Here is a 576716-nt window from a genome sequence, read left to right as displayed (position 1 = left end):
TAGTGAAAAGAAGGGTCATATGCACCCCAGTGTTCATAGCAGCATTGTCCACAATAGCTAAGTCATGGAAGTAGCCGAGATGCCCTTCAACAGATGACTGGATTAAGAAGATTTGGTCCGTATATACAATGGAATATTACTCAGCCATCAGAAAGAATGATTACCCACACATTTGCAGCAACATGGGCGGGACTGAAGGAGATTATGCTAAGTGAAATAAGTCAAGCAGAGAAAGACAATTTTCACATGGTTTCACTCATTTATGGTATGTAAGAAATAGCAGGAAGATGGTAGGAGAAGGAAGGGAAGAATGAAGGGAGGGTAAACTGAAGGGGGAATGAACCATGAGAGACTATGGACTCTGGGAAACAAGCTGAGGGCTTCAGAGGGGAGGGGTGTGGGGGACTGGGATAGGCTCGTGATGGGTATTAAGGAGGGCACATATACACTGGGTGTTATATGCAAGTAATGAATCATGGAACTTTACATCAAAAACTAGGGATGTACTGTATGGTGACTAACATAATATAATAAAATATTATTATTTAAAAAGGAGGGCACATATTGCATGTGCACTGGCTGTTATCTGCAAATAATGAATCATGGAACACTACAAGAAAATCTAAGGATATATTCCTTAGTGGTGACAAAAATAACATAATAAAAAATTATCTTAAAAATAAAATAATAAAATAAAATTAATAAAATAAAATAAAATCAATGTACAGAGTTGCTGGATATAAAATCAAGGTACAGAAATCTGTTGCATTTCTTTACACCAATAATGAAGCAGCAGAAAAGGAAATCAAAGAATCAGTCCACTCAGAGTTGCACCCAAAACCAAAAAATACCTAGGAATAAACCTAATGAAAGAGGTAAAAGATCTGTACTCTGAAAACTATAGAACACTTATGAAAGAAATTGAAGATGACACAAAGAAATGGAAAAACTTCCATGCCCATGGGGTCAAAAAACAAACATTGTTAAAATGTCTACCTTAGCCAAAGAAATCTACACATTTAATGCAATCCCTATCAAAAGATGAACAGGGGCTTTAATAAACCACCAGTTTTGCACCAAAGACGTCTCAAGAATTCTTTCTTGGTCGTAGGCTCTGGATTCCAGCCCACTGAACCTCACCTATATTCCACAACCTCATCAGAATCAAAGTGTCAAAGGGAGCTTGTCCTCTCTCTCATTGTTCAAGGAGCAGTCTGAAGTCTGTGGACCAGCAGCATCAGGATCTTCTGGTAGCTTGGGCAGCCTCTCAGGTCCCACTGTGGATTACTAAATCAGATTCTACTTTCTAAGAGGATCCCAAGTAAGAAAGCCTCCACCTGAGAAAATGTGACACCACCTAGGAAGTGTTTCTTCCTTCCTCTTTCTGCTCTGGATGTGAATAAGCTTATTCTCTGGAGAAGGAGTCAAGATGGCAGAGAGGTAGGGGACCCCTTTTTCAGCAGGTCCCGAGTCAAGTTGAATAGGTACCAGACCAGCCTGAACATCCACAGAATCAGCATGAGATGCAGGAAGATACATCTGGATCTCTACAAATGAACATATCCAGTGCTGAGTATTGAGGTACAAAGCAGGGAGCCGTGAAACCGCACACAGATATCGGAAGATAAACAGAATTCAGAGGGAGCCGCCGCATTCAGGTGCCGTGAAGCGGTAGCCACCTGCACAGGGGAGCAGGTGGACTAGCGGACCGGCACTCACGAGAGAGCAGACTGAGACTGTGAGCCGAGGAACACACACCACCAGACTGAAACGGAGCTCCGGTGTGCTCACTGGACCCAGACTGAGACCGGGAGCTCCAGGAGTGTGCGGGGGCTGCTGGCAGCTAGCGGCTGGTGGTATTAGAAACACAAAGGACAGAGAGGCGCCGGCCCTAGAAGTGAAAGCTGGGACGCCGGTGTGGGGCACACATCCCTGGATGATGCAGGGTTGAGAAGCACCAACAGAAACAGACTGAAAGTGGCCAGAACATCAGTGGAGAACAGTCCGCAATCCCTCTGTTCTGAGACAGAGGCTGAGATTTGGCCACTGCTGCTCTGACTCTCAGAAGAGGCACAGCAAACCACCAGGGAAAGCCGCCAGAGAACAAAAGCCTGGAAAGACTGGCTCACAGTGTGCCCACCCCCATCCCCCCTCGCAGGGGACATGGAGACTCTACACAAACAGGGTTGCCTGAGTATTGGTGCAGCAGGCCCCTCCACCAGAAGGCAGGCTGAAAAATCAAGAAGCCCACAACCCTAAGATCCCTATAAAACAAGGGCACTGGCCTGGGTCCCGGTCAATAATTTGGACTCTGGACAACCCCACAACCTCTCCTCATCAGAATGAAGAGAAAGAGAAGTACCCCCCAGCAAAGAAAACACAATGAGTCTGTGTCCTCTGACACAGAGCTAATGGATATGGATATAACCAAATTATCAGAAATGGAATTCAGAGTAACAATGGTCAAGATGATGTGTAGACTTGAAAAAATATTAATGAAAATGTTAATGAGAATATAGAATCTCTAAGGGCGGAAATGAGAGCCAAATTGGCAGAAATTAAAAATTCTATGAGCCAAATGAAGTCAAAACTAGAGGCTCTGATGGCCATGACGAATGAGGCAGAAGAACGTATCAGCGAATTGGAGGATGGGTTAGTAGAGAGAAAACTAAAATAGAATCTGGACTCAAAAAAATCCATGCTCAGGAATGTAGGCTACAGGAGATTACTGACTCAATGAAACGTTCCAATGTCAGAATCATTGGCATCCCCGAGGGGGTGGAGAAAAACAGAGGTCTACAAGAGATATTTGAACAAATTATAGCTGAAAACTTCCCTAATCTAGCAAGGGAAACAAACATTCGTGTCCAAGAGGCAGAGAGGACCCCTCCCAAGCTCAACCACGACAAACCTACGCCACGTCACGTCATAGTTCATTTCGCAAATATTAGATCCAAGGATACAGTATTGAAAGCGGCCAGGGCAAAGAAATTTCTCATATACCAAGGCAAAGGTATCAGAATTACGTCAGACCTGTGTACACAGAACTGGAATGAGAGAAAGGGTTGGGGGGGCATTTTTAAAGCTCTTTCAGAGAAAAACATGCACCCAAGGATCCTTTATCCAGCAAGGCTGTCATTCAGAATGGATGGAGAAATAAAGACCTTCCAGAATCGGCAGTCATCGACCAATTTCGTATCCACGAAACCAGCCCTACAGGAGATATTAAGGGGGGTTCTATAAAGGTAAAAAGGCCCCAAGAGTGATACAGAACAGGAAGTCACAATCGATAGAAACAAAGACTTTACTGGCAACATGGCATCATTAAAATTATATCTCTCAATATTCAGTCTCAGTGTAAATGGCCTAAATGCTCCCATAAGAAGCCACAGGGTTGCAGATTGGATAAAAAGAAATGACCCATCCATTACTGTCTACAAGAGACTCATCTGTTTTTGTTTTTGTTTTTAATTTTTTTTATTATGTTAGTCACCATACTGTATATCCCTGGTTTCTGATGGAAAGTTCGATGATTCGTTAGTGGCATATAACACCCAGTGCACCATGCAATACATGCCCTCCTTACTACCCATCACCAATCTATCCCATTTTGAACCTAAAGATACATTAAGACTGAAAGTAAAGGGATGGAATACCATCTTTCACGCCAATGGACCTCAAAAGAAAGCTGGGGTACCAATTCTCATATCAGACAGATTGGATTTTAAACTAAAGACTATAGTTAGAGACACAGAAGGGCACTATATTATTCTTAAAGGATGTATCGAACAAGTGGATATGACAATTATAAATATATATGCCCCCAACAGGGGAGCAGCAAGATACACAAGCCAGCTCTTAACCAGAATAAAGAGACATATAGATAAAAATATATTAATAGTAGGAGACCTCAACACCCCACTATCAGAAATAGACAGAACACCCATGCAAAAAATTGACAAAGAAATGAGGGCTTTGAATGCCATACTCGATGAGTTGGACCTCATAGATATATATAGAACACTACACCCCAGAACCAAAGAATACTCATTCTATTCTAATGCCCATGGAACATTCTCAAGAATAGACCATGTTCTGGGACTCAAAACAGGTCTCAACTGACACCAAAAGACTGAAATTATTCCCTGCATGTTCTCAGACCACAACGCTTTGAAATTGTAACTCAACCACAAGGAAAAATTTGGAAGAAACTCAAACACTTGGAGATTAAGAAACATCCTGCTCAGGAATGATTCGATAAACTAGGAAATCAAAAATCAATTTAAACAATTCATGGAGACCAACAAGAATGAAAACACAATGGTCCAAAACCTATGGGATACTGCAAAGGCAGTCCTAAGGAGGAAATACATAGCCACCCAAGCCTCACTCAAAAGAATATAAATATCTAAAATGCAGTTTTATATTCTCACCTCAAGAAGCTGGAATAGCAACAGACAGGCCTAATCCATGCACAAGGAAGCAGTTGACCAAGAATAGACCAGAAAACAATGAATTAGAAACCAGGAGTACAGTAGAGCATATCAACAGAACTAGAAGCTGGTTCTTTGAGAGAATCAATAATATTGACAGACCACTGGCAAGACTTAACCAAAACAATAGAGAAAGGACCCAAATTAATAAAATTATGAATGAAACAGGAGAGGTCACAATGAACACCAATGAAATTGGAAGGATTATTAGAAACTTTTATCAACACCTTTATGCCAATAAATTAAGCAATCTGGAAGAGATGGAGACCTTCCTGGAAACCTATAAACTACCAAGACTGAAACAGGAAGAAATTGATTTTTTAAACAGGCCAATTAATTATGAAGAGATTGAGTCAGTGATAAACAACCTTCCAAATAACAAAACTCCAGGCCCAGACAGTTTTCCAGGGGAATTCTACCAAACATTCAAAGAAGAAATAATACCTATTCTCCTAAAGCTATTTCAAAAAATAGAAACAAAGGAAAGTTACCAAACTGATTCTATGAGGCCAATATTACCTTGATCCCCAAACCAGGCAAAGACCCCATCAAAAAGGAGAATTACAGACCGATTTCCCTAATGAACATGGACGCCAAAATCCTCAAGAAGATCCTGGCTAATAGAATCCAACAGTACGTTAAAAGGATTATCCATCATGACCAAGAGGGACTCATCCCTGGGATGCAAGGGTGGTTCAACATTCGCAAATCGATCAGTGTCAAAGATTTTATCCAGAAGGAAAAAGCCAAAAATCATACGATTCTCTCAATAGATGCAGAAAAAGCATTTGACAAAATACAGCATCCTTTCCTGATTAAAACCCTTCAGAGTGTAGGGATAGAGGGTACATTCCTCAATCTCATAAAAACCATCTATGAAAAGCCTACAGCAAATATCATTCTCAATGGGGAAAAGCTGGAAGCCTTTCCCTTAAGATCAGGAACACGACAAGGATGCCCACTCTCACCATTATTATTCAACATAGTACTAGAAGTCCTTGCAACAGCAATCAGACAACAAAAAGGGTTAAAAGTTATCCAAATCGGTAAAGAAGAAGTCAAAATGCCTCTCTTCGCAGATGACATGATACTCTATATGGAAAACCCAACAGAATCCACTCCCAAACTATTAGAAGTTATAGAGCAATTCAGTAATGTGGTGGGATACAAAAACAATGCTCAGAATTCAGTTGCATTTCTATACAAGAATAATGAGACTGAAGAAAGAGAAATTAGGGAATCCATCCCATTTACAATAGCACCAAAAACCATACGTTACCTTGGAATTAACTTAACCAGAGACATAAAGGATCTATATTCTAGAAACTATAAATCACTCTTGAAAGACATTGAGGAAGACACAAAAAGATGGAAAAATATTCCATGCTCATGGATCAGAAGAATTAACATAGTTAAAATGTCCATGCTACCAGAGCAATCTAAACTTTCAATGCCATCCCGATCAAAATACCGATGACATTTTTCAAGGAACTGGAACAAATAGTCCTCAAATTTGTATGGAACCCGAAAAGGCCCCGAATGGCCAAGGAATTGTTGAAAACGAAAAACAAAGCTGGGGGCATCATGTTGCTGGATTTCAAGCTGTACTACAAAGCTGTGATCACAAAGACAGCACAGAACTGGCACAAAAACAGACACATAGACCAATGGAACAGAATAGAGAACCCAGAAATGGACCCTCAGCTCTTTGGGCAACTGATCTTTGATAAAGCAAGAAAACACATCCGGTGGAAAAAAAGTCTCTTCAATAAATGGTGCTGGGAAAATTGGACAGCTACATGCAAAAGAATGAAACTTGACCACTCTCTCACACCATACACAAACATAAACTCCAAATGAATGAAAGACCTCGATGTGAGACAGGAATCCATCAAAATCCTATAGGAGAACATAGGCAGCAACCTCTACAACATCGGCCAAAGCAACATTTTTCATGACACATCTCCAAAGGCAAGAGAAACAAAAGTTAAAATGAACTGTGGGACTACATCAATATAAAAATCTTCTGCACAGCCAAGGAAACAGTCAAAAAAACTAAGAGGCAGCCCACGGAATGGTAGAAGATATTTGCAAATGATACTACAGATAAAAGACTGGTATCAAAGATCTACAAAGAACTTCTCAAACTCAATATCCAAGAAACAAATAAACAAATCATAAAATCGGTGGAGGATATGAACAGACACTTTTCCAATGAAGACATACAAATGGCTAACAGACACATGAAATAATGTTCAAAATCATTAGCCATCAGGGAAATTCAAATCAAAACCACACTAAGATACCACCTTATGCCAGTTAGAATGGCAAAAATTGACAAGGCAAGAAACAACAATTGCTGGAGAAGATGTGGAGAAAGGGGATCCCTCCTACATTGTTGGTGGGAATGCAAGTTGGTACAGCCACTCTGGAAAACAGTGTGGAGGTCCCTTAAAAAGTTAAAAATTGAGCTACGTATGACCTAGCCATTGCACTACTGGGTATTTACCCCAAAGATGCAGATGTAGTGAAGAGAAGGGCCATATGCACCCCAATGTTCATAGCAGCAATGTCCACAATAGCTAAATCGTGGAAGGAGCCGAGATGCCCTTCAACAGATGACTGGATTAAGAAGTTGTGGTCCATATATACAATGGAATATTACTCAGCTATCAGAAAGAATGAGTTCTCAACATTTGCTGCAACATGGACGGCACTGGAGGAGATAATGCTAATTGAAATAAGTCAAGCAGAGAAAGACAATTATCATATGATTTCTCTCATCTATGGAACATAAGGAGTAGGAAGATTGGTAGGGGAAGAAAGGGATAAAGAAAGGGGGGATAATCAGAAGGGGGAATGAAGCATGAGAGACTATGGACTCTGAGAAACAAACTGAGGGCTTCAGAGGAGGGGGGAATGGGATAGACTGGTGATGGGTAGTAAGGAGGGCTCATATTGCATGGTGCCTTGGGTGTTATACACAACTAATGAATCATCGAACTTTACATCCGAAACCAAGGATGTAATATGGTGAGTAACTTAATGTAAAAAAAAAAAATTTTTTTTAAGATGAATGGAATTATTCACAGAGCTAGAACACACAATCTTAGAGTTTGTGTGGAACCAGAAAGACCCCAAATAGCCAAAACAACCTTGAAAAAGAAAAGCAAAGGTGGAGGCATCACAATTCTGGACTTCAAGCTATATGACACAGCTGTAGTCATCAAGGCAGTATGGTACTGGCACAAAAACAGGCACACAGATCAATAGAACAGAATAGAAAGCCCATAAATGGACCTACAACTATGGTCCACTAATCTTTGACAGAGCAGGAAAGAATATCTGACGGAAAAATGACAGTCTCTTCCACAAATGATGTTGGGAAAATTGGACAGCCAAATACAGAAGAATGAAACTGGACAATTTTCTTTTACCATAAACAAAAATAAACTCAAAATGGATGAAAGACCTAAATGTGAGAGAGGAAATCATCAAAATCCTAGAGAAGAACACAAGCCGTAGCCTCTTTGACATTGGCCATAGCAACCAACTTCTTATTAGATGTGTCTCCTGAGGCAAGGGAAACAAAAGCAAAATTAAACTCTCAGGACTACTCCAAAATAAAATCTTCTACACAGTAAAGGAAACAATCAATAAAACTAAAAGGCAACCTTTGGAATGGGAGAAGATATTTGCAAATGACACAAATGACATATCTATAAAGAGTTAATATCCAAAATATATAAAGAACTTTAAAAACTCAATTGGATGATGGGCATTAAGGAGGGCACATGACATGACGAGCACGAGGCATTATACACGGCTGATGAAATATCGAACTCTGCATCGGAAACTAATATGTTGGCTAACTGAATTTAAATTTTAAAAAACCCAACACTCAAAAGATGAATAACCCTCTTGAAAAATGGACAGAAAATATGGGTAGACATTTTTCCTAAGAAGACATGCAGATGGCCAATAAACACATGAAAAGATGTTGTACATCACTGATCATCAGGAACTTACAAATCAAAACTACAATGAGCTATCACCTCACATCTGTCAGAATGGCTAAAATTAACAACACAGAAAATAGCAAGTGTTGACAAGGATGTGGAGAAAGAGGAACCATCTCATACTGTTGGTGGGAATGCAAACTGGTGCAGCCACTATGAAAAGCAGTATGGAAGTTCCTCAAAAAGTTAAAAGTAGAACAAGGCTTATGATCCAGCAATTGCAGTAGTAGGTATTTACCCGAAGGATACAAAAATACTAATTGGAAAAGATACATGCACCCTGAAGTTATAGTAGCATTATCAACAATAGCCAAATTATGGAAACAGCCCAAGTGTCCATTGACTTATGAATGGATTAAGAAGATGTGGTGTATATATTTAATGGAATATTATTCAGCCATAAAACTGAATGAAATCTTGCCATTTGCAACAACACAGATGGAGCTATAGAGTATAATGCTATGTGAAATAAGTCAGTCAGAGAAGGACAGATACCATATGTTTTCACTAATAGGTGGAATTTAAGAAACAAAACAAATGAGCAAAGGGGAAAAAATGAGAGAGACAAATGAAGAAATAGACTCTTAACTGTAGAGAAGAAACTGATGGTTATCAGATGGGAGGTATGGGGGTTGGGTTAAATAGATGATGAGATTAAAGTGTACACTTATGATGAACACTCAGAAATGTATAAACTTGCTGAACCACTATATATTGTACACGTGAAATTAATATATCATTGGGTGTTAACTATACTGGAATTAAAGTTTAAAATTTAATTTAAAAAATTTTCAGGGGGGCGCCTGGGTGGCACAGCGGTTGATCGTCTGCCTTCGGCTCAGGGCGTGATCCCGGCGTTACGGGATCGAGTCCCACATCAGGCTCTTCCGCTATGAGCCTGCTTCTTCCTCTCCCACTCCCCCTGCTTGTGTTCCCTCTCTCGCTGGCTGTCTCTCTCTGTCAAATAAATAAAATCTTAAAAAAAAATTTTTCAAAGACACCATAAGAAATCTATAGATCAATAATCCTTATGAGAAGAGAATGCAAAAATCATCAATAGCAAGTACTAGTAACCAAATAAAACAATATATCAAAAGGAATATATACCATGACCAACTGAGATTTATCTCAGGAATGCAAGCGTGGTTCAATATATCAAAATCAACATAATTCACCACATTAGTAGACTGAAGGAAAAAAATGCATGACCATCTCAATAGATGGTCTGATGAAAACATTCAATAAACTAGAAATAGAATGGAATTGAATGGAACTTCTTCAACATGATAAAGGGCATTTATGAGAAATGCACAGCTAACATTATACTCAGTGGTAAAAAACTGAAATCTTTCCCTTATGATCAAGAAAAACACAAGGATGCCTGCTTTCATTACTACTATGCAACATTGTACTGGATGTTCTAGCCAGTTCAAAGACAAGAAAAAGAAATAAAGAACATCTAAATTGGAAAGAAGTAAAGCTATCTCTATTTGCAGATGACATGCTCCTATATATAGAAAATCCCAAAAAGTCCGTGAGAAGTCTACTACAGTTAATAAATGAATTCAGCAAAGTTGCAAAGTACAAGATCAGGACACAAAAATCAGTTGTACCTTTATACGCTTGTAATGAACAATCCAAAAGGAAATTAAGAAAACAATTCCAAAGAACAATATACCTGGGAATAAATTTAAGGAAAGAGGTGATGTCATTTGCAAATATCTTCTCCTACTCTGTGGGTTGCTGCTTAGTTTTGTTGACTGTTTCCTTTGCTGTACAGAAGTTTTTTATCTTGATGAAGTCCCAAGAGTTCATTTTTGCTTTTGTTTCCCTTGCGTTTAGAGACATATCTTGCAAGAAGTTGCTGTGGCCAGTGTCAAAAAGAGATTACTGCCTATGTTCTCCTCTAGGATTTTGATGGATTCCTGTCTCACATTGAGGTCTTTCATCCATTTTGAGTTTATCTTTGTGTATAGTGTAAGAGAATGGTCCAGTTTCATTCTTTGATATGTAGCTCTCCAATTTTCCCAGCACCACTTATTGGAGAGACTGTCTTTTTTCCATTGGACATTTTTTCCTGATTTGTCAAAGATTAGTTGACCATACAGTTGAGGGTCCATTTCTGCAGTCTCTATTCTGTTCCATTGATCCATGTGTCTGTTTTTGTGCCAGTACCATGCTGTCTTGGTGATCACAGCTTTGTAATATAGCTTGAAGTCAGGCAGCATGATGCCCCAAGCTTTGTTTTTCTTTTTCAACATTCCCTTGGCTATCAGGTTCTTTTCTGGTTCCATACAAATTTTAAGATCATTTCTTCCAGCTCCTTGAAAAATGTCAATGATATTTTAATAAGGATGGCATTGAAAGCGTAGATTGCTCTGGGCAGCATAGACGTTTTCCCAATATTTATTCTTCTGATCCATGAGCGTGGAATGTTTTCCCATCTTCTTGTGTCTTCCTCAATTTATTTCACAAGTATTCTGCAGTTTCTAGAGTATAGATCTTTTACCTCTTTGGTTAGGTTTACTCCTAGATATCTTATGGGTTTGGGTGCTATTGTAAATGGAATCGATTCTTTAATTTCTCTTTCTACAGTTAGATTGTTAGTGTATAGGAAAGCAATTGATTTCTGTGCATTGGTTTTCTATGCTGCCACATCACTGAATTGCTGTGTGAGTTCTAGTAATTTGGGGGTGGAGTCTTTTGGGTTTTCCACATAAAGTATCAAAAGCTAAAATGAACTTTTGGGACTTCATCAAGATAAAAAGCTTCTGCACAGTGAAGGAAACAGTCAACAATACTAAGAGCAACCCACAGAATGGGAGAAGATATTTGCAAATGACACTTCAGATAAAGGGCTGGTATCCAAGATCTATAAAGAACTTCTCAAACTCAACACCCAAAAAACAAATAATCAAGTAAAAAAAATGGGCAGAAGATATGAACAGACACTTTTCCAATGAAGACATACAAATCACTAACAGACACGTGAAAAAATGTTCAACATCATTAGCCATCAGAGAAATTCAAATCAAAACCACATTGAGATACCACGTTACACCACTTAGAATGGCAAAAATTGGCAAGGCAAGAAAAAACTAATGTTGGAGAAAATGTGGAGAAAGGGGAACCCTCTTGCACTGTTGGTGGGAGTGCAAGTTGGTACAGCCACTTCAGAAAACAGTGTGGAGGTCCCTCAAAAATTTGAAAATAGAGCTACCCTATGACCCATCAATTGCACTGCTGGATATTTACCCCAAAGATACAGATGTAGTGAAAGAAGGGTCATATGCACCCCAATGTTCATAACAGCAATGTCCACGATAGCCAAACTGTGGAAGAAGCCGAGATGCCCTTCAACAAACGAATGGATAAAGATGTGGTCCATATATACAATGGAATATTACTCAGCCATCAGAAAGGATGACTACCCAACATTTGCATTGACATGAATAGAACTAGAGGAGATTATGCTAAGTGAAATAAGTCAAGCAGAGAAAGACAATTATATGGTTTCACTCATTTATGGAACATAAGGAATATCAGGGAGGACATTGGGAGAAGGAAGGGAAGAATGAAGGGGGAGAACGGAGGGGGAGATGAACCATGAGAGACTATGGACTCTGGGAAACTGAGGCCTTTAGAGGGGAAGGGGTGGGGGGATGGGCTAGCCTGGTGACAGGTATTAAGGAGGGCACATATTGCATGGAGCACTGGGTGTTATATGCAAACAATGAATCATGGAACACTACATGAAAAACTAATGATGTACTGTATGGTGACTAACATAACATAATAAAAAAACTACATACCCATCAATAATTACTTTAAATGTAAATTCCTTGGAATAAATTTAACCATGGAGGCAAATACCTAGACACTAAAATTATAAGATATTGATGCAAAAAATTGAAGAGGGGCACAAATAAATGGAAAGCTCTTTTGTGATTATGGATTAGTAGAATTAATATTGTTAAAATGTCCATGCTACCCAAAGCAATCTAGAGATTCAGTGCAATCCCTATCATAAGTCCAATGACACTTTTCACAGAAATAGAACAAATAATCTTGGAATTTTTATGAAGCCACAAAATACTCCAAATAGCAAAATCAATCTTGGAAAAAAAGAACAAAGCTAAAGGCATCATATTTCCTGATTTCAAGCTATATTACAAAGCTATAGTAACCTAAAAAGCCATAAAAATAATGAGATTTTGCCGTTTGTAACAACATGGATGGATCTAGAGGGTATTTTGCTAGGTGAAATAAGTCATAGAAATACGAATACCGTATGATTTTCCAGTTTTCTTCTTGTAATTGATTTCTAATTTCATACTGTGGTGGTCATAAAAGATGCTTGATATGACTCCAATCTTCCTTTTTTTTTTACTTCAATCTTCTTGAATTTATTTAGACTCATTTTGTGACCTGAAGTGTGATCTATTCTGGAGAATGTTCTATGTGCACTTGAAAAGAATATGTAGTCTGCAATGTTTGGATAAAATGTTCTATATTTATCTATTAAGCCCACCTGACCTAATGTGTCATGTAAGGTTGATGTTTCCTTATTGATTTTCTGCCTGGATGAATTACCTATCAATATAAGTGCAGTATTAAAGTACCCTATTATTGTGTTGCTGTCAGTTTCTCCCCTATGACTGTTAATATTTGCTTTATATATTTAGGTGTTCCTATGTTTGGTGCACAAATATTTATGAATGTTATATCTTCTTCTTGGATTGACCCCTTTATCATTATATAATGACCTTCTTTGTCTTTTGTTACAGTCTTTGTTTTATATTATTTTTTTAAAGATTTTATTTATTTACTTGACAGAGACACAGCCAGCAAGAGAGGGAACACAAGCAGGGAGAGTGGGAGAGGAAGAAGAAGGCTCCCAGCAGAGGAGGGAGCCCAATGAGGGGCTCGATCTCAGGACCCCGGGATCACGCCCTGAGCCAAAGGCAGACACTTAACGACTGAGCCACCCAGGCACCCCACAGTCTTTGTTTTAAAGTCTAGTTTTCCTCTATATGAGTATTGCTACTCCAGCTTTCTTTTTGTTTTCATTTAAATGGTATATATTTTTTCATCACTTCACTTTCAGTCTGTGTGTCTTTAGATCTAAAGTGGGTATCTTGTAGGCAACACATAGAAGGATCTTATTATTTTTTATCCATTTAGCCACCCTATTTCTTTTAATTGGAGAATTTAGTCCATTTACATTTAAAGTAATTATTGATAGGTACGTACTTGTTGCCATTTTCTTAATTGTTTTCTGGTTGTTTCGTAGTTCTTCTCTGTTCTTTTCTATTCTCTTGGTCTCTTCCCTTGTGGTTTGATGGTGTTATTTAGTGTAATGATTGAGCTCTTTTCTTTTTATTTTTGTGTATCTATTGTAGGATTTTATTTTGTGGTTACCATGAGATTTAGTGTAGTACTGACATAAAAACAGACACATAGATCTACAGTGACCCTAAATATAAAGATATGGATAGATAGATGATAGATAGATAGATAGATAGATAGATAGATAGATAGATAGATAGATATATAGATAGATAGATGATAGATTAAAAGTAAAGAGATTACACTTCAATAAAAAAAAGTTTAAGATAGATAACTACAAAGGCACCTGGGTGGTTCAGTTGGTTAAGCATCTGCCTTCAGCTCAGTTCACGATCTCAGGGTCCTGGGATCAAGCCCTATGTCAGGCTCCCTGCTCAGCAAAGAGTCTCTTTCTCCCTCTCCCTCTGCCCCTTCCCCTGCTTGCTCTCTCTCAAATAAATAAAAATTTTTTAAAAAAGGAAGATAAAGGGATGCCTGGGTAACTCAGTCAGTTAAGCATCTGCCTTCAGCTCAGGTCATGATCCTAGCGTCCTGGAATGAAGTCCCACATCGGGTTCCTTGCTCAGTGGGGATCCTGCTTCTCCATCTGCCTGCCACTCCCTCTGTGTGTGCTTGCACACTCTCTCTGTCTCTCTCTCTCTCTCTCTGACAAATAAATAAAATCTTTTTTAAAAGATAGATAACTACCAATGTGGCTCTATCCATCACAAAATAATAATAAAATAAAATGGTTATAAAGATGGTTTTAAAAACGGTATTGCTAGCTTAGAGATCATCAATTCTGGGTCACTCTCCTTGAGAGCCAGCCATTTCAGCATTCCACAAGGCGTTACAGTGACAGACTAATCCTCCTGGTGAACAGACCTCAGTAAGTAACATACACCCCATGTGAAGCTCCTATCCTGATGAGGTCCCTTGACCAATCAATACTCAATTACTCCATGTGCTTCTCACATCAGCTCTGCTACAGCCTCAGGGTGATAAAAGCTCATGTTCTACCTAACACAGGATGTGGAGCAGAGGTCTCAGCCTCCTTCCACAACAGCATTTCAGAACCAAAAGTAGACATTATAGATTGAACTCCAGGAGTCTCAAGACACTCTATAACCACAGGCCTAGAGTATAACCAGGATATTTAGCAAATTTCTGTATCTCTGTGGAGATGTGGGAGATTCTGAGGGCAGAAATGAGTTATGTTTTAGACATATTACAGCCCCCCCCCAGAAAAAGAAAGAAAGTAAAGGAATGGAAGAAGATACACCACACTAATACTAATCAAAAGAAAGCTAAAGTGGCTATAAATTTCAGACAAAGTAGACTTCAGAGCAAAGAAAATTATCAGGGATAAAGAGAGGCATTGCATGATGATAAAGGGGTAAGTTCTCCAAAAAGACAACAGTACTTAATATGCATGCACCTAACAACAAGCACCAAAATATGTGAGGTAAACACTGATAGAACTGCAAGGAAAATTAGATAAATCCCTTATTATAGTTGAAGACTTCAACATTCCTCTCTCAGAAATGGATGGATCCAGCAGGCAGAAAATCGGTAAGGACATAATTGAACTCAACAGCACTCAATGAACTGGATATAATTGATATCTATAGAATATTTCAACCAACAATAAGTTGAGGAGAGAGAGCTAGTAGAAAGGTTGAAGATACAGAAGTATGTGTATGAAGGTGGGGGTAATTGATCACATAAATATCTGAGGAAGCAGGATAGAATGAGATCCAGAGCTTAGGTAGGATATACACACAACAGGAAAAGCTATACCTCCTCTAGTGAGACAGAAAAAAAAGGAGTAGATAATGGGTCCAGATAAAATTGAGATTTTAGGTGGTAAGGGAGGAAGTTGAGGGAGGTCTTACCTGACCATCTCCATGTTCACAGGCAAGTGGGAAACAAAGTCAACTTCCATGTATGAAAAGAGAAAGGATAGAATAGAGAGATTACGAAGAGAAGTGGAAACACAGAATAGCCACTAAGAATTTCAAGAATGAACTACCTAGGGACATACAGGAGGGTTGCTCTACAGCTAGTTGAGGGCCTAGCTGAGAATGGAAAACCATAAATTTCTATTAGCTCCAAATTGAAGTGTGTGTGTGTGTGTGTGTGTGTGTGTGTGTGTACATGTATACACGCATGTGTGTTTTCCAACAGCCTGAGTGTTGAATGGAGAAATGGTGAGAACTTGGACTTACCCTGGGTTGCAGCCCCACAGGGCAGGTGTAGCAAAGGGAGTAGGAAATATAGTGAGAATGAATAAGGTCAAGTTCCCAAGCTTAAGATGGAACCCTGAGGAACATCAAAATGGAAAGGGTAAACAGAAGAGGATCATGCAAGTGTAAATGAGAAGGAAGAGACAGACAGAATCCACTGGTGTCACAAAAGAAAAAGTCCTGAAAACTCTAGCATTTGGAAAGCCTTCTGGGATCATGTAGTCCAAACCTTTAATTGTGGTAGATGAAGAAAGTGAGGCCCCAAGAGGGGAAGGGACTTGCCCAAGGTTTACAATGAATTAGTGGCAGAGCTAAAACTAAAATTCAGGTCTTTTACCTCTGTCCCATGCTCTTATTTACTCTATGGCACTTTATTATCTTTTCTCCTTTTACTTTAAAAGTAATATATATTTTCTGTAGACAATTTGGAAAACTCAAAAAACAATAAAGAATAAAATTTAAATCTTTTATAATATTACCACTGACTGTAAACATGTTGGCATATATGGTGGTTTTAAAACAAGTTCAAAAATTCTTTGACATTTGTCCCATCAAGAAGTAAAATCTAGTTCCCCTCCTCTAGAATATAGGCTAGATTTAGTGACTTGCCTCTAAAAAATAGAATGCAGTGGATATGATGTTGCATGACTCCTGAGGCTAGGTCATAAAATCAATATAGCTTCCACCTGGCTCACGCTGGCTCACTCTCACGCTCTCGCTCTCTCTCTCTCTCTCTCTTTCTCTCTCTCTCAAGATACTTGTTCTTGGAACACAGCCATCAGGCTATGAGAAAACCCAGGACACACGGAGAAGCCATACGTAAGCGTTCCAGCTGAAAGCCCCAGCTGAGTTTCTAGCCAGCAACAGCATCAACTGCCAGACATGTAAAGGAGGAAGCCTTTGAGATTTCTCCATCTCCAGCCGTTGCCTGACTGCAACTGTATGAAAGACTGTGAGCAAGAACTATGTAGCTGAGCCCAGTCAATCCTCAGTCTTGAGAGATAATAATAAATGATTGCCATTTTACACTGCTAAGTTTATTATACAGTGTTGAATAATCAATATAGCAAATTTTCTTCTAATCATTTAAATGCATATACATTTAAAACACAATATTGGAGGGGTACCAGGCCGGCCAACATTGGGTGGACCATGCAGCTCTTGATCTCAGGGTTGGAGTTCAAGCTACATGTTGGGTGTAGATATTACTTAAAAAATAAAAAATAATATTTAAAAAAAAATAAATTACAGCATTGGAATTGCAAAGTATATACTATTTAATATTCTACTTTTCTCACCTTGCATTATTTGTGATCATTTTAATGCAACATTAAAAATTTTTAATAGGTACACAATATTCTGCCATACAGACATTTCAAATATATATAAAAAGGTTTTTGTTAAACAATTATTTTCTGATTTTTCACTATCATATGTAATATTGCAGTGAAAATTCTTGCATCTCTACCTTTTTTTAATGTTTTTTTATTATATTATGTTAGTCACCGTACAGTACATCCCTGGTTTCTGATGTAAAGTTTGAGGATTCATTAGTTGCATATAACACCCAGTGCACCATGCAATACGTGCCCTCCTTACTACCTTTTTTTAAAGCATGTTTATCTTGTTATTTGAATAACAAAACCAACACAGGTTAACTGAAGCAATTCAAATGCAATACAAAAGTTCCTAAAGTTACATTGATATATTCTTTCATTCCCTCTCCAAAGCTATCCCCTTAATGTAACCACTGTGAAAATCTAATGTGAATCCTTACACACTTTTTCCTTCGCATACACAAATGTATAAACATATAGTATGAGTTTATTTTCTTTCACAAAAATGAGGTAACTATAGCTTTCTCTTTTACCTTGCAATGTGTCATAGACGGCCTTCCAAGTCAATATACCTATTCCTTTCAAATACTACATAATAAAACATGTTATAGATACACCATAACGTAATATAACTAGTTCCTTCTCATTGGACATTCAGGTTGTTACTATTACAAAAAATATCTCAGTAAACATCCTTGTACACTTTCCTATACATACTGGCACTTTAATTTCTGACAGTTAAACTACCATAAGTGAGATTTCCAGGTAAAAGAGCATATGAATTTTTCATTTTAATAAATACAATTGGAGGACTTCCCATTAAATATGACAGATTAAATACATGTTTATTATCTCTTCTAAAACTGCACTAAAATAAAAGGAAATGAGTTTTTAAGGGGTATAAATCCACAAAAACAAAGAGAACAGGAATGAAAGCAGCAACCAACAAGATATGTAAATACATTGTTTATTATGTTCAGTTAGCAACCATACAGTACATCATTAGTTTTTGATGTAGTGTTCAATGATTCATTCGTTACATATAACACCCAGTGCTCATCACAGCATGCGCCCTCCTTAACACCCATAACCCGGCTACCCTATCCCCCACCCCTTCTCTTCTGAAACCCTCGTTTGTTTCCCAGAGTCCAGAGTCTCTCATGGTTTGTCTCCCTCTCTGATTTCTTGCCCTTCACATTCAGTTTTCCCTTCCTTCCCCTATGGTCCTGCGTGCTACTCCTTATGTTCTTTTTTTTTTAATGATTTCTTATTATATTATGTTAGTCACCATACAGTACATCCCCGGTTTCCGATGTAAGGCTCGATGATTCATTAGTTGTATAACACCCAGTGCACCATGCAATACGTGCCCTCCTTACTACCCATCACCAGCCTATCCCATTCCCCCACCCCCCTCCCCTCTGAGGCCCTCAGTTTGTTTCTCATAGTCCATAGTCTCTCATGTTTCATTCCCCCTTCTGATTACCCCCCTTTCTTTATCCCTTTCTTCCCCTACCAATCATCCTAGTTCTTATGTTCCATAGATGAGAGAAATCATATGACAGTTGTCTTTCTCTGCTTGACTTATTTCACTTAGCATTATCTCCTCCAGTGCCGTCCATGTTGCAGCAAATGTTGAGAACTCGTTCTTTCTGATAGCTGAGTAATATTCCATTGTATATATGGACCACAACTTCTTAATCCAGTCATCTGTTGAAGGGCATCTCGGCTCCTTCCATGATTTAGCTATTGTGGACATTTCTACTATGAACATTGGGGTGCATATGGCCCTTCTCTTTACTACGTGTGTATCTTTGGGGCAAACACCCAGTAGAGCAATGGCTGGATCATAGGGTAGCTCAATTTTTAACTTTTTAAGGGACCTCCACACTGTTTTCCAGAGTGGCTGTACCAACTTGCATTCCCACCAACAATGTAGGAGGGATCCCCTTTCTCCACATCCTCTCCAACAATTGTTGTTTCTTGCCTTGTCTATTTTTGCCATTCTAACTGGCGTAAGGTGGTATCTCAGTGTGGTTTTGATTTGAATTTCCTTGATGGCTAATGATTTTGAACATTTTTTCATGTGTCTGTTAGCCATTTGTATGTCTTCATTGGAAAAGTGTTCATATCTTCTGCCCATTTTTTGATTTGTTTATTTGTTTCTTGCATATTGAGTTTGAGAAGTTCTTTGTAGATCTTGGATACCAGTCCTTTATGTGTAGTGTCATTTGCAAATATATTCTCCCATTCCGTGGGCTGCCTCTTAGTTTTTCTGACTGTTTCCTTGGCTGTGCAGAAACTTTTAATCTTGATGAAGTCCCATAAATTCATTTTATCTTTTGTTTCTCTTGCCCTTGGGGATGTATCATTAAAAAGGTTGCTTTGGCCAATGTCGTAGAGGTTGCTGCCTATGTTCTCCTCTAGGATTTTGATGGATTCCTGTCTCACATCGAGGTCTTTCATCCATTTGGAGTTTATTTTTGTGTATGGTGTGAGAGAGTGGTCAAGTTTCATTCTTTTGCATGTAGCTGTCCAATTTTCCCAGCACCATTTATTGAAGAGACTGTCTTTTTTCCACTGTAAGTTTTTTCCTGCTTTGTCAAAGATTAGTTGTCCAAAGAGCCGAGGGTCCATTTCTGGGCTCTCTATTCTGTTCCATTGGTCTATGTGTCTGTTTTTGTGCCAGTACCATGCTGTCGTTGTGATCACAGCTTTGTAGTACAGCTCGAAATCTGGCATTGTGATGCCCCCAGCTTTGTTTTTCCTTTTCAACAGTTCCTTGGCGATTCGGGGCCTTTTCTGTTTCCATACAAATTTAAGGACTATTTGTTCCAGTTCTTTGAAAAATGTCCTCCGTATTTTGATCAGGATAGCATTGAAAGTGTACATTGCTCTGGGTAGCATGGACATTTTAATTATGTTAATTCTTCCGATCCATGAGCATGGAATATCTTTCCATCTTTTTATGTCTTCCTCAATGTCTTTCAAGAGTGATTTATAGTTTCTAGAATATAGGTCCTTTACGTCTCTGGTTAAGTTAATTCCAAGGTAACGTATGGTTTTTGGTGCTATTGTAAATGGGATGGATTCCCTAATTTCTCTTTCCTCGGTCTCGTTATTCGTGTATAGAAATGCAACTGATTTCTGAGCATTGATTTTGTATCCCGCCACGTTACTGAATTGCTCTATAACTTCTAATAGTTTGGGAGTGGCTTCTTTTGGGTTTTCCATATAGAGTATCATGTCATCTGCGAAGAGAGACATTTTGATTTCTTCTTTGCCGATTCGAATACCTTTGATCCCTTTTTGTCGTCTGATTGCTGTTGCAAGGACTTCTAGTACTATGTTGAATAATAGTGGCGAGAGTGGGAATCCTTGTCGAGTTCCTGATCTTAAGGGAAAGGCTTCCAGCTTTTCCCCATTGAGAACATTTGCAGTAGGCTTTTCATATATGGCTTTTATGAGATTCAGGAATGTACCTTCTATTCCTACACTCTGAAGGGTTTTAATCAGGAAAGGATGCTGTATTTTGTTAAATGCTTTTTCAGCATCGATTGAGAGGATCATATGGTTCCTGAGTCTTTTCTTGTTGATATTATGTATCACGCTGATTGATTTGCGAATATCGAACCACGCTTGCATCCCAGGTATGAATCCCACTTGATCATGATGGATAATCCTTTTAATGTACTGTTGGATTCTATTAACCAGGATCTTGTTGAGGAATTTGGCGTCCATATTCATTAGGGAAATTCATCTGTAATTCTCCTTTTTGAGGGGGTCTTTGCCTGGTTTGGGGATCAAGGTAATATTGGCCTCATAGAATCAGTTTGGTAGCTTTCTTTTGTTTCTATTTTTTGAAATAGCTTTAGGAGAATAGGTATTATTTCTTCTTTGAATGTTTGGTAGAATTCCCCAGGAAAACTGTCCGGGCCTGGAGTTTTGTTATTTGGAAGGTTGTTTATCACTGACTCCATTTCTTCTTAATTAATTGGCCTGTTTAAGAAATCAATTTCTTCCTGTTTCAATCTTGGTAGTTTATAGGTTTCCAGGAAGGATTCCATCTCTTCCAGATTGCTTAGTTTATTGGCATATAGCTGTTGATAAAAATTTCTAATAATCCTTCCAATTTCAATGGTGTTCATCGTGACCTCTCCTTTTTCATTCATAATTTTAATAATCTGAGTCCTTTCTCTTTTCTTTTGGATAAGTGTTGCCAGTGGTTTGTCAATTTTATTGATTCTCTCAAAGAACAAGCTTCTAGTCCTGTTGATCTGCTCTACTGTACTTCTGGTTTCTGCTTGATTGATTTCAGCTCTAATTTTGGTCAACTGCTTCCTCGTGCGAGGATTAGGCCTGTCCCTCTGTTGCTGTTCCAGCTTCTTGAGGTGAGAATATAAAAACTGCATTTTAGATTTTTCTATTCTTTTGAGTGAGGCTTGGATGGCTATGTATTTCCCCCTTAGGACTGCCTTTGCAGTATCCCATAGGTTTTGGACTGTTGTATTTTCATTCTCATTGGTCTCCATAAATTGTTTAATTTGATTTTTGATTTTCTGGTTTATCGAGTCATTCCTGAGCAGGATGGTTCTTAGTCTCCAAGTGTTTGAGTTTCTTCCAAATTTTTCCTTGTGGTTGAATTCCAATTTCAGAGCGTTGTGGTCTGAGAATATGCAGGGGATAATTTCAATCTTTTGGTGTCAGTTGAGACCTGTTTTGTGTCCCAGAACATGGTCTATTCTTGAGAATGTTCCATGGGCATTAGAATAGAATGAGTATTCTTTGGTTCTGGGCTGTAGTGTTCTATATATATCTATGAGGTCCAACTCTTCAAGTATGGCATTCAAAGCCTTTGATTCCTTGCTTAGTTTTTGCCAGGGTGTTCTGTCTATTTCTGAGAGTGGAGTGTTGAGGTCCCCTACTATTAATGTATTTTTATCTATATGTCTCTTTATTCTGGTTAAGAGTTGGCTTGTGTATCTTGCTGCTCCCCTGTTGGGGGCATATATATTTATAATTGTCATAGCCACTTGTTGAATACTTCCTTTAAGAATAATATAGTGCCCTTCTCATCTCTAACTATAGTCTCTAGTTTAAAATCCAATCTATCTGATATGAGAATTGCTACCCCAGCTTTCTTTTGAGGTCCATTTGCGTGAAAGATCGTACTCCATCCCCTTACTCTCATTCTGAATGCATCCTTGGGTTTGAAATGAGTCTCTTGTAGACAGCAAATGGATGGGTCATTTCTTTTTATCCAATCTGCAACCCTGTGGCTTCTTATGGGAAGGTTGAAACCATTCACATTAAGACTGAGTACTGAGAGATATGATTTTAATGATGCCATGTTGCCAGTAAAGTCTTGGTTTGTATTGGCTGTGACTTTCTGTTCTGTATCACTCTTGGGGCCTTTTTACTTTTATAGAACCCCCCGTAATATCTTCTGTAGGGCTGGTTTCATGGTTATGAAATTGGTTAGTGACTGGTGATTCTGAAATGTCTTTATTTCTCCATCAATTCTGAAGGACAGCCTTGCTAGATAAAGGATCCTTGGCTGAATGTTTTTCTCTAAGAGAGCTTTAAAAATGCTCCCCCAACCCTTTCTCTCATTCCAGGTCTGTGTAGACAGGTCTGACGTAATTCTGATGCCTTTGCCTTGGTACGTGAGAAATTTCTTTGCCCTGGCCGCTTTCAGTACTGTATCCTTGGATCTAATATTTGCGAAATGCACTATGACGTGACGTGGTGTAGGTTTGTCATGGTTGAGCTTGGGAGGGGTCCTCTCTGCCTCTTGGACACGAATGTTTGTTTCCCTCGCTAGATTAGGGAAGTTTTCAGCTACAATTTGTTCAAATATCTCTTCTAGACCTCTGTTTTTCTCCACCCCCTCGGGGATGCCGATGATTCTAACATTGGATCGTTTCATTGAGTCAGTAATCTGCTGTAACCTACATTCGTGGGCTTGGATTTTTTTAAGAGCAGCTTCTATTTTGGTTTTTTCCTCTATTAATCCATCCTCCAATTCACTAACCCGTTCCTCTGCTTCTATGACCCTGGCCGTCAGAGCCTCTAGTTTTGCCTGCATTTGGCTCATAGAATTTTTAATTTCTGTCAGATTTGCTCTCATTTCTGTCCTTAAGGATTCTATATTCTCAGTAACCTTTTCGTTAATACTTTTTTCAATTCTACTCATCATTTTGACCATCATGACTCTGAATTCCATTTCTGATACTTTGGTTACATCCATATCCATTATTTCTGTGGCAGAGGCCACAGACTCACTGTCTTTTCTTTGCTGCAGGGGGGGGGGGCTTCTCCTTCTTGTCATTCTGATGAGGAGAGGATGCGGGGTTGTCCAGAGCCCAAATTATTGACTGGGTCCCAGGCCGTGCCCCTTGTTTTATAGGGATCTTAGGGATGTGGGCTTCTTCTTTAAAGATTTTATTTATTTATTTATTTATTTATTTATTTATTTATTTATTTATCTGAGAGAGAGAGACAGACAGTCAGCAAGAACGGGAACAGAAGCAGGGGAGTGGGAGAGGAAGAAGCAGGCTCCCAGCGGAGGAGCCCGATGAGGGACTCCTTTCCGGAACGCCGGGATCACGCCCTAAGCCGGAGACAGGCTCTCAATGACTACGCCACCCAGGTGCCCCGGGTTGTGCGCTTCTTGATTTTTCAGCCTGCCTTCTGTGTTCTGGGGGAGGGGCCTGCCACGCCGATACTCAGGCAACCCTGTTTGGGTAGAGTCTCCGTGTCCCCTGCAAGGGGGGATGGGGATGGGCACGCTGTGAGCCGGTATTTCCAGGCTTTTTTTCTCTGGCGGCTTTCCCTGGCAGTCTGCTATGCCTCTTCTGAGAGTCAGAGCAGCAGAGGCTGAATTGTCACAGAACAGAGGGATTGCGGCCCGTTCTCCACTGATGTTCTGGCCACTTTAACTCTGTTACTGTTGGTGCTGCTCAACCCTGCAGCGTCCAGGGATGTGCGCCCCACACCCGGTGTCCCTGCCCTCACTTCCAGGGCCGGCGCGTCTCTGTCCTTTGTGTTTCTAATGCCGCCAGCCACCAGCCGCCCCGCGCGCTCCCGGATCTCCCGGTCTCAGTCTATGCCCAGTGAGCACACCGGGTTTCCGGAGTTCCGTGAGAAGCCTGGGGGCATGCGCACCCGGTTCAGGGTCTCAGTCTGCTGTTTCGCGGGTGCCAACCGCCAGTCCGCCTGCTCCCCCGTGCAGGTGGCTGCCGCTTCCCGGCGCCCGAACGTGGCGGCTCCCTCCCCCTTCCATTTATCTTCCGATATCTGTGCGGGTTTCACGGCTCCCCTTTTCGTACCTCAATACTCAGCGCTGGAGATGTTCATTTGTAGAGATCCAGATGCATCTTCCTGTGTCTCAGGCTGATTCCGTGGTTATTTAGGCTGGTCTGGTACCTATCCAGCTCAACTCCAGGAACCGGCTGAAGAAGGGGTCCCCTACTCCTCCGCCATCTTAACTCCCTTCTCCTACTCCTTATGTTCCACATATGAGTGAAACCATATGATATTTGTTTTTCTCTGCTTGACTTATTTCACTTAGTGTAATCCCCCCCATTTCCATCCCTGTCGATGCAAATAGTGGGTATTCATTCTTTCTGATGGCTGAGTAATATTCCATTGTATATATGTACCACATCTTCTTTATCCATTCATCTGTTGAAGTGCGTCTCAGGTCCTTTTACAGTTTGGCTATTGTGGACAATGCTGCTATGAACATTGGGGTGCAGGTGCCCCTTCTTTTCACTATATCTGTATCTTTGGAGTGAATACCCAGTAGTGCAATTGCTGGGTCATAGGGTAGCTCTCTTTTTAACTTTTTGGGGAATCTGCATACTGTTTTCCAACGTGGCTGTACCAGTTTGCATTCCCACCAAGGGTGTAAGAGGGTTCCCCTTTCTCCACATCCTCAGCAACACTTCTTGTTTCCTGCTTTGTTAATTTTTGCCATTCTAACTGGTATAAGGTGGTATCTCATTGTGATTTTGATTCATATTTCCATTATATCTAGTGATTTTGAACATTTTTTCAAGTGTCTGTTAGCCATTTATATGTCTTCTTTGGATAAGTGTTTGTTCATGTCTTCTGCCCATTTTTTGACTGGATTATTTGTTTTTTGAGTGTTGAGTTTGAGAAGTTCTTTGTAGATCTTGGATATCAGCCCTTTATCAGTAATGTCATTTGCAAATATCTTCTCTCATTCTGTGGGTTGCCTTTTAGTATTGTTGATGGTTTCCTTTGCTGTGCAGAAGTTTTTTATCTCAATGAAGTCTCAAAAGTTCATTTTTGCTTTTGTTTCCCTTACCTGTGAAAACATGTCTTTTTTTGCAATGTTTAGAACATTTTATTGAAGTAAAAAATTGTTGGAATTAAGTGAAATAGAAAAACATAATAAATATTTACAAAAACATTGAAAACACCACTCAAGTCACACACATATAAAAATGCAGAAATGTCTTAAAAAGTTTGTAAGTTGAAAATATGGAGATTTCTCAGTATGGATGGCATTGATATAAGATCTTTGAGTGAATGTTGTCCCCCACTTTCTTGCAGAAGTTGCTGTGGCTGATGTTGAAGAGGTTACTGCCTATGTTCTGTTCTAGACTTTGATGGATTCATACAGCAATTCAGCAATATGGCAGGATACAAAATCAATGCACAGAAATTGGTGCTTTTCTATACACTAGCAATGTAACTGTAGAAAGAGAAATTAAGGAATCAATTCCATTTACAATAGCACCAAAAACCATAAGATACCTAGGAATAAACCTAATCAAAGAGTTAAAGGATCTATACTCTAGAAACTACAGAATACTTATGAAAAAAATTAGAAAGACATAAAAACATTGCATGCTCATGGATTGGAGGAATTAACATTGTGAAAATGTCTATGCTGCCCAAAGCAATCTACTCTTTCAATGCCATCCCTATTAAAATACCACTGGCATTTTTTAAGGAGCTGGAACAAACAATCCTAAAATTTCTATGGAGCCAGAAAAGACTGAATCGCCATGGGAATGTTGAAAAAGAAAAACAAAGCTGGGGGCATCACACTGCCTGACTTCAAGCTATATTACAAAGCTGTTATCACCAAGACAGCATGGTATTGGCACAGAAACAGACACATAGATCAATGGAACAGAATAGAGTCTCCAGAAACGGACCCTCAACTCAATGGTCGACTAATAATTGACAAATCAGAAAAAAATATCCAATGGGAAAAAGATAGGTTCTTCAATAAATAGTGCTGGTAAAATTAGACAGCTATATACAGAAGAATGAAACTTTAGCATTCTCTTACACCATACACTAAGATAAACTCAAAATGGAAGATATGCAAATACATTTTTAAAAGATGGAAAGCAGATGCAGTTTAGCAGAGCTGAAAGAGCTGAAAAGCAAGTGCTTTTGGCAGAAGGTGGGGATGTGAAATGAGAAGCAAGACAATGCATGCCACAGAACTCCTAGAAAGCTCAGAAATTAGAGATAGCAGTGACCAAAGAAAGCAGGGGTGTATCAGGAGCCTGAAAACAGAGATTTTGGTTGTATGTGTCTAAGAAGTGCTATTAGAACACTCTCGGGTTCCTTCCCTCATCCTGCTTTGCCAGAAAAATACATTTTCCCTACTCTGGTAGGAGACTGGAAGTTTGTTTTTAAATCGATCCACAGAAGCCCCCAGGCCCAGATGTCCCAGGTAGAGTGGGAGGTAGGGAAAGGGCATCATATTGAAAATAAGGGCACTATATGAGATTTTAAAAAACTAACACAAGCACCCAGATACGTATTTTCCAGACAGAAAATTGGAGAATTCATCTCTGGAAAAAAATAGAACTACTTCCAGAGAAAAGACCTATAGATTATGCCATTTGAGGGGTCCCCAATAAACTAGCCAGGTTCTCAGTCATCTTATAGTGAAGATCACCAGTTGATAAGCCCTCCCCAAAGGAAAGCCTCCTATATTAAAGATAAAGAACAAAGCAAGCAAATCAAATAAAACAGTGAAATAAAGAGCAGAAGGAAACTTTTATTATTCTCGGAGTTCTAAGGTATTGTAAACATGAAATAAAAACAAGATGCTATAACAAATAAACATTTAGAAAACCAAAGAGAAGTTATACAAATATCCTATATTTTCTTTTAATACCTTTCTAGTTTACTTTTTACATTTGTATCTCAAATCCTACAAAATTTTTCTATATGGTACAAGTTGGATATCTGAATATATTTCCTTAAAAACTGACAGATGGCTACCCCAATACCAATTTATTCACTAACACATACATACAGACCTTTGTTCACATTGATTGTTTACTTAGTATAAAATCTTTGAAGTAGAACTACTAGTTTAAAGAGCAAGAACAACTTTAAAGCTTTTAAAATATATTCTCAAATTGTCCCCTAGAAAAGTTGTACCAACTTTAATTCCATAAACAATGTATGAAGGCATATTTCCTACAACTGTACCAACACTAAGTATCATTACTTTTATTGATTTTATAAGCCAACAATGGTATTCTTTTATTTAATTTTTTTCTCTTAATTACTTTTGGTATGGCAAGATATGGGGCTAAATTCCAGTGATGTGATAAATTAAGTAGTTCCCTGTGACTACTTTCCTGACCTTGCACTTTTTTTTTGTCCTACCTTTGTCCCCATTCACACATGCTCCTGCATGCTGTTTTATACACAGGATTCTGGGACTGGCCTTACAAGTAGATAGCTGTGTGATATAAGACCTTGTCAAGTAAAACATCTCCACACCATTTCTGAAGTAAAGTTTGGCAATGTATTAAAATTTGAAAAGCACATACTCTTTGACCCAGTAACTCTCATTAGGAGAATGTGATCTAAGGAAAAGAAAATTAAAGAGCTGTGCAAAGATGTAGGTATAAAACTATGCATCCAGCTACTTTGACAAGTGTTATTTCAGGAAATTGATGTGATAGCTCTTCTGTCATGCTAGAGATGTGTTTAAAAACACATGTAATAAAGATGTTTTAAAAACAGAATTGAGTGGGGGATGGGGTGGCTGGGTGATGGACATTGTATGGGGAGGGTATGTGTTGTGGTGAATGCTGTGTATTGTGTAAGACTGATGAATCACAGAACTGTGCCCCTGAAACAAATAATACATTATATGATAATGATTTTTGTAAAAAGCTGAATCAGGGGCACCTGGGTGGCGCAGTCATTAAGCATCTCCCTTCGGCTCAGGGTGTGATCCCAGCATTCTGGGATCGAGCCCCACATCAGGCTCCTCTGCTAGAAACCTGCTTCTTCCTTTCCCACTCCCCCTGCTTGTGTTCCCTCTCTCGCTGGCTGTCTCTGTCAAATAAATAAATAAAATCTTTTTTAAAAAATGCTGAATCAGACCTACAACTACAGAGAATAAACTAATGGTTGCCAAAGGGGAGGAAGTGGGGGTTGGGCAAAATGGGTGAAGGGAAGTGAGAGATACAGGCTTCCAGTTATGTAATAAATAAGTCATGGGAATAAAAGGCACAACATAGAGAATATAGTCAATGATACTGTAATAGCATTGTATGATGACAGATGGTAACTGCACTTGTGAGCAAAGCATAACAGAGTTATTAAATCACTGTTGTACTTCTGAAACTAATGTAACACTCTCTGTCAACTATACTCAAATAAACAAAATGTGTTTATAAGAATAAATAAGTGAATAAAACTTTTCAGGATTTTTAGTAAAAGCAAAAAGCTAAAAAATTAAATGCCATCAATAGAAACCGATTATTTCCACATTTTGGCTATTGTGGATAGTGTCGCTATAAACATTGGGGTGCGTGTGCCCTTTGAAATCACTACTTTTACATCCTTTGGGTAAATACCTTGTAGTGCAATTGCTGGGTCATAGGGTAGTTCTATTTTTAACTTTCGGAGGAACCTCAATACTGTTTTCCGGAGTGGCTGTACCAGTTTGCATCCCCACCAATGGAGTAAGAGGGTTCCCCTTTCTCCACATCCTCACCAACATCTGTTGTTTCCTGAGTTGTTAATTTTAGCTGTACTGACCAGTGTGAGGTGGTATCTTATGGTGGTTTTGATTTGTATTTCCCTGATGATGAGTGAGAACCCAAATGTCCATTGACTGATGAATGGATAAAGAAGATGTAGTGTATATATATATATATATATATATATATGGTGGAATATTACTCAGGCATCAAAAAGAATGAAATCTTGCCATTTGCAATGATGTGGTTGGAACTAGAGTGTATTTTGCTAAGTGAAATAAGTCAGTCAGAGAAAGAAAAATACCATATGATTTCACTCATTTGTGGAAATTAAGAAATAAAACAGATGAATATAGGGGAAAGGGAAGGAAAATTCAGATGAAAACAGAGAGAGAAACAAACCTTAAGAGACTCAAATATAGGGAACAAACTGCGGGTTGCTGGAGGGGAGGTGGGGGGGATGGGGTAAATGGGTGATGGGCAATAAGAGAGGCACTTGTAATGAACATGGGTGTTATCTGCAGCTGTTGAATCACTAAATTCTCTCCTGAAACTAATACTACATTATATGTTAACTAACTTGAATTTAAATAAAATCTTGAAAGAAAAATATAGGAAACTGTTTAATAAAATATTCTACATTCAATTAAATAGAATACAGATAGTTTTTTTATATTTTATTTTATTTTCATCATAAGTGTACTCTTTAATCCCCATCACCTATTTAACCCATCCCCCCACCCATCTTGTTTTCTAGAGTTAAAAGAGTCTGTTTCTTGGTTTGTCTCTCTCGTTCTCTCTTTTTTTTTTCCTTTGCTCATTTATTTTGTTCCTTAAATTCCACATATGAGTTAAATCATATATTTGTCTTTCTCCGACTGACTTATTTCACTTAGCATTATACTCTAGCTCTTCCCAGGTTGCTGCAAATGGCAACATTTCATTCTTTTTTATGGCTGAATAATATTATATATATATATATATATATATATATATATATATATATATATATATATATATATGTCACCTCCTTTATCCATTCATCTATTGATGGACACTTGGGCTGCTTCCATAGTTTGGCTATTGTAAATACTCCTTCAAAAAAATAGGGGTGCAAGTGTTCCTTTGAATTAGTGTTTTTGTATTTTGGGGTAAATACCCAGTAATTCAATTACTGAATCATAGGGTAGTTCTATTTTTAATTTTTTGAGGAATCCCCATACTGTTTTCCACAATGGCTGTAGCAGTTTGCATTCCCACCAATAGTGCAAGAGGGTTCCTTTTTTTCCACATCCTAGCCAACATCTGCTTGTTTCTTGTGTTGTTGATTTTAGCCATTCTTTTTTTTATAATAATATTTTTATTATATTATGTTATTCACCATACAGTACATCCCTGGTTTTTTATGTAAAGTTTGATGATTCATTAGTTGCATATAACACCCAGTGCACCATGCAATACGTGCCCTCCTTACTACCCATCACCAGCCTATCCCATTCCCCCACCCCCCCTCCCCTCTGAAGCCCTCAGTTTGTTCTGACAAGTGTGAGATGATATCTCATTGTAGTTTTGATTTGTATTTCCCTGATGATCAGTGATGTTGAATATCTTTTCATGTGTCTGTTGGCCATCTGTGTATCTTCATTGGAAAAATGTCTATTCATGTTTACTGCCCATCTTTTATTTGGATTATTTAGTTTTGTGGCAGTAAGTTTTATAAGTTGCTATGACTGATGTCACAGAAATTACTACCTGTGCTCTCTTCAAAGACTTGTATGGTTTCAGGGCTCACATTTAGGTCTTCAATTAATTTTGAATTTATTCTTGTGTATGGTGAAAAAAGTGGTCCAGTTTCATTCTTTTGCATGTAGCTGTCCAGTTTTCCCAATACCATTTGTTGAAGAGACTGTCTACATTCCCTCTCTGTCAAAGATTAACTGAGCATTTACTGTGGCTTCATTTCTGGGTTTTCTATTCTGTTCCACTAATCTATGTGTCTACGTTTGTGCCAGTACCATACCGTTTGGTTTTGGGTTTGTTTTTTTTTTTTTTTTTTACTACAGCTTTGTATTATAACTTGAAGTCCAGAATTGTGATGCTTCCAAATTTGTTTTTCTTTTACTTTTTTTAAGGCTTATTTATTTATTTTAGAGAAAGAAAACACACACACCCAAGTGGGGGAAGGGTCAGAGATAGGGGGAGAAAGTGAATCTCAAGCAGACTCCACACTGAGCACAGAGCCTGAAGTGGGGCTCAATCTCATGACCCTGAGATCCCAACCTGAGCCAAAATCAAGAGTTGGACATTTAACCAACAGAGCCACCCAGGGGCCCCTGCTTTTTTTTTTTCCAAGATTGCTTTGGTCCCTCGGGGTCTTTCATGGTTCCATACAAATTTTAGGATTGCTTGTTTTAGTTCTGTGAAAAATGCTGTTGGTGTTTTGATAAGGATTGCATTAAATGTGTAGATTGCTTTGGGTAGTATAGACATTTTAACAATATTTGTCCTTCCAATCCATGAGCATGGAATGTTTTTCCATTTCTTTGTGTCATCTTCAATTTCTTTCATCAGTGATTTTATAGTTTTCTGGTTTTTTTATAGTTTCACAAGTCTTTTGCCTTTTGTTTTGTTGATTATTTCCTTCACTGTGCAGAAACTTTTCATTTTGATGAAGTCCCAATTGTTTACTTTTGCTTTTGTTTCCCTTGCCTCAGGAGACATATCTAGAATGAAGTTGCTCTGGCTGATGTCAAAGAAGTTACTGTTTGTGTTCTCTTCTAAGATTTTAATGGTTTCCTATCTCCTATTTAGGTCTTCCATCCATTTTCAATTTATTTTTGTGTATGGTGGAAGAAAGTGGTCCCATTTCATTCTTTTGCATGTAGCTGTCCAGTTTTTCCAAGACCATTTGTTGTAGACTGTCTTTTTCCCATTGGAAATTCTTTCCTGCTTTGTTGAAGGGTAATTGACCATATAGTTGTGAGTTCATTTCTGGGTTTTCTATTCTGTTCCAATGATCTATGTGTTTCTTTTTGTGCCAGTATGACACTGTCTTTATCACTACAGCTTTATAATATAACTTGAAGTCTGGAATTGTGATGTCTCCAGTTTTGTTTTTCTTTTTCAAGATCACTTTGGCTATTTGGGGTCTATCATGGTTCCATACAAATTTTAGAATTGTTTGTTCTAGTTCTGTGGGAAATGCTGTTGGTATTTTGATAAGGATTGCACTGAATGTGTAGATTGCTTTGGGTAGTATAGACATTTTAGCAATATTTTTTTTCTTCCAATCCTCGAGCATGGAATAGTTATGCATTTCTTTGTGTCATCTTCAATTTCTTTCATCATGTTTTATAGTTTTCAGAGTACAGATCTTTTACCTCTTTGGTTAGGTTTATTCCCAGGTATCTTATCGTTTTTGGTGCAATGATAAATGGAATTGATTCCTTAATGGAAGACCATGTTAATTAGCAAGATTGTGGTAATCATTTCACAATGTATACATGTATCAAAATATCACATTGTACACCTTAAATGTATACAATTTTTGTTTAGCAATCATACCTCAATAAAGCTAGGGGTGTGGGGAAATAGAGACAGGGGAAGAGTTTCTCAAATGACACTGAAGAATAAACAAAGAATCAGTATGAGAATCAGGAGAGTACAGTGCCCTAAAAATCAAAGGGTAGAAAATCTCTCAAGCTGTACAGTATCCTGGAGCTAGCTTTCCTTTGATCTGCATACCAAAAAGGCAACCTGTGGTTTTAGTAGCTTTTTTTAGCAGCCATGTCATAATTTTAACTCATAACTGAGTTTTCTGTCAACTGCAACTCCCAAGTCTTAGCTACAGGAATTGTAATCCAGTCAGATCTCCGTGTCCTAGACATTTGTAGTTGCAAAATCAGGACCTATTTTGTTCATATTTAATGTCATTGTGTTTGCTTTGACATGTTATACTAGCCTATCTAAAAAAATTTTTTTACATCTTGATTCTGACATTCAACATGTTAGCACTTTCTCCCAGCTTTCTGTCAACTGAAGTTTAATCATATCACTGTCTATATCACTGTCCATATCTTCATCCATATCATTGATTAAAATGTTGTCTAGAAAAGGAACAAGTCCAGTGTAGAACTAGGTATCTCCTTCAGGTTGTCATAAAACATGAATCAACCATTTTGGGGTTGAAATTATGAATCCTATGCTACTCCATCATTCAGCCCATGTTTCTTCATTCTGTCCACAAAGATGTCACAAAGAAAATTTACAGAAGACAATATATACCATTACTAATGTATTCTCTTTGTCTAGAAGTCCAGTAACCAATGCTAAGAAGAAATCAATTTCCTTTGGTAGGCTAGCTCCTACATGTTCACCTCTTCATTCCATGTAGCAAATAAAGAACATTTATTCCACACTCACTATATAATAGAAGCTGTATAGGCCCTTTATATGTATTATTTCATCTAAAGTCCTCCTAACAACCCTGGAAGGTAGATACTATTACTCTCCCTATATAAAAAATGGTAAAACTAAGACTCAGAAATATGGGATGACCAGGGCACCTGGGTGGCTGTCAGTTAAGCATCTGCCTTCAGCTCGGGTCATGATCCCAGAGTCCTGGAAATAAGCCCTGTGTAGACTCCCTACTGGGCAGGGAGTCTGCTTGTCTCTCTCCCTCTGCCTTTCCCCCTGGCTCATTCTCTCTCTCTCTCTCTCTCTCTCTCTCTCTCTCTCACAAATAAATAAATAAAATATTTAGGGGTGCCTGGGTGGCTCAGTCGTTAAGCGTCTGCCTTCAGCTCAGGGCATGATCCCGGTGTTCTGGGATCGAGCCCCACATCAGGCTCCTCTGCTGGAAGCCTGCTTCTTCCTCTCCCACTCCCCCTGCTTGTGTTCCCTCTCTCACTGGTTGTCTCTATCTCTGTGAAATAAATAAATAAATAAATAAATAAATAAATAAATAAATAAAATATTTAAAAAGAAGGGGCGCCTGGGTGGCACAGCGGTTAAGTGTCTGCCTTCGGCTCAGGGCGTGATCCTGGAGTTCCGGGATCGAGCCCCACATCAGGCTCCTCCACTATGAGCCTGCTTCCTCCTCTCCCACTCCCCCTGCTTGTGTTCCCTCTCTCGCTGGCTGTCTCTATCTCTGTCAAATAAATAAATAAAATCTTCTAAAAAAATATTTAAAAAGAAAAAGAAGGAAAGAAAGACAGAAAGAAAGAAGAAAGGAAGGAAGGAAAGAAGAAAGAGAAAGAAAGAAAGAAAGAAAGAAAGAAAGAAAGAAAGAAAGACCTGTCTGAGATCACACTTCTAGCAAGTGGTCTAAGTAGAATTTGGACATTCAAATGCTAAAAGCTATGTTCTACTATACCAAAGTATCTGATGTAAAATTGGCCCTTAATAATGTTTGTTGAGTCAATCACAATGGTCACACCAAACTCCCTTTATGCCACTGTCACCTACTTCAAAGGACCATATGGCTTCCAGTTTAGGGTTACTCTTCATAGGGCCTTTTGTGGTCATATGCACACTGCTCTCCTGCCCACCTTTTTCCTTCACCAGGAATTTGTCTCGAGAGCAGTAGGGGCTTTTGCAGCCTAATACAGGCCAGTTCCAGTCTCCAGATAATCCTATTGCTATAGTAAAAGATACTGTTTCAAAGACAACAGGCAAAAGCCACTGTTTAAAGCAAAGAAAAGAGTTAACTTTTTATAGAGGTATGACTAAGGTTGACTATGATGGCTTGTGGGAGGAGTGCCCCAATCTTATTAGCCCAATGCAAAGTAAGATGGGAAGGAAGGAGTACAGGACTTATGATCTAGCCTAGGTTTTGTCATTGATGCATTGCATGACTTTGGACAAGTCATTGCCCATTTTTCATTCTCACTGTTTACCATCTGTAGAACAAGGGGCTTGGGATAAATAAGGTTACTTTGAGAGCTGACATCTGTAAATCCATGACCTAAACATGCAAGCATGCACACACACACACACACACACACACACACACACACACACACACACGGTGTTGAACAAGCCCTATCACTTGTGTGATCACAGTTTTTGCACATTCTTCCTATTAAGCTTTTGAGCCTATTAGTAAAGTCTCTAGCACTCACCTGGGTCTAAGATTTCCTGGGTTGATATGACAAACACAGGTAGGGCTCCCCAGACCCTACAGAAGCCCCAGCTCCTCTACCAACCCCCTCATCTTGCTGTTCACACTTCAAAATACAACTGAAGAACACAAATACTTTAGTGCCATTCATAGAATTCCATTTCCCACTGGGGAGCTGGATTCATGATCCTTACACTTACGGAGGAGCAAGCATCATGTGCACTGGTGAGATCAAGTGGGACTTAGGAAGCCTGGCTTCTGGTCCAAATTCTGCCATCATGTATGTGGTCTTGAGAAATCCTTTTCCATTATTTGGGCTTTTAAAATTCCCTAGATGGCTCAATTGGTTAAGCACCTGCCTCTTGATCTCAGCTCAGGTTTTGATCTCATGGTTATGAGTTCAAGCCCCATGTTGGGTTCCATGCTGGGTGTGGAAACTACTTTTAAAAATTCATCTGTAAAGTCACATGGTTGAACTATGTAATCCCTATGGGCCCTTTTGGTACTAATAATCCTGATTTGTCCACACAAATACATCCATGTTAGAGCCCCAGAACTTGGGGCTGTAAATCTAATTAACATAATCTTTAGTATCTCAGAGTCATACAACTCCAGAAGTACCACTCACATTGTGGTGGATACCACTCACCTGAGGCCTTGAGATCATCTGGCATTGTATTTAAGAGAACCTGACAAAGGTTTTTTGAGTATGTTTCCTGCCATGGCATATATGTCTTGGGCCATGCATGCTGGTTTAAAACCTATTTTCTCACTAACCCTTGGCACAGGAGCCCCCCACTCCAAAACCTCAGATACCCACTTCACTGAGAAGGCATATATCTCTAGACATCTGTCTTGGTCTCCTCCCCAAAAATGCCATGGGGACTGGCATCTCTGTTTAAAGGAAGGAGAGCTTGCATTATACAAAATGAATAAAGAGTTTCAATTTGGTTGAACATAGAACATCTGAAGAAAGCATCTTGGCCTGAATAAGATCAGCAGATCTTTTTCTCCCTAGGATAAAAGCCCAAGTACATAGGAGAGAAGAAAGTCACAGAAAGGTAATGTTAGGATGCTTTAAGCTAAGTGGAAGATTTTAAAAATTTATTTGGGCCAAAACAAGAGTGCACCACCTATACCCAGTGAGGGTATGTATCAGAGGGTCATGAGATATTAACCCAGGGGTATCTTTGGCAGAGGTGGAGAGGTTTTGCTTCTCTCAAGGATAAGAACTGAAGGAGTATGATTAAAACATTAAATATGGTTATAAGTAGGACAGGACCTGTGTACACATCTACACCCATTCCCAAGTGGCTCCAGAGAACTAGAGTTCTACTACATGCTTTGTACATGCACGAGGACTCTAACCCTGCCAAACAGACTAACTGGCTTTTTCACCCATCTTTTATACCCTTGGGCATTTTTCCTCACTGAAATTCACTTTCCCAGTATGTAAATGATGGAGCTGGAATGCAATCATAGTTGTCAAACTGTTCTGTGGAGCCCTGGGGTTCAAACTCAAAGGCATGGCTTGAGCACATGGATCAATGGTTATCTCATAGATGAGAAAGTTAAAGAGAGGCCAAGAGAGCACAAATCCAAACCCCCTAACACACATTTCAACAGAGCAGTTCACCTTCTATCTGTTTTATAAATCAGCTTCCATGAAAGATTCCAGTTGGAAAAAAACACACACAACAACAACAACAACGACAACAACATTGCAATGCTAAACATGGTTCGAAAGCCACTGGCTTGCATGCTTGGTAAGTGCCCTATAAGCTCTAATGTTCTTTATGTCTATGAGGAAAGTCATAAATTAAGAATATTTTTTTTCCTTGGGAGACTGGTACTCTGCTGGGAAGAAATAATACTAAAAATCTCAAGAAGTAGCAATCACCTTTCACTGAGTTATGTAGATAGACCCCTGGTTAAGTTTTGCCTCCGAGTTGGGGCATGAGATAAAAATCTTCTGTGCTTTAGATTCCAACTGAAGAGATTCCAACTGAAGGAAAACTGATTTAGCTTGAAAGGAGCCTTGATGCATGAGTGTAAGGGTCTCCTAGGTTTCAGGTGGAGCTCTGTTCAAGGAAATTAAATGATGACAAGCATAACTCTCATCTGAACTTTCCAGAGCAACTAGTTAATATGCCTACATTTATTTAGTTTATGATTTTAAGGGAAATTTAGATATTTATTTTAAGAGGGAGAAACTGTACATTTTAGCACCATCTACTGGTATTAAATTAGCTCTGGAAACCAAATGCCAACTACCTACCTTACTTATAAGCTGAACATCCAGCATTAATTTGTCAAGGTGACTTACCTGTTTCAGTCATATAGCCACTTTGAATGATTCATGTGTAAAAAAAAGAGCTGTTATCAAAGTGTTTCATAGGAGCCCAGAACTCCTGACTTCCCCCAAAGGATTGGTAGAAAAGGTGACCACCTGTCTAGTAGAATTTGAGAAGCCCCAGAAAGGTATTTCCTGCTCCCAATTTTTCCAGTGCTAGTCAACCCTAGTATTGTCACAACTGTGTTATTTTAGATCCAAAGGCTGTTAGGTCACCTAAAACCCCAAGAGAAAATACAAGTCCTTCTAGAAAGAGCACTTATACTTCATGAGGAATTAATTGGATATTCATTGGTAGTCACTTTCAAGAGGGCTATGACTAGGATTTGCTCCTGGACAGTTTCAGTTTATACCTATTGTCCTAATATGATTATTTAATAGAACTCTCACTCTCAAATGTGTCACAGTTTGGGAAATAAACTATATGGTCATCTTAGCCATAACATTTGTTATCACATTGTACATTCGGGTTTACCATGTCCAACACTATCAAGGCTGATTAGTTCTTTCTAGGCATTATGCCTACAGTTCAGAAGACTCCCAGTAAGTAGACAGTATTGTCTATGTGTGGCTTTATGAGCAAACTTTTCTGCAGGCTGGGGTTGGTAGATATAATTTAGAACACAGATAATAATACTTGTGGTTTACTATTTGTTAAATTGAAAAGTTTAAATACTAGCTAATCACTCATTACTAACAGTTTTATAAGTTTAAAGGCTACAATGAAGACTGGAGTAAAGAAAAAACTAGTAGCAACTTGATTATATCTGAACACCTATAACACATTACTGCATACTTAAAGCAGCAGGGTAATATTTTAACATATCACTTAATAGGTTTTCCTTTCTTGGTCAGTAATGGTGTAGGCCTAGATCAGGGTTTCTCAGCCCAAAGCATTCTTGACATCGTAGGGGGTCGTCCAGTGCATTGTAGGATGTTCAGCAGCATCCCTGGCTTCGATTCACTAGATACCAGTAGCAGCAACCTCCAGTTGTGACAATCAAAAATACCTCCAGATTTTGTCAAAGGTTCTCCAGAAAACAAAACCCCAGTTGAGTACTATTGACCTAGACCTTCTGTGGTTAAACCTAGATCCCAGAGATTATGACTTCTTATTAAAAAGAAGGATAGGTGGCCTATAACAAAAATCATTGCTCAGCTTTAAGTTTCTAACTAGGCTTTTGAAAGTCCATATAAAGACAACAATCTTGAAACTTAGCCTTTTAAGGAAAAGAAAAGCTATTCTAAAAATTGTAAAGGCTGAGCTATTAAATTTCAATAACTAAAATTGGAAGACTCTCCATAAATTAAATCATAGAATTAGAATGCAAGTTATAATACATGAGAACTTCTCACCCCACAGGAAAAAGAGAAGGCTTCTGGAGCTGGAGAAGAAAGGATGGGGTAAGAGGGAGGAAAAAGAATTGAGACTTGATTCTCTCGTTTTGACCCATGAGATTGAAACTTCTATGTGGAATTGTAGGCGAAGAACCCCAGGTAGGATTGGGGAATAAAAAAAAATCTAAGCCTTGTGCCCTGCTTCCCCAGCCATAACCTCGGGAGAATATATGGTTCACAGGGAAACCCCTAAGCCCCTGGTTCTTTGCACAATATGGTGTGAAAGCTATGGAGTAGTTAGGACTAAAAGAAGAAGCAAGGAAAGTGGGACTGAGGACATTCTTGCATGAGCTTACACACTTCTGCAGGATGTAGAGAAAGAAGCAGAGGGTTCCTAAGCCCCCATTAGGAGAAGGGAACATAGAAATACTAAAAGAAGCATTAATGTGGCAGAAGAGGAGGTAGCAAAGTATAAGGATCTTGAAAAGGTCCTGGAAATATCTATGGTCCTCAGCAGCAAGTGTATGCACAAGGCCTAAAAGACCAGGTGGTCTGGTATAATAATAATTATAATAATTGATGAAAAATCACGGTATGAATAGTGTTGGGAAAACTGGACAGCAACATACAAAAGAGTGAAACAGGATCACTTTCTTACATCATACACAAAAATAAACTCAAAATGGATAAAAGACCTAAATGTGAGACAGGAAATCATCAAAATCCTAGAGAGGAACACAGGCAGTAACCTCTTTGACATCAGCCATAGCAACTTCTTAATAGATATGTCTCCTGAGGCAAGGGAAACAAAAGCAAAAATAAACTATTGGGACTTCATCAAAATAAAAAGCTTCTGCACAGTAAAAGAAATACTAAAAAAAAAAAAACCTAAAAAGCAACCTATGGAATGAGAGAAGTTATTTGCAAGTGACATATTTTATAAAGGGTTAGTATCCAAAATATATGAAGAACTGATACTACTCAATACCTAAAAAAAAACCCAAATAATCCAGTTTAAAAATGGGCAGAAGAGACGGATAGACATTTTTCCAAAGAGGACTTACAGATGGCTAACAGACACATGAAAAGGTATTCAACATCACTGATATCAGGGAAATACAAATCAAAACTACAATGAGATATCGCCTCACACCTGTCAGAATGGTGAAAATCAACAACACAAGAAACAACAGGTTTTGGTAAGGATGTGGAAGGATGTGAAGAAAAGCACTTTTGGTGGGAATGCAAACTGGTGCAGCCACTGTGGAAAACAATATGGAAGTTCCTCGAAAAAGTTAAAAATGGAACTATCCTACAATCTAGCAATTGCGGGTACTAGGTATTTACCCAAAGAATACAAAAATACCAATTCAAAGGGATACATGCACCCTGATATTTATAGCAGCATTATCTACATTTGCCAAATTATGGAAACAGCCCAAGTGCCCATTGACTAATGAATGGATAAAGAAGATGTGGTATATATAGACAATGGAATATTAATCAGCATCAAAAAGAATGAAATCTTGCCATTTGCAATGACATGGATGGAGCTAGACAGTATTATGCTAAGTTAAATAAGTCAGTCAGAGAAAGACAAATACCATACTTCACTCATAGGTGGAATTTAAGAAAAAAACAAATGAACATAGGGAGGAAAAAGAAAACAAGAAACAGACTCTTAACTATAGAGAACAAACTGAGGGTTACTGGAGGAGAGATGGGCAGGGGGATGGGTTAAATAAGTGATGGGTATTAAGGAGGACAATTGTGACGAGCACAGGATGTCATTTATGTAAGTGATGAATTACTAAATTCTCCACCTGAAACTAATATTATACTGTATGTTAGCTAACTGGAATTTAAATAAAAACTTGGAGGAAAAAAAAATCACTGTATGAGTTTGATCTGGGTCCAGAGCAAAGTTGAACTCTGTAATATAAAGGAAAAAATGTTAAATTTTTGCACCATATGCTTTGTGACTACTCAATTTCTATTGCTCCATATTCTTAGAAATTGTAAGAGAGAAAGTGATTAGTGACCCTCTTAGTATGCTCCCATTTAGATTTCAGAGCCTTCAAAATACTTGTCCTGCATCTTTTTTTGCACAGAGGGGGGAAAAAAACTTTCAGTTCCATGTGAGTCTTCTCTGCTGTGACCCTGTTTCAGTTGGATAAAGAAAAATTTCCCCCACATTATGACGCCATATGCTTGCATAGGTTATATGCTCCAGAATGTCTATGGATGAAGCTCCATGATTTTGCATCCTTGTCAGGAGATCTCTCCACCTGTTTCCTCTCCTGTCTAATTTCCCTGCTCTTTGGGCACATGGATGTGTAAAAGTGAATTTGCCTTAGGCTGCTCAAAATTTTCTCTTGGAGGGGGAGTTAAGATGGCAGAGGAGTAGGGGATCCCTTTTTCAGCCGGTCCCCTGAGTCGAGCTGGATAGGTACCAGACCAGCCTGAACATCCATGGAATCAGCCTGAGACACAGGAAGATACATCTGGATCTCTACAAATGAACATCTCCAGCGCTGAGTATTGAGGTACGAAGCGGGGAGCCATGAAACTTCACACAGATATCGGAAGATAAACGGAAGGGGGAGGGAGACGCTGCGTGAGGATGCCAGGAAGCGGTAGCCACCTGCACGGGGTGGGGGGTGGGAGCAGGCAGACTCGTGACCGGCACCCGCGACAGAGCAGACTGAGACTGTGAGCCGGGAACGCGTGCGACCAGACTGAGGGCCAGAGCTTCGGAGCATGCGGGGTGGCTGGCGGCTGGCAGTATTAGAAACACAAAGCACAGAGACGCGTCGGCCCTGGAAGTGAGGGCTGGGACGCCGAGTATGGGGCGCACATCCCGGGACGCTGCAGGGTTGAGCAGCACCAACAGAAACAGACTTAAAGTGGCCAGAACATCAGTGGACAATGGTCCACGATCCCTCTGTTCGGAGACAGAGGCTGAGATTCGGCCACTGCTGCTCTGACTCTGAGAAGAGGCACAGCAAACTGCCAGGAAAAGCCACCAGAGAACAAAAGCCTGGAAATACCAGCTCACAGTTGGCCCATCACCATCCCCCCTCGCAGGGGACAGGGAGACTCTACCCAAACAGGGTTGCCTGAGTATCGGTGCGTCAGGCCCCTCCCGAAGAAGGCAGGCTGAAAAATCAAGAAGCCTGCATCCCTAAGATCCCTATAAAATGAGGGCGACTGCCTGGGTCCCAGTCAATAATTTGGGCTCTGGACAACCCCACAACCTCTCCTCATCAGAATGATGAGAAGGAGAAGTCCCCCCCAGCAAAGAAAAGAAAATGAGTCTGTGGCCTCTGCCACAGAACTAATGGATATGGATATAACCAAATTATCAGAAATGGAATTCAGAGTAACAATGGTCAAGATGATGTATAGACTTGAAAAAAGTATTAACAAAACTGTTAATGAAAATATAGAATCTCTAAGGGTGGAAATGAGAGTGAATCTGGCAGAAATTAAAAATTCTATGAGCCAAATGCAGTCAAAACTAGAGGCTCTGACAGCCAGGGAGAATGAGGCAGAAGAACGTATCAGCGAATTGGAGGATGGGTTAGTAAGAGAAAAAGCTAAAATAGAATCTGAACTCAAAAAAAATCCACACTCAGGAATGTAGGTTACAAGAGATTACTGACTAAATGAAACGTTCCAATGTCAGAATCATCGGCATCCCCGAGGGGGTGGAGAAAAACAGAGGTCTAGAAGAGATATTTGAACAAATTGTAACTGAAAACTTCCCTAATCTACCAAGGGAAACAAGCATTCGTGTCCAAGAGGCAGAGAGGACCCCTCCCAAGCTAAACCATGACAAACCTACTCCACGTCACGTCATAGTGCATTTCGCAAATATTAGATCCAAGGATACAGTATTGAAAGTGGCCAGGGCAGAGAAATTTCTCACGTACCAAGGCAAAGGTATCAGAATTATGTCAGACCTGTCTACACAGACCTGGAATGAGAGAAAGGGTTTGGGGGGGGCATTTTTAAAGCTCTTTCAGAGAAAAACATGCAGCCAAGGTTCCTTTATCCAGCAAGGCTGTCATTCAGAATGAATGGAGAAATAAAGACCTTCCAGAATCGCCAGTCGTTGACCAATTTCATAACCACGAAACCAGCCCTACAGGAGATATTAAGGGGGGTTCTATAAAAGTAAAACTGCCTCAAGAGTGATACAGAACAGAAAGTCACTACCTACAGAAACAAAGACATTACTGGCAACATGGCATCATTAAAATCATATCTCTCAATAATCAGTCTCAATGTAAATGGCCTAAATGCTCCCATAAGATGCCACACGGTTGCAGATTGGATAAAAAAACATGATCCATCCATTTGCTGTCTACAAGAGACTTATTTTGAACCTAAAGATACATTCAGACTGAAAGTAAAGGGATGGAATACCATCTTTCATGCCAATGGACCTCAAAAGAAAGCTGTGGTACCAATTCTCATATCAGACAGATTGGATTTTAAACTAAAGACTATAGTTAGAGACACAGAAGGGCACTATATTATTCTTAATGGATGTATCCAACAAGTGGATATGACAATTATAAATATATATGCCCCCAACAGGGGAGCAGCAAGATACACAAGCCAACTCTTAAGTGGAATAAAGAGACATAGATAACAATACGTTAATAGTAGGGGACCTCAACACTCCACTATCAGCAATAGACAGAGCACCGGACCAGAAATCCAACATAGAATCAAGAGCTTTGAATGCCATACTCGACGAGTTGGACCTCATAGATATATATAGAACACTACACTCCAGAACCAAAGAATACTCACTCTATTCTAATGCCCATGGAACATTCTCAAGAGTAGACCATGTTCTGAGACACAAAACAGGTCTCACTGATACCAAAAGATTGAAATTATCCCCTGCATATTCTCAGACCACAGCACTCTGAAATTGGAAATCAACCACAAGGAAAAATTTGGAAGAAACTCAAACACTTGGAGACTAAGAACCATCCTGCTCAGGAATGACTTGATAAACCAGGAAGTGAAAAATCAAATTAAACAATTTATGGAGACCAATGAGAATGAAAACACAACAGTCTAAAACCTATGGGATACTGCAAAGGCAGACGTAAGGGGAAATACATAGCCATCCAGGCCTCACTCAAAAGAATAGAAAAATCTAAAATGCAGTTTTTATATTCTCACCTCAAGAAGCTGGAACAGCAACAGAAGGACAGGTCTAATCCACACACGAGGAAGCAGTTGACCAATATTAGAGCAGAAATCAATGAATTAGAAATCAGAAGTACAGTAGAGCAGAACAACAGAACTAGAAGCTGGTTCTTTGAGAGAATCAATAAAATTGACAAACCGATGGCAAGACTGATCCAAAAGAATAGAGAAAGGACCCAAATTAATAAAATTATGAATGAAAAAAGAGAGGTCACAACCAACACCAATAAAATTGGAAGGATTATTAGAAACTTTTATCAACAGCTATATGCCAATAAATTAAGCAATCTGGAAGAGATGGAGGCCTTCCTGGAAACCTATAAACTACCAAGACTGAAACAGGAAGAAACTGATTTTTTAAACAGGCCAATTAATTATGAAGAGATTGAGTCAGTGATAAACAACCTTCCAAATAACAAAACTCCAGGCCTGGATGGTTTTCCTGGGGAATTCTACCAAACATTCTAAGAAGAAATAATACCTACTCTCCTAAAGCTATTTCAAAAAATAGAAACAGAAGGAAAGCTACCAAACTCATTCTATGAGGCCAATATTACCTTGATCCCCAAACCAGGCAAAGACCCCATCAAAAAGGAGAATTACAGACTGATTTCCCTAATCAATATGGACACCAAAATCCTCAACAAGATCCTGGTTAATAGAATCCAACAGTACATTAAAAGGATTATCCATCGTGACCAAGTGGAATCATACCTGGCATACAAGCATGGTTCAACATTCACAAATCGATCAGCGTGATACATCATATCAACAAGAAAAGACTCGGGAACCATATGATCCTCTCAATTGATGCTGAAAAAGCATTTGACAAAATACAGCAACCTTTCCTGATTAAAACCCTTCAGAGTGTAGGAAGAGAGGGTACATTCCTCAATCTCATAAAAGCCATCTATGAAAAGCCTACAACAAATATTATTCTCAATGGGGAAAAGCTGGAAGCCTTTCCCTTAAGATCAGGAATACGACAAGGATGCCCACTCTCACCACTATTATTCAACATAGTACTAGAAGTCCTTGCAACAGCAATCAGACAACAAAAAGGGATAAAAGGTATCCAAATGGCAAAGAAGCAGTCAAAATGTCTCTCTTCGCAGATGACATGATACTCTATATGGAAAACCCAAAAGAATCCACTCCCAAACTATTAGAAGTTATAGAGCAATTCAGTAATGTGGTGGGATACAAAATCAATGCTCAGAAATCAGTTGCATTTCTATACACGAATAATGAGACTGAAGAAAGAGAAATTAGGGAATCCATCCCATTTACAATAGCACCAAAAACCATATGTTACCTTGGAATTAACTTAACCAGAGACGTAAAGGATCTGTATTCTAGAAATGAAAAATCACTCTTGAAAGACATTGAGGAAGACACAAAGAGATGGAAAAATATTCCATGCTCATGGATCAGAAGAATAAACATAGTTAAATTGTCCATGCTACCCAGAGCAATCTACACTTTCAATGCTATCCCGATCAAAATACTGAGGACATTTTCAAAGAACTGGAACAAATAGTCCTTAAATTTGTATGGAACCAGAAAAGACCCCGAATCTCCAAGGAACTGTTGAAAAGGAAAAACAAAGCTGGGGGCATCACAATGCCAGATTTCGAGCTGTACTACAAAGCTGTGATCACAAAGACAGCATGGTACTGGCACAAAAACAGACACATAGACCAATGGAACAGAATAGAGAACACAGAAATGGACCCTCGGCTCTTTGGGCAATTAATCTTTGACAAAGCAGGAAAAAACTTACAGTGGAAAAAAGACAGTCTCTTCAATAAATGGTGCTGGGAAAATTGGACAGCTACATGCAAAAGAATGAAACTTGACCACTCTCTCACACCATACACAAACATAAACTCCAAATGGATGAAAGACCTAGATGTGAGACAGGAATCCATCAAAATCCTAGAGGAGAACATAGGCAGCAACCTCTATGACATCGGCCAAAGCAACCTTTTCATGACACATCTCCAAAGGCAAGAGAAACAAAAGATAAAATGAACGTGTGGGAGTTCATCAAGATAAAAAGCTTCTGCACAGCCAAGGAAACAGTAAAAAAAACTGAGAGGCAGCCCACGGAATGGGAGAATATATTTGCAAATGACACTACAGATAAAAGACTGGTATCCAAGATCTACAAAGAAATTCTCAAACTCAAAACACAAGAAACAAATAAACAAATCATAAAATGGGCAGAAGATATGAACAGACACTTTTCCAATGAAGACATACAAATGGCTAACAGACACATGAAAAAATGTTCCAAATCATTAGCCATCAGGGAAATTCAAATCAAAACCACACTAAGATATCACCTTACACCAGTTAGAATGGCAAAAACTGACAAGGCAAGAAACAACAATTGTTGGAGAGGATGTGGGGAAAGGGGATCTCTCCTACATTGTTGGTGGGAATGCAAGTTGGTACAGCCACTCTGGAAAACAGTGTGGAGTTCCCTTAAAAAGTTAAAAATTGAGCTTCCCTATGACCCAGCCATTGCACTACTGGGTATTTACCCCAAAGATACAGACGTAGTAAAGAGAAGGGCCATATGCACCCCAATGTTCATAGCAGCTCTGTCCACAATAGCCAAATCGTGGAAAGAGCCGAGATGCCCTTCAACAGATGACTGGATTAAGAAGTTGTGGTCCATATATACAATGGAATATTATTCAGCTATCAGAAAGAACGAGTTCTCAACATTTGCTGCAACATGGACGGCACTGGAGGAGATAATGCTAAGTGAAGTAAGTCAAGCAGAGAAAGACAACTATCATATGATTTCTCTCATCTATGGAACATAAGAACTAGGATGATCGGTAGGGGAAGAAAGGGATAAAGAAAGGGGGGGTAATCAGAAGGGGGAATGAAACACGAGAGACTATGGACTATGAGAAACAATCTGAGGGCCTCAGAGGGGAGGGGGGTGGGGGAATGGGATAGACCGGTGATGGGTAGTAAGGAGGGCACGTATTGCATGGTGCACTGGGTGTTATACACAACTAATGAATCATCAAGCCTTACATCGGAAACCGGGGATGTCCTGTATGGTGACTAACATAATATAATAAAAAATCGTTAAAAAAAAAAAAAGAAGTTGTGGTCCATATATACAATGGAATATTACTCAGCTATCAGAAAGAACGTGTTCTCAACATTTGCTGTAACATGGATGGCACTGGAGGAGATAATGCTAAGTGAAACAAGTCAAGCAGAGAAAGACAATTATCTAATGGTTTCTCTCATCTATGGAACTTAAGAACTAGGAAGATGGATAGGGGAAGAAAGGGATAAACAAAGGGGGGTAATCAGAAGGGGTAATGAAGCATGAGAGACTATGGACTCAGAAACAAACTGAGGGCTTCAGAGGGGAGGCGGCTGGGGGAATGGGATGGATTGGTGATGGGTAGTGAGGAGGGCATGTGTTGCATGGTGCCCTGGGTGTTTTACGCAACTAATGAAGCATCGAGCTGTACATCGTAAACCAGGGATGTACTGTATGGTGACTAACATAATATAATAAAAAAAATTTTAATTAAAAAAAAATAGAACAAACAGAAAATTTAAAAAAATAAAAGGGCGAACTTCAGGCTTCACATAATAATAATTACATTAAATGTAAAATGTCTAAATGTACCAATTAAAATACAGAGATTACAAGAGTGAATTAAAAAAGAAATATAAAAAAAAGATAAAAATTGAGCTACCCTATGATCCAGCCATTGCACTACTGGGTATTTACCTCAAAGATACAGACGTAGTGAAGAGAAGGGCCATATGCACCCCAATGTTCATTGTCCACAATGAACCCTAGCATTGTCCACTGGTGATGGGTAGTAAGGAGGGCACGTATTGCATGGTGCTCTGGGTGTTTTACGCAACTAATGAATCATCGAACTTTACATCGGAAACCGGGGATGTACTGTATGGTGACTAACATAATATAATAAAAAAACATTAAAATAAAAAAAAATTTTTCTCTTAAAGATTTCAGCAGTTTATTAGATTTAGAACTTGACTTCTGCCACAAACTTCTTACAGAAGCCATGCTTTTCTTCTTCCCATTTCATACAATGAACAACAAACACATGCTTGAATGTGCACAGAACATTACTGGCCAGATAGGAACTTTGTAACAGCCTTAGGGAGCCTGGACTTGAGCTGAAGGATCTTTCTACCTGCCAAGCCAAATAAATTCCCACAATGGTATTTTATTAGGCAGAGGCTCTGAAGGGAACCAGTTGTGCTAGAAGTAAGGGAAGAAGAGAAGAGTAGGGGGTGGGGGTTAAATGTGGAGGAAACTCAAGCACTGCAAGTTGAGGGCCCCTAGGTACATCCCTTAATGGTCTCTTCACAGTCACCAGAATTCACATAGCCAGATCAGCCTCTGGCTTTACTTAGATTGTATGCCCTACCTAAAGTGGCTTCCTTCCTCCTTTCTATTTAATAAATCCTTCAAGGCCCAGCTCAAGCATTAGGTTTTCTAGGAAGCCTGCCTTGCCTCCTTTAGCCTCACAGATCTCACTCTTCCTTGAATTTCTGCAATACTTATTGTCACCTGGCACTTAGCATAGATTATCTTCTAACATATCCTATACTACCATCTTTTTCAGTTATTTAATCTTTCCTGGAAGCTCCTTGAGAGAAAGGATAGTGTACAATGATTCTTCATATTCTTCACAGAAGGCCCACAGTAAACAATATGTAATAAAGACATGTTCACCAACTAATCAAACAAGGGCATTGGCATTGGAGCAGAATGTCAAGTGGCCATACTTCCTTATAAAAGCTTCATTTTTATACCCCTAACAGAGGATTTTGCACATGGTAAGGTCTTAATAAAGATTTACTAATTTTTTTATTTTTAAATTTTTTTATTTGAATATTGTTGACACACAATGTTACAGTAGTTTCAGATGTACAACTTCATGATTCCATAACTCTATAGGTGATGCTGGCTCACCCTCCGTCACCATACACTGCTATTACAATATCATTGACTATATTTCTTATGCTGTGCCTCTTATCCGTGTGACTTATTCATTCCATAACTGAAAACTTGTATCTCCCACTCCCCTTCACCCATTTTACCCATCCTTCCACCCCCTTCCTCTCTGGCAACCATTTGTTTGTTTTCTGTATTTACAGGTATGATTCTGCTCTTTGTTTGCTTATTCATTTGTTTTGTTTTTTTTAGATTCCACATATGAGTGAAATCATGTGGTATTTGTCTTTCTCCATCTGACTTATTTCACCTAAGCATAATACCCTCTAGGTCCATCCATATCATCTCAAATGGCACAATCTCATCCTTTTTATGACTGAGTCATATTCCATCGTGTGTGTGTGTGTGTGTGTGTGTGTGTGTGTGTGTGTGTGTACCACATCCTCTTCATCCATTCTTCTTCCTATGGATGCTTGAGCTGCTTCCATATCTTGGCTATTGTAAATAATGCTGCAATAAACATCTTTTCAAAATTAGTGTTTTCATTTTCATAGGGTAAATAACCAGCAATGGAATTATTGGATCATATGGTATTTCTACTTCTAAATTTGAGGAACCTCCATACTGCTTTCCACAGTGGCTATACCAATTTATATTCCTACCAACAGTATACAAGAGTTCCTTTTCCTTCATATCCTCACCAACACTTATTTCTTCTCTCTTTTACTTTAGCCACAGATGTGAGGTAATATCTCATTGTGGTTTTGATTTGCATTCCCCTGATAATGAGTAATGTTGAACATCTTTTCATGTGTCCATTTGCCTTCTGTATGTCTCCTTCAGAAAATTGCCCATTCAGTTCCTCTGCCCATTTTTTAACCAGATTGTTTGTCATTTTAGTGTTGAGTTGTAGAAGTTCTTTACATATTGTGTATATTAACCCCTTATCAGATACACCACTTACAAATATCTTCTCCCATTCAGTAAGTTGGCCTTTTGTTTTGTTGGTGGTTTCCTTCACTGTGCAAAATCTTTTATTTTGATGTAGTCCCAATAGTTTATTTCTGCTTTTGTTTCCCTTGTTCTAAGGGACATAGCTAGAAAACATTGCTATAGTTGATGTCAGAGAAATTACTGTCTGTATTCTCTTCTAGATTTTTATGATTTCAGGCCCCATATTTAGGTCTTTAACCCATTTTAAGTTTATTTTCAAGACTTATTTTTTAAAGTCTAAGAGAGGTCTGGCCTGATAAGAAGCTGCCTTCAGGGTCTGAGATGTTGTCCACATTATACAATAACAAAAGCTAATATTGTTTGCGAATATGTGGTAAGCACTATTATAAGTGCTTTGTGTGAATCACATCATTTTAATTATCTCAGACTTAGGAGACAGATTATAATGCTGATTTTAGAGATGATGAAACTGAAGCACAATAAAGTTAAGTAACTAATCCAAGGTCACACAGCTAGTAAGGAGAGCTGTGATTAAAAAAAAAAAACAGCAAACCTTTAAGTCTACAGAAAACAAGCTGGTGTTTGCCAGAAAGGGGGGGAATGGGCAAAATGGGTGAAGGGTAATGGGAGATACAGGCTTCCAATTATAGAATGAATAAGTCACAGAAATAAAAGGCAAAGCATAAGAAATATAGTCAATGACATTATAATAGCATTGTATGGTGATAACTGGGAACTATACTTGTGATGAGTATAGCATAACCTATAGAGTTGTAGAATCATGAAGTTGTACACCTGAAACCAATGTAACATTGTGTGTCAACTATATGCAAATAAAATTTTAAAAAAGATTTACTCATTTATTTTAGAGAGAGAGCACGGGGTGGGTAGGGGCAGAGGGATAGGGAGAGAGGTTCTTAAGCAGACTCCATGCTAAGCACAGTCTGATGCCGGGCTCAATCCCACAAACCTGAGATCACGACCTGAGCTGAAACCAAGAGTTGGATGCTTAACTGACAGCACCACCTAGGTGCCCCTCAAATAAAATTTTTTTAGAAAAAAAATTAAGTCTTACATCAGGGTGTGTTCTTTGAATCACTATGTTATAGTGTTGCCCTTACTTAAAAGCAGAAAGACAGTATCTACAAATAATTATAATCAGAACTTTAAATGATGGTATCTAAAGGATACAGGTTTTAAAAAAAAAATGTTGATGAAAAACAATCTTGTCACAGACACACAGTCAGTACCAAACAAGCAAGTGTACATGTGATACTACCACATCTGGGCAAACATGTTGATACTGAGGAAAGTTGGAATTATCACCAGTTGCATAGGAGAAAGGTTTCCAACAAGGAAGTTTCTTTAAAGGGAGGAAGATTTAAAGAGATTTAAGTCAAATGGCTAATGAACTACAAAACAAATTAACAGAAAGATATTTTCAGCAAAAATGGAGATATCCCTTAGAAAGAGTTTAGTAGAGGGACATGTGTGAATGAGATGAGGGGTGCTGAAAGGGGATGGTGATGCAAGCAGTCATTACCACCTCTGGGTCTGAAGGTTGAAGGGAAGGCAGAAGTTTAACTAGAGTTGTGAGAGAATATCTACATTGGAGGGGGTTACCAACAGGAGTTGTAGCCTGCTGTAGAAGCCATAGCTGACCCATATCACCTGGCTAGGAAAAAGTTGTGGAGATCAATGTCCTGACCTTCCTCTCCTCCCATCTTCAGAACTCCTGCCAATGCTTCCTATTAGCCAAACCCAGCCAGGCACCCGAGAGTAAGAGGGGGGATTGATACACTCCATATGGGGCAGCCAGCTGGGGCACAGATCAGGATGGATAAGGGTAGAGGGTGCATCTAAAGCAGCAGAGTATATCTAGCCCATAATCCACTGGAATTCTAATACATACTTTCATTTAATTCATTTATTAATTTTGTGAGGACTGGGATTTTTATATTAGTTCTTTCTGTCCAGAAAGCTAGTATGTATCTCCATGTTTGTTTTGTGTTCTTCATTAAATTTTGTAACTTTCTGTACATAGATCCTTCACCTTTCTTGGAAAATTTATTTTTACCTATTTATGATTTTCATTGTCTGTTGGATAAGATTAACTTTCCATACTATTTTTTTAGTAGGCTTTATTTTTTAGAGCAGTTACAGGTTCACAGAAAAATTGAGAGGAATGTACAGAAATTTCCCATAATCCCTCTGGTCCCCGACATGTATAGCCTCCACCATTATCAATACTCCCATCAGAGTAGTACGTTTGTTAAAATCGATGAACCTATGCTGACACATCATTACACCCAAAGTCCATGGTTTCCATTAGGGTACATTCTTGCTGTTGCACATTCCATGGGTTTGGAGAGCTTTATAATGATATTATCCATCATTATAGTGTCATATAGGGTCTTTTCATTGCCTTAAAGCCCTCCTGTGCTCTGCCTATTCATCCCTCTCTCTATGGGCTTTTATTTTATTATTTTTTAAATTTTTTATTATGTTATGTTAGTCACCATACAGTACATCCTTAGTTTTTGATGTAGTGCTCCATGATTCATTGTTTGCATATAACACCCAGTGCTCCATGCAATATGTGCTCTCCTTACTACCCATCACCAGTCTATCCCATTCCCCCACCCCCCTCCCCTCTGAAGCCCTCAGTCTCTTACAAAAGGGGGAATGAACTTTCCATCCTATTAATAAGTGGTTCTCAGTGATATGGGAAAAAAAGGGACACCTTTTAAAACAACATTCCTTAGTTTTAAAAGAACATAAATTTTTGGTTCCTTCAAAGTGTTTAATTACTCTTATCTGTACATGTTAAGGTCTAGCAATATATTTACAGCAAGGCCAGTTTTAGCCAATGATACATAACTGGTAACTCAAATTTATTGGAGCAATTATTTATTGCTTGTAACAAACTGCCTCAAAAACTTAGTAGCAAAAAATAACCATTTTATTCTGCTCACAAACGTTGGGAATCAGGAGTTTGGGCTAGACTGAGCTGGGTGCTTCTACTAATGGACTCTCTTAGGTCACTCATATGGCTATACCTACCTGATAGTTCAGCTAGGGCTGGATGGTCTAGACGGTCTCACCCTTATGTGTGGCAGTTGGTGCTGTCTGTCAGCTGGGCCTCTCAGTGTTTTTCCTATCCTCAAGATGATCAGCCTTGTGTTTCTCATATGGTGGCAGGAGAAATTCCAGGAGCAAGAGAAGACAGCTACAAATCACAAGGATTTTTTGAGCTTCTGTTCATGTCACATTTGCTACTATTCCAATAGCCAAAGCAAGATACTTGGCCAAGCATCAATGTGGGAGGGAACCATAAAAGTGCATAGATCCTGGGAGGCACGATTCAGTAGGGAAAATTACTTTTAAAATCTACTACAGCTGTTATTCAGAAGTTAGCCAGACACACCAGTAGCTAGCACAATTGTCTGCTTATTTTCCCATCCTGTCTGGGTTCCTCATGAAAAACTATTCAAATGTCTTCCAAAAACAATGCATGATAGAAATCCCAAGAAGGAGAAGGCCTTGAGGCTATAGCCTGGCCTACCTCTGACCTGCTTGTGCCACCAAATGTCAACAAAAGGAAAAATGAGCCTTAATTACATATTGCAAGTTAAAGAAGCCAGTCTGGAAAGGTTACATACTGTATGATTCCAATTATATGACATTCTGGAAAAGGCAAAACTATGGAGACAGTAAAAAGTTCAGTAATTGCCAGGGATTGGAGATGGAGGGAGAGATGAATAGGTGGATCACAAGAGTCTTAGGGCAGTGAAACTATTTGGTATGATTTATCATGTTAAATACATGATGTTGTGCATTTGTCAAAAACCATAAAACTCTAGGGGTGCCTGGGTAGCTCAGTTGGTTAAGCGTCTGCCTTCGGCTCAGGTCATGATCCCAGGGTCCTGAGATGGAGCCTGGCATCAGGTTCCCTGCTCAGTGGAAAGCCTGCTTCTCCCTCTCCTTCTGCCCTTCCCCCCACTTGTGCTCGCCCTCTCACTCGCTCTGTCTCAAATAAATAAATAAAGTCTTTTTTAAATAAAAAACATAAAACTCCATAATACAAAGTGTGAACCTTGGGGTGCCTGGGTGGCACAGTGGTTAAGCGTCTGCCTTCGGCTTAGGGCGTGATCCCAGCGTTATGGGATCGAGCCCCACGTCAGGCTCCTCCACTGGGAGCCTGCTTCTTCCTCTCCCACTCCCCCTGCTTGTGTTCCCTCTCTCGTTGGCTGTCTCTATCTCTGTTGAATAAATAAATAAAATCTTTTTTTTAAAAAGTGTGAACCTTAATTAAACTGTGGATTTCAATAATAATGTATCAACATTGGTTCATCAATTATAACAAAGGTCCCACACTAATGCAATATTATTCAGCCTATAAAAAGAAGAAAATCCTTCCATTTGTGACAACCTCAAAGACATTATGCTAAGTGAAATAAGCTAGATACAGAAAGACAAATATCACATGATTTCATTTACATGTAGAATCTAAAAAAAAAAAGTCAAAATTATAGTGACAGAGTAGAATGGTGGTTACCAAAGGCTGAAGGTGGGAGAAAGGGGAGATATTGACCAAAGGGTACAAACTTTCAGATATAAGATTAATAAATTCTGGAGACCTGATATACAACATGGTGATTACAGTTAGTAATAATGTATTGTACACTTGAAATTTGCTAAGAGGGCAAATTTTTTATACAAAAAAAATCATAACTAGGGGAAGTGATGGATATGTTAAGTAGTCTGATTGTGATCATAATTTCACAGGATATACATATATCAAAACATCACATCGTATATCTTAAATTTATACAATTTTTATTTGTTAAAAATAAATGAACAAGGGCACCTGGGTGACTCAGTCTGTTAAGCATCTGCCTTTGGCTCAGGTCATGATCTCAGGGTGCTGGGATTGAGCCCCATGTCAGGCTCCCTGCTAGGTGGGGAGCCTGCTTCTCCCTCTCCTTCTGCTGCTCCCACTGCTTGAGGTTTCTCTCTCTCTCTCTCTCTGTCAAATAAATGAATAAAACCTTTAAATAGGTAGATAGATGATAGATAGATAGATGATAGATGATAGATAGATATAGATAAATATTAAAATAAGAAGAAAAGAAACTATGAGGGGGAAAAGTTTTGAGAACTCTGTACTATTTGTTCAATTTTTCTATAAACCTAAAACTGCTCTAAAAAATAACCTATTGATTAAGAAAAAAAGTGTAAAAAAAAAGAGAAAGGAAACTGTGGTAGACATACTGGTAGCTCCCAATGAATAACTCCTCCCAGTGTTTACGCCCTTGTGTAGTTCTCTCCCACACTGACTCTGGGCTTGACCTTGTGACCTGTTTTGGCCAGTGAAATATTAGCAAGCATGTTACAAATAGAGGCTTATTTTCTAGGAATGCTTCTTCTTGAAGCCCAGCTGCCATGCTGTTAAATCCTGCTGGAGAGGGGGAAAGTCTACTTGGGCCCTGAAAGACAAGATATCATGCAGAGAGAGAAAATACATGGAATAGAACCAAGACACCCCAGCTCAGCCACCAGCTGAACTCAGACACAGACTGAACCCAACAAATATCCCAGAAACAAAAGAACACCTTAGTCAAACCTACAATGTCATGAGAAATAATAAATTGTGTTGCTTCAAGCCACTAAGCTTTGGGGTAGTTTGTTGTACAGCAATAGATAATTGAAACAGGAAGCTTTCCTTAAAAAAAAAAACTCTTGAAAAACTGAGCTATTGATAGCACTTACAAAATAATAGTGTGGTGGGATGTGAACACAGCTTTTTATCTTAGTTTCTTCCCTGTGTAAAACGAGGTTTTCAGAATAAGAAACAAAGCAAGATATTGGCCTTGTTAGCAAGCAATAGATATTAGAAGTCCCTTATTTTTCATAGTAATTCCTTACATTTATATAAATGATTTGTAGATAGCAAGATGCTTTCCTATGAACCCCATATTCTACTGTGAAACGTGGGAGGCCAGAAAGAGAATTTGGGAATTGATGCAATATAAGTTCATAACTTATTCCTGAGCAAGAATAATATGATAAAAATCATATTTGAGAATAATTCTTCTAGTATCCATACATAGGATCATTTAGAGCAAAGAATTTTGGAGTCCATGAAACAAGCCAAGTTGTAAGGCAGGTGGAAAATACCAAGGGAAATGATAATAAGAATCTTAGATGGGCGCCTGGGTGCCTCAGTTGGTTAAGCATCTGCCTTCAGCTCAGGTCATGATCCCCAGGTCCTGAAACCAAGCCCCATGTCAGGCTCCCTGCTCAGCGGGAAACCTGCTTCTCCTTCTCCCTCTGCTTCTCCCCCTGCTTGTGCGTGCTCTCTCTCTCTCTCTCAAATAAATACATAAATTATTTTTTTAAAGATTTTATTTATTTATTCGACAGAGATAGAGACAGCCAGCGAGAGAGGGAACACAAGCAGGGGGAGTGGGAGAGGAAGAAGCAGGCCCGTAGCAGAGGAGCCTGATGTGGGGCTTGATCCCATAACGCCGGGATCACGCCCTGAGCCGAAGGCAGACGCTTAACCGCTGTGCCACCCAGGCACCCCCATAAATTATTTTTTAAAAGGATCTTAGAGATGTAGCTGAAAAAGGATCCACAAGATTTACAATCCAATTAGATATGATGAAAAAGAAAAGTCAAAATGGCTTTGTATTGGTTTTCTATTGCTGCTATGCCAAATTACAACATCACCCATTTATTATTTTTCAGTTCTGTAGGTAGAAATCTGATATGGATCTCACTGGGCTAAAATCAAGGTGTCAGCAGAGCTGTACTCCTTTTTGGAGGTTCTAGGTGAGAATTATTTTCCTTACCCTTTCCAGCTTCTAGAGGCCACTCACATTCCTTGCTTCATGACCATCTTCCCCCATCTTCACACCCAGCAACACTGCATCCCTCTGAAGCTTTCATTCCTAGTCACATCTACCTCTCCTTCTGCCTCGTTCTTCCGCTTTAAAGGACCGTTATGATTACACTGGGCTGACCCGGATAATCCAAGAGACTCTCCCCATTTCAATGTCAGTTGATTAGCAAACCTAATACCTTAATTCTCCTTTGTCATGTAAGCTAATATATCCACAGGTTCTGAGATTAGGACATGGACATCTTTTGGGGTTTGGGAGTACTATTCTGCCTGCCACAAGCTTCAGGAGTTAGAACTTGGGAGCTCAAAAGGTTGGTAGTGCCTTGGATGAGGATGGAGAAAAGGAAAGGAATTCATTTGGATAGGAAGAAAACAAAGGTTTGCCAAGTGAGGTGTCCGAATGGCAATGATCCCCAGAACCATTGATCTTGAGGATCTAGATCCCAGGAAACTCATCATGACTAGGGACAAGAACTTAGAGAGCTTTACATTTGGAGGTAAAGTCTTAAAGCCCTTGAGCCACTGATCTCTTAGTCATTTTGGAAAGGGAATTAAACAAGGATGAGAAGCTGAAAAAGGAAGTGCCCACATCACCTCTTATAGCTAGGCCCAACACGGGCAAGCATTCATTCTTTGGAGAACTGAAAGGAACCAAAGGAAGGCATAGAGGGCCCTGAAGATGGTGCAACAAAATTCCAAAGGGGACCATTTAGCTGGTCCTTTCAACCACATCTGTGGCCCAGATGTTCCATGTAACCAGAGCACGTGCCCACACCAAAAAGCCAACATTATATGCTCCATGAGGTCTGTGGCCAATGTAAAAGTGTGGAGGAACCTGTCCACATGGCAAACCAAGTTTGTTATTTGTGTCACATCAAAGCCAGAGCCTCAATGAATTACTGCCCTCTGAGGTCATTTAATTATGATTAAGTGAACTAAGAACCAGTGTAAATGGCATTTTATACTCCAGTGAATTAAGGTATGAGATGTAGCCGAAGTGAATAAGATTTATGGCCCAAACTCATGCAACCTTACAGTAATTTCATGACACTTTTACTATGAGGCAAGCGATGCCAGCTCTTGAAATAATTAAAAGTACATACCAACTCTAAGGCTGGGCTTCAGGCATTTATGGGAAACCAGGAGACAGAATGAGGAGCAGGTTTATTTGTGCCTAATTTACTCTGGATAGCAGCAGCTGTTTCTTTTACTTGCAGCAAAAGTCTTAATTAGGGTGGGAAGACCGACCCTGAGCAGGCCATGCTGGCTCTGGGAGGTCAGACCATACCACACATCTCCAGGAGCCAGTTCCTCCCCAAATGAATTATTCCCTCCCCAAATGAGAAACACTTCATATACAGGTAGCTTTTCAAATCCCTGCGTTCATATGCCACTGTCCTCTGCAGATCCCTTTGTGCCCTCAAGATTACTATCCATAGATGCAATGAATCACTGTCCACAGATCCCAAGGGAACTGGCAGAATGGGACATGGGTCCCATTTACCTTGGGCACTTTGTTCTCCACCACCAGTTATCACTTGCCTTCTGATACTTCTAATTCTTCAGGCTTATGCACCATTGGCATCTTCATGGCTTCTGATCTTGCACTCCATCTCGGGGATTCTGACCTCATCTCTCCTACTCAATGTGCGAGGTTCCATGAATCAAACCCAGAGCCAACCATAAGGGATGACCTCCATTACCTTCAGCTTCCCATATTTCCAAGTTAAGAAACCTCAAGTATGAAGATTAATCTTTGTCATTATAATCAGTTAAGTTCAAATATGGGACAGAATCTTCTCCTGGCAGCTCCTGACACTCATAACAGTGCCTGATTATATCAGGCATAAAGAAAACAAGGAGATGAAGAGAATTTTGTTAACCTCTAATCACTGAATTAAGCAATATATTTTTATTTATCAGGTCAGATGAGTTGAAAGAGCTTGACTATTGCAATATTATCCTAACTAATCTCCCTATCTTTAATCTTACCCCACTCTAATCCCATCTCCCTCTCTAAATTGAATAATTTTTCTAAGCAACAAATCAGTTTAAGTCACTTTCTTTATAAAACCTTTCAGTTGACCCTCATTGCCTATTGTGCAAAGTCTATACTCCTTACCGTGGCCAACAGCAGGACTTCCCAACCAGTGTACCCTAAATGGATTACAGGTATACCCAGATATTGATCCCCTCAGCCCTGTGGAGAGGCCTGGGGTAGTTGATCCCCAGAGACTTTGACCTTAGGAAGAGAAGTCTTTTGACTTACAAACAAGGTTGGAAAGAGCCCTTTCAAAACTTTGGTGCTTCCCTCCCTCTCTAACCACCTATTTAGTTACTAAATGCACACACACGTGTACACACACACACACACACACACACACATTTTTTTCTTGACACGTGAATGCTTATATGCTTGACATCTAGATTATATAGAACATTATAAAGCATCAGAATCACCAAGGTAACAAATTAAAATGCAGATTCACAGACCCCACTACATATATACAGTAAGTCTGGAAATCTGAGTTTTAAAAAACAGTCTAATTCTGATGCAGACAGTTTGTAGACCACACCAGCAGAATTACAGCCTACTCCAGCTATACTGGATCATACCATAATTCTTCAAATGCACATCTTCTCTCCCTTGTCTTTGCTCATGCTATTCTCTGTGCCTGGGATGCCTCTCCCCCATCTGATCACCTAACTAATCCTTATTTATCCTTTAGACCTATGCTTAGACCTCATTTCCACTGGGTAGCTTTCCCTGACTTCCCATTTTCTCTCTGAGGCTCCACACTTCTCTTGTAGGACTTAAATGATCACCTGCCATAGAGGCAGGGATCATGTCAGTCTTGTTTACTATTTTACCCCTAACACAATCCAGTATATGATCTAGTTCACTATAGGCATGCAGTAAACATTTGAACTAATGCCTTAGCTTGAATAAAGGTCCCAAAGGAAATCTAACTTCAATCGGCGGGTTGAGATCTAGGTGTGATAACCTTTGCCATCTTCAAAATAGAGGGAGCCACCAATCTAGCTCTAGATGCAGAGAACCAGGAACCTAATTCTTCCCTGTTTCCCAGTTTGTATAAACATTCTTCAAGCTTTGTAGCAAAACTGGAAAAGTGTTACTGCCCCCCAAATTTTATCCTTTGTGGATGGCATCCTTTATCACTTCTAAGGCCCAGAGGTACATCAAAAGACCTTCTTTGTCATCTCTGACATAGTTTCTTATTTATCAGCATCTTGACAATGGCTTTCATTGTCCAGTATCACTAAGAATTTTTTTCCCTTCTGTCTTCTTTTCTGAATGGTTTTCTCCTATCCCAACCAGAGATGACATTTCGCTTTCTTCTAAACCACAGGGTTGTAAAGCATTCCTCAGATCCTTTCATTCTCTCTGGTAACAGGGTTACCGGTTTGAGGGCAACCTGGTTTGTCCAGGACATTCCCATTTTTAACATTGAAAGTCTCCTATGCACGTATTGCATGGTGCACTGGGTGTTATACGCAACTAATGAATCATCGAACTTCACATAAAAAAATTAATTAATTAATTAAAAATTAAAAAAAGATATAGAGAAAAAGAAAAAAGAAAGAAAGTCTCCTATTTCCCTATTTTCCCCATCCCCCAGGCCCTGGCAACCACTGTTCTACTCTCTGGTTCTATGAGTTCAACTTTTTGTAATTCCACATATAAGTGATATCATACAGTATTTGCCTTTCTGTGTCTGGCTTACTTCACTTAGTATAATAATGTCTTTCAGGTTCATTTATGTTGTCACAAATGGAAGGATTTCTTTCTCATGGCTGAATAATATTCCATTGTAGAAATATAACACATTTTCTTTATTCATCCAATGATGGATACTTAGATTATTGGTCAAAAGCAAAAACTTTCCTGGTGCCTGGGTGCCTCAGTCAGTTAAGCATCTGCCTTCACCTCAGTTCACTATAGGCATGCAGTAAACATGATCCCAGGATCCTGGGATTGAGCCCCGCATTGGGCTCCCTGCTCAACAGGGAGTCTGCTTCTCCCTTCATCTGCCACTCCCCCTGCTTGTGCTCTCTGGCTCTAAAAGCTTTGAATGACATACTAGACCAGATGGACCTCATAGATATGTATAGAACACTACACCCCAGAACAACAGAATACTCGTTCTTTCAATGCCATCCCAATCAAAATACCAATGACATTTTTCAAAGAACTGGAACAAACAGCCCTTAAATTTGTGTGGAACCAGAAAAGGCCCCGAATGGCCAAGAAATTGTTGAAAAGGAAAAACAAAGCTGGGGGCATCATGTTGCCGGATTTCAAGCTATACTACAAGGCTGTGATCACAAAGACAGCATGGTACTGGCACAAAAACAGACACATAGACCACTGGAACAGAATAGAGAACCCAGAAATAGACCCTTGGCTCTTTGGGCAACTAATCTTTGATAAAGCAGGAAAAAACATCCAGTGGAGAAAAGACAGTCTCTTCAATAAATGGTGCTGGGAAAATTGGACAGCTACATGAAATACAATGAAACTTGACCACTCTCTCACACCATACACAACGATAAACTCCAAATGGATGAAAAACCTCAATGTGAGACAGGAATCCATCAAAATCCTAGAGGAGAACATAGGCAGCAACCTCTTTGACATCGGCCACAGCAACTTTTTTCATGACACATCTCCAAAGGCAAGAGAAACAATAGAAAAAATGAACTTGTGGGACTTTATCTTTCTGTGAAAGAAAGAAATAAAATCTTTTTTTAAAAAAAGCAAAGACAAAAAATTTCAGTTAAATAAGCAAGTTTGGGGGATCTTATGTACAACATGATGGTTATGGTTAATAATGCTATATTGTATACTTTAAATTTACTAAGAGTAAATCTTACATGTTTTCATCACACACATAAAAGAAATGGTAACTGTGCAGGTGATGGATGTGTTAATTAACTTGATTATGGTAATCATTTCACAATATATACATATATTAAATCATCATGTTGTATACTTTAAAAAATCACATTTTATAACCTAAATATATACAATTTTTATTTGGCAATCATACTTCACTAAAGCTGGAAAAAGTAGTCTTCTAGAAAATAAAAAACAAAAGAAAGACCCCCATTTCAGGAAACCCCTTAGTTCTGGGCAAACCAGGATGGTTGGTCAACCTAAATTTGCATTTACAACAGTAACTGGCTCCCCCAGCACTCAGATAAGTAAATGTGGGCTACTCATCCCTGGAACCAAATAGAGATCCTCCAGTTGAGATTCCCAAAAACTGTACTGGAACCATCATTTCCACACCCATTATCAATGCTATTCCATCTCGACTGTTTCTGGGATGTACTGCTTTTTTTTTTTTAAGATTTTATTTATTCATTTGACAGAGATAGAGACAGCCAGTGAGAGAGGGAACACAAGCAGGGGGAGTGGGAGAGGAAGAAGCAGACTCGTAGCGGAGGAGCCTGACGTGGGGCTCGATCCCATAACGCCAGGATCACACCCTGAGCCGAAGGCAGACGCTTAACCACTGTGCCACCCAGGCGCCCCTGGGATGTACTGCTTTTATATCTAAGTAGTCAGTCTCTCTTATACACACATCACCTGAAAGACTCCCCATCTCTCACAAGTATACAATTCATACAGTAAAAAGCAATGTTTGATTTACCTGCTCTGGGCCTGTTCTCACAGCTTTAAATCTAGGCTTCACTGTCCTCATGACTTCTGGACAGGGATTTTTTTTTTGTAATTTTTAAATTTGGGTTGCCTGGGTGGCTCAGTCATTAGGTGTCTGCCTTCGGCTCAGGTCATGATCCCAGGGTCCTGGGATTGAGCCCCACATCCAGCTCCCTGCTCAGCAGGAAGCCTACTTCTCCTTCTCCCACTCCCTCTGTTTGTATTCCCTCTCTTGCTGTGTCTCTGTCAAATAAATAAAATCTTTAAAAAATAAAATAAAATTTGCCATTTTAAAGTGTTTTGGTGGGTTTTTTTAGTATATTTACAATGTTATGCAAACATCATCCTTTCTAATCCCAGAACATTTCCAACACCCCCCAAATATGCCCCATGTCTGGGCAGAGATCTTTAAGGTCCCTTCCACTATTGAATACACCTGTTCTTCAAATGTGTTGATGATAAAAACAATAGATTCTGCATTTTCAATTTTTTATCTAATAAACAGAAATGGGATATACCAATCCAAAATGTCTGGTCCCCTTTTGCAACCAAAGACATCACATTTGAGGATAAAATAATAAAAATAATAATTCCCTATATCACATAATATAATAATAAATGCTTCATTTTTTTACTTCATAACAAGAATTTATCAACCATATGTAAAGTGATGTTACAATGTAATATAATATTTACATATGCACACACATAAATAGAAAAATATCTAGAAGTACATTCATAAATAATACAGTATTAGTTTCAATGGATTGATGGTTTACTTTTATTTATTTATTTATCTATTTATTAATATTTTTTATTATATTATGTTAGTCACCATACAATACATCCCTGGTTTTTGATGTAAAGTTCGATGATTCATTAGTTGCTATGCTACCCTACAGCTTAAAAGGGGTTCAAACATTCTCTCTTTCATTTGATAATATATACATAACTCTCAGACTCATGCAAGGACTCACAGCTGGTCAAGAGCAAAGCCAGAGCAGAACCTGTGACTTGACTCCTAGTGAAGTGCTCTTCCCTGACTCTATATTACCTCTCTGGCTGGGCTGATTGTTAGCCTACCAGCCATTCTTTATTTTGATATGAAGTTGACTGGCCTTTGATAGGGCTCTAACTCCCAAAGTTAGTTTTATTTGCCTGCTCAAATTCCAACCAAGCAGAGAGGTAACTGAGGACGGCATACAAAAGGCAGTTATGGCCCACATTGAAGGCCCAACTTGACACCTCCACCTTGAGGACAAAGTGAACACACACTTCAGAAAACAGATATCATTGGAAGAGCTTCAGCCTCCTCAAACATGCCTTTCTCCTCTTTAGAGGTCACCCAGACTAAACTACTCATTTGTATTTCTCCCTTGATCCTAGGATTTCCTTAGTCTCTCCCAGAGGTGCTAATTAGGAAAAGCCAGAGGACCATGTGGTAGTAATGACATTAGCCCTTCATATCTACACCAGGCTCTATGGTTTATAAGACCTTTTCACATTTATTAGATCTATTTAATCCTCTCAACAATTTTGTGAGATAAACATTATCCCCATTTAACATAAAAGGCAATTGAGACCCATAGGGGTAACCAGACATGTTTTTTGTCCTACAGTAAGTAGGTGAAAGAGTCAAGAGTCAAAGACCAGTGCCTTGATGAGGACACATGTTATATATTAAACTCCCATCTGGGAGACTTGACCAGAGGTTTAGCTTCCTGGTACATTCTTGTCATGGCTAGCTATGGACTGTCCCTGGGCCCCAGGGAGTTATATCTCTTTAAGCTCTCAGCCCATAATTCCAAGGCACCCAGTACCTACCTAATACCTGATATTGCTTACCAAATCCTTACCTCCACCCCCCCAAATCAGATCTTTCCCAGCAAGTTTTTCATAGACATAATGGGACAAATAAAGTAGTAAAATTACTAAATACATTCTAAGTAGCACTTTTGGCTTCCCACCATACCTTTGAATATACCTGCCATTCTATCTGGGGCCTTAATCATACTTCTTTCCGCTTGTTTATAAGGGTAAGGGAGTCTCTCCAAGTTCCAAAGTCCTTATAAAAGGAGGCAGTCAGACTTGAAACCAATAACTGGTTCTGTTGCTTAGTTTATGACCAGAGGCCTGGCTCTAGCTCTGGCTCTTGGCTGGCCTCTGTGAACAGAAAAAAGGAAGCTTGTTTTTCATCCTCTGTTTCCAAAGTCTGATCTAACTATCTGCATGCAAATTCCATGATGGAGTTAGGCGCTTTTTGTGGCAGCAGGTGGAAAGTGTTTCATTCCTGATGGGAATTCCTGGGCCCAAATTCAAAGCCCCTCCTTTCCTTCTCACAGCAGCTCACAGCCCCTTGCTCTCTGTTTGCCCCACCATCTCCCAAGCAAAGCAAACAGAATCCCAGCTCAGCCTGGCCCCAGCAACATCTCTCTTAAGAGCTAGATGCTTACCTGAATTAGAAACCAGGACCTCCAAGAATTGAATTCACTTGTGTGGGGAATTGGCAAATGCTCTAGGCTAAAAATGAGCAGCCCTGGACTCCTAGGCCTACCTAGCTCAAATCATTTCACAGAGTTTTCTCATCTAGAAAGCAAAGATAATGGTGGCTTCCTAGCCTGCCTCCATAGAGGTTTGCACAGAAAATGAAAAGCCTTATCCAAAAATAAATGACAAAGTATAGAATAAGCTTGTTCGGCCCACTCTCCCTCAGTCCCAGCCCCAGGGCATAGTTAATCCTTGGTTAGTGGATAAGAGTGTTCCAAGGACAAGAGAGCAGTTAAAACATGCACAGCCTTCCTAGGCCCCATCCTCTACTCTCCTCTCCGAGTCTGAAGGTTATCTAAATTGAGGCTGATGGGGGTGGCATGTGAAGATTATGTGTGGCGGTGGGGAGGGGTGCTTCCACAGCAGGCACAAGAAGGGTCTGGGATGAGTCTACATATGTATGAACAAGCATTGAAGTAGGGTACTAGGGATGCCAAGAGGCATAATGGCTAATGTGCCCAAAGTATGTGAATCACACCCATGTACAAAGAACATCAGTGCCTACCCTCACCCAGCTCTGTTTTCTGCCTGCTATTAATTCAATCCTCCAACAAGACCAACCTTTGCTGGAGCTTATGCAAGGAGGTGATCCCTTCTTCTCATTATGATCCCAACTTAGCTCCTATCTGAAGTTGGAAGAGAACCAAGGATGAACTCCTGGACCAAATTACATTGAGAAATGAGGCAAAAAATAGCAGAGAACTAGGGCTTGAGAGGTAAGGTTGCCAGAGCTAGTACTCAGGTTTGAAAGGCTTGCAGGTCAGTAACAGGATTTAGGAAGCAGTCAGATTCTTACATGAACAGCAATGTCAAGCAGAGAACTTTCAAGGAGGGGGGTAGCTGAGTTTTCTGTCCTCCCTATTATTCTCCTATCAAAGTCACCTTTGACTCCTTGGTCTCATTCCTGTCTTTTTCTGAGACTAATCCACTTTGTACTTTGTCCTATCTTGTTTCTAATATGCTATGATAAACTTGACTGAAGAAGTATAGAACAACTGCAGATACTTGCCCTCTCGCCCCAACTGGGATCTGCCTACTACTTAACATATTTTCTAGTCATCTGCTGTTCACTCCCTAAAGCAACAGTTTCAATTCTTGCCCACTTTCCTTAATGCACTGGCCTCCATCCACTCTTTCTTGGCAGCTGATCTTACTTCCTCCTATACCTACAAGATAGTCTTAATAGGCCCAAACTCTAGAGTGGAAAGCACTCTACCTCAAATATCTCAAACTCTATATCCTAGCTTTCATTCTTCTCCTTCCTCCCATCTTTGAGGAAATTAACCAGTGCCTCAATCCATGCCTTCAATTCAGTTCCCACCAGTCCCTATCCAGAGCTCTACTCCTTCATTTTATCCCCTCTTGGGTTGATTTAGATGTGTGCACCTTTGTCTCCCCAGCAAGACCCTGTGACAGAGACTGTTATACTATTCCATAGCTTCCAGGGCAAACTTTACAAAGAGCAACTGACTTGAGAAAACAATCTGATTTCAAGCATTCAATACACTATTAATACGTAGACAACAAGCTTCTGAGAAGCAGTTTAGCATAGTTGTTAAGAGCACATACTTTAGAGCCAGACTACTTGAATTAAAATTTTGGCTCCACCATTACCAGCTGCGTGATGTTGGACAATTCACTTTTTTCAGATTTCCAAACATATACAAAAGTTGAAGGAATTTTACAGTGAACACCCATATACCCACCACTGGATTCTACCATTAAAGTTTTACTGTATTTTATTTTATTATATATATATATATATATATATATATATATATATATATATATATATATATATATATAATCCATCCTTCTATCCATGCATCAGACCATCCTTTTGTTGTCATATTTCATAGCATGTTGCATACATCACTACACTTCCCCCTAAACACTTTAGCATGCATGGTATTAACTAGAATTTAGAATTATCTGCATTTAACTTCTCCGTGTCTCAGTTTCCTCATCTATAAAAGAGAGAAATAATAGTACCTACCTCAGAAGATTTGGGGGAGGGTTAATACATGTAAACATTTAGGGCTGCCTGGGTGACTCAGTCAGTTAAGTGGTTGCCTTTGTCTCAGATCATGATCTCAGGGTCCTAGGATCAAGTCCCACATCAGGATCCCTGCTCAGTGGGGAGTCTGCTTTTCCCTCTCCTTCTCCCCCTCCCCATGCTTGTGTGCTCTCTCTCTCTCTCAAATAAAGAAATAAAATATTTTAAAAAAAACATGTAAACACTTAGAATAGTGCCTACATATAGAAAATAGTACAAAAAGCACATTGTTATTATTATTACTATAGCAAATCCCAGCCACTCCATTGCTCCTAAGAGAAGTAGGCTAGTGGCCAATACTGCATCCCTTCCTTCCTCTCTTATTCCCACATACACACAAATTCATGAATTGTCTCCTTGGTTTTCTGAGGTCCCCACACCAATAGGAGTTTGCTCTTTCTCCCAAAAGAGACAATTTTCTCCAACCTTCACATCCCTAGGCACTCAGTCACCCTAACCTGAAATTATAAAGTTTTCTTCATGGTCATGTGACTCCTTTCTCATCTGTCTTTGTTGCACCCTAATTTGGAGTACTTGGAGAGAGAACACTTGCAAAAGGCTGAAAAGGTCTCTGTCAAAGGAAGTACCTTTCTTCTAAACCACACTGCCCTTGATTCTGTTTCAAATCACAGTCCAATCTACTTGAAAATCACAAGTGGGGGAAAGACTGACTGGAATATTTGCCCTGTACGCCAAAAAAATAACTTAAGGTAGCAAAGAGAGGGTGGCACAGATCATGACCAAAGACATTCTTCCCCTCTCCAAGAGGAGCCAAGTTGCTGATTTTCATTTTTGCCTAACACTCCCTGTTATTATACATTACAAAGAAGGGGAAGTCCTAACCCAAACACAATCTGCCCATAGCCTGGGACAATTTTCTCTCTGGGCCTCATCACCATACTTCTTGACCAAGTTGTATATAATAAACAGAATTCTAAGATGTGCCTCCAAGATTTCCAGCCCCTGATGTATACATCTTCTCTCATTTATTCAATCAAACACTAATTTAGGTGCTGTTGTGAAGGGATTTTGCAGATGTGATTAAAGTTCCTAATCAGTTGACTTTGTTTTAAGAAGATTGTTCTAGGTGGACCTGACCTAATCAACTGTACACTTAAAATGTTAGAGATACTTAAATCAGTAGAGGTTCTCCTATTGGCCTTGGAGAGGCAAACTAATCAGGTTGTGAATGGCCAGTGGAGGGAGTCATATGGCAAGGATCTGAGGTTAACCCATAGGAGCTGAGAGTGGTCCCCAGCCAACAGTCAGAAAGAAAATCAAGACCTCAGTCCTACAACCAATAGGAAATATATTCTGCCAAAAACAGTGAGCTTAGAAGAGGACTCAAGCCTCAAATGAAAGTGTAGCCTTGTGGACACTTTGATTTCAGCCTGGTGAGACCCTGAGCAGAGGACCAGCTAATCTACATTGTGACCCTGACCCGTAGAAACTGTGAGATAATAAGTTTGTATTGTTTCAAGTCACTGAATTTGTGGCAATTTGTTACACAGCAATAGAAAACTAATAGTGTGGAAAATCTCTCTTTTCCCTGAGTTCAATGAAGATAAGGTTGGTATATGTCAAAAAGAGGGTTTTTTTAATTTTTTAAAGTTTTTTTTATTTATCTACTTGAGAGAGAGAGAGAGAGAACCAGTTGGGGAAGGGGCAGAGGGAGAAGCAGACTCCCCGCAGAGCAGGGAGCCCTACACAGGACCCAATCTCAAGACCCTGGGATCATGATCCAAGCCAAAGGCAAACACTCAACCAACTGACCCACCCAGGTGCCCAAAAAGAGTTTTTGCCAGGAAACCAAGGGAAACCAGGAAACAAACACAAACACAGAGCCAGCTAATTTTACTTAACATTGAACTCTAATCCTAAAGTAACTCAAGTAGTTCCACAGATTGACCTGACATAGCTAATGGGATATCTCATCCCCATACCCTCTTCTTGGACAATTCACTTTTTTCAAATTTCCAAGCATATTTGGATATTCCAAACACTTTAGCACTATCAGGGGTGAGAGAGTCAATGCTAAAGCAAGCCACTAAGACATAGAAACCTAGGTCTTGGACTATGCCTTGTTTTATCTCCAAAACCTTCCTAACCTTCTAGACAGAAAGACCCTTTCCTTTTTTGTCCCAGAGATTACTCTTTGGGGTTGCATACTTTTTGAACCAAACTTTCAGTCACTTCTCTAGCCAATCAAAGAGATTTTCAGGACTCTGGCCACTGGAAACCCTACCTTCTCTCCCGGCGTAGTCTTCCCTGTGGTCTTTGGACCACTAACTGAAGTTTATTTACCAGCCAGTTTGTAGGTTTGTTCTCTTTAATTAGTAAAGTGGGGGTGGGGGGAAACTACTGATTGATGCTTCATGGAGCTGCCTCCTTCTTCCCTGCTTATAAGATCAAGTGTGCCTCCAGAAGCTGTTTATTCTCTTAGAACAAGGTGACATTCTTCAACTCCAGTCTCCAAAAAATCATGAAAATTCCCTAAGATCATGCTCAGAAGGTACAGTTTCAGTTCGTATAATACTTTACAGGATAAATAGAAATATACAATCACTGACTATCAGAACTAGAAGGAGCCTTAAAGATCATCTAACTCTGTGGTACACAAACATGGCTTATCATCAGAATCTACTGGGGAGCTTGTTTGTTACAGATCCTTTGTCTCATGCCCAGATATTGCCATTCAAGACACCTAGGGTATAGCTCAGGACTGTCATTTCAAATATATCTCCAGATGATTCTGATGCTCAACTACATTTGGAAACCAATGTTCTATTTTTCTTTTTTCCAGATATGTGGCTTTCTTCTATACCACTGTGGGTTAGAGCACTGTTGAAGACTGCCAGCTCTGCCCTTGGCTCTATTCACCATAATTTTAGTTTTTGAATCCATGAATGGGTAAAAACAATGGTTAGCAATAGTAAAAAGAAAGATATTAAATCCTCAGAAAAACTCCAGTGCAGAATTATTTTATAATCTCCATTTTATAGATTAGGAAACTGAAAATTAATTAACTTTTTCAGGATCATGTAGTAAGTGGTAGACCCAGCAATGAAAATCAAGTCTCATAAGTCTAGAGTTCCCTTTGCTACTTCCATGATGACTTTATTAGCCAACTGATGGAGACTTCCCAGTGAGGCTGGGGAAAGGGCTAGAATAAAGGGGGAGTATCAGTCAAGGACTAGGGACCAAGGCAGAGAGAACCTAGAGAAGTGGTTCTCAACTTGGGATGATTTTGCACCCCCCAGGGAACATTTGATATCTGGAGACATTTTAATTTGTCACAACTGGGTGAGAGTCTGCAACTGGGTAAGAAGAGGTACTGGCATCTACTAGATAGATGCCAGGGATGTTGCTAGACATCCTACAATGCACAGGACAGCATACACACACACCAAAGAACTATGTGGCCCAAAATGTCAGGAGTGTCAAGATTGAGAAAGTTTGACATAGAGTATAGGAAATTGGCTGAAGATGAGGGAATAGGCTTCTTTTAGCTATACATAGGGAATGAAGTAGGAAATAAGGTAATGGAGGAATGCCAGGGCCCAGACACCACAATGTCCACCCCTGCCATGGAGGTCTTTTGATTAAGAGCCCTAAAAGCAATGCTCCAACTCTCCTCTGCCTGGAACTTTCAAAAGGGGACTTTACAACCACAGTTCCCATCAGAGTTGTAGAAGCACTATCCATATTACTATGAGTGAGAGTAACTTACCCTCACAAAGGAGAGAAGACTCAGTAGAAATGAACACAGAGACAAAAGCAGAGAAACAGAAACAGGGATATGGGCAGCATGCAAAAAAAGAACAATATGCACAGGAAATAGCCAAGTATCCATTTGGATACTCACAAAATAAATCATGTAACTGGGGAAAAATTAATCTAAAAGGCAAATATTTCTGAGATAGGGAGAAGCTGAAGAATATCAAGGCTGAAAGATAACTGACCCTACTAACCAATGAGCCAGGGGTTGGGGAGTTGCAGAAGTCATTTTGGGGGTGCCTGGGCTGTCCCAGGGTCCAACTGAGGCACAGGGAAATCTGGCGCCCTATCCAAGGTCCTAATCATTAGGAAAAATACCCCGAGCTGAGCAGACTGACAGCAAAGGCCTAGAAAATATCTTAAAATATGATACTGGAGAATCAGCAGGTATAAGTGATTAAGACAGATGAAAGAAACTAAGTTTGGACTAGAGCAAACCTGAGGAGGGAAATAGCAATATACATGTATTTGAACTATGTAAACACAGCTAAAGGAAATAGTTGGGATAGGGGTAGGGGAGTCGTGGGCAAGGGGGTACTGAATCTCAGGGGAAACAAGAAACCAAAAAGGAAATGCAGGACACAAAAACCCATCTCTATCTGCAGATCAGGTGTGTTTCGGCTGGCCCTGGATGCCAAAAAAAACTTTTGCTTGGTTGGTGGAGAAGATAATCATATTTGTATCAGCCCCTACCTTTCAAAAATCCTTTACCCAGAGTTGTCTCTTCAACATAGTCAACTTTCAAGGCAATATATCATCCTAGGGAAAGACAGATCCCTTCCAAATAAGGTGGGCAGAAAAAGCTTCACAAAGGTTTGTTGGCTGACTCCATTTGTTGAACAATTCTTACTAAGAACCAAAATTGTGCAGAAGATTGTGATAGGAATCTTGAGATTACACAGGAAATGCTGGACATGGTCCCTGTCCTCCAATAGCATATTATGTCCTTCAGAAAAAAAACATCAACAGAGCCATCAATGTTAGTTGCATCACTGTTTATCACTGATAAAGGCAGGCAGTATATGCAAAGCAGTCCTAGGGTGCCCAGACAGTGGATTTCAGAGAGACCACTGAGATCTAATGTCCAAAAAGACTTCTCAGAGGAGCAGGGCCTTGAATGATAGGTAATATTTGGCATGGCTTTAACAAAAAAAAAAAAAAAAAAAGGAAGGTCTGTCCAGGGAAATAGAACAACCAAGAGCACAGTTTGAGTGTAAAAAAAAAAAAATCTCATTAAGGAATAGGGTGGGAGGACTCTGCCTGAGGACCCTGAAAACATTCTACGTAGGTGACCACAGCATAGGTTACTTACTGTTCTGTCTACACATAAGGTCAGCTTTCAAACACTCCTTTACTAAATTGGATATGGCCTTCCCTGACTTGTCCCTGGATCTATTTTTAATTTTTTTCCACAGTGGGCCAACTGGATGGCTCTTCAAGATGGCTTTCTGATAGATGGATTATGCTCCATCACCTACCATCTGGGATTACTAAATGAATATCTGTCTAACCATGTTATGTCAGGATGCCTAGAAAGGCCTGAGTGATTTAATTTATTTTATTATAATAATATTTTTTATTATATTATGTTAGTCACCATACAGTACATCCCTGGGTTTTGATGTAAAGTTCCATGATTCATTAAATGCATATAACACCCAGTGCACCATGCAATACGTGCCCTCCTTACTACCCATCACCAGCCTATTCCATTCCCCCACCCCCTCCCGTCTGAAGGCCTCAGTTTGTTTCTCAGAGTCCATAGTCTCTCATGCTTCATTCCCCCTTTTGATTACCCCCCTTTCTTTATCCCTTTCTTCTCCTACAGATCTTCCTAGTTCTTATGTTCCATAGATGAGAGAAACCATATGATAACTGTCTTTCTCTGCTTGACTTATTTCGCTTAGCATTATCTCCTCCAGTCCCGTCCGTGTTGCAGCAAATGTTGAAAAATCATTCTTTCTGATGGCTGAGTAATATTCCATTGTATATATGGACCACAACTTCTTAATCCAGTCATCTGTTGAAGGGCATCTCGGTTCCTTCCACGATTTGGCTATTGTGGACAATGCTGCTATGAACATTGGGGTGCATATGGCCCTTCTCTTCACTACGTCTGTATCTTTGGGGTAAATACCCAGTAGTGCAATTGCTGGATCATAGGGTAGCTCAATTTTTAACTTTTTGAGGGACCTCCGCACTGTTTTCCAAAGTGGCTGTACCAACTTGTATTCCCACCGACAATGTAGGAGGGATCCCCTTTCTCCACATCCTCTCCAACATTTGTTGTTTCCTGCCTTGTCAATTTTTGCCATTCTAACTGGTGAAAGGTGGTATCTCAGTGTGGTTTTGATTTGAATTTCCCTGATGGCTAATGATTTTGAACATTTTTTCATGTGTTGTTGGCCACTTGTATGTCATCATTGGAAAAGTGTTCATATCTTCTGCCCATTTTTTAATTTGTTTATTTGCTTCTTGTGTACTGAGTTTGAGAAGTTCGTTGTAGATCTTGGATAACAGTCTTTTATCTGTAGTGTCATTTGCAAATATCTTCTCCCATTCCATGGGCTGCCTTTTAGTTTTTTTGACTGTTTCCTTGGCTGTGCAGAAGCTTTTTATCTTGATGAAGTCCCACAAGTTCATTTTTTTCTTTTGTTTCTCTTGCCTTTGGAGATGTGTCATGAAAAAAGTTGCTGTGGCCGATGTCAAAGAGGTTGCTGCCTAAGTTCTCCTCTATGATGTTGATGGATTCCTGTCTCACATCGAGGTCTTTCATCCATTTGGAGTTTATCTGCATATATCTTTGTTTTGAATTAGTGTTTAAGGTTTTTAATTTTAATTCCAGTTAGTTAGCATACCGTGTTATACTAGTTTCAGGTGTGCAATATAATGACTCACCAATTCCAAACATCACCTGGTGCTCATCATGACAAGTGCATTCCTTCATCTCCATCACCTCTTTAACCCATCCCCCTGCTTGCTTCCGCTCTGAATTAGTGTTTGCGATTTCTTCAAATACCCAGAAGTGGGATTGCTGGATCATACAGTAGTTATATTTTTAATTCTTTGAGGAACCTCCATATTGTTTTCCATGGTGATTGCTCCTAATTACATTCCCACCAACAGTGCACAAGGGCTCCCTTTTCTCCACATCCTTGCCAATACTTGTTATTTTTTGTCGTTTTGACAATAGCCATTCTAACAGGTGTGAGGTGATATTTCACTGTGGTTTTGATTTGCATTTCCCTGATGATTAATGATGTCAACATCTTTTCATTTGCCTATTGGCTATCTGTATGTCTTCCTTGGGAAAAAAATGTCTATTCAGATCTTCTGACCATTTTTTAAATCAGATTTTTCTTGCTTTTGAGGTGTATGAGTTCTTTATATACTTTAGATATTAGCCTTTTTCAGTTATATGGTTTGCAATTACATTCTCCCATTCAGTAGGCTATCTTTTCATTTTGTTGATAGTTTCCTTTACTGTGCAGAAGATTTTTAGTTTGAGGTAGTCCCACTTATTTTTGCTTTTGTTGCTTTTGCTTTTGGTATCAGATTCAAAGAATCATCACCAAGACCTATGTCAAGGAGCCTACCGCCCGGCACCTTGGTTAAGCGACTGCCTTCAGCTCACGTCATGACCCTGGAGTCCCAGGATCAAGTCCTGCATTGGGCTCCCTGCTCAGCAGGGAGTCTGCTTCTCCCTCTGAGCCTCCCCCTCTCGTGCTCATTCTCTCTCTCACTCATATAAATAAATAAATAAATTTTTTAAAAAAGGAGCTTACTGCCTGTTTTCTTCTAGGAGTTATAGATTTAGGCCTTACATTTATGTCTTTAATCCGTTTTGAGTTAATTTTTGTATATGATATAAGATAGTGGACCAGTTTTATTCTTTTGCATGTAGCTGTCCAATTTTCCCAGCACCATTTATTGAAGAGACCCTCTTTTCCCCATTATATATTCTTGCCTTCTTTATTATAAATTAATTAAACATATATGTGTGGGTTTATTTCCACACTCTCTATTCTGTTCTATTGATCTACATGTATATTTTTATGCCAATACCATACTGTTTTAATTACTCCAGCTTATTAATATAGTTTGAAATCAGGGGATGTGGTGCTCCAGCTTTGTTCTTCTTTCTCAAGACTGCTTTGTCTATTTGAGTTCTTTTCATGGTTCCATATAAATTTTACGATTTTTTAATATTTCTGTGAAAAATACCACTATAATTTTTGATAGGAATTGCACTGAATCTGTAGATTGCTTTGGGGGGTATGGACAATTTAACAATATTAATTCTTCCAATGTATAAGCATAAAATATCTTTCCATTTATTTGTGTCTTCTTCAATTTCTTTCATCCATGTCTTGTAGTTTCCAATATACAGGTCTTTCATCTCCTTGGTTAAATTTACTCCTAGATATTTTATTATTTTGATGCAATTATAAATGAGATTTTCTTAATTTCTCCTTCTGATAGTTTGTTATTAGCTCATTATAAAGACACACAACAGATTTTTGTGTATTGATTTTATATCCTACAACTTTACTCAATGAGTTTATTAGTTCTAACAGTTGTTTGGAGTCTTCAGGGCTTTCTATATATAGCATGTCATCAGCAAATAGTGACAGTTCTACTTCTTCCTTTCCAATTTGGATGCCTTTTATTTCTTTTTCTTACCTAATTGCTGTGGCTAGAACTTCCAATATTACGTTGAATGAAAGTAGTAAGAGTAGACATTCTTGTCTTGTTCCTGATCTTAGAGGAAAAGCTATCAACTTTTCACTGTTAAGTAGTATGAAGTTAGTTGTGGTTTGTACATGGCCTTTATTATTTTGAGATGCATTCACTCCATACCCACTCTTTTGAGAATTTTTATCATAAATGGATTATTTTTTCAAATACTTTTTCTATGTCTATTAAGATAATCATATTGTTTTTATCCTTCATTGTGTTAATGTGCTGTATCACACTGAGTGATTTATGGATGTTGAACCATCCTTGTATCCCTGGAATAAGTCCCACTTGATCATGATGAATGAACCTTTTAATGTATTTTTGAGTTTGGTTTGCTAATATTTTATTGGATTTTTGCATCTATGTTTATCAGGAATATTGGCCTGTAAGTTTTTTAGTGGCATCCTTTTCTGGGTTTGATATCCAGGTAATGCTGGCCTTGTGAAATGTGTTTGGAAGTGATCCACCCTCTTCTATTTTTTGGAAGACTTTGGCAAAGATTGATATTAATTATTTGAATGTTTATTAGAAGCCATCTGGTCCCGAACTTTTATTTGTTGGGAGAATTTTGATTATTTAATCTCTTTATGAGTAAGTGGTCTATTCGTGTTTTCTATTTCATCATGATTCAGTCTCAGTAGGTCATATGTTTCTGGGAATTTATACATTTCTTCTATGTTCTCCAATTTTTTGGCATATAATTGTTCATAGTAAACTCATGATCCTTTGTATTTCTGTGGTAACAGTTGTAACATCTCTTTCATTTCTGATTTTATCTTAGTCCTCTCGTTTTTTTCTTGGTGAGTCAAGCTAAAGTTTTGTCAATTTTGTTTATCTTTTCAAAGAACCACTCTTAATTTCATTGAATTTTCTTTTTTTTTAAGTTGACACTGAATTTTTTAATTTAAATTCAATTAGCCAAGGTATAGTACATCATTAGTTTTTGATATAATGTTCAATGACTCATTAGCTAGATGATATACTCATTGAATTTTCTATTTTTTTCTTTTTAGTTTCTATGTCATTTATTTCCACCCTGATATTTATTTCCTTCCTTCTAACTTTGACCTTCTCTTGTTCTTCTTTTTCTGGTTCCTTGAGGTATAAAATTAGGGGTTTTTTCCAGACTTTTCTTGTTTCTTGAGGTAGGTTTCCATTGCTATGAACTTCCCTCAGGACTGCTTTTGCTGCATTCTATAAATTTTGGTATGTTACATTTCCATTTTTCATTTGTCTCAATGTATTTTTTTATTTTTTAAATTTTTTCTTTGACCTATGGTTGTTCGGTAACATGTTGTTTAAGCTCTACATATTTGGGGATTTTCCAGGTTTTTTCCATGCAATTAATTTCTAGTTTCATACCATTGTGGTTGGAAAAGATGCTTCATATGATTTCAATCCTCAAATTTATTAATGCTTGTTTTATGGTCTAACATATGACCTGTCTTGGAAAATGTCCCATGTGCACTTCAGGGGAATATATATTCTGTTGTTCTTGGATGGACTGTTTTATAAACATCTGTTAAGTCCATCTGGTCTAACATTTTGTTTAAGGCTGATGTTTCCTTATTGATATTCTCTCTGGGTGATCTGTCCATTGATGTAAGTGGGGTATTAAATAGCCTTACTATAATTGTATTGCTCTCTATTTTTCCCTTTATACATATTAATAATTGCTTTATATATTTAGGTGTTCTTGTGTATCATAAATATCTTCAAATGTTATATCCTCTTGTTGGATTGACCCCTTTATCATTGTGTAACACCTTTCTTTGTCTTATTAGAGTTTTTGTTTTAAAGTCCCTTTTTTTCTGATATAAGTATAGCTATTCTAGCTTTCTTTTGTTTTCCATTTGCATGGGATATTTTCTTCCATCACTTCACATTCAGTCTCTGTTTCACTTTATATCTAAAGTGAGTCTCTTGTAGGCAGCATATAGATGAGGTTTATTTTTATCCATTCAGCCACTGAATTTAGTCCATTTACATTTATTTTTTTAATAATAATTTTTTATTATGTTATGTTAGTCACCATACAGTATATCCTTAGTTTTTGACGTAGTGTTCCATGATTCATTATTTGTGTATAACACCCAGTGCACCATGCAATATGTGCCCTCCTTAATATCCACCACCAGCCTATCCCAGTCCCCCACCCCCCTCCCCTCTGAAGCCCTCAGTTTGTTTCCCAGAGTCCATAGTCTCTTATGGTTCATTCCCCCTTCTGTTTACCTACCCTTCATTCTTCCCTTTCTTCTCCTACCAATCTTCCTGCTATTTCTTATGTTCCATAAATGAGTGAAACCATAGGATAATTGTCTTTCTCTGCTTGACTTATTTCACTTAGCATAATCTCCTCCAGTCCCATCCATGTTGCTGCAAATGTTGGGTAATCATTCTTTCTGATGGCTGAGTAATATTCCATTGTATATATGGACCACATCTTTATCCATTCGTCTGTTGATGGGCATCTCGGCTCTTTCCACAATTTAGCTATTGTGGACAATGCTGCTATGAACATTGGGGTGCATATGGCCCTTCTCTTCACTACGTCTGTATCTTTGGGGTAAATACCCAGTAGTGCAATGGCTGGGTCATAGGGTAGCTCTATTTTTAACTTTTTAAGGGACCTCCACACTGTTTTCCAAAGTGGCTGTACCAACTTGCATTCCCACCAACATAATTATTGATAGGTACATGCTTATTGCCATTTTATTAATTAGTTTCTAGTTGTTTTGTAGTTTTTCTCTTTTCCTTTCTTTTTTACTTTCTCTCTTCCTTTGTGGTTTTAATGACTTTATTTAGTGGTATGCTTATAATCCCTTTTCTTTAACTTTTGTGAATATTCTATAGATTTTTGCTTTGTGGTTACCATGTGGCTTATATATAATAACATATCCATAACAGTCTATTTTAAGTTAATAACAACTTACATTTAATCCCATTCTAAAGCTCATCATTTTTTACTCTCCCTCCCCCACAATGTTTTATGTTTTTGATGTCACCTTTTACACCTTTTTATCTTGTGTATCCCTTAACTAATGGTTGTTATCATAGTTACTTTTACTACTTTTGTCTTTTAATCTTCACATAAGCTTTATAAGCAATTAATCCACTACTTTTATTGTGTAATTACTTCTTCAGTGAGATTTATTCTTTCATACATATGCCCTTTCTTTTCAGTTTAAAGAAGTCCCTTTAACATTTCTTGTAAGGCCAGTTTAGTGGTGGTGAACTCCTTTAACTTTTGCTTCTCTGGAAAATGTTTTATCTCTCCTTCAATTCTGAATAATAACTTTGCCAGGTAAGGTATCCTTACTTAAAAAGTGTTTTTTTTTCTTTCAGCACATTTTTTTAAGTAAGGTCTATGCCCAATATGGGGTTTGAACTCACTATCCCAAGATCAAGTGTTGCATGCTCTACTGACTGAGCCAAGCAGGCACTCCTCTTTCAGCACTTTGAATATATTGTGTCACTTCCTTCTGGCCTGCAAAGTTTGTGCTGAAAAATCTGCTGAGAGTTTTGTGGGTGGTCTCTTATACATAACAAGTTGTTTTTCTTTTGTTGCTCTTGAGATTATTTCCTTCTCTTTCAGTTTTGACATTTTAATTATGTGTCTTGATGTGGGTCCCTTTGAGTTCATCTTATTTGAAACTCTCTGGGCTTCCAGGATGAATGTCTATTTCCTTCCCCAAGTTAGAGAAGTTTTCAGCCATGATTTCTGCAAATAAGATTTCTGCCCCTTTCTCTCTCTTCTCCTTCTAGGACCTCAGTAATGAAAATGTTAGTCTGTTTGATGTGGTCCCATAAGTCCCTTAAGCTATCTTCACTTTCTTCAATCTTTTTTTTTCTACTCTGATTGGGTGAGTTGTACTGCCTTGTCTTTAAGTAGAAAGATTTTTTTCTTTGTTTCTCCTAATCTGCTGCTGAACCCCTCTAGTGTATTTTCAGTTAATTTTATTCTTCAGCTTTGAGACTTCTGTTTGGTACCTTCTTATATTTTCCATCACTTTGTTGAAGTTCTAACTTTGCTCATCCATTCTTCTCCCCAGTTCAGTGATCATCTTTATGACCATGACTTTGAACTCTTTGTCATGTAAATTACTTATTTCCTTTTCATTAATATTTTTTCCTGAGGTTTTATCTTGTTTTCTCATTTGGAATATATTCCTTTTTTCTTCGTTTTGCTTGACTCTCTGTTGGTTTCTCTATAGTAAATGAAACAACCACCTCTCTCAGTTTTGAAGGAGTAACTTTGTATAGGAGATGAACCTTTTCTTTCAGCCCGATCCCAGCTTTTAATCTGTGCTTGTCCAAGCAGCCTATTAGGTTTTAATAGCCCCCAGTAGTTGAGGATAAGCCAAGACCTGTCAGTGTCCTAAGGGAGAAGACCTCAGCACCTAGATTCAGACTGAAAGGAAGACTGACCCTCAGGCAGCAGCTTTTAAACATTTGTAAGTGTATGCTGTCCTGAGGTGCTGCAAGTGTAAGACCTTCTGTCCATCCAAGCTAGGCAATTTTGAGGTCTCCCTGCATGGCAATCACAAAACTTTGGGATCCAGGTGAGGGTATAAGCTTGTTTCTGGGAGATACCAGCAAGCTGGAGCAAGGCAGAGGAAGAGTGCCAAGATGGCTTCCACAGCCTGCATTCCTTGAGAGCTGCTCCATAACCCATTAAATGTATGCCAAACCTGAAGACTCCCCCTCAGTCTGAAGCTCCAGGACGAGCAAAGTGGTCTTCTTCACAGAAAGACTGGGAGTGTGCCTCAGTCCATTCTCTGTGCATGCCTTGGGGGTAGTTACTGTCCTGTGGGACCCACAGACATTAACCCCATTGGCCACCAAAGCCAAGCAATGTATAGGTGTCCCCTGGCAGCAGTCATAAAAACCAGGGCACTAGAGAGGGATATGAGCTCCTTTCTTAATGGTGTTGATTATTACAGTCCCATGTGACCAGGAACACAAGCTCCCCTAGCCCCCAGAGCCAGGTAATCAAGAGGTATCTCCTGGGAAGCAGCCACAAAAATCAAAGCACCAGGCATGTGTAAAGGGAGCATGGCAAAGTGAGAGTGCAAAGATGGTACACACCAGTCTCCATTCCTGAAGAGTATTATAGCAGACTCCTAGATGTGTGTGTTAAATTAGATGCCTACCCCTCAGGTCAGTTTTAATATAAGCAGGTGAGCCTCCTTCACCTTAAGTCTGAGAACAATTTGTTGCCTCTGAGTTGGGCCCTGGGGCAAGTGAATCCGACTGTACAAACTTTTTAAGGAACATTTCTCAGATTGCTACCACCTTGTAGGTCTTGGGACACAAGCCCCATTGGTAAGGAGGGCACATGATGTGATGAGCACTGGGTGTTATATGCAACTGATGAATTACTAAATTCTACCCTTGAAGTTTATAATACACTATATGTTAGCTTACTTGAATTTAAATAAAAATAAATAAATTAATTAAATTAAAATTTTAAAAATTAAAATTAAAAAAACAAAATTAAATGTTTGGGGGGCTCATTTTTCAAGTGCACATCTTAAAAGTTGTGGTTCCCGATATGGAGTTTGAGCCATTTAGTCCTCAAGGAGAAGCTCTGGATTCTGAGTTCCCTTCCAGTTGTGGGTTGTTGTGCTAAGGGTGCTATTTATGGCAAGTTTGTGTCCCAGCATCTCCTACCCACGATGATACGGTTTTCTTCTCATTTGCCCGATGTGTAGTTATCACTCAGCCAGACATTAGGATTTTTGAGAGGAAGTTGTTCCATATGTAGCTGCCAACTCAGTGTGTCTATGGGAGGTGAACTCAGGATATCCCACATAGCCATCTTGAACCAGAATCCTGCCATGAGTATTGATTTTGAGGTTACAAACAAATTGTATTGAGTAGGCAAATTTCCAAAAAGAACCTACAAATAATGAAGATCAACTCTACTATGAGAGAGAATAATGGGGAAGAGGGGACATCCAAACCTGCCTTGGCACATTTGAGCTGAGCTGGATTAGGGGGAGGAATGAAAAAGAAGATTCCAGCATAAGAAACAGCATGTGCACGGGCTCTAGTCAGAGATAAGTTATGTGCACTCTAGGAACAAAAAGACCAGCGTGGTTGGAGTGTAATGAACAAAGGAAAGAATGTTAAGTAATAAAGCTGGAGAGAAAGGTAGGAGCTCATAAAAGACAAAATGCACTGGATAATTAAGGAGATGTTTTTTAAGATTATTTATTTGTTTATTTATTTGAGAGAGAAAAAAAGAGAGAGCATGAGTGGGGGCAGAGGGAGAAGGAGAAGCAGACACCCCAATGAGCAGGGAGCCCAACGTGGGGCTCAATCCCAGGATCCTGGGATCATGACCTGAGCCGAAGGCAAACGCTTAACCAACTGAGCCACCCAGATGCTCCAAGATGATTTTATTCAAGCTATTATAATAGGGAACATGTTCATTACTGAGAAACATTTCCAAAAAATAAAGGAAACACAATGTTTTTATAAAACACAGAAGTCCCTGAGGAAGGGTGGAGGTGGGTCTTAAAAGGATGGAAGATTTCTTGTTCATCATTACTTACCAGGAGCACAGGGCTCAGATAAAATTCAACATCATCAGTTCCCCATTTTGTTCAAGATAAATAAATATTATTCATCACTAAACAACTCAGAGGCAACCACAAACCTCCTAAGTGGGGTACAGCAGAGTCTGAGAAATAGTCTCTCAAGGACTCTCTTTGGCACTGTTCTGCAAAACCATTAAATCATCTGTTGAGAAGTGGTGGCAAAGATTAGTTGTTTTAGGGGTCCTAAAGATTAGGCATCCTGAAAGAAGGATGTATAAAGTAAAAGAGAAAAATATTAATATAAAAAGTTATATAAAAGTTAAGAGCCAGGAGCTGAACCCTGAGGGTAACCAACCTGGTAGATTCCAAGAGGTCAGTGGAGGACATTCTTGGTTATGTAGCACCACTGAGGTTTTTGAAACTAGGATGTTACTACTCTTGGTGATGTTGCCCACAGTCTTGGTTACTTCTCATACAAAGGCATACATGATCCCAACATTTCACACAACTTCCTAGTGTTCCAGGCAGCAGCTTGTCTAGGGAGAAAACTGATTCATGCATGGTCTGCTGCAGTGATGTGTTCTTCCAAGTTTGTATCAAGTCATTAGGCTTTAGCTTTCATTGCTATTTTGGAACCTAGAGAAAAGGGCAAGCTACAGTACCAATAGGAGTCTAGATGGTCAAGTTTCAGTTCTCCACTGAAGTCAAGAGGAGGGAGAAAAATTGGAAAGTTAATTTGCAGGGTTGTAGTAAGATACTGAAGGAAACTGGAAGACTTGAAAATATGGTAAGGATTAGCAATTTAGGCAAAGTAACAAGATCTAGTCCAATTCGCAAATAGATATAAAAACTGCTTTTCCATAGCTGTGGAAGAAGTCAATTAAGTCTCCACCAGACAAGACAGCGTTTATATACCCATCAGGTGTTTGCACTTTACAAAGAGATGCAAAGTAACTCAAAGACACTGAACAGGACTATAAAGATGTGCTATAGTTTTCTATTGAAACATAAAATTTATCTCCACCAGCTCCCCCTTTGAATGAAAGAGAATCTCAAAGAAAGATTATTCTTGATCACACAAATACACGCTGGTCTCATTAGATTTGGCCTAATTATTTACATAGCTGTGGCAAGAATAATTTACTGTACAGGCCTTCTTAAGTTTACTTTGCTGGAAGTTTTCATATAGAATCTCAGATTAGATTTTTAACAACTCCTGAGGCTGGGAAGCCAAATCAAGAACTCACCATCAGTTTTCACCTTACTACCTATAAATTTGGACAATTTCTGCTCTTTTTAAGTTTCCCAAGATATCCTAGGGTTCCTGACCTGCCTAGAAGCAGCTTTCCTTACTCACCTGGAAGGCTGGGAACACTGTAAACCAGGTACCAGGCAAGTTTTCCCAAGAGGGCTGTGTAAGCTTTGGCTCCATAAAGTCAGTCTAATTCCTGAAAAGCATCTGGTCGGATCTGACTCAATAAGCATCATTTTCAAATATGACATCTGGCAAGGCCTTGGCTGCATAACCAGTGTTTCCAATTATATCCTGTTAACAAGGACAACAAATTCTTTTTTTCCCCAAATTTTTATTTAAATTCCAGTTAGTTAACATACAGTGTAATATTAGTTTCAGGTGTAGAATTTAGTGATTCATCACTTACAACACCCAGTGCTCTCATCACAAGTGCCTTCCTTAATACCCATCATTTATTTAACCCATCCCCCTGCTCACCTCCCCTTCTGTAACCCTCGGTTTGTTCTCTATATTTAAGAGTCTGTTTCCTGGTTTGCCTCTCTTTTCCCCACTATGTTCATCTGTTATGTTTCTTAAATTCTACATATGTGAGAAATCATATGGAATTTTTCTTTCTCTGACTTATTTTGCTTAGCATAATACTCTCTATCCATTCACTGGTCAATGGACATCTGGGCTCTTCCCATAATTTGACTATTGTTGATAATGCTACTGTAAACATCAGGGCTCATGGCGGTACCTGGGTGATGCAGTCAGTTAAGCATCTGGCTCTTGGTTTTGGCTTGGGTCATGACCTCTGGGTCATAGGGCTCCATGCTCAGCATGTAGTCTGCTTGAGATTCTCTCTCCTCCCTCAGCCACTTCCACTTGTGCTCTCTCTCTAAAATAGATAAATAAATCTTATAAGAAACACTGAGGTTCATGTATCCCTTCGAATTAGTATTTTGTATTCTTTGGGTAAATACTTAGTATTGCAATTGCTGGATCATAGGGTAGTTCCATTTTTCACTTTTTGAGGAACCTCCATACTGTTTTCCAGATTGGCTACTGGTGCATTCTCACCAACAGTGTCAGAGGATTTCCCCATTCTCCACATCCTCGCCAACACCTGTTCTTTCCTGTGTTGTTAATTTTAGCCATTCTGACTGGTGTGAGGTAATATCTTTGATTTGTATTTCCCTGATGATGAGTGATGTTGAGCATCTTCTCATGTGTCTGTTAGCCATCTGTATGTCTTCTTTGGAAAAATGTGACAAAGACCACAAATTCTTATTGAACCTATATAAATAATCATATTGCCATGAAAATTAAAATAATAAAAATTTCAGAATTCTGGAGTGATTAAACAGGAAGAATATCATTTACAAATATTTCCTTTTTATTTATGAGAGCATAGTATACTAAATTGTCATGAGTTATAGATAACTTAAGAGAAAAGAGAACAGGGTTCCTTATATACCAAGAAAATAAAATGTTAAAACATTAGTAATATTACAAACAAAACCCACAATCATCCTTCATCAGTTCACTCAGGTCTATGTAATTAGTTCTTATTCTATATAGTTTTAGCTTAGTGATCTCATGGACACACCTGTTTCTTGACTAGAGTTCTGAAAATCCAAACTTGGCTCACTGGTATAGTGTCAAAGTTGACTAAATGATGCAATCAGAACCCTATACCAAATAGTACCTGACATAGTCCTTTTCAAAGGAACTTTGAGTCCTTTTTTGGAGGATGAAGCACTCTGGCCTATAGCTAATTGCAATGTTTTCAAGGAAGCATCAAATTAAAACATAAAAAACTATCTGTAGATGATAAAAGACAATAACTATGATTAACTTACTACTGACCATTTTCAAAAGTGAAAGATCTGATGAGAGTTCATTACATACATAAAATAACTGTCAAAATAAGATGATAAAGTTAATTCAAAATAAAGTTTTAAACAAAATATCTACAAACATAATAATTAACCTATTTTAAAGAAGAGTAAATATTATATCTAATTTTTAAGAATGGATTAACATAAACTTTCCAAAGGAAAAAATCTCAGATATAACACAATGTCATGTCATGAACATGTTAAGCAGTCATTAGCATATACCAAGAATATATCAAGAATATCAACTAAAGGGGAGCCTGGGTGGCTCAGTCAGTTAAGTGCCCACCTCTTGGTTTCAGCTCAGGTCATGATCTCAGGGTTGTGAGATGGAGCCCCTCATTGGGCTCCCTGCTCAGCGGGGAGTCTGCTGGAGAGTCTCTCTCCCTTTCTCTCTGTCCATCCCCCTCACCCTCTTTCTCTCTTAAATAAATAAATAAATCTTTAAAAAAGAATACCAACTAAAGAGGTTCTACAAGTCTAGAGTAGGTCTTGAACATTTTATATTAATAAAACTCCATGGGAAAGTGATGTGAATATGCCAATTAAAAACCACTGGCTTACATTTGTAACAATATGGATGGACCTAGAGGGCATTATGCTAAGTGAAATAAGTCAGACAGAGAAAGACAAACACCAAATTATTTCACTTATATGTGGAAATCAAAAAACAAAACAAAGAACAAAGAAACAGAAGCAGAAGTAGATCCATAAATACAGAGAACAAACTGGTGGTTGCCAGAGGGGAGGAGGTGGGGGGATGGTCAAAAGGGGTGAAGGGGAATAGGAAGTACAGGCTTCCAGTTATGGAATGAATAAGTCACAGAGATGAAAGGCACAGCATAGAAAATACAGTCTGTGGTATTGTAGTAGCATCGTATGGTGACAGATGGTAGCTACACTTGTGATGGCCATAGCATAACATACAGAGTTGTCAAATCATTATGTTATACACCTGAAACTAATGTAACATTGTGTTTCAACTATACTTCAATTAAAAAAAAAAAAACATTAAAAGGGTGCCTGGATGGCTCAGTTGGTTCAGCGTCCAGCTCTTGGTTTCTGCTCAGGTCATGATCTCATGGGTAGTGGGATTGAGCCCTCAGTTGGGCTCCATGCTCAGCACACAGTCTGCTTGTCCCTCCCCCTCTGCTCCTCCTCTCGCTCTCTCTCATAAATAAACTTTTTAATTAAAAAAGCCACTGGCTTAGAAGAAGCTAGATTCAAATTAAGTAAGCAAAGTTGTGCCCAAGTTAACATTTCAAAAAATAACTGAAATTATGACGTTACTGTATCTTTGAGTTCTATTATCTGGCAAAGCAACACTAGGACTCTGACAAATAGAAACATTTCATGAACAGTAAGGGCATTGACAATTCTCTGGGAACTTCCTATACAGCATACAATTTATGAAGTATTTATATCAGTAACATTTTACCTATACCACTTTAACCTAGGAAAAGCTGAATCTCTCCCACTTCAACCACTCTACTCATGCAACTCATCAAGAGTAATATATCAACGTAGTGAAGAGAAGGGCCATATGCACCCCAGTGTTCATAGCAGCATTGTCCACAATAGCTAAGTTGTGGAAGGAGCCGAGATGCCCTTCAACAGATGGCTGGATTAAGAAGATGTGTTCCAGATATACAATGGAATATTACTCAGCCAGCAGAAAGAACGGTTACCCAACATCTGCAGCAACTTGGACAGGACTGGGGGAGATTATGCTAAGTGAAATAAGTCAAGCAGAGAAAGACAATTTTCCTATGGTTTCACTCATTTATGGAACATAAGAAATAGCAGGAAGATCGGTAGGAGAAAAAAGGGAAGAATGAAGGGTGGGTAAACAGAAGGGGGAATGAACCATAAGCGACTGTGGACTCTGGGAAACAAACTGAGGGCTTCAGAGGGGAGGGGGGTGGGGAATTGGGATAGGCCGGTGATGGGTATTTAGGAGGGCACATATTGCATGGAGCACTGGGTGTTACACGCAAACAGTGAATCATGGAACACTACATAAAACTAATGATGTACTGTATGGTGACTAACATAACATAATAAAAAATTTTAAAAAAGAGTAATATATCAATCAAACCCAATTATCTCTAGCAGTTCTATTTTTACAAGGTAAAAAAAAAAAACCCTTTTTGTTTTGTTTTGTTTTTAATTTTCCACAAGCCCTCTGGGAAATCTGAAAGACAGTTGTAGGTGCAAAAGATATTTAGGATTAGATTTTGGGAAGCCAAAATATCAAAAGTTGTCAGGATATTTGAACACTTGATTAAGATAGGATCATGAGTTACTGAAAAACAATACTTAGCTACCTATTTGACCAATTTAATAATAGAAGATTTGAAAAGTACAGATAAGAGGTAACATGATTATAAAGAATCATAGCTCTTTATTAAGTAAGAACACTTTCTTTTCTTAAATAACCAAGGACAAAAAGTCAACATAAACCATAGAAGGTTATTCTATCAAGACACAGAAACTTTGTTTTCTAGGCAAATGGCACAGAAAGTAAAGAATAATCTTTTACAACCTCTTATTAAAAGCAGACCAATAATCCAAGAAAAATTTGTCATTTTAACAGAGAAAAAAAATCCAATTCTAGTTTTGCATCAGTATAATAGTTGACACTAAAGCTTTTTTTAAAAAGCCTTTAGCCAGCTTTGAACACAACAAATTAAACTCTCTTTCCACAAGCCTTCTACAACTTTCTATATCTGTATACAACCCTTATAGTACAACTTTTTAAAATGATAAAAATGAACACATTTATTAACAGACCTAACTATATATAGCCTCTGTAGCATATAAAAATGAGATGCAAAGTATATAAAATTAAAGTTATGCTTAATAATTAATGTTTCAGTATTCTATCTTGGAAATTACCTAAGACATATAATGAATATCCATTAATCAACTCAATTTAGTATCAGTCCAAAGTTTTAAGTTACCTAAATATTTTGGAAATTATCTTCAAGCTGACATGCTACAAAACATAATTACTCTTGAAATAGAGCTTATCAGATTAATGGTTTTATTTGGTTAAACACAAATTTACATTTTTCATAATCTTAAACATTTAGTAGAAGTATAGCTAGCTCATTTTATTAGTAAACTTATATAAATTTAGGAGGAACATACCCAAGTAGAACAAAAATGTATGCTTATGGTATATTCAACACTGATAAATTTTTAAAAAGCATGGTTGTTTTTATTAAATGAAAATATTAAACTACTGTCATTTGCTAGATTTTTCTAAATTATGTGAACTTGAATTCTTAAAATATTTGAATTGGTTTCCATAAGAACACTTCTGTTTAGCACATTTAAGTGTCCAATACAATGCAATTTTCTTAATTTCTGGGAATTTTAAGAACATTCAATTTATACAAGCACTTATTTATTTCTAAGCCAATCAGAATAGAGCTCCTTTCAAGAGATTTTATAATCTAGTTTGGTAATACCATCCAAAGGTAGAAAATATTACACACTCAACATAATGAAAGATAGAGGTCTTTCTGATTTATATATAAACATACAGACAGACACAGAAAGACAGCTTGTAGCTTTAATTCTAAAATTTCAGTATGAGTCAAATGTAAACACAGAATTTAAAAACTCACCGATCCATGGGGCGCCTGGGTGGCACAGCGGTTAAGCGCCTGCCTTCTGCTCAGGGCGTGATCCCGGCGTTGTGGGATCGAACCCCACATCAGGTTCTTCCACTATGAGCCTGCTTCTTCCTCTCCCACTCCCCCTGCTTGTGTTCCCTCTCTCACTGGCTGTCTCTATCTCTGTTGAATAAATAAATAAAATCTTTAAAAAAAAATAAAAAATAAAAAAAAATAAAAACTCACCGATCCATATCAAAGAGCTGTTCTCTTCCTAATGGGCATGGAATTCTTAATTGATCTGAGCTCAAAATAGACAGAAAAGACTGATCAGATACTGTCTTCTTTCACCCAACAGAGACAAGATGTCTACAAAACATGAATCTATTCACAGAGATCACTGAATAGTCAGGTCATGAAACCAAAAGAAGCCAGCAGCAGAAATCAAGCAAGTACTCAAAAACAATCGAATCCTTACAGTTCTAGCAGTGGACAAGAGTCTGGAACACAGAATCTAGACCTGGACTCACTTTTGGGTCCACAGATCACAGGTTGGAAGAGGAACACAAAGGGTTTTGAGAAGTCTTGTTACCTGGGTGGAATAAATATGGATCTGAAGATGAAGGCCAATCCCATTTGAGTACAGAGCAAGATGGAGTCACTCATGTCAAGCAGTGACTTATGTCAAGCAGTAACGTAAGCAGCCAAGGGCATTGGAACTAAGACCAGATATTGCCAAAACCAGCACAGGTTGACAACACCCTGAAATGACAAGCAGCAGAACCAGAGGGGGTCTGCAAAGTCCTGAGACTGACTAACTCCTTTAAAAAAGAAGAGTTTTTACAGCAAGCTATCAGACTCTCCAGATGCTGACCCTTTCACATCTGACCACATCAAAAAGGCAATTGCCACCAAAGGCTCTGCCCGATTGATCTTGGAACATGACAGAGACTCTCCACTGCTTAAACAAAGTAAGCAGCATCGGCCGAGAGCTGACCTAGGCTGGACAGAGGCCTCATCTCAACTGCACACACAAGGACTGGCTTTGCGTTAGGTTTGTTAATGCCTTACCCTTCGTTGTGTCTTGTTTGTTGTGTGACTTTGTTTTGTGCTTTGCTTTGTGTGCTGTGTATGAAGCCAAGTTAAATGCATAATGAAATGTCATTGAGTTTGGAATCCTGAACATGCCTTATAATTATGTTAACCTAACTTTATGATTGAATAAAGCCGACATTGTGGAAAGACACGACTTGTGTGTGTGCCTTCATAGCATGCTCGCAACAATGCCAAAAACATGAAGGACAAAATGCAACACACAATTAAGGCCATGATTTTATTTAGGCAATTGCAATAGGGAGAGTATTCACGAATAAGAAATGCATCAAAGAAGAGGGAGAAAACTTGGGGTGGGTCTTATCTGAGTCATTCAGAAAGGGCAGAGGTGGATCTGGTCTTATAATGGTCCAGGATGGTCTTAGGGTAAGGATTTTTTTAGAAGCACAGTGCTCAAGATAAAGTCTAGCATTGTCAGGCCAAACCAGGCAGCATCTTGCTGACCATTGTAAAGCTGTTTGCCTTTATCCTAAGCACAATAGGAAGTCCTTGAGGGTTTAAGTAGAACTATGGCAGGGTCGCTTGACCTCAGACAGTCTGGCTCTATCCTCCTCTGTCCTCCTCCGGAATATCCCTTCCCTCAATGCTTCCTGCCCCGGTCTTCACAAGATGCTGGATTCTGGGCTCCCTATTGAGGTGATCCTTCTGCCTGACAGGGTGCCCAATGGTGACCCCAGGCTGCCTCTCTCAGGCTTTCTGACTATGTTTCAGGCCGTGCTACTCATCTGGCCTTCCATCCCCACAGCAGAATCTCCCCATAAGACCTATCCAACCATGATGCATGTTAAAAGTCCAGGGATCGCAAATTGGTCTACAAGAGCCAGACAGGTATCTAAATGAGAGAAGCACATAAGGCATAATGCATATGGTAAGAAAATGGGGTACTGTGGAAAACTGGAAAGTGCAGATCCTGCCCAAACGTAGCAGCCATTACTCAATATAATTGTTATCAAGCAGGCACCTCACCCAGTGTTAAATGATCCTATTATTTTTAGTTTCTGAATTTTTAAATGTGGACAACCAATTCAAAATGTTTTAAAACACTGTTCAAGTCACATAAAATGTGAATGCTGGATTTGGCCTTCAGATTCCCACTTGGCAAATTCTACTCTCATCCCCAAAGAGATTCTGCCCCTCGCAGCCTGTTCCCTACCCCATCAGCCAAGAGTTCCAAGCCCCTGCTCTGATGCCCTTGGCCCAAAAAGGAATTAATTTACAATCCCACTGCACCGAAAGTAAATCGCCTGCCAATCACCTCTTGGCCCATGAACACATTTAGTATCCATATTTACATATTAAGCCAGGCCCATTAAGAGAAATAGATTCATCTGAGTCTACCACAGAGAAAGGGTGCAATTCCAATACACATATGAGTGGAGGTTTCATCAGTGCTCCTGGCAGGTGCTGAGGTGTAGGGCAACCTAGTAGCCACTAACTCCACAACGCTGGGAAACAAGATATTTTCCAACTGAAGGGAAGTGAGGTTCAGCTCTTTCCCTCTTCACTCTTCTTCTGGAGAAGTGGGCAAGAGGCAGAGGAGTAGAAATGGCAGGCAAGCTCTGTGATACCAGCGACAAGACAACCAGCCTCTGGCAAGTTCAGGTCCTCTGGTCCAACCTCTCCTGGATCACTTTCCCAAAATTTATGCAAGGTTTTCACATTCTGAAGGGAAAACTCTGAGATCCAGAGCGGCAACCATATTGTGCCCTCAGTATTTCAGATCTCAACACAATCAAGAACTATGCTCCAAGAAGCTTAGGTGTGGTTTTATTTACATATAAAGCAGGAAGGAAGAACAATTTATTTTCATAGCCAAATCTTGCACAATAGAATACTGAAGAGAACAAAAGGACAAATTTATAGAATATGCATACAGGGCATGTACACTCAGAATACACACTCATGCCCACAGGGCATACAGGTACATCCTTACCCCAATCCTGCCCGTATCTGCAAACTCAAACTACCCTCAGCCAGTAAACCCCTCATCTTCCCCTCCTGGTCCTCAACACACATGAAATTGTTGGCATTGATATTTTAGGCATAAAATCTATTTCTGTTCAACATCAATAGCACCAGAGGAACTTTTAACCAAGAATTACATCTCTTTCCAAAAGAGTTTAACCCTGGACCCCAGCAAAGACCCCAGGCTATTCTGTGAGCATGTGAAAAGCCTCAGGAGCTGCTTAGGGGTGATTATCAAAAGTAATCTTTCCAGACTAATGGCTTTTCTAGAGACCAAGTCTGATCTCCAAGCCTGCCTGGTACAGAGCTCATCGGGCCTCCTGAGTCAGTGTGACTCAAAACCAAGGGGAGGCGCAGGTAAATTGCTAGAGGTTGGTTCTGTGTGCTCTTGGAGGCTTCACAAGAGAGAACCCCTGGGGCACCTAGGTGGGTCAGTCGGTTAAGGATCTGCCTTTGGCTCAGGTCATGATCCTGGGGTCCTGGGATCGAGCCCAGCCCCCGAGTAAGGCTCCCTGCTCAGTGGGAAGTCTGCTTATCCCTCTCCCTCTGCTCCCCCTCCCCCGCCCCGCTCCTGCACTCGCTCTCCCTCTCAAATAAATAAAATCTTAAAAAGAAAGAATCCCCCAAAGTAGCCCTAGATGCCTCAGGCATTTTCTGCATGGGAACACAGTGTAAACTGCGGCGGCAAGCCCTTTGTAGACAAAAAGTGGGTGGCTCCCTACCAGGGCAGTTTGAGAAATGGCTTAAAAGGCCCCCTAACAACAACAAAGTCCAGCCCTCCCTTGCCCAAGCACCTGAAATCTACCATTACTCATTCCTCCTGAAGCAGGAAAAGCTCCCTGTTGAAATGTAAATATATCATCCAATTAACACCCATTAACACATTAGCATCGATTTCTTTTCCAGATTTGGTGATTAAACAGCCTAGAGAACGGAAAATAGAGTCCTAAAGGGATGGTAAATAGGTTTAGGTAAAGGTCAACAAGGCTGGGGGGGTGGGAAGGGACAAGAACGAAGCCTGAAAGTGCTCGGGCCCCATAATAGCCCTGGTAAGTGGTGGTTTTTTTAAGGCTTGGGCCCCACAATAACCCTGGTAAGTTGTGTTTTTTTTAAGTTTTTATTTAAATTCCAGTTAGTTAACATACAGTGTAATATTAGTTTCAGGTGTACAATATAGTGATTCAACACTCATACAACACCCAGTGCTCATCATAATAACTGGTGCAAACCAGCTCCACCTAGGATGAAAGGACTCCTCAGGCGTCTCTTGCAAGATAAGTTGTTCTTTTTTAAAGTTTTAATTTTAATTCTAGTTAGGTAACATACAATGTTATGCTAGTTTCAGGTGTGAAATATACTGATTCAACAATTCCATATATTACCTGATGTTCATGACAAGTGCACTCCTCAATCTCCATCGCTTATTTAACCCATCCTCTCCACCTCATCTCTAATAACCATCAGTTTGTTCTCTATAGGTTAGAGTCTGTTTCTTGGTTTGCCTGTCTGTGCCTCTCTCTTTCTCTCTCTCTCTCTCTTACCCTGGTAAGTTGTTTATCCATCCTTCTCTTATAGGCTTAAAGAGGTTAATTGACTTGCCCAAAGCTAATCAATGGCTAAATTAACATTACATCAGCTAATCATTTGAGTTGAGCTCCAAAACATATTCTGCACATCTGCTCTACTCAGACAGTATGCTCTTTGTCCGGGATACAGAGATGTCAAGACATTGTCCTCATTCTCAAGGAGCTCAGTCTACCGTAGATGACAGTCAGGAGGTAGTGACACAGCCGAATAGTATGATAAGGGAAATAGTAGGCACGGTGGAAACACAGACAAGGGGCACCCGACCCATATAGGGATGTGGGGGTACAACAAAGTTGAGGAAGGCTTCCTGCAAGAACTAAGACTTGAACCCAAATACTCTCATTCCAAACCCCATGCTTTCTCCATACCCAGATGATAAATATCATTATTTTTTGACACTTTGGTTTCCCTGGCCCACAGATAAGGTATAGCACTTCCAAGACCCCAGCCCATCACTCCCAAGTTCTAAATCAGGTCCTTACTCTGTGGCTGTCAGATAAGCCAGGCTTCCAGGTCCTGCCTCATAGACAGGGCCTCTATGGGCTTCCCACAACATTCATCATTCTTCCTCTTTAACTTTTAGGCCAGTGGGAAAGGGGAAGACCTGAGGAGTCAGGGATATGGTTGAAGTTCAAGTTCTGCCTCATTGAAAAGCAATCATTTGCTCCTCTTTGGGGTGAACTAATTGAAAACAAAGGTATTAAGTGTTTACTATATGCTAGACACTATGCTAAGCTTTTTATAGACATTATCTCATTTCATCCTCCAACAAGCTTATGCGGTAGGTACTATTAACACCTCCAAATTACAGATGAGGAAATGGAGAGTTGGAGAAATCAATTGACTTGGCAGAGACTGGGATTCTAACTCAGGCCTGTGTAATGTGGTCCGCTACACCGTTGTTCCTGGATTGTTTTAAGTCTCCCCTTCCCTGCTTCCCAGCTACTTTCTCCATTCATTCATTCATTGGTGTTTATTAACCACCTACTACCTTTGAGATTCTATACTTGAATATGCTGTAATTGAGATTCTAAGATAAGTAAACCAAGGAATTTACCTTCCAGGATTTCAAAGAACATAAACTTGCTGATTTTTAGAACTGAAACATCACATTCATCCTATAATGAAGAAAGAGAAGCCCAGAGAGGGCAAGTGAATCACCCAAAGTCACATAGCTTGTTAGTGGCTAAGCCAGGACCACGATGGGTCTCCCTAAATTATTGGCTTTCAAACTTTGCATATCAGAAGGATCTTCTTTCAAACAAAGTTTTCAGAGCCCCATCCCAAACTATACATTCTGAATTGGTGGAGGTAGTACCTGGGAATCTGCATTTAACAATGAGTTGCACATGCTCCTTAGTTTACACGAAGATACTGTTTACTGTGTCCAGATGCATTATCTGTATCACTGAATGAGCACAATCAAATTCATTTTACCCTGAAGTGAGAGAGAAGATCTAGACCTGATCAAAAGCAGGAAAGTATTGTGGATATAATCCACTTGGAGAGGTAAGATCAATGCAAAGGAAATATTTGGGAAGGAACACATAACTGTACAGAAAGAATTAGCAAAATACATAGCAAAGACAGTAAGACTATAACAGCCAGAGAAGAAAAAGGTCTCTGTGGGCTGAAGTGATCAGGGAGGCCTTTCTGGAGGAAGTGGGACATGAGTCCAGCATTTCAGGATAAGAAAGATTGGGTGGACAGGGAAAAATACATTCCAGAGAGGGGAAATACTTTGAGCAAAGATACAAAGTGAAGATATGCAGGGTGTGTTCAGGAGACAGAGAAGAGACCTGCCCAATTCTGCCAGATTCTGGGCATATGGTAGGGGACCATATACAGCCAGCCCCTGCTCTCACAGAACATACATGGGACAGGGGGGTGGAGAGGGGGGACAGTAAACAACCAGATAACCAAATGGCAATTTGAGGTAGTGATAGGTGCTGCGATGACAATAAACAGTGATATGGCTGGGGTTGGAAGGAGCTACCTAACCTGGGAAATGAGGGACAGCTTCTGAAGAGGTGCCATTTTTGCCACTAAATGAGGGTAGATGTAGGAGAGCAGTGGATAATGACAGGAAAGACAGTTGTTGAGACCATAACTGGGGACTCTACACCCTAGTTTATCTGTTTTCCTCTAAGCTCAGGTGAAAGACACATAGGGCAGCATTGAGCTTATTTGGTTTTTTTTATTTGATCAAGATAAGGTGGGGTCTATCTCCCTAGGCCTCCAGTGATACAACCACCTGTGACTTGGCTCTGGAAGCTATGAAGAAACAGCCTTTTGGCCAACCTGGCAAAGCCAACACCAGGCCCCAGTCCTGAGTGGCTGCCACCAGCCACCAGGCTTCAGGAGGCTTTTGGCTCATCAGAGCCCCTCTCTTCCCCTCCCCGTAGACTAGGCAGGCTGTTGCAAGCAGAAGCAATTGGCTTCTTTTATATCAAAACAGCAAAATGCCAAAAAAGCAGTTGAGAGAACCCCACTCTTTACTATCCAAGCCAAATGTGAGCCTTCCTGACACCCTATAACTATGCCTTGCACTAAGTGGAAAAATAAACTCCAAGCAGCCAGTTAAAAAAAAAAAAGATAGGGTGGGGTCAACAAAAAGGCAAAATGTGTCTCTGGGTCACTGGGTAAAGTCAATTTGGGGGCCTAGCCTGACAGAATGGGTTACATCTAAGGGCACACTTTGCCCCAACATTGATGCCTTTCACTAAGTCCAAGTCCTCACACACTCTCCCTTTCCCCTCAGATACCCAGCAGTTCCCAAACTGGTTCAGCTTTCTTAACTCTGTGGGAACCATGAGCCCTGGAGCCAAGACCTGACCCACAAAAATTGCCCAGTGCCCATGGGCACAGCCTAAAATGGCCCAAACACACAAGCAGTTATCTCTCTCTTTTTTTGAGGCCTGAATCTGTTGCTCTAGAACCAGGGCCTGAGGTCCATGCTAGGAAAATGGTTCATTAAATTAAGTGATCTTCCTTTTACCCCTCCCTTATGCTAAATGGTGTGTTACAATGGTATGAACAATAAAGACCAGAAAAGGGAGAGAACAGTGTAACTCAAAAGGGTCTTGAAGCTTAAATAATATTTAGATAAATGTAGATTAGATAGATGTAGCACTCTTGGGGACTGGCCATTGGGGATAATACATCACACTGGTAATTGCCAAAATAGTAAAAACCCAAAAAGGTGGAAACTGATAGTAAAAATGGTGTTGGTCATATACAGTACAACTAAGGCATCTTAAAGAAAGAACTATTTCAAGGGGAGGAGAATATAAACCAGAAAACTCAGGAGAATTACATTAAGTACTGACTTTCAGAAATGGAGTGACCTAAAAAAAAAGACAAGTTAGTCCCAGAACCACCAAAAACTGTGTCAAAGGAGCCACTGCTTCCTAAAGATCCTGAATGTGTACTTTCTTTTCTTCTCTTCCTCTATTCACAACTTAACAAGCTCACCTTGTAACTCTGATCATCAAGGCCAAAGACAAGACAAATCCACAGTAGACACTAGCATGGAAGTCAACACTAAATACCTTCCCTAATAATTTTTTATGCTTACACAGATAACGGTAGCTGCCATGCTAAAAATATAATCACCGTGTACCAGGCATTGCATTAAGTGCTTGACCAGTACTATCTCAGATCATCAGCACAACCCCATTTAATCTTAATTCATTTGATTAATTTGATTTCTTCATTTAAAAATAAATTGCAGGCATTGGCACATTTCACCCATAAACATTTCAGCATGCATACCATTAATTAGAGTTCAACATTATTTTCAGTAGTTTTCCTTTGGAGATAAGCAATACAATTTCCCTACAAGTACACCAGATTCTTTACCAAAACTAAATTTTGTTACTTGTGGTCCATTTAGGCAGCGGTACCATCCTTTTATATCACTTATTTTGAGAAATTGGGACTTTAACTCCAGGTGACTGTACGTTCAGTGTAGGAAGGTATAGAAAAGTCACTCAGACTCCATTAGACCACTATTAAGTAGCACTGTGACCTTGAGTAAATTATAAAACTTGAAGTCTCCATTTTTTGACACATAAAATTAGATAATGATAATTTCTTCAGAGGTTTGAAGGCTAGATGATATCATATATGTAGAATGCCTAATGCAGGCCCTGGTATATCATGAGTGCTTGAAAAGTGCTAATTTTGCCACCCATTCAACCAGAGTTTCCTTGATGGGTACATTATGCATACAGAGCCTTGTAAAGTTTCCAGAAGAAAGAGAAAACAGATGCTTTGACCTCAGGCAAACTAGTGTGCTAGCAGCCCCCAGCCCCTAGGTTTTCATAGGCTCCATAAAGGTGAGAGCCAGAGATGGGGGCGGGAGGGGGGGTAAGTAGGGTTGTGTCTATTCTTAGTCTCTGAATAGACCTACCTTTGGTGTATTCTTTACTCTAAAAAAGCATGTTATTCATTTTTAGTGATAATTATTTATGTTGAAAGCATAGTATATCCTTTAAGGATAGGTATTTTCATTCTAAATATATTGAATGAAATTTTCTGGATTTTTAGAAAGAAAAGAAAACTGGATTGTATATTTGAATAAATAAGGGTTTCTGTGAAAATTTTTAAAAATTCACACACTCTAAGAGCAGGCGGAATAATCTATGGTAGAAAAAAATAATCACAATGGTTGCCTATAGGCTGAGCTGGGGATTGACTGAGAAGGAATATTTTGGGTGATGGTAATGTTTTGTATTTTGATAGGGGTTTGGGTTGCACAGATGTAAAAGTTTGTCAAAACTCATTGACTTGTACACTTAAAATCTGTGCATTTAATTGTATTTTAGTTTATCTTAAAAGAGTATTTGAATTTTGACACAGTGAAATTGTAGCTATTAGTTAATAGATGTGGAGTTTTTTTTAATTAGGTATTTTATGTGCAATCCCAAAAAATGATGTTAGAAAGGCAGTTGTCTATTCTGGCAATATGGAGTTAAACTCTGGTTCCCTAAGGCAGAAGCTAGAAGAAAGACAATGCAGGGGCAAGAAAGAGCCAAAACACAGATTTGTCATAACTGCAGGATGAGTTTATTTGTTTTTAACCATAATAATGATTAATATTATGGCAACACCCTGCATTGCGGGTATAAAAACACAATCCTCTCCCAAAATATGACTCAGCCTCTGTGCTCCCAGATACACTGAAATTCCTTGGAAGGCAGCTGTAGGCCTTCATGGAGGCTCCTGTTCTTGCATCTTTCATAGTTAGACAAACCAAAGCAGACCCACACCCCTGCTGCTAGGTGCCCAGTCACAAGGAAAGAAGGACTGGGCTCACAAATCGCCACACAGTACAGCCAAGTTATGTCCTGTTCAGACCAACAGTTCCCTCTCCCCCAGCCACCACCTGGGAAATGGTCTGCTTCTAGGCCAAACTCCCTGCTTAACAGCAATCCAAACACTTCATCCTGGACCTTTGAGCAAAATGTCAGAGAGATAACTTTGTTTTTATTCCTATAAAATTCCTTCACTTGCAGAGCTTAACCCCTGCCCTCCTCTTGCTTAGGGACTCTTTGTGATTATATATATTACACTAAGAAGTGAAAAATAACTCAGTGTTTCTACTCCGTCCGTACCCTTAGGTGTGGCTTTTCACTTAACTAGCTGCTTCCTGGGAGGAAGAGAGGTAGGAAGGAAGGGGGTGGAGGCAAGGGCTAAGAAGATCTTGGAAGCCCAAGTATTCTAATTAGCATCATTTTTGAGTACAGGCTCCAAAGGTTTTCCTTTCCATTTGTCATAGTTATTGAAAGGGAAGCTAAGGCCCCAAAGAGTGCAGGAACTTGCCCAAGGTCACACCAAAAGTATAGAGTAGAACTTGAGAATAGGAGCCAGATCCTTTGCCTTCAGCCAAGTGCTCCATCCAAAAAGATGTGTGATTCTCCCTAGTGAGTCAAGGAAAAATGCAGAGAAACAGGGTTATCAGAGGAGAGGGTTGCAGTTCATGTGCTTTCATTCAGCCTCCTGAAATGAACAGGAAGGAGAGACACAAACAGAATCTAAATGGATGAATTGGAAATCCCTGAATTGTAGAGAAGGGCAGCAAGATGACAGTCTCCTGTTTTAAAAGATGCTTCTCGGGCACCTGGGTGACTCGGTCCGTTAAGAGGCTGCCTTCGGCTCAGGTCATGATACCAGGGTCCTGGGATCCAGTCCTGCATCAGGCTCCCTGTTCAGCAGGAAATCTGCTTCTCCCTCTGCCCCTCCCCCTTGCTCGTTCTTTCTCTCCCTCTCCCTCTCTCTCTCTGTCTCTGCCCCTCTCGCAAAAATAAATAAATAAAATCTTTTTTTTAGATGCTTCTCCAACAGGCCACTCCAAATGTCCAGATGTCTTTCACTATCCTGGAGAGAAAGGAGGAGAGGAGAAATGAAAGGAGGAATCGAGAAGGAAAGGAAGAAGTGGGGAAGAAAAGAAAGGAAAGAACCTGGGAAAACATTTGGAAGAAAAAAGGATGACTGAATTAATGTTTGAAAAAGAACAGCAAGCAATCCCAGGAAGCTTTGGGGCCCTAAGTTATAGTACAGATTGGTTCTCTTTCTCCTCTCCCCACCCCCCATTCTGCACTCTCTTGGGCACACACACACACACACACACACACACACACTCATTAGTCTCCCCTGGGCCAGCCCTTTTTTCTTCCCCAGACATGTTGGCTCAGGCTCAGGAGCCTTGGGCTTCAACTGTTGTGAAGGAATTGCTGGGCCTGCCCAGGCTACTTGCTGCTTGACCTATATATTTCACAGATGTTAGTTACGTCTGCCATTCCTCAAGGGGCCTGAGCAAAGATAGTTTAGCAGGAAAATATCTATTCCAAATGGTCTTATTATATTCAAAAGGAAAAAGGTCACATTTCTTAACCCCCATCTACCACCAAAACAAAAAGGCCTCTCCTTGATGTCCCTAGAGACTACCCCTTTAAGGCAGGTCTACCTAGACAGTTAAACTGAGATAATGTATATACCTCTATTACCTGACTGCCACCTTTGACCTATAGCAGTGGGCCTCACTGGCCTAGAGGAGAAGGGGGCCCAGGCCAACAGTAAAACTATTGAATCAAGGTAAGAACTATTCTCCAGAATCCAAATGAATAACACCTCACTCATCCAGAGGTCACTTCTCTAGCAATCTCACATATCTGGAACAAAGAAGAAAATAAAGGGAAAAGGGGGGGGAAACTCTCAAGGGAGTCAGAATAGATGTCACTATCTATACAGTAAAGTTTGCAGGTTTTACTCAAAAGAATCTTTCTGGAGCCAATTTACTTTAGACTAAATCCTTACAAGTGTATTTATTGTTTTCATAGCCACAACAAATGAGAAACAGCAAATTATGAAGAGGCAAAAATACAGAAATTCTGGAAAGCAGAACAGACAGTTGAATGTAGATATAGATGGTAAATCAAAGTCTTAAGGTTTTGTCCTCTTAATAATACACTAGTACTGACTCCTGTTGTCAAACCTGGAGCAACTTGCTGAACAATGAAAAACTTGGCAAGTCTTAATGGTCACTCTTGCCTAAATATCTCCATTAGGACGTTGTTAGTTATCTCCGGACCATCCTTTCAGCCTGACCATTTGCTTAAGGGTGACAAGCTCTGATGGCAACAGCTTAGCTTAGTTTCCCTTCTAAAAAAAATAAAAAATAAAAATAAATAAATAAATAAACTCCGTAAGCCCAACTAAGGTAAACTGTTGTCAAAAATGATGGAGCCCAGAACTTCTGGGGACAATGGTGGAGTAAGAGGACCCTAAGCTCATCTGTCCAACAGATACAACTAGATAACACTCACATCAGTGTAAATAACCCAGAAAACAACCTGAAGACTGGCAGAACAAACTCTCCACAGCTAAATGTAGACAAGACGCCACATAGAAGAGAGTATAAAGGGTAAAGACAAGGTTGGGAGCTAAACAAGCCCATGGGTCTGTCCATAGGAGACCACTTCTCCAGGAAAAAAGAACAGACCCTCATCCTGGGGAACCCCTGCCAAGAAGATGAATCCCCATAATATTTGGCTTTGGAAACTAGAGGGACCAAATATCATGAGTTCTTAAAACCAGTGGGACTTAAAGCCCAGAATTTTAAAAATCAGTGGAATCGGCTCTGGGAGAACCAGGAGGACAAGAAGAAGCTGAGTCCACACCCTTAAAGAGACAGCACAACAAACAGCCCCACAGAGATACAGCGCAGAAGTCGCAGTTTGGGGGGAAGAAAAAACACCTGGGGCATATGGGAGGGAGAGTAGTTTATTCAACTCAAGAGCAGGTCCCAGAAGGACAGAGATCACTGGGAGACTCTTCCAGGAACAAAGCAGCTGGCAGGTGACATTTCCCTTCACTACCACCCCCGCCCCCCCACCCCCCTGCATAAACACATGGACACCTGTGGGAACCAGTGTGGCACACTCATTATCTAATTTGCTAACACTACCACTCTGCCCCCCCAACACATTGCAGATCCACCCCATCCATATGTTCATAGCTGGAGCCCATCCACAGTGGTGCCACAGGCCTGGCAGTGCGCAAGCAGCCCTGAGAGGGGCCAGCACTACGCTAAAGTCACTCTTGCCCTGGGGAGAAGGAAAGATAACCACACACACCAGTCAACTGTGGCCCTAGCAGTAGGCTGGGGGCAAACAGCAGGTCTCAACTGCAGGACCTGCTCACTAATGAAAGCCTCTCAGGGGACAACACAGGGAAAGCACTCAGCAGTGTGGTGCTATTGCATCTCTGACAAATGCCTGGCTGGACTCGACTCAAGTCCAAGGCATCCCCAGACTGGCCCACTAACATCGCAGGGACCAAACACTGCTCATAACAAGCAAAGAGAGCCACTGCAGGTGATGGGACTGAAGGAAAAAGTGGCTCACAACAGGAGGGTGCACACAACACACATAGGAGGCACCCATGAAGCACCAGGTCTGGAGAATAGGGGACACTGCACTGAAGAGCACTATGGGGCCCCTTCTTCATAAGGCGATTACTTTCAATACAGGAGACATAGATTACTTCCCTAACACACAGAAACAGACACAGAGAGACAAAATGAGGAAGGAGAGGAATATGTCCCAAATGAAAGAACATGACAAAATCACAGCAAGAAATGGAGATAAATAACACGTCTGAGAGAGAATTTAAATAATGATTATAAAGATACTCACTGAACTTGCAAAAACAGTGGAGGACATCAGTAAGACCCTTAACAAAGAGATAAAAAAAAGAACCAATCACAGTTGAAGAACACAATAAATGAAATTAAAAATACACTTCATTACTCTATATGGAAAACCCAAAAGAAGCCACTCCCAAACTATTAGAAGTTATAGAGCAATTCAGTAACGTGGCAGGATACAAAATAAATGCTCAGAAATCAGTTGCATTTCTATACACGAATAACGAGACCGAAGAAAGAGAAATTAGGGAATCCATCCCATTTACAATAGCACCAAAAACCATACGTTACCTTGGAATTAACTTAACCAGAGACGTAAAGGACCTATATTCTAGAAACTATAAATCACTCTTAAAAGACATTGAGGAAGACATAAAAAGATGGAAAGATATTCCATGCTCATGGATCGGAAGAATTAACATAGTTAAAATGTCCATGCTACCCAGAGCAATCTACACTTTCAATGCTATCCCGATCAAAATACCAAGAACATTTTTCAAAAAACTGGAACAAACAGTCCTTAAATTTGTATGGAAACAGAAAAGGCCCCGAATCTCCAAGGAACTGTTGAAAAGGAAAAACAAAGCTGGGGGCATCACAATGCCGGATTTCGAGCTGTACTACAAAGCTGTGATCACAAAGACAGCATGGTACTGGCACAAAAACAGACACATAGACCAATGGAACAGAATAGAGAGCCCAGAAATGGACCCTCGGCTCTTTGGGCAACTAATATTTGATAAAGCAGGAAAAAACATCCGGTGGGAAAAAGACAGTCTCTTCAATAAATGGTGCTGGGAAAATTGGACAGCTACATGCAAGAGAATGAAACTTGACCACTATCTCACACCATACACAAAAATAAACTCCAAATGGATGAAAGACCTCGATGTGAGACAGGAATCCATCAAAATTCTAGAGGAGAACATAGGCAACAACCTCTACGACATCGGCCAAAGCAACCTTTTTCATGACACATCCCCAAAGGCAAGAGAAACAAAAGATAAAATGAATTTATGGGACTTCATCAAGATTAAAAGTTTCTGCACATCCAAGGAAACAGTCAGAAAAACTAAGAGGCAGCCCACGGAATGGGAGAATATATTTGCAAATGACACTACAGATAAAGGACTGGTATCCAAGATCTACAAAGAACTTCTCAAACTCAATACACGAGAAACAAATAAACAAATCAAAAAATGGGCAGAAGATATGAACAGACACTTTTCCAATAAAGACATACAAATGGCTAACAGACACATGAAAAAATGTTCAAAATCATTAGCCATCAAGGAAATTCAAATCAAAACCACACTGAGATACCACCTTATGCCAGTTAGAATGGCAAAAATAGACAAGGCAAGAAACAACAATTGTTGGAGAGGATGTGGAGAAAGGGGATCCCTCCTACATTGTTGGTGGGAATGCAAGTTGGTACAGCCACTCTGGAAAACAGTGTGGAGGTCCCTTAAAAAGTTAAAAATTGAGCTACCCTATGATCCAGCCATTGCACTACTGGGTATTTACCCCAAAGATACAGACGTAGTGAAGAGAAGGGCCATATGCACCCCAATGTTCATAGCAGCAATGTCCACAATAGCTAAATTGTGGAAGGAGCCGAGATGCCCTTCAACAGATGACTGGATTAAGAAGTTGTGGTCCATATATACAATGGAATATTACTCAGCTATCAGAAAGAACGAGTTCTCAACATTTGCTACAACATGGACAGCACTGGAGGAGATAATGCTTAGTGAAATAAGTCAAGCAGAGAAAGACAACTATCATATGATTTCTCTCATCTATGGAACATAAGAACTAGGATGATCGGTAGGGGAAGAAAGGGATAAAGAAAGGGGGGGTAATCAGAAGGGGGAATGAAACATGAGAGACTATGGACTATGAGAAACAAACTGAGGACTTCAGAGGGGAGGGGGATGGGGGAATGGGATAGACCGGTGATGGGTAGTAAGGAGGGCACGTATTGCATGGTGCACTGGGTGTTATACACAACTAATGAATCATCGAGCCTTACATCGGAAACCGGGGATGTACTGTATGGTGACTAACATAATATAATAAAAAATCATTTAAAAAAAAGATACACTTCATGGGAATAAATAGTATGCTAGATGAAGCAGAAGAATGAATTAGAGACCTGGAGGACAGAGTAATGAGAAGTAATCAAGCTAAGCAGTCAAGAGAAAAAAATATGCAAAATGAGAATAGATTTAGGGAACCCAGTGACACCATCAGGTAGAAGAGCATTTGCATTATAGGGATCCCAGAAAGAGGAGACAAAGAAAAGGGAGCAAAAAAAATTCTATTTAAAAAAATAATAACTGAAAACTTCCCAAATTTGGGGCAGGAAACAGATACCCAGCTCCAGGAGACACAGAGATTCCCCAACAAAATCAACCAAAGGAGGTGCACATTAAGACACATAGTAATTAAAATGGCACTAAGTAGTGATCAAGAAAAAAAATTTAAAAACAGCAAAACAAAAGAAGACCATTACATACAAGGGAAACCCCATAAGGCTATCAGTGACTTTTTCAGCAGAAACTTTGCAGGGCAAAAGAGAGTGGCATGGTATATTCAAAGTGCTGAAAGGGAAAAATCTGCAGCCAATAATACTCTATCCAGCAAGGCTATCATTCAGAAAAGGAGAGATAAAAAAAGTTTCTCAAATAAAAACTAAGGGAGTTCATGACCACTACAAGAAAGGGGCTCTGGAAAATAGTACAGAGCTTCCTCAAAAGGTTAAAAATAGAACTACCCTATGACCCAGCAATTGCACTACTAGGTATTTATCCAAAGGATACAAACATAGTGATTTGAAGGGGTCCTTGCATCCCAATCTTTATAGCAGCAATGTCCACAATAGTCAAAATATGGAAAGAGCCCAGATGTCCATTGACTGATGAATGGATAAAGAAGATGTGGTGTATATATATACAATGGAAATATTACTTAGTCAACAAAAAGAATGAAATCTTGCCATTTGCAACAGCATGGATAGAATTAGATGGTACTATGCTAAATGAAATAAGTCAGTTAAAGAAAGACAAATACCATATGATCTCACTCATATGTGGAATTTAAGAAACAAAATAGATGAACATAGGGGAAGGGAAGGAAAAATAAAATGAGAACAGAGACTAAGGCAAACCATAAGAGACTCTTAACTCTAGCAGACAAACTGAGGGTTTCTGGAGGGGAAGTGGGTAGGGGGATGGGGTAACTGAAGGATGGGCATTAACGAAGCCACTTGATGTAATGAGCACTGGGCATTATATGCAACTGATGAATCACTAAACTCTACCTCTGTAACTAATAATACACTGTATGTTACCTAAATTGAATTTAAATAAAAAATAAAAATAAAATAAATAAAAGAAAATTGCCTGAGAAAATCCAGGCATAAATATGTAAAACAGAATAAAACAAAACAAAACAAAAAAACCCTCACCAAGCAAAAGTCCAGGACCAGAAGACTTTACAAGTGAATTCTACCAAACATTTAAAGAAGAGTTAATACTTACTTTTCCCAACCTATTTCAAAAAATAGAAGAGGAAGGAAATCTTCCAGATTCATTCTATGAGGCAGCATTATCCTGACACCAAAACCAGGAAAAGACATTACAAAAAAAGAGAACTACAGGCCAATATCTCTTACGAACATGCATGCAAAATTCCTCAACAAAATACTAGCAAACTAAATCTAACAATACATTAAAATAATCATTCACCACACTCAAGTGGGATTTATTCACAGGATGCAAGGGTGGTACAACATTTGCAAATCAACTAACATGATATATCACATCAATAAGAGAAAGGATAAGAACTATGTCAACAGATGCAGAAAAAGCATTGACAAAGTACAACATCCATTCATGATAAAAACCCTCAACAAAGGAGGTTTAGGGGGAACATACAACAACATAAAAAAGGCCATATATGAAAAACCAACAGTTAACATTATACACAATGGTGAAAAACAAGAGCATTTCCCCTTAGGTCAGAAACAAGACAAGGATGTCCATTATCACCATTTTTATTCAACACAGTACTGGAAGTCCTAGGCACAGCGATTAGATAAGAAAAAGGAATAAAAGGCATTCAAATTGGTAAGGAAAAAGTAAAATTTTCACTATTTGCAGATGACATGATGCTATATAGAGAAAACCATAAATTCTACAAAAAAAGACAATAAAACTGATAAATGAATTTAGTAAGGTCACAGGATACAGAATTGATGTACAGAAATTTGTCACATTTCTATTCACTAATAATGAAGCAGCAGAAAGAGAAATTAAGAAAACAATACCATTTATGTTTATACCAAAAACAATAAAATACCTAGGAATAAACTTTACCAAGAAGGTGAAAGACCTGTACTCTGAAAACTGTAAAACATTGACAAAAGAAATTGATGATGACCAAACAAATGGAAAGATATTCATGCCCATGGATTGGAATAACAAATATTACTAAAATGGCCATACTATACAAAGCAATCTTCAGACTTAATGCAATCCCTATCAAAATGCCAACAGCATTTTTCACAGAGCTAGAGGAATCCTAAAATTAATATGGAATCACAAAAGACCTCAAATAGGCAAAGCAATCTTGAAAAAGAAACACAAAGCCGATGGTATCACAACCCCATGTTTCAGGTTATACTACAAAGCTGTAGTAATCAAAACAGTACGGTACTGGCACAAAAATAGACACAAAGATCAATAGAACAGTATAGAAAGCCCAGAAATAAACCCACAATTATATAGTCAATTAATCTTTGACAAAGGAGGCAAGAGTATGCAATGGGGAAAAGACAGTGTCTTCAATAAATGACATTAGAAAAACTGGACAGCTACATGTAAAAGAATAAAACTGGATCCCTTTCTTACACCATACACAAAAATAAACTGAAAATGGATTGAAGACCTAAGTGTGAGTCCTGAACCATAAAAATCCTAGAAGAGATCAGCAGCAGTAATTTCTCTGACATTGGCCCTAAGAACATTTTTCTAGATATGTCTGCTGAAGCAAGGAAAACAAAAGCAAAAATAAACTATTGGGACTACATTAAAGCAAAAAGCTTCTGCACAGAGAAGGAAACAGTCAACAAAACTAAAAGACAATCTACTAGATGAGAGACGGTATTTGCAAATGACATACCCGGTCAAAGGCTAGTATCCAAAATATATTAAGAACTGATACAACTCAACACCCGTAAAACAAATAATCTAATTTTAAAATGGGCAGAAGGGGCTCCTGGGTGGCTTAGTCAGTTAAGCGTCTGCCTTCAGCTCAGGTCATGGTCCCAGGGCCCAGGGATCGAGGCCCACATCAGGCTCTCCGCTCAGTGGTGAGTCTGTTTCTCCTTCTCTCTCTGTAATCTCTCTTGCTTCTGCTCTTTCTCAAATAAAATCATAAAAAATAATGAAATAAATTTAAAAAATAAAAACCGGCAGAAGAGATGAACAGACATTTCTCCAAAGAAAACATACAGATGGCCAAAAGACACATGAAAAGATGCTCAACATCACTCATCATCAGGGAAATGCAAGTAAAAACTACAGCGAGGTATCACCTCACACCTGTCCGAATGGCTAAAATAAAAAACACAAGAAACAAGTAGTGACAAGTATGTGGAGAAATAGGAACCCTCTTGCACTGTTGGTGGGAGTGCAATCTGGTGCAGCCACTGTGGCAAACAGATTGGAGACTCCTCAAAAAATTAAAAAGAGAACTACCCTATGACCCAGTAATCACACTACTGGGTACCTACCAAAAAATACAAAAACACTAATTCAAGGGGATACATGCACCCGTATGTTTATAGCAGCATTATTTACAATAGCCAAATCATGGAAGCAGCCTAAGCATCCACTGATAGATAAATGGATAAAGAAGATGTGGTGTATATATATAATGGAATATTATTCAGCCATAAAAATGAATGAAATCTTGTCATCTGCAAGATTTGGATGGAGCTAGAGGACATAATGCTAAGTGAAATAAGTCAGTCAGAGGAGTACAAATGCCATATGATTTCACTCGTATGTGGAATTTTAGAAACAAAACAAATGAGCAAAGGAAAAGAAAGAGAAACAAACCAAAAAGCAGAGTAAAGAACAAACTGATGGTTACCAGAGGGGAGGTGGGTGAAATAGGTGATGGGGATTAAGGAGTGCACTTGTCATGATGAGCACTGGTTGATGTATGGAATTTTTGAATCACTATATTGTACACCTGAAACTAATATAGCAGTGTATGTTAACTATACTGGAATTAAAGTAAAAAAAAAGAGAAATCTACATTTGAAATCCTTGGAATCATGCAGTATTAATAAGCCTTTCACAGCCTTAGCTAAGCTATACATCTCTAAAAATCTAAATTCTCGGGGCGCCTGGGTGGCGCAGTCGTTGAGCGTCTGCCTTCGGCCCAGGGCGTGATCCCGGAGTTCTGGGATCGAGCCCCACATCAGGCTCCTCCGCTGGGAGCCTACTTCTTCCCCTCCCACTCCCCCTGCTTGTGTTCCCTCTCTCGCAGGCTGTCTCTCTGTCAAATAAATAAACAAAATCTTAAAAAAAAATAAAATAAATAAAAATCTAAATTCTCTGAACAATGATTTGTAGAATAAAAATTCTCTGCTTATTTAAATGCCAGACATGTTACACACATTATCTCTTTTAATTCTTAAAAAAAAAAAAAAAAAAAACACCGTCAAGGAAAATAAAGCTCAGAGAAGTTAACATGACTCATCTGGGGTTCTATGGCCTATAAGTGACACACCTGGTGTTCAAACCCCATTTGTCTGACTCTGCTCCACACCATGCTGCCTCTCATCCTTTGAAAAGATGGTGGGCAGATAAAAGGGGAAAAGTCAATCACAAGACCCATTAATGTAGAACCACAGGGTCCCTGGCATACATACCACTGTGCAACTAACTAGTTACCGTTAGTAATAGTTACTAACTCAGTGAGACCCTCGTGGACAATTTTATATATGTATACACACATATATATAAATCACATTTTATTTTTTTATAATTTTTATTTTGTTATATTAGTTGCCATATAGTACATCCCCAGTTTTTGATGCAGTGTTCCATGATTCATTATTTGTGTATAACACCCAGTGCACCATGCAATATGTGCCCTCCTTAATACCCATCACCGGCCTATCCCACTTCCTCACCCCCCTCACCTTTGAAGCCCTCAGTTTGTTTCCCAGAGTCCACAGTCTGTCATGGTTCATTCTCCCTTCTGTTTACCCCCCCTTCATTCTTCCTTTCCTTCTCCTACCTATCTTCTAGTCTCACAATCATCTAAGAGATAGGTTCAATTATTTTTACAATTTTGTGGTGGAAGAAAGAGAATTGGAGAAAGTCAAATGCCTTGTCTAAGTTCACAGGGCTAGAGCCAGGAGTCAAACTCAGTTCTGATTCTACATCCGGTACACTCCACTGCATGTCAGTGCTTTACCTGATATTTCATGCCTTCTACAAACTCACTCTTGGACTCAGAGACTAAGCCTGAGACCCACCAGTTATGGTGTGTATCTAATTCCAAGGCTGTCAGTCCCCGGGATGGCCCAGCTCCAAACCACTGGTGGAAGGCAAATAATCCACTGATAGATAAATGGCAGCTAAGCAATTCATACTGGGATTTTCTCTCCCAATCCTACTATTTTTTTCCAGGTTGGGTCAGTAGGTTAAGCACCCTCTGCTTTGGAAATCTTCAAGGCACTTGAAAAAAGACAAAGTGTTTTATATCTGCAGAAGAGGAGACCCCTGTCACATTTAGAGAACCCATGAGTGTTGGTCTCACCCTTGAGCCATCTGGGCCTTCCTTGCTTGCCTCCCCCAGCTCTCAGCTCTTCCTTCCCTGATACCACCATAACCATTCCCTAACCCACATTGGGTTCAAGACAAAGTCAGAATTTTACAAATAGTTTCATGTTATGGTCATTGCTTTGAACTACACAACCCCTTGGGTAAACTATGAAATTACAAAATTTAGCTTTTGAAACAGTTGTTTTACGGCCAGCCAAGTCATGATACTGTCATCTCATATCATACAGGGGTGACCTCATCCTCCACTATGGGCCTGAGATGTTAATCAAGAAAGACCTGGATCTGGGGAGGTCCAGACAGTGAAAGCAATACCACAATAGGACGACTTTGTGCTCCTTTCTTGGGGTGGCGGGGAGGACTGAGGGTGCAGGAAATGAGGAAACATATACCTCTGGACACTGCTGCAGGCATTTTGAGTGGTATACGGTTATGTGAGCTTGCCTGGGTGGCACTGTGATGACCTGTTCAGCTCCAATGCCCCTTCCAATGTCACGTAACCCCCACTGATTGGTTTTCCCCCTCCATTTCAAAACTTGGACTCTGGGATTTATTCTACTCTGAATCAGGAGAAAATATAAGACATCTTCATCCATACCTCACCAGCTGAAGCTCAAGTAAGTAGTGCCTGGCCCTGCTTAGATCTCATAATTCCAGTTCCAGTAACTGGGCTCTAGTCCCTTCCCTAACATCTGGGTTCCTGCCTTATACCCAGTGCCTGTGATTGAGCTTCTATCTTATTCCCTCAATATCTGAGGTCCTGTAGTTCTGAGGCATCCAAATTCTTCTAGCACTGAGGGGAGAGGGGGTTCCTTGCCGATCTCTCCAATCCCTACCCAACCTGGATCCTTTCTGACAAATGGAGTACTTAAAAAAATTTTTAGGTAAACTCTACACCCAATGTGGGGCTCCAACTGATGACCCTGAGATCAAGAGTCACATGAGTGAGCCAGCCAGGTGCCCCCCCTGCAGTACTTTAAAATCTATAAATTTCAGTTTTAGATGTTATCAGTTGATTCCCTGGTAGGAAAGATTAACAAATCAGTAGCCAGTTACAGTAAATGAATAAGCCCTAGAAATCTACTGTACAGTATAGTACTTATGGTTAATAATATCATATTGTATATTTAAAATCTGACTAAGAGGGGCGCCTGGGTGGCACAGCAGTTAAGCGTCTGCCTTCGGCTCAGGGCGTGATCCCGGTGTTCTGGGATGGAGCCCCACATCAGGCTCTTCCGCTATGAGCCTGCTTCTTCCTCTCCCACTCTCCCTGCTTGTGTTCCCTCTCTCGCTGGCTGTCTCTATCTCTGTCAAATTAAATAAATAAATAAATAAATAAATAAATAAATAAATAAATAAAAATAAAATCTGACTAAGAGGGTAGATCTTATGGTAAGTGTTCTTATCACCTAAAATAATAATAATAATAATAATAATAATAATAATAATAATAATAAAGAGGATGAAAGGAAACTTTTGCAGGTGATGGATATGTTTATGGCATAGATTGTGATGATGCTTTCATGGGTACGTAGTTATCCCCAAACACATCAAGTTGTATATATTAAATACGTACAGCTTTGTATATGTCATTATGCTTCAATAAAGTGGTTCAAAATATCATCACTTATTCATCTCTGCCTGTTTTCTCTCCCATCACCTCCTTATTTTTGTGAGTCATATTAACATTTCTACTTTGTTTGGATTTCTAACCTATTGGTAATGTGTCCCTGACACACTACAACTGCACTTCCTTGACACCAGCTCACTACCTAGACCCTTATCTAAAGTCTGCTGCCAGGTTCCCTGGTCCTGACTGCCAACCTACAACCTAGTCCTCCCTGGGCTTCTTGTTGAAACCTCTCCTTAACACTGACTCTGCTCCCCTGGGTTGTGTCTCTCTTTAAGTTATGCTCTGAGGCGGTTCTGGTATCACCATCTCTAGTCACCAGCAGGTCCTGGGCAGTTCCCTTTACTCTGACCCACACACTCTGCTCTGAAGTGACATGGACAGAGGCTTTGAATTCCCCTGTGCTCTAGGCTGTCCTGAACCATATGCACTGTGCAGGTACTATCCAGGCTCCCTTGGAAGGAACTTTTACCAATAAATTAAAGAAAACCAGAGAATGCCCATCAATAGATGAATGATAAAAAAGATGTAGCGTATGTGTGTGTATGTGTGTGTGTGTGTGTGCGTGCATGTGTGTTGTGTGTGTGTGTGTGTGTGTAATATTACTCGGCCATTAAAAAGAATGAAGTCTTGCCCTTTGTGACAACATGGGTGGACCTAGAGTGTATTATGCTAAGTGAAAGAAGTCAGACAGAAAAAGACAGTACCATATGATTTCACTTTTATGTGGAATCAAAAACAACAACAACAACAACAAATGAACAACCAAACAAAAAACAGAAACAGGCTCATAAATACAGAGAACAAACTGATGGTTGCTGGAGGGGAGTGGGGAGGGGGGTAAAATAGGTGAATGGGATTAAGAGGTATGAACTTCCAGTTATAAAATAAATAAGTCAAGGGATAAAAAGCACAGCATAGAGAACATAGTAATATTGTAGTAATTTTGTACATTGACAGATGGCAACTACACTTATCATGGTGAGCATTTTGTAATGTATATAACTATCAAATCACTATGTTATACACCTGAAACTAATATAATATTGTATGTCAACTATTCTTCAATTAAAAAAAGAAAACCAGAGGAAATAACATGCACCCAAAAGACCAGAAATCTAATGGCTTGCAGAATAAACCTACATCTAATCACACACTGGATTGAACGACACTGTATGAGGTCATTTGGATATTTTTTATGCTCCACTCTCTCTCCCAAATCCCTTTTTGAAGGTCATTTTGTTTTGTTCCAGGGATTTCCAACTCCCTGCAGAAGAGGGATTCAGCCCTACTCATAGGCTCCTGTACTTAAAAAAAAAAAAAGACAGTGGTTTGATAAGTAGCTAATAACTCATGCCCTGGGGGGAAAGACTCTATTTCAGCTGTCCATGCCTCCTGCCACTGAGCAAGACTCTGGCCTAGGCCTAAGCAGGCCACAATCCTGACAGCCTCCAGACCTTTACTCATGCCCTCCTCCTACCTGGAACGCCACTCTTCCTCCACTCCATTTATCTGAGCCATGCTCATTCTTCAAAACCCCTCTCTCACTCTATTACCTCTTCCAGGAAGCACATCTGTGCTTAACCTCTGTAGCGCCTAAAATCTGCACCACGCAATCTAGCATTTAACTCACCAAACTCTTAACGTCTGTTGCTTCATGTTAGTTAGCTCATGCTCCACAGTAGTACCATAAGTATCCTTCTGGACCACCCTCAGGACACTTAGCATAAGCCTGAGCCTGTAGTTGGGGCTCAGCAAAGACACACTGGAGATGCTTGTTCTAGAAACAAAATCAGGGGTTTCCATTACTTTTGCATAACTGGCTAGAAAACAGAGTGCTCAAACACAGCCATAAGAAAAAACAAAAGCAAAAACAAAAAACAAAACAAAACAAAACCTCCAGCATCCTGGGAGCAGCTACTGAAGACGCCAAAGGCATTCCCAGGTCATTGAACCACAGAGCGTCAGAGCTAAAAGGAATCTTGACTCCTAAACTTTTAAACTAGGGTATGCACACCTCTGGGGGTCCATGGCAGTGTGCCAGGGTCCAAAAAGCCACAGTATAAACATGGAATGCTTCCTTAGAGTGTCAATTTTACTAGAGTATGGGAAATTTAAAGCACTTCTATATTAAAACAAATATGGCTATATCATATAGGAAAATGCAAACCGCACACATTTTTTTAGGATAAAACACAAGATGTCAAAGATACTTCAAGCTTGCAGTAGACTGCTTTGGGTTACCCCATTCACCCCTCTCCCCTACCTATGCTGGGGATTTCATTTTTCCTCTCCTCTGTCATTAGGGTTGCTTCAGTTAAAAAACAAACTGAGGGTTGCTGGAGGGGAGGGGGCTGGGGGAACAGGGTGGCTGGGTGATGGACATGGGGAGGGTCTGTGTTGTAGTTAGCGCTGTGTGTTGTGTAAGACCGATGAATCACAGACCTGTACCCCTGAAACAAATAATACTTTATATGTTAATAATAAACAAACAAACAAACAAAAGTTTGGGGAGGCAGCCTAGTCCAGCCCCCTCTTCTCACAGTTAGGAAAACTGAGGTCTGCAGATGAGAAATAATTCAGCCAAAGTCCCAGGCAGTAGTTCAGCAAGAGCTAGGACCACAATCACCCCCATCAGATTGTACATTTCTTTCTAGTGACTTGCTCCGGTAACTACTGACCGTGAACTACACTTGCTACTGCTTGCTAGCTCTGTTCTGCCCCTTGGACCCTACAGCAATTTTTTTCTTTGCCATGGGTTATACAACCTCTCCTTAGGGAAGCCTGTGGCACCAGCAGTTCTGAGAGCAGACCAGAACCGTTAGTCTCTTTCTATAGCTTCAAACACAGCAAATAAATGCTGAATTTCCCAGAAATTAGAGTGTAACTGATGAGACTTAAACCCCTCACAGAAACGGAATAAAGTCCCCAGTTTTAGGGAGAGAGAAGCAAAACAGAGAGGCAGTCCTCCTAATTAGAGGCCATAGCCAGGAAGTGAAGAGCTGATCTTAAGACCCTGCTTTTTCCCTTCATTTATGTGAGGAAGAGATGCTAAAAGGCTACCTCAGCAAGGCTCCAAGGAAACTGGGACCTCAGATGGGCCCCCCACCTGGCTTCTCTATCTCCTGAGGTAAATGTGTCATCAGGTTGTGGGACTCAAATACACATCTCAGGTTAAAAAAAGTGGGGGAAGTGACTTTGGATTCAAATGAATTCAGCTTCACAACCCTCATATATATTCTTTGGGCAAATAAGCAGGAGCTTTGTAGATTCACATACTTTTCATCTACTTATTCACACCTTAAATACACAACTCTTGCTATTACACAGACATATGCAAATTGTCCCGCACAGCATCACAAATACAAATACAAGCATGCATTTGTGTTAGGGAAACCAATACAATCGGAGTTTCTGTCCACAGGTCTCCCCCAACACTCGGCTCCGAACCTACACGTCCACCACTGATACTCATATTCACAGTCACACAGGCCAGGCTGAGAACTGACCCAGGTTGCCAGGGTTAGCACCACATTCCACAGTGTCCCATTCCTCTCAAAGAACGAACAGATCATTTCACAAAGTTGTCAGCACCTGCCAACTACTGGCAAGTTACAGCCAGAACAAATGGTTCATTACCTATCCCCATTGCAGGTAGGCCCATGGGCGAATAATAGCAGAGACAGAGGAGGCTTGAGACTTGACTCTCACTGCGGGAGACTGACCAGACAGGTCAGGTGGGGGCTTGCTCCAACCAAAGAGACTTCCTTTCCTCTCTGGGCCCTAGAGTTGGAGTGGGGAAATCGGAATGTAGTCTGACTTTTTGCAGACTTCTCAAACTCAGCTATAAACCACCAAGGGGGGGGATACTGTTCTTCTAGCCTGGATTTTTCTTGTCCAGAGGAAGATTGGGTAACATCATAACACTGTCTCTTTTGAACAAGGTCCTAACACTTTTCGGAGTAGAGTAGTGGCCAACAGGATGGACTCTGAAGCCACTCTCCAAGGTCTGGATTTCAGCCCCAGCACCTATAATCTGTATCCCCTCGAGCAAGTTCCTTGATCTTTCTAGCCCTCAGTTTTGCCATCCTTTAAAAATCGGAATAATAATAGCATCTACCTGGTGGTGTGATGTGATTTAAATGTAAGGCACTTAGATAATGCCAGGCACTTAGAATGCTCCATATATGGAATTTACAGAAGAGCAATTTCCTGTTTTTCTCAGACTGCCACTCTCTCACTACCCGCCTGCCCACAGAGAGGTGACAGTTTGGTCACCTCATTTCTAAAACAGGCCTTTAAAGCCCAGAGAGAACAAGACTGGCCCAACATCACAGAGAAGGAGTAATAGCACTGAAACTGATTGCTTTGGGGTGACTCGGCCAGTGTTCTCATCTCTCCCTTAGGAAAAAATGAGCATGGCTTGAGGAAACCTGGGGAGGAAATATGACTGGGGCCAGGCAGGATGTAAATAATACTAAGAACAATGACCACTTAATATGTGCCAGGCAGTTTTAAGTACATTCTGTGTATTATTTCATTGAATCCTCACAGCAACCCTAGGAGGTCATGACTATTATCACCATCATCATCATCATCATCGTCGTCGTCGTCCAGAAAGAGGAAACTGAAGCTTCAACACCTAGAATGGCTTCAAGCTGGGGTTTGAACCCAGGCAGTCTGACACCAGAGACGAAGTGGGCACCTGCTGCACTATACTACTGTCCACAAGGAAAGCCGAAAGAAAGGAAAGGTAGGGACAAAGGACAAAGGAGCAATGTAAGTTCTTTTTGAAGTAAATAGACTGAGGCAGTGTAATGTTAGGGTCAGGTCCTAACTTAAAATCAACAGTTTAAGTCCAACCTCTGCTACTAATTATTGAATAACTTTGGGCCTCAGCTTCCACAGCTGTAAAATGGGAATAAAACTGTTTCTTAGAGTTGTGATAAGGCTTCAGAAGATAGTGCATGTAAAGTACCTAGGGCAATGCTTAACCCAAGGTAAGGGCTCAGTAAATAGGAGCAATTGCTGTTATTAACTACGCCCCCTGCAGGATTTGCCTAGCAATACAGCTCCCCATGCCCCTTCGCCGGGAAAATAAATTAGAAAGGAGAAAACATTCTCCTTTAGGGAAAGCTGTAGGGAAAATTAAGAACTAGGCTGAGCAACAATTCCAGACATCTTTCCCACCTCCTGGATGTGTAGGGGGCAGTAGGCGGTGGGGGTGGGGAGTGAGTACCAGAATTATTAGCATCATGATATCTCCTTCCTCAAGGAACAGATCCCAGCAGGCTGCCCCCAGTTTCTGGTCCCTTAGAGCCTAAGTCAGAAGAGAGAAACAAACTGAGGGCTTCAGAGGGGAGGGGGGTGGGGGAATGGGATAGGCTGGTGATGGATAGTAAGGAGGGCACGTATACACTGGGTGTTATACGCAAGTAATGAATCATCGAACTTTACATCAAAAACCAGGGATGTACTGTATGGTGACTAACATAATAAAAAAATATGATTATAAAAAATACTCTTATGAGATACGTGGGAAAATATGAATACTGGTTGAATTCTTGATGATCATGTTTTATTTTGGTGTGATTATAATATTATGGTTATGTTTTAATGTCTGAAAATAAATTTTTATAGATTTATTTAAAAAAAGAAGTCTCTTGTTTCTTAAGGAGTTTTTTTTCCTATGTACTTTTCCCATAGGTTGCTTTATTTTTCATATCAATCCTATGAGATACTGGGAAAGGAGGATGGAATCTCAGATGTGTTGAGTGTCTTCTATGTAGCAGACAGAACGCTGGACACTTTCCATCAGTGATTTCATGACATCCTCACAATACCACTGTGAGGTGGTATCTTCACTTTAAAAGTGTTGTCCTGAATCCAGGGTGGGTTGCTTCTTTTTTCATGTCCGTTTTCCTCTCATCCCATATATCCAGCACAACCCTGGCCAGAGGTTGTGTCCTGCTGAGGGTTCTTTATAAACCAAAATATTCTGAAATCTCACTGTCCTCAACATACTGATCTTTGCATAATCCCAAGGCCCATGAATTGAGAGTAATTTGCCCCCAGTGGGTCTGAGATGAAATTGCGACTCGGCTTGTTAACAATATGATTCTGTGCTAGTCACCTAACCTCACCTCTAAAGTAGGGATATGGCCCTTCCTACTCCATAATGTTGTGAAAATTAAATAACTTTCATAAAAGTGTTGTCAGTTGGGCCACTTCATGGAAACATTGTTTAAAATAGAATCATCAGGGGGTGCCTGGGTGGCTCAGTCAGTTAAGTGTCCACTGTTGGTTTCGGCTCAGGTCGTGATCTCTGGGTTGGGAGATCCAGGCCACCTCAGCTCTGCATTCAGCACAGAGTCTGCTTGGGATTCTCTCTCCCGCCCCCTCCTCCCCTCCCCCACTCTCTCTCCCTCTCTCTTAAATAAATAAATAAATAAAATCTTTAAAATAGAATCATCAGCCAGCTTAATCTCAGAAAAGCCCCAGAAGGGCAATAGAATGCTTATATCCCTGACCTTTGATCAGGTAGGACACCAGATCTGCAACTGTTGTTGGTGACTTTGGGAATGTTGGGGGACAAAGAATGCAGAAATTCCCTGAAGTAATTGTTGAGGAAATGGCCTTTCACCATTATCAACGTGTCGTTTATATCATCACAGAGACATCTAAATCCTTTACAATCACATACTTCTCAAAGCAGTTTCATCTACACTGTTTCATGTGACGTTCACTAAAACTCCCAAGAATTCGTCTTTATCACTTAAATTGTCCCATTTGCTTTGTCACTCTTTTCCCCTTCCTGGAAGTGGCCCATCAAAATTTGCAAAATCGGGGGCGCCTGGGTAGCGCAGTCGTTGGGGCGTCTGCCTTCGGCTCAGGGCGTGATCCCGGCATTATGGGATCGAGTCCCACATCGGGCTCCTCGGCTATGAGCCTGCTTCTTCCTCTCCCACTCCCCCTGCTTGTGTTCCCTCTCTCGCTGGCTGTCTCTCTGTCACATAAATAAATAAAATCTTTAAAAAAAACAAAAAAAAAATTTGCAAAATCGTTCCCATCTTCCCTTCAAGGTCCATCCACTACAAAGGCCACACTTTGGCCCAGAATCTAGCCCTAAAGCCCCAGATCAGTCTTCTTTCTGCTTACTGAATTCACACAGCACTGTGCCCCTTATACTACCTGGTATTCTAGTCATTTAAAGATTTTATTTATGAGAGAGAGAGCGAGAGAACGAGCAGGGAGAGGGGCAGAGGGAGAGGGACAAGCAGACTTCCCAGTTGAGTGCGGGGTGGGGGTGGGTCCATCCCAGGACCCCAAGATCATGACTTGCGCTGAAGGCAGCCGCTGAACTGACTGAGCCACCCAGGCCCTTTAGTCTTTTATATACTTGTCTAAACCTCCGCCCCTCTGCCCTACCTCCTCACTAAATCCACAAACTTCGAAGGGAAGACGGAAGAAGGAAGGAATGATGTCCTCATTTTAGGTCAGTCCCACTTTTAAAAGCTTTTTATTATGAAAGAGTTCACATATGTATGTTTTTATATAAAGTAGAGGGAATTTATAATGAACATCCATGTACCCATCAGCCAGCTTCAACAATTAGTAACATATGAACAGTATTATTGCAGCTATACTTCCAGTCCTTCTGCCTTCTCACACTGGATTAAAGTAAATCCCAGAGAGTCTGTCATTTCATCCATACATACTCCAATAGGGACGCTATCTTCTGCATTTCTGTGTCCCCTACTACTGGCAGCACATCAGAAGATGATTTCTGAGCACCTACTGTGTGCCGGATATCGTGCTTGGCTCAGAAGGCTCTGTTTTGAGCTAAGGCGGCGCACCAGAACCAAGCCACGATGTTCCAAACCGAGAATTGCTACAGTTCCAGAGCGTGAGCATGGGGGGCACGTGGGTGCCCAGAAGCAGGAATCAGATTGCACTAACTGAACGGAGCTAAATCTGTTTTCTCTCAGGGAGACCCTGAGTTCGAACTGGCCGTGAGACACGGGGTCTCCAGCAGGAGGCGCTGCAAAGGCGGGAGCGCGGTGGAGGTGGAGGTGGAGGTGCTCGCTCCCACCGGCTCCTGCTGCGGGAGAGGGTAAGACGGCCTGAGCCCTCTGTGGGTGCAAACTGCAAGCAACAACGCAGTTTAATAGGCGAGCACGTCGCTGAGCTCCAGGGCCTGAGAGGGGCCCCAGGGTTCAGGTGTGGGGCAGAGGCGTGGGGGAGCTGGGCAGGCTGGGCACCTGCTCCCCAGGTCTCCTTGACGCTACCGGTTGCCCTTGACTGCTGCCAGTTCCTGCTCCAACTGCGGCCCTTCCTGATAGAATATCTCGGAGCAGGGCACAGGACACAGCAAGGAAACACCTGTTTCCAACAAGAAAAGAGGTGGGGGAAGCCCCCACCGGGCTTCCAATGGCCTCTCATCGGGTTTGCTCTCGAGAGCCTTGTAAAAGAGCGCCCAGAAAGCCAGTGGAGATCAGTTTTCAAAAAGATCATTTTCTATTTCTTACTCCCGCATACTTTTCCTAAGCTGTAAACGTCCCTTAAAAAAAAAAAAAAAAGTCTTCTTTCTTCCGTGGGGTTTCCCGCTCCTCCCAGACCCCTTGAAGACCCCGCCTTGGTGCCAGCAGGGACCGCAACCACCCCCATTCCCAATTTTCGCAACTTCATTAGCTTCCGGATTTTTCACTTCCTCAGTCCCCACCGACCTACAGGTGGGGAGTGGGACTGGGGATGGGCAACAGAACAAAGAAACCAAGGAGCCCCAGTCCCAGGCCAGGCGTCCCTTCTGCAGTTTTCGACCAACTGGGAAACAAGAAGGGCTCAGGAACGCGTGAATCCCCATCCCGGGTCTCAAGCCACTTTCCAAACGCTAGGAGCCTGAAGACGCGTGGGAGGTGGGAACTGCCCCCGCGCAGCCAACAGACCTCCACTCAACAGGCCTGAGTGGCCGTGGGCGCCAACAGTCTCCACGCACTGGGCTCCGTTATTTCATCAGCAGTTTCAGAAAAACCTGCCAAAAGCAGTTATGCCTCACTGCAATGTGTAGCTTTTTCCTGCCATTTTTTTCATAATAAAAGAGGGAGTGAAGCTCGCTCGCTCTCTCCTCCCTCACCCCCTCCCTTCCAAAAAGAGCCAAATGGATACAAGGGGGGAAAAAAAACCCACACACCAATCTCCGAGGGGATGCCAGTGAGGTGTGGCTTGTATTTAAATATCCAATATGTCAATGTAAGGGGAGTGGGTATGTATATAAAGTGCCGTTTGCATCTGATAGCTCGACGAAGCCAGCTATGAGAGGCCTAGGGAGATGGATGCGTAGGGGAAGCGCCACTTTGACTGAGAGCAAGGTCAGGAGCTCGTTGCCCCGCCGCTGAGAAGTTCCTTGGACGCGAACAGACGTCGACTGCAGCTAGGCAGAGCGCGGAGCGAGCGAGGGAGCGAACAAGCGCCGCGGAGTCGCCTGTGCTCGCCGAGGGGAGAGGTAGTTCGCGTCCCCCCGCCCCAGCTCGGCCCCGCGCACCCCGCCATGGCGGAGGTGGGGGGGGTCTTCGCCTCCTTGGACTGGGATCTACACGGCTTCTCCTCGTCTCTGGGGAACGTGCCCTTAGCTGACTCCCCGGGTTTCCTGAACGAGCGCCTAGGCCAGATCGAGGGGAAGCTGCAGCGCGGCTCGCCCACAGACTTCGCCCACCTGAAGGGGATCCTGCGGCGCCGCCAGCTCTACTGCCGCACGGGCTTCCACCTGGAGATCTTCCCCAACGGCACGGTGCACGGCACCCGCCACGACCACAGCCGTTTCGGTGAGGACGCGGCCGGGAGGGACGGGAAGCAAGCGGACGGCTCTCTGGGGAGCCAGCGGCTCGGGGCTCCGGCTCGAGGCCCGCGGGCCGCCCCCAGCTCGGTGCCGTCCGGGCCCGTCGAGGCGGGAGAGCGCCGGGGACTCGGGGCGGGCGGGATCGGATGGTGCAAACTTGAGCCGCGCGGCGTCAGGGCGCCTGGCACCCTCAGACGCTCTCGGGAGGAGGCGGGGGCGCCTTGAGGTGCGGCCTCTCTTTTCCCCACTCCACCCTTCTTCCCTCCCCCGTAGCCAGGGGATCGTTCTGACACTGGACGCTGCGCTTAGGATGAAAGCAGGTGGAGTGGAGAAGGGTAGGAGCCCCGCCGAGGAGGCCAAGGACTGTGGCTGTAGCGCGGGCTCTCGAGGGCTGCGGGGTTGTCGCGGCCGATTGTCTGCGGCAGAAGCCTTCCTGGGCCGTGGATGCGGTGGGCGGGCGGTCCGCGCCGGAATCGCTTTTGGCCGACGGGGAGCAGGCAGCCGGCGGCCGTGGCACCTGCCTGCCTCTGGCTTGCTCTGCCCGGGGTGGAGGCCAATCCAGGCAGCAAGGCGTGAGCTGGGTATTGGAGAAACTGGGGAAGCCTCCCGCTGTCCACTCTGGAAGGGCACAGCCCTGGGTCAGCTTTTGCCAGGACATACCTCTGGATTCCTTGCCTCACAGGGAGGAAACGGTCCTGAGCGCACTCCCAGCCCCAGAAACAGGTGTTTCCTGGGCCCAGGACAGGAAATGTATAGCCTCCTAACAGGATTTTCTTTGCTCGACACCCGGCAGATTGTTTAAAGGGCACAGCTGCCTGTCTCACATACAAAACATAATTAGTATAAACCTTGATGTGGGATGGAGATCATTAGGTTTCTAAACAAATGTGTTCATTCCTCAGCAATTTGGCCATTTTTATTTTCAATTTCCTATTCTCTACCAAACTATAATTCAGGTGCTGTGACAGCTACCTTTACTTGGGAGCGCCATCCCCCAATACCCTCTACTTCTCCCCAAGAACCCTATGGCCCAAGGACACCTTCGATCCCTAAGCCAGTAAGAGGCTTTGCCAACCCTCAGGCATGATACCAGTTCCCTTCTTTATCCCACCCTCCACCATTCTCCGCCCCCCCCCCAAACCTCCCCATCCTCCTATTCCCCTGCCTTGCTAGAGCTGCATCTGGAGTGCACAGTAAAAGGCCGGGTGGGGACGGGGGGAGGGGAGCTCCCAGATTCCAGTTCCTGGGCCAGGCCAAGTCTAGCAAACAATTTAAGGTCAGGGTTGCTCTTCCTTGCTGGGAGCAAGCAGGAACCCTAACGAGGTCTACGTCCTCTGGGGAAAAGGCACTCACAGAGCTGGAGGACAGTGGGTTGTGTGTGGGGTGGAAGTAATGGAGGGGTGCAGGTGTCTGAATCAACTTGCAGCAGGTCCTCAAAAGGGTGATAGGTGGGGTCAGGGAAGAGGGAGTATTAACTTGGCTCCTTTCCCTTCCATCACTCGTGACTTTGCAGTTCCCTTTTGTTCCTCTTCGGAAGGAATGGGACTCCCAGCCTGGCCCCAGAACCTCCCAAAGCCTCCCAGAAATGGCCTAGAGATATTGGAGTAGCTAATTCCTGATACATAAAGAGAAAAATCGTGAAATGATGGAGAGACGTAGGGTGGGGGCAGCAGGGGTGGAGAAACTACGAGCTTGGCTTCCAGCAGCTAGTGTTTGTCTGACTCTGTGCCTAAGCTGAGCCCAATAACCTACAAGGTCAACATAAATTAGTAAGAGGCTCTTGGGATAAGTGGTCTTTAATTACCTCCCTAAGGACACATCTTGATTTCTTTTTTCATCTCTCAGGCCTGCTAAGGGTAAGTTTAAGGAGAAACCAAAGGAAATAAAACTGGCAGGAGGAAGGGATGTTTTCATTGCTGCTTAACTGACTGCTTCATTTTTGGTTTTGCCTTTGAAAATAACACTGCCTGAGACCACCTCTGCACCACCTTTTCCCTTTCCTCCTTCCCTGGCTTCCTGGCAGTTCCATGTATTTCCTGTAAAGGAAATGATAACTAGTCAAAGCTGTCTCTTTGTAACCTCCCCTGCCAACTTTCAAACACACATTTACTCTTTCTCAGTTTAGCTTTTGGCAAAGAAAGAGGTGGCGTTTGAGTTTGCTAACTCTCCTCCCTCTGCATTTGAGTTAATCAGCCAGGGTATTCAATAAATCGAAACTTTAACATTCCATAAGTGCTTTAGCAGTCAACATTCCAGCAGGGTAAAGTAGGCCAGACTTAAGATATAAAATATTATAGATTTCTGCTCGGGGGGAGGAGGTAGTCTCCAAAGGCCATGTAAAGTAAATAGCTATTTGTTGTAATTGGAGAGCAGGGCCCCCAAGGATTACCCTGGAATCCATGTGTTCAGAACGAATCAGGCTGAGCCCAAGAGCAGCCACGACTCCAAATAATAACCTGTTGGCATAGCCTATGCTCCCCCTCCCCCAGCCCATTCTGCAATCAGTAGTCAGGAGTATTTCACTCTCTGCTTGGCTGGTGGCATTCACAGGAGGTTCACAGGGATGCTGACATTCCTGAGGGGGCACCCGTGGGCTGGCAGAGCAGAGCCTGGGAGCCAGACTGGAGGAGAGGCCTCCCGCCAGGTGTGATGGAGCGGGCTAATGCAGCTGCTTTGGGTTTTGAGCCGTCTGGTTCCTGTTTGTCAAGATGCCAAAGCAGCACTGTCTTGGCCCCGAAGGTCCGAAAGGATGGCTGAGGGAGCTCAGGCAAATCATGGAACCAGATTCCAGGACACGTTAGCCAACCGTCTAGCTAGGTTCTGAAGCAGTGGAGCGCAGGATGGATCTGTTTTGACGGAGGCCGTGGGGAAAAAGACGGAAGAAGAGTCTGGAAACTGCCAAGCAGAGGCCAGAGCCTGAGGCGGACAGGTCAAGATGAGGCAGAGTACAGGGAGGTCCTGGACCTCGAAGCAGTGAGAGCGCTGAAGACAAACATTGTCTGCTTAATACTTTGCCTCCACACTTTGCGGTTAATACCCCTCTCCAACTGTAACTGGGAAAATGTGAAAATGGCTTGTTTTCTCTCTCCCTTCCTGCTGGCTGGGTTTCAGGAGGTTTAGGAATATCTGTTCCATCATCATGTGCCACTGGGTTCCCACAGTTTGAATACAGCTAATAGGAAAGTTGGCAAAGGAAAATGATGCCCCAAGACAGCTGGGCAGGGATGATTCCAGCTGTTGGAGACCCCTGTTATGGACACAACCCAAGTGACTTCCTGTATGATCTGTCCTTTGGCATCAGAGAGTTGGAGAAAAACTGTGGTGACTCAAACGGCCACACCTCTTGTGTTTCATGATTTGTTCTCACACCAGGTCTTGGACGGTGAGATCACAAGCTGCCCTCTGCTACTTAATGAGCTCAGGGTGGTCAGAGACACGAGATACTTAGAGAATGAGGGAACTAACACTTGAAGCTCAGCAGCAGTTTGTCCGAGCAAAGGAAATAACCGAAGGCTCCAGCAGGTTAGTATCCCTCCAAGTTTAGCACACAGAACCGAACCGTGACCTGGTTTCTTGTTTTCCTGCCACACTGGCCACTCTCCTTTGAACACACTCCTGTTTTTCCGTAGACCTCTTTCAACACAGTAGAACTAAAAACAGCACTCGCAGTGTGGTCCGAGGCGGAACAGAGTGGACCAGTCTCCTCCCTTTTGCCAGTTCCTAGACCTCTATCAGGGCAGGCTTCGATCACATTAGCTTTTGTTTGGTTTCGCATTAGCTTTTTGATACATTTTAATTTTTACATGACTAGTTCTACATCAGCTCTTTAATATCATGAATCACCCATCTGAGCTTCCCTTGTTCAAGCAAATCTCTTGGTCATCGTTGTGTATGTCTTGCTAAGCCACACCTCCCCGTTCCAAAGGTGGACTGACTTGTATTTAGTGAAAATGCATGGAAACACAAAAGAATATTACATGTTGTCAAGAAAATATACAAGGTTGCCTGAAGTGGGGAGGAGGATGGGAGCAGAGTATGGAAATTAAAAAAAATAGATGAATAAAAAGCCCTTGCACAGACCGATTATGGTAATAAGCCATAGAACAAGGAGTATGATGAACTCGACTGTCTGCACTTGAGGCTCACCATCCCCCAACAAAACCCAAGTGCAAAACATCTTGAGTAATCGGTTTGGGGACCAAAGTGCAGGACTTTACATTTATTCTAATTAAAGCTTATTTTGTTGGAGTCGGCTCATGTTTCCGTCCTCTTGAAATCTCTTTGGATTTTGATTGTGTCACCTTCTCGGCTGTACATCTTCTGGGACTAGGGTAAGCGGTTCTCCCCTGTCCTCTCACAAGTCATTTATTAAAATGTTAAACAAGGCAGAACCAAAATCAGACACTTGTGCAGCCCAACTAACGGTTTTGATCCATTAAACCACTTCCTGCTTAACCCCTACTTGACATCAGCTGTTTGCCCTTCTCCTCCTACCATCTTGTGTCAGTCTCTTTTCCCAAAACTCCTTTCTTGTACTATAGGAGTTAAGAACAACCTGAGAGGAAAACTTAGAGTATTTCGATGTTGGAGGCCATACGACAGCAGCAAACCTTTGCATTCTTCAAAGAGATCCAAGTGGGCTGTGGAAACATGTGCCCTAAAGCTGCCACACCTGCACACCCATCCACCGGCCCAAGTCTCTGGGGCTTTTCAGGGGGCTTCCCGCTGGAGTTTAGAATCCAATTTCAAAATTAACCACTTAATTTTTTAAGTAATCTTCAAGGAATCAGTTCCATTCCCTCTGTAGATTACGTAGAATATTATTACCCATAAGAATTGCATTTTTGGGGTAAGAAAAGCAGCCAGATATGAGCTCATTTCATACCTTTGGATGCCTCTGTGAGTCAGTCATATCAAGTTTTGGTCTGTACGTTGGAAAACATGGTTAGAGATGGAATATCAAAGAGGAATCTGCTTGACCATTATGTCTGTATCCATAGAATAACAGATGTACTATCCTAGGACAAAATTGCAGTCTTTGGCACCACCAGGATTTAAGTTCTGGGTCCTCTTTCCCTCTTAGAAGTTGTTTTCTTTTTTTCTCCTACTGCTGCTGGGTAAATGTAAACATTCTCAACTCCTCACCTCTAACCTTGTCAGCTAGAGGGATGTTTCTGAACGTCTTCCAAACTTTCCTCTTAAAGTTGCAACATCTCAAATCAGTATCAAGTCCAGTACTACCTGCCAACTCTTTGCCATGGATAAACTTAAAATTCTAAAGAGACAAGGGGAAAATGACAGGCTTGTCAGCCTGGGACTGCACTGGCTAAGAGCATATTTGAGGAGAAAGCTCTCACCAGGCCATGTTTTTTTGCCTTCTGCCATAGGCAGGAGACACAGACTTAGTGAGTGGACTGTGTGGCCTTTGTTAGAGTCAGCTACAGGCAGTTGACAGCCTCACGTGGCTTTAAGGACATGGGAGCTAAGAGGGTGCAAAACAAAGTCAGCCTAGAGGGCAACGAGGTAATGCTGCGTGCTCTAGGGAGGAGGGAAGTGACTTTGGGAAGATACAGAAATCTAGCCACATTCTTCCATTTAGAAAGCTACCCTCCCATTTCTTGAAATGGTGGTATTTAACAGCAATAGTACCTTGTAATTATGGAACTTTCATAGCCAAAGCCTGCTCACGGACTCTTCCTCATAATATACCTAAGAGTGTTGAGTAAGAAATTATTTCAGCCATCTTACACAGGGAAAAACTGAGGCCGAGAGAGACTCAGTACATTTTCTGAGGTTCGATTCTTGCTGCAAAAGATGGTTTCATAAGGTGACTCACTCAAGGCATACAGGGCTGGCCTCCAGTTGGGGATAAATGCCTGGAAGCTCGTGTCACCTGAACAGCTTCCTCTTAGTTTGACATCAATAATAGAAACGGCATTCACTTTCTTGCTCTAGGAATCCTGGAGTTTATCAGCCTGGCTGTGGGGTTGATCAGCATCCGGGGAGTGGACTCTGGCCTGTACTTAGGAATGAATGAGCGAGGAGAACTATATGGGTCGGTAAGTTGAAGGTTTTCTTTTCACCAGAGGCTGTTACCACCGGTGTTTGGACTATGTAAGGCAAAAATATAAAAACATTTATCCAGCACTTGAAATGCTTCTATCAGCTGTGAAGGATTAGTGTCTTCTAGTTGCTTCTTGGCTGCCCAGGTGCTTGCTGTATAACACTTGCACTCACTCAGTTCCCATCAAAACATAAGCTTTTCCGTGGTAGCTTTGCTTTCACCTTTTCCATGAGCGGGCCAGCCAGCCTGGTGATAACAGTAAGCTGTGCTGTTTTGCCACCAGATGGTAAGGGTTTGGGGCATTTACACTCCTGAAGAGCATCTCTGAATTTTAATGGATACCTAGAGGAGTAGCAGCCGAGCTGGCACAAAAATGGGCAGTGGAAGAGCTGGCCTTCAGATTGAGATTCTGAGATTGCGAACACAGTCCCTGATTTCCAGACCGCTTCAGCCGAATCCCAGAGGCCAAATGAAACAAACAAATGAAGAGTGAGGGTTCCAGGGTCTGGTGACAGCCCCAAGTCCCCAGCTAGGCCTGGGTTGGCTGCAGTACATGTTCTCTATTCTGGAAGCTAGCCCAGCGCTGGGGAATGGTGAGTGACTTTGCTGACCTTAACCCTTTCAGGGGATCCCAACTCCTGGGTTTGCCTTTTGAGTCACATAGCATGCTTTCTGGCTGCCTGCACCCCATGAAATCAGAGCACATTTTTCCCTGACACCTAAGAGATAGGCCTGTCCCCAGCACTCAGTATCGGCAACCCCAGCAAGTAGTATGCCAGCTGGATCAAGTGTGAGAAGGGACAGAGGCAAGAGACCTGCCTCAGGAGCTGCTCGCTTGAAGTAGCCAGATTGGAGGAACTTTTCAAGGAGATCTTTTCTGAGCTTTCCACCTGACAGGCCTGAGACCCTTCATTAGGAGAGATCATAACTCACCTCCCATGGAGCTTTATATAGATCCAAGGCCTTTGCCTGTTAGTTGACTTGGTTGACTGTAATCTCAATGGACTTGACATTATTTGCCCTAAGTAGGGAGAAAACTTGGGGGCCAGAGGAGCACTGGGAGGCCATAGCAGAGATTCTCAGGCTCAGGGAGCCAGGTGAGGCCATCTGCTTCAGTCTCCTGCCTTCAGGAAAGATCTCACCTGAAACATTTCTGTGGGGTTCATGAAAGAGGATGAAGACCATACAGACAGGACTGTGTTGTGCTATTTGGAAAGCAGGTGCCTCCACAATACTGGGAGATGGGACTGGAATTTTCTAATATCAATGTGCTATTGCTATTTCAGCAAGCTGGGATGGGAGAAACAGTCATATAATAGGTTCTGCTTTATTTTCTCACCCTCACAGAAGAAACTCACACGTGAATGTGTTTTCCGGGAACAATTTGAAGAAAACTGGTACAACACCTATGCTTCCACCTTGTACAAACACTTGGACTCGGAGAGACAGTATTATGTGGCCTTGAATAAAGACGGCTCACCCCGGGAGGGATACAGGACTAAACGACACCAGAAATTCACTCACTTTTTGCCCAGGCCAGTAGATCCTTCTAAGTTGCCCTCCATGTCCAGAGACCTCTTCCGTTATAAGTAATGGACCCCTAGTGTGACCTCTGTGACCCCTGTACTCTAGGCCCACAGATGTCCCTGCAAGCACTATACTCATAGCTTTTCAGTCCTCTTTCCTATCAATTTAGACGACAGAGGAGCACTTCCTGTTCAACGCAACCCAGCTGTTCCCTTGTTCAAAGTGTATATCAAGGTTGGGTTATTTGGGGGAGGGAGATGGGTGGAAGGGGTGGGCTAGAGGGAATCTTGTATATACTTTTTTCTTTACTCATGTTCTTTCCCCTGAGGTGGCACAAGAAAGAATGGGGACCCCTGCCAAGGGCCAGGGATATCTTGCCCCACAATCTACCCAAATATTTTGACAATGGGTACATGAAAGACCAAGGAATCTGCCATAGATGCTACATACAGAGCTTTGGAAAAGTCCCATTAAAATCCTTGGGGCTATGACCTGGCGCAGGCCATCCCTGCATTGGCTCTGGAGATTTCTCACCTGTCCTGACATGCAGTTTTCCTGCCATTGGAAGTGGGAGATGGGGTAGGTTCTGAGAAAATGATATTAAAATGTAAGCATGGATACTGTGCATAAGGACAAACTATTTATGAAATGTACATGCTATTTATTTTATATATTTATTTATTTCAAAATAATTTTATTTTTAATGAGAGATGCTATGACTGGATTTTCATCAGAAAGAATAAGGTCCTACTGAAACAGGATAAATGAGTTATTAAAGGCTTTTATTGGCAATAAAATTTTATATTGTAACCATTGTCTGATTCCATTGAGTTGCACATTTAGTACAATTAGAAGGTTGCTTAGCTTCTCTCTCTCCAACTTATTGGAATCTCCTGATGTCAGCATCACACTACCTAGCCTAGATGACCCATCACCAACAACACTAGCATTTTTTAAGGACCTTATCTGAAGTCCTTTCTGGTTCTATGACTTTAAACTTAGTGATGAATCAAAGCTTCAGGAAGGCCTGGACCAACAGCTCTTACAGAAGCTCCTATTTGTGCTTAGGACAAGGCATAGAAGAACCCTCCTTTGGGATTTGGTTAGGGATCAAAGCCTGAAGGTCTTACTTGAGATATGAAGATGAAGGGATTCAAAAGAAACAACAACCAGTAGGGACACCTATTTTTTTGAACCGGTCAACTTCCCTTCTGGAAGCGTTCTCCCACTCCCTCTCCAACCCCCCACCCCCATCCCCTGCCAGTGGTTCTCCTAGAGAGTTCTGGGAAGCTGTTAACACACTTCCCTAAAGAGGTAGTTCTCAGAGTGTATGGTCTCTTTACCAGCAGCAACAGCTGGGAACCTGTTAGAAATGTAGATTATCACGCCCTACCCTAGACCTACCAAATCAGAAACTCTGGGAGAGTGGGGCCCAGCAATCTGCATGCTAACAAGCCTCCCAGAGGACCCCTGTGCAGAATAAATTTCAAAAGCTAGTGCCCTAAAGGAATGGTTCTCAAAAAGAATTCTCTTTGCAGATGAATGGCTTATAAATAAAGTTTTAGGATAACTTTTAGTCCATAAAAAAAGTAGAGTTGTTCTAGTTCAAGTAGAGATGGCATTCCTGGAACTTCCTCTTCTCCAGAGGAGCCTCTGAGATATCTTGGTTTAAAATCCCTAGCCTCTTTACTGATATTTACTCAGATAGGAGCATAAGGTTATTTGAATTTTCAACGCATATGCTGTCAGGAAAAAACAGCCAAGGGAATAAAAGTCTCACCGAGCACTCAGACACCATGAAGGACTGGTGGGAAAAGGTTTTAGGTTTAGGCTAGTTCCTTCTGATGCTCCTCAGTTACATCATGTAGGCATCCACTGTTTTTCCAACTGATTGTAGGGATGAAACAAATAGCTTAGGTAGCAGCTCACTTAACACTGGGTTTTATACACAAACAATGAATCATGGAACACGATATCAAAAACTAATGATGTACTGTATGGTGACTAACATAACACAATAAAAAGAGTCTAAAAGCTCATCCAGATCTAAGTACCCAACAGAGAAACCACACATAAGAGAATATATATACATGAGATACCAAGTAAGATTATATGATAAAAAGTGCTGACTTACATGATTATGTATGATCATAGATTAGAATGTTCACCAGTGGATCCACCAAGATGAAGCTCTCACAGGGCTAGGGTGCGTAGGGAGAGTTTCCTGAAAGGGGTAATGCCAGCTGTGAAGAACCAACAGAATTTGGAGAGGCAAAGAGGCTGATGGCAATGTCTGTGTTAAGTTGCAGAGACGAGACATGACCTCTAGAGGTTTCTAGGGTAAGGGTAAACATCAGCTGTGTGATATTTTTTATCACATTTTTAATGAACATCACACTTTTCTTTTAAACCAAAATTTTACCTGTACTATCTATGGTCAGCTACCAATAACTTTTGATACACAGCCACAACTTCTGAGGACTTGTGAGATAAATGAAATTGGTTTTAACCAATAGGAAGCTGACCCTTCCCTGTGAGTGAGGCCAGTGTTACTCTAGTAAGGCACTTGACATGAGCCTGGCAAGGCCACAGCATGATACTACAGGGCAGGATTTACAAGGAAAATGCCACTGTAATGAAAAAGGGAAAGGCTCCAAATCTTAGCGTTAGGCCTTACTTTTCTCCTCTCAGTGGAAGTACAGGGAAAAATACTAGAATGGTGTAGGGTCCCGGGATCCAGAAGTTCATAGGGGAGGCACTCTTGGTATTAAACTTTAGGAATAACAGTGAATAGGGCACGTAGCCAGAAATTGTCAATGGGCAGCTGTTCTCATTTTCAAAAAGATGGAAAAGGTAAATTCCGGAAATGGAAATGTAAGATACATGACTTAGTACTACTAGATCAGTTGACAGCTGATTGACATCACATCTCTAAAGTGCAAAAGTAATTCTTTTGTGCCAACCTAGAGGGAATTTTAGAGTAGTAAACTCTAGACCTTTGGTTTTGGATGAAAATATGCTCAGAGACCATTTCTAATTCATCTTTGCATCGCTTCCTGGTGTTTAGGGTATTCCTGGAACAAAACAAAGACTTAGGAAATGTTTGAATAGACACAGGTTGGTTGAAAGAATGAATGAGTAAATGAATGAATGGACAAAGGCATAGACACCTTTTGTAAATATGTGTACAATATAAATGCTGGGCTAGAGAGAGCAAATAACATTATATAACAGAATCATCTGAACTGATGTTAAGTTCCAAGTACACTTAAATAGGCACTATGACAAACTACAGTGTCTCTCAGGAAAGATAGTGAATCCCTGTCACTGGAAGTGTTTAAGCAGAAGCTAGACAACCTCTTGACAAGGATATGGCATCGTTTAGAAGGTTGGGGTGAATACTAGATTAAAATGGCAGAATAGGGCATTCGTTTACTAATTCTATATTCCGTGGGACCCCCAGATTTCTCCTGAACACCAATAGTGCTCCAAGAAAGAATATATAAGACTTAGCTAGGAGTGCTACCCAACTGCTATTCCAGGCCAAAAAAAAAAAAAAAGACACCCCACACTTGGGGTTCACAAGGTCCATAGAGGTCCATGGAAGTTTCCCTGAGACAGAACTCCGAAAATAGTATGCCCATTTTTATGTGTATGTACATTTAACCTTTCATTGGTTCTCAAAGATTCTCCCAAAATGTTAGGAACAACTACTCTAGGAGTTTCTATGGCCTCAAAGCATCTGGTATAAGAACTAGTGGCCCCTTGGCCACTGTGATCCCATATGAAAACCTTGACAGAGGCTTTAGGTTTTTTATTTCAAAGATGTAGATTTTATGTGTGAAACCTTTGACTCCTATCCTCTAAGAGATAGCTTCAAGTGTGGTGACAGGGAGGTGGAAGTCAGGGGAGGAAAGACCTGGGATGGCTTAACTACTCCCATGGTTCTGAAAAAAATCTCAGCCCAGGGCCAGCCCCTACAACATTCCCAATAGCAACCAGACTTGCCCACCCCTCCCTACACATCTCTCTTTTCAACCCCACTGCCACAGCCAAATGTTGCTCATGCTCAAAAAACAAGCAGAGACTGAACCCACCAGGCCTAGACACAAGGAGTTTATCAGAGCCATCAAAGCAGACTCTTCCTCAAAAGGAATTTAATCAAAGTCTTGAAATAATAAAAGAACTTGAATTTATCTACCTTCAGGTCACTGCAGTGCTCAGCCACAAAATCCTTGGCTGCATGTTGAGAAATCCATCAGGCTCAGGGTTCTAGTGGGACCATCGGTCACATGGGCTCAGTCCAAGTTGCCTGGAGTACAGACCTAACCTTCCTCCTGCTGAAGAGACCAGCCCTTGGGGACTGCTTTCCTTCTCTCTGGAGTAGTTGGCGCTACATTGCCTTTCCCCAGCACTTCAAGACGAAGGATCCATTGAGGAGGAGTTGGGAGGTCAGGGAGAAGGGGACTAGAGAGAAGAGATCCTCTCCTTTGGAACGACATGTTCCCCGTTTGTCATTTAATTCCCTTGCTCTACAGAAGCATCAGAACATAATTTAGTTTGTCATTCCTAGAGCTCCCTCTGTTCTCAAGAGAAAACAGAAGACCTTTCTGATAGGTCTCTCTACACCAGGGTTCTGGTGGCAATTGCAGAGATACCCAGTTACCTCCTTAATTCTCAATAGTCTCTCTCCATCCCTCCATTCCAGCATAGGCCATTTCCCCTCTGCATCTGTTTCCAATTCCCAGACAAGGCATGGGATCAGCCTTGTTATTTGTCATTGGCAATGAAGCAAAAGACACAGATAGCACGTTCTTCAGATCCTGGAGTCAGACTAACCTTGTTTTACATCCACATTCCTTTAGTTCCTAACTCTTTGACCCCACATTCATCCTTCATTCATGTAACAGATATTTATTGAGCACTTATTATGTCTTTAAAGGTAGAGAATAAGACAAACATTGTCTCCTCATGACATAGTCTAGTCGGAAAGACAGGTTCCAGAAAGCAAGGTGGTACCTGAGACAGTCATGTCATACAAATGCTGGCCTTTTACTAAGAACATATAGTGAGAGCACCTACTTGGAAACTCCATCTTTGAATGAACCTGGTATGAAGTAAACCAACAGAATCTTTCAGCCCTCACCCAACTGCTGCTTTAGTTATATTTTAGCAGTGCATCCTAGAGTCCCAGGATCTTCCCTCCTCTAGGCTCCCATAACCACACCATGAACAGTGTCACCCAAATCCCACATATCCAGAACCCCTTATCTTCATTTCTCTTCCTTATAGTTGTGTCCTCTCAGCCCCATCCCAGTCTTGTTTAACGTTCCACACACTAAACCCCTGTTGGCAGATGTATGTTTGCCTTGTCGGTTTCTAATTTTCCTGTATCTCACCAGTTGCAAAAGCTCTAAGTTTCTAAAATGCATAACACCATCCTAAACTCACCTAACACTGTTTCCAGTAGATTTCCCCAGGCATCCTCCTTGGACTATTATACCACACCCAATAGGTCCCAGAACTCTCCTGCAATATAAACCCAGAGTATAACCTCCTCAATATAAAATCTGAATATCATGTATATATCTAGCTAGTTACAGGGTAAATTAGCCCCCACCCAAAACCCCACCCAACTCTAGTTTAAAGTACCCACTTTCTCTGCTTCTGCTCCTGGAGTGCCAACATTGCTTAGGAAAATAGTGAAAATTGGGTCATTAAATGGCTCCACTACAAATACAGTCTTGTCAACCTCAAATGGTCCAGCCCTTTTCTGCTTGACAATCCTTTTATTCATTTAGTTTTGATTCTGTCTGGCATTCACTACAGCTCATCATAAAAATCCCTAACACTTAAATACCTTTATATTGGCTAGTGTTAACCAAACTCTGCTCAGCAACTGTTATAACTACTTAAAAATACAGACTCTTGGGCTCTATTAGGACTTCCTAAATTGGAATTTCCAACTGAGAGGCTTGATTATCTATTATCAATGGTTCTCAAACTTTTTATTCTGGGGAATCCTTACACACTTAGAAATTATTGAGGACCTCCAAAAACTTTTGTTTATGTGGGTTATAGTTATTGGTATTTAACATATTAGAAACTCAAAATTTTTTTAATTTCAAAATTTTTATTATCTAATAATTCATTTAAAATAACAATAAACCTATTAACATCAATATAAATCACATTTTAATGAAAAATAACTATATTCTAAAAAATTTAGTGAATGGTATTATTTTCCAAACATCTTTGATATCTCCCTTAATAGAAGATAGCTGGATTCTTATATCTGCTTCTGCTTTCAATCTATTGTTATATGTTCTTTTGGCTGAAGTATAAGAAGAAAATTTGGCTTCTCCTAGATCTGCAATTAGAAAAGAAGGGAACCCACAAACCACCCCCCAGAGTCCTTAGACCAATCTTTGAGAATCACTATCTGTATATTTAACAACTCCCCAAGTAATTCTTGTCATGAGAATAGGTGGTAAACATTGCATTAGTTCATGTGAGACAAGATAAATCTCCATTTGTCTCCAGCTTTCAGCTCCAGCCTGTTCTGGATCAGGCACTCTCTGGTCTCTGTAGATGAAACCTCCCTCAACGTTTTACTATCACCCAAGCCATCTAATTGTGGCTTCTCATCAATCTTTTTTTTGTATGTTTAGTTTTGCTTTTTTCTTTTAAAGAAAACATTTTTTTGAATCTTTTATCATGATACTATAAATAACAAACTTTGCCATTTTAACCATTTTTTAAAGATTCATTTATTTACTTGAGAGGAGAGAGAGAGAGCATGTGAGCAGGAGGGGCTGAGTGTAGAGCCTGATGCAAGGCTTGATAGCATGACCCTGAGATCACAACCTGAGCTGAAACCAAGAGTCAGATGCTCAACTGACTGTGCCACCCAGGTGCCCCACCATTTTAACTATTTTTAAGTGTACAATTCAGTTAGCATTAATTACATTCACAATGTTATGCAACCATCACCACTATCTATTTCCAAAACTTTTCATCACCCCAAACAAAAACACTGAAACCATTAAGGACAAACTTCCCATTACCTCCTCCTCTCAGTGCCTGGTAACAATCTACTTTGTCTCTATGGATTTTCCTTTTCTGAACATTTCATATAAATGAAATCATACAATATGTGGTCTTTTTTGACTGGCTTCATTCACGTACCATAATGTTTTGAAGGTTCATCCATATTGTAGCATGTGTCAATACTGCATTTCTTTTTATTGCTGAATAGTATTCCACTGTATAGATATACTATAGTCTGTTTATCCATTCATCAGTTGATGGACATTTGGGTTGTTTTCACTTTGAGGCTATTATGAATAATGCTGCTATGAACATTTGTACACCGGTCTTTGTGTAAACACATGTTTTCATTTCTTTTGGATATATACCTAGGAGTAGAATTACTGGGTTATATGGTACCTCTATGGTCAACCATTTAAGAAGCTACCAAACATTTTTTTTAAAGAGGTTGTATCATTTTACATTCCCACCAGCAATATATGAGGGTTCCAATTTATGCACATCCTCACTATCACTTGTTATTTTCCAACTTTTTTATTGTAGCCATCCCGGTGGGTGTGAAGTGGTATCTCACTATAGTTTTGATTTACATTTTCCTGATGACTAATGATGTTGAGCACCTTTTCATGTGCTTATTGGTCATTTGTGTATCTTGGTAAAATGTCTGTTCAGATTTATTGCTCATTTTTTCAATTAGGTTATATGTCTTTTTATTATTGAATTATAAGATTCCCTTACATGGTCTGGACACAACTATATGGTGTGAGGTAGAGCTCCAACTTCATGTTTTTGCATGTTGTATGCCCAGATGTCTTGGCATTAGCACCGTTTGCTAAAAAAAAAAAAAAAAAACAAAAACTACACTCTCCCCATTGAATAATCTTAGCACTCTTAACTGATAATCATTTGACCAAAGATGTCTGGGTTTACTTCTGCATTCTCAGTTCCAAACATTGATCTATATGTCTATCCTCATAATGGTACCACACAATCATGATTACTGTAGATTTATAGTAAGTTTTGAATCAGGATGTGGGAGTCTCCAACTTTGTTCTTTTTCAAGACTGTTTTAGCTATTTTGGATCACTTGCAATTCCATATGAATTTTAGGATTAATTTCTCAATTCATACAAAGAAGCCTTCCGGGTTTTGATAGAGATTGCATTGAATCTTTTAGATCAATTTAGGGAGAATTGCCATTTTAATAATATTTAAGTCTTCCAGTCCCTGATGTCTTTCCATTTATTTAGGTCTCCTTTAATTTCATTCTAGCAAGCTTTAGATTCATTTTTCCTTTCCTCCTCTTTCAGAGAACATTCCTCTTTCTCTGAAAGCTATGTCCTTTCTTTGCACATTTGAGTCTAACTCCTCCATACAGCCTTGTCTTTGCAACATGTCCAAATTTCTCTAGTTCTTAAAGAACTTCCTAAACAAACAGGTAAAGGATGAAACTATTACAGAAAATATCAGGAAGTTTGTAAATTCCTAAATATAAAAAATAATTAATAAAATTAAAAGGTTGGGGCACCTGGGTGGTGCAGTCGTTAAGCATCTGCCTTCAGCTCAGGGTGTGATCCCGGCGTTCTGGGATTGAGCCCCACATCAGGCTCCTCCACTAGGAGCCTGCTTCTTCCTCTCCCACTCCCCCTGCTTGTGTTCCCTCTCTCGCTGGCTGTCTCTCTCTGTCAAATAAATAAATAAATAAAATCTTTAAAAAAATAAAAAATAAAATTAAAAGGTTAAAAAAAAACCTTAGGAAACATTTGCCATGGGCTACAAGAAGTTATTACCTTTAGGGGTGTCTAGGTGGCACAATTGGTTAAGCATCGACTCTTGGTTTTGGCTCAGTTCATGATCTCAGGGTCATGAGATCGAGCCCCACATAGGGCTCTGCACTCTGCAAGGAGTCTGCTTGAGACTCTCTTTTCCTCTCCCCCTGCCCCGCCCCTCCACCACTGTCTCTCTCTAAAATAAATGAATAAATCTTTAAATATACTGAACATAAGATCCTCACAAATATATAATAAAAAAAACCAAGCCCCAATAGAAGACGGCCCAAGAACACAGGCAATTCACAAAAGAAGATATATAACTTGCAAAAAACGTAAGCAACATACTTCAACCTCAAAAACAATTAATGAAATGTAAAACAATGAAATATATTTTTCTTATCATATTGACAAAGTTTTTAAAAATACGATAATACTCAAAACCACAGTAAGGATGCAGAGAATGAGGCTCAATCATATACTGCTATTGGCAGAATATTGATGCTTTAACCTGATAAGATAAATCAAGAAATTTAAAAATGTCCATACCTTTTAAGCCAGTAAATCCACTTCAAATAATTCAATCAAAGACTTATACACAAAGATGCTCATTACAATATTATGTATAAAAGCAAAAAAAACCCTGACTTTCCAACAATAGAATAGTGGCTGTAAGTTATGGTACATCACTATGATTATGCAATCCATTTAAAATGAGGTTGATAACATCACTACTTACCAAGGAAATGCAAATCAAAATCACAATGAGATATCACCTTACACCTGTCAGAATGGCTAAAATCAAAACCACAAGAAACAACAAGGGTTGGTGAGGATGTGGAAAAAAGGAACCCTCATGCACTATTGGTGGTAATGCAAACTGATGCAGCCACTGTGGTAAACAGTATGGAGGTTCCTCAAAAAATTAAAAATGGAACTATCATATGATCCAGTAATTGCCTTACTGAGTATTTATCCAAATAATATGAAAACACTAATCCAAAAGCATATATGCACCCCTATGTTTATTACAGCATTATTTATGACAGCCAAATTGTTGAAGCTGCTCAAGTGTGCATCAATAGATGAATGGATAAAAAGATATGGCATATATATATATATATATATATATATATATATATATGAATATTATTCAGCCATAAAAAAGAATGAAATCTTGCCATTTGCAACAACATGGATGGATCCAGAAAGTATAATGCTAAGCAAAATCAGTCAGTCACAGTAAGAGAAATACCATACGATTTCAAACATACCTGGAATCTAAGAAACAAAATAAATGAACAAAGAAAAAAAAAGAGGCAAACCAAGAAACAAACTCTTTTTTTAAAAATAGTTTATTATTTATTTATTTATTTATTTGACAGAGAAAGGCAGCGAGAGAGGGAACACAAGCAGGGGGAGTGGGAAAGGGAGAAGCAGGCTTCCCGCTGAGCAGGGAGCCCGATGCAGGGCTCGATCCCAGAACTCTGGGATCATGACCTGAGCCAAAGGCAGACGCTTAACGACTTAGCCACCCAGGTGCCCCAAGAAACAAACTCTTAACTATAGAGAACAAACTGATGGTTACCAGAGTGGAGGTGGATGGGGGGTAAAATAGGTGAAGGGGATTAAGAGTACACTTATCTTAATGAGTACTGAGTAGTATATAGTATTGTTCAATCACTATATTGTACAACTGAAGCTAATTTAACACTGTATGTTAACTATACTGGAAAGGAAAGAAGGAAGGAAGGAAGGAAGGAAGGAAGGAAGGAAGGAAGGAAGGAAGGTGAAAGAAAGAAAGAAGAAAGAAAGAAAGAAAGAAAGAGAGAGAGAGAAAGAAAGAAAGGGAAGAGAGAAAGTAAAGAAGGAAGGAAGGGAGGAAGAAGATGTGGAATAGGAAAGATGGTGGAGTAAGAGGACCCTAAGTTCACCCTGTTCCACATTTACAACTAGATATCACTCACATCCATGTAAATAAACCAGAGAGCGATCTGAAGACTTGCAGGAGAAACTCAGCTGAATGTGAAGAAGCTGCATCTGAGAGGCTAGGAAGGACAGAAACAGTGTTTGGGAGCTGCCCACAGGAGGGAGGGAGCTGTGGGTGCAGAGAGGGAAAAGAAATGGTTCCTCTCACCAGGGAACCCACATGGGAGACAAATCTCCATAATATCTGTCTTTGAAAATCAGAGGAGCTAAATTCTGTGAGTTTGTATAACCTGCAAGACTTGGAGCCTAGAGCTTTAAAAATCAGCTGACTAAGCACTGGGAAAGCCCTGAGGATAAGTGAGCTGGGTCCCCACCCTTAAAGAGACAGCTGCCCTCTGAGAGGCAGCATAGACATGGCGGTTTTCACAACACCTGGGACAAACAGGAGGAAGATCTGTTTATACTGATTTCAGAGTGTGTTGGGGGACAAAAATTAAACAAAGGAGATGGCAGGCACCATTTTCATCCCCCAACCCCCAGCCTAAACACAGAGCCACCTGTGGGAGGCAGCACTGCACAGACACTTGCTATCTAACCTGCTGGCTGTTCACCTCACCCACGCATTCTCCCAAGGACTCACCCACTCCAAGGTTGTTGGCCTCAGCCCTGGGATAACCACAAATTTCGCTAACACTACCACCCTGCCCCCAGCCCTCCTGTGGTCATGCCACCTCACAGTCAGCCTGCCTAGGTCACACTAACACCACAGAGAGCAAGCACAGCTACAGCAGGCAGAGAACCAGTGCAGACATCTAGACAGAAAGAAAAGTGACTCAGACACAACAGCAGGATGCCAGCAGCACATATAGGAGACTCACCTGAAATGCCAGTATGTGGTGAACAGGGGACACCACACTGCAGGGCATGACAGAACTCTTCCTCTTAAAGCCACTACTTTCAAGAGTAAAAGACTTAGATGACTTTCCTAACACAGAAACAGACACAGAGAGGTAGACAAAATGAGAAGACAGGAGAAATATGTCCCAAATGAAAGAACAGGACAAAATCACAGCATGACATCTAAGCAAATAAGAAATAATATGCCTCATACAGAATTTAAAGTAATGATCATAAAGATACTGGACTTCAGAGAAGGGTGGAGGACATCAGTAAGACCCTTGACAAAAAAAAGATTAAAAATAACATTATGGATGAACAACTTAATAAATGAAATTAAAAATACAATAGATGGAATACACTGTATGCTATAGAAAGCAGAGGAATGCATCAGTGACCTGGATGATAGAGTAATGGAAAGCAATAAGTTGAACAGGTGAGAGACAAATATGGCATAATGAGAATAGACTTAGAGAACTCAGTGACACCATCAAGTGTAACAACATTCATATTACAGGGATCCCAGAAGAACAGAGAGAAAGGGGGCGCAGAAAATGTATTTGAAGAAATAATAGCTGGGGGGGATGGGTATGAGCAGAGGGCGATGTATGGAAGTCTTGAATTACTACATTGTACACATGAAACTAATATAACACTGTATGTTAACTAACTAGAATTAAAATAAAAAACTTTAAAAAAATTTTTTTAAAGTTTAAAAAGAAATAACAGCTGAAAATTTCCCAAATCTGGGGAGGGAAACAGAGATCCAGATTCAGGAGCCAGAGATCCCCCAATAAATTGAACCCAAGGAGGTCCATACCAAGACACATAGTAATTAAAATGGCAAAAAATAGTGATAGAGAAAATTTTAAAGGTTGCAATAGCAAAGACAATTATATACAAAGAAACCACATAAGGCTGTCAGCTGATTTTTCAGCAGAAACTGAAGTTCCCAAGAGCATTGCACAGTATATTCAAATTGCTGAAATTGAAAAATCTGCAGCCAAGAATATTTTGTCCAGCAAGGCTAGCATTCAGAAGAGAAAGAAAGATAGTTTCCCAGATAAACAAAAATTAAAAGAATTCATGATCACAAAACCAGCCCTACAAGAAATGTTAAAGGGGACTCTGAGTGGAAAACAAAAGTTGTAAGTAAAAGTAAAAAAAAAGAGTAAGCACAATGGCAAAAAAAAAAGGGGGGGATATCTGTAAAATTCAATTAAAAAACTCACAAAATGAAAGGACATAAAATACAATACCAAATATCTAAAACATGGAGTGGAGAGAAGTAAAGAATGAGTCCAAAATTAAGTGACCATCAGCTTAATATAGACTGCTATATGTGCAAGATGTTCTATATAAACGGAATGGTAACCACAAGTCAAAAAACATAACAGAGGGGTGCCTGGGTGGCTCAGTCAGTTAAGCGTCTGCCTTTGTCTCAGGTCATGATCTCAGGGTCCTGGGATGGAGCCCCATATTGGGCTCCCTGTTCAGTGGGGAGTCTGTTTCTCCCTTTCCCTCCATCTTTTCCCACCACCCTGCTTATGCTTGCTCTCTCTCTTTCTCTCTCTCTCTCAAATAAATAAAATCTTTTAAAAACAACCATAAAACAAGTAACAAAAGACAATTAATACATATCAATAATTATTTTGAATGTAAATGGAATAATGCTCCAATCAAAAGACATAGGGTGACAGAACGGATAAAAAAACAAGACCCACCTATATATTGCCTACAAGAGACTCATTTCAGACCTAAAGATATGCAGTTTGAAAGTGAGGGGCTGGTGAGCACCTGGATGGCTCAGTCGGTTGATCATCTGCCTACAGCTTAGGTCATGATCCCAGGCCCCTGGGATCGAGTCCCGTGTCGGGCTCCCTGCTCACTGTGGAGCCAGCTTCTCCTTCTCCCTCTGCTGCTCCCCCCTGCTCATGCTTGTTCTCTCTCTCTCTCTCTCTCGCAAATATAAATAAATAAAAATACTTAAAAAAAAAGAAAGTGAGGGGATGGAGAAATATTTCTCATGCAAATGAACATGAAAAGAAAGCTGGAGTAGCAATACTTAGACAAAATAGACTTTAAAAGAAAGGCTGTAACAAGAGACAAAGATGGACACTATATATACATAAGCAGAACAATCCAACAAGAAGATATAACAGTTGTAAATATTTATGCACCCAACACGGGAGCACCCAAATACATAAAGCAATTAATAACAAACATAAAGGGAGGCACCTGGGTGGCTCAGTTGGTTAAGTGTCTGCCTTGGGCTCAGGTGCCGATCCTGAGGTTTTGGGATCAAGCCCTTTGTTGGCTCCACGATCAGCAGGGAGCCTGCTTCTCCTTCTCCCTCTGCCACTCTCCCTGCTTATGCTCGTTCTCTCTCTCTCTCTCTCTCTCTCTCTCTGTCAAATAAATAAAATCTCAAAAAAATAACAAACATAACCATGGCCCAACTCCAATCAGGTGTTAAGTAAAGTTGGATAGAAGGACCTGGGCTTCTTAGGACCAGAGTGGAAGTATTTTTTTCCATTTCTTCTTTTCATGGGGCCTTGTCTCTGACAAGGATTTTCCTGGAATTGGGAGGTTTTGATAGCCCTAATAAACTAACTTCCCGGAAAAAAAAATAAAGAAGTAATCAGTAGTAATACAATAATAATAGGATACTTTAACACCCCACTTATATCATTGGCTAGATCATCCAAGTGGGAAATCAACAAGAAATCAGTGGCTTTGAATTACACATTGGACCAGAGGAATCTAACAGATATATTCAGAACATTCTATCCTAAAACAGCAGAATACATATTCTTTTCAAGTGCACATGGAACATTCTCCAGAATAGATCACATATTAGGCCACAAAACAAGTCTCAATAAATTAAAAATGATTGAAGTCATACCAGGCATCTCTTCCAACCACAATGCTATGAAACTAGAAATCAAACACAAGAAAAAACCTGGAAAGGACACAAACACATAGAGGTTAAATAACATGCTACTAAACAATGAATGGGTCAAAAAAGAAACAAAAAAGGAAATCAAATAATACATGGAGACAAAGGAAAATGAAACACAATGGTCCAAAGTCTTTGGAATGCAGCAAAAGCTGTTCTTAAGAGGGAAGTTAATAACAATACAGGCTTACCTCAAGAAGCAATAAAAATCCCAAATATACAACCTGACCTTACATCTAAAGGAACTAGGAAAAGAACAAACAAAACCCAAAACCAGTAGAAGGAACAAAATAATAAAGATTACAGCAGAAATAAACAAAATAGGAAATAAAAAAACAATAGAATAGATCAATGAAACAAGAAGCCGGTTCTTTGAAAAGATCAACAAAAGTGATAAAACTTTAGCCAGACTCAAAAGAGAGAGACAGAGAGAGGACTCAAATAAATAAAAACAAAATCAGAAATGAAAGGGGAGAAATAACAATTAACACCATAGAAATGCAAAAGGCTGTAAGAAAAATTATATGCCATCAAATTGGACAACCTAGAAGAACTGACTAAATTCCTAGAAACATGTAACCTCCCAAAATTGAATCAGAAAGAAATAGAAAATTTGAACAGATCAGTTACCAGCAATGAAATAGAATCAGTAATCAAAAAATTTCCAGCAAACAAAAGTCCAGGACCAAATGGCTTCTCAGGTTAAGTTTACTGAACATTTAAAGATGAGTTAATACCCATTCTTCTCAAACTATTCCAAAAAGTAAAAGAGGACAGAAAACTTCCTAATTCCTTCTATGAAGCCAGCATTACACTGATACCAAAGCCAAGTAAAAACACTACGAAAAGAGAGAACTAAAGGCCAATATCTCTGATGAACATGCATGCAAAAGTCCTCAACAAGATATTAGCAAACCAGGGGCACCTGGGTGGCTCCATTGTTGAGTGTCTGCCTTCAGCTCAGGGCGTGATCTCGGAGTCCTGGGATCGAGCTCTGCATCAGGCTCCTCCGCTGGGAGCCTGCTTCTTCCTCTCCCACTCCCCCTGCTTGTGTTCCCTCTCTTGCTGGCTGTCTCTCTCTCTGTCAAATAAATAAGTAAAAATCTTAAAAAAAAGATATTAGCAAACCAAATCCAATGATACAATTACAATCAAGTGGGATTTATCTCCAGGGTGCAAAAATGGTTCAATATTCATAAGTCAATCAACTTGATACATCACATCAATAAAAGAAGGGATAAAAACCATATGATCATTTAAATACATGCAGAAAAGGCATTTGACAAAGTACAACATTCATTTATGATAAAAACTCTGAACAAAGTAGGATTAGAGGAATCATACCTCAACATAATAAAGGCCATATATGAAAAGCTCACAGCTAACATCATCCTCAATGGTGAAAAACTGAAAACATTCCTGCTAAGGTCAGGAACAAGATAGAGATGTCCATTCTCACCACCTTTATTCAACATAGTACTGGAAGTCCCAGCCACAGCACTCAGACAACAAAAGAAATTAAAAAAGCATCCAAATTGGTAAGGAAGGAGTAAAACTTTCACTATTTGCAGACAACATGATACTTTATATAGAAAACCCTAAAGACTCCTCCAAAAAACTACTAGAACTGATAAATGAATTCAGTAAGGTCACAGGATACAAAATGAAAATCAATGTACAGAAATCCATGGCATTTTTAAATACTAATAATGAAGCAACAGGAAAAGAAATTAAGAAATCTATCCCATTTACAATTGCACCAAAGACAATAAAATACCTAGGAATAAATTTAATGAAGGAGGTGAAAGACCTGTATTCTGAAAACCATAAAATATTGATGAAAGAAATTGAAAATAACATAAACAAGTGAAAAGACACTCCATGCTCATGGATTAGAGGAACAAATATTGTTAAAATGTCCATACTACCCAAAGCATTCTACAAATTTAATGCAATCCACATCAAAATACCAACATTTTTCACCAAATGAGAACAAACAAACCTAAAATTTGTATGGAAACACAGAAGACCCCAAATATCCAAAACAAACTTGAAAAAGAAAAACAAAGCTGGAGGCATCAAAATTCCAGGCTCCAAGTTACACTACAAATCTCTAGTAATCAAAACAGTATGGTACTGGCACAAAAACAGACACATAGATTAATAGAGTAGAATAGAAAACCCAGAAATAAACTCATATTTATATGGTCAATTAATCTTTGACAATAGAAGGCAAGAATATGCAATGGGAAAAAGACAGTCTCTTCAACAAATGGTGCTGGGAAACCTGGACAGCTACATGCAAAAGAATGAAACTGGACCACTGGGTTACACCATACAGAAAGAGAAATTCTAAATGGATTAAAGACCTATATGTGAGACCTGAAACTATAAAAATCCTACAAGTGAGCACAAGCAGTAATTTATCTGACATTGGACCTACCAACTTTTTTCCAGATATGTCTCCTGAGGCAAGGGAAACAAAATCAAAAATAAACTATTGGGACTACATCAAAATAAAAAGCTTCTGCACAAAGGAAACAATAAACAAAACCAAAATACAACCTAGTGAATGGGAGAACATATTTGCAAATGACATATCTGATAAGGGTTAGTAGCCAAAATATATTAAGAACCAATATGACTCAACACCAAAAATACAAATCATCTAATTAAAAATGGGCAGAAGACATGAACAGACATTTCTCCAAAGAAAATACACAGATGGCCAACAGACACATGAAAAGATGTTCAACATCACTCTGGATCAGGGAAATACAAATCAAAACCACAATGAGATATCGCCTCATACCTGTCAGAATGGCTCAAATAAAGAGCACAAGAAACAACAAGTGTTGCTGAGAATGGAGAAAAAGGAACCCTTGTGCACTGTTGGTGTGAATGCAAACCAGTGTAGCCACTGTGTAAAACAGCACTGAGAATCCTCAAAAAATTAATAGAACTACCCTACAATTCAGGAATTGCACTACTGGGTATTTACCCCTCAAACACAAAAACACTAATTCAAAGGGATACATGCACCCTTATGTTTATAGCAGCATTATTTACAATAACCAAATTATGGAAATAGCACAAGTGTCTATCCATAGATGAATGGATAAAGAAGTGGTATTTATACGCAATAGAATATTACTCAGCCAAAAAAAGAAATCTTGCCATTTGTGATAACATGGATGGAGTTAGAGAGTGTAATGCTAAGTGAAAGAAGTCAGTCACAGAAAGACAAATACGAATTGATTTCTCTCATATGTGGAATTTAAGAAATAAAACCAAATAGCAAAGAAAAGAGAGAGAGAGAGAGAGAGAGAGACAAACCATGAAACAGACTCTTAACTATAGAGAACAAATTGATGGTTATCAGAGGGGAGGTGGGGGAATGGGTGAAATCGGTGATGGGGATTAAAGAGTAAGTATATTTATCATGATGAGCACTGAGTAATGTATAGAATTTTTGAATCACTGCATTGTATACCTGAAACTAATATAACACTGTATGTTAACTATACTGGCATTAAAATAAAAACTTACGGGGTGCCTGGGTGGCTCAATCCATTAAGCATCTGCCTTCAGCTCAGATCATGAACCCAGGGTCCTCTGATCAAGCCGTGCATCGGGCTCCCTGCTCAGCGGGGAGCCTGCTTCTCCCTCTCCCAATCCTCCTGCTTGTGAGCTCTCTCTCTCTCAAATAAATAAATAAAATATTTTTTAAATTTTTTAAATAAAAATTTTTGAAAATTTAAAAAAGAAATGGTATGCATATACAATGGAATATTATTCAGCCATGAAAAAGAATTAAATTTTGTCATTTGCAACAACATAGATAGATCTAGAGGGTATAATGCTAAGTGAAATAAGTCAGTCAGAGAAAGGAATATACCATATGATTTTTCTCATATGTGGAATTTAGAAGCAAAACAAATCAACAAAGGAAAAAAGAGACTGCCCTGCGTCAGCCTCCCTGCTCAGTGGAGAGTCTGCTTCTCCCTCTCCCTCTGCCCCTCCGCACTACTTGTGATCTCTCTCTCTCTCTTTCTCATATAAATAAATAAAATCTTTATTAAAAAAAAAAGAAAGAAAAGAGACAAACCAAGAAACAGATTCTTAACTATAGAGAACAAACAGGTCTTCCACCTCCCTGGTTAAGTTTATTCCCTCCAGAGGAGAGGTGGGTGGGGGTATGGGTAAAATAGGTTATGGGGATTATGAGCATACTTACTGTGATGAGCACTGAGTAATGTATAGAATTGTTGAATCAGGGGCGCCTGGGTAGCGCAGTCGTTAAAGCGTCTGCCTTCGGCTCAGGGTGTGATCCTGGCGTTCTGGGATCGAGTCCCACGTCGGGCTCCTCCTCTGGGAGCCTGCTTCGTCCTCTCCCACTCCCCCTGCTGTGTTCCCTCTCTCGCTGGCTGTCTCTCTGTCACATAAATAAATAAAATCTTAAAAAAAAAAAGAATTGTTGAATCACTACATTGTATACCTGATACTGATATAACACTGTATGTTAACTATAGTGGAATTAAAAATTAAAAAACATCCAGTGGAAAAAAGACAGTCTCTTCAATGAATGGTGCTGGGAAAATTGGACAGCTACATGCAAAAGAATGAAACTTGACCACTCTCTCACACCATACACAAAGATAAACTCCAAATGGATGAAAGACCTTGATGTGAGACAGGAATCCATCAAAATCCTAGAGGAGAACATAGGCAGCAACCTCACGACATCGGCCAAAGCAACCTTTTCATGACACATATCCAAAGGCAAGAGAAACAAAAGATAAAATGAACTTGTGGGACTTCATCAAGATAAAAAGCTTCTGCACAGCCAAGTAAACAGTCAAAAAAACTAAGAGGCAGCCCACAGAATGGGAGAATATATTTGCAAATGATGCTACAGATAAAAGACTGGTATCCAAGATCTGCAAAGAACTTCTCAAACTCAATACATGAGAAACAAATAAACAAATCATAAAATGGGCAGAATATATGAACAGACACGTTTCCAATGAAGACATAGAAATGGCTAACAGACACATGAAAAAATGTTCAAAATCATTAGCCATCAGGGAAATTCAAATCAAAACCACACTAAGATACCACCTTACACCAGTTAGAATGGCAAAAATTGACAAGGCAAGAAACAACAATTGCTGGAGAGGATGTGGAGAAAGGGGATCCCTCCTACATTGTTGGTGGGAATGCAAGTTGGTATAGCCACTCTGGAAAACAGTGTGGAGGTCCCTCAAAAAGTTAAAAATTGAGCTACCCTATGATCCAGCCATTGCACTACTGGGTATTTACCCCAAAGATACAGACGTAGTGAAGAGGAGGGCCATATGCACCCCAATGTTCATAGCAGCATTGTCCACAACAGCCAAATCGTGGAAGGAACCAAGATGCCCTTCAACAGATGACTGGATTAAGAAGTTGTGGTCCATATATACAATGGAATATTACTCAGCCATCAGAAAGAACAATTACCCAACATTTGCAGCAACATGGACGGGACTGGAGGAGATTATGCTAAATGAAATAAGTCAAGCAGAGAAAGACAATTACCATATGGTTTCACTCATTTATGGAATATAAGAAATAGGAAGATCGGTAGGAGAAGGAAGGGAACAATGAAGGGGGGGTAAACAGAAGGGGAAATGAACCACGAGAGACTGTGCACTCTGAGAAACAAACTGAGGGCTTCAGAGGGGAGAGGGGTGGGGGAATGGGATGGACTGGTGATGGGTAGTGAGGAGGGCACGTGTTGCATCGTGCACTCGGTGTTATACACAACTAATGAAGCATCTAGCCTTACATCGGAAACCAGGGATGTACTGTATGGTGACTAACATAATATAATAAAAAAACATTAAAAAAATAAAAATAAAAACGGGAGACTGATGCCCAAAGAGGGTAATATATTGGGTACATACCTAATCAATGGAAGAATCAAAATTGGCTCCAGAGTTTACCAAACTTCCATCCTATGTTCTTCATATCACATCATTTTTTCTTTACCAGTACCACAAATTACCACCTGATCATATACTGCTCCAATGTGCTGTCTTCATATCAAGAACATCAGCCCTATATTCCCAAACAGGTTGCAAGAAGTGCCACTTAAAAAAATAGAAGGGGCTTTGCAGGTGCCAGACTTGAATTTGAAACCTGAATGTTCCATGTTCTGTGTGTGATCCTTTGGCAGGTCTCAGTTTTCTCATTTATAAAATGGAGCATAATAAAAGACTAAATGACACAATGAGTTTGTAAATAACATAGGATAGTGGCTGGCACACAGAAGATAGTTCATAAATAGGAGATACATACAAATATGCAAACTTCTTAATGCCAGGATCCAGACCATAGCAAGTTCTCTATAACTTCTTTATATCAACCTCCTTTCCCTCCCAGTCCCCTTCACAAGCATACCTTTCCCTTCTCTTGTGTTTCAGTGTCAGTGTCTCCCTTCTGGCAAAAAATGAATTCCTCAACCTGTGCTATGGGGCCAAATTCCTCCCTCCTTAGAGATATGATTATATCCATCTTCCCCTCTCTCCTACACTTTCGACCTCCATCTACCCAATCCTGATCTCTTCCCACCTTCATCCAAGCCATCTTTCACACTGCATCCGGAGTGATATTAAAGCACAAATCTGATCATGGTACATTTCCTTAGGTTGCTCCCCACTATATAGCAGCTCATATAACAGGGAATGCAACGAATGAAATATTCTTCACTAAATTCCTTAAAGTCATCCAAACTGCCAGGGGGCTTGGCCCCTCCAGCCTAGGATTTCTGTGCCCCACTCCCCAGATGTGCCTTGAAGAGTAGTGTGGGAGGACCTAGTGGTTGTTTTCCTTTAAAGTCATATCTCTAAGGAGGGAGGAAAAGGCATTAAGAAGTTTGAGTATTTGTATGTATCTCCTATTTATGAACTATCTTCTGTGTGCCAGCCACTATCCTATGTTATTTACAAACTCATTGTGTCATTTAGTCTTGTATTATGCTCCATTTTATAAATGAGAAAACCGATGCTTTTGTCATTCTCAGTTAAGTAGGAGGCAAGGCCATCTCCTGAGCATGGAAAAGAGGGTAGTATGCAGCTGATTAAGGACCCTTAAAAGGGTTTCTAGGCAGCTGAGTTTAGAGATCATTATTTTGTTGTGACTCTAGTCCACAGAGTCGTGGGATTTTCTTTGAGAAAAAGTCATAGGCTTTGGTGATTAGGGTATCATGAATTCCTGTCAAGAAAGTATCTTCTGTACCGGAGTTGGAGCAGAAATCCTATTGTCGGGCTTGAGGAGTAAAGAGCGGGGTGAGGGAAACTGTAGGCAGCAAGTATAGACCACACTTCCAAAAGGGTTAGCAGAAAAGAGAAAGGGGAGATAGGGCTATGGCTTGAGGGAAAAGCGGAGAAAGGACTCTTTGCACTTGTTTTTAGGGTAGGATTGACTTTGAGACCTTAAAAAGATGCTTTGTATGTACTCTAATGGAGGTAACATACAGTAGTGTTTAAGAGCACATGTTCTGGAGTCATCAGTGCCTAGGCTCAAATTCTGGCTTTGCCACTTACCTTAAAATTAAATAAATCACCTCAACCTCTCTGTGCCTCAGTTTTCCAATGGCAAAATGGGGGAAATTACAGTACCTACATCAGATTTGTTGCATGTAATAAGCAATATGTGTGAAACAGAATGATAATTGGCATGTAGTAAGTGCTTGATGAGTGTTAGGTATTATTATCATCATTCAAGCAAAAATTACATGCAGGATTTGATTGGATTTGTTTTGGTTTTGGGAAGCTTTCTCTCTCTGCGTCTCTCTCAAATAAATAAAATCTTTTTTAAAAAGTTTATTAACAAAAGAAAAAGGGGTGCCTGGGTGGCTCAGTCAGTTGAGTGTCTGCCTTCAGCTCAGGTCGTGGGATCGAGCCCTGCGTGGGGCTCCCTGCTCGGTGGGGAGCCTGCTTCTCTCTCTCCCTCTGCCCCTCCCCACTGATCCTGCTCGCTTGATCTCTCTCTCTCTCAAATAAATAAATAAAATCTTTAAAAAAATGTTTATTGATTTTGGCAAGCTTTTTTCCTTACTATTGTAAGGAAATTACTTTTACTATTGTAAAAGTAATATATATGTCTTTTTAAAAAGTAGCTTTTGCAAAATTATACATTTTTTTTGCTACAGAAAAATTGGAAAATACAGATCAGCAAAAAGAAAAAAAAAGCAGCTATACTTTCATTCCCTAGCATCTTTAACATTCTGGGGTACATCATTCAAGACTTTTTTCTATTCACCCAATAATGGTTTTCAAATTGTGTTTTGGTCTCTGTGGCAGCCAGGGTTAATTACCCTAATACATACCCAGGGAACTTCCCCACCCCTGGTTCTGGGGAACCCAACACATGAGAGACCTACTGAGAGGCCCTGTATCTTCCAGAGAGGAGAGGGAAGTTCAGACACCTTCTCTGAGGCTCTGGTTCTAGGAAAGCCCACTCTTTGGTTCCCCCATGCAGAATACGGATACCCTATCTCTGTCCTACATCCATTATCCCCTTGGTCCTTGAAGTGTGGTCCCTGGACTAGCTGCATCAACATCACCCAGGGGTTTGCTGGAAATGCAAATTCTTAGGCCCCACCCCAGATCTACTATAGCAGAATCTAAAGTTTAATGAGTTTCCCAGGTGACTTGCACATACATTAAACTTGAGAAGCACTGAACTAACCCATGTCCTTTCAATTCTAGGAATGAAGATTTCCCTAAATGTTCTTAATCACTTCAAGAACTTTCCCATCAAAAGTTTTACCTTTCTTTAGGTCATTCTGTTTTGTGAAACAGGCTGAGCTTTGTAGGTGAACAATAGGCCCTATGCCTTCCCAGGATTCCAGTGCCTCCCATTCAAACATTAAACATCTTTATGATAAAACTCAGTAGTCAGAGGATGGAGCCAGGGAAAAGACTGAATAACTCTGGCCCTAATGCAGCATCTGATTTCTTCTGGATAAACAATGTCAAACAATTTCCCCTCTTCTGAGAGGAAATTATGTTGCTTGGACAATGTGGACCACACAATTAGGGAATAAGTTCCCACTAGCAGGTATAACAGGAAAGCTTCTGTGGGATGTTTCTGCCCCTGGGTTCTACCCACCATCCTGTCAGAAATGAGAAACTTCTATCAAGGATCACTTACTTACTGATATAAATTAAATAGGTAATAAATGAAGGGACCCCCGAGTGGAAAGCATTTTTTCAGTGCAATAAACTATATTACTTCTTTTTAAAAACTATGAACACAAAATGTAAAACTTTATTCCATAAACATAATGGAGAATTACAAGGTGTGCTTCAGTCCTTTGTTATGGCCAATTAAGAAACAGGGACAGAAGTAAGGAATAGAGAAGAGAGAATAAAGGGAAGGAGGAAGACAAAGAGACCCAAAATAAAAGAGAACAGAAGTACATATATATACACTTCGGCACACAGAAACAGACTTTGATCCTATTGACGTTGCCATAATATTCTCAGGTACGATATGACTGCCAAGACATTCACACATAAATTCATCCAACATTTTTCTCACACCTTTTCTGTGTCAGGTGTGGGCGATGTTAAAGTGAATGAGTCCCTGCCCTTAAGGAACTCACATATCTAGCAGGGGACCAAGACATTGATCAAGTACTCACAGAAATAACACTTGTATTACTTTCCTATTGCTGTTGTAGCAAATAACCACAAACTTGGTGGTTTACAACAACATCCATTTATTATCTTTCAGTTCTGTAAGTAGGAGTCTGATATGGGTCTCACTGGGCTAAAATGAAGGTGTCAGTGGAGCTATACTCCTTTTCAGAGGCTCTAGGTCGAGCTGGATATCTCCCAGACCATCCTGAACACCCACAAAATCAGCCTCAGACGCAGGAAGATACATCTGGATCTCTACAAATGAACATCTCCAGCACTGAGTATTGAGGTACAGGGCAGAGAGCCGTGAATCCGCGCACAGGTATCGGAAGATAAATGGAAGGGGGAGGGAGCCTCCACACTCAGGCGCCGGGAAGCGGCAGCCACCTGCACGGGGGAGCAGGCGGACTCGCGGACCAACACCCGTGAGAAAGTAAACTGAGATCGTGAGCCCGGGAACGCGCGTGTGACCAGACTGAAAAACGGAACTCCAGAGCGCTCACAGGAACCGGACTGATACCAGGAGCTCGGGAGTGCGCATGCATGTGTGACCAGACTGAAAACTGGAGCTCCAGAGCCCACCCTAGAACCACACTGAAACAGGGAGCTCGGGAGCGCTTGCAGGAACCGGGGCGGCTGGAGGTGATAGAAGCACAAAGGACAGAGACGTGCCAGCCCTGGAAGTGAGGGCTGGGAGAGCGGCTGTGGGGAGCACATCCCGGGACGCTGTGGGGTTTTTAGCACCGTCAGAAACAGAGTTAGAGTTGCCAGGAGAGCTCAGTGGAGAACGGACTGCGATCTCTCTGTTCTGAGACAGAGGTTGGATTCGACCACTGATGTTCTGACTCTCAGAAGAGTCACAGAAAACCACCAGGGAAAGCCGCCAGAGAACAAAAGCCTGGAAATAGCAGCTCACATTGTGCCCATCCTGATCACCGCTCACAAGGGACAGGGCAACTCTACCCAAACAGGGTTGCCTGAGTATCAGCACGGCAGGCCCCTCCCCCAGAAGGCAGGCTGAAAAATCAAGAAGCCCACATCCCTAAGGTCCCTATAAAACAAGTGCATACTGCCTGGGTCCTGGTCAATAATTTGGGCTCTGGGCATCCCCGTGACCTCTCCTCACCAGAATGACGAGGAGGAGAAACACTCAGCAAAGAAAGGAGACAGAGACTGTGGCCTCTGCCACAGAACTGATGAATATGAATATAACCAAATTGTCAGAAATGGAGTTCAGAGTAACAATGGTCAAGATGATGTGTAGGCTTGAAAAAATATTAAAGGAAATATTAATGAGAATATAGATTCTCTAAGGGTGGAAATGAGAGCAAATCTCACAGAAATTAAAAATGCTATGAATCAAATGCAGTCTAAACTAGACACTCTGACAGCCAGGGTAAATGAGGCAGAAGAACGAATTAGTGAATTGGAAGATGAGATGATAGAAGAGAAAGTTAAACAGAAACTTGGATCAAAAAAATCCAATCTCAAGAATGTAGATTACGGGAGATTACTGACTCAATGAAATGTTCCAATGTCAGAATCATCGGCATCCCCGAGGGGGTGGAGAAAGAGAGAGGTCTAGAAGAGATATTTGAACAAATTGTAGCTGAGAACCTCCCTAATCTGGCAAAGGAAACAAGCATTCGTATCCAAGAGGCAGAGAGGACACCTCCCAAGATCAATGAGAACAGGCCTACACCACGTCACATCATAGTGCAATTCACAAATATTAGATCCAAGGATACAGTATTGAAAGTGGCCAGGGGTAAGAAAATCCTTATGTACAGAGGGAAGAATATCAGAATAATGTCAGACCTGTCTACAGAGACCTGGCAGGCCAGGAAGAGTTGGCAAGGTACTTTCAAAGCTCTATCTGAGAAGAACATGCAGCCAAGGATCCTTTAGCCAGCAAGGTTGTCATTCAGAATTGATGGAGAGATAAGGACCTTCCAGGATCAGCAGAAACTGAAGGAATGCGTAACCACCAAACCAGCCCTACATGAGATATTAAGGGGGGTTCTATAAAAGTAGAAAGACCCCAAGAGTGATACAGAACAGAAAGTCACAATCTGTAGAAACAAAGACTTCACAGGCAACATGACATCATTAAAATCATCTCTCTCAATAATCACTCTCAATGTAAATGCCCTAAATGCTCCCATAAAACGCCACAGGGTTGCAGATTGGATAAAAAGACATGACCCATCCATTTGCTGTCCACAAGAGACTCATTTGGAACGTAAAGATACATCCAGACTGAAAGTGAAGGGGTGGAGAACCATTTTTCATGACACTGGACCTCAAAACAAAGCTGGGGTAGCAATTCTCATATCAGACAGATTAGATTTTAAACTAAAGACTGTAGTTATAGAGAAGGACACTATATTATTCTTAAAGGATGTATCCAACAAGTGGATATGACAATTATAAATATCTATGCCCCCAACAGGGGAGTACCTAGATACACAAGCCGACTCTTAACCAGAATAAAGAGACATATAGGTAATAATACGTAAATAGTAGGGGACTTCAACACTCCGCTCTCAGCAATAGACAGATCACCTATGCAGAAAATCAACAAAGAAACAAGAGGTTTGAATGACATACTGGACCAGATGGACCTCATAGATATATACAGAACACTACACCCCAGAACAACAGAATACTCATTCTTTCCGAATGCACATGGAACATTCTCCAGAATAGACCATATACTGGGTGACAAAACAGGTCTCAGCCAATACCAAAAGACTGAGATTATTCCCTGCATATTCTCAGACCACAATGCTTTGAAACTGGAACTCAATCAGAAGGAAAAATTTGGAAGAAATTCAAACACTTGGAAACTAAGAACCATACTGCTCAGGAATGATTGGGTAAACCAGGTAATTAAGAAGGAGATCAAACAATTTTTGGAGACCAACGAAAATGAATACACATCGGTCCAAAACATATGGGACACTGCTAAGGCAGTCCTAAGGGGAAAATACATCGCCATCCAAGCCTCACTCAAAAGAATAGAAAAATCTAAAATGCAGTTTTTATATTCTCACCTCAAGAAGCTGGAACAGCAACAGAAAAACAGGCCTAACCCACGCACAAGAAGGCAGGTGATCAAGAATAGAACAGAGATCAATGCATTAGAAACCAGGAGCACTGTAGAGCAGATCAAAGAACTAGAAGCTGGTTCTTTGAAAGAATAAACAAGATTGATAAGCCACCGGCAAGACTTATTCAAAAGAAGAGAGAGAGGACCCAAATTAATAAAATTATGAATGAAAAGGGAGAGGTCACAACCAACACCAATGAAATAGGAAGGATCATTACAAACTTTTATCAACAGCTTTATGCCAATAAATTAAACAACCTGGAAGAAATGGACGCCTTCCTTGAAACCTATAAACTACCAAGACTGAAACAGGAAGAAATTATTTAAACAGACCGATTAATTATCAAGAGATTAAAGCAGTGATCAAAAACCTCCCTAAAAACAAGAGTCCAGGGCCTGATGGATTCCCTGGGGAATTCTACCAAACATTCAAAGAAGAAATAAACCTATTCTCCTGAAGCTGTTTCAAAAAAAAAAAAAAAGAAAGAAACAGAAGGAAAACTACCAAACTCATTCTATGAGGCCAATATTACCTTGATCCCCAAACCAGGCAAAGACCCCATCAAAAAGGAGAATTACAGACCGATATCCCTGATGAATATGGACGCCAAAATTCTCAACAAGATCCTAGCTAATAGGATCCAACAGTGGATTAAAGGGATTATTCATGATGACCAAGTGGGATTCATCCCTGGGATGCAAGGGTGGTACAAAATTTGCAAATTGATTAGTGTGATAGATCATATCAACAAGAAAAGAGTCAAGAACCATGTGATTCTCTCAACTGATGCAGAAAACACATTTGACAAAATACAGCATCCTTTCCTGATTAAAACTCTTCAGAGTGTAGGGATAGAGCGTACATTCCTCAATATCATAAAAACTATCTATTCAAAGCCTAGAGCAAATATCATTCTCAATGGGGAAAAGCTGAAAGCCTTTCCCTTAAGATCAGGAACATGACAAGGATGCCCACTCTCACCATTATTATTCAACATAGTACTAGAAGTCCTTGCAACAGCAATCAGACAACAAAAAGGGATAAAATGTATCCAAATTGGCAAAGAAGAAGTCTAACTGTCTCTCTTCGCAGATGACATGATACTCTATATGGAAAACCCAGAAGAATCCACCCCCAAACTACCAGAAGTTGTAGAGCAATTCAGTAATGTGGCAGGACACAAAATCAATGCTCAGAAATCAGTTGCATTTCTATACACGAATAATGAGACTGAAGAAGGAGAAATTAGGGACTCGATTCCACTTACAATAGCACCAAAAATCATACATTATCTTGGAATTAACCAGAGAAGTAAAGGATCTATATTCTAGAAACTACAAATCACTCTTGAAAGACATTGAAGAAGACACAAAAAGATGGAAAAATATTCCATGCTCATGGATCGGAAGAATAAACATAGTTAAAATGTCTATGCTACCCAGAGCAATCTACACTTTCTATGCCATCCTGATCAAAATACCAATGACATTTTTCAAAGAACTGGAACAAACAGCCCTTAAATTTGTGTGGAACCAGAAAAGGCTCCGAATGGCCAAGGAATTGTTGAAAAGGAAAAAGAAAGCTGGGGGCATCACATTGCCAGATTTCAAGTTATACTACAAAGCTGTGATCACGAAGACAGCATGGTACTGGCACAAAAACAGACACATAGACCAATGGAACAGAATAGAGAACCCAGAAATGGACCCTCGGCTCTTTGGCAACTAATCTTTGATAAAGCTGGAAAAAACATCCATTGGAAAAAAGACATTCTCTTCAATAAATGGTGCTGGGAAAATTGGACAGCTACATGCAAAAGAATGAAACTTGACCACTCTCTCACACCATACACAAAGATAAACTCCAAATGGATGAAAGACCTCGACGTGAGACAGGAATCCATCAAAATCCTAGAGGAGAACATAGGCAGCAACCTCTTTGACATTGGCCACAGCAACTTTTTTCATGACACATCTCCAAAGGCAAGAGAAACTAAAGATAAAATGAACTTGTGGGACTTCATCAAGATAAAAAGCTTCTGCACAGCCAAGTAAACAGTCAAAAAAACTAAGAGGCAGCCCACAGAATGGGAGAATATATTTGCAAATGACACTACAGATAAAAGACTGGTATCCAAGATCTACAAAGATCTTCTCAAACTCAATACATGAGAAACAAATAATCAAATCAATAAATAGGCAGAATATATGAACAGAGACTTTTCCAATGAAGACATACAAATGGCTAACAGACACATGAAAAAATGTTCAACATCATTAGCCATCAGGGAAATTCAAATCAAAACCACACTGAGATACCACCTTATGCTAATCAGAATGGCAAAAATTGACAAGACAAGAAACAACAAATGTTGGAGAGGATGTGGAGAAAGGGGATCTCTCTTACACTGTTGGTGGGAAGGCAAGTTGGTACAGCCACTTTGGAAAACAGTGTGGAGGTCCTTTAAAAAGTTAAAAATTGAGCTACCCTATGATCCAGCAATTGCACTACTGGGTATTTACCCCAAAGATACAGACGTAGTGAAGAGAAGGGCCATATGCACCCCAATGTTCATAGCAGCATTGTCTGCAATAGCTAAATCGTGGAAGGAGCCGAGATGCCCTTCAACAGATGACTGGATTAAGAAGATGTGTTCCAGATATACAATGGAATATTACTCAGCCATCAGAAAGAATGATTACCCAACCTTTGCAGCAACATGGACAGGACTGGAGGAGATAATGCTAAGTGAAATAAGTCAAGCAGAGAAAGACAATTATCCTATGGTTTCACTCATTTATGGAACATAAGAAATAGCAGGAAGATCGGTAGGAAAAGGAAGGGAAGAATGAAGGGGAAGTAAACAGAAGGGGGAATGAACTATGAGAGACTATGGACTCTGGGAAACAAACTGCGGGCTTCCGAGGGGAGGAGGGTGGGGGATTGGGATAGGCTGGTGATGGGTAGTAAGGAGGGCACATATTACATGGTGCACTGGGTGTTACACACAAATAATGAATCATGGAACACTACATCAAAAACTAAGGATATACTGTATGGTGACTAACATAACATAATAAAAAGTTATTATTAAAAAAACAAAAGAACAAAATGATAAGGTACTCTAAGTGGTTTGCTAAAGGCTGAGATTAAATCATGGTTCTGGAAGGGTTGCAAGCTTGTTGAATGGCAAAAACATAGAATGTGATACATGTTGTTGAATCCTGCCTATTCCAGTTAGTTGTGAGAACTTGGGTGAATAATTTAATTATTTTAAACCTGTTTCCTCATCTGTAAAACAGGAATCATATAAGTGGCTAATCGAAATGCCTGACTTAGGTGTTCTATAAATATCACTTTGTGGGTGAAGATTCAGGGAGGTAAAGTAACTTGTCTAAATTTATACAGATAGAACCAGGCCCCCAAATTCTAGTACATTAAAATCATTTTGCTGTTTTTTCAGTTCTTTGGAAATACATAAACTGTTCATGGTCCTTATAGCATGTCTCTAGAACTCAAGAGTAGTTGCCACTATCCTGACCAAGACCACTACTCTAACATAGAGCTTTGTATCTTGTTCCTTGTGAATACAGCAGCATTTACCATTTGAAATAGAAGATTTTAAAGTACTTGGTACATTAACCTACCTCATTCGAGGAAGGCTGAATGATTCCATCCTTGGCACTGAAGGACACTAAGATCTGAAAAGTGAACAGTGCTTCTAGATCCTATTGGTCTGAACTTTGCTGAGTGTGGTGAAAGAACCTTTTAAACAAATTAAATATCCCTCTGAAACAAAGTCCTGAAGCCAACACCCTGGATACCAAATTAAAAGCTTGGGGAATATGTCAGGGGTCTTCCCATTTTCCCTTTCATTTTGGTTCACACATTCCTCTACTTCCCATAAACATTTCCCATTTTAAAGCTTAGTTCAGTACTAGTTAGTCTGAAAAATTTACTTAATGTGGTCTGGCAGACTGAAAAAATGAATTGGAATTCAAGTGTAATAGCAGGCATCTGAATGGAATGGAATGAGAAGGGGGACAGAGGCTAGAAGACATTGGTACCCTTGGACCTCTTTCCCTTTCTGGGCCTTTGTTTTCCAGATTGTTAAGGGAGATCGCTGGGCTACAGGGTATCTAAGACCCCAACTATCTCTAGCATTCTATGATTCTGTAAGTGCCCCCCTCTGAAGTATTTGAATATAAAAGGGTGAATGTATGTGGCGGGGGGGGGGTGAGATCATTTAAAGAAGGGAAAAAATTGTGGGCAGGCACTTCATTTGAACCTACACATCCAGTAGAGTGTGCAAGGTAAGGGAAGAGAGGGCGAGAAAACTTGCTAACAAAAGGTTTACTTTACTAAGGGTAGTATTCAAGCAAGCCTGCATCACTAAAGCCTCCATGCTGTACAGTTGAAAACCTACCAAGAGCTGGGAATGAACTAACAAGACCTCAGATGATTTATATTAACCACGTTTCTTTTTTCTTAAGTTTGGTTTTGTTTCCATTGAAATGTATTCAGCAGGCTACACAGTCTTCTACCTGCTTTGCTACTGGCATGTAAGGACAAGAGGCTACAGAAAAAAAAAAGATTACTATTTCACTCTTCTATTAGTTTTTGTCACAAGATTTGATTTTTTATAAAATCTACATCTCAAAAAGTATGCCGTATGTGTTGCGACATAAGAGTCAACATAAATATTCTTATTATAAGCTTCATCCAGACCAGATGATTTAAACTTTGGCCTAATTTGGGCTCTATAGTTATGAATAGAATGGGAAGTTATCATTAAAAGCTGACTTTACAGGAGCTGACTTATATTTACCTTGATGTTTTGTCATGTATATAAACCAATCAGGCAACAAAGATATAAGAAACATCCTTAAAAACGGTTTTTCATTTTCTGAGTTCCAGAGGCAGTACTAGAAACACAGCTCTGGGAGTGCCTCTGGGCAACAGATAAAGGAGGTTACAGCTGTGGAAGTGGTAATTAGAGCCCATTACAACTTGACTTATCTGCTTTGTCATTAAAATGTCTGTCAGACCTCTCATTTTTCTAAACAGAGGAAAAGAAAAGGTACACCTTAGTGTGGGAGAGCGTTAACCAAAGGCAAGCGATTTCTAATTCTGTTCACAAACTTACCGTGTAACCTTAGACAAACCCATTGCCTTTTGGCTTCAAATTGTGCTTTGCTCATAGTTAAACCCTAATTCTTGAAGCTGAAAGGGATCTCAGGAAATCACCTGGTCCAGGCTTCTGCCTTCAGGAAAGTTATTATAGTCCTATTATCCAAATGAGATATGAAGACCCAGGTAACTTAAGTAACTAATATTTTCTGCCTCCTGAGTGCAATGGATTTTATTTTGTTCTTACTTTTAACTGCCATGAGGAGAATGCAATTATTCTCACTTTTCTCACAGATATGTTGTATACAGGTTAACACAAAATAACCACAAGGCACTTTGAAAATACCAAAGGAAGCTTATAAATATATTAACAGATACTAGCACTTGGAATGGATGGGTCTGAAGAAACTAAAAGGAATGGATTTAGCCCTTTGAAGAATTAGCTTGAGGAAACAAACAGAATTACACTCAATTCAGTTAAATGGACCAAACTCACTTTCTGTATATATGTGTGAGGGTATAATTAGGAGTAATGAAAATTAAGAACAGGAATGCCACTAAGGGATTTATCATTAGGCTTGAGAAGGTAATCACAAAGAGTAAGTGAAATTTTGCACATAAAACCAGAAATCCTGAAGAAAGTTGGCTCCTTGGGTAAAGGTAGGAAATAACATTTTTTTCTTGCAATTTAAGTTCACTCTTACACAACCTCTAATGACTTTTTCCTTAAAATTGTCTATAGTCTTGTCAGTGAATGCCTGGATTATCTTCCTGTCTCCCGTCTTTCTTCACTTTGCATTCTAAGCCATTCTGCCCAGATCACCATCTTTATTGCTACTTTGAACACATCAACCACCTCACAAACCCTTGTTACCCTCTGTATTGAAATTATGCAGGATTTCAAGATCCTTCATTAATCCACTCCAATCTAGTCTGTCTTTCCCTATCCCGCTCTACTTTTCTTTTTAATACTACACTTTTCTCTTCATATACCTGAAACAAACCCCATCCTTGCATCTGATGTCATCTCTTCACCTTTCTTGAAAACTAACATGTATTTGATGTGCGGACTATGGGGAGAGGGCTGAATCTATTCAACAGGTAGAAGTCTCTCATCTGATATGATTAACTAAAGGAAACTGGAGCCAATTCCCCTCCCTTATGTTTCTACCAGGGAGAACGTGAGGGCAGAATGAATGGTGAGGTGAATTTGGAGGAGTGCTGCAGGGTAGAGATTGCTTGGAATATGTGATAGTTTTGAGTATTAAAGAGGGCCTGCCGTATTTTAGGATTTGTCTCACTCATTCCTTCAATTATAGCTTTATCTTCATTATCTTTAATAAAGGCCTCGATTTATATGCTGTCTTCCTTGGTGAATGCATGTAGTGGTCACTATCAGAAAGATCTCCCAAGTGAGGAGAGGAAGGGCAATTGCCTTAGACAAGTAGGCACAATGGTGACAAGAAGGTTATTCCACAGAGAGGGTGGCAGTATATATCATAAAGGAATTTTGTGGCGGTACATACTCTGGGGAGTAAAACTCTTAGGTGGGGGTAGATGGGGCCATTCCATTATTATATCCAACATGAGTAATGCGGGCAGAGTTTGGTTACCTAGCAGATATTGAGCTTAGAAACAATATATATTTTGGATTTTAAATTTTTATTCACCTCCATATAACAGCATATATAAAATGTTGCACAGACAAAGAGCATTTCTGAAATTTGGTAACTCCTTTGGGATTGGCACAGATTACAGACTTGAAAAAAAAAATCCATGATGGAAGAATTTTCATCTCTAAGGGTAGATCTGATGTGGAGATAGCTAAAAGTCACTTGAGACTAAATCTGGTGAAATAAGATGAACATAATTTTTAGTGAAATAAGCATGTAAAAGAATGACCTAATTTACTGTTAGAATAAGTATCTATAGCTTCACAACATGCCACCCTCAAAGGAAACAATGGTACTGAAATAGATAAGTAATTATCTTAAAGTTTTGTTTGGGGCACAAATGTTAAGTATCTGATTTTGTGATAGAGGGAAAATGGGCATAGCTAAGGGAAGACTACAAAATATTCAGCTTCTTTGGAGGCCAGGTAATAAGGCTTCCATCAACCTGCTATGGCTTCAGGAGGGTAAGCAGCTTTTCTATTAAGTGTGGATTGGTAGTCCTGCTTGATTTAAATGAGTGATGCAGCTGTTGGGAAGCAGGAAATGGTGCTGGATTACAAAGAGACAACCAAAACTAACACAAACACACATAGGCTTCCTGGTATGTAAATTATTTTTGAGGTTAGAGATCTCCTTTTACAGAATTTAGTATATAACAGATTCAAAAACCAAACTTTTTGACCTCCCAATATTAAATAACTAAATGTGCAAAAGAATCACCATTAAATAGGACATCAAAAGCTATACATTTTCTATGAAACAATATGTGCACAGATTTTCAAAGCTGTGAAAATGCAATAAAGAGCACAACACATTTTGGTCACTTTATTAAATGACATTAAATAGTTTAAGTTTCAACTACTAAACAGCACTTTGAATGGTGAAAACACAGATAGTATTATTGTCATACTTGAATGCTTTTCTTTAAAAACACAATTCCAGTCCTTATATATATTACAAAACAGCCTTAAAGGAAGAAGTGACATCTTTTCTACAGTACTTAAGATACTCAATACGGAACTGAAAAGCAGTCTAACAGAAACAAAGGCAAGTCTTCACAGCTGTATGATTTCAGCAGCCAAAGCTGGATGATGGACTGAAACATTACTATACAACTGGGACAAAACATATACAATATCACAATACTAAGCAAAAACGCTTTACACCCAAAGAAATAAAACAGGTTACAAAATATGGAGAATTTAGCAGGCAAAACTGTATTACAAGCAACATTTTAAATCGTCATTTTTTAAGCCATTGCAACTATTTAAAACATCTAAAACAAATATAAAAATGAGCCTTTTAGTATCTTAATTGATGTGATTTTTGTCTTTAAATATTTGTTAAAGCTTGATGTTATACTCAAAGTACATATTATGTAGCTAAAATGTCAAGTGAGAAGAGTGTATGCAAAGTGGTCCAAGTTTTATTTCAAACTCTCTTAGTTCCAATTAATCCTTTCTATGTATTATTCCTTAAGTCACAGTTTCATCCATGGTGAAAAAGGTTTAGAAGGTTGCCTAAAATTTTTACATCCATGTCTTTGAGCAAGTAATCAGACCATGTTGAAAATTCCCAGGTCTAGTAAATCAGGTTTAAGGTATTCTGGACTTGTAGAAATACCAACTGACAACAGTCGGCCAGAGTGTACTGCCTTCAAATATTTATCTCATAAATCTTCTCTTCTTCATTTCTTCTGGAGTAAACACACATTTCCCCCCACCCCAATTAAGTAAATTTGACTATATGGCTGGCACAATATCCAAATATATGGAATTTGTTAGTGATAACTCACCATGGTAAAGTGGGGGGGGGATGAAGTAGATCCACCTAACCTCACAAATTCTGTATCACAAACCTAGCGCTCTCAGCTGTTTACCACTAGTTCTTTCAAGATAAAAATGGAAATCTCTTAATCATCCAAATAACTCAAAACAGTTCTAGCTAATGTTATACTCATTCTAATCCAGTGATACCTAGAAGCAATTGCTCCACCCAACTTTTTTTTTTAATGAAATTCCTTAGCTATTTCCACTACCTGTTACAACACCATATCAAAAATGGTTTTGCCATGTTGAGTTGACTCCCATAGTCTAACAATCTTGTTCTTCAGGAAATTCAAGCAACCAAATTGTACATGAATTAACTCACAGGTCATTTTTATAGGCCTGGATTAATAAAAACAATGTAATGATTTTCTAGTAAAACTTCAAAAAAGGGTATTAGATGAATTAATTTTGATCAGAAAATTGCCTCACAGATCTAAACTAAAAAAAAATCAAACTTTGAAATGTAATTTATTTAAAATAACATAGGGAAGTTGGGGGAAAAGAACATGATGATGACAGAAAAGAGGAAGAGCATAGAAGCCAGTGATCCTTATCTTTCAGAGGAATTATTTCACAATACTGACAGTACTGGGAATTATTAAAGCACATTCCTCATGTGAACTTAAAAAGTCAGCAATGGTTCTGCCATTTTGATATTGTTTATAAAACAGGGTGTGACCCTACAACCACACCATCATCCTTAACCTCCTAAAATGCTAGAACTTGATTTTGTTAGTCCACATCCCACTGCCAGCAACAGGATGAAGCACTAGCACTGGCACCAAGCAGTTAAGAGATGTGCTTTATATTAGTGCCAGGAGAGAGAAAATTCATGTGTGGAAGATAATCCACAACCCTGAAATTTTACCAGTAATTATTTCAGCACATAGAACTGAAAATAAAAAATGGCAGAAAGACTAAAGAAGAAAAAGGAATTCTCTTCTTAGGCTATACTTAAGGCTGTTTATACAATGCTAAGATAACTGCAAGACTCCTCCAAGTTTCAGAGCAGTAGTATTTGAGAATATTGCACACAGTTCTGTGTCAAAGATAACCCTTAGTTTCTAACTTTCAGTCACAGAGATGATACAGCAGGAGCCCAGTTGCAGACTTCAGTCAAAAGAACATTACAACCATTTCAATCATTTTAATAAAGAAATGGATTAAGTACAAAAGTATTTCATAACTTGAGGAATCAACTCTAAGAACTCAGCTGTGTGTTTTTATATGTAAAGAACGAATATATAAATCTGTATTCTTTCCTAAATTCATTAATTTTATGACAATTTTATGGTTGCTAAAAGCAGGCATAAAAATTTAGAGAGGAAATCTGTGGAGTTGTTACTGTTATGGAAGGACTTGTTTTCACTGAAAACAATTTGAAATATCTTCTGTACTCAATGTGTGTAAGAAGATTCTAGGCAACATCACTGACAAATGTCAGGAAAAAATGGTATGCCCTATTAAAAAAATTAAAACTAATATGGAAGATTGGCATTTAAGGGGACCAAACTATTTATACAGTTGAGTTCTGTTAAGTCATTGATTCCTAAAAAAATAAAAGATCTTTCTATGATTTTAACAATCCTTTAAGCTTTTAGTGCAAAATCACATTGATTTCCCTTGGGAAGGTCCTGGATTTTTGCTTCTCATTGGGGGTGGTGCACGCTGTAAGGGTGGTGGCTGCATACCACCAGCTACTGACTGATACATTCCTCTCATATCAATTTGCTGGTAGTTAGAAGGATTCATGATTAAATTTGGAGGCTTTGGCATCATGAGGTGACCCAGTGTTGCTTGTTGATAAGTCATTTGTTGTTGTTGCTGCTGATTGTACTGCTGCTGGAGCCTTCGGTTCATAAGTATTCGCTGAACGCAGCTGATTAACTAAAGAGAGAAAAGGGAGCTGTTACAAGTGCATGACCTGTCTCAAAGAGGCAAGTATCAAGTTTTAAGTTAAAATCAATTTGTTAAGGGTGTACCATACCAAAAGGAAAACACATTATTGTTACCACCATTACTAATTTGAGGCATTCATAGGACCATTACTGTAGAAACCAGTTAGCAACACCTTTTAGGGCTAAATTCTCTTAATGACTTGACTATTGTATTGCAAGCAGCATTTAGGTTAGTTGCCATAGTAACCTGTCCTGCACTATGATTAGTTTCAAGTATTAGTTACAGAGCTTTTTGTCAAATCTCATTTCTTCTTCATTCTTTCAAATATTTCACATAATGACAAACACTTTTAGTGATAAATACCAAAGGGAAAAAACACTTGCAGTGGGAATAATTCCTACCTGGAGTGTCTTAAATTTCCTAAGATAATTTAAAATCAATAATTCTACAAGTGCTTTCTAAGTAAAATTCATGCCACAGAAACTGATTCCCTGGAGTGAAGAGCTGAAATTTCCCAGTAAAAAGCAGATGGCTGGCAAACAACTATGCTGGGAAAAATGATCAAAGGTCCTGGAATATGCTAGTCTTTTAAAGAATTATGTAACTTAGTAGGAGTCTGTGACATGTATCATCTATAGCTCCACTTTTTTTTTACTCTCAAATTAAATATATTAAAAGTATACTTATTTTATTAAGTTGTTTAAAAATGGTAAATATGGTAAAAGTCTGGCAAAAATTCCTTTTTAGATATCCAGAATACACAAAAAATAAAATTATGTGGAAGAGATCCTATATAATCTTCAAGGAGACCCATTTAGGAATTTGTTGCTCTTCTGTAACCCTGTAACCCAGATATTACCTTTACTTGACAATTACTATGTTTTCTGACAAAATTTCTTCCAAGAAAAACCAATGACCAGTCATCCATCCATATGAGGGAAGGATGATTATTGACACAGATGTCACACAAACCCATTATTATAAATTCAAGAAAACTGGACATAACTTAGAGGTAGTCGAACTCTTACCATCTGTTGTTTTGTCAATACATCATTGTAGATTGCTTCTCTTCGTTTAACATCAAGCTCCTGGCTGGCTTGTCTACTTAATGCTAACGCCTGTACTTGGGCCTCTGAGAGATTCATGTTTTCCTTCCACTAAAAAGAAAAAGGTGGTTTCATTTACTTCTTATTGCGGTAAAGCTGAGGGAAAATTATTAAGGTACTCAAAACTTTTCAGGATTTTAAAAGATCTTTTCCCCCCTTTCCTTCATTCTTTTCTAAGGAAAACAAGGATGTAAAAGCAGGGTACTACTAAGTTATCCACTGTTGTACAAGAGTGGATTTGGATTTAATTTGTGTAACTGATAAGGTATGTTTACGTACAACAACACATACATTTCTGTGACTGACTGACTTCCCAATCATTTGGGATATTATCCATTTCTGTTTTGTGCCAACATTTAGGTAAAAATGCTGAATTACAGCTTAGCACTATTATCCAGTTTACTAGTATTTTACTATTGCAAATCGAGCTATAAGAATTATGTTGTTTTCCCCACAGAAGGAGTGAAGCAAACAACAATTAAAAATAAAAACAAAAGGGCCCGGGGGGGAGGGGGGGACATGACAAAAATATCAAGATGGAGTAAGATAACTGCCAATGAACTTACTACAGCTGAAATTATATCTTCAAGAGGCTGAATCCTCACTGCTGTCACACTGTTTGTTGCTTCCACAACTTTTTCTCTTCCTTGATTAATGAGGTCCTAGAAGAATGCAAGAAATGTTATATAGGACATATAAAAGACATGGTTGTAAAGCATAGGGATCCTTCCTTTTGCCAATTTATAGCACTTGGTTTTAAAACTCTTCAAACAATTGAAAAGCAGCAAAATGCAGCATCAATAAAGTGGGTAAAACTTGTCAGTGAGGGTCCTGTTAGGAAGATATAAGTTTGGGTTTGCACCAATAGTTTATCAATTTAAATGACTCCACAAGTACGTTTTCAAAAGGAAACCACAAGATTCAATTAAGTTATTATATAATTGGTATAATAAAACCTAATCTTTCTTATTTGATTCATAATTGATTCTAGTTTTAAATAACTTACTTCGTAATACTGGACATTATCATATACTTAATGCTACATCTACACTGCATCAGAATATAAATGTATTTATCCTATTTTCAAACATTAAGCAAGTTAATTTGTTTATTCAAAATATTTTATAAGTGAAGAGAGTGCTATTTCCCTAGCCAGTCAACTGCCCTATTGTTCCTTAATTAAAATAATTCAAAGAACATTAATTCAAGGCCTAATTCTCTTGTGCTCTGAACAAACCACATTTTACTATACTATGATGGTTCAAAAAGGTCAACAAATAAAAGAAAAATTTCTTGGTCTATTCAGAGGTAATCTTTTGGAGAATGTGATATTCCTGCATAGGGAACCCTCAAACAACAGGGCACTTGAAATTGCCTTTAATTCAAGTTAAACTACTTTTGTACTTCACAACTTACCTCCAGCTGTTGATTACTCATTGCTGACAGGGCTCCCAAATTGAAAGGAATATAAGGAGTTTGAGAGTTGAAACTGACAGGGGGTAAATTGGTCCCAGTTGGTATGTTGAAACGCATGGTCAGTCCCTAAAAACAAAAAATTATGCACTTTCCACATTGTGATTTAAAACTTGAAATTCTACATCACCTACTGGTTTAGAAAAGAATCCACACTCTCAGATCTAAGAAATTATTAACACTCTTCCACACACAAACAAAACACCCTTTTCACTAGAAACCAAGATCTTATTACATGGAAAGCTTTAACCCTTAAAGGTGTATTCTTTTTTCTGATAATTCCCACAGAATGGGGCAACTCAGAGAATTCTAACGAGACTCCTAACATCACATTAACGTTAAAGAAGTTTGGTACAATGAGTAAGGAGTTTAAAAAGAATTCAGGTATTAGGATAAGGTTTCCCATGCTCAGGCACATTTTTGCTCAAGTGGGTTGGTGTATAAAACAGACATGGAACTATTTTAAATAAAGTTGCTGCTGGAGACTGACATTAATGTCCAATAATGGAATATTTTTGTGTTCTGACATTCAGTCAAAATTCTGATTTCATGGTACACATGTCAAAGAAACATTTCCTCCAACCTCCAAACTCTAAGCTCCCGTATGTCTGTTACTAGAGTGAGGGTGTTGACGGGAGTTAAGTGATGCTAAATATATAGCTTCCCACTAATCTCTCAATTCAGCGAGTGCTAAGCAGAACCGGGGTTGCTACTCTTTAAGTGGAAACTATTTTCTTCTTTCCTCCCATTCTACCACCAAAGGTGGCCAAAGCCTATAAACTGACTCATATTTGGGGACTCTGCTCCTAAAGACGCCCTATTATTATTACCCGTTCCAAATGTGACCCTTTTTCTTACTGCTCTTTCAAATGACTAACACAAAAACAAAAACCAAAAAGCATTTTGAATGAACTACCTTCTTCTCTGCTTCATACTCAGCCCAAGCTGCTTTTCTTTCTTCTTCAGTCAACTCTTCTTCTTCTTTGTGGTCCAAAAGAGAATCATGTTCATGATATCCTACAATGTGTTCTTTATGTATCTGAAGAAGTTCTGCAAGTATGGTGTCCTGTTTAGAGGGGGTCGAAACAACAGAGAATTATTTTTTCTCTCTGGATCCTATCTCCATAGTTCTTCGGTCTATTGTCAGACTAGAAACTAGACACTGGCTGCTACACATATTTCTGATATATCTGATATAAATCACTTAGAAAACAGTTACAATTCATGCAACACCAGCCTCTTATGTAAGAACTTCCTATATAACAATCTTTATATAAGCATGTTTAAGGGGTTCACAATTTTTTAATTTTTTTGAGGTTTTTTCTCCACCTTTTTTCTAATTTTTTCATACGCATTTTGTTTTGTATTTGTTCTGAGTTGATAATAAATGCTAATATAAGTCTGCTTAAATCAGAGATTACATTGGATGTTTGTGCTGAAAATCATGGCTACTCCTGTTTACACATATTTATCAACCTTCTTTCACAATCACTTTGGCCACCAGCCACTATACTAATGAAAAGCAAATCTAAATTAATCTAAACAGCTACAGGACAGTTTCACTAGAATATACAGTCCTTATATTTCAATTGTAGAAAGGTTTAAATTACATTGTAAAGATGCATGGGTCAAACTTAAACTGATAAACATTGTTCATCATTTTATTGTGACGGTGGTTTTTTTTTTTAAGTTATAGTGTCTTAAGTCAGTCTTGTAAGGTTAAAAAAAATAAAAGCTTAAAACTTGGGATCATTTATATACTTAGCAGAACAACCAAACTCCTGCTCTGTGTAATTATGATTATGAGAGAGAGAGAGAGATTGGGAGGAGGGGGTTAAAGTGAACCACAGATATGTTACTTGCTAATAAAAAATTAAAATACTCACAAGTTGTTTATTAAGAAATCATAGATGAAAACCTGGATATATAAAAGGCAAATTAATTCACTTTACCAAAGGATTTTTCATAGCTTCTAACAGCAAGTTCTCTTAGAACACACTTTCTAAATTGAGTGTGAATCTAGTGAAGGAACATAAATAATTACAGGGCAAAGGAAAGGTTGCAGAGGTATAAGTATATTAAATTTAATCTACATCTAGTAATGCTTAATGCCTTCCTAAGTTTCAGCACAAATCCCACACTTGAAAATAATTCTGTCTTTACATCTTCATCCACCCCCAGAGTATTACAACACATGGTAGGAACACAAATGTCTGTTAAATAACTCAAGATGAAAGATTCAAATCATGAGCCCTAAGAATTTTTCTGTACAATAGGAAATGCTGACACTAATTCTAAATAATCAGAATATCTGGTATCATTGAAACAACTCTTTATCTTGCTACCCCAATAAATGCTTGAAATAATTATTTCATCATTCCATGAGATAAAAGGAATTCATTTCATTAATGAATACAGCTATAGTTGAGATTTTATACTGCATTTTGACATGATATGCTATTTCTTTTGTTGAAAACCGAAAACATTAGAAGACCATACATAGGAGAGGGCTCAAGAAAGCCTAATGGTGGAACACACAGATGATAACAGGTTTAGTTCTTTTGAAACACTAGCTAAACATTTCTCTTCTACACCAGTGTAGAAATCTGTCATCAAAGTTGACTTCCCATGCCTATGCCATATAAAACATGTTTACTGTCACTAGACAGATATCCGAAGTTCACAGTTACTGACCAGGTAAGTAGGGAGACAGGCCAATATGAATTAAATTCTATTAAAAGATAATGCTTCTTCAGATGTATATCTCCCATGCTCACCCCCCCCACCCCGCCAGGTATGACACAAGAGAGAAGTATATAATAAAACCAGATAACACTGACTTATATTTTTAGCAAGTGACCATGCCAAATACAATTAGAAAAGTCAGCTATTCTACAGAATACCAAATAAAATTACAAGGTAGAAATGTTCTATGGATAGTCCCTATTTTTACTTCTGTCTAGCAATCAGTGATGTTCTTAACCATAGTCAAAAATAACTTCATTTCTCTAAGAAAGCAACCTAAGGGAAAGACCAAGAGAACTGTATGCCAGGAACTGATTTCCTCTCAGCTGTGCCACTGATTCTCTCTATAATGAATAATTTCGTCTAGCTATGACTGTCAGTTAAAACAAAATGAAATCCTCTCCACTCACATGTATAACAGGATGATACGAGAATAGCAGAAACAGATGAAACACCCAATTCTTTGGAAATAAATCTTATGTCAATTACATACAGTGTTTATTTCTCAATTATAAACACAAGAGTTCATACATTAATTACTTTTTTATGGTTAGAGATAAAGCCTTTCAAGAGATGCATGTATGCAATGTGCATGTGCAGTCACACGCACACACACACACACACTCTCATTTATGCCCTTTAAAAAATGTCTGAACTATCAGGGAATTTTATCAAGTCAGTTCTTATCATCCTGTAATTTCAAAGTCCAAACTTATCACCTTAGAATTGGTAGTAACCCATATCCAGAGAGGCAAAGTAACTTGTTCCAAACACACAGCTCAGACTGGCTGGGACTAGAAGCTGAATTTCCTGACTTCTAGCCAGTGATCATTCTATCACACTATAAAGAATGTTTTCTTGAGGCATAGTTCCTCCATTTCCCAGATCTGTTCTCGAATAAAAAAGACTACCCCGAAGGATTTTTGGGGTGGGAGAAACCTTAATATGTCTATTTTTTCCCTCACTTTTAACACTTTTGTATTTTTTGAAGTTTTTAAAAATATGCTAATTTTTTAATAAAGGAAAATATTAAAACTGAAACACAATTCTCAGACACAAACCTGTGAAAAACCAGTTCATGTGTAGCCTAAACCTGACATGAACTATTTTACCATTTTCTTCTTCAGGAGATATTCATTTTAGGAAACACCACTTCCGAAACACCTTAATGTCTTCTCCCTACCAATTTCAGATTTAAGATCTACCCTCTCAAGTCAAACATGATTGCCTTATTAAGGTCAGATTATGGTAGAAGCTCAGCTTCTGTCCATGTAATAACTTTCCTTTTGACCCACAGTCAACTAAAATGCTGCTAAGTCAGAGGAAAAATGCATGTGACTTTATTTTGTATCATTAAAAATGTTTGGACCATTTTCCTAAAACATTAGTTCCCTCCTAACATCAAACCAAAAAACCATTCAAATTGTTTCTACTGCCTACTATGTTCCCTTCTTTTCAAAGAATTAAAAAAAAATTTAGGGAAACAATGCTAATTTCCTATTATAAAACCTAGAGATAACTAATGGTACCATCTGTCATATATTTCTCCACACATTTACACTTTATACTCACACACATGCTTTTACATAAAAACGGGATTTTACTATAGTTTTGAAAACACTTTTTGCAATCAGTATCTTTCCATGGACATCATTTTACATCAAATACAAACCATTTTTAACGGCTATAAGGGTCTTACAAATTACATAGATAAACCTTATAATCTATTTAATTATTCTCCTATTTAAGGGTTTATTAATATTTAGGCCACTTCCAGTTCTTCACTATTACTCAATCTGCAACAAAATAGTTTAACGGACAAACTTTAGTGTATTTCAACCACTTGTTCATACAATAACTATGCCAATAATACTCAAGGACTTAAGTATGTTTACCACAATCTTCATTTTTAACAAAGAAAAGACACTACGTGTGTTAACTGATTTTTATAGGAACAAGATTCATTTACATAGTTCAGAAGTAGGAGGGCAAAAATCTTTCTTTCCTCTAGAGTGCTGTGTAAGACACAAATAACAGAAAGAAGATACAGAATTTCTGATATAAACTGTTTCTACATCTTTCCCTTTGTAAATTAATTGTAGCATATTGTTAATACAAGAAACAGATGAGAGATTAAGATAGCAAAAAAAATGTCTAACAGGATTCTCAGAATATTTCTTTGGGAAAAACAGTTTTGCAAAGTCTAGAGCAAATTATACAAGTTAATAAAGAAAAATTTCATCTCAATACACAACACAATCGGTGGAAAGGTTTTTTGTTTCTTCTCTTTGAAGCATGCATTTATTAGTTGCTATAGCAACACTATTATTGAAAACAATACTGGAACAGAATCTATAATCACTAGGCCAACAGTCGTGAAAATGAGGTTTAAATTATATCCAAATGTGTACCTTTTCTTTGTCTAAACTTTATTTTTCCTTCAATAAGTGAAAGAGCTTACAAACTGGGAAAAAGCACGGTCTATATTCTAGCTAACAGCTACGTTAGTTTAAGCTTTAAAAATGACTAGCTTAATTAATAAAACAAAATTAATGATAAATTAAAAGTTTAAGTTAATTTATTTAGAAGTTTAAAGTATTTGGCAAGCTGACAAAAATTCCCAACTAATCAATCCTGAAATTCAACCTTGAAAATAAAATTTTTAAAAACAATCAAGTCTTTGCCTCAGGGTGGGGGTGGGGGTTTGCCATGTTTCAAAATATTTTGCTTGCCATCACTTTGATTTGAGTTCTATAATATCTGGAAGTAAAATGCCACTGGAATACTTAAGTGCCACAGGACCTACTCAAAAAGCTATGAAAAAATTCCTTTTATTACTTCAGTAAGTCTAGATTTTTAGTAAAGAAACTTAATATTCCTGGTTTTAAAAAAAGTTTTTACTTTCAAATTCGAAGCCCATTTTTCCCCAAACTACACTGGGAAAAAAAAAAAGTGACATACTTTATAAGTAACTAGAGAGATAGTGAATAAAGTTCACATACCATCTCATACCAGATTTTTAGGTCAAGAGCACATACTTTTGCCAAACAGCATTTATAAACATATCCAGATTCCCAAATTTTAAGTAAAAATAAGATAGTGACAACTACAGAACTTGTCACTTTCAAGGAACAAAAAGACAGGGCTACCACACTGACTCTGGTGGAGGCAAGAGCCAAAGTCTGCTTTGGCCAGAACAATGTTTTCTACTCAATTTAACATTCAAGGAACTAGATAGTATATTTAGCATTTAATCTTTAAAAATTTGTTATCCATTATAATTACTACATAAGCCACATGTCATTCACTGTGAGGTAAAGAGTGTCAGTCAAGATTTTATATGACTGTAGTGACTTTCTAGAGGCTGCAGCTTTCCAAGTAGAGCCTGGATTGGAACTTGATTCTCATGCTACACAATGTGGAGTTCATATTATCTCTTTACTTCATAAACACTGTTAACATCCTCTAACTCAACTATAGGTATACTAATAAAAAGGATATAGATAGAAGACATATGAAATAGGAATGAAAGCAGATATTTAGCAGTTCAAATTACATTTTAAAGAAAGAAAACATTAAAAAAGGTAAAATAATAAAACCAAAATATATAAATAAGGTCATCTAGTGATTCTTACATTGACCAAATCTCTCATGCAATTTATATTCCTTTAAGGGTCCAAAGTAATGAATATGATGCAAAAATCTTGGTCATGAAAACATCAGTAACTGAAGAGACAGGAGGAGGCATTCACCTATTTAATTCACCTAAAAGTATCAGAGCCTACATTTTCCACTATTCCTAAAATGTTACAAGACATATTTGAATCAGCCAACCTAACCAATCGAGTAACATACTTCAGGATATTAATATACAGATACTGTGGCACTCAAGTACCTTATATTAATTCAGGATCACTGATCATTCCAACATGTTAGTTATGTCCTTTTGAATTCCCCTAAATGAAAATGGGAAAAAAGTGAAAGGATATATAGCCTTGCCTTCCAGGTTTCTCTCTACAACAATTTCATGACCAGACTGTTTGAAATATAAATACCAATATAATTTTGCTGGAATCAAATGATCTGATAAAAAGACCTGTGTCAGCCTTTCGAATTTCAGAGGAAAATTTAATGGCAAGACTTAGTTTAAATTACACACACACACAACTTTGTAAATTGGGAGGCTTTATGTACAGTGGTTACGATCAAAGGCTCTAGAGTACTGCTATCCAAAAGAACTCTGGGCAATGATGGAAATGTTCTGTCTGTGCTGTCCAATGGGAACTACATATGATCTCTGAGCACCTGGAATGTTACTAGTGCAACTGAGGAACTAAAAGTTTAATTTAATATATTTAAATGCAAATGTAAATAACCACATGTAGCAGGCTCTTGTATTGGACAATGCAGACCTACAGTCTTACTGGATTTAAATCCTAGTTCTAACGCTCACTGGCCCTAAGTCCTTGAGTAAGTTATCTCTCTGAATCTGTCTCCTGCTCTGTAAAATGGGCCTAATAAGTATCTACTTCAGAAGATCTACTGTGGAGATTAAATATTACATATGAAGTGCTTAAGCGCAGTGCCAGGTTTACCGATGACCTTTGCATTGCCAAATCTGATGGTCAATTCTCAGACCTCATCCTGTCGATCCACCAGAAACATCTGACAGAATTTAATCCTTCTCTTCACCAAAATATTTTCTTCTCTTGGTCAGCTAACTGGAAGAATTCTACTGGTGTTCTTTACTACTTTCTCTTACTTCCAACCTTTTTTAAAGGTCTAAAGCAGACACTCCTCCCCACTTCAGAAAACAAACAATGTATTACTGTACAGAGAGAGAGAAGTTTTACGCTTTAACCAAGTTTTTCTAATGAAAAATTCAGGAGATGTTGGATAGGACAAATTGTTGGATATCAGAATTGTCCTAGAAAATCCTAGATATATGGCTGTCATGGAAGGACCAATGAGTTATTACCTGTTCTGTGAATGTATATATGTTAAAAAATTTTTTAGCTGATATTTAAAGGATACCTCTCATTGCCTAAAATGAGAGCATGATAAGCCAGAGTAATTTATTTATGTGAAGGTCAAGTCAATTTGTTGCTCTTATTTTACTAGAGATTGAGACACAGAGAACAAGTGATTTGTTAGTAATTTTTTTAGGTTTATGTAAAGATAAATGGCCTTATTTAACTTTTTTTCTTTCTCTTCTTGAATTCTAACTTTGCCATTTAATAGTTTGGTGATGTCTTGGAACCAATTCCCCTACTACAAAGGGATAATACCATCAGTAACTCATGGGGTTATTGTAAGAATTAAATGAGATAGTGTATTTAAAGGAACATAGCACAAGCACTCGATACGTATTACTCCTTTTGCTTCACACTTTGCCTTATCCTGTATTTAAAAAAATATTAATGTCTTTTTACACATTATCTATAAAACATTCTTGCCAGAAATATTGGTCATGAATTTAATCAAGGCTTTGGGTCTAATTTCCAGTTTACAGAATATGTAAGAGATGGAAATTCAAACACACCAACAAGAAATAAATCCAGAATGGAGGGAAGATGAGTGCACTAGATTAAAATGAATACAACGAGATACAACAATCAAATATAGTGTGTGTACCTTGAATGGAATCTGATTTGAACAAAGGAGCTATAAAAGACATTTTCAAGACAACTGGAGTAATTTGAATACAGGTATGGTATTAGATGATGTTAGGAAATTAAGAAGTTATTAATTTTATGGTATAGTGGTTATATTAGGAATGTCTGCTTTTTGAAATGTCCTTATATTTGAGACTTATACTGAAATATTTACAAGTGAAGTATCATAATCTTATAATTTAAATATATACATATAATTTGGGGCACCTGGGTGGCTCAGCTGGTTAAGCATTTGACTCCTGATTTTGGCTCAGGTCATAATCTCAGGGTCATGAGATCGAGCCCTACATTGATTGGGCTCCACACTCAACAAGGAGCCTGCTTAAGATTCTCTCTCTCTCCCCCTCTGCTCCTCCCCCCCACACTCACTCTCTAAAAAATAAATACATAATTTTAAAAATATAACTTATTTCAGAAAAACAGAGGAGGCAAATGTGGCAAAATATTAACAATTACTAAATCTAGTTGATGGGTATATGAGTATCCATTATATTTTTCTGGTTTGAAAATTTTCAAAATAGGAAAATATTTTAAATTAATCATTTTTCCTTATTTTCTTTGCAATAATGGAGACACAACACTACACAATGTGACAGAATTCTGGGACAGCACAAAGTCTGAAAGATGGGTCATTATCCTTTTTACCCCTAGTTCGCTCTATATTTAACCTATCAAAAACAGTTTTCTAAACCTGGGATCTGAATTCTTTAAGTCAGCTCTCTACAGATTTTTTAAAGCTAAATTGAATGCATAATTGCAAGCTAACTTGCATGCTAAGAACTTTACATGGGATATCTAATTTTCATAGTAACTCTATGAAGTACATACTGCTATTACCACCATGTAACTGATGATATTTCTAAGATCATGAATCAGCATGGGCTGCTGGCTCCCTCCCACCACAAGCGACCCATGGAAACTACAGAAAGGGAAAAGAAACATAAATTCCAGGAACTTACAGGCAAACACACACACACACACACACACACACACACACACACACCATCCCTGGAGTGACAACAAACTGGCACTATATGCCATTTGAAGCAGAGTTACTGAAAAAATGTACCAATAATTCAAAATAAGCATGAAAGTATACTTCCGGAAATAAGGAAAGGTACTGCCAATATGAAATCCAAACAAAAATTACCTAAAAGAGCCAAAATGAAATATAAGAGATAAAAAATAATCACTGAAATAAATAACTCAATGGATAATATAAAAAGCAGAAGAGGTATAGCTAAAAAATAACTTAGTGAACTAGGAGATCAGAATGAGGCAAAAGAAAAGCTATAAGATATGGAAGCTAAAAGCAGAAGGGCAGGCATTTACTAATAACAGTCTCAGTAGGAGATGAAAATAAAAATAAAGAGGATGAGATTTTTGAAGAACAACAGACATAAATATCTCGGAATTATAGATCAAGAAACTGAGGCACAGAGAAGTCAAATAACTTGATGAAGGTCAAGATTCAAATCCAGGTGATCTTCCTCAAGGACTCTTGTTTTTAACAACTATGCTGTACTGACTCAGTGCTAGAGATAAAGAAGTTCAGCATCCAAGATACTTAAGGAGGACTCAAATCAGCTTTGCCACCCTAGGATTCTGCAGTAACTAAAGGATAAAATCTACATTCTCCAGTATTACACACCTTGATAACACTGAAAATGCTTTTTCATAAACCCATAGTATTGATCAAGAAGCATGAGGATGTGAAGAAAACGGGACACTTGTGCACTGTTGGTGGGAACAGATATTGGTACAATCACTATGGAAAATAGCCTGAAGTTTCCTCAAAAAAATTACAAATAAAACTACCATATAATCTAGTAATTTCACTTCTGGGTATTAATCAGAAGGAAAGAAAAACACTCAAAAAGATACCTGAACCCCCACATTCATCATAGCATTATTTACAATAGCCAAGACACAGAAACAACCTAAGTGTCCACTGATGGATGAATGGATAAAGAAAATGTGGTATACACAGACAATGGAATATTATTTGGCCATAAAAATAAGGAAATCCTGTCAATGCTTTAACATGGAGGGACCTTGAGGGCATCATGGTAAATGAGATCTAAAAAGCTGAATTATTCATAGAAACAGAGTAGAGTGGTGGTTACCTGGAGCTGAGGTTGTGTGTGAAATGGGGCGATGTTTGTCAAAGGGTAAGATGAATAAGTTCTGGTGATGTAATGTACAGCATGGCAACTATAGTAAATAATACTGTAGTGTATATTTCAAAGTTGCTAAGAGACTTGGTCTTAAAAGTTCTTGTCACAAGAAAAAATAATTTGTAACCATGTTTGGTGATGGATGTTAACTAGACTTACTGTGGTGATCAATCATTATGTTGTACACCTGAAACTATTACATGTCAATTATATTTCAATGAAAAAGAAAGTTGGAAATTAAAAAAAAAAGGAGTGTGAAGTCATATCAAAGGACAGCGCCTCAGTTTACTTCTTCCACAAATTTAATCATGTAACAAATTAATGCCAGCACAGTAGAGTGTAGTGGTTAAAGAGTACGGAGTCTGATTATGGCACTGAGATCAAATGCAGGTGCCACCACTTCTCTGTTATAATTTCATCATCTGTAAGATAAAAACAAACTGTACCAGCTTTGTAAGGTGGCTATAAGAAATAAAAATAATAATAATAAATGATTCAATACGAGTAAAGCCCTTAGTACAGTGCCTGGCATAAAAAGCACTCAATAAATGTTAGCTACTGTTTATTATTATTCTTTTTTTTTTTTTTAAAGATTTTATTTATTTATGTGACAGAGAGACAGCCAGCGAGAGAGGGAACACAGCAGGGGGAGTGGGAGAGGAAGAAGCAGGCTCATAGCGGAGGAGCCTGATGTGGGACTCGATCCCGGAACACCAGGATCACGCCCTGAGCCGAAGGCAGACGCTTTAACGACTGCGCTACCCAGGCGCCCCTGTTTATTATTATTCTTAATTCAAAGGTTGAGCTAATAATAACTATAAAGGCAAATCACGCTACTACATACCTTATAGCTATAGAACAGTGGAGGACCTTGTTAAAAATACAGATTCCCAGAGCTCACTCCCAGAAACTCATTCAGTAGGTCTTAGATGAAGCCAGGAATCTGCATTTTTATCAAGCTGCCAGGTGATTCTGATGCTATTCAGAATCTATTCAGATGCTATTACTCTTAGTCCAAAAACTACACACAAGAAAAAACACTACTTTAAAGGCACGTCAACCACTGCCTTACAACTGTCAGCTTGCAATTATAGGACAAAAATTCATTTGTTCACTTGTCACATTTTTAACAAATACTCACTAAGTGCTAGGTATTATGCCAGGTACTAGGAATATAGTGATGAAGATTCACTGACACGATCCCGAACCCTCACAGGCCAGTAGTAGGAAACTTACAATCTAGAAAGAACAGACATGTCTTTTAATTTGTCTACAAAGGCAAAAAAGTTCCTGCTTTTGAATTCCTAATGAATTCTGAATTCCTAACAAATAAATTAAAATTCATTTAATCAGTGAGCATTTAAATACAAACTTCGTATTTTAAATTTCAGAATTTCCATAATTTTGAGTAGCATATCTTTCTAGTGCTTCAAAAGAAGACACTTCCTGAAGTCTACCTCACATCCTCCTAATGCAATCTTGCATTCCACCCACAACTCTGCCAGTAAGGTGGCCTCATAGATGTTGATGTTTCCATTAACAGTGATTTGCAAGGCCTCCTGCCAGGGTTAGGGATGCTGCTATTCAGGGGCATCACTGGCACTGAAGTCCATTTAATCCAAATGTTTTCCCTAAAATACTTGGTAACCTTGGCTCCTTAATAATTTTTCTTGTGTTATAAGGTGATATAATCAAAATAAGATACAAAGCAGCACTTTAAATAAAGCATGGCCAGGGGTGCCTGGGTGGCTCATTCAGTTAAGCGTCTGGCTTCAGCTCAGGTCATGATCCCAGGGTCCTGGGACCCAGCCCTGCGATGGTTCCCTGCTCAGCGGGGTGTCTGCTTCTCCCTCTCCCTTTGTCCCTCCCCCTGCTTGTGCTCTCACTCTTTCACTCTCAAATAAACAAAAAAATCTTTTAAAAATAAATAAATAAAGCAAGCATGGTCTACTGTTTTTCTGGTTTGTAGAGGGACATTAGAAGCACCTCTTCACTTTAAAAAATTACTACAGAGGTATCAGCTGGCTATAAAGTAGACAATTCTTCAAAAGTCATATGTATTATTTAAGAAAAAAATCCTTGAATGTTAGAAAGGGTAGTAATTCATACTCAAATGCATGCTAACATCATTAAAAGTGATCAATATCTAGTATTATTCACTATTGATTATAATTGATCTCGAAGAATTCAAGCCTCAAATATCTGTCTCTCCTGCAGTCTAGCTGAGATTACTGCCTCTGGCCCCTAATGTTTTTAGTCTTCTACTAATCTGTCATATGTCAAGCTTAATCTCCTAAGGATCAGGACTTCATGACTCCCCTGAAATTCTAAAAATTTATGTCTATACTGGTTCCAGAGAAATGAACCAAATATAATGGCAATATTAGTAACAATTATGGAAACAAAAATAGCAACTAACATTTGAGCCCTTACTACGTGTTAGGAAGGGGCTTTATGTGGATTATCTCCTCTGTGAGAAAGGTACTAACTACTATCTTATGCTCCTGAGGGAAGTGAAGCTTGGAAAGCTTACGTGGCTTGCCTAAGATTACTTCCTAAAAAGAGCGGTTGACAGGTGATTGGAAAAAGGAACAGGCTTAAACCATTTGCTCTTTTTACTGGGTATCAACCATCCCAGTAACACTGAATATAATTATAACCTACAAAGAAATTATAAAATTAAAACAATTTCTCTAGAGTACATTATGATTTCTGGTGGTCTATTCTTATTCAGCTGAATAATTATTTTTATGCCAGTGAATACAAAGGAACAATACTAGAACTTGTTTTGGGGCGCCTGGGTGGCACAGCGGTTAAGCTTCTGCCTTCAGCTCAGGGCGTGATCCCTGCGTTCTGGGATCGAGTCCCACATCAGGCTCCTCCGCTATGAGCCTGCTTCTTCCTCTCCCACTCCCCCTGTTTGTGTTCCCTCTCTCACTGGCTGTCTCTATCTCTGTCAAATAAATAAATAAATTCTTAAAAAAAATACTAGAACTTGTTTTATTAAGTAATAAATATATAAATATTTCTTGCCTCTTTTGTGATAAAAGAGGCAAGAAATAGGAAACAATGACATCAAACCTCATATATACTCATAATTGAAATGAGCATGGCTCCTTATAGGTACATGTCAACAAAAACTGGGTTCATGTGCCACCATGTGGTTAATATGCTATAGGTTACTGACATTTAAGCCTACAATTAAATGGGTCCTTTTGAACCTTTAATTCTAAAAATAAATGTATGAAAGTTCCCTAAATAGGCTGACTAGCTATTTTAGACTTCACATCACGTTATTTTAGTGAGTATATTTCTCTCTAATGTTAAAAAAGACTAAGGTAAAACCCTGTATTAACCCTGCACAATAACATCTCTGTTCCGTAAACTATGCTCTGAGGTATTAAAACTTTAACAAAGGCGTAAAGATAAAGGGAGAAAACTGTACACAAGATCAGGGTGGAGGAAGCAGACCTAAAGCCTCACTTCGGATACTTTAGTTTAAGACTCCATTTTGTTCTCTCTGTAATTACCAACACGCAGTACACCTTTAAAAAGACATAGGCTAGAAAAAGTACAGTGCTAGAAAAGGGAAGGACAAAAAAACTTTTATGCCAGGTTTACGGACTTTTGTTTTCTTAATAAAGGGTACAGAGTTTAGGCTGTATACTCACTTAAGCATATTATGAAACATGACCCTGACCAAGATTTTCATCTCTGATATCTGTGTAATTCTTAAGTTTGTTTTATTACGTTCCGTTAGCCAGCATATAGTACATCATATGTTTTTGTTGTAGTGCTCAACGATTCATTATTCATAAGTTTACTACCAGAAAAGATACTTTGCCTAACACAGTCTACATAAACATTACCAGAAGCAAGTTATTACTTTAATACTTAAAAAATAAACAGTTAAGAATCAGTCAACAAAGCTTTATTATTAGAAACTTATGTCAAACTGTAAGTTTAGATCATGCTGGAAGTTTCAGAATGGCTGAAAACATTACTACCCTGAACAACTAAAGAGCTACATCAATATTTTGTAGACATGATTCAGGAGACCCTAAAATCAATATATTTTTTTTAAAAAATGGGTTCACAGGACTACAAGACCGTTATATTTCAAAAAAAGAAAAGCAGCACCAACAACAGCAAGAAACCAATGAGGGGATTTAATAGAACATAATTCATGGGGTAGAGTGGAGAACAGAGCTAAGATAGCTAATTCAGCACAGAACTGAAGACACGAATTAAAAGCTCCAATTCTCTTCCCTTCACACACCTGCTGTGACAGACAAATCACTCTTCATTTCAATTTTACTACTTGCAATAAGTCTGACACTGCCTTTCAATGATATATGGATCATTAAGGAACAATAAAAAGTCCAGTTAAATATCACTATAAAGGCGACTCGAATTTCAAAAAAGGCCATATAAAAGTGCCAGCATTATATTATTCACTATGGATGAAAGAAAAGGAGCAAAGGATATAGTTCTTGCCTTTAAAGAGCTGCAAAGATAAAAAGACAAGAAAAATAGTCAAGTGGTTAATAAAGTCTGAGATATTAAATCTAATTTTTAAAAAATTTAAAAATAGAGAAGTAAAAGAAAGTAAACAAAAACAGAAATACAGAAGGAATTACATAATACTTAAAGAGGAAGTGATAAGACAGAAAAAGATATAATAATCACATACCAAGTAAGCTGAAAACAAACACTTCAAGAAGTATCAAAGGGCAATGAAAATTAACTCAAAAAGGCATGTAATTTAATCATTATTTAGATAATAGCAAATTGAAGGGGAAATGAAAATACATCATTTTTAGCAGTCTTTCATTTTGAACATGATGTATAAAAAAGGAAGGTGTTTGCAATTGTACTATAATAATAGGAATCAACTCTGAAATGTTTTTAGTAAGAGCAGGTTCAAACAGTAAGAAATCCCTCACTATGAATATCAAAAACACCCACTTGTACCTGTTTCAGAGAGGACCAATTTTCAAATTCTTATTAATGGAAATCTAAACCAAACAGTAGTGGGCAAAGTTAAGTGAAATTCTAAATATAATCTCAGGGAACAAAGTTAACATTTACTGAGTACCTACACTGTGCTTGGTACTTCTCCATCCCCATTGCTATCACCTTACTTCAGGCCTGCAATTCCTCTCTCATCTGAATTATAAAATGCTACTAAAAATAGCATCCTAACAAGTATCTTTACATCTACTTTCCTTTCTCCAATCCATCCTGAACACTGATACCCAAAGTGATTTTTCTAAGATGAAAATTTGATGTTGGTGGTTTTCTTAAAATCATTACAATAGCTCCAACAGCCAGTAACACAACATTCAAACTCTAACTTCTAGATCTGATTCCCGTCTTTCTCTCCTGTCTTTTCTCTTATCTCTTCCCCGTGCCTACCCCCCCCTTACTCTACCACTATCTCCTTTTACTCTATTATTTTTAAACTACTTGAGGCTCCTAAAACTTGCCATGCTGTTTGATGAGCCTGTTTCTTTTTCCTGCTCTTCCTCTTGAAGGGCCTTCACCTTTTGCCCTCATAGCAATGCAAACAGCTACCCACTTCTATTTTCAACATCAGTTTAAGTCCTCCTAATGTCAATTCCCCATCTCCAAATTCTCCAAGAAAGAATTGAATATTCCTTCTTTGATGTCTATATAGATTTATATCATGGGATCCATAACTTTTACTACATTTACTTGCTTACAGTACATTGATTGGACTCCTTAGGAGCAGGAACCTAGTCTTATTTACCAATGTATCCTTAGTAACCAGCATAATAATTGGTACTTTGCAGGTATCTGAAAAGTTTTTATTTTATTTTTTATTTATTTTTATTATTTTTCTAAAGATTTTATTTATTTATTTGACAGAGGGAGAGAGAGACAGTCAGTGAGAGAGGGAATACAAGCAGGAGGAGTGGGAGAGGAAGAAGCAGGCTCCCAGAGGAGAGCAGGGAGCCCGATGCGGGTCTTGATCCCAGGGCTCCAGGATCATGCCCTGAGCCAAAGGCAGACACTTAACGACTGAGCCACCCAGGCGCCCCTGAAAAGTTTTTAATCAATGAATGAATAAATAAGCTTCAGTATTTAGGTAAATTTTTCACTGCCTACCTATTGAAAGCTACAGCCTAGCATCAGTTACTGAGTTCTCTCATTTTTTTTCTTGAAGTGTTTGATTCACTGCCTAACCATCACCCTATTATATGTCCTTCCATTCTGCATTTTACTACCAGGCTAATTTTCCAAAAGCCTACATTTATCATATAATAGGTCCATTCATGAACTTATAGTGAATACTATTTTAAATCCAAATGCCTCCATTTACCTTTCATGGCTCTCCATAAGCTGGCCCCACCTTACCCACATCTCACCCATCCAATTTGAACTCTTTATCTGGCCAATTTATCATACCTTGAGTCCGGTACATAAATCATTATCTTTCCCTTTGCCCAGATTGTTTCATCCTGCATTCAAACCTCATTCTTTCCTAATCCAACCAAATACTAACCACCTTTTATTGGCCAGTCTGATTTTTTTCCCACCAAAACTGTACCTGAATGCTCCATTCTCCATTTTTTTAACCATATACTATACGGCCAACACATTCAGTACCAGTCACATAAGCACTTCATTCTTTTTCTTAAAGTAATGTTACTTTTCTCTCCCCAAGCAGGCTATCACCTCCTTCAGGTAAATCTCATACAATATCCTATTGTATTTCCTTTTAGATCCCTGACAGTTCTTAGTTACTGTGATAGTTAGAAAGGCACTGTGGTATAGTACACTATTTATTTTTTTTAATATTTCATTTATTTATTTGTCAGAGAGAGAGAGAGAGAGAGAGAGCGCACAAGCAGGGAGAGTGGCTGGTAGAAGGAAAAGCGGGCTCCCCGCTAAGCAAGGAGCCTGATGCGGGACTCAATCCCAGGACCCGAGGATCATGACCTGAGCTGAAGGCAGATGCTCAACCGACTGAGCCACCCAGGAGTCCCTACTACACTGTTTTAAAAACCTTTTTTAAAAAGCACTAATATCTGAATAACTTATGAGAATAAAAAGCAGACAGTAAGGGGGAAAAGAGGACTAACATCCTCCCTTTAAAGTAAATCTTATGCTGCAGCCCAATGCATAAAAGAGATAAAAGGAGAGGGACTCTGACTGAAATGGGATGTGGGATTTGGAGTGCTGCCTGTCTGGCCTTCCACTACTCACTTAGCAACATGGTAGCCCTGGAGCACCTCTGCTAATCTACTGGAGGTTCCTTGGAATACAATTTGAAAACTGTTAAGTTCAAGTTCTAACTCTAACACTTACTGGTCACGTACTCTTGGGTAGTCACAAACTCTAAACTTTAGTTTCCTAAGATAATGAATGTGTATGAGAAAGTCCTCTGTAAACTTTAAAGCTTTCTATAAATTTGAGGAATTTACCACTTCACAAGCTATGAGCTAAACTGGCTATATTATACAATCTCAACAGTTACATCACACAACGGCATTAACTGTGAAAGAATTCCATATTTTAAAATCCAGTTTTATTTTAAAATAAAGCATTCTAAATGTCATTCAATTCTAGGAATCCTAGGTCCTCTGTCTTGTTTCTTCTACTTGGACTTAACTTTCTAATCTCTATTTGGGGAGCAATAAAGTATATAATGATTAAGAGTACATGCTTTCAAGTTGGGCAGACTTGGTTTGAAGGCCAGCTTCACCACTAATTAGGTGGGTAAACTTGGGTATGTTACATAATCTCTTCAAACCTTAATTTCCTCATCTCGAAAATGAAAACAGCATTATCAGCTTTTCAGTTGCTGCTAGATTAAGGAAGATAATCTCAACAAACTGTTTAGCACACAGTATGAAACCCAGTGAGAAATCAGTAAAAGTTAACTATTATTTTCCTTTTGGGAAGAGCTGTGGGAGAGTTGAAGCACTTTGGGTTAATGTAGCATTCAATATTCCTTTTCCTTTTTGTTCTTGGGCAAAAGCACCACTTTTGTTCTTGGTTAGAGCACCAAAAGCAAAATACAGTAGTAAAGTCTATAAATGAAAAAGCACGACACCTTTAACAACTCAGAGTACCAAGTTATAAAACAGATGGCTTCTTTCCAGACATCCTATAACAATTAAATAGCATTTCTTTCCTGGCGAATTTTTTAAATCTTCTTTAAAGCACAGACAATGCCTTGTTGTTCTTAGTTTACCCTCATAGTACACCTCAAAGTCAGCAAATAATCAATAAATGTTTATCAAAGTAAATAAATATTCCTAAAATCAGAAATTTATCATATAACGAACAACTTCAAAGCAACTGCCCCCTTTTAAAGTGGAATGTTTGAAAGTGGAATGTTTGCTTCCTATCAGAAATATCACTAAGCATGATGTATTTCTTGTAAAAATTGAAGCTTAAATATATAAGTATAATTTTAGGAAAGATGCTAATTAGATAAAAATCATTCTCAAATTGAAAAGGGAAACTGCACTATCTTTAAAATTATAAACATAAATATATGTCCAAGTCCTTTATTTTTTTTATAAAAATTTTTTATTATGTTATGTCACCATACAGTACATTCCAAGTTTTTGATATAAAGTTCTATGATTCATTACTTGCGTATAACACCCAGTGCACCATGCAATATGTGCCCTCCTTACTACCCATCACCAGCCTATCCCATTCCCCCACCCCCTTCCTCTCTGAAGCCCTCAGTTTGTTTCCCAGAGCCCATAGTCTCTCATGGTTCATTCCCCCTTCTTTTTACCTCCCCCTTCCTTCTTCCCTTTCTTCTCCTACAGATCTTCCTACTTCTTATGTTCCATAAATGAGTGAAACCATATGATAATTGTCTTTCTCTGCTTGACTTATATGTCCAAGTCCTTTAAAGAATACTTCTTGCCATACAGAATTAAGTAACTAATAAGAAAGCTGTTGGGGATATAAGAATTAAATCAAAGCAAGGGAACACTATGCAGTTGTTTTTTAAAAAGTAGAAGTATATGTACCACTATGGAAAAATGTTCAAGAAATATCTAGGTAAAAAAAACAAGTTGCAGAAGAGTATATATGGTATGATTCCATTTGTGTTTGTGTGTTTTTAAAGGTATATAAACAGATTTACATACAGAAAAATTTCCAAAGACTATTCAAGATCCCACTCACATTCTATAACATAATTAGGAAAGCCAAATCACTATTAATTTAATATTTCATAACATTAAAGTGAAATGATATTCTTTAAAGAAGCGTTTTAAATGTAACATAAAAACAGTAGATTTAAACCCCCACGTGGCCCTAAGCCTGATTATCAAAGGGATTTGGTAGAGGTTGTCACAAAAACTCTTTTTTCCTAGATGCTCTATCGGTAAACTTTAAATGGAAGACTAGCTCACTGATTAGAAAAAACAAAAATTTTTTATATAGACAAAAGACATTTTAAAAAAATTTCCAAATGTTTAATGTTCATGTTACTTGAATTAACATGTACATTAAAAGTTAACTGGAGAAATCACTGATTTATGTTAGCATTAGACATTTATTACTATTACCTTTTGCTTTAATTCAATGTGTTCAACCATATGAAGAACTAAGATACTTATGAGGTTTGGGGTTTTTTTTGTTTTTTAAACACATGACTAAAATGACTTTGGTAGAATGACACCATAACCGGGTAGCTGCTTTTCCAATCTCTTAACAGCCACATGGAACATTAAGTGCTTGAATTTGAAGCCAAGACAACAGGAAAAACAACCCCCCAACAATTCCTCCTAAAATAGCTTTTTAGATTAACTAGAATATGTTTAAATATATTTAGATCATTATTTTAGACCAGAAAACATATGGCTTTATCTTATGTCCAAAAGGGTCAAAACGATATCTACCATCATAATAAATTTCTATACTAATCTAAATAACGTCTTTTTTAAAATCCAAGAACAATGGACTAGAAGTCAGATGTAGATACTACTCCTGGCTCTGCCACTTATTAGCTGGAAACTATGAGCAAATCATTGAGTATCTCTGACCCTAGGTTTCCCCACTTATATAAAATATGAGGGCTTGACAGGATTACCTCTAAGCATCCTTTTCCAAGTGTGAAAGTCTTACTTGCTTTGTGACAGTGAAAAATATCAAGAGACACTTTTATTTGGTGATTCTTAACTGCTATATGACAGCAAAGAACGTTAAGGAAGAGATACTTAAATTTCATATAGAAATATTACAATTATGTATGCCCTCTACTGGAGATTATTAAAAGAGAAACATACTGTTTCCTTTAAGGTTTCTACTCAGAAACTTTTTTCTACAGGGCTGAACTTTTTACTTGGCATAAAATATGTATTTCAGATTACACTATCTTTTTGTGGTGTTATGTGGAGAATTGACCAAGCACCCTCTCATTTAAATACGATTTTATTCTCTTTGTAAAATTCTGAAATACAGCCTTAGTCAAATGACTAACTTTCACTGTAACAGTAAAATATCTTTGGTCCATGGTAGGTTTTCTTTTTTCTTAAGCTAATAATCTAAAGATCTTTACCTTTGGCAGCATGGGAGTATCCCTCTTCTTCTTTTTTTCTGAATTAGGGTCATCTAATAAGTCTGGCTCAAAAGTATAAAGTTCAGTAAGCTCATTCATGGTAAAATGACGCTCAACCTGCTGCTGATCAACAACTCGAAAAGACAGTGACTGCTTAGTTACTTGCCGATCATAAATCTTATCTTCCATGGTTCCCTTTGTAAAAAGAAGGAACAATATATAAATAAATTTTGTACACATGAAACTTAATCAAGGAGAAATATAATTATTGGTTAATATAAAACAGCAAAACTTCATAGTAATATACTTCCATAAAGCAAGTTTTATTAGCAATGCTGCTTAATTCATGAGAGATTTCATCTGTTCACCATAGTTTACCTTGACAAAGAAGAAAACTACATTACTGATAATCATCTTGTATTATTTGACCAATACACATTCAGGTTTTGCATTATACATTTCTTTTTTTTTAAGATTTTATTTATTTATTTGACAGAGATAGAGACAGCCAGCAAGAGAGGGAACACAGGCAGGGGGAGTGGGAGAGGAAGAAGCAGGCTCATAGCGGAGGAGCCTGATGTGGGGCTCGATCCCAGAACACTGGGATCACGCCCTGAGCCGAAGGCAGACGCTTAACTGCTGTGCCACCCAGGCGCCCCTGCATTATATATTTCTGTACTTAGTGGAAGAAGAGTAGTTAGACACCAAGGTGAACAGAAATAAAGAAGTACATGAAGTAAGATTTTAGAGGGTTATAAAAATAATTCAAGGGAGCAGTTTAAATCCTTCTCAGTTGAATATAATAAGCTTTCAATAATCACTATAAATAGCACTTCTATCAAGTTTTACTTTCTATAATTTCAGGACAGAAAATTAACAAATAAAATGCCATATCTATTACATATATATCACTTTAAGCCAGAATATAAAAGAGCTTTTAATTTAAATGACAGGAAAGGGGTTACACTGCGGTTTGCCAATTATAATAAGTGCTAAAGAAGACCAAATGAGCAAGGATCAATCTACCAATAAAACTCAGTCTCTGGTTCAGAAGCCCAGATTTGGAGGCAGGTGGAGAGAATCTCAATCTGTTCCCAAAACAGATGTACCAGTAAAAAGGCAACTTGATTCTATAAACCTGTATCACCTTATATGCATCCACCTCTTTGATTTTACTCGTTTTTCTTAAATTTCAGTTTGTTTTTTAATATCTGAGTTTATGTTTAAAGGAAATGACTTTAATATACTTTTCCTAGAAAGTATTAAATATCCTTGATAATGATTTTTTTGTTATTATAAGTTATCTTTTTCTTCCTATTTATCCATATTCTTCAAATTAAGAGAGTATCTGGTAGCCACCAAAAACAATGATCATTTGACCTTTACATCTATAAGCAAATTAGATTAACTTATTTGCTTTTCTATGAATGCTAAGTAAAAGAGCTATAAACGTTTAATTTTCCTGAACAAGCAAGAAAATTCTAAATCTGTTTACCTATGCAAATCCATCTCAATCTGAGAAAGCTGACATGACAGACAAGGATAAACTACAAAACAGAAAATCATGAAAGGCCAAAACTGACTTCTGCTGCTTTATGTATAGTATTAGGGTTGATGTTTTCAATTTCATTTTCTTCTCTATAATGCATATATGTTTGACACTCCAAAAACATTATCAATTTCACCCAACCTTTCACTATGAAAAAGAGAATATAAATCGTAAACCTACCTGAGCTAAGAACCTATATACATACACAGGTTTAGTCTGTCCAAAGCGATAAACTCGGAATATACTCTGGATGTCATAAGATGGATTCCAAGAAGCATCAAATATAATCACTCGATTAGCAGCTACCAGATTAATTCCAAGAGATCCTGCTTTGGTGGAAATGATAAACAATCGTCCTCTGAAAATAAAAACATGCATAAATGCTTTAGTAATAAGTGCTTCATAGATATTTTAATTGTGATATGACTTTTTAATCCTAAGGAAGTATTTTGAACACAGGAGTTCAAAGAATTCATTTCTCACTTACTGAAGAAAACAAGACATGTCTAAGGAGTCAGGTTGATGATTTATATGCGTAGGAAGAATCTTACTGCTGGAAAATTAGAGTCTGATTTAGGAATAAAGATATATATGTGATGGGTATTAAGGAGAGCACGTATTGCATGGTGCACTGGGTGTCATACGCAACTAATGAATCATGGAACTTTACATCAAAAACTTGGGATGTACTGTATAGTGACTAACATAACATAATAAAAAATTTTTATTAAAAATATATATGGAAAGCACATGTTTACAAAGTATTCAAGGCATATACAGATTCTGAGTAAATGTAGAAAATCCATATATAACTCAAAAGTCCATACTGTGTTCAATACTGCTATGAGCAAGCACTAAGTACATCAAAATGAAGGATAGTGTGCAAGGGCCTAAGTGTAATAGGGGTGAGTGACAGGCAATTATAATATAGTGTAATAACCATAGGGAGAGAAATTAGACAGATGTAAGGTACTAAAGTAGCTAATATCAAATCAAGAAGACAAAGGGCTCCAGGAAGGATGTGTTTAAAAAAAAAAAAAAAAGAAACAAGACCAAAAACCATAAGATACCTAGGAATAAACCCAACTAAAGAGGTATAAGATCTGTACTCTAAAAACTATGGAACACTTATCAAAGAAATTGAATAGGACACAAAGAAATGGATAAACATTCTCTACTCATGGACAGGAAGAACAAATATTATTAAAATGTCTATACTACGCAAAGCAATCTACACATTTAATGCAATCCCTATCAAAATACCACAAGCATTTTTCATAGAGCTAGAACAAACAATCTTAAAATTTGTATGGAACCACAAAAGACCCTGATAGCCAAGGCAATCTTGAAAAAGAAAAGGCATCATAATTTCGGACTTCAAGCTACATGACAAAGCTGTAGTGATCAAGACACTATGGTACTGGCACAAAAACAGACACATTCATCAATGGAACAGAATAGAAAACCCAGAAATGGACCCTCAACTCTATAGTCAACTAATCTTTGACAAAGCAGGAAAAGAATATCCAGTGGAAAAAAGACAGTCTCTTCAACAAATGCAAGTTGGGAAAACTGGACAGCCACATGCAGAAGAATGAAACTGGACGACTTTCTTCCACCATACACAAAAATAAATTCCAAATGGATGAAAGACCTAAATGTGAGACCTGAAACCATCAAAATCCTAGAGGAGAACACAGGCAGCAACCTCTTTGACAACGGCTGCAGCAACTTCTTACTAGACACATTTCCTGAAGCAAGGGAAACAAAAGTAAACATGAACTACTGGGACTTCATCAAGATAAAAATCTTATGCACGGCGAAAGAAACAATCAACAAAACTAAAAGGCAGCCCACGGAATAGGAGAAGATATTTGCAAATGACATATCTGATAAAGGGTTCGTATCCAAAATCTATTAAGAACTTAACAAACTCAATACCCAAAAAACAAATAATCCAGTTAAGAAACGGTCAGAAGACATGAAAAGACATTTTTCCAAAGAAGACATATAAATGGCTAATGGACACATGAAAAGATGCTCAACATCACTCATCATCAGGAAAATACAAATCAAAACCACAATGAGATACTACCTCACATGGGTCAGAACGACTAAAATAACACAGGAAATGACAGATATTGGTGAGCATGCAGAGAAAGAGGAACCCTCTTCCACTGCTGGTAGGAATGCAAACTGGTGCAGCCACTCTGGAAAACAGTATGCGGGATTCCTCAAAAAGTTAAAAAGAGAACTACCGTATGACCCAGCAATTGCACTACTAGGTATAAGGGATATAAAAATACTGATTCAAAGGGGCACATGCACCCCAATGTTTATAACAGCAATGTCCACAACAGCCAAAATACAGAAAGAGCCCAGATGTCCATTGACTGATGAATGTATAAAAAAAAAGATGTGATGCGTGCACACACACACACACACTCTCTCTCTCTCTCTCTCTCTCTCACTCACACACACACACACACACACACACACACACACACACACACACACAGTGGAATATTACTCAGCCACCAAAAAGAATGAAATCTTGCCATTTGCAATGATGTGGATGAAACTACAGTATATTATGCTACGTGAAATAAGTCTGTCTGAGAAAGACAAGTACCATATGATTGCACTCATTTTTGGAATTAAAGAAACAAAAGAGATGAACACAGAGGAAGGGGAAAAACAGAGAGGGAGGCAAACCATAAGAGACTCTTAACTATAGAGAACAAAGTGAGGGCTGCTGGAGGGGACATGGGTGGGGGAGGGGTTAAATGGGTGATAGGTATTAAGGAGGGCACTTGCGATGAGCACTGGGTGTTACATGAAAGTGATGAATTACTAAATTCTACTCCTGAAACCAAAATTACACTATATGTTAACTAAAATTTAAATAAAAACCTAAAAAACAAATTAAAAAAAAAGAAAGAAACTGACAGATTATGTGCTGTGTTGTAACACAAGACTTTATATTTCTGAGAATTTGGGAATGAATTAGTTGACAGTTCCATAGAAAACTAAACAAATATTAAAAAAAGAAACCATTAATTGAACAAACATAAACATGTGCATAAAAAAAGGAAAAGTAATCACATTATTGTAAATGGCTTATGTGTGAGTATTTACATAGTCACAATAAAGCAAGCACTCCAAATTGAGTTAGGCAATTATCAAAAAATATGTTGGGAAAATAAATAAGGAAAAGTGTGCATGTGCGTGAATTCCCACCTTAGATTTTAGAAAGGGTTATATGAAAGTAAATACCAGAAGAATTGCCAAGAATTGAAACCTGTTACCTGCAGCAAGTCAGGGTGCATGTGTAGGAAGGGGTCGGTCAAGGGACTGGTTTTGATCTCAAGCCTTATAGAACAGTTTTTTAAAAATATGTAAATATATTACTTTGATATAAATAAAACAAATTTAGAAAGACTTTATGTAACATTTTTTAAAAATATAAACAAATTTAAAGAAAAAAAAAACTACTCAGTTCCATTCCCCAGAAACAACACCCTTTCAAATTATCATGTATTTCCTAAGGTGTATTTTTCTAAGCATATATATTTTTGGTTTTCCACAGATATGATATCTGCATATAGAGTATATATTATGATCATTTCCTCAAATTTCTTGGTATATAATATTCCATTGGATGACTATATAATTTGTCTACTGTTGGCCAACTTAAGAGTGAGAAAACCCTTGGAATATAGTAAACTCTCAAAACTCTCTACAAAATACCTTTATACACCAAGCCTTACTTTCTGTAATTTCATGAAAGGAACTAACTAAAATGCCATACTGATTACATATATAGTATTATAAACTAAAATGCAAAGAAGCTCAAAATTTAAATAACAGGAAAGAGCTTACAATTAAGAAAAATCCTGTGGAGAATAAACACAGGTACTAAATCCATGTTTTATATTGATTTGGAGCTACCACATATCTAAGAATATAGGCTATAGAAATTAACATAAATGCAAGAAAATAGATTCATTCACAGTTACTGATAAGATCATAGGTTGAAAATAAAGAACATGTACAACACAGAGGACTTGATTATACTCTGCCTATTCAATGAATTACATTACCAATAAAAATCCATAATATTATGTGAAAAAAGCAGGATATAGAACATTATTAAGTATAATTACAACTGCACTAAAAACCAAAATGTATACATACAATGTTAACAGTTCTCTTTGGTCAATGGAATTATGATACTTATTTTCTTCTTTATATTTCTCTGTAATACTCACTACAGAGAACAAACTGTGCTTTGTTTAACTAGTGGACATATTTAAGGGATTATGGACAACTGGACAACAAAATTGGACAACAAAATTATTCCAGTTATTTACATCTGTTACACACCAGAGAAAGGATCGAGCATATAGAATAGCATATACTATGTAGGTTAAAAACACACACATACACGCACATAAAAAAACAGGAAACCTTGTAGAGAACTTCAAAATTCTTTGGTATCTATTCAGTAATGAAGAGGTGAATGGGCTTAATAAGCATATTCATCAAACTGTTATTCATCCCAAGTACTGAACTAGACCGTTAATACAAAACATGAAAAAATACGCACTCACTGCACTAAAGGAATGCAACAAGACAAAAAACATAAAAAACATATACAGTCTAATTTACAATAACAGAGGTATTGATTTACACAGTATTGATGTGATAAATGACATATTCTGGTTTTTAAAAGCACGTAAGTGGGAAGTAAAACTGTTTAATTTTGTGCCCAAAAAATAAAGAAACAAAGTCAAGTAAATGAGTAAGTACTAAGAATTATTTTACAACTATTTAACCTTTAATATTATTCAGTACAGAGTATGTAAATCCATACTGAGATAAGCTAATCAGGACATGTTTAGATTTTCCTAATACTAAACATCAGTATTAAAATATACACTCAAACACAATTAAAATATGAACTATTTGAATAATGCTGCTATAAACATTCTGGGTATGTGTTTTGGTAAAGACATGTAAGCATTTCTGTTAGGTATATACCCAAGAGTCATAGGGTCATAGGGTATGTATATAGCACTGTTAAAGCTGAACAAATAGTTCTCCAAGTGGTTATTTCCAATTTACCTTCCCACCAGCAGTGTGTGAGAGTTTCAATTGTTCCAGATAACTCACGGTATTACCTCTTATTATTGTAACCTTTAAAAAAATAGCTTAGGGTTCACAAGAATTTGTAACAGTAGTATAGAGAGTTTCCATGTACCCTTCATCCAGCTCTTCCTAATGGCATTAACTTACATAAAGAGAGTACATTGTCAAAACCAGGAAATTGATGTTGGTACAATACTTTGAACTCAGGCTTAATGGATTTCACCAGTTTTTCTAAGTGCTTTTTTGTTTGGTGTATAGCTCTATGAAATTTATCATGTGTGGAGATTCATGCAACCATTACCACAAGCAGGGTACAGAACTGTTCCATCACCACAAAAAAAAACCTCTTTTGTGTTATACCTTAGTATTTACACCTTCCCCCCACCAACCCTAATCCCTGGCAACCACTTATCTGCTCTCCATCACCATAATTCTGTCACATCAAGAATGCCATATGAAAGGAATTATAAAATGGCATTTTTCATTCAGCATAATGCCCTTGAGATTCATCCAAGTTCTGTGGATCAGTATCACTAGTTCATTCCTTTTTATTGCTCAGCACTACTCCAATATATAGATATAATTTGTTTATCCATTCACATGTTATAAGACACTTGAGTTATTTCCAGTTTTTGACCATTACAAATAAAGCTACTACAAACACCTGTGTGTAGGTTTCCACGTGAAATTAAGTTTCCATTTCTCTGGCATAAATTTTCAAAAGTGTGACTGCAGGGTTGTATGGTAAGAATATATTTAATTGTTCAGTTTGGGGGAAAAAACAAGTTGTTCTTCAGGAAGAGTGGCTGTGCCATTTTACATCCTCATCAGCACTGTGGGAGAGATCCAGTTTCTCTGCATCCTTACCAGCATTTGGTAGTGACACTATTTTTTCTTTTAGCCATAAAGTTCTATCCTGTTGTGGTTTCAGTTTACATTTCCCTATTGGCTAGTGATGAACATCTTTTCAAGTGCTTATCTGCCATGCTTAGATCTTCCTAAATGAAATGTCAGTTTAAGTCCTTGGTCCATTTTCTAACTGAAAATTGTTATGTTTTCTTACTGTTACATTTAAAGAACTTTTATATATTCTGCATATGAGGCCTATATTAGATATGCTATTTGCAAATATTTTCTCCAAGTCTGAGGTTTGTCCTTTCCTTTTCTTAACAGGGTCATTCATAGACAAAAGTTTTTTATTTTGATTTTCCAATTATTGATTTTTTTCTTTAATGGATTATATCCCTTTGCTGTCATGCCTAAAATCTCTTTGCCTAAATTAGCTCCTGAAGATTTTCTTCTATGCTTTCTTAACAAGCATAATGTTTCACATTCAGATTTATCACCCATTTTGACTCAATTTTTGAATAGGGGTAAGGGTTAGGTCAAAGTTTGTTTCAGTTTATGAATATCCAATTGTTTCAATTCCATTTGTTGAAGAGACTATCCTCCCTTCACTGAAACACTTTTGCACCTTTGTCAAAAACATTTTTAACTTGCATTTCTTAATAAAGATAAGCACCATTCTGTATGTTTATTGGCCATATGCATACCTTCTTTTGTAAAGTCTTTTTGAAGTTCTTTTCTCATCTTTCTATGGGAATATCTGGTTTACCCTACTTATTTTTTTTTAAGCTTGGCTACAGTTTTATTAAAGTATGTTTTTAATGTAGTTGACTTCTTTTTACAAGACATGGACACAGAACTCAAATAAAAGGGAGAAAGAACAAATTAAAAGCCAGGGAATCTGAGTTGTTACTGGTCCAATTAGCAAAATTTTCCCAGGAGTATGTCCTAATTTTTTGAAATTGAAATAATGCCACATCTTAATAGTTGATCAGCTGTTTTGTGCACCTCCAGGAACAAACTGGGAAGCTTTCCCATGTTTAAGTCTTTCAAATTGGCCTCTGCATATTACCCTACTTATTTTTAAGAATTCTTTGTATTCTCTGGTTAAGAGTCCTTTTTGGATCTATGTATTGAGACTAGCTTCTCCCAGATATTTGCAAATGACATATCCAATAAGGGGTTAATATTCAAAATATAAAAAGAACTTCTACAACTCAACAACAAAAACCCAAATAATTCCATTAATAAATGGGCAGGGGATTTGAATAGACATTTTTCCAAATAAGACATATAGATGACCAACAGACACATGAAAAGATGCTCAACATCATTAACCACCAGGGAAATGCAAATCAAAACCACAATGAGATACCATCTCACACCTGTCAGAATGGCTAAAATCAAAAACACAAAAAATAACAAGTGTTAGTGAGGATGTAGAGAAGAAAGAACCCTCATGCACTGTTGGTGGGGATGCAAACTGGTACAGCCACTGTGGAAAACAGTATGGAGGCTCCTCAAAAAATTAAAAATAGAAAAAAAATTACCATACGATCCAGTAATTCCACTACTGGGTATGTATGTATGTACGTATGTATGTATGTATTTTCACTGCTGGGTATTTACCCAAAGAAAATGAAAACACTACTGCAAAGAGATTTTTGCACACCTATGTTTATTTACAGCAGCATTATTTACAATAGCCAAGAGATGGAAGCAACCCAAGTGTCCATTGATAAATGAATGGATAAAGAAGATGTGTGTATGTTTTTGTGTTATTTTGTGTATATTACACAAATATATACGTATATATTACACACACACACATACACACACACAGGAATATTACTCAGACATAAAAAAGAACAAGATCACACCACTTGAGACCACATGGACGGACAAAGAGAGTTTACTGCTAAGTGAAATAAGTCAGAGAAAGACAAATACCATATGATTTCACTCATGTGGAATTCAAGAAACAAATGAACAAACAAAAAAGAGACAAAAAACCAGACTCTTAAATACAGAGAATAAACTGATGGTTGCCAAAGGGGAAGTGGGTGGAGGAGGGATGAAATAGATAAAGGGGATCAAGAGTATGCTCATTTTGATGAGCACTAACTAATGCATAAAATTGTTGAATTATATTCTATATCTGAAACTAATCTAACACTGTATGTTAATTATACTCCAATAAAAAAATGAAAACAAACCCAAAAACCAAAAAAAAAAGTATGTCTGAATAAGCATAGAAACTCTAACCATGGTTATATCTGGGCTATTGAATTACAAATAATAACATTTATTGTCTTTGTGTTTTTCCATATTATCTTTAAAAATGAAAAAATAGATTCTCCTATCTTGTGGTTTGCCTTTTCATTTTTAAGAAAAAGATTTTATTTATTTAATATCTTTGAGAGACAGCAAGAGAGAGAGAGAGAGAGAGCAGAGGAAGGAGCAGAGGGAGAGGGACAAACAGAGCTGAAAACAAGAGTCAGATGTTTAACCAACTGAGCCACCCAGATGCCACTTGCCTTTTCATTTTTAATATGAAATTCCTTTGATGATTAGAAATTCTTAATTTTAATGAAGTTCACCTTATCTATATTTCCTTTTATGGTTAGTACTTTGTGTGTCCTGTTTATGAAAGTTTTCTTTCTTCCTTTATTTTAGAAAGAGAGAGAGAGCGCGCACACGCAAGAGGGAGAAGGGGCAGAGGGAGAGAGAAAGAGAATTTCAAGCAGACTTCCCACTCAGCACAGAGCTCAATGCAGGGCTCGATCTCATGACCCTGAGATCATGATCTGAGCTGAAATCAAGGGTCGGATGCTTAACCAACTGAGCTATCCAGATGCCCCTATGAGTTTTCTTAATGCAAGATCAGGAAAATATTCTTTGCTGTTCCCTTCTAAAACTTTTGTTTTAGCTTCCACATTTATATCTACAAACCACTTGGAATTAGTTATCAGGGAAGTACAGATTAAGACTATTAAGTCTTTGGGCACCTGGGTGGCTCAGTCAGTTAAGTGGCTGCCTTCGACTCAGGTCATGATCTCAGGGTCCTGGGATTGAACCCCGTGCTCCCTGCTCAGTGGGGAGTCTGCTTCTCCCTCTCCCTCTACTTCTCCCCCTGCTTGTGCTCTCTCACTCTCTCTCTCGGATAAATAAAATATTTTTTTAAAAAAGACTACTGAGTCTTGCCAGTATATATCTATCACAACAGCTTAAAAAAACCAGACATTGTCAAGTGATGATGACAGAGAACAACTGAAACACCTATGTGCTACCAGGGGAATGCAAATTGGTACAACCATTTTGGAAAAACTGTTTTGGCAATATAAGCTAAAGCTCAATATACACATTATCTATTACTCAGCAATCTCACTTCTGGTCATATACACAACAGAAATATATGTGTATGTTTGCCAAATGACAGAACAATCTTTGAAAAGTTGAATCTCTGGACTTCCACTTCTGGAAAGATGGAGTAGACACTTCTGGGAGTAGACATACTGTTCCCTATTCCTCACAGTAAGTAAAGCTAAAGACCCTGGACATTATATATAAAACAATCATAAGAAGTTTCTGAAAAGTAAGGCGGAGGAGACAAACTGGCTAGGGACCTTGGACCTAAGGAACAACATGGCACTGAGTTCCACAGGCTTTCTTTTTGTCTCATACATCCCAGAATGAGTGCTGAAGCACCCAGCTACCTGGAAATGCCAGTGGATGTTGCCAAAAAAATCTCCAAGAAAATCTTGCTCTCTCTAGCCAAAGGACCTTTAAAAAGGGGGCACCCTAGAAAGACAGAAAACTTTAAAACAAACAGCACTCAATTTTAGTCAAACAGTACAGAAAAATGTGGTACACCTCCACCCTTGTCACTAAAGGCTAAGTGGGGAGTTCAGACTGTTACCCTCACCTAGTTGTAACAAGGCATTGCCAGTGGTGTTAGAGAAGTCTGAGTTAACACAGTCCTCCCCTCAACCCAGCAATGTCAGTAAAGACCACGTAGGGAAACCAGACATCCATCTTCAGCCAGCAGGTTCAAGAAAAACCCTCTCCCTCCCGACTAAGGTAGTATCCAAGGAGGTCTAGTGGAGAATGAGGAATTATACCACAACTCAAACAATAATGAGTTACCCCTGTAGTGTCAGTGGAGGCCAATGGAGGAGAGGTTGTAAATAAGCAATCCTAACCCTCCCAGCCAGGACAGGATCAACAGAAGCCTAGTGGGTGGACTGAACTTCCACTCTCAACTGACAGTAAATGAGGTGGGGCACCTCATCTTCCATCAGAACATGTGTCCAAAGAGTCCTGCTATAATAGAAGATTTAAGTAAGATCCACAGTCTCATGACATAATAAACAAAATGTCCAGTTAAAATAGATCTCTGTCATAACAAGAACCAGTAAAATCTCAACTTCAGTGAGAAAAGACGATCAGCAGACACCAACACTGAGATGACATAAATGTTCGAATTGTCTGACAAGGATGGAAAAAGTAGCTACATTTATAAAAATGCTTCATTAAGCAATTATTAACACACCTGAGACAAATGGAAAAAAAACAGAAAGCCTCAGCAGAGAAATACAAAACATAAAGAAGAACCAAACAGAAATTTCAGAACTGAAAAATACAATTAAAAAAAAACTCAATAGATGGACTAAACAGTAGAATATAAAGAACAGAGATTCAGGAACTTTGAGAACGGACCAATAGAAATGACCCCATCTAAGCAACAGGTAGAAATCAAATTTTAAAAAGCCAGAAAAACAAAACATAGGCTCAGGGACCTATAGGACTATAATAAAAGACCTAACATTCTTGTCTTTGGGAGTCATAAAAGGAGAGGAGAAGGAAAAAGAAGAGGTTATAATAGTATTTGAAAGAAATAATGGCTCAAAATTACCAAAATTTAGCAAGAAACAACTTACAGATTCAAGAAGTTGAACAAACCACAAACAGGACAAACCCAAAGAAATTAATGCCAAGACACACCACAGTCAAACTTCTGAAACTAAGATAAAAAAATCTTGAAAGAAGCAAGAAACAGGACCTACTGACAGGGAAGAAAAATGATTTGAAAAACAGAAGGTTTTTTAAAAATTAAAATATATTTAACATAAAATATTGTATAAAATTAAGCTATACATGTTAGTTTGATACATTTATATATTGTATATGATTGCCACTGTAGCAACAATTAGCACCTCCATCATGTTAAATAATTATCATTTCTTTTTACTGGTTGGAATAATTTCTAGTCTTTTAGGAGGTTTAATGATTACAATAAAATACTGTAGTCTACATTCACTTATTGGTTTAGCCACTATGAAAAAACAATATGGCGTTTCCTCAAAACATTAAAAATAGATCTACCATATGATCCAGCAATTCCACTTCTAGGTATATATACAGAAGAAATGAAAATAAAATGTCAAAGATATATGTACTCCCATATTTACTGCAGCATTATCCATAATAGCCAAGATATGAAAACAACCTAAGGGCCCATGAACAGATGAATGGATAAAAAAGATGTGGTATATAATATACAACAGGACAGTATTCAGCCATGAGGAAAAAGGATATCCTGCCATATGTGGCAACATGAATGTTCCTTGAGCACATTATGCTAAGTGAGAAAGACAAATACTGCATGGTATCACATATATGTGAAATTCAAAAATCCAAACTCAATAACAACAGCAGGTTTTTCATAAGAAATTATGAAATCCTGAAGAAAGTGGTACAACATTTTTCAAGTGCTGAAAGAAATGAACTGCCAACCCATAATTCTATACCCATCTAAAATACTCTTCAAAAATGAAGGGGAAATCAAGAAATTCTCATATGTAAGTACTCAAAAAATTTGTTGCCAGCAGACCTGCCTCAAAAGAATGACTAAAAGGATTTCTCTAGAAAGAATAGAAATGATAAAAGAAGAAATACTGAAACATTTGGAAGAAACAATAAAAAGTACAAAAAATATGAGTGAATAAAGATTTTCCTAATTTTTCTAAATTATGTTTAATAATTGAAGAAAAAATTATTACACTGGTAATCCATTTACGTAGAGAAAACATTTAAGACAAGTATATTATAAATGGGGAAGAGAAAGGGATGTAAGAGCATAAGGTTTCTACACTGCAATCAAAATGGTAAACTGGTAACATTAGTCAACTATGAAAAATTATGTCCATATAATGTAATACAGCAACCACTATGAAAGTTATAGAAAGAAATACTAAAATGATGAATAAAAAAAGGTCACTAAAAATACAATTTCATAAAAGGTAAAAGTAACCCACAGGAAGGGTAAAAAGAGAACAAATTGAACATAAAATAAAATGGCAGCTTGAAGCCCTATATTAAATGTAAATAGTTGTACACCTGAAACTAACATAATGTTATGTATCAATTATACTTCAGTTAAAAAATTTAAATGGTCCATATACACCATTTAAAAGAGACCAACAGAATGGGTAAAAAAAACATGACCCAACCATGCTGTCTACAAGAAGCTCACTTCAAATATAATGAAATAGATCGGTTGAAAGTAAAAAGGATGAAAAAGGATATACCATATAAACAACAATCAAAATAAAGTAGGAGTGGCTATATTAGGAAGAGAGAGAGTAGGTTTCAGAGCAAAGAAAATAACAAGGGATAGAGAGGGACATGGCAACCCTAAATGCGTATACACCAAAGAACAGAGCTGAAAATTTAAGCAGCAAAACGGAAAGGAGAAACACGCAAATACACAATTATAGCTGGAGGCTTCAACCCTTTCTCAAAAATCGATAACCCAACAAGACAAAAATCAGCAAGGATAAAGGACATAACCCCATCAAAGAAGATCTGATCAACATTTATAGAACACAACACCCAACAACAGCAAAATACACATTCTTTTCAAGGGCTAATATACAATATACCAAGATACTGTATCTTCAGCCATATAACAAAACATAACAAATTTAAAAGAACTGAAATCATACAGAACATGTTCTCTGCACAGAACCCAATCAAACTAGAATAAGCAAAATAATAGAAATCTCTAAATATTTGGAAATTAAACAACATACTTTCTAGCTATGAGTCAAAAAGGAAATCTCTAAGGAAAAAAATAACACTAAATTGAATGGAAATGGAAATACAATGTCAAAATTTATATGACTCAGCTAAAGCAGCGGTGAGAGGGAAATTTACAGCACTAAATACATTAGAAAAAAAGGAAAAGTCTTAAATTAGTAATCCAAAGTTCTACCTGAAGAAAGTCAGGAAAAAATGAGCAAAATAAAGTCAAAGCAAGATGAAACTGAAAATAGAAAAAAAAATAGAGAAAATAAAACAAAATGCTGGTTCTTTGAAAAGACCAATAAAATTGACTAACCTCTAGGAAATTTTTGTCAAACAAGCAAATTACACAAATTACCAATGGCATCAATGAAAGAAAGGCTATCACTACAGACCCTGCAGATATCAAAACAATAATAAGGGAATGCTATGAAAAATTCTATACATAAATTTGAAATTTAGTTGAAATGAACCAATTCCTCAAAAAGCACAAACTACCACAACTCATTCAATATGAAATAATTTGAATGATCCTATAACTATTAAGGAAATTGAATTAGTGATTTAAAAATTCTCCAAAAATATTTAAAGCTAGGAAGTTTCACTTCTACCAAATTCTACCAAAAATTTAAGATTAATCAACACAAATTCTATATGTCTTTTAGAAAATACAAGAAAAGAACATTTCAACTCATTTTATGACATCAATACTATCCTGATACCAAAATCAGATAAAGACAATACCAAAAAAATGGATACAGACCAGTATCTCATATATATCCCTCAACAAAGTTTTAGCAAATAAAACCATTAGTATACAAAAAGAATTATATACCATGGCCATATGGGGTTTATTCCAGGGATGCATGGCTGGTTCAGTATTTGAAAATCAAGCTACATAATACAGCATGTAACAGGCTAAAGAAGAAAACTTATTAATACTAAATGAGACAGAAAAAGCATCTGACAAAATTAAATATCCATTCAAATAAAAACTCCCAGCAAACTAGGAACAGAAGGGAACTTACTCAAATTGATAAAGAATATATAAAAAGTTATACAGCTAACATCATAACCAAAACTGAATGTTCTTACTATCAAGAAATACAAGAATGCTCACTCTCATCATTGCTATTTAACATATTACTGAAGTTGTAGCCAGTGCAATATGTCAAGAAAAGGAAATAAACAGCATACAGATCAGAAAGGTAGAAATGGGGGGGAGGAGTTAAGATGGCGGAGGAGTAGGAGACACCTTTTACAGCCGGTCCCCCGAGTCGAGCTGGATAGGTACCAGACCAGCCTAAACAACCAGAGAACCAGCCTGAGACGCAGGAATGCATCTGGATCTCTACAAATGAACATCTCCAGCACTGAGTATTGAAGTACGAAGCGGGGAGCCATGAAACTGTGCACAGATATCGGAAGATAAACGGAAGGGGGAGGGAGCTGCCGCGTTAGGGTGCCGGGAAGCGGTAGCCACTTGCACGGGGGAGCGGGCGGGCTCCCGGACGGCACCCGCAAAACAGCAGACTGAGACCCTGAGCCGGGTGCACGCGCCACCAGGCATCTCGCGGAACACCGGAATCCCGGTGCGCTCACTGGATCCAGACTGAGACCGGGAGCTTCCGGAGCGCGCACGGGGTGGCTGGCGGCTGCGGCGTTAGAAACACAAAGGACAGAGACACGCCGGCCCTGGAAGTGAGGGCTGGGACGCCAGGTGTGGGGCGCACATCCCGGGACGCTGCAGGGTTGAGCAGCACCAACACTAACAGAGTTAAAGTGGCCAGAACATTAGTAGAGAACGGGCCGTAATCCCTCTGTTCTGTGACAGAGGCTGAAATTCGGCCGCTGCTGCTCTCTCAGAAGAGGCACAGCAAACCGCCAGGGAAAGCCGCCAGAGAACAAAAGCCTGGAAATACCGGCTCAGAGAATACCCATCCCCATCCCCCTCGCAGGGGACGCGGAGACTCTACCCAAACAGGGTTGCCTGAGTATCGGTGCGGCAGGACCCTCCCCCAGAAGGCAGAAGGCAGGCTGAAAAATCAAGAAGCTCACAACCCAGGCACCTGGGTGGAGCAGTCATTGAGCGCCTGTCTTCGGCTTAGGGCGTGATCCCAGCGTTCCGGAAGGAGTCCCTCATCGGGGTCCTCCGCTGGGAGCCTGCTTCTTCCTCTCCCACTCCCCTGCTTCTGTTCCCGTTCTTGCTGACTGTCTGTCTCTCTCCTCAGATAAATAAATAAATAAAATGTTTAAAGAAGAAGCCCACATCCCTAAGATCCCTATAAAACAAGGGCCATGGCCTGGGACCCAGTCAATAATTTGGGCTCTGGACAACCCCACAACCTCTCCTCATCAGAATGACAAGAAGGAGAAGCCCCCCCCAGCAAAGAAAAGACAGTGAGACTGTGGCCTCTGCCACAGAAATAATGGATATGGATGTAACCAAATTATCAGAAATGGAATTCAGAGTCACGATGCTCAAAATGATGAGTAGACTTGAAAAAAGTATTAAGGAAAAGGTTACTGAGAATATAGAATCCCTAAGGACAGAAATGAGAGTGAATCTGACAGAAATTAAAAATTCTATGAGCCAAATGCAGGCAAAACTAGAGGCTCTGACGGCCAGGGTCACCGAAGCAGAGGAAAGCGTTAGTGAATTGGAGGATGGGTTAATAGAGGAAAAAACCAAAATAGAAGCTGCTGTTAAAAAAATCCAAGCCCACGAATGTAGGTTACGGGAGATTACTGACTCAATGAAACGATCCAAAGTTAGAATCATCGGCATCCCCGAGAGGGTGGAGAAAAACAGAGGTCTAGAAGAGATATTTGAACAAATTGTAGCTGAAAACTTCCCTAATCTAGCGAGGGAAACAAACATTCGTGTCCAAGAGGCAGAGAGGACCCCTCCCAAGCTCAACCATGACAAACCTACGCCACGTCACGTCATAGTGCATATTCGCAAATATTAGATCCAAAGATACAGTACTGAAAGCGGCCAGGGCAAAGAAATTTCTCACGTACTAAGGCAAAGGCATCAGAATTACATCAGAGCGGTCTACACAGATCTGGAATGAGAAAAAGGGTTGGGGGAGCATATTTAAAGCTCTTTCAGAGAAAAACATGCAGCCAAGGATCCTTTATCCAGCAAGGCTGTCATTCAGAATTGATGGAGAAGTAAAGACGTTTCAGAATCGCCAGTCACTAACCAATTTCGTAACCACGAAACCAGCCCTACAGGAGATATTACGGGGGGTTCTATAAAAGTAAAAAGGCCCCAAGAGTGATATAGAACAGAAAGTCACAGCCAATACAAAGACTTTACTGGCAACATGGCATCATTAAAATCATATCTCTCAGTTCTTAGTGCAAATGTGAATGGTTTGAAGGCTCCCATAACAAGCCACAGGGTTGCAGATTGGATAAAAAGAAATGACCCATCCATTTGCTGTCTACAAGAGACTCATTTCGAACCCAAAGATGCATTCAGAATGAGAGTAAGGGGATGGAGTACCATCTTTCACGCAAATGGACCTCAAAAGAAAGCTGGGGTAGCAATTCTCATATCAGATAAATTGGATTTTAAACTACAGACTATAGTTAGAGACACAGAAGGGCACTATATTACTCTTAAAGGAAGTATTCAACAAGTGGATATGACAATTATAAATATATATGCCCCCAACAGGGGAGCAGCAAGATACACAAGCCAACTCTTAACCAGAATAAAGAGACATATAAATAAAATTCACTAATAGTAGGGGATCTCAACACTCCACTCTCAGAAATAGACAGACACCCTGGCAAAAACTAAGCAAAGAATCAAAGGCTTTGAAGGCCATACTCGATGAGCTGGACCTCATAGATATATATAGAACACTACACCCCAGAACCAAAGAATACTCATTCTATTCTAATGTCCATGGAACATTCTCAAGAATAGACCATGTTCTGGGACACAAAACAGGTCTCAACCGATACCAAAAGATTGAAATTATCCCCTGCATATTCTCAGACCACAACCTCTGAAATTGGAACTCAACCACAAGGAAAAATTTGGAAGAAACTCAAACACTTGGAGACTAAGAACCATCCTGCTCAGGAATGACTCGAAAAAGCCGGAAATCAAAAATCAAATTAAACAATTTATGGAGACCAATGAGAATGAAAACACAACGGTCCAAAACCTATGGGATACTGCAAAGGCAGTCCTAAGGGGGAAATACATAGCCATCCAAGCCTCACTCAAAAGAATAGAAAAATCTAAAATGCAGTTTTTATATTCTCACCTCAAGAAGCTGGAACAGCAACAGAGGGACAGGCCTAATCCACGCACGAGGAAGCAGCTGACCAAAATTAGAGCTGAAATCAATCAAGCAGAAACCAGAAGTACAGTAGAGCAGATCAACAGGACTAGAAGCTGGTTCTTTGAGAGAATCAATAAAATTGACAGCCCACTGGCAACACTTATCCAAAAGAAAAGAGAAAGGACCCAGATTATTAAAATTATGAATGAAAAAGGAGAGGTCACGATGAACACCATTGAAATTGGAAGGATTATTAGAAATTTTTATCAACAGCTATATGCCAATAAATTAAGCAATCTGGAAGAGATGGAATCCTTCCTGGAAACCTATAAACTACCAAGATTGAAACAGGAAGAAATTGATTCCTTAAACAGGCCAATTAATTATGAAGAAATTGAGTCAGTGATAAACAACCTTCCAAAAAACAAAACTCCAGGCCCGGATGGTTTTCCTGGGGAATTCTACCAAACATTCAAAGAAGAAATAATACCTATTCTCCTAAAGCTATTTCAAAAAATAGAAACAGAAGGAAAGCTACCAAACTCATTCTATGAGGCCAATATTACCTTGATCCCCAAACCAGGCAAAGACCCCCTCAAAAAGAAGAATTACAGAACGATCTCCCTAATGAATATGGACACCAAAATCCTCAACAAGATACTTGCTAATAGAATCCAACAGTACATTAAAAGGATTATCCATCACGATTAAGTGGGATTCATACCTGGGATGCAATGCAATTCGCAAATCAATCAGCGTGATACATCATATCAACAAGAAAAGACTCAGGAACCATATGATCCTCTCAATCGATGCCGAAAAAGCATTTGACAAAATACAGCATCCTTTCCTGATGAAAACCCTTCAGAGTGTAGGAATAGAAGGTACATTTCTCAATCTCATTAAAGCCATCTATGAAAATCCTACTGCAAATATTATTCTCAATGGGGAAAAGCTGGAAGCCTTTCCCTTAAGATCAGGAACTCGACAAGGATGCCCACTCTCGCCACTATTATTCAACATAGCACTAGAAGTCCTTGTAACAGCAATCAGACGACAAAAAGGGATCAAAGGTATTCAAATCGGCAAAGAAGAAGTCAAAATGTCTCTCTTCGCAGATGACATGATACTCTATATGGAAAACCCAAAAGCAGCCACTCCCAAACTATTAGAAGTTATAGAGCAATTCAGTAACGTGGCGGGATACAATATCAATGCTCAGAAATCAGTTGCATTTCTAACATGAATAACGAGACCGAAAAAAGAGAAATTAGGGAATCCATCCCTTTTACAATAGCACCAAAAACCATATGTTACCTTGGAATTAACTTAACCAGAGACGTAAAGGACCTATATTCTAGAAACTATAAATCACTCTTGAAAGACATTGAGGAAGACATAAAAAGATGGAAAGATATTCCATGCTCATGGATCGGAAGAATTAACATAGTTAAAATGTCCATGCTACCCAGAGCAATCTACACTTTCAATGCTATCCTGATCAAAACACGGAGGACATTTTTCAAAGAACTGGAACAAACAGTCCTTAAATTTGTATGGAAACAGAAAAGGCCCCGAATCTCCAAGGAACTGTTGAAAAGGAAAAACAAAGCTGGGGGCATCACAATGCCGGATTTCGAGCTGTACTACAAAGCTGTGATCACAAAGACAGCATGGTACTGGCACAAAAACAGACACATAGACCAATGGAACAGAATAGAGAACCCAGAAATGGACCCTCGGCTCTTTGGGCAACTAATCTTTGATAAAGCAGGAAAAAACATCCGGTGGAAAAAAGACAGTCTCTTCAATAAATGGTGCTGGGAAAATTGGACAGCTACATGCAAAAGAATGAAACTTGACCACTCTCTCACACCATACACAAAGATAAACTCCAAATGGATGAAAGACCTCGATGTGAGACAGGAATCCATCAGAATTCTAGAGGAGAACATAGGCAGCAACCTCTACGACATCGGCCAAAGCAACCTTTTCATGATACATCCCCAAAGGCAAGAGAAACAAAAGATAAAATGAATTTATGGGACTTCATCAAGATTAAAAGTTTCTGCAAAGCCAAGGAAACAGTCAGAAAAACTACGAGGCAGCCCACGGAATGGGAGAATATATTTGCAAATGACACTACAGATAAAGGACTGGTATCCAAGATCTACAAAGAACTTCTCAAACTCAATACACGAGAAACAAATAAACAAATCAAAAAATGGGCAGAAGATATGAATAGACACTTTTCCAATGAAGACATACAAATGGCTAACAGACACATGAAAAAATGTTCAAAATCATTAGCCATCAAGGAAATTCAAATCAAAACCACACTGAGATACCACCTTACGCCAGTTAGAATGGCAAAAATAGACAAGGCAAGAAACAACAATTGTTGGAGAGGATGTGGAGAAAGGGGAACCCTCCTACATTGTTGGTGGGAATGCAAGTTGGTACAGCCACTCTGGAAAACAGTGTGGAGGTCCCTTAAAAAGTTAAAAATTGAGCTACCCTATGATCCAGCCATTGCACTACTGGGTGTTTACCCCAAAGATACAGACGTAGTGAAGAGAAGGGCCATATGCACCCCAATGTTCATAGCAGCAATGTCCACAATAGCTAAATTGTGGAAGGAGCCGAGATGCCCTTCAACAGATGACTGGATTAAGAAGTTGTGGTCCATATATACAATGGAATATTACTCAGCTATCAGAAAGAACGAGTTCTCTACATTTGCTACAACATGGACGGCACTGGAGGAAATAATGCTAAGTGAAATAAGTCAAGCAGAGAAAGACAACTATCATATGATTTCTCTCATCTATGGAACATAAGAACTAGGATGATCAGTAGGGGAAGAAAGGGATAAAGAAAGGGGGGTAATCAGAAGGGGGAATGAAACATGAGAGACTATGGACTATGAGAAACAAATTGAGGGCCTCAGAGGGGAGGGGAGTGGGGGAATGGGATAGACCGGTGATGGGTAGTAAGGAGGGCACGTATTGCATGGTGCACTGGGTGTTATACACAACTAATGAATCATCGAGCCTTACATCGGAAATCGGGGATGTACCGTATGGTGACTAACATAATATAATAAAAAATCATTAAAAATCATAAAAATCATTAAAATCATTAAAAAATCATTAAGAAAAAAAGAAAGGTAGAAATAGTAAAACTATCCTTACTTGCAGATGATATAATGGTCTAGTAGAAAATCTCAGAGAATCTATAAAACAAACTCCCAGAACAAGTAAGTGAGTTCGACAAGATCACAGGTAACAAGATCAACAAAAAAGTCAATTGCATCTCTTCATACTAGCAATGAACATGAAAAAACCAAAATTAAAAATATGATATCATACAGTCATTCAGAAAAATAAAATACCTAGGTGTAAACCTAACAAAACAAATATAGGACTTATTGTTGGAAACTATAAACACTGATGAAAGAAATAAAAGATCCACATAAACAGGAAAAGAATATGTTCACAGGAGGCTCAATATAGTAAAAGTATCAGTTCTCCCCAAATAGTCCGACATTTAATGCAATTCCTATTACAAGCCTTGCAAGACATTTGTAGATACATGAAGAGTCTAAAATTTATATATGAAGGCAAAGATATCAGACTAGGTAAAACAATTTGGAAAAAGAATAAAGTAAGAGATATCACTCAAACTGTCACTAAAGCTTACTCTATAGCTACAATATTCAAGACTATGTGGCAATGAGAGAAGGACAGACATACAGACCAATGGAACAGAACGGTGAACCAAGAAATAGACTGATTTTTCACAGAAGTGCAAAAGCAATTTGGTGGAGGAAGGATGGCTTTTTTAACAAATGATGCTAGAGCAAATGGATATCTGTAGGCAAAAAACGAGAAAAAGAAAAAAGTGAACTTGACCTAAATATCACATTTTATAGAAAAATTACCTCAAAATGCACCTCAGACTTAAACATAAAATACAAATTGTAAAATGTAAATCTATAAAACTAGAGCACAGGAGAAAATCTGTATGAACTAAGGCTTGTGGAAGAATTCACAGATTTAACACCAAAAACATGATATATAAAATGAACAAACTAGACTTGATCAAAACTAAAAACTTTTGGTCTGTGAACAACCTTGTGAAGGGGATTAAAAGACATGCTGTAGACTGGCATAAAATACTGGCAAACCACACACCTGACAAATGATGCATATCTAAATTGCATAAAGAATTCCCAAAACTTAACAAAATGGGCAAAAGACTCAAACATTTCACTAAAGAGGAGACAGAGATAGCAGATAAACATATGAAAATACTGTTCAACATAACCAGCCATCAGGGAAATGCAAATTTAAGACACAATGAGTTACCACTATACACCCATCAGAACAGCCAAAATAAAAAACAGTGCTAACACCAAATGCTGGTGAGAATGCAGAAAAACTTGATCTTTCACACTTTATTGGTGGCATTGTAAAAAAGCAGAGTCACTCTGAAAACACCTTGGCAGTTTCTTAAGAAACCAGTCACTCACCATGCAACGTAGTTATCATACTCCTTGGCATTTATACTAGAGAAATGAAATTGTAGGTCTACACTAAACCTGTACACAACATTCACAGCAGCTTTTTTTTTTAAAGATTTATTTATTTATTTGAGAGAGAGAGCAAGCAGGCAGGGGGAGGGACAGAAGGAGAGGAAGACAAGCAGACTCCCTGCTGAGCTGAGCCAACGCAGGGCTTTATCCTAGGACCCTGAGATCATGACCTGAGCTGAAATCAAGAGCTGGATGCTTAACCGACTGAGCCACCCGGGCGCCTTCCCCCAGCAGCAGCTTTATTTGTACAGAGCCAAACCTGGAAACAACCAAAATGCCCTGCAATAGATGTACAGTTTGTCTTAAACACCTGTATATCCATACCATGGAATACAACTTTGTAATAAAAAGGAATGAACTATTGCTATACAGAAAAATTTGGATGGAACTAAAGGGTTTTATGCTGAATGAAAAAAATCAAAAGATCACATAAGTATGATATCATTTATATCAGTCTTGATGTGACAAAATTATAAACATGGAAAACAAATTAGTTATTGCCAGGAGTTAGGGATAGTGGTGAAGTTGGTGGAAAGGACGGGTATGACTATAAAAGGGTAGTAGGAGAGCAATCTCTGTGGTGATAGAATATTATGTACCTGATTTCAGGGGCTGTTACAGGAATCACTACATATGTGATAAAAAAGACAGAGCTATATACTTTGAACTACTGTCAATTTCTTGGTTTTGAAATTATAGGTACATAAAGGAAAATTATATGAAGTGTTCACAGGATCTCTCTGTACTATCTTTGCAAGTCCTGTGAATCTATAATTATTTCTAAATAAAAAGTTAAAAAAAAAACAGTATTAAAACTAACTAGGGACCTAAGACTGTTGAAAACTACTTCCTGGTCTCACAAGACAACATTAGAAATGGTTATTACCTTAAAGTTTATCTTAATGTGTCTTTCCAACTGCTTTACCATAAAAATATTTATTCTATTTCCTGAAAATTACTGAGTCACAAGAAAACAGAATATAGATAAATACAATCCCTAACATTTGTGGATTTAACCTCGACAGGTTTAGCTACTCAACAATAACCCCTCAAACCTATTTTATACACACACACACACACACACACACACACACACACACACACACACACACGGGGGAAGGAGAGGGAAAGAGGGAAAATGAGAGGGAGAGAAGATGAATTTGAATCAGATACTTTTTGGCATATATTTAGGGGAGTTAATCTGCTAGTGAGTACACCAAGATGACAGCACAGCATCCAAATTTCAATGTTGTTCCCCAATGGTCATCAAATATGAATGTTATGGGACAATCATATGCTACTGTGATATTTACAAATTTGGGAAACTGAATAAGTCGAAGGTTTAGTTTGACAAACTAGATGAGGGTTACAAAATAAAATTACTTCACACTCAGGCAGATATAATAATTTTTAGAAACATGGCAAACAGAATATAAAAACGAACTTACTTATTTAATCATACACTTTTATAACTTTACTGTACTCAACCATTCCTTTGTAAGCTCCCCCAGGCTATATGGATTATAAATACCTAACAGAATATACTCTTCCTATGGTCTAAATGGAATTTCTCTAGCCTTAACCCTAGGTGTAGCTGAAGACTCTGCCAGAATTAAAACATGTTTTACGTACACAGTATAATATCTTTTATGCTTTAAAACATTTACTAAGGCATACTCTGGCCTTGTCATTAAACTAACCCCATCTTCAACATTTTCTTAAAGACCATGCTTTCACACATGTATGTGTGTGTGTGTGCATATGTTTACATATAAATATTTCTCTTCCAAATGCAGTTCAAGTCTGTTAACTGCTAACAGGTGAAAGCAGTATCAACAACACATATACAACACACCTCATGCCTACAGTGGTTTAAAGTATATGATTCAAATCTCTGCAGAAGATAAAGAGATCAGGAATACTTCGTTAACGTTAAAAGTTTCTACCAGATTTGTCACCAAAAATGATATAAAATGGCCAATAAGTACATGAAAGGATGCTTGGTATCAATTATCATTAGGGAAATGCAAACTAAAATCACATGAAATGCCATTACATACCTATTAGAATGAGTAAAATAATTTTTAAAAAACCACAATAATACCAAGTGCTAACAAGGACACACAGCAACTGAAACTCCCATACATTGGTGATGGGAATGCAAAATTGTACAACTTTGGAAAACTGGCAGTTTCTTACAAAGCTAAACACAAACTTACCATACAAACCAGCAATTCACTCCTAGAAATATCAATAGGTCACACAAAAATTTACACCTACACATGCCTAAACAAACTGTAATAATCCATATAATGGAATACTACTCAACAATAAAACAAACTATTAACATATGCAATAAAATGGATAAATCTCAAATATCTTGCTAAATGAAAGAAGTGAGACTTAAAAGGCTCCAACTCTCTATGATTCCATGCATGAATTTCTCGAGATGCGATGAAACCATTTTATATCTTTATCTTGCATTTGTCAAAAACTGTAGAAATATGTAATGAGTGAATTTTACTGTTTATAGATTTAAACTTTTTTTTTTATTTTTAAAAAGATTTTATTTATTTGAGGGAAAGAGAGTGCAAGATAGCACGGTGGGGATGGGGGCAGACGGACAAGCAGACGCCAAGAGAGCCTGAGGGTTTGATCTCACCACCCTGAGATCATGTCCTAAACTGAAATCAAGAGCAGGCTGCTTAACTGACTGAGCCACCCAGGCGTCCCAGATTTAAAATTATTTTTTAAAAACTCTGTACAAACAAAAAATGTTTCCTACCTCACATTAGTTTCATCATTAAATTCTTCAGCCCATTTTTTCCTTGATTGTGCAGTAGTAGAACCATCTAAACGGTAATAGTCAATGTTTCGCAGCCACTTCCCTTCACCTGAAAATTTAACAAGAAAAGATTTGCTATATATTGTTCTGCTAGTAGTAACAGATTTTCTTCCCTGCTCACCACTTAAAATCTGGTCATATATATTTTATTTGCATAGTAAAACATATTTTTTAATCAAAGTATAATTCACTATATTAACAAATAAATTCACCACAGATTTATTTCCAATAGATACTGAATAGCAAAGATACTTTTAAAAAGTATTTCATCTACATGTGACTTTCTTAAAAGATTTCCTTGATTAGAAACCTTTAAAACTGTCAAAAGAATAAGGTTAAACGGCATTATGTTCATGAAGCTTGCTTTAAATTAAATATGTAAATGGCCAGGTTTCCTCCCTTACTAACAAGTTGATACTGATCAACTTTTGGACAGTGAGGTGAAAATTTACCCAAGACTTACATTAAAACTAATATACCAAATTAAGCACTTACGACATTTTTATATTTTATTATACATAATTTCCATTCCAGTTCTTTTAATTGTAAACATAATATTACTATTTCCCCTCCAGAGTCACATCCTAGAATCTTAACATAAAAACAAGTTGACAAAACTGAGATTTAGATCTTTCAGCAAACATTTTTACTTAAATTTAGTACTTAGTTTAAAAGGTGCTTTTCAACATGTTTATTACTTACCTATATCTTTACTTATATTGAAAACTTGGAATTTCCTTGCTGAAAATTTGGCAATTGGTAAGAAAGTCTATTTATTTATCTATGGTTTTTTTTTTTCTTTCAATTGGAAAAAAAAGGCATACACAGCTAAAGAAAAAAGAATTTGAGATAGATGGTCGGATAAAAGAGAGGCTGGAGTCACATTTTCATTAATTGTTCACCTGAACAGGGTAATTATTAAAGTTAATATGCTAATCATAAATAAATAAAATATGATATTAATATTTTTCAAGTATTTCAACATACTCACCTTTCTCTGCTCCAACACTTAAAAAGTGATAAAGTCAGCACAGGTTAGTCACCAAAAATATAGATTTTTAAAAAAAATCGCAGGTTCACCATTTATTAGCATTTTCATTTAGAAAAATGTGAAAATGTGTTTATCTCTAGAAATGGAGATAAGCTGAGCACCTACTACATAGGGTTAGTGTCTTTTTAAATGAGTTGATATAAGGAAAAAAAACCCTTAGAACAGTGCCTGTCACATAGTAATTAAGCTCACTGAGTACTTAATATTATCACCCAAGATCCCATATCTAATTGTATCTGTCTCTACTAGGGCACATTTATATGTGATCATCTCTATAACATGATTTCCTATAATACCTCTTGAGCCTAGTTTAATGTCCAGTATACTGTAGTAGTAGTAGTAGTAGTAGTAGTAGTAGTAGTAGTAGTAGTAGTAGTAGTGATACAAAAGATAAACTGAACTGATTAATAGTTTAATGTTTGCTGAAGATAATTTATTAAATTAAATATAAACTAAACCATATGGAAAAATATTCAACCTTGCCAGTGGTCAGAAAAATACAAATTAAAACAATGACAATTGTTTTTACCCATTAAAGATGGGGAAAATGTAATTATAGTACTACAGTATATAGTAAAATGGGTATTTTCCATTTATTCATGATAGAATAAATTGATAAAACTTTTCTGGTACTTTGTCTTTCAGATAATGAAGCACTGCCAGAACATTGAACTGAACTAATTAATAATAGATATCAGAAAAATCAATTTAAGCCAACATTATACTTAACCATAGTCAAATAAGGAACACATATATACACTACCCATATATATGTTAAAGACATATCAATAAGGAGGGGCCTTAGAAATAAAGAAGGGGGGAGCGCCTGGGTGGCACAGCAGTTAAGCGTCTGCCTTCGGCTCAGGGCGTGATCCCGGCGTTCTGGGATCGAGCCCCACATCAGGCTCCTCCGCTATGAGCCTGCTTCTTCCTCTCCCACTCCCCCTGCTTGTGTTCCCTCTATCGCTGACTGTCTCTATCTCTGTCGAATAAATAAACAAAATCTTGAAAAAAAAAAAGAAATAAAGAAGGGGGCAATGATAAAAAGTGCCAGTATATACCTAGCACTTAAATGTAATGGGCACATAAAAAATGCATCACCAGAGCATGACTCTCTATGGAAAATAACTGAAGAATATCCAGGTAAGGGCAATGTATTACCCTGACAGTTCAGCAAATATTTACTATGGACCTACTACATGTCCAGTTCTGTGAGGGACATCAGTAAAGCCTGACCTGACCAATTTACATATTGTCCCCCCAAAATCCCTATCACCTTTAAAGTATTTCATTATTTCTCCATTGCATTTTTAAACTATACATTTCCTGTTTGTTTCTTATTGGTCTTCCTTAGCAAACATGTAGCCTCTAGGAGGTTAGGGACATGTTCTTTTTTGTTAGCTTCTTTATCCTTAGCATCTAGACTGTGCCTTGCATGTGGTAGGTACCCTATACTTACAAAATGAAATGAACCCTAGAATACTTTATGGGTTCTGTAAACAGCTAATTTGAGGTGTGCTAATGAGGCAGTGGCTTAGTGATGACTCTTAACCCCAGTTAGGGAAGGAGGAAAGAATTCTTCACTTCTTTAGCAACCCAGGCCCAATGTACTAATATTCCATGTAAGATTTTGCTTGGGGAAAAAAAGGAATTCTACTTTTTTTACTAGGTAAATGTCTTAGTAAACCAATGACATAGTATGTGGTACAGTATCAAATAAAGAGCAAATGCTCCTTTTCACTACAGTGACCTAAGCAACCAATGCACCTGTCTAAAAGTAAAGATACTACTTGCCTATAACTTGCACAGGATGTTATTAGGGTTTTATTTCCTAAAAATAAATATATTTAAAATGACTACAATAAGAGAAAGTATCATCAAAAGAATTAGAAAATTAAAATTAAAAACAATACCACTATATTCCAAGAGTACTCAGGGTACCATTAGACAAAAAAAAGAAAAGGTCACAATACATTTTTTCACAGAACTAGAACAAAGAATCCTAAAATTTGTATAGAACCACAAAAGATGCCAAATAGTCAAAGCCACCCTGAGAAAGAAGAACAAGGCTGGAGGTATCATGCTCCCTGATCTCAAACTATACTACAAAGATATAGTCATCAAAACAGTATGGTACTAGGGGCGCCTGGGTGGCTCAGTCATCAAGCGTCTGCCTTCGGCTTAAGTCATGATCCCAGGGTCCTGGGATCAAGCCCCGCATTAGGCTCCCTGCTCAGCGGGAAGCCTGCTTCTCCTTCTCCCACTCCCTCTGCTGGTGTTCCCTCTCTTTAACCTGAAGAAATTTTTAAAAATATACTCTCATCAAGGTACCTACAGTAGACTACCTGTAATAGTGAAAAATTTCACATAATAATCCTGATGTATAATAATGGAGAAATTATGATTTTACTGGACAGATTATTATAGAGCTGAAAGTGATATAACATCATATATGGAGGGACTTCAAAATGTCTATGAAATCAGTGAAAAAAAACAAAATTATTTATGGGGAGAGGGTCTTCTGATATGACAACATAAGGAGCTTCATGGACTTGCTCCCCAGCAAAAGTGAAAATTTTAAAATGGTGGTGATGGTTCCACAGTAATATGGGTGTGCCTAATATCATAGAACTATACACTTAAAAATGATCAAAATGGTGAAGACCTGTTTCCCTTCCTGTATCTCCCCTCCCAATTTGGCTTTTTTTTTTCTATTAATTGATTAGGGGAAATATAGTTGTGGCATACTGAGGAGCTTTCTGAGATAGTCTGAGGCAGACAGATTAGAACAACTCCTTCTTAAATCACAGAAATACTGCCCCTCAATTTCCTGGGCATTTAATTTTTTTGTCTTTAATATCTGTATTCACCATTAGACTATTCCTCAAGAAAGGGACAACTGTGTTTCCTAGTTGTTGGCAGAACAGTTGGTAGGTACTCATCAATTTTTTAAAAATTTAATGTCCATTAATTTTATATATAAATCTGTCTTGCCGAGTAAACAAATTAGGAAGTTTTAAGTTTCTTGTCCCATATCTTTTATCAGTTTTTTAAAATTTGCATTTTTAATAAAAGACAGCTAGAAAGATTTGGTGCAAAACAAAACAAAAAAAACTCCTGTTTTACCCGACCTCCACTAGCAGCTGGCTATATAACTTCTTCCATTATGGTTAAAAAAACAAAACAAAACAAAAAAACCCACCACAACACATGCCATAGAATTTACCATCTTAACCATTTTAAGTGTATAGTTCAGTTGTGTTAACAGATCTCCAGAACTTTTTAAACTTGCAAACTGAAACTCTATACCCACGAAACAACAACTCCCCATTCTCTCCTTCCCCACAGTAAGCACCATTCTACTTTGTTTCTGTGAATCTGAATACTTTAGATATGCTAAGTAAATGAAATCACACAGTATTCACCTTTTTTTGTGCTGGTTTATTTCACTTAAGATAATGTCTTCAGGGTTGTAGCATGTGACAAAACTTCCTTCAAGAGCTGAAAAATATTCCACTGTGTATATACCACATTTTGTTTATCCATTCATCCACCAATATACACCTGGATTGTTTCTCCCTTTTCATTATTGTGAATAATGTGGCTATGAATAAGGGTGTACAAATATCTTTTTAAGACCATGTTTTCAATTCTTTTGGGTATATACCCAGAAGTAGTATTGTTGGATCATGTAATTCTAGTTTTAGTCTTCTGAGGAACTGCCATACTGATTTCCCCAGTGACTGTATCATTTTACATTCCTACCAAGAATGCACAAACGTTCCAAATTCTCCATATCATCACCAACCTGTTATTTACTGAGTTTTTTTTGAGAGCAGCCATTCTAATAGTGTGAGGTTATATCTCCTTGTGGTTTTGATTTGCGTTTCTCTGAAGATTAATGATGTTGGGCATATTTTCATGTGCTTGTAGGTCACTTGTATATTATTTTTAGAGAAATGTCCATTTGAATCTTTTGCCCATTTTTTTGAATCAGGTTATCTGTTTGTTGTTGAATTATAATAGTTCTTTATGTATTCTGAATATTAACCCCTGACAAAATACATGATTTGCAAATGTTTTCTCCTATTCGGAAGGTTGCTTTTTCACTCTCACAAAATGTTAAATTTTATGTTATATATATTTTACAATACTGTTGTTGAAGATGATGATGATAAAAACTACCCACAAGAAAAACCCAGGTCCAGATGGCTTCACTGCTAAATTTTGGCAGACACTTGAAGAACTCATACCAATGCTTCCCAAACTCTTTCAAAACATAGGAAAAGGATGGAGCACCAGGGTGGCTCACTTGTTAAGTGTCTGCCTTCAGCTCAGGTCATGATTCCGGTGTCCTGGGAACAAGCCCCGCAATGGGCTCCCTGCTCAGTGGGAAACCTGCTTCTCCCTCCCCCACACCCCCTGCTTGTGTTCTCTCTCTCTCTCTCAAATAAATAAATAAATAAAATCTTTTTTAAAAAATAGGAAAAGGAATACTTCCCAACTCATTAAATGAGGCCAGTATTAGCCTTGTACCAAAACCAAGGATATTAGAAGAAAACAAAACTGAAAAATATTATATCTTATGAATAAGGATTCACAAATCCTCAAAAAAATACTAGTGAACAGAATCCAGCAACATGTAAAGAGAATTATACACCATAACCAAGTAGGATTTATCCCAGGTATGCAAGGTTGGTTTAACATATGACATTTAAACTAATGCACCAGGGAGTTAAGATGGCAGAGGAGTAGGGGACCCCTTTTTCAGCCGGTACCGAGTCGAGTTGGATACATACCAGAACAGCCTGAACATCCACGGAATCAGCCTGAGACGCAGAAAGATACATCTGGATCTCTACAAATGAACATCTCCAGAGCTGAGTACTGAGGTATGAAGCAGGGAGCCGTGAAACTGCGCAGAGATATCGGAAGATAAACGGAAGGGGGAGGGAGCCGCCACGTTCGGGCGCCGGGAAGCGGTAGCCACCTGCACGGGGGAGCGAGGGGACTCGTGGACCGGCACCCACGAGAGAGCAGACTGAGAACGTGAGCCGGGAACGTGCGCCACCAGACTGAAACAGAGCTCCGGTGTGCTCACTGGAACCAGACTGAGACCGGGAGCTCCGGGAGTGCACGGGGGCGGCTGGCAGTGTTAGAAACACAAAGGACAGAGACGCACGGGCCCTGGAAGTGAGGGTTGGCATGCCGGGTGTGGGGCGCACATCCTGGGATGCTGCAGGGTTGAGCAGCACCAACAGTAACAGAGTTAAAGTAGCCAGAACATCAGTGGAGAATGGTCCGCGATTCCTCTGTTCTGAGACAGAGGCTGAGATTCGTCCACTGCTGCGCTGACTCTCAGAAGAGGCACAGCAAACCGCCAGGGAAAGCCTCCAGAGAACAAAAGCCTGGAAATGCCGGCTCACAGTGTGCCCATCCCCATCCCACCTCGCAGGGGACATGGAGACTCTACCCAAACAGGGTTACCTGAGTATTGGTGTGGAAGGACCCTCACCCAGAAGGCAGGCTGAAAAATCAAGAAGCCCACATCCCTAAGATCCCTATAAAACAAGGGTGCACGGCCTGGGTCCCGGTCAATAATTTGGGCTCTGGACAACCCCACAACCTCTCCTCATCAGAATGACGAGAAGGAGAAATCCCCCCCAGCAAAGAAAAGGCAATTAGTCTGTGGCCTCTGCCACAGAATTAATGGATATGCATATAATCAAATTATCAGAAATGGAATTCAGAGTAACAATGGTCAAGATGACCTGTAGACTTGAAAAAAGTATTAACGAAAATGTTAGTGAGAATATAGAATCTCTAAGGGCAGAAATGAGAGCGAATCTGGCAGAAATTAAAAATTCTATGAGCCAAATGCAGTCAAAACTAGAGGCTCTGACGGCCAGGGTGAATGAGACAGAAGAACGTATCAGCAAATTGGAGGATGGGTTAGTAAAAGAAAAAGCTAAAATAGAATCTGGACTCAAAAAAATCCACGCTCAGGAATGTAGGTTACGGGAAATTACTGACCCAATGAAATGTTCCAATGTCAGAATCATTGGCATCCCCGAGGGGGTGGAGAAAAACAGAGGTCTAGAAGAGATATTTGAACAAATTGTAGCTGAAAACTTCCCTAATCTAGCAAGGGAAACAAGCATTCGTGTCCAAGAGGCAGAGAGGGCCCCTCCCAAGCTCAACCACGACAAACCAATGCCACGTCACATCATAGTGCATTTTGCAAATATCAGATCCAGGGATACAGTACTGAAAGCGGCCAGGGCAAAGAAATTTCTCACGTACCAAGGCAAAGGTATCAGAATTGCGTCAGACCTGTCTACACAGACCTGGAATGAGAGAAAGGGTTGGGGGGGCATTTTTAAAGCTCTTTCAGAGAAAAACATGCAGCCAAGGATCCTTTATCCAGCAAGGCTGTCATTCAGAAGGATGGAGAAATAAAGACCTTCCAGAATCGCCAGTCATTGACCAATTTCGTAACCACGAAACCAGCCCTACAGGAGATATTAAGGGGGGTTCTATAAAGGTAAAAAAGCCCCAAAAGTGATACACAACAGAAAGTCACAATCGATAGAAACAAAGACTTTACTGGCAACATGGCATCATTAAAATACTATCTCTCAATAATCAGTCTCAATGTAAATGGCCTAAGAGCTCCCATAAAACACCACAGGGTTGCAGATTGGATAAAAAGACATTACCCATCCATTTGCTGTCTACAAGAGACTCATTTTTTTTTTAAGATTTTTATTTATTTATTTGACAGAGATAGAGACAGCCAGCGAGAGAGGGAACACAAGTAGGGGGAGTGGGAGAGGAAGAAGCAGGCTCATAGAGGAAGAGCCTGACGTGGGGCTCGATCCCGGAACGCCGGGATCACGCCCTGAGCCGAAGGCAGACGCTTTAACCGCTGTGTCACCCAGGCGCCCCATACAAGAGACTCATTTTGAATCTAAGGATACATACAGACTGAAAGTAAAGGGATGGAATATCATCTTTCACGCCAATGGACCTCAAAAGAAAGCTGGGGTAGCAATTCTCATATCAGACAGATTGGATTTTAAACTAAAGACTACAGTTAGAGACACAGAAAGGCACTATATTATCCTTAAAGGATGTACCCAACAAGTGGATATGACAATTATAAATATATATGCCCCCAACAGGGGAGCAGCAAGATACACAAGCCAACTCTTAACCAGAATAAAGAGAAATATAGAGAAAAATATGGTAATAATTGGGGACCTCAACACTCCACTATCAGAAATAGAAAGAACACCCATGCAAAAAATCAACACAGAAACAAGGGCTTTGAATGCCATACTCGACGAGCTCGACCTCACAGATATATATAGAACACTACACCCCAGAACCAAAGAATACTCATTCTATTCTAATGCCCATGGAACACTCTCAAGAATAGACCATGTTCTGGGACACAAAACAGGTCTCCACTGACACCAAAAGACTGAAATTGTTCCCTGCATATTCTCAGACCACAACGCTTTGAAATTGGAACTCAAGCACAAGGAAAAATTTGGAAGAAACTCAAACACTTGGAGACTAAGAACCATCCTGCTCAGGAAGGACTCGATAAACCAGAAAATCAAAAATCAATTTAAACAGTTTATGGAGACCTAAATAAAAACACAACGGTCCACAACCTATGGGACACTGCAAAGGCAGTCCTAAGAGGAAAATACATAGCCATCCAAGCCTCACTCAAAAGAATACAAAAATCTAAAATGCAGTTTTTATTTTTCTCACCTCAAGAAGCTGGAATAGCAACAGAGGGACAGACCTAATCCACGCACGAGGAAGCAGTTGACCAAGATTAGAGAAGAAAGCAATGAATTAGAAACCAGGAGTACAGTAGAGCAGATCAATAGAACTAGAAGGTGGTTCTTTGAGAGAATCAATAAAATTGTCACACCACTGGCAAGACTTATTCAAAAGAATAGAGAAAGGACCCAAATTAATAAAATTACGAATGAAAACGGAGAGGTCACAACCAACACCAATGAAATTTGTAGGACTATTAGAAACTTTTATCAACAGCTTTATGCCAATAAATTAAGCAATCTGGAAGAGATGGAGGACTTTCTGGAAACCTATGAACTACCTAGACTGAAACAGAAAGAAACTGATTTTTTAACAGGCCAATTAATTATGAAGAGATTGAGTCAGTGATAAACAACCTTCCAAATACCAAAACTCCAGGCCCGGACGGTTTTCCTGGGGAATTCTACCAAACATTCAAAGAAGAAATAATACCTATTCTCCTAAAGCTATTTCAAAAAATAGAAACAGAAGGAAAGCTACCAAACTCATTCTATGAGGCCAATATTACCTTGATCTCCAAACCAGGCAAAGTCCCCATCAAAAAAGAGAATTACAGACCGATTTCCCTAATAAACATGGACGGCAAAATCCTCAACAAGATCTTGGCTAACAGAATCCAACAGTACATTAAAAGGATTATCCATCATGACCAAGTGGGACTCATCGCTGGGATGCAAGGGTGGTTCAACATTCGCAAATCGATCAGTGTCAAAGATTTTATCCAGAAGGAAAAAGCCAAAAATCATACGATTCTCTCAATAGATGCAGAAAAAGCATTTGACAAAATACAGCATCCTTTCCTGATTAAAACCCTTCAGAGTGTAGGGATAGAGGGTACATTCCTCAATCTCATAAAAACCATCTATGAAAAGCCTACAGCAAATATCATTCTCAATGGGGAAAAGCTGGAAGCCTTTCCCTTAAGATCAGGAACACGACAAGGATGCCCACTCTCGCCACTATTATACAACATAGTCTAGAATTCCTTGGAAGAGCAATCAGACAACAAAAAGGGATAAAAGGTATCCAAATCGGCAAAGAACAAGTCAAAATGTCTCTCTTCACAGATGACATGATACTCTATATGGAAAACCCAAAAGAAGCCACTCCCAAACTATTAGAAGTTATAGAGCAATTCAGTAATGTGGCAGGATACAAAATCAATGCTCAGAAATCAGTTGCATTTCTATACACGAACAATGAGACTGAAGAAAGAGAAATTAGGGAATCCATCCCATTTACAATAGCACTAAAAACCATACGTTATCTTGGAATTAACTTAAGCAGAGACGTAAAGGACCTATATTCTAGAAACTACAAATCACTCTTGAAAGACATTGAGGAACACACAAAAAGATGGAAAAATATTCCATGCTCATGGATCGGAAGAATTAAGAGTTAAAATGTCCATGCTACCCAGAGCAATCTACACTTTCAATGCTATCCTGATCAAAATACTGAGGACATTTTTCAAGGAACTGGAACAAATAGTCCTTAAATTTGTATGGAACCAGAAAAGGCCCCGAATCTCCAAGGAACTGTTGAGAAGGAAAAACAAAGCTGGGGGCATCACAATGCCGGATTTCGAGCTGTACTACAAAGCTGTGATCACAAAGACAGCATGGTACTGGCACAAAAACAGACACATAGACCAATGGAACAGAATAGAGAACCCAGAAATGGATCCTCGGCTCTTTGGGCAACTAATCTTTTATAAAGCAGGAAAAAACATCCGGTGGAAAAAAGACAGTCTCTTCAATAAATGGTGCTGGGAAAATTGGACAGCTACATGCAAAAGAATGAAACTTGACCACTCTCTCACACCATACACAAAGATAAACTCCAAATGGATGAAAGACCTCGATGTGAGACAGGAATCCATCAAAATCCTAGAGGAGAACATAGGCAACAACCTCTACGACATCGGCCAAAGCAACCTTTTCATGACACATCTCCAAAGGCAAGAGAAACAAAAGAAAAAATGAACTTGTGGGACTTCATCAAGATAAAAAGCTTCTGCAAAGCCAAGGAAACAGTCAAAACAACTAAGAGGCAGCACACGGAATGGGAGAAGATATTTGCAAATGATGCTACAGATAAAGGACTGGTATCCAAGATCTACAAAGAACTTCTCAAACTCAATACACGAGAAACAAATAAACAAATCATAAATTGGGCAGAAGGTATGAACAGACACTTTTCCAATGAAGACATACAAATGGCTAACAGACACATGAAAAAATGTTCAACATCATTAGCCATCAGGGAAATTCAAATCAAAACCACACTGAGATACCACCTTACGCCAGTTAGAATGGCAAAAATAGACAAGGCAAGAAACAACAATTGTTGGAGAGGATGTGGAGAAAGGGGAACCCTCCTACATTGTTGGTGGGAATGCAAGTTGGTACAGCCACTCTGGAAAACAGTGTGGAGGTCCCTTAAAAAGTTAAAAATTGAGCTACCCTATGATCCAGCCATTGCACTACTGGGTGTTTACCCCAACGATATAGTCGTAGTAAAGTGAAAGGCCATATGCACCCCAATGTTTATAGCAGCAATGTCCACAATAGCTAAATCGTGGAAGGAGCCGAGATGCCCTTCAACAGATGACTGGATTAAGAAGTTGTGGTCCATATATACAATGGAATATTACTCAGCTATCAGAAAGAACGAGTTCTCTACATTTGCTACAACATGGACGGCACTAGAGGAGATAATGCCAAGTGAAATAAGTCAAGCACAGAAAGACAATTATCATATGATTTCTCTCATCTATGGAACATAAGAACTAGGAAATCGGTAGGGGAAGAAAGGGATAAAGAAAGGGGGGGTAATCAGAAGGGGGAATGAAGCATGAGAGACTATGGAGTCTGAGAAACAAACTGAGGGCTTCAGAGGGGAGGGGGGTGGGGGAATGGGATAGGCTGGTGATGGGTGGTGGAGAGGGCACGTATTGCATGGTGCACTGGGTGTTATACGCAACTAATGAATCATTGAACTTTACATCAGAAACCAGGGATGTACTGTATGGTGACTAATATAATAAAAAAAATTTTTTAAAAAGTAATGCACCAGATCAGTAGAATTTTAAAAACCCGTATGATCATCTCAATAGATGAGAGATAGCATTTGACAATATCCAATACCGTTCATGATAAAAAAAAAAATTAAAAACTGGAAATAGAAGGGAACTTCTTCAATTTGATAAACAGCATTATGAAAAAACTGCAAATAACACCATTCTAATGGGGAAAGATCAGATGCTTTCCCCCCAAGATTCAGAACAAGAAAAGGATGTTTGCTCTTGCCACTTCACTGTACTAGAGGTACTAACCACGGAAATTGGGCAAGAAAAAGAAATAGAAGTAATCCACATTGGAAAGGAAAAAGTAAATTATCTCTAATTGTAAATGATATGATCCTGTAAATGGAAAATCCTTTAAATATCCACTTAAAAACTATTAGGACTAATAAATGAGTTAATATACAAAACTCAATTTTTTAAACATTTACCAGGAAGAATCCAAAAATATAATTAAGAAAATTCCATTTTCAGTACCATCAAAAAGAATAAAACAAGTAAGAATAAATTTAACACATGACATTTAAAATGTATACACTAAAAACCACAAAATACTGGTGAAAGAAAATTAAAGACCTAAACAAATGCTAAAACCTCTTATGTTCATGGATCAGAAGACTTAATATTAAGATGGCAATACTTCCTAAAATGAAATACAGACTCAATGTAATCCCTATCAGAATCTTAACCAGAATCCCTATGCTGATTTCTCTGTAGAAATGTACAAGGTGATTCTAAAATTCATATGGAATTGCCAGGGACTCAGAATAGCCAAAACAATCTTGAAGAGGAATAAAGTAGGACTTACTTTCAAAATTTACTTTCAAAGCAACAGTAGTAATCAAGGCAGTGTGATACTGGCAAGGACTGACATAGATCAATGGAATAGAACTAAGAGTCAAGAAATGGGTCTGTATGATCAACTGATTTTCAACAAGGGTGCCAAGACCATTAAATAGGGAAAGAATAGTCTTTTCAAGAAATAGTGCTAGGACAACCGAACAGCCACAGCAAAAGATTGATGTTGGACCTTTATCTCATGCGATATATAAAAATCAAAATGGATTAAAAGCCTAAATATTAAGAGCTAAAGCTATATAATTTTTTGAAGGGAGAGGGAGCATAGGGATGACTCTTCATGAACCTGGATTTGGCAACAGTTTTTTAGATATAACACCAAAAGCACAAATAACAAAAGAAAAAATAGATCTCCTGGATTCCATCAAAATGAAGAACTTCTATCTACCAAAGGACACTACCAAGAAAGTGAAAAGATAACCCACAAAATAAGAGAAAATATTTGTGAATCATATATCTGATAAGAGCCTGGTATGCAGAAAATGTAAAACAAACCCAAAAAATTCAACTCAATAACAAGACAAATAACTAAATTCAAAAATGGGCAAAGGACCTGAATAAACATTTTTCCAACGATATACAAGAAGTCAACAAGAACATGAAAAGATGCTCAACATTATTAGTCATTAGAGAAATACAAACCAAAATCACAATGAGATACCACTTCATGGCCACTAGGATGGCTTTACAGGCAGCCTCATTTTATTGTGCTTTATGCCACTTCTCACATAACCATGTGTGTTTTTTGTTTTGTTTTGTTTCGTTTTGTTTTGTTTTTACAAACTGAACGTTTGTGGCAACCCTGCGTCGAGCAAGTCTACTGGAGCATTTGCTCACTTTGTGTCTCTGTCACATTTTGGTAATTCCAACAATATTTCAAACTTTTTCATCATTATTATTACATTTGTTATGATGACCAGTAAAATCTGACATTACTATTGTAACTATTTTGGGGTGCAATAAATTGCACCCACTAAAAACAGAGAACTTCACCAATAAATGTGTTCTGACTGTACCACCAAGCAGCTGACCCCCCCCCCCCACCTCTCTCCCTCTCTTCAGGCCTATTTCCCAAGACACAACAATATTAAAATTAGGCTGATTAATAACCCTACACCTTCTGGGTGTTCAAGTAAGAGGAAGAGTCGCATGTATCTCATTTTAAGTCAAAAGCTAGAAATGATTAAGCTTAATGAGGAAGGCATGTGACAGATGAGATGGGCCTAAAGTTAGGCCTCTTGTGCCAGTTAGCCAAGTTGTGAATGCAAAGGAAAACTTCTTGAAGGAAATTAAAAGTGTTACTCCAGTGAACACATGAATGATTAAAAAGGCAAAACAGTCCTATTGCTGATATGGAAAGTTTTAGTGGTCTGGACAGAAGATCAAACCAGTCACGACATTTCCTAAGGCAAAGCCTAATCCAGAGCAAGTCCCTAACTCTCTCCAGTTCTATGAAGGCTGAGAGAGGTGAGGAAGTTACAGAATAAAAGTTTAAAACAAGCAGACGTTGATTCATGAGGTGTAAAGAAAGTGGTCTCCATAACAGAGAAGTGCAAGGTGAAGCAACAAGTGCTAATGTAAAAGCTGCAGCAAGTTATCCAGAAGATCTAGCTAAGATAATTAATGAAAGGGGCTATACTAAACAATAGAATTTTCTATGTAGACAAACAGCCTTCCATTAGAAGATGTCATCTATGACTTTCACAGCCAGAGAGAAGTCAATACCTGGCTTCAAAGCTCAAAGGTCAGGCTGACTCTCTTCTTAAGGGCTAATGCAGCTGGTGACTTTAAGTTGAAGCCAATGCTCATTTACCATTCTGAAAATCCTAGGTGCCTTAAGAATTATGTTAAATCTACCCTCTCTGTGTTCTATAAAGAGAACAAGAGCTGGATGACAGCACATCTGTTTTTGACATGGTTTACCAAATATTTTAAGCCCACTGTTGAGACCTACTGCTCAGAAAAAAGGACTTCTTTCAAAATATTACTGCTCACTGACAATGTACCTCATCACCCAAGAAGTCTGATGGAGGTGTACACAAGATTAATGTTGTTTTCATGTCTAGTAACACAACATCCATTCTGCAGCCCATAGATCAAGGAGTAATTTCAACATTCAAGTTTTATTATTTAAGAAATACATTTTGTAAAGCTATAGCTACCATCAATGGTGACTCCTCTGATGGATCTAGGGAAAGTAAATTGAAAACCTTCTGGAAAGGATTCACCATTCTAGATGCTATTAAGAACATTTGTGATTCAGTCGCCCAGCCCCTTCTCCATCCACTGTCGCCTATGGCATCGCTGGCTGCACTGTGACTTTGCTGGTGCATGAGCAAGGAGGAAGGGGGCTGCCCCTCTCCTACCTGGTGAACAACAATGGCTGAGGGTCTGTCCTTAGGACTGGCAGACAGACAGACTCAGGCCAGGCCTCTTGGTGGAGATTACTACTCTGGGAGGAGACACAGATATGAAGCCCACTAGACAGGGACTGGCAACCTGGAAGGCTGGAGACACGGACTGATTGTGGAATTGTGGCCTGGAGACGTGGATGCAGAGCTCATAATTAGCTGAACTGGTCCATGAACTCCACTCCCTGAAGACTACACAATCTCGGAGAACCATAGGAGGAAAAAGTGCTCTTGGTCCAGCTCAATGACTTCTGAGTGCCCCCTCTTCCCAGAGGGAAGTTCATTCGGCCTCCTCTAGGCACATACACACAAGAAAGGCTCTTTTTGTAAAGATTATTTCCACTTAAAAATTCTATTGCAATTTTGATTTACTGAAATAGCATTGATGATGAAATAATATCAGGAATATTGGCATCCTTATTAACATTTCCCATGCTAGAACCTGAAACTACCTCCATATTTGTTCATTTATGTCTGCAGGGAGAGCTTCATACTTTTCTTAATATAAGTACTTCTAATTCCTTTTAAAAAAAGAATATTTGTGATTCATGGGAAGAGGTCAAAATACCAACATTAACAGGAGTTTGTAAGAAGTTGAATCCAACCCTCATGGATGACTTTGAGAGGAGGAAGTAACTGCAGATGTGGCTGAAATAGCAAGACCTAGAATTAGAAGTGAAGCCTGAAGACAGGACTGAATTGCTACAACGTCATGACAAAACTTGAACAGATGAGGAGTTGCCTCTTACAGGTGAGCAAAGAAAGTGGTTTCTTAAGGTGGAATCTAGTCCTGGTGAAGATGCCGTAAAGATTACTGAAATGACAACAAAAGATTTAGAGTATTATAAAAACTTACTTGATAAAGTAGAGGCAGAGTTTGAGAGGACTGACATGACTCCAATTTTGAAAGAAGTTCTACTATGGGTAAAATGTTATCAAACAGCATTGCGTGCTACACAGAAATCATTTGTGAAAAGAAGGGTCAATCGATGCAGCAAACTTCACTGTTGTCTTATTTTAAGAAATTGCCACAGTCACCTCCATCTTCAGCAACCACCACCCTGATCAGTCAGCAGCCATCAACATCATGGCAAAATCCTCCACCAGCAAAAAATTACAACTTGCTGAAAACTCAGATGATGGTTGACATCTTTTAGCAATAAAGTATTTTTTAATTAAGGTATATATATATTTTTAAGATATAATGCTATTGCACACTTAACAGACTATAGTACAGTGTAAATAGAACTTTTATATGCACTGGGAAACCAAAAAAACTAATTCAACTCCCTTTATTGAAGTATTCACATTATTGCAGTGGTCTGGAACCAAACCCACAATACCTCTGAGGTATACCTGTAATAAAACAAAACAAAACAAAACAAAACAGAAGGTAACTATTGGTAAAGATGTGGAGAAACTGGAACCCTTATACACTGCTTGTGGAAATGTAAAATCATGCAGCCAGTATGGAAAACAGTTTGGTGGTTCCTCAATAAGTTAAAATTACCACATGACCCAATAATTCCATTCCTAAGTATATTTCCAAATGAAGTGAAAACAGATGCTTAAATAAATAAAAACTTGCATACAAGTATTTATCACAGCACTACTCACAATAGTCAGAAGGTGAAAACAACCTAGATATCTATGAATGAATAAATGGATAATCAAAATGTAGGTATTATCCGTACAATGGAATATTATTAGATCTTTATGGCCTAATGAATGAAGTACTGACACATGCTACAACATGGAAGAACTCTGAAAGAAGCCAGTCACAGAAGACCACATATTATATGAATCCATTTACATGAAAGTTTCAGAACAGGTCAGTCTGTAGAAACAGAAAGTAGATTGATTAGTGACTGCTTAAGATTTGAAGAGGTGGAAGGCAGGGCTAGGAGGGTAATAGCTAAAGGGTACAGGGTTTCTTTGGTGGTGATTAAAAAGGTTGAAAATTGTGGTGATAGTTGCAGAACTCTATGAAAATACTAAAAACCACTGAATTTTTCACTTAAAATGGATGAACTGCATGATATGTGAATTATTTCAATAAAGCCCTTTATAAGAACAAAAAATCTTATTTCATGTTACAACTGCAACAATAAAGACCATGTTAATGTAGATAAGGACAAGAAGAATGTACAGAAAAAAATGGATATATTAAAGTTGTATGTCTGGGGAGTATTTTTTCTTTTATTGTTAAAATGTTTATATAATACGTTTAAATAAAGGTTTCAAAAATTATGATACAGAAACGTTTGTAACTCACCTTTATAAATAAGAGGTTTATCTTTATCTTCTGTCTTTTCCCTACTGGCCAATTCAAGAAAATCTTCAATCAAGTCCAGAGATATGAGAGACTGGCTGAAAACAAGGCTAAAAAAATGGATTAGTGTTCATGGATTAGAAGGGTCACATAGTACAGATATTACTTCTTTCCAAATTGACTTACAAATTCAACACAATTCTTTTTTTATTGTTTTTATTACTAATTTATTCATTTGTTTCTTCAGCCAGTCAGCAAATATTTATTTTTTAACAAATATTTAGAAGCATCTATTATAGCGATTGAAAAATATACATGAATTCAACACAATTCTAATCAAAACCACAGCAGGATTTTTGAGAAATTAACAAGCTGATTCCATAAAGTTTATATGAAAATGCTGAGCACACAGGGGAGCCAAAACAACTTTGAAAAAGTTGGAGGCCTAACTCTACATGATTTCAACACTTGAAAAGCTAGAGTAATCAGCACAGTGTAATACTGATTAAGGGACAAGCACAAACTGATGGAACAGAATTTGGGGTCCAGATATAGAGCCACACAATATAGTCAGCTAAATGGTTTTTCACAAAGAAGCAAAGGCAATTCAGTGGAAAAAGGATAATCTTTTCAACAATGGACTTGGCAAAATTCAACATTCATACGCAAAAAAAAAAAAAAAGAACTTTGGCTTAAACCTCACACTTTATAGAAAAAGTAATTCAAAATGGAGTATAAATCTAATTTTAAAATGTAAAACTGTATCTCAGAGTCCATAGTCTCTCATGCTTCATTCCCCCTTCTGATTACCAACTGAGGGCTTCAGAGGGGAGGGGGGTGGGGGAATGGGATAGGCTGGTGATGGGTAGTAAGGAGGGCACGTATTACATGGTGCACTGGGTGTTATACACAACTGATGAATCGTGGAACTTTACATCAAAAACCGGGGATGTACTACTGTATGGTGACTAACATACTATAATAAAAAATATTATTATAAAAAAATAAATAAATGTAAAACTAAAATGTTTAGAAAAACGCAAGGAAGAAAATCATAACTCTGGGTTAGACAATTCTTAGACTAACACCAAAAACATGATTTATGGCGGAAAAAAGTTGATAAAGTGGATTTCATCAAAATTAAAAACTTTTACTGTACAAAAGAAACTAGAGAATATGAGAAAAAAGTCTATTAAAAGTATTTGAGTAATTTTAGACTTGTAAACATTCTAAAACACTTTGCTGTTCCATTTCAAATATGTCTGCAGATTCCTGATTCTCCATCCCAGTAGTTTTCTAACTCCTGTTTGGAGCCATGAAAACTATTTGTTCACATAAAGCCTTATGTGGTATTAAAATGTAATAAATAATTTCAGGTGTAAAATATAGTGATTCAACACTTCCATACAACATCTGGTGCTCATCACAAGTGCACTCTTTAATCCCCACCATCTATTTAACAGGAAACTAACATTACACTGTATGTTAACTAACTTGAATTTAAATAAAAACTTTAAATATATAATAAACAAACAATAAAAAGGCGCCTGGGTGGCTGAGTTGGTTAAGCGTCTGGCTCTGATTTTGGCTTAGGTCATGATCTCAGGGTTGTGAGATCGAGCCCAGGTCAGGCTCCACACTCAATGGGGAGTCTGCTTGAGATTCTCTCTTCCTCTCTCTCTGGCCACCTCCCACCCACCCCCCACTCATGCTCTCTTTCTCAAATAAAAAAAAATCTTTTTAAACAAACAAATAAAGCAGGGTGCTTTAGGCCTTGGGGAAGAAGAAGGTAAAAGTGTCACTGGCCCCTCAGCCTCTGCTCTAGCCTTCTTTTCACCAACTTTCATGGGCTCTGAGGAAGTTTCAAAACCACTGCTCTTATCTATCCCACTGGTGGAAAGTGGACATAATTATACACAGGAAATGAAAAAAATCTACAAAGAGAATAAAGGATAAAGGAGTGCTCATTCTCTCCCTTATATATGCAAACAAAGTAGGTCAGTATACAAGGAACTAGACACCTGTCCAAGCAGATTGCTTGGTTTTATTTGATTCTGAAAGATGTACTATAGGAGAGAGATGCTTTTATGACTCCAGAAGATCCTTCAACACTCATTCCTTGAGGTCTTCAGATTTAGTAGAACTGAAAAGAACAACTCAAGTTATGAAACAGCGGCTGGAGTTTATAACATGTGCATTGGCTATTGTATGACTTCCTAAACTCTGCACTATGGGGATCTACTGTCTCCCAGTTGGTACTCCTAGAATACTGGTAAGGAAATGAATTTTTTCCTAGCACTAGTGTAAATGACCAACAGTCTTGATACCTCAGTAGATTATGTTTCCTAGAATCAAACAATTTATTGAATCAATTCTTTTTGAGCTACAAATTAAGTTTTTGGCAGTTCCTATAACTGGGAAACTTAAATTCTTTACTAATTATTTATTTAACTGGAATTAATCTGGAATTCGGGGTACTATTCTGGAAAAAGGTTGACCTGAGTCTGCATTAAGGCTGGTTCTGGGGGGCGCCTGGGTGGCACTGGGGCGCCTGGGTGGCACAGCGGTTAAGCGTCTGCCTTCGGCTCAGGGCGTGATCCCGGCGTTCTGGGATCGAGCCCCACATCAGGCTCCTCCACTGGGAGCCTGCTTCTTCCTCTCCCACTCCCCCTGCTTGTGTTCCCTCTCTCGCTGGCTGTCTCTATCCTGTCGAATAAATAAATAAAATCTTAAAAAAAAAAAAGGCTGGTTCTGGGAACCACTGAGCTCAGAAAAATCTCACTATGAAAAAGGTGTTATTAGGACTAAGTAGCTACATACTAACGGTTATCTCTTAACTTTTTCTAATTGCAGATAACATGAGCAATTACTGCCCTGATTGGTAATAATTTTCATCCTTGTATAAACTATTTTGGCTTTATCTATTTTATTAATGACCCATATGAAAATAGAGAAGCAATACAAATCAAATTCATATATATCAAAAAATCTGGAAATTAAAATTCAATCAAAATTTAATGCTTAAATGACAGAAAACAAGTCAGAAGGGCTGGGCTAAAACCAGTAGTGTACTGGAATTAGCCGTAACTTGCTTGAAAGAGGAAAGCAGATTGTTAGCATTTCTTACCACCACTGTTGGTAGCTTAAAATTGGCCCCAATAAGAGTATTTTACCATGGATATCAGCAAATGTTACAAATTAGGGCTTTATGTGCTTCTTTGCTTTCTCTATTATCATTTTTTGAAGAGTCAGTTGTCAAACATTTATCAACACACCACTAGCTAAAAAATCACTAAAATTCATTTATCTCTTGCCCTATGAAATATCAAGTTTTCACTTAGATCAAAAGATCAACTGCACAAATAGGGAACAGAGGAATCTGATTTGACACCAGTTCTTCTTTAAAAAAAAAAATGAAAGTCTCAGTTGACCATAAGTTTAATATGAACCAATAGTGTTATTCAGATGTTAGAAAACCTCTATTCGACTGCATGAATGGAAGTATACCATCCAGAATAAACAAGAACCAGCTTCACTTTAACTCTGTGTTAATCAAAACTCAGCTGAAGTTTTTTGTTTTTGTTTTACTATGACCATATTTTGAGATGGGTGGTAAAAAAAACTGAAGTATGTTCAAGACCATATGGCCAGGACTGAAATTATGCCATACAAAGAATAGCTCAATGAACTCAGAAGAAAAAGCTAAAAGTGACAAGAGAGATGAACCCACCATTTTTTGAAGAGGAGACAATTGAAACAGTAGTACTGATGTCTGCAACCTACATTGAAAGGCATCAGGAAAATAAGATGGATAGATAAACCAATATGTAATAAAGAAAGTACAATAAAATATAGAATATAGTATAGATTCTAGGTGACAGGTATATGGGTATTCACTGTAAAATTCTGTTTTATGTTTGAAAATTTCCACAAGGAAATGCTGGACAAATAAAAAATAGTGGTAATCACAGTTATGGAAATGCATAGTTTTATAGTCCTAAACACTGATAATATCTATCAGTTGGGCTTATAACTTAAAAAAATCACTATAAGAGTCTAAAAAAAGGCAGTAGATATATTCAATTTTAAACCATAAGGAAAACAGCTATAGGGATAAAGTACAAACTAAAGATAAGGATATAATTTCTAAAAATTTGAAGTATTCAACTATAGGTAGACTTCTGAAATGGCAAATGTTCTATCATGGGAGAGGTTAGGAGAACACCTATGATGAACATGATAGAGGAGATTCTTGCACTGGTTAGGAAATGAAAAGATCACTAAAATCCCTTCCACACTCTTAAAATTTTTGTACGGTACCCAAATAAAAAATTAAATGACCTAAGTTGATAGCAGAAAAAAAGCATGAGCACGTCACAGCAATAATCTCTCCTGAACTTTTAGGAACTTTGAATTCAAATACCACTTTCTACTTGCATCTTTCATGGGTGTCTAATAGGCCTCTCAAACTTAACACGGCCAGAGCAGAACTCTTTACTACCTCTAATAAACTTAGTTCTTCCCTACTGTTCTCCATTTTAGTAAGTAACACCGTAATCCACCAACCACGGAGTCTGGAAGCCTGGAAGTCATCTTTGACTACTCTCACATTCTTATTGCCCTGCATTAATGTACCAAATCCTGTTGTTTCTATTCCAAAACATATCCTTTACCTCCAATACTATCACTCCATTCCAGGCCAACATCAACCCTTAACTGAACCACTTGTTTCTGTATTAAAAAATTGGCAATATACAACAAAATAAAATTTTAGTGAGTACTTACTAAATGCAAGGTATAGTGGTTAATAAATAATAAAACAATCTGTCTTCAAACAACTCACTATCCAGTGAAAAGACATACAAGTATATTAGAATGTGTTAAGAGTAGAGATATATTAAAAGATGGTATAGAAGTATACCATCTACCTCTTCCCAAGAAAATTAAAGGAAGTTTGAAACTTTTTAAGATAAAAGGTTTGTTTTAAGCCTTATGTTAAATGGTTATTAAAAGAATCACAGAAATATTTTTAAAATATTTTACAAACATATGCTGGGACCTTATAACAACCTAAACAGTAAGTCTGGTCCAAAAATTAAAAAGTATCCTTTTTTGAATAGTAATTTGAAGGATAAGAACAATAACAAAAACAAAGGAGAAATGATAGAGAATAGTCAAAGAGGTGAAATGAAGTCTGAGAGTTATCCACTAGATATGGGGATTAAAAGGTCACTAAGTGACTTTGGTTGGGGGGGAATTTCAATAAAGTAGGAACCACACTGCATGGATTGAAAAATAATTTTTAAAGATGGTGAAATACAGATATCCACTAGAGGCCTGGCTCAAAGAAGTAAGTTCAAGCTGCAATAAATACCCAGAACAGGAAAACAGCACTGAAGAAATAATCAGAATATGTACTTAGAACTAGTGGCTTAGAAGGAAGATAGCTGTCTATCACTATAATACTAAAGAAATTATATCTTCAGAAAGGAAGAAAACAAAACAGATTTCTTCAAATAAGTTGTTTAAACAACAGAAAGGTTATAAAAAATTTCATTTATATAATAAAAATAGGAGAAACTTACACTTTATCCCCAATTTCCTCTGCCATTCGAAGAATTTCAAAAAGAAGTACCATTTTTCCAGAATGTTCTAAAACCTCAGCATCAGCATCTGTAACAAAATCTTTGTACCAGTCTGGAGCTGGGCTGCTTGGATTAGAAGAGGAAGTAGCTTTACCTAAATAAAATAAATGAAACATAAATAAGTAGGCAAACAAGGAAAGAAACTCAAAGATCCAGAGAAAAGGATTAAGAAAGAGACCAAAAGAAATAGGGAGTAGGAGAAGGGGAGGGAAGATAAGGGAGGAGGGGAGAAGGGGGAAGAGGGATATAGGGGTTGAGGGGGAAGGAGGGCACCCTCTTGCAAAAAGAGAAAAAAAAAAGACCACCCCAGGAAAGAGAGAGAGCTTTACTGTGAGGAAAAGACACCAGGTGGGGAGTGGAGTAGAGGGGACAAACCGAACTCTAGGAGAGGGAAAGACACAGGGAGGGAGACACACAAACAGGCACATATGAATGCAAAGGAAGAAAAACATGGGGGCGGGGGCGGGCACACCAAGTAAGAGACTAAGCAAGAGAAAGACCCTGAGAAAGTACAGCTATGAGAAACAGTACCTGGGAGCAGGGGGCACAAAAAACAGAGACCCTAAGAGACAACCGTTCCCCCCCAGGCACTGAGAGAGTATAACTCCCAACACAAACCCCAAGAAACAGGGACTAGAGAGAAAAAGACCTAGAGAACCAAAGAGAGACAGACAGAGGTAGGGAGAAGAGGGAAGGCAAAGAGACAGACTGACTCAGAGATCAAGAAAGAAAAGATCTTAGGGGCAGGAAATATTTCACGGTCCTAATATAATTCGGAAAACAAAAAGGGATTGATCCCAGAATGACCACATCATGTTAAATCATTTTGTTATTTTCCCCACAAACTTTGATTATAAAAGATAAAAAGAAGAAAGTAACACAAAATAATCTATTAAATATCTAAATATAAACAGTTCAATTCAAAATTAGGAACATAAGGTTTACCTGTTTTTGTACCTTTCCTCAATTGCTTTTTAATGCAAAGTATTTTAAATTTTTACATATTTTTGTTATATATATTTTACACATTCACAAAAGTGTACAGAATATATACAGCCATGTTCCCACATCCCATCTTCATTAAATTTTACCATGTGCTAAATCTGCTTCTGATGCAGTTGACACCTAATATGTGACATACCCAATCTCATTCTCTTCTTTCCCTCCAGTCTTTCTGAGAGGTATCTAAAATCCTAAATCCTAACACCCTCTCAGTTTAGAGGGTATTAAGCTTTGTGAAATAAGTCAGATTGAGAAAGATAAATACCACATGATTCCACTCATAAATGGAATTTTAAAAAATGAATAAGCAAACAAAAAGCAGGATCAAACCTATAAATACAGAGAAAAAACTGATGGCTGCCAGAGGGGAGGGAGTGGAGGTTTGGGCAAAATGGGCGAAGGGGAGAGGGAGATATAGGCCTCCAGTTATGGAATGAGTAAGTCATGGGAATCTAAAAACAATACAAAGCAAAAACAAACGAATAAACGAACAAAATGCAGAATCAGACCTATAAATACAGAGAACAAACCAAGTCATGGGGAAAAAAAGGCACATGATATTGTCAATAAAAGTCAGTGATACCGTAATAGTAATGTAACGGGACAGATGGTAGCTACACTTGTAGTGAATATAGCATAATGCATAAACTTGTCAAATAACTAGGTTGTACACCGGAACTAATGTAATGTTGTGTGTCAATTATGCTAAAAATGTAAAAGAACAAAATAAAATTTATTACACAACAAAATAAAATCCTAAATTCTGTATTTACTATTTCTGTGTATGTTTTCATATTTTTATTACACATGTATCCCTAAACTGTACACTGCCTTTCATGTTTTCAAACTATATGTAAGCAGTACATACTGTTATCTTTCTATGACTTACATTTCCACTAAATATATTTTTCATTTTTTGCTCAAAGTGAGACTTATTCAATCAGTTATCTAACTGCTATGTAGAATTCCACTGCACAAATATACCATCATTTATTCTCCTCATAGACATTATAAACATCTCCTCATTATTCTCATAGATATTTAGATTATTTCTAATTCTTGGCTAGTGTCAAATAAACACTCAATTTCATTGTATTTTTCTGGAATATTGTCTACTTCATCTAAGTTTTAAATTTCCTGGCATAAACTTACGCTTCTGCTTTTTAAAATTATCACTTTAAACATAGTTATAGTCTTTATCAAATATTTCTATTATCAGAGGCCCTTAAGAATCTAATTATGCTGTTTGCGTTGTAGCCGTAGTATGTGAGAATCCTGGGTAGAGATCATACATCTCCACACTTACTCTGCATCTGTCTCTCCAGGTGCTCCAGGGAATCAATAACCCAAGATTACTTGTGAGGTATTGCAGCTTGAGATTTGTATTTACTTATTTTATTTTTAAAAGATCTATTTATTTATTAGAGAGAGAGAGAGCACAACCATGGGGGAGGGGGCAAAGGGAAGGGGAGGAAGAGAAATCTCCAGCAGACTCCCTGCTGAGGGAAGACAGCCACACAGGGCTTGATCCCACAACCCTGAGATCATAACCTGAGATAAAATCAAGAGTTCCTCATTCAACTGACTGAGCCACCCAAGCACCCAATCAGCTTGAGATTTTTAGACTAAGTAATGTAAATTCAAATCATAACCTATGTAAGCTCATGATTCTGAACCCAAGGAAACTATTTTTCTCAACCCAGAAACCAGGGTGAAACAGATGAGCTTCCTTGACATCTCCCTGGATGGATGGGCAAATTTTTTTCCATCCTATTCTTCAATGGACTACATACCCTTTGAAGAGATTCAGCTTTAATCTGGGTTCAAAGAACACTCCACATTATACAGGGCTCAAGGCCTTGTATCCTATCTATCCCTGGGTTGGTAAAAACCAAAGTTGCTAGTATCAAGACTAGCATATTCTTAAGGCTTCCACAGCATTCTTGAAATTACAATTTTAATTATCAGTTCCTCCTTCGTGTCTGGGTCCTGGTGATTTCTATTACTTATAGAGAGCTCATTATGTACTGACATTCAAACCACAATGAAATACTGCCTAAACATGTCACATATTTGCAAGAATCCATACCTTTCCTAGAATGTCTTATATTATTTTCTCCCCTTCTTTGCCTGGCAAACTTGTTTTTATGCTTCACTATCCTTCAAGAATCAACTGAAATTTGGTTTTTTGTAGGGAGGGAGTTAAGATGGCAGAGGAGTAGCGGACCCCTTTTTCAGCCAGTCCCCTGAGTCGAGCTGGATAGGTACCAGACCAGTCTGAACATCCACGGAATCAGCCTGAGACGCAGAAAGATACATCTGGATCTCTACAAATGAACATCTCCAGAGCTGAGTACTGAGGTATGAAGCGGGGAGCCGTGAAACCGCACAGAGATATCGGAAGATAAACGGAAGGGAGAGGGAGCCGCCGCGTTCAGGCTCCGGGAAGCGGTAGCCACCTGCACGGGGGAGCGGGCGGACTCGCGGACCGGCAACGCGCGCCACCAGACTGAAACGGAGCTCTGGTGTGCTCGCTGGAACCAAACTGAGACCAGGAGCTCCGGGAGTGCACGGGGGCGGCTGGCGGCTGGCGGTGCTAGAAACACAAAGGACAGAGATGCATGGGCCCTGGAAGTGAGGGCTGGGACTCCGGGTGTGGGGCGCACATCCCGGGACGCTGCAGGGTTGAGCAGCACCAACAGTAACAGAGTTAAAGTAGCCAGAACATCAGTGGAGAATGGTCCGCGATTCCTCTATTCTGAGACAGAGGCTGAGATTCGGCCATCGCTGAGCTGACTCTCAGAAGAGGCACAGCAAACCGCCAGGGAAAGCCTCCAGAGAACAAAAGCCTGGAAATGCCGGCTCACAGTGTGCCCATCCCCATCCCACCTCGCAGGGGACATGGAGACTCTACCCAAACAGGGTTGCCTGAGTATCGGTGCGGCAGGACCCTCACCCAGAAGGCAGGCTGAAAAATCAAGAAGCCCACATCCCTAAGATCCCTATAAAACAAGGGCGCACGGCCTGGGACCCGGTCAATAATTTGGGCTCTGGACAACCCCACAACCTCTCCTCATCAGAATGACGAGAAGGAGAAATCCCCCCCAGCAAAGAAAAGGCAATTAGTCTGTGGCCTCTGCCACAGAACTAATGGATATGCATATAATCAAATTATCAGAAATGGAATTCAGAGTAACAATGGTCAAGATGATGTGCAGACTTGAAAAAAGTATTAACGAAAATGTTAATGAGAATATAGAATCTCTAAGAGCGGAAATGAGAGCGAATCTGGCAGAAATTAAAAATTCTATGAGCCAAATGCAGGCAAAATTAGCGGATCTGACGGCCAGGGTGAATGAGGCAGAAGAACGTATCAGCGAATTGGAGGATGGGTTAGTAGAAGAAAAAGCTAAAACAGAATGTGGATTCAAAAAAATCCATGCTCAGGAATGTAGGTTACGGGAGATTACTGACTCAATGAAATGTTCCAATGTCAGAATCATCGGCATCCCTGACGGGGTGGAGAAAAACAGAGGTCTAGAAGAGATATTTGAACAAATTGTAGCTGAAAACTTCCCTAATCTAGCAAGGGAAACAAACATTCGTGTCCAAGAGGCAGAGAGGACCCCTCCCAAGCTCAACCACGACAAACCTACACCACATCACGTCATACTGCAATTGGCAATATTAGATCCAAGGATACATATTGAAAGTGGCCAGGGCAAAGAAATTTCTCACGTACCAAGGCAAAGGTATCAGAATTACGTGAGACCTCTCTACACAGACCTGGAATGAGAGAAAGGGTTGGGGGGGCATTTTTAAAGCTCTTTCAGAGAAAAACATGCAGCCAAGGATCCTTTATCCAGCAAGGCTGTCATTCAGAAGGATGGAGAAATAAAGACCTTCCAGAATCGCCAGTCACTGACCAATTTCGTAACCACGAAACCAGCCCTACAGGAGATATTAAGGGGGGTTCTATAAAGGTAAAAAAGCCCCAAAAGTGATACACAACAGAAAGTCACAATCGATAGAAACAAAGACTTTATTGGCAACATGGCATCATTAAAATACTATCTCTCAATAATCAGTCTCAATGTAAATGGCCTAAGAGCTCCCATAAAACACCACAGGGTTGCAGATTGGATAAAAAGACATGACCCATCCATCTGCTGTCTACAAGAGACTCATTTTGAACCTAAAGATACATTCAGAATAAAGTAAAGGGATGGAATACCATCTTTCATGCCAATGGACCTCAAAAGAAAGCTGGGATAGCAATTCTCATATCAGACAGATTGGATTTTAAACTAAAGACTATAGTTAGAGACACAGAAGTGCACTATATTATTTTTAAAGGATGTATCCAATAAGTGGATATGACAATTATAAATATATATGCCCCCAACAGAGAAGCAGCAAGATACACAAGCCAACTCTTAACCAGAATAAAGAGACATATGGATAAAAATACGTTAATAGTAGGAGACCTCAACACTCCACTATCAGCAATAGACAGAGCACTGGAGCAGAAAACCAACATAGAAACAAGAGCTTTGAATGCCATACTTGACGAGTTGGACCTCATAGATATATATAGAATGCTACACCCCAGAACCAAAGAATACTCATTCTATTCTAATACCCATGGAACACTCCCAAGAATAGTCCATGTTCTGGGACACAAAACAGGTCTCACCCGATACCAAAAGACTGAAATTATCCCCTGCATATTCTCAGACCACAACGCTCTGAAATTGGAACTCAAGCACAAGGAAAAATTTGGAAGAAACTCAAACACTTGGAGACTAAGAACCATCCTGCTCAGAAATGACTCGATAAACCAGGAAATCAAAAATCAACTTAAACAATATATGGAGACCAAGGAGAATGAAAACACAACAGTCCAACAACTATGGAATACTGCAAAGGCAGTCCTAAGGGGGAAATACATAGCCATCCAAGCCTCACCCAAAAAAACAGAAAAATCTAAAAAGCAGTTTTTATATTCTCACCTCAAGAAGCTGGAACAGCAACAGAGGAACAGGCCTAATCCACTCACGAGGAAGTACTTGACCAAGATTAGAGCAGAAATCAATGAATTAGAAACCAGAAGTACAGTAGAGTAGATCAATAGGACTAGAGCTGGTTCTTTGAGAGAATTAATAAAATTGACAAACTGCTGGCAAGGCTTATCTAAAGGAATAGAGAAAGGACCCAAATTAATAAAATTATGAATGAAAAAGGAGAGGTCACAACCAACACCAATGAAATTGGAAGGATTATTACAAACTTTTATCAACAGCTATATGTCAATAAATTAAGCAATCTGGAAGAGATGGAATCCTTCCTGGAAACCTATAAACTACCAAGACTGAAACAGGAAGAAACTGATTTTTTTAAACAGGCCAATTAATAATGAAGAGGTTGAGTCAGAGATAAACAACCTTCCAAAAAACAAAACTCCAGGCCCGGATGGTTTTCCTGGGGAATTCTACCAAACATTCAAAGAAGAAATAATACCTACTCTCCTAAAGCTATTTCAAAAAATAGAAACAGAAGGAAAGCTACCAAACTCATTCTATGAGGCCAATATTACCTTGATCCCCAAACCAGGCAAAGACCCCATCAAAAAGGAGAATTACAGACTGATTTCCCTAATGAATATGGACACCAAAATCCTCAACAAGATCCTGGCTAATAGAATCCAACAGTACATTAAAAGGATTATCCATCATGACCAAGTGGGATTCATACCTGGGATGCCCGGGTGGGTCAACATTCGCAAATCGATCAGCGTGATACATCATATCAAGAAGAAAAGACTCAGGAACCATATAATCCTCTCAATAGATGCAGAAAAAGCATTTGACAAAATACAGCATCCTTTCTTGATTAAAACACTTCAGAGTGTACAGATAGAGGGTACATTTCTCAACCCCATAAAAGCCATCTATGAAAAGCCTACAGCAAATATTCTCAATGGGGAAAAGCTGGAAGCCTTTCCCTTAAGATCAGGAACACGACAAGGATGCCAACTCTCACCACTATTATTCAACATAGTACTAGAAGTCCTTGCAACAGCAATCAGACAACAAAAAGGGATAAAAGGTATCCAAATCGGCAAAGAAGAAGTCAAAATGTCTCTCTTCGCAGACGACATGATATTCTATATGGAAAACCCAAAGGAATCCACACCCGAACTATTAGAAGTTATAGAGCAATTCAGTAATGTGGCGGGATACAAAATCAATGCTCAGAAATCAGTTGCATTTCTATACACGAACAATGAGACTGAAGAAAGAGAAATTAGGGAATCCATCCCATTTACAATAGCACCAAAAACCATACGTTACCTTGGAATTAACTTAACCAGAGACGTAAAGGACCTATATTCTAGAACCTAAAAATCACTCTTGAAAGACATTGAGGAAGACACAAAAAGATGGAAAAATATTCCATGCTCATGGATCGGAAGAATTAACATAGTTAAAATATCCATGCTACCCAGAGCAATCTACACTTTCAATGCTATCACGATCAAAATGCCGAGGACATTTTTCAAGGAACTGGAACAAATAGCCCTTAAATTTGTGTGGAACCAGAAAAGGCCCCGAATGGCCAAGAAATTGTTGAAAAGGAAAAACAAAGCTGGGGGCATCACGTTGCTGGATTTCAAGCTGTACTACAAAGCTGTGATCACAAAGACAGCATGGTACTGGCACAAAAACAGACACATAGACCAATGGAACAGAATAGAGAACCCAGAAATGGACCCTCGGCTCTTTGGCAACTAATCTTTGATAAAGCAGGAAAAAACATCCGGTGGAAAAAAGACAGTCTCTTCAATAAATGGTGCTGGGAAAATTGGACAGCTACATGCAAAAGAATGAAACTTGACCACTCTCTCACACCATACACAAAGATAAACTCCAAATGGACAAAAGACCTCGACGTGAGACAGGAATCCATCAAAATCCTAGAGGAGAACATAGGCAGCAACCTCACGACATCGGCCAAAGCAACCTTTTCATGACACATATCCACAGGCAAGAGAAACAAAAGAAAAAATGAACTTGTGGGACTTCCTCAAGATAAAAAGCTTCTGCACAGCCAAGGAAACAGTCAAGAAAACAAGAGGCAGCCCACGGAATGGGAGAAGATATTTGCAAATGATGCTACAGATAAAAGACGTATCCAAGATCTACAAAGAACTTCTCAAACTCAATAAGCAAGAGGCAAATAAACAAATCATAAATTGGGCAGAAGATATGAACACTTTTCCAGTGATGGCATACAAATGGCTAACAGACACATGAAAAAATGTTCAAAATCATTAGCCATCAGGGAAATTCAAATCAAAATCACACTAAGATACCACCTTACGCTAGTTAGGATGGCAAAAATTGACAAGGCAAGAAACAACAAGTGCTGGAGAGGATGTGGAGAAAGGGGATCCCTCCTACATTGTTGGTGGGAATGCAAGTTGGTACAGCCACTCTGGAAAACAGTGTGGAGGTCACGTCAAAAGTTAAAAATTGAGCTACCCTATGACCCAGGCATTGCACTACTGGCTATTTACCCCAAAGATAGAGATGTAGTGAAGAAGAGGGCCATATGCACCCCAATGTTCATAGCAGGATTGTCCACAATAGCCAAATCGTGGAAGGAACCGAGATGCCCTTCAACAGATGACTGGATTAAGAAGTTGTGGTCCATATATACAATGGAATATTACTCAGCCATCAGAAAGAACGAGTTGTCAACATTTGCTGCAACATGGATGGCACTGGAGGAGATAATGCTAAGTGAAATAAGTCAAGCAGAGAAAGACAATTATCGTATGTTTTCTCTCATCTATGGAACATAAGAACTAGGAAGATCGGTAGGGGAAGAAAGGGATAAAGAAAGGGTGGGTAATCAGAAGGGGGAATGAAGCATGAGAGACTATGGAGTCTGAGAAACAAACTGAGGGCTTCAGAGGGGAGGGGGGTGGGGGAATGGGATAGGCTGGTGATGGGTAGTAAGGAGGGCACGTATTGCATGGTGCACTGGGTGTTATACGCAACTAATGAAGCATCGAGCTTTACATCGGAAACCGGGGATGTACTGTATGGTGACTAAGATAATATAATAGAAAAACATTAAGAAAAAAAAGAATCAACTGAAATTTCATCTTAGGAAGTCTCATTTGCACGGCTGGCCTTAGGCTGTTGTCTGGGCACTTGAATGGTACACAGTTCCTTGTACTAATATAAAACTTTCCCTGATTAAGAATGGCTCACTGTGCCTAGATCAGTTTGTACAATGTGGTTTGTTCTGAACATCCGTTTTCTTTCTGGGAGTCTGAGATTTGGTAAGAGCCAGGCAGCATTGTGTTTAAAACACATAAAAAGAAACTTAGGTACTTAGTCTCTTATGAGCTTCTTTGGTAGATGACACTCCACATATATTATCATAACCTATTTCTGGAGAAATTAGTACTTCTTGGGTGACTCCATTGGGAGAAGACTCTTAGAAGGTTATGCCTGGTTTCTGCTGGACTCTGCCCCATCTGTTTTTTCCCTTTGCTGATTTTGCTTTGTACCCTTTCATTGTAATAAATCATAGACCTGAATATGACTATGCTAAGTCTTATGAATCACTGAACCTGAGGGTGGTCTTGGGGGCCACCGAAAAAGCTTATCAAGCCAATGTTAACTAAACTCCTTTTTATAACTGGCAAATAACAAATGCCTTTAGGGAATTCTACAGTTCCACATATTGCACATAACTTCAGTAATGGGTACCCATTTATAATAAAGGTATTTTAACTAAAGTGAAAATGTTAGCAATAAAAAAATGCTAGCAGAAAGTTAGTAAAAATGTGGCAGCTAGGTAAGAAATCTCAAAGCTTAGGATAGGTGATAATTTCTGTGCAAAAGATTCCATTCTAATTTTGATCCTACTGGATATAATCAAAATACTTCACAGTAATGTCTAAAAAAATAATAACTCGGGGCACCTGGGTGGCTCAGTCATTAAGCGTCTGCCTTTGGCTCAGGGCGTGATCCTGGCGTTCTGGGATCGAGCCCTACATCAGGCTCCTCCACTGGGAGCCTGCTTCTTCCTCTCCCACTCCCCCTGCTTGTGTTCCCTCTCTCGCTGGCTGTCTCTGTCTGTCAAATAAATAAATAAAATCTTTAAAAAAATAAAAAAATAAAAACTGTACCAGAGAAATAAGGGCTACTCGAGCTAATAAATATCCTGAATATGTAATTAAAACTTACAAACAGGTTTCATGTTGAATATTCTTACTTCAACATCTACATGGATTAACTATTACTTCTGTTATAACTGTCCTTATATACATGACAAAAAACAGTAAATTAATAAATTAAAGACACTCCTTAATATCTACTCTGGATATCATAGAATTCTTACAAGGTAAGGCACAAAAGAAATACAAACAAATAAAAAGCAACAACTTTACCCCTAATTTCTTTTTTTTTTTTTTTTTTAAGATTTTATTTATTTATTCGACAGAGATAGAGACAGCCAGCGAGAGAGGGAACACAAGCAGGGGGAGTGGGAGAGAAAGAAGCAGGCTCATAGCGGAAGAGCCTGATGTGGGGCTCGATCCCATAACGCCGGGATCACGCCCTGAGCCAAAGGCAGACGCTTAACCGCTGTGCCACCCAGGCGCCCCTACCCCTAATTTCTTGAAGCACATTTTTCTTTTTTTTTTAAGGAGTGCGTCTCATCTGGAAACTGAAGGTGTTTTTTGTTGTTTTTTTTTTTTAAGATTTTATTTATTTATTTGACACACAGAGATGGCCAGCGAGAGCAGGAACACAAGCAGGGGGAGTGGGAGGGGAAGAAGCAGGCTCCCAGAGGAGGAGCCTGATGTGGGGCTCGATCCCAGAACGCCGGGATCACGCCCTGAGCCGAAGGCAGATGTTTAATGACTGCGCCACCCAGGCGCCCCTTGAAGCACATTTTTCTAAATATGTATTTAACTACCATATTTGCATCAGGATACACTGTAGTTTTATAAAGAAAAGTAGCCATATCATTAAAGTATTATGTATATATATATAGTACTAGTAGTAGAATGTTAAGCTCCAGGAGTGCACTTTGTTGACTGATATAATCCAAGCTTCTACAGCAGTGCCTAGACCATATTAAGCACTCAAATAAATATTTGTTGAATGAATAAATGTAGTATATTAGTGCTAATATTATGGTCCTATATCATGTGCAAGGATTCTGTCACAAAAGTTTATGTCCATATAATAAATTACATACATTTTAAAGTGTAAATGCTCACCAATAATGCTTAATCTAAAAACAGCAAACTAATAAATACTTTGTTTTGTTAATTTAAATTCAGGGGCTCCTGGATGGCACAGCGGTTGAGTGTCTGCCTTCGGCTCAGGGCGTGGTCCCGGCATTATGGGATTGAGCCCCACATCAGGCTCTTCCGCTATGAGCCTGCTTCTTCCTCTCCCACTCCCCCTGCTTGCGTCCCCTCTCTCGCTGGCTGTCTCTATCTCTGTCGAATAAATAAATAAAATCTTTAAAAAAAAATAAAAAAAATAAATTCAATTAACATACAGTATATTATTAGTTTCAGGGGCAGAGTTCAGTGATTCATCAATCTTATACAATACCCAGTGCTCATTACATCACGTGCCCTCCTCAATGTCCATCACCCAGTTACCCCATCCCCTAACCCCCCTCCCCTCCAGCAATTCTCAGTTTGTTTCCTATGATTAAAAGTCTCTTATGGTTTCTCTCCCTCTCTGATTTTGTCTTGCTTTATTTTTCCCTCCCCTTCCCCTATGATCCTCGGTTTCAATCTTAAATTCCACATATGAGTGAGATCATATGATAATTGTCTTTCTCTGGTTGACTTGTTTCTCTTAGCATAATACCTTCTAGTTCCATCCATGTCGTTGCACATGGCAAGATTTCTTTTTTTGATGGCTGAGTAGTATTCCATTGTGTGTGTGTGTGCGCACACACACACACACCACATTTTCTTTATCCATTCACCTGTCCATGGACATCTGGGCTCTTTCCATAGTTTGGCTATTGTGGACATTGCTGCTATAAACATTGGGATGCAGGTGCCCTTTCAGATCACTATATTTGTATCTTTGGGGTAAATACCTAGTATTTACTGTCCTGGAGGACAGTTTTATTAAATGAGGAAATGAGTATATAAACTCCTTCAAAGTATTCAATTTACAGCAATTGCACTTGTATGGTGACTAACATAATATAATAAAAAAATATTATTATAATAAAAAATATTTTAAATAAATAAATAAATAAATAAAAACTGTCCTAATAAAATACTAAAACACAGAAATATGGATACTGTTAAGGTTAACTTAAAATATTTATTCAAGATGTTGCTTCTGTAAACATTGAGAAAGCTACTGTAAAAAGAATTAAATAGCAACTCTGAAGTAAAAATGAAATATGCAGTGAAAATATTATTAAAACTCAATTATAGCCATCTACTTATTTAGTATCTATTTCAAATTCTAAATACAACATTTTGGCCCTTTAATCCTTTTTATTCAGGTTTTCTTATATTTCCTATAAGAAAATAATTATGTTTTAAAAAAGGTACACAGTACCAGCTACATATGTCCACATACTATGATCTACTCAGCCTTATTTAGAGTTAATCTAGATCTAAAAGACAAAAATAGATTTTTATCATCATTTGTTGTGGAAAATATTTCTGACAGGCTATACATGTATGCAGCTGAAGAAAATATAAAATACATCTATATATGAATGATTTCTGTTTGACTGCACACACCTAAAACTTTGTCATTTGGAACCCACAGCCTTCCCTATCTGCTTTTAAGTTCACAACATGTAGCCACCAGCTCTCTGCCCCAATTCTTTCCAAACATTTTCACCTTATGACATATGTGAAAAACAATAATGCTTACATAAACATACCAGGAGAAAATGGAAGAGGCTAGTCATTTCTGAAGGTAACCCAGCTACCTCAGACCCCACTTGTACTTCTAAGTGACAAAGGGATCAAGACCTCAGAGCACTTTTATTTAACCCATTTACAGCAAAATCTGACATACCAGTTAGTCTACTCTCCCTGTTCTCCTAATCAAAACTTACAAAAAAAAAATTTCAACAAGAATATTTTAAAAAGAAAACCATTCCCAGGAACACATAAATTTTAAGCTATTTCTATTTTCAATTCAGAGATGACTGAGGAGAAATTTAAGTGAAAAGTCAGACTGGGAGAGCAGGGATGGAGATAACAGAAGCTTCCTATTAACTTAAACTAGAATCACTCCTTTACTATTCTTAGAAAAGTACTCTTTAAATCTAATTGGAAGATTAACACTGATAATAAATTGCCTTTATGGGACAACAGCAGAGAAGAACAAGGAAGAAAATTTGGTAGTTTAATTTGTACTATCCCCCTGATTTCTAAGAGAAGTAAGCCAAGGTCTGTGGTTAGGCTGCTATCTGCCTATTCCAATAAGGTAGTAAAGAAAGAAATGTTTTCTATTTTATTTTTTGAAGTTTTTATTTTAATTAGTGTAGTATCACTTTCAGGTGTACAATATAGTGATTCAGCACTTTCATACAACACCCAGTGCTCATCATAAGTGTTCTCCTCAATCCCCATCACCTATTTAACCCATTCCCCCATCCATTGCCCCTCTGATAACCATCACTTTGTTCTCTACAGTTAAGAGTCTGTTTCCTGGTTTGCCTCTCCCTTTTTGTCCCTTTACTATTACAATCTGTTTCTTAAATTCCACATATAAGTGAAATCATAGGGTATTTATCATTCTTAGACTGACTTATTTTGCTTAGTATAGTATTCTCTAGTTCTATCCATGTCATTTCAAAAGTCAAGATTTCATTCTTTTTGATGGTTGAGTAATATTCCATTGTAATTATATACCACCTCTTCTTTATCCATTTGTCCATAGATGGACAGGAGGGCTTGTTCCATAACTTAGCTATTACTGATAATTGCTGTTGTACACATGGGGGTGCATATATCCTTTTGAATTAATTTGTCTTTTATGGGTAAAAACCCAGTAGTGCAATTACAGGATCATAGAGTAGTTCTATTTTTAACTTTCTGAGGAATCTTCATACTGTTTTCCAGAGTGGCTGCACCAGTTTGCATTCCCACCAACACCACAAAAGTGTTCCTTTTTTTCCATATTCTCATCAGCGTCTGTTGTTTGTATTGTTGATCATTTTAGCCATTGTGACAGGTGTGAGGTGGTATCTCATTGTAGTTTTGACTTCCATTTCCCTGATAAATGGCCTCTGTTGGCCATCTGTATGTCTCCTTTGGAAAAATGTCTATTCATGTTGGCTGTGCATTTTTACTTTGATTGTTCATTTTTGGGGTGTTGAGGTTTAGAGGTTCTTTATATATTCCAGATACTAACCCTTTATCAGATATGTAATCTGCAAATATCTTCTCCCATTCCAAAGGCCGCCTTTTAGTTTTGTTGGTTGTTACCTTCACTGTGCAGATGGAAGTCCCAATGGTTTATTTTTGCTTTTACTTCCCTTGCCTCAGGAGACATCTAGAAACAACTTGCTACAGCCGATGTCAGAGATATTACTGCCTGTGTTCTTTTCTAGGATTTTTATGGTTTCAGTTCTCACAGTTATGTCTTTCATTCATTCTGAATTTTTATTTGTGTATGGTGTAATAAAGTGGTCCTATTTCATTCTTTTGCATGTTGCTGTCCAGTTTTCACAACACCATTTGTTGAAGAAACATTATTTCTCCCATTAGATATTCTTTCCTGCTTTGTCAAAGACTAACTGTCCATAGGATTGTAGGTTCATTTCTGGGTTTTTGATTCTGTTCCATTAATCTATGTGAGTATTTTTGTACCACACCATACTATTTTGATTAATACAGCTGTATAATATACCTTGAAGACAGAAATTGTGATGCCTCCACCTTTTGTTTCTTTTTCAAGGTTGCTTGGCTACTTGAGGTTATTTGGTGGTTCCATACAAATCTTAGGATTGTTTGTTCTAGCTCTGTGAAAAATGCTCTTGGTATTTTGATAGGGATAGCATTAAATATGTAGATTGCTTTAGATAGCGTAGACATTTTGACAATGTTTGTTCCTCCAATCCATGAGCATGGAATGTCTTTCTGTTTCTTTGTGTCCTCTTCAATTTCTTTCATCAGTGTTTTATTCTTTCCAGTGTACAGGTCTTTCACCTTCTTGGCTGAGTTTATTCCTACCTATCTTCTTACTTTTGGTAAAATTGTAAATGAGACTGATTCCTTAATTTCTGTTTATACTGCTTCATTATTGGTGTATAGAAATCCAAAAGATTTCTCTACATTCATTTTGTATCCTGCCTTTTTACTGAATTCATGTATCAGTTCTAGCAGCTTTTTTGGTGGAGTCTTTTGGGTTTTCTATATAGATTATCTTGTCATCTGCAAATAGTGAAAGTTTTACTTCTTCCTTGCCAGTCTGGATGTCTTTTCTTTCTTTTTGTTGTCTGACTGCTGTGAGTAGGACTTCCAGCACTATGTTAAACAACAGTGGTGAGAATAGACATCCCTGTCTTGCTACTGACCACAGAGAAAAAGCTTCCAAGTTTCCCCAACTGGGCATGATATTAGCTGTGGGTTTTTCATATATGGCCTTTATGATGATGAGGTATGCTCCCTCTAAACCTACATTGTTGAGGGTTTTTATCATGAATGGATGCTGTACTATATAAAAGTTTTTCTGCATCTACTGAAATGATTTTATGGTTCTTACCCTTTCTTTTATTAATGTAGTATATCACGCTGATTGATCTGTGAATGCTGAACCACCCTTGCAACCCAGTAATAAGTCTCACATGATCACTGTGAATGATTTTATAAAACGTATTGTTGAGTTTCATTTGCTAGAATTTTACTGAGAATTTTGCATCTATGTGCATCTATATTATTAGCTTATAGTTCTCTTTTTTAGGGGACTTTTTATCTGGTTTTGCTATCAGGGTAATGCTGTCCTCATAAAATGAATTGGGAAGTTTTCCTTCCTTTTCTATATTTTGGAATAGTCTGAGAGGAATAGATATTAGCTCTTCTGTAAATGTTTGGTAGAATTCCCCTGGGAAGCCATTTGTTCCTGGACTTCTGTTTGTTGGACGTTTTTTGATTTCTGGTTCAATTTCATTGCAAGTTATCAATCTGTTCCAATTTTCTATTTGCTCCTGTTTCAGTTTTGGTATTTTATATGCTTCTAAGAATGTATCCATTTCTTCTAGTTGTCCAATTTGTTGGCATACAGTTTTTCATAATATTGTCTTCTTTGTATATCTGTTGTCTTTGTTGTGATCTCTCCTCTCTCGTTAGTGAAATCTATTTATTTGGGTCCTTTCTCTTTTCTTTTTGATAAGTCTGGCTAGGGATTTATCAATTTTATTAATTTTTTTTCAAAGAACCAGCTCTTGGTTTCATTGATCTGTTCTAATGTTTTTTTCAGTTTGTATTTCATTTATTTGCTCTAATCTTTATTACTTCCCTTCTTCTCCCCATTTGTTGTTCTTTTTCTAGCTCCTTTAGGTGTAAGGGTAGGTTTGCGTGTTTTTGAGATTTTTCTTGGTTCTTGAGAAAGGCCTGTATTGCTATATACTCCCTCTTAGCACCACCTTTGCTGCATCCTAAAATTTCTGAACAGTCATGTTTTCATTTTCATCTGTTTCCATGTATTTCTTAATTGACTGGTCAATCCATTCATTCTTTAGTAGCATGTTCTTTAACCTCCATGTATTTGTGTTCTTCCCAAATTTTTTCTTGTGTTTGACTTCAAGTTTCATAGCATTGTGGTCAGAAAATATGTATGGTGTGATCTCAATCTACGTACTTGTGGAGGCCTGATTTGTGACCTAGAATGTGACCTCTTCTGGAGAAAATTCCATGTGCACTAGAAAGGAATGTGTATTCTACTCTGTTAGAATGAAATGTTCTGAATATATCTGTTAAGTACATCTAGTACAGTGTGCCATTCAAAGCCATTGTTTCCTTGTTGATTTTCTACTTAGATGATCTGTCCATTGATGTAAGTGGGGTTTAATGTCACCTACTATTATTGTATTACTATCAATGAATTCCTTTACATTTGTTATTAATAGTTTTATATATTTGGGTTCTTCCAAGTTGGGGGCATAAATATTTACAATTCTTAGATCTTCTTGTTGGATAGACCCCTTTATTACGATATAGTGAGCTTCTTCATCTCCTATTACAGTCTTTGGTTAAAACCTAGTTTGTCTGATATAAGTATGGCTACTCTGACTTTCTTTTGACATCCATTTGTGAGATAAATGTTTCTCCATCACCTCACTTTCAATCTGAAGGTGTCTTTAGGTCTAAAATGGTTCTCTTGTAGTCATCATATAGATGGGTCTTGTTTTTGTATCCATTCTGACTAGAGCATTTTAGTCCATTTACATTCAGAATGATTATTGATAGATACGTATTTAGTGCCATTGTATTACTTGTTTTGTTGTTGTTTCTGGAGATTTTTTCTGTTCCTTTCTGGACTTTGTCGCTTCTGGTCTTTCTTTCCCACTTAAAGAGTCCCCTTTAATATTTCTTGCAGGGCTAGTTTAGTGGTCATGAACTCCTTTAGTTTCTGTCTGTCTGGGAAACTCTTTATCTCTCCTTCTATTTATTCTGAATCACAGCTTTGTTGGTAAAGTATTCTTGGTTGCATATTTTTCCCTTTCAGCACTTTGAATATATTGTGCCACTCTCTTCTGGCTTGCCACATTTCTGTTGCGAAATCTCCGGCTAGCCTTATGGGTTATCCCTTTTAAGTTAAGGACTTCTTTCGTCCTGCTTTTTTTAAAGATATTTTTCTTTATCACTATATTTTACAAATTTAATTAGAAAATATCTTGGTGTTGGCCTGTTTTTGTTGATTTTGATGGCAGTTTTCTGTGCCACCTGGATCTGGATGTGTGTTTCCCTCCCCAGAGTAAGGAAGTTCTCAGCTATTTTTCTTCCAAGTATACTTTCTGTCACCTGTTCTCTTGAAAACAGAAATTAGTTCAGGTGCAGGCCTAAAACCAGCCAAGCTTCTTTGAATCCAGGGTCATTCACGAAGCTGGCCTCCATATCTCTCTTTTCTTCACCAGTCAATTCCTTTGCTATATGACTCTCAGATGACAAATATTTAGAGCTATTTACACTGTTCTGTCTTTAGATATTTTATATTTAAAATATTCAGACATTTGTCTCAATGTTGGAGTTCCTAGACACCCAGTCAGGCTGCACCAAGAGTATAAGGAGCCTCAACACTAATCCTTCAAATGTAGATACGGGTCAAGACAACTTCAGCCGATAGAAAATTCACTTTCACTTTTGTGTACATTCATGCACAAGAAAAGGAGAGAAAGAGAAGAGAGGTGATAGAGGAGAACACAGGCAGAAACCTCACTGACCTCAGCCATAGCAACTTCTTACTAGACACATCACCAAAGGCAAGGAAAACAAACGCAAAAATGAACTACTGGGACTTCATCAAGGTAAAAAGCTTCCGCAAAGTGAAGGAAACAATCAACAAAACTATAAGGCAGCCCACAGAATGGGAGAAGATATCTGCAAAAAACATATCTGATAAAGGGTTAGTATACAAAATCTACAAAGAACTTATCAAACTCAACACCCCCCAAAAAATAATCCAGTTAATAAATGGGCAGAAGGCATTAATAGACACTTTTCCAAAAAAGACATACAGACGGCTAACAGACAAATGAAAAAATGCTCAACATCACTCATCAGCAGGGAAATACAAATCAAAACCATGATGAGATACCATCTCATACTTGTCAGGATGGCTAAAATTAGCAACAGAAGAAACAAAAGGTATTGGTGAGGGTACAGAGAAAGGGGAACCCTCTTATACTGTTGGTGGGAATGCTGCAGGCACTCTGGAGAACAGTATGAGGTTCCTTAAAATGTTAAAACAGAACTACCCTATGATCCAGCAATTGCACTAATAGGTATTTACCCAAAAGATACAAAAATACATATTTGAAGGGATACATGTACCCTGATGCTTATAGCAGCACTATCAACAATAGCCATACTGTGGGGAAATCCCAGAAGTCCACTGACATAAGAATGGATAAAGAAGACGTGGTGTGTGTGTGTGTGTGTGTGTGTGTGTGTGTGTGTGTGTGTGTAAAATGGAATATTACTCAACCCACTTCTACAAATCATTTATAAAAATAAAGATATCAAGAGCATTGTAAGTCTATGTAAGAATTAAGTTAGCTAATACATGTAGTGGAAATACAGCATTTAGTTTATATACATGTAAATGAACATTAATTTTTCTTTTTTCTTTCTTCTTTTTCTCTTAAATATCAGAGACAGCATAACGGCTTGCTTGTAATTAAACATTCACCAGATATTTGTTATTATGTGACCTGATTATCCTAGATGCTACTAAAAGCATCTAGGAAAGATATTCCTTTGTGTGAAATAGTAAGGACAAATGAATAACTGAAAAAAAGCATGGACATGATAATTTCTAAATCAATGTTCCATTATAAAGGCAACATTCATTAGACTCACTTTCTTCCAGCTTTAATGAAACTGAGGGATTGCTTCCTGTTTCATCCACATTTCCTTCACCACCTCCTCGAGATCTTGAATTCCAGACTTTAATCACTTCAACATCATTGTCACTGCCACTTCCACTTGAGCTACTATCTTTTTTCCCTTTTTTCCCCTTTGTTTTCTTCTTTCTATAAAAGGAACAAATTCAAACTGTTAGGAAAGCACACAGTAAAGATACAAATGTCAATTATGAGAGAACAATCAGCAATTAGGTATTTTAAATGTGTCAACACAGGACACAAAAATGATTCCATTTACTTTGTATAATCATCGGAGCTTAAACTCATGGAGGTTTCATCGGAATCTGAAGCTATAAATTCATCCATACTGTCTTCATCAAAGTATCCCTAGAAGAAAACAAAGATGAATGTTTTAATAGTTTATTTCAACTTATATTGGAAATTATAATGATGTTTACTTTACCTGAAGGATAAGTTAAATGTCATGGGATAAGAAAGAACTGATTAGAAAAAAGAAAGGAGACATCACATATATGATTACAAATGCAATGTGAAATCTTGGATTGAATCATGGAGAAGAAAAAGGACATAAGTACAAAAACTGATGAAATCCAATTAAGTCTACTGTTTAGTTAATACTAATGACCCACTGTTACTTTTTAAATTTTTATCATTCTACCATGGTTATACAGATGTTAAGAATAACGTTTAATACTCCTTCCATAATCATACTGCATTCTAACATACAGAAATTAACTAGAAATAAAATAGACTGAATTACTGTACTTCAAAGCAAAGGAAAATTCCAATATGCAGTAAGTCTATATAGATCAACCTTATTCCTAAAGTTATTCTGCTTCCAACAGATGTGTCTTAATCGATTTTAGGTACCTGATTTACCTTATTTTCTTTGCTAATGTAGTCCAGCTGCAAACACCAAGGATGAGTCCAGATTCTACTTAACATCTGAAAATCTTGGAAAAGTTTTGCACCTGCCTTTCCTCTTCCACCTTCACTGCTATTACCTACACCTGATCAAAAAAAAGTAGTTAATGTTAAGACATAAGAATTCTCTATGTCAGGGGAGGTGGGTGGAGGGATGGGTTAAATAGGTGATGGGAATTAAGGAGTGCACTTGTGATGAGCACCAGGTGTTGTATGAAGTACTGAATCACCAAACTGTACAACTAAAACTAATGACACTGTATGTTAACTAACTGGAATTTAAATAAAAACTTAGAAAAGAAAGAATTCTCTTTGTCAACCAACATGCTTCTAAATTAGGGATTTTAACTTTATCTGTGCTGTGGACTCTTTTGGCAGTATAGAGAAGTTTACAGAAATCTTTCTTTGAATAATGTTTTGAAACACATAAAATAGGAAAACAAAAGAAACCCATTATATATAAATTATCAAAATATTAAACATATTTGTGAACAGTAATATGTGTTCTTTGTTAATGCATTAAATAACAAAATATAGCAGCAAGTCTAAGAATTATCTGAGATTCTGAAGTCCTGATAAAGGTAAATAATTTTGAGATGTCAGTAACAACAATAGAAATAAAGGGCAGGTATTGTATGGAGCACTGGGTGTTATACGCAAACAATGAATCATGGAACACTACATCAAAAACTAATGATGTACTGTATGGTGACTAACATAATAAAAATAAATAAATAAATAAATACTTGATTTCTACTGGTAACAGTCACAGTTATCACTAATACTATGGTTTATTGCCCTCATTATAATTGGAAAAAATGCTAATTTTAAAAAATTCATTGGCGGTTAGTAAAAATTAATGTGATTTTTTTCTTATTCAGGTTCACATACCCCCCAAAATTCATCTGTGGATCCTGGATTACACACTCCTCTTTTAAAACTGCAGAGGGGAGGCAGGTGAGGGGATGGGTTAAAGAGGTGATGGGAATTAAGGAGTGCACTTGCCATGATGAGCACAGTGTGATGTATGGAAGTGTTGAATCATTATATTGTACACCTGAAACTAAATTTACATTGTATGTTAACTGGAATTTTAAATTTTATTTTATTGGGGAAAAAGAGCAGAATCTTAAGCAGCCTCTGCACTGAGCAAGGAACCCAAGGTGGGGCTTGAAATCATGACCTTGGGCCAAAACCAAGACTTGGACACTTAACCAACTGGGCCACCTAGGCGCCCCTAACTAACTGGAATTTAAATGAAAACTTGAAAGCTCTTGTTTTAGATAAAGTCTCTCTGTATCCAATCTTTTAGAAACTTTCCAACTACTCTTATGCAAAAAAATGTAGTCCTGAAAATTGTTTTTCATGTTGAAAACATTAAATTTCTTCTGCCCAAAGTAATTTCAATAAAATTACATTTTTTCTATAAAAGCAAAATGAAAATGAAACAAATACTCACTTCCTTTATATGACACTTATCAAAGGAGTAAGATGCAAAACAAAGCTGATTAAACAAAAAAAGCAGCATTTAAGCAATAACATATTTTTCTGTCCACAGTTTTAAAAGATGTAAATTTACCAATAAGTCTTGCCTCCACTCATGGCAAGAGAAAATTTAATATGAAACACTAAGAAAAATGCATGAAAATCTGGTAGTGATTATTTTGCCTTATAAAAGGTATTTCCACTGTGTATAATAGAAATCATTGTTGTGAAAATGAGGAATCTAATTTCTTGATATACAACTGCTCATAGCATTCCTTTATAACTTTTTATTTCTACAATATCAGTAGTGATGTTCTTTCACAGTCCTGATTTTAGTTGTGTCTCCTCTATTACCATGCAAGTACGGCTAAATAGGTATCAATTATGTTGATCTTTTCAGAGAAGCAAATTTTGGTTTCAATGATTTTCTGTGTTTTTTCCTCCTTTATATTCATTTCTACTCTAGTCTTTATTCTTTCTTCTTTTTAAATTTAGGCATTTACAGTTATAATTTTCCCTCTTTAAGCATGCTTTACCTGCATCCCATATGTTAGTACCTTGTGCTTTTGTTTTCATCCATGTCTAAATATTTTTTCATTTTCCTTGTAATTTCTTCTTTTTATCTACTGGCTATTTGGGAGTCTGTTATTTATATACATTTGTGAATGTTCTAACTTTCCTTCTGTTACTGGTTTGTAATTTCATTCCGATGTGGTTAAAGAAAACATTTTGTGTGATTTTATCCTTCTATGTTAATTGAAACTTGTTTTATAATCAAAATTATGGTCTATCTTGGAGAATATTCCACATGCACTTGAGAGGAATATGTATTCTGCGGGAGCTCAATAGAGTGTTCTTTGAGAGGTCTGTTAAGTCTGGTTGGTTTATAGTGTTTTCCAACTCTTCTACTTCCTTGTTGATCTTCTACCCAGTTGTTCTATCACTGAACACCTTATGAGTTTTAAAAATTAATGTAAAGGAAGGGCACCTGGATGATTCAGTTGGTTAAGTGTCTGACTCTTGATTTCAGCTCAGGTCATGATCTCAGGGCCATGGATCAAGCCCTGCATCAGGCTCCATCCTGAGCATAGAGTCTGCTTAAGATTCTCTCTGCCTCTCCCTCTGGCATCCCTCAACCCCCACTCACATTCTCTCTCTTAAAAAAATTAATGTAAAGAGAGATTTTTTTTAAAAAAGGTAATATAAACTTTACCATTTTATACTCCAATAAAGACTTAAAAGCCAATTCTTGATTTGTGGGGGCAAAAACTACTTTTGTACATATCATAAATAACTTCCATTATAGAAAAACTTCATAAGACTTTAAGGCCTAACTAGCTAAGATAGGAAAATGGAGGACATTTTTAAAGGGAAAAAAATTCTACCTAAGAAGAGAAAAAACAGTTTCTCCTACCTACACCGATTTATATTAGAGTTGATATTCTCTGTGGGAAATGGAACCACATAAAAAGGATATGTTAATAATGTAGCCAAATTCATATCCACAGAAAAATGTTCTCTACTCAAAAGAGCATTGGCAATTAGTATTGAATCATTCTATCTTTTTTAAAAAATGTTTTTGACTCCAAATCACTTTATTTAGAAAATATACCAAAAATGGTTAGGTGAACACATGATTAATTAATCATGACAATCTGTTATTGAACCTTATTTACACCTGCAGTTTTTACATGAAATGTTATCATGGGGTCTGTGGTAAACTGAATAATGGTCTCCCAAATGTATCTACATTCCAATCCACCCATGAGTTAGTCTATATGGAAAAAGAAAATGTGCAGATGCAATCAAGATAAGGACCTGATATTGAAGAAGACCATCCTAGTTTATCCAGGAGGATCCAATGCAACCACAACAGTCCCTATAAGAGGGATCCAGAAGTGAGAGTTGGAGAAGGTGATGTGATGACATATGCACAGATTAGACTGATATACTTGGAATATGGAGAATACAGACAGCCACCAGAAGTTAAAAAAGACAAGGAAATATTTTCCCTCCCTAGGGCAGCCAGAAGGAACCAGCCTTGCTGACTTTAGCCCAGTAACACTAACCTTGGACCTTCAACCCCCAGATCCATGAGAAAATAAACTTGTGTTGTTCTAAACCATCAAATTTGTGGTAATTTTCTACAGCAGCAAGAGGAAATCAATACAGCATCCTAGTGAAATGTTTGTCAAACTTGGCACACATCAGAATCACCTGGGCAATGTGTTATACACATCCTTGGATTCCATTAATATAAATTCTGATTTCCTAGATGTGTGATGAGGCACAGAAATCTAAACTTTCTAAGAAGGTTCTCAGATGCTTGTTGTGCTAGAGTACAAGTCATAAAAAGAATGGTTGGGAAAACTCACTGCTTCAATTAGTTTGCTAGGGCTGCCATAGCAAATCACCACAAACCCAAAATCTTAAGACCACAGAAATATACTCCTTCACAGCTTGGGAGATCAGAAGTCCAAAATCTGTCCTACTGAGCCAAAATCAGTGTCCACAGGGCCACCCACATTCCCTCTGGAAGCTCCAGGAGAGAATTTATTCCTTGCCTCCTCAGGCACATGGTGGCTGCTGGCATTCCCTGACTCGCAGTCACATCGATCTTTGTCTCTGTGGTCACAATTCCTCCTCTTCTGTGTATATCAAATCTCCTTCTGCCTCTCTCCTGCAAAGATATCTGCAACTGGAATTAGGAGCCATCTGGACAATCCAGGACAATCTCCTCATCTCAAGATCCTTAGTTTAATCACCTCTAAAAAACCCCCTTTTCTTGTAAGGTAACACAGGTTCCAGGACCTAGGTAAGATCTGACATTTCCAGGTGGCCATCATTCAGCCTACCACACTGCCTTAAGTACCCTTCACAGTTATTCAAGATGAAGACAGTAGAGCTAAAGCAAACTTTCCAAAAATAAAGACTAAAAGCTTTTTATATTCAATTTCCCTTTTGACCCCTTACAAATTACAATTATACTATTAAAATAAGCCAGTCTCACTGGAGTGTTCTGATGATCAATACAGCTATAATAAACAGGGAATTGGAGATGAACACAATAAAATACCATGGGCTATATCAATAAAGTTTATAGAGTTTCCCCAACTTGAAAATAATTTCAAAGAATTTTGCACATAAATGATTAAAAAGGGTTGATCTAAAGAACCTTGGGAGTGGTTTGGCCACTAAGAATTTGGAAACACTTTCTAAGATTTCCACACTGTTTTATCACAAAATCCTTACTAATCAAATAATTCCTTTGTACTATTTCAGAAATCTGATTTCCTTTCTTCCAGTGCTCCTTCAGTTAACTTGTAGGACTCAAAGGCCACTTTTAAACTACCAAGAGGTGCCCAGAAGAATTCTACATATAACGAACAGTAAGTGAAAAAGAGTATCTCAATGAAATCAGTTGTTTCACTGCCTCAATATATTAATGCAGATCCTATAAAGCTGGCTTTAAGCGATGGCTTAGTTTTGATAATCTAAACATATGCTATTATCTGTTCAAGTCTAAATCTAAATATTGTAGTTATACCTTCTTCAAGGGATCTGAGACAAATATATCCCCAGACCCCTAGCAGAAACAGCAGCAAATCCTTTCTGGAGTAACCAAACATTATCCAAGGCCTCAAAGAATTACCACATATTAATACTCTAAGGGGTATTAGGAACTTGTGGCCAAAAGTACTTAAACACACATGGAAAGGAGGCAGCATGCCTGAAAAACTGACAGAAATTAGAGAGATGAAAGAAATCTATAAGGTTTTCAGAAACTAGAATAATCATATAACTGTTTACTATGTTTAAAGAAATGTTAAAGATAATCTTGAAAGTACATGGAAGACACAGGAAGTCATAAAGAATGACCAATTAGCTGGAAGATAACTAAATAAAACTTATGTGGATAAAAAAGTAAGCAACTCAGGTTTTTTTACGTTTCATTCAGCTATAGTTCACAATTTACCATTTACAATTCACTTGTGTATTCACAGAGCTGTGCAACTATCACCAAAATCCAGTTTTTAAAACATTTTCATCACCCCCAAAAGAAACCCTATACCCCTAAGCAATCATCCCTCAATTTTTTTTTAAAGATTTTATTTATTTATTTGACAGAGATAGAGACAGCCAGCGAGAGAGGGAACACAAGCAGGGGGAGTGGGAGAGGAAGAAGCAGGCTCACAACGGAGGAGTCCGATGCGGGACTCGATCCCAGAACGCCGGGATCACGCCCCGAGCCGAAGGCAGACGCCCAACCGCTGTACCACCCAGGCACCCCATGAGCTTTTTCAATTTCTTTATTTCTCCTACACCCCTAGGAAACTACTGATCTACTTTGTCTCTACAGATTTGCCTACTCTGGACATTTCATATAAATGGAATCATACAACATCTGGTCATTTGTGACTGGCTTCTTTCACTCAGCATATGTTTTCAAGGTTGATCTGTGTTGTAGCATGTATCAGCATTTTCCTCCTTTTCATTGCTGAATAATGTTCTATGATATGCAAATATCAAATCTGTTTAACCCTTTACCAGTTCATGGGCATATAGGTTGTTTCTAGCTTTTAACTATTATGAACAACAATGCTATGAACATTGGTGAATAAATCTTTGTATGTACAAGTGTTTTCCTTTCTACTGAGTATACACCCAGAAGTATAATTGCAGGGTTATATGGTAACTCTACACTGAACATTTGATTGCCAAATTGTGCTCCACATAAGCTACACCATTTGACATTTGAAACCAGCAAAACACAGGGTTCCAATTCCTCCACATCCTCACCACTTGTTATTTTTCTATTTCTTGGATTATTATAGCCATCCTAGTGATTAATAAAAGGTATCCCACTGTGGTTTTGATTTACATTTCGAATTATGTTGAGCATCACTTAGAGCAGTGGTGCTCATGCTGCAGGTACATCAAAATTACCTGTAGGGCTTATAAAAATGCAGGTCCCTAAGCCCTACTCCAGATCCACTTAATCAATCTCTAAAGGGTGGCACCTGGACACATGCATATGAATGTTCTCCATTTATGAGTACAATTCAGTGGCATCGAGTATAATCACAATGTTGTGCAACCATCAACACTCCATTCCCAGAACTTTTTCATAATTCTACAAACTCTGTACATATTAAAAATAACTCTGTATTTTCCTCTCCACCAAACCTGGTAACTACTACTTTCTGCCTCTATGAATCTGACTACTCTAGGTACCTCTAAGTGGAATGAAACAGTATTCGTCATTTTGTCTCTGGCTTATTTTACATATCATGATAGCTTTGGGATTCATTAATATTGTAAAGTGTCAGCATTTCCTTTCTTTTTATGACTAAATAATATCCCATGGTATGTGTGTGCGTGCATGTGTGTATATATCATACTGCTTTTGTCTATTCATCAGTCAATGGACATTGGGATTGCTTCCACCTTTTTGGCTATTATGAATAATGCTGCTGTGTAAACATGAGTGTGCAAGTATCTGTTTAAGTTCCTGCTTTCAATTACTTGGGGTATGTACCTAGAAGTAGAATTGCTGGATCATATGCTGAATCAGTATCAAAATAATCCTATCTTTAGCTCTTTGAGGAATGGCCATACTGCTTTTCCCACAGCAGCTGCACCATTTTACACTGCCACGAGCAATGCACCAGGGTTATAATTTCTCCACTTCCTTGAAAATTCTTTTTTTTTTTTTTTAACATCTTCATGGGGATACAGCACCTAGTCCTGGGGCAGGAGTAGTCCCCAATCCATGACCCTGAAGATGCCCATGACCAGTGACTAGGACCATAGAAGACATCTTTTTTTTTTTTTTAAAGATGTATTTATTTACTTATTTGACAGAGACAGAGACAGAGACAGAGACAGCCAGCGAAAGAGGGAATACAGCAGGGGGAGTGGGAGAGGAAGAAGCAGGCTCCCAGCGGAGCAGGGAGCCCGATGTGGGGCTTGATCCCAGGACTCTGGGATCATGCCCTGAGCCGAAGGCAGACGCTTAATGACTGAGCCACCCAGGCGCCCCGACAATTCTTGTCTTATAATATACAATACTTTTGGTAATACGCATCTTATCAGGTATGAAGTGTTATCTTGTGTTTTGATACTGGCATTTCTATAATAACTAGTGATGATGTAGAGCATCGTTTCATGTGCTTATCGGCCATTTGTATATATTCTTTGGAGAAATGTCTATTGAAGTCCTTCACCCATTTTCCAATTGTGTTGTTTTATTATCATTAAGTTGTAGGAGTTCTTTATGTATTCTGGTTATCAATCCCTTCTCCGATATAGGATTTCAAAATATTTTCTCCCATTCTGTGGGTTGTCTTTTCATGTGCTCCATTTTTGCATGCCTTAAAACACTGTATGGATTTTAATAATGACTTATGCTTAAAATCAGGCTAACGCTTACTGATTAAAAAATTAAGTAACAAATTGATGATTACCAGCAGGAGGGAGATGGGGAGATGGGTTAAATAGCTTATGGGGAATAAGGAGTGCACTTGTGATGACCTCCAGTGTTGTATGGAAGTGTTGAATCACTATATTGTACACAATAGTGTATTCAAAATAATATTACCCTATATGGTAAGTGGAATTTAAATAAAAACTTGAAAAAATTAAGTATCCACATTTTAAAACATGAAGAGTTTACTGAAGGCAGAGGCTTACATGTAAATATAAACTTCTGATAAATGATGGTAAAAGGAATACTGCAGGATTATACTGAAAAAGGGAACAAAGGAAAATTAAGAGGACTTTGATTTCTTTAAAATTCATGAAAACTCAATTTCTTATGACTTAATTCTATAAATATTAAATATACTACAAATTATTACTATTAACATAAAACTGTTCCTAGTATAAAAAGCAAAATTTAAGTGAACTTCTTAAAACCAAACAGAACCTAGAAAGAGTCACATATAGAAACAAAAGAAATTTTGGAACGTGTGACAGAAAAACAGCAAACATTTTAAATTCAAGTGAAATACGTGGGTGACTTTTCAGGAGAAATTCTGTGATGGCTGGTAGTGAGAATCAAGATAGAGTACTCTTTAATATAACCCATTTGACCTTTTATGTCAGTTTTTTTCAAAGGGAATATTAACTCAGGTTATGCTACTTTAAGGAAAATAAAACATCACATTTAGTTGGGTAGAACCCCAAACATTTTCACAGCTGAAAGATTCATGACATCAGATAATAATTTAACAAACGTACTTTTCAGAAAGAGTTAAGAGGCAGTAATAGAGGGTCCCTATGCTTGCCTGCTCCAATGCACACAGCTAGATAAATATCAAATTCACCCAGGAAATCAATCTGAGGACTGAGAGAAAAAACTGCACAACTAGAGGGAGAAAAGAAGCCAGCCACACATGGAAGTTAGGAGGTGAGGAGACGTGATTTGGAGAAGAAAAGAACTGCTGGTGATGCAGAGGGGAGAAAGCCCAGATCAGGAAAAGAGTGATAGAGACAGAGAGACAGAGAGACAAGAAAAACACTTTCCCAAAACCACTGATGGGGAAAATAAAAGGAGAATTATCACAAGTATTTACAGGCAGTGGAGCATAAAGTCTGAAGTTTTAGAAGTCCATGCCATCGCCAGGATGGAACCTGACTAGCGAACAGGTGCTCCTGTGAAGAAGGAAGGCACAGGCCGGGGAGCAGACAGCATGATCTGAGGAACCCCTGGGTTGCACTAGGAGAGACAATTCCCTCTCATGGAGAGCATCTGGGAGAAATGGCACCGCCTTTATGGGAACAAAGAGCAGGCAGGTATCACTGAGCTGCCCCATTCTTTAGCATAGGAACAGAGACATCTGCTGAGGGCAGCTAACCTGCATGCCAGCTTCTTGCGCTTTATGGAAAACTCCAAGCCCCTGTGCATTCCTGTAACTACCCTTCTGGGACAAACCACGACCAGCCACAGTGTGGTGAGACCCTCCCAGAGGATCAGTGCAGGTCCATGCATCACAGGGTACCTAAAATTTGGAGTTTTGAAACCCAGTCTGTGTGCCTGTGAAAAAACACAGAAGCACGGCACCACCAGGTGGGCAGATGCTCAGACAGAGACAGGGTGAAGGCATATATCTGAGGAATGCATGGGACAAACAAGGGAAGACTGTTCACTCTTCTGTGAGGGCTTTCTGAACACTGGGAGGTGCAAACTTCCCTCTCTGGGGATGAGAGAGATGGCTGACATTTTTACCCCTGCCCATCAGAATAGACAGATTGCAGTGAGAAACACAGTCCCCACAGTGGAGGCTTGAGCTGCTTACACCAAACCCTAGCCCCCTGAGCTCTGCAGGTGCTTTTATTTATTTTTTTTCCTAGGACAAGGAAGACTCAAACTAAGACTACCTAAGACTCAGAGCAGGGTTGCCACCCCCCTCCCACCAGAAGACCAGCATAAGCCCTCCACATGCACCAAGTCTACTGGCAACAGAAAGCTGCAAAGCTTCAGGTCTAGGGGAAACAGGATCTAGCCTGTTTTAAGAAGTGGACCAAAAACACCTAGTTAAAACTCACCACACACCAGAAAAGGAGCAAACAATCCCCACTGTAGGCAAGGCGAAACTCTGCAGAGGACTGACCTGAAAGAAAGAGCAGCAAAACACAACAGCAGAGTGTACCAGAAACACTTCCTGAAGAACCAGGCCCTGAACAGTATATGACCTCCTCTAAATACAACCATTACTCTCAGGAGCAGAAAATATAACAGGCTTTCCGAGGACACAGAAGACAGAGACCCAGACAAAATACCAATATGGAGGAATTGATCCCAAAACAAATAACAAGAAGAGGTCACAGGCAGAGATCTAATCAAACCAGATATAAGTAATATGCCTGAACCATAATTTAAAACAACAATTATGAGGATACTAGCTGGACTTGAGAAAAGCAAAGAAGACACCAGGGAGTCCCTTAGCACAGAGATAAAAGACCTAAAAACTAGTCAAGCCAAAATAAAAAATACTATAACGAAGATGCAAAACTGACTGGATGTAATGACCACAAGGATGGAAGAAGAACCCATTACTGATACTGAAGATAAAATTATGAAAACAATGAAGCTGAAAAGAAGAGGGAAAGAAAAATGTTAGATCACGAATGTACACGTAGGGAAATGAGCAACTCCATAAAGCATAACATTCATATCCTAGGAGTCCCATAAGTAGAGAGGGACAAAGGAGCAGGTTTCTATGAGGAAATTATAGCTGAAAGCTTCCCTAATCTGCGGAAGGAAAGAGACATCCAAATCCAGGAGGCCCAGAGAACTCCCATCAAAATCAACAAAAGCAGGCCAACACGAAGACCTATCACAGTAAAATTTGCAAAAAACAAAAAAACAAAACAAAACAAAACAAAAAACAAACAAACAAACAAAAACAGAGATAAGGACAGAATCCTAAAAACAGCAATGGAAAAGAAATCCCTGGGACCTCTGGGTGGCTACTCCATTTCTGTTCAGTTCATGATCTCAATAAGGATCAAGCCCCGTGTCTGCCTCTGCACTTTAGCAGAGAATCTGCTTGAATTTCTCTACCTCTCCCTCCACCTCCCCCACCTCTGCTCTTTCTCTCTCAAATAAATAAATCTTAAAAAAAAAAAGAAATCCCTAATGTACAAGGGAGGACGAATAAGTTTAGCAGCACATCTATCCACAGAAACTTCACAGGCCAGAAGGCTGTGGCATGATATACTCAACATGCTGAACAGGAAATATATGCAACCAGGAACAACTGATCCAGCAAGGCTGTCATTCAGAATAGAAGGAGAGATAAAGAGTTTCCCAGACAAACAAAAACTAAAGGAGTTTGTGACCACTAAACTAGCCCTTCGAGCAATATTAAAGGGGACACTAGCCCTTCGAGAAATATTAAAGGGGACACTATGAGTGGGAAAGAAAGACTAAAAGCAACAAAGACTACAAAGGAACAGAGAAAATCTCCAAAAACACCAATGTTACATTTAATACAATGGCACTAAATTCATATCTATCAATAATCGCTGTGAATGTAAATGACCTAACTGCTCCAATCAAGAGACACAGGTTGTCAAAATGGTTAAAAAAAATAAGATCCATCTCTACGCTGCCTACAAGAGACGAATTTGAGACCTAAAGACACCTGTAGATTCAAAGTGAGGGAACAGAAAATATTTACCTTGCAAATGTATGTCAAAAGAAAGCCAGAGTGGCAATACTTACACAAGACAAACCAGATTTATAAAAAAATTTTCTATTAGGTTATGTTAGTCACCATATAGTACATCATTAGTTTCTGATGTAGTGCTCCATGATTCATTGTTTGCATATAACACCCAGTGCTCCCTGCAATATGTGCCCTCCTTAATACCCATCACCAGCCTATCCCAATCCCCCACCCCCCACCCCTCTGAAGCCCTCAGTTTGTTTCTCAGAGTCCATAGTCTGTCATGGTTCTTTCCCTCTTCTGTTTACTCTCCCTTCATTCTTCCCTTCCTTCTCCTACCGATCTCTCTGCTATTCCTTATGTTCCATAAATGAGTGAAACCATAGGATAATTGTCTTTCTCTGCTTGACTTATTTCACTTAGCAAAATCTCCTCCAGTCCCGTCCATGTGGCTGCAAATGTTCGGTAATCGTTCTACCTGATGGCTGAGTTATTTTCTATTGTATATATGGATCACATCTTCTTTATCCATTCATCTGTTGAAGGGCATCTCGGCTCCTTCCACAGTTTAGCTATCATGGACAATGCTGCTATGAACATTGGGGTGCATATGGCCCTTCTCTTCACTACATCTGTATCTCTGGGGTAAATACCCAGCAGTGCAATGGCTGGGTCATAGGGTAGCTCTATTATTTTTTGAGGGACCTCCACACTGTTTTCCAAAGTGGCTGTACCAACCTGCATTCCCACCAACAGTGTAAGAGGGTTCCCCTTTCTCCACATCCTCTCCAACATTTGTTGTTTCTTGCCTTGTCAATTTTTGCCAGGATAACTGGCATAAGGTGGTATCTCAATGTGGTTTTGATTTGAATTTCCCTGATGGCTAATGATTTTGAACATTTTTTCATGTGTCTGTTAAGTCATTTGTATGTCTTCATCGGAAAAGTATCTTCATACCTTCTGCCCATTTTTTAATTTGATTATTTGTTTCTCATGTATTGAGTCTGAGAAGATCTTTATAGACCTTGGGTACCAGCATTTTATCTGTAGTGTCATTTGCAAATATATTCTCCCATTCCGTGGGTTGGCTCTTAGTATTGTTGACTGTTTCCTTCGCTGTGCAGAAGCTTTTTATCTTGATGAAGTGCCAAAAGTTCATTTTTGCTTTCGTTTCTCTTGCCTTTGGAGATGTGTCATGAAAAAAGTTGCTGTGGCCGATGTTGAAGAGTTTGCTGCCTATGTTCGCCTCTAGGATTTTGATGGATTCCTGACTCACATCTAGGTCTTTCATACACTTGGAGTTTATCTTTGTGTATGGTGTGAGAAGAGTGGTCAAGTTTCATTCTTTTGCATGTAGCTGTCCAATTTTCCCAGCACCATTTATTGAAGAGAATGTCTTTTTTCCACTGGATGTTTTTTCCTGCTTTATCAAAGATTAGTTGCCCAAAGAGCTGAGGGTCCATTTCTGGGTTCTCTATTCTGTTCCATTGGTCTATATATCTGTTTTTGTGCCAGTACCATGCTGTCTTTGTGATCACAGCTTTGTAGTATAGCTTGAAATCCAGCAACGTGATGCCCCCAGCTTTGTTTTTCTTTTTCAACATTTCCTTGGCGATTCAGGGTCTTTTCTGGTTCCACACAAATTTTAGGATTGTTTCTTTCAGCTCTTTGAAAAATGTCATCGGTATTTTGATCGGGATGGCACTGAAAGCGTAGATTGCTCTGGGTATATTAGACATTTTAACTATGTATATTCTTACAACCCATGAGCATGGAATATTTTTCCATCTTTTTGTGTCTTCTTCAATGTATTTCATCAGTGTTCTGTAGATTCTAGAGTATAGATGCCTTACCTCTCTGATTAAGTTTATTCTGAGGTATCCTATGGTTTTTCGTGCTATTGTAAATGGAATCGATTCCCTAATTTCTCTTTCTTCAGTCTCATTGTTCGTGTATAGAAATGCAACTGATTTAGGACCATTGATTTTGTATCCCGCTACATTACTGAATTGCTCTATAAGTTCTAGTAATTTGGGGGTGAAGTCTTTTGGGTTTTCCATATAAAGTATCATGTCATCTGCGAAGAGAGATAGTTTAACTTCTTCTTTGCCAATTTGAATACCTTTTACTCTTTTTTGTTGTCTGATTGCCGTTGCTAGGACTTCTAGTACTATGTTGAACAATAATGGCAAAAGTGGGCATCTTTGTCGTGTTCCTGATCTTAAGGGAAAGGCTTCCAGCTTTTCCCCATTGAGAATGATATTCGCTGTAGGCTTTTCATCAATGGTTTTTATGAAATTGAGGAATCTACCCTCTGTCCCTATACTCTGAAGGGTTTTAATCAGGAAAGGATGCTGTATTTTGTCAAAGGATTTTTCTGCATCAACTGAGAGGATCATATGGTTCTTGTCTCTTCTCTTATTAATGTGATCTATCACACTGATCAATTTGCGAATGTTGAACCACCGTTGCATTCCAGGGATGAATCCCATTTGGTCATGATGGATAATCCTTTTAATGTATTGTTGGATCCTATTATCTAGGATCTTGTTGAGAATTTGGGCATCCATATTCATCAGGGATATTGGTCTGTAATTCTCCTTTTTGATGGGGTCTTTGCCTGGTTTTGGGATCAAGGTAATAGTGGCCTCATAGAATGAGTTTGGTAGTCTTCCTTCTGTTTCTTTTTTTTGACACTGCTTCAGGAGAATAGGTATTATTTCTTCTTTGAATGAAGACAAACTAGATTTTAAACTAAAGACTATAATAAGAGATGAAGAAGGGCACTGTATCATGATAAAGAGGTCTATCCAACAAGGAGATATAACAATTGTAAATATTTATGCAGACTTGGGAGAACCCAAATATAAAAATCAATAACAAACACAAAGATACTCATTGATAACAAAAGAATAACAGTAGGGGAGTTTAAAACCCCACTAACAGCAATGGACAAATCATCTAAGCAGAAAATCAACAAGGAAACAATGGCTTTGAATGACACACTAGACCAGATGGACTTAACAGATGTATTCAGAACATTTAATCCTAAAGCAGGATAATACACATTCCTTTTAAACATGAAACACTCTCCAGAATAGAATACATACTGGGTCACAAATCAGGCCTCAACAAGTACAAAAGATTTAGATCATACCATACATATTTTCTCACCACAATTCTATGAAACGTGAAGTCAATCACAAGAAAAAATTTGGAAAGAACACAAATACATGGAGGTTAAAGAATATGCTACTAAAGAATCAATGGGTTAACTAGGAAATTAAAAGCGAAATAAAGAAATACATGGAAGCAAATCAAAATGAAAATATGACAGTCCAAAACCTTTGGGATGCAGTACAAGCAGTCATAAAAGAGAGGTATACAGCAATACAGCAATACAGGCCTACTTCAAGAAGTAAGAAAAGTCTCAAATATAAAACCTAACCTTACACCTCAAAGAGATAGAAAAGAAATAGCAAATAAAGCCTAAGGCAGCAGAGGAAGGGGAATAGTAAATACTAGAGCAGAAATAAATGATATAGTAACAAAACAGTAGAATAGATTAATGAAACCAGGAGCTCTTTGAAAATTTTAATAAAATTGATTAACCCCTAGCAGACTTATCAAAAAGAAAAGAGAAAGAACCCAAATAAATAAAATCACAAGTGAGGGAGGAGAAATAACCACCACCACTACAAAAATACAATTATAAGAGAATACTATGAAAAATTATATGCCAGCAAATTGGGCAATCTGGAAGAAATGGATAAATTTCTAGGAGCATATAAACTACCAAAACCAAAACAGGAAAAGACAGAAAACTTGAACAGACCAAGAGACAGCAAAGAAATTCAATCAGTACTAAAAAAAACTCCAAAAAAAGAAAAGTCCAGGATCAGTTGGCTTCCCAAGGGAATTCTACCAAATATTTAAAAAAGGGTTATTACCTATTCTTCTCAAACTAGTCCAAAAAATAGAAATGGAAGGAAAACTTCCAAAATCATTCTAGGAGGCTAGCATTACCCTGCTTCCAAAACCAGACAAAGACACCACTATAAAACACAAGTACAAGCCAATATCCCCGATGAACATGGATGCAAAAATTCTCAACAAAATATTAGCAAATGGAATCCAACACGTACACTGAAAGAATCATTCACCATGATCAAGTGGGACTTATTCCTGGGCTACAAGGGTAGTTCAATATTCACAGATCAATCAATGTGATACACCGCATTAATCAAATTAATAAAAGAAATTTTATTTTATTAATATTGTAATATTAATAAAAGAAAGGATAGGAACCATATGATCCTCTAAATAGATGCACAAAAAGCATTTGACAAAATACAGCATCCATTCTTCATAAAAACCCTCAACAAAGCAGGGACAGAGGGAACATATCTCAACATCAAAGGCCATATAGGAAAGACCCAGAGCTCGTATCATCCTCAACTGGGAAATACTGAAAGCTTTTCCTCCAAGGTCAGGAACAAGAGAGGGATTTGCAGTCTCTCTATTATTATTTAACACATTACTGGAAGTCCCATTCTTCCAATGAGACAATAAAAAGAAATAAAAGGCATCCAAAATTGGCAAGAAGTCAAAGTCACTATTCACAGATGATATGATACTCTATATAGAAAACCCGAAAGACTCCACCAAAAAATTGCTACAATACATGAATTCAGCAAAGTCACAGGACACAAAATGAACATACAAAAATCTGTTGCATTTCTATACACCAATAATGAAGCAGCAGAAAGAGAAATCAAGGAACCAATTCCAGTTACAACTGCAGCAAAACCCGTAAGATACCTAGGAATAAACCTAAGCAAAGAGGTAAAAGATTTGTACTCTGAAAACTATAGAACACTAATGAAAAAAAAATGAAGACACAAAGAAATGGAAAAACATTCCATTCTCATGGATTCAAAGAAAAAACATTGTTAAAATGTCTATACTACCCAAAGCAATCTATGCATTCAATGCAATCCCTGTCACGATACCACTAGCATTTTTCCTAGAGCTAGAACAAACAATCCTAAAATTTGTATGGAACCACAAAAGACCCTGAAGAGCCAAAGCAATCCTGAAAATGAAAAACAAAGCTGGAGGCATCAAAAATCTGACTTCAAGGTATATAACAAAGCTGTAGTCCATCAAGACAGTATGGTATGGGTAAAAAAAAAAAAGGCACAAAGATCAATGGAACAGAATAGAAAACCTACAAATGGACCCACAACTATATGTTCAAGTAATCTTAGACAAAGCAGAAAAGAATATTCAATGGAAAAAAGACAGTCTCTTCAACAAATGCTGCTGGGAAAACTGGACAGCTACATGTAGAAGAATGAAATTGGACCACTGTTTTCCACCATACACAAAAATAAACTCAAAATGGATGAAAGACCTAAATATGAGACAGGAAACTATCACAATCCTACGGAAGAACATAGGCAGCAAACTCTTTGACCTTGGCTGTAGCAACTTCTTACTAGACACATCTCTGGAGACAAGGGGAAACAAAAGCAAAAGTGAACTATTGGGACATCATCAAGATAAAAAGCTTTTTGAGGCATGTGGGTAGTCAGCTGGTTAAATGTCCAACTCTTGGGTTTTGGCTCAGGTCATAATCTCAGGGTCATGAGATCAAGCCCCATGTCCGGCTCCATGCTCAGCGTGGAGCCTGCTTGGGATTCTGTCTCTTCCTCTCCCCCAGACCCTTCCCCTTCTAGTGTTCTCTGTCTCTCTAAAATAAGTAAATAAATCTTAAAAAAAAGATAAAAAGCTTCTGTACAGCAAAGGAAACAATCAACAAAACTAAAAAGCAGCCTATGGTATGGGAGAAAATATCTGCACATGACATATCTGATAAAGGGTTACTATCCAAAATCTATAAAGAACAAACTCAACACCCCCACAAAAATGATCAAGAAATGGGCAGAAGACATTAATAGATGTTTTTCCAAGGAAGATATACAGATGGCTAACAGACACATAAAAAGATGCTCAACATCACTCATCACCAGGGAAATACAAATCAAAACCACGATGAGATTCCATCTCACACCTCTCAACATGGCTAAAATTAACAACATAGGAAACAACAGGTTGGTGGGAATGTAAACTGGTGTAACCACTCTGGAAAACAGTATGGAGGTTCTTTAAATTGCTAAAAGTAGAACAACCCTATAGCGCAGCAATTAAACTACTATATATTTACCCAAAGGATACAGAAATGCTGATTCGAAGGGGCACATGCACCCTGATCTTTGTAGCAGCATTATCAACAGTAGCCAAATTTTGGAAAGAGCCCAAACATCCATCAACTGATGAATGCATAAAGATGTGTACATATACGATAGATATTACTCAGCCATAACAAAGAATGAAATCTTACCATCTGCAAGGATGTGGATGGAGCTAGAGTGTATTGCTAAGTGAAATAAGTTAGAGAAAGACAAATACTATGATTTCACTCATATGTAGAACTTAAGAAACAAAAGAGATGAACATAGAGGAAGGGAAAGAGAAATAAACAGAGGAAGGCAAACCATAAGAGACTCTTAACTACTGAGAAGAAACTGAGGGTTGCTGGAGGGGAGGTGGGCAGGGGATGAGCTAAATGTGTGATGGGTATTAGGGAGAGCATTTGTTTTTTGGGGTTTTGGGGGTTGTTTTTGTTTTTTGTTTTTCTTTTTGTTTTTTTAAGGAGATCACTTGTGATGAGCACTGGGTGTTATATGTATGTGATGAATCACTAAATTCTACTCCTGAAACCAATATTCCACTACATGTTAACTAACTAGAATTTAAATAAAAACTTAAAAAAATTGTTACTTTACAGAGTTTAGATGCTTTTAATAGTTAGTACTTTAGATATTTGCCATCAATTAAAATCACAACGAATGAGGGCCCCTTAGTTCTTAAATGCTGCATTACCCTCAAAAATACACACTTTAAGATCTATGTACAAGTTATTAACATTTTGCTATTGGTTATTAAAGACAAGTGATTCTCTAATATTTGAAAACACTGTAGCTGACATTTTCTCGAAGATAAAACAAAATTTTAAATGAAAAAATATTAAATTAAATGCCAAATTTAGTCCCCTTTATTACTCAGATATTAATGAAAGCTAGCTCTGGACTTTCCAAACTACACAGTAGCTCTCCCATTGGGATGACCACATTTGGTTACTTAATCACGTCTCCAATTTCTGTCATCCAAAACACGATGGTACAATAAATCTAACAGTTTCTGACTGATATACAAATGAAAATGTGTGCCTTATTACAAGTGATTTTCATCTAAAAGTCACTAAAAATCTGTGTTTATGATATAGCAAAAAAAGCAGTTATGTAAAATGCTAACATTCAAATTCTGTTTTCCCCAAAGCAAAATCATTCTTGAGAACCATCATCATTATTCTATTCTCTAAAATGCACTGCTGTTATGAGGTGTATCACTGTAACTAGTGATGTGAAATGAGGTATTAAGATGCATGTACATACTTCCACCCCCTATTATTTTTCATAATTTATTTTATCCACAATGGCAATGGGTACTTTCTAACCTGTATCCCCTAAATAAACCTGACATATCACTTGAGGAAAGTATCAGAATAAGGTGACTAACAAGAAATCTCACTCCAGACCAAAAAGAGGCTAGGTTTTGCTCTGTGAACAGAGACAACCCTGGGCATACAGTCACAGATACACACACACACAGACACATGAATTTACTGATGGTAAGATAATAACTACTCATTGTTTTTTAAAAGCCCATAGAAAAGAATAAGAAACAATCTAAAAGATCCTCATAATGAATCCACCCAAAAAAATTTCTGTTAGCATTTTGGTGTATTTTAAGCATTTGTGTATATTTTTACTATAATGCTGGGAGCATATTATATGTCCTGCCTTGTATTTTGCTTCTTTTCCTTTAACCTTTGTCCATTTGATAAATGAGAAATGATTTCATGGATTTGATTTATATGCCTTTTATCATTGTGGTTCATTTTTTTAAATAATATACTGGAATTTTATATATTTTCCTTCTTTTTTTTAATAAAAATACAAGTCACAATTTTTAATTATTAGATTCAACAAAGAATAACATTTTAATAAAGATAATCAGAACAAAAGGTAGACAGAAAGAAAATAAAAAGTACCCGTCATTCACTGCAAGTGTAAACAAAGCTAAACAAAATGTTAGGGTGGGATAGCTATCTCCCCGTGTTCAATGCCTAAATGGAGTTTTGAACAAATGCCATAGGTACCAGTATTTTAGTTTTGTACCAAATATGTGGTATATACATGTACCAATATTTGCTATGTATAAATATTAAATTTTCAATGTGATAAATGAACTTGTTTTTTCACTTGTTCAAACTTGTCTAATCTATATATTTTCTTTTATGGATTTATTTACACTAATAATTTTCCTGAAATAAAAGCTCTTTACAAATTAAGGGCATTATTCCAATATACTGTACATGTTTTTTCACCAGTTTGTTGCCTGGTTTAGTTTGACAATACAGTGTTTTTAAAATTAGAAATATTTTGTGCTTTTACAAAACGAACATATCCATTTTATCTAAATGCACAACTGAAAAAGAACGACTTACACGGTAAAATTACTAAAACAACACTCATCAGAAAAAGAATGTCTTTTGAAGATAAAAACAGTAAGTGTATCTGTTACCTGTTAAGTGATCTAAGTAGTACTGATAGAGCTTGCACTGAATAGGAGTCATTCTCACAGCTAGTACATATTCATGTTTTGGAGGCAAGAACTTTGTTAATGCTGTATAATCTTTCCTCTGTAATTAACAAGAAAGAGAATGAAATTAGTTAACCTAAATATATGACAGGAATTGACTGCTCTAAGAATCATCATTGCTTCCAACTAAAAGATACACATAAATAAACAGGTACCAAACATACAAGAAAACATTTTCTTAAACATAGTTAGCCTCTTTACTCACATAATCAACACTATATGATTGTAGTTAATGTATTTCCCTATGACTACGCGATATGATGCACTGGTAAAAGGACGCTGCAACACACCAGGCAGGTTTTAAATTGAAGTAGTCATATTACCAAGTGTGTAATTTATTTTTTCAAATGGTCTCCTCTATATAGAAAAACAAGCAAAAAAAGAATAAAAGTGTATAGGGGATACAGTAAGCAGTGTTAGGAAAAAAGACTTGCTTTAATCATACACTAAAAGCAATGAATCAACGTCTGATCCTGTCTGATTTGTCCTTTAGGTAAGATGTGCCATTATGCCAGAGGATAACACATAACTTTAGGGAAACCATTTACCCAGATGAGAAAGCAAAACATGTATAAGCACTCTTGATACCATTTGATTATAGGAACAAGAAAGAAAGAACACTAATGTGCTAGGTACATATGACTACCTAAACCAGGAAAATACTGTCTAGGTAGTAGCAGCAATACAGAAACAGAGGACTTGCTAGTACCTGTGGCTAACCTGAACAAAAAGGATGACTGCCTTATATGATGGTAGAATATCCAGTCAGAAGGACAGCCCACCTTATTTGTTTCATCTTTGTGGCTACAATTAGTATCTAGTGTCTAAAGAAAAAGTGCAGATTTTGAGATCTACTAACTGCTGGCTCAATCTCTACATACTTACCTACTCATTAATACAGATTCACTAAGTATCTGTATGTAAACACTATTAACCCATTCAGATTAGTGTATGACTTCAAAGTAATTACACCGTTTCTTCAGGATTACATTAAAAATGGCTCCTCCACAATTCATAATTGCCTTTCCTACAACTATTTCAAGTAAGTGAGGTTTAGGCCACTCTACCATAAAATTAGGGTGAGCATAGAAATTTCTTAATCGTAAAAGCCATGTTCCTTTTACATACCCCCTATCTTAAAAATGAGGAATCTAAACATTAATATATTGTAATATGAAGCTATACACTTAGCAAGTGAATTAATCGATTATGCTATAAATGGAACTCTTTTTTTAAAGTTCAAGTTTCAAAGACTTTTGAAGACAATGCAAGGAGATTTAACTATAAAACTATATACTGAAAAAAGGGGAAAGAAAACACAAAATAATTCAATTTAGAAAACATTTTGGGATTACAAGAGTAACAATATTTTGTTATATGGAATGTATTTGTACCTGAACACATCCAGCTAACATCTCATAGAGAATGTGAGCACGCTTTTTCATCACTCTGACATCTACCATGGTAGAATCTGCGCACTGACCATTTTGGATTGGATTTATAAACCGATTCCTGAACTCCTTAATGGATCCCAGCAAATTTTCCTTGATAAAGTTAACCATGCAATGATCTAAGAGAGAAGACAATAGTAATAATGGCTAAATTCTCTGATAAAATGTTCATGTCAAAAACACAGGCCATGGAAGCATTAGAATTAAGCTACAAAGAAAGAATAGCAAATTGAGTACAGACTAAATTTTGGTTTTAAATCTGCTTTGGAACTGGATTGCCTAAATCAGATGAGAAATTCAAATAAAAACCATCCTTAAATTCTAGACATGAATGTTTAAAAACAACACCTAAGAACATTTTATTCTAATTCACTATTCTCTATAACAGATATAGACAATAAAACAAGTATTCTATAATCCTAACCATGATTTCATGGTCAGCAAGGGTATCTTGTGAAAAATACATAGATATTGAACCAATATAATAAAATCAGGTAATAAACCACTGTATCAAACTTTATATTAACTGATCTCGTTCCAGAAGCCCTTAATAGAGCTATCAGCTGCCCTATATGACATTGGACCACAATGTGAAACAGCATTTTTTCCACTGTTTCAATATAATTTTATTAGTAGTTATTATGTCAAAATTGATATTTATATGGTCCAAGGGACTATCTTAGAAAATTCTAAAGAATATGTATTTAGACTTTAACATTAAAATAGAACATATTCTCATTATAGCACAGCCCTTAAAAAGTCATGAATAATAATGAGAACTAAGTGCATTTGAATCAAGAACTAGAAATGAACTCTACATGCACTGTCACTTAGAGCAAAGTTCCACAGGAGTATAACATACTCTATGGATATAAATTTCATTGGCAAACACCATTGGTTTGCTTTTTCACTGTATCATAATACTTTTCTAACTAATATTTTATTGTTTTTGCAATGTGAAGTAGCACTTCTACAAATGGAGTAAGAGAAAAAGGGGAAACTGGAACTGATAAAAATAAAGATAAAATATAGGTTACAGCGAGATAATAACCAGTTTTACAAATAATAAAAAAGTTACGTTACTATACACTAAAGGAATGGAAAAAATAAAAATAACAAAAACTATTACAACGGGTTATAATAGGAAATTTCAATTTGTCATTTGCTGAATAACTCATGTTCCCTCTTAAGTATCACCACACATATGAAAATAAGAGAAATTCACAAGTTATCTGGATTCACATCATCTGTCCTGTCTCAACAAATTCTATGCTGATATAGATTCAACACAGCTCTCCTTATCCCATCTCCATATTCCTAAAACATTCACATGTAGCATTTCTTTTCAGTTTCCTATAGTACCCCCGCAAATTAGATATATTTTGTTACAATATCTCCTGAATTTGTAAAGCAATCATTAAGACTTCTGATAATTTTCATAGATTTCAAATTCTATGTTTATATTTGAACACTCAAAATAGCACACCTGTTGACTGTGGTTTACCATTCATATTTATAAAGCATTCCACTTGAAATATATGGTATTCTTTCACAGCAGACTAAGATGGACCTACGCAGATCATAGTCAGAGACTATATTAGACAGAAGAAAGGCAAATGGCAAAGTGGCAAAAACGTATCTGAGGCAATGCCAACTCTACAGCATAACTGCAGATATTAACTCACACTCAATTAGGTTATTTTGAAGTGGTGTTCCTGTTAAAATAATCCTCCTCCTTGACCGTATAGAATTCATAGCTTTTGAAACAGCAGATGCTTCATTTTTCAAAATATGACCTTCATCACAAACAACAAAGTCAGGGCCTAAAAAATGTATAAAAAACATTTAATTAGTATATGATAAAATTTAAAATGTAAATACAAATTGAATATGTAATCCATTTAAGCAAGTAAGTTAACTCCTTAAAGTGCTGCTCATGTGTGAAGATAAAACAATATCCTCATAAGAACAGTCATATTTTATCTGCTGCTGTATTTACTGTATTTTGTAATGTGGCACTAACTGGTATTAATTGTATCCCAACAGTAGAGTATTAAAGTAATACTATAGATGATACTTAAGATTCTCTAAGAAACAAAAATAAACAAAAATAAAAATAATCAAAAGAGTAAAAAGATCCCCCCAACAGATTTAAGGCATTTGAAAAATAGAATCTTTAGTAATTGGAAAACAGTATCTAAAGATATATTTCAGGGGCGCCTGGGTGGCACAGTGGTTAAGCGTCTGCCTTCGGCTCAGGGCGTGATCCCGGCGTTATGGGATCGAGCCCCACGTCAGGCTCCTCCACTGGGAGCCTGCTTCTTCCTCTTCCACTCCCCCTGCTTGTGTTCCCTCTCTCGCTGGCTGTCTCTATCTCTGTCGAATGAATAAATAAAATCTTTAAAAAAAAAAAAGATATTTCAGCACTAGTGTATCAAGTGAACACAACTGCCTAAGACGACTAGCAATTTATATATACATGAAAAGACAAATTTCAAAACTTACATTTTAAGAAATACAATATGAATCACAACAGAGGGCTGCCTAGGTGGCTCAGTCAGTTAAGTGTCTGCCTTTGGCTCAGGTCATGATCTCAGGGTCCTGGGATCAGGCTCCCTGATTCTCCCTCTCCCTCTGCCCCTCCCACTCGTGTTCTTTCTTTCTCTCTCTCTCAAATAAATAAAATCTTAAAAAAGTAAAAATAAAAATAAATCACAATAGACTCTGCAGTATCTCCCACTTAACATATTCCAAATAACTAACACCCTTTGCCGGGGGGAAAATTTAACTGATAAAAGGGCAGCTAAATTGATTCTTATACGACCATGGGGTGCAGGGTAGGTGGGAAGAACACTTTGCAAGCTATAAAAGATTTTACAGCTGAGAGTGACTCTTTCAAAAGAAATACATACACTTTATTAAAATAACATACTATTGTTTTCTAAAGTATGGCTTATACTTTGCTTGCTGGTTAATATACATACATACTACTTAAATACTGATTTCAACAATAGCAGTTGTCAAATTACTCCCCATCTGTTAGACATTAGAGAAAATTTATCTTCTACATGAGTTGAAAAGTAAATGCTTCAGTATCATTGATCAAATAATGTAATTGTTAATCAGTATTCAGATGGGGCTATGCAAATATTAAGACTTTTTAAAATTACTTATATACTTTCTTTTTTTTATAATAATATTTTTTATTATGTTAGTCACCATACAGTACATCCCTGGTTTTTGTTGTAAAGTTCCATGATTCATTAGTTGCGTATAACACCCAGTGCACCATGCAATACGTGCCCTCCTTACTACCCATCACCAGCCTATCCCATTCCCCCACCCCCTGCCCCTCTGAGGCCCTCAGTTTCTTCTCAGAGTCCATAGTCTCTCATGCTTCATTCCCCCTTCTGATTACCCACCCTTTCTTTATCCCTTTCTTCCCCTACCAATCTTCCTAGTTCTTATGTTCCATAGATGAGAGAAACCATATGATAGTTGTCTTTCTCTGCTTGACTTATTTCACTTAGCATTATCTCCTCCAGTGATGTCCATGATGCAGCGAATGTTGAGAAATCGTTCTTTTTGATAGCTAATATTCCATTGTATATATGGACCACAACTTCTTAATCCAGTCATCTATTGAAGGGCATCTCGCCTCCTTCCACGATTTAGCTATTGTGGACAATGCTGCTATGAACATTGGGGTGCATATGGCCCTTCTCTTCACTACCTTTGTATCTTTGTGGTAAATACCCAGTAGTGCAATGGCTGGGTCATAGGGTAGCTCAATTTTTAACTTTTTAAGGGACCTCCACACTGTTTTCCAGAGTGGCTGTACCAACTTGCATTCCCACCAACAATGTAGGAGGGATCCCCTTCCTCCACATCCTCTCCAGCAATTGTTGTTTCTTGCCTTGTCTATTCTTGCCATTCTAACTGGCGTAAGGTGGTATATCAATGTGGTTTTGATTTGAATTTCCCTGATGGCTAATGATTTTGAACATTTTTTTCATGTGTCTGTTAGCCATTTGTATGTCTTCATTGGAAAAGTATCTGTTCATATCTTCTGCCCATTTTTTGATTTGTTTATTTGTTTCTCGCATATTGAGTTTGAGACGTTCTTTGTAGATCTTGGATACCAGTCTTTTATCTGTAGTGTCATTTGCAAATACATTCTCCCATTCCGTGGGTTGGCTCTTAGATTTTTGACTGTTTCCTTGGCTGTGCAGAAGCTTTTTATTTTGATGAAGTCCCACAAGTTCATTTTTTCTTTTGTTTCTCTTGCCTTTGGAGATGTGTCATGAAAAAGGTTGCTGCGGCCGATGTCGTAGAGGTTGCTGCCTATGTTCTCCTCTAGGATTTTGATGGATTCCTGTCTCACATCGAGGTCTTTCATCCATTTGGAGTTTATCTTTGTGTATGGTGTGAGAAGAGTGGTCAAGTTTCATTCTTTTGCATGTAGCTGTCCAATTATCCCAGCACCATTTATTGAAGAGACTGTCTTTTTTCCACTGGATGTTTTTTCCTGCTTTATCAAAGATTAGCTGCCAAAGAGCCGAGGGTCCATTTCTGGGTTCTCTATTCTGTTCCATTGGTCTATGTATCTGTTTTTGTGCCAGTACCATGCTGTCTTTGTGATCACAGCTTTGTAGTACAACTTGAAATCCAGCATTGTGATGCCCCCAGCTTTGTTTTTCCTTTTCAACAATTCCTTGGCAAAAACCAAAATCTATACCTAGCTTTGTATTAAAAGAGCACATACTGGTTTTGTGAATCCTAAAAAGTTTTCTAAAGAGAAAAATTGCCTTTTTCACGTGACTTAAATGATTTTCACCACCATATTCACTGTTCATGAGGGTACGGTAAAACAGGTACTCTTATACAATGTTTGTGAGAGTCTAAATTACTATCAGACATTTTGGAAGACAACTTACAATATCTATTAAAATGTAAAATGTATATACCCTTTGACCCATATTTCAATTTCTGGGAATTTATCCTAAAGGGATGCTTCCCCAAGTATCCAAAGATATATAAAATATTCCCTGAAGCACTGCTTGTTTTGGTAGAAAACTGAAAACAACCTAAAATCTTCTCAAAGGGCATTAATAAAACTATAATGGAATGTTACAGAACTAAAATTAATGATATAGATCTCTATGCACTAACCTGGAAATATATGCCAAATACATTATTAAATAAAAAGCAAGTTGCAGAATCTATATTATGATACTATTTGTATTTAAACAACCACCTCTGGGGCACGTGGGTGGCCCAGTCAGTTAAACGTCTGCCTTCTGCTCGGGTCATGAACCCAGGGTCCTGGGATTGAGCCCTGCACTGGGCTTCTTGCTCAGCAGGGAGTCTGCTTCTCCCTCTCCCTCTGCCTGCAATTCCCTCTGCTTGAATTTTCTGTCAAATAAATAAAATCTTTAAAAAAAAACCTAGCTCAAACAGGGTGATTTTATCTATGTATACACATATGTAGTAAAGGACTAACCCTGCCCAAAGATAGGTTAGGCCTTTGCCTTCAGCACCTGGGAGGTAACCTCTAAACTTGGAATGTCCTGCCTGAGAAGATGGTCTTTGTTTACCTGGATGGCTTGGGACACAAACAAGATCGTCTAACGAGGTGATTTATGGGGGCAGTGGGGCTTTTGGGCCATATGGCATCTTCTTGATCTTTGGAGGGGGCTAAAGATCACTCACATGGGTGGTCACTAAGTGATCACGATGATCACTCACATGGGTGGTCAAACATGTCTATGTGACCAAGTCCAAACTCTAAACACCATGGCTTGTGTAAGTGTACTTGGTTAGCAACACTCTATACTTATTGTTATGTATCATTGCTGGGAGAAGTAACTGCTGTGTGCAGAATTCCACTGACAGATCAGCCTTGGAACTCTCCTGGACCCCACCCTATGTGCCTTTTCCTGTTGCTGATTTTAATTTGTATCCTTTCACTCTAATAACACATAATCATGAGTACAACAACTTTTCTGAGTTCTGAGTCCTAGTAAATTACTGAACCTGAGAGTAGTCTTGGGCTTCTAAACAATGCAATATAAAATACATGCTTGAAAAAAAAAAACCCACACAATATGATTAAGAAGTGGACAAAGGATCTGATTAGAGAATTTTCCAAAGAAGACATGCATATGGGCAACAGGTACATGAAAAAAACCTCAGTATCACTAATCATCAGGAAAATGCAAATCAAAACCACAATGAGGTATCACCTCATATCTTTGAATGGCTGTTCTCAAAAGGACAAGAGGTAACAAGTTCTGGTGAGGATGTGGAGAGAAGGAAACCCTACTGCACCACTGGTAAGAATGTAAACTGGTGCAAGCACTATGAAGGCTCCTCAAAAATTAAAAAGTAGAACTACCACATGAACCAGCATCTCTAGCTCTGAGTATATATCCAAGGAAACAAAACCATTATCTCAAAGAAGTATCTAAACTACCAAGCTCACTGCAGCATTATTTGCAATAGCCAAGACAGGGAAACAACCTAAATGTCCACTGACAGATGAATGGATAAAGAAAATGTGGAGTATATATATACAATGGTATATTATTCAGCCATAAAAAAGCAAAACCTGCCATTTGTGACAAGATGAATGTATCTTGAGGGCGTTATGTCAAGCGAAATAAATCAGACAAAAAAGGCAAAAACTCTAAGATTTCACTTATGTGGAATCTAAAAACAAAATAAAACAAACTCATACATACAGAAAATAAATTGGTGGTTGCCAGAGGCAGGTGGTCAGGATGAGTGAAACAGGTAAAGATGGTCAAAAGTTACAAAATTCCAGTTATAAGATAAATAAGTCCTGTGGATGTAATATACAGCATGACAATCATAAATAACAATACTGTATTATATAATTAAAAGTTGCTGAGATTAAATATTAAAAGTTCTCATCACAAGAAAAAAATTATAATTATGTGTGTGATGGGATGTTAACTGGACTTATTATGGTGATCATTTTGCAATATATACATATATTAAATCATTATGCTGTACACCTGAAACTACTATAATGCTATATGTCAATTATATCTCAAAAAATATATGCTTATTTGCATAAACACAAAAAATTTCTGGAAGGATATACATGAAACAGTGAGACAGAAGGAAGGTAACTTTTACTTTTTAATATACACCTTTTCCTTCTGTTTGTATTTTGCTCAAGAACATGTACTGCTTTTATAATTTAACTTAAAAAGAACTATTTATTAGCGTGGCAAAGAAAGGAAAGGGGGTCCTATCCTTAGTAAGGATATCAGAGGGAATAAAAGTAGGAAGAAAGAATAAAAGGAAATATACTCACAAAAAACCCTGAGTCAACAAAAAAGCTAAAAGGTGTTATTCATATTCTGTTTACTACAATTGGAATGTATATAACATTCTAGAATTAAAAAGTTTTAAAATCTTTAATGTTTAAAAGAAATAAGTTTTAATAATCTTGGAAATGTATTTTCTGGAAAACCTCATTCCAATGAGGTGGTAGGATTTGAAAATAGCTATCATAGAAATCATTCTAGAGAAAGTACAGGGAGAATGCAGTCATGAGGCTCTGGAGAGTAGAAGAAAAGGGATTTAGCAAGAGGCTTGGAGAAAAGTTCTCCTGTTCAAAAATTAAGCCTGACTGAAATAGTTCAATACACCATGGAAATTTGTCATTATTTTATATAATTACATAGTCAGGTCTAATTTATTGTTTAAATCAAACAGAACCTTGAATTAATATTGTGTGCCTGCATAAAGAATTGAAGAACTGGTAACATGCTACAACACAAATAAAGCTTGAAAGCCTTATGCTAAGTTAAAAAAGTCAGATATTATATGATTTCACTTTTACAAAATGTCCAGAAATATTTTTACAAAATGTCCAGAAAAGGCAAATCCACTGAGACAAAGAGTACATTGGTAGTTTCCAGGGGATAGGGCATTTGAAAATGACTGCTAATGGGTACCGAATTTCTTTTTGAGGTGATGAACATGCTGTGGAGTTCAAGAGAATAGTTGTGATATCACACTACATAACACTGGGAGTATACTAAATGCCACAGAATTATAAACTTTAAAATGATTAAATGGATTTTATGTTATGTGTATTTTTACCACAATAAACTCTATTCATTAAATTAAAATGTGGGATAATGTAGATTAATATTCAAGCTACCACAATGAATAAATGCTTAGCATGACTTAAAGTAAGTAACTGTGCTATGAGTTAAACAAAAAAGGCAAGTATAGTAATAAGGTTATAAACAGATTATTCATTTGTCAAACCCCAATAAACTCTACATTACGGAGAATAAACTTCAATGCATCCAAATAATAAAACAAAGGAACTGACCTAAGTGAGTTTAGAAAATATTTTAACTATAAACTATAAAGCCGTAGACAAAAACAATCCTATAAACACTGTACTATAGTTGGTAAATTTGTTTCTCACAGAGTGTGTACAGGCTAACAATTCTGAAATTACTTTACATGTATAATGAGTCTGGACAAATAAATAAATGGATGGCAGTATAGCTGGAACCAGGATTCTCATAGTTGGAAAAGTAAGTAACAGATTAACAAAGGTGAAAATGAACACTATGATACTGGATTTGACTCGAAGATACCATGATGAAATCAAGTTTATCTCTACTCACTCACACACAAAGAAAAACTCCAAATTTTATGTGCAGATAATGGCCACTAAGGGAGACAAAGCTTAATTTCTGCCTTCCCCCAACTTGGATAAGCTATATTCTGTGACTGACTTCCAAAGAACAGAGTAGAGACAGGTGAAAATAGTAGATCTAATGTACCCTGGATATGATGTGATGAGAAAGGTATTTCACCTCTGGTAAATGTTTTCAAAAACCTATAACTCCAGTCTAATTATAAGAAAAACAACAAATACAGACTAGTGAACATTCTATAGAATACGTCCACAACACTCAAGACTGACAAGATAATGAAAAATAAAGACTGAGAAGTTCTCGTAGACCAGACAAGACTGTGGAGACATGACAATTAAATGTAGTGTGGTACACCCTAGATCAGATCCTGGAATATAATGTGGACATGAAAAATGGTGAAATTCAAATATACTTGGAATTTAGTTAACATATACCAACAATGTATCAATTTCTTAGTTTTGACAAATCTACCATGGCAATGTAAAATGTTAACAGTGGGAAATCTCCATGCATGGAATATGGGAACTTTTTTTTTTACTCTCATTTCAAATTTTCTGTAAAAAAATTATTCCAAAGTAAAACATTTTTAAAAATATCACTAAATTATTTACATGGAAATAACAAATGTATTTATTCTTCATGTCAAGCTTTAATTTTTTAAAAATTTATTTCCTCATGAACAAATCACAATGTTAAGCATCTGAAACTGTTGTTTTAGCTATTCCAAAGCAACCCTCTTAAAAATCTGTTGCAATACTATTCACCAGCTTAAAGTTCTCTGATGATAAAAAAACCACAGAACTTTCAGACAAATACTTGATAAACTTATTGAGCCTTAGCTTTACAATGGCAATGTTACTTTGGTACATGTTAATTAAATTATTATCTTAAAAAAGAGGTGAAACAGTATAAGCATTCAGTTATAAGATGAGTAAGGTCTGAGATTCTAATTTATTACATGGTAAGTAGAGCTGATAACACTGTACTGTATAATTAAAATTTGCTGAAAGAGTAAAACTTAAATGCTCTCACCCAAAAAAATGGGGGGAGTAAATATGTGAGGCCATAGATGTGTAACTCAAAGGGGTGAATCCTTCTGTTAGGCAGGAAGGTAGGCCTAAGCAACAGGAGGATGGACCTTAGACATCCTGATGGAGAGCCCTAACTCCCTGCTGGGACAGCTCCCCCCCCATTCCACCCATCTAGTAGTCGGTTTGAGGTTACAACATCCTGGCAGAGTTAGAGTTAAGTTTGTTGTGCTTGTTGCACTTGTGCAGAAAGCAGTCACTTGTCTTTATTTGACCTACGTCTCTAGAACAGAAATACTGTTGTGGCTTCCTACCCCATTAAGGCATTTCAAATAAATCCTGTGAAAGGACATGGATAGTTGGCTAATTATTATATAATCCAGGCCTGTCACTCAAATGTTATAACTCTAGGGCCCACCCAAAAGAAAAAACTGATATAAACCCCACCCAGGAGCTTCTGGGCCTTTATCTCTCTTGAGTGGCCAACCCCTCCCTCGGAGTATACTTTAATAAAACTTTGCTCTGCTTTTCCTTCATTTTGCTCTCCTGTAATTCTTTAATGTGGGCAGTGAAAATAACTGAGGCTTCTTTCCTTTTCATTCTAACTCTCAGTAACACTTCCAAAATGTATTCATTTATGAAAATCATGCATTGTACACTTTAAATATTTTACAACTCTGTGCTTTATACCTGAATAAACCTGAAAACAATAAATAAAATTTAATAAAAAAGAGGCAAATTGATGGATTCTAAAGAATACTGTTATTTTAACAATGAAAATTAGACTTTCTTAACCCACATCTAAAGCCTCAATAAGTGTCTCAAAGTAACTAGATAAATAAGGTAAAGTTTAAAAAGAAAAAAGATACAAATAATTAAAATTTAATTAGTTTTGTGAATAATACAACTTGCTGCTTTTCGAAGTGCCAAATAAGAATTAAATATTTGGATCTTGCATTATGAGAACTACTCATAAAGCTAGACAGTACTGCAAATATTAACCTTCCATAGTGATGACACTTTAAAACACAAGAAAAAAACATGCAGCAATTCTTCTAATGACATAAAGTTGGGAAAGAAACTTAACTGTTTTCAGAGTATGGAGCGAGGTCTTGTTACCATCTAATATTCAGACAGTTGGAAGAAACTGCAATTGTGACTTAGGCACCTGATGCATTTTTAGTTGTTTACAAGATCTCCCCTAAAAACCTCAAACACTTCCAGACTCAGCAACTGAATTCTGAAAAATTGGCAACATTAAGAGTGCTTTCACCTTAATAAAATTATACTAAGAAACAGAAAGAAGGAAAAAACCAGAAGGGCAAATGAAACAAAAGCCAGATACTTAGTAGTTGCTTGTTAAACAGAACATAAGCATATTTTTTACTCAACTTGCTTATTTATCTCAGTGCCTGTTAATGTATTACCTGGATCAACCAAAGCTTTGTTAAAGATTTCCTTCAACTTCCTACTCTTCACATTCCTTCCTTGAGCAAGATTTCTGTACATCTCATAGCCTATGATCATAACACCACCATCTTCTTGCCACCTCTGCAGCATGTAGCTTCTCTCCTGAGGACGTTTCACAGTTGCTAATTCAGAGACCTTTGTGGGAAAATAAAGATTTTTAAAGGTAGCTATTAGGAATCTAGGAATACTGCATATTCCCATGGAAATATGCATAATTGGTAATTAAAAATCTTTTTCTTTTACTATATGAATTTCATGCAGTTATTTTTATAAAAGAAAATATTTAAAACACAATACCTCAAGCTTTTCATCATCTTTTAATCCCTCTTGCCACTTCTCAAATTCATTCATCCAATTCAAAGCGGTATTAAGAGGACAAACCACCAAAGCTGTACTGAAATCCAATTTGTCACACAAAAGAACCGTATGAAGAAAACTTACCACCTAAAAGAAAACAAATTAAGTTACCATCTTCAACTAAAATATCTGCAAAAACTTAAAATAAAATAATCTTACACTTAACTAGTTTTGTTTTATCTTTAAACAATAAAGCAGCCAACCAAAGGTCACAATTTCCAAACCAGGCAAAGTACGGGGAAAGAGATATAATATACAAAAAGATGGAGTTTGATTACATGATGTATAAGGTTCTTCCAACTCTAAAGTTCCGTGATCCTATGATCAATAATAGTAATATGAATATAAGAAATAACCATACCAAAACTATGACTAAGTCCCTAGTCTCCACACAATGTCCCTCCCCACAAACTTTCAGAAACTGCCATTGCCAATTTAGAAGAGAATGGTGTTATTCAGTATTCTTCTATTTTAAAGTGTTCTGAATTGATATCTTGGGAAGATGGAAGTGGAGTACGAGGACCCTAGGTTCACCTCATCCCACAAACACAATAATGTAACTTTCAAATCATCATAAATATACCCGAAATTAACCTAAAGACTGGCAGAACAAACTCCATAAGTGTAGGTAGAGAAGAGGCCACATCGAAGAAGGTAGAAAGTACAGAGATGTGGTTTGGGGCAGAAACGGATCAAGGCCGCTGTGGTGGGGGAGGGAGATGTGGTCGTGGAGAAGGACGAAAGACAGACTACCACATAGGGGAGCACACCAGGGAGCAATGAATCCCCAAAGCAACTGGCTTGGAAAGTGAGGGGGCCGAATTTGGTGAGTTCTTGCAACCAGTGGGGCTTCATGTCCGGAGGTTTAAAGGTCAGCAGGCATGGCTGAGATATAACCCAGAGGGCACTGTGTTGCTCTTGGAGAGAAGGCATACAACGTACGGACATACAGCATGGAAACAGTGAAGTGAAGAGCACCTGGGGCACACAGTGGGGAGGATATTTGCTCATCTCAGAGCACATCAGGGAAATAGCATTCACAGAGACCCCTCCAAGAACAAAGAAACCAGTCAACATTGTCTTCCCACCCCTCCCCTCAACATAAGCACAAGGCCACCTGTGGGAAGCAGAAGAGCACCAGCACTCATTACCTAACTCGCGTAGACTAAGCCCCAACTGCCCGCATTCCAGCAGAAAGCACCCCTCTGAGTCATGCTTCCCTTAGGGCAAGAAGGCAGAAGGCCCTCTCCCAAAGAAGACCCACCCAAATCCCTGCTCATACTGTGTCTCCCGACTTGGGAGTCTTCAGGATCTCAGTTCAGTAGCGGTTGTAACACTTCTCATTTCACAAGCAGACCTGAGCACACCTAGTTAAAAGATGCCACATTCAGGCGAGGAATCAAATGCTGCCCACGACAGGGAGAGAGAGCCTCTGCAGAGGGCTACTGTGAAAGATAAAGCTGCCAGGACAAAACAACAAAGCACACGCAGCACCCATTGCAGACACTCCCACAAACACCAGACTCTAGGGAACAGGGGACACTATATAGCACAGTACTATAAGACATTTTCTTCATAAGGCCATTACCCTAAAGAAAAGGAGACTGAGCTCACTTTTCTAACACAGAGAAACACACAGACAGACATAGACAGAATGAGAAGACAGAGAAATTTATCCCAAATGAAAGAACACGACAAGGCCACAACCACAAATCTAAGCAAAACGGATGTAAGTAATATGCCTGATAAATAATTTAAGGGAATGATCATAAGGATACTTACTGGACTTGTAAAAAGAGAGGAAGACAATAGTGAGACCCTTAACAGAGAGATAAGAAATAACAGAGCAGAGATAAAAGGCTCAATAAACGAAATGAGGGGTGCCTTGTGGATCAGTTAAGTGCATCTGCCTTCAGCTCAAGTCATGATCCCAGGGTACTGGGATGGAGTCCCGTATTGGGCTCCTTGCTCAGTGGGGAGCCTGCTTCTCCCTCACCCTGCCCCCCTCCCCGCTCATGCGGTCTATCCCACTCTCTCTCAAATAAATAAATAAAATAAAATAAAATAAAATAAAATAAAATAAAATAAAAGGGTTCAATAAATGAAATGAAAACAGGTTAGATGGTATGAACAGCAGCCCAGAAGAAGCATAGAAATGAATTAATGAACTAGAAGACAGAGTAATGGAAAGTAATCAAGCTAAACAAAAGAGAGAAAAAAATATTATGCAAAACAAGAACAGACTTAGGGAAATGAGGGACTCCATCAAGCATAATGACATTTGTATTATAGGAATCCCAAAGGAAGATGACAGTGAAAAGAGGGCAGAAAATTTATTTGAAAAAATAAAAGCTGAAAACTTCCTTAATTTGGGGAAGGAACCAGATATCCAGATCCAGGAAGCACAGAGAACTCCCAACAAAATCAACAAAAGTTGACACACACCAAGACATACTGTAATTAAACTGGCAAAATATAGTGAAAAAAATTTTTAAAGCAGTAAGACGAAAGAAGAAAGTAACATAAAATGGAAAACCCATAAGGCTACCAGCAGCTTTTAAAGCAGAAACTTTACAGGCAAAGAGAAAGTGGCATGATATATTCAAAGTGCTGAATGGAAAAATCTGTGACTAAGAATACTCTATCCAGAAAGACTATCATTCAAAAGAGAAGGTGAAATAAAGAGTTTCCCATACAAAGAAAAACTAAAGGAGCAAGAAATATTAAAGGCGATTTTTTTCAGTTGAAAGGACAGACCAAAAGGATTAAAAATAAATATTTCTGTAAAAAATCAGTAAAGGAACAAATAAAAGGATGTAAAATATGACACCACATACCAAAAACACGTGGAAGAGAGGAGTAAAGAATGGGCTCGAACTTAAATGACCATCAACTTAATACAGACTGCTATATGCAGAAGAGGTTATATAAAACCCTAATGGTAACCATATATCAAAACCACTAATAAACATGCAAAGAATAAAGAGAAAGAAATCCAAATATATCACTAAAGAAAATCAGCAAAACATGAAAGAGAAAAAGACATGAAAGGATCAAAGAAAATCATCAGAAACAACCACCAAAGAAATACTAAAATGACACTAAATATGTAACTATCAATAATTACTTTGAATGTAACTGGACTAAGTGCTCCCAAAAAAGACACAACGTGACAGAATGGATTAAAAAAAAAAAAAAAACCCACCCACCCATATGCTACTTGCAACAAACTCATCTGAGATCTAAACAAACCTGAAGATTAAAAGTTAAGGGATGGAGAAACATCTATCGCTCAAATGGATATCAAAAAAAAAAAGGAAAAAGCCAGAATAGCAATACTGTATCAGACAATATAGAGTTTAAAACAAAGATGGAGCAAGGGACAAACTAGGACACTATATAATCATAAAAGGGAAAATTAAAAAAGATATAACAATAGTGAATATTTTTGCACCCAACATGGGAGCACCCAAATACCTAAAATAATACATAACAAACATAAAGGAACTAATTGATAATAATACAGTAATAGTGGGGATAGGGGCGCCTGGGTGGCTCAGGCAGTTAAGCGTCTGCCTTTGGCTCAGGTCATGATCTCAAGGTCCTGGGATCAAGCCCCACATTGGGCTCCCTGCTCAATGGGAAGCCTGCTTCTCCCTCTCCCTCTAATGCTCCCCCTGCTTGTGCTCTCTATCTCTCTCTCTGTCAAATAAATAAAATCTTAAAAAAAAGAAAAAACAGCAATAGTGGGGATATTAACACCCCACTCGCATCAATGGACAGATCATCTAAACAGAAAACCAACAAGAAAACACTGCCTTTGAATGACACATTGGAACAGATGAATTTAACAGATATACGTAGAACATTCCATCCTGAAACAGCAGAATACACATTCAAGTGCACGTGAATTCTCCAGAATACATATGACATATTAGCCCACAAAACAAGCCTCGACAAACTCAAGAAGACAGAATTCATACCGTAAATCTTTTCTGACCAAAATGCTATTAAACTGTAAGTCAACCATAAGGAAAAAATCTAGAAAATAACAAATACATGGAAATTACATAACATGCTATTAAACAATTAATGGATCAATCAGGAAATAAAAGAAGAAATAAAAAACTACATGGAAACAAATGAAAATGAAAACGCAATGACCAAAACCACTGAGATGGAGCAAAAACAGTTCTAAAAGGGAAGGTTACAGCAATACTAGATACCTTAAGAAGCAAGAAAAATCTGAAACAAACAACCCATCCTTACACCTAAAGAAGCCAGAAAAAGAACAACAAATAAAACCTAAAACCAGCAGAAGGAAGGAGATAATAAAAATTACAGCAGAAATAAATGATTCAGAAAGTAAAAAATAAAATAGAAAAGATCAATGAAACAAGGAGCTGGTTCCTTGAAAAAAAATCCATAAAATATATAAACCTCTAGCTAGACTGAGAAGTAAAAAAAGAGAAAGTACTCAAGTAAATAAAATTCTAAGTGAGTAAAATTCTAAGTGAGAGGAGAAATAATCAATGACATTATAAAAATACAAACAATTATAAGAGAATATTATGAAAAAATACATACTAAAAAAATGGACAACCTAGAAGAAACGGATAAATTCCTACAAAAATATAAACTGCCAAAACTGAAAAAGGAAGATACAGAAAATTCCATTACAACCACAACCAGCAAAGTAATTGAATCAGTAATCAAAAAAACCCTAACAAACTAAAGACCAGGAAAAAAGGTCTTTATACGTGAATTCCACCAAACATTTAAAGAAGAGTTAATACCTATTCTTCTTTACTAGAAAATATAGAAAAGGAATAAAAACTTCCAAATTTATTCTATGAGGCCAGCATTACCCTGATTAAAAAAACAAAGACATCACTAAAAAGGAGAACTACAGGCTAATATCCCTGGTAAACACTGATGTAAAAATGTTCAACAAAATAATAGGAAACCAAATCCAACAATGCATTTCAAAAATCATACACCATGATCAAGTGCGATTTATTCCTGGGCTGCAAGGGTCAGTCAATACTGGCAAATCAATCAACGTCAAACATCACAAAAATAAAAGAAAGGATAAATACCATATAATCATTTCAATAGAGCAGAAAAAAGATTTGACAAACTACAACATCCATTCATGATAAAAACCTTAAACAAAGTAGACTTAGAGGAACCATACCTGAACATAAGAAAGACTCTACCAAAAAACCGCTAGAACTGATAAACTCAGGGAATTCACAGTACACAAAATCAACAAACAAAAATCTGTTGCATTTCTATACACCAATGATGAAGAGGCAGAAACAGAAATTAAGAAAACAATACAATTTACAACTGCACCAAAAACAATAAGATACCCAGGAATAAGCTTAACCAAAAGACCTGTACTCTGAAAAGTAAAAAATACTGATGAGAGAAACTGAAGATGAAGAAATGCAAAGACAGTCCATGTTCATGGATTGGAAGAACAAAGACTGTTAAAATGTCTGTGCTACCCAAAGCAATCTACACATTAATGCAATCCCTATCAAAATACCAGCAGCATTTTCCACAGAGCTAGAACAAACAATCCTAAAATCTGTATGGAACCACAAGGATCCCCAACAGCCAAAGTAATCTCGAAAAAAGAAAAGCAAAACATAAGTGCACCTGGGTGGCTCAGTTGGTTGAGCATCCGACTCTTGGTTTCAGTTCGGGTCATGATCTCAAGGTCTTAGGATTGAGCCCTGGGACAGGCTCCGTCCGCACTCAAGAGGGAGGCTGCCTGGGATTCTCTCCCCACCTCTCCCTCTACCCCTCCCCCCACTCATTCACGCACTCATTCTAAAATAAATAAATATTGAAAAAAAAAACAAGAAAAGCATTATAATTCCAGATATCATATAATTCCAGACATTACAAAGCTGTAGTAATTGAAACAGTATGGTACTGGCACAAAAATACACACAATAAAAACCCAGAAATAAACCAACAATTACATGGTCAATTAATCTTTGACAAACTAGGAAAGAACATCTAATGGGAAAAACACAGTCTCTAGAAGAAATGGTATTGAGAAAACTAGAGAGTGACACGCAAAAGAAAGAAAATGGACCACTTTCCAACACCATACAAAAAGATAAATTCAAAATGGATGAAAGACCTAAATGTGAAACCTAAACCCATAAAATTATCTGAACAGTGCACAGGCAGTAGGTTCTCTGATTGGCTGTAGGAACATTTTAAGAGATATGGCTCTGAGTCAAGGGAAACAAAAGCAAAAATAAACTATTGGGCTTCATCAAAATGGAAAGCTTCTGCAGAGCAAAGGAAACAATCAACCAAACTAAAAGGTAACCTTCACAACCGGAGAAGGTATTTGTAAATAACATATCTGATAAAGGGTTAAGTATCCAAAATATATAAAAAACCTTTAAAACTCAACACCAAAAAACCCAAATAATCCGGTTAAAAAATGTACACAAGGCATGAACAGACATTTTTCCAAATATAAACAGATGGCCAACAGACACAGAAAAGAAGATCAACATCACTCATCAACAAGGAAAAGCAAATCAAAATAACAATGACATAGCACCTTTAACCCTGTCAGAATGGCTAACGTCAAAAACACAAGAAAAAGAAGTGTTGACGAGGATGTGGAAAAAAGGAACCATATTGCTCTTTTGGTGGGAAAACAAACTGATACAGCCACATTGGAAAATAGAATGGAGATTCCTCAAAAAGTTAAAAAGAGAACTGCTCTACGGTCCAGCAATCACACTACTGAGTATTTACCCAAAAAATAGAAAAAACACTAATTTGGAGGCATATATATATACCCCTATGTTTTAAAAAGCATGATTTACAATTGCCAAATTATGGAAGTGGCCCAAGTGTCCATCCATAGATGAATAGATAAAGATGTGAGATACACACACACACACACACACACACACACACACACATAGGACTATTATTTAGCTGTAAATAAGAATGAAACCTTCCCATTTCCTACAACATGGACGGAGCTAAAAGCAAAATGCTAACTGTACTAAGTCAGAATAACAAAAATATCACAGGATTTCACTCATATGTGAAATTCAAGAAACAAAAAAATGAACACTCATATGTGAAATTTAAGAAACAAAAAATGAACAAAGGGAAAAAAAGGAGAGAGAGACAAATCAAGAAACAGATCCTTAATTATAGAGAACAAACTGATGATTACCAGAGGGGAGGGTGGTTAAGTGGATGGAATAAATAGATAATGGGGACTAAGAGGTGCCCTTGTCATAATGAGCGTTGGGTGATTTATGGAATTAGTGAATAACTATATTGTATACCTGAAACTAATATAACATTGTACATTAACTGAATAGAATTAAAAACTTAAAAGCCAATGCAGGGGTGGTTCAGTACCCACAAATCAATGTGATATGCCACATTAATAAAAGAAAGCCTAAGAACCACATGATCTTCTCAATAGATGCAGAAAAAGTATGACAAAATAGAGCATCCTTTCTTGATAAAAATCCTCAAGAAAGTAGGGATAGATTGGAACCTACCTCAGCATCATAAAGTCCATATATGAAAGACTCACAGCTAATATCATCCTCAACGGGAAAAAACTGAAGAGTTTTCCCCTAAGGTTAGGAACATAACAGGGATGTCTACTCTCACCACTACTGTTCAACATAGTACTGGAAGTCCTAGCCTCAGCAATCAGACAACAAAAAGAAATAAAAGGCATCCAAATCAGCAAGGAAGAAGGAAAACTTTCAGGCTTTTCGGACAACCGGATACTCCATAGAAAACCCGAAAGACTCCAACAAAAAATTGATAGAACTGATACAGGAATTAAGCAAAGCCAGGATACAAAATCAATTTACAGAATTCTGCTACATGTCTATACACCAATAATTAAGCAGCAAAAAGAGAAATCAAGGAATTGATCCCATTTACAACTGCACAAAAAAACATAAGATACCTAGGAATAGCCTAACCAAAGAGGTAAAAGATTTGTACTCTGAAAACTACAGAACACTTACAAAAGAAATTGAAGAGGACACAAAGAAATGGAAAAACATTCCATTCTCATGGAAAGGAAGAACAAATATTGTTGAAATGTCTATACTACCCAAAGCAATCTACACATTTAATGCAATCCCTATCAAAACACCATTAGCATTTTTCACAGAGCTAGAACAAACAATCCTAAAATCTTTATGGAACCACAAAAGACCCCAAATAGCCAAAGCAATCTTGAAAAAGAAAAGTAAAGCTAGAGGCATCACAATTTCAGACTTCAAGCTGTATTACAAATCTGTAATCATCAAGACAGTACAGTACTGGCCCCAAAACAGACACATAAACCAATGGAACAGAATAGAGAACCCAGAAATGGACCCACAACTATATGGTCAACTAATCTTTGACAAAGCAGAAGGAATCCAATGGAAAAAAGATAGTCTCTTCAACAAATAGTGCCAGGAAAAATGGACAGCAATATGCGAAAGAATGAAGCTGGACCACTTTTTTCCACCATACACAAAAATAAATTCTACATTTATTCCACATTTAGGATGAAAGACCTAAATGTGAGACAGCAAACCATCACAATCTTAGAGGAGAAACCAGGCAGCAACCTATTTGACCTCAGCCATAGCAACTTCTTACTAGACACGTCTACAGAAGTAAGGGAAACAAAAGCAGAAATGAACTATTGTGACTTCATCAAGATAAAAAGCTTCTACACAGCAAAGGAAACAACAAAACTAAAAGGCAACCTACTGAATGTGAGAAGATACTTGTAAATGACATATCGGAAAGAGGTCTAGCATCCAATATCTATAAAGAACTTATCAAACTGAACACCCAAAAAACAAATAATCCAGTTAAGAAATGGTCAGAAGGCATGAACGGAGATTTCTTCAAAGACATGAAAAAAAATGTTCATCACTCATCATCAGGGAACTATGAATCAAAACCACAATGAGATACCACCTCACACAGGTCAGAATGGCAAAAATTAACAATTCGGGAAACAACATATGTTGGCAAGGATGTGGAGAAAGGGGAATGCTCTTACACTGTTGGTGGGAATGCAAACTGGCGCAGCCATTCTAGAAAACAGTATGGAGGCTCCACAAAAAAGTTAAAAATAGAACTACCTTATGACCCAGCAATTGCACTACTAGATATTTATTCAATGGATAACAAAACTACTGATTTAAAGGGGCACATGCACCCCTATGTTTACAGCAGCATTACCAACAATGCCAAATTATGGAAAGAGCCCAAATGTCCACTGACTCATGAATGGATAATTAAGATATGGTAAATATATACCATGGAATATTATTCTGCCATCAAAAAGAATGAAACGTTGCCACTAGCAAGGACATGGATGGAACTAGAGTGTATTAGGCTAAATGAAATAAGTTAGAGAAAGACAAATACAAAATAACTTCACTTATATGTGGAATTTAAGAAATAAAAAAGATGAACATAGCAGAAGGGAAGGAAAAAAAGGGGATAAAAACTGAGAGGAGGCAAACCATAAGAGACTTACCTATAGAGGGTGGTTGGAAGGGAGGTGGGATGAAGTGGGAGGATGGGCTAAATGGGTGAGGGACATTAAGGAGGGCACTCGTTGTGATGAGCACTGTGTGTTATATGTAACTGATGAATCACTAAATTCTACCCCTGAAACCAATACTACACGATATGCTAAGTAACTTGAATTTCAATAAAATCTTGGAACAAAAAAAGAACCTTAAAAGCCAAGAAAACTGGTTAAATGGTTAAAAAATAAAAAATAAAGTGTTCCGACTCACTTAATCTGTAATTATTATCTCATGGCTCAATATTACATATATATATTTAAAAATATATATATTATATACATATTCACTAATGTCACATCTGCTACAAGTCCTGCCAATCAGAAATTCAGTATTTTAATAGTGAAAAATATTTTATATTCTCATTACTATAGGATCACAGATTATTAAATATTTTAAGGAATATCATTTCAACGTCAGAATCGTTGCAGTTTTTACTGGCTATGCCTTGTAATCCCATTCCTTCACTTCATTAGGATCTCTGCTCATACACCACTCCTTAAAGTTGCATTCCCTCTCTATTTCTCTGAACACTTACTACCTGAAAGTACCTATTTCTTATTTGGTTAAAATCTCTCAACCGTACTACAATATAAGCTTCCTGAGAGTGGGATCTTGTTATTCTTGTTTACTGCTATCTCCAGACCCTGTAACTCTGCCTGGGACACAGAATAGAATCCAACATATATTCTTGAATTCATGAATGCACAAGAACAGAACACCTTCAAGTTCTTACCTGTAAAGTCTTACCAAGGCCCATGCAGTGTGCTAGAATGCATCCTGAACCTGGAGATTTCTTTGTTTTTTTTACAGATTCACAGCAGCAATCCCACATAAACTGAACACCTAAAAATGATAGCTTCATTAAGTTTAAAGATCCAAGTAAAAAATCTTCCTTCATAAACACATCAAAAACATTAACTAAAACTTCCATAGAAAGAGAATTTTAAAATGAGATAAAGAATCTCATATGTATATATGAGATCCCCCCACCCTCACTAAAGTTAATTAGGAAAAAAAAGAAGACAGTAAACTGAAGCATACAACAGGGCGACTTTCCTTCTTCATTCATCTTATCTATCACAGCAAACCTTCATTCCCTGGGACAAACCGAAGAATCATATGAATAATCTAAAATAGAAATGTTATCTAAAATTTTATCTAATTTATAGATTCCTATCAAGTATTCTTTCAGGTTTATTGAGTTGATTAGGAAAACTACCCAGGAGATAATTTATCATTTCTCCTTTTATTCAATAGTAAAGACTAAACAAGAAAGGGGGCTCACTACCCAAGAAGTAGAACTGTACAACTTCCCTTATGAGTTCATTCACATACACACTCAAAACTGACTTACTGATTCCACTTTAACAAAATAGAAAATAGGGATAATTTGATATCTTTCGAAATACCAATGTCAGAATATTATTAACAAACACACCTGAAAATGTTGAAACAGCATTTCCCAAAGGCTTTTAGCTAATGGTGGTATCTCTCCCTACCCTGTAGCAGCCCTTACCCAACCACTGCAGACTACATGAAATCCACTTGCTATATATACCCATTTGTATGTGGCACTTATTTCCCCTTCTATAACACTCATTTTCTTTGCAATCATTCAACTATTTCTCCTCACTTATTTATGAGCTCCATAGGGGGCTGGGTTCATGTTTGTTTTGCTCACCAATGTGCCTCTAGTGCTTAGCAGAATGTGAGGCACACAGGAGACACCAAATATTGGTAAAACTTGATTAAAAATGCTTTAATCATGGAACATCTGGTTCCGCTGGTTAAGCATCCAACTCTTGATTTAGGCTCTGGACTTATCTCAGGGTCATGAGTTCAAGCCCCACGTTGAGCTCCATGCTGGGCAAGGAGCCAACTTAAAAAAAATGCTTTAATCAGAAAAGTGTTTCTTACCATCTACTTGATGTGGTTTCAATTTGATAACCATATTTCTATGAACCTGCACTAAAGGTTCTTTGGTTTCTTCATCTTCATCTAAAACCAACTTGGTTGTTATTGGACACTTGGTGGGTGAAGCATCTTCAATTTCTATCACCTACGAGAAAGGGAATTAGTTAGCGAACTCATAGAAATCTTTCAAACAATGGTGGAGTACTAGCATTACTAAAGGAAATTTTCCAAAATATAGACACAACTACTTACACACCACACATCCAGTATTTTGGTTCAATAAGATCAGAACAGATCACAGGTTAACACATGTTTTCCAAAATTAATACTTGTACAAGACTTTGAACCACCGTGGAAATATCAGTAATTTAGCTCATCAGTTCTCACCCAATATATCTCAACACACATGATAGGTAAAGTTGTGAGAAAATCAGTGCTCTAAAATAAACTATAGTACCACCTACAAATTTGAATAGACACATGGCTCCCAAACAAGGATGGTTCTCTTTTTCAAGAAGACATCTAAAAATGTTCAAGGGCACTTAAGGTTGTCACAATGACTGGTCAGGACTGGTATTTAATGTAGGCAGAGAGGAAAGTAAATACAGATGTTCAATAATATAAAAGACAATCCCAAACAAGAACTGTTCCACCCAAAATGCCAAACGACTCCCACTGCAAAACTGTAAATATGTGTTGCGAAAAAGAAAAACTTTTAGAAACACTGGTTTGAGAACCACGGGCTCAAAAAACATTTACAAAAACATAAAATATCCTCTAACTGCAAAAGCGAAACAATTATCTCAAGTTTCTTAAGAAAAAGCTTAAACAGATATAAATACACATGAATACATGTATGTGTATACATTTTCTGCTGTCTTATCCCAATATCATCCATTACATACTATCCCCACGAACTATATAAGGTAGGTACAAATATGCCCATTTTACAAATAAAAAGAAGTGGAAGACACAGAAGTTACATAACTTATATAAAGTCATACAATTAATTAAATATTACAACACTACGATACCCAGAGGGTCAGACACTAGAGTCCTTGCTCTTAAACACTACATGATACTACCTTAATAAAGGAAATGCTTGTATAAACAAACAGTTTTATGATTCCATGAAAACCAATAAAGATTCATGATTTTGTTTTTTATAAAATTCATGATTTTAAAAATACAGACATTATGATATTTAAGGAATACGATTTACCCAGTATTTTCTTTCTTATTTAGAACTGTAACTATGATTACTTAATATTTACCACAGAAATTTTCAAATGTAAAAAAAAAGTAGAATAGCATACTAAACCCTGTTACCCATTATCCAGCTTCAAATATTATCAACTTCTGGTTAGTTTCTTTTCACTGATAGCCTCCTGCCCATTCTCCAACTCCTCAGATCCCACATATGATTTTGAAGCAAACATTCAGAAAGCATGGAATTTCATCTGTAAATGTTTTTAAATTTCTCTTTAAAAGGACACTCTCTTTTTTAAACTCTAAGTAAATTATCATTATTGCACATAAAAAATTATAAGTCACAAATCTGTGATAAACTACCTGAATACATACTGCACCTACATAAAAGTGTAAATGACATACAAATAAAGATTAATACTAGGTGACACCATGGTGGAGTAAAAATACCATGGGCCACTGAGGTCCAAACCCCATTTTAAGAACTTACTTAAACCCTCCTAGCTTCAGATTTTTTCACCTACAAACTGGGAAAGATTATAAACAGCTCTCATGGGGTTGTTGTGGAGATTAAGTAAGACAATGTATGAAAAGTAACTGACGTAGACTAAGTAGTTGCTAAATTTTTATTGTATCCTAGCTTGGATGTGTCCAAACTTCATATCACTGGGGCAAATTCATTAATCAAACTGGAAAATTCCCTGAATGTCTTGTCATTTTTGGAAGCTGTAGCAGACGGAATCATAAAATGGTCCCTAAGATCCCATCCTCTGGTGTAAACACCCTGTATAGTCTGATGCCTCTGAGTGTGGTTGAGATCTGTAAATATGATGGGATATCATTACCATAATTGAGTTAGTAATCAGTTGGATTTGATTTAATCAAAAAGAGGATTCTCCTAGGTGGGCCAGACCTAATCAAAATGAGCCCTTTAAAAGACTGAAGTGTAAGAAATGCTCTCTTACTAGTCTTGAAGCCATGTTGTGGAGAAGTGTCTAGGAGCTAACAACCTCAATGCTACAACTACAAAAAACTGAATTCTGATAAAAAGGGAGCTTAAAAAGGACACAAAGTCATATATGAAAATCTGAGCTCTGGCTAACAACTTAATATCTACACTGAGCAGGTAACCAAGTAGAGCTGTACTCACTTAAGCCACTCTGAAATTCCTGACTTACAGGACTGTGACATAATAACACTGTCTTAAGAGGGTAAGTTTTCGATAATATTTTAACACATGACTAGAAAAATAATAAAACACAATGCTATAAGTAAGACTTCGGAAGCATATGTTCATTAGTGATTTGCAAGATATTTTTGTTATTAGGTGCTGTCTTTGGACTGAGAATTAGTGAATCTTCATCCTGAATGTAGGAGGAGATAATCTTTTTTATCATTTTTTTTTTCTTCACCATCATAAGTGTACTCTTTATTCCTCGACCCCTATTTCCCCCAAGCCCCTGCCCACCTCCCCTCTGGTAACCATCAGTTTGTTCTCTATAGTTAAGAGTCTGTTTCTTGGTTTGTCTCTCTTTTTTTCCTTTACTCATTTGTTTTGTTTCTTAAATTTGACATATGAGTAAGATCATATGGTATTTGTCTATCTCTAGGTGACTTATTTCGATCAGCATTATACTCTCTATCTCTAGACATGTCACTGCAAATGGCAAGATTTCAATCTTTTTATGGCTGAATAATATTCCATATATATATATATATATATATAACACTTTTTCTTACCCATTAATCTATCGATAGACACTTGAGCTGCTTCCATAGTCTGGCTACTGTAAATAATGCTGCAATAAACACAGGGGTCCATGTATCCCTCTGAATGAGTGCTTTTGTATTTTTGGGGTAAATACCCAGTAGTGTGATTCCTGGATCACAGAGTAGTACTATTTTTAATTTTTTGAAGAACTTCCACACTGTTTTCCAAAATGGCTTTACCAGTTTGCATTCCCACCAACGTGCAAGGGGGTTCATTTTTCTCCACAGCCTGGCCAACACTTTTTGTTTCTTGTGTTTTTCATTTTAGCCATTTTGACAGGTGTGAGGTGATATCTCAATGTAGCTTTGATGTACATTGCCCTGATAATCAGTGATGTGGGACATACTATAATGAAATGTTGTTGAATCACTACATTGTACACCTGAAACAACTAAAACACTGTATGTCAACTATATTTAAATAAAAAAACAAAAATACAAAAGGGATTTAACAATAGAATGAGCATACAGAAGAATTAATAAGCATGAAGGTGGCAAGTGAAATTATAAACCTACGGAACAGAAAGAAAAAAGAATGAAGAAAAATGAAAGACTAAGCAACTTGTGGGATATCATCAAGTGGACCAACATATACATTAGGAGAGTCAAAGATGAGAATGAGAAAGGGGCAAAAAGATTATTTGAGGAAATACTTGCCCAAAACTCTGCAAAAGTGAGTCAAGACCAGAATCTACAAATCCAAGAAATGTAACAAACTAGAAGTGAGATAAACTAAAAGAGACCCAGACTGAGCACATTATAATCAAAGCTTTGAAGGCCAAAGACAAAGAGAATCTTGAAAGTAGCTAGAGAGAACTTGTCAGATACAGGGACCATCAATAACATTATCAGCTGACTTCTCATCAGAAACTGGAACATTCTCTTCACCAGACACAAAGATAAACTCAAAATGGATGAAAGACCTCAATGTGAGACAGGAATCCGGAGCATAGGAAGTAAATTCTTCAACATCAGCCACAGCAACTTCTTTCAGCCATGTCTCCAGAGGCAAGGAAAACAAAAGCAAAAATGAACTTTTGGGACTTCGAGATAAAAAGCTTCTGTACAGCAAAGGAAACAATCAACAAAACTAAAAGGCAACCCAAGGAATGGGAGAAGATATTTGCAAATGACGTATCTGATAAAGGGTTAGTGTTCAAATTCTATAATAAACTTATCAAACTCATAAACCAAAACACAAATAATCCAGTTAAAAAATGGGCAGAAGATATGAAGCGATTCCTCCAAAAAAGACATCCAGATGGCTAAGAGACACATGAAAAGATGCAGAACATCACTCAGAATCAGGGAAATACAAATGAAAACCAAGATAAGATACCACCTCACACTTGTCAGAATGGCTAAAATTAACAACACAAGAAACAACAGGTGTTGGCGAGGATGCAGAGAAAGGGGAACCCTTTTGTACTTGGTGGGAATGCAAACTGGTGTAGCCACTCCGGAGAACATTATGGAGGTTCCTCAAAAAGTAAAAAATGGACCTACCGTACACTCCAGCCATTGCACTACTAGGTATTTACCCAAAGGATACAAAATACAGATTCAAAAGGGTACATGCACCCCGATGTTTATAGCAGCATTATCAACATTGGCAAACTATGGAGAGAGCACAAATGTCCATGAACTGATAAATGGCTAAAGAAGATGTGGGGTGTGTGTGTGTGTGTGTGTGTGTGTGTGTGTGTGTATACATAAAACCTTGTATACATACACACACACACCCACACACACTGGAATATTACACAGTTAACAGAAAGAATGAAATGTTGCCATTTGCAATGACATGATGTAGCTAGAGTGTATTATGCTAACCACAATAAGTCAGAGAAAGACAAATAACATATGATTTTATATATATGTGGAATTTAAGAAACAAAATAGATGAATATATGGGAAGGGAAAATAAAAAAGAGAGAGGGAAACAAACCATAAGAGACTCTTAAAGGGGGCGCCTGGGTGGCTCAGTCACTTAAGCATCTGCCTTCAGCTCAAGTCATGAGCTCAGGATCCTGGAATCGAACCTGCACGGGGTTCCTTGCTCAGCGGGGTGTCTTCTTCTCCCTCTCCCTCTGCCCCTCCCCCTGTTCATGCTCTCTCTCTAATAAATAAACAAAATCTTTAAAAAGAGAGAGAGAGACTCTTAAAGATATAGTACAAACATCTGGGGTGATGTATGGAAGTGGGTGGGGGATGAGCTAGAAGGGTGATGGGTATTAAGGAGGGCACTTGATATGACGAGCACTAGGTTTTGTATGTATTGGCTAAGTCACTGAATTCCATTCCTGAAGCCCATACCGCACTCTATGTTAAGTAACTAGAATTTAAATAAAAGTTTGAAAAGAAAAAAGTAAAAATAGAAAAATAAAAACATGCAAAAACCTTGAATACACATTTCTCCAAATAATATACAAATGACTAATATGCATGTGAAAAAATGTTCAACATCATTAGTCATATAGAAAATGCAAATCAAAACCATAAGACATCACTTCACATCCATTACCAAAAAAAAAAAAAAAACCACGAAAACAGAAAATAAGAGAAAAGAAATAAGGAAAGAAAGAAAGAGGGGAGGGGGGCGGGGGAATGGGATAGGCTGGTGATGGGTAGTAAGGAGGGCACGTATTGCATGGTGCACTGGGTGTTATACACAACTAATTAATCATCGAACTTTACATCAAAAACCAGGGATGTACTGTATGGTGACTAACATAATATAATAAAAAATATTATTATAAGAAAAAAAAGAAAGAAAAACTGTTGGTGAAACTGTGGAGAATTAAACCTGTATGCACTGCTGGTGGCAACACAGAATGGTGCAGATGTTGTGGAAAGTGGTATGGCAATTCCTCAAAAAATTACATCCAGAACTGCATTATGTTCAGCAATTCCACTTCTATGTATATAAGCAATGGAATGGAGATATTTGTATACCCGTGTTTATAGCAGCGTTATTCACAATAGCCAAAAGGTGGAAGAAATCCAAGTACCCACCAACAGATAAATGGATAAATAAAATGTGATATACGTGTACCATATATTATTCATCCTTAGAAAGTAATGAAATTCTGACAGTTAATATAAAATGGAGGAATCTTCAGAACATTATGCCACGTGAAATAACCTGGACAGAAAAGGACAAACATTTATATGAGGTACCTAGAACAGGCAAATACTTAGAGACAGAAAGTAAAAGAGAGGTTAAAAGGGGCTGGGGAGAATGGGGATTATTTTTATATGTGTACAGTCTTCCATTTAGGATAATGGTAAGTTCATGAAAACAAAATGGTGGTGATGATTGCACAACACTGTGAATGCACTTCATTGAACTGTGCACTTAAAACACTTAAATTGTAAACAATTTTTTGAGAGTGGGAGGTGGGAGAGGCAGAAAAAGAGGGAGAGAGAGAGAGAGAGAGGGATAGGGATAATCTGAAGCAGGCTCCACGCCCAGCATGGAGCCCAAGGTGAGGCTCGATCTCACAACACTGAGATCATGACCTGAGCCGAAGTCAAGAGTCGGACACTTAACTGACTGAGCCACCCAGGTGCCTCAGTAAATATTTTTTTTAGAAAAGGAGCCAAAGAAGCACAACAGAAGTCATTCTAACATGTAAAAGGATACTCCAATTTAGTGAAAAATGTTCATAAAACCTAAATGTCCCTCAAAAGAGGTTTGGAGATAAAAGGACTGACAGTACTATACTCATTCAACAGATAAGTTGTACCACAGTTATGGGCAGACACAACATGTAAAACTTCCCAAACACTAAGGAAAAGGAAAAAAGTCAAGTTGAAGAAAACCACAAAAATATATAAGATAGATCACTGCATTCCATGGTAGGTCGAAAACAAATGTACACTTATGATCAGTACATTTCACTGAATGTAAATTTTACATAAAAAGGAAAGCTTGTAAGTCTTTATAAATTCCAGCTCATGATATGCATGCTAGGAGCACCTGGGTGGCTCAGTAGGGTAGAGCGTCCAACTCTTATCTTGGGTCAGGTCCTGATCTCATGGTTGTGAGTTTGAACCCCACATTCAGCTCCATGCTGGGTGTGCAGCCTACTTAAAAAAATTTTTTTTAATTTTTAAAAAAGAAATGCATGCTAAAGCATTTGGGTTAAGTGAAATGATGTCTACAACTGACACTAAAATTCATAAGAAATGTAATAATGGATAGAGAGATTACAGATAAATAGAAATGTAATAAACCAAGTATACTAAAACATTAATGGAAGACTCAAGGAAGTGAGTTTATGGGAGATCACTGAAATTCTGTTCACCTTGGTGTATATTGGAACTTTTCATAATAAAACGTTAGAACAGAGAGATGGAGTAGATATATTATCATCACATAAAGTAGATAAGATTTCAGATAAAGGAAAATTACAAAGATAAAAGGGTACATTACTTATTGATAATGCATCAATTCACTAGAAAGACCACAATCCTACATGTACATGTACCTAACAACAGAGCTTCAACACACAAGAAGACAAGACTGAGAACTGCAAGGAGAAAGAACAAATCAACAATTATCCTTGGAGACCCCAACACTGCTCTCTCAATATTAGACAGAACATCGTTAAAGATATAGAAGACCTGAATATAATCAACCCGCACAACTTAATTAAAATTTACAGAATACTACAACTAGAAACAACAGAATATATAAAAGGAAAAAAAATAAAATATATACACCATTTCTAGGATTTAAATTAGAGAAGACTCTGAATGCAGTAAAAGTGAAACAAAAAACATCAAAATTCATACAGCACAGTGTTTAAAACAGTAAGGGAATTTATACCATTAAATGTATATATTTTTTAGAAAGCAAGATCTAAAATCCACCTTAATTAGCTAGAAAAAGAAGAGTAAATGAAACCAAAAGAAGATGGATAAGATAAAAATAAGAGTGGAAATCAATTAAATGGAAAAAGGTGAAAAAATAGAGGAATCAATGAAACCCAAAGTTGTTGTTTTTAAAAATGATAGTAAAATTGCTAAACCTCTAAAGAGACTAAACAAGGAAAAAGGATAAAACACAAACTATCAACAACAGAATGAAAGATGAGATACCAATGACAAAGCCTACAAAAAACACGTAAAAAAGAATATTATGAATAAATTTACACCAATAAATTTGACTATTTAAGTGAAATGGACAAATTCATTAAAGACAAAGTTTACCAAAACAGATTTAAGGAGAAACAGTCTAAACAGCCTTACATTTATTAAAGAAACTGAAGCTGTTAAAAAAAAAAAAAACACAGAAAACTACAGGCCCATGACTTCACTGGAGAATTCTATCAAACTTTTTTTTTTTTTTTTAAGATTTTATTTATTCGACAGAGAAAGACAGCCAGCGAGAGAGGGAACACAAGCAGGGGGAGTGGGAGAGGAAGAAGCAGGCTCATAGCGGAAGAGCCCGATGTGGGACTCGATCCCGTAATGCCCGAATCATGCCCTGAGCCGAAGGCAGACGATTAACCGCTGTGCCACCCAGGCGCCCCTATCAAACTTTTAAGAATGAAGTAATATCTATTCTACAAATATTCTTTAAGAAGATAGAGGAGGTGGGAACACTTCCCTACTCACTTTATATAAGAATAGTATCACTCTGATAGCAAAACCAGAAACATATGTAAGAAATCTACAAAGGAACACGCAATTTAACACTGATGTAAAAACTGTTCAAATATTAGCATAAGAAATACAACAATAGAGGGCCCTGGTTGGTACAGTCGTTTAGGCACCCGGCTCCTGGTTTTGGCTTGGGTTGTGATCTCATGGTTGTGGGATCTAGCCCTGCTTTGGGCTCTGCACTCAGTTGCAGAGTCTGCTTGAGATTCTTTCCCTCTCCCTCTGTCCCTCCCCCTCCCACTCACGCTCATTCTCTCTTGCTCGCTCTCAAACACATAAATCTTTAAATAAAAAATACAACAATATATAAAAAGTGTAATGTACCATGACCAAGCAAGGCTTATTCTAGGAATGCAAAACTGATTTTCTAGATTACCAAAACAGATACATTAAAAATCATTTGAAGAAAGTAAGCATCCACCACCACACCTGGCAGGTGGTCTCGGTCAGTACCAACTCCCCTCCCCACCCTGGCAACCAGGCTCCCACCCTACCACACTTCACAGGTGGCCTCAGCTGGGACTGGTGTCCCTCCAAAGTGGCACCTGAGGGTGATAGTTCCTGCGGATGACAGTGGCTAACCCTGCCTACCTGCACACCTGCAACAGCCTCAGCCCAGTCACAACAGTAAGGTGCAGGCAGCCTACAGAAGGGACAGCCCTGGTGGGCCTGGTTCTGGTTGACTATTGGAGATTGCACTTCTGGGCCACAGAGGATGCCTTCTACATAAAGCCACTCCTTCAAGACCAAGAGCAGTAGCTATTCTAATACATAAAAATGAATACAAAGAGGCAAAAAGAGGAGACAGAAGAACGTGTTCCAAACAAAATAACAAGACAAAACCTCAGAAAAAGAACTAAACAGAGATAAGCAATTTCCTGATAAAAAGTTCAAAGTAATGGTCATCAAGATACTCATCAAACTCAGGAAAAGAACAGATAAACACAGTAAGAACTTTAACAGATAGAAAACATTTAAAAAGAACCAATCAGAGCAAAAGAATACAGTAACTATTATTGTATATTTGATTAAAGAAATTGAAGATGATACAAATCTATGAAAAGATATACCATGCTCATGGATTGGAAGAATTAATATTGTTAAAATGTCCATACTACCCAAAGTGATCTACAGACTCAACGCAGTATCTATCAAAATACCAAAAGCATTTTCTACAGAACTAAAACAAAGAACCCTAAGATTTGTATGTAATCAAAAAAGACCCCAGACAGCCAAAACAATCCTGAGAAAAAGAACAAAGCTAGAGGTATTTGGAAGTAGCACCAGATTTCAAACTATACTACAATGCTATAGCTACAAAGCTAATAAAAACAGTATGGTACTAGCACAAAAAACAGATACATAGACCAGTGGGACAGAAGTGAGAACCTAGGAATAAACCCACACTTATACAGTCAATTAATCTACCATGAAGGAGGTAAGAACGAACAATGAGAAAAAGATGCCATCTTCAATAAATGTTACTGGGCAAACTGGACTGCTTCATGAAAAGAATAACTAAACCACTTTCTTATACCCTGCACAAAAAGAGGCTCAAAATAAAGTCCTAAATGTAAAAGCTCAAACCCTAAGACACCTAAAAGAAACCAGAGGCAGCAAACTGTAGGACATAAGTCTTAGCAATACCTTTTTGAATCTATATCCTCAAGCAAGGGCAACAAAAAGCAAAAATAAACAACTGGGACTAAATCAAACTAAAAAGCTTATGCACAGCAAAGGTAGACATCAACAAAACGAATAGGGAATCTAATGGGAGAAGATATTTGCAAATGATATGCCCGATAAGGGGTTAATATCTAAAATATATGAAGAACTTATACAACACAACATATACACACACAGAAACAATACAATTACAAAATGGGCAGAGAACCTGAACAGTCATGATTCAAAGAAACACAAATGGCCGGGAGACACATGAAAAAAATGCTCAACATCACTCATCATCAGGGAAATGCAAACCAAAGCAACAATGAGACATCATCTCACACCAATCAGAATGGCTAGTATCAAAAAGACAAGAAATAACAAGTGTTGATGAGGATGTGGAAAAAAGGGAACCCTCATGCACTACTGATATGGGAATAATAATTTGTACTACTATGGGAAACAGTATGGAGGTTCCTCAAAATGATCAAATAGAGCAATCATACAATCCAGCTATTCCACTTCTGGGTATTTATCCAAAGAAACTGAAAACACTAATTCAAAAAAAGATATAGGCACCTCTATGGTAGTTGCAGCATTATTTACAACAGTCAAGATATGGAAACAACCTAAATGTCCATCAATAGATAAATGGATAAAGAAGTGCTGTGTGTGCCCGTGTGTGTGTGTGTGTGTGTGTGTGTGTGTGTGTGTGTATTACTCAGCTATAAGAAAAAAATATTTGCGATAATATGGATGGACTTAGAGGGCATTATGCAAAGTGAAGTAATTTAGAGAAAGACAAGTACCATATGATTTCACTTATATGGAGAATGTATAAAAAAATAAAATAAAAAAACACTCAAAAACAGAACAAACTGGTAGTTGCCAGAGAGGAGGGAGGTAGAGCGAATGAGTGAAGTGAAAGCAATCAAGAGGCATAAACTTCCAATTATAAAATAAATAAGTCACAGGGAACTAAAGCACTGTGAATACTAAGTATAGGGAATATAATCAATAATATTGTAATAAAACTTTGGTGACAGATGGCAACTAGAATTACAGTGCTGATCATTTCATAATATAGAAAAATGCTAAATGACTATGTTGTTCACATGAAACTAATATAATATTGTATATCGACTGTACTTCAATTAAAAAAAGAGAAATTAAGAGGTACCTGTGCCTCAGCCGGTTAAGTGTTTTGACTCTTGATTTCGGCTAAGGTCATAATCTCAGGGTCATGAGATCAAGCCCTGTGCTGGGCCCTGCACTGAGCCTGGAACCTGCTTAAGATTCTATCCTTCTATCTCCACCCCTCCCTGCCCCACTCGTGCGCACGCACACTGTCACTCGTGCACACACATTCTCTCTCTCTCTGTAAAAAAGAGTGAGAGAAAAATCACATCCATTTATAATTTTAAAACAGAGATTAACAATAGATATGAAAAAAACTAGTAAAGTGGTTATTTATATAAGGACATGACTGTAAAGGTAGAAAACAGTCAAGAATCTATAAAAAAGCTACTAGAACTAGTTAAGAGAATTTAGCTAAATCACAGAATACAAAGTCATTAAATCAATTGACATTTATCATGACATCAAAAAACATACACTACTTAGAGATAAATTTAGCAAAATATAAGCTAGATTTATATAATGAAAAGTACAAAACATTGCTAAGAGAAATCAAAACACTAAATAAGTGGAGAGACATACTATATTCATGTAACTGGAGAAAAATACTCTTAAGATGTCACTGATATAAAGATCCAACACAATCCCAATAAAAGTTCCAGAAGGACACTTGTGAAAAGTGGCAAGATGATACTACAATTTATATGGAAATGCAAGTAACAGTTAATAGCCAAAACAATTCTGAAAAAGTAGAACAAAGTTATAGGAGTTACAGTATCTGATATCAAGATTTACTATAAAAGGTTACAGTAATCAAAACAGTATGGTATTAGAACAACCACGGAATCAGCCTGAGACGCAGGAAGATACATCAGGATCTCTACAAATGAACATCTCCAGCGCTGAGTATTGAGGTACGAAGCAGGGAGCTGTGAAACCGTGCACAGATATCGGAAGATAAACGGAAGGGGGAGGGAGCTGCCGTGTTCGGGCGCGGGGAAGCGGTAGCCACCTGCACGGGGGAGCGGGCGGGCTCGCGGACCGGCACCCGCGAGAGAGCAGACTGAGACTGTGAGCTGGAGAACGCGAGCGACCAGACTGAAAACCGAAGGTCTAGAGTGCACGAACCACACTGAAACTGAGCTCCGGAGCGCGCAGGGTTGGCTGGCAACTGGCTGTGTTAGAAACACAAAGGAGAGAGACATGCCGGCCCTGGAAGTGAGGGCTGGGACGCCGGCTGTGGGGCACACATCCGGGACGCTGTAGGGTTTAGCAACACCAACAGAAACAGAGTTAAAGTGGCCAGAAGACCCCAGTGGAGAGCGGTCTGCGATCCCTCTGTTCTGAGACAGAGGCTGGGATTCGGCTACTGCTGCTCTGACACTCAGAAGAGACACAGCAAACCGCCAGGGAAAGCCGCCAGAGAATAAAAGCCTGGAAATACCAGCTCACAATGTGCCCATCGCCAACCCCCTCGCAGGGGAAAGGGAGACTCTACCCAAAGAGGGTTGCCTGAGTATTGCTGCAGCAGGCCCCTCCCCAGGAAGGCAGGCTGAAAAATCAAGAAGCCCGCATCCCTAAGATCCCTATAAAACAAGTGCAAACTGCATGGGTCCTGCTCAATAATTTGGGCTCTGAGCAACCCCACAACCTCTCCTCCTCAGAATGACGAGAAGGAAAAATCCTGCCCAGCAAAGAAAAGACAATGAGTCTGTGGACTCTGCCACAGAACTAATGGATATGGATATAACCAAATTATCAGAAATGGAGTTCAGAGTAACAATGGTCAAGCTGATGTGTAGACTTGAAAAAAATATTAATGAAAATATTAACGAGAATACAGAATCTCTAAGGGCGGAAATGAGAGTGAATCTGGCAGAAATTAAAAATAATATAAATCAAATGCAGTCAAAACTAGATGCTCTGACAGCCAGGGTAAATGAGGCAGAAGAACGAATTAGTGAATTGGAAGATGAGATGATAGAAGAGAAAGTTAAACAGAAACTTGGATCAAAAAAATCCAATCTCAAGAATGTAGATTACGGGAGATTACTGACTCAATGAAATGTTCCAATGTCAGAATCATCGGCATCCCCAAGGGGGTGGAGAAAAACAGAGGTCTAGAAGAGATATTTGAACAAATTGTAGCTGAAAACTTCCCTAATCTAGCAAGGGAAACAAACATTCGTGTCCAAGAGGCAGAGAGGACCCCTCCCAAGCTCAACCACGACAACACTACACCACGTCACATCATAGTGCATTTGGCAAATATTACATCCAAGGATACAGTATTGAAAGCGACCAGGGCAAAGAAATTTCTCACGTACCAAGGCAAAGGTATCAGAATTACATGAGACCTATCTACACAGACCTGGAATGAGAGAAAGGGTTGCGGGGCTATTTTTTTTTAAATGATTTTTTATTATATTATCTTAGTCACCATACAGTACATCCCCGGTTTCCGATGTAAGGCTGATGATTCATTAGTTGTGTATAACACCCAGTGCACCATGCAATACGTGCCCTCCTTACCACCCATCACCAGCCTATCCCATTCCCCCACCCCCCTCCCCTCTGAGGCCCTCAGTTTGTTTCTCATAATCCATAGTCTCTCATGTTTCATTCCCCCTTCTGATTACCCCCCCTTTCTTTATCCCTTTCTTCTCCTACCGATCTTCCTAGTTTTTATGTTCCATAGATGAGAGAAATCATATAATTGTCTTTCTCTGCTTGACTTATTTCACTTAGCATTATCTCCTCCAGTGCCGTCCATGTTATAGCAAATGTTGAGAACTTGTTCTTTCTGATAGCTGAGTAATATTCCATTGTATATATGGACCACAACTTCTTAATCCAGTCATCTGTTGAAGGGCATCTCGGCTCCTTCCACGATTTAGCTTTTGTGGACATTGCTGCTATGAACATTGGGGTGCATATGGCCCTTCTCTTTACTACGTCTATATCTTTGGGGTAAACACCCAGTAGTGCAATGGCTGGATCATAGGGTAGCTCAATTTTTAACTTTTGACGTGACCTCCACACTGTTTTCCAGAGTGGCTGTACCAACTTGCATTCCCACCAACAATGTAGCAGGGATCCCCTTTCTACACATCCTCTCCAACAATTGTTGTTTCTTGCCTTGTCAATTTTTGCCATTCTAACTGGCGTAAGGTGGTATCTCAGTGTGGTTTTGATTTGAATTTCCTTGATGGCTAATGATTTTGAACATTTTTTCATGTGTCTGTTAGTCGTTTGTATGTCTTCATTGGAAAAGTGTCTGTTCATATTTTCTGCCCATTTTTTGATTTGTTTATTTCTTTCTCGTGTATTGAGTTTGAGAAGTTCTTTGTAGATCTTGGATACCAGTCCTTTATCTGTAGTGTTATTTGCAAATACATTCTCCTATTCCGTGGGGAGACTGTTTCCGTGGCTGTGCAGAAACTTTTAATCTTGATGAAGTCCCATAAATTCATTTTATCTTTTGTTTCTCTTGCCTTTGGGGATGTATCATGAAAAAGGATGCTTTGGCCGATGTCGTAGAGGTTGCTGCCTATGTTCTCCTCTAGAATTTTGATGGATTCCTGTCTCACATCGAGGTCTTTCATACATTTGGAGTTTATTTTTGTGTATGGTGTGAGAGAGTGGTCAAGTTTCATTCTTTTGCATGTAGCTGTCCAATTTTCCCAGCACCATTTATTGAAGAGACTGTCTTTTTCCGACCGGATGTTTTTTCCTGCTTTATCAAATATTAGTTGCCCAAGGAACAACAATTGTTGGAGAGGATGTGGAGAAAGGGGATCCCTCCTACATTGTTGGTGGGAATGCAAGTTGGTACAGCCACTCTGGAAAACAGTGTGGAGGTCCATTAAAAAGTTAAAAATTGAGCTACCCTATGACCCAGCCATTGCACTACTGGGTGTTAACCCCGAAGATACAGACATAGTAAAGAGAAGGGCCACATGCACCCCAATGTTCATAGCAGCAATGTCCACAATAGCTAAATCGTGGAAGGAGCCGAGATGCCCTTCAACAGATGACTGGATTAAGAAGTTGTGGTCCATATATACAATGGAATATTACTCAGCTATGAGAAAGAACGAGTTCTCAACATTTGCTACAACATGGACGGCACTGGAGGAGATAATGCTAAGTGAAATAAGTCAAGCAGAGAAAGACAACTATCATATGATTTCTCTCATCTATGGAACATAAGAACTAGGATGATCGGTAGGGGAAGAAAGGGATAAAGAAAGGGGGGTAATCAGAAGGGGGAATGAAACATGAGAGACTATGGACTATGAGAAACAAACTGAGGGCCTCAGAGGGGAGGGGGGTGGGGGAATGGGATAGGCTGGTGACGGGTAGTAAGGAGGGCACGTATTGCATGGTGCACTGGGTGTTATACACAACTAATGAATCATCGAGCCTTACATCGGAAACCGGGGATGTACTGTATGGTGACTAACATAATATAATAAAAAATCATTAAAAAATAAAATAAAATAAAGCTCTTTCAGAGAAAAACATACAGCCAGGAATCCTTTATACAGCAAGGCTATCATTCAGAATTGATGGAGAGGTAAGGACCTTCCAGAATCGCCAGTGACTGACCAATTTTGTAACCACAAAACCAGCCCTACAGGAAATGTTAGGGCAATTCTACAAAAGTTAAAAGTGTGTTTTAAAAGTGTTAAAAGTTAAAAGCCCCAAGAGTGATACAGAACAGAAAGTCACAATCAGTAGAAACAAAGACTTTACAGGCAACATGGCATCATTAAAATCATGTTTCTCAATAATCACTCTCAATGTAAATGGCTTAAATGCTCCCATAATATAACACAGCGTTGCAGATTGGATAAAAAGACATGACCCATCTATTTGCTGTCTACAAGAGACTCATTTTGAACATAACGATACATTCAGACTAAAAGTAAAGGGATGGAATACCATCTTTCACGCCAACGGACCTCAAAAGAAAGCTGGGGTAGCAATTCTCATATCAGACAGATTGGATTTTAAACTAAAGACTATAGTTAGAGATACAGAAGGGCACTATATTATACTTAAAGGATGTATCTAACAAGTGAATATGACAATTGTAAAGATATATGCCCTCAACAGGGGAGCAGCAATATATACAAGCCAACTCTTACCCAGAATAAAGAGACGTATAGATAATAATACGTTAATAGTAGGGGACCTCAACACTCCACTATCAGCAATACATAGATCACCTAAGAAGAAAATCAACAAAGAAACAAGAGATTTGAATGCCATACTAGACAAGTTGGACCTCATAGATATATATGTAACACTACACCCCAGAACAAAAGAATACTCATTCTATTCTAATGCCCATGGAACATTCTTAAGAATACACCATGCTCTGGGTCACAAAACAGGTCTCAACCGATACGAAAAGACTGAAATTGTTCCCTGCATATTCTCAGACCACATGCTTTGAAACTGGAACTCAACCACAAGGAAAAATTTGGAAGAAACTCAAACACTTGGAGACTAAGAACCATCCTGCTCAAGAATGATTGGAAAATCCAGGAAATCAAAAATCAATTTAAACAATTTATGGAGACCAACGAGAATGAAAACACAACGGTCCAAAACCTATGGGACACTGCAAAGGCAGTCCTAAGGGGAAAATACATAGCCATCCAAGCCTCACTCAAAAGAATAGAAAAATCTAAAATGCGGTTTTTATACTCTCACCTCAAGAAGCTGGAACAGCAACAGAAGAACAGGCCTAATCCACACCCGAAAAAGCAGTTGATCAAGATTAGAGCAGAGATCAATGAATTAGAAACCAGGATCACAGTAGAGCAGATCAACAGAACTAGAAGCTGGTTCTTTGAAAGAATTAATACAATAGACAAACCACTGGCAAGACTGATCCAAAAGAATAGAGACAGGACCCAAATTAATAAAATTATGAATGAAAAGGGACAGGTCACAACCAAAACCAATGAAATAGGAAGGATTATTAGAAACTTATCAACAGCTTTATGCCAATAAATTAAGCAATCTGGAAGAGATGGAGGCCTTCCTGGAAACCTATAAACTACCAAGACTGAAACAGAAAGAAATTGATTTTTTAAGCAGACCAATTAATTATGAAGAGATTGAAACATTGATTAAAAACCTTCCAAAAAACAAAACGCCAGGGCCTGATGGATTCCCCGGGGAATCCTTCCAAACATTCAAAGCAGAACTAATACCTATTCTCCTAAAGCTATTTCAAAAAATTGAAACAGAAGAAGTACCAAACTCATTCTATGAAGCCAATATTACCTTGACCCACAAACCAGGCAAAGACCCCATCAAAATGGAGAATTACAGACCGACTTCCCTGATGAATATGGATGCCAAAATTCTCAACAAGATCCTTGCTAAGAGAATCCAACAGTACCTTAAAAGGATTATCCATCATGACCAAGTGGGATTCATCCCTGGGATGCAAGGATGGTTCAACATTCACAAATCTATCAGCGTGATACATTATATCAACCAGAAAAAAGCCAAAAATCATATGATTCTCTCAGTAGATGCAGAAAAAGCATTTGACAAAATACAGCATCCTTTCCTGATTAAAACCCTTCAGAGTGTAGGGATAGGGGGTACGTTCCTCAATCTCATAAAAACCATCTATGAAAAGCCTACAGCAAATATCATTCTCAATGGGGAAAAACTGGAGGCCTTTCCCTTAAGATCAAGAACACGACAAGGATGCCCACTCTCTCCATTATTATTCAACATAGTACTAGAAGTCCTTGCAACAGCAATCAAACAACAAAAAGGGATAAAAAGTATCCAAATTGGCAAAGAAGAAGTCAAAATGTCTCTCTTAGCAGATGACATGATACTTTATATGGAAAACCCAAAAGAATCCACCCCCAAACTATTAGAAGTTATAGAGCAATTCAGTAATGTGGCGGGATACAAAATCAATGCTCAGAAATCAGTTGCATTTCTATACACGAACAATGAGACTGAAGAAAGAGAAATTAGGGAATCCATCCCATTTACAATAGCACCAAAAATCATACGTTACCTCAGAATTAACTTAACCAGAGACGTAAAGGATCTATATTTTAGAAACTACAAATCACTCTTGAAAGACATTGAAGAAGACATAAAAAGATGGAAAAATATTCCATGCTCATGGATCGGAAGAATCAACATAGTTAAAATGTCTATGCTACCCAGAGCAATCTACACTTTCAATGCTATCCCGATCAAACTACCAATGACATTTTTCAAAGAAATGGAACAAACAGCCCTTGAATTGGTGTGGAACCAGAAAAGGCCACTAATCACCAAGGAAGTGTTGAAAAGGAAAAACAAAGCTGGGGGCATCACAATGCCAGATTTCAAGCTGTACTACCAAGCTGTGATCACAAAGACAGCATGGTACTGGCACAAAAACAGACACATAGACCAATGGAGCAGAATACAGAACCCAGAAATGGACCCTCGGCTCTTTGAGCAACTAATCTTTGACAAAGCAGGAAAAAACATCCAGTGGAAAAAAGACAGTCTCTTCAATAAATGGTGCTGGGAAAATTGGACAGCTACATGCAAAAGAATGAAACTCGACCACTCTCTCACACCATACACAAAGATAAACTCCAAATGGATGAAAGATCTCGATGTGAGACAGGAATCCATCAAAATCCCAGAGGAGAACATAGGCAGCAACCTCTATGATATCGGCCACAGCAACCTTTTTCATGACACATCTCCAAAGGCAAGAGAAACAAAAGATAAAATGAAGTTATGGGACTTCATCAAGATAAAAAGCTTCTGCACAGCCAAGGAAACAGTCAAAAAAAAACTGAGAGGCAACCCACGGAATGGCAGAAGACATTTGCAAATGACGCTACAGATAAAAGACTGGTATCCAAGATCTACAAAGAACTTCTCAAACTCAAAACACAAGAAACGAATATACAAATCATAAAATGGGCAGAAGATATGAACAGACACTTTTCCAATGGAGACATGCAAATGGCCAACAGACACATGAAAAAATGTTCAAAATCATTAGCCATCAGGGAAATTCAAATCAAAACCACACCGAGATACCACCTTACGCCAGTTAGAATGGCAAAAATTGACAAGATAAGAAACAACAATTGCTGGATAGGATGTGGAGAAAGGGGATCGCTCTTACATTGTTGGTGGGAATGCACGTTGATGCTGGAAAACAGTGTGGAGGTTCCTTAAAAAGTTAACAATTGAGCTACCGTATGATCCAGCTATTGCACTACTGGGTATCTACCCCAAAGATACAGACGTAGTGAAGAGCAGGGCCATATGCACCCCAATGTTCATAGAAGCATTGTCCACAATAGCTAAATTGTGAAAGGAGCCAAGATGCCCTTCAACAGATGACTGGATTAAGAAGTTGTGGTCCATATATACAATGGAATATTACTCAGCTATCAGAAAGAACGAGTTCTCAACATTTGCTGCAACATGGATGGCACTGGAGGAGATAATCCTAAGTGAAATAAGTCAAGCAGAGAAAGACAATTATCATATGATTTCTCTCATCTATGGAACATAAGAACTAGGAAGATGGGTAGGAGAAGAAAGGGATAAAGAAGGGGGGGTAATCACAAGGGGAATGAAGCATGAGAGACTATGGACTCTGAGAAACAAACTGAGGGCCTCAGAGGGGAGGGCGGTGGGGGAATGGCATAGGCTGGTGATGGCTGGTAAGGTGGGCATGTATTGAATGGTGCACTGGGTGTTATACGCAAGTAATGAATCATCAAACTTTACATCAAAACCCAGGGATGTACTGTATGGTGACTATGATAATATAACAAAAAAATATCATTATAAAAAAAACAGTATGGTATTAGCTTAAGGACAGACGTATAGATCAAGTGATCACAAATATGTGATAAGTTGATTTTTTACAAAGATGCAAAGTAATTCCATGGAGAAATAATTCTTACAACAAATGATAGAGAATAACTGACTATACTGGAATAAAACATGAATCTTCACCCCTTCCTCAAACATCATTAACATGTTAAAATTAACATGAAAAATCACAAACTTAAACTTAAGAACGAAAAGTACATAATTTTGAGAGGAAACCAGAAAGGAAAATATTTGCAACCTTGGGGTAAACCAAGATTTCTTAATAGGACACACACATGCACACCAAAAAAAAAGAGCAAACATTAAAAAACTGATGAGTAAGACTTCATCAAAGTTCAAAATTTCAGTGTTTTTGAAAGACACCATTAAGGAAATAAAAAAAGAAGCCACAAAGGAAGAAAATACATAATACACATAAACCTGAAAAATGACCTGTATACAAAATAAAACTATCGTAACTAAAAGGACAAAACTCCCCACACATAAAAAAAAGAGGAAAAGATTTGAATACATCACAAGGATATGTAAATGGCCATTAAACCCATGAAAAGATGTTTATTAACCTCATTAGTCATCGGTGAAGTGCAAATTAAAATAACAATGAAATAACGCTACACATCTAATAAAATGGCCAAAATTTTTTAAACTCCCAATAACTATTATTGGTAAGGACATGAGGAAATTGGAATTCTCATATATTGCTGATGCTAATTCAAAATGTTATAGCCATCCTAGAAAACAATTTGGCAGTTTATTATAAAGCCAATTAACGATCTACATAGGCTTATACAAACTACAGAAATTAAGTCAATAATTAATAACCCTCCAAAGCAGAAAGCACCACTGGTGGTTTTACAGGTGAATTCAACAAACATTTAAGGAGGACACTATACCAATTCTCTACAATCTTTTTTAGAGGAAAAAGCAGAGGGAACACCTCCTGATTCAATGTATCAGGCCAGCATTACCCTAATACAAAGACATGATGTGAAACTACAAACCAGTATCTCTCATAATCATAAATGCAAAAATCCTCAACAAATTGTTAGCAAATAAAATCGAAAAACATATTAAAAGAATTGTACACTAAAACCAAGTAGGATTTATCTTAGATATGGAACACTGGTTCAATATTCAAAAAATCAACATAATCCATCATATCAACAGGTTTTAAAAATCACATGATCGTAACAATAGATGCAGCAAGGGCATCTGGCAAAGACCTAGCACCCGTTCATGATAAAAATCTCAGTAAATGAGAAGTAAATGACAACTACACAACTGGATAAAGAATACCTACAAAAACTCAGTAGCTAACATAATACTTAATGATGAGAAGCTTTCATACTAAGGTCAGGTAAAGGCAAGGATAACCCTTCTCACCTCTCCTTTTGAACACTGTACCAGAAATTTTACCCAATGCAATAAAACAAGAAAAACAATTAAAAGGTACACAGATTGGGAAAAAAGAAATAAAACTGTCTTTGGTCACACCTGAAAGGATCTCATATAGAGAAAATCCGAAAGAATTAATGAAAAAATCCAAGAACTAAGTGATTAGAGGAAGGTTGCAGGATATAAGGTTAATATACAGAAGATACTGCTTTCCTATACACCAGCAATGAACAAATGGAATTTGAAATTAAAGTTAAATATGCACATATCATATGGCCCAGTAATACCACTTCTAGATATTTTTCCAAGGGAAATGAAAACCTCTTTCTACACAAAGACTTGTACAGAAATATTTATAACAAATTGATTCATAAACCAAAAATAACCCTAATGTCCATCAATAACCTGTAGTCTATCCATACAATGGAATAGTACTCAACAGTACAGACAACAAAGTACTTGGAACACACAAACATGGATGAATCTCTAAACTGTTAAACTGAAAATTACATAAAAGAACATACTATGTGATTTCCTTGATATGAAACTTTAAAAAAGACAAATACAATCTACAGTGATAAAAGCAGATCACAGATTCCCTACAGCTAGGTATACAGGGGTAAGGACTGACCAAGAAGTAATGCTTAAAGTTTTCTACATCTTAATTGTGGTAATGGCTACTGGGAAATATACCTTTGATAAAATCCTTTGATTGTGTACTTAATATAAGAAATACAACATTGGTGGCTATACAAAACTATATTAAATTTCTTGAGAAATGGGGTGCCTGGGTGGCTCAGTCGGTTAAGCATCTGCCTTCAGGTTAGGTCATGATCTCAGGCTCCCGGGCTCCCTGCTCAGCAGGGAACCTGCTTCTCCTTCTCCCCTGCCTGCTGCTCCCCTTGGCTTGAACTCGCTCTGTGTCAAATAAATAAATAAAATCTTATAAATAAATAAAGAAAGAAACAAATAAATAAATAAATAGATTTCCTGGGACAGTTTACTTAAGCAAAACCATTGCAAGTGGCTCAGAATGGTGGAAGGGACATATTTCTTTATTAAAATGATATGAAAGAACAAAAAAGTTATAATCCCACAAGTAAAAAAGAAGAAAAAGGAAGATCCTGGCAGAAATGAAATGTGTTTGTTTCATAACACAACTGTGAAAGCTTGAAGGCATATGGACAAATGTCAAATGACATAACAAAATAAAGAAGGTTGAAACTTAAGTTCCCATAGAGAAGAAAACCAACAACAATCACATATTTGATACTCCTAAGGAGGTAAGACCTACCAGATCATCAAATTAGTCCATTATTAAAGTAAGGTGACATTGAAAAATTGAAAAATTTTGGGAAGTACGGTGCATGGGAAAATAAGTATCTAGGAAACAAGAGATCCAAATGAAGAGATGGGTGAGGAAATTCCCAGAAGAGTGGAACTAGATGAAACAGACCAGATTAGAAGTGGGGGAAAAAGGCTCCGTCAGTGTCAATTCAAAGAAAAAAATTAACTGATCATTTACCTGATGTGTTAAAGTTACTGAGGAATTTTAGGGTTTAGGGGTTTTGCTAAATACATAGGAAATTAAGTAGTCAAAACCCAGAAAATAAGACAAATTAAATCCAAAACATTGTTAACTCTAGGAAAAGCAAACAAAAAAGGACAAAGGAATGTATTTGTCATATACTACATGTATATACACATATGTATGTGTATGTATGAGAAATATATGCAATATACACTATGTAGCCCTCTTCTGCATATTTACATAGTTATAGTCATGCAAACAATGACAAATGATTCCACCAGAACTGTGGTATAACCATACTGGAGAATGGAAGGAGGAAGCTCTGTCTTTGGTAGGCAGTATATGAGAACTAAATCCATAGCTATCTTATAAAAATGATAATGTCTAAAACCAAAAAATAAAGAAATAGCATTATAAGCATATTAAACACAAATATACAAGTAAAAGCAAAGAATAGCTAGAAGAATTGAATCATTACCTTTGAGTAGTCTGGGTAAAACAGAAGACTACTGATTTTTCAATGTAGCCTTATGATAATACTTGATTTTTAAAAAGCACATAGATACAATTTACTAAACAAAAAAAGTTAATTAGAAAATAATCATAAAACAATGAAAAGTTCAGGGAACACGTTTACATTTAAATTATATGAAATAAAAGGGAAAGGAAAACACAGCATATACCACATACAGTGACTGCAGTTACGTGAAAAAGATATATGTATACTGATAGGGATCAGAAGAAGAAAACGGTAATATAGAGTTTTAACGTCTATTTATCAAATGCAATTATTCAAATTTTTTAAATAAAATTTAAATAACATCACAAAGAGACAACTACTCTTAGAAATACCTCTAAGTGAGATTCAAGAAGAGGTACATATTACCATCCATGAGTTTTTTTGCCAAAAAAAGAACTGAATATAAATCTAATCAGACCTCTATATCCAACAATTTATAGAACATACAGGAACCAGTGAAAACACACCACAGAAATGTGACCAGCAAAGCTCAACATATAGGAAATGCTACACATATAATCTAGCTTCTCAAACACATGTACTATAAGAAAGAAAAAAAATGGAAAAAGGAAAACTTCATATTGAAAATAAAAATAGAATTATGAGGTATAACACCCAAATGCAAAATAACATAACATGTAGTAAGACATTCCTAATATTGTAATTCATACCAACTATTTATTAAAAACCACTAATATTTGGGTTCCTGGGTGGCTCAGTTGGTTAAGCATACGACTCTTGGTTTTGGCTCAGGTCATGACCTTGGGATCATGAGATTAAGCCCTGCATCAGGCTCTGTGCTCAATGGGGAATCTGCTTGGGATCCTCTCCCTCACTCCCCCTCCACCCCTCCCCCCACACTCATGCTCTCTTATCACGCTCTCTCAAATAAATATTTAAAAACCACTAATATGTTTCTGAGAAAAATGAAGGAATTTGGAATATTAACTAGCTATTTGATGATAACATGGAATTAATGACAATTTTTAAGTGTAACAATGATACAGTAATATGTCCAACAATCCTTATCTTTTGACAATATATTCTGAACTATATATACACAGAATGAGATGATTTCTGAAACTTCTCCAAAATAATCTGAAGAGAATAGATGAAACAAGACTGTGTTGGTAACTGCTGAAGCTGAGTACCTGGTACATGGAGATTTATAATACTATTCCCACTGCCTGTACATGTGCTTGGAAACTATTACAATGAAAAAAGTTTATTTAAAAAATTAAAAACTTTTATGATTTTAAGCAATAATACTTAAACATTTTTCTACCCAAGATAAAACACAATCATTTTGGTGATCATTCAAGAATCTCAAGTCATTTCATGTATCTAATTATACTAATAGAGCCTAATGAAGATTTTTAAGTTGCATAAAACAGGGGGGCATGGGTGGCCCAGTTGGCTAAGCATCCAACTCTTGATTTCAGCTCAGGTCATAATCTTAGGGTCGTGGGATCAAGCCCCACACTGGGCTCTGCACTCAGTGCAGAGTATGCCTGTCCCTCTCCATTTACTCTTCCCCTACTTGCATACTCGCTCACTCTCTATCTCATAAATAAATAAATAAATAAATAAATAAATAAATAAATAATCTTTAAAAATAAAACGTGCATAAAATACCGCTAATTGGGAAAATCAAGTATAACTAAATATCTGTAGTGTTTACAACATTCTAGTCTTAAAATACTGAGTAATATATAAATGTGTGTGTATCTATTAAAGTAACATTTTTTTGAAATCATAATAAAAACTGGTTTACCTCTCTCAATTTTTCTCGCTCACGTTCCCTCTCAGCAATACGTTTTCGCCTCTCTTCCTCTTCCTTAAGAGCATTTTGTGTCTCAGTTCTTAGTTTATCATCTTTAAGAATCTTTCTAATTTTCTTTCTGCCTTTGCCAGGAGACTTGGAATCATCATTTTCATCTTCATCTTCTTCCTCTTCCTCTTCCTCTTCTTCTTTATCTTCTTCAGAATTACTCTGTGGATTTAAATGATCAGAGGTAAATACCACAAAGTTGTCTAATTTACCCATTTCATATGCCAATAATTAATATACCAAGAAAAGGTGAAAAAAAACATACTGAAAAGCTTTAGAATTATACATTGCAATAAAAAAAAGCTTTAAAAAAACCAACAACCCAAATTTGGGAGAAAAGATGGCGGAGGAGTAGGGGACCCCTTTTCCAGATGGTCACCTGAGTCGAGCTGGATATATCCCAGACCATCCTGAACACCCACAAAATCAGCCTCAGACACAGGAAGATACATCTGGATCTCTACAAATGAACATCTCCAGCGCTGAGTATTGAGGTACGAAGCGGGGAGACGAGAATCCGCGCACAGATATCAGAAGATAAATGGAAGGGGGAGGGAGCCAACGTGCTCGGGCAGCAGGAAGCAGTAGCCACCTACACTGGCGAGCAGGCCGGACTCACGGACTGGCACCCAGGAGACAGCAGACTGAGACCGTGAGCTTGGGAACGCACGTGCGACCAGAATGAAAAACCGGAGCTCCTGAGCACTCCCTGGAACCAGAATGATACCAGGAGCTCAGAAGCGCGCATCCAACCAGACTGAAAACTGGCGCTCTGGAGCACGAGTGAACCACACTGAAACAGGGAGCTTGGGAGCCCGCGCGGGAGCCAGGGGTGGCTGGCGGTGTTAGAACCACAAAGGACATAGACGTGCCACCCCTGGGAAGTGAGGGCTGGGAGAGCGGCTGTGGGGCGCACAACCCGGGACGCTGCAGGGCTTTTGGCAGCACAGACAGAAACAGACTTAAGTGGCCAAGAGAGCTGAGTGGAGAGCGGACTGCGATCCCTCCGCTCTGAGATAGACACTAGGATACGGCCACTGCTGCTCTGACCCTCAGAAGAGACATACAAAACCGCCAGGGAAAGGCGCCAGAGAACAAAAGCCCGGAAATAGCAGCTCGCATTGTGCGCATCCCCATCCCCCCCTCGCAGGGGACAGGGCGACTCTACCCAAACAGGGCTGCCTGAGTATCAGCACGGCAGGCCCCTCCCCCAGAAGGCACGCTGAAAAATCAAGAAGCCCATATCCCTAAGGTCCCTATCAAACAAGTGCACACTGCATGGGTCCTGGTCAATAATCTGGGCTCTGGGCAACCCCGCAACCTCTCCTCATCAGAATGACGAGGAGGAGAAACCCTCAGCAAAGAAAGGACAAACAGACTGTGGCCTCCGCCAAAGAAATGATGGATATGGATATAACCAAACTGTCAGAAATGGAGTTCAGAGTAACAATGGTCCAAGATGATGTGTAGGCTTGAAAATAATATTAACGAAAATATTAACGAGAATACAGAATCTCTAAGGGCAGAAATGAGAGCGAATATGGCAGAAATTAAAAATACTACTAATCAACTGCAGTCGAAACTAGACGCTCTGACAGCCAGGGTAAATGAGGCAGAAGAACGAATTAGTGAATTGGAGGACGGGATGGTAGAAGAAAAAGTTAAAACAGAAACTTGGTTCAAAAAAAACCAATCTCAAGAATGTAGATTATGAGAGATTACCTTCTCAATGAAACGTTCCAATGTCAGAATCATCGGCATCCCCGAGAGGGTGGAGAAAAACAGAGGTCTAGAAGAGATATTTGAACAAATTGTAGCTGAGAACCTCCCTAATCTGGCAAAGGAAACAAGCATTCACATCCAAGAGGCAGAGAGGATCCTTTCCAAAGTCAATGAGAGCAGACCTACACCACTTCATGTCATAGTGCATTTCACAAATATTAGATCCAGTGACACAGTATTGAAAGGGTCCAGGGGAAGAAAATCCTCACATACAGAGGTGAAAATATGAGAATAACGTCAGACCTGTCTACAGAGACCTGGCAGGTCAGGAAGGGTTCGCAGAGTATTCTCAAAGTTCTGAGAAGAACATGCAGCCAAGGATCCTTTATCCAGCAAGGCTGTTATCCAGAATGGATGCAGAGATAAGGACCCTCCAAGATAGGCAGAAACTGACCAAATTCATAACCACCAAACCAGCCCTAAATGATATCAAGGGGGGTTCTATGAAAGTAAAAAGGCCCCAAGAGTGATACAGAACAGAAAGTCACAATCGATAGAAACAAAGACTTTACAGGCAACATGGAATCATTAAAATCATATCTCTCAGTAATCACTCTCAATGTAAATGGCTTAAATGCTCCCATAACGCCATAGGGTTGCAGATTGGATAAAAAGACATGACCCATCCATTTGCTGTCTACAAGAGACTCATTTTGAACCTAAAGATACGTTCAGACTGAAAGTGAAGGGATGGAATACCATCTTTCACGCCAATGGACCCCAAAAGAAAGCTGGGGTAGTAATTCTCATATCAGACAGATTGGATTTTAAACTAAAGACTATAGTTAGAGATACAGAAGGACACTATATTATTCTAAAACAATGTACCCAACAAGTGGATATGACAATTATAAATATCTATGCCCCCAACAGAGGAGCAGCTACACAAGCCAACTCTTAACCAGAATAAAGAGGCATATAGATAATAATCCGTTAATAGTAGGGATCCTCAACACTCCACTCTCAGCAACAGACAGATCACCTAAGCAGAAAAGCAACAAAGAAACGAGAGTTTTGAATAACATACTAGACCAGATGGACCTCATAGATATATACAGAACACTACACCCCAGAACAACAGAATACTCATTCATTTCCAATGCACATGGAACCTTCTCCAGAATAGACCATATACTGGGTCACATAACATGTTGGTCTCAACTGATTAAAAAAAAAAAAGACTGAAATTATTCCCTGCATATTCTCAGACCACAGTGCTTTGAAACTGGAATTCAATCACAAGGAAAAATTTGGAAGAAACTCAAACACGTGGAAACTAAGAACCATCATGCTCAAGAATGATTGGAAAAACCAGGAAATCAAAAATCAATTTAAACAACTTATAGAGACCAACAAGAATGAAAACACAACGGTCCAAAACCTATGAGACACTGCAAAGGCAGTCCTAAGGGGAAAATACATAGCCATCCAAGCCTCACTCAAAAGAATAGAAAAATCTAAAACGCAGTTTTTATATTCTCACCTCAGGAAGCCGGAGCTGGAACAGAAGAATAGGCCTAACCCACAAACGAGAAGGAAGGTGATTGAGATTAGAGCAGAGATCAATGAATTAGAAACCAGGAGCACAGTAGAGCACATCAACAGAACTAGAAGCTGGTTCTTTGAAAGAATAAATAAAATCGATAAGCCACGGGCCAGACTTATTCAAAAGAATAGAGAAAGGACCCAAATTAATAAAATTATGAATGAAATGGGAGACATCAAGACCAACACCAATGAAACAGGAAGGGTCATTAGAAACTTTCGTCAACAACTTTATGCCAATCAATTAAATAACCTGGAAGAAATGGATGCCTTCCCGAAAACCTATAAACTACCAAGACTGAAACAGGAAGAAATTGATTATTAAAACAGACTGATTAATTATGAAGACATTGAGGCAGTGATCAAAAATCTCCCCAAAAACAAGAGGCCAGGACCTGACGGATTCCCCGGGGACTTCTACCAAACATTCAAAGAAGAAATAATACCTATTCTCCTGAAGCTGTTTCAAAAAACAAAAACAGAAGGAATACTACCAAACTCATTCTATGAGGCCAGTATTACCTTGATCCCCAATTCAGGCAAAGACCCCATCAAAAAGGAGAATTACAGACCGATTTCCCTCACGAATACAGATGCCAAAATTCTCAACCAGATCCTAGCTAATAGGATCCAACAGTACATTAAAAAGATTATCCATCATGACCAAGTAGGATTCATCACTGGGATGCAAGGGTGGTTCAACATCGCAAATAGACCAGTGTGATAGATCATATCACCAAGAAAAGAGTCAAGAAGCATATGATCCTCTCAACTGATGCAGAAAAAGCATTTGACAAAATACAGCATCCTTTCCTGATTAAAACCCTTCAGAGTGTAGGGATAGAGGGGACATTCCTCAACTTCACAAAAGCCATCTATGAAAAGCCTACAGCGAATATCATTCTCAATGGGGAAAAGCTGAAAGCCTTTCCCTTAAGATCAGAAACACGACAAGGATGCCCACTCTCACCACTACTATTCAACAGAGTACTAGAAGTCCTTGCAACAGCAATCAGACAACAAAAAGGGATAAAAGGTATCCAAATCGGCAAAGAAGAAGTCAAACTGTCTCTCTTCGCAGATGACATGATACTCTATATGGAAAACCCGAACTACTCCACCCACAAATTCCTAAAACTTATAGAGCAATTCAGTAATGTGGCGGGATACAAAATCAATGCTCAGAAATCAGTTGTATTTCTATACACGAACAATGAGACTGAAGAAAGAGAAATTAGGGAATCCATCCCATTTACAATAGCACCAAAAATCATACGTTATCTCAGAATTAACTTAACCAGAGACGTAAAGGATCTATATGCTAGAAACTACAAATCACTCTTGAGAGACATTAAAGAAGACACAAAAAGATGGAAAAATATTCTATGCTCATGGACTGGAAGAATGAACATAGTTAAAATGTCTATGCTACCCAGAGCAATCTACACTTTCAGTGCCATCCTGATCAAAATACCAATGACATTTTTCAAAGAACTGGAACAAACAGCCCTTAAATTTCTTTGGAACCAGAAAAGGCCCCGAATAGAAAGGAACTGCTGAAAAGGAAAAACAAATGGGGGCATCACAATGCCGGATTTTGAGCTGTACTACAAAGCTGTGATCACAAAGACAGCATGGTACTGGCACAAAAACAGACAGATAGATCAATGGAGCAGAACAGAGAACCCAGAAAGGGACCCTCGGGTCTTTGGGCAACTAATCTTTGACAAAGCAAGAAAAAACATCCGGTGGAAAAAAAAAACAGTCTGGAGAGGATGTGGAGAAAGGGGATCCCTCCTACATTGTTGGTGGGAATGCAAGTTGGTACAGCCACTCTGGAAAACAGTGTGGAGGTTCCTTCAAAAGTTAGAAATTGAGCTACCCTATGATCCAGCCATTGCACTACTGGGTATTTACCCCAAAGATACAGACATAGTGAAGAGAGGGCCATATGCACCCCAATGTTAATAGCAGCATTGTCCACAATAGCTAAATCGTGGAAGGAGCCGAGATGCCCTTCAACAGGTGACTGGATTAAGAAGTTGTGGTCCATATATACAATGGAATATTACTCAGCCAACATAAAGAACAATTTCTCAATATTTGCTGCAACATTGACGGCACTAGAGGAGATAATGCTAAGTGAAATAAGTCAAGCAGAGAAAGACAATTATCATATGGTTTCTCTCATCTATGGAACATAAGAACTAGGAATATCAGTAGGGGAAGAAAGGGATAAAGAAAGGGGGGGTAATCAGAAGGGGAATGAAGCATGAGAGACTATGGACTCTGAGAAACAAACTGAGGGCTTCAGAGGGGAGGGCGGTGGGGGAATGGGATAGGCTAGTGATGGGTATTAAGGAGGGCACATATTGCATGGTGCACTGGGTGTTATACGCACTAATGAATCATCGAACTTTACATCAAAAACCAGGGATGTACTCTATGGTGACCAACATAATATAAAAAAAATTTTAAAAAATACCAATGACATTTTTCAAGAAACTGGAACAAATAGTCCTTAAATTTGTATGGAACCAGAAAGGGCCCAGGATTGCCAAGGAATTGTTGAAAAGGAAGCTGGGGGCATCACGCTGCCGGATTTCAAGCTATACTACAAAGCTGTGATCACAAAGAGAGCATGGTACTGGCACAAAAACAGACACAGCGACCAATGGAACAGAACAGAGAACCTAGAAATGGAGCTGTGATCACAAAGACAGCATGGTACTGGCACAAAAACAGACACATAGACCAATGGAACAGAATAGAGAACCCAGAAATGGACCCTCGGCTCTTGGGTCAACTAATCTTTGACAAAGCAAGAAAAAACATCCGTTGGAAAAAAGACGGTCTCTTCAATAAATGGTGCTGGGAAAATTGGACAGCTACATGCAAAAGAATGAAACTCGACCACTCTCTCACACCATACACAAAGATAAACTCCAAATGGATGAAAGACCTCGATGTGAGACAGGAATCCATCAAAATCATAGAGGAGAACATAGGCAGCAACCTCTATGACATCGGCCACAGCAACCTTTTTCATGACACATCTCCAAAGGCAAGAGAAACAAAAGAAAAAATGAACTTGTGGGATTTCGTCAAGATAAAAAGCTTCTGTACAGCAAAGGAAACAGTCAACAAAACTAAGAGGCAGCCCACGGAATGGGAGAATATATTTGCAAATGATGCTACATATAAAAGACTGGTATCCAAGATCTACAAAGAACTTCTCAAACTCAATGCACAAGAAACAAATAAACAAATCATAAAATGGGCAGAAGATATGAACAGAGACTTTTCCAAAGGAGACATACAAATGGCCAACAGACACATGAAAAAATGTTCAAAATCATTAGCCATCAGGGAAATCCAAAGCAAAACCACACTAAGATACCACCTTACGCAAGTTAGAATGGCAAAAATTGACAAGGCAAGAAACAAAAAATGTTGGAGAAGATGTGGAGAAAGGGGATCCCTCCCACATTGTTGGTGGGAATGCAAGTTGGTACAGCCACTCTGGAAAACAGTGTGGAGGTCCCTTCAAAATTTAAAAATTGAGCTCCCCTATGATCCAGCAATTGCACTACTGGGTATTTACCCCAAAGATACAGATGTAGTGAAGAGAAGGGCCATATGCACCCCAATGTTCATAGCAGCATTGTCCACAATAGCTAAATTGTGAAAGGAGCCGAGATGCCCTTCAACAGATGACTGGATTAAGAAGATGTGGTCCATATATACAATGGAATATTAGTCATCAGAAAGAACGATTACCCAACCTTTGCAGCAACATGGACGGGACTGTAGGAGATTATGGTAAGTGAATTAAGTCAAGCAGAGAAAGACAATTATCATATGGTTTCACTCATTTATGTAACATAAAAAGTAGGAAGATTGGTAGGAAAAGAAAGGGAAGAATGAAGGGGGGCGGTAAACAGAACGGGGAATGAACCATGAGAGACTATGGACCCTGGGAAACAAACTGAGGGCTTCAGATGAGGGGGTGAGTGATTGGGTTAGGTCGGTGATGGGTATTAAGGAGGGCACATATTTTATGGTGCACTGGGTGTTATACGCAAATAATGAATCATGGAACATTACATCAAAAACTAGGGATGTACTGTATGGTGACTAACATAACATAGTAAAAAATTATTATAAGATAAATAAAATAAAAAATAAATAATAAAAAACCAACAAACTAGAAATGGGGGCAAAGGAACGCGACAGACATTTCTCCAAGGACGATACAGAAATATCCAATAATCATGTGAAAAAATGTTCACCATTCTTTGTTATTAGGGAAATTTAAATCAAAACCATAAATGAGATACTATCTCACACCCATTATGATGGCTATTAGAAAAAGAAAAAAAAAAACAGAAAATAACAAGTTTTGGTGAAAATGTAGAAAAACTAGAAGCCTGGTGCACTGGGAAAACAATGTGATAGTGCCTCTAAAAGTTAAACATAGAATTAGCAGATGATCCACCAATTCCATATTTCAGATTATAACCGAGCAATATAAAAGGAGGGACTAAAATATTTCTACACCCACATTCACAACACCATTACTCAAAATAGCCTAAGATGGAAACAACCCAAATGTCCATCAACAAATGAATGGATAAACACAATGTGATGTATACAAACAAGAGAATATTATTTAGCATTAAAAAGATAAGAAATTGTGATATAGTCTAGAACATGTATGAACCTTGAAAACACTGTCAGTGAAATCAACCAGACACAAAGGGACAAATATTGTATGACTCCACTTAGATGAGGTTACGAGGTGCTGGGTACAGAGTTTCCAATTTTGAATTTAATTAAGACCACTGAAATGTACACTTAGAAATGGTTAAAAGGATCATTTAAAAAAAAAAGACACCCACCCACCAAGAACATGAATCAATCATGTTACGGATTGATTCCATACTCACAGAGTGAAACATATTACTGAAAATTTCTACTTCACATAATCCTGATTATATAAGAAACGAATTTGCTAACATCACTTCCAGAGGAAATTTACTCACACACGAGTCATTATTCAGGATAAAATGTTTTTATGTCTTCAGAAAACAGAACACCCCTCATCAACTTTATAGCCCCAAGAGTGTAAAATAATGAAAGAGAGCAACTTAAAATTTCCATCGGATTTAGTTAAGGAACAGAAAAAAAATCGATAATGGGTCATACTCCTTCTGCATATTTATACATTCAATTATTCAATCCTTCCACAAAGGTGTTAAAATGTAAATAAACCAGAACTAAACTAATGAATGGAATGCAGAGAAGGAGGTAACATATTTACTACACTCTACTGTACTTATAATTCAAGCACATAATAAATGTCATTACCTTGTTTTCACTAGATGAGTCTTCTTGAACCTTAATACGTCGCCTTTTCTTTTTCTGTTTATAACTCCGCTGATTTTCTTCCAACTCTGCTTTCTTTGCAGACCTAAAGAACATTTAAAATGCAAAATGAAATACTTCATGATGAATTTCCTTAAATTAATTACATACTATTCTACAGCTACTTTACCTTTGGGTACATTCCTAAAAAAGACAAGGAAAACAAAAAGTAAAAAAATCTTCACTACATAACCCTTAATTTTAATCCAATGATCAACACTTTAAGTTATTCAGAGGGGAGGTTTGGCATTGGTTTTAAGATGGATGAGGGCACCTAGGTGGCTCAATCAGTCATAATCTCAGGGTCATGGGATCCAGCCCCATGTGAAGTCTGCTTTAAATTCTCCTTCTCCCCTTCCCCCTACTTGCTCACTCTTTAAAATAAATTATAAATTAAAAAAAGATGAACAGAGGGCCTTTAGAAATATTAATAGCCAATATACAAATGAAAAATATTCACCATCTCTTAGGAAAAAAGGCAGATTATAAAGGCTAGATACTGTTTTCTTCATATGAGTGCACATACATTAAAAAAAGTAATCAGTAACAACAACTTTTGGCAAAAAAAGTACTTCTGGGCTTAGAAACTGGTATACAAAGTTATATATATATATAGACAGTACATTCAGGTCATAAATAACAGACATAAAGATCAATGAAAGAGAAATGTGAGCCCAGAAATAAAACGTCACATTTGTCATCAACTGATTTTCCACAAGTGTTAAGAAAATGCAACAGGTTAAAAAAAATCCTTTTAATAAATGGTGCTGAGACAACTAGTTATCTACATGCAAAGGAATGAAGTTGGACCCTTATCTTATATATAAAAATTAACTCAAAATGGATCATAATCCCCCAAAGTTATATGTTCTACCCAACAGACTATTCACTATTTCATTGTTGAAAAAGTGAAAACACGGTTATTTACATATTATGTTGGGGGAGAAAAAAATGAGCTCTATAAGACAGTTTCAAAATATGTATGACAGGAGGGAGTTAAGATGGCAGAATATAAGGACCCTAGGCTTGCCTCACCCCTCAAACACAGGTAAATAATTATCAAATCATTCTGAATATCCAAGGAATAGACCTGAAGACTAGAACAAACAGCACAATTAGAGGGAGAGAAGAGGGCACATTCGGGAAGATAGAAAGTGTGGAGAGGTGGCTTAACAGAGAAACGTATCATGGGTGCTGCAGAGGGGAGGAAGAGAAAGGAGAGAGAGAGCAGAGCACACAGGGATACGCACAAGATGAATATTTTCCCAAAGCCACTGGCTGGGAACATGAAAGGGGTTGATTTTCATGAGTTTTTGCAACCAGAGGGGCTCAAAGACTAGAGTTTTAAAGGTCCCTGGGCTTGGCTGGGATAGAGACCTGAGGGCGCTGCCCTACTCCTAGACAAAAGGCAGGCAAGCAAGCAACTCGCAGGCAGATAACGCGATCTGAAGATCCCCTAAAGTGCAATGCGAGACACTGTTTCCTCCTCTTGGAGTGCATTTATGAGAGGTGCCATTGCATGTCCGGGGAGAAAAGAACCAGCGGGCACCATCCCCCACACCGCACACCTCAGCATAGGCACAGACAGACCTGCTGAGAGCAGCTAACCTGTACGCTGGATGTTTGGCCTGATTTGCTCCAAATCCGAACGACTGCCCTTCTGGGTCAAACCTGCATTAGTTCAGGCATGGCAAGACCCTCTCACAGAAGACCAGTGCAGATCCCCACCACACCAGGTCCCTAAAGTGTAGAATTTAAAAAGTCAGCAGGCTTAGCTGGGATAGAGCCCAAAGTGCACTGCACTGCTCCAGGCAGGCAAGCAACCTGCAGACAGTGTGAAAACAATGATCTGAAAAACACCTAGGATGCACAAGGGGAAATTACTCTTTTGGGAGTGCTTCACTGAGAGCAGCAAGTACAGACTCCCCTCCACGAGGACAAAAGACATGGCTGACATTATTTCCCTTCCCCACCCCTCAGCATAAACCAACTTTAAGAAATAGTACAGCACCAACAGTGAGAACAAATTCTCACACCCCTGAGCTACACTGTTACTGCTTTTCTCAGGCAAGCATCACTAAGGACCAGCGCAGTAGACCCCTTCCCCAGAAGACCAGCATAAACCCAGGCACACAAGACATATACTTACCATAGAGTGCTGCAAAGCTTCCACTCTACTGGAAATAGCTTCAGGTCTCTTTTAGAAAGCAGACCAAAGCACACCTAGTTAAAACTTGCCACACTCTGGCCACGCTCCAAACACCAGACAAGGAGAACCTCTACAGACAACTAAACCAAGGGATAGAGCAGCCAAAATCTAGCAGCAGAGTGGATGCAGCACATATGAGAGACCCTTCCTGAACCACCAGGCCCTGGACAGTATATGACCTCCTCTTCATAAAGCCATTACTCTCAGGAGCAGGAAACATAACAGGCTTTTCTAACACAGAGAAGACAGAAACCTAGACAAAATTCCAAGAGACGGAGAAATTCATCCCAAAAGGAAAAAAAAAAAACAAGAAAAGGTCATGGACAGAGATCTAATTGAAACAGATATAATTAATATGATGGAGAATTTAAAGCAACAATCATAAAGATACTCAATGGACTTCATAAAAACATGGAAAACATCAGGGAGACCCTTACCACAGAAATAAAAAAAAAGGTAAAAAGCCAATTAGTCAGAAATGAAAATGTAGTAACTGAGATTCAAAACAGAGTGGATGTAATAAACAGACATAGAAACAAGTCACCCAGAGCATAGAATTATGGAAAATAATGAAGCTTTACAAAAGAGAGGAAGAATGCTGATGGATCACAAGTAGACTGAGGGAATGCAGTGACTCCATCAAATGTAGTAACATTCATGTCATGGGAGTCCCAGAAGAAGAGAAATTAAAGGGGGCAGAAGGTATATCTGAGAAAATAATAGATGAAAACACACATACAGAGGAGGCACAAAGAATTCCCATCAACATCAACAAAAGCAGGATAACAAGACATACCGAAGTTAAATTTGTAAAATACAGTGACAAAGAAAAACTCCTAAAAGCAGGAAGACAAAAGAAATCCCAAACTTACAAGAGAAGACCCAAAGGGACAGCAGCAGATCTCTCCACAGAAACCTGACAGGCCAGAAGTCAGTGGCATGATATACAAAACGTGCTGAAAGGGAAAATTATGCAAACAAGAATACTCTATCCACCAAGGCTATCGTTTAGAAGAGAAGGAGAGATAAAGAGTATCCCAGACGAACAAAAATTAAAGGAGCTCGTAACCACTAGAAGAGCTCAGAAAGAAATTTAAAGGGGGACTTTTTGAGTGGGGAAAAGAAAGACCAAAAGCGACAAAGACTAGAAAGGAACAGAAAAAATCTCCAGAAACAACAAAAGAAGTAATACAAAGGAACAGAATTCGTATCTATCAATAACTGCTCTGAATGTAAATGTACTAAATGGTCCAATCAAAAGAGAGGATGTCAGGATGGATAATAAAACAAGACCCATCTATGTGCTGCCTACGAGAGTCATTTTAGACCATAAGACCCCTGCAGATTGAAAATGAGGGGATGGAAAAACATTTTTCTTGCAAATGGAGGTCAAAGAAAGCCAGAGAAACAATACTTATATGAAGCAAACTAGACTTGAAACCAAGACTATAACAAGAGATAAAGAAGGGCATTATATCATAATTAAGAGGTCTATCAAATAAGAAGCTCTAATATTTATAAATATTTATGTCCTCAACTTGGGAGCACCCAAATATGTAAAACAATTAATAACAAACATAAAGAAACTCATTGACAACAATACAATAATACTAGAGGATGTTAACACCCACTTACATCAACGGATAGAAAGATCATCTAAGCAGAACATCAACAAGGAAACAGTGGCTTTGAATGACACAGAGAACCAGATGGACTTAATAGATATATTCAGAACATTTCATCCTGAAGCAGAATACACATTCCTTTCAAGTGCACATGAGACATTTTACAGAATAGATCACATACTAGATCACAAATCAGGACTCAATTAGTAAAGAAAGACTGAGATCACATAGTGCATCTTCTCTGGCCACAGCTATGAAACTTAAAGTCAAGAAGAAAAAATTCAGAAAGACCACAAACACAAGGTTAAGAACACCCCACTAAAGAATGAATGGGTCAACCAGGAAATTAAAAAAGAAATTTAAAAAATACATGGAAACAAATGAAAATGAAAACACAACAGTCCAAAACTTCTGGGATGCAGCAAAAGCAGTCCTAAGAGGGAAGTACATAGCAATACAGGCCCACCTCAAGAAGCAAGAAAAATCTCAAATAAACAACCTAAATTTACACCTAACGGATCTAGAAAAAGAACAACAAATGAAGCCTAAAGCCAGCAGAAGAAGAGAAATAATAAAGATCAGAATAGAAATAAATGACAAAGAAACAAAAAAATACAGCTGCAAAGACTAAAACCAGGGGGCGCCTGGGTGGCGCAGTCGTTAAGCATCTGCCTTTGGCTCAGGGCGTTATTCCAGCATTCTGGGATCGAGCCCCACATCAGGCTCCTCCGCTATGAGCCTGCTTCTTCCTCTCCCACTCCCCCTGCTTGTGTTCCCTCTCTCGCTGGCTGTCGCTGTCAAATAAATAAATAAAATCTCAAAAAAAAAAAAAAAAAAAAACTAAAACCAGAGGGTGGTTCTTTGAAAAAAATTAATAAAATTGATAAACCCAGAGCCAGACTTATCAAAAAGAAAAGAAAATGGATCCAAATAAACAAACTCACAAATGAGAGAAGAGAAACAACCAAAACCACAGAATTACAATTATAAGAGAATATTATGAAAAATTATATGCCAAAATATTGGGCAATCTGGAAGAAATGGATAAATTCCTAGAAACATATAAACTACCAAAACTAAAGCAAGAAGAAATAGAAAACTTGAACAGACCAATAATCAGCAAAGAAATTGAATCAGTACTCAAAAATCTCCCAACAAACAAAAGTCCAGGGCCGGATGGCTACACAGGGGAATTCTACCAAATGATTAAGAGTTAATGCCTATTCTTCTTCTTTTATTTATTTATTTATTTATTTATTTATTTATTTATTTATTTATATTTATTTTGTTATATTAGTCACCATACAGTACATCCCCAGTTCTTGATGCAATGTTCCATGATTCATTACTTGCATGTAACACCCAGTGCGCCATGCAATATGTGCCCTCCTTAATACCCACCCCGGCCTATCCCAATCCCCCACCCCCTCCCCTCTGAAGCCCTCAGTTTGTTTCTCAGAGTGCACAGTCTCTCGTGGTTCATTTCCCCTTCTGTTTACCCCCCTTCATTCTTCCCTTCCTTCTCCTACCGATCTTCCTATTTCTTATATTCCATAAATAAGTGAAACCGTATGATAATTGCCCTTCTCTGCTTGACTTATTTCACTTAGCATAATCTCCTCCAGTCCCGTCCATGTTGCTGCAAATGTTGGGTAATCGTTCTTTCTGATGGCTGAGTAATATTCCATTGTATATATGGACCACATCTTCTTAATCCAGTCATCTGTTGAAGGGCATCTCGGCTCCTTCCACGATTTAGCTATTGTGGACAATTAATGCCTATTCTTCTGAAACTATTCCAAAACACAGAAATGGAAGAAAAACTATCAAATTCATTCTATGAGACCAATATTATTATGATACCTAAACCAGACAAAGACTCCACTAAAATAGAAAACCACATATAGGCCAATATCCCTGATGAATATGGATGCAAAAATTCTCAACAAACTACCAGCAAATCTAATCCAACAGTACATTAAAAGACTCACTGACCATGATCAAGTGGAATTTATTAATGGACTGGAGGGGTGGTTCAATATTCACAAACTGATCAACATGCATTCATGATAAAAACCTTCAACAAAGTAGGGATACAGGGAACATATCTCAACATCATAAGGGCCATACATGAAAAACCCACACCTAATATCATCCTCAGTGGGGGAAAAAACTGAGAGCTTTTCCTCTATGGTCAGGAAGAAGACAGGGATGTCCACTCTTACCGCTGTTATTTTAACATTGTACTGGAAGTCCTAGCCTCAGCAATCAGAGAACAAAAGGAACGAAGACATCCAAATCAGCAAAGAAGAAGTCAAAATTTCAGTATCTGCAGATGACATGATATTCTATATAGAAAACCTGAAAGACTCCACCAAAAAACTGCTAGAACTGATACACGAATTGAATAAAGTCACAGGATACAAAATCAGCATACAGAAATCATTAACGAAGCAGCAGAAAGGGAAATCGAGGAATCAATCCCATTTACAACTGCACCAAAAATAGTAAGATACCTGGGAATAAACGTAACCAAAGAGGTAAAAGACCTGTACTCTGATAACTATAAAACACTGATGAAAGAAACTGAAGATGCCAAAAAGAAATGGAAAAATATTCCATGCTAATGGACTGAAAGAACAAATATTGTTAAAATGTCTACACTACCCAAAGCAACCTACACATTTAATGCAATCCCTATCAAATACCAGTGGCATTTTTCAGAGCTAGAACAAACAATCCTAAAATTTGTATGGAACCACAAAAGACCCTGAATAGCCAAAGCAATCCTGAATAAGAAAATCAAAGCTGTAGGCATCATGATTCCAGACGGCAAGCTGTATTACAAAGGGCAGTCATCATGACAGTGGAGTACTAGCACAAAAACAGACACATAGATCAATGGAATGGAACAGAAAACCCAGAAATGACCCCACAACTATATGGTCAACTAATCTTCAACAAAGCACCAAAGACTATCCAATGGAAAAAAGACTGTTTTCAAAAACTGGTGGGAAAACTGGACAGACACATGAAGAAGAATGAAACTGGACCACTTTCTTACACCATACACAAAAATTCAAAGTGGATGAAAGACCCAAATATGAGAAAGGAGAGGAGAACACAGGCAGTAACCTTGCCATCGGCTGTAGTAACTTCTTACTACAGAAAGGTCTCCTGACGCAAGGGAAACAAAAGCAAAAATAAACTATTGGGACTTCATCAAGATAAAAAGCTTCTGCACAGCGAAAGAAACCATCAACAATACTAAAAAGCAACCTTTGGATTGTGAGAAGATATTTGCAAATGACATCTGATAAAGGGTTCGCAACCAAAATACATAAGGAACTTATAAAACTCAACACCCCAAAAACAAATAATCCAGTTTAAAAATGGGCAGAAGACATGAATAGATATCTTTCCAAAGACATACAGATGGCCAGCAGACACATGAAAAGATACTCATCATCACTCATTATCAGGAAAATACAAATCAAAATTACAATGAGGTATCAGCTCACACCAGTCAGAATGGCTAACGTTAACAACACAGGAAACAACAGGTGTTCGCGAGGATGTGGAAGAAAGGCAAACCCTCTTAGACTGTTGGTGGGAATGCAAACTGGTGCAGCCACTCTAGAGAACAGTATGGAGGCTCCTCAGAAAATTAAAAATAGAACTACCCAATGATCCAGCATATGCACTACTAGGTATTTACCCAAAGGATAAAAAATACCAATTCAAAGGGATACCTACACCCCACAGTTTATTGCAGCACTATCAATAATAGCCAAATTATGTAAAAAGCCCAAATGTCCCCCCCCATCTGATGAATGGATAAAGAAGACTTGGTGTGTGTATATATTATATGTATATATATAATGAAATATTAGTCATCAAAAAGAATGAAATCTTGCCATTTGCAATAACATGTTTGGAGGTAGAGAATATTATGCTAAGCAAAATAAGTCAATCAGAGAAAGACAAATACCATATGATTTCACTCATATGTGGAATTTAAGAAACAAAACAGATGAACATAGGGAGGAAAAAAAAGAGGCAAACCAGAAAACAGACCCTTGAATGCAGAGAACAGACTGATGGTTACTAGAGGGGAGGTGGGCCGGGGGATTGGTTAAGTGGGTGATGGGTATTAAGGAAGTCACTTGTTATGATGAGGAGCACTGGGTGTTATATGTAAGTGATGAATCACTAAATTTACATCTGAAACTAATGTTACACCATATGTTAACTGGAATTTAAGTAAAACTTTAGGGGAAAAAAAGAAAAAAAGATGAAAATATGTATGACAAAAGTCTTAAAATTGTACAACTTGGACTCAATGTCACTTTTAGTAATTTACTCTAAGAGAAGTAATCAAATGAGTATGTCAATATACCCACATGCATAAATATGTGTGTATATATAACAATGTGTAATAAAAATATTTCTGTATCTCTATTGTGTGTGTGTATACAATTTTTTTAAGATTTCTTTATTGGGGGAGGCAGAGGGAGACAGAGAGAAAGTCCCAAGTGGACTCTGCCCTGAGTGCAGAGCCTGATGTGGAGCTTGATCTCACTACCCTGAGATCACAACCTGAGCCAAAACCAAGGGTCGGAGGCTTACCCGACTGCACCACCCAGGTGCCCCTACAAATATTTTCATGACAATAGTATTCATACTAGAAAATACTGAGAACAATCTAAACATAGGTATAAACCTAGAAGCTTATTTTAATAAAATTTCCTAAAGGTTATAGGGGAAAAAAGGATCAAAGTCCTACATATAATAGGTAAAACTATAAAATTTGTCAATGAAAAGAATGAAAAATCTATAGGACCTTGGATTAGGCAATGGATTCTGATATGGGTCTTGTATCCAGAATATATAAAGCACTGTTATAAATCAACAATAAAAAGACAACACAATTAAAAATTGGAAAAAGAATTTAGACAGATGGTTCTCCAAATAAGATATACAAATGGCTAGTAAGGACATGCAAAAAGGCTCAACATCATTATTCATTTGGGAAAAGTAAATCGAAATCACGAGATGCCACCACATACCCACTAGGTTGGCTATAATCAATAATAATAATAAATAATAAAAGTTTGTGAATATGTGCAGAAATCAGAACTCTGGTGTATTGCTGGTGGAAATGTAAAATGATAGGCCACTGAGCAAAACAGTCTGACAGTTGCCTTAGAAAGTTGGGCACAGTGTTACCACATAACCAACAATTCCACTCACATATTCCTATGAATGAATATGAAAACATATGACTATGCAAAAATCATATACAAGTGTTCACAGTGGCATTATTTATAACAGCCAAAAAATGGAAACAACCCAAATGTGTATCAACAGATAAAAAATGGGTAAATAAAATGCAGTATTATCTATACAATGGAATATTATTCAGCCATTAAAAGTAATAAAATAGCCAGGTAACCACAAAAGATGGCCACTAGGAAGCTCCAGGCTCTTGTTCTCCCACAGAAACACAGAACGAACAACATATGGTAAAAAGTAACTTTATGAGAGCTCTATAATCCAGTCAAGAAACTTTAGCAACCAAGTGAACACCTAACCAAAAGTCACACTTAAAATGGTTGGATATTTTGTAGTGTTTCTGCTCATACTTGTTGTACCCTCTTTCCTGCTCAGCTCAAGGTCAGCAGGAAGCTGCCAATTCTCAGCTCCTCCACGAGGAAGGAAGGTAAAGAGTGAAACTTGCTTGCAACGTTCTGGCTTTTCTAGGGGCTGCCCAAGGGGCAGGATTCTGTCTCCCTTAACTCAGAGCACACAAAAGCACATGAAAAGAGGCTCAACATCACTAACCATTAGGGAAAATACAAATCAAAACCACAATGAGATACCACCTCACAGTGTTTAGGGTTGTTAGATCCCTCCCACCCCATTAAAAAACAGAAAAGAACAAGTGTTGGTGAGGATGTAGAAAGAGTAGAATCTTTATGTGCTGTTGGTAAGAATGTAAAATGGTACAGCCACTACGAAAAACAATGTGGCAGTTCCTCAGTGTTAAAATAGAATTACCATATATGATCCAGCAATTCCACTTCTGGGTATAAAACCAAAAGAACTGAAAGGAGGGACTGAAGAGATATTTGTACACCCATGTTCACAGCAGCATTATTCCCAATAGCAAAAGATACAAGTAAGCCAAGTGTTCAATGATGCATAAAGAGATAAAATGTGGTACATGCACACAGAACATTATTTAGCCTTAAAAAGGAAGGATACTGTGATACATGCTGCAGCATGGATGACACCTGAGGATACTGTACTAAGTAAAATAAGCCAGCCACAATAAGACAACAAATACTATATGATTCCACTTATATAAGGTACCTACAGGAGTCAAATTCATAGAGACAGAATCGTAGTTTCTTGAGGATGTGGGGAAGGGGGAGTTACATTTAATGTGTAGTGTTTGTTTTGCAAGATTAAAAAAGTCATAGAGATTGGTTGCAGAATGATGTGAATGTACTTAACACTACTGAACTGTACACTCAATGGATAAGAGAGTAAAGTCTAGGTTACATGTATTTTATGATCACCTAAAAATATTTTAAAAAGATAAAAGTACTAATACAAGATAAGCATGAAGTTTGAAAACATTATGCTAACTGAAAGAATCCATTCATTAAAAAAATACTATATGAAACCAATCATATAAAATGTCCAGAATAGGCAAATCCATATACAAAGTAGATTGATTCGCTTCTGCCAGGGAATGGACGGCAGGAAGAATGGGAAATGACTGCTAATGTACAGGGTTTCTTTCTGTGGTGGTAAAAAATGTTCTCAAACCAGACAGTGGTGGTGGCTAAAGAACTTTGTGAATATTCTAAAAACCACTGTATTCTACACTTGAAAATGGTGAGTTTTTGTGTTACGTGAATTCTCAGTTTTAAAAATCTCTCCTTGTATCCTACTGTTATTTCCCCAATGTGTAATATGTTGCTATACTCCAGGCACAACCTGGTAAGCGCTAATCTAAAAAGATCTCAAATGTTTTAATATTTACAAGTATTGACACCTATGCAGACACACATATCACATTCATACAAACACAAACAGCCCATTTGATAAACTATAAAAAGATAATATTATTCTGGGGGAAATACACTTGATCTTTAGCTAAAAGGCCAAGATGCAATATTCTGGAGGAAACAAAAAAATTCTTAGAATGGTTAGTATTATCTAAAATAGTACACTAAGAAGTAAGCAGAATTTTAAAAAACTACTAATCTAGATCAGTAGCTATGTGTATTAAGAGAACAAACAAATCTTAATTACTATAATACTAGTATACTAGAGTAAGACCAATAATTAGCATTCAGGGAACATTTACTATTTGTCAAGTAGGCATATTATAAACCCATTCAATGTCCACAGTAATCAATAAGGTAAGTACCATTGTAATCCCCCATTTTAAAGACAAGGAAACTGAAGCACAGTGTATTCATACAAAGAGCAAATAGTAAGCAGGAGGTAGTTTGTCAACACAGCCTCTTATTTACTACACTACAGCATCCCCGCATAACAACCAAAAAGTACAATCAAGAGTGTTTTTTCACACTGAAAGCCCACCTGGTTTACAACACATAATTCAACCATGTATGTTTATATGTACTCTTTTTAATTTTCACAATTAGTATCAAATCAAAATATTAAGTATTTTACTTTATTTGTAACAGCAACCTTTCTATAAATAATCAAAGCATGGTTATTCATATTAATTCTAACAATTTTTGAAAAAGTGATATAATATCTACCTTGTTCTGGGCCGTTGTTCATCTTCAGATTCACTAACTTCTTCACTAACTCCTGATTCCTGGAAATCAGAATCTTCAGAATCTTCACTGCTCACTTGAATAAAAAAAAAAAGTTACTAAATACTTCCCAACAGAAATGCAAATCACTTAATTTGTCAATACCTTCACATTAAAACACAGACTACTATGAGACTATCTATAGTATATACATTTGTGGATATTACACATCATACAGATTAGACCAGTTAATAACTCAAATAGCATATATAAAAATATTCCAATGTATTCCAACTATGGCTATAAAACTATGGTTCTATATTAAAATATAAGTATTGTGTATGAATTAACAAAAAGAGAATTCAACTATCAATAAAATAAATTCATTATTACCAAAGGTGAATAAAAAGAATTCTGATTATTCAAAATAAGCAAAGTAGGCTGACCAAGATGGAGTAAGGGCAAATACAGACTCTTCTGCCATTTGTGACACTAGAAACTATGAACAGAATACATAAAGAAGTGACCTAAGAACTATGAAAAGGAAACAAGAGCAGGCAGATTGGGGACTGAAATAAAAACCTGAAAAATGATCCCTAAAAACTGGGGTTGGGGCAGTGACTGTGAGTGTCATAGGTTTTTTTCCTCCTGTCTTATCTGGTTTCAACAAGAAGGCAGGCTGAATTCCAAAACTATGCAGAGGGTGCTGACAGGAAAACGGGGAGAACCCCATTTCTAGCCACAGCACTGAGAAAAAGGAGCTGGGCCCTGCAAATCATGAGCATAAAGGAATCTCCAATTTTATTTTTTCTCTCAAAAATTTTATTTTTCTGTACCGAAACTGCCACTATGACACAGGTATCTAAAACCCTAGGAGAATACCCATCTTTCCGGCCAGAGGAAGCCAGGTAGGGAAAACACAAGATGAGCCTGAAATATCTTGTGGTGTCAGAAAGTAAAGCAGTGTTCAAAACATTATGGGGGTAAATTCAAAGAACACGTGATTCAACTTGAAGGAGCTTCCCATAGCCAAAGCTGAAACAATGTGAGCGACAAAATGAACAACTGGAGTACAACTCATAGAATAAAATATCTATAAACCCATATTAATATAAGTAATGGGATAAATAAATAAGGGAATACAGACAGCCCTTTCTTACCATTACTGAATGTATAAGTAATGAAAGAAGTAGAAAATCACTACTAGATAAACATCACAGTAATTGCTTCAGGCAAGATGAATGCTAGAATTAGTGGGCTGAAGAATGATGAGAAACAGGATATTTGAATAGTCTCTCTCCACAAGATATTAATTCAATGTGAATAGAAAAATGGATATTTTTCAGTGGAAAAATCCAGCAGACACCAACTGAACCAAGCAATCAATATTAATATTACTAATAATAAGACCTCTTATCATCATGTAACCTTGGTGTATGATACACTGAGAAAGATTAAATATTACTTTTGTGGTACTCTTGTCAAAATGCAAAATAACCTCAATCCAATCATAAGAAAATATTAGACAAATACATATAGATGGACAGTCTAGAAAATAACTGACCAATACTCTTCAAAAGTGTCAAAATCATGAAAGAAAAGGAGGAACTGTCACATATCAGCGATTAAGGAGACATCACAACTAAAAGCAATGTGGCATCCCTCATTGGATTCTGGAGCAGAAAAGACATTAGTGGGAAAACTCATAATAAGCAAATAAGGTCTACAGTTTACTTCAGAGGTCAGAAAACACTTTATGTGAGAAGTCTGATGGTAAATATTTTCAGCTTAGTAGGCTATACAGTCTCTGTGGCAACTACTTATCTCTACTCAACTTTGCCACCAAAAACACAGGAAAGCAGTGGTGAGTAAGTAAGTGAGTAAGGATAATGTGGTTCAGGTATAGCCTTCAGGTATAGTTAGCCAATCCCCAATTTAACTAATTACTATTGTATCAATGTTAATTGCCTGGTTTTGGTTACCATACCATAGTAAGTTTAAAGTGTTAAATTAGGGAAGCTGAGTAGAAGGTATATAGGAACTCTATACTATTTTTACATTTCATTAAACCGAAAATTCCAAAAAAAAAATTGCTGAATGGGAAGAAATCAGAGAGGGAGACAAACCATGACAGACTCTGGCCTCCGGGGAAAAAAAACTTGAGTGTTACAGAAGGGAGAGGTGTGGGGGGATGGGATAACCAGGTGATGGGTATCAAGGATGGCACGTGACATGATGAGCACTGGGTGTTATACGTAACTAATGAATCACTGAACACTACATCAAAAATTAATGATGTACTGTATGTTGGCTAACTGAACATAATAAAAAAAATTGTTAAAGATCATGATCTGAGGGCACCTGGGTGGCTCAGTAGGTTAAGCAACTGCCTTCAGCTAAGGTCATGATCCCGGGGTCCTGGGATCGAGCCCCACATTGGGCTCCCTGCTCAGCGGGGAGTCTGCCTTTCCCTCTCCACCTGTCTGCCACTCCCTCTGCCTGTGCTGTGTGTGTGTCAAATAAATAAAATAAAATCTTCAAAAAAAAACAAAAGATCATGACCTGAGGTCAGAATCTAATGTCTGTTCTATCCAAAAAATTAATAAATTTTAAAAAAACATAGGCTAACACAAATACAATAAAGAATTGCTACTGGGGAAAACGGGAATAAGGAGTTACTGTTTAAAGCGTTTCAGCTTGGGATGATGAAGAGTTGTGGAGACAGAGTGTTGATGGTACAACAATGTGAACATACCTAATGTCACTGAATTGTACACTTAAAGATGGTTAAAATGGTTAAACTTTTATGTTTTATTTTACCACAGTAAAAAACAAAAATAATAATAATAATAATAATAATAATAATAATAAAAGAACTAAGCAACTGGGAATGTGGGGGAGCACATGGGTCCACAGGCACACACATACAAATCCTTTGTTTAAGTAAAATTCTAGGGGTGCCTGGGTGGCTCAGTCAGTTAAGCATATGCCTTCTGCTCAAGTCATGATCCCAGGGTCCTGGGATCAAGACCCGCATCGGACTCCATGCTCAGCGGGGAGTCTGTCTCTCCCTCTCCATCTGCCTCTCCCCCAGCTCATGCTCTCTTTCGCATGCTCTCTCGCAAAAAGAAATAAATAAAACCTTTAAAAATAAAAAGCAAAATTCTAAACCTATTATTAATTTTTCATCACTTTATTTTGAAAATTTTCAAACCTACCAAAAACTTGAAAGAATTATTGAATGAACATCTACATCCCTTCTCCCTTCTCCATCCCTACAATTCACTTATTGTTAAGTTTACATCACATTTGCTTGCTCGCTCTCTATACACACACACTTTTTTATACTGAACCATTTAAGTGCAAATACCATGACGCTTTACCCTTAAGCATAAGGATGCTGTCGTATATAACTAAGTAACATTATCACACTTAGAAAAATAACATCAGGGGCACCTGGGTGGCTCAGTTGGTCAGGCGTCTGCCTTAGGCTCAGGTCATGATCCCGGTGTCCCAGGACTGAGCCGCACATCGCATCGGGCTCCCTGCTCAGCAGGGAGTCTGCTTCTCCCTCTGCCCCTCACCCTGATCTTGTGCTCTCTCTCACTCTCTCAAATAAAATCTTCAAAAAAAATAACATCAATTTATATCATCTAATATAAAGGCAATAATTACACTTTTAAATTATCATCAAAATAATTTTTATAACTTTTTCAAATTTAGGTGGAAACTGAAAGTTCACATGTTGGCCTTGATTTACTAAGTCAGTTACTCTCTTGATTTCTGCCCACTGCCTAACTTAAGCTTCCAGACAACAAAGGCACATCAGAGTTTGCAAAACTTGGAAAATCATGCAACTTTAAACGCAGTATCAATCACTATGATCATAATCCATATTAGAAACATAAATATGGGATTTTAATTTACTCCCTCTTTCACAAACAAATGAAAAAAACACTTGAGTAATAAATTACCCACAGAAAAGGACAGTGGAAACAGGTCAGGTCACAAAAAACTTAGGTCTTAATAAAATATTTCAAATATAACTGTGCCTACTAAAGGACTCTATATTCTGAACTGAGCCTCAGAGGCAAGATCAGAATTTCCCCTTTTGTCGAAGATACATGAAGGAATCATGCTAAGTTATGCAACCTGCTTAAATTGCTCAGGTGCTTTATAGAATCTGAAAGACAAGCTTGCAGTCCTGCTGCAAGGAAATCTATAAATTAAGCATTCACAAAATGATGTACTATTATTTATTTATTAACATGAAAATGTCCTTGACATATTAAGTACATGTGCATGGGGGGAAGCCCTCCTCTTCCTCTTTAATGAATAACTGCTGCTCAACAGCCCTTTAAATATTCAGGATTCCAAGATTCTTTCCTTAGCCCTACATCTGCACAACATTACAGGCTCCACTAGGCCATTTCATCTACTTTTGTCATATTATACATATACCATGACAACTCCAAAAACCTGAGTCATCCCACGCTGTTCTCTCACACATTCAGTCTCTATGTGACGCAAGTCAATTCTCCCCTTCAACAACCGCACCTGGTATCAACTACAGCAGTATCCTCCAAATAGATGCAAATCTAAGCTCTGAGTATCACAGAATAATAGACAACTAATCTGATCATATTATATTCTTGGTTAAAATCTTTCAACAGGAACAATGAGTGGTTGGGCTGAGGCTGTGATTCATGAGTACTAGTAATGAATGTCCTGTGCCATGTATGTTCATCAAGCTGTCTGCTTATAAAATGTGCCCTTGTCTGTATGTCTAGTATACGTCAAAGTTGTTTTAAAAAGTGGTGGTATGCCTCTGTGAATATACTAAAAACAAACTGTACACTGTAAACAGGCAAACTGTATGGTTTATGAATTGTATCTCAATACAGCTGCAATTCAAAAAAACTAAAAATAGAAATATGCTTTCTATGGCTCTCCAGCCTATAGAGTCTATTGTACTTCTCAGACACTTCCAAAAATGTTTTCCTATTCCTAATGGCAAAAAAAGAGTTTATTTGCCCTCCAGGAGTTTGGCCGTAAAGTTTTCAGAATCTGCCCCCTAAGAAACCAAAGTTTCTCTGAACATTTTGTTAGCCAAAATGCTCAGGCAAATTTCACATTTAATTTTTCAATATACCTGTGATTATTTAAGAATGCTCTCCCCCAATGTTCAAGTAAAATGGGCACACCAAAGAGGTGTGCAATGTTTACTCTACAGCCTTATGTACCCGTGGGTCCACTGCCAAGTACTCCAGTTTGAGAAACAAAAGCTTTCAAGTGTCTCCAACGCTTGGTGTCTGTTTTGGCCCAGCTTCATTTCCTGTTGTTACTTTCCCTATTCCCTCCTACAGTCCAGCTATACCATGTTAACTGTATTCTGTCCACCATGTGCCAAACATTCTGCAGAGGCTTCTAAAGATTCTTCGCTGCTTATACTATAAATCTTCACATCTACCTGCTCCTCAATTACAACTTGCTTTGCTGACTGAAACTCATCTTTGTGAAGTTGTCTCTGGGGTAACTGCCATCCCCCAAGAAGCTAAAGAAATCTTCCTTTGTGCCACACTATACAATACCTCTGTTACAGAAGACATCCTTCATAGTGCTATAATTTCATTTAATATTAATGTCAATAATACTTACAAAACTACTGAGGCCAAACCTGGCTACGTATCAGAATCATATCAGAGGTGCTTTATAAAATATATGGATACCTAGGTCTCACCACCACCAATTATGCTGTAACTGGCTTGGGATGGAGTCTTGTCCTATGTGTATTTCAAAATCCCCAAAATAATCCACATGTGTAGCCAGGCTGAAAACCACCATACAAGATAATGATTCCTTATTCATTTTTGTATTCTCAATGTTTATCATGATGCTGGAAATATGTAAGCACTCAATGCAGAAGGATTCAGACTTTTAACGTAATGAAAATTTTATCTGACTACATACAAGCTTTGCATATAATAAATCTATGCAAATTAATTGCATCTTCTATCCTTCCTTGGGAAAGCGTTATTTTGTCCTACAGTTACAGGCAATCCTATGTCATCTACATAGCCTTTAAATATATTTTATTTATTGTCATATTTGTCTTTTTAATCTAAGTGTGTATGACTACTAAAGGTTAAAAATATTCTTTGTGTCATCTCTCAAGTTTCTGGGTTCTCTTCCCACTCTAAATTCTTTATTTCACTCTCATGTAAGAGAATAGTTGTTACCAGTGTGCTGATATTCACTTAATATAGCTGGTCCAGACATATTTAAATTTCATTACTATAATTAGTTTATAAAACCAGTATTGTTCCTAAGGCACCTGGGTGGCTCAGATGGTTAAGCATCTGACTCTTGATTTTGGCTCAGGTCATGATCGCAGGGTCCTGAGATCAAGCCCCATGTTGGGCTCCACAATGAGCATGAAGCCTGTTTGGGATTCTCTCTCTCTCCAGAGCACGAGAGGGGGGAGGGTCAGAGTGAAAAGCAGACTCCCCACTAAGCAGGGAGCCCGATTGGGGACTCGACCCTGGGACTCCGAGATCATGACCTGAGCTGAAGGCAGATGCTTAACTGACTGAGCCACCCAGGCGCTCCCTCCCTCTCTTTAAAAAAAAAAAAAAAAAAAACAGTATGTTCCTTATATTCAGAATTAAAATGTCTTACCTTTCCTTCTATTTCTGCCTTTGGCTTCTTTGTGTTCTTTAGGCTTCATCTTTTTTTCTTCTCCAGATTCTCCATCACTCACAGTGAGTTTGTGCCTCAAAAGCCTATGTCTGTATCTTGGCTTCTTAGATTCTTCAGAATCTGAATCTGATTCAAAATTGACTTGATTTTTTGCTTCTAAATGGAGAAAATGAATCAGTAAAGACTTCTTTCCTTTAAAGTCCTTAGACTTTTTTCCTTTAAAATGTTTTATAAAACTATTTTGTTTGTTGAAAATTATCAAGATTTATGAAAAAGATCACAGCTTGCACTTACTTTGATATCACTGGTAATACCAGGCAATCTTATACATCAGACTTGATCTATTATTATTAAATATTGATTAAATATCACCAATAGACACTTGTAGATTTTTTAAAAGGGAAAAAATATATTGCTTGAAAAATCATCTGTTTATTGGCAATAACTGATAAAACGTGCACAATTATTACCAGATACTCAAAAGGAGTAAAGGTAGTAGTAAAGTTTTAAATATTTTAATAAACTCCAAATGCATATATTATGAAATATCATGGTCAGATAGTCCTCAAAGACTGAACTGGTCAAACAATCAAGTTATGACATCCTATACTTCTCTTTGGAGCTCACCCTCATCTCCTGGATTTTCTTCATTGTGTTTTCCAGTTCTTTTTTTCCCTTCTTCTGGTTCATCATCTGAAGATCCATCCTCATCAGAGGAAAGATTGGCTTTAATTTCTTCTAAAAGCATCTTCTTGGCAATTCTTGAGTAAAAAGACAGTAAAAATAAAACTATATATTTGGTGGTGAAGTGTAACAAATTTAAAAAAAAATTCTCACTATCAAAATAGAAATAAATGTATAAAAAGATTTTATACTGTCAATAAAAAACTACCAAAACCATGTTTTAACCTAAGCTACCAACCAAAACTTTTGAAAATGCTCTTAGCACTGATTTGTTCCAATTCTAAATACTTCTGCAATTTATTTAAAAACCTGAGGGACATTTCTACTATTTTGACGAACTGCAACTTCATGCTGCATAATCTTCCAATCCTGTATTTGCTCTGCTGCCATCATCCAACAACTACAGTATCAGATAGGCCCACATAATAAATCAACTTATTCAGACAAATGGCATTCCAAGACAAAACTCCACATGAGAAGACTATTCAAAGCAAAACATACTCTTAGAAAATCAATGTGTAATAAACCACTTTGTTATCAAACAGTGCCTCAAACTGGTGAATAATATTTTTGGCACTTAAGTTTCAATTTAATTCATAAATTCTGCTAATGAAATGAAAGCATATACCATATACTAAGTATTGAGGCAATCAGAAATCCCTAATAATATTCAAACTAGGGCAGATAAGAGAAGGGACATGAGTGCTATTAATTATACACATGGTAAAAGAACACAAAATACCATAAATGAGTCTTCACTTTCCAAAAAAGTAGACAGTGCAGTAGCCTTACTCATACCAAAATTTCTCAAGATGTTCCTCAAAGACCAATTGGTTAATGGAAAAATCAACTGCTAAAAGCATGAGAAATACTTCTTTAACATCATCAATAAAATATAATCCTAATAAATTTCCATGTTTACGCTAAAGGAAAACATCTGAAAATGTAAGATAAAAGCAATCATGCAGCTTTTGTAAGGTGAGGTGTTTTGCACCTGGAGTGTCTTTGTGATATAAAATTATAAATAACAGTAACAAAGGAATACCTTATAGAAAGGTTCAAAAGGAAGGCCGCATGATTCTCAGTTTTCCATGAACTAAGTCTTATGGGATAAACATCCACTCTACAATCAAGATTAACTCTCTAGCTTAGTCAAAAACTTACAGCTGGAATTATGGAACTTCTGTTATTTTTGGATTTCAAACCCCTCTTTAGATTTCTTAACATACATTCACATTTCAATCAAGATTCACTCAATGGCAGGAGATGTTAATGCCTTGGTAATTTTATTTGAAAGGCAGACTGTTCATTACTAGTTTTATTCAAAGATATATAGCAAAGGCACCAAAATAGGTAACCACTTCATAAATACTTATTATCTGCCTTTTGGTGCTTCCTTCTCTAAACAGACAGATTAGAAATATTTAGACAACAAAGAGAGCTACGAAGTGCTAAAGGAAACCACAGATGAGTTTGCTTTTTTGAGGGTTTTTGATCTGATTTGTGTTTCAATAAAGTAAAGATTGGATCACTCCAATTTAAATCCTACTGTAGTTGAGCTATTAAGTGTTGTTATTACACTTCTAGATCAGTGGTTTGCTGACTTGGATTGTACACAGTAAACTTTTTAAAATGGAGAATATAGGGTTGTCAACTTTTCATTTTGCCAAGAATAAAAATTTAAAGCCAAAATTGTTTATTTTCATCATTTTATGAAATAAAGACTATTTCAACAAACCCTCCACAAATTAAGAAACAGTTTCAGAATGAAGGGTGGTTCTTTAAATTTAGTAAAAGCATCTATCTAGAAAAACTCTCTAAAATCATCTTAAATACACACTACATTTGTCATTTCCCATGGACAAGGAAAAACTTTCTTGAACCAATTTGGGTAAAACCACTGTTTTGGAATGAATATGTGTGTGTGTGTATACACACACACACACACACATAAATGTAAAGTGTTGAATAATAGATTGCAAATAGAAAAACAGTTCATTTGCAGTTACAAGATCTTATATCACCATTTGGGTAGTACAGTAATAACCAATAAAAATACAAGTACTAATTTAGTTACACTAAAGGTTACTTCAATCACCTGATTTCAGTTTGTATTTACAAGTTCCAAAAAAGTCTAAAATTCTATATTATCTGTAAAGACATGGTTAATTTTAAGAAACCATAAAATTTTTCTTCTTTCAAACTCTAGACTCGTAAGAATATGTCTACTAAATGGAAGGTCAAAATATGTAAATCTACCTAATTCATACTCAAGTTTTAGACTGTCATGAAAAAAACTGAGAGATATGATACACATGAGATAATAAGATACAATTTTATATCAACTGTGAAATTACATAAGTCATGGAAAATTAAATTAGATTCATACACTGAAAAATTACATGATTTATCAATCAACAACCTTCATTAAGAACATAATATATAGAACAATCACAATCACTTTAGAAGCAGGAAAAAAAATTACAAAATTCAGAGAATGGTCATCTTTCTCCAAACTGAAAAGTTACATACAGAGTAATGGAGATTCCCTTAGCTTTACCTCCCTAAGATGGTTTAGATTTACCCTCTAACACCTTTTGGCCAATGGAAAACCTGATGTATAGCCATGTAATATTAAGCCCTAAAAAGAATAAAGTTAAATAATTTTGCATGACTGATGGCTCAAGTCCACTAGGTCAAAGACACACTGTATCATAAACCTAGCCTATCACATAACCTACACCTCAAAGTTAGAACTTAATTTGAAGGACCTAAGGGCTGAGGCTGACCTTCAACCTGAGTAGTCAGCAAATATGTTGAGGTGAGATGTGTCCCATCTACAAAGCCTGCTGTGAGATGCTTTAAGGGAAACTCCACTACCTTAACTCTTGAGTCACGGGCCACAGAGACTTCAAGGACATCATCACTTGAGAACCAGCTGAGGCTGGCAAAGCATCATTTTGGAGGCCTCGGCTGGACCCGTGCTGGTATGCATGTGATGGATGTATAGTCATGATCCCTAGTTGATTTCTGTTTGCTCTGAAGTTTCCTTTCTTGAGGCTTTCCAGGACGTTTCTGAGAAAATCATCCAGGCAACAAGGTACTGCCCCCCTGGAATCTCAATGCTCAATATTACATCTTGGGGCAGGTGTAGCATCCAAAGCAGTCACGAATCTATCAGAAGCATTAGAGGCACAGGCTGTGCCACTCTGTGGCAGAAAACCTGGGCAGAGCTGGAAGTAATGGAGCCACTCCTCCATTTTCCTGAAAGGGAGGGAAGGGAGAGGGGGAGAAAGCAAAACAATATGGGAGGAAGGGTAAAAACCCACAAAAAACAATGATCGGAACTGGTGCATGAGAGAATAGAACCCCAAAACCCAAACAAGCTAAGCCTTCTAAATCACATAATACCAAGGCAATGTCTTATTACCCCCTTACACCTTTATCTACTAAAAGGAAGCAAAAATAAGGAATCAGCCCAACAGTGGAAAGACAAACACACAAGCAGGGGAGAGAGAGAGAGAGAGAGAGAGAGAGAGAGAGAGAGAGAGAGATTGCACGCCAAGAAAGCCTTTAGTTTTTGTGATTCTATCTAGAAAGGAAATTCATAATGTTCCTTGTGTAAGTACTCAAACAGGGGGAAAAAAGTAAACTACCTCTTGCTGGTACATAAATCAGTAATTCAAAACATTAAATTTCTAAAATAGGAGCAATCAAGAGAAGGATCTGTTGCACCATGGAGGTTTTAGAAAAACAGCCATTACAAAAGCAACACAAAATTTTAGAGCTAGAAAAAGGGACCTTAGAGTCCTAATTCTGTCATTTTACAGATGAGGAAACATGCTTAGAAAGGGAAAATGATATGGCCAAAGAAACAAAGTTAGTGGCAAAGCCAGAAGTAGCACCTAAGATCCTGAATCCCAATATTCTCTAATATGCCAGTGCTATATTCTCTACTCATTCACTACTACTACGCTTATGAGTACTTGGTGAATCTACTATAGTCACATTCTTAAAGATAACTGTATTTTATTGATTTCCAAATATGTATTTAGAAATGAAAGAATTGAAGCCTCTTTTTTTAAAAATTAAAAAAAAAATTTCTAAACATCTTTAGTCCAGTATGCTCCATCTCTAAAATGCACTTGACAGGCCATCTCAGATACATCCCTATAATCTACTGTTTTATCTTTTAAGAGATTCTGAAAACAGGTCTGAAGAAAATTGCTAAATAAAATATACAATTTTAGAAGGCCAAAAACTATGGTGCATCCATGCACAAAAATGACAAATTTTTTTAAAAAACTGTTTACATTTTGTGTACAATACCACAATAGAATTAAATAGAAAATTTTTTTTCTAAACAGAGAATTCTGAATAAGATTATAGGTTTAAATGTATACCCTTTAGAGATACAAAACAAGTAAGTATATGCTATGCTAAAATATCATACCACATTCAAAATGTTGATATGTAAAACAATTCAAATGACTACAGCCAAAGAATGTTAAAAACTTCTTGTGAAAACAAGGTGATGAACCCATACTCTTCTAATAAAGTATGAGGCATTAGCAAATGTTATATACTTCAGGGTTAAAAATAAAAACAAATATTTCAAACCAGGTGATGGACATTAAGGAGGGCATGTGATGAAATGAGCATTGGGTTTATTAAGACCGAAGAATCACAAGCCTGTACCTCTGAAATCAAGAATACATTCTATGTTAACTAACTGAATTTAAATTAAAAAATGTTTTTTTAAAAAGCCTAAAATATTTCATAGAATTACTACGGAATTCCTCATCTTCAAAATCTGTATTAGTATTTTTGTAACATCTTAGTTCAAAATTAGTATTCTTGATATGAACCCTTATATAAAACATGACTAAGGCATAATGATCTGTACCCAAAAATGGTGGTGTTTATGAGATAATGATGATGTAACTAAATAATCAAAAGCTAAAAAATGATTTGAAACACTTGTTAGTCATATGTCCTACAATGTTTGCAGTTAATGAAAAACAGCACTGTTTTCTTTTTAGTGACGGTACCAGGAAAATTAATATCAAATAACTTTCTTAAAAATCTTAGAAGTAGAAATAGAAAAGCTATATGAAATTAAGAGTCCACAGTTTATTAACAATTTATACATAGGCTACAATGTTTGACTCAAATTACAAAATGTGCATTCCCTGATTTTATGCAAAATCTAAAGCAGTTTTAGAGGAAATCTTAACAAGAAAAATTTTATTAACATTGACATAAATTTAGAAAATTTGATATTAAAGAACTAGTTTATTATTTTCTTATACTTGAAAGGTAAAAACAGGATTGACTCATCTCATTTTTATTTATAAACTTCAAAGCTAAAGACAAAGGAGACATATATTAAGTCAGAAAAATGAATCACTTTGCTAACACTAGAAAATGCAAGCTCTCTTTGTGGGGCGGGGGGGGCTATTTCCCATTCTCTGAAAGTCCCAATATCACCAAAGAACAGAGAACAGGAAAGGAAGACTTAGATATAATGTTTAAACCTTAAGCAGAGAGATCACCACTACTGACCATATTTATTTCCTTGCTGAAAATTCTAGAATAAGAAAGAGATCTTATGGCAACTGCAACCAGTTTAGTTATCTACAAATGGATCCTATATACAGACTAGACACCTATATATATTTAAATGACTTACAATACTTACCTGCACTATAAAAACAAAGTAAATTGAAAAAGAGTTACCTTGAAATTGCCAGGCATTTAAAACCCTTACTCAAACATAAAAACAAGTAAAATGCTTCATTAATGCTAGCTTTGTTTTTCAAAACAATAAAGGAGAACCAAAGCAATTTTGGTAACCAAACAGGACCACCATAAAAAAAAAACCAAAACATTTCAGAGAAAAAATTATTCCAGATTTAGCAAATTCTTATAAAGAATAAAGACATGTATAGAAGATGAACATTCTGAAAAGTGCTTAAAATGGAAACCAAATGAAAAGTCTTTTGTTGAAGGGACTTGAGATATACTCAATCCATTAAACATTGCTGAAATCAGGTAAACAATCATTAAATATCTTCATTAGCATGAATAACATCCAGGAACAATTAATTAATTCTGAAAATATGCTGAATTAATAGTACAGAACCTTCATCAACAGAATACCCTCACCAAGATAGTAGGGAAAAAACAATTATTTGTATATTTTCCAGTTGAAAAGTAAAGTATTCCCAAATAACAAAATAATTGGAAATTTTTAAGGCTACAGGGGACTCCCACTATAATTAAGCAGAACTTCTATTAACAATGGACAATTCCTTTAAGCAATCCCCACATCAAATTTTGCTTCTATGTAATAAGTATTTAGCCCCACTGAGAAAGAAATTATGAGAAAAACTACAGAGTATTAGACTCAATTAAGCATTCTTCAAATACAAGGTAAATATTTGTATGTGTGTGCCAGGGGAGGATATCCATATAAAAATCTCAGCCTTTAGTCAAAATTGGAATAAAAAAAGAATGCTTAGGAAAAATTTACAAATCAAGAACATACTGAAAATAATTCTTTTTTGGAGAGACTGGACTCCTCACTGATTTAGTATGCAACCTCTAAAGATAAGCCCGGTTTAATGATCCTCAACACTACCACTGTTAAACTTGAACAAACTAACATCTCATCACTTAGGCTAATTCACAATGTAGATATTCAAATATAGGACATTAGAAAGTGTTTGGTCAAAACATCCCTTTTACAGAATCATAATGTATTTTCAATGCCAGCTAATTGTAAAAATGCAACTATAATAAAAAATTATATAAATAAATGTTTTTTCAATGAAAGAACCAATTTAAAACACAATAAGTATTTGAAAGGCAACATTAACATAATGGCAAATTCAAATAACGGACTTTAAAATTACATATGTAATTTAAATAACCTGACAAACTATTTCATATTATTCTCCCTTTCAAAAAGTACATAAAGTCTAAGCTATAAAATTCTAAGTTAATTCCCAATTATGCAAAATTCAAACTATAAAGTTAGTCTATTTACATTTTTTTCTAAAAAAGTCAACCAAAAAAAAGTTCAACTGTCAACCTATAATATTTTTCACTGTTTATTAAATAAATGCAATTAAACAGAAATTAATTTATAAGTTAGACCACTCTATCTCACAATAGCATACCTTGACTTTCAAATATGAATGATGCCACATAACAGTATGCCAAAATAACAAATTTATATATTCAAACCTACTAAAATATTCAGGACATGGCTAAGTCTTTTAAATGACCTCAAAAACTATCATAGCTTTAAAAATAGAATAGATAGAAACAGTAGTGAAGTCCACTGTAAAACCTTCCCATAAATATATATAAGTATATATGTCATATATAAGTATATCTGTTTAGGGAATTATAAAGTATTTACTTCCTCAATATCAGAAATATCAAAACTTCTTTGGCTACAAACTACCCTCCATATCTTGATTTTAACAAATTCTTTCAACTTTCATGAAAAGATGCATTATAATTAAAATTAAATGCTTGAACAAGAAAAAAGTTTCATAGAAATTTATTGCATCCAAATACTTAAAGCATTGGTATTAATACACTATTTACCTCTCCATAAATGTCAACACTGAAAATGTATTAACAACATTGCTAAAAAGTCAAAGCATATGAAATGTATACACAATTTATACACAATTACACAATTGTGTACAAATTTACACACAATTACAATATGCTGTGTACTAAAATACATCCTACTCAAAAATGTGAAATTGGTAAAAATAATTCTAAAACTTAATTATGACCCACAAATAAATTTTTAAAAGTTGCTTAGTGCATATTCAAATATGCTCAAATACATCATCTATGCTAAAATAGTTCCAGAAGGTATATATGCCCATCATGGGTATTAGATACCTCTTTGGTATGTTGAAAATGAAACAAGTTATTAATGATATATTTTATAAAGGCACACTGAAATAAGTATAAAGAAAAACATGTTCAAGATAAAATTCAATTCTTCTCAAAAGTACTGAACAGGGTTATATTTTTTTAATCACAAATACGAGATGGAATTAAATATACCTTCCAATAAAATACTTGCCAGTTACAGAGAGATATAATCAAACAACTTAAAAAATGAAAATGATATTCATATTTTGACAAGTTCTAACACAGATATAAAATTATCATACCTCAATGACACTCTCATTTGGTGGCTAAATATGAGATTAAGGTTCATCACTTATATAGTTAAATTAGAATATAGCATGTTTTAAACATTACTAGCCTTTTAATAACATTTGAGTCCTCATGGTTTACAGGAAAAGAAATTAGTAGTCTAAATAAGTAAAGAGGAATTAAAGCACTTTAAAAGAAATTTTTAAAATGCTTTCATAATCTTGCTAAGATCATGTACTATAAAAATTGCTGATGAATAAAATGTATGCCTTTATCAATCCATTCTGGACCCCACCCCATCTCATAAAATAATTGGATACATATATTTTTAATAAAGAAAAATAAGTAGGTAAGCAGCATCTGAATCACTGTGCCCATGAATAATCTCTACTTAAAAGTACAAAATAAAATTGTTCATTTACCTTAATAAAAACATTCTCCTATTAGAAGGATGCTGATCTTAGAAACAGAGAGCCCTATAAGCATCAACAAGATACAGAAAACTGAGCTAGAATAACAGGCCCACAGCATTTACTAACTCAAAGTTAATTTCCTACAAAATTATGACACAAAAATTACATGCATATTTTCATGTTTTCTTAATCTTAAAACTTACAATTAGGAATAAATGGATGGTTAATATAGTGTTCTTTAGTAAAACCATCAAGTCTATCATTGATAATGTGTTAGAATTAATCAGGGAAAATTTCATCCAACCCTTTCATTTTAGAAATCAGAAAATTTTGGCAAAGTAGTTAAGTCACTTGCGCACAATCACACATTAAAGAAGTTAGAACTAGAAATCAGATATTCTTATCCCCATTATTCTAAAATTCTACCTACTACACCACACGATCTTGTTGAAGATTATGAGTGTGGGATATACTACACTTCAGGAAGGATTTAAAAGACAGGTTAAAAAAATAGGGTTATATTCTTTAATACATTTTCATTATTCTTCATTCTTCACCCATAGGATATGGGTGTATCTCTGCACTTTCTTCTTCTCCCAGCCATCCCTTAAGTCAAGTGAATCTGTAAAGGCTACACTGTTTACTTCTAATCTACTGTTCAAGTCTTATTAAAGGTAATACTATCATACTATCTATTTTATTTGAAAAATGGTTAAAATCCAAATCAGTCTGGATACTTTGTAAATTGATACTTATTTTGAAAATAATTTCTTAATCTTACATATCAGAGCAATCTCCTTTTCTTCACTTTGAATGGGTCTTAATAAATCGGACCACCATATTAGATGGCAATTAAAACAATAATCAAATATTGAGGAGAGAGATGTCTGTTGTCACCAATTTATTGAGATATGATTTACTTTCATCAATAAAATAATCTGCCGAAATTAAAATATTCTCAAAAAATGATCACAGTTTACATGGGAACGTAAAATTGACAGTGCTGTATTTATAACACACCCTATGCTAGGTGTGTTAATATTTATATTTACTTTCTCTTAAGGTTTCTGAGTTTTAGCCCATTTTCTGGCCTTTCTTTCAAACTTGCAGGAAGACTGTGAGCGAGTCTTTCTAAGGCAGGCACTCCTGGTTTTTACAACCGGCTTGCGGTTCCGTTGCTGCTGTTTGTGCCCACGCCTAGGGTGTGTTATAATCTTTTTAAAGTCCTTACAGATGGAATCATACCTATTCTCAGGATCATTGTCGTCGTCGTCATCATCCACTGTGACAGGTACTGATTTAGATAAGGCTTCATCTCCTTGAGGGGAAAAAAGTGTACTTAAAATTAGTTTTAAATTATCTATATAAGTAAAATCATGTAAAATAAAACTGAAAGCCACGAACATCAAAACAACTAGTGGGTTCTAAACTGTACTCTGGATCCAAAACATGAGTAAAGAGAATTTATAGGGAAAGCACAATGGGGAATTTACGAAGTGCCAGGAGTAAAACAATAGTTGGATTTTATATATTTCAAAGTTCCTCCCCAGAATACAACAGTTTTAAAGCTAATCCTTCCCAGTAACAAGTCTTTATCAATTTGGCATCACCGTACCATAACTTTCTTGCTGAAATAAGCTTTGTAGTGATCCATTTTAAGTTTAAAGTTAACAGATGTCTAATTTATCCTGTTAAATTGAAGAATAGCAAAATTGCTATTAATATTTTGGTAGTAGCAAGTAAAACATACTTAAATCTGTATAGCAGTCATGATCAGAATTACCAAGAGATATATTCAAGTATAGTAAAACTGATTTCCTTATAAAAAGCTACATTTCTATCTTTTGATTTAAAATCTAAAGAGGTTAAGATTTGTGCATTTCACTGTATGTAAATTTTACCTCAAAAACAAACTTATATATTGACCTCTGATTAATACTCTATAGGCTGAATTAATTAGGGAGTAGTATTCTGATGTTTACCATTTATTTTGAAATGCATCAAGGATTTCAAGGGCATTACATTGAGTGAAAAAAGCCAATCTCTAAAGGTTACACATTTCATGATTCCACCCCAAAATAATAAAATTAGAGATGAAAATGAAATTAACACTTGCCAGGGGTTAAGAATGGGGATAAGCAAGGGAATGTGTATAAGGGTAGCACAAGGGGACCCTGTGGTAATGGAACAGTTCAGTATCTTGGTTGTAGTAGTGCTTATACAAAGCTACACATGTGATAACAATTGCATTGAACTATACTTACATATACATACACACACAAACAAATCAGTGCATGAAAAACTGGTGAAACTGCAATAAATCTTCAGTTTCCTGGTTTTGATATTGTATTACAGTTATACAGGATGTCACCATTGGGGAAAACTGAATGAAGGGTATTGTTCAAGACCTCCCTGTATGGCTTTCTTTTCTTTTCTTTTTTTTTTTTTTTTTTGCAATGTCCTGTGAATTTATAATTAATTCAAAATGAAGAGTTAAAAAGGCAAAAAAACTAGGTACATTGATGGATAAATAGAAGGATATATAAAGAGACATGTGATAAAGTAAACACAGTACAATGTTAATGACAGAACCTTTTCTGTATATTTAAAACTGCTTTGAGGGCACCTGGGGAGGTCAGTCAGTTAAGTGTCTGACTCTTGATTTCGGCTCAGGTCATGATCTCAGGGTCATGAGATCAAGACCCGCATCACGCTCTGTGCTGAGCACGGAATCTCCTTGAGATTCTCTCTTTCTCCCTCTCCTTCCCCAAGCTCAAGCTCTCTCTTGTTCTCTAAAATAAATAAATAAATAAATCTTAAAAAAATAAAATTGCTTTATAATAAAATATAGGGAGAAAATATTGAAGGAAAAAAATCCATAAAGAACACTGACAACTATAGGTTCAGGATAGAAATATGCTAAATACAGGGGTGCCTGGGTGGCACAGTGGTTAAGTGCCTGCCTTCGGCTCAGGGCGTGATCCCGGCGTTATGGGATCGAGCCCCACATCAGGCTCCTCCACTATGAGCCTGCTTCTTCCTCTCCCACTCCCCCTGCTTGTGTTCCCTCTCTCGCTGGCTATTTCTGTCAAATAAATAAATAAAATCTTTTAAAAAAAAGAAATATGCTAAATACAGAACGGCAAAAATAAAATCTTAGAATATCCTACCAAACTCACAATAAATACCTCAAGCAGACCAACCTTCAAATGAAATCTTACTAGTAATATTACCGTCACTCCACTACTACACTTTTCAAAACCTGACATATCCTTCAAAGTTGAGTTCAAATGTTACCTGTTCTTATAAGTCTTCTCCTAGTATTTAGATTAAGTGGCCCACTTGCTATTTATCACGCAGCCCACTTTAGTTTTATATGTTTCTTGTGGTATTTTTTTAAATAATGACTCGTCTATGTCTATCTTGTTCACTGGACTGCAATCTCCTGGACTATGTTCTTCATTTTGGTTGCTCATGCCATTCTCAAGTCCCAACTATTGTACCTCTTAACAGGATACCCAACTATGGCTGAATAAACTGGAATCATCTAAATATATGGGAGAAGGGGAGGCATTTTAAAAGTTCAAAAATACTGTTCCCTTAATTAAGTTGGACACATTAGGAAAATATACTATGATCATATATACATACAAACAAATTATTAAGGAATGCCACTTATCGGGATGCCTGGGTGGCTCAGTCAAGCCTTCGGCTCAGGTCATGATCCCAGGGTCCTGGGATGGAGTCCAGCATCGGGCTCCTTGCTCAGCAGGGAGTCTGCTTCTCCCCCTGCCTGCCACCCTCCCCTCCCGTTTGTGCACTCTCTGACAAATAAAATCTTAAAAAAAAAAGGAATGCCACTTATCATTGGCGCATACCCAAACTTATCTTGAAACACAGTACTTTTTATAGTGCTTGTTTTCAACACCCTTCATAATCTTTTTTGCTTAGGCAATTTTACAAAGGCCAATTTTTAGATGTGTTAATTCCCAAGCAAAATTATCTTCTTTTTTTCATCTAAAGTAATCAGTTCCAAGAACTATCCAGGGTAAAGAAAATCCAAACAACAAGGCTTATCCCACCAAATAGCTGAAAGACTGGCATCTGCAGAAGAGCTCAATTCTCAAAGCTTCTGTGGATACATACGTGAAAAAAGGATCACTTTCTAATCAGCACAATGATCCTTCAGAACAAAGTTACATGGAACACAATGATCAAAATGGAACACAGTGATCAGGTAAGGAATTATTGGGAAATGCACCATACAAATATTTGCCATACATTGCCATCTCTTCTTAAGATGTAATGAATACATATTACTTATTACACTATGTCTTAATAGTTCCAAACATGAGAGGTATATCATAGAAACCTCTCAAATATGTCAAATCAAGTTAGATTTTGGGAAATGAAAATTAGCAATTGAAATCAAACATGTTGACTTCACTGGGGAAGCTGTTTAATCATGGAAACCAGTTTTCCAAAGTCTAAGATTATTTCAATAGCTTACAATTTGCCAATGAGAATACTCCACGTAACTACTCACAATTTATTATTCTTATACTCTAATCCTTAATAAGAGTTTTCCCAACTAACCTGACAACAAAACATCGATATGATGTCAGAGTAAGTTCAGATTTTACTTTGAATACAAATAATCTCTTATACTACCAAATAGTTGAGCCTTGAACAACACGACTTTGAACTGCTCAGGTCCACTTATGCATTTTTTTTAAAGTACACCAGTATAACTATTTTCTCTCATGATTTTCTTGTTATTTCCTTTTCTCTAGCTTACTTTATTGTAAGAATATAGTATATAATATATAAAATATACAAAATATGTGTTAATCAACTATTTATGTTATTGGTAAGACTTCCAGTCAACAGTAGGCTATTAGGAGTTAAGTATTTGAGAAGTCAAAAGCCATGGGACTTTTGAGAAGTCATAAAGTCATGGGTTTTTGACTGAACAGGGGCGAGCATCCCTAACCCCTGCATTATTCAAGGGTCAGCTGAAATTTTGGAATCAAAGCTCTCAAAAACTAAGTTTTACAAGTTGTTGCCAAAGTTCATTTGGCAGCAAAACCTGATCTAAACTGTTTATTCCTTTAAGTATGAATGTTCACACGTTTTGCTGCAGAAATACTAATTTGTTTAAGCATGGGTGTGTTGCCTCACATGCAATTGGGGCTATTACATAATATATGCTAACTAATCAATACTATCTAAACGTCAAAAAGCTGAAAATTCTGAAACACACTGGGCCCAACAATTTGGGGGACAGTAGTTAAAAGTCCACAGAGGCATCTGATACAGCAACACATTAAACTGAATATGCCATGAAAATCACACTTGGTTTTCAAAACAACTCATCAGATAACACTCCATACAAGGAATGTAAAGTTTTATTAAAAAGCAATATTCAGGGATGCCTGGGTGACTCAGTGTCTGCCTTCAGCTCAGGTTATGAAGCCCTGTGTCAGGCTCCCTACTTAGCAGGGAGTCTGCTTCTCCCTCTCCCTCAGCCCCTCCCCCATGATTCTCTCTCTCTCTCAAAATCTTTTAAAGAAATAAAAAATAAAAATAAATAAAAAATTTAAAAAGCAATATTCAAGTTAATTGCACAAAACCTAATTGAGATAAATGGAAACTCCTAACCTAAGGAATGAAAGGAAAAATTCAAACATTCTGCCTGTGCTGGGAACACATTTATACCTAAAATCTCCTTTATAAAAATTTAAAAATAAAGTTCAGGTGGACTTCTGGTGAAGATGGCAGAGCAGGAGGATCCCAGGCTCATCTCATCCTATGGTTGTATCTACGTAACAGCCACAACAGTGCAAATAAAAAAGAAAATGATCTGAGGACTGGCAAAACAGACTCTCCACAGCTAAATGTAGAGACAAGGCCACAATAAAGAGGGTAGAAAGGGCAAAGATGCCGTGGGAACCAAAGTGACCTGTGGATCTGTCAGAGGAAAGGAAGGATACCACGGGCACATACAGGGAAGAAGAGCAGACCCGCAGCTATGCACTCCAGGCATGGAAGACCCAAGACAAATCTCAATAACATTTGGCTTTGAAAGCCAGAAGGACCTAACTTCCCAAGAACTTAAAACTGATGGGGCTTCCCACATTAAATTTTAAAAATCAGCAGGCTCAACACTGGAAGAACCAGGGGGCAACAGGAAATTGAGTCCCCATCCTCAAGACACAGCACAACAAACAACCCCAACGGCATACAAACAGCAGTTTGAAAAGGGCCTGGGGTATACGAGAAGATGGTTTCTTTACTAACCTCAGAGCATGTGCTGGAAGGGCAGGGATCATTGGGAGACTTCTGCAAGACCAAAAAGCTGGCAGGTGTCATTTCCCTCCACATTTCTGTAGGAACCAGCAAAGCACCAACACTCTCCACATACCTTGCTAAAAGCATGCCTCACCCACTATGTCAGTCTGTAGACTGACCCCCTCCGCACCAGCCTGGACTCTGAACAGTTTTCTCAGGTGGCTGCAAGACACCTTCCACAGGGAAGTGACATCGACCTTGCTGGCACCACACATACCCTGCCCCTACATTTTAAGACAGGCCCCACCAACATACCCTTGGCAGGGGACCATCCAAAGAAGTGACACAAACCTGGCAGTGTGCTTACAGCCCCAAGAGTGACCAGCACCACTACAAAATGACTCCTGCCCTGGAGCAGAGGGAAAGATAAGCATACGCATGAGTCCAACTGTGGCCCAGCAGCAGGCTGAGGGCAGACATCTGGTCTGATGGCAGGCTCAGGCTACCAACAATAACTTCTCAGGAGACAATATGGGGAGAACACCCTGCAGTTCCGAGCTACTGGATTTCTGATAAATGGCTGGTGTGACTCAACTCAAGCCGAAGGCAAACACCAGACTGGCCCATAACAACACAGGGACCAAACCCTGCCCACGAGAGGCAAACAGAGCCATTGCAGATAACTGGAATGAAGGCAAACGAGGCTCAGCCATAAAATTAGGGTACAACAACACAGGAGACATTCCGGAAGTGTCAGATTCTGGTGAACAGGGGACACTGCACTGTAGGGCACTACAGGACCTGTTCTTCATAAGACCACTACTTATAAGAGCACATGGATAACACATAGAAAAAGACACAGAGAATTGGTCAAAATGAGGAGAAAAAGGAATATATTCCAAATGAAAGAACATGACAAAATCACAGCAAGAGAGCTAAACAAAACAGAGATAAGTAATATGTCTAAAGGAGAATTTAAAGTAATGGTCATAAAGATATTCACTGGAATTGAGAAAAGAGTAGAGAACCTCACTGAGATACCCAACAAAGAGGTAAAAAACATAAACAAGAACCAATCAAAGATGAAGAACTCAATAACTAAAATTGAATATACACTAGAGGGAATAAATAGTAGAGCAGAGGGAGTAGAAGAATGGACCAGTGACCTACAAGACAGAGTAATGGAAAGCAATCAAGGTGAACAGAGGGAGAAAGAAAATAATAAAAAATGAAAACAGACTTAGGGAACTCGGTAACACAATCAAGCATGGTAACAGGCACATTATAAGGACCCCAGAAAGACATGAGAAAGAAAAAGGGGCAGAAAATTTACTTGAAGAAATAACAGCTGAAAACTTCCGAAATCTGGGGAGGGAAACATACATCCAAATTCAGGAGGCATGAAGAGCCCCCAATAACATCAACCCAAGAAGATCCACACCAAGACACATAGTAATAAAAATAGGAAAATGTAGTGGTAAAGAAGAATTTTAAAAGGAACCGGAGAAAAGAAAACAGGTACATGTAAAGGAAACTCCATAAAGATATGAGCAGATTTTTCAGAAGAAATTTTGCAGGCCAGAAGAGACTGGCATGATATATTCAAAGCACTGAAGGAAAACAAAACTGCAACCAAGAATACTCTCTCCAAAAAGATAATCATTCAGAATAGAAAGATAAAGAGTTTCAGACAAATAAAGTTAAAGGAATTCATCATAGCTAAACCAACTGTACAAGAAATATTAAAGGGGATTCTCTGAGTGGAAAGGTAACACCATAAATAGGAGTAAGAAAAGTAGGTAGCACTAAAGCAGTAAAATTAAGTATATCAATAAAAATCAGTTAAGGGATTCACAGGGATTCACAAAATAAAAGGAAATAAAGTAGGATATCATATAGCTAAAACATGGAGCGGAGGGGTAAAAATTTAGTGCTTTTAGAATGGATTCAAACTTAAGTAACCATTAACTTAATATAGACCGTTACATGCAGAAGATGTTTTATATAAGACAACCACAAATCAAAAACAACTGATATGCAAGAAAATAAAGAGAAAGGAATCCAAGCATATCTAACAAAGCCGGCAAACAATGAGAGAAGAGAGCAAGAAAAGAAAGGAACAGAAAAAAAAAAACCACAAAACCATAAAACAAGTAACAAAATGGCAATACATGCCTACCAATAATTACTTTGAATGTAAATGGACTAAATGCTCCAATCAAAAACCACAGAGTGACTGAATAGATAAGAAAGCAAGACCCATCTATATGATAACAACAAGAAACTCACTTCTGATATAAAGACATAAAGTGAAGGGATGGAAAAACATTTACCATGCAAACAGATGTAAAAAGAAAGCCAGGTAGCAGCAATACATGTAATGGAAAAACAGACTTTAAAACAAAGATTGTAACAAGAGACAAAGAAGGATACCATATAATCATAAACAGTACAACCCAAAAAGAAGGTATAACAACCATAAATGTTTATGAACCCAACACTGGAACACCCAAAAACATAAAACAGCTAATAACAAAGAAAGTAATCAATAGTAAGATAATAATTGCAGAGAACTTTAACTCCCTGCTTACAACATTCAAACAGAAACCAACATGAAAACAGTAGCTTTGAAGGACATATTGGACCAGATGGATCTAATATATATATTCAAAACATTCCATCCTAAAAGAGAACATAATTCTTTGCATGTGCACATGGAACATTCTCCAGACTAGATCACATGTTAGGCCACAAAACAAATCTTAACAAATTCAAAAAGATCAAAGTCATACCATGCATCTTTTCCAACCACAATGCTATGAAGTCAACCACAAGAAAAAATGTGGAAGAACACAAATACATGGAGGTTAAATACACACTACTAAACAATGAATGTGTCAACCAAGATATCAAAGAGGAAATAAAAAAAATGCAAGGAGACAAATGAAAATGAAACCACAATGCTCTAAAATCTTTGGCATGCAGCAAAAGCTATTCTACCAGGGAAGTTTATATATAACATAACAGGCCTACCTTAAGAAGAAAAAACTCAAATAAACAACATAACATTACACCTAAAGAAGCCACAAAAGGAAGAACAAATGAAACCCAAAACTTCTGGGAGGAAGAAATAATAAAGTTCAGAGCATAAATAAACAAAACACAAATTTAAAAAAATGGATCGATGAAACCAGAAGGTGGTTCTTTGAAAAAAATCAACAAGACTGATAAACTTTTATCCAGACACATCAAAAAAATGAGGATTCAAATAAAATCAAAAATGAAAGAGGAGAGATAACAATGGACACCACAGAAATAAAAAGGATTGTAAGAGAATATTATGAAAAATTATATGTTAACAAATTGAACAAAATAGAAAAATGGATAAATTTCTAGAAACATATAACCTCCCAAAACTTCATCGTAAAGAAATTGAACATTTGAACAGATAAACTGCCAACAGTGAAATTGAAACAGTAATCAAAAAACTCCCAACAAACCAAAGTCCAGAACCACATGGCTTCACAGGTGAATTCTACTCAATATTTTAAGAAGAATCTTCTCAAATTATTCAAAAAAACGGAAGATGAATGAAAGTTTCCAAATTCACTCTACAAGGCCAGCATTACCCTGATTTAAAAAAAAAAAAAAAACAGATAAAGACATCCCTAGAAAAGAGAACGGGGGCCAGTATCTCTGAAGAACACAGATACAAAAATCCTCCACAAAATACTAGCAAACAGAATCCAACAATACATTAAAAAAATCATTCACATGATCAGGTAGGATTTATTCCTGGGCTGCAAGGGTGGTTCAATATTTGCAAATCAACCAATGTGATATGTCACAGCAATAAGAGAAAGGATAAGAAACATATGATCAATGATCATTTCAATAGATGCAAAAAAAGCATTTGACAAAGTATAAAATCCATTCATGATCAAAACTCTCAACAGAGTACGTTTAGAAGGACCATACCACAACATGATAATGGCCATATATGAAAAACTCACAGCTAATGTCATACTCCATGTTCACCATGGAGTTCACTGAGAGCCTTTCCCCTAACGTCAAAAACAAGACAAGGATGTCCACTCAAACCACTTTTATTCAACAAGGTACTGGAAGTCCTAACCACAGTCATCAGACAAAAAAAACAAATAAAAGGCATCCAAATTGGTAAGGAAGTACTAAAACTTTCATTACTTGTGGATGACACAATACCATATATAGAAAACCCTAAAGACTCTACCAAAAAACTACTAGAACTGATAGATGAATTCAGTAAGGTCACATGATACAAAATCAATGTACAGAAAACCACTGCATTTCTATACACTAATAATGATGTACAAATGTCACTAATAATGAATTACAAATAAAGAAAACTGTCCCACTGACAACTGTACCAAAAATAATAAAATACCTAGGAATAAAAGTTAACCAAGGAGGTGAAAGAACTGTACTTTGAAAACGATAAAACGCTGATGAAAGAAACTGAAGATGACACAAACAAATGGAAAGATATTCCATGCTCATGGCCTGGGAGAACAAATACTGTTAAATATCCCTACTACCCAAAGCAATCTACAGATTTAATGCAATCCCTATCAAAATACCAACAGCATTTTTCACATAACTGGAACAAATAATCTTAACATTTGTATAGAAAAACAAAACATTCTGAATAGCCAAAGCAATCTCAAAAAAGAAGAGCAAAACTTGAGGTATCACAATCCCAGATTTCAAGATATACTACAAAGCTGTAGTAATCAAAACAGTATGGTAGTGGCACAATAACAGACACATAGATCAACAGAACAGGATAGAAAGCCCAGAATTAAACTCAACATTATACAGTCAATGAATTTTCAACAAACTTTTTCAACAAGGGCAAGAATATGCACTAGGAAAAAGATAGTCTCTTCAACAAATGGTGTTGAGAAAACTGGACAGCAACATGCAAAAGAATGAAAGTGGACCACTTTCTTACATCACACACAAAAATAAATTCAAAATGGTTTAAAGACCTAAATGTGAAACCTGAAAACATAAAAATCCTAGGAGAGAGCATAAGCAGTAATTTCCCTGACATCTACCATAGCAACATTTTTCTAGATATGTCTTCTGAGGCAAGGGAAAGAAAAGCAAAAATAAACTATTGGGACTACATCAAAATAAAATGCTTCTGCACAGTAAAGGAAACAATCAACAAAACTAAAAGACAACCTACAGAATGGGAGAAGATACTTGCAAACAATATATCCAATAAAGGATTAGTATCCACAATACATAAAAAACTTAACACAACTCAACACCAAAAAAAACCCACAAATAATCCAATTAAAAATGGACAAAAGACATAAACAGGCATTTTTCCAAAGAAGACATCAAGCTGGCCAATAGACACATGAAAAGATGCTCAACATCACTCATCATCAGGAAAATGCAAATCCAAACCACAATGAGATATCATCTCACACCTGTCAGAACGGCTGAAATCAAAGACACAAGAAATAAAAAGTGTTGGTGAGGATGTAGAGAAAAAGGAATCTGTTGGTGGGAATGCGAACTGGTGCAGCCACTGTGGAACCCAGTATGAACATTCCTCAAAAATTAAAAACAAAATTACCATATGATCCAGTAATTCCACTAGCATTTATCCAAAGAAGAGAAAAACACTAATTCATGAAGATATAAGCACCCCTATAAAGTTTATTATAGCATTATTTACATAGCCAAATTACAGAAGCAACTCAAATGTCCAAAAACAGATGGATAAAGATGTGGTATGTATATATACAATGGACAATTACTCAGCCACAAAAAGAATGAAATCTTACTGTCTGCAACAACATGGATGGATCATGAGAGAACAATGCTAAATAAGTCAGAGAAAGACAAATACTTATGTTTCACTCATATGTAGAATTTAAGAAACAAAACAAATGAACAAAGAAAAAAGACAAGCACAAAATAACAGGCTGTTAACTAGAGAGAACAAATTGATGGTTACCAAAAGGGAAGGAGGAGATGGGTGAAATAGGTGAAGGGGATTAAGAGTACACTTATTGTGATGAGCACTGAGTAACGTATAGAGTTGCTGAGCCACTATATTATACACCTGAAACTAATATAACAGTGTATGTTATACTTCCTGGAATTAAAATTTAAAGAAATAAATAAATAACCAAGTTGGAGTTGGAATATAAATAAATAAATTTTGCTGAGCCACTATATTATACACCTGAAACTAATATAACAGTGTATGTTACACTTCCTGGAATTAAAATTTAAAGAAATAAATAAATAACCAAGTTGGAGTTGGAATATAAATAAATAAATTTTTTAAATAAATGAATGTTTATCATGTCCCTGGTTAACTGACAGGTTTACTAACTTAAAAAAAAAAAGACAACTCAAGTGACATATGTACATGTATTATACAACTGATTTTTAAGAACTGCAATAGTGATTAAAAATTATTTTTATAACTCTTTTTTTTGGGGGGGGTATCACTGACTGACTAACTGACCCAAACCCTAATTGTCCTAGTTCTCTATCTCCTCAGAGTAAGGTAATTCATCTACTTCTTGATTTTTCTTTTATTTTGTTATTGTTATAGATAGAATGTCTGTTCATGTGATTAGAAAAAATTGACAAGCATCAGCAGTGGGTTTAATGATGTAAATTTAAAGTTCTCAGAGAATTTCACTGGACACAAAGTTAATCTGTCCAATTTAAAAAGTCATATGCAAGGATGCCTGCCTGGCTCAGTTGGAAGAGCATGCAACTCTTGATCTTGGGGTTTTGAGTTCGAGCCCCACACTGGGCACAGAGATTACACAAAAAGTCATATGCATGGCAAGGCAGTTAAAACTTCCACACACTATGCTATACCAGCACCAAGCACACATCTCCAATACATGAATATATACCTACTGAGCTACTGGCACAGGTCTGATTTTCCTTCATAAACTACTGTTTATTACTCCAGAAAAAAACACTAAACTTTGGTAAAGAAATTCTATTACCTACCCAATAAACCTGGCATATCTGATATAGAATACTAACAATATTTGAAATACCTTCCAATGATGGCATAAAAATAAATGAAGGCTTTTTAGTAAATCTTTCAAGAATTTTTAAAGAGCTTTTTCCTAAATAGTAACCTTGCATTTGACTGGCTTCAGGGAAAATTAAACAATGTAGTTATTCAAAAGGGTAAAAGCATAAATTATGAATTTATTTATTTTTGCATACCTGAAGATTGGCAAAATCCAGTATGTGAAGACAGCACTAAATTTTCAGTCACAGGCTTAATTTTCTGCTCATCACTGCTCCCCTCGCCCACAGAATTCTGATCATCATCTCCTATATCAGAAGATGATGATGATGTAATATCAGCTTGCTTCCTTTTAGTGCTTGTTCTTAGGGAGTTTCTCATTTTCTCCTTGACACTGACTGTCTTCTTTTTAGCTGAAGTTCTCTGTTTCTTCAGCTTTTTATTATCTTCAGAACTTTCCTCACCATCAGAAGATGATGAGCCACTATGTATTTCCTTGGTATTTCTCTTTGAATTTAAATTTCTTCTTTCCCTCAGTTCTATTCTTTTCAGTCTCTTATCAGAAGAATCACAACCATCTTCTTTCATGGAGTATTTCTCAGTATCAGATGACGAACAATCTTGTTTCTTCCTTGAACTCTTTTCAGGCAAGTTGCATCTTTTCTTCACTCTACCGGATGCCCCATTCTTACTCCTTTTATCTTCCGAAGAATCACAACTATCTCTTTTTCCCTGTAATTTCTCAGCATTATCGGATACTTCATCCTTCTTTTTAGAAGTTTTATCTTTTATTTTTTTACTTTTCTTTTCTCCATGAGTCGTGTCATTCTTATTTTGTTTCATGCCTTTAGGAAAACGAGAAATTTCTTCTCCCTCCGGTAATTTCTCGGTGCTATCAGATGATGATTCATACTGTTGTTCTATCTTAATTACATTTTTCTTCAAGTCCGTAGTTTTCTTTTCTTTTACTTCAGTTCCCTTTTTGCTCTGCTTTTTATCATCTTCAGATGATTCATCACTCTGCTCTTTCTTTGGGAAATTCTCAGCAATGTCAGATAAGCCAGCCTGTACTTTCTTACTCGATTTGGTTTTCAAGTGCTTACTCTTTTCTTTAGTTTCAGCAACCTTTTTGTCTTCTGGAGAATTAGAACTCTCCTCTTTCCCTGAAGGCAGCTTATCAGCACCATCAGAAGAAACACCTGACTGCTGCTTCTTAGAGATTCGATCTCTTAAGTCCATGTTGGTCCTGTCTTTATCAACTGGGCCTTCTACTGAAGAGAAATTATCTCTCTCTTGTTTCCTTTCAGCATCATCAGATGATCCTTCTTGTGCAGTCTTCACATTTTTCTGCCCTTGATTATCCATTCCCTTTTTTCTGTGTTTTTCATCTTCAGAAGAATCATAATCTTCTTTATTTGGAACTCTTTTTTTGGTTGTTCTGGCAGCCCCAATTTTACTCATGCTCTTTATCTCTTTTTCTAATTCTGAGTCATAATTGGAAGATTCAGACTGGTTTTGTCGTTTCTTTTTAGAAATTATAGACCTTTTAGCTGATTTACCTTTTTTAATATCATAATCTGAGCCAGAAGTAGAACTTTTTCGTTTCCGTTTTCCTTTATCATCTTTCCCTGTTTGACTCTTTAAATCATATAAAGTCTTCTCGTGATTTGTATGAGTTTCATTAATATCAGTATCTGAAGAAGAACTGTGACTCATCCTGGATACCTCTTTGAGGATTGCTAACATTTCATCAGAATCTGAATTCTGATCCACAATCTCTGACTGCTTAGATTTAGGCAATTTATTAGGTTTAGGATTATCTATAGCACTGTCAGAAGAATTCCGCTTATCCTTTTTTCTCATTGGAACTGATAGTTTTTGTTTCTCCTTAACTGTTTCATTACTTTCTTCATCTGAATTAGATGTTGCAGGATTGGTTTCTGTCTGTCGCCTCAAGGGAGTAGTCTTTACACGTGGAGATCTTCGGAGATCAGATTCTTCTGAAAGTAATGGAACTTCACTTTCAAACAAATGCTCATTATCATTCTTTTCCTGTCCAAGTCCACAGTTCTCTGGCTTGGGGTTCAGACCAGAACTTTTATAGCCATCTTTGTCTTGTGGTACTTCCTGACAATCAGCACCTTTAATTGGAGAATTAGAAAGGGAAACAGGGGTGAGTTTAACATATAATTCTTTTGTTACTTTAGCTGTAGTTTTTGACTTAATACCTCTTCTGTTGTCTTTTGAAGTAATATTTAATTTTACAGAAGAACTCTCCAGTTCTTGCTCAGTTCCACTATTGCCATCTCCCTGATTATCTGCTGAACTCTGAACTTCCATAGCTGTCTCAAGATTCTCAAAAATGTCTTCTGGAACTGAGGAAGGAACAGAAACAATATCCATGTCTAAATCTTCGGAAGTGTTAGCAGGTTCATACTGAGGTTCTTCTTTTTTATCAGATTTCTTATGTTCACCACTGGCGCTTTTATTTGCTCTTTGTTCCTGTACTGTAATACTCTGATCCATGTGCTCACTATCCACCTGCTTTCTTGCCAGTTTAACTTCTGATTTTGAAATATCTTTTCTTTCTAAAGCACAGGGTTTTTCTCCTTTTCGTACTTTTGTTTCAGACTTAGCATCTATGACCTTATGCTCTTTGGTATTTTTCTCTTTGTTTACAGCATCCAAAGCTCGAATCTCTGAATTCAAATCTTCTTCTAATGCAAGATGAGCTTTCTTGATATCAGCTAACACAGATTTAAAAGCCTTAAGCTGGCGTAACTTTGTAGCAGAATTGGTTTCTGAATTATCTGCTGCCTGCTTCAAAAACTTGATGTAACTGGAGTTCATGTTAGTTGTGGTCTCAATCAGTTTTTTTGCCTTCTTAATCATCTCTTTGGGCACAATTAGTGCTGAATAAGAGTAGGTTACTGAACCAGAACATGAATCATCTAATTTCTTTTCTTCTCCATTACAACTGGAACTATTTTTCTTTGGAGAAAATCTGGGTGTATGGTCATATACTTTATTACTCTTTTCATTGTCAACTTTTATCTTCTTCTTATTTTGTTGCAACAACTGTTCTAAATTTTCAAATACGCTATTACATGCAGTGACCAAGTCCAACAAAGGTTCTGGGTGACATATGTAGCAATACCACTGGTTGTTTTCATCCATTATTGTAGAGAGCTCCTTTCGACCAAGGTTGCGCAGAATGCATTTCTTGCAGAAGGCATTATGGCAAAAGTCGCAACAAATCAAGTTTCCACCTTCTGCGCACCACCTGAAATTATTAAAAGATGGAAATATTATTCTAAAATGAAACTCACTCTAAATTTTTTCATTATTAAAGCAATTTAAATTTTCCTGCCAGGAATTTTAACAGTAATTTGGGTCATCTGCTTATTCTTCACTGGAAACTTAAAACAGATATAAACCTAAGGTTTTGTGGAAAAGAATAACCTTCCATTAAAGACATTAATGACAGTACTAGAAAAAAAATGGATCTAAAAACATAATATCTAAGAATTTTCCCCAAAAAAGTAGACAATACTGAATTTTAGTTCATCTTGATTTATTACCTACCTACATTGTTCATCCATTCCATCAGAGTCACGGCTAATATCATCACTCATGTAATATTTAAAGCAATTCTATTAAAACAAAAGGGGAAGGGGAAATTTTATATTCAAAATGGATAACATTCATAAAAGACAAAAACTTTATTTTTAAGTCATTAAAAAAGTAAAGGGAATGTGTGTGTGTGTGTGTGTGTGTGTGTGTGTGTGTTTTACAAAATCAAAGCAAAACCACTGCACTACCCAATACTAGTATTTTCCAGACATAGGAATACCTCAATAAATTAATCCCTTGAAATAGATTCCATATCATCAAATACCACTAATTCCTTATATAAAGTTTATAAAAAATTTTGGTAAAGCAAGTTTCTGATTTCATACGACTAGCTACTAAACCTCTACATAAAGATGTATTAGATGTTGCTGCTACTTAATGAATTCAACAGCCTTCATACATAAACAGCTGCTATGTGTACAGCTAAACAACATTATCCTACATTAAGCTACATTCTCTTTCAATCTCAAAACATTATGCAAGATAGGAAGTATTACACCCAATTTGAGAGAAAAGGCTAATACATAAGTAAATCTCCTCAAGTCATACAACTAGGTAACAGACAAAGCTGGTATTCAAATCCAAATCTGATTGACTTTAAATTCATTTTCACTAATCTGGAGAAAGTGAAGATTCCATGCCCAGTGATGAAAGGTACTGATCACCAAAATGGGCTGGCTCAACAGACTGGCCCTTGGAAAAAAACAATTATATCTATTAGAAAAGAGAAAGGAAACGCACATTAAAATCCAGCAATATGAAACTCAGCTATCCCATTTTAAAACTAGAAGCTACAACATGTCCCCCTAAATAGGCTCCTGACTGAACTGAATTCAAGGAACAGAGGGACACAAATTGCTAAAGGAAAAAGTAAATTTAATCCACTTAAGTGGGTCTATATAAAAAACTCATATAATAAAAGACCTAGAGGGGTGCCTGAGTGGCTCAGTCGGTTAAGTGTCTGCCTTCAGCTCAGGTCATGATTTCGGGGTAGTGAGATGCAGCCCCGCATCTGGCTCTCTGCTCAGTGGGGAGTCTGCCTCTCCCTCTCTCTCTGATCTTCCTCCCCACTTGTGCCTCTCTCTCTCTCTCTCAGATAAATAAATAACATCTTTTAAAAAAAGACCTAGAACTGCATTTCAAGGAGGCATTTTGTTGGGAAACAAACTAACACAGAATTAATCTTAGCAGTAATGAGTTAGGGAAATCATAACCTTGATATAGATATTTAAAATTAACTCCACATATGAAGCATTTTTAATTCTATCATCACCAACTTACATCAAAACTCTGTCCCAGGTGGAGAGTTTAGATTTGGGTAATTAGAATACATAAGAGGGAAGGTTATAAAACATACATCTGCACACACGTATACTCTTCACACCATGCTCTGCTTCACTTACCAGCCTTTGAATACCATACTGCCTCTGCTTAGAATATGCTGAGCCAATCCCACTTCACCAGGCTAATTCCTATTTATAGTTCAGATATCAGCTTATATCATCTCCATTATAAAGCCCCCCTACCCAACTCCAAAGTACACAGGTTTCCTGTGTGTTCCCATAGTACACAGTATTTCCCCTATCATGGCACTTACTGGGCTTTTTGTAATGTCTGTCCTCCTCATTACAATATAAGCCCTCCAAAGACAGAGACCATGTCCATCTTCTTCATCACTATGAACCAAAAGTCTGACACTGTAAGCCAAATGTCTAACACATAGTAAAAATTCAAATATTTGTGGAATGAATTATAAACAGATCATTACATACCTTACAAATAAGTACTTGCAGTGAAGGATGTCTATAAATGGAATCTTTTTGAAAATGATTGACCTGCTGTCCACAAGCTGTGCAGCTCACAATCCCATGAAGCCCATCTTCTAGGAGAAAGGAGTGACCATTATTCAGACATACACACACACACACACACACACACACACACACACACATAAAAAAAAGATATTTACTTTAGTCAGCATTTTGCAATTTTCACATTAGAAATTAAATACTTCATAATCCTTAGAAAAGTGACATTTTGGATACAAAAGGCTAATAATTTTACGGACTTACTAAAAACATGAGCACCTTGGCAAATTCCAGAACTACAAATCCTGTTTCCTTTTACAGATGCAAATCCTATTTCTCACAACTTGATAAAACATGAAGAGACTCCATAAGAAAAGTTCTAAAAATAGGTGGCAAGAGTTCTTTTTCATTTTGCTATTGCTCTGCAAATAAATTATCAGTTCTTAAAGAATGGGGAAGCAAGTGACATATGTGGAACAGTCTTTTGCATCCTTATACTTAAAAGTTAGGTATATGCCATTAATTTTTTTATACTCAAAATGAAAATGTCTGCACAGACTCTTCCAATATGGTATGTGAAAACCTGATAATTTTAAATTATTGATTTCTTACCTCAGATTTACCTCAATACTATCCATAATCCCCATTAACCTGTCGTCTATTTCACTATCTACTCCATATTAGCACTGTCTGCTATTTCCAATTAAGGACAAATAAGACTTGCAGGTTTATCTATCTATCTTGGCATCAAAACCTGAGAATGACTTGGAGGAGGGGGATGGTAGAGCCCCATTCCACAGTGTCTGCAGGAAAACAGACTGAAGATAACGCAATGCAACAAAGAGGAAACCTCTCCCGCCTCACTCTCATCCCTAGTTCTGCTTAGAGCAGTGCTTCACAATCTGAGGTGAACATCAGAATCATCTGAAGAAACTTTTTAAAAGCAGAGACAGCCATTCCCACCCCTAAACCACTAAATGAGAATCTCCTAGACATTTTTTAGTTTTACAGATGATTCTGGTGTGCAACCAAGATCTTGATATAAGATGATAGATTATGATTCCAAACCAGCCAATGAAAATGCCTGCATTCACAAATAAAAAGGAAATAATTAAAAGAATAAACTATATCTCTAAATAAAAGACAAAACAATACACACATTTCCCACCTCTCAATTTTCTTTCTTTCTTTCTTTCTTTTTTTTTTACTCTTTAGGTCCAAATCACCATGGACTCAAACATTATCACAAATATTCTTATTTGCAGAAGTCAAAAAAAAAGTTTAACCAAGTTTTAAGGGTACCATCATACTTTTCCAGACAATATAGAGAATTTGAAGATTCACTATATAAGTTGCTAATATTTTATATCATACTGTCCTACATTAGTGTTTGATCTTGAGTACTAATATATTCTGTATTTGTTTTAACAGAAACAAATACACAGTGTACTTCATTTCAAACAATGATTGCATTAAAATATACTAATAAGATAAAAGCTAGAATATGAATGTTCATCCAATATTAACATAATAAATATTAAGCATCTTCTATAAGCTTTTGCACATATATCACTCAAAAATTAAACAAAACTAGGTGATCCTTTGGAGAATTTCTCCCACATCTGCACAAAGAACCATATATACGATATTCATTGCAGCACAAAGTAGGAAATTAGAAAACTTTGAAAACAAAAAATTGGAAATAACTTCCATTTGGGAAACGGACAGTGGTTTACTCATATAACAGAATTCTATAGAACAGTGGAAAATAAAAAACTAGATGTACATTCACTGTGATGGACACACTTCAAAAGCAGTGCTGAATATGAAATGTTGCAAAAGGATATACACAGGATACTACTTTGCATATTTTAAGTGAAAAATAAATGCTTTACAAATAAACATGTATAGGAAAAATATAAAAACATGTATGAAAATAATACACACACATGCATAGAACCTTCAAAATAATCATTATTAGAGGGGTGGGAGGAGGAGGAAATGGAGAAGTAAGACTGAACCAATATTTCACTTAAGTAATGGTGAAATGTTACTTTATGTACTTGTTTCTATATGCTTTACATTTTTATTTTTAGTTATGAAATATCTTAATGGTTATAACAGTGTATAAATGGAAAAGAGGCATTTTCACTTCTTAGTTCAACACATTTTAATAGATTTAAAGAGAACAAAATTCTATAAAACATTTACGATAACAATTGAAGATGACACAAAGAAATGGAGACATTCCATGCTAATGGATTGGAAGAACAAATATTGTTAAAATGTCTAAAATTACTTAAAGCAATCTACACATTTAATGCAATCCCTATCAAAATACCATGGTACAGCATTTTTCACAGAGCTTGAACAAACTATCCTAAAATTTGCACGGAACCACAAAAGACCCCAAATAGCCAAAGCAATCTTGAAAATGAAAAGCAAAACTGAAGGTATCACAATTCCAGACTTAAATTATTTACAAAGCTGTAGTAATCAAAACAGTATGGTACTGGCACAAAAACAGACACACAGATCAATAGAAGAGAATAGAAAACCCAGAAATAAGCCCATAATTATATGGTCAATCGTTGACAAAGCAAGATAAGACTATCTCCAGTGAGAAAATGACAGTCTCTTCAACAAATGATATTGGGAAACCTTGATAGCTACATGCAAAAGAATGAAACTGGACCACTTTCTTTCACCATACACAAAAATAAACAAAAAATGGATTAAACACCTAAATGTGAGACCTAAAACTATAAAAATCTTAGAAGAGGGACACATAGTTCGCTCTGTCAGTGGAGCGTGCGATTCATGATCTCAGGATTGTGAGTTTGAGCCCCATGTTGGGTATCGAGATTAATTAAAAATAAAACCTTTAATAAAAAAAAATCCAAAGTGGGTGTTATATGCAACTAATGAAACACTGAACATTACATCAAAAAACTAATGATATACTATACGTTGGCTAATTCAAGTTAAATTTTAAAAAATCCTAGAAGAAAGCACAGGCAGTAATGTACCTGCCATCCGCCATCACAACACTTTTCTAGATATGTCTCCTGAGGCAAGGGAAATAAAAGAAAAATAAACTCTTGGGACTACATCAAAATAAAAGGCTTCTGCATAGTGAAAGAAACAATCAACAAAACTAAAAGGAAACCTACAGAATGGGAGAAGATATTTGCAAATGACATCTGATAAAGGGTTAGTATCCAAAACATATAAAGAACTTATAAAACCCAACACCCAAAAAATGAATACTCCAATTAAAAAATTGGCAGAGGACATGAACAGACATTTCTCCAAAGACGACATCCAGGTGGCCAACAAACACATGAAAAGATGCTCAACATCACTCATTATCAGGGAAATGCAAATGATAAATACAATGAGATATCACCTCACACCTGTCAGAATGGCTAAAATCAAAAACAAAAGAGGGGCGCCTGGGTGGCACAGCGGTTAAGCGTCTGCCTTCGGCTCAGGGCGTGATCCCGGCGTTATGGGATCGAGCCCCACATCAGGCTCTTCCGCTATGAGCCTGCTTCTTCCTCTCCCACTCCCCCTGCTTGTGTTCCCTCTCTCGCTGGCTGTCTCTATCTCTGTCAAATAAATAAATAAAATCTTTAAAAAAAAAATCAGAAACAAAAGAAAAACAAGTGTTGACAAAGATATGGAGAAAAAGGAACCCTCTTATAGTGTTGGTGGGAATGTCAACTAGTGCAGCCACTCTGGAAAACGATACGGAGGTTCCTCAAAAAGTTAAAAATAAAACTATCCTACAATCCAGTAATTGTACTAGGGTATTTACCCGCAAAATACAAAAATACGAATTCAAAGGGACACATGCAAATATTTATAGAAGCATTATTTACAATAGCCAAATTATGTAAGCAACCCAAGTATCCACTGACAGACGAATAAAGAAGATATGGTATATATACACAATGGAATATTATTCAGCCATAAAAAGGAATGAAATCTTGCCATTTGCAATGACATGGCTACAGCTAGAGAGTATGATGCTTAGGAAAATAAGTCAGAGAAAAACAAATACCATATGACTGCACTCATACGTGGAATTTAAGGGGAAAAAACAAGCAAAAGAAAAGAAGAGAGATAAATCAAGAAACAGACTCTTAGCTATAGCAAACAAAACTGATGGTTACCAGAGGGGAGATGGGGATGGGTAAAACAGGCGATGGGGATTAAGGAGTACACTTGTCGTAATAAGCACTGTGTGATGTATGGAACTGTCGAATCACTATACTGTACACTTAAAACTAGTATCACACAGTATGTTAATTATACTGGAATTTAAAATAAAATTATTGTGTCAGATAGAAAAATTAGGTGTAAAATATACTTTCTAACAAACTGAGGAAAAGGTTATCAATAGGCTATGGTGTTTTTAAAAAGCAGCTCCTGAAACCGTGGATATAGCTGTATCTTTATGTTTCCTTTTGTTTCAAATCAATACAAAATTACTTTATACACGATTTACCTTATTGATAGTTTCCTAAACTAGGCTTCAATTATAGAACTAACTTTCCTAAGAAGTTTGAATATTAACTAGCAATTCAGTACTTCAGATCACTAGTTTATTCATACATGTATATATAAGTAAACAGTTAAATTTCCTGTGTGATTTCTAACAGTTTAAAGATGTAGCAAATCATTAAGACAAAAATTAACATGAGAGATTTAGGTGCTACTTTATGGCTATAAATATATATATTTCATTAAGCATAAGCATTCTTATACAGAACACTCAATAAAATGTTCCAAATATATCAGTTCAGACCAAATACCAGCAGCATAGTGAAGTGGCACTAAGACCACGTTCCCCAACAACTGTGACTCTTTTTTCACTCTCCCTTTGGCCCTTATACATATTCTAGACACTGACTGCACCAGAGTCCCTCCCCAAAGACACCATTTAGATACTAATTTTGATACAATGCAGTACACTTAGTTATTTGTTCTCCAGACTCTTGCTTATGATCCCTAAGGTCACCTTCTACTTAATGATTCTTTTGTTTTAGGAAAACTATTCAGTTTTGGTGAGCTCTGTTGCTGCAATGTCAGTTTCCCTACTATGAACTACATTCTCCATAAATCTTCCGCATGCTTGAAAGGAGCAGAACACCCCCTTGTGGACAAAAGACTAAATAACATTTTTTTATTTTCTCCAACAACCTAATGAGTTATTTAATCTGAAAATATATATAACAAATACAGATATATTTTACTAATTCCATCAAGATAATCATATAGCACTGAAATAAAAATCTGCACAAAATTTCACCAATATAAGTACTATGCTATAATTTCACAAGTAACACGAAAAATATTAAACAGACATGCTTCCATCACACTTCTACTTAGAAATTCAGTGTCATGTTCTATTCTTTAGAGATTCGTTCCTTTTATACTCATGGATTATGGCTCTGTAAATCTGCCCAAGAAAATATATAGGCACTATTTAAAAATCACACACAAACAAATGGGATACTAAATTTCTAAATGAATTCTCCTTATGCTAACTTTCTACAGATGATTAGCCAACATGGTGTGTGTGTAAGTGGGGGTAGACAGACAAAAGAAGAGACGGCTCAGACAGGTGGAAGGAAGGTTACTAGCTCTAGCTCCCTTCTCCTTCCTACTCATCTCTACATTATTATCCTTACATCAGTAGATCTCCAACTTTAATATACAAAAGAACAAAATGGGGCTCATTCTTGATATCATCCCCAGAAATTCTAATTTGTTAGTGGAGTTAAGGGACTTGCATTTTTAATAAGCACCCCCAAATAACACTAAGGCACAGGTAACTCTGTGATACAGTGTATTTATATATATATATATATATATATATATATATAAAGTTACCTGAAGGCCATAGGCAAGATTTTGTCCAAATCTGAAATTCTTTCGGGGTGAGAGGGAACACATGGTATTTTGGAATATAGGCATTACAGAACTAATATTCAAGAAGGAAATACTAAGCTTCCTGAGAAAACTTTATAGCCACTGAAGGCAAAGGTATTTGGATAAATGGTGTTTAACCTTTTCTGCTTCAGAGCTCAGAGAGAAACAGAAGTTATTTTTAAGTAGTGCTTTTAATAAACAACGGGCAGAAAAGTGGAGGTATTTTTAATAAGCACATCAGATTTTCCAATATGGTCATAAACAGCAATTTAAACTCATGTTTTCATTTTCACTTGTATTTACCTCCGCGTTTTTTGAGATTTTCAGTTTTCATTTTACTTCTGCTTCTAAATTCAGGCCCTTTAAAATCATCTTTGTCTTCATTCAGCACTGGCTCTGGTTGTACAATCACTGTACCTAGAATGATTTCATTTAAAAAACCATTACACATATTAAATGTGCAAATGAAGTACAAGACTTCAGTTCAGATAAAGCCAACATTGCTGGTACATAATTTTGTTTCTTTCAAGCTTTCAATACTGTGTAAGGACCTCTTCAAGAGTAAATAAAACGGAAATGGTAAAAGGGCCAGGTGTCAGCAATAAGATTACTTGTTGGAATATAATTAATAAAAATAGGGTGGGGGTATTATGAACTGATTATAACAGAAATGTGTGAATAAAGTAGAAAGCCTCAGCCCAGGTCTGAATTTTTATAGTGCCTATCACAAAAACTGTTTTTGAGTATGAACACTCATGCTAAACTCCAACAAAGTTTATAAAATAGAAGGACCAGAAGGGAAATTTTAAAAAGACATCCTATTCTCATAATCCAAATCACAAACTCAGAAGAAGATTTTTAAGGGTTTTCTTATATTGTTTTGGGGGAGGATAGTGGGAGGCAATGTAAGAAGTTAATTCTGCTATCACTGCTATACCTATTCTGAGGCATTTCCCAACTAGTGTGTCAAATTTTTAGTACCCTGAAAAGTCCTTAAAGAGTCTTAAAACAGAAGATTGCCTTAAGATATTTAAGCTCAACTGCTCTAACAATAAACTGTAGAGTGAGATAATTATTGGTCTCTATGGAATATTTTAGAAAGTATGTACTTTCTTAGTTATAAAACATGTGAACTGAGAAGACAGGTTGTTAACTGAAGTTTTCATTATAATCTCTCAAGAGCAAATAAAGCAGGAGCATAGTAAAAAGGGTCCAGGTCTCACATTTACCTACATTGCTGGGCTTAGTAATTGGGCATTATTGGCAACATTTAAGAAAGTAAAACCCGGTTGTTGTCAGGGGCGGTCTCCCTGAAACATGGGCCTATGTTATTCAGCAAGCAGATTTTGGCAAGGTATAGCATCTAGTTGTATGTATTTCTGAGTCTCTGAAAAAAAAGGAGGGGAAAGCAGGCATAGAGGATTGAGTTTTTACAAACGAGCAAGTTTAAATAATCTACACACAAAAGAAAACTTTATTTACAACAACCATTTCACATATATATATCTCAGAGAAGCCACAGCATTTGAAAACGCTCAAGATTTATAATTAACAAAAAACAGAATTATTTCTGAAGATTCTTCTCTAAATGGAAGCAAAGCAGTAGAGTGGAAAAAGCACTCGCTAGCTTTGGATTCAAGCAGACCTAGTTTCTCAATTTAAAGCTTGAATAAGTTCCCTGAGCTCTGAATTTGTTCCTTTATTTCTACAAGTAGAAACAGTAACTACCTTACAGTACTGGTTTGAGGATTAAATGAGTTAGTTCTGTAAGAGTCTGGTACCTATATATACTCAATATAGTATTATAATAATAATTATCATCACCCAAATTCTACCTTATGAAGTGGGTCTATTTTTGGTTTGGTGGGAGAGAATTATAATTAATTCAGGTTAGAAACATCCCATACTAACTTTCTTCCACAGTATCATTAAAAGAAAGATTTGAATTCCTATTTCTTAGCTCACCCAGTGACCATCATAAGGACTCCGAGTGACAACCACTGAGAATGTAACGATCCAAAGTGAGTCACTGCCTATGGGACTCACACTCCCTCATTAGCTGTTTCTGCCCTCGGCCACTAACCATTACATGAAATTGTCACGGATGATTTGCAAAAGCCAAGTAAATGGTAGGCCCATCAATTTTCCTTCTTTCTGCTTTCTCTCATTCATTCCTTTTCCTCATTTCATATTTCATCTACTATAACTCCTAATTTGTCCTAGTCAAGCAATGTTATGCTCCTTCCCATTTTTTAAACTTTCATAATCGAAAAATGTGTCACGAAAATATAAATGCAGACAGAGAACAAAGTTTAGTAAACACTGCTATAAATGATCTGTGAGGATAAATTTGAAAAATCTAAGATACTTGCACATATTATTAATAAAGAAAAAATCTAAACTTTTGACTCTGAAACACCATGAAATTACCAAGACCTTTGTCATTACTCTTATCATATAATCATACTGCTCTCAGACTTGGGCTATGAAACTTCCAAGATTTTCACTTGGCTTTTTTCCCCCAATCTAATTAATGAGGTTTTAAGGTTAGAACTACAACAGTTGAAAGGCATGTGACAAGGCGTTTTAAAGAGGTAATTACAAGAAATACATCTAAAGCTATCTTTGATAACTAGCTTCAGCTTTTAGTCTTAGAGAATTTAAGAATGCAGTAAGATTAAACCAGACTTTAAATGTTTTTGTAAAGTTTTAAGAATATTCATGTTTTCCTATAAAGCAAGCATATTTAAATTCACTGAACCAAAACTTAATATAAACGTTTAAACTAACTTCCACATTCAAATACAATTTAGAGACTAAAATCCCTTTTCTAAAACCCAATGCTAAGAGAAAATAAGTTTTGTTCTTTTTCAAAGCTGATTGCAAATACTGTAAGTTTTTAATCTCAGTAACACACATTTTCATTACCATTCTAATACATTTCCAGAAAACCACTATTAAAATGCTAGTTTTGTTCCTTTACACACAGCTAACAGAAATCAAGTTCCAATTTTATAATGACATTTAAAAATACATTTCAACTTTAACTTCATATGAAAAATTAATACACATTACCTTTTGGCAAGCTTTGCATAGTAATATCATTTTCTGAATTTTCATTAGAAGCATCTTCATTTACAGTTTCATCCAAAGGTTTTTCATCATCAGATTCAACATACTTTGTTACAATTGAAGGTTTCCTATGAAAGAATTAAGTCCATAGAATTATGGACATTTCTGACAACTGGAATAATAACCAAAGAACGTGTTTAGATTGAACGGTGGCTCTTAACCAGAGATACACATCAGACTCACCTACAGAAGCACAAATCTCTGTACCGTATTACTGAAAATTATGATTCAGTAGGTCTGGGGTAGGACCAGGGTATGTTCGTTCTGAAAAAGCTACCGGGGGGGGGGGGGGTGATGAAGGGATCTCCTCATTAAGAATCACCACTTTAGAGAATAAGTTAAAATAAAGCTGTATTTATTAAGAGACATTCCCACTGGTAAAAAACAACAAATGCCAGGGGCACCTGGCTGGCTCAGACAACAGAGCATCTGACTCTGGATCTCCAGGTTGTGAGTTCAAGCCCCATGTTGGGCGTGGAGTCTTCTTAAAAAAAAAAAAAAAAAAAAAAAAAAACAAATGCCCAATAGAATAAACTGCAAACTTCCAATAAAATCTATACAGTATATTATGCTTTATAGTATGATTAGAAGTAGTTTCAGTCCTTATGTATAATTCATTTTGACAATCTAACACAGAAAAGTAATTTTACCACTCTTTAATCTCCCTATAACTTCCTCATAAGCATAATGGCTACCCCAACCCATCATCCTGGACAATTTGACATAATCCTAAGAAACCCATATTGCTACATGAGGCATTCATTTCATTTTCCCTCTGTCCTTTTTTTGAGCACATATATAATCTAAAAGAAACTATCTACATATTGCAAGGGCCACTAAAGCATAATAAATCCTCCTTGTAAAATTCCACTAAAATTCAAAGTCAGAATGAATCAATAATTGTTGAAGTTAATTGATGGATACAAGAGAATTCATTATACTATACTGCCCAGTTTTTAATGTGTATCTTTGTATAAAATAGTTTATTTAGTTAGAACAAGGGTGCTTGAAGTTTAGAAAAGATTATTATTCTCAGAAAAAGAAAATAAAACAACCTGAAAATGTTTTCCCTTCAATGTCAACCAACCTTTTTGATCGTGATGATCCTGATGATTTGGATTTTTCTGAAGAGCTAGCTCCCTAAACGTGAGAAATAAATAAAAAAGTGAATACAACTCTCAAAGACATGCCCCTACAATTAACTATTTCCCTATACCAAGATCTCTGATACCGTAACATAATGGGATATTACTTTTATACCTAAAATATTTTTAAAAGGAACTTCAAAAACTAATTCTCATTTATTCTCAGGCTTCCTTGATTTAAGATTAATTTCCTGGGTTTTTTTTAATTAAATTGTTTCCATTTAATTTTGTGGTGTAGGTGAGGATGCACTACTACATCATGATCCTGACCCAAGTCAACAAAGATGAAGCAAAGGTACAGAAGTAATCAGATCCTGATGGACGTAGGGAGTTTTAAGGATCTAAAAGATGTGTCATTTTCTCTATCCTAACATATGGCATAAAATACCTTCTACAATTTCCTCTGAGACACTAAATTTATCCTCATTTTGCCAATACAGTCAATATATTTTTTTGGATTAAAATTTTTATACTAGGTGGAAAGAATCCCAAAACTATAGCACAGGCCTGGGTATCACGAGTGAAGGACATCAGGATGCGTTCCTATGATAATGCTTAAGATACTCTAAATATCCAGTTTTGAGAGATGTCAGAACCATGGAGTCATGCCCATAACAACCACCTTGAGCACCACTATTACAATATAATAATGTTCAAATACCTATCTATTAGCAAGCCTTCAGTTGTCTGACTTCAGGTATATTGCTAAAGTGAACCACACAATAATAAAAACAATGAACACCTTCTAAAAATAAACAACTACCCAAAATGAAGTATTATAATACTTCAGCATAACAGTAAACTTAAACACATGCATGTATTAAAGAGAAGCAATCTGGGGTGCCTGGGTGGCACAGTCGGTTAAGTGTCCAACTCTTGGTTTCAGCTCAGGTCATGATCTCAGGGTTATGAGATCAAGCCCCATGTTGGGCTTCATGCTCAGCGTGGAGTCAGCTTGAGTTTCTGTCTCCCTCTGACCCTCCCTGCTACACTCACTCTCTCTCTTTCTCTAAAATAAATAAATAAATCTTTAAAAAAAAATAGAAGCAATCTGATAACATATACTCTAGTTGGTTATTAGCAATTAATAAGTATCTTTTAAATGCTTCAAATTAGTCTTACCTCTTCCTTGCTGTTTTCCATCATATCTGAGTTATTTCCAGAACCACTGACTTTTTCTTAAAAGAGAAGAAATAAAAACTTTATTTATCTCTTCAAAGCATTATCAAACAGACCACCAAAACTACAACTCCATGAACCCATTTTTCAATCTATGAAGTACAACAGTACTGTTAATACATTACTCACATTAAGATATTCTTAGAAGAATTTTCTCACTAGAATCACTCCCTTGACACACTAACCTCTTCTTTAATCCCAAGTTTCTAGGGATGCCTGGGTGGCTCAATCGCTTAAGCACCTGCCTTCAGCTCAGGTCATGATCCTAGGGTCCTGAGACCAAGTCCTGCATCGGGATCCTCGCTCATTGAGGAGCCTGCTTCTCCCTCTGCCTACTGCTCCCCCTGCTTGTGCTCTCTCTCTCTGACAAATATATAAAATCCTTAAAAATAAATGAATAAAAACAAGTTAAAGCACCAAGTTTCTAAAAATAGTAGTCTGGTATCAAAACATTTCCTACTGGAATTTTCTAAGGTATTTTATCTCTTTTTTTTTAAGATTTTATTTATTTGACAGAGAGAGACACCGAGAGAGGGAACACAAGCAGAGGGAGTAGGAGAGGGAGAAGCAGGCTTCCCACTGAGCAGGCAGCCTGATACAGGGCTCAATCCCAGGACCCTGGGATCATGACCTGAGCCAAAGGCAGATGCTTAATGGCTGAGCCACCCAGGGGTCCCAAGGTATTTTCTCATAAAAGAAAATTTAACCTCCATCTTTTACTAACAATACAATCATACTATTAATAAATTTTATTTCCCTTCACCTAAGACACTGGAAAAATAACAGCAAACTAAACCTAAAGGAAGCAGAGGGAAAGAAATAATAAATATTAGAGCTAAATTTAATGACACAGAATAGAAAAATCACTGAAATCAAAAGTTAGTTCTTTGAAAAGATAAATGAAATTGACCAACCTTAAGCTAGACTGACCAAGGGAAAAAAAAAGCAAAACTCAAATTACTAGAATCAGAAATTAAAAAGGGAACATTACTATCTACCTTAAAGAAATAAACAGATTATAAAGAAATATCAAGAAGAATTATATGCCAAAATATTAGATAACAAAATATGGACAAATTCCTAAACACACACAACTAACAAAACTGACTAAAGAATAAATACACAATGTGAATAGACCTATAACTGAAGAGACTGAATTAGTAATCAAAAAACTACCCACAAAGAAAATCAAAGGCCCAGGTGGCTTCACCACTGAAATATACCAAAAATTCAAAAAAAGAATTCTTCACAAATTTTTCCAATACAAAAAGGAGGGAAACTTACCAAATTAATGTTTATGAGAGCAGTATCATACCAAAACCAGTAAAGGTACCACAAAAAGAGAAATCTACAGAACACTATCACAAATATAGACAGGAAAGTCCTCAACAAAATACTAGAAAACGTCAACAGAATAAAAGACAAGTCTTTCTCCCACAGACTGGGAGAAAATATCTGCAAAAGACATATCTGATAAAGGACTATTATCTAAAAGATACAAAGAACTCAATAATAATAAACAACATGATTAGAAATGGCCATATGCACCCCAATGTTCATAGCAGCATTGTCCACAATAGCTAAATCGTGGAAGGAACCAAGATGCCCTTCAACAGATGACTGGATTAAGAAGTTGTGGTCCATATATACAATGGAATATTACTCAGCTATCAGAAAGAACGAGTTCTCAACATTTGCTGCAACATGGACGGCACTGGAGGAGATAATGCTAAGTGAAATAAGTCAAGCAGAGAAAGACAATTATCATATGATTTCTCTCATCTATGGAACATAAGAACTAGGAAGATCGGTAGGGGAAGAAAGGGATAAAGAAAGGAGGGGTAATCAGAAGGGGGAATGAACCATGAGAGACTATGGACTCTGAGAAACAAACTGAGGGCTTCAGAGGGGAGGAGGGTGGGGGAATGGGATAGACCGGTGATGGATAGTAAGGAGGGCACGTATTGCATGGTGCACTGGGTGTTATACGCAAGTAATGAATCATGGAACTTTGCATCAGAAACCAGGGATGTACTGTATGGTGACTAACATAATATAATAAAAAAAAATTAAAAAAAAAGAAATGGGCAAAAGGTCTGAAAATATCTTACCAAAGATACACAGTGACAAATAAGCATATAAAAAGATGCTCCACACCATATGTCATGATGCAATTGGAAATTAAAACAATCAGATAATACTACACAATCAACAGACAAATGCAGAACACTGACACCACCAAATCTGGTGAGGATGTGGAGCAACAGAAGTCTCATTTAATTGCTGCTGGGAACAGAAAATGGTACAACCATTTTGGAAGACATTTGGGCAGTTTCTTACAAAATTAACCATTCTCTTACCATATGATCCAGCAATCACACTCCTTGATAAATACCCAAATAAGATGAAAACTAAATCCACTCAAAGGCTGCACACAGATGCTTATAAACACTTTTATTTTACATAAACACCCTTTTTATTTATATAAACATCTTTGTATGTAGCTTTATTCATAACAGCCAAAACATGGAAACAACCAACATATCCTTCAGAAGGTGAATAGGATAAACTAACCCTGGTACATCCAGACAATGGAGTATTAGTCACCACTTAAAAAAAAAAAAAGAGCTATGAAGCCATGGAAAGAGATGGAGGAACCCTGAATGTATATTACCAAGTGAAAGAACCCAATCTGAAAAGGCCACCTATTATGACATTCTGGAAAAGGCAAAACTATGTAAACAGTAAAAACATCAGTGTTGCCAGGAGTTAAAGGGGAAGGAAGAATGGATAGATGGAACAGAGAATTTTTAGTGCAGTGAAACCAACCTGTATGACACTATAATGGTAGATCAATGTCATTATACATTTATCAAAATTCTTTGAATGTCTAACACCAAGAGTGAAATCTAATGCAAACTATAGGTTCTGAGTGATAAAGGCTTGTCAATGTAGGTTCATCAACTGTAACAAACATACAGCTGTGGAGAGTGAGGGAAACAGATACAGGAAATCCTTGTACTTTTCATTCAATTTTTCTGTGAACCTAAAACTGCTCTAGGGTGCCTGTGTGGCTCAGTTGGGTAACCATCTGCCTTCGGCTCAGGTCATGATCCCAGGGTCCTAGAATAGAGTCCTGCATCGGGCTCCCTGCTCAGCAGGGAGTCTGCTTCTCTGCTCCTCCCCTGGTTCATGCGTGTTCTCTCTCCCTCTCTCTCTCTCTCTCTCTCTCTCTCTCATTCTCTTTTAAATAAATAAATAAAATCTTAGAAAAAATGTTTTAAAAAACTGCTCTAAAAAGTAAAATCTATCTTAAAAGACCCTAAAAAAAGGGAACATCCTCAACTGTCTACAAAATACCCACAGGTTAACATCATACTAAATGGTAAAAGACGTAATGCTTTCCTCCCTAACATCAGAAACAAGAAAGGAAATCCACTCTTGCGACTTCTATTCAATATTGCAATGGAGATTCTAGCCAGACCAAGTAGTCAAGAGAAAGAAATAAAAGCCATCATGATTGAAGAGAGAGAAGTAAAACTACCTCTCTTTGGAGATGACATTATCTTATATATAGAAAATCTATGGAATCCAACAAAAAACTATTAGAACTAATAAAACAGTACAGAAAGATTGAAAAATACAAGAACAATACAAAAAAAATCAATTGTATTTCTACTCACTTGTAAAGAATGACCTGAAAATAAAGAAAACAATCCAACTTAATAGTAAGATGGCAATAGTCCCCAAACTGATCTACCAATACAATGCAATCCTTGTCAGAATCCCAGCTGACTTCTAGAAATTGACAAGCTCATTCTAAAATTTGTATAGAATTTAACAGGAATAGCCAAAAAAGCCTTCAAAATAAAAATAAAACAGGAAGATTCACACTTCACAATTTCAAAACTTCCTATAAAACAATTGTTAACTAATACAGTGTAGTACTGGCAAAAGGATAGACACATAGATGAGTCAAAAAAAACAACTGAAAGTCCAGAAATAAAACCACATATCTACAGTTGACTGGTTTTTTCCCCCAATTGATTTTCAATAAGGATGACAAGACCATTCAGTGGGGAAATAGTCTTTTCAACAAATGATGTTAACTCAACTATGTACCCAGATGCAAAAAGTGAACTTGGAGCCCTCCTCACACCACATACAAAAGTTAACTTCAAATGCATCAAAGACCTAAAAAGTTAAAACTATATAACTCTTAGAAGAAAATATAGGGGTAAATCCTTGTGACCTCAGATTTAGTACTATGAATTCTTAGATATGACAACAAAAACATGAGCAATAAGAAAATAAGATTAACTGTACTTTATCAAAATTAAAAGCTTTGTGCTTCAAAGGACACCATCAAGAAGATGAAAGACAACCAACAAAATGGGAGAAGATATTTGCAAATCATATATCTGACCCAAGTTCCCACTGACAGATGAATGAAAAACTAAATATGCTATATACATACAATGGAATGCTACTCAATCTTAAAAAGGAAGGGCATTTTGATACATGCCACAGCACTGATAAAGCTGAAGGCATTATGCTAAGTAAAATAAGCCAGACACAAGAGGACAAAAACTGTATTAGCCCTCCTACTTATATGAGGATCCTAAAATAGTTAAGATTATAGAAACAGAATGTAGAATGGTGGTTGCCGGGGCTAGCAAAGAGAGGATTGGAAAGTTAGTGCTTAACGGGTGCAGAGTTTCATTTGAAAATGAAAAGTTCTGGAGATAGATGGTGGTAATGTTTGCACAACCACGTGAATGTACTTAATGCCAGGGAATTATATACTTAAAATTGGTTAAAATGGTAAATTTTATTTTAATAAAAAGTTTGGAATATATAAAAAAATGCTAAAAATCAATAATAAAAACAAATACCCAATTAAAAATTGGGCAAAGGGTCTCAATAGACGATTCTCCAAGGAAAATATATACAAATTGTCAACAAGCACATGAAAAGATGCTCAGTATCATTAGCCCTCGGGTAAATGAAAACCAAATCCAAAATGAGACACTACTTCACATGCACTAGGAAGGCTAAAATCAAAAAGTCAGATAATAATTATTGACATGGATGCAGAGAAATCAGAATCCTCGTACACTGCTAAGCGGGAATGTAAAAAGGTGCAGCCACTTTGGAAAATATTTTGGCATTTCCTCAAAGGATTTAACATAGTTACCATATAATCTAGCAATTCTACTCCTAAGTATGTACCCAAGAAAAACAAAAATACGCTGCCATACACAAACTTGTTCATAAATGTTTATAACAGCATTATTCATAATAGCCAAAAGGTGTAAACAAGACAAATGTCATATAAAAGAATGTTATTTGGCCATAAAAAGGAATGAAGTATTAAAACATGCTACAACATAGATAAATCTTGAACGCATTACATTAAGTGAAAGAAGCCAGTCATAAAGGACCACATATTATACAATGCCACTCATAAGAAAAGTCCAAAACAGGGAAATCCATAAAGCCAAGAAAGTAGATTAGCAAGGTTGCTTGGTAGATTAGTGAGGGGGGGTGTTTCTTTTGAGGTGATAAAAAGGTTATAAAATTAACTACAGTGATGGTTACACATATCTGTGAAATACAAAAACTACATTGTATACTTTAAATGGGTGAATTTTATGTTATACAAATTATATCTCAGTAACACTGTTAAAAGTGCTATTAGTCATTAAGGAAATGCCAATTAAAACCACAATAAGATATCACTAAGCATCTATCAGAATACATAAGATTAAAAAGGAATGCTGGTGTAGATGCAGAGAAACTGAGTCACTCATATATTGCTTTGGGAATATAAAATGGTATGGCCCCTCTGGAACTCAATTTACAGTTTAGGAGTATCTTAAAATAAACAAGCAACTATTGTATGACCCACCAACTGCACTCCCAGGCATTTATCCCAGAGAAATGAAAATGTAGTTCACACAAATGCTCACCAGCAGTTATATTTGTAATAGTTCAAATATGGAATCAGCCCAGATGTCCCTTAACAGGTGAATGATTAAACAAACTGTGGTATATCCATAACATGGAACACTACCACACTGCAATAAAAAGGAAATAACTACTGGTACATGCAAAAACTCAGATGAATCTCTAGGGAATTTTGCTAAGTGAAAAAATCAAATCCCAAATACATACATTCATATGATTCCATTTATGTAACATGTTTTAAATGACAGAACTTTAGAAATGGAGGACAGATTAGTGATTGCCAGGTGTTAGGCCTGGGTAGGAGTCAGGCTAGGGAGGTGAGCATGATTATGAAAGGGCAAGATGAGTAATCTGTGAGGGTGGATATATGACTATAGGGGTGGAGATATGAATCAATCCAAGTAATAAAATTGTATAAAACCCAATAAACTCACACAAGTACAAGGAAAACATAGGAAATCTGAACCCGATCAGTAGATATCAATAACCTGATTACAATAATATATTATAGTTTTAGAAAATGTTGCCATTATGGGGAAACTAGACAAAGTGTATATAAGACCTCTGTATTAGCTGTTACAACTGCATGTGAGTCTATAATTATCTAAATATAAATGTCACTGTAAAAAACTGTCAGAAAACTAGGAATAAAGGGAAACATCCTCAACTCGATAAGAGTATTTACAAAAACCATTTATATGGGAACCATCATACTTAATGGTGAAATACTGAATGCTTTACCACCAAGGTTAGGAACACCAAGAGAGTATCTGCCATCACCACTCCTCTTCATGATAATGGAAAATACAAAAACTCCTACCCAGCACAATGAGGCAAGAAATGGAATTAAAATACACACAGATAAAACGAAGAAATAAAATTATCCCTATTTTCAGGAAAGATTACATAGAAAATTCCAAGGAATCTACAAGGCAAAAAAATAAAACAAAGAAAAACCCTCCCTACAGCAAGTTCACAGAATTCAAGGGCAACATAAAAAGAGAATAAAATTCCTACATACCTGCAATGAACAAATAAAACCTAAATTACAAATAACAGAATTTAAAATAGCACCCCAAATACCTGAAATACTTACGTAAAAATCTAACAAAATATGTGCAAGATTAGTATATAGATAACTACAAAACGCTGGGCCCACTGAGAATTTCTACTGACTTTTTTTCCTGAGCATGGGTTACATATTCTTATTCTTTGCATGTGCTTGATTGATAACTACACAGTTTTACTGGGGAAAGGCTTTGAAGAGCAAGTGCTCCATACACTTTCTTTTTTAATGTTTTCTATTCTCAGATGGATAAATTCTATTAGTCTGTCATCAAATTCACTGACACACTGCTACCTTTAATCTCATGTCAAGTACAATGATTTATTTTTTAGTTCAAGAATTTCAAAATGGGTTTTCACAGTTTTTACATCTATGCTAAGATTTCCTATCTCTCTGTTCATCATAAATGTATTTGCCTTTTGTGCTTGAGCTTAGTTGTAATTGCTGCTTTAATGTTCTTGTCTGCTAATCTCAATGTCTGAGTCATCTGTAGATTGGTCTCTGTTGATTGTTTTTCCTTTTGAGCATGGGTCACATTTCTTCTTTCTTCATCTATCTAGTATTTAGGATTGGTACTGGTCATTTGGAAAGATAAAGTGAAGGCACTGGAGCCCATTATATTCCTCCAAAGAGTTGATATTTCTGTTATGAGGAGGTAGTTAACTTAGCTGAAATCAAACCCCAAACTGTTTACCCTGTACTGGAAGCAACTAAAAGTTTTCTACTGTTCTTTTTACCCCTAACTGAGCTGCCTGGAATCTGGGTTGCACCTGAACAATTCAATCACAGGTATGGTTGGAGTTTTTGCAGCTTTTGGAGTTCCCAATTTGTACCTCTCTTCTGAATGGAATCTTCCCCCTCATTTTACAAAAGCTGCCAGGGTCCCCCTAAATTTCTTCATACATCATCCAATATGAATGCAGATTTCTATCTAAGTCTTAACTGTCCCCAACTGAGCTGACATTTTCCTTAAGTAAAAAAGGCTTAACAATTGGGAATTCACTAACAGTATTTCTTTCTTCCATGTGTTCACTCCCCTCCCATTTGTGTCTGCTTTTTGTCACTTTCCAGTTCCTTCACATAATTATTTTCAGTATTTTGGCCAGAGTTTATAACTGGTATCTGTGGGAGATAATCTGCTTGTGCAAATGAAGCTAGTCTGCCACCACCAGAGGCAGAATTCCCCAACTACCTACTAAACACAGAACTCTGACAATATAACGTCATTCTAAAGATAAAGAGAATTTAAGACAAATACTTAATACTAGTTAGGTTTCTCTGTTGTGATGGTATGGTTAGCAAATTTGAAAATAGGTGGATAACATGAGGACTGGGCAAATGAGTACAAAAATTGAGGATAACAGGGCCAAATTTCTCTGTTACAGAAAGAAGTTAAAATACAAAAAGAGGAAGACTACAGTGAAATCTGTGGTAACAAATTAGAATTAAAAGTATCAATATCAACTTCAAGAGAGGATGATAGAGTGGAAGGGTCCTAAGCTCCCCTCCAGCCAAGGAAACCCCAGATAACACCTACATCAGTGTAAATAACACAGAAAACAAGCCAAAGACTGGCAAAACAGATTCTCCACAGCTATCATAGAGAAGAGGCCACATCAAAAATGGTAGCGAAGGGGGTGCCTGGGTGGCACAGCGGTTAAGTGTCTGCCTTCGGCTCAGGGCATGATCCCGGCATTATGGGATCGAGCCCCACATCAGGCTCCTCCGCTATGAGCCTGCTTCTTCCTCTCCCACTCCCCCTGCTTGTGTTCCCTCTCTCGCTGGCTGTCTCTATCTCTGTCAAATAAATAAATAAAATCTTTAAAAAAAAATGGTAGCGAGGGCACAGACACGGTTAGGAACAAAACTGACCCAAGAGACTGTCTACAAGAGGAAGGGAAGCCACAAGCACAGAGAAGGGAGAAGAGCACACCCCACACCAGGCTCCCCAGGCATGGGGGGCCTGCACTGGAAAGATGAATCCCCATACCATTTGGCTTTGAAAATGAGAGAAACTCAACACTGAAAATTTTTATAATCAGTGGGGCTCAACACTTTGAACTTTAAAAAATCAGCAGCCTGGGCTCTGAGAAAACCACAGGGCAAGAGGAAACTGAGTCCCTGCCCTTAAAGAGCAAGCATGAGAAACAACCCCAATGAGATACCACACAGAAGCAGCAGTTTGAAAACCACCAGGGGTATACGGTAAGGAAACTGATGTATTTACTAATCTCAGAACCTGCATAAGAGGGGAAGGGATCTTCAGGAGATTACTCCAAGAACAGAAAAGTAGGCAGGTACCACTTACCTCCTCAAACCCTAGTCCAGATACCAGGGCACTTCCAGGAACCAGTGTACACTGTCCACCTAGCTTGCAAACATCACACCATGCCCTCCATAAGAGTACTCCAAAGCATCTCCAAGTCCCCTCTACAGCAGATTAGTCCATACCTTGCTAACACCATGGGCCCTGCCTACACCCCCGCCTCTCCTTCCAATCTGCCCCACTGAACCCAACAACAGCAAAGGTCCACCTAAAGAGGAACCAAAAAACTGGCATTGTGCAAGCAGACCTGAAAGTGGCCAGAACCAATACAAAGTGACTCATGCCCTGGGGGAACAGACAAATATGCACACAAACCAGTTCAAATGCAGCCCCGCAGAAGGCTGAAGGCAGACAAATGGTATGATGGCAGACCCCACTCACTTATGCAAGTCTCTGGAGACGACAGAGAGAGAGCACCCTGCAGCAGTTCAGTTAAGACTGAAAACTGCAAATGCTCATACAAGCCAACTCAAGCACAAGCCGTCCCCAGCCTGGCCTATTAACAATGCAGGGACCAAACTCTGCCCATAATAGGCAAAAGGAGCCATTGGATCCAACTGCACTGAAGACAACTGTGGCTCAGCCACAACATTATAGTGCACACGACACATACAGGAGATACCCCTGAAGTGCAAGGTTCTGGTGAACATGGGACCTTGCACTGCAGGGAACTACAGGACATCTTCCCCACAAGACCACTACTTACAAGTGTAGAAGACACAGAAGACATAGATGACTTTCCTAACACATATAAATAGACACAGAGAGTGAGACAAAGTAAGGAGAAAGAAGAATATGCACCAAACGAAAAAAACAAAAAATGACAGGAAGAGAAGCAAACAAAACAGAGATAAGCAATATGCCTGAGAGAAAATTTAATATAATGGTCCTAGAGATACACACTAGAATTGAGAAGAGTGGAAAATTTCACTGAGAACCTCAACAAAGAGACATAAAATATAAAAAAGAACCAAGCAGAGATGAAGAACACAATAAATGAAATTAAAAATACACTAGAGGGAATAAGCAGTAGACCAGAGGAAGCAGAAAAACACATCAGTGACCTGGAAGACAGAGTACTGGAAGGTAATCAAGCTACACAAGAGAAAGAACAGAATAAAAAATGAGAACAGATTAAAGGAACACAGCAAAAAGGAACGTATACATATTAGGGATCCCAGAAAGAGAAGACAAAATGAGGTAGAAAGTTTATTTGCAGAAATAATACCTGAAAAATTACCAAATCTAGAGAAGGAAAGAGAAATCCAGATCCACGATGAGGTACAGAGAGTCCCAGAAAAAAAATCAACCCAAGGAGGTCCACACCAAGTCACATAATAATTAAAATGGCAAAAAATAGTGATAAAGAGAGGATATTAAAATTACAGAACATTTTATCCTAAAGCAGCAGAATACACATTCTTTTCAAGTGCACACGGGCATTCTCCAATACATATAACATACTGGGTCACATATCAGCCCTAAACAAGTACAAAAAGATGAAGATCAGACCATGCATTATTTTCAGATCATAATACTATGAATCTTGAAGTCAACCAGAAGAAAAAATTTGGAAAGACCACAAATACATGGAGGTTAAAGAACATCATACTAATGAATAAAAGGGTTAACCAGGAAACCAAAGAAGAAATTTAAAAAAATACATGGAAAAAAGTGAAAATGAAAACACAACAGTACAAAACCTTTGAGATGCAGCAAAAGCAGTCCTAAGAGGGAAGTACACTGAAATACAGGCATACCTCAAGAAGCAAGAAAAGGGTCAAATAAAAACCTAAACTTACACCTAAAGGAGCTAGAAAAGGAATAGCAAATAAAGCTTAAAGCCAGCAGAAAAAGGGAACTAATAAAGACTAGAGCAGAAATAAAGGATATATAAACAACAACAACAACAAAAACAGCAGAACAGATGAACGAAACTAAAAGCTGGTTCACTAAAAGAATTAATAAAACTGATGAACAACCAGCCATGCGTAAAAAAAAAGAGAGAGAGAGAGAGAGAGAAAGGATCCAAATAAATGAAATCACTAACAAAAGGGGAGAAATGACAACCAATGCCACAGAAATACAAATAATTATAAGAGAATATTATGAAAAATTACTTGCCAACAAACAGGGCAAACTGGAAGAAATGGATAAATTCCTAGAAACATACAAATTACCAAAACTAAAAAAGAAGAGAAAATTTAAACATATAACACCCAGTGCACCATGCAATATGTGCCCTCCTTAATAACCATCACTGGGTGTTATATGCAAATAATGAATCATGGAACATTGCATCAAAAACTGGGGATGTACTGTATGGTGACTAACATAACAAAATAAAAATTATTTTTAAAAAAATTTAAACAGACTGAGAACCAGCAAAAAAACTGAATCAGTAATCAAAAATCTCCCAACAGGGGTGCCTGGATGGCTCAGTCATTTAAGCATCTGCCTTTGGCTCAGGTCATGATCCCAGCATCCTGGGATCGGGCCCCACAACAGGTTCCCTGCTCAGCAGGGAGTCTACTTCTCCCTCTGCCGCTCCCCCAACTCGTTTTCCCTCTCTCTCTCTCATTCATTCATGCATAAATAAATAAATCTTTAAAAAAAAGGCATGATTAAAAAAAAAAATCTCCCAACAAACAAAACTTCAGGGCCAGATAGCCTCCCAGGGGAATTTTAACAAACACTTAAAGAAGAGTTAATGCCTAGTCTTCTCAAAATGCTCAAAGAGCAGAAAGGGAAGGAAAACATCCAAGATCCTCTTACGAAGCTAGGATTACTTTGATTCCAAGACCACAGAAAGACCCCACTACAAAGGAGAATTACAGGCCAACATCCCTGATGAGGAAGGATGCAAAAATTCTCAAGAAACTAGCAAATCAAATCAAACAGTACATTAAAAGGATTATTCACCAAGCAAATAAAATCAAACAGTACATTAAAAGGATTATTCACCATGATCAAGTGGGATTTATTCCTGGGCTGCAGGGGTGGTTCAATATATGCAAATCAATCAATGTGATAAGCCACATTAATAAAAGAAAGGATAAGAATCATATGATCCTCTCAATAGATGCAGAAAAAGTATTTGACAAAATAAAGCAACCATTCTTGCTCAACAAAGAAGGTATAGATAGAACATACCTTAACATCATAAAGGCCATATACAAAAGACCCACAGCTAATATCCTCAATGCAGAAAAAAGGGCAGTTTTCCTCCACTGTCAGGAACAAGACAGGGATATCCACTCTCACCATTAATATTTAACATACTACTAGAAGTCTTAGTCTCAGTAATCAGACAACAAAAAGAAAGAAAATACATCCAGATCGGCAAGAAAGAAGTCAAACTTTCACTATTTGCAGATGACACAATACTTTATGTAGAAAACCAGAAAGATTCCACAAAACAAATGCTAGAACTAATACAAGAATTCAGAAAAATCCATGTACGGAAATCGGCTGCATTTCTATATACCAATAATGAAGCAAGAGAAAAAAAAAAAAAAAACAAGGAATCATTCCCATTTATAACTGCACCGAAACCCATTAAGATACCTAGGAATAAACCTAACCAAAGAGGTAAAAGATCTGTAAACTATAAAACACTGATGAAAGAAACTAAAGAGGACACAAAGAAATGGAAAAACATTCCATGCTCAAGGATTGAAGAACATACACTGTTAAAATATATTTATTACCTAAAGCAATCTACACATTTAACGCAATCCTTATCAAAATCTACCAGCAGTTTTCACAGAGCTAGAAAAAACAATCCTAAAATTTGCATGGAACCAGAAAAGACCCTGAATAGCCAAAGTAACGTTCAAAAAGAAATCCAAAGCTGGCAGCACCACAATTCCAGACATCAAGCTGTATTACAAAGTTGTAGTGATCAAGACAGTATGGTACTGGCACAAAAACAGACACACAGATCAATGGAACAGAACAGAAAACCCAGAAACAGACTCACAACTACTTGGCGAACTAACCTTCCACAAAGCAGGAAAGAACATCCAATGGACAAAAGACATCCTCTTCAACAAATGGTGCTGGGAAAACTGGACAGCAACATGCAGAAGAATAAAACTGGACCACTTTCCTACACCATATACACAAATAAATTCAAAATGGATGAAAGACCTAAATGTGAGACAGGAAACCAACAAAATCCTAGTGGAGAACACAGGCAGAAACCTCCTTGACCTCGGCCGTAGCAACTTCTTACTAGACATGTTGACTAGAAGCAAAGGAAACAAAAGCAAAAATGAACTATTGGGACTTCATCAAAATAAAAAACTTCTGCACAGCGAAGGAAACAATCAACAAAATTAAAAGGCAGCCCACAGAATAAGAGACGATATTTGCAAATGACATTATCTGATAAAGGCTTAGTATGCAAAATGTATAAAGAACTTATCAAACTCATCACCCAAATAACCCAGTTAAGAAATGGGCAGAAGGCATGAATAGACATTTTCTTAAAGAAGACATCCATGCTATGGTCCTCTGTGCCATAGGGAAGGGAGGGAAAACTGAAGGGGGAGAAATCAGAGAGGGAGAAGAACCATGAGAGACTATGGACTCCAGGAAACAAAATGACGGTCGGGGGGGGGGGGGGTAGCCGGGTGACAGGTATTGAAGAGGGCACATGTTGTGATGAGCACTGGGTGTTTGTTACACGCAACTCATGAATTACTGAACACTACATCAAAAACTAGTGATGAACTATACAGTGGCTAACTGGACATATTAAAAAATAAATTAATTAATTAACAAAAAACTTAAAAAAAAAAGGGACATCCAGACGGCTAAGACACAGGAAAAGATGCTCAACATCACTCATCATCAGGGAAATACAAATCAAAACCACCTCACACCTGTCAGAATGGCTAAAATTAACAACACAGGAAACAATAGACGGTGGTGAGGATGCGAACAAAGGGTAAGTCTTACACTGTTGGTAGGAATGCAAACTGGTGCAGCCACTCTGGAAAACAGTATAAAGGTTCCTCAAAAAGAGAAAACAGACCTACACTATGACCCAAAAATTGCACTACTAGGTATCTACTGAAAGGATACAAAATTACACGACTGAAAGGGTATATGCACCCCAATGTTTACGGCAGCATTATCAACAATAGCCAAACTACAGGGAGAGCCCAAAGACTGATCCACTGACGAATGGATAAAGAAGATGTGGTATATATATATATACAATGGAATATTACTCAGCCATCAAAAAAAGTGAAATCTTGCCATTTCACTGACATTAATGGAGCTAAAGTGTGTTATGCTAAGTGAAATAACTTAGAGAAAGATAAATACTATATGATTTCACTCATATGTGGAATTTAAAAAACAAAACAGATGAATATATGGGAAGGGGGGAAAAAACGGGAGAGGAAAATAAACCACAGGAGACTCTTAATGACAGAGAACAAACTGAGGGTTGATGGAGGGAGGTGGGTGGGGGATGGACTGAATGAGTCACAGGTATTTAGGAGGGTACTTGTAATGAGCGCTGGGTATTATATGTAAGTGATGAATCACTAAATTCTACTCCTGAAACCAGTATTACACTATATGTTAATGAACTAGAATTTAAATAAAAATCTGAACAAAAAAGGGTATTCTACCAACAATGCTATCATTCACAGAAGGATAAAGAGCTCCCAGACAAACAAAACTTAAAGTAATTCATTACTACTAAACCACCCTTAGAAGAAATGCTGAGAGGGACAATCTGAGTGGGAAGGTTACACCATAAGGAGTAAGAAAAACAGGAAGCACAAAAGCAGTAAAATTACGTATATCTAAGAAATAAAAAGAATTCACAAAATAAAAGGATGAAAAATAAAACACCATATATGAAAACATGGTAGGTAAGGGGGAGAGAAAAGTAAAACTTTAGCACGTTCAGAATGGGTTCAAATTTAATCAACCATCAGCTTAATATAGACTGCTATATGAAGAAGATTATACATATAAGCATAATGATAACCACAAGTCAAAAACTGGTAAGAGATGTGCAAAACATAAAGAGAAAGGAATCCAAGCACATCACTAATGAACGGAAGCAAACAATGAGAAGACAGCAAAAGAAGTGAAAAAGAAGTACTACAAAAACAACCATAAAATAGATAACAAAATGGCAATACATACCTATTAATAATGACCTTGAATGTAAATGGACTAAATGCTCCAATCAAAAGACACAGGGTGAAGGAAGGGATAACAAAGCAAGACCCATCTATGTGCTGCGTACAGAAGACTCATTTCAGACCTAAAGACACATGCATATTCAAAGTAAAGGGACAGAAAAACATTTATATGTGAAAGGAAGTGAAAAGAAAGCTGGGGTAGCAATATTTATATAGGACGAAATAAACTTTAGAACATCGACTACAACAAAGGACAAAAAAGGACACTACATAATCATAAAGGGAACAATCCAAAAAGAAAATGTAACAATTGCAAATATATATGAACCCAACAGGGGAGCAACACAAAAACAAAGCAGCTAGTAACAAATATAAAGGAAGTAATTGACAGTAACTCAATAACACTAAGAGAACTTAACCTACATCAATAGATCATCCAAACAAAATATCAAAAAGTAAACACTGGCTTTGAAGGACACATTGGAACACATGAATCCAACAGATATATTCTGAACATTCCATCCTAAAAGCAGAATACACATTCTTTTCACATACACATGGAACATTCCCCACAACAGAGCATACGTTAGGCCACAAACCAAGTCTCCAAAAATTCAAAAAGATGGAAGTCATACTATGGATGCATACTATGCATCTTTTCCAACACTAGCACTATGGAACTAGGAATCGACCACAAGAAAAAAAACTGGAGAGCACATAAACACATGAAGATTAAATAACACACTAATAAACAAAAAATGGGACAATCAAGAAATCAAAGAGAAAATAAAAATAAATGTAAACAAGTGAACACAAAAACACAATGATCCAAAATCTTTCAGATGCAGCCAAAGCTGTTCCAAGAAGGAAGTTTATAGCAAACAAGCCTACCTCAAGAAGTATGAAAAACCTCAAATAAATAACCTAAACTTATACCTAAAGGAGCTAGAAAAAGAATAACAAATGAAACACAGAAACAGCAGAAGGAAATAATAGAAATAAGAACAGAAATAGGGGCACCTGGGTAGCTCAGTCGGTTGAGGGTATGACTCCTGGTTTAGGCTCAGGTCATGATCTTCAGGGTCGGGAGATCAAGACCTGCATCAGGCTCCCCACTCAGTGGGGGGTCAGCTTCCCCTCTGTCCCTCCCCCTGCACACACACGTGCTCGCTCGCTCTCTCTCTCAAATAAATAAGTAAACCTCTAAAAAATAAGAGCAGAAATAAAATAGAAACAAAATACAACAGATCACTGAAACCAGGAGCTGGTAGTTTGAGGAAATCAACAAAATTGAAAAACCTTATCCAGACTCATCAAAAAAATGAGAACTCAAATAAACAAAACTGTAAATAAAAGGAGAAATTACCAACAACACAGAAATACAAAGAATTATAAGAGAATATTATGAAAAAGTATATGCGAACAAACTGGACAACCTACAAGAAGTGGATAAATTCCTAGAAACATAACCTCCCAAAACTGAATCATGAAGAAATAGAAGATTTGAGCAAACTATTACCAGTAATTAGACTGAATCTGTATTCAAAAACAACCAACAAAAAGCCATGACCAGATGGTTTCACAGGTGAATTCTACCAAAGAGTTATAGAGTTAATACCTATTCTTCTCAAACTATTCCAAAAAATAGAAGAGAAAGAAAGCTTTCAAATTCATTCAATCAGGCCAGTGTAATCCTGATACCAAAACCAGATGGAGACTCCACTGAAAAAACAGAACCACAGGGCAATACACCTGGTGAAAAGTGATACAAAATTCCTCAGCAAAATATTAGCAAAGTGAATTCAACAATACATTAAAGAATCATTTACCACGATCAGGCAGGATTTATTCCTGGGATGCAAGGTGAGTCAATATTCACAGATCAGTCAGTGAGATACATCTCATTCAATACAGAAAGGATAAAAACCACACGATAATTTCAAAAGATGCAGAAAAAGGATTTGACAAAGTATGACATCCATTCATGACAAAAACACTCAAAGTAGGTTTAGTGGGAACATACCTCAAAATAATAAAGGCCATTTATGAAAAACCCACAGCTACCATCATCCTTAATGGGGAAAGAACTGGGAGCTTTTCCCCTAAGGTGAGGAACAAAACATGGGATGTCCACTCTCACCACTATTATACAATATAGTACCGCAATTCTTAGCCACAGGAATCAGAAAATAAAAAGAAATAAAAAGCATCCAAATTGGTAAGGAAGAAGACAAACTTTCACAATTTGCAGATAACATGATACTATATAGAGGAAACCCTAAAACCTCCAACAAAAAACTAGTGGAACTGATATACAAATTCAGTAAAGTTGCAGGATACAAAATCAATCTACAGAAGTGTGTTGAATTTCTATACACTAATAATGAAGTACTAGAAAAAATTGAGAAAATAATCCCATTTATAATTTTACCAAAACCAAGAAGATACCTAGGAATAAACCTAACCAAAGAGGCAAAGGATCTGTACTCTGAAAACTAAATAACATTTGTGAAAGAAACTGAACAGGACACAAAGAAATGGAAAAACATTCCATGCTCATGGATTGGAAAAACAAACATTGTTAAAATGTCTATACTAACCAAAGGAATCTAAACATTTAATGCAATCCGTATCAAAATACCAACACAATTTTTCACAGAACTAGACCAATCCTAAAATTTGTATAGAACCAAAGAAGTCCCCAAATAACCAAAGCAATCTTGAAAAGGAAGAACAAAACTGAAGGTATCACAATCACAGATTTCAAGGTATACTACAAAGCGGCAGTAATCAAGAGTATGGTACTGGCACAATGGAATAAAACAGCCCAGAAATAAATCCAAGATTATATGGTTGATTAATTTTCAACAAAGGAGCAAGAATATGCAATGGGAAAACGACTCCTCAACAAATACTAGGAAATCTGAACAGCAACATGCAAAAGAATGAAACTGGACCACTTTCTTATACCACACACAGAAATAAACTCAAAATGCATTAAAGACCTAAATGTGAGACCTGAAACCATAAAAACCCTAGAAGAGAGCACAGGCAGTAATTTCTCTGACATCCACCAGAGCAACATTTTTCTAGATATGTCTTCTGAGGCAAGGGAAACAAAAGCAAAAATAAACTGTTGGAACTACATCAAAGTACAATGCTTCTGCACAGGAAAGGAAACAACCAACAAAACTAAAAGACAGCCTACTGGGTGGGAAAAGATATTTGCAAATGACATATCCAATAATGGGTTAGTATCTAAAATATATAAAGAACTTATACAATCCAACACCCCAAAAAACCCACAGGTAATCCAATTTAAAAATGGGCAAAAGCCATCAACAGACATTTTTCCAACGAATACATACAGATGGCCAAAATGAAAAGATGCTCAACATCACTCATCATCAAGGAAATGCAAATCAAAACCACAATGAGATATCACCTCACACCTGTCAGAATGGATGAAATTTAAAACACAAGAAACCACAAGTGTAGGCAAGGATGTGAAGAAAAAGGAACCCTTGTGCAATGTTGCTGGGACTGCAAACTGTGCATATAGATGTTCCTCAAAAAATTAAAAATAGAATTACCATATGATCCAGTAATTCCACTACTGGGTATTTATCCCAAAAATACAAAAACACTAATTTGAAAAGATACGTGCACACCTATGTTTATTGCAGTATTATTTACAATAGTCAATATGTGGAAGCAACCCAAGTGTCTATCAACAGATGAATAAAGACAATGTGGTATGTAAATACAATGGGATATTACTCAGCCATACAAAAGAATGAAATCTTACCATTTGCAATACCATGGATGGATCTAGAGGATATAGTGCTAAGCAAAATAAACCAGTCAGAGAAAGATAAATACCATATGATTTCACTCGTATGTGGAATTTAAGAAACAAAACAAAGGAAAAAAGTGACAAACAAAAGAGAACCAACTGGTGGTTACCAGAGAGGAGGTGGGTAGGTCAAGTAAGCGATAGGGACTAAGAGTACTCTTAATGTGTAGAATTGTTGGATCACTATATTGTACACCTGAAAATAATATAAAACTGTATGTTAATTATACTGGAATTTAAAAATAATTAAAAAATAAAAGTATCAATATCAACTCATGAAAATATTAACACATATATCCACTTTCTCTGTGAAAGAGCCTGTAACCAAAGATATCCTGGTGGCAACGAGAACATCATACAACCAGATCTTGGTTTCTAAATACAGTATCTCACTAAAAGGAATTGGAACTCCTTGGAGAAATAACAGATTTCAGAAAGTAATGAAGTGCTCTAGGATGATGATTTGTAAAAAGGTCAGCAAGAACCATACAGAAGGGGCTCCCACTTGCCAACAGTAACACAAAAGAACACTGAAATAAAGAATGATAGAGATATTAACGAAGAAAGAAAGAATATTAGTATATACAAATTAAACAAATAAAGAGAGAATAGAATGTAAAGCCCTGCCGTATACTTGTAGTAATATATCAACTAAAACATACAAGTAATAACAGATTATTCAGCATTTGGAACCCATCAAAGTAATATATCATTCAGGCAAGAGTCATGAATGGATACTGTGGTATGCAGAATTTCTACATATGGCCCCCAAGACTTCATGCTCCCTCATCTCCAGAACCTATGAATGTGAGGAAATGCCACTTCCATGATTGTACTATGTAAAATGGCACCACTGACCTTAAAAATTGGAGAGGGTGGTTAAAAGGGATTTGGCTAGTGTAATCACATGAGTCCTTAACAATAGGTAAATTTCTCCAGATGATGGCTGAAGAAGTAAGCAAAAGAGAGAGATTCAAAAGCATGAGAAAAACTCAACGTGCTGGTTTTGAATATGGAGGGGGCCATGTGAGAAGAAATACAAACAGCCTTAAGCTAAGAGAGAGGATCCTGGCCAACAGCCAGCAAGAAATGGGAACCTCAGACCTACAACCATAAGGACTTGAATTCTGCCAACAACCTAAATGAGCAAGGAAATGGATTTTTCCACAGAGCTTGCAGAAAGGAACACAGTCTCAACGACACTTTCACTTCAGCCTTGTGAGTCCCTTTGGAGAGCCCAGAAAGGTTCACTGGACTCCTGACCTACAGAACTGTGAAATAATACATTTCGATTATTATAAGCTGCCATGTTTGTGGTTATTTGCAAGAGAAAACACATAAGTTAACTTTTGATAATGAAAAAGAATACCTAAATAGTTTCACAGTAATATCCTACAAATTACTTATTAATTACAAAGGAATAAATCATAAGCTTATAGTGGATTAATCCAGCATAACAACCACGGTTGCTTAACCTAAGTTAACATCACTAATAAAAGAAAAAAATTACAGGTCCGCCTGGGTGGCGTAGTCAGTTAAGCATCTGCCTTCAGCTCAAGCATCATCCCAGGGTCCTGGGATCAAGCCCTGCATCAGGCTCCTTGCTCAGCAGGGGACCTGCTTCTCCCTCTCCTTGCCACTCCCACTGCTTGTGCACTTGCATGTACTCTCTCTCTCTGTCAAATAAATAAAATCTTCAAAAAACTAAAATAAAGCTTTAAAAAAAAGAAAAAATTACATCATGTGCCTTGTGATATGATGTAGTGACAAGAACACAACACCACATATTAACCACAACAAAAATAAATAACCTGAATCTAATTATAACTAATCAGACAAATTCACATAAAGGGTCACCAATGTAATAGACCTGTACATTTCAAAAGTATCATGGCTCCAACAGACAAAGAAATGGTTTTACAATTAAAAAGACTAAAGAGGGGTGCCTGGGTAGCTCAGACAATTAATCATCCAACTCTTGGTTTTAGCTCAGGTCATGATCTCATGGGTGGTGACATCGAGCCCACCATCCATATTCAGCAGAGTCTGCTTGAGACTCTTTCCCCCTTCCTCTCCCTCCCACTCTGCTCTCACATGCACATGTGCTTGCTCTCTCGCTGTCTCTTTCTCTCAAATAAATAACCATAATATTTTAAAAAATAAAATTAAAATAAAAAGACTAAAGAGACAACTATATGCTATCTTCTATATGCTATCTATATATGTTATCTTCAACTGGATACTTGACTTGGTAGGAAAAATTTACCTATAAAAACACTGTGGGGGGGGGCGCCTGGGTGGCACAGCGGTTAAGCGTCTGCCTTCGGCTCAGGGCGTGATCCAGGCGTTACGGGATCGAGCCCCACATCAGGCTCCTCCGCTATGAGCCTGCTTCTTCCTCTCCCACTACCCTTGCTTGTGTTCCCTCTCTCACTGGCTGTCTCTATCTCTGTCAAATAAATAAATAAAATCTTTAAAAAAAAAACCACTGTTGGGGCAATTTTTGAATTAAGAATAAGGACTATGTGGGGCGCCTGGTTGGCTCAGTCGTTAAGGACTATGTGGGGCGCCTGGTTGGCTCAGTCGTTAAGTGTCTGCCTTCGGCTCAGGGCGTGATCCCAGGGTCCTGGGATCAAGCCCCGCAACGGGCTCCCTGCTCCACTGGGAGCCTGCTTCTTCCTCTCCCACTCCCTCTGCTTGTGTTCCCTCTCTTGCTGGCTGTCTCTCTCTCTGTCAAATAAATAAATAAAATCTTTAAAAATTTTAAAAAAAGAATAAGGACTATGGATTAGGTAACACTATATATTTAGTTTTACCTACCTACTTACCCTTCCCATTATTCAATAATTCCTATATTTTGGTGTTGCCATTTCAAATTATTTTCCTTCTGATTTAAGAAAACCCTTTAGTATTTCATCTACTGTAGGTCTACTGACATGATGGAGTTCTTACTTTTTGTTTATATTAATTCCACCTTCACTTTTCAAAGATGCTTTCACTGAATATACAGTTTCAAGTTGGCAATTATTTTCATTTGGTACTTTAAAGAAATCATTTCATATCATGTAGCTTCTGCCATTCACATTGTTAACTGTACTATCATTGTTATTGCTGTTCCTTTGAAAGTAATGATTTTTTTCCTATGTGCTTATAAATTTTTCTGTTTTTTTGTTCTTTAGGAGTTTAATTAGGATACATCTAGTTATAGTTTTCTTTATATTTATCCTGCTTGAGGTTCACAGAGTTTCATGACTCTATTGCTTGATGCCTTTCATCACTTTCAGAAAATGCTCAGCTAGGTTTCTGACCCATTCTATCTTTTCTTCCCTTCTGGGATTCTAATTACACATATGGTTGAACTTCTCACTGTGGTCTACCTCTCTTATACTTTGTGTACATACTGTATTTGTGGTGTACATGCACTGTGCATGTGTGCGTGTGTGTGCGTGTGTGTCTGTGTGTGTGTGTATTCAGCTCTCATATATGTAGCTACCCTCGAAAACCTCAAAAGTGATCATCACATGATACAGGATACTTTTAAAAAGGAAAAAAAGGAAATAGAAAGGAGGTACTGAGTCTTTTTTATTTAAAAAATGCACCGATTCTACTCAGAGAACTTATCAAACAATGTAAAAATTTAACTCATACAATGTAAAAATTTAACTCATAATATGCAAATAACTAAAATAATACATTTCTATACTGCTCCCACCTCTTCTAACACAACCTATTTTTCATAGTGAACATTTATCACCCACTCTATAAGAGATCTCCATTATGCATAAAACCATAGCGCATCCTCCTCTAAGCACTTATAACCATACAACCTTACATTTTACTTATCTGAATTAAAATCTCCAATATCAGATTTTAGCTAAACACTAGATTCAGAAGAGCTAATAAAACCTTCAATAGCTGCTCCCTCCCAAAACTAAATGGAAAATAGACTAGAAGATATTGCACATTATTTCTCAATTTACCTGTGCTTTGGTTCATCACAAGTCTTGGAGGAGAACTTGTTTCTTCAGAATCTTCTGATGAGTGTGCCAGGAAGTCATGAAGCTTCTGCACCAATGTATTCAACTTGCTTTCACTACCAAAACAAAAATTTAAAGAACTTCTTTAATTAGCCTGTCACATATCTAATCAAATGTAAAGTTCTAACAAACTAAAAACATACCTAAACTGTAAGTGGTCTGGAAGAATGCATATTCAAAACAAAACTAAAAGAAAATGAATTTTCATTATTTCACTGAAGATTTGAAAACATGAGTAGAATGTTGTTGAGATTTTGCTTTACATCATTTAAAATAATAACTGAGTAATGTACAAATATATTTACTGAACACTTACTCCCTGGAAGGCTTCTGTATTTTGTTAATCACTCTATCTTCTGCTTGTCACAGAATAATTGTATAAGTGACAAAAAGATGAAGAAAATCTAAAACAGGACTTAGAAGAGTCCACAGATTCCCAGGGAAATATTTATGTAACTAAATTGTTATAGCATATCCTGCTGTTATATAATAGATATATCTGTAATCCAACAGATTTATAAAAGTTAAAACCTTAAAAGAATGCACAAAATAAACAAGTACCCCATTTCCAATACAGGATTTTCTAAACTTAAAAGAGCGAAAATAGATAAAATTGATTTGACTGAAATTCAAAACTTGTGTGTATCAAAAGATATCATCAAAAGTGAAGAGACAAGCCATACAACTGAAGAAAACTATTTTCAAATCACATATCTGAAAAGGTAGTAATATCGTTTTGCATAATACATATATCCTTCAAATAAGATGATATATCTCCTTTAAAGGATTTTTATCCTTTTTATAAAGAATTTTTATAATTAAACAATAAAAAGAGAAAGGACCCAATTCAAAAATGGGCAAAGGACACAGATATACACTTCTCCAAAGAAGATGTACAAAGCGCCAGTAAAGACATAAAAAATGTTCAAGATTATTAGTCATTAGAAAAATGCAAATAAAAACCACAACAAGATACTATTTTACACTCATTAGGGTGATTATAATTTTTTAAATGAAAAATAAGGCAAGGGTATAGAGTAACTGGAATCCACATACATTGCTGATGGAGATGTAAAATGATGCATCATTGTGAAAAGGTTTAGTAGTAACTCAAAAAGATAGAGTTAAGAGTTACTGATGACTCAGTAACTGCATTATTGGATATATATCCAAAACAATGAAATCATATGTCTACACAAAAAATACTGTACACAAATGGTCATGGCAGCAATATTCATAATAGCCAAAAAAGTAGAAAGTACCCAAATGTCTACCAACTGACAAATAAACAATGGAATATTATGTCCCGATAAAAAGGAATAAAATATACATACATGCTAAAACATGGATGACACCTGGAAACATTATGCTAAAAAAGGAAAATGCAAAATGCCACATATTGGATTATTATATTTCATATATGCAGATTTGAAAACATGGGTGTATATATGAAATATACATATATGAAATGTCCAGAATAAGCACTTTCTATAGAGACATTAAGATCAGTGATTGCCAGGAGATGGAGAGAGTGGGGTACTGGGAGGTACGGGCTAGTTTGGGGGCAATGAAAATGTTCTAGAATTACAAAGTGTGACAGTTGCACAATATTGTAAATTTTCTAAAAAAAAAAAAAAAGAATTATAAACTAAATTGGTTTAAATAGTGAATTTTATGTAAACTTTCTCAATAAAAATGCAAAGGAAGAAATTCAAGAACATACCTATGTATTTACATAAAAATAAAACTTATGCATACACTTCCAAAGATATCCATAACCAAAATGTAAAATGCAAATAACTTGAAAATAAGGAGATAAAAACATCCTCATATTTTAAAAAATACTAAAGTCATAGTAGATAAATGAATAAAAGACAGAAACAATATTTAAAAAGGGAATACAGGAGTTAAGATGGCGGAGGAGTAGGAGACACCTTTTTCAGCCGGTCCCCCAAGTCGAGCTGGATAGGTACCAGACCAGCCTAAACAACCACGGAACCAGCCTGAGACGCAGGAAGATGCATCTGGATCTCTACAAATGAACATCTCCAGTGCTGAGTATTGAGGTACCAAGCGGGGAGCCATGAAACCGCGCACAGATATCGGAAGATAAACGGAAGGGGGAGGGAGCCGCCGCATTCGGGCACCGGGAAGCGGTAGCCACTTGCACAGGAGAGCGGGCGGGGCTCGCGAACAGCACCGCAAAACAGCAGACTGAGACCATGAGCCGGGTGCGCGCGCCACCAGGCATCTCGCAGAACACCGGAATCCCGGTGCGCTCCGTGGATCCAGACTGAGACCAGGAGCTTCCGGAGCGCGCGCGGGGTGGCTGGCGGCTGGCGGCGTTAGAAACACAAAGGACAGAGACACGCCGGCCCTGGAAGTGAGGGCAGGGACGCCAGGTGTGGGGCGCACATCCCGGGACGCTGCAGGGTTGAGCAGCACCAACAGTAACAGAGTGAAAGTGGCCAGAACATTAGTAGAGAACGGGCCGCAATCCCTCTGTTCTGTGACAGAGGCTGAAATTCGGCCGCTGCTGCTCTCTCAGAAGAGGCACAGCAAACCGCCAGGGAAAGTCGCCAGAGAACAAAAGCCTGGAAATACCGGCTCAGAGAGTGCCCATCCCCATCCCCCCTCGCAGGGGACACGGAGACTCTACCCAGACAGGGTTGCCTGAGTATCAGCGCGGCAGGCAACTCCCCCAGAACACAGAAGGCAGGCTGAAAAATCAAGAAGCCCACAACCCGGGCGCCTGGATGGCGCAGTCATGGAGCGCCATTTCGGCTTAGGGCGTGATCCCGGCGTTCCGGAAAAGAGTCCCTCATCGGGCTCCTCCGCTGGGAGCCTGCTTCTTCCTCTCCCAATCCCCTGCTTCTGGTCCCTCTCTCGCTGGTTGGCTGCCACATAAATAAATAAATAAAATCTTTAAAGAAGAAGCCCACATCCCTAAGATCCCTATAAAACAAGGGGCACGGCCTGGGACCCAGTCAATAATTTGGGCTCTGGACAACCCCGCATCCTCTCCTCATCAGAATGACAAGAAGGAGAAGCCCCCCCCAGCAAAGAAAAGACAGTGAGTCTGTGGCCTCTGCCACAGAAATTATGGATATGGATGTAACCAAAGTATCAGAAATGGAATTCAGAGTAACGATGGTAAAAATGATGAGTAAAATTGAAAAAACTATTAACGTAAAGGTTACTGAGAATATAGAATCCCCAAGGACAGAAATGAGAGCGAATCTGACAGAAATTAAAAATTCTATGAGCCAAATGCAGGCAAAACTAGAGTTTCTGACGGCCAGGGTCACCGAAGCAGAGGAACGCGTTAGTGAATTGGAGGATGGGTTAATAGAGGAAAAAAACAAAATAGAAGCTGCTCTTAAAAAAATCCACGCCCACGAATGTAGGTTACGGGAGATTACTGACTCAATGAAACCATCCAATGTCAGAATCATCGGCATCCCCGAGGGGGTGGAGAAAAACGGAGGTCTAGAAGAGATATTTGAACAAATTGTAGCTGAAAACTTCCCTAATCTAGCAAGGGAAACAAACATTCGTTTCCAAGAGGCAGAGAGGACCCCTCCCAAGCTCAACCATGACAAACTTACGCCACGTCACGTCATAGTGAATTTCGCAAATATTAGATCCAAGGATACAGTATTGAAAGCGGCCAGGGCAAAGAAATTTCTCACGGACCAGGCAAAGGCATCAGAATTACGTCAGACCTGTCTACACAGACCTGGAATGAGAGAAAGGGTTGGGGGGGGCATTTTTAAAGCTCTTTCAGAGAAAAACATGCAGTCAAGGATCCTTTATCCAGCAAGGCTGTCATTCAGAATTGATGGAGAAATAAAGACATTCCAGAATCGCCAGTCATTAAGAAATTTCGTAACCACGAAACCAGCCCTACAGGAGATATTAAGGGGGGGTTCTATAAAGGTAAAAAGGCCCCAAGAGTAATACAGAACAGAAAGTCACAACCGATACAAACAAAGACTTTACTGGCAACATGGCGTCATTAAAATTCTATCTCTCAGTTCTTAGTGTCAATGTAAATGGTTTAAACGCTCCCATATAAAGCCACAGGGTTGCAGATTGGATAAAAAGAAATGACCCATCCATTTGCTGTCTACAAGAGACTCATTTCGAACCCAAAGATGCATTCAGAATGAGAGTAAGGGGATGGAGTACCATCTTTCATACAAATGGACCTCAAAAGAAAGCTGGGGTAGCAATTCTCATATCAGATAGACTGGATTTTAAATTAGAGACTATAGTTAGAGACACAGAAGGACACTATATTATTCTTAAGGGAAGTATTCAACAAGTGGATATGACAATTATAAATATCTATGCCCCCAACAGGGGAGCAGCAAGATACACAAGCCAACTCTTAACCAGAATAAAGAGATGTATAGATAAAAATACATTAATAGTAGGGGACCTCAACATTCCACTATCAGAAATAGACAGAACACCCTGGCAAAGACCAAGCAAAGAATCAAAGGCTTTGAATGCCATACTCGACGAGTTGGACCTCACAGATATATATAGAACACTACAACCCAGAACCAAAGAATACTCATTGTATTCTAATGCCCATGGAACATTCTCAAGAATAGACCATGTTCTGGGACACAAAACAGGTCTCAACCGATACCAAAAGATTGAAATTATCCCCTGCATATGCTCAGACCACAATGCTCTGAAATTGGAACTCAACCACAAGGAAAAATTTGGAAGAAACTCAAACACTTGGAGACTAAGAACCATCCTGCTCAGGAACGACTTGATAAACCAGGAAATCAAAAATCAAATTAAAAAATTTATGGAGACCAACGAGAATAAAAACACAACGGTCCAAAACCTATGGGATACTGCAAAGGCAGTCCTAAGGGGGAAATACATAGCCATCCAAGCCTCATTCAAAAGAATAGAAAAATCTAAAATGCAGTTTTTGTATTCTCACCTCATGAAGCTGGAACAGCAACAGAGGGACAGGCCTAATACACGCACGAGGAAGCAGTTAACCAAGATGAGAGCAGAAATCAATGAATTAGAAACCAGAAGCACAGTAGAGCAAATCAACAGGACTAGAAGCTGGTTCTTTGAGAGAATCAATAAAATTGACAGACCACTGGCAAGACTTATCCAAGAGAAAAGAAAAAGGACCCAAATTATTAAAATTATGAATGAAAAAGGACAGGTCATGACCAACACCAATGAAATTGGAAGGATTATTAGAAACTACTATCAACAGCTATATGCCAAAAAACTGAGCAATCTGGAAGAGATGGAGGCCTTCCTGGAAACCTATAAACTACCAAGACTGAAACAGGAAGAAATTGATTTCTTTTTTTTTCTTAAAGATTTATTTATTTATTTGACAGAGATAGAGACAGCCAGCGAGAGAGGGAACACAAGCAGGGGAAGTGGGAGAGGAAGAAGCAGGCTCACAGCAGAAGAGCCTGATGTGGGGCTCGATCCCGAAACGCGGAGATCACGCCCTGAGCTGAAGGCAGACGTTTAACCGCTGTGCCACCCAGGCGCCCCAAAAATTGATTTCTTAAACAGGCCAATTAATTATGAAGAGATTGAGTCAGTGATAAACAACCTTCCAAATACCAAAACTCCAGGCCCGGATGGTTTTCCTGGGGATTTCTACCAAACATTCAAAGAAGAAATAATACCTATTCTCCTAAAGCTATTTCAAAAAATAGAAACAGGGGGCACCTGGGTGGCACAGCGGTTAAGCATCTGCCTTCGGCTCAGGGCGTGATCCTGGCGTTCTGGGATCGACCCCCACATCAGGCTCCTCCGCTATGAGCCTGCTTCTTCCTCTCCCACTCCCCCTGCTTGTGTTCCCTCTCTCGCTGGCTGTCTCTATCTCTGTCAAATAAATAAATAAAATCTTTAAAAAAAAAAAAATAGAAACAGAAGGAAAGCTACTAAACTCATTCTATGAGGCCAATATTACCTTGATCCCCAAACCAGGCAAAGACCCCATCAAAAAGGAGAATTACAGACCGATTTCCCTAATGAATATGGACGCCAAAATCCTCAACAAGATCCTTGCTAATAGAATCCAACAGTACATTAAAAGGATTATCCATCATGACCAAGTGAGATTCATACCTGGGATGCAAGCGTGGTTCAACATTCGCAAATCAATCAGCGTGATACATCATATCAACAAGAAAAGACTCAGGAACCATATGATCCTCTCGATTGATGTAGAAAAAGCATTTGACAAAATACAGCATCCTTTCCTGATGAAAACCTTTCAGAGTGTAGGATTAGAGGGTACATTTCTCAATCTCATAAAAGCCATCTATGAAAAGCCTACAGCAGATATTATTCTCAATGGTTAAAAGCTGGAAGCCTTTCCCTTAAGATCAGGAACTCGACAAGGATGCCCACTCTCGCCACTATTATTCAACATAGTACTAGAAGTCCTTGCCACAGCAATCAGACAACAAAAAGGGATCAAAGGTATCTAAATCGGCAGAGAAGAAGTCAAAATGTCTCTCTTCGCAGATGACATGATACTCTATATGGAAAACCCAAAAGAAGCCACACCAAAACTATTAGAATTTATAGAGCAATTCAGTAATGTGGCGGGATACAAAATCAATACTCAGAAATCAGTTGCATTTCTATACACGAATAACGAGACTGAAGAAAGAGAAATTAGGGAATCCATTCCATTTACAATAGCACCAAAAACCATATGTTACCTTGGAATTAACTTAACCAGAGACGTAAAGGACCTATATTCTAGAAACTATAAATCACTCTTGAAAGACATTGAGGAAGACATAAAAAGATGGAAAGATATTCCATGCTCATGGATCGGAAGAATTAACATAGTTAAAATGTCCATGCTACCCAGAGCAATCAACACTTTCAATGCTATCCCGATCAAAATACCAAGGACAATTTTCAAAGAACTGGAACAAATAATCCTTAAATTTGTATGGAAACAGAAAAGGCCCCGAATCTCCAAGGAACGGTTGAAAAGGAAAAACAAAGCTGGGGGCATCACAATGCCAGATTTCGAGCTGTACTACAAAGCTGTGATCACAAAGACAGCGTGGTACTGGCACAAAAACAGACACATAGACCAATGGAACAGAATAGAGAGCCCAGAAATGGACCCTCGGCTCTTTGGGCAACTAATATTTGATAAAGCAGGAAAAAACATCCGGTGGGAAAAAGACAGTCTCTTCAATAAATGCTGCTGGGAAAATTGGACAGCTACATGCAAAAGAATGAAACTTGACCACTCTCTCACACCATACACAAAAATAAACTCCAAATGGATGAAAGACCTCGATGTGAGACAGGAATCCATCAAAATTCTAGAGGAGAACATAGGCAGCAGCCACTATGACATCGGCCAAAGCATCATTTTTCATGACACATCCCCAAAGGCAAGAGAAGCAAAAGATAAAATGAACTTATGGGACTTCATCAAGATAAAAAGCTTCTGCACAGCCAAGGTAAAAGTCAAAAAAACTAAGAGGAAGCCCACGGAATGGGAGAAGATATTTGCAAATGACACTACAGATAAAAGACTGGTATCCAAGATCTACAAAGAACTTCTCAAACTCAATACACGAGAAACAAATAAACAAATCAAAAAATGGGCAGAAGATATGAACAGATACTTTTCCAATGAAGACATACAAATGGCTAACAGACACATGAAAAAATGTTCAAAATCATTAGCCATCAGGGAAATTCAAATCAAAACCACACTGAGATACCACCTTATGCCAGTTAGAATGGCAAGAATAGACAAGGCAAGAAACAACAATTGTTGGAGAGGATGTGGAGAAAGGGGATCCCTCCTACATTGTTGGCGGGAATGCAAGTTGGTACAGCCAATCTGGAAAACAGTGTGGAGGTCCCTTATAAAGTTAAAAATTGAGCTACCCTATGATCCAGCCATTGCACTACTGGGTGTTTACCCCAAAGATACAGACGTAGTGAAGAGAAGGGCCATATGCACCCCAATGTTCATAGCAGCAATGTCCACAAAAGCTAAATTGTGGAAGGAGCCGAGATGCCCTTCAACAGATAACTGGAATAAAAAGTTGTGGTCCATATATACAATGGAATATTACTCAGCTATCAGAAAGAACGAATTCTCAACATTTGCTGCAACATGGACGGCACTGGAGGAGATAATGCTAAGTGAAATAAGTCAAGCAGAGAAAGACAATTATCATATGATTTCTCTCATCTATGGAACATAAGAACTAGGAAGATTGGTAGGGGAAGAAAGGGATAAAGAAAGGGGGGGTAATCAGAAGGGGGAATGAAACATGAGAGACTATGGACTATGAGAATCAAACTGAGGGCCTCAGAGGGGAGGGGGTTGGGGGAATGGGATAGACCGGTGATGGGTAGTAAGGAGGGCACGTATTGCATGGTGCACTGGGTGTTATATGCAACTAATGAATCATCGAACTTTACATAGGAAACCGGGGATGTACTGTATGGTGACTAACATAATAAAAAATCATTAATTAAAAAAAAAAAAGACAGACAAATAAATAAATAAATAAATAAATAAATAAATAAATAAATAAATAAATAAAAAGGGAATACAACCGGGTAACAAAAAATTGGGAGAAAGAGCACTACAACCTCACTAATAATCAACAGAATGCAAATTAAAACACTGAATGGGTTAACAGCTGTGTTGGTGCTTCCTGGGCAGGCACCATCCCCATTCAAGCAGTGCACTGGGCCCACCCCAAGGCCAACAGTCCCCTCTGCACCATTTTCCTACGTTTAGCTAGAGAGAACCCAGAATATTAAGGGAAGGAAAAAGAATGAGATACAACACACATACTACTGCACGGGATTTTGGTGGTTTTGTTTTGATGAAGAGGGTTTTTTTGTTTTGTTTTTACAAAATTTTGAAACAAACTTGTCTCTAGAATAAAGGTACCAAAACTTGGTGTAATTTCTACTTTTTGCCATAACCTTGCTTTCAAAAACACTTAGATATATGAAAAATTGTCGAGTTACTCAAAGTCCTTAATCTTAAATTAGAAAATGGAACCAGAGCAAAAGATGTTACATGTCTATCAATGGCACACAAAATTCCTTATAACCAAAATTCAAAACTAAGCACGAATGATGTCATTCTACATATTGGCCCATCAACAGATTACAAAGAGCAAAAAAGTTGTTCTTTAGAAAAGAGTATAGCAAACTGGCAGAATAACGATTGTCTCACTCATTCCTAGAACTCACAGAAATACGACCACAAAGCCAGCGATCACATGAATTCATACTGTAGCTGAGTTCAGGACTATGGATAAATCAATCGCTTCTCGGCCTTTTGGCTAAGATCAAGTGTAGGACTATGGATAAATCAGCATAACCCGTTAATATTAGTATCGCCAGATGTAAAAATTAAAACAGTTGGATACTATCAGTAGAAATCTTTCCTTCTGTGAAGGATAGTACTTTTAGACATAAACATGTTTGTGTTATATTATAAATTATGAGACCAGGTAGAAGCCAAGTGGTAAAAAAAAATTTTTGATACTTAAAAAAATTTGCCCATATATTTGAAAAATCTTCTCTCTTTGAGGGTATATGTGATTTTTGCAAATAACCAAATGTCATTTATAATCAAATGTGGTGAGCTATCAAGTTGGGTAAAATTAGTTTTTGCTAAAATGTGAAGTATTCCTGAATATTTCTTTTCTTGCTTGACTTCTAAATGGGTTACAAAAGGAGAGTTCTTAAAATGTCCTCAGGAATGACATCACTGGTATCAGCATGGCCTCCTACAGCTAATACTTAGAAGGGAAATACTCATCTGCATATAAAAGCTCTGATGTCAGTTTTTTAAATCTGTCTCATTTTTAGAATCACACTTTAGAGATGATCCTTGTAATTGTCTAAGTCTCATTTGTGGAAATGGTATTTTAAATACACCAAAACCAACTATTTAAAAAGCCAACATTTATCAATCCTTTTGTAAAGTGAACAATCTTCCTAAGGCAAAACCACACACATTAACTTACCAGTTTTGTAACTATGAACTATTACAAATGATATTTATTAAATATAGACACAGTTGTTACTCTCTTCCTCCCTCTACCAAAATGTGAAGCTGACTCAACCAGTACTAATATACATTTCTTAACTTTAGATGCTAAGTCAGTCCTTAAAACCATCCTTGAAGAGTACTTAAAAATCTCCACTGAGGAACAATGTGTTCGGCCTTCATGCTTACCGTCACACAATTTCAACAGTGGCTTGATACAGATGACTTGTGAAATCTGACGCGCCTATCTGCAAGTGGATCAAAAAAAATTTAATTCTTCCTGTAAACTAACCATATCATGAATGACTAGATTTTAGACAAATTTTGAATCCTAATGTCAGTATTCTTAACTACAAGCTGTGTTCTTTCCTTTGAATGTTTTACTACTTTATTTTTTTCCATGAGGAACTGGAATTCCAAATATTTTATGTGTATTCTTTTGTACTATTATTTTGGAGATGTTTATGCATACAGGAACTAGCCACATCTTAAATTGAATTTTTTATTATGAGATAAATGTAGATTCACATGCAGTTCTAAGATTCTGTGTATTCATTACCCACACTTCTTCAATGATAATGTCTTACAAAACTATTTATCACTTTTAACTCATTCATCTATCTGTTCCCATAGATGGGCTGCTGTGTTTAAGACACAACAATGGACCACACAGTCTCTGAAATTTGCTTATATAATTGGTATGATCACATTGACCAAAATGGTTTTTTTATAGAAAAATGAATGGTAAGTAATTTAAAATTTTTGTTCACTTCATGATTGCTTAAAATAGCATTGATAAAAATATTATTATCTAAACTGGAAAGAGTTACATTATTTCTGTTCACACAATGGCTCCTTATTATGGAGAAAACCTTAAATATATCACAAAAAAAATTCTGAGACTGTTAATAAACAAGTTCAGTAAAGTTAGTGTATACAAATTCAACACACAAAAACCAGCTGCATTTCTACACACTAACAATTAACAGTCCAAAATGGAAATTAAGAAAACAATTCCATTTACAATAGCACTGAAAACAATTAAATATTTTAGAATTAATTTAACCAAGGTGGCAAAAGATTTATACACTGAAAATTGTAAAACAGCACTGTTTTCACTGCTGAAAAAAATTAAAGACACAAATAAATGGAAAGATACACTGTGTTGATGGGTCAGAAAAAGTTAATATTGTTAAAATAACAATTATACACAAACGACCTAGAGATTCATTACAACTCCTATCAAAATCCAACAGCATTTTCTGCAAAAATAGAAAAACCCATCCTAAAATTCATGGAGAAGCTCATGGAATTCCAAAAAACCAAAACAATCATGAAAAAAAAGTAAGCTGGAGAACTCACATTTCTTGATTTCAAAACTAACAGCAGAGCTAATATAATCAAAACAGTGTGGTATCAACATAAGGACAAACATATAGACCAATGGAACAGAAAACTCAAAACTAAGCCCTTGTGTAGATATGGTCAATGATTTCCAACAAGGGTGTCAAGATAATTCAATTGAGAAAGGGTGGTTCTTTCAAAAAATAGTACTGGGAAAACTGGATATCCACATGCTAAAGAATGAAGGTGGACCCTTGCCTGATATCACATATAAAAATTAACACAGAAAAATCAAAGAACTAAACATAGTACGTAAACTATTAAATTACTGGAAGAAAACATAGGAAAAAATCTTCATGACATTGTATTTCATGAACATTTCATGAATATGACACCAAAAGTAAAATGCAACAAAAGAAAAAAAAATAGACAAACTGGATTTCATCAAAATGAATACCTTTTGTGCATCAAAGGACACCACCAAGAGATTGAAAACACAACCCAGAGAACATGAGAAAATATTTCTAAATCATATATCTGAAATGGTATTGGTATCCAAAATAAATAAGAAAATCCGAGAACTCAACAACAAAAAAACAGACTTATAAATAAGCAAATGACTTAAATAGACATTTCTCAAGAAAAAAAGATGTACAAATATCCAATGAGCTCACAAAAAGAGGCTCTACATTGCTAATCATTAGGGAAAAGCAAATCAAAACCAAAATAAGATATCATTTCACACCCATTTATATTACAAAAAAACAGAAATAAGTCTTGATGAGGAAGTGGAGAAATTGGAACCCTGAATGTACTGCTGGCAGGAATATCAAATGGTTCATGCACTACAGAAAACCAGTATGGTATTACTTCAAAAAGTTAAATATGGCATTACCATATGACCCAGTAATTCCACCTCCAAGTATGTATCTAAAAGAAATGAAAGCTGGGACGTACACACCAACACTCATACCAGCATTATTTATAACAGCCAAAAGGTACAAATAACCAAAATCTGTCAAAGAGAGATAAATGGAAAAATAAAACACAACAGATATGTGAAATAAAAGGAATGATACTCCCCAAAAAGGAATGAAATTCTGATACATGCTATAATATAAATGAACTCTGAAAACATACTAAATGAATAAACCAAACACAGCAAAAGGACAAATACTGTGTAACTCCACATAGTTGAAGTTCCTAATATAGTCAAATTTATAGGGACAGAAAGCACATTACAGGACTGGAAGGGGGAAGTAATACACATTTACTATTTAATGGGTATTGTTTTGTGTTGGAAAAGACGAAAAAGTTCTGGAAATGGAGAGTGTAATGATTGTGCAAGAATGCAAATATATGTACCTAAAGGCAATGAATCATATACTTAGAAATGGTTAAAATGGTAAATATCTTAAAAAGGCCTGCTATATCAGGCAAATATTATAAAGTTATTAGAAAGTTTGTGTTGCACATAGCCGCTAAAGATATGAACAAAGAACAGACAAACCACAGCACTGCTTACATGAGAGAAAATTTGGAAATAAACCAATTATTCACACAAACACAAAAAAAATAACAAATAGATTATATGTTCACAAAACAAAATACTATACAGCAATTAAATGAACTAGAGCCACATGAATCAATACGGACTAAAAGCTACAGCTTCATCTACCAAATTTAAAGAATTTAAAACCCTGAAGGAAATACCATTAAATTTTAATTTCCATATGATTTTAATAATAAAACAACTTCTCCTCGCATCAGCACCCAAAAAAGCCCCAAATAATTAAAAAGATCAAAGTCATACCATACATATTCTCTAACCACAACACTATGAAACTAGAAGCCAACCACAAGAAAAAATTTGGAAAGACCAGAAATACATGGAGGTTAAATAACATGCTACTAAACAATGAATGGGTCAACCAAGAAATCAAAGAAGAAATAAAACAAGACATGGAAACAAAGGAAAATGAAAACACAATGGTCCAAAACCTCTGGGAGGAAGCAAAAGTGGTTCTAAGAGGAAAGTTTTTTTTGTTTTTTTTTTTTGTTTTTTTTTTTAAAGATTTTATTTATTTATGTGACAGAGAGACAGCCAGCGAGAGAGGGAACACAGCAGGGGGAGTGGGAGAGGAAGAAGCAGGCTCACAGCAGAGGAGCCCGATGTGGGACTCGATCCCGGTACGCCGGGATCACGCCCGGAGCCGAAGGCAGACGCTTTAACGACTGCGCTACCCAGGCGCCCCAAGAGGAAAGTTTTTAGCAATACAGGAATATCTCAAGATGCAAGAAAAATCTCAAATAAACAACCTAACCTTACACCTAAAGGAGCTAGTAAAAGAAAAACAAACAAAACCTAAAACCAGCAGAAGGAAATAAAGATTAGAGCAGAAATAAACGATATAGAAACAACAACAACAAAACAATAGAAGAGATCAATGAAACCATGAGCTGGATCTTTAAAAATATCAACAAAATTGATAAACCTCTAGACAGACTTATCAAGGAAAAAAAAAAGGACTCCAATTACTAAAATCATAAATGAGCGAAAAGAAATAACAACCAACACCAGAAAAATACAACTAACAGATTATGAAAAATCATAATCCCAACAGATTAGACAACCCACAACAAATTGATAAATTCTTTAGAAACATAAAAATTACCAAAACTGAAACAGGAAGAAACAGAAAATTTGAACAGACCAATAACCAGGAAAGAAATTCAATCAGTAATCAAAAAAATTCCAACAAACACAAGTCCAGGACCAGACGGCTTCACAGGCAAATTCTACGAAACAATTAAGAGTTAATACCTATTTTTCTCATGGAGGGGGAAAAAGATGACAGAGGAGTAGGGGACCCTTTCACAGGTGGTCCCCTGAATCGAGATGGATATATACCAGATCATCCTGAACACCCACGAAATCAGCTCAAGACGTAGGAAGATACATCTGGATCTCTACGAATGAACATCTCCAGCGCTGATTATTGAGGTACAAAGCGAGGAGCTGTGAATCAGCAAACAGATATCGGAAGACAAACAGAAGGGGGAGGGAGCCGCCGCGCTCAGACAGTGGGAAGGAGTAGCCACCTGCACTGGGAAGTGGGCCGAACTCGCGGACTGGCGGGCTGGCACCAGCAGGAAAGCAGACTGAGACCGTGAGCCCGGGAATGTGCGCGCAACCAGACTGAAAACCAGAACTCCGGAGCGCTCATTGGAACCGGACTGAAACCGGGAGCTCGGGAGCGTGTGTGTCCAAACTGAAAACCAGATCTCCAGAGCGCAAACTCGAACTAGACTAAAACCAGGAGCTCTGAAGCCCACGCACGACCAGCTGGAAAACCAGCGCTCCGGAGCGCGCGTGAACCACACCGAAACAGGGAGCTCGGGAGCGCACGCGGGAACCAGGGGCGGCTGGCGGTGTTAGAAGCACAAAGGACAGAGACGTACCAGCACTGGAAGCGAGAGATGGAAGAGTGGCTGTGGGGTACACATCCCAGGACGCTGCGGGGTTTTTAGGAGCACTGATGGAAACAGAGTTAAAGTTGCCAGGAGAGCTCAGTGGAGAGCAGACAGTGATCTCTCTGTTCTGAGACAGAGGCTAGGATATGGCCACTGCTGCTCTGACTCTCAGAAGAGGCACAGAAAACCGCCAGGGAAATGCGCCAGAGAACAAAACCCCAAAAATACCAGTTCACATTGTGCCCATCCCCATCCCCCCTCGCAAGTGATGGGGCTACTCTACCCAAACAGGGTTGCCTGAGTATCAACGCGGCAGGCCCCTCCCCCAGAAGGCAGACTGAAAAATCAAGAAGCCCACATCCCTAAGGTCCATATAAAACAAATGCACACTGCCTGGGTCCCGGTCAATAATTTGGGCTCTGTGCATCCCCGCAACCTCTCCTCATCAGAATGACAAGGAGGAGGAACCCTCAGCAAAGAAAGGACAAAGAGACTGTAGCCTCTGCCACAGAACTGATGGATATGGATATAACCGAATTGTCAGAAATGGAGTTCAGAATAACAATGGTCAAGATGACGTGTAGGCTTGAAAAAAATATTAACGAGAATATAGAATCTCCAAGGGCAGAAATGAGAGCGAATCTGGCAGAAATTAAAAATGCTATGAATCAAACACAGTCTAAACTAGATTCTCTGACAGCCAGGGTAAATGAGGCAGAAGAACAAATTAGTGAATTGGAAGATGGGATGGTAGAAGAGAAGGTAAAAACGGAAACTTGGCTCAAAAAAATCCAATCTCAAGAATGTAGATTACAGGATATTACTGACTCAATGAAACATTCCAATGTCAGAATCATCAGCATCTCTGAGGGGGTAGAGAAAGAGAGAGGTCTAGAAGAGATATCTGAACAAACTGTAGCTGAGAACTTCCCTAATCTGGCAAAGGAAACAAGCATTCGTGTCCAAGAGGCAGAGAGGACCCCTCCCAAGATTAATGAAACAGACCCACACCACATCACGTCATAGTGCATTTTGCAAATATTAGATGCAAGGATACAGTATTGAAAGCGGCCAGGGGGAAGAAAATCCTTACGTACAGAGGGGAAAATATCAGAATAATGTCAGACCTGTCTACAGAGACCTGTCAGGCCAGGAAGGGTTGGCAAGGTATTTTCAAAGCTCTGAGAAGAACATCCAGCCAAGGATCCCTTATCCAGCAAGGCTGTCATTCAGAATTGATGGAGAGACAAGGAGCTTCCAAGACCGGCAGAAACTGAAAGAATATGTGACCACCAAGCCAGCCCTACAAGAAATATTGAGGGGAGTTCTATAAAAGTAAAAAGACCCCAAGAGTGATACAGAACAGAAATTTGCAATCTACAGAAACAAAGACTTCACAGGCAACATGACATCATTAAAATCATCTCTCTCAATAATCACTCTCAATGTGAATGGCCTAAATGTTCCCATAAAACAAAACAGGGTTGCAGACTGGATAAAAAAGCATGACCCATCCATTTGCTGTCTACAAGAGTCTCATTTTGAACCTTAAGATACATCCAGACTGAAAGTGAAGGGATGGGGAACCATTTTTCATGCCAATGGACCTCAAAAGAAAGCTGGGGTAGCAATTCTCATATCAGACAGATTAGATTTTAAACTGAAGACTGTAGTAAGAGATACAGAAGGACACTATATTATTCTTAAAGGATGTATCCAACAAGTGGATATGACAATTATAAATATCTATGCCCCCAACAGGGGAGTAGTTAGATACACAAGCCAACTCTTTACCAGAATAAAGAGACGTATAGATAATAATACGTTAATAGTAGGGGATCTGAACACTCCGCTCTCAGCAACAGACAGATCACCTAAGCAGAAAATCAACAAAGAAAGAAGAGCTTTGGATGACAGGACCAGATGGACCTCATAGATATATACAGAACACTACGCCCCAGAACAAAAGAATACTCATTCTTTTCAAATGAACATGGAACTTTCTCCAGAACAGACCATATACTAGGTCACAAAACAGGTCTCAAATGATACCAAAAGACTGAGATTATTCCCTGCATATTCTCATGCCACAATGCTTTGAAATTGGAACTCAATCACAAGGAAAAATTTGGAAGAAACTCAAACACTTGGAAACTCAGAACCACCCTGCTCAAGAACGATTGGGCAAACCAGGTAATTAAGAAGGAAATTAAGCAATTATTGGAGAACAATGAAAATGAAAACACATCAGTCCAAAACCTATGGGACACTGCAAAGGCGGTCCTAAGGGGAAAATACATAGCCATCCAAGCCTCACTCAAAAGAATAGAAAAATCTGGGGCGCCTGGGTGGCACAGCGGTTAAGCGTCTGCCTTCGGCTCACGGCGTGATCCCGGTGTTATGGGATCGAGTCCCACATCGGGCTCCTCCGCTATGAGCCTGCTTCTTCCTCTCCCACTCCCCCTGCTTGTGTTCCCTCTCTCGCTGGCTGTCTCTATCGAATAAATAAATAAAATCTTAAAAAAAAAAAAAGAATAGAAAAATCTAAAATGCAGGTTTTATATTCTTACCTCAAGAAGCTGGAGCTGGAACAGAAGAACAGGCCTAACCCACACACGAGAAGGCAGGTGATGGAGATTAGAGCAGAGATCAATGATCCCCAAACCAGGCAAAGACCCCATCAAAAAGGAGAATTACAGACCGATTTCCCTGACGAATATGGATGCCAAAATTCTCAACAAGATCCTAGCTAATAGGATCCAACAGTACATTAAAAGGATTATCCATCATGACCAAGTGGGATTCATCCCTGGGATGCAAGGGTGGTTCAACATTCGCAAATCTAATAGATTATATCAATAAGAAAAAAAGCCAAGAATCATATGATCCTCTCAATAGAGGCAGAAAAAGCATTTGAGAAAACACAGCATCCTTTCCTGATTGAAACCCTTCAAAGTGTAGGGATAGAGGGTACATTCCTCAAGTTCACAAAAGCCATCTATGAAAAGCCTACAGCGAATATCATTCTCAATGGGGAAAAGCTGAAAGCCTTTCCCTTAAGATCAGGAACACGACAAGGATGCCCACTCTCGCCATTATTATTCAACGTAGTACTAGAAGTCCTTGCAACAGCAATCAGACAACAAAAAGGGATCAAAGGTATCCAAATCGGCAAAGAAGAAGTCAAACTGTCTCTCTTGGCAGATGACATGATACTCTATATGGAAAACCCAAACGACTCCACCCACAAATTACTAGAACTTATAGGGCAATTCAGTAATGTGGCGGGATACAAAATCAATGCTCAGAAATCAGTTGCATTTCTATACACGAACAATGAGACTAAAGAATGAGAAATTAGGGAATCCATTCCATTTACAATAGCACCAAAAAGCATACGTTATCTAGGAATTAACTTAACCAGAGACATAAAAGATCTATATTCTAGAAACTACAAATCACTCTTGAAAGACACTGAAGAAGACATAAAAAGTTGGAAAAATATTCCATGCTCATAGATCAGAAGAATAAACATACTTAAAATATCTATGCTACCCAGAGCAATCTACACTTTCAATGCCATCCCGATCAAAATACCGATGATGTTTTTCAAAGAACTGGAACAAACAGCCCTTAAATTTGTGTGGAACCAGAAAAGGCCCCGAATCACCAAGGAATTGTTGAAAAGGAAAAAGGAAGCTGGGGACATCACACTGCTAGATTTCAAGCTATACTACAAAGCTGTGATCACAAAGACAGCATGGTACTGGCACGAAAACAGACACACAGGCCAATGGAACAGAATAGAGAACCCAGAAATGGACCCTTGGCTCCTTGGGGAACTAATCTTTGACAAAGCAGGAAAAAACATCCAGTGGAAAAAGACAGTCTCTTCAATAAAAGGTGCTGGGAAAACTGGACAGCTACATGCAAAAGAATGAAACTTGACCACTCTCACACACCATACACAAAGATAAACTCCAAATGGATGAAAGACCTCGATGTGAGACAGGAATCCGTCAAAATCATAGAGGAGAACATAAGCTGCAACCTCTTTCACATTGGCCACAGCAACTTTTTTCATGACGTATCTCCAAAGGCAAGAGAAACAAATAATAAAATGAACTTGTGGGACTTCATCAAGATAAAAAGTTTCTGCACAGCCAATGAAACAGTCAAAAAAACTAAGAGGCAGCACACGGAATGGGAGAAGATATTTGCAAATGACACTACAGATAAAAGACTGGTATCCAAGATCTACAAAGAACTTCTCAAACTCAATACACGAGAAACAAATAATCAAATCGAAAAATGGGCAGAAGATATGAACAGATACTTCTCCAAAGAAGACATACAAATGGCCAACAGACACACAAAAAAGTGTTCAAAATCATTAGCCATCAGGGAAATTCAAATCAAAACCACAATTAAGAAGATGTGGTCCATATATACATGGAATATTACTCAGCCATCAGAAAGAACGATTACACGACATTTGCAGCAACATGGACGGGAGTGGATGAGATAATGCTAAGTGAAATAAGTCAAGCAGAGAAAGACAATTATATAGTTTCACTCATTTATGGAACATAAGAAATAGGAAGATTGGTAGGAGAAGAAAGGGAAGAATGAAGGGAGGGTAAACAATAGGGGGAATGAACCATGGGAGACTATGCACTCTGGGAAACAAACTGAGGGCTTCAGAAGGGAGGGGGTGGGGCACTGCAACAGGCCAGTGATGGGTATTAAGGAGGGCACATATTACATGGTGCACTGGGTGTTATATGTAAGTAATGAATCATGGAACATTGCATCAAAAACTGGGGATGTACTGTATGGTGACTAATATAACAAAATAAATATTATTTAAAAAAAATAAATCAAAACCACATTGAGATACCACTTTACGCCCATTAGAATGGCAAAAATGGACAAGACAAGAAGCCAAAGCAATCTTAAAAAAGAAAAATAAAGCTGGGGGTATCACAATTCAGGATATCAAGTTATATTACAAAGGTGTAGTTCTCAAAACAGTATGGTACTGGCACAAAAAATAGAAACACAGAATAGAATAGAAAGCCCAGGAATAAACCCACAACCATACAGTCAATTCATCTTCGACAAAGCAGAAAGGAACATCCAATGGGAAAAGGACAGTCTCTTCAACAAATTGTGTTGGGAAAACATGACAGGTACATGCAAAAGAATGAAACTGGGCCACTTTCTTACACCACACACAAAAATAATTTCAAAATGGATAAAAGACCTAAATGGAAGACAGGAAACCATTAAAATCCTGGAAGAAAGCAAAAGTAGTAAAGTCCCTGATATTGGCCGTAGCAACATTTTTCTAGATAGGTCTCCTGAGGAAAGGGAAACAAAGCAAAAATAAACTACTGGGCTTCATCAAAATGAAAAGCTCCTGCACAGCAAAGTAAACCATCAACAAAACTAAAAGGCAACCTAAGGAATGGGAGAAGACATTTGCAAATGACATCTGATAAAGGGTTAGTATCCAAAATATATAAAGAACTTATACAACACCCAAAAACAAATAATCCAATTTTAAAAAGGGCAGAAGACATGATGAACAGACATTTCTACAAATAAGACATCCAGATGGTCAAAAGACAAAAAAAGATGCTCCTCATCACTCATCATCAGGGAAATACAAATCAAAACTATAATGAGATATCACCTTATACCTGTCAAAATGGCTGAATTCAAAAACAGAAGAAACAAGTGGTGGCAAGGATATGCAGAAAAAGGAACCCTCATGCATTGTTGGTTGGGAATGCAAACTGGTGCAGCCAGTCTAGAGAACAGTAAGGAGGTTCCTCAAAAAGTTAAAAATAGATCTACCTGTGATCCAGCAATCACACTACTAGGTATTTACCCAAAGAATATTAAACACTAACTCAAAGGGATACATGTACCCCTATGGTTATAGAAGCATTATTTACAATAGCCAAGATATGGAACCATTCCAAGTGTCCATCAACTGACGAATGGATAAAGAAGATGTGGTGTATGCATATATGTACATATATACAAATATACACACATATAAAATGGAATATTACTCATCCAAAAAAGAATGACTTTTTTATTTTTTTTTAAAGATTTTATTTATTTATTTGACAGAGATAGAGACAGCCAGCGAGAGAGGGAACAGAAGCAGGGGGAGTGGGAGAGGAAGAAGCAGGCTCATAGCGGAGGAGCCTGACGTGGGGCTCGATCCCGTAACGCCGGAATCACGCCCTGAGCCGGAGGCAGATGCTTAACCGCTGTGCCACCCAGGCGCCCCTGAATTTTTTAATAAAGTACTTCATGCACACATGAAATTACCTGAGTTCTCTAGTTTTACTGCTCATGCTTAAACCACTGCACTTACCACAATACCCCTGGATGCAGCAACAACTAAAGAGAACTTGGTAACAGTAAAAGAAACAAACCACCATAAAATCAATTCCTAAAGCTTCCAACTAAAATTAAAACCTAATCCTCACAATGACCAAGACCTGAAAGGCGTTAACACAAGCATTTAAAACAAAGGAGAGCACCAAAATTAAAGCCACAGACAATTATGCCATTTCACATAAGTCCATTTATTTTAGGAAAAAAAAAACAAAAAAAACCCAGCCAGTCAGCTGCAACTTTTAAGGGGATTAGAAGTCCTTACTCTTATGCTAATAAGAAAAAATATGAACAAACTGAAAATCTATAATTTATCTTACATCCTTTAGAGAACTGAGGTCACAGGGCAAATCACCACCAAGAAAACCAGACAGGCAGATACAGCTTATCTGGTGTGGGAACACTTTAACAGTAATTGATGAATTGTTAGAGGCCAAGTATGGATTAATTTGAGAGTTAAAAAAATTCCTGGGGTCCCAGTTTTTTGGGGAGGAGACACTTTCCTGGGTTTTACCTCCAGGAGCCCCCATAAGGTTTTCAGGTTTTCAGTTAAAATCTGTGGAAAATCTTCTTGTGCCCTGAGCAGGAGGGGAAAGTAGACCTACTGAAATACATCCAAAGCATTCTCTTAACAAAGTCATGCCCTCAAAGTAAACTACTCTAATAGGACATAATCTACCTAGAGGAAGAGCAATTAGACAACCTCAGCCTCCTCTAGTGTTCCTGTCTCACCTAAGGTTGGGGAATGACTAAGAAACACTTCTGGGGACGCCTGGGTGGCTCAGTTGGTTAAGGTCTGCCTTCAGCTCGGGTCATGATCCCAGGGTCCTGGGATCAAGTCCCCCATTGGGCTCCCTGCTCAGTGGAGTACCTACTTCTTCCTTTCCCCCTGCTACTCCCCCTGCTTGTGCGTGTGCTCTCTCTCTCTCTTTCTCTCTGTCAAATAGATGAATAAAATCTTAAAAAAATAAAAAGAAGAAACACTTCTGAAGGCCTTAATCCAGGGACTCAGGACCTCTAAAAATAACTAAGATTTAATGATAAGATTATAGAACATTATCCCTCCCCAAATCCTTATCACCACATCAACACAGATCCAGTATAATAACTGAATTTCAAATGAGAAAGCCCAATATAGACTCTATTTAAGAAGGAATTCTTAGCAGGGCACCTGGATGGCTCAATCAGTTAAGCATCTGACTCTTGATCTCAGCTCAGGTCTTAATCTCAGGGTCATGATTTTAAGCCCTTAAGAAAAAAAGGAATGAATTACTAGCAAAACTGAAAGACAACAGGGAAGAAAAATAATTAAAACAAAGAAATTATAAAGAAATGAATCCTCTAGTACCTACAGCTACAGCAAACAACACAAAGCCCAGTTCCTAGCCAGAGTAACATAAAAGCTCACACTAAAAGCCTAATAACCTAAATTCCCATTACGAGAAACATTGTATTTGGCTTTCCAAAAAATTCAAAACAAACAAACAAACAAACCAAGAAAACCCACAATCTAAAGAAACAAAGACAGCATCAGAATCAGACTTAGGTAAGACACAGACTTTTGGAATTATCAGATAGGGGAATCTAAAATAACTCTGACTAATATGATAAGGACTCTACTGACAGAAATAAGAAATAGACAACATGCAAGAATACGTGAGTAAGCAGAGCAAGGAAAACTGTAATAAACAAATAAAAGGAAATGCTACAAATCTAAAACATTGTGAAAGAAATAAAGAATGCATTTGATGGGCTCATTAGAAGACTAGACCCAGGGAAGGAAAGAAATCAATGAGCTGGAAGAGGGAAGAAACAGTGAAGGTTGATGATAGGTCAACAGAAACTTTACAAACGAACGAACGAAAGAAAGAAAGAAGAAAGAAAAGAAAGAAGAGAAGAGGAGAAGAGAAGAAACTTTCCAAGCTGAAGTGCAAAGAGAAAAAAAAATAAAAGGCAACAGAAAACCTAATAACTGTAGGACAATTACAGAAGTTGTAAAATACATGTAATGAGAATACAAAGGAGAAAGAAGCAGAAGAAATGTTTGAAATAACAGTGGTGGGGAAATCTGCCAAAATTAATAACAGATACCATAAATGCAGGAAGCACAGAGAATACAAAAGCAGGATAAATACCAAGTACCTACACATAGCTATATCATAAGCAAACAACAGAAACCAAAGAGAGAGAAAAATATTAAAAACCAGGAGAAAAAGACACCTTATCTATAGAGGAACAAAGATAAGCATTTTATCTGATCTGTTGTCATAAACCACCCAAGCAGAAGAGAATGGAATAAAATATTTTAAGTGTTGAAAGAAAAAAAACACACACCAAGCTAGAATCATGTATCCAGCAAAATGATCCCTCAAAAGTGAAAACAAACTAGTCTTTCTCAACAAACAAAAACAAGTAATTTGTCACCAGCAGACTTGGCTTGCATGAAATATTATAAGTTCTTCAGATAGAAAAAAAATTATATAAGTCAAAAACAAAGATCTACATAAAAGAAGAGCATTAGAGAAGGAACAAATTAAAGTAAAATTAACATTTTTTGTTTTTTATTTTTAAGTGACCCAATAATTAACTGTTCAAACTAATAACAGCAAAAATGTATTGGGTGATTATAGCTTATGAGTAAGGATAAGAACGGAGAATACTGTTACAAGGTACCTACACTGCTTGTAAAGTGATGTACAGTTATCCCCTGCTTTTCTAAAGTTTGTGGTATGCCACTTCACTTTTGTGTGTTTGTGTGTATGTGTGTGTGTGTGTGTGTGTGAGAGAGAGAGAGAGAGAGAGAGAGAGAGAGAGAGAGAGAGATGGTGGGCGGGTCAGAAGGGGAGAGAGAGAGAATCTGAAGAAGGCTCCACACCCAGTGCCTACCAGGGCTCGATCTCAGCACCCTGAGATCATGACCTGAGCTGAAATCAAGAGTCAGATGCTTAACTAAGTGAGCCACCCAGGTGCTCCAGCACTTCACTTTTATGCAACACCTACATTAGTACTATTCACTAACCAAAAGAAATCCAGAGGATTTTCACTTTTATGAAAGAAGACAAAACTGATAAGAACATTTAGCGTTTGTTCTGCAGCAAGCTCTTACAGAGGCAGTGCACATGCTGAGCAGCAATAATGGCACTGCCAAGCTCCTTCCCCAGGGAACTACACCAGCTTCTCACCTTTTAACTGTGTCTGTGAGCATTTGTGCTTTATCTTAATTCATTTTGTGAATCCATTAGCAAGATCTGTACGAAGGTATCAGAAAAGCCTAAAAGAGGTTATTTTGAGGTCTGGGAATGTTCAAAATTTTTTCTATGTAAACTAATGGTAATTGTTTCTTCACTGTAAGCTATTTCAGCTTATGAAATGTTTCATAAGAATGTTCTATGTTACAATAGCAGGGGAAACCTGTAGTGTTATTTAAAAGTGGACTTAAACAAGATATTAATGTATACTGCAAACTAAAGGCAACTAGTAAAAAAAAATTTAGGAAGTATAATTTAACATTTAAAAGAGGAAAGTAAATGAAATCATATAAAATGTTCAATTAAACCCAAAGACGAAAAAGGAGAAATTAAAAAAAAAAAACAGGTGCAAACATGACAGATATTGATCCAACTATTTATCAAATTTCACTTTAAATATGAATGATCTAAATACATCAACTAAGAGAGTGTGTCCCATTATCACTGTAGATATAGTCAGGTGTCAGAGAGGATTAAAAAACAAGACCCAATTATATGCTGTCTTCGAGAAACACTTATAAATATAAAGACACTGATTAACAAGTAAAGGGAAACCACAGAAAATTGGGAGTTGTTGTTTAATGGGAAAAGAGTTTCAGTTTTTCAAGATGAAAATGCTCTGGAGATTGGTTACACAACAATGGAAATGTACTTAACACTACTGATATACACACTTAAAAAAAGGTTAAGGTGGTAAATTTTATGTTACATATTTTACCACAATTGTTTTTAAAGTAAAGGGATAGCTATTCAAGTCCCTTGTCCATTTTTTAATTGCCTTTTTGTTGCTGAGTTTTAAGAGTACTTTATGTATTCTGGATATTAAACCCTTATCAATCAGATATAAGATTTGCAAATATTTTCTCCCATTCTGTGGTTGTCTTTTCGCTCTCTTGATAGCATCCTTTGATGCATGAAGTTCTTCATTTTCATGAAGTTCAAATTACATGAAGTTCAAATTATTCTTTGTTGCCTGAGTTTTTTACATCTCCTTTAAGAGACCACTGCCAAATCCAAGGTCATGAAGATTAGCCCCTGTTTTTCCCTAAGAACTGTAATAGTTTCATCTCTTAAATTTAGGTATTTGCTCCACTTTAAGTTGTATATGGTAGGAGTTAAGAGTCCAACCTTCATTCTTTTACATGTGGATGGATATCCAGTTGACTCACACCATTTAAGAAATTATCAAGATGGGTACAAAGTTTTTGTTTGGAATGATAAAAGAGTTTGGGGTACATGCGATTATTACATATTGTAAATGTATTTAACACCACTAAATTGCACATTTTAAAAGTTAAACTGATAAATACATACTTTACCAAGATAAAAATAATTGCAAGATACCACTTCACACCCACCAGAAAGGGTTAATCAAAAACATGGACAACAGGAGGTGTTGGTGAGGATGTGGAAAGTTGGAACCTTTTTTTTTTTAAGACGGGGGGGGGGGAAGAGATCGAGCATGAGTGGGGGGTAGGGGGGAGCAGAGGGAAAGGGAGAGAGAGAATGCCAAGCAAGCTCCACGCCCAGTGCAGAGTCCCATGCAGGGCTGGATCTCACAACCCCAAGAGCATAACCTGAGCCAAAATCAAGAGTCCGACATTCAACCAACTGAGCCACCTAGGAACAACAAAAACTGGAACCTTTATACACAGCTGATATGAATGTAAATGGTACAACCACTTTGAAAAATAGTTGGTTAAACACAGTGTTACCATATGACACAGCAATTCTACTCCTAGGTACAAAAAAAACAAAATACATGCTCACACAAAAATTTATACATGAACGTTCAGAGCAGCATGATAAATAATAATCAAAAAGTAGAAACAAACCAAATATCTATCGAATGATGAATGGAATATTATTCAGTGATAAAAAGGAATGAAGTTCTGAGTCATTCTACAACATGGATGTACTGTGAAAACATGCTAAATGAATGTAGCCAGTCACAAAATACCACATGCTGTAGGATTCCTTTTATATGAAATGTTCAGAATACATAAGTCCATAAGGGTAGGAAGTAAAATAGTGGTTGTTAGGATCTGGGGTAGGGAATGTGAGGGGAAACGAGGAATGACCACTAATTGGTATGGGGTTTCTTACTGGAGTGATGAATATTATAGTGATGGCTGCACAGGTTTGTGAATATACTAAAACCACTGAATTGTGCTCTCTAAAGGGATAAACTGTATGGTATGTGATTTATATCAATAAAGTTGTTATTTTTAAAAAGTGACCTGGGGACACCTGGCTGGCTCAGTCAGAAGAGCATGCAACTCTTGATCCCGGAATCATGAGTTCGAGCCCCACATCGGACAGAGATTACTTAAACTTTTTTTTAAAAAAGTGACTTGGTTATTAACTAAATTGTTGATAGATCTTTTGACAGTAACTTCACTGGAATTTTCATCTTTCATACAATTTCTCCTCCAAACAGGAGTTAGAATGTGTCAATTATAATCAAATTTTAAAAATGTTTTAATTAGGGGCACCTGAGTGGCTCAGTAGTTAAGCGTCTGCCTTCAGCTCAGGGCGTGATCCCAGGGTTCTGGGATCGAGCCCTGCATCGGGCTCCCTGCTCCACTGGGAGCCTGCTTCTTCCTCTCCCACTCCCCCTGCTTGTGTTCCCTCTCTCGCTGGCTGTCTCTCTGTCAAATAAATAAATAAAATCTTTTTAAAAATGTTTTAATTAGGAAAAAACAAACTCAAACTAAAAGATTCAACATGATCTGAGGACATCTGAACATCTCTAGTTTTAAAAGTATTAATTAGGAAGTAATCTATAACTGCTTGAATTTTTTTTTCCACAGAGATTATAAAACCATGGAACAGAAATAGAAATTAAAATAATCTGTTATCTATATATTTTTTAAACTTACCTGTCAAACTAGACTATTACTTTGTTGACTTATGAGACCAAAAAGCAGTAAACGTTACTTATATAGTAAGAATGAGATAGAAAAGCACAAGTTTCTTCTACCCAGGATCTCATCCTAGGATATCATAGCCTTACATGAAGCTCTGCTTCCTGAAAAAAAATCCAAATTCAGTATTAAAAAAAAAAGTCGGTATCCACATTTATGTGTATCCAGGACACAAAGTTTTACAATGTGGCTTTATAATTTCTATTCTCTATGATAAGATTTTTTGGCCTTTAACTCAACCTGAATCTTACTATTGTAATACTCTTTCTAATTAATAATGTTAAACATAAATTTTATAGTGGGATAGAGGAAGGACCAATGGGCCTGTCTGATAGAAAGTTTGTGCCAGCTATCTGAACATAATAAAAATAAAGAAAGAAAGTTTGTGCCACAAATAAGGGAAGTTAAAAGATATCTTCCCTTCTAATTCTTCAGAGATCTCTCTAGGTATCTTCTAAAAGATGAAAACTTTTTAAGCCCACATGCCTCTTTTGGCCCTTGTGAAATATTAACATCTTTCACTTGAAGAATCTGAGGGGATATAAAATACGTTTGTTCCTTTACAAAAAGAAAATGGGAACAAAAATACTGAAACAGGAAATAAAGAACACTGGTATCTATTTTACATTATCTAAAAAAAAAACACTGAGGCCTCTCAGCCATCTAAAAACATGAAAATTAAGTATATGAGATGACAAGTCACATCTGGCATAGGCACCTCAGAATAATCACCTTAGAAGATAAATCTCTTTCCAAGGGCAGAATCCAAAATTTACAACAAAAAACAAGGCATTACTAAAATCTAAACCTTCTCAAGTCCTAAAACAAGATCTATTTAAAAGCAGTCCTTCATAAGTTAAGTATCCTGAATACAAAGAGCCACTGAAAATCTCCTGAGTATCACTGAATATCTCCCTTAAAACAAAAAAGGGGCAATCTCTTTTTTCACAAAAACTTGGATCGAATTCATTTGGTTTAAAAAGCAGAATAGTGGTTCTAAATTTTGTAGAAGCCACCTTAAGACTGATAAGTCTTTGTCTTTTATAAGACTTCTAAGTAAACTGAAGCATTCAAAAGGAATTGGTCAGAAGCAAACTAATTATGTAATCCATGCCTAAAAATTAAAGTTGTATGAAGATTAGCATTAAGAGAGGACTCAACTAAAAAGAAACGAGAAAAATCAGTAAATTCTGCACTGATAGAAGAGTGGAAAATAATACAACAAACCTATTCAAACCTAATCCTCCTGCCTCAACACAACTAAAGTTCCTACTCTATGTGTACTCATAATGATATTTGAACATCTTGCCCTACATGTGTAACCTAACTCTATGACAGTTTTACCACCAAAAGCTACAAATAATTGTTTCCCTGGTTAAACTTCCTCATTCATTTCTTTTCAGCTGACGGCTCCAATCCAGGAGAATACCAAATCCCAGAATGCAAATGCTGTATGTTCTTTAACTATTAAATAGTTTCCTTATCATTTCACAATGACTAAATAAAAGATATTCAGAAATGGCCAAAATCCTGAGTTTCTAATTTTCAGGTCTGAGTCATATAGGTCTGTTTCTTTCAACTAGCTGACACCTCAGTAGAATGATAAGTTGTAATCTAGGAGAAATAATATAAGTGAATAGGACTGAAAGATGTAACTTTCTAATTGTTCATGCTTTTTTGAAAATCCTCTAAAGTATCTGTATAGAATTAAAATGTCAAAGCAAAAGCAATTCAGATCATCTTCACAAGTATCTCCCACCTGAAAAACTTCCATTTAAACTCTTCTCAGTTATAAAATAAATAAGTCATGAAGATGTAATGTATAGCATAGGCAATATAGTCAATAATTATGATATAGCCTTGTATGGTGACATAACTAGACTTATCATGGCTGGCTCAGTTGGTTGAACATGTGACTCTTGATAATAGTGAGTTCAAGCCCCACAGTGGGCATAGCACTTAAAAAAAAGAGGGAAAGATGTAATGATTTTACATAGAATAAAGAGAAAATAAAGATCACTTGAAGGTGGGAAATACGTAGTAACTATTTGAAAAGCTTAGATTTACTTTGTTCCATTTGAGGCACATTAAATTCCATACATTCTATTCACTTTAAAGCAAAAAGTAAATCAGTACAAGTATTACTGCTTTTATTTTGTAAGAAAAGCATACTAAATTCTTTTTAGGAAAGAAACATTTGGAAGGTTTTTATCAAGATGGAGTACATTTTAGCTCAAAAGGAATGAATTAAGATTTAAGTAAGTTAAAATACTACCCTCAGAGGGCACTTGTGATGAGCACTGGGTGTTGTATTTAAGTGTGAATCACTAAATTCTATACCAGAAACCAATATTACACGGCATGTTGACTAACGAATTTAAATAAAAATTTGTAGGAAAAAAAAGAAGACTACCCTCAGAGGAAAGCAGAAATGAAATTTCACTTTGCCCATTGTAAAAAAAAAAAAAAAAAACCTATTTTCTTCTAGAACTTGACTCAGAATAACTCTATATCCCTACACATTGTAGTGCAAAGAGTACTAGAACTCAGTTTAAATAAGACTCACTTCTCTTGGGGCGCCTGGGTGGCACAGCGGTTAGGCGCCTGCCTTCGGCTCAGGGCGTGATCCCGGCGTTCCGGGATCGAGCCCCACATCAGGCTCCTCCGCTGTGAGCCTGCTTCTTCCTCTCCCACTCCCCCTGCTTGTGTTCCCTCTCTCGCTGGCTGTCTCTATCTCTGTCAAATAAATAAATAAAACCTTTAAAAAAAAAAAAGACTCACTTCTCTTTTGGAGAAGAGGAATTGGGAGAAAAAAGTCATACATTCCTATTGGGCTAAATGTTCAATGCTTTAACTAAGCCCATCTATAAGCCATTAGGGTTATCTTTTAATGTGTGGATCACTACTCAGTTTTGAAGAAGTTCTAAAAACCAAATCTCTCCAGATAAAAATAAAGTTTATTTCCCAATCAACAACAAAAGAAATTAATCAGATAAAATCTTGCTGAATGCAAGTGCTAATTAACAGAGTTTTGACAAATGCTAATTAAGGCTTGAAATATATTAACTTTTTCACACAAGCAATAAAACCATCATGCTAGAGGCAAAAGACACATAAAAAGATTAGATAATCGTTGAAACTACAGTTTTTAGTTTATCTTTAGAATGTTCCAGGAGATAGATATACCTGAGGAGGGAAAGAATGAAAAATCAGAATCAACTTATATGGTAACTTCTATATTTTTTGTTATGTATGTCAGAGCTATTCGTAGCTCTTTCATAAAATTCTGTCTTCAGCTATTAAATGCATCCACTTTGAAAAATAGGAAGGAGAGAAGGCAAGTTAGTTTTGTTAAGGGCTGACACTATGCTAGACAGCTCATAAAGATTTTCATTTAAGTACTGTCTCCATTGCACATTTGAAAAACAACTCGGATGTTAGGGAACTTTCCAAAGGTTACAAAGCAAGAGAACTGACTGAATCTGAACCCAAACCTATCACTATATCATATAATTCCAAATGAAAGTAAGTTGCGACTAAAAGCAAACAGAGCTTCGGGGACCTAGGTGACTCAGGAGAGAATGCAACTCTTGATCTTGGAGTTGTGAGTTCAAACGAACAATGGAGGGTAGACTGTACTTAGAATAATAACCAAAAAAGTAAAGGTTTGCTTGTTAAAATAGTAAGGAATGGGGAGAGATTATCAAAGTACTCACACACAAAAATTCATAGCAACTTTTCAACTGGATCAGGCCTTTAACCAATTCACTCCAATGTTTTTTTTTTTTTTAACATTTTATTTATTTATTTGACAGAGAGAGAGACAGCCAGCAAGAGGGAACACAAGCAGGGGGAGTGGGAGAGGAAGAAGCAGGCTCCCAGCAGAGGAGCCTGATGTGGGGCTCGATCCCAGGACTCCGGGATCACACCCTGAGCCGAAGGCAGATGCTTAACGACTGAGCCACCCAGGCGCCCCTCATTCCAATGCCTTGAATTTACAGTAAGTCAATCGTGGATATAACTAAACACACTCTATACAATGACATGAAAATTCCACAAATACATATGAGACTAGAAAAAAATGGCTCTCGTAGGCCACAGAATATCTATTTCACCACTGCATTCCCTAGTAACCAGCAAAACAACCATCTAATACTTATTTGCTGAATAAACTGAAGGATTAAAATAGTCATTATCTTCTTTCTACTCCCGGATGTTTGATACATTGAGATAAAATATGCCCTTTCCATTTTTTTTAACTTTTTATATAAATTCCAGTTACTTAACATACACAGTAATATTAGTATCAGGTGTACAACTTAGGGACTCAGCACTAACATGTAACACCTGGTGCCATCAAAAGTGCACTCTTTAACCACATCACCTATTTAACCTATCCATCCACCCACCTCCCCTGATAACCATCCATTTGTTCTCTATAGTTAAAAGTCCATATCTTGGTTTGCCTTTCTTTCTACCTAAGATCATTTCACAGGAGTGAAACTGTATGTTGTCTTTCTCTGACTGACTTATTTTGCTGAGCATAATACTGTATAGCTCCATCCATATTGTTGAAAATGGTAAGATTTCATTCTTTTTATGGCTGAGTAATATTCCACTGTGTATACATACACCACTTTTTCCTTATCTATTCATCAGTGCATGGACATTTGAGCTCCTTCCATAATTTTGCTATTGTAGATAATGCTGCTATAAACAATAGGGTGCATGTATCCCTTTGACTTAGTATTTTTGCATTCTATGCATAAACATCTAATAGTACAATTGCACAATCATAGGGTAGTTCTATTTTTAACTTTTTGATGAATCTCCATGCTGTTTTCCAAAGTGGCTGCACCAGTTTGCATTCCCACCAACGGTGTAAGAGGGTTCTGCTTTCTCCATGTCCTCACCAAAACCTGTTCTTTCTTGTGTTCTTGATTTTAGCCATTCTGGTGTGAGGTGATATCTCATTGCAGTTTTGACTTGTATTTCCCTGATGATAAGTGATGTTGAGCATCTTTTCATGTGTCTATTAGCCAGTTGGATATCTTCCTTGGAAAAATGTCTTATTCATGTCTTCTGCCCATTTCTTAACTGGACTATTTGTTTTCTGGGTATTGAGTTTTTAAGTTCTTTATAGATTTTGAATATTAACCCATTATTAGATAGGCCATTTGCAAATACCATCTCCCATTCCATAGACTGCCTTTTAGTTTTGATTGTTTGCTTCACTGTGCAGGTTTTTATCTTGATGAAGCCCGAAGAGTTCATTTTTGCTTTTGTTTCCCTTGCCTCCAGAGACGTGTCTAGTAAAAAGTTGCTGCAACCAAGGTCAAAGAGGTTCCTGCCTCTGTTCTCTAGGAGGTTTTCTGTCTCATATTTAGATCTTCTATCCATTCTGAATATATGTTTTTTTTAATTTTTTATTATGTCAGTCAGCATACAGTACATCATAAGTTTTTATGTAGTATTCCATGATTCCTGTTTGCATGTAACACCCAGTGCTCCATGCAACACGTGCCCTCCTTAATACCCACCACCGGCCTATCCCAATCCCCGACCCCGCTCCCCTCTGAAACCCTCAGTTTGTTTCCCAGAGTCCATAGTCTCTCATGGTTCATTCCCCCTTCTGTTTACCCCCCTTCATTCTTCCCTTCCTTCTCCTACCAATCTTCCTGCTATTTCTTATGTTCCATAAATGAGTGAAACCATATAATTGTCTTTCTCTGCTTAACTTATTTCACTTAGCATAATCTCCTCCAGTTCCATCCATGTTGCTGCAAATGTTGGGTAATCATTCTTTCTGATGGCTGAGTAATATTCCATTGTATATATGGACCACATCTTCTTTATCCATTCATCTGTTGAAGGGCATCTCGGCTCCTTCCACAGTTTAGCTATTGTGGACAATGCTGCTATGAACATTGGGGTGCATATGGCCCTTCTCTTCACTATGTCTGTATCTTTGGGGTAAATACCCAGTAGTGCAATGGCTGGGTCATAGGGTAGCTCAATTTTTAACTTTTTAAGGTACGTCCACACTGTTTTCCAGAGTGGCTGTACCAACTTGCATTCCCACCAACAGTGTAAGAGGGTTCCCCTTTCTCCACATCCTCTCCAACATTTGTTGTTTCTTGCCTTGTCAATTTTTGCCATTCTAACTGGCATAAGGTGGTATCTCAATGTGGTTTTGATTTGAATTTCCCTGATGGCTAATGATTTTGAACATTTTTTCATGTGTCTGTTAGCCATTAGTATGTCTTCATCAGAAAAGTGTTCATATCTTCTGCCTATTTTTTTTATTTGTTTCTCGTGTATTGAGTTTGAAAAGTTTTTATAGATCTTGGATACCAGCCTTTCAATGCCATCCTGATCAAAATACCAATGACATTTTTCAAAGAGCTGGAACAAACAAGGCTAAAATTTGTGTGGAACCAGAAAAGACCCCGAATCACCAAGGAAATGTTGAAAAGGAAAAACAAAGCTGGGGGCATCACGTTGCCAGATTTCAAGCTATACTACAAAGCTGTGATCACAAAGACAGCATGGTACTGGCACAAAAACAGACACATAGACCAGTGGAACAGAACACAGACTCCAGAAATGGACCCTCGGCTCTACGGTCAACTAATCTTTGACAAAGCAGGAAAAAACAGCCAGTGGAAAAAAGACAGTCTCTTCAATAAATGGTGCTGGGAAAATTGGACAGCTATATACAAAAGAATGAAACTCTCTCACAACATACACAAAGATAAACTCCAAATGGATGAAAGACCTCGAAGTGAGACAGGAATCCATCAGAATCCTAGTGGAGAACATAGGCTGTAACCTCTTTGACATCAGCCACAGCAACTTCTTTCATGACACGGCTCCAAAGACAAGGAAAACAAAAGAAAAAATGAACTTTTGGGACTTCATCAAGATAAAAAGTTTCTGCATAGCAAAGGAAACAGTCACCAAAACAAAGAGGCAACCCATAGAATGAGGGAAGATATTTGCAAATGAAACTACAGATAAAAGGCTGAATTTATTTTTGTATGGTGTAAGAAAGTGGTCTAGTTTCATTCTTCTCCATGTGGCTGTCCAGTTTTCCCAACACCATTTGTTGAAGAGACTGTCTTTTTTCCATTGGATATTCTTTCCTGCTTTGTCAAAAATTATTTGACCATATAGTTGTGGGTCCATTTCTGGGTTTTCTAGTCTGTTCCACTGATCTATGTGTGTTTGTGCCAGTACCATACTGTCTTGATCACTACAGCTTTATAATATAACTTGAAGTCCAGAATTGTGATGCCTCCAGCTTTGCTTTTCTTTTTCAAGGTTGCTTGGGTTATTCAGTATCTTTTGTGGTACCATACACATTTTATGATTGTTTGTTCTAGCTCTGTGAAAAATGCTGATGGTATTTTGAGAGGGATTGCACTGAACGTGTAGATTGCTTTAAGTAATAAAGATATTTTAACATGGCTGGTTCTTCCAATTAATAAGCATGGAATATTTTTCCATTTCCTTGTGTCATCTTTAATTTCTTTCATCAGTGTTATGCATTTTTCAAAATATAGACCTTTTACCTCTTTGGCTGGATATATTCCTAGGCATCTTCTTTTTTTCATAAAATTGTAAATGGGATTACTTGATTTCTCTTTCTGCTGCTTCATTATTGGTGTACAAAGATACAAGAGATTTCTGTATGTTGACTTTGTATCCTGGGACTTCACTGAATTCTTTTATCAGATCTAGCAATTTATTGGTAGAGTCTTTTGGGTTTCTATATAGAGTATCATGTCATCTGCAAATAGTCAAAGTTCAAGTTCTTCCTTGCCAATTGGGAGGTCTTTCTTTTTGCTGTCTGATTACTGGGGTTAGGACTTTCAATACTATGTTAAATAATGGTGTTAAGAGTGGACATCCCTGAGGGAGGGAGTTAAGATGGCGGAGGAGTAGGAGACACTGTTTTCAGCCGGTCCTCCGAGTCGAGCTGGATAGGTACCAGACCAGCCTAAACAACCACGGAACCAGCCTGAGACGCAGGAAGACGCATCTGGATCTCTACAAATGAACATCTCCAGCGCTGAGTATTGAGGTACGAAGCGGGGAGCCATGAAACTGTGCAAGATATCGGAAGATAAACGGAAGGGGGAGGGAGCCTCCGTGTTCGGGCGCCGGGAAGCAGTAGCCACTTGCACGGGAGAGCGGGCGGGGCTAGCGGACGGCACCCACAAAACAGCAGACTGAGACCGTGAGCCGGGTGCGCGCGCCACCAGGCATCTCGCGGAACACCGGAATCCCGGTGCGCTCACTGGATCCAGACTGAGACTGGGAGCTTCCGGAGCGCGCGCGGGGCGGCTGGCGGCTGGCGGCATTAGAAACACAAAGGACAGAGACGCGCCGGCCCTGGAAGTGAGGGCTGGGACGCCGGGTGTGGGGCGCACATCCCAGACGCTGCAGGGTTGAGCAGCACCAACAGAAACAGAGTTAAAGTGGCCAGAACATTAGTAGAGAACGGGCCGCAATCCCTCTGATCTGTGACAGAGGCTGAAATTTGGCCGCTGCTGCTCTGACTCTCAGAAGAGGCACAGCAAACTGCCAGGGAAAGCCGCCAGAGAACAAAAGCCTGGAAATACCGGTTCAGGGAGCGCCCATCCCCATCCCCCCTCGCAGGGGACGCCGAGACTCTACCCAAACATGGCTGCCTGAGTATCGGCACGGCAGGCCCCTCCCCCAGAACACAGAAGGCAGGCTGAAAAATCAAGAAGCCCACAACCCGGGCGCCTGGGTGGTGCAGTCATTGAGTGCCTGCCTTCGGCTTAGGGCGTGATCCCAGCGTTCCGGAAAGGAGTCCCTCATCGGGCTCCTCCGCTGGGAGCCTGCTTCTTCCTCTCCCACTCCCCTGCTTCTGCTTCTGTTCCCTCTCTCGCTGGTTGGCTGCCACATAAATAAATAAATAAAATATTTAAAGAAGAAGCCCACATCCCTAAGATCCCTATAAAACAAGGGGCACGGCCTGGGACCCAGTCAATAATTTGGGCTCTGGAAACCCCGCAACCTCTCTTCATCAGAATGACAAGAAGGAGAAGCCCCCCCCAGCAAAGAAAAGACAGTGAGTCTGTGGCCTCTGCCACAGAAATAATGGATATGGATGTAACCAAATTATCAGAAATGGAATTCAGAGTAACGATGGTCAAAATGATGAGCAGAATTGAAAAAACTATTAACGAAAAGGTTACTGAGAATATAGAATCCCTAAGGACAGAAATGAGAGCGAATCTGACAGAAATTAAAAATTCTATGAGCCAAATGCAGGCAAAACTAGAGGCTCTGACGGCCAGGGTCGCAGAAGCAGAGGAACGGGTTAGTGAATTGGAGGATGGGTTAATAGAGGAAAAAATGAAAATAGAAGATGGTCTTAAAAAAATCCACGCCCACGAATGTAGGTTACGGGAGATTACTGACTCAATGAAACGATCCAATGTCAGAATCATCGGCATCCCCGAGGGGGTGGAGAAAAACGGAGGTCTAGAAGAGATATTTGAACAAATTGTAGCTGAAAACTTCCCTAATCTAGCAAGGGAAACAAACATTCGTGTCCAAGAGGCAGAGAGGACCCCTCCCAAGCTCAACCATGACAAACCTACGCCACGTTACGTCATAGTGCATTTCGCAAATATTAGATGCAAGGATACAGTATTGAAAGCGGCCAGGGCAAAGAAATTTCTCACGTACCAAGGCAAAAGCATCAGAATTACGTCAGACCTGTCTACACAGACCTGGAATGAGAGAAAGGGTTGGGGGAGCATATTTAAAGCTCTTTCAGAGAAAAACATGCAGCCAAGGATCCTTTATGCAGCAAGGCTGTCATTCAGAATTGATGGAGAAATAAAGACATTTCAGAATCGCCAGTCACTAACCAATTTTATAACCACGAAACCAGCCCTACAGGAGATATTACGGGGGGTTCTATAAAAGTAAAAAGGCCCCAAGAGTGATACAGAACAGAAAGTCACAGCCAATACAAACAAAGACTTTACTGGCAACATGGCAACATTAAAATCATCTCTCTCAGTAATCAGTCTTAATGTAAATGGTTTGAACCATCCCATAAACGCCACAGGGTTGCAGATTGGATAAAAAGAAATGACCCATCCATTTGCTGTCTACAAGAGACTCATTTCGAACCCAAAGATGCATTCAGAATGAGAGTAAGGGGATGGAGTACCATCTTTCACGCAAATGGACCTCAAAAGAAAGCTGGGGTAGCAATTCTCATATCAGATAAATTGGATTTTAAACTACAGACTATAGTTAGAGATGCAGAAGGGCACTATATTATTCTTAAGGGAAGTATTCAACAAGTGGATATGACAATTATAAATATATATGCCCCCAACAGGGGAGCAGCAAGATACACAAGCCAACTCTTAACCAGAATAAAGAGACATATAAATAAAAATACATTAATAGTAGGGGACCTCAACACTCCACTATCAGAAATAGACAGAACACCCTGGCAAAAACTAAGCAAAGAATCAAAGGCTTTGAATGCCATACTCGACGAGTTGGACCTCATAGATATATATAGAACACTACACCCCAAAACCAAAGAATACTCATTCTATTCTAATGCCCATGGAACATTCTCAAGAATAGACCATGTTCTGGGACACAGAACAGGTCTCAACCAATACCAAAAGATTGAAATTATCCCCTGCATATTCTCAGACCACAACGCTCTGAAATTGGAACTCAACCACAAGGAAAAATTTGGAAGAAACTCAAACACTTGGAGACTAAGAACCATCCTGCTCAGGAACGACTTGATAAACCAGGAAATCAAAAATCAAATTAAACAATTTATGGAGACCAATGAGAATGAAAATACAACAGTCCAAAACCTATGGGATACTGCAAAGGCAGTCCTAAGGGGGAAATACATAGCCATCCAAGCCTCACTCAAAAGAATAGAAAAATCTAAAATGCAGTTTTTATATTCTCACCTCAAGAAGCTGGAACAGCAACAGAGGGACAGGCCTAATCCACGCACGAGGAAGCAGTTGACCAAAATTAGAGCTGAAATCAATCAAGCAGAAACCAGAAGTACAGTAGAGCAGATCAACAGGACTAGAAGCTGGTTCTTGGAGAGAATCAATAAAATTGACAGACCACTGGCAAGACTTATCCAAAAGAAAAGAGAAAGGACCCAGATTATTAAAATTATGAATGAAAAAGGAGAGGTCACGACGAACACCATTGAAATTGGAAGGATTATTAGAAATTTTTATCAACAGCTATATGCCAATAAACTAAGCAATCTGGAAGAGATGGAATCCTTCCTGGAAACCTATAAACTACCAAGATTGAAACCGGAAGAAATTGATTCCTTAACAGAAATTGAGTCAGTGATAAACAACCTTCCAAATAACAAAACTCCAGGCCCGGACGGTTTTCCTGGGGAATTCTACCAAACATTCAAAGAAGAAATAATACCTATTCTCCTAAAGCTATTTCAAAAAATAGAAACAGAAGGAAAGCTACCAAACTCATTCTATGAGGCCAATATTACCTTGATCCCCAAACCAGGCAAAGACCCCATCAAAAAGGAGAATTACAGACCGATTTCCCTAATGAATATGGACGCCAAAATCCTCAACAAGATACTTGCTAATAGAATCCAACAGTACATTAAAAGGATTATCCATCACGATTAAGTGGAATTCATACCTGGGATGCAAGCGTGGTTCAATATTCGCAAATCAATCAGCGTGATACATCATATCAACAAGAAAAGACTCAGGAACCATATGATCCTCTCAATCGATGCCGAAAAAGCATTTGACAAAATACAGCATCCTTTCCTGATTAAAACCCTTCAGAGTGTAGGAATAGAAGGTACATTTCTCAATTTCATAAAAGCCATCTATGAAAAGCCTACTGCAAATATTATTCTCAATGGGGAAAAGCTGGAAGCCTTTCCCTTAAGATCAGGAACTCGACAAGGATGCCCACTCTCGCCACTATTATTCAACATAGTACTAGAAGTCCTTGCAACAGCAATCAGACGACAAAAAGGGATCAAAGGTATTCAAATTGGCAAAGAAGAAGTCAAAATGTCTCTCTTTGCAGATGACATGATACTCTATATGGAAAACCCAAAAGAAGCCACTCCCAAACTATTAGAAGTTATAGAGCAATTCAGTAACGTGGCAGGATACAAAATAAATGCTCAGAAATCAGTTGCATTTCTATACACGAATAACGAGACCGAAGAAAGAGAAATTAGGGAATCCATCCCATTTACAATAGCACCAAAAACCATATGTTACCTTGGAATTAACTTAACCAGAGACGTAAAGGACCTATATTCTAGAAACTATAAATCACTCTTAAAAGACATTGAGGAAGACATAAAAAGATGGAAAGATATTCCATGCTCATGGATCGGAAGAATTAACATAGTTAAAATGTCCATGCTACCCAGAGCAATCTACACTTTCAATGCTATCCCGATCAAAATACCAAGGACATTTTTCAAAGAACTGGAACAAACAGTCCTTAAATTTGTATGGAAACAGAAAAGGCCCCGAATCTCCAAGGAACTGTTGAAAAGGAAAAACAAAGCTGGGGGCATCACAATGCCGGATTTCGAGCTGTACTACAAAGCTGTGATCACAAAGACAGCATGGTACTGGCACAAAAACAGACACATAGACCAATGGAACAGAATAGAGAGCCCAGAAATGGACCCTTGGCTCTTTGGGCAACTAATATTTGATAAAGCAGGAAAAAACATCCGGTGGGAAAAAGACAGTCTCTTCAATAAATGGTGCTGGGAAAATTGGACAGCTACATGCAAGAGAATGAAACTTGACCACTATCTCACACCATACACAAAAATAAACTCCAAATGGATGAAAGACCTCGATGTGAGACAGGAATCCATCAAAATTCTAGAGGAGAACATAGGCAACAACCTCTACGACATCGGCCAAAGCAACCTTTTTCATGACACATCCCCAAAGGCAAGAGAAACAAAAGATAAAATGAATTTATGGGACTTCATCAAGATTAAAAGTTTCTGCACATCCAAGGAAACAGTCAGAAAAACTAAGAGGCAGCCCACGGAATGGGAGAATATATTTGCAAATGACACTACAGATAAAGGACTGGTATCCAAGATCTACAAAGAACTTCTCAAACTCAATACACGAGAAACAAATAAACAAATCAAAAAATGGGCAGAAGATATGAATAGACACTTTTCCAATGAAGACATACAAATGGCTAACAGACACATGAAAAAATGTTCAAAATCATTAGCCATCAAGGAAATTCAAATCAAAACCACACTGAGATACCACCTTACGCCAGTTAGAATGGCAAAAATAGACAAGGCAAGAGACAACAATTGTTGGAGAGGATGTGGAGAAAGGGGATCCCTCCTACATTGTTGGTGGGAATGCAAGTTGGTACAGCCACTCTGGAAAACAGTGTGGAGGTCCCTTAAAAAGTTAAAAATTGAGCTACCCTATGATCCAGCCATTGCACTACTGGGTATTTACCCCAAAGATACAGACGTAGTGAAGAGAAGGGCCATATGCACCCCAATGTTCATAGCAGCAATGTCCACAATAGCTAAATTGTGGAAGAAGCCGAGATGCCCTTCAACAGATAACTGGATTAAGAAGTTGTGGTCCATATATACAATGGAATATTACTCAGCTATCAGAAAGAACGAGTTCTCAACATTTGCTACAACATGGACAGCACTGGAGGAGATAATGCTAAGTGAAATAAGTCAAGCAGAGAAAGACAACTATCATATGATTTCTCTCATCTATGGAACATAAGAACTAGGATGATCGGTAGGGGAAGAAAGGGATAAAGAAAGGGGGGGTAATCAGAAGGGGGAATGAAACATGAGAGACTATGGACTATGAGAAACAAACTGAGGACTTCAGAGGGGAGGGGGGTGGGGGAATGGGATAGACCGGTGATGGGTAGTAAGGAGGGCACGTATTGCATGGTGCACTGGGTGTTATACACAACTAATGAATCATCGAGCCTTACATCGGAAACCGGAGATGTACTGTATGGTGACTAACATAATATAATAAAAAATCATTTAAAAAAAAAAAAAAAGAGTGGACATCCCTGTCTTGTTCCTGACCATAGAGGGGGAAAAAAGCTGTTTTTCCCCACTGAAGATATTAGCTGTGGGGTTTTCATATATGGCCTTTATGATGTTGAGAAATGTTCCCTCTGACCCTACTTTGTTGAGGGTTTTTTAAATCAAGAATGGATGTTACACTTCGTCAAATACTTTCCTGAGCATATGGTTCTTATCCTTTTATTAATGTGGTGTATCATATTGATTGACTTAGGAATACTGAACCACTCTTGCAGCCCAGGAATAAATGCCACTTTATTGTGATGAATGATACTTCGAATGTAGTGTTGGATTCAGCTTTCTAATATTTTATTGAGAAATTTTGCATCCATGTTCATCAGGGATATTGGCCTGTACTTCTCTGTTCTAGCAGAGTCTTTGTCTGGTTTTGGTAACAGGGTAATACTAGCCTCACAGAATGAATTTGGAAGTTTTCCTTCCATTTCTGTTCTTTTGAATAATTTAAGAATAGTTTTTAACTCTTCTTTAAATGTTTCATAGAATTCCTCTGAGAAGCCATCTGGCTCTGGACTTTTGGTTGTTGGGAGATTTTTGATTACTGATTCAATCTGCTGCTTATCAGTCTGTTCAACTTTTCTATTTCTTCCTATTTCGGTTTTGGTAGTTTATGTTTCTAGGAACTTATCCACCTCTTCCAGGTTGTCCAATGTGTTAGCATAGTGTTTCATAATATTCACTTATAATTGTTTGTACTACTGTGGTGTTTGTTGTTATTTCTCCTCTCTCATTTGTGTTTTATTTATTTTGGTCCTTTATCTTTCCACTTTGATAAGTCTGGCTAGGGGCTTATCAATTTTGTTGATCTTTTCAAAGAACCAGCTCCTGTTTTCATTGATCTGTTCTGTTTTTTTACCTTCTATACCATTTGTTTCTGCTCTAATCTTTATTACTTCTGGTCTTATGCTGGCTTTAGGCATTATTTGTTGTTCTTTTTCTAACTCCCTTAGGTGTAAAGTTAGGTTGTTGGAGATTTTTCTTCCTTCATGAGGTAGACCTACTACTAAATACTTCCCCCTTAACACTGCTCTTGCTGCATCCCAAAGGTTTTGAACCATTGTGTTTTCAATTTCATTTGTTTCTATGTATTTTTTAATTTACTCTTTGATTTCCTGGTTGACCCATTCATTCTTTAGTAGCATACTGTTCAACCTCCATGTTTTTTGGTCTTTTCAATTTTTTTCTTATGGTTGACTTCAAGTTTCATAGTACTGTGGTCAGAAAAGATGCATGGTATGTTCTCAATCTTCCTGTACTTGTTGAGGCCTGATTTGTGACCTAGTATCTGATCTATTCTGGAAAATGCCCCATGTGCACTTCAAAAGAATGTGCATTTTGCTGTTTTAGGATGAAGTGTTGTGAATATATTTAAGTCCATCTAATCCAGTATGTCATTCAAAGCCACAGTTTCCTAGCTGGTTTTTTTTTTAGATGACATGTCCACTGATATAAGTGTAATGTTAAAGTCCCTTGAAATTATTGTATTATTACCGATGAGTTCATTTATGTCTGTTATTGTTTTATACATTTGGGTGATTCCATGTTGGGTGTATAAATAATTACAATTGTTAGATCTTCTCTTGGACTATCACCTTCTCTTGGACTGCTATACTGCCCTACTCTGTCACTTGTTACAGTATGGTTTAACGTCTATTTTATTTGATGTAAGCATAGCTATTCTGGCTTTCTTTTGACATCCATTTGCATGATAAATGTTTCTACATCCCCTCACTTTGAATCTGTAGGTGCCTTTAGATCTAACATGAGTCTCATGCAGGTAGCATATAGATGGGTCTTGGTTTTTTGTGGGGGTTTTTTGGTGTTTTTAATCCACTCTGACAACCTATGTCTTTTGTTTGGAGCATTTTAGTCCATTCTCATTCAGAGTGATTACTAGCAGATATGTATTTACTGTCGTTTTATTACTTGTCATTACTTCTGGAGTGTTTCTCTATTCCTTTCTTGTCTTTGTCACTTTTGGCCTCTCCTTCCCACTCAGAGTCCCCTTTAATATTTCCTGCAGGACTGGTTTAGTGGTCACGAACTCCTCTACTGTTTGGGAAACTCTTTATCTCTCCTTCTATTCTGAATGATAGCCTTGCTGGATAGAGTATTCTTGGTTGCAGAATTTTCCCATTCGACATTTTGTATTTATCATGCCACTCCATTCTGGCTTGCCACGTTTTTGTTGAGGAATCTGCAGTGAACCTTATGGGTCATCCCTTGTCAGTTAAGGACTTCTTTGGTCTTGGGGCGCCTGGGTGGCACAGTCGTTAAGCGTCTGCCTTCAGCTCAGGGCGTGATCCCAGCATTCTGGGATTGAGCCCCACATCAGGCTTCTCCGCTGGGAGCCTTGCTTCTTCCTCTCCCACTCCCCCTGCTTGTGTTCCCTCTCTAGCTGGCTGTCTCTCTCTGTCAAATAAATAAATAAAATCTTTTTTTTAAAAAAAAAAAAAAGGACTTCTTTGGTCTTGCTGCTTTTAAATTTTTTAACGATTTTTTTAAAGATTTATTTATTTTACAGAGAACACGTGTAAGTAGGGGGAGGGGCAGAGGGAAAGGGAGTCTCATCTCACGCAGACTTCCCACTAAGCACAGAGTCCAATGTGGGCTCCATCTCATGACCCTGAGATAACCTTAGCCAAAACCAAGAGTCAGACACTCAACTGACTGAGACACCCAGGCAACCCAAGATTTTTTTCTTCATCACTATATTTTGCAATTTTAATTACAATATGTTTTGGTTTCGCTTGCTTTTGTTGATTTGATGGGAGTTCTCTGTGTCTCCTGGATATGGATGTCTGTTTCCTTCCCCAGATTAAGGAAGTTTTCAGCTATTATTTCCTCAAATAAATTTTCTGCCCCCTTTTCTCTCTGTTCTTCTGCGACACCTATGATACAAATGTTATTACATTTGATGGACTCACTGAGTTCCCTAAGTCTATTCTTGTTCCATAATTCTTCTCTCTTTTGTTCAGCTTCATTATTTTCCATCATTTTGTTTTCTACATCATTTATTAATTCCTCTACTTCTTCCAACCTTGTGTTCATTGCATCGGGCCTGTTTCAGGCCTCAGTTATTTCATTTGTCATTTCTGATTGATTCTTTTTTAATTCTTTTATCTCTGTGGTACAGGCCTTACCGAAGTCTTCCAGGCTTTTCTCAAGCCCAGCAAGTATCCTTATGATTACTGCTTTCAATTCTCCATCAAGCATGTTACTTATAGCTGTTTAGCTTAGATCTCTGGCCATGACCTTATCCTGTTCTTTCATGTGGGATGAGTTCCTCCATCTTGGCATTTTGTCTAAGTCTCTGACTTCTGTGAGTTAGAAAAGTTATGGCTCCTGCTCCTGAGAGTAATGGCTTTATGAAGAAGTCATCCAGTGTCCAGGGCCTAGACACTTAAGGAAGTGTCTCTGGTGTGTGCTGCATGCACTCTGCTGTTGTGTTTTGGCTGCTCTATCCTTCAGGCCAGTCGTTTGCAGGGGCTCTCCTTGCCTACAGTGGGCAGTGTTTAGTCCTTGGCCAGAGTGTGGAGAATTTAAATTAGGTGTGCTCTGGTCTGCTTGTTAAATGAGACCTGATACTACTTCCAGTAGAACTGAAGCCCTGCAGAGCTCTCTGCTCAGGAGATGTGGGATGGGTAGAGGTTTCTGCTTCTCTGGGGAAGCAGCCTGCCACTCTGGGACTGAGAGCGCAGGGGTGTGCGACTTGGTGTAAGCAGGTTAGGTAGCCAGAGTGGGTGCTGCATTGCTTCCTGCAGGTGGATGTGTGTTTATGCTGAGGAACAGGGAAGAGAAAATGCACCAGCCAGCTTCTTTGTTCCCAGAGAGGCTTGTGGTGAACCCTTTCTCTCAGGGAGGTGCTCTAAGATCAGTGAATAATCTCCCTGGATCCACCAGGCATTTGAAGGGGTACATGCACCATGGTGTTTATAGCAGCATTATCAACAATAGCCAAAATATTTAAAGAAGCCAAATCAACTGATGAATGAATAAGGAAGATGTGGGGTGTGTGTGTGTGTGTGTGTGTGTGTGTACACACACACAATGTAATATTATTCAGCCATCAAATTTACTCAGCCATTGAAAAGAATGAAATCTTGTCATTTGCAATGACGTCAATGGAGCTACAGTGTACTTTGCTAAGTGAAATAAGTCAGTAAGAGAAAGACAAATACCATATGATATCACTCATATATGGAATTTAAGAAACAAAACAGATGAATGTATGAGAAGGGGAAAAAAAGAGTGAGAGAGAAGGAAACAAACCATAAGAAACTCTTAACAAGAGAGAACAAACTGAGGGTTGATGGAGGTCGGTGGGGGATGGGCTAGATGGGTGATGGATATTAAGGAGGGCACTTTTCATGATGTGCAACTGGGTGCTGTATGTAAGTGATGAATCACTTAATTCTACTCCTGAAACCAAATTGTACTGTATGTTAACTAACTAGAATTTAAAATTTTGAAGAAAAAAAAAGCCTGCAATCTTTAAAATTCTAGTCTTTAAGCCCCACTGGCTGCAATAACTCAACAAAATCATACCCCTGTTTTCGCAGCAAGTGGCATTGGGGAAATGCTCTCCTTGTGAGTTCCCTTGTGCCCTCCTCTTTATCTTGCCTTTCTCTGTGACCACGGCTTCTTTCCCTCTGCAGAACCCACAATCCGTTTCTCCCCCAAACCATGTCTCCATACTCCATACTTTCTTCAATGTGACTTCTTCTCTCCATTTAGTTGTGGAGTTTGTTATGTCAGTCTTTAGGTTGATTTCTGGGTTATTTAGAAGGATTTAACAGTTATCTAGCTGTGTACATGGGATGAGACAAGCCTAGCATCCTCCTAGTCCTCCACCATCTTCTCTCCATTTTTTATAATATTAAAGATGTAACTAATCCTGGCTCAACCTTAAACCATAATCTCATAAAAAGGTACTGATCCTGGATTATACAGACATTTCTAAATCTGAAGGGTACCTCCATATTCCCTGATCAACTATTATAGTCCACATTTAGGAAAGTTTTAAGAGTTACCAAGACATGACTTGAGTTCCCTAAACCTGATCCAAGCTTCTGGACTTTGCCTACTCTGATCAAAGAAGGTAACAGAAGTAAACTGTTTTATGGCCAACTTCTAACTTATTCCACATTTTTCACCGTAATAAAATCACATAGGTTATAAAGAAATGGAGATCCAACTTCCGATACAAAGAAGACATATCATGGAAAAGTCAAATAAGAAATGTTTCACAAAGATTAGTAAAAATTACTGAAATTTTATGAAAGACCAGAAAAGGTCTACTCTTCTCACTTTTTCCTCATACTACAGAAGGCATCAGGATTATTCCTAGCAAATGGAATCTTCTCTGAACTCTAAAGGGCTTATTGTTAAACTGGTTATTGAACTTTAATAAGGGTCAAAAGTATGGACTATGCAAATTCAAAGGAAAAGGAGAAACTACACATTGCAACAAACTACTTTACGATTAGAAAAAGAAACTTTTCAGGGCACCTGGGTGGTTCAGCCGTTAAGCATCTGCCTTCGGCTCAGGTCATGATCCCAGGGTCCTGGGATCGGGCCCCACATCGGGCTCCCCACTCAGCAGGAAACCTGCTTCTCCCTTTCACACTCCCCTTGCTTATATTCCCTCTCTTGCTGTCTCTCTCTGTCAAATAAATAAATAAAATCTTTTAAAAAAACAGAAGAAAGAAAGAAAGAAAGAAAGAAAGAAAGAAAGAAAGAAAAAGAAACTTTTTGAGGCAGCTGGGTGGCTCAGTTGTTAAGCATCTGCCTTCGCAAGACCTTCAGAAAGGGTAGAGGAGGAACAACACTTAAATGAGGGTCCCAGAGGGTACAATATCCTCATGTACTCTGAGTTAGTTTGTGGTCTGTTGTGTAGTGCTGTCTCAGAGAGATTCATCAGCTAACATACTTCAAATGTTACATCTAGACACAAACACTTATACACACTTACTGAGTTAACTGAGTGTTATCAAAATGGTGAGGAAATGATGGACTAAACATTTAGTCTTTTTCATCTTCCTGTGAATTGCTTTCCTTCCCTTTGAAGTCCCAGACAACTTCCTCCTGCTTAGTTCAGAATGACATATAACTATTTTGCCTGTCTTTAATAACTCCTGTCTGTGTGGATTCCTGTACATATGTAATTAAACTTGATTTTCTCTTGTTTAAAAAAAAAGGCATCTGCCTTCGGCTCAGGTCATGATCCTGGCGTTCTGGGATCGAGCCCCACATCGGGCTCCCTGCTCAGCAGGAAGTCTGCTTCTCCCTCTCCCACTCCCTCTGCTTGTGTTCCCTCTCTCACTGCCTCTCTCTCTGTCAAAGAAAGAAAGAAAGAAAGAAAGAAAGAAAGAAAGAAAGAAAGAAAGAAAGAAAGAAAGAAAGAAAGAAAGAAAAAGAAAGAGAAAGAAAAAGGAAAAGAAACAGAAACTTTTTGGGGTGCCTGGGTGGCTCAGTCAGCTAAGCATGTGCCTTCGGCTCAGGTCATGATCCCGGGGTCCTGGGATCAAGTCCTGCATCAGGCTCCTTGCTCAGCGGGGAGCCTACTTCTCCCTCTGCCTGCCTCTCCCCCCACTCCGCTTGTGTGTTGACAAAAATCTTAAAAAAAAAAAAAAGAAACAAATAAACAAACTTACTTTCTGGGCCTCCTGGGTGGCTCAATCGGTTAAGCATCTCATATGCTTCAGCTCAGGTCATGATTCCAGGGTTCTGGGATTGAGCCCCAAGTTGGACTCTCTACTAAGCGGGGAGACTGCTTTTCCCTCTCCCTGCCTCTCCCCCTACTTGTGCGCTCGCTCTCTCTCTCTCTCAAATAAATAAAATCTTTTTTAAAAAAAAGTTAAAAAAAGAAAAACTTTTCTGATCAAAAACTACCTAACTAATTGCACACTCTTGGAAAGCTCCCTTAGCCCCTCTGAGCTAAAGTGTAGTGATTTTGGTAAATAATTACCTCATTTTAATTTAAATAGTAAGGAAACAACTCTGAAACATGTGAAAGAGTATACAAGAAATCAAGAATACTCCAAACAGGGGCGCCTGGGTGGCACAGCGGTTGGGCGTCTGCCTTCGGCTCAGGGCGTGATCCCAGCGTTATGGGATCGAGCCCCACATCAGGCTCTTCCGCTACGAGCCTGCTTCTTCCTCTCCCACTCCCCCTGCTTGTGTTCCCTCTCTCACTGGCTGTCTCTATCTCTGTTGAATAAATAAATAAAATCTCTAAAAAAAAAAAAAAGAATACTCCAAACAATCCAGTGTCACAACAATATAACTGTGGCTAATTTACTTCCTTGAGACTGTGGCAGTGATTAAAAAATGTAAAAATCACTTTAAAACATAATAAGTGTCCTTCACTTTCTTGAACAAGAGATCTGACATGCTTCCTATAAAAATATTCTTACTTTATTGTTAGAAAATACATAGAAACATCCTAATGAACTATTAAAAACATAGTATTACACCAAGAACCCTGAAGTGGAAGAGAAATAATCTTCATATAGTCCTAAAAGTAACTGAAATTTTACTGGATGACTGTTAAAATACTTTCCAGTTATTAAATTTGCTGAAAGGGATCACCAATCCATCCTCATGTTTGATTTTAAGAGTCAATCAGCAGGGCACCTGGGTGACTCAGTCGGTTGAGCATCCAACTCTTGATCTCAGCTCTCAGCTCAGGTCTTGAACTCAGGGTCATGAATTCAAGCCTTGCATTTGGCTCCATGCTGTGGAGCCTACTTGAAAAAAAAAAGAGTAATGAGCTGAGACATGACTAGCTGACTCAGTCAGCAGAGCATACAACTCTTGATCTTGATGTCATGAATTTGAGCCCCATGCAGGCAAAGCGATGAAAGGGAGAAAGAAAAGAAAAGAAAAGAAAAGAAAAGAAAAGAAAAGAAAAGAAAAGAAAAGAAAAGAAAAGAAAGAAAAGGAAGGAAGGAAGAAAAATGGAGGAAAAAAGTAAATCAGCTCCATGTCCACTCCTGGAAATAATAACCAATCAGCAATTCCTTTTCCCTCTGCAATGTAAAGATCACAACATCCCCCCATTTTAATTCATACCATCCTCAGACTAAAGGAAAACTCCAGTTCACTTGAGACTCAACCCCAAACCATATTTCTAAAATGCTACTGCCTTCCTCTTTTAACTGAGGTTATCTCATAGATTGTTATATAACCCAACATAGGGATAGAATTTTAGAGCTAAAAGCACTTTATTTTTTTTAAAGATTTTATTTATTTATTTGACAGAGATAGAGACAGCCAGTGAGAGAGAACACAAGCAGGGGGAGTGGGAGAGGAAGAAGCAGGCTCCCAGCGGAGGAGCCTGATGTGGGGCTTGATCCCAGGACTCCGGGATCACACCCTGAGTTAAAGGCAGACGCTTAACGACCAAGCCACCCAGGAGCCCAGAGCTAAAAGCACTTTAAAATGAGGGACTGGACTAGATAAAAAGGAAAAAAATGAGGCCCTGGGTGATATAGTTAACAGAATACCCAAAACTGAAAGTTGTAGAAAGCATGGTCCAGTGCTTTCTCAATATTTCATTCTATTAGTAACACTATGTTCCATGACCTGAAAATACCTTAACTTATTTTACACTACCTAAAGGTTCAAAGTCATTTCATTCCCTTACAAACTATTTAAGTATAAATAGAAATCAAGCTAGCTATCAACACTGAATGGGAGGTATGTCATATAATAAATCTACTGTGCCAATCATCCTGCTGTTTATCTTTGTTAACTTAGCATCCTGTCAAAACCAAGAAACTGAACAATCCTCACAAAGACCTAGCATAAAAGGACAGACTTCCACCCTCTGTCATGTTTCCTACTTTGTAGAAACACACACACAAATAACAAAGATTTATTATGTACAATTACACAAATAAATGCTGGTTTTAAAAATAACTTTAATAAAACAAACTTATGAATAAAAGGAAATGTTTTGAACTCTTTGCTTTTAAAATTGATCATGCCTAGGCCATATTACTCAAAACTAAGGAAATATGAACCATACCCATGCTTCCTTAGAAGGATATCATTAAATATGAATAGTGTCCACATATAGAAAAAATTGTTCTTCAGCAATTTTCTTGAAAAACTGAGATACATTTATTTTAATTCCTATCTCTTGTTTACCTATAGATACAGTCCTAGCCATTTCTTAGAAGGCAGAATACTATATATACCATTATCATAATAGCACTCAAAACCATGACAACTTCACTTCTTCTGAAATCATTATTACACAAAAATTTTCAGGGGCCCCTGCGTGGCTCAGTCGGTTAAGCGTCCAACTCTTGGTTTCGGCTCAGGTCATGATCTCAGGATAGTGGGACTGAACCCCACGTTCGAGCTCTGCAGTCAGAAAGGAGTTTGCTTGACATTCTCTCTCTCCCTCCCCCTCTGCCCCTACCCCTGTCACACACTCTGTATAAAATAAAATCTTTAAAAATTCTTTCAGAGCTATGTTTTAGAAAAAGGAATAGCAAATTCAAATATAACACCAGAAATAAAACAAGTGAGAAAAATCTCAAATATTAAAGATTAAGCTAAACAGTATAAACAGTATATTCTTAGACTACAACTATGACTATTTAAAAAGAACATTTACAATGACATAAAAATTACTTCTGGTTTTCACTGAATGCTATTATCTTCTCCGCCCACCACAATCTTTCTTTTATGTTGGAAAACCTAAGCCAAGAAAGTTATATTTAAGTTTCAAGACCATAACAATTTATTTTTTTTAAGATTTTATTTATTTATTTGAGAGAGAGGGACAGAGATGGCGAGAGCACCAGTGGGGAGGAGAGGGAGAACAGGCTCCCTGCTCAGCAGGGAGCCCGACACAGGCCTCGATACCAGGACCCCAGGACCATGACCTGAGCCAAAGGCAGATGCCCAACGAACTGAGCCGCCCAGGTGCCCAAGGACCATAACAAGTTAAATAAAGGAAAACCAGGAAACATACTTCCACCATATAATATAAAAGACTGACATCTGGGGGTGCCTGGGTGGCTCAGTCAGTTATGTGTCTGACTCTTGATTTCAGCTCAGGTCATGATCTCAGGTTGTAAGACTGAGCCCCAGTCGGGCTCCACCCTGGGCATGGAGCCTGCTTAAGATTCTCTGTCTCCCTCTCCCTTCTGCCCCTCCCCACTCACACTCTCTCTCTCTCAAAAAAAAAATAACATCCATATTCTATTAAACATATTTTTAAAATCTTGTCATCAAAGGAATATGGGCAGAGAACAGAAACATTTATAAAAGATGCAATCAGTAAAACACGTTAAACTACCTTTAACCTCTTTATAGCAAGGTACTACTTTATACCCTCCAACTGAAATAGCAATAATGTCCACTGTCCAAGGTACAGTGAAATGGGTACTCACACATTCTGTTAACAGTGTAAATAATTGTAAACCCATTAGAAAGCAACTGGTAAACGATCAAAGAATTATAAACATTCATAACATTATATTCACTAATCCCTCTCTTAGGAATATAATCTAAGGTGATCTTTTAAAAAGCATTTTAAGTGTAAAGTTGTTGTCACATTATAAAAATTAGAATTTTCATCAGTAAGAGGAGAGTTTAGTCAATTATGGTGTAACTAAATGGATTAAAAATAACTATGAAAGAGGGGCACCTAGGTGGCTCAGACAGTTGAGCATCCGACTCTTGATTGTGGCTCAGGTTATGATCTCAGAGTCATGAGATCAACCCCCTCATCGGGGTCAGCACTCAGTCTGCTTGTCTCTCTCCCTCTCCCTCTTCCACTCCCCCCTCCCTGCATGAGCACGTGTGCTCTCTCTCTAATAAACAAGTAAAATCTTTTTTTTTAATTTTTAAAAATTAACTATGAAAGAAACAGAAAGCAAAACAAATTACCAGGGAACTGGGGGAGAAAGGAATGGGGAATTACCATTTAATGGGTAAACAGTTTTTCTTTGGGATGATCAAAAAGTTCTGCAAATCGATTGTGGTGATAGTTACACAACACAGTTAATGTACTTAATGCCACCAAACTGTACACTTAAAAATGGTTAAATGGTAAATTTTATGAATTGTAGATCTAAAAATGATTAAACGGTAAATTTTATTCTGTATACTATAATAAAAAAATAACTACAAAAAACATTTTAAGTGAAAAAACTTATTCCCAAATTTAATCACAACTATTTATAACTATGTGAACATTATATAAGCACATGTAGAAGGAATTAAAAGAACCTTTGTGGGTGAGATGAGACAAACCACTGGCTCTAAGGGAGCAGTTCTCATTGGGGCCAATTTTGCTCCCTGGGTACATATGACAATGCCTGGAAACAATTTTGGTGGTCACAACTGTGGATGGGATTATCACTGGTGTCTAGTGGATAAAGGACAAAGAATACTGCTAAACATCTTATGATACACACAAGAATCCCCTCACAACAAATAATTATCTAGCCCAAAATGTCAACAGTGATTCTATTCAGAAATGTTGCTTTAAAGTAATACGATTCAAAGGGTTCTTCCATATTTAACGTGTCTATATTTTTTAAAGGTTATATGGTAAATATAAAAATGCATTTAAAGGCTCAGAGCTTTGGACTCTCTTTCTTTCCCCTACAAACTTCCATCACAATTCATAATTTTTACCCCAAAGAGAGAGAGAGGTGGGGAACCAAAGGACAAAAATGGGGAAAACAGCAAACTGTCACACATGGATTATTTTTCTGCAAACTGTTCTTCAATGGATTACAACAAACAGGACAAACTGGGACTAACAGGCTTTAACACAATTTCCACAGACCTGTCCATGTGGTGGTTTTTTTATTCTCTCACTCTCATTTGCTTCATTACAGCTGTTTATTTTCAAATTTGAGACCTATTACTCTTACACCATTGTTTCTCCATGATAACTTTAAAAAATATTATTCCTCAAACACAACTTTGCAAATGCAAATAAATGTTGAAGAAATGAAATGAGACAATCACCAATTTTTTTAAAAATCATAGTAACAAATGCTAAAATTAGTAAGTGAAAGTTTACTGAAGAACAGGATATTTACAAAGTATCTCCCCAAGAATCATTTGTTAAAAATGGAGAAAAATTAACTTCACATAGAAAAATCTGGTGGATACCACTTTAACCAAGTGATCAAAATTATTATCACCAGTAATGGGACCAACTGACATCATCTGTCTCCTGCTAAGAGGCACTTAAAAAGAACACACCATCATTCCTGTTATTTTCCGTCCAAAATTCGTAACTCAATCTAATCATAAGGAAGCATCATACAAACCCAAATTGAGGAACATTCTAAAAAAAGAAATAGACTGCAGTCTTCAAAAATGTTAAGGTCAGGGGTGCCTGTGTGGTTCAGTCAGTTAAGTGTCCGACTCTTGATTTTGGCTCAGGTCATGATCTCAGGGTTGGGAGATCGAGCCCCACGTTGCACTCCTCACTGGGCATGGAGCCTGCTTGAGATTCTTTCTCTCCCTCTCCCTCTGCCCCTCTCTCCATAAAAAAAATGCCAAGGTTAGAAGAGAAATATAGTATGATTTCACTCATATGTGGAATTTAAGAAATAAAACAAACAAGCATGGGGGGGGCGAAAGAGAGGCAAACCAAGAAACAAACTCTTGACTATAGAGAAGAAACTGATGCTTACCAGGGAGTGGTGTGTGGGGCTATGGGTTAAGGAGCTGATAGGGAGGGGTGCCTGGGTGGTGCAGCTGGTTGAACATCCAATTCTTGGTTTCATCTTTTTTTTCAACTCTTAGTTTCAGCTTGGGTCATGATTTCAAGGTCATGAGATCGAGCCCCATGTCAGGCTCTGTGCTCAGCACAGAGTCTGCTTAAGATTCTCTCTCCCTCTCCCCTTCCCACTCATACACACTCTTGCTCTCTCTAAAATAAATAAATCTTTAAAAAAATAAAATAAATAACTGATAGGGATTAAGGAATGTACTTGTTGTGATGAGCACTAGGTGTTGTACAGAAGTGCTCAATCACTATATATTGTACACCTGAAACTAATATTACACTATATGTTAACTAACTGGAATTTAAATAAAAACTTAAACTGTCAAGGTCAAGAAGACAATGAGAGGAACTTCCAAGTTAAAGAATATTATTAGGGCAACTTTCAATATGGATTTCATATTAGATAAGAGTATTGTATGTATTTAAAATTTTGTGATACGATAATTACCCAGTAATTGTGTAAAAGAATACTCTTGTCCTTTGGAAATTCTGAAGCATTTAGGGGAAAGGGACATGATGTTATGCAACTTACTCTCAAAAGGGTCAGGAAAAAAATGAATATAACCAGAAAATATACAAATGATAATGTAGTTGAAACAAAATGTTAACAATGCTGACTTTAGAAAAAGGGCAAACAGGAGTTCTTTGTACTCATAACACTTCTGTAAATTGGAAATAATATCAAAATAAAAGTTACAAAAAATTTTGTAGCATTTTAACTTTTCAAGTATCTTCCTTTTCTAAGGACGTGGAACTATTATAGGAGACCAGTTTCAGTTAATCTGACCCCATGTCTAATCTAAGAAAGCAGATAACAGTTTAAAATATATCACTCTGATAATTTGCTTAAAAAACATACAATTATGGGGGCGCCTGGGTGGCGCAGTGGTTAAGCGACTGCCTTTGGCTCAGGGCATGAACTCGGCGTTATGGGATCGAGCCCCACATCAGGCTCCTCCGCTATGAGCCTGCTTCTTCCTCTCCCACTCCCCCTGCTTGTGTTCCCTCTCTCGCTGGCTGTCTCTATCTCTGTCAAATACATAAAATCTTTAAAAAAAACATACAATTATGTACATTTGCCCACTTCACTCCTCTATTTAAATACCAAGAATCATCAGTGATGATAACATTTAAGAATTTGACAAATACAGGATGAAAACAGTCTACACGGAGGATGGTATGATTTAAGAATAATATCTGACATCTAGTTTTAGTTTTATATAAATCTCCACCCTTCCCTATTTTCATACATTATACACTAGAGCTATTTTCTTGAGTGTGATATTTACTGTAATTTTAATCATTTCACTTTATCATTGTTCAGTAAAACAAGTTGATATTACTTTAAAGACTTAAATTATTTGATTTTCTATGATATAAAAAAGCATAAGAAAATATTAATATAGCATAGAGAGCCTTTTCAAATCTTTAAAAAAGTCTTTTCAAATTTGACCCAAGTAATGTTCCTTTTTTCACCTCTACCTCCCATATCCTCTCCAATCACAATGTCTCACTGTTCTCAAGGCACAAAACGGCCCTTCTATCAAGTCCCTAGACATGACCTTTGCATCACCTAGAACATCTCCCCTCCTTAACAACACTACCACCTTGCCTTAAATCCCAACACAAAACTGCCATCTCTCTCCTTGGAAAATATTGACATTAACTCTTCAAGGCTATTTTTTGCTGTTCTTCCATATTTCTTGGTTCATGTCTTTGTAACTGTACTTAACCACATCATAGTGTATTTCAGTCATTTATTCCTCCACTTAGCTATTAATTATCTACAAATCCCTATCATCTAGAATTGTGGTTATCGAACAGGAGGACTGTGCAACTCCCACACCCTCACCAACCACAGGAACCATCTGACAGTGTCTTTAAACATTTCCAGTTGTCAAAACTGGTGGTGGTGGGGGCGTTACTAGCATCTACTGAGCAGAGGCCCAGGATACAATGCATACACAGAAGAGCCTCCCATAGCAAAGAATTATCTGGACCAAATGTCTATAATGCCAAGACTGAAAAGCACTGACCTCAGAGAATCCCTGGCTTATATTAAGGCTTAAAAATGCTTATGAAAATAGAATAAAATACTTATCAAAGAATTTAGAAACATAAAAAGGGATATATAATGTGGAACAGTACAGGCTCAAGAATTGCCAAGATAGTACAAAGAAGAGCAATGTGGGCATTCATGCCCTAGCAGATTTCATGAAAAGCTATAGTCATTAAGAATATGTGGCACTGGGCGCCTGGGTGGCGCAGTCGTTGGAGCGTCTGCCTTTGGCTCAGGGCGTGATCCCGGCGTTCCGGGATCGAGTCCCACATCGGGCTCCTCTGCTGGGAGCCTGCTTCTTCCTCTCCCACTCCCCCTGCTTGTGTTCCCTCTCTCGCTGGCTGTCTCTATCTCTGTCAAATAAATAAATAAAATCTTTAAAAAAAAAAAAAAAGAATATGTGGCACTGGCACAGGGATTACAATAAACACACCAGGATTGACATCATATACAATGGTGGAGCGAGGAACTCCAAAATTCTGTCCCTCCACTAAGGCAACAATCACACTAGTAAAAAATTTCTGAAGCAACATTTTTGGAAATCTAGAATCTAATCAAAAACCTACAACCAGGCGCCTGGGTGGCTAAGTCGTTAAGCAACTGCCTCTGGCTCAGTCATGATCCCAGGGTCCCGGGATCAAGCCCCGTTATCAGGCTCCCTGCTCAGCGGGAAGCCTTCTTCTCCCTCTCCCACTCCCCCTGCTTATGTTCCCTCTCTGCCTCTCTGTCAAATAAATAAATAAAATCTTTAAAAAAAAAAGAAACCCTACAACCAACAGGGAACAGTTAATAGAAAAAGCTGCTGAACATCAGTATGAGAGCACTGTGGTATTTTAACTTTATGCACCTATCATGTCCCCCTCACGGCTAGATGACAGCCATGAAGATGGTGGCCCCCATTCCTAGTGAACTTGCAGATGACAAAGGTAGTGATGTGGATCCTATTCTTAAAGAATTGTGGTTATGTGTTTTGACCTGTTTGGTCATTATCCAACAGAATAGGATGGGGGTTGTCTTTCTTTCACCCACCTCAGAACTTTCTAAGAAAGAGCAAGTTTCTAGACAGACAGAATTTGTCCAAAGCATTTAAAGGCAAATATACTATCCACAGCCACCAGGGCAAGGGATAACAAGTGGGCCAGGCACTTGACAGACATAAAAGGATGGGAAGAAAGAAGCCAGATAGAGATACAGGAGAAAATAAGAGCTCCAAAGAGCTCCAAAAAGCTCCAGAACATACCAAGGAATTTAGAAGGCCACACCTATGCAGCTGGACACGTGCTCAGAAAAGACAAGAGTAGACCATAAATTTTCACCTTTAACTGACCTTTAGCCTCCACCCATTCAGGAAGTGACCGTTACAAAGAGTTTTAAATGGACTGGCTAAGCACTGAGAAGTACCCCAACACTGAGCCAATCTACAAAGAGAGAGAGTTGTTTTGCTTTGGTTTGGGTTTTTGTTTTTGAACTTTTTTTTTTTGCTTGTATGTATTTAAGGAAGTTCTGTCAAACCACTAACTGAACAATAAGCTACCAGAACAAACACTTCAGTATCCACACGTGACAAATATAGCCTTTGTAAAAATAGGTTAGCAAGTACACTAAGCAGGGGTACCTGGGTGGCTCAGTCAGTTAAACACCTGCCTCTGGCTCAGGTCATGATCTCAGGGTCCTGGGATCGAGCCCCACATGGGGCTCCCTGCTCAGCCAGGAGCCTGATTCTCCCTCTCCCTCTTCCCCTCCCTGCTGCTTGTGCTCACTCACTATGTCTCTCTCTCTCAAAAATAAATAAAATCTTTTAAAAAAAAGTTCACTAAGCAAAAACCACCACAAGAAGCAACAACAAACATTGGGGAGGGGGGGAAAATGTTTTCCAGAATTGCCATATTACAATATTCAAAGTATCCGTTTTCAACATAAAGTTAGAAGCATGCAAAGAAATAAAAAAGTATGGCCCATTCCCAGGGAAAAAAGAAGAAATTAACAGAATTGTCCCTGAGGAGGCTCAGATGTTGGAATTAATAGGCAAGGACTTTAAATCAACTGTTTTAAATACAATCAAAGAGCTAAAGAAACCAGCATGCCTTACCAAGGTAAGAATATACAATGAAAGAAATAAAAAGGAACCAAATAAAATCTTGGAGTTGAAAAATGTAATAGCAGACATGAAAAATTCACTACAGAGGTTCAACAGAAGATCCGACCAAGGATAAGAAAGAATAAGTGAATTTAAAGATAGAACCAATTGAGATTACCCAGTATGAGAAGCAGAGAGGAAAAGTGAACAGAGCATCAGAAACTTGTGAGATACCATCAAGCGTAACACATGCATAATGACAGTCACAGAAGAGAAGAAAAAGGAGCAAAAGAATATTTAAGTAATAGTCAAAGCATCCCAAATTCATGAAATACATGAATCTACATATCCAAGGTCAATGAATTCCAAGAAGAATTAACTGAGATCTACAGTGAAACAAAATATAATTAAACTGTCAAAGCCAAGGAAAATCTCAAAATCAATGATAATTGACAAGTACAATGGATCCTCATTAAGATTAACAGTTGAACACCAGTAAAGTGAGATGACATATTTAAAGTGCTGCAAAAAGGGGCGCCTGGGTAGCACAGTTGGTTAAGCTGACTCTTGGTTTCAGCTCAGGTTATGATCTCAGGGTCCTGAGATCAAGTTCCACATGGGGCTCCACACTCAGCGTGGAATCTGCTTAAGACTTTTTCTCTCCCTTTGCCCCTCCCCCTGTGCTCTCTCTCAAATTTTTAAAGATTGAGTATTAAAGTGCTGTAAAAAAAAACCCTCATCAACCAAGAATTCTGTATCTAGCAAATACATCCTTGACAAATGAAGAAATATGCCAAAAAATCAAAAGCAGAGGAAATGCATTGCTAGTATACCTGCCCTACAAGAAATGCTAAAGGGAGACTATCAGGCTGAAATGAAACACCACCAAATTTAACCTGGAGCTATATTATAAAATAAAGAACAATGGTTAAAAGCAACCGAATTAGGTAAATACCAATGCTGCTGTTTTCTCTTTTTTTTTTTTTTTGATGTTACTATTCAATCTCTTTACTTCAGTTGATAATAAAAAAAAATCCCAAAAAGAAAAACCCAGGATCAGTGGCTTCACCAGTAAATGCTACCAAACATGTAATGAATAATTATCATCTCTCGAATTCTTCCCAAAAACAGAAGAGGAGGGAACACTTAACTCATTCTACAAGGCCAGCATTACCCTGATACCACAAAGATATCACAAAAGAAGAAAACTACAGGCCAATATCCCTTATGAATATTGATGCAAAAGTCCTAAACAAAATACTAGCTACTGATACAAAAATCTTAAACAGAATGCTAGCAAACAGAATTCAATAACACATCAAAGAATTATACAACATGACCAAGTGGGATTTATCCCAGGAATGCAAAGTGTGACAAAAATAAATCAATGTAAAATACCACATAAATAGAATAAAGGGGGGAAAATGACATAATCATCTAAGTTGACACAGAAAAATGATCTGACAAAATTCAATACCCTTTCACATTAAAAACACTCAGAGAACTAGGAAGAGAAAGGAACTTCCTCAATTGGATAAAGGGTATAAATGAAAAACCCGTAGCTGGGGCGCCTGGGTGGCTCAGTCGGCTAAGTGTCTGCCTTCAGCTCAGGTCATGATCCCGGAGTCCCGAGATCGAGCCCCACGTCGGGCTCCCTGCTCAGCAGGGAGTCTGCTTCTCCCTCTGCCCTTCACCCTGCTTGTGCTCTCTCTCTAACTCTCTTGCTCTCAAATAAACAAATAAAATCTTTAAAAAAAACATAGCTAACATCATACTTAATAGTGAAAAGACTTAAAAACTTACAACCTAAGATCAGAAACAAGACAAGTATGCCAGTTTTTTCCATTTCTATTCAACAGAAATTTAAAAAAAGAAAAAACAATCCAAACAGTAAAGGATGAAGTAGTTTGTAGAGGATATGATCTTATATACAGAAAATACTAAAGAATCCACACAAAAAAAATTAAAGATAATGAATTCAGCACAGTTCCAGGATATAAGATCAACACACAGAAAGCAGTTATATTCCTATACACCAGCAATAAACAATCCAAAGAGGATACTGAGAAAACACTTCCATTTACAACAGCATCAAAAAGAATATATAGGAATGAATTTAATCAAAGAGGTTCAAAACTTGTACAATGAACACTACAAAACATTGCTTAAAAGAAATAAACAATTCCAGGGTTGCCTGTCTGGCTCAGTGAGGAAAGCTTGTGACTCCTGATGTCAGGGTCATGAGTTCAAGCCCCACATAGGATGTAGAGATTACTACAAAAAATAAGCCAAAAAAAAGAAAGAAAATAAATAATTCCAATTAAATGCAATGACATCTCATGTTCTAAAAGATCTAATATTGTTGAGAGCAATACTTCCCAAAATATACAGATTCAGTGTAATCTCTATTAAAACTGCAACAGCCACTACAGCAAAAATTGAAAAGTCAATCCTAAAATTCATATGCAAATTCAAGGGACCCCAAATAGCTAAACCAATCCTGAAAAAAGACAAAGTTGGAATACTCTCACTTCCCAATTTCAAAACTTGCTACAAAGCTCAAGTAATCAAAACAGTGGGGGCGCCTGGGTGGCTCAGTCGTTGGGCATCTGCCTTTGGCTCAGGGCGTGATCCCGGGGTTCTGGGATCGGGCCCCGCATGGGGCTCCCTGCTCCGCTGGGAGCCTGCTTCTTTCTCTCCCACACCCCCTGCTTGTGTTCCCTCTCTCGCTGCCTCTCTCTCTGTCAAATAAATAAATAAAATCTTTAAAAAAAAAAAAAGTTATCAAAACAGTGTGGTACTAGCATAAGGTTAGACAAATAGAGCCAAAAAACCCAGCAATATATCCATATATCTATAGTCAACTGATATTAGACAAGGATGCCAAGACCACTGAATGGAGAAAGAACAGTCTCTACAACAAATGGTGCTAGGAGAACTGGATATCCACATGCAAAAGAATAAAGTTGGACCCTATCTTACACCATATACAAAAATTAATTCAAGGGGGCACCTGGCTGGCTCAGTCAGTACAGCATGAGACTCCTGATTTCAGGGTTGTAAGTTCAAGCCCCACATTGGGTGTAGAAATTACTTAAGAATAAAATCTTGTGGTGCCTGGGTGGCTCAGTCAGTTAAACGTCCAACTCTTAATTTTGGCTCAGGTCATGATCTCAGGGTTGTGAGATCAAGCCCGATGTAGGGCTCCATGCTGGGTGTGGAGCCTCCTTGAGATTCTTTCTCCCCTTCTCCCTTTGCCCCTCCCTGCTCCCTCTCTAAAAATAAATAAATAAATAAATTTTAAAATTTTTAAAAATTTTTAAAATTTTAAAAATTTTAAAAATCTTAATTTTTTAATTAATTCAAATTGGATCAAAGACCTACATATGAGCTAAAACTATAAATTCTTAGAAGAAAATAGGGACGCCCGGGTGGCTCAGTCAGTTAAGCATCTGCCTTTGGCTCAGGTCATCATCCCAGGGTCCTGGGATCAAGTCCCGCATTGGGGCCCCTGCTCAGCAGGGAGTCTGCTCCTCCCTCCCCTCTCCCTCTATCCCTCCCCCTACTTGTGCTCTTTCTCAAATACATAAAATATTTTTAAAAAATGCAGACTTCCTGAAACCAATACTGTACTGTATGTTAACCAGAATTTAAGTAAAAATTTGAAAAGAAAAAAAAAAGACACAATGGAGGACTAAAACCATTCCAGTCTATTTTTTTAAAATATGAAAGTATATATGCTCTAAAGCAGGTAAGAAATTACATATTCGTAATAAAGCAGTAATATTTGAATAAGGTCAGCATCCTGCCTCACTATGTTTAAATAGCTGTCTCTGTGTAATACTCTAAGTAAAAAGTAAATTGCAATAAAGGTCACCACGTTCATGTGGGCCTAATTACCAAAACCTTCAAGAAATGTTTCATCTCACCTCATACACTGATTTCTGCTTTAATAAATACAGTTCATTCCAGTTATATACCACACCCCACCCCCACCGAAAGGCAGTCTTTAAATGGAGACAAGAGGCAAAGAATGTGGCAAGAGCAAGAAAGCAAAGCAAAAAGTTGTTTTTTTTAAAGATTTTATTTATTTATTTGACAGAGAGAGAGACAGCCAGCAAGAGAGGGAACACAAGCAGGGGCAGTGGGAGAGGAAGAAGCAGGCTCATAGCAGAGGAGCCTGATGTGGGGCTTGATCCCAGGACTCTGGGATCACGCCCTGAGCCGAAGGCAGACACTTAACAACTGAGCCACCCATGCACCCCGCAAAGCAAAAAGTTTTATTCCTGTTGTAAGAAAAAGGTCTTTAGGTGAGAACTGTGGTTCTCTTTCTCTGCAGAAAAAAAATACAATTTTAAGACATTTAGATTTTAGAGACAGAAAACAGCACCTGTTTCCACAATTCATCCTTCCAGTTAGGCAGGTAACCCTAGTTCCCATCCAGAATAATCAGGTTACTGTTTAGAATTCAGATGTCAGAGACAAATCATGGAATACACTAATGAGTGGGTGGCAGTATTCAGGAACACAAGTCATTTAGATTTTTTAGTATCTATTGGAATGGGGACCAAGGAGGAAGAAGTTCCCAAAAGTCATCCTTTCCTGCCTTGAAATTCCACCTTTTACTCAAGTTCATTCTACCCTATTCAAGTACTAAACTACTGTGTTCTTATACTACATATGTCAGTAGCACTCAGCTGGTACTTAGCATCTGTTACTATACTTTTAGGGGGAATGGGGGTTGAACATATATGTCTATATTCTCCTAAATATATTCCTTGTCTAAAGGACTGTTCTATCTTCTCAGTATTTCCAACAATTGGCACAGAGTAAACTCAAATGTAACCCCATGCTCAAAATATTCAAAGGCTCCCCATGTTTATAAAGTATGAAATTCCTAAGCATAGCATTCAAAGCTCTCTGCAAGATAGTTCACACAACTTTCCAATAGTACCACAACTCAGTTCAAATACGGTTCCCTTCCCCCTCTTCTACTGAATTTTTATTTTACTTCTCTTATAATAAGCAACACATTCTGCTTATAGTTCCTTGTTTAAAACTCCGTGTACTCTCTACTGGAGTGTAAGCTCCTCAAAGGAGGAAATTGGTCTGGGTCCATCTTTTTCCCATGTGGGAAGTAACAAATTGCCTTGTACAGAGGAAAAATGCTTATTAAAATGAAGATAATGTCTGCTCAGGGATTCTTTAAAAGAAGAGTGGTGATTTGATGAGCATTAAAAAAAAACAACCCTGAAAAAAAAAAACACAAAACAACCCTGAAGTCATTTAGTACCCTCCAATATCCAATATCTTCTCTTCGGTATCTGAACCGAGATACTCGGTAAGCTGTGTCCAATGCATGATAGTCAGCCTTTGAAAGAAATGTATTATTTCATATACTTAACAAGTAACAGGTGCAGTCACTTTAATATGAAATATTCACTCTTGATTCTCTACTTTTAGCAGACACTCAGAATACACAATGAAAATTCATAAATAGGGTGTTTTGTGGTTTTGAATTTGGGGGGTATATGAAGAAGGTGGAAAGGTGAAAAGCAAAAAAAAAAAAAAAAAAACAATAAAATGTGGGCAAATTCTTCCCAACTCTATAGAAATTAACTAAACCTAGCTTCAAATACCTAAATTAAATGGCAGAGAATGAGCTCATTGATAATCTTAGTATTAAAAGAAAATACATTCTAAAATATAGTAAAAGCAAAGGTATCATACGCCTCCTGATAAAATGTGCTGAGAAAGACACAACATCACTTCATAGTATTTCTAGCAAAACACATGATCACAAGGAAGTATCTGACAAACCCAAATTAACTACCCTGTTCCTCAAAAGTATGTAAGAAAAAAAAACGACAGCAAGGTACAGCGCTACAGAGTAAAGAAGATTAAAGAGACATGACAATGAATTGCAATGCATGCTCCAAAACTGGATGCTAAACCGGAAAAAAAATTTTTTCTTTCACTATAAAGGACATTATGAAGCAACTGGCAAAACATGAATAAGGTCTATAGATTAGAAACAGTACTGTATGGGGGCACCTGGCTGGCTCAGTCAGTGGAGCATGCAACTTCTGATCTCAGGGTTGTGAAAGCCCCACACTGAGTGTAGAGATTGCTTAAAAATAAAATCTTAGGGCATCTGGGTGGCTCAGTCCGTTAAGCATCTGCTTTCGGCTTAGGTCATGATCTTGGGGTCCTCGGACTGAGCCCCGCATCAGGCTCCCTATTCAATGGGGAAGCTGCTTCTCCCTCTCCCTCTGTCCCCGCCCCCCACTCATGTGTGCATGCATGCGCGCGTGCTCTAATAAAATCTTTTTTTTTAATCTTTTTAAAAAAGGAATAGTATCAATGTGAATTTCTAATTTTGCTAACTATACTGAGGCTATGTAAGAGGATATTGCTATTTTGGGGAAATACATATTGAAGTATTTGGCGGTAAAGGAGCATCATGTCTGCAATTCACTCTCAAATGACTCAATAACATAGACAGAATGATAAAATAAGTGTTAAAAATTACTGTTTGCTAAATCTGGGTGAAGGACCTGTAAGAACCTGCATATTATTTTTGCAAACTAAGTCTGAATTTGCATTTTTTAACTTTTTATTTTGAAATATAGTAAAAAGGAGATGATTATTCTTTATCTCCTTGAAGGTAGATCAGATTCATCTCCCGAGGGTACAGTTATTAAAAACATTTTTAAAAATCATTCAATAAAATACTGCATGAGATCAATGAGACACTGACTAGAAAGTTGTTCTAAGTAAATGTCTCTGGTCTCTAGATATTTTTAAAACGTTACTTATAAAAACACCAAATGTCTTTTACGGGAGTAGGACTAAGTTACTAGCCAAATGTATATTAATACAGATTTTTTTGAAGGGACACGGCTTTTATTTGTCTTGTTCACCTAAGCAGTACTTTGAACAGCTCTTGGCACATTGCAAGAATAATCAGTAATAACTAATATTTGAGTAATTAGTATGTCCCAGACAGTAATCTAAGCGCTTTGTGTCCTTTAACTCAATTAATCTTCACATAGTCCAAGAAATATTTGGTGATTGAATTAGTACTTTTTGCGGGATGACAATTATAGTCAGTTCTGAAATCATGTAACATGAGTTCCTAAAAATCACCAGATTATGCAAAATTGTGCAACAAACACCACAGGATTCATAGGGAAAATGGGGTTAGAAGCACAAGACTCAAAAAACTTTATCAGTGACACAATTTTTAAAAAGATAGAAACCTAATAAAAATGATACCACAATTTTACACAGTTTACACAAGATGATTAAGAAATACACAAACACAATAAATACAGCACTTTACCTTGAAAAAGACCTGAAGTTTGCTTGTGGAAGTACATCAGATGGGCTGCAGCTCATGAATTACTGTGAAATGATGGAAGGAGGATTATCTGAAATCGGATGGAAAATTGTAACAACAGATGTGGATGGGAGTGGTTTATAACACAAGGGGGGCACTAAGCTAGCCAACAGATGTTTTGAGGTGTGAGGTGTGTGTATGTATATGCCTGTATTTAATGCAGTTCAGTTCAGCTGGGTGTCGTTTCCTGCATTCACCCAGGGAAAACTTTCTATAAAGGACCAGATAGTAAATATTTTAGGCTTTGTGGGCCATTAGGTCTTTGTTACAACTATTCAACTCAGAGATTGTGGTACAAAAGCAGCCACAGATAATATAGACAAATGGGCTTGGGTGTGTTCCAACAGAACTTTATTCACAAGAATAGGCTACTAGTTGGTGGTCATAATTTACTGATCCCTGACCTTGCAGAAAAAATCCTGCATAAGAAAATGCAAATTTTGTCTTATGCTCAAATTGTCCCCTAATGTATCAATCTTGTTGGGACAAATACGCATATTCAAAACAAGCATTACAGCAGAACTATGTTTGGATTGCTATCATATAAACCAAAAAATAATTAATATAATTCAAATAAGCAAAATAACAAATCTAGCATTACATGAAAATAAATTACGTTGATTTTGGACTTTTTTAAATCAATCATTATCCAAAAGTCAACTGACCACTTCAAATTACCAAAATAAGAACTAAGGATAGATTCTGAACAATCACAGTCAATCAAAATCTGTGCATTAAATTCTAAACAATCTTTAAGAAAAGTGGAAAATACTTTTGACGGTTCTTCTGAACTGAAATTATCAGGCTCATTTGCAAAGGGCACATGTGGCTTTTACAAGATCATCAAGCCACAAAAGTTAACACACAAACTGAACTAGAAGATGAGTAAGTTCTGGACATCTAACGCATAGCATGGTGACTATAGTTAACTACACTCTATTACATACTTGAAATTTGCTAGAAAGTAGATTTTAAATGTTCTCACCATTAAGAACAAAAAAATGGTTATGTGAGGTATGTGTTAATTAACCTTTTCGTGGTAAACATTTCAAAATATGTACATATATCAAATCATCATGTTGTACATCTTAAACTTACACAATGTTGTATGTCAATTATGTATCAATAAAGCTGGGGAAAAACATACTAATTGCACAATAATTATACAATATTTGTCCAGGAACTGAGTTAAAAATTCTAAGTTGACCTGCTTCCAAAGAGTAAACACTAATATACAATAATCCTTTGCTCAAGCTGCCATATCTCACATCTGGACTCCTCCAGTTTTCTTTGTCAAAACCGCATCCTTCAAGGGCCAAATTCAAATGCTTTCTCTATAAAGCCTTCCCTGGACCCCACCAGAAATATCCTCCTACTCTGAATTTAGATTTACTTACTGCAGCATTTATTACTTTATATCCTGCTTCAAAATTATTTGTGTACATGTCTAATTTCCTCTGCCATATGGTAAATAAGACTAATCTTTAGCCATACTAATCCCTCTGCACCGGCAGCCCTTTTTCACAGCCAACCCTTAACTGCTAACTCATCTTCAAGACCCAATACAGATACCATCACCTCTGTAAAACTTTCCTAGAAATCCCCCAAATTAGGCTTTCCTTCATTTCTGGTACCCAGTAAAACCAAAATACCTCTATTTTAGCACTGTTTTATACCTGCTTATTCATTTAATATCTCCCTCACTAGGTTAAGAATGCCTTAAAGATGTGGGAATCTTGTCTTATTAACCTTTGCATGCCATAGCACAGTGCCTGGCCCCTAGTTGATACTCAAGTATTTGATCAACTAATAAAGCATTCTCCCAAAATATGAAGTACAGGATATAAACACATGAACACCAGTACCATCCCAATAATTTCTTAAACAAATATTGTATAGAAAAGTCAACAAGAAAGCTGGACTATAGATCCAAGAATGGCTACTTCAAGCCAAAACTGAAAAACAAAGTCTCAAGAAACAGGATCTGAAAATAAGGACTATAGCACACAATTCACAGAATCTTTTCCCAGGCAAAAAGCACAACTGGACAGAATAAAGGTCTTTTCAGAAGTATCATCTCTAATCATAAAGGACAGAAACAGGGTCACCTGAGCGGTGCAGTAGGTTGAGCATCCGACTGTTGGTTTCAGCTCAGATTATGATATCAGGGTCATGAGACTGAGCCCCACACTGGGCTCTGTGCTCAGCATGGAGTCTGCTTGAGACTCTCTCCCTCTCCCTCTCCCTCTCTCCCCTGCACGCTCTTGCTCTCTAAAATAAATAAATCTTTTTTAAAAAGGGCAGAAATATAATATCCTGGATATAATAATCTTTCAAAATAGAACATATCCTGAGCCACAATAATTAACAAACTTCTCAACAAAAAGTGTTTCCTTTCCAGTGTTTGCACAAAAACATGTACATTGATGACAGATGATATCAACACCTGTATCCTAACCATGTGAGTTTTAAAACAGAAAAAAGGATACACATACATGCTTCCCTTCATCACTACCCTTCTTCCTACCCCCCAAAGTGAAATAAAAAAATTATCAACATTCACATAAGCAGGACTATTTTTTTTATTTTTTTAAAACTCTACACCCAGTGTGGGGCTCAAACTCACAACAGGATCAAGAGTCACATACTCTACCAACTGAGCCAGCCAGGTGCCTCCATTTTTTCTAAATAACCTTACAGAACATCAAGTACAGGTTCATTTTGCAAATGACAAAACAGAAGCCTGGAAAGGATAAATTTGTCCAAGGTCCTACAATCAGGTAAGCAACAGAGCTATACCTAGAAAACCCAGGTGTGGCTCACAGTTCAGTGTTTATTCCTCTACACCAGCAGTTCTCAAACTTTTAATCTTAGGACCTATTTACACTCTTAAAACGGTTAAGAATTAGCAAAGACCACAAAGTGCTTTAGTTTATTGCCTTTTAAGAACCACTGTTATAACCATGTAACTGCCTCCAGAACTGCAGGCTTTATCAATATCTATAAAACTTACTACCATTTTACAGATGGAGAAATGGAGGATAAATATCCTGCATGTCAGCAATCAAGCCAATCACAAGACAAACATTAGCATACAGGTACGGAGAAGTCCTACTTAGATGCTCCTCTTACTGTCCTACTATTTTCAACATTCCTAAGAGAAGATCTAAACATCATTTTCCAGTGGCTTAAACCATTTGAACAGCTTTTGCCAATGCTCAAGAGAACATTCAAGTTCTGGAGGAAAGGACTTCATGTAAACCCAAGATTTGTCTGACACAATCCATACATTTATTCAGACTCCAAGAGTGAAACAGACACATAAATATACACAATTTCTTACAGAAAAAAATTATTTCTTACACCTATATATAGAGAGAGAAATTTCTTTAAGTACTACATTTATCTTATCTCTAGAAATATAATTTATAACTGAAAGCTTATGGTCAACTATATCAAGGGTTGCCAATAATGAGAAATGGCATGATCAAAATTAAAATCACAAATGTCTTTCTTTTCACCCAATCAGCAACATAACCAAACAACTGGTATTTAAATGCTTTCAAAACGCTTTATAAAAATTGCATGTACTCCCCCTCCACAGCCTGGCTTAATACTTTCCACTTAGCGGGAATGCAAATATTTCACAGATAACATTTTTCGAAAATTAGGTTAGTAGGCAATGATTGTGAATTACTACCCTAACAGATACTTTCGAAGACATTTTCCCAGCATCTCTCCATTTAGACAACGTCTGCCTTTTAAAATTTAGGACCATGGGGCACGTAGCTGTCTCAGTTGGTGGAGCTTGTGACTCTTGATCTCAGGGTTATGAGTTTAAGCCCTACACTGGGCACAGAGCTTACTTAAAAACAAATAAATAAATTAAAAAATAAAATTTAAGACCAATAACAAGGTATACTGCTGTCAGGTTTTCAAGTCATCAGCTGCCATAACGATTAGAATGACAAGTCCCGGGGAGCCTGGGTGGCACAGTCGGTTAAGTGTCTGCCTTCAGCTCAGGTCATGATCTTGAGGTCCTGGGATCAAGCCCAGCGTCAGGCTCCCTGTCAGGCTCCCTGCTTAGTCGGGAGCCTGCTTCTCCCTCTCCCTCTGCCCCTCCTCCCCATCCATGCTCTGTCTCAAATAAATAAATAAAATCTTTTAAAAAAAAGAATGGCAAGTCTGATCAAATCTCTGACCCTTATACAAAAAGAGTTTATCTGTCAATCAGAAGCTCATCTTTCATAATGATAAATATTTCAAGAAATAAGCCAATCTTATTTAAAATAAAATACATAGCAAAAGCTCCTTAAAAATAATAACAAAATCTTTTAAAGACTGAGCCACTGATTTTTCAGTGTATGATTTAGCCAGGTCATCAGTTTATTTCCCTCCCTTCTTGCCTTTTGGCTATTTTTTCACCACAGAACCACAGAAAATATATTTTTTTATAAACACTAGTAAAAATTAGAACTAATCTTTGTTCCTGTTTTTAAGTGCTCAACAAAAGTTCTGATACAAAAAAATCTGGAACTATTGTGTAAAATAAAATTAATGTACAGAATTGCTCTATTATTTCTATCTTACATTAGGAGAGAATCAAGAGTGATTCAGTATTGTGGGTACAACTCACTCAAGCACTGCCTGTCAGATTATCCTTTGACTATGATTATGATTTGAGATGAATGACACTTCAGCCTGAGACAGTTCAGAACACCCACTTGGTGTTCTTTCACAGTAAATAATCGGGGAGCATCAGACATTTTTAAATTAACATTTATATATGTGGTTCTTTACAAGGGGTTCTTCATGTAGCTTAAGACTCTCCTGGAATTAAATGTTTTCAGTTTTTCTCATTATCTCATCTGTACGTAAAAGGCAAAATATTGTAACAGCTACAAGCTCTAAGACCTACAACAAATAACCACAATAGTAGCTAACACGAACTTCTTCCATTTTAATACTTGGGCTAAATTAAAATGATCATAATCACATTAGACATGGCAGCTCAAGGGGGCATTAATGCCTTGTGGCTAAGAACGTAAGTTCTGGAGTCAAAACTGGGTTCGATTCCAGCTCCACCAGTTACAAGCTGTATAGCTTTAGTCAAGCTGTTTGATCTCCCTATGCCTCAGTTTCCTCCTCAGCTGTAAAATGAGAAACGCTAAGTACCTACCCCATAGGGTTGTTTTGAGAATTAAGACTGTACAGATGAAGGTCAACAATAAGCACTCTTCAAGACCAATACAAAAAAAAAAAAAAAAACCTGACCCTGGCATAAAATGAATGAAGTCGTCTTTTTTGTGAGACGTTCAGTAAAATCTAGAGGTTATATTTACCTGTAAGGTACACCCTTCATGTAAACGAACATGAGCACCCAATAACCAGCCAACAAGTTGTACTGGGTACCTCTTACATGCCCAATACCCTATAAATAAAGGTTTATTGTATTTGGGTCAATTAACACAAATTCAGAAACCGAGGCTACAATCTTTACACAGCTAGGGATCTATAAACTAAGAACTAAAGTGTATTATTTTTTCTCAAGGGAAGGAAAAGATCTTCTATCTACTGCTTATTAATGTAGAAAAATAGGCATAAGAGGTATCACAGGCTCATTCCCAAATTCTACATGCTAGCTAAAAGCATATACCATCATAATACTTACTCAAAGGCACATTTTGCCAACTACCAATGCAATTCTGATCCATGCTCCCTGTAGTTTTCTTAATTTTGCCACTAGGCGCCAAGGATACATTTCAGAGCAGAAAATTACTTAATTCACAAGGGATGAAAAGTCAGATGCCAAACAGCCTTTGAAAAGCAAGCCAGCCACCTGTGTAAAAGTAGTATACGTTTCATATTAACCACCCATATTTTTAGACACTATCAAGAGGCAAATCAGAAGCACAAGAGAAAAACAACCTCAACCTAATAAACGTGCTTGATTGGTAGGAGGCCTGCCAGGCACAGCTTCCCTTGCAATAAATCTTACTTCCCGTCGACCCACATTAACCTGCTCCTCATCCCTCAAGGAATAAATTTTTTAAAAGTAGGGTCTAATTACTTTTGCTCAAAATTTGCCCAGAAAGTGGAGAAAAATTTGAGGTCTGCCTTACCACCCATTAAAGCTTGACTTCACAAAAAGTATACTGGGGTATACCCTGCGTTAGTACCCCCTCGCCTAGAGATAAATCCAAGGATACCCTTCAGGATCTGGAGTACAGAAGGAATGTAAAAACCTAGCAAGACCCACCCGTTCATCCCCCAAAAAAGAGCTTGTCCCCAGGGGCTGCAGGAAAAAAAAATTCCGCAAAGCTGGGGTATTTCCCGTCTCCTGCTATACAAACGCCACTAACTCGTCCCAGGATCTCACATCCTCCCTCCCGCCCGCCCCTCCCCCCTCTACCCCCCCCCCCACCTCCTCTCTTTCCCCACGCAGTTTCCAGGCCCAAAGATTGGGAAGAACGACCGGGATACCAAAACCGCCTCCGACTTAGGGGTCTCAATTCCACAGGCACCAAAGAATAAACTAGACGAGGCCAACTAAGCTTCACCGGTTAGGGGAGGTTGGAGGAAGCGCCCAACACGCCAGGCCGCGCCCCCCCACCCCCACCCCCGGTTAGAGCCTACCGCCGAAACTCCGAAACCCTTCTCACCTAAAGAGAAAACGATGTCTCTTTCCGCTAAGCGACACACAAGCCTAACCCACCAAGCCAAAGCTTTCCCAAACACCCTACTCAAACGGCGCATAGGCCCAGACCGCTAGGACCCGTGAGACGGGGTTGTATTTTACCTCATGGGCTCAGCAGTCATGTTTTCGCTTCAACGCCTTGTAGCTTCAACGACCGCAGGGCGCCGCTTTGCGCTCTCCGGCACCGGGTTATGACAGAAATGCAATGGACTCTTAGTCGTCACTGTAGCTGGTGCAGGATCCTCCCCACAGCTCAAAGGCCGCTACCACTGCCCCCGCCGCAGGAGCCGCGGAAACAAAGCGACGCCGCCGCCGCCGCCATTTTGTTGGGCCGAGGCTCAGGCAGAAGAATTGGCGCGTCCTCCCTCTTCCTCTTTCCGTCACCGATTGGCTACCTCCTTCCACAGCTCAGACTCTTATTGGTTACTGAAATTCACCTTCTTTGGGGGCCTGTTGCTAAGGCGGTCTACGTCATTTGATCCCCTCCACCTTTTCATAGGGGCTCCAATTCAGTCCCAATGACCTGAAAGTGCTAGTGACGTATTTTGACTTTATTCTGAAAATGTTTTTTGATCCATCGTCTTTTCCTCGACATATTGACAAAACAATAACAGTAATTCACTTTTATTTAGTGTTTACTATATACCCAGCACTATACTAATCCTTTACCCGGATTATCTCATGTAATCCCCATTCTCTTTGAGGCAGACAGACGCTTGTTAACTACATTTTCCAGATGAGGAAACCAAAACACAAAAGTCTCATAGTAGTGGAGCCAAGATTCAGACCAGACATCACACTCTTAAACACTAATCTATATGACCATCCTATATGTTTTCTTTCCTTATTTCAGGATATGATCAAGTCCTTTACTTTTCTAGCTGTTTTATTTAGACTATTCAGCATGCCAGCATGCTTACAAATATGTATATATAAGACCAACTTGAGATCTTCCTGTAATTCTTTCAATACTGAATAAACTCTAAACTGCCACCTGAAACACATACACACACCAGATGTGATGTGAAGTTAGCTTACAAACCAAACCAATCAAAATCTATTTCCTCCTCATTACAGAGGTTTGGCTGGATGATCTCTAAAAGCCTTTCCAGCTTTCATGTTCTCTAATTTAATTGTCCACTGGTAATCTCTGCAATTCACAAATTAGTTCTCTAAAGTTAAATAGTTTCTAATTTTATTTCCAAATTTCTTCTGAAATACATGTTTTAGTTCATTTCATTTGCTTTTCTTGAAATTTGCTATTGCTCCTGTTATATTTAGGTGAAAGAGTTGCTGCTTTCTACCGGAATTGCAAATGGTGAGGCTTTTTTGAATGGAACACTTTGATAATCTGATAGACACAGTCAAATTTTTCATCAAGGGGCGCCTGGGTGGCACAGCGGTTAAGCGTCTGCCTTCGGCTCAGAGTGTGATCCCGGCGTTATGGGATCGAGCCCCACATCGGGCTCCTCTGCTATGAGCCTGCTTCTTCCTCTCCCATTCCCCCTGCTTGTGTTCCCTCTCTCGCTGGCTGTCTCTATCTCTGTCGAATGAATAAATAAAATCTTTAAAAAAAAATTTTTTTTTCATCAAGAGTAGTTTGGGGGCGCCTGGGTGACTCAGTGCTCTTGATCTCCCGGTCATGAGTTTGAGCCCAAAGTTGGGTGTAGTGATTACTTAAATAAAAAAAAATTTTAAGAAGTTTATACACATTTCAAGTCATCGTTCAAATATTCAAGTACTATTGGCAACTCTAGTAACCAGCCTTCTATATCTGGTATACTGATTTTCTTCTTGTCTTCCATATGTTAAATATCACTTAAACATACAATTTAAAGAATCTATATTTTCCTCCTTGGTAAATGCAGTTAACTTGAAAGGAGATACACTCCATTATAAGACAGCACACAACTTTTAAACTAGCTCTTGGTGACAAGACTTTTTAACACTAAGCAGGTGTAACATGACAAATTCCACAGAGAAATACCTTAATAACAAAATTATAATCACAAAATTTCTAAAATATACAACTCACTCTATTCATGAATCATAAGAGCATTGCTTTGCTATTAAAAGATGACTAACAAAGTTTTACTGATCTAGCTGTATCACTGTAAGTAGCTGATTTTCAATGAGTTTCCTTCAGCCATATTTTAGAAGAAATTCGGTGGTACACATCTCTCACATTTTTCATCACATTGCCACAGAAATCAACATAGAACCCTTTCTTGGACTCGACCATAATGTGTAATTTGTGAATTTGCTTGGAAGACAGACAAGGTAGATTACCTTTAAGAGAGCAAGTTGGATGAGAAAATAGATACTCTCATAATTTTTAATAAACATCATTGCAAATTCTATTTTATGTCAAAATCACACTGTTTTGGCAATATCAATTAAATTTTTAAATGCGTATATCCTGTAATCCAGGAATTTAACTTGTAGGAATTTATCCAACAGTTATATCCTACATGGGAAAAATGAGATATCCACAAGGCTATAGTTAAATGAATTATGTTATCCATGCAACAAAATACCATATAGCTACTTAAAATAAAAACTTTTTCAAAAACCAGTTGTGTTTCTATGCACTAAAAATGAACAATCTAAAAAGTACGGTAAGATAACAATCCCATTTACTATAGCACCAAAAAGTACAAATTATTAGAAATAAACTTAACCAAGTTGGTGAAAGACTTGTTCTCTGAAATCTACAAAATATTGCTAACAGAAATAAAAAAAAAATACAAATGAATGGAAAGACATCTCATTCCCATGTATTGCTGGAAAACTTAATGTTAAATTGTTTCTACTAGCCAAAAGGACCTAGATTCAATAAATCCCTATCAAAATCCCAATGGCATTTTTTGAAGAATTAGACCAAAAAAATCCTAAAATTCACTTGAAAGTTCAAGGGACCCTGAATAACCAATACAATCTTCAAAAAGAGGAGCAAAGTTGGGGAACACATATTTCCTGATTTCAAAACATACTGTAAAGCAACAGTAAGAAAGACAGTGTGCTATTGCAAAGATATGTATGTGTATATATATATGATATAAATATGATATATATGATATAAATATGATATATATATCATATATATGATACAAAAACCCTTGCAGATAAGGCCAAATGATTTTCAACAAGGTTGCCAAGACTACACAATGAGGAAAAGACAGTCTTTTTAACAAATGGTGCTGGGAAAATTGGATATCCACTTTCGAAAGAGTGAAGTTAGACCCTTAACTCACAGCATATACAAAAATTACCTAATATGTATTAAAGACCTAAACCTATAAAATTCCTAGAAGAAAACATAAGGGAAACACTTCAGGACATTGGATTTGGCAATATTTTCTTGGATGTGCACCAAAAGCATAGGCAATAAAAGTAAAACAGACAAATTTGACTCTACCAAATTTAAAAATTTCTGCACTTCAAAGGAGACTATAAACAGAGTGAAAAGGCAACCTATGGAATGGGAGAAAATATTTGCAAATTATATATCTGATAAGGAGTTAATATCCAGAAAATATAAGGAACATCTTTGACTCAACAACAACAAACAAATACCTTCATTAAAAAATGGGCAAAGTCAGGGACCACTCACAATGTGAATGATACAAATCACTAAAGTATTACCTTCAGTTACAGAAATACAGCATTTACACTGAATATTTTTTAAATCCCATTTTATCTTTTTAAAGATTTCTTTATTTACAAGAAAGAGAGAGCGTGTGTGAGGCGGGAGGGCCAAAGGGAGAGACTCTCAAGCAGGCCCCCAGCTGAGCGCAGAGTACCCCCAATGCAGGGCTCAATCCCACAACCCATGAGCTCATAACCTGAGCCAAAAACAAGAGTTGGTCACTTAACCGACTGAGTCACCCAGGCACCCCCTAAAATGCCATTTTAAAGAAAAGGTGCTATTAGGGCAAAAAGTCCTGGATGAGACATCCAAAGACATGAAGATTAATTATCTTCAGGTGATATGTCTGAGTGATTTTTTTTCCTGTTTTCTATTTTTCCATTTTCTCCGAATTTCCTACAATGAGAATATATCATAAAGTTGATGGGAGAAAGTTAAATAATTTTAATTGCTGTAAGCAACAACAGAACTATCCATTTTCTGCTAGCAAATATGAATTCGAGTTGCAATTATGCCAACATAAACCCTAGCTCGATATCATTTTATTTTTTTTAAAGATTTTATTTGTTTATTTGAGAGAGAGAGTGAGAGAGAGACGGAGACAGAACACAAGAAGGGGGTGGGAAGAGGGAGAAGCAGGCTCCTCACTGAGCAGGGAGCTGGATGTGGGGCGCCCTAGGAAAGCACTTTTTAAAATAATACTGAGCTGAGGAGCCTGGGTGGCTCAGTCGATTAAGCCTCTGCATTTCAGTTCAGGTCATGCTCCCGAGGTGCTGGGGTAGAGTCCCACATCCAGCTCCCTGCTCAGTGAGAAGCCCGCCTCTCCCTCTGCCTGCTACTCACCCTGCTTGTGCTCTCTCTTTTTCTCTCTCAAAGAAATAAAATCTTTTTTTTTAAAAAAAGTGCTTTCCCCAAATTCTAATACTATGGTTAAGCTTTCTGAGCTTTCTACCTTAAACCTTAGTAGTGTGTTTTTCATAAATGCCCTTTTATCAGATTGAGAAAGATCCCTTTTATACCTAGTTTTCCGAGTGTTTTTATCATAAATGGGTATGAATTTTGTCAAACGCTTTTTCCGCATCAGTTGAGATGATGATGTGTTATTTTTCTTTCATTCTATTAATGTGGTGCATGACATTGATTTAGTTTTGTATCACCATTGCATTTCTGGGCTAAATCCCACTTGGTCATAGTGTATAATCCTTTTAATATGCTGCTGCATTTGATTTGATAGTATTTTTTAAAGATTTTATTTATTGTGCTCACTTTGGCAGCACATTCTAAAGATTTTATTTATTTATTTATTTATTTATTTATTTATTTATTTGAGAGAAAGAAGGAGAGAGAGAGCACAAACAGGGGGAGCTGCAGGCAGAGGGAGAGGGAGAAGCAGACTCCCCACTGAGCAGGGAGCCCGACGCAGGGCTCCATCCCAGCACCCTGGGATCATGACCTGAGCTGAAGGCAGGCACTTAACCGACTGAGCCACCCATCTATCAAAAACCTGGAAGGTGACTCAATCTTACTTTTTATAGGTGTGTTCAGATTTCCTTTTTTTAAATTAATTTATTTATTTGAGGGAGAGAGACACGCATGCAGAGAGGGGAGGAGCAGAGGGAGAGGGAGTCTTAAGCAGACTCCCTATGTGGAGTCTGATATGAGGCTTGATCTCAGGACCCTGAGATCACAACCTGAGCCAAAACCAAGAGTTGGATGCTTAACAGACCACACCACCCAGACACCCCTAGATTTTCTATTTCTTTTCAAGGCTGCTTTGGTAGTATGTCTTTTTTCAGAAATTTGTCCATTACATTTAGATTATGTAATTACTTGGTATACAATTGTTCATAATATCCCATTATAATCCTTCTTATTTCTGTGATGTTAGTAGTAATATCCTCAGTTTTATTTCTAAGTTTAGCAGTTTGTCTTCTCTCATTTTCTAAGTGTAACTAAACAATCGTCAATTATGTTAATCTTTTCAAAAAAACAACATTTGAGTTTCATTTTCTCTGTTGTTTTTGAATTCCTTTTTTTCCCTATTCTCTATTTTGTGTGTCTGTATTCTAATCTAATCTTTAGTATTTCTTCGGCTGTATTTTGGTATAACTACTTCTTCTATATATTTTCTATATTTAGGTGATTTTATACCTATAATTTCTTCTTTTCTAGTTACTTAAGTTATAAAACTAGGTTATGGATTTGAGCTCTTTCTTCTTTTTAATTTAGACATTTACATATATAACTTTCCCTCTGAGCAATAATTTCAGTACATCCTATGTTTTTGTACTTTATGTTCTTGCTTTCATTCACCTCAAATTATTTTCTAACTTCCCTTGTGTGATTTTGTCTTTGACCCATAATTGTTTAATTAGAGTATGCTGTTTAATTCCCACGTACTTACGAGTTTTCCAAATTTCCTTCTTTTATTGATTTCTGGTTTTGTCCCATCGTAGTCAGAGAAGATATTGTTGGGTGAAGTGTTCTGTATATGTTTCTGTCATTGTAGTTGGTTTATAGTGTTGTTCAAGCCCTCTATTTCCTTAGAGATCTTCATTCTTTTTTTTAATTATTGAAAGTGGAATACTGAAGTTTCCAACTATTATTTTAGAACTGTCTGTTTCTTCCTTCAATTCCATCAATATATGTTTATAATTATTACATTCTCTTAAGGAATTAATACTTTATCAGTACAAAATGTCTTTTTTGTCACTTATAACAATTTTTGACTTAAAGTCAAAATTCATTAGGATATTAAGACAGCCACCCCAGCTCTCATTGGTTACTATTCGCATGAAATAAGTTTTTCTATCTATCCTTTTATTCTTGGCCTATTTGTGTCTTTGAATTTACTGTATGTCTCTTGTAGACAGTCTATAGTTGGATTTTGAGCTTTTTTAAACCCATTTTGCTATTCTCTGCCTTCTAAGTGGAGAAATTCATACATTTATATTTAAATAACTAATGATAAGGAAGAGCTTACTTCTACTATTTTGCTGTTTATTTTCTATATGTCATATATACTTTGTTCTTCATGTCTTCCATTACTACTCACTTTTGTGTTTAATTGATTTTTTTGGACTGTATCATTTTGATTCCCTTCTCATTTCCTTTTCTGTATATTTTTACATTATTTTCTTAGTGGCTATCCTGGGAACTACAATAAATATCCTAAACTTGCAACAATATAGTGTGAGTTAATGCCAGCTTAACTTCAATAGTATATAAAACAGTGATTCTACACAGCTCCATCCTTCCCCTTTTATGTTGTTATCATCTAATATATCTTTATGCAGTGTGTGCTTTTAACATACATTTATAATTATTGCTTTATGCATATTATTTTAAATCATTTGGGAAAATAAAGAGGAGTTGTGAACCAAAACCTCAATAATACTGGCTCTTATATTCACCCATGTACTTACGTTTACTAGTGATCTTTATTTCTTCATATGGTTTCGAGTTACCGCATAGTGTACTTTAATTTCAACCTAAAGAACTTCCTTTAGTATGTCTTGTTGGGCAGATCTACTAGAAACAAATTCTCTCTGCTTTTGTTTGTCTGGGAATGTCTTAATTTTTCCTTCATTTGTGAAGGATTATTTTGCCAGATCTAAAATTCGTGGTTCATATATTTTTTTCATTCAATACTTTATGTATGTCATCCCACTGCTTTTTTACCTCCTTGGTTTCTAATGAGAAATTGCCTATTAATCTTATTGAGGACCAATAAGTAAATTTTCTCTTGGCACTTTGAAGATTCTCTGTCTGTCTGCCTATCTTGGTATGGATCTCTTTGTGTTATTTTACTTGGAGTTTGGTGAGCTGTTGTAGATTCATGTCTCCCATCAAATTTGGTACATTTTCAGCCCTTATTTCTGCATATATTCTTTCTGCCTTTTCTCTCTCTCCTTTCTGCTGGAGAAGAATGTCTCGTAGACTCTGTTAATTTTCTTTATTCTTTTTTTCTTTGTGCTTCTTCAATTGGATACTTGTAATGGGCTTATCTTCCTGGTTACTATTTCTCTCTTTCTGCCTGCTGAAATGTGGTTTTGAAGTAGTAATTTATTTTCATTACTGTATCTTTCAGCTCAAGAATTTCTATTCGGTTCCTTTTTGTGATGTCTATTTCTTTATTTTTTTCCCCAAGACTAATGTGTTTTATTTTACCAGCTTTATTGAGATATAATTGGCATGTGATATTGTATACATTTAAGATATACAACATGATGATTTGATACACATTGTGAAATGTTTTCCACAGTAAGGTTAGTTAACACATCATCCTTTACTCACATAATTACCATTTTGTTGTTTTTGTTATGATCTATCTCTATTGATAGTCTCTGTTTGGTGAGACATTGCTCACCTGATTTTCTTCAGTTCTTGGAACATGGTTTCCTTTAGCTCTCTGAACATAATTTAAATAGCTGATTTAAAGTCTTTTTCTAGTAAGTAAAATATATAGGCTTCCTGAGGTATAATTTCTGTTAACTTCTTTTTTTCCTTGTGAATGGGCCATCCTTTTTAGTTCTTTATATGTTTCATAATTTGTTTCTTGCCGAAAACAACATTTTGAATATCACAATGTGGTAACTTTGGGAACCAGGTTCTCTTCCTTTCCCAGGGTTTGTTATTGCTCATTGCAGGTTGTAGTTTTTGCTTAGTGAGTCTTCTGAACTATTTTTGTATAGGTAGTGTGTGTGAACCAATTGTGCCACTGGAGCACGCTTAGCCAGTCTGTTTACAGCTCTGCCTTGGCCTTCAATTCCTGCTCACACTGAGCATAAAAGTCGGCCAAAGGTGAAAACTTAGAGAATTCTTCTTTTTATATAATACATAAATTTGTATTAAAGTATCAAATTACATCTGTGAATTTTTTTTATTATGTTCTGTTAGCTTAGAGAATTCTTAAGTCTCTTCTGAGTATGTATCCCATTTGGGGTACACAAACTTTTTTTTCCTCAAAGTAAGTGTCTTCTCAGCTTTTCTTCCCAGATTTTTGGTGCATCTATTGTTTGTCACAACAGCAATGTTTTGCCCTAGGCGGCAGTTGCCTGTTCATTTGTCTTTCAATATTTTCAAGGAACACCCTGTTCATAGTTCCTTTTCTGCTCTGAGAGACTTCTGAATTAGGCGAAATAAAGGAAAGCCCCTTGGGCCATTCCTTCCGGGAACCCACAGACAGGTCAAAATAGATAAACACAATGTTTTGGAAACAAAGCCTGCTCTGCATTCTCTGGGGCCAGCTACCTACACTGAGAACACAGACTGCTGAGTTCAAGACTCTGCCACACCAAAGTGAGAAAAGAGGGCAAGGCTAAAACAGCGCGAAACTCTCCTACCCTGCTTAAGTTGCCTTTTCCTGATTCAGCATTCACTTGGTTGCTTTCAACCTTTGACTATTTTCCAGAGTTCTGGAAATGTTGATACTGACAGTTTTTGCTCATTTTTTCAGCATTTCTGTGGAGGGATGGGTACTCCAAGGTGTTCACTCTGCCATTTTCTGTCTTGGTTATTTTTGGCCCTTCGCAATTCCATATAAAATTTAAAATCAGCATTTTAATCGTCACACACTAAAAAAAAATCTGCAGAAATTTTTATTTGAATTGATATGAAAATTGAGGTCTTTGTAATATTGAATTATGACATCTATGAAGAGGACATTTCCTTTATTTAGGTGTTAATTTCTTTCAACAATGATTTTACTTTTCAGTATATGTCTTGCACATTCTTTATTACACTTATTCCTTTTTTTCATGTCGTAATTTTGTTTTATTTTTTTAAATTAAATTTTAGTTAACATACAGTGCAATATTGGATTATGGAGTAGAATTCAGTGCAGGGTCACCTGGGTGGCTCAGTCGGTTAAGTGTCAGAGTCTTGATTTCAGCTCAGGTCATGATCTCAGTGTTTCCACAGCACCTGCACCAGTTTGCATTCCCACCAATAGTGTAAGAGAGTTCCCCTTTCTCCACGTCCTCACCAACACCTGTTGTTTCTTGTGCTGTTAATTTTAGCCATCCTGACAGGTGTCATATAGTATCTCATCATGGTGTTGATTTGTATTTCCCTGATGATGAGTAATGTTGAGCATCTTTCCAAGTGTCTGTGGCCATCTGTATGTCTTCTTTGAGAAAATGTCTATTCATGTCTTCTTCCCATTTCTTAACTGGATTATTTGGTTTTGGGGCATTGAGTTTCACATGTTCTTATAGATCTTGGATACTAACCCTTTATCATATATGTCATTTGCAAATATCTTCTCCCATTCCGTAGTTTGCCTTTCAGTTTTGTTGATTGTTTCCTTCACTGTGCAGAAGCTTTTTGTCTTGATGAATTCCCAATAGTTCATGTTTGCTTTCATTTCCCTTGCCTCCAGAGACATGTCTAGTAAGAAGTTGCTACAGGCGAGGTCAAAGAGGTTTCTGCGTGTGTTCTCCACTAGGATTTTGATGGTTTCCTGTCTCACAGTTAGGTCTTTCATCCATTTTGACTTTATTTTTGTATATGGTGTAAGAAAGTGGTCCAGTTTCATTCTTCTACATATTGCTGTCCAGTTATCCCAACACCATTTGAAGAGACTGTCTTTTATTCCATTGGATATTCTTTCCTGCTTTGTTGAAGATTAGTTGACCATATAAGTTGTGGATCCATTTCTGGGTTCTTTATTTTGTCCAATTGATCTATGTGTCTGTTTTTGTGACATTAGGATACTGTCGTGATGACTACAGCTTTGTAATACAGCTTGAAATATGGAATCATGATGCCTCCAGTTTTGTTTTTCTTTTTCAGAATTGCTTTGGTTATTTGGAGTCTTTTGTGGTCCCATACAAATTTGAGGATTGTTTGTTCTAACTCTGTGAAAAATGCTGGTGGTGTTTTGGTAGAGGTTGTATTAAATGATTAGATTGCTTTGGTTAGTACAGACATTTTAACAATGCTCTTCCAACCTGCAAGCATGGAATGTTTTTCTATTTCTTTGTGTCCTCTTCAATTTTTTTCATGAGTGTTCTAAGGTTTTCAGAGGACAGATCTTTTACCTCCTTGGTTAGGTTTATTCCTAGGTATCTTAAGATTTTTGGTGCAATTGTAAATGGGAACAATTCCTTGATTTCTTTCTCTGCTCATTATTGGTGTATAGAAATGCAACAGATTTCTGCACATTGGTTTTATATCCTCCAACTTTCCTGAATTTATGTATTACTTCTAGCAATTTTTTGGTGGAGTCTTTCTAGTTTTCTACATAGAATATCATGTCATCTGCAAAAAGTGAAAGTTTGGCTTCTTCCTTGCCAATTAGGATGCCTTTTCTTTCTTTTGTTGTCTAATTACTGAGGATAAGACTTCCCGTACTGTGTTAAATAGTAATCGTGAGAGTGGACATCCCTGTCTTGTTCTTGACCATAGGGGAAAGGCTCTCCTTTTTTTCCCATTGAGGATAATATTAGCTGTGTGTCTTTCATATATGGCCTTTATGATGTTGAGTTTTTCCCATCTATCCTTACTTTGATGAGGGATTTTATCAAGAAAGGATGCTGTATTTTGTCAAATGATTTTTCTGCATTTATTGAGAGGATCATATGGTTCTTATGCTTTCATTTATTAATGTGGCATATCACCTTGATTGATTTGCAAATATCGAACTATCCCTACAGCCCAGGAATAAATCCTACTTGGTCGTGGTGAATAATTTTTTAAATGTACCTTTGAATTTGATTTGCTAGTACTTTATTTTATTTTAAGATTTATTTATTTATTTTAGAGAGAGAGGGCATGGAAGCAGGGAGCAGGGAGCAGGTCATAGTGAGAGGGAGAGAGAAAGGGAAGCAGTCTCCCCACTGAGTGTGGAGCCTCACACGGGGCTCAATCTCATGACCCTGAGATCACGACCTGAGCCAACATCAAAAGTTGGACGCTCAACCAACTGAGCCACCAAGGTGCCTCTTGCTTTGATAGTACTTTATTTTTGCATCTGTGTTTATCAGGCATATTGACCTCTAATTCTCCTTTTTAGTGAGGTCTATGGTTTTGGAATCAAGGTAATGCTGGCTTCATAGAATGAGTGTGGAAGTTTTCCTTCCATTTCTATTTTTTGGAACAGTTTGAGAAGAATTGGTATTAACTCTTCTTTCAATGTCTGGTAGAATTCCACTGGGCCAGCTGACCCAGGACCTTTGTTTGTTGGGAGTTTTTTGATTACTGATTCAGTTTTTTGCTGGTTATGGGTCTGTTCAAATTTCTATGTCTTCCTGTTTCAGTTTTGGTAGTTCGTAAATTTCTAGGAATTTGTCTGTTCCTTCCAGGTTGCACAGTTTGCTGGCATATAACTTTCAAAATATTCTGTTATAATTGTTTGTATTTCTGTGGTGTTGGTCGTGATCTCTCCTCAGAATTCATGATTTTATCTAATCGGGTCCTGCCTTTTTTCTTTTTGATAAGTCTGGCTAAGGGTTTATCAATTTTAATAAATCTTTCGAAGAACTAGCTCTTATTTTTTATTTATTTATTTATTTGAGAGAGAGAGAGAGCATGGGGAGAGTGTGGTAGATGATGAGGGAGAGGGAGTGAATCTCAGGGAGACTCCCCGCTGAGTGCAGAGCTCAACATGGAGCTTGATTTCACAACCCTGAGATCATGACCTGAGCCAAAATCAACAGTTGGATGCTGAACCAACAGAGCCACCCAGGTGCCCCATGAACCATCTCTTAGTTTTGTTAATCTGTTCTGTTTTTTTGTTTGTTTGTTTGTTTCTATGTCATTTATTTCTGCTCTAATCATTATTATTTCCCATCTTCTACTGGCTTTCAGCTTTATTTGCTGTTCCTTTTCTAGCTCCTTTAGGTGTAAGGTTAGTTTGTGTATTTGAGATTTTCCTCGCTTCTTGAGGTAGGCCTGTACTGCTATTTACTTCCCTCTTAGGACTACCTTTGCTCCATCCCAAAGGTTTGGACTGTCCTGTTTTCAATTTTATTTGCTTCCATGTATTTTTAAAAATTTCTTCTTTAGGGGTGTCTGGGTTGCTCAGTTAAGCGTCTGCCTTCAGCTCAGGTCATGGTCCTGGAGTCCTGGGATTGAGCCCTGCATTGGGCTCCCTGCTCAGTGGGGAGTCTGTTTCTTCCTCTGCTCTTCACCCCGCTCTGGTCCTCTCTCTCACTCTCTCTCCCCTTTTTCTTGTGGTCGACTTCAAGGTTCGTAGTATTACCGTCTGAAAATATGCGTGGTATGATCTCCATCTTTTTGTACCAGTTGAGGCCTGATTTATAACCCAGTATGTGATCTATTCTGGAGAATGTGCCATGTGCACTCGAGAAGAATGTGTATTCTGCTGCTTTAGGATGAAATGTTCTGAATACATCTGTTACGTCCAACCAGTCCAGTGTGTCATTCAAAAGCATTGTTTTCTTGTTAATTTTCTGCTTAGATGATGTGTCCATTGCTGTTAGTGGGATGTTAAAGTCCCCTATTATTATTGTATTATTATCAATGAGTTTCTTTATGTTTATTATTAATTGATTTATATATTAGGGTGCTCCCAAGTGGGGGGCATAAATATTTACAATTGTTAGATCTTCTTGATGGATATACCCCTCCATTATGATATAATGCCCTTCTTTATCGCTTGTCACAGTCTTTGTTTTTAAATCTACTTTGTCTGACAGAAGTATGGCTACTCTGACTTTCTTTTACATCCATTAGGATGGTTAGATGGTTTTCCATCCCCTCACTTTCCATCTGCAGGCGTCTTTAGGTCTAAAATGAGTCTCTTGTAAGCAGCATATAGATGGGTTGTGGTTTTTTATCCATTCTGATACCCTATATCTTTTGATTGGAGCATTTAGCCCATTTACGTTCAGAGTGATTGTTGAAAGGTATGGATTTAGTGCCATTGTGTTACCTGTAGAGTTGGTGTTTCTGGTGATCTCTGTTCCTTTCCAGTCTTTGTTGCTTTTGGGGTTTTTTTTCCCTTCACTCACGGAGTCCCTAGGGTGTCTGGATTTCACAGTTGGTTAAACGTCCTACTCTTAGTTTCAGCTCAGGTCATGATCTCAGGGCCATGAGATCGAGCCTGGTATTGGGTTCTGTGCTCAGCAGGGAGTCTGTTTCAGATTCTCGTTCTCCCTCTGCCCTTCCCCCTCATTCTCTCTCTCTCTCCTTCAAATAAATAAATAAAATCTAAAAAAAAAAAAGAGTCCCCCCCCAAAATTTCTTCCAAGGATGATTTAGTGGTCACAAACTCTAGTTTTTGTTTGTCTGGGCAACTCTTTATCTTTCCTTCTATCCTGAATGACAGCCTTGCTGGATAATGAATCCTTGGCCACATATTTTCCCCATTCAGCATGTTGAATATTTCTTGCCACTGTCTCCTGATCTGCCGTGTTTCTGTAGACAGATCTGCTGCATCCTGATCTGTCTTCCTTTGTAGGTTAAGGACTTTTTTTCCTTGCTGCTTTCAGGATTCTTTTCTTGTCTGTGTATTTTGTGAATTTGACTATGATGAGCCTTGGCAATGGTTAGGTTTTGTTGAATGTAATGGGAATTCTCTGTGTTTCTTGGTTGTTGATGTCTGTGTCCTTCCCCAGATTAGGGAAGTTTTCAGCTATAATATGTTCCAATAAACCGTCTGCCCCCTTTTCTCTCTCTTCATCTTCTGTGACTCCTATGATAAAAATGCTATTCCATTTCAATAAGTTGCTAAGTTCCCTAAGTCTACCTTCGTGATCCATTACCTTTTACCCTCTTATTTTCAGCTTCATTATTTTCCATAATTTTATCTTCTGTATCAATGATTTGCTCTTCTGTTTCATCCATCCTCATTTTTATCACCTCCTTTTGGGTTTGCATCTTGGTTATAGCATTTTTTAATTTTGGCTGGACTAGATTTTAGATCTTTTATCTCTGCAGTAAGGGATTCTCTAGTGTCCTTTATGCTTTTTCAACCCAATATTGTATCTTTATAATAGTGTCTTAAATTCTAGTTCAGACATTTTTCTTATATCTGTATTGATTAAAACCCTGTCCATGAGTTCTACTTCCTGTTCTTTCTTTTGGGGTGAATTTCTCCATCTCATCATTTTGTCTAGAAAACAAAAGAGAAAACAAAACAAGACAAAAAAACAAGAGGAAAAAAACCCCCCACAGATCCTGGGTGTGCTTTGGTCTGCTTGGCAAAAGAATGTAGATCCCAAAATAAAAGAGAAAAGAAAAGAAAAATAAACAAAAATAAATATATATAAAAATATATAAATAACTTAAAAATAACAAAAAATAAAAGGAATTGGAAAAAATAAGAAAAGAAATGAAAAAATAATAAAAAAGAAAGAATAAATGTAAAAAGGATGCTAAATCCCATTTCTTCTAGAGCTGAAGCTTTGCAGCGCTCTATGACTTGGTGGGAGTGCTGTTTGTGCTGGTCTTCATGGGTAGGAGCCTGCTGTGCTGATTCTTTTTTTTTTCTTTTTAAAGATTTCATTTATTTATTTGACAGAGAGAGTGAGACAGCACAAGCAGGGGGAACAGCAAAGGGAGAAGGAGAAGCAGGCTCCCCGCCAAGCAGGGAGCCCGATGTGGGGCTTGATCCCGTGACCTGAGCTGAAGGCAGACGCTTAACCATCTGAGCCACCCAGGTACCCCTGCTATGCTGATTCTTTTTTTTAAATAATAATAATTTTTTATTATATTATGTTAGTCACCATACAGTACATCCCTAGTTTTTGATGTAAAGTTCCATGATTCATTACTTGCGTATAACACCCAGTGCACCATGCAATACATGCCCTCCTTACTACCCATCACCAGTCTATCCCACTCCCCCACCCCGCTCCCCTCTGAAGCCCTCAGTTTGTTTTCCAGAGTCCATAGTCTCTCAGGTTCATTCCCCCTTCTGTTTACCCCTCTTTCTTCTTCCCTTTCTTCTCCTACCAATCTTCCTACTTCTTATGGTCCATAAATGAGTGAAACCATATGATAAATGTCTTTCTCTGCTTGACTTATTTTGCTTAGCATTATCTCCTCCAGTCCCGTCCATGTTGCAGCAAATGTTGTGCTGATTCTTAGACTGTCTTGTTTCAGTGGAAATGTGCCTCCAGGGTGCAGGGGGGGGGCAGGGCTGGGTGTAAACGGCTCCAGCTTCCACAAGGTGGCGCTGCCTTGCTCCCTGAAGGGTTTCAGTGCTGATGGGAGGGATGAGTATGCCAGTGCCCTGCTCTCTAGCCCCAGAACCGAAATTTCGTGCCACCCCACTTTTCAGTGAGCCCTCACAGGAGAGCATTCAATCACCCTTCTTGTTTCCCTGGTTTCCATCTGAACCCTGCATTCACCCTGCCTGTGACCAAGGTTTTTTATCTCAGGCACGCAACTGAGTTTCAAAACTCCAAATTTTGGGGACTCCCGTGGCATAGACCTGTGCTTTTCCCCTTGTGGGGGGTCTTGCTGCCCTTTGCTATTTTCCAGCCAGTCCCAGGAAAGCAGTTGAACAGCTACACAGTGGTTCACAGTTTATGGCAAAACAGAGCAGAAAGCCAGTACCGAGACCCGCTGCTCTCACCTGGCTTCCCTGCTCCTCCACCTGGAAATAGTGCAGCACATTGGCATCACCTGTTCTTGCAACTCAGGGGATCCTCAGACCCTGCTGTCACTCCTGGGATTCTGCCCCCCTTTGCCACCTGAGCACGTTTAAGCCAGGCATGTTCCTGATGGTAACAGACTTCTAGAAGTTCAGATTTTGTGCTCTTCTGCTTATAATACTTTGCAGTGGCCTCCATAAGCAGGCTCCCTCCCTGCCCGCATACCCACAGCTCTATCTCCCCCAAGTCAATTCTCTGCACCTCCTACCTTCCAAAAGGTGGTCGCTTTTGTACTTGTTGATTTTCAGTTTTTGTTCTCTCAGACCTCTGATTGATTTCTTGGCGGTTCAGAATGATTCGGTAACTATCTAGCTGTGTTTGAGGGATAAGACAAGCTTAGGGTCCTCCTCCTCCACTATCTTAACTCCTCCAGCCATTTATTCCTAACTAACATTTGACAGAACTAGCTAGCTGGTCACTATCATGGACTTCTATCTTCCTTCTGCTGAGCTGTTGGGACTTGAACCTATTATGTATGATACTATAGCAAAAAGGTAATACCGATACTTCAGTATTTATTTTTTCATATTACCAAAACATCGGTATTTTATAAAAATCTGAGATAAAGTTGTCACAGTCATGTACATGTTGTCCTCAGATGTTATACCGAAAAAGAGCCAGAAAGAAGGATTAAGGATTCTTTGTACTTCTGGCTTGAATCTTTCCAAATAGAATGACTAAGAAAGAAAATCTCAGGGCGCCTAGGTGATGCAAAGTTCTGACTCTTGTTTTGGGCTCAGGTTGTGATCTCAGGGTGGTGATATCAAGCCCTGGGTTGGGCTCCGTACTCAGCAGGGAGTCTGCTTAAGACTCTCTTCTCCCTCTCCTTCTGCCCCTCCCCCCTTGCATGTGCGCGCGCTCTCTTTCAAATAATTTTTATAAAAGAAAGAAAATCTCGATTAAAAGAAGTGTAGAGAGTTCAGCCTTATGAGAATTAACTTGACATTTAAGGGGGTAAAATGGGGAGGAGAGGAGGAAATCTAACCACGGAGGAAGAGAAGAAGTTCGGTTTTCAGAGATCTTGGAATTGGTCCTAGAAACCTCCCTCCCACTTTTTCCTTTTCTCCTCAGATTTCCCTACTATCCTCTCTGTTTCCCTGAAGTTTCTCCACCTCAGTTCCAGGAAAACTCCATGAGAATTAGATAGAGGCCCAAATTGTTTGTAAGGGAAATATAAATGAGGGGCGCCTGGGCGGCTCAGTCGTTGAGCGTCTGCCTTCAGCTCAGGGCCTGAACCCAGGGTCCTAGAACCGAGCCCCACATCAGGCTCCTCCGCTATGAGCCTGCTTCTTCCTCTCCCACTCCCCCTGCTTGTGTTCCCTCTCTCACTGGCTGTCTCTCTCTCTGTCAAATAAATAAAATCTTTAAAAAAAAAGGGGGGGGAATACAAATGAATAATAAATATAAGAAAAGATGTTTGGAGTTACTAATAACTTGGGAAAGGATAATTAAAATGAGGTATGTTGAAAGAATTTTAAAAAAAGAAAAGGGATAAGGGTGTTAAGAATATTTTTTAAGTGTGCATTTTGTTCATTCGGAAGTTTTCAAGTACCACGCAACTGTTTGGTCATAACTCAGCATGTAAATGACTCTGACTTCAGCTTTTAAGTACTGAAGTGATACTATATTCGCAGGAATATTTTGGTCTTTAGGTGGGGCAGGGACCAAAAGAATATTTTGGCATTTCAGTACCTTAAAAATCGATCTTGTGGACTAACCATCTTTTAAAATTTCAGTTTCTGTCGCAGAAAGCTATACCTTTGCCTCCCATCCTGACCCCAAGAAAGTAATGAAATCTTTCTCTATACCCGTAACACATGTTCTCCCACCAGTACACAGGATTGCATTCGTTTGCATATTTATTTCCACCACAAGACTGTAAACAACTCAAGAGGAAAGACCTTTTTTTTTATTCAATCTGAAAATTTACTGAGCACGTACTACACAGGCATTTTAGAAAATGAGCATACTAAGATGAGTAAGACAATATTCCTGTTCTCAAGGAAATTACAGTTTAGGGGAGAAAATAGGTAATTACAAGATAGAATACCAGAGATAAGCATGCACTAAATAAAAGAGGAGGGTATAGAACCCAAAGTGGGAGGTCAGGAGAACTTCCCAGAAATTATGTTTGAGCTGTGTTTGAGGAGGGAAAAAACATTTCATTAATTTTATTTGAAGGTCACAAAAAGAACTTCAGACCTGAAGTTCTCTAGCTGCAACTGCTGGCCGCGGAGCCATGGCCAGGCTTCATGAACTGGAAGGTTCAAACTAAATGGGTCATTTCTGAGTCTGGGTATTTGGTGATGCCCACACACCTTAATAAGTTTCTTCCAGCTGTAAGTCTTTATTTACAAAGCACTCATTGGAATATACTAATCATCACTGTGCAGGCAGGGTTTATCTGAATGTCCTTAAATTGTCCCCCAAAAGAGCCTGAAGACCATGCTTCAACATTTTAACCATAAGTCATATATCCAGCTGTACTCATAGTTTCAGGACAATGATGGAATACAAAGTGGTGTCAGTGAGTAAATGCCAATACAGGGTTGGGGCCAAGGCAGTAGTATTTTAGTTTTGAAGTGTGGTGACATATACATAAAATTTGCCACCTTTACCATTTTTTTTTAAGTAAGCTCTAGGCCCAGTGTGGGGCTTGAACTCAAGAGTTGCATGCTCTATTGACTGAGCCAGCCAGGTGCCCCTAAATTCTACTTTCACAGATTAAAGGGAGTCCACTGAAATTCCTCCCTTCTTCTGAAGCTTTCATGAGCCATTCTAGGGAAATGCCTCTCTCATCAGGACCCTTCTCTCCGGGGTCTAGAGGTCAGGAAACAATCAAGGTAGACTATGGTTTCTATGTCTCCAGGGAGTAATTTACATCTCCCACTGAAACCTAATCCATAGGAAATTTGCAGCAAAATTGGAAACCTGTAGGCCTTTCCTTGGAATAACCTTCAGTGAACTGTGTCACCTATTTAAGGCAGATTTTCTTTAATTGTCAAAATGAAGGGACTGATTAAATGGTATCTAAGGTTCCTTGGCTTTGACTTTCTACAATATTAGCATACTGCTACAGTTGATTTCATTCTTGCTTATACTTGGGCATTTAAATCAAGATCTAATATTAACATATTGGTTTCAAAAATATCCTTTCTAAAAAATATTTCAATTAATATTAAACAACTTGCAGCTATAATGGCCTCCACAAGCATTTCACAGCTTCTTCAGAAATCTGATTACAAAACATCCTACATTTCAACTGATTTAATTCAATACCAAACCTGAATATCACAAATGATATGTACTCAAATTTAAATATATCTTTAATATTTTGCACCTAAAACAGCGGTGCTGGAAGGAACATTGAAGTAATTTAGTCCAATGCACTCACATTAGAATAAAGAAGTAAGTCCTGAGAGAACCTAGCTCAAGTGACTTGCCTATGGTCACATAGCTAGACAGAGAACAAGAACTAAAAGCTGTTTAAATGCCAGATCTCTCTACTTCCTGTCCAGTGTTCCCATTACATGTTTGCAAATGTACTGTTGTCCAGTCTCATATAACTTGATAATCTGTCTGGGTAACCTTTTCAAATCAATTATTTAGTACAAAAATGTAATTACCTTGTCACAACATTCACCGACTGGGACAAAACTAGATCAACCATTGAAGACGCCATTCATCTACTTACCTTGGCTGTTTTGACTAACCTATTGGGCGACAACATTAATGAAAGATAACATATGGAATCCTGGAAGAATATATCTCAATTTAGAAATATTTAAGGAAATCAGCCTACCAAATTTACTGTCATTAGGACAATAAGATATATAATTATATTCTCAAAATGAAATAACCTAGAGGCACCTAGATGGCTCAGTCTGTTAAGTGATGACTCTTGACTTTGGCTCAGGTCATGATCTAAGGGTTGTGAGATTGAGCACAGCATCAGGCTCCACACTCAGCAGGGAATCTGCTTGAGATTCTCTCCCTCTCCCTATGCCCCTCCCCATTCCCCCTGCTCCCCCTGCTCCCGAGTGCTCTCTCTCGAATAAATAAATAAACCCTTTAAAAAAATGAAATAACCTAATATTATAATCCTAATTACGTGTTTTAAATTCACCCCTCTGTACATGTTAATAAAAAAAACTTAAAGAGTTTAGATTGTAAAAGTTTATTGATATGGTCAAAAAGCAAACAGCCAGACATTTGGTTATCTTTGCTACTACAATGTGTCATTTTCAATAGTATTTTTAAAATGCATAACAAATATTTAAAACGTTGCTAGAAAAGTAAATTAAGAGTCTACTTAAGGCACTTCAGATGAAAGCGAATTTTAAAATTTCCACAAAAGTAACACTAAGTTTAGTAAATCTGCTTTCTACAGATTTTAGCCAGAATGCAACTCTTCTCCTTGCACAAGAAAAATGTGCTCCTAAGGGAGACAAAACAAATACAAAAAGTGTCATTCTTTCAATGCTCATGGCACATTATCTGGAGCTATACAGATTACATGGCAGTAGTATTACCCTGGTCAGTCTGTACAAATCAGGGCATCTTCATACAAATCTCTTAAGAATCACAGCATAAATTTATTTGGCCTGAGACAATTACAAGAACAGCAGATAAGGAATCCAGAATCACACAATTTATAAGGAAGTAATTAACAAAAAGTGGATCCACTAAAGAGTAAAAGGTCAACTATATGCCCTGACCTGCCAACTCTTGGAACAAAAACAAAAAATCCACATAAAACATTTCTTCTTAGGGAATTATATTCATCTCTTCTGCAAATCTCTATTATGTAAGACTTCTAGACCACATGGGAAAGTTATTAGATGGTAAATAGTAGACAAACTATTATTTTAACATAATACTTCTAAGATTTCTTTAAAATTTTTTCACAGTCATAATTAACATATTTCCATAACAGTGAAATTTCAGGATACTTTTCTTAACTATGGGGGAGGTTATGGCTAGATCTAATGATAACCATCAACTTTCATGCTTCACAAAAATTTGGTTAGCATATATGGTTATTTCCACTGACAGAAAAATGAGACAAAACTCAAATAACACCTCTTCAAATGTTTACTGTTTCTCCACCTAAAGTGAAAGAATGAAGGCTAAAATAATAGCAAAAACATAACAACTTTCAAGAAACAATTTACTTTCTATTCATAAGCCACAACTCAATATATCGGGATATGTTTTTCCCAATCTAGTGGAGTCCTTTTCCTAAATACAAGGGTTAATGAAATATGTTGTAACTGTAATACAGAAATCAACTTAACTAGATCAACCTATTTTTTCTGTGAGGTACAAATGAAATAAGTGACAATCTCTCATTTGTAGAAACAGTTTAGACCATTTTTTTAAGTTATGATGATTTTAGCACTAAGCTACATTTTTATTAGAGAGGGGCCTACCTTAAATAAATTAAGGAGACAGAATGAACCTGAAATCTTTCCAAATTAAAGTGGTTAACACCACACTCATGCAGAAATCATAATCCTGTATTTAGACTTTTTATGTCTACAGCTACCAAGAAGCACAGCAAGTACTGTATTTCAGTAGGAAACATGAAGCTCTCTCAGGAGGACTGGCTAGTCTTCTTTCCTAAAAGCTAGATGTGTCAGAAGACCACATGGCACATATGACTTCTCTGGCCAAAAGGAAAGATGTGCAGAGTATACACATCCATGCAAAGATGGAACAGCTAAGAATGCATTCCTGATGCATTTGTCTGTAACAGGCATATGCAGGAACACCTGGTCAGGACTTTTTTCCCTACCTTTGGATAAGATGATATAAAATCAGATGGCCGATAGTTAAGCAGTTCTGAACCTTGTTCTAATTAAAATGTAGTTATACAATTTTTATAATGTACTTAATTCTACTAAATTAAATGTTACATACAGTTCATCAGGAAGGGAAGGTTAAGAGCAGAACTGTATCCAAATACTTCATGATTTTGACAAGAAATTGCTTGTTAAGGCACTACAAATCTTTGGTTAAATGATTAACTATTTAAATCACTTGAAAAAAAGAGGTAATACAAAATACACAAATTTCATTCTTCTTTTCAAACACACACACATTTTTCATTTTTCAATTTTCATTACTCCAGTGTCGACATCTCTAGGATCCTTTTTAACTCATCAGAAAGCTGAAACAAAAATATTAAAGAATCTATTAGTCTCTTTCAAACAACAGGCCTTAATTCTAATAAATATCTTTAGACAAAAGAGCATTTGGGTGCATGTATAATAAACTTTGAGTATTAATAACAAAAAGTGATAAACACCAAGATACTAAGATAGTCTTAGGAGAGAAGGAAATAGACATAAATTTGTTAAACAATCTCATGAAGAGAGACACTGATGAATAATTGGATCAACCATGGTGATGAAATAAGCAAAAGAAATCCCAGCAAGATTACCCTTGCATCCCAGTTAGTATTCTACAGAGGAGAAATTATTTTAAAATATAAATACACAGAAGAAGAAATCAAGAATCAAAGTTCTGGTAGGTTTTGTTCTTAAAATTAAGTTACGTTTGCCAGCCCAAGTGTCCATCAACTGATGAACGGATAAAGAAGATGTGGCATATATACACAATAGAATATTACTCAGCCATAAGAAAGAAGGAATTCTTGCCATTTGCAATAATATGGATGAGCCAGAGAGTATTCTGCTAAGTGAAATAAGTCAGTCGGAGAAAGACAAACACCATATGATTTCACTCATATGTGGAATTGAAGAAATAAAACAAACAAGCACGAGGAAAAAAAAAAAGGAGAGGCAAACCAAGAAAAAGACTCTTAACTATAGAGAACAAACAGGGTTACTATGATGGAGGTGAGTGGGGGGATGGGTTAAATAGGTGATGGGGATTAAGGAGTATACTTTTGATGAGCACCAGGTATTATATGGAAGTGCTGAATCACTATATTATATACCCGAAACTAGCATTACACCGTATGTTAACTAACTAGAATTTAAGTAAAAACTTAAAAAGAAATAAAATTAAGTTTGCAAGACAAAAATGCAAAAGAAGATTAATTTATGTTGTTCATTGATCAAAAGGCACCCAGAATGTCACAATATAATGAATCAACCAGGGAGTTGTTCAAAATTGTCTACTAAAGGGACCCCCGCGTGGCTCAGTTGGTTAAGCGTCTGGCTCTTGATTTTGCCTCAGGTCATGATCTCAGGGTTGGGAGATCGAGCCCTGCGTTGGGCTCCATGCTCAGCAGGTAGTCTGCTTGAGATTCTCTTTCCCTCTCCGTCTGCCCCTCCCCTTGTGCACATGTTCACTCTCTCTCTAAATAATAAAATATTTAAAAAAATTATCTACTAAAAATGTGTTAAAGGTAATATGGAGAATGAATTTGTCTCTCAAAACTATCACTTGATATACTTTATCTTTAGTGTTCATAATCCTTTATACGACAGGACAATGTTGTATTAAAAGAACATGAATTATGGTACCTGGCACTCAGATTATAAAACTCACACATCCCCCATTATACAGGTACATTTCTCGTGGCTATTAACAGAATAAAATCAAGAATTTAGGATCAGGAGAGCAATTTCTTCCCTGAGCCTTAGAGATCTCTATGAACATTTCAAGACAATTAGATCTTCTTAAACACTCTTCCCTATACTCTTTATAAACTGGATTCAAATGTTCTGTTTATGCCATCTAAAGAGCCCTGAAAAGTAGAGGTGTGAGAAGTTTTAAAAAACATTTTAAAAAATAATTTGCCCAAGAGAAAGTAGAGTATGCAGACAAGGTATAAAACATTCTAGGGGCGCCTGGGTGGCTCAGTCGTTCAGCGTCTGCCTTCGGCTCAGGGCGTGATCCCGGAGTCCTGGGATCGAGCCCCACATCAGGCTCCTCCGCTGGGAGCCTGCTTCTTCCTCTCCCACTCCCCCTGCTTGTGTTCCCTCTCTCACTGGCTGTCTCTGTGTCAAATAAACAAATAAAATCTTTAAAAAAATAAAATAAAATAAAATAAAATATTCTAATCATTAAGTGTCTTTTAGATCTAGATTAAATTAGGTGATGTCAGAATAACCCTCAAAGATGTTCCTGAGAAATCACATATTACTGTCCACTATATCATAATTATCTTAACTTTTACATGCAACATACCTAAGTTAAAGCCCATGTCTGCTTTAGAAGCTAAAATAGTTTGGAGGTAAAGCAAAAAAAAATATTATAAAGCAACATCAACTCTAATCATTGTAAGTATAGGTAATCACTATTTAAGTGTAAAATAATCATACCTATATGGATATCCATGATATTTAGATCTGAAAATAGAGAGCATCCAACTGAAGAATAATACAACAAGTCCAATACCAGCCACACACATTACTGTAGAAAAACGAAAGTGTAAAATGAGCATGTGAAGTATAATAAACTATGGCATAAAATTTAGTCTACACTTCCAAGAGTGAAAAGCAAGAGACATAATTTAGTGGTAAACCTCAACTTTCCAAAAATTTTCATGCTCATTCTTTTATCTTCAGGATTCTGCCTTCCCACTTAATTTGACCCACTACAATATAATAGAGTAGTTCCATTTATACACTTGTGCAATTTAATTGTATGAAATAATAAAGTCCTTTAAAGTCATCACAGTCAAGAATTTAGTGTGAGAGGGACGCGTAGGTGGCTCAGTAGGTTAAGCATCTGACTCTTGATTTCAGCACAGGTCATGACCTCAGGGTTGTGAGATCGAGGCTCGAGTCAGGCTCCATGCTGAGCAGAGCCTGCTTCTCTCCCTCTCCCTCATCCCCTTCCCCCACTCATGTGAGCATGCTCATGCTAATAAATAAATCTTTAAACAAAAAAAGAATTTAGTGTTAGAAAATTTTACTACTGACAAGAAAATCACTCACTAAATTTCTTCTAAAGCCTTGAACATGGCCTTATTGTACTGATATTGATTTAAAGACATCTGACAACATCATTGTGACACTTGCAAGTACTTTATTCATTTACAGGTAACTACACTGCTTATGTAAGGAACTCATTTAACATGGATTCCTCATTTGAATAATGAGGGGAAAATACCATGAATCCTAGTTCTACATTCATAGCTCTCTCCATTAATCTCATATGCTCTGGTTTAGCACAGCAGTTAATAATCTTAACTCTGGATGCTGACCTCACAATGCTCAGCTATGATTCTCATAACTTCAGGCTCTTCAAGTCCTGAGACTAAGACTGGCTAAGAAGCACAGAGGTGAGGATGTGGGAAAGCATGTGTGCTACAGCAGTGGAAGTTCTAGGGAAACATACTATTGGCCGACACTAAAAACAACTTTTAGTCTTGTTATACTTAGCAATTCTTTTTCTTTTTTAAATTTTCACATAATATAATTAGGGGCTAAAATGTAAATGTTAAATATATCTTTTTCTGGGTAATAACACATGACCACTGTATTCGTCTTTTTTAGCTAATACACACCCCCCCACACACACCTGTGTATATATAGTATCAGTGTATTTATGTTTGTATTCTACTTTTTTCACATAATATATCTAAAAGTGTTTAGGGCAGTTTCTGGTACATAATAAATGTTAAATAAGTACTTGTTATTATTATTTGTGATTATTTTATTAGGTTAGAATCTTAGAAGATCAAATTAGGATTATTTTAATATATGTCACCAAAATATTTATAATTTAAATTCATACTACCAGTGTAGTACCCAGAGGGCCTTTTCCCAATATTGAATACTGAAATAGGCAAGTTTTTAAAAGTCAGGTAATGAAAGGATGTGTATTGTCTGGATAAAAAAACTGATACATTAGTTCTATTTTTGCAATATGTAAAAATTCATTTTAATTCAGCAAAATAAGACTCTCCCAGATTTGAAATCCAATGTCATCATCTTTTTTCAAATGAAAAAGACACCTATATTTAGCTAGGTTACTTTGATGACATTTACCTTTATAGCCATAAAAGGAGGACCCTGACGTAAACGTATTTTATGCGAGTAAAACAAAATTACATTGTTAGCATTTCTTTGCAACAAATACCAATGTGTGAATATTTTAATATATAAAAAGTCCATCCAAATCAATAGAAAAAGTACAAGAATAATAGATAAATGGCAAGACAAAAAGACTTTTTATGGAAGGGAAAACACAGACAGCTGATAAACATTTAGAAAAATACTCAACTTCATTAATAACCAAAGAAGTATAAAACACTGTAACATGTGCCCCTTATCTGATTAGCAAGTACACCCACACACCCACACACACGTGCACACACACACATTTTTAATGAGCTTAGCTAATGCTGACAAAGTTATTGTGAAACAAGCATTCTTTTTTTTATTTTTTTTTAAACAAGCATTCTTAAATATCGCTAGTGGGAATCTAAACTATCATAACATCTGGGGAAACAATTTAGCATCATCAGTTTAAAACATCAAGGGGATTAAAAATACTAATACAGAGGACCATACAGTCATTCTACTTTTAGGAATCTACCTTAGGGAATTGATATGAAATAAGAATAAAGTTTAACATACTACGATAGTCACTAAGGAAATATTTATTATAATGGAAGTTAGAAAAAAAACTGTTTAACAGAATCAGAATGGTTAAATTACAGCACAGGGTACAAATTTAAAATGATGTGCAGAAAAATATTTATTAGTGAATTATTTAACTCAGTTAAAAGGGGAGGTACAAGATGCAAAATTTTATACACAGAGTTTTAAATATGTTTTTACAAATGGAGGAAACTACATTAAAACATTACAATTTTTAGCTTCTCGATGATGGAATAATGGATAACTCTCCCCCTAAATGTTTTATATCTGATTTCCCCACACATTTTTTATAGTAAGTATATGTTATTTTTAAAATAATAAAGTAGTAAAATAATATAACTAAGAGGGGGAAGGAATTAAAAGGACATTTTTTTCTGTATTAAAGGCAGAATTGTTATATAACAATTATACTTTATATTATATAACAACTATACTTCAATAATAAAAATAAAAATTAAAAAAGGTAGAATTGTTACATTTTGGCATATGATATAACTTACTTTTTCGCTTTCCAATATCCATGTCAGATGTAGCAGCTTCACATAACAGCACCATCCCTAAGGTAACCCCACCATCTTAGAAAAATTGTTTAAGGAGAAATTCACACAGACACAAAAGACATACCACTTTAATATTCCTATTCTTTCATGAAGAAAATTACAATGAATATACACATCTTCAACTTTCAATTTAAAAAAAACCATTACTAAAATAGGGAATCCTTGTGAATGTATTAAATGTTACTGGAGGGGCACCTGGGTGGCTCAGTCGGTTAAGTGTCTGCCTTCGGCTCAGGTCATGATCCCAGGGCCCTGGAATCGAGTCCCGCATCAGGCTCCTTGCTCAGTGGGGAGTCGGCTTCTCCCTCTCCCTCTGCCCTTCTTCCCCGCTCATTCTCTCTCTCTCAAAAATAAATAAAATCTTTAATATATATATATATGAAATAAAATAAAATAGGGAATCTTGTATCTATACAGCATGACAATTATTAACTATGAAGGTATAATAAAAAAATATTAAGGTTGGAAAATTACTTCATTTATACAAATGAAAATCAATAGTTTAAACAAATGTCCCACTATAACTTACAGATGAAATATGAGTTTTCCTGACATGTACTTTGAAATAACCTTCCTGGATATGCTTGCAACTATCGCTCCAACCTTGTATATACTTTATTTTGTTTTGTTTTGTCTTGCTTTTTGGGGCTTGAAATCACAACCCTGAGATCAAGACCTGAGCTGAGATCAAGAGTCAGACGCTTAACCAACTGAGCCACCCAGGTGCTCTGATATATTTTAAAACATTAAATAGCCTTTTTGAATATTCAGCCACCTTCCAAAACTGAAAACACTTGAAATGTGTACCATTTGAAGAGAACAGCAACTAATTTTTATTTGAAAAATAACTTTTCAAAAATTCTCCAGAATTTCACCAACCTCTAAAGCGCAAATTACTACTCATCTACCTAAGTTTGTCCTATTCTAATAAAAAAAAGAGAATCCTATATGTCACCACCTCACTTTTATTCACCTTAATATGGAACTACATACAAAATATACCTACTCATGCAAATAGGTTACACATGTGGTTAAATGCTAAAATAAGCAAAATTGAATTTTAAAGCAAATACAATACGTTCTAGTAGAAAAGAGATTTACCCTGCAGTTTGGTGAATACAAACAGCAGTTAAACATGCCCAAATCAATTATGCATACACACATGCACATTGTAGGCTACCGCATCTGGGTATGATTAAACAGAAAGGGAAAAATAGGTGTTCAGATAAGGCCTGAATTTATAACTGGCTCTATAGTTGTCTATTCATCCCTTCACTACCATCTTGCACTCTCTTGTCAATAGCCTCTTCTTAGGGATGATGCCCATACATCATGCTTTTAGTTGCTGAGACAAGTTGCCTTCTCCATTGATTACTTTTTTTTTTTTTTACTGAGGTTCTTTATATCCAGATACATGTAAAGACTGATCATTTCTATAGGCTTTTGTTACAGGGTATTTTTTTAAAAAAAGATTTTATTTAGTTATCTGAGACATAACAAGAGCATGAGCAGGGGCGGGAGAGAAGCAGGCTCCCCGCTGGGCAGGGAGCCCAATGTGGGACTCGATCCCAGGACCCTGAGATCACGACCGGAGCCGAAGGCAGATGCTGAACTGACTGAGCCACCCAGGCACCCTGTTACAGGGTACTTTTGAATAATGGTTGAGACTTTCGTTTTTGGAATGGTTTGTTTTGTATCATGGTCTATATGCATTTTCTTTGAATGAGCTATCTTGCAATATACCATCAATGTCTTTGTGTGCTGTTCTCAGTTATCAAGAGCTGTGATGGGGCACCTGGGCGGCTCAGTCGGTTAAGTGTCTGCCTGCAGCTCAGGTCATGATCCTAGGGTCCTGGGATCGAGTCCTGCATTGGGCTCCCTGCTCAGCAGGGAATCTGCTTCTCCCTCTGCCCCTCCCCCTGCTCATACATGCGCTCTCTCTCACAAAATTAAAAAATCTTAAAAAAAAATCTGTGATGTACTGCCATATGTATGGTTTCATTTTATTTATTTATTTTTTAATAGATTTTATTTATTTATTTGAGAGCGAGAGAAAGAGCAGGGGAAGGGGCAGAGGGAGAAGAAGAAGAGAACCTTAGGCAGATTCCGTGCTAAGTATGGAGCCTGACACAGGGCTTGATGCCATGATCCTGAAATCATGACCTCAGCCAAAATCAAAAGTTGGACCCTTAATTGACTGAGCCACCCAGGTGCCCCTTTATTGATTCTTTAAACTTTTACTGACACTGCCTACTCTATGGAAGGCACTACTAGTTGTTGGAATTAAAAAGCTAGACAAAATATAGATCCTTCCTTGGACAAATTTACAATCTAGTGGAGGATATAAGCAATGAAATAAATAATAAATAATTACCTAACCATGATTAAATGTTACTATGGGAGAACTGAATAGAAACTACAGGAAGTAATATTCTATAATATACAAGAACCAGGCTATTAAAAGAGCTAGTAGAATTAAAATACATTATATATGATGAAGGCAAAGACATCTGCATAAAATGAGGTATAATTCCAAAATTGTGGGAAGATGTTTCAGTTATGTACTTTGATTATTATTGTCCAAAGTAATTTTAACAATGACCTAAAATTTCTTTGCCTATTGAATTAGCGGTTTAAAAAAATGAGACTACATAATGAGTTAGGACTTGCCAGAGCTATCAGTGCACATATTCTGACAGCAATCCTCCCTTTTTTTTTTTTTAAGCAAAACTCTTTTGGAAAACAGTTTGGACAAAACACCAAAAAAAACAGATTTGTACACTTTGCTTCAAATCTTACTTCTGGGAATTTGGAGACATGCCAAATTATTTTTTTAAAAGATTTATTTATGTATGTATTTATCAGAGATAGAGATAGAGAGAGAGAGAACGTGCACAAGCAGGAGAGTAGCAGGCAGAGGGAGAAGCAGGCTTCCCGCTGAACAAGGAGCCCGATGTGGGACTCAATCCCAGGACCCTGGGATCATGACCTGAGCCGAAGGCAGATGATTAACTGACTGAGCCACCCAAGCATCCCACCAAATTATTTTTATATCCAAGTAAACATTCTTTGCAACGTTCAACAGAATAACTGAATTATGATATGCCCATTATATAAACATTAAGAATGATCACTATTTTTCCTTTTCCTTGTCTGTATTTTCTTATTTATCTATAATTCTCATGCAACTTTTGTAACTATAAAGGGCAAACAACTATACAGAAAATGCTTGTATTAGGAAACCAAACTGGATATAAAGTATGTCTATAACTACCAAAAAAGGAGCTCCACTCCAAAAAGATACAACTAAGCAAAGAATGCAAAAGAATATGCAAATATAAACTTAGATTTTAATATTATGGGTGAAAAATTTTCTAATCTACTATGTTATTTCTTTAATTTAAATATATCTAAAGTATAATTCCATTTGTGTAAAGTTAAAAAGTAAGTAAAATAATCCATATTGTTAGCAGTCAGGATAGTAGCTACCCTTGGGTAGGAAGGTAGCAATCAGGAGGGGTGATGAGGATACTTTGGGATATGAATAAAGTTTTATTTCTTCAACTGGGTACTGGTTACACCGTTGTGTTCATTTTGTGAAAATTTATCAAACTGTACACTGCACTTATGAGTTGTGAACATTTCTGCATGAATACAGTAATTCACATAAAAAAGTTTAAAATATTGGGGCGCTTGGGTGGCTCAGTTGTTAAACGCCTGCCTTCGGCTGTATTCCCTCTCTCGCTGGCTGTCTCTTTGTCAAATAAATAAAATCTTTAAAAAAAAGTTTAAAATATAATGTTAAAAGTTGCTCAGTGGATCAGGCAACTCATATAGGTTGCTTTATTAATCATGTAGTAAATTATAAAATATTAAAATAATGATAAATATGTGGATATTTTCTAAACTCATAACTAACTACTAGTTAGTAGTAGTTTCATTCTATTAGTTCTTATCAACATGGTAACTTTTGAGTTTTGAGGCTTTGTGACCACTAAAAAAATAAGGGATTTTCAGTCTTCCATAAAGTTTCCTACTTCTAACAAAGTTAAATAGCTGTATTCATTGTCTCACACCTAGTGAGACATGGCATTTAAGGCACTGTCTTATAACCTGTAAACCTGTGTTTATCTCAATACTATAAGCTCCTTAGACAAATCGTGCATCCACAGCAACTAGCAAAATAATTGCTCAGAAAGTATCACCCAAACCTTCCTAACCACTACCAAAAAAGCAAAAACAAAATAACGGAAAAAATATCACCTTGAAAAAAAATTCCCATTTTGTATCTGATTAACCAAATCTACAAGAAATGCTATATTTCCAAAAATAAACTATTGGGACTTCATCAAGAAAAAAAAAAAAAAACTTCTGCACAGTGAAAGAAACAATTAACAAAATTAAAAGGCAACCTACGGGGGTGGCTGGGTGGCTCAGTTAAGCATCCAAGCTGATTTCCACTCAGGTCATGATCTCAAGGTCTTGGGATCAAGCCCCACATCAGGCTCTGCATGCAGCAGGGAGTCTGCTTGTCTTTCTCTTTCTCTCTCTCCCTCCCCTCCCCCTCACGCATGTTCTCTCTCTAAAAATAAATAAATCTTTTTTAAAAAAGGGCAACTAAGGAGTGGGAGAAGATATTGCAAATGACATATCTGATAAAGGGTTAGTAGTAGTATCCAAAATATATAAATAACTTACAAAACACAACACCCAAAAAACCCAAATAATCCAGTTAAAAAATGGGCAGAAGACATGAATAGACATTTTTCCAAAGAAGACATACAGATGGCCAACAGACACATGACAAGTGCTAAACATCACTCATCATCAGGGAAATGCACATTAAAACTACAATGAGATATCACCTCACACCAGTCAGAATGGCTAACATTAACAACACAGGAAACAACAGGTGTTGGTGAGTATGTGGAGAAAGGGGAACCTTTTTGCACTGTTGGTGGGACTTCGAACTGGAGCAGCCACTCTGGAAAACAGTATGGAAGTTCCTCAAAAAATTGAAAATAGAACTACCCTACTACCCAGCAATTGCACTACTAGGTATTTACCCAAAGGATACAAAAATATTTATTCAAAGGGATACATGTACCCTGATGTTTATAGCAGCATTATCAACAATAGCCAAATTATAGAAACAACCCAAATGTCCACTGACTAATGAATGAGTAAAGTAGAAGTAGTATATATAATGGAATATTATTCAGCCATAAAAAAGAATGAAACCTTGCCATTTGCAACGATGTGGATGGACCTAGGGAGTATTACGCCAAGCAAAATTAGTCAGTCAGAGAAAGACAAATACCATATGATTTCACTCCTGTGTAGAATTTAAGAAACAAAAATGGAGGGAGGGAAGAGAGGTAAATCAAGAAACAGTCTCTTAACTATAGAGAACAAACTGATGGTTACCAGAGGGGAGGTGGGTGAGGGGGATGGGTGAAATAGGTGATGGGGATTAAGCAGGGTACTTGTGATGAGCACTGGGTGTTGTATGTAAGTGCTGAATCACTAAATTCTACACCTGAAACTAAATTTACACTGTATGTTAACTAACTGGAATCTAAATTAAAACTTGGAAAGGAAAAAACTGCTATATTTCAATAGGCTTGCAATCTGCTCCAAATGTATGTGAAGCCTTAAGTAATGTTTAACCTTTACGCAGAAGGAAAAAGTAAGAATATTCCAATTTCTTAAACGTCTTATATAATTATATTTAAAAAGTTAGGACAAAGCTTAGGAGAGAAGAATTTTGGCAGTCCTACAGTGTTAAGGAGAACATGATTAAGGTTCAGGTTCTACCAGAAAGAATGACAAGGCTCATATACCAGGCTCTCAGTTGAAAGCCATGGATGGAGAGGATGGAGAAAATGGGAGCAAAACAATAATGAAGATACAGTAGCCAAATATTTACCAAAATGAATTAAGGGTACTGACCCACAGATTTAGGAAGTTCTGCAATCCAGAAAACAGGAGTAATATAAATGAAAACATTAGGAGAAAAGTCTTAAAATCCATCAGAGAAAAAGACACACTGCCTTCAAAGAACAATAATAAGAATTAAATCTCATTTTTCCCAGAAACTATGGAAGTAAAAGACAATGGGATAACATTTCCAAAGTGCTTAAAGAAATCTAGAAATCTACACCTGGTAAAATATCCTTAAAAAATGAAAGAGAAATAAAAGTGGTGTTTTGGGTTGTTTTTTTTTTTTTTTTTTTTGGAAAAATTAGGGAAAAGCTAGAAGACCAACAAACCACAAATCACTTAATACTTTATAATTGTACCTGTCCTTTTGCTACATTGTTCAATTTCAAAATACCATTAATTGAGACCATGTCCAGACACTGAAAAATTTCCAAGGTATAATAAATTTGTTAACACACCAAACCATAAATGAGCATTTTCAACTAAAATTTTGAAAAAATTTGAAATAAGACAGAGAAAGACAAATTTATATGATCTCTCTTATATGTGGAATCTAAAAATAAACAACTTTTACACACACACACACACACACACACACACACAAGCTCGTAGATACAGAGAACAGATTGGTGGTTGCCATAGTAGGGCAGTAAGAGGTAGGAAAAGTGGGTGAACTTTTTTTTTTAGTTTAAATAAACTGAATAAGGAATAAATTTTAGGATTTAAAAGAACATATGGTTGGATATTTTTCTTGCAGTCTTCTTTCTTATCATCAGGAATAGGTATTTATTATTAGATTAATTTTTTAGGTTACCATTCCATGGCTGAATATATGAACTCCCCTGGCTCTGAGCTGGATTTTAAGCAGTAAATCTGTTTTCCATATTATACATAAACACTGTTTTGAGAAAATATCATTTTCCCAAATATCTTTCAATTAAACCAAAAGCTTAATTTTTTCAGAATGTTTCAAGTATCTCTATTAGATCACTGACATAGTAAAATGAAATGGGGAAACACACACACACAAAGGTTTACTAAGGAGGATATTTCCAGGGGTTTTGATTTTTTTCTTTATATGTACTTGTATTTTCTAAATTTCCTTTAATTAACTTGTATTGCTTTTATAATCAGAAAAAAACATTTTAAGGGATTAAATTACTCATATTGATTGTAATTACCTTCAAATTCCTTAGCCAATTCTTACATAATACAACCCATTTTCAATAGAGTAAGTGTTGAACTAGATGACCTCTAAGTTATTTAGATGATGAGATGAGAAGGCAGAGCAAATGACTTTACCATCAAATCACTGGGCAGATTCTCTAACAACCTGGGCTACAACTGATTCCAATATGTCAACGTCAGGACCCCTTGGCTGAGAAGAAAACTCTAGAAACATTACATTTGTATACCTTGTTGATTTGTTCTAGAGAGTCACTGCTTGTATATTCGGGGTGGGGGGTAAACCCTGTTCAGTAATACTATGAAATTTAGACTCTTAATTATCTGATGTCACTGTTAACTACCCTTGCAGCTGACAGAGGCATCAATTTTCAGATGTGAGAAAGTAATAATGTGCCCTGCCACTCAAGAGAATGGGACAACACATAAAATGCAGCTACAAAGTTCAAAGGAAATAATATTTCTACTTAGGACATGCTGCAGCTGTAAAATGTCAAAATAACCCGTCTTGGTGCCTGGGTGGCTCAGATGGTTCGGCTCAGGTCGTGATCTCTGGGTCCTGGGATCGAGCCTTGCGTTGCACTCCTGGCTTGGCAGGGAGTCTACGTCTCCTTCTGCCTCCGTGCCCCCCCCCCGCCCCATGCTTATGCTCTTTCTTCTCTCTCTCTCTCAAATGAATAAATAAAATCTTTAACAACAACAACATCAACAACAAAAATAACCCCTGTCTTTGAGTAACTACTGTTTTCTTAACCATGAGTAAGATGTCTAAAATTATAGACTGACTCAAATTATCACTAAGAAGGAAATAATGAGTTCTTGCCTGGAAGACCTAAGTCATTCAACATATAAGTACAATTTCTAAGTAGCCTCAATTTACAACTAAAGTACAGAGCTTCAAATAAAGGGTTTATGAAGACAAAATCCCACATTTATCTGAATTATGTACAGTTTCCAGGAAACTGAACCCTGTGTCCACTTCACAGTCCAGACCTGATGCTAATCCCTTTTCACTTAGCCTGGTTTTGCTTTAAGTCTATCAAAACATTGCTTCATTTACATTTCACCTAAGCTTCACACTTCCTCCAAATTTTATAATGACTCTACCTTTCCTTAGGTAAGATGTCCCATGGTTCTTCTGGTGAGGAGTCTCCCTTGTAGCAATGATCAATAAACCTATCTTTATTACACTGCAGGTTTGTCTCTGGGGTGGTTAGCTGATTGACTAAGATAAATGACATAGAAATATGCTTCCAAAGATATTAAAACTTGCATTAATAAGACAGCAGCCTCAAGCAAACACTAGAGAAAATACGAGAATGTGAGAAAATAGATAAATTAAAATGCAGCACCAAGAACTTATTATAAAAAGAGGATACTAAACAGAAGAACAATGTGTGTTTCAGCTACAAACTGGGCTTGGCTGCTTCCATGGATATAATTCTGGGGGGAGGAAAAAAGACAAAATTAAATAAATATACATTAACTTTTGGTATTCTAAACCTAAAATGGGCTATTTTTGAGCCCTATGAAATTATTAATTCACCTGATATATATAAGCATTGGGTCTGTGGCATTCATCAATAAATAAACTGGATAAAAATAAACACTATTTCTGTGTTATTTATTATTCATTTGTCTTTTCATTGTACTGATACTACGTTCTCAACAACAGAATATATGAGAAACCTGGTACTTCAGCATATAAGACCATGAGGTACAGTAATGTAAACTACATGAAGACAAAGATTGTCTTGCTTATCACTGTATCTAATAATACTTAGCCTAGAAACACTAGATGCTCAAGTACTTGATCAATTATTCTGTTTAGTTGAAAGCTGACTTTCATTCTTAGCCAGCTTAGTCAAAAGGACTCACCAAATGTGATAAGGATAAGGAACTTTCCACTTTGAAGAGCACGTTTCAGTAAATGAAGCTCATCATCCAAGAGAGATTGAAAAGTCAAAACTAAACCTAGTTCCTTCACATCTTGGCAATGGTGTCACAAAATAATAATTAAGGTTAGCTTTGGTATATAATGGAAAGAAATTCTGAACTTCCCTTACCACATGTCCTGTGTGTGGATTCTTATGAGCATATGGTGGTCCTCTTATATGGTTCCACATCTGACCAGATGTCATAGCAAGCACAAAACACTGGGAAACAAAAAATAAGGAAATACTTATGTAACATGGTGCAGGTGCTCCTATACTGATTCGACTAACAGGTTTATGAAAAGCATTTCTGCTCAAGTAATACACGAACAAAATTTTTTTCAGATGAATAGTTTTAAAGAGTAAGGCTTATATTTCACAGGAATCAATAATACTTACCCTAAAAGGAAAATCCTATTTTAAAATTATAAATAAGCTGACAGATGTTTAAAATTGAAAACTGAAGAGCCTTTTAGAAGAATATTTTCAAAAGAACTGCATATTTTCTTAGGGTAACAATTTATCATTTAGGTTGGATAAAAAAGGAGTTCAACAAGTTCCTCCAAACTCTGGCCATGCTAATAAGATAATGGAGGAAACAAACTGATTTTAAGGCATGAAATAAAAACATAAAATCCCTCTCATAGGAAAGAAATAAAACAAAATGCTAACTAACAATACAATATTATATGCAAGTAATTTTTTAAAAAAGTTTTGGGATGCTTTATTTTCTGAGGTTGTTATCCTTCTAGATATATTTATTACATTCAAAGTCTTTAAAAATCATTGTTTTTTACTACTTTATCTAAATACAGAATTATTTAAATTATCATAGTTCTTTAAATAATTATCTCCTAAATAATTTACTGTAACAGTATTTAAAACACTTTTGTCTTCATTTATACAAGACAGTACTCCTGAGAAATGTGTAAATTTTATTGAAAAAAAATCAAATATATTATAGGGATGCTGTTATTTAAAATACATCCTATTAGTTTTCTAGTTTAAGCTTATAAAACATTTTAATTTATACATATTTGACATACACTGTATATATGCAAACACTTTTTGTTCTAAAATTCACTCACCAAAGCTGCAAAAGCCCATCCAGTTTTATTAAAGAGAAATTCCATATTGCTTCTTCGAAGATACACAAGTCCACCAATAACAGCCAAAAGTAATCCCAACATAAGAGGACCAGCATAATTTGGGGGTCTAATTACTCTAATCTAATGGAAAGGAAAGAAAAATGTTTTAAGTATGAAATTTACTTGTTAATTATATAGGTCAAACTAATTCAAAATGAAAGTAATCAAAATTAGTGTGGTTATAGTTGTGATGAGCACCGGGTGTTGTATGGAAGGGTTAAATCATTATATTTTATGCCTGAAACTAATATTATACTGTATGTTAACTGGAATTTAAATAGAAACTTTAAAAAATTAGTGTGGTTATATTTTCAGGAAAAATTACACTTTTTTCTTTTCATCCTATTCAAAATAGTCTACAATGTATCCCAAAATGGGATGGGATAAGTCCAATATTCTGTTTAACTACAACATAACATTTTTTAGATTAAGAAGTATTTGCCAAGGGGCGCCTGGGTGGTGCAGTCGTTAAGCATCTGCCTTTGGCTCAGAGCGTGATCCCGGCGTTCTGGGATCAAGCCCCATGTCAGGCTCTTCCGCTGGGAGCCTGCTTCCTTCTCTCCCACTCCCCCTGCTTGTGCTCCCTCTCTCGCTGGCTGTCTCTGTCAAATAAATAAATAAAATCTTTAAAAAAAAAAGTATTTGCCAAGTACCATTAGATAGCCCATGGACTTAATAAATCAGGTCAAAAGAGTGGTTTCCATGCTGAATTCAATAAGGTAACAGAAAGTGTTTTATAATTTTACTCTTTCATCAGGATGATTCTATTAAATGCTATTTTTGAAGGGGTTGCCAGACTATTACCACCTCAGTGATATGGGGACGAGACCAATTAGGACTTCCCAGTTAAGACTGGAAGTGGATAACAGAAAATTAACTTTCTACAAAGTAAGGAAACTTACATTGACGTCAGTTCTGTCAGCAATCCACCGGGCAATCTGTTCAGCTGAAAAACCACGCACCTGCAACTCATATGTATCACCTCGCTTGGGTTTCCCTTTTGCAGGAAAGTTGATGAAAGTTGGAGCTGAATTCATGTTTAGCTGAATAAAAAGAAGTCCATGAAAATATAAGGTATCAAGAAAATAATCTTAACAACAAATATTACCTCGAAATTTAGGCATTTTACAAAAACGAGGAAGCCCAGCTTTAGGTAGGTCAAGTGATTTGCTAAGGAAAGTGAAAAATAGTAGAGTCAGGATTCAAACTCAAGACTGCCTGTGACCTTAATTGGTACACTTTACTGACCAAATATTAATTCCTAGCTAAGAAACCTACACTCTACTCCTTTAGAATGGAAAATCTCCCATATCACAAACATTTTAATCTGTTCAGAAATTATGCAAAAAGAATACATTTGCAAGAACTAAAATTGCCTTTTGTAGCTGAAGTGAGCTCCAAATAGAGTACATTCTCAATCTGGAGTAAAGATAGTGCTCTAAAACTGCACTGAAAACCAATACAAACTGACAGTCATATGCAGAAATAGTTAATTCTAAAAGTTTTATAAATGTTTACTGATAAGCATCACATTCTCTATAATGTGACCATGGTATGCTTAAAGGAGACAACATTGGAATTATTTAGGTAAAGAAACCATAGCTGACTCATCTGCATTATATCTTTCCTGATATAACTGTACTTGTGGAAAATAGAAGGTCTAAGTCCAGGGAAAAGATGCTGACCAACAGATGCAAACATTCAGGTCCCCTCAGCAGGGAACCCTATAAGGGAAATTAGCTTCTTTAAGACATTTGTAATTTAAAGATATCAGACAATAAAACAATCCAACTCTCTTGCTTTGATTCTATACTCACAATAGAACCCTCTAACAGTAATTTTTAGACCTTCCCATAAAGAAGGAGGGTATAGTGATTAATGGATATGATTATTTTGGTCTCCCTTGGTCTCTTATGGCAAATTAATAAATTAATAGATAAGTCCTTTAGTTACCAACGTCCACGGATTTTTAGTTTGGTGAGTGTGCACAAAGTCTCCAGAACTAGATAAAATGCTGGCTACATTGTTAAAAATTCGATTTCTGAGTCTGAAAAGCTTAGAAGCAGAGCCTGGACAGTGTTCACTCCACCAAACTGCTACCCAAATTTTAGGTCGAAATCTTTTTTTTTTTTATTTGTATGTATGTATGTAATCTTTACACCAATGTGGGGGCACTCAGAGTCGCGATCTTGAGATCAAAAGTCACATGCTCTTCCAACTGAGCCAGCCAGGTGCCTTTAAAACAAAATTTTCAATATTTAACTATACCACTTTTGGATTTTTCAAAAAATGTACAAAAATCTAAGCAACATATGAATCCATTTCCCTTATGAAATAAAAAAAGTTACAGGGTTATAAGGACCATCTGCAGTTAATTCTAGCAGCCACTATTATTTCTAGACCTTTCTGAATTTATTCATATACATGTGTATATACCAACAGAAAACACAATATTGCTTTGTGTCTGCTTTAACACAAATGGTATCATATTAACTATAATCTACAATTTGCTTTTTATATGCAGCCATGTTTGAGGGATCTATCCATGATAGTGTGCATGCATATATATACATATTATATATACATATACATATTATATATACATTACATATTATATATACATATATATATTATATATACAATAACCTCACTCTTATAGCTTACTAATTATGCTATTGTTGGACTTTAGTTTTTTCCAATTAAACATAATGTTGCAATGAACAGCCACATACATATCTTCCTGTATACCTGGTGAGAGTTTTTCTCCAAAATGGACTTGTTAGGTCACAGGGTAGAAACGTTTTAAATTAAAACAGATAGAGTCAACTTGCTTTCCAAAGTGGCTGTACCAATTTATACTTCTTTTTTGTTTGCTTTTGTTTTTTGGGGGGTTTTTTGGTTTTTTTTTAAGATTTTATTTATTTATTTGACAGAGAGACAGCCAGTGAGAGAGGGAACACAAGCAGGGGGAGTGGAAGAGGAAGAAGCAGGCTCCCAGTGCAGCAGGGAGCCCGATGCGGGGCTCGATCCCAGTACTCTGGGATCATGGCCTGAGCCGAAGGCAGACGCTTAACGACTGAGCCACCCAGGCGCCCCCCAATTTATACTTCTACCCATCAATTGTAAGAAGGTATCTATTTCTCCATATTCTTTTCCTTTTTTCTTTTTTCCATTTGCGTGCGACTACTTCTCTATACTCTTACTAAAAGTGCATGTAATGGGTAAATATTGCACCATCACCATTCTTATAACTTGTATTTTCATAATTACTAGTATAACAACTTTATACCAAATCAGCCCTTTAAAAATATTTTGTAGACTAAAGACACAATCAACAGAGTGAAAAGGCAATCTATGGAGTGGGAGAACATATCTCCAAATCATTAATCTGATAAAGGGTTAATATCTACAATATATAAAGAACTACAATTCAACCAAAACCAAAACAAAAACAAACCCAAACAGATTAGAAACTGGGCAGAAGGGGGGCGCCTGGGTGGCACAGCGGTTAAGCGTCTGCCTTCGGCTCAGGGCGTGATCCCGGCGTTGTGGGATCGAGCCCCACATCAGGCTCCTCTGCTATGAGCCTGCTTCTTCCTCTCCCACTCCCCCTGCTTGTGTTCCCTCTCTCGCTGGCTGTCTCTGTCTCTGTCGAATAAATAAATAAAATCTTTAAAAAAAAAAAAAAGAAAGAAACTGGGCAGAAGGAAAAAAAAACTGGGCAGAGGATGTGAATAGATATTTCTTTTTTTTTTTTAAGATTTTATTTATTTGACAGAGATAGAGACAGCCAGCGAGAGAGGGAACACAAGCAGGGGGAGTGGGAGAGGAAGAAGCAGGCTCATAGCGGAGGAGCCTGATGTGGGGCTCGATCCCAGAACGCTGGGATCACGCCCTGAGCCAAAGGCAGACGCTTAACCGCTGTTGAATAGATATTTCTTAAAAAAAGATTAGCAACTGGGCAAAAAGCACATGAAAAGATGCTCTACATCCATTAGGGAAATACAAATCAAAACTATAATGAAATACCATCTTATATCTATTAGAATGGCTACTAACAAACAAAACAAAACAACTAAAAAATAAGTGTTGATGAGGACGTAAAGAAACTGGCACCCCTGTGTGTACTGTTGGTGGGAATATGAAATGGTGCAGCCACTATGGAAAACAGGATGGAAGTTCCTTAAAAAACTAAAAATAGAACTATTACATGATCTAGGAATTTCAATTCTGGCTGTATATACCTAAAAGGATTGAAAGCAGGGTCTCCAAGAGATATTTGTACACTTACAATCACAGTAGCATTATTTTCAATAGCCAAAAGATGGAAGAAACTCAAGTGTCCATCAATAGATTAATGGATAAATAAAATGTGCTATATACATACAATAGAACATAATTCAGCCTCAAAAAGGAAAAAAAATCTGACACATGCTACAATATGGATAAACTTTGAGGACATAATGCTAAGTGAAATAAAGCATGTCACAAAAAGACCAATATTGTACAATTACATTTATTTTTCTTTTAAAGATTTTATTTATTATTTATCTGACAGAGAGTGTGAGAGAGAACACAAGCAGGGGGAGCAGCAGGCAGAGGGAGAGGAAGAGGCAGACTCCCTGCTGAGCAGGGAGCCCAATGCGGGGCTTGATCCCAGGACCCCAGGATCATGACCTGAGCTGAAGGCAGACGTTTAACTGACTGAGCCACCCAAGCACCCCATACAATTACATTTATATGAGGTACCTATAGAGTCAAAGTCATAGAGACTGAAAGTAGAATAGTAGTTGCCAGGGGCTGTGAGAAGAGGGAATGGGGAATTATTTAATGTGTAATGAGTTTCAGCTTTATAAAATGAAAAGGGTTCTGGAGAGTGGATGCACAACAATGTGAGTGTACTTAACATTAGTGAATTTTATATTTAAGATTGGTAAAGATAGCACATTATATGTTATATATATTTTCCCACATATACTGTGGCATATGACACTACTATTTGGAGAAAGATTTGAATTTCTTCCACAAATGGATATACTACCATCCTGATACCACTAACTCTAAATATAGCTCTAAAATGGGCATCAATTATGAAAAACTATTTGATGTAGAAGAAAATTAGTTTTGTATTTCAATAAATCACTAACAGAAATTCTTTGTGTATATTGTTAAAAGAAGTGGAATTACAACATTTTAATTTCTAAAACAATCCCAGCTTGAATAATAGACAATGAGAAAGTAATTTCTTAAACTCTAGAAATTGTTTCCTTTGGTCTAATAAAGGCTAACCGTGCTAATCTTTTAGGTTGTAGCATGTTTTATAAATGTACTGGTTTTGATTTACGGAGCTGTGACTGGAATATGACTGGCATAATGACATACTATAAAATGGGAACATTATGCTGTTTGATATTTACTGAGCATCCATTATGTACTTAACACTGATAGCTACAGGACGTTCGCTCTGCTCTTTTTTTTTTTTTTTTTTAAAGATTTTATTTATTTATTCGACAGAGATAGAGACAGCCAGCGAGAGAGGGAACACAAGCAGGGGGAGTGGGAGAGGAAGAAGCAGGCTCATAGAGGAAGAGCCTGATGTGGGGCTCGATCCCATAACGCCGGGATCACGCCCTGAGCCGAAGGCAGGCGCTTAACCGCTGTGCCACCCAGGCGCCCCTTAAGTGAGTATATTCTAAGAGGAACTGTCAAACAACTATGTGGCTAAGTCTACTATAAGGTAGAATGTGGATACATGTATAATAGAAATATAAGAAAAATAGTATGGCAACACAAGAAAAGGAATGACTCATATTTCATCTGGAAGATTTGAAAAGGCTGCAAGGGAGTATCGGAAATGAGGCCTAAAGGTAAGTAGAATTTTAAGAGGGGACAGAAAGGGAGCAAGGATACTTCATGTCGTAGGAAACAAATAATCAATGAAGCTGAAATAAGACAGTGTATGACATAACATAAATATGAGAAAGGTGGTTATGTGTCTGGAGTCAAGTGTGTGAATGGAAAACTAAGGAATTTTGGCTTTAGTTTATATGCCACTATTTTCAAAAGTATGTTCCATAGAATCTAAGCAAAATCCTCCATTAAATAGTCCAATAATTTGGGAAATTCTGCATATCAGATCCCACTATTGGATTTGAAAGATAACATATACCAGCATGTTAAAGCCTATGAGAAGTTCTGTGTTGGGAGACAATTCTCCATAGGTTTCTTGTGTTTCTGCACATGTTGTGTACAGAGGATTGACTACCTTTGTTCTGGATAATTTTCTGAAGGGTATTCGTATAGCCTTAGAAGATAGAGCTAGACCCCCTCCAAAGCAAAGGGCATACATGCTTACTACCCTTTATAGAAGGATTTCCCAAAGCTTGGAGATACTCTTCCATAATACAAACCACTGGCCTTCATTGCATCCTACTATGGAAAGTGGGGCCTAGGGGAAATGGTGCAAGAAAGTGCTGATACTTTGGATACTATTGTTGCTGTGAATAATAAAGTCCTTTAACTCTGACCCAGGAGTATCATTTCTTCTGCCAGTATGTATGAAACCATGGCAGGCTAACTCATTAGCTTGTAAGTAGAATAGAACCCTCAGATCCTTCATAGATCATGATACCCTGAAGTAAAAAATAAAATTTAATTTTGTTTACCCTCAAGGTTCCCAAATTTAATTTTTCCCAACTATTGTTATTAATATTCTCCAGAGAGGTGCCTGGGTGGCTCAGTTGGTTAAGTGTCCAACTCATGATTTCAGTTCAGGTTATAATCTGTGGTCCTGGGATTGAGCCCTGTGTCAGGCTCTGCACTCAGCAGGGAGTCTGCCGGAGATTCTCTCCCTCTCCCTTTGCTCCTCCCCCACTCATATGCACACGTGCTCGCTCTCTCTCACTCTCTCTCTTAAATGAATAAATAAATCTTAAAAAAAAAAGAACCTCTTGGGGCGCCTGGGTGGCACAGCGGTTAAGCGTCTGCCTTCGGCTCAGGGCGTGATCCCGGCATTATGGGATCGAGCCCCACATCAGGCTCCTCCGCTGGGAGCCTGCTTCTTCCTCTCCCACTCCCCCTGCTTGTGTTCCCTCTCTCGCTGGCTGTCTCTATCTCTGTCAAATAAATAAATAAAATCTTTAAAAAAAAAAAAAAAAAGAACCTCTCCCCAAAACAAAAACAAAAAGAAAAAACCTCTGGAAACTGTCATAGAGGTAATAGGGAGAGTGTGTTATATGGATGGTGGTAAGTGAACCAGTTGAAAGGCTACTGTATTAGTTCAAATGAAAGAAGATGCTATCCTGTCCCCTAAGGGGGGAAAAAAAGCTGAGAAACTCTTGTGCAGTTCATAGTCCAGGGGTATAGTCTCACTAAAAGACTGAGACTTAATCATAGGACCATAGAACGTACCCCTCCCCCCTTAACACCACATTTCTAAAGGCCAATTTACAACAGTTCATTTTAACCAGTACATCATGTCTGGCTATGAAAAAAAAATTACAAGACATACCAAAAGTAAAAAAACAAAAAAAAAACCAAAAAAACCATGATTTGAAGACACAGAGCATGTATCATAACTAGACATGACAAGGATGTTGGAATTATCAGAATTATCATTTTTTAAATCTATGGTTAATAAGCTAATGGTTCTAGTGGATAAATTACACAGCATGCAAAAACAAATGGACACTGTAAAAAAAGAGATGGAAATCCTAAAAAAGAATAAAAAAGAAACGCTGGAGATGAAAAACACTGTAACGGAAAGAAAAATGCCTTTGATGGGCTTATTAGTACACTAGACATGGCTGAGGAAAAAAAAGTCTCTGAGCTAGAGGATATATTAACAGAATCCTCGAAAACTGAAAAGCAGAGAATAAAGACTAAAAAGAACAGAACAGAATATCCAAGGACTATCGGTCACTACTACAAAAGATGTAACATTCACATAATGGGAATACCAGAAGGAGGAGAAAGGAACAGAAGAAATATTAAAAACAGTAATGATTGAGAATTCCCCAAGTTAACATCTGACTCCACACCATAAATTCAGGAAGCTCCAAGAACATCAAGCAGAATAAATGCCAAAAAAATATACCCAGGCATATCACTTTTGATATAGAAACTATAGAAAGTCAAACATAAAGAAAAAAAGACCTGAAAGAAGCTGGAGGAATAAAACACCTTACTCATAGAGGGAGATAAGAATTACTTCCAACTTCTCTTTAGAAACCATGCAAGCAAGAAGAGAGTGAAATATTTAAAGTGTGAAGAGAAAAAAAACACCACCAACTTAGAATTCTGCACCCTGAGAAATTATTCTTCAAAAGTGAAGGAGAAATAAGGACTGTCACAGACAAACAAAAACTAAGGGAATTTCATGCAAGAAATGTTAAGAGAAATTCATTAGAGACAAGGAAAATAAGAAAGGTCAGAAACTTGGATCCACATAAAGTAAGGGAGAACACTGAAGAAGAAATAAGTGAAAATAAAATAAATACTTGTTTTCTTTTTAAGATTTTATTTTTAAGTAATCTCTATACCCAACAAAGAGCTCGAACTCACAATCCTGAGATCAAGAGCTGCGTGCTCCACCGACTGAGTCAGCCAGGTGCCCCTATTTTTCTCACTCTAAATTCACCTAAGAGATAACAGTTTGTTCAAAATAATACCAACAATGTATTTGATTGTGTATGTATTTATGTATGCTTAAATATAAACGAAATAAATGATGATACAAGGGATGGGAGACAAAAGTTAAGAATTTTTCTTTTATTTTAAGTTACACAACCCATGAAGTGGCACAGTGCTATTTGAAAGTGGACTAATGGGGGCGCCTGGGTGGCTCAGTTGGTTAATCATCCGACTCTTGATTTCAGCTCAGGTCATGATCTCAGGGTCATGAGATCGAGCCCTGTGTCAGGCTCCACACTAGATATGGAGCCTGCTGAACATTCTCTCCCTCCCTGTTGGTGGGAATGCAAGTTGGTACAGCCACTCTGGAAATCAGCGTGAAGGCCCCTTAAAAAGTTAAAAATTGAGCTACCCTATGATCCAGCAATTGCACTACTGGGTATTTATCCCAAAGATACAGACGTAGTGAAGAGAAGGGCCATATGCACCCCAATGTTCATAGCAGCACTGTCCACAATAGCTAAATTGTGGAAGGAGCCAAGATGCCTTCAACAGATGACTGGATTAAGAAAATGTGGCCCATATATACAATGGAATAGTACTCAGCCATCAGAAAGATTACCCAACATTTGCAGCAACATGGAAGGGACTGGAGGAAATTATGCTAAGTGAAATAAGTCAAGCAGAGAAAGACAATTATCATATGGTTTCACTCATTTATGGAACATAAGAAATAGCAGGAAGATCAGTAGGAGAAGGAAGGGAAGAATGAAGGGGGGTAAACAGAAGGGGGAATGAACCATGAGAGACTGTGGACTCTGGGAAACAAACTGAGGGCTTCAGAGGGGAGGGGGTGGGGGATTGGGATAGGCTGGTGATGGGTATTAAAGAGGGCACATATTGCATGGTGCACTGGGTGTTATACGCAAACAATGAATCATGGAACACTACATCAAAAACCAAGGATATACTGTATGGTGACTAACATAACATAATAAAAAATTATTAAAAAAAAAGATTCTCTCCCTCCCTCTCCCTCTGCCCCTCCCCACCACTTGTGTGCATGTTCTCTATCTCTCAAAAAAAAAGTGGACTTGAATTAGCTGTAAAGGTATACTGCAAATTCTAGGGCAAGCACGAAAAAAGCGAAAAGAAAAAAGCATAGCCAATATGCTAAGAAAGGAGAGAAAATCACATAAAATGTTCAACTACACAAAAGGCAGAAAAGGGGGAATATAAAAATAGGAGCAACGAATGAGGGCAACAAATAGAAAACAGTAATGAATACAGTAGATATTAGACAAACTATATAAATAATCCAATTACATAAATAATATGAGTATCAATGGTCTAAATACATCAATTAAAAGACAGAAATGGTCAGAGTGGTTCAAAAAACAAGACCCAAGTGTATGTTGAGTATAAGAAACCCACTCTAAATATAGAAACACATATAGATTAAATATATGGATAATATACAGATTAAAAGGATGGAGGAAAATATACCATGCTAACATTAACCAGAAGAAAGCAGGAATAGCTGTATTAACTTTAGATGGAGCAGATTTCAAAATACGGAAAGTTATTAGGGATTAAAAAGGGCATTACATGATGATAAAGGGGTCAATTCTCCAAAAAGACATAATAATTTTTAATGTGTATGTGCCTAACAACAGGGTCAAACTATGTGAGACAAAAACTTGCAAGGAGAAATAGATGAATCTACTATCATAGTTGGAGACTTCAACATCCCTATTCAACACCCAGTAGACAGATCCAGCAGGCAAAAAATCAGTAAGGACACGGCTGAACTCAATACCACCTTCAATCAACTGGATATAATTGACATCTACAGAACTAACTTCATCCAAAAAAGCACAATTCATATTCTTCTCAAACTCACATGAAACATTCACCAAGACAGACCACATTCTGGGCTATAAAACACACCTTAACAAATTTAAAGTATAGAAATCATACAATGTTGGTCCCTCAGACGATAATGGAATTAAACTAGAAGCCATAACAGAAAAAGAACTAGAAAATCCCCAAATACATGAAAATTAAATGATATATTTCTAATTAACACATGCTAAAGGAAGAAATCTCAAGAAAAATTTAGAAAGGTTTGAACTAAATGAAAATGGAAACACAACTTATCAAAATCTGTGGGATACAGCAAAAAAATGGTTAGAGGGAAATTTATAACATTGAATGCATATATGAGGAAAAAATATCTAAATCAATAGTTTAAGTTTCCCCCTTAGGAAACCAAAAAAAGAACAAATTAAATCCAAACTTAGTAGAAGAAAATAAATAATAAGAATTAGAGCAGAAATCAACAAAATTGAAAATAGTCAAGAGAGAAAAATCAATGAAATCAAAAGCTTGTTCTTTGAAATGATCAAAGAAATAAATAAGTGTATGGCCAAACTAAGAAAAAGAGAAGGCACAAAATACTAGTATCAGATATGAAAGAGAGGATATCACTACAGATCCTATATGGACATTAAAAGGATAGTGTAAAAAAAAAAAGCTATGAACAACTCTATGATTATAAATTTTATAACCTACACGTAATGGACCACTTCATTGAAAGACACGATTTTCGAAAACTCATACAAAAAGAAATTAAAAAATCTGAATAGGCCCGTATGTATTAAAAAAATTGAACCAAAAATGATAACCTTCCAAAGTAGAAAGAACCAGGCTCAGACGAGTTCAATGGTAAATTCTACCAAACATATAAGAAGAAATTATACCAGTTTCTACAATCTCTTTCAGAAGATAAAGCAGAGGGACTCTGTCTCTGTGTCTCTCTCTATAAAAATAAATAAATAAAACTTAGAAAAAGGGGCAACAGGGTGACTCAGTCAGTTGAGCGTCCGACTCTTGGTTTCTGCTCAGGTCGTGATCTCACAACCTGTCTCGAGCTCCACATCAGGAGGGTGTCTGCTTGGGATTCTTTCTCTCCCTCTCCCTTTGCCCCTCCCCCTGCTATCTCTCCCTATCTAAAAATAAGTAAATAAATCTTTAACAAAAGAAGATAAAGCAGAGGGAATACATTCAGTTTGATCTATGAGGCTAGTACTATCTTCATACCCAAAACAAAGACATAAGAAAACTATAGATTGATGTCTCTCATGAACACAGATGCAAGAATTGTAAACAAAATATTAGCAAATTAAATCGATAATGTACAAAAAGCATTATACACCCAACCAAGGAGGATTTATTCCAAGCAAGCAAGTTTAATACTAAAACTCAATTAATGCAAAGAAACAACAAGTGTTGGAGAGGAAGTAGAGAAAAAGGGACACTCTTGCACTGTTAGTGGGAGAGCAAACTGCTGCAGCCACTGTGGAAAAACAGTATGGGGATTCCTCAAAAAGTGAAAATAGAGCTACCCTATGATCCAGTAATTGCACTACTGGGTATTTACCCCAAAAATACAAAAGCACCAATTCACAGGGCTACATGAACCCCTATGTCCATAGCAGCATTATTTACAACAACCAAGGAATAGAAACAGCCTAAGTGTCCACAGACAGACAAATGGGTAAAGAAGATGTAGTACATGTATGTGGTATATGTATGCACTGGAATATAATTTAGCCATAAAAAAGACTGAAATCTTGTCATCTGTAATGACATGGATGGAGGCTAGAAAGCATAATGCTAAGTGAAATAAATCAGCCAGAGAAGGGCAAATACTATATGATTTTAGTCATATGTGGAATCTGAAAAATAAAACAAATAAGCAAAGGAAAAGAGAGCAAGACAAACCAAGAAACAGACTCCTAAAAGTAGAGAACAAACTGATGGCTACCATAGAAGTGGGTTAGGGGATTGGTTAAGTGGGTGATGGGGATTAAGGAGCACGTTTCTTGAGATGAGCACTGGGTGTTGTATGGAATTGTTGAATCACTATATTGTACACCTGAAACTAATATAATACTGTATGTTAACTATATTAGAATTATAATGAAATTTAAAAATCAATTAATGCAATGTATCGTAACAATAGGCTAAAAAAACTCACATTATCTTATCGATAAAGGAAAAGCATTTGACAAAATCCAAACCTATCCATGATAGAATCTCTCAGTAAACTAGGATTATAGGGGAGCTTTCTCAACTTCATAAAGAATATCTACAAAAATACTACAGCTAACATTATACTTAATGACGAGAAACTCAAAGGTTTCCTACTAAGATCAGGTACAAGAATGGCCTTTGTCACCAATTCTTTTCAACACTGTCCTAGAAGTTCTAGCTAATGCAATAAGATAAAAAGGAAATAAAAGGAATATACATTGTGAAGGAAGGAAAAAAACCTGTCTTTGTTCATGGATGACATGATTATCTATGTAAAAGATCCAAAAGAATAAACCAAAATAACTCCTATAACTAATAAGCGATTTAACCAAGGTGGTAGGATACAAACCTAATATACAAAAGTCAACTGCATTCATATATACCAGCAATGAACAAGAGAAATTTGAAATAAAAAACAATACCATTTATATTAGCACCCACCCCAATGAAATATTTAAGTATAAATCTAACAAAATATGTACAAGATCAATATGAGGAAAACTAACAAAACTCTGATGAAAGAAATCAAAAAGAACTGGCGAGGGATGCCTGGATGGCTCAGTCAGTTAAGCAGCTGCCTTTGGGTCAGGTCATGATCCCAGGGTCCTGGGATCGAGTCCTGCATTGGACTCCTTGCTCAGCGGGGAGCCTGCTTCTCCCTCTGCCTGCTCTGCCTGCTGCTCCCCTTGCTTGTGCTCTCTCTGACAAATAAAATCTTAAAAAAAAAAGAAGAAGAACTAGTGAAATGGAGACTCAATATTGTCAAGACGTCTTCACAACTTCATCTATAGATTCAATGCAGCCTCAGTCAAAATCACAGCAAATAATTTTGTGGATATTGATAAAGTGATTCTAATGTTTACATGGAGAGGAAAAGGTCTCAGAATAACCAACACCAATACTGAAGGAGAACAAAATTGGAGAACTCTCACTACTGAGCTTCAAGCTAGGGTAATCAAGAGAGTATGGTCTTGGTCAAAAAAAAGCAGACAAATATATCAACAGCACGGAACAGAAAGCCTAAAAATACACCCACATAAATATAGTCAACTGATCACTGGCAAAAGAGAAAAGGCAATTAATGGAGAAAGGGGGGCACCTGGGTGGCTCAGTCAGTTAAGCATCGGACTTTTGATTTCAGCTCAGGTCATGATCTCATGGGTCGTGAGACTGACCCCCATGTCAGGTTCCACATTCAGTGGGGAGTCTAGTTGAAGATTCTCTCCCTCTGCCCTTCCCCCCACTCACTCACTCTCTCTCTCTTTTCTAAAAATAAATAAATTAAAAATAAAAATAAATGGAGAAAGGACAGTCTTCTCAACAAATGGTGCTAAAACTGGACATCCATGAGCTAAAACAAACAAATAAATAAATAACCCACCTAATCTAGACACACACCTTATACTTTTCACAAAAATTAATTCAAAATGGATCATAGGGGTGCCTGGGTGGCTCAGTCGTTAAGCATCTGCCTTCGGCTCAGGTCATGATCCCAGGGTCCTGGGATTGAGCCCCGCATCGGGCTCCCTGCTCGGTGGGAAGCCTGCTTCTCCCTCTCCCACTCCCCCTGCTTGTGTTCCCTCTCTCATTGACCCTCTGTCAAATAAATAAATAAAATCTTTAAAGAAAAATGGATCATAGACCTAAATATAAAAGGAAAAAATAAACACCCCAAAAAACAAATAATTCAGTTAAGAAGGTAACATAGGAGAAAACCTAGATGACCATGGATATAGTGATGACTTCTTAGATACAATACCAAAGACATGATCCATGACAGAAATAGCTGGTAATTGTACTTCCTTAAAATTAAAAACTTCTGCTTGGTGGGAAAAAAAAAAGTCAAGAGGGTGAGGTGACAAACCACAGACAAGGAGAAAAAATGTGCAATACACACATTTGATAAATGACTGTTCTCTAAGATATGCAAAGAACTCTTAAAATTCAACAATAAGAGAACAAATGAGCTGATTAAAAAATGGGCCAAAGACCTTAACAAACATCTCATTAAAGAAGATGTATAAATGGTAAATAAGCTTTTGAAAATATTCTCTAAGAAGGAAACAATCAATAAAACTATGAGGCAGCCTACGGAGTAAGAGAAGATACTTGCAAATAACATTATCTGTTAAAGGGTTAGTATCCAAAATTGATAAAGAAATTATCAAACTCAACACCCCAAAAACCAAATAATTCAGTTAAGAGATGAATAGACATTTTCCCAAGGAAGACATCTAGATGGCCAACAGACAGATGAAAAGGTGTTCAACAACACTCATCATCAGGCAAAAACAAACCACAATGAGATACCACTTTACACCTGTCAGAATGGCTAATATTAACATCACAAGAAAAAACAGGTGCTGGCAAGGATGTGGAGAAAGGGGAATCCTCTTACACTGTTGGTGGGAATGCAAACTGGTGCAGCCACTCTGGAAAACAGTATGCAGGTTCCTCAAAAAGTTAAAAAATAGAACTATCCTATGACCCAGCAATTGCACTACTAGGTATTTACCCAAAGCATACAAAAGTACAGATTTGGAGGGGCACATGCACCCCGATGTTTAAAGCAGCATTATCAACAATAGCAAAACTATGGAAAGAACCCAAATGTCCACTGATTGATGAAGGGATAAAGAAGATGTGGTGTGTGTGTGTGTGTCCACTGATTGATGAAGGGATAAAGAAGATGTGGTGTGTGTGTGTGTGTGTGTGTGTACACACACACTTGAATACTATGCAGCCATCAAAAACTGAAATTATCAATAATAGCAAAACTATGGAAAGAACCCAAATGTCCACTGATTGATGATGGGATAAAGAAGATGTGGTATATATATACAATGGACTATTATGCAGCCATCAAAAAATTGAAATCTTGCCATTTGCAACGATGTGGATGGAACTAGAGGGTATTATGCTAAGTGAAATAAGACAAACAGAGAGAGACAATTATCATATGATCTCACTGATATGTGGAATTTGAGAAATAAGGCAGAGGACCATGGGGGAAGACAGGAAAAAATGAAACAGGATGAAACTAGAGAGGGAGACTCTTAATCTCAGGAAACAAACTGAGGTTGCTGGAGTGGAGGGGGGTGGGAGGGATGGGGTGGCTGGGTGGTGGACATTGGGGAGAGTATGTCTTATGGTGAGCACTGTGTGTTGTGTAAGACTGATGAATCACAGACCTGTACCCCTGAAACAAATAATATATTATATGATAATATAAAAAAAGAACTAAAATCTAATCGGGCCAAAATTTAAAATGCTATTCCTGAGATGCAGTAAAAAAAAATGGAGGCCTTAACTGCTTGGATAAACAAGGCAGAAGAGAGAGTCACTGATACAGAAGACAAAATGATGGAAAATAAGGAACCATCAGGCTCTTGCTCAGCTGCAAATCTGCTTCTTCTTTTGATTATGCTGCTCCTGCTTGCTTTCTCTATCTCAAATAAATCAATAAAATCTTTTAAAAAATCATCAAGACAGTATGGTACTGGCACAAAAACAGACACATAGTTCAAAGGAACAGGATAGAGAACACATAAATGGACCCTCAACTCTATGGTCAACTAATCTTCAACAAAGCAGGACTGACTATCCACTGGAAAAAAAAACAGTCTCTTCAAAAAATGGTGTTGGGAAAATGGGACAGACACATGCAGAAGAAAGAAACTGGACCGTTTCCTTACACCATACACAAAAATAGACTCAAAATGGATGAAAGACCTAAATGTGAGACAGGAATCCATCAAAATCCTAGAGGAGAACACAGGCAGCAACCTTTGTGACCTTGGCCACAGCAACTTCTTGTTAGACACAACTCCAAAGGCAAGGGAAACAAAAGCAAAAATTAAATATTAGGACTTCATCAATATAAAAAGCTTTTGCACAGCAAAGGAAACAAAAACAAAAAGACAACTGACAGAATGGGAGAAGATATTTGTAAATGTCTTCTCAGAAAAAGCACTAGTATCCAGAATCTATAAAGAATTTATCAAACTCAGGGCGCCTGGGTAGCGCAGTTGTTAAGCATCTGCCTTCAGCTCAGGGCGTGATCCCGGCGTTGTGGGATCGAGCTCCACATCAGGCTCCTCTGCTGGGAGCCTGCTTCTTCCTCTCCCACTCCCCCTGCTTGTGTTCCCTCTCTCACTGGCTGTCTCTGTCAAATAAATAAATAAAATCTTCAAAAAAAAAGAATTTATCAAACTCAACACCCAAAAAACAAATAATCCAGTTAAGAAATGGGCAGAAGAAGCGTGGTTCAATATTCGCAAATCAATCAGCATGATACATCATATCCACAAGAAAAGACTCAGGAACCATATGATCCTCTCAATCGATGCCGAAAAAGCATTTGACAAAATACAGCATCCTTTCCTGATTAAAACCCTTCAGAGTGTAGGAATAGAAGGTACATTTCTCAATCTCATAAAAGCCATCTATGAAAAGCCTACTGCAAATATTATTCTCAATGGAGAAAAGCTGGAAGCCTTTCCCTTAAGATCAGGAACTCGACAAGGATGCCCACTCTCGCCACTATTATTCAACATAGTACTAGAAGTCCTTGCAACAGCAATCAGACAACAAAAAGGGATAAAAGGTATTCAAATTGGCAAAGAAGAAGTCAAAATGTCTCTCTTTGCAGATGACATGATACTCTATATGGAAAACCCAAAAGAAGCCACTCCCAAATTATTAGAAGTTATAGAGCAATTCAGTAACGTGGCAGGATACAAAATAAATGCTCAGAAATCAGTTGCATTTCTATACACGAATAACGAGACTGAAGAAAGAGAAATTAGGGAATCCATCCCATTTACAATAGCACCAAAAACCATACGTTACCTTGGAATTAACTTAACCAGAGACGTAAAGGACCTATATTCTAGAAACTATAAATCACTCTTGAAAGACATTGAGGAAGACATAAAAAGATGGAAAGATATTCCATGCTCATGGATCGGAAGAATTAACATAGTTAAAATGTCCATGCTACCCAGAGCAATCTACACTTTCAATGCTATCCCGATCAAAATACCAAGGACATTTTTCAAAGAACTGGAACAAACAGTCCTTAAATTTGTATGGAAACAGAAAAGGCCCCGAATCTCCAAGGAACTGTTGAAAAGGAAAAACAAAGCTGGGGGCATCACAATGCCGGATTTCGAGCTGTACTACAAAGCTGCGATCACAAAGACAGCATGGTACTGGCACAAAAACAGACACATAGACCAATGGAACAGAATAGAGAGCCCAGAAATGGACCCTCGGCTCTTTGGGCAACTAATATTTGATAAAGCAGGAAAAAAACATCCGGTGGGAAAAAGACAGTCTCTTCAATAAATGGTGCTGGGAAAATTGGACAGCTACATGCAAAAGAATGAAACTTGACCACTCTCTCACACCATACACAAAAATAAACTCCAAATGGATGAAAGACCTCAATGTGAGACAGGAATCTATCAAAATTCTAGAGGAGAACATAGGCAACAACCTCTACGACACCGGCCAAAGCAACCTTTTTCATGACACATCCCCAAAGGCAAGAGAAACAAAAGATAAAATGAATTTATGGGACTTCATCAAGATTAAAAGTTTCTGCACAGCCAAGGAAACAGTCAAAGAAAACTATGAGGCAGCCCACGGAATGGGAGAATATATTTGCAAATGACACTACAGATAAAGGACTGGTATCCAAGATCTACAAAGAACTTCTCAAACTCAATACACGAGAAACAAATAAACAAATCAAAAAATGGGCAGAAGATATGAACAGACACTTTTCCAATGAAGACATACAAATGGCTAACAGACACATGAAAAAATGTTCAAAATCATTAGCCATCAAGGAAATTCAAATCAAAACCACACTGAGATACTAACCTTACGCCAGTTAGAATGGCAAAAATAGACAAGGCAAGAAACAACAATTGTTGGAGAGGATGTGGAGAAAGGGGATCCCTCCTACATTGTTGGTGGGAATGCAAGTTGGTACAGCCACTCTGGAAAACAGTGTGGAGGTCCCTTAAAAAGTTAAAAATTGAGCTACCCTATGATCCAGCCATTGCACTACTGGGTATTTACCCCAAAGATACAGATGTAGTGAAGAGAAGGGCCATATGCACCCCAATGTTCATAGCAGCAATGTCCACAATAGCTAAATCGTGGAAGGAGCCGAGATGCCCTTCAACAGATGACTGGATTAAGAAGTTGTGGTTCATATATACAATGGAATATTACTCAGCTATCAGAAAGAACGAGTTCTCAACATTTGCTACAACATGGACAGCACTGGAGGAGATAATGCTAAGTGAAATAAGTCAAGCAGAGAAAGACAACTATCATATGATTTCTCTCATCTATGGAACATAAAAACTAGGAAGATCGGTAGGAGAAGAAAGGGATAAAGAAAGGGGTGGTAATCAGAAGGGGGAATGAAACATGAGAGACTATGGATTATGAGAAACAAACTGAGGGCCTCAGAGGGGAGGGGGGTGGGGGAATGGGATAGGCTGGTGATGGGTAGTAAGGAGGGCACGTATTGCATGGTGCACTGGTTGTTATACACAACTAATGAATCATCGAGCCTTACATCGGAAACCGGGGTTGTAGTGTATGGTGACTAACATAATATAATAAAAAATCATTAAAAAAAAAAGAAATGTAAAGTACAGCATAAGGTATACAGTCAATAATATTGTAATAACCTTGTGTGGTAATGGATGGTGACTACCCTTATCACATTGAGCACTAAGTAATGTATGGAACTGTCATATCACTATGTTGTATACCTGAAAGCAATATAACATTATTTCCCAGTATATTTAGATAACAAGGAATATATAAATAAAACTTGTGGCTATTGAAAAAGATATATTCCACTTTATCTATTGTTAACTTATCCGTACTTAATAAAATAAGCCAAAGATCTTACCATCTGAAATACATCAGAGCCTTCATCAAAATCCACCATAGCAAAAAATATCCTGTTGGTAAATGCACTGGAGTATCGCCAGGAGTTTGCCAGGATCTGGAATTCTTCATCAGCTTGCCTGGATACAATCAAGTTTGTGGAGATAACATATAAGACATTTTTAAAAAGCAATCTAATTTATCAGCAGTAAAACAGAGCCAAAGAAGAAACAGCAGTTTTTCCAGTGGGGGAAATATTTAGAGAGAGAGAAAGAGACAGAGAGAGAGGGAGACAGAGAGAAAGAAACAAACACCAGTCAGGTTCTGCTGACAGGGTGAGGAGAAACCTTGGAAAATACTGCCATTGTTTTGGCATAAGAGAAGCCTTATCCTAAGTGATGGGGATTTCAACAGAAAGTAGTTACTTGACTCGGCTTCATACTTTGTGCTTGTTTCTTATCTCAAAGCTCTTTCAGTAGTCATTAGAAAAATCCAGCTAATCGTACAACAATTTTTTAATACTGGGTAAATTACTTGTAAGTGTTCAAAGACAAGGCTGAAGTATTTCCAGAGATAGTAGACTATAATAGTAATCCATTTTATAAATCTAATGTATAACATGCTATTATTTAGTAAACAAAAATACAGTCAGATGAATTAGGGTGAAAGATAAGAAGAATCTAGGGAATTGAGATTAACTGAAACCTCAAGTCATGTATGACTTTTCCCTTATTGCCCATATGCTTTCAGTTTCCAAGATGTGATAATTCTTCATTAGTGATTATCTTTTAAATCCATCCCTTCCCATTTATTTTCATTGCTATGAGCTAAAGTCAGATCCTTAATATCTGACATTAGAATATTAAAATACTGGCTCTGGTTTCTCCTCTTTCAATCCTTCTTACACTGCAATATACATCAGTCTTTTAAATTACTACTTTTCTGAAACTCTTACTCTTCTCAGAAGCCATTGTTGCATTCCTACTACCTTCAGGACAGTCCCCAAGCTTTTTCACTGGTTATTTAAGGTTCTTTATCATTCAATCCCAGTAAGGCATCTAACTTTTACATAGCCTTACTACTGATCAATATAAAACAGGATCTCTTAACTTCGGCACTTTATTTACCACCATCTCTGTACCCTTGTACACATCTTTACTTCTAATCAAAATATCCTACTTCTATCCAAATCTGATCCATCCATCTTGCCCTAATACAAAACCTTTCTTCTCCATTAGACCAACCCTAATCTTCCTGTTATATGTCCTTCCTGAAATTTTGTAGTATTTATGACGCACATAATCCATTTGGTATTTAATTATAAATTGCCTTACACTGCCAGCTAAATTTTCACGTGTGGAACTCATTTCCCTAGCCATATGATAAGGGTAGGGCATCTTACACTTCTCATCCTGATAGCACCAAATATATAGTATTATACACACTGCTGTTAATTTTTATGTTTTGAATGAGTTTAGGAAAATGTGAACTAATTTTAAATTCGGTCCTATAGAAAGTAAGATACTAATAAAAACCTTGATTAAATAAGAATGTCATTAATATGCATTTAGTACAGAATTATGAAGGAGTTTGTGTTTGTTCCCTAACATTTTTGTATACTCCTGATTGCTGAGTGAAATGACTAAATTAATAGTGATTCTAGATTTGAAGTTTATGTATAATTAATATGTACTATCCAGCATATGTGCCCAAAAATAAGTACTCTGGGATCAAATACCTTGACTACCTGGGGGGAAATCCTTTAAGAAAAGTTAGCAAGTCTTGGGGTAGCATAATGCATATTCTAAAAAAAAATTATCTAATCCTTCACATGGACGCAGGCTGTCAGAATTTGGAAAGCTGTCAAGATTCTATTAAATTAGTTCTTTACAGGGTAGCTTTGTCATTTCATTTAACATGAATTCCCAGATCACACATATTGATCTAAAAATATAAGTTAAAAAAACACCAAAAAGCAAAAGCTATTCTATTTTTTAATACCCACTATTTTTAATTTTGTTTAAAGAAATATAGTCCTGGGACACCTGGATGGCTCAGTCAGTTAAGCATCTGCCTTTGGCTCAGGTCATGATCCCAGGGTCCTGGGATCGAGTCCCATATCAGGCTCCCTGCTCAGTGGGGAGCCTCCTTCTCCCTTTGTCTGCAACTTACCCTGCTTGTGCTTGCTCTTGCTCTCTCTCTCTCTGTCAAATAAATAAAATCTTCATAAAAATATAGTCCTTTTCTTTAAAGAAATATCAATCTTTGTTTCTAAGATCATTCGGAAACAGTAAAATAAAATCAGTAAACCATTGTTTGATGAAAGTTTAAGTGAGATTAGTCTCCACTTCCAAGGTTTACAATCACTACAAAATAATCTAGAAAAAAGAAAACATCTCGGGGCGCCTGGGTGGCACAGCGGTTAAGCGTCTGCCTTCGGCTCAGGGCGTGATCCCAGCGTTATGGGATCGAGCCCCACATCAGGCTCCTCCGCTATGAGCCTGCTTCTTCCTCTCCCACTCCCCCTGCTTGTGTTCCCTCTCTCGCTGGCTGTCTCTATCTCTGTCGAATAAATAAATAAAATCTTTAAAAAAAAAAAAAAAAAGAAAGAAGACAACATCTCTAAATCATAAGTTTTTATTTTCTAAAAATGTTCTCCTGTAATTCCAAATTTGAATGTAGCTACCATTATTGCATTAATAATTATCTCTAGCTTTGGGTAGACCAGTTTAAAAGATTTTGGAACCAGGCACCTGGGTAGCTTAGCTCAGTCAGTTAAATGTCTACCGTCAGCTCAGGTCATGATCCCAGGGTTCTGGGATCGAGTTCCATATCAGACTCCCTACTTGGTGGGGAGTCTGCTTCTCCCTTTCCCCCTTCTCCTGGGCTCTCTCTCTCTCACTTGCCCACTCTCCCTCAAATAAATAAATAAAATCTTTAAAAAAAAGATTTTGGAACCTATTTCTCCACAAATGAGAGAACACTTGCTTTACTTACCTTTTGGGGTTGTTGTATAAAATAAGACTATGAAACTGAAATAACTTATAAATAGTAAAATACTGCATCAAGCCTATTGGCATACATTTATGTAAGTTGATACCAATTTATATGATGATTATTCAATTTTTAAGTTATTCCTATCATGGCTACCACAATACTTTATCCTTGCTCTTTGTTCCCCCCACTAATGTGGGCAAACAAGAAATGACTGTAAAAAAGGGCAATATGTGTTACTACAGACATCCTAAGGTATATACAGTAATTGTTTATGTACCCACTGAACTAATTTGGTTCTTCTAGGATTGAGAAACGGTTAAAATCTTATGTTATTTAATTTTAAAGTGTAGTTGAAAGTTCATACTTGCACACGACACACTGTCTGTGAAGTTGGAGAGCAGTGAACATGACAATAACGGAGTAGTTTCTTGGTGGGGCTTTAACAAGGCGACGGAACTTGTCTCCATTCATTCTTATTACAGGTCTTTTATTGGTCCATTCCATCAGTTGACTAACCTTTTCTGATAACACCATCTAAAAAAAAAAAAAAAAGGAGGAGCATGTGTTAATGCTCTCAGTGTGGCATTTGAAGTTCTTTTTAACTAGGCAACTTACTTAAAACCAAGACTAACAAGCAGAGGTACACAGAAACTGTGAGAAACCTAAAAATAAAATCTGATAATTGGGCCTGATAATTATTCTTAAAATTCTATTATTTCATGATGAGATTTAATCAGATACTATACTGTTGATGTGAATTATTTACTAATAAATAAAATACAAAATCATAAAACCTTTCATTTGCCAAAGATTCCAAAGAATATTGAGTTAAACCAGTTAGTTTTGTACAAGAATTTGCTTCTCAAAACCAAACCAAAATAAAAACAAAACACACCTATAAAGACACTGGAGTAGTTAAAACAATCTTGAAAACAAAGAATAAAATGGGAGGATCACTCCACCTGATTTTAAGGTTTAATATATAGGTATAATAAGCAAGGCAGAGTGGTACTGATGAAAGAATAGACTCATGGATCAATGGCACAGAAACAGACCTACATTAAGTATAGCCAACTGATTTTCCACAAAGGTGCAAAAACTCAGTAAAGCAAGGACAGCCTTTTCAACAAATAGTGCTGGAGCACATGGACATCCATGGTCAAAAACAGGAATCTCGAACTAAACTTCATACTTTATACAAAAATTAACTCAAACTGGATCACATACTTAAACATCAAAACGAAAACTGAAAATTTTAGAAAAAAAGAAAAAAGGGGCACCTGGCTGGCTCAGTCAGTGAAGCATGTGACTCTTGATCTCGGGGTTGTGAGTTCAAGCGCCACACTGGGCATACTGCTTACTTAAAAATTTTTTCTTTAGGAAAAAAATTAGGAGAGAACATTTAGGATCATGGGCTAGGGAAAGAGTTCTTAGACCTGAAACCAAAAAGCATGATTCATAAAAAAGAAAAAAAAAAGATAAACAACCTCACCAAACTTAAAATTTTTTCTCTAGGAAAGACCATGTTAAGAGGAGGAAAAGACAAGCTACAGAGTGGGAGAAAATATTTTCAAAATGCATATCTGACAAAGGATTAGTAGTTATAATATACTTTCAAAAACTATCAAAACTCGAGGTGCCTGGGCGGCTCAGTCAGGTAGGCATCTGACTCTTGGTTTCAGCTCAGGTCATGATCTCAGGGTCATGGGATCAAGCCCCATGTTGGGTTCTGTGCACAGCAGGGAGTCTGCTTGAGATTCTCTCCCTTTTCCTCTGTCCCTGCTCACCTGCACGCATGTGTGCTCTAATAAATAAGTAAATATAATCTTTAAAAAAAAAGAAATGGAACTTGTTTTTCCAGGAAGGGAATAGTAACATGGATTCTAAAAATGCATGATTTACCTTTAAAGCATGGCTGAGTTCAGCCAATACTGAAAAAAAAAATTATTTCCTGAGTATACCTATGAACAACAGAGAAAGAATGTACAAAAATTAGTTTTGTATCAGATGCAAAATAATTCCAGTAAAAGCCATAAAATGAATATGTCACAAATAGAAAACCAAATATAAACTCTAAGCCCATAGAGAAATATATACACTCTTAAAAGATTAGTACAACAAATAATTAACAAGACTTGTGGAACAATGATACTGAGGAAACAGATCACTCTAAACCAGGGTTTTACAACAGTGGCAATACTGACATCTTGAGCCAGATAATTCTTTGTTGTCAGGAGTTGTCCTGCATATTGTAGGATGTTGAGCAGCATCCCTGATCTCCACCCATCAGAGACCAGTAGTACCCCTACCTTCAGCTGCAACAACCAAAAATGTCTCCAGACATTGCCAGATAACCCCAGGGAGCAAAATTCCCCTCTTCCCTTACTGAGAATCACTGTTGTAAACTGAAAAGAATTTTCACAGTATGACTTAAGTTTTTATCATCTTAGTATGTATTCAATTTTTTAATTCATTACTGATCAGAATACAATATAAAATAAAAATGTGGCAATAAAGTAAACCAAAACTTCTCAGAGCAAGCCCTCAGCATAATGGGTAATAAACTTTCAATACCCATGTTTCTCCAGGTGTGGTTGGTATAAAGGAGCTTGTTAGATGTTAAGACTTCCAGGTTTCATCTTCTAGTAAATTTGATTCAGTAGGTCTACTGTAGGTTCCAAGAATATGAAATTTTAACAGGTAACCCAAGTGATTCTTTATATACCCTGAAGTTTCAGAACTACTGCTATACATTCTCATTCTTATGGACAGAGACTACATATGGACAGAGACCTATACATAACATAGGGAAATTAAATAAACATTAAGCTATTCAAATGATGAACAGAAGAAAAAAAACACATCATTCCTAATAATAAACCACTACCTGATCTTCCTGGAATGACTGAAGAATGTGATATATTTTAGATAAGTCAAATATAACATCTTAATAATTAAGACACTTTTAAAAAATTCCACTAGAGTTAACATACAGTGTTATATTAGTTTCAGGTGTACAATACAGTGATTCAACAATTCTTACATTCCTCAGCCCTCATCAAAATAAGTGTACTCTTAATCCCCTTCACCTACTTCACCCATCCTCCATCCACCTCCCCTTTGGTAACCACCTGTTCATTCTCTATAGTTAAGAGTCTGCTTTTTGGTTTGTCTTTTTTTCCTTTGTTTTATTAATTCCACATAAGATTGAAATCATATGGTATTTGCCTTTCTCTGACTGCCTTACTTCACATAGCATTATACTCTCTAGTTCCATCCATGTTGTTGCAAATGGCAAGATTTCGTTCTTTTTTATGGCTGAATAATATACACACGCACACATATATATGGATAAAGATGATATGATATATATTCATATACATGTATCACATATACATATATTCATATACATATATATATATATATCACATCATCTTTATCCATTCATCTATCAATGGACACTTGGGATGCTACCATAATTTGGCTATTGTAAATAATGCTGTGATAAACATAGGGGTGCATATATCCTTTTGAATTAGTGTTTTTGTATTCTTTGTGTAAATACCCAGTAGTGCAATTACTGGATCATATGGTAATTATATTTTTAATTTTTTGAGGAACCACCATACTGCCACAGTGGCTGCACCAGTTTGCATTTCCACCAACAGTGCACTAGGGTTCCTTTTTTTCCATATCCTTGCCAACACTTGTTTCTTATTTTTCATTTTAGCCATTCTGCCAGGTGTGAGGTGACATCTCATTGTACTTTTGATGTGCATTTCCCTGATGATCAGTGATACTGAGCATCTTTTCATGGAAAGATGTCTATTCATGTCTTCTGCCAATTTTTAATTGGATTATTTGTGTTTTTCTGGTGTTGAGTTATAGAAATTCTTTATATATTTTGGATACTAACCCTTTATTGGATATGTCATTTGCAAAAATCTTCTCCCACTCCGTAGGTTGCCTTTTAGTTTTGTTGATTGTTTCCTTCACTGTACAGAAGGTTTTTTTTTTTTTTAAAGATTTTATTTATTTATTCGACAGAGATAGAGACAGCCAGCGAGAGAGGGAACACAAGCAGGGGGACTGGGAGAGGAAGAAGCAGGCTCATAGCAGAAGAGCCTGATGTGGGGCTCGATCCCAGATCGCCGGGATCACGCCCTGAGCCGAAGGCAGACGCTTAACCGCTGTGCCACCCAGGCGCCCCTGTGCAGAAGCTTTTTATCTTAGCAGAAGCTTTTTATCTTAATGAATTCCGAATAGTTTATTTTTGCTTTTGTTTCCCTTGCCTCAGGAGACGTATCTAGAAAAATGTTGCCAAATGTCAGACACATTTTCTAGACATATCTAGAAAAAAAGGCCAATGTCAGACTTTACTGCCTGTGCTCTTCTAGGATTTTTATAGTTTCAGGTCTCACATTTAGGTCCTTAATCCATTTTGAGTTTATTTTTGGATATGTAAAAACATGGTCTCGTTTTCCCCACACCATTTGTTGAAGGGACTTTTTTCCATTGCACATTCTTGCATCCTTTTTTTTAAAATATTTTATTTATTTATTTGAGAGAGAGAGAGCCAGCAAGAGAGGGAACACAGGCAGAGGGAGTGGGAGAGGAAGAAGCAGGCTCCCAGCGGAGGAGCCTGATGTGGGGCTTGATTCCAGAACACCGGGATCACGCCCTGAGCCGAAGGCAGACGCTTAATGACTGAGCCACTCAGGCACCCCACATTCTTGCATCCTTTGTTGAAGATTAATTGACCACATATAATTGAGGGTTTGTTTCTGGGGTTCCTAGTGTTCCGTTGATCAATGTGTCTATTTTTGTGCCAGTGCCATACTGTTTTGATTATTACAGCTTTGCAGTACAACCTGAAGTCTGGAATTGTGATACCTCCAGCTTTATTTTTTTTTTCAAGACTGCTTTTTCTATTCGGGGTCTTTTGTGGCTCCATACAAATTTTAGGGTTGTTTATTCTAGTTCTATGTTAAATGCTGCTGGTATTTTGATAGGGATTACATTAGATCTATAGATTGCTTTGGGTAGCATGGACATTTTAACAATATTTGTTCTTTCTATCCATGAGCATGGAATATCTTTCTATCTGTTTGTGTCATCTCCAATTTCATTCATCAGTGTTTTATAGTTTTTAGAGTACAGGTCCTAGCCACTTCTTTCACTAGTCCTCTGACTTCTCTAGTATATGGTTTTATAAAGGAATTTCTCTTTTCTTCACATTTGAGTTGAAAGCTTTCTTGATTGTCTAGTACTGAAGAATCTTCTTCCTTAGGATACCTTTCATCCATTATCAAGAGCCCACCGTTTGAATACTGAAAGCTACGGCTCAGAAATAAAACTTTTGTTTTTCTACAGCATCTTTACTAAGTCCCACTATGCACTCCCCAGATCTCCCTTTATTTTCCAGAGACATAACCTTCAAAGAATTAAAATGTTGCCCACACCCTTCATGTCCTTCTATTTATTATTTAATATTTTAAAGTTAAGAACCACAAAGGACTATAGTACAGAAAAGAGGTTTATCAAATGAATTATTCAGCAACTAAAAAAAGCAATTGATTTGGAAACAACTCCTTTTGCAAATACTATTTCCACTAATAGCTTCACTAAACATTTAAGAAAATATATCCATCCAGTTTTTAATTTGCATTAGATATATTTATTCAAAACAAAATATAGGCTTGCTATGGAAAAACATTAAATGTATAAGGAAGGACTTTTATAATCAATTTCCCCCCTTCCTGGACTACATTATTTATTTTTGACTCAAAAAAAAACAAGAAAGAGCAATATTATTCACAACTAAAATACTAACCAGCAAAGTTAAGTAAGCTTGAACTCCCTGTTCTCTTGAAACATTTTAATTAGTATGACCACAAAATAATCCTAACAGGAAGTCAATTAATATCCCTAATCCTGTTAGCAATAATCAAGTATGATGAACATTTTAGGCCTATGAAGGATTAAGAGGGCCAAGAAAAGGCAGTGACACAATAGTTTAATTTTGCTCTACCTGCTTGCATAATAGTTATCTAAATTAGCTCTAGTAAACTAGATTAAGTCTGAACAACTACAAATTCTTCTACTGCTCCTGAATCTCTCTCATGAAAAATAGCATATAGGAATCCATTATTATTTAAAGCTGAAATCTGATCCTGCCATTAAGATTTCTTCTGAATTTCAGAAGTAATAAAGCTAAACATCACCAGTCTGAATTCTTCTAAAATGCACCTCCCTTCCCCCACCTCCAAACCTATTTGACTGTATCTGTGCTCTACACCATCAGGGTTTATTTACAAAAATTCTTGGTATTTTTAGTTTTCTTAATCATCCACTAGTTTTCAGACATTAGTAAAGTAAGATTCCTGGTTAAGCAATACATGTCCAACTCCATCCTCAAATTAAGAGTGACACTAAACAGATCTGGAAACATATCTGGCAGATAACAACTGAAAGAATCAGACAATGAACCGAGAAGAGAACATTTTTAATCCTTAAATGTCATGTGCTCCATTCTCAGTGTACCTAATTTCTGGACAGGACTAAAATACACTCTGTCCCCTCTCCGTGATGTTTTGGTTATAGGGGGTACCTCAATTTGTTTTGCAACTGCTACTGGGCCTTTGATTCTTAGTAATAAGGTATTTTCTAAAGAATCACAGAGATTTTGCACATTTGACAATTTCATTTCTCAGTTTTCAAAGCAATGTCAGAAAGTGTAGAAGTTTTTCCAACAATAACCTGCCTTGTCAAAATACGCAGTAATTCTATTTTCTGAATATCCATAAAAACATCACAAAAAGATCAACCAAAAAATATTTTACTACCACAGAGGAACACAATCTTATTTTCTAATACTCATTTAATGTCTTCTACATGCAGGGATGGCATTAGACACCTTACTGCCCTCATTTAATTTACACAATATGCAAACAGGCATTTTTGCATTCTACTGAAAACGAAAATGAGACTCAGTAACTGGCTAAGGATCATTAGGGTTGCATTAACACATATGCTATTTATCCAACAGTACATTAAAAGGATTATCGATCATGACCAGGTGGGATTTATTCCTGGGGATGCAAGGGTGGTTCAACATTCGCATATCAACCAATGTGATAGAACACATTAATAAAGACAAGAACTATATGATCCTCTCAATTGGTGCAAAAAAAGCATTTGACAAAATACAGCATCCTTTCCTGATTAAAACTCTTCAGAGTGTAGGGATAGAGAGTACATTCCTCAATTCCATAAAAACCATCTGTGAAAAGCCCACAGAGAATATCATTCTCAATGGGGAAAAGTTGAGAGCTTTTCCTTAAGATCAGGAACACAACAAGGATGCCCACTTGTGCCGCTATTGTTCAACATAGTACTGGAAGTCCTAGCCTCAGCAATCAGACAACAAAAAGAAATAAAAGGTATTCAAATTGGCAAAGAAATAGTCAAATTCTCTCTCTTCACAGATGACATGATATTTTATGTGGAAAACCCAAAAGACTCGACCCCCAAATTACTAGAATTCATACAGCAATTCAGTCATGTGACAGGATACAAAATCAATGCACAGAAATCAGTTGCTTTTCTAGCTTCTGCACAGCCAAGGAAACAGTCAAAAAAACTAAGAGGCAGCCCACGGAATGGGAGAATGTATTTGCAAATGACACTACAGATAAAAGACTGGTATCCAAGATCTACAAAGAACTTCTCAAACTCAATACACGAGAAACAAATAAACAAATCATAAAATGGGCAGAAGATATGAACAGACACTTTTCCAATGAAGACATACAAACGACTAACAGACACATGAAAAAATGTTCAAAATCATTAGCCATCAAGGAAATTCAAATCAAAACCACACTGAGATACCACCTTACGCCAGTTAGAATGGCAAGAATAGACAAGGCAAGAAACAACAATTGTTGGAGAGGATGTGGAGAAAGGGGATCCCTCCTACATTGTTGGTGGGAATGCAAGTTGGTACAGCCACTCTGGAAAACAGTGTGGAGGTCCCTTAAAAAGTTAAAAATTGAGCTACCCTATGACCCAGCCATTGCACTACTGGCTATTTACCCCAAAGATACAGACGTAGTGAAGAGAAGGGCCATATGCACCCTCATGTTCATAGCAGCATTGTCCACAAGAGCTAAATCGTGGAAGGAACCGAGATGCCCTTCAACAGACGAATGGATTAAGAAGTTGTGGTCCATATATACAATGGAATATTACTCGGCTATCAGAAAGAACGAGTTCTCAACATTTGCTGCAACATGGAAGGCACTGGAGGAGATAATGCTAAGTGAAATAAGTCAAGCAGAGAAAGACAATTATCATATGATTTCTCTCATCTATGGAACATAAGAACTAGGAAGATCGGTAGGGGAAGAAAGGGATAAAGAAAGGGGGTAATCAGAAGGGGGAATGAAGCATGAGAGACTATGGACTCTGAGAAACAAACTGAGGGCTTCAGAGGGGAGGGAGGTGGGGAATGGGATAGACTGGTGATAGGTAGTAAGGAGGGCACGTATTGCATGGTGCACTGGGTGTTATACACAACTAATGAATCATCGAACTTTACATCAGAAACCAGGGATGTACTGTATGGTGACGAACATAATATAATAAAAAAACATTTAAAAAATTCAGTTGCTTTCCTATACACTGACAATGTAACTACAGAAAGAGAAATTAGGGAATTAATTCCATTTATAATAGCACCAAAAACAATAAGATACCTAGGAATAAACCTAGCCGAAGAGGTAAAGGATCTATACTCTAGAAACTACAGAACACTTATGAAAGAAATTGAGGAAGACACAAAAAGATGGAAAAACATTCCATGCTCGTGGATTGGGAGAATAAACATTGTTAAAATGTCTATGCTGCCCAGAGCAATCTCCACTTTCAACGCCATCCCTATTAAAATACCATTGGCATTTTTCAAAGAACTGGAACAAACAATCCTAAAATTTGTGTGGAACCATAAAAGACCCCAAGTCGCCAAAGAAATGTTGGAAAAGAAAAATAAAGCTGGAGGCATTTCGTGCCATATTACAAAGCTGTGATCACCAAAACAGCATGGTACTGGCACAAAAACAGACACATAGATCAATGGAACAGAACAGAGTCTCCAGAAATGGACCCTCAACTCTATGGTCATCCAATCTTCAACAAATCAGGAAAAAATATCCAATGGAAAAAAAGCCAGGCTCTTCAATAAATGGTGCTGGGGAAATTGGCCAGCTATATAAAAGAAGAATGAGACTTGTCCATTCTCTTATACCATACACAAAGATAAACTCTAAATGGATGAAAGACCTCGATGTGAGACAGGAATCCATCTAAATCCTAGAGGAGAACATAGATAGTAACCTCTTCGACAACGGCCACAGTAACTTCTTTCATGACACATCTCCAAAGTCAAGGAAAACAAAAGCAAAAATGAACTTTTGGGACTTTCAAGATAAAGAGCTTCTGCACAGCAAAGGAAACAGTCAACAAATCTAAGAGGCAACCCACAGAATGGGAGAAGATATTTGCGAATGACATTACAGATAAAGGGCTGATATCCAAGATCTATAAAGAACTTCTCAAACTCCACACTCAAAAAACAAATAAGTCAAAAAATGGGCAGAAGACATGAACAGACACTTCTCCAAAGAAGACATACAAACGGCCAACAGACACATGAAAAAATGTTCAACATCACTAGCCATCAGGGAAATTCAAATCAAAACCACATTGAGATACCACTTTACACCAGTTAGAATGGCAAAAATTAACAAGGCAGGAAACAAATGTTGGCGAGGATGCGGAGAAAGGGGAACCCTCTTACACTGTTGGTGGGAATGCAACTGGTACAGCCACTTCAGAAAACACTCTGGACGTTTCTTAAAAAGTTAAAAATAGAGCTACCCTGTGACCCAGCAATTGCACTACTGGTCATTTACCTGAAAGATACAGATGTAGTGGAAAGAAGGGGCACGTGCACCCCAATGTTCACACAGCATTGTCCACAAGCCAAACCATGGAAGGAGCCAAGATGCCCTTCAACAGACGAATGGATAAAGATGTGGTTCATATATACAATGGAATATTACTCAGCCATCAGAAAGGATGAATACCTTCCATTTGCATCAACATGGATGGGACTGGAGGAGATTATGCTAAATGAAATAAGTGAAGCAGAGAAAGATAATTATCATATGGGTTCACTCATATGTGGAACATAAGGAATAGCATGGAGGACATTAGGTGGAGGAAGGGAAAACTGAAGAGGGGGAAATCAAAGGGAGAGACGAACCATGAGAGACTATGGACTCCAGGAAACAATCTGAGGGTTTCAGAGGGGTGGGGGGAAACGGGTAACCTGGTGATGGGTATTAAGGAGGGCACAAGTTGTGACGAGCACTGGGTGTTATATTCAAATAATGAATCATGGAACATTACATCAAAAACTAATGACATACTGTATGGTGACTAATACAACATAACAAAAAGATATCTACATTTTCGACACAAAAAAACATATGCTCTTTAAAATTTTACAAAATTTTTTTGAAAACTGAGAAAGGGGAGAAAATCTATCATCCTAGCATTATTATGATCATTTTTATTAGGTTTCAGTATGCTATGTGCATTCACTGTTTTCCATATTTCATTTTCTCTATTATAGATTCCCAGAAGTAGATCAGGATATATAGATCATTTTATCAAAGGCTATGCTTTTTCATTTTTATCATGCTGCCTTCCTAAAATGACACCAGATGCAAGGACAAACAACTTCCCTTCTACCACAGGGGGATATAATTCATCTAAAAATAAAATAAGTCATTGCAAAAGAAGTCTTTGTGACCTAGCAGAGAGCACTGGGTTTGCAGTCAGACCAGGGACGGAATTCCAGCTCAGTCTCTAGAGCTGTCTTCTTTGGGCAAGCCCCCGATAATCTCTCTTGTTCAACATCAGTCCCCTCTTCACTAATCTTTGTAAAGGGATTAATACTTACTCTGCAGGGTTATTGTGAGGATTATAGGTAACGCATATAAACCATTGTGCCTGGCATGTAGAAGGCATTGAATAAATATTAGAGAATAATGTTCCAGTGAAAACACTATTATAGGCATAAATAATCAGACAAGTAAGATAGCATTACATTTAACAATAGACAACCAGGAGGAACTTGAGTGATTTTTAATTATATTAATTTAGGAAAATCGTCTTTTAATTTTTTTTAATTTTTTGAATTTGTCAGAGAGACAGAACACAAGCTGGGGGGAGAGGCAGAGGGAGAAGTAGGCCCTGAGATCACGACCTGAGCTGAAGGCAGACGCTTAACCGACTGAGCCACCCAGGCATCCTGAAATGTGTCTTTTTAAAAGGAATACTTAAGATTATAAGCCCAGGCAACCTACTATTTAAAGGCACATCTACTATGGTGGATAGACCTGGGATTTTTTAAAAAATGTTTTCAAAAATTGACCAAAAGAAGTATTCTACAACAGAACACCTATATTTTATTTATTTTTTAATAATGATATTTTTTTATTATGTTAGTCACCGTACAGTACATCCCTGGTTTTGATGTAAAGTTCCATGATTCATTAGTTGCGTATAAAACCCAGTGCACCATGCAATACGTGCCCTCCTTACTACCCATCACCAGTCTATCCCATTCCCCCACCCCCCTCCCCTCTGAAGCCCTCAGTTTGTTTCTCAGAGTCCATAGTCTAGGAGAAGAAAGGGATAAAGAAAGGGGGGGTAATCAGAAGGGGGAATGAAGCATGAGAGAACACCTATATTTTAAAAGTGTCTCAAGTAGTATCACAGTCATCTTTTTTTAAAGATTTATTTTTATTTTTTTAATATTTATTTGAGAGAAAGAGTGAGAGAGAGAGAGAGATCAAGTAGGAGCGGGGGTAAGGAGCAGAGGGGAGGGGAGAAGCAGACTCTCCCACTGAGCAGGGAGCCCCACACGGTGTTTGATCCCAGGACCCTGGGATCACGACCTGAGCCAAAGGCAGACACTCAACCAACTGGGCCATCCAGGTGCCCCTTAAATATTTATTTTTATTTTAGAGAGAGAGACAACATGCAAGCAGGGTGGGAGAAGCGGGGTAGAGGGAGAGGGAGAGAGGATCCTGAAGCAGACTCCCCACTGAGCAGTGTTTGATCATGACCTGAGCCTAAACTAAGAGTTGGACACTTAACTGCCTGAGCAACCTAGGTGCCCCACAGCAATCTTTTTTAAACAGCCTAAAACCTCCTCAGTTACAGAGGAAAGGGATAAAAGCTAAGCCATGTTTACCATCCTATATTAATTCCTTCTTTACTGATGAGAAAGTCCAATTTTAGGTTGTGAAACCTAAACAAACTGCAACTGAAAGAACAGATTCCTGACCCTACATACACACATTTATTTAATTAATTTCATGTTTATCAAGGACATTTTTGACACTGCTAGGTGCCAGGAAAACAAAAAGTAATTTAAAGGTACCTGTTTTTTTTAAAAAAAAAGTATATTCAAGATGCTCACAGTCTAATGGGGAAGACTGATATATGAACAATGGTAATATGATGTACTGAATTCATTTCAGTTCACCTGGGGGGACCAGGAAAAGCTTGCTTGTGGAAGAAGGTAATGTTTGAGCTAAGACTTGAAGAGTAGGAATCCTCAGGGGCGCCTGGGTGGCTCAGTCAAGTTAATCATCCGCCTTCGTCTGATGTCACGATCTCAGGGTTCTGGGATGGAACCCCCTGTCAGGCTCCCTGCTCAGCAGGGAGTCTGCTTCTCCCTTCTCTCTCCCTTTGCCTCTCCCTGCTTGTGCACACGCCCTCTCTCTCTCAAATAAATAAATAAATAAATTTTTAAAAAATGGGACATCTGGGTGGCTCAGTCAGCTAAGCGTCTCACTTCGGCTCAGGTCATGATCTCAGGGTTCTGGGATGAAGCCCGGCATCATCATGCTCCCTGCTCAGCAGGGAGCCTGCTTCTCCCTCTGCCTGCTGCTTCCCCTGCTTGTGCTCTCTCTCACTCTCTCTCTGTGACAAATAAAATCTTTTTAAAAAAATCTTAAAAAAAAAAGAGTAGGAATCCTCACGTGAATGAGAGGGTGGGGTGAGAGAGAAGGAAAATACTCCAGCAGAAGTCCAGCAAAATACAGACACTTGCAAGAGAATATAGAAAGATCAAGGAAGGCAGGTAATTCAATATGACTTGTATAGGAAGGAGCTTGGACTAAGATAAGAAGCAGAAAAGGGTCAGGCTACAGAAGCCCTTTTATACTTTGCAAAACAGGTTAAAAGGTTTTCAGATTTTCATGTTGGCATCTCTGGCAATACTATGAAGGATGGGTTCAAGGATGACCAGTTAGGCAGTATTGCAATAGATTTGTAAGAGCAATAAGGGTCTGAAAAGTGTGCATCATGGGAAAGGAGTTGGAATCTGATTCCTTTTTAAACTATTTTATTGAGATAAAATTTACATAACATAAAATCCACCACGTTAACCATTTTAAAGCATATAATTTATTGCTGATTCCTTTTAAAAATAACCTATCTCCTGCTAGGCCCTTCTGCTTCTACTCCAGTGAAAGATTAAATGAATAAATATAATTAAACTGGACAAAACAGTAGTTTTACAAAAATCTTCACTTCTCTTATTTATAAAAAGTGGTTACTGTAGAAATTCAGACAATACCAGTACATAAGGTAAAAAGTGAAAGTGTTCCCCTAATGAACAATCCCAACTACCCAGAGAAAGCCACTCTTAAGACTGTTGTGTATCCTTACAAAAATTGCTCTATACATACATATGCACTTATATATGGGTGGTCTTGTGTTTTTGCATAAAAGGCATCTAAAATACAAAGTATTGCTCTATATCTTGTTATCCATGTAAAAACGTCTTGGAATCCTCTGAAAAATATCCTGTTCGCTATACCTTTGAAAACTGTATGTTTTTATTTTACTTTCTGCCAACCTAATAAGTAACTCATTCTAATTTGCTGGCTTATTTTTTTTTTCTTATCGAATAGTTCAAATATTCAGAAACAGAAAAGATAATTTCCTTTAAATTCAGCTCAAGTTGACAAGCATCTGAGATATCTAAATGATATTTTAAAAGTGTGTGTACAGGTGTTGTGTACTACAGGAAGCACAAAATGCACAGGAACTAGCGTAAGACTGACCTAGGGTTTTAGTCCTTGTTCTGCAACAAGTAACTGTGTAAGCTTAGGACTCGGTTTTCTTCAAACATAAAATCAGGGAGCATAAATAATATAAAAAGTTATAAGTAATCCTGAAAGCTCTAAGAGCATATGGCTCTCAGTCACAAATGTTTCAAAACACCATGTTAAAATATCTTTGCTTGGACTGCTTAATGATAAGGAAAGAATACTGTATCTCCTCTACTTGCCACAGTCAGTAAATTCCACAAAGAGGGAATATTAGTTTTTGTTCATTTATGCATACCAAGCTCCTACAACAGTGCTTGGCACATTTGATATTGGTAAATTATTGAAATGGCTTAAGAGCTTCCATCCCAGTAAATTGCTTTGAATCAATTATTTGGACAATGTCATAAACACGGCATTGTTTAGCTTTTCAGTTTAATTCTCACATTCCTGAAGCGAAAATGCTACAAACATATAGCTCTTAGGCATCTATAAGGGAGTTACATCTACTGACAGCAGAAAATTTCAAGAAATTCTACCCCCGGACCTACAGTGAAACTTCCCCTACCACCTGATGGGGCCCATACTCAAAGTAGTGTCAACACTCTCAGCTATGTACACGCACAGGCCTATAGAAGCCAGGTTGTCATCTACCCCACCCCTCTGAGGCTCTACATCCCTAGAAGACAAGGAGTTACAGTTTCTTCTCTCGCGAACATCATAACTCTTAAAAATGGTGAAATTGGAGCCACCAAAAGACACAGAACCAATGGGGAAAGGGGATGGGAAGGAGTACAGACCCTCTCAAGCCCCATTCTTTGGGAAAAGCCCGTGTTGCTGCAAACAGCGTCCTCACCTCCTTCTTTCTTTGGGCAGAGGCTGAGGAAACCCCGTAACTGAGCAGCAGCGCCACCGCCATGTTCGCGGAGACACACCAAAGCCACCAACGCGCTGCCATGTTCGCTTCTCTCTGTCTCTCTCGGAGAAGCGAAACTTTCCTGGGCTGGGTCTGAGTGCGCGGCGTGAGAACAGACAAACCAGCCCCCTGTCCCTCCTCATTGGTCCAGCTCAGCCCCGCTGGGCGACCCTTCACAGTACGTCACGACGCTCTACCGCTAGCAGCACGCTGAAAGACGGTTCACTTCTAATTGGTCTCCGTTAGCCAATAGAAAAAGGATAATCTGGTGGTTTTTCATTGGTTCGCTAAGGATGATTAACTGCCCCTTTCATTTACGTAAAGATAAGGCGTTCAATGCGCGGGCACGGGCGCATGCGCAGTTGTAAAGGGTTGCGGGTTTTTTTTTTCCTAGCCCAAAATGGCTTCAGGTTGTTAAAACGAAATATCTTCCCCCTCATTTAGAAGTCTTTGAAATCCGCCTTGTTTGTGCAATATTTTAGAAAATTCGGACGTAGCCACGTGATTGTTAGCTATCTTATTCCCTCATTCTGCCTCTAAAGTTTTTCAACTCAAGATGTAAAAAGTAAAAGCAGGAAAGCAGAAATACACTTAATATCACTGAAGATTTTTAAAAGTAAATGAGCAAGAACTTGTTGAATACCATCTGTGTCCCAGGAACTGTGCCATGTGCCGTGTATAAAGCGGACATCAAAAGTGATTTTTAAAGTTGCTTTTTCATGACATTTTTAAAGTTAAACTTACTAATTTATTATTTTATGATATGTACTTAAATTTCGGGTTATAGACAGCAAATGCCGACTTTTTATTATTTTGTTTGGGAGATGAGCATGAAACCAAGGTTGTAAGGAAGATTTCTGTCTTTTTAGTTTTTGTGTCATAGTCCATTTTCATTAAACACCAATTCCCCCATGTTTCCCCTAAAAAATAATAAAAATCCTACATAGCTGAAGAAGTTTCCATTTATTTGGTCCAGTTTTGTTTATCATAGTGGGTTGTAAAACAGATGATTGAACTAGGGAAGAATAATATACTCAAGAGGAAAAATACCAAGAAAATAAGATCAGTTGTCTATAATTTGGATTTATTTCCATGCTGTGAAACATCATATGACTACTCTTTTATTCCTTGCTGGGGGACACATGCACACAACATGCACAGAGAAAAAGAATCTCATTATGTTGGAGAGACAAAAATATGTGTATGGAAAGGAAAAGAGCTGGTTCTGAAGTGAAGATATGTGAACTGGAGATATGAAAAACATTTTAAGATGTTTACAGACACTCGTAATAAGAATAATACAAAATAAAAGTATATGGAGACATGCTGTTTGATTCCATTTATATGACATTTTGGAAAAGACAAAGGGACAGAGAATAGATCAGTGGCTATCTGGGGCTGGATGTGGGGAGAGAGGTTGACTACAAAGGAGCCACACAAGGAAATTTTTGTGGTGATGGAACTGTCATGTACTTTATTGTTGGGGTGGTTACACAAGGCACTTGTCAAAACTCACAGACCAGTACACCAAAAAAGAATGAATTTTACTGCATGTAAATTGAATGAATAAAAATTAAGGTAAATTTTTAAAGAACACAGAAATCTTGCCTATCATATTGGCAAAAATTCAATGCATGCCATCATCAAGGTTGTGGGGAAACATGCACCCTTATACAATGCTGGGGGAAATGCAAAATGGCATATCTATGGAGGGTAAGCTGACAATATCTAGCAAAACTACATACACTTTTATCCTCTGATCCAGCAATCCCACTTGGAGGAATGTACTCCAAAAAATAAGAATATATGTACACAAAATTATTCATTTTAGCACTATTTATAATTGAAATATTCTCAAAAATACCCAAATGTTCAAATATAGGAGACTGATTGAATATATTATGGTACATTGTTGGTTTACAGACTGGCCCCTGTACATGCAGGGCAAGGAGAGACCGAGGAGAGACTGAGGCAGACCACTCTAGGTTGATAGGGTTTTTAAAATTTTTATTTATTTTTTATTTTTAAAGATTTTATTTATTTATTTGAAAGAGAGAGAGAGTTCATGAGTGAGCATGAGCAGGGTAGGGGCAGAAGGAGAGGGAGAAGCTGACTTCCCACTGAGTGTGGAGCCTGACCTGGGGGCTCAATCCCAGGACCCCAAGATCATGACCTGAGCTGAAGTCAGATGCTTAACCGCCTAAACCACCCAGGAGCCCCTAAAATTTTTATTTTTCTTCTTGAAGTATAGTTGACATACAATGTTACATTTGTTTCAAGCATACAACATAGTGATTTTATAATTCTATACATTATGCAGTGCTCACCACCATAAGTGTGGTCACCATCTGTCACCATACCACATTATAAAAATATTATTGACTAAATTCCCTATGCTGTCCTTCTTATCTCCATGGCTTATTTATTTTACAACTGGAAGGTTGTACTTCTTAATCCCCTTCACCTATTTCATCTATCCTCCCTCCCTCTGGCAACCACCTGCTTGTATTTATGAGTCTGTTTCTGTTTTTTGTTTGTTAATTAATTTTTTTTTAGATTCCACATATAAGTGAGATTGTATGGTATCTGTCTTTCTCTATCTGACTTATTTTACTTAGTATATACTCTCTAGGCCGATCCATGTTGTCACAAGTGGCAAGATTTCATTCTTTTTATGGCCAAGTAATATTCCACCATGTATAATTCACTTTACCCATTTATCTATCTATGGACACTTAGATTGTGTTTTTAATAAGCGAGGGAACTCATGAGGCTTGTCTTGGGCAGTTGCAAAACAAGTAGAAATTCCCACCTGCCCACCAGAATCTCCCCACCAGAATCTCAAAAGTTTATATAGAGGCCATAACTGGGTTCAGTCATGTATGCTGCCAGGTGGTCTCACTTACTTTCTCAGTGCTATGTGGTTGGAATAGCTCCCACTGTGGGAAAAGTAGGCAGAATGTACATTCCCAGAATGGGGTTTGGATGAGGAGTATATGATTGCCTGGGTCCAGCTCACAGGTCAACTGGCAGTCGAGCCCTCTTTGTTACCTCCTCCAACATACGTAAACACCATGGAGTATTTCACAGCTATTAAAAAAAAAAAAGGAATGAGGAAGAGTTGTGTAATTGGCATGGGTTTTAAAGATCTATTGTTAAGTGAAAAAGCCAAAGTACAAAAGAATATACATATTATGCTACATTTGTGTAAAACAGAAGAAGAAATAAAATATACACATATTTGTCCATTTTTGCAAAAGGAAATACAGAAAAAGTTAAACCAGAAACTAACGAAATTGGTTATCTGCAGGAAGTGGAGTGGAACAGTTATGAGAGAGAATGACACTTCTTTAAGTATACAAGTTTGTATAGTTTTGACTTTTGTAATAATGTAAACATCTATAAAATAATCCAAATATAAAACCAAATTGTTTGGTTTTTCAAGTTGTAAAAAATTCTAAAGATGAATAGTGGTGATGATTGTACAAAAATGTGGATGTACTTAATGCTACTAAACTGTACACTCAATAATTATTAATGGTAAGTACTATGTTATGTATATTTTACCACAATTTTTAAAATAAATTGGAGGGGTACCTGGCTGGCTTAGTTGGTAGAGCATGCAACTTTTGATCTTTTTGTGAGTTTGAGCCCCATACTTACTTCAAAAATAAATAGATAAAAATTTAAAAAATAAAATTAGAAAAAAATTAAATCTTATCAGCAAGGATGTGGTAAAACTTTAATATAAACAGAAAAAGGGAGCTTGACCCTATTTCAAATGAAAAACAACCACACTAAAGAAAAAAAAAACTAATCTGAACAATTTATGAACACACCACTACGGTTATATCCCATTAGTCTAAAAAAAAAAAAACTACAAGCAAATCTTAAATTCTACTAAGTAGGTTTTTTTTCAAAGATTTTATTTATTTGTTTGAGAGAGAGAGAGAGAGAGAGCACAAGCAGAGGGAGCAGCAGGCAGAGAGAGAGGGAGAAGCAGACTCCCTGCTGAGTGGGAAGCCCCGTGCAGAACTCAATCCCAGGACCCTGGGATCATGACCCAAGCCAAAGGCAGTCGCTTAACCGACTGAGCCACCCAGGCTTCTCAAGGTTTGTTTTTCACAGTAATATGAGCATAGCAATTCTGAAAATTTATTGTGTATAATATAATATGCATAAACACTGATGTTATTGAGAACCAGGATTCTCACTATGGAAGAAGGGAGATATAAATATGAAATGAGGGAAAGTAAAAAAGAACTTTAGGAGTTTGGACTGGAATTGGAGATATTAGTATAAATTTATCATTCAGAACATATATTCCTGGCTCTATTTGCTGAAAGGACTAGAAGCAATGACACTCCAAAATCAACGAGCATACCTGGTACCAAATATATATTGCTAAATGCCATCTCTAAAAGAAATTAGGGCTTCTTAGAGAAATGGCTGGTTCCAGTGCTAGGGCAGGGAAAGTACAAGATGAACCTTGAACATCTTGTGTTAGAAAATAAACACGTGCTCAAAAAAAAAAACAAAAAAAAACAAAAAACGAAGTCATGTCGAAAAATACATATAAGACAGCTTGAAGGGAATCCTACTGATCACATCTGGGACTATTGATTACCAAAATAAATCATGATAATAATGGATTATAACTACTGAATCCACCAATCTATATTGATAATGAACAAATAAATTGGAGAAGGGCTAAAATTAGAAAATCACCATATGAAACTTTCATACTAATAATTGATTTAGGCAAAAATGATCAATGGATACAAAAACTAGTGGGTGAAATTTTGATGAAATACAGGATATTCACATAGTCTCAATGTATTTTCCACATTACTTATTTTATGACAAAGGGAAAAAAACAGTGACTTTAGTTTAGGAACTTGGAAGCCACTCTTTGGACCAAATGATTAAAATTAAAGTTGGCAATTATGAAACAATAATGGGACAATATATGCTTCCTGGTAAGATGCCCTAAGAAGACATATCTGTTATGTAGTGTTTCTGCCAGAAGCGCATAAACCGAATTTAATTTTGAGAAAATATCAAGCATACACAATTTGTGGGAACTTTTATAAAATAACTGGCCTATACTCTTCAAAAATACTACGGAGCACAGACCTGTGGAGTCAGAAGGTCCATTACCAGTTCTTTCACTTACAACTGACTAATCTTTTTTTTTTCTAAAGATTTTATTTATTTGATGGAGAGAGACACAGCGAGAGAGGGAACACAAGCAGGGGGAGTGGGAGAGAGAGAAGCAGGCTTCCCGCTGAGCAGAGAGCCCAATGCGGGGCTTGATTCCAGGACCCCAGAATCATGACCTGAGCTGAAAGCAGACGCTTAATGACTGAGCCATACAGGCACCCCTACCACTGACTAATCTTAATCTTCTACTAGTCGTTTAAGGATTCTGCACCTCACTTCCTTCATATGTAAAACTGAGAGAATAAAGATTACCTGTAGTGAGAAAAAAAAATTTAATGCTGTGAAAGACAAAGAAAGGCTGTGGAACTACTCAATTTTAAAGAAGACTAAAGATACATGACAACTAAATTCAACATGGGGATCTGAACTGAATTCTGGATAGAGACACTGGAACAGCTGATGAAATTGGAATATGAGCTGTATTGTATCAATATTAAAATTTCTTAATTTGATAACTGTACAATGGTTATGTAAGAGAATATCTGGCTCTTAGGAAATGAACCCTCAAGTATTAACAGGTAAAAGTACATGATGTATGCAAGTTACTTTCAAATGGTTCAGAACTGCCCCCCCATACATATACAGAGAGAGAGAAAGAGAGAGGGAACACATGTGGCAAAACATTATCCAAATGGTGAACCTTGGATAGTGGTGAACCATCAAGATTCTACAATCGATTTGTTGCATTTGCTTTATCACATATTTACTCACATATTATGAAATTTTTTACTATTCTTGCAACTTTTCTCTAAATTTGAA

At 37.7% G+C, this 576716-nt stretch overlaps 3 protein-coding genes and 1 pseudogene across 9 annotated transcripts; 2 read left to right on the top strand and 2 right to left on the bottom strand.

Annotated features, from left to right (window-relative positions):
• The first annotated feature begins 121864 nt into the window (after nucleotides 1-121864).
• On the top strand, nucleotides 121865-131030 carry FGF16 (fibroblast growth factor 16). Its single transcript, XM_045801299.2, has 3 exons — nucleotides 121865-122615; nucleotides 128585-128688; nucleotides 130041-131030. Exons 1-3 carry the CDS (start codon nucleotides 122342-122344, stop codon nucleotides 130284-130286), a joined length of 624 nt encoding a protein of 207 aa, XP_045657255.1. The 5' UTR covers nucleotides 121865-122341; the 3' UTR covers nucleotides 130287-131030.
• A 33489-nt stretch (nucleotides 131031-164519) lies between these two features.
• ATRX (ATRX chromatin remodeler) lies at nucleotides 164520-495691 on the bottom strand. Of its 7 annotated transcripts, XM_087860258.1 has the most exons (37): nucleotides 495451-495691; nucleotides 488595-488682; nucleotides 422612-422724; nucleotides 399184-399239; nucleotides 398004-398056; nucleotides 396860-396984; nucleotides 394088-394201; nucleotides 387809-387918; nucleotides 385989-386056; nucleotides 384632-385686; nucleotides 382601-384544; nucleotides 370292-370364; nucleotides 360384-360517; nucleotides 359736-359912; nucleotides 353061-353154; nucleotides 341365-341467; nucleotides 332611-332829; nucleotides 307033-307174; nucleotides 305849-305958; nucleotides 295430-295576; nucleotides 295090-295267; nucleotides 285606-285743; nucleotides 283864-284039; nucleotides 282392-282509; nucleotides 261975-262105; nucleotides 261373-261461; nucleotides 261070-261242; nucleotides 241398-241551; nucleotides 235816-235922; nucleotides 218216-218324; nucleotides 193624-193801; nucleotides 191895-192089; nucleotides 171656-171805; nucleotides 170683-170808; nucleotides 169833-169928; nucleotides 169189-169317; nucleotides 164520-168148 (listed from the first exon to the last, which is right to left on the bottom strand). In XM_087860258.1, the coding sequence occupies exons 2-37, from the start codon at nucleotides 488648-488650 to the stop codon at nucleotides 167870-167872; spliced, it is 7419 nt and encodes a 2472-aa protein (XP_087716384.1). In that variant the 5' UTR covers nucleotides 488651-488682; nucleotides 495451-495691; the 3' UTR covers nucleotides 164520-167869. The 7 variants fall into 7 exon arrangements, with proteins under 7 accessions (XP_087716384.1, XP_045657264.1, XP_045657261.1 ...); XM_045801308.2 differs by having other exon boundaries at nucleotides 382601-385686; nucleotides 387809-387915; XM_045801305.2 differs by having other exon boundaries at nucleotides 382601-385686; nucleotides 495451-495690.
• LOC123794873 (U2 spliceosomal RNA) lies at nucleotides 432011-432159 on the top strand (annotated as a pseudogene).
• Nucleotides 495692-515784: 20093 nt separating the features above from the next.
• On the bottom strand, nucleotides 515785-570832 carry MAGT1 (magnesium transporter 1). The gene is made up of 10 exons (XM_045801304.2): nucleotides 570675-570832; nucleotides 555988-556157; nucleotides 552649-552766; nucleotides 533882-534022; nucleotides 532920-533060; nucleotides 531964-532053; nucleotides 531277-531340; nucleotides 522710-522784; nucleotides 519921-520011; nucleotides 515785-517795 (listed from the first exon to the last, which is right to left on the bottom strand). The coding sequence occupies exons 1-10, from the start codon at nucleotides 570774-570776 to the stop codon at nucleotides 517780-517782; spliced, it is 1008 nt and encodes a 335-aa protein (XP_045657260.1). The 5' UTR covers nucleotides 570777-570832; the 3' UTR covers nucleotides 515785-517779.
• Between the last annotated feature and the right edge of the window lie 5884 nt (nucleotides 570833-576716).

The sequence above is a fragment of the Ursus americanus genome, chromosome X, assembly GCF_024610735.1.
Source record: "Ursus americanus isolate L20-20 chromosome X, mUrsAme1.1.p, whole genome shotgun sequence".
Classification (NCBI taxonomy): Eukaryota; Metazoa; Chordata; class Mammalia; order Carnivora; family Ursidae; genus Ursus; species Ursus americanus.
The sequence above is the reverse complement of the archived record's forward strand: the minus strand, read 5'-3'. Positions and strand labels throughout refer to the sequence as shown.

Coding starts and splice junctions, on each gene's coding strand:
- ATRX (XM_045801305.2), bottom strand. CDS start 488,650: ATGAGCTGCAGCCCATCTGATGTACTTCCACAAGCAAACTTCAGGTCT. Junction 305,959..307,032: donor GAAACCACATCAAGTAGATG/GTAAGAAACACT, acceptor TATCATTTTTAG/GTGTTCAGTTTATGTGGGAT. Junction 170,809..171,655: donor AGTATGAAGCAGAGAAGAAG/GTAGTTCATTCA, acceptor TTTTGTTTTTAG/GGACTGACCATGCGTTTCAA.
- FGF16 (XM_045801299.2), top strand. CDS start 122,342: ATGGCGGAGGTGGGGGGGGTCTTCGCCTCCTTGGACTGGGATCTACAC. Junction 122,616..128,584: donor CCACGACCACAGCCGTTTCG/GTGAGGACGCGG, acceptor TTCTTGCTCTAG/GAATCCTGGAGTTTATCAGC. Junction 128,689..130,040: donor GAGGAGAACTATATGGGTCG/GTAAGTTGAAGG, acceptor TCACCCTCACAG/AAGAAACTCACACGTGAATG.
- MAGT1 (XM_045801304.2), bottom strand. CDS start 570,776: ATGGCAGCGCGTTGGTGGCTTTGGTGTGTCTCCGCGAACATGGCGGTG. Junction 556,158..570,674: donor CTGCCCAAAGAAAGAAGGAG/GTGAGGACGCTG, acceptor TTTTTTTTTTAG/ATGGTGTTATCAGAAAAGGT. Junction 552,767..555,987: donor AGACAGTGTGTCGTGTGCAA/GTATGAACTTTC, acceptor GATTGTATCCAG/GCAAGCTGATGAAGAATTCC.